This window comes from Prinia subflava, chromosome 5, assembly GCF_021018805.1.
Source record: "Prinia subflava isolate CZ2003 ecotype Zambia chromosome 5, Cam_Psub_1.2, whole genome shotgun sequence".
NCBI classification, from domain to species: Eukaryota; Metazoa; Chordata; class Aves; order Passeriformes; family Cisticolidae; genus Prinia; species Prinia subflava.
In genome coordinates this window covers 39,028,977-39,605,692 of record NC_086251.1, presented here as the reverse complement: position 1 = coordinate 39,605,692, position 576,716 = coordinate 39,028,977, and the positions used below count along the sequence as shown (strand labels likewise).

Sequence of the window (576,716 nt, the reverse complement as noted above, 5' to 3'; positions counted from 1 at the left end):
ACCCAGATCCAGCCAAGCTGGATTAAACCATTCCTGCCCTTGCTAATGCATCTCCTCAGCTCTGTTTGAGCAGGGGTAATGATGTGCCCCCTTAAGCTGTGCAGGTCAGAATGACTCGCAGGAAATGACTGTGTTTACCTGAAGTAGTGGAAGAAGAGCTCTCCCCATCTACTTCTTGAGAGGAAAGCTGTGAAATCTTCCAATGCACCTCACAGGCTGAGGGGGGGATGACATCCTTTGTAAAGCAGCACACTGCCCTGGTTCAGGGGAGTGCAGCTGAATTTAGGCACACTGCTTTGCAAATACAGATGCCTTTGCATGAGACAGAACCAGGGGCATCCCAGGGGCTTTATTCAGAGACTTCAATGCCCCATTCCAGCCATCAGAAGTGCTGGGAAGCACACTGTAGGAGGCTCTGTGTGGGATGACTGAGGTCAGCTGTCTAAAATCCGCCCTGCCATTTCTAAGGTGGTGATTTCCAAAGCATCCCTGAAGTCTGTTTCTTCGACTTGCAACTCTGTGTTCAAGAGTTTACTTAAGCAGGTGCAGTCACAAACAGCACAATGATTCACCTTGTGTTCCTTGCTTCACCTACTTTTGCACTTCTTTTTCAGAGCACTGATGAGTGTGTAAGAAGTGTGGCTACACAGGAGCCAGCCTACATGGAGTGCAGCTGCCCTGCACTGGATCTGAACCAAGCTGTTGGGACACCACTGTCACAGGAGGGGATTTTGCACATCTCAAGGGTGGGTCTGAGCTTACCATTTGTGTTTGTGTTGGTAATTCTCCTGAATAAATCCATACCTGGTTTCAGGAGAACTTTTATGTTCATGTCCTTTTTCTGCATCAGTTTATCAAACTACTCATGGCAGTATGGCCATTTTTACACCACCTTCCATTCCATTTGCTATTTTCCTGCTTTTCACTGCAGCTGAAACACCTGATTTTTCACCAGCCATGGGAAGTGGAAGAATAAAGCAGCTATCATTCCCTCAGTCATTTCCAAAGCTGAATGTATTATCTACCCATTTGAAATCATACTAAATTACGGCATTAAAAGATGGGATGCAAACACCAATCTTCAGTGCAGCTTACATTTGGGGTTTTTGCAGTCATCATTTATGAATGTATTGATCCTAGGCTTTCTCTAATTTCAATGAAAATACCTTGCATTCAAGAAATGAAAGCTTCATAAAAGCTTAAATTGTCTCATTGTCATAGAACTCCATAAAATTTTAATACCAACTGCAGGTGAAAAAATGCATAAAAATCAGTTTCTGTGGGAAATAACTATGCTACTCTGAAGGATTTTTATTTGTTTATTTCCATAAATAAAAATGTTTCGATCAACATAAAACTCCAATGTGTTTATGGCAACTCAGTTAGTATGATTTCATACTCCCATCATACTCCCCTATGATGTAATGTAAATTCTTACTGCTTTGTTTGTTCTTGACACTGTATCTTCTTTTTTTTTTTTTCATATAAACCCAATTTTTTCCCCACTTGTTATTGCTAATTTGCCTGGTTAACTTGAGGTTTGAGCTCATGCTTGAGTCTGAAGAGAACCATCTGGATCACCTGCTGGGAGAACTGAAGCGTGAGGATGAGAGGGGGAAAAGGAAGGAACTTTCTTAAACTTCAGGCAGCATTTTGCTTTAATTTCTATCTTTCACCACACCTTTGTTCTTCTGCAGTAAAACAAAGTACTCACAGGGAAACAGAAATGGTAAAATTACAAACTTCTGAAAATTGCTGATTTTTCTAGCTGTAACTCCAAGAACTCAAAAAAACCACATTTTGAATACTGAGCCAGGAAAACGAATGCATTAATCATTTTCTGGCAATGTGTCTCAAGAAAAAACACAAGTTTGAGTAAATTTTTCAAAAGGAAATAGCCTCACATTGATTGGAAAAAAGGATTTTTTATTTTGCAGAGAACAAAATTAATCTGAAAGCTTTTTACAGTTCAGGCAATAAACAGAAAAATTAAACACCCTTAAGAAGCAATATTCCAAATGAAATTTTTTTTCTAATGGACTAGGATTTTATTTTAAACTAATTACTGAGGTATTACCTCATTTAAACTCATTTCAGGGTTTTGAGTAAAGTAAACAAAATTTCTCAAAACAGAAAAGAGCTGTTTAAAGCGAAGTCAAAGTATCCTGTTCTGTAAATACAAAAATGTAAACCAAATAAATTGTTGTATTTTGCTTGTCTTTTTTCTAAACAAAAATTCACTGAAATGGGTGTGCTTACACTGTAAGAGTTTAACAAAACCAACTTTTCTTTAATGAAAACCCTACTGCCCAAAAATTTCTAATTGACCCTAATCATACTGTCTGTAAATGGAAGTTAAACCAATAATCAGCTACATCGCAGATTTTCAGATTTATAGAGAGAACAAAATATACTGGTAGTGTATGGAATATTTTAAAGTACATAAACCTACATGTTGCTTTTGAGAAAGGAAATTAGCCATCTAATCCTTTCTGACACCTTTGAGAAATTAATTCAAATCTAATTTTGCTATCATATTTTGAATTATCTTGTTTCCTTCCAAGAGGATATGCAGAAAATTCTCATTTTGCACTCAACAATTTCATTTTCTTAATTATATTTTGTTTAAAGAAAATTTGTTGGGGGAAATCCTGGCAAATGTTTCCCAGAACATAAGGTGGGAAAACTTCACCATTCATGTTGGACTGTGTTTTGTCATTCCTACTTGACAATATGGAGTCACATCAGTAGCAGGACTAATGGATCATTAGGGAAAGATTGGGATATCAGCACAGTTGGCTCTGCTCTACTTCTGACTGCCTTGTTTGTTCTAAACAAGCAGTCCATCTGTTGTTATTTTCCAAAACTTAGAGGAGGAACTAATAACCAGAGCTGGGGAGATGCAGTTGCCATGATAGTTGCCCCTGGCTGGACTGAGCTGGCTTCTTTACATGTCATGTCAAATCCTGGCAACTGACAGAAAATACTGCTGGAGGTTCTAAATTAACCAGCTCTGTTAGTCTAGCTCCAGCTTTCATTTCTGAAGCATTTCAGACCTTCTCAATATTTTTGAATGCAGCAAAAGTATGTTATTCTACACTTTTCTATAGAGTAAGAAATACCAGAGACATTGAAGTAGAGCAAAAAGGCAGAGGAAAGAAGAGGGAGTATGTATATCTATTATAGCCAAGTTTCAGGAAGATGTATCTACCTACATCTGTACAGGCTTCGTTTTTCTCACTTACCTGTGTGTCTTAGCACATACATCAGTCCTGTTCTCATTCTGCTGGGCTGCCCAGCTCCACCATTCAGTGTTTCCATCCTACTTCAGACAGTCAGTACACACATTGACATCTGCAGCAGCTGTCATAACCCAGCATTTCTGCATGCAGCCTGCATTGTCTCACCAGAGGCATTCATCACCTGCTCAAGACAACAAGCTACTACTGTTCTTTCCGTTTCATTCATTTGCCTTGCTCAAAATATGAGCCACAAGTTGATCAGCTACTGGAACAAATCTTCATTTGGCTCTGTGCCTCCCTTCTATCTAGGGGAGAATCTGTGAGCTGTCACATGGAGGATGCCATGCCAGAAGTGTTTTAGTTTACCAAGCTAATGGATTAGGAATACATCTGCACATGGGAACGGGTAGATCTTCTCCCAGAACACACTCTGAAAGGTTACAGGGAAGGGCTGCTAAGAGAAGTACAAAGGATTCAGGATTTCAAGTGCCCAAATAGTGCCTGACTGCAGCTCCTTTATGAATGTAACTACATGGGTACTGCTCATCGCTGCAGGTACACTCCCACACCCCAGAAAATGGCAGCAAACACAGGAAAAACAGCACTTGCCATTTGTCAAACAAAGATGGCAAGGTATAATTTAGGTGTTAAAAGCCACCAATACCACAAGTGTCAAGCAAGTGGCACAGTGTCACCTGGATTATCAGCAGTGCTGCAGATCACAGACTCATCTAGGACTTGGTGCAAACACGTCCAGACCTATCTCAGCACCAAAAAGTTGCAGTCCTAGTAGACCTTCAGAAGATAGTTCCCTGAACTCCCCTACACCTGCAAAGGATGTCCTGTCCTGATCAGAAACGGGGATGCTTGGTCTCCTTTGCACTGACCCTGCCCTTTTACACAAACCTCTGCAAAGTCTCTCCATCTGAGATGGAGAACAACAGCTGAAAAGGTACCCCACATACACACAGCACAGTGACACCAACTCTGCTTGGTTTACATCTCCACAACAGCAATCCTCTGTCTCCTGCCCTTTTCTTACATGTATGTCCCATTTACCACTCTTTTTAAATATATGTGGAAGAAGTTTCACATTTACATTGTAAAGTCTGACAGACCACATCAGTGTCCCTTGATATAGAAACAAATACACTGTAAGTGTATTATTACTGCTGTGGTTAAGTATAGCACTGTAATATTTAATGAGATTAAGCAAGTCAGCAAGTTTTTAATATTGCTGGAAAATAAAATGTATGTTATCCCTACAAGCTCATGAAAACAACTAGGAGAAAAGAATTGAATATTAGATAATTTTATTACTAGCAAACAAGGCTGATCATTCTTGTACTGATTAGCTCCCTGCTGAGAGTACCTTAATGCATTTATTCTGCTTGGTACACCTTGGTTTAGGTACTAAAAAGCTAGTCTTTAGTTATGCAGGTTTTCCTTCTTTATTTCATAGCTTCTGAATAACTCTGACTAGAATTAAAGCACTATTTGGAAAGTTTAAAGTGAAATAATCATCATTTTTCCTAGACAACAGGTTATTTTAAACTTGTATATAAATTTCTTATTAAATCACAAAATTAATAGTTGTAATTGTGTGGATGCTAAGTTGGTCAGAGTGCTCAGAATGTAAACTAGAGGTAGGCAAAAAGTTCAAAAAGTACAACACTTAAAAAGTGGGGTTTTAAGCAAGGGCAAATAGTGTCTGAACTAAACATGTCCTGTCCTGTTGGAGTATGGTTATGAAGATTATGCAGGATATGAAGTTTATGCAGGACATCACTTCCTACAGCTGTAATTATTACTACAGATTTTCTGCCATGGTCCCATAAAGTAAGGACATTGGTGAAGTCATAGAAGAGTATGTTCTGAGTTTCATTTATGCAAACAAGAAATTATTATTTATCTCACAATGAGTAAACCAATCAGTAAGGGCAATGTTGGTTACCTAAAACAGATTTCAGAGGAATTTCTCATCAAGATTTACCAGGGAAACATTCAGTTATGAAATCTAAGAAAATGCAACCAAAGGAGCTACACCAAACAGATCTACTGTGCTCTGTCTGGCTTTTTAAAGAAGCAGTATCAACCTGAAATATTTAAATTTTTAAGCTTCTTTCATTCAGTAATATTCCACTTTTAGCCAGCTGCCATTATAGCATATATCCAAACACCCAAATTATCTGAAACCCAGAGTTTAGCTGAGAACACATTTTCATTTACTTTTGTTCTGTTTTATTTACTGTCATTGAAATTTTTGATTTGTCACTTCAATATCAATTTTCTTTATTATATTCTTCTTTAAGCTACAGCCAGCTATGTTACTGATGCTAACTCAAGGGGAAGATAAAGATTTTTCAAGATGTATTTTTTAAAAAAATGTTTTGTCTTCTTATTTTACAAAGGAGAGTATTTTGAAGACATAGGAAGATCAATTACGTTCATCATTTATAACTTTTGAAATACTGCTGAGTCCTTTACTTTTCTCTCACAGACCATCCATCTCACAACCACAGCTTGTCACATTCTTTCTTAGGCTACATCATTAAACTAGAGATACTACACAAATGTTTTCTCACTTGAGAGGTAAGTAAATTAGATTTATATAAAAATTTTATAAAATCTAAGGTTTGATTAATACCTCTAGGTGAAGGGCTGCTGCAAAACTCACTGAAAAACCCAAAATATTTTTCCTAAACATGAAATAGTTTCCTACTTTGTTTCAAAAAGTACTCCTTTACTTTGCCTTTTAATGGACTTAAAAGATGTGCTCCATCATCATTTTGGTGGGGTATCACATCTAGAAAGTCTAAATTATAGAAGGAAAATGCTTTAACAGTCAGTTGACAGGTGTACATGTGTGACTTACTGTTCTGTGAAAGATTATTCAGAACTTCCTATTCCCTCACAGGGAAGTAATTCAAATAAAAATAGCTTCCTTGCTTCCTTGTTTTTTTTTTACAATCTCTGCTTCATTTTCTACAGTGTACATTTTTACAACAGTGTTTCTGTTTTCCAGCTATGCACACAGTATCTTTAAGAGGGAGGAAAAACCTGCATGCAACTGAGATTCCTTTGTAACTGAGTATACTTAACTAGAGTCTATCAAAAGGATTTTCTAGAAAAAGAGAATGAAAGGAAATAAATGCATGAAAAACAGACCTCAGATTTTAAATCTATATAGAATTAATACCCTCACAGAGCAAGGGACAAGAGCTACCTACCCTTAAACTGCATTTGAGAAGTAAAATCACTCTGATAATCCCCAGTATGAAATTTTACTGAATCTACTGCTAGCAAGGGAAGTAACCTCAGAGTTTAACACCTGACCCATCATGAGCTGGGCAAAATTCACAAATGTCACAAACCTACTGTTGTCCCTACTAACAGAAAAATTCAAGTGCAAAATGCAATTGCAATTTACTAGTGAAATTTTTTAAAGCCACTAATGACAAAATATTTCACACCACTTTTACAAATGTTTATAAAATAGAAAAATTCTTTTAGGTCAGAAAAGAAATCTAGAAGAAAAATTTGAAGAAAGAAATGGAAATTATAATCTTTTTCAAAGAATGCAGTTAGCTTTGATCATGCAACTTGAAATTTTCATGCTCTATTGTGCAAATAAATCCTCCATCCACTTCTCATTTTTTTTTTAAAAATCCAACATGATCCCTGAATTATGAGTGAGAGCAATGCCAAAGGCTGAGATTGGAAAGACAACAGGACACCAGCCATTTCCTAAGCGTTATGTGGAAGATTAAATCTCTAAAAATTTAACTCTACAGGGCCAACGATAGAAATAATAAACATTCAGGTTTTAAGAATTAAAAAAAAAATAGATTTACATACCCATCACTAAAAAATTACTGGCAGATGAGACACTAGTATAGCCCATTTATTTAAGCTGTTACTTTATTCATAGTGAGTCATAACTTATTGCATCTGGCTTGAGTTTTTAAATGTGAATATAGTAGTCTTTTAAGTATCTGTTTCTGTATGGCATTCAAAAGAGATTAAGCTGAAGAAAACCTACAGTGAATATTACAAGAAAAGGATCCAAGGGAAAGGTTAGACCACTCTTCATTCTGATTTAAGTTTGATGATGCACTATACATCATGAGGGTACCACTATCTCACAACCCATCAGCAGGTAATTCATAAGGAGGTCAAAGAAAGGAAAAGGCCATAGAATCATGCATAATTTAGCAACTTCATCAATAAACAATTCTTCAATAATAAAAAAGAGCACTGAAAGAGGCATGTGGAGAGGAGAAAGGGAGCAAAAATACTGCCAACACCATCTGCAAGCAAACTCCAACTTTGTGTGCATGGAGAATACGACTTAAATCATTCCCCAATTTCATCAACAGGATGACTATGCACAGAAATACTGACACTCATGTATTTATACTTTGTACATTATCCTTAATCTACTTGGGATGATTCCACAAAAATAACTAGGGTAAATAAATAAGAAAAAAGAACAAGAAAGACCTGGCAAAACCCCAGTAAATAAATAGTCAGTCAGCTTGGTCTTCACAAACTTAGCTTTGGTAATATAACAGTCAATATTAAAGGCAGAAAATCAAAATCTAAAACCAGTGAAACTCTTCATAGAAACACATAGCTACAATGATCTGATCAGACCTGACATAGCTCTTCTGATACTTGAATTCTGTCATAGTCACAAAAGATTTCTCCCATTATGTGTTGCAGTTGTGTGTAACAGATCTTTTTTTATAGCAATGTGGAGAAATTAATATTTCTAAAAGCTATTACTAGAAATTTGTATTCCAAATTACTGGAGAACAGATCATACATGTTAAGATATTCTATTTCAATTTCAAGAAAAATTGTCATTCCAAAGCCAGAAGTCATGCCCCACACAGCCCCTCAATCACTCCCCTGCCAGCAGGATTGGTGAGAGAATTGTAAGTGAAGAACTTTTAGAAAACTCATGGGTTTATATAAACACAGGTTCATAGGAAAAGCAAAAGCTGCACATGCAAGCAAAACAAAACAAGGAATTAATACACTGCTTCCCATGGCAGGCAGGTGTTCAGCCATTTCCAGGACAGCAGGGCCCCATTAAGCAGAACAATTATCTGGGAAATGCCATCATTCCAATCATCCCCTCCTATTCCTCTTTTCCCCCACTTTATACACTGAGCATGATGATGTGTGGTCTGGAGTATCCCTTTGGTCACTTTGGATCCCCTGTTCTGGCTGTGTCACCTCCCACAATCCCCCAGCTCCCTCACCAGCGTGGCAGTAGGAAAACCAGAAAAGGCCTTGGCTCTGTGTAAGCCCTGCCCAGCAATAACAAAAACATCTCTGTATCATCAACTCTGTTCAGCACAAATCCAAAACACAGCCTCATACCAGCCACTGTGAAGAAAAATCTAAAAAACCCTTCCAGGAAAGATCATAATCAACTGTGCAATCAACAGATGTCAGGTCAAAGTCACATAATGAAACTTTGTTTCAATGAAAATAATACAAATAATTGTATATTTAGTTGCTGGAGGAAATCTGCCTCTGTAACCAAAGTTTCTGAGTCTCATGTTAGTTGCAATGACAAAAGCGGCAATGGAGGAATATAACTTAGAGATTATAAGCCTGGACAAAAGGGTTGACTTTTACTAAAAAGAAGATGAAAGTTTGGTTCAGTTCCCCTGCTATGAATCATGTCTATTCCCAACGGGAAAACTTACGAAAGGCAAATATAGTTCCAAAACTTGTTCCACAAAGACCATGTTCATTAAATTTCATGTTTATATTCAGTGTAAGCTACCTGAATGTCTTTTTCTAGGCATCCATATATCTGAACCCATACACACAAATACTCACAAAAATTTTCACATTGGTTAAGTGTCATACTTTCCCATAACTTCTTGCCACAATTTCATTTAGAATGGGGATTTGTTCTAATAATATGCAGTATATGAACCATGTTACCTTCTAAATGACACATTCTTTCAATTTTTAAGACTGAAAAAACCACATATTAATCAGCAGGCTTACTTAGTTATCTTTCTAATTACATCATAATATCTGATCAATTTAGGTAGAAAACGTACACATACTTTATGATTCATGAAATAAAACCAAGTAAATTTTTATTGTAATTGTTAGTATGGTACCAAACATCATCATAACAGGTAAATAATTGAAAAGCCTTTCTCAACTGAGTCATATTCTTTCAAACCATTATCAAAATCAGCCCTGTTAAAATACAGCATGGTAGAGAATGAGCAGAATCAAAGGATGGAGAGTCCACAACCTCTGCATGCAATCTGTTCTGGTGCAATACACACCTTTTCTGCAGCTATTCTTGTACTCCAAGTGGTTTTTCCTGGAGAGTGATAGCAAAACCAACCTTATTTATAAAGGAACTAGAGTCTTCACAGTGTAAGCTTGACCTTCAGCCACTGTAATCACGTATTTTTCTTTATCCATCAGCATCATTCTTGGCCAACTAACCTCTAGGCACAAATATGCTTTGCCCAAGTCCAATTTGACTTGACACCTGAGCTCAAACACTTAGGAGCTAGCACTGTCTCAGAAAATAAGCCTTGTCAAAAAGACAGTTCAGCATAGCTGTTGAACCAGCTGTGTTCCCAGGCTGAAGCTGCATGGTGCCTTTGTGTGCCCTGCTGTGCCTTCACTTTATAGCCAAGGTAGAAAGCAGAAACGCGCAGAGGCAGCTCACTGACAAATTTAGCAGCATAGAAACTTAATGTCACAGGAAAGTTTTGCAAGGTGCTCTGGTTCCCTGTGATGAAGGAGATGGGTTGGCAGGTAGAAGACACACAAAGAAGAATCCTTCCAAAACTTCTACTCAAGTTGGGCGGGGATCCGTTCCAGCATAAGATGTTTGAATTTGGGTATCTATTTGTACCTGTATACAACATGTGGTAGGTGCCTGCCTTTTCATTACTGTTGATGAAGGTCTAATCAATATAACCCAAGGAGCGGAGACAAAAAATTTCACCCAAAAATATACACTTACTGGCTGTTTAGCCTCGTCTGACCTTGGCTGGCCTTGGCCTATCCTGGAGCCAGCTGACACTGGCTCTGTCAGATGTGGAGCAATCTTCTGGCAGTTTCTCACAGAAGCCACCTCTGTAGCCCCCTCCTCTGCCAAAACCTCTCCATGCAAACACAGTACAGTGTTATAGGAAAGCCTTTATTCCATCTACCTAGAGTTTTCTGACTGTATTGATTAGGGCCCTTGGTGACAATGGCTGCTCAGACACCAACATCCCATGGACAGAGCAAGAAGATATGTAAATTTAAATATTGTAATCCAATATTTAGTATCTGCTTTTAGTTTTCTTTTACGTCTATTTTCCTTGATACAGAAAAGAATATAGAATGAATGTAAATCTTTGTAAGAACCATATTAAAAAGAAGACAGGTTTTCTACTAGGGAAGTGTATGCATTTTTATGATTTGTACAAACTTTTTTCAGTCTTTGTAAGTCAAACTTACAAAGGATAAATAATCCTTATAATTCAAAAATAAAGATGCTTATTATCCATAATTGAAATTTCAAATGGGAAATATTAATTCAGTGTAAAGCTAAAACTAGAAGTGTCTAGGCAACCAATGAAAATTAGTTACAGAACTATGAAATCCTTAAGAGCACCTGTCACTTTGAGCATCTATATAAATCCATCTCTTTAGAGCAAAGCAATATTCACATGCTTAAGTCCAACTGACTCTATATTTGCTTTACTCCAGTGGGACCTGAGCACATTGTTCTGTGCTTAGTTAAATTAAGGTCTAGAGACTAATCCGAAGTCATTAAAGTAATACAAAGATTCCCCAATGAATGCCATGGCCTAGAAGTCTTATTCTATTTCTATTACACACCTCTTTGCAAATGCAATTGCTTCGTTATTGTTTAATGTATATTCAGTCTTCTATATATTAATATAATTTTAATAATCCACTTAAAATTCAAATGCTTTTTTCACACCTGAGCATTGCTGGGGTTTTCCTTGATCACAGCACTAAAATCCTGAATAGATGTAAAAATTAACACTGAAAAGAACATATTCTGTTTCATAAGTGCATCTTTTTTGGAGGGCTTATACTGAAAAACCTGTAATAAAGAAATGCAGTAGTACATGATGTTACTTCTCATTCTTATTATTCTTAATGATGGAAAGTCTTTAAAAAGCATAAAAATAATATATTCTTTTAATCTTAAATTTTTTAAATTACATTTTCCTTTAATTTATATTTTCATTAGCTTTGACATGAAGTAAAAAAGTAGTGGTGCCAGTTCATTAGTAGCTGCTAATTTGTAGACATTCTGTAATGTATTGGATTTGCTAGCAGAAGTAACAGAAGTTATTTATTTATTTCCATCGCATTGACTTTTTCAAACATATTTTATTTGAAAAATATATGTTTTTTCCAAGATACTTACCAGATATATCCAAATACAGTTCATGTTTACTAAAGCTACTCAAAAGTACTACATTATTATGACAATACCAGCCAGGTAGAGAGGGTGCGGGGGCTCGGAGCTTCTCCAAGTTCACTTCTGCTTTAAATTTCCTTGGTTGCAAGGCGTGATCTTTGGCTCCTGTTTTGTAGAACATCTCTCTAAAGAGTGACTCCCTTCCTTGCTGCCACACACCATGCAGCTGAGAAGAGATTTCCCTCTTAGCCCTGCCTTCTCCAGGCTAACTCATCTTCCTTAGCCTTGTTTTATACAGCTTAGACTCCTCATCATCTGTTGGCTTTTCAGTGGACTCTTTCCAGCTTGTCTTTCTCATAGCAGTGGTTCCAAAGCTGGACAAAGTATTGGAGCTGCAGCGTCTCAGCCTGACAGAAGGGAACGGCTGCTCTGACCTGCAGGGCCTGCTCTCTCAGCCAGGTGCTCTTCTTCCCTTTTGAGTTCCTCCTTCCCAGTTTCAAGGGCATGGCAGAGCAGGGCTGACTGGAGCATAGCAGCACACCAGCTACATGATGGGACAGTTATCAACCTTTATATGTGTGTATATATATATATAGTCATTTTGTTAGCTTTTGAACACACTTTATTTTTTGCCTTAGAAATCCAACCTCTTTCCCAAGACTTTGAAGATCCAGGTCTGCTTTAGAAGAGATAAAAGAACTAATGTAAAGTTAAAAACATACAAAAACATCTGCAAAACTGGGGCCAAAGGCAACTAGAGAAAAAGAAAAAACAACTTTGAAAACTTAACTTACACATCAGTGATGGTTACCAGCTTTATTTCTGCTCTATTTATTTGTAAAATTCAGGTTACCCTAAGCAGCAAAAATTCTGTCTCAAAAGAGGTAAAACAAATATCTATGCCAGTAAGCATTGAACAGCAGCTTACAGCAGATTATAAGCTTACAGCCTATAAAAAAATAAGTAAACAACTTACTTCTATTGCAGAAGGAACTTCTCAAATGTGCTAGCAATAGTACACAGGAAATAAGAAAAATTTTGAAGGTATTATTAGCATTTTTAAGAAAATGCCTTGACCAACAAAATTTTACTAATGTTTACACATATGCAGAATCAGACTTCAAACTACCAGAATATTCAGCTCAAAATATTAATCCACTGAGATACTACTGTGGTTTAAGATTTCTTTAAAGTAATTATTTGTTTCTAAAAGTCAGAATTCCTCCATTTGAAAGTAAGAAATTATTAACCTGTCCCTGCAAAAAAAGCAATAAGATTTCAAACTACTCTGTTACAATTCCTGTAGAAAGTACTTAACATTCCCTAACAAAATTCTCTTGACAAATATTGATATTTCACATATGTTCATTATGCATATAACACAAACTTTCAAGTCCTATGGAAATTAACCTAGAGATAGGCAAATCTGAGATTGTCCTGCTGCATCGGTAATTCTCAAATTTTGATTTGTAATAACCTATCTCTAGGATCCATAAATTGCATAGGAATTTTGTTTATATCTCTTAAAAAGGAAAGTCAATAGTGTTTTCACTTAAATATACAATAGCAATGGCAAGTAATTTTGACGGTTGATATCGGCCCATTGGTCAATGATCCACTTTGCCAGGGCGTGGAAGTTTTAGCCTTTCAGAGCCTTGACATTCTGTTTCTAAAGTTTGGAGTGAATAAAATAGACACAAGATAATAACTGGGTTTCTCTGAATATAGTCAGTTCTCTGGTCAGATAATTTATGAAGTCTGGAAGGTAATAGGTAGGTGTTGCATATTGCAGGTGGATAAAATAGGTATTATGTCTCATGAAAAATGAAACTTTTTCCCTAAGAAAAGCTTTAACAGAAATTATGTCATGAGTGAAAATTCCACCCTAAAACAATATACATTTTGGTAATGGCATACTCAGGAAAACTGAGTAAAATCTGAAGGCTAGATCTCACTGCAGGATACACAGTGAACCTCCTTAGAATTTCTTGTGGCTTGAAACTGTTAGGTGAAAGGAACGCAGAAACTGAAACATGAAGCCAAGCTCGCTTTTGTACTTCACTATTTCATTTCTCTGCACATTTCCAAGTATTCCAATGAGCTGAGCACTGCATTTTAGCATAAGAAATGATATTTGCATTATTTAAATGTGCAAACCAGCAATATCGACATAAAAAATCCAGTTCAATCTTGCACTATCAAGCACTCCAGTACAAGGGTCATGAACTCCAAAGCAGCTGCTGAGGACTGCTCCTCCAAACATCAAATGCTGGTTTAAGAGCTGAGATATTGTTTAACCTTTAACTGTATGACGTTATTTACAGGGTAAAGTACTTTGGGGTCCCAACCTGGTTATTCTTTGCTGTGTGTAATATAGATGTTAAAGAAAATAACATATAGACATACAACACAAGGCTTCCCTACCCAGGTTTCACAAACACAGACAACTAATCTGTTGCTTAAAGAATTCCTCTGAAAGCTTTTACAGCTTCCACATTCAAATTATAGACTTTAAAAATATTCTTTTCATTTCTTTTGAAAATATTCTTTTTCTTTTCATAAAGCAATGCTTTAATTTTGTTTTGGTTATTTACTGCTAGTTGTGCAGGGTTTGGGCACTAGTAATGGCAAGTCTGTAGCACTAGAAAGGAAATTTAAAAGTGTTGAAAAATAAACACACATAGAAATACAATAGTATTATTGTATAAAATTGCAACAGAAAATAATAGTGTGATTATTAAAAGGAAATACAGGACTTTTTAAATTTACTTGCTTGCTGAGCTTTTGCAGAAAATGAAAATATATTTTTCCACTTTGCCAGAGCAAAACTTGAAATGAAAAGCTTTTTGTCCTCTCTATTTATCCTATCTCCAACTCCATTTAGAAATGTTTTATCCTGAGCAAGGGTCTCCAGAGAACTATTATTGTGCTTGGAGACCACTAGGGTAAATGAGGACAGTTTATTAAGAGCATCTTCATTCTTTGGGGAAGAAACTTGGATCGCACTGTCATACAAAGGTAAAAAGTAGAAGCATTCGGCTTGTTATCAGCTCTCCTAGTCCTTCACCTGCTGAGGAACTCAGATACTTAATAAAAATACTGTTAGACAGATGTGAAACTGGGCATTAAATTTCTTCCAAGTCATCCATAGCCAACCTTAGCTTGGCTAACTTTCTTTGTATTGCTCCATGCCTGTAGTAGTGAAAAGCTGAGGGGTGTACTTCCTTTTCTGTTAGCTCAGCCACTCTTCTCAGGTTTTTTCTAAATTTTCAATACAAACTGTTACACTTTGAAGAACAGACTGCATTGAATCAACTAGTTCTACTTTCATATTTTCTTCTTGAAAGTTTATGATCTCAGTTCCTCTTAGTACTTCAGTATCCTTATCCTCAGAAGTCATCTCAGTAGGAGGAAAAAATTTCACCAACAGTTCCATATTCTGCTGATCCACATGCAAGCAGAAGCTCATTTTGAAATTCCATCCCCTCCCTTATGCAAACTTTTCAAAAACTCACAAACAAGGGATGATGGGGCTCTGATAATACCGGATTGCTGGAAACACCTTGGTATTGAATTTACTGTGAATAGGAAGCCTTCTTAGAGACACAAACATAATGAAAAATATATTAAAATTAACTAAAGGTTCTCAGACATATTAACAATATCAAGCTGCAATCTGCCAGTCAGCAAACATTCAAAAATCTATTGTTAGTTTTCTTGTTAATAACAATATTTTAAATTCTCAGCCATTTATCAAAAACCATTATGGAAGCAGCAAGTAAGCAGAATTTTTTGGTTCATGATTCACGTGCCCCGAACATTCAGCACTTACTCGCAGTTGCCAGATTATTTCCTCCAAAGGTTTTAACTCAGGTTTACAAGGACAATGCTAAACCTAAGACAGGATGGTATTTCAGAGTGGGCAATTACCAACTTGGCTAAATGATAAGAAATCCCAGACAGATGAATGACTCAAAGATAAATCCCAGTGTTAGTAGGAAGAGGCTGCAAGAATAGAAACAGAAGCAGCACCACCCAGAGGTGGAATAAAAGTTCTTGAATTTACAAGAATGTTTCCAAAACAGTTATCTGGAAAAAATCCAACATGAGAACCTTCACATGTATTGAATATCAATATCTGTTTTGAGAGGTCAAAGTGAAAGAAACAAAAGTCTTTAAGAGAAACAATCTTTGACACAAAAAATACTAACCCTTCTAATACAGAAGACATACCAGAAGAGAATAGAGAGAAAAATATTTGACACATATATATATTTAGAATACTATGTACCTCATATGTATAACATTTTATACAAAATGATCCCGCAGGGAAAAAAAAGGAAAATTAAATAGAAAATACAACAGAGCCAAGAAGGAATGACATGCAAAATAGTATAAAGATGAAATCCCCTTGGCTTAGCAAAGCTTATATGAAAGCTTTAGACAGCAATGAACATTCAGTACTCCTGTGTAAAACAAGACCTTGGAAAAAAGTCTCCTCTCTTAGCCACAGCTCACGATAGCAGTGAGTAAGTATACTTACCATTTAAATATCTTTGATTTTCATAAGAATAAGTCTTCTGAAAGGTGCCTAAAAGCAGAAAAAGTTAGAAGCTGAACAGAAAACTGGCCTGAAGAACCAGGTCTGAGCATCAGAGTCAGTACCATACATACACTTGTAACACAAATAAATAAACTGTACACACCAGATAAAATTGAGGGATTTTTTTGGAGGTCACACTTAGAACATAAGTATTTAAGTAATACCAAAAAACTAGCAGAAGCATTACTTTCCCCCTCATCCTTCAGAGGAAAAAGTTTGACCATTTTAACAATGCATTTATACTTAAATAAAACTTTTTGCATAGTGTCATGAAGCAATGGTATTTCCATTTAATTGCAGTACGTGCTAAAAGTCCTAAAGATAACTGAGCAGTATGTATTTCTTCTCTGCAAGAAAAAAAAATATAATTTCTAAAGAAATACACTTCTATTGCTTAATTTCAGAGAAATTTTAATATTAAAAATTATAAAATTACCTGTAATTAGGTAATATAGTTAGAAATTAAAATATAGTTTTTAAAAGGCAATATACATTAATAAAAATCACCTTTCAAGAATCTTTGGGGCTTGACTTAATTTCTTAACCATAACATCTAATTTTCTAGGGTTTATTCTTTTCTCTGATTTCTTTGTTTTCTTTCTTCTCTGGAAAACAGTGTATTTAAGCCCAGCCTTTTGAGGCAATTTCACAAGAACAATGTCATTCTCACCATCCTCTCGTCCAGTCCAGGCAGGTGTTTTTTCTGCAGGTACCTCTGCTGTGTCATCTGAGGATGACCACAGTAGATGCTTGGTAGGGGAGCTTTTCCTGATCTCTATCTCAACCTCTGGTTCAGCTATCCATTTCTTCATAACCTTCAATTCTTTCATGGTGGTTTTGAAATTAGCTGACATATTTAAAGTAGTTTCATCTTTGAAAGTATTCATCTCCAGAGCCGAGACTGATCTTTTAATCAAACTTGTCTGTTAAAAAAGGAAACTTAATTTATTTAGATGTTCACTTGAAATAAGATTTATATATCAAACTCCCTTAGTTTTAATGGACTGGATTTTATTTTATATGAAGTTGTAAAGAGAAAAAAATAGTGACTTGGGGACTACACTGCTAGAAAAAAATGTATTATTTAATGGGAATATATCTCAGGATATCTGTCAAAACAAAGGGATCTGAAAAACTAATTCAAAGTTATTTGAAGCTCATAACGGCCAAAATCAATCTTCCCTAAAAATTGTCCCAAGAAATTGGAATTAAATAACCCTAATCATCGCAGGAAAGTTACATTTTAAATAAAAAATATATGCCACTGGTGGTGACATTTACAAAAAAAAAAAAAATTAATTGAGGCACATTCAGAAACCAGAAGAAAAGACAGAAGGACTCTGTATGATGTTTAGAAGTATACATGTATTATATGGAAATATAGTCAACATCTGAATGGAATTATGCACCCTTGTACTTTGTGCCCCATCCCTGAATTGTCTGATGAAATCAAAAACAAAAGAATAACTGTTATCCTCTGGGATTTAATTGTTATTAATTATTAAGCAAGTATTATTGCAGTAACAAATGTCTTGCTTGTCAGTATTTTTGTGATTTCCAATTCAGTAACTTGCACTTTAATACTGGGCATAAAGAATTTTTGTTAAAGAAATAAAAATGCAATTTCATGTCCACTGCCTGAAATTTACAGGGGGAAACATTTGTTTATAATTACAATGTTTTTAATTAAAACGTTTATAATTAAAACAGTTGTTAATAATTAAAAGAAATTAAAAAATAAATGAAGCATTGTATAATTTTGAAAAAATTTGATTAGACTATGACCAAACATGGGAATCTGAAAGGTCCCTGATTTAAAGTAAGCACTACTTAATAAAAACTAAAACATCAGTAATTTATCAGAACAAGAGAAAACAGCTTCATATATTCAGTTATCTGTACATGCATGCAAATTAAAGTGTATGTTAAATGGAACGCTTGACTTTTCTCGACACATTGGAATATGCCAACACTGACATCTACTGGTGTTAGTCAGGTTTGGGGCAGTTTTTCTACATCAGAAATGAAGTTTTTGTGCATTCACGGAACTAAAGAGTTGTACTTCTGTTAGTTGCAATTTCGCTGTCAGAGGTATATTTTAGAGACTTTATATATTCTCATTTCTGCTAATTGCAATGTATTTCCATTTTAAGACCTATTTAAATGATCAGAATATTGAGTAAGTGGCAGAGGGGAGAGGGTGTCTCAACATAACTGAGAACCAGCCATTTCATTTAACAACAACAAAAAAAAGCCTTATGAAGTGCATTTGATCATTAAAAAGGAATTCTTAAAATGTAGTACTAACCCATAAATTTTAGTTCTTATACAGAAAAAAAATGCAGGTGTAGTTTGTTAACCCTTTCTGGAAGGTTCCTTTCTTCAGATGGAAGTTTTTACCTATTTCTTAAGGAGAAGAGAAACAAGAACTGAAATCCTAACTCCTAACAAGCATTTGTCCTTCCTAGTTTTTCTTTATATCTTAACATTTGGTGTTTTGTTGGGTTTTAGCGGTATGATTTTGGTAGCAGAGCAGCTACACTGTAACTTCTGTGAGAAGCTGCCAGAAGCTTTCTCCACATCTGAAAGTGCCAATGCCAGCCTGCTCCAAGACAGACCCACCACCAGCCAATTCCAACCCCATCAGCAACGGCAGGATAACTTCTGGGACAACATATTTAAGGAGATGGAGGAAAAAAATGAGCAGAAACAACGAAGGCAGAGAAGAGAGTAGTGAGAATATGTCACAAAAACAGCTGCAGGAACTGCACACACTAAAGTCGGTGAAGAGTGGGTGGAAGGAGGTGCTCCAGGTGCTGGAGCTGAGATTCCCCTGCAGCCTCTGGTGCAGACCATGGTGAGGCAGCTGTGCCCCTGCAGCCCGTGGGGGATCACAGAGTAGCAGTGACCTCTCTGGAGCCCCACATGCTGGTGGGTGGGCCCAAAGGAAGTTGTGATCCTGTGGAAAGCCCACCTTGTACCCGGCTCCTGGCAGGAACTGTGGTGCTGTGGAGAAAGGAGCCCATGCTGGATCCAGGGCTTGCTGGGAAGACCTGTGACCCAGAGGGGGACCCATGCTGGAGCAGTACACAAAGTCACCTGTGGGATGGGCTCCCTTAGGAAAAGTTCATGGAGAACTGTCTCCCATGGGAGGGACCCTGTGCTAGAGCAGGGGAAGAGCGTGAGGAGTCTTCCCCCTGAGGAGGGAGTAGCAGAGACAATATGTAATGAACAGACCTCAATCCATGCTACATGTCCCTCCGTGTCAGTGGGGGGGAAGAAATACATGATCTCAGAGTAAAATTAAACCGTAAATGAAGGAGAGGTGGGGAGACAGTGTTCTTAAGGTTTGAGTTTATTTATTTTCCTATTCTGATTTGATTAGTAATAAGTTTAACTTCTATATCCCCAACTCAGTCCTAGGTTGCCCATGATGGTAAATAGAATGATCTCTTCCTGTCTTTATTTCAACCCAGGAGCCTTTCATTGTATTTTCTCTCCCCTGCCCAGCTGAGAAGGAAAGGGATCAAGCAGTTTTTGTGGGTCAGCCCACCACAGGTCGTTCTGACTCTTTAAAGTGTGTGTCTGCACAAAAGGAATCATGTGAAGCTATACAGGTATCAAAAACAATCAAAATATTCCTTATAATTTGGTGGTTAAAAGTGATTTTTGAGGCAAAATAAAAGGTCTTCTTTTAGGGCACCTTTGTCACAAATAGTTTTCAATTCAAAGGATTTATCCTAAATAATCAAATGGGAGTTAAATTAAAAAAAAAAAAAAAAAATTATATGACTTTTCATTTCTGGAAGAGCGAAACAACATGGAGGGAAAACTCCAGGTAGTAATACTACTGATCTAATGTTGTTTCCATCTGCTAGTAAAAAAGTGTAAAATCTGAAGTCTCAGGGCAGGCACTCCTGTATGAATGCATCTTAACAAACATAACATGAAGCTACATATGGCATTAAAATTTTCATAGGGTATCTGTAAGAAACAAATTTGACAATCCATATATAGCCTTATTAAAAAATATATTTAGCTTAATACTGGTTTTCATGGCTAAAAAATAGCTTTTTAACTCTCAGATAACTGTTGCCTGCAGAGCATGTAGGCATGCCAAGATTAAACAGGAGTGCAAAAAAGAAGCACCTTTGCTATCTGATGAATTAAACTTGATACAGTCAGTCTCAGGAGAGAATTGTAGCTGACCTTGGGAAGTTTAAGTCTTGATAAATCGATACATCCTGTTCTTCAAGACTTTTTTACAGGCATGCATGAAAAGTTATATGTATTTTTAAGCCTGTGGATATTTTTCATAGAGAAGACAAGACTTTACAGCAAGAAAATTATTGCTTTCTTGATCTGACTTACCATAAAATCCTACAACTGTAGGTGTCTTAGGACCTAGTTACAGTCAAACAAGATTCTTTCACAGAAGAGCTCAGACTCAGGGAAAAAAGATAGATCTGTTGCTGTTTAAACTATTAACGAAGTCATTTGAATTTTACTATCTACTACAGAGAAGCCATGCATACCCCCACATAGATCATGTGCATTTGTGAAATTATCTAAGTTCAGGGAATTGGTCAGTTATGAAATGCAAACAACTTTAACGGAATTAAATTAGTGTCAGGTAAAAGATCCCTTTGACCTTCAGGGCTCGCACAAGACAGCCAGTATTTAAAAAGAGAACAGGTGACTGTAGCAGATGCCACTAGATGGCAGTGCTCCAAAGAATTTGGTTCTCTGGATTTCAAGGATTAAACGAATTCAGCAAAGAATTTTAGTATGGGCATATTTTTAAACTTAAGTTCTCTTCCTTTCTGGGGAACGTAGCTGTCGAAGTAAAACTTCCTTCCCCAGAATTTCTACTAATTTATAAATTTTAAACTCACCTCCATTTCCTCAACCTGTTGACTACTTGAAAAATCAAACCGCTATCAGCTTCAGATCCCATCCTCCCACAGATTCTACATCTCTAGTTCTACTCCCATCTAACTCCTTCAACTTCCTGCTTATTTTAAGGGGTTCTGTCCGTCACTTTTCTCTTCTTCTGTTCAGCGTCTAGTAATGTCTAGTCAAAGATCATGTACAGTTCCCTCTGCATGGTAATCAATCATGGTATGATTAATCACTGCTCTGTGTGATCACCAACAAACATATCAGATGATCCTTCTCTTAGCGGTGTGAAGCTGTTGCTTTTTAGCTCAGTGAGGCTGACAAACAAGAATCTAATGATTCTTTGCCTTTTCAACTTTCATGACCTCCCCACTACTTTCTTTCTTCATTCACTATGGCTACAGGTATCATTCACAACATTCTGAAATTAAACTCTTTTTTTCTAATCTCTCCACAAAGTAATAGTCTGGTGTCTAATTTCATATCCTGCTTGCTGCAGCATCAGTTTCTTTAGCTTAGACAAACATCACCTTGCTATGTTCACAGTCATTCAAAGTGTTATCACAAAGATCATAGTGCTTCCTTGGACAGTTATCTCATTCTTTGAACCAACAGAAAGGAAAAAAAAAATTCAAATAAAAGATGCTCCTCTGCTTTCAAAACCTTCACAGCCTTTTTGGGTTTTTTTAATCTTTAGAACAATAAGATGATAACTTCTCTGTTTGTGACTTCTAACTCCATCAGTGTATTCCTAAGTATGGGGGCTTCCTTTTTGAACACCTTTTTGTCCACCCTTATACTGCCTCTCACATCTGAGAAATGCTCACAAAAGTCATGGATTTATTCTGCAAGAATTCCCTTAATTCCTATCCCACCAAATCCTGCAAAATAATTAGTGACTGGGTTACTGGCATGCTGAGAGCCCAGTTTACAATACTGAGCAGACTCCTTATTCTCATTGAGCCCTTATATTCTCTGAGTGTATGTGTCCAACAGACAGAAAATGCTGCTGAATCAAAAGCAAATACAACAGATGTGAATTGTATTTATACACTACCCAAATTGCTGACAAAAGCAGAAGCTCACAAAAACCAAAGGGAACCATCAAGGCCTAATCCTGTACCCTGAAATAATGCCATCCTGGATGCTTAGGATAATCTTGACTACATCAGAAGAATTCAATTACTAAAAACTTTCATAAAGCAATTTGTGGATTCATATTTTAAAAGCAGAGAGAAGCATCATTATTAGCAAACATGACCTTCTAAATAATACAGATAATAAAATTTCATTAGTATTCATGCACCAAGCTCAAAATTGGCTGGGTGAAGCTCAGGTTATACCTCAGAAAGAAATCTAGTCTTGATATGAAGGCTGTAAATAACAGATTGCTGCAGATCTGCTGTTTTCATTGCTATACATTGAAAGGCTATAGCTACTCTCAGTTTTCCTAGACTGAAGCCTCAGCTGCTGGATCTCTTATGTTTTTGTTTAGCAAATCCTGTTGCATCAAGAAGTGTACCATACAGATAACATATTCACCCCAACTCGGTCTCTCTCTCATGTGGAAAACCTATGTAATGCTCTTTCAAGTCTTAACACAGAACTGGTAGTCAAGAGAGAACACACAGAAGAATTGACACTTCTGCTTACTCCCCTAGAACATTTTTTGAACACTCTGTTAAGTGCATTAAGTGCACAACATTCCTGAAAACCTTCCTGTGGAAGAAGAATCACAGATTTAGAGAACAGGAAATCATCTGCCCCTCTCTAGAACTTAGATCCTCCAAGGGCTGCAGTCAGATATTTTCCTCCATTTCAAATCCAGAACATGGAGCCATCTTCTAAGGGTAGATGCATCCATTCTTTCAAGAAAGGGCATGGTGATTTTTATTTCTTTTATAAGAGGAAAAAGGGCAGAGATGTGATTTCCACTTCTTTATGATATTATTGAAACAGAGTCAGGATAAAAGAATTCACTGCTTATCTGAGGATTCAAAACTAACCACTAGATTATTTGACCATTCTGGGTACAGGAAGTTGTGTTGTTGAGCAGAAAAGAATGCAAAAGTCATGCAGCCAAGAGAGAGAGCAAGTGCTGACATGACTATCTCACTTATTAGAGCCCTTACATGAAGCAGAAAAGCTCTGTATAATGTTTCTAATCCCAAAACTTCTTTTCTATATTATTGGTAATATCTCACCTCCTTTATTTTAAGGTAAATGTATTTAATTTAAAGTTCAGAGAGTATTACAGAGATGTTGCTTATCTTTCAAGACTGTAAAGCTCCTTTCAGAATTACCACTTTTCAGGATACAATCTTCCTTTCTACAAAGTATGACCCTAATTCCCTATTCTTGTCCTTATGACCTTGCATTTGGCTGCACTAAAATGTGTTTTTCAAGAGAACCCAAGTTAACAAGCTACACAAATTGCCCTATAAAACTGACCAAACCTTATCCTTATTTACCACTCTACCATTCTTTAGTCACTACAGACTTTATAAGCAATCATTTGGTATTTCTGGAGCTGGTCATACACAGAAACTAGAAGTAGCAAACTGCCAATCTCAAAAACCATCAGGAAAAACTTGAGAGTATTCAGGCTCCAATGCTGAATTTTTTGATATTACTATATGAACAAAAAAAGACACAGAAAAAGAAAAAGAATAAACAATGGAAAAAGAATATGCTTCATATTTATTCATATGCACATTATTGAATGCAAAACACATAAAAAATTAAAACAAAATATTTAGGAATCCACTACCAGCAAATATAAAAATTGGTATATAAGAACATGATGAAACAGGGTAGAGTTATTCCAAAACTCATTTATGTTTCATCACTTTTTGTAGAAAAAAATTTTTGACAGATCACTTCTTACATGCTACCCAGCCTTAGAAAAATTAACTGTGATGCATTTTGTTCTACTTCAGCTCCTGACTCATTAAACATTCTGCAGTTGTCACAACTATCTATTATATATGCAATTAATACTTTTGACTACGAGTATATCTAGGTCCCAGTTCCGTATGTGCTTCATTTTGTGCATGTGGGAGCTCAACAGAGCTACACTCGATTAGTTAAAGTTATGCTTGTTCCTAAGTGTTTGTAGAGTCAGGCCTGAGGTAAGACTCTGTCTGTGATAAAGGGCTGCTGCATGTGTACTTTAAACCTTTTACTACTGCAGAATTTTACATTCACAGAAAGCCTACTATATTTGTTTAGTATTTCTTCTCATTTCAATGGGACCTCTCATGTTAGTAGAATATATTAATAACCTAAATTGTGGTATATAACTTATACATCAACAAAGTGCAATTTATTTTTAAAAACAAACAGTACGTTTCACATTCTAAGCAAGATACAAGTCCTTTAGTATCCTCTTTCTACTTCTTTTAAAACACCTCTACCAAATAAGAGAAATTTTTAAAATCATTTTATTAAAAATTACAATATCCTGAAGCACCATGAAAGTTATTTTTCAACATGTAATCCTGTACATTAATAAAGTAGTTAAATCATAGAAACTCTGAAAATAAGTAAATACATACCTTTTTCTTTCAACTTGCTCCATCAATTAATGTTCTTCCTCCTTACTGTCCATATCCTATACTGTAAATAACATAGGACCTCTTTCTGTCTAAAACATGATAAAACTGTTGCAGATAAGGAGGTAATATGAAAGCAAGAAAAGCAGTACATAGATTATGAATGCCTGGATAATACTGACCTCTAAAAATGAAAACAAACCAAGAATCTTAATATCTATTCTCTAGATCCTTATGAATGTTAGTTGATCAAATATTACATCATGACATACATCAGACCATAGTATATAAATTGCAAACATAAAAACTTGGTATAAAATGACTGGTAATTTCTATTCAAAGTAGAGATCACATTATTATAAGGGAAAAATGTGTAAAAGCTAAATAATTGGTAATAAATCTAAAGCAAAAAAATAAATGCCGTAGTCAAAATTTTCTTGTCTCAGCTTAAGAAGGTCTTTCCTTTGTTGCACCAAAAATTTAAACCAAGTAATATAGATTTACAGCTTAAATTGGGTATGTGAATTAATGTTATGTGAAAACATTAAATATACATGAATCTCTCTCAGGACAGAGTACTTCATAAGCACCCTTAAAATTTTGAATTATTTTTAAGATATGCTATCATTTGGACTTCTTCCTAGATTTTTAATTCAGCTGTTGATTTTAGAGGAAATATGAGGTCTTTGACTACCTTTGAAAAGTTAATAACTGAAAAATTCTACCATTTAACTCTTCAATCGAAGTTGTACTGAAGGTGATGAAAGTTTATTGACTTCCACAGGCCATGGATCAAATTCTAAAACCAGTCTCTGGCTACTGTATGGACTCTACAAGGTTAATAAATGTCTAATGTGCAGACAGTTACAGTGTTAAGAGCGCTATATGAAAACTGCCTGAGACATAAAAAAAGAAATCAGAAACGTCTCTGGAAATGTATGATACTTTTATTCAAGTTCCTAAGCACCTTTATATTTTAGGAGCAGATCTCAGACTAAAAACATTGAAATTCCATTTTGAAATTACACTGAACTGTTTTCAGACTTTACTATTTTTCTGTGGTTCTCATGAGACAATGACATTTTCAACAACTTGAGTTTTTGTTGTAAAGACCTATGCCTTAGGCTATAAACAGACATTAAAAGAATGAAATCAGTAACAATTATAAAATAAAGAAAAACACAAGATTGATTTATCATGCAACACATATTCATGTAATAAAAATATTTTATATTTCTCTGCATTAAAAAAAGACAGCAAGAGAAGTCACACATGTAAAGCAAAGACACTACATGAAAATGAATGTAAAATAGTAGAACTTTGACTTATCATCAAAAAATTATTACATGAAGTATATACAGGCATATAACCACACCACAGGAAAGACTGTTAATAAATCTCTTAATTTTAATTAAAACTGCTCAAAATAATTTTTTCAAGTAATTCAACTTTAATATACAGAAAAGTGCCTAGTTACCTTATGCTTCAACACAACAATTTCACAGATTTTACAATCCAGAGCCTCTACTGAAATCAATGGCTTTTTTACCTCAATGAAAATAGTATTAGGGTTGTGAAATAAAATGTGAAAGTTAAACATAAAAAAATGAAATATCCAGTTTGAAAATCTAGCCAATTATATAATACCTATGATTGATTAGGATTTAAAGCATTCTTACAGTAACTCCATATGATGCAAAGGAAATTTTTTTTAATAATTGAACAGTTCAGCTGCACGAATAGAAATAAGTAACTGTTCTGGTGTGTGAGATCAGAGATCAATGCTTTAATAAAGATCATATCAATTTAAAATTAGAAAGAAATATTTCCCACTGCTTTTTAACTCAATAGTAAGTATATAATCTTCAAAAGTGTTTGTAGTAGTTTAGGATGCTCTAATACAATTCACTTTCCCTGTAATGCAATTATCACATAGTCAAAATTTAAAAAAAAACATGTCAAACAATTTAACTTTGAACTTACAACATTTAGAATTATTTCTGTAAACAATGGCTGGCAAAATAATTTTTAAATTTCTAGCATCTTTTTCTCTAAGCTTTATTATTTACTTTAAATAAATACAACCAAAACTAATTTGAATGCCATTTTAATTGCGTTACCATTGCTGCTCTTGTGAAGAAGTTATCGTTTCATTGAATGAACTAAACGAATGCTTTATCAATGTAAACTGAAATATTTGGGGCATGCTGCAGGTAAAGGTGAATGTTTTTACAGCACACACTCTCCTAAAACAGACTATTTATCATTCTTTGGAAAAGAGGACATGAAAAAACAGTACTATGTGTGTGGCCTACATTACCTTCACTTAATGCACTAAATACAGGTTTTTTAGAAAATTGTGCAGTTTCTGCACCATTGATAATCTGACAGTAAGTATTTATTGTAGGTAAAACACTCATTGTCTGTTGACACTATTTGTTTTAATATATAATCTTGCTAACCAAATGATCTTTAAGCAATGCAGATAAGCAATGGCATGCAAAGGGTCACTTAAATGCCAATTTGGCTGTTTCATAAACGTAAGCATTCTTTTCCCATGACTATTCTCAGCTACTTAATTGAAAGTATTATCCATTTACAAACTTAAGGCCTGCCATAAAAAGGCTCTCTTCTGTATCCAATAGACCTTTCAGGACCCTAAGAACAACAAAATCCAATAAATAAAGGTTCATTTTCTTTTCCTCTTTTCTTATAGAGAAGTGAAGAAGTAACCTATGGTACATCTAAACAAAGCTATCTGTAAAGATCTTATTAGCAGTGGGGACCATAAAACTGCAGAGTCTGGCTTGGCATGGGATGGACAGGATTAGTTAAATTAGGACACAGTCTGAACTGCTTTTGTAATCCACACTCCTACTAGAGAATGACAGATACACCCTATGACAAGAGCAAGGTAATAAGCAGTTGTCCTTAAATTACAGCTCTCCATGTAAAATCTCCTGAATTTCAGACAAGCACTGACTGTAATACAAATTCAAGTCAATGAATTTTTAATACATCTTCTCTATTTAAAGATGATGACTTACGGCTGGCATTGCTTATATTAAATTTGTGGTATTTTCCATTGTTTGTTTTTAATTATTTTGATTAGATTATTCTTGGAATTGTATGGACAAATGCAACCCCCACATAAGCAACTTCAGTTTCTGCTGCAGTCAAGAGAAGTTTCATCTGCATATTACCAGACCGGATGCCTCCTACGCGTTTTAAAAACCATATCACAGCTATTTCAAGGAGATAAACAGAAAATTAAACTAGAGATACCAAACTAAATCTGACCATTTAGATCAGGAATTGTAAGTGTTCGGGTCCAAATTTGAAGGATGGCATTGTTTCTTCTCCAAACTTGGCAATATTGCTGCACACCAATAACTTCATATATTTTCAGTAATTTTTTTAGAATTACGAAATAAGTTTTAAAAATTAAAAAATTGACATTTGAAGCCTGAGGAGCCAAAGATTGTTGCAGATCGTGTTCTTCTTGTAGCTCATTCTGAACTTCATCTAGTTTAATTTTTTATATTGCTTTTCTTTCTACATGTAGCACATCCAAGGATGGAGCTAAAATGTTCATGAACAGCAGACAAACACAGTATTACCAACTGCTACGTTATATGGATATTTTCACACCACCCTGGAGTAGTACAAGGAGCAATGGCACACAAACAGCTGACTATCAGAAAAATGTAAATAAATTAAACTACAGTGGTTTAGAACTTCTGTCACTACACATATCACAGCAGTGCCCACAGCTATTCAAGGAATAAGCAGAAAAGTGTAATGAAGCAAAATTTGCATTGTGTTCTACCTAAATTGTTTTTTTCTGAATAGTGTATAAGATTGGTGCACTTCAAAATATTACAGCATGAATAATCAAATTAGCATCAAAATAATATTAGTATGCAGAACTAATAAACTTAGAAGAGTATGAAATCATCTGCAGTTTTTGTTGTGTTTCTAAGCAAATTCAAACACACATTTTGCTTAAAGGATAATATTTTTTGAAAGATTCTTCAAGGTTACATTTACTAAATAAAGGAACTCCAATAGGAGTATGTAAGGAATTCCTACCGTTTTCATCCACAGCTACTAATTACTATTTATTAGTTCTGCTTATTTTCACCAAAACTGGTTTTTCACACTGCAAAATAAATCAAATAACTGGTATATGTTGAAGATATAATAATAATAAAGTGTTGTAAAGACAGAAATTATTCTAGGTCTCCAATTCTCTTTGCAGAGTATCCCCACATAGAAATTTTGTCCAGCATAGCTCATTGTAATCCAGGAGCAAAGGCAAACAGCAAGGAAAAAAACTACTGATGTCATCACTGCTGCCAAAGTGTCTGCATCCGTTTCACAAAACTGAGCCTGAGAATCCATACCCTTGTGCTGCTGTTGCCATGTTGTGATGGCCTTCATAGATTTAGTCTAGCCTCAATGATTTCAGAGTTCTGTTTCCTGCAACCTCTCAAATATCTTTAAAACAGACTAGCAGTGCCATCAATAGAAAGGATCCTTCTGAAATCCACCTAAAACCTTGCATATGTAACAGAACAAAACAGGTTCAAGACAATAAAGAAATATAATTATAGCATAAAAAAGAAACAGAACAACACAGTGAAGGAAATTTGAAGTGCTTTGTTTTGAAAAAAAGTCTATCTCAATATGAAAACTAGGTCCACTTTTGGTCTGGATCTTCCTGCTACACCATGGTAATTACTTCTGCAAGTCTGGAAAGGCTGTCAACCTATAGAAACCCAAATAACACAATTATATCAAGAAAAATGCCTTTCTAATTTAGATTTCAATCACAGCTGGTTAATTTATCATATAAATTCAATTTTATATCCATTATAAAACTCGAATTTTACTCTCTTTTGTCCATTCACAAGCTTTTTTATCCCAGAACATAACTGAGCACAATCTCTATACTTATTGACTACTTCAACAGTATTTTAGTTCTTAGAAGGAATCACTTCAAGAAACAATTGTGGAAGCTTACATTTAATAAACAAGAAGATATCTAAATGAATCACTACCTTGGGAAAAGTCTTATTCAAAATTAAAATTGCTTCATAGGTTGTCAGTTTATTTTTGAAACAAACACCACTGTTTATATCAGCATATACATGAAAAAAAATACAAAGGAACAAAATCAGATATTTAATGTTTAGCAAAGAAACTGAAAACTGATCAAAATTTCACACAGAGATAATAAGTTAATAAAATTCTAGAATACAAAAAAGCTTTAAAGTAATATGTCTACCTGAAAATATATCAATAAAATGAACCAATATAAGACTAAGATGTTTGCGTTTGAATATCATAAGTTTCCATCATAATCTCTGGTCAAATTTAAAGGAATAAATGTAACTTGGTTAGATTCATTGCCATTTTCAGCTTTTGAAATGTCTAGGTACTAAATATTTTTTTTTAAAAAGCCGTGCAAATGATATCCAAAGAAACAGAAGATACTCAAAAATGTTTGATGTCTTAGACACCAGTATAGCTAATTGAAACAGCCAAAACTAAAATTACAGCAGCTGTTACTTTAAAATCAAAAGATTCAAAGTTCTGTGATCTCACCTGTTTTGTGAAACACACCATGGACGGGGACTTCAACACTCTCTTGTTAATGAATAATGGAGGCTATACTAAGCAGAGAGGAATTCCCTTAAAACGAAAATCAGAGAACATGACCCAACACACTTATTATTACATGGACTCTTCAAATTTGTATAATTCCATATTCTATTCAATTTTCTTTGCAGAAACACCAGTGAACTAGCACACAACTTTTTAAATCAAAATATTTATGTAATTCAGTTACAAATGTAGCATAAAACTACAGTGACTAAAGCAAATAGCTGCATTTTTCATCTGACTTCTTTGTGTATAATCAAATTTGCAAGCTCATCTACACAATCAATCAATTTTTCTTGAAATTGCCTGCACTCTGCAGCCCACCAAGCAAAGCAAAATAATTTTGAAATCATACATGACAACAACATGCCAATGAATAGTTTTCTATAGAAATAATATATAGTACATTCTCATTATTTTCTTTAAAAATAGTTCTGCCAAGGATGTGTTAGAGCATTTAGCTAGTTCACATGAGTTTTTAAAACCATTTCTCTTTCTTTTTCTAAAAATTTATCTCCATTCATTTTTCTGTGTGTTAAAGTGAAAGCATGCACTTTCAAGTTGAATAATAGACTTGAATTACATAGTACTTGTTATAAATACAACCAAATGTATATTATCTTTTCAGGTGCCAATCTTGCAAATTACTTTCTCTTGTAAGATCACACATTGATGAGCGCGAAAACACTTTGATGAGCGTTGTTGCAACAATAGCACCCATATATTACCAAAATGCCAAAATGCCCAAAATATTTAATACTGTCTAAAAAACATCATCACAGTACTGTTAAATGACTAGGAAACTGTTTCGTTCTCAAATAGTATATAATTTAGAAATAATAATTAATCTTAATATATTCTTTAATATTACAAAAATTACCATCAAGGACACTGTACTGTGTATTGTTTATACAACGTTTGGTATATTTAGATTAGCAACCAACAGATCAACTGATGTTGCAGAGTATACTCTTCAAACTACCTACAAGCATCGTTATTAATGCCTTCTTTGCCTCACTGTTTGAGAGTAAGAATAGCTCCTCTCCTGACCCGAAAGACAAAATGAAGCCCCCATAATCCAAGGGGACAACATTACTGACCTGATACATCACTTAGACACAAAACATTTTATGGGAACAGATGGGATCCACCCAAAAGTACTGAGGGAACTGTTGGAAGTGCTCACCAGGTGGCTTGTAATCATTTACCTGCAGTCCTGGTTAACCAGGGAGATCCCAGTTAACTGAAAGGTAGCAAATGTTATGCTCATCTACAAGAAGGGACTGAAGGAGGATCTGGGGAACTACAGGCCTGTCAGCCTCAGTGCCCAGAAAGGTCATGGAGAAAGTCATCTTAAATGCCATCACATGGCATGTACAACCAGGAGATCAAGCTCAGCCAGCATGGGTTTGTGAAAGGCAGGTCCTGTTTGACTCACTTAATCTCCTGTGACAATATGTTGTGTTTGGTGTGAAGTGAAGGCAGTCGATATTGTGTTCCTGGACATTAGTTAAGTTTTTGACACCATTTGCCACAGCATTCTAATGGAGAAACTGGCTGCTCATTGTTTGGACAGATGCATTTTTCACTGGATAATAACTGGCTTGATGGCCAAGCCCAGAGAATGGTAGTGACTGGAGTTATATCCACCTGGTGGCCTGTCACCAGTGCTGTTCCCCTGGGCTCACTATTGGTGTCAGCTCAGTCCTGTTAAATATCTTTATTGATGATCTTGGTGAAGTGTTGATGGAGTGCACCTTCAGCAAGTTCTCAGACAACACCAAGTTAGTCAGGAGTGATCTGCCTGAGGGTAGGAAGGTCCTAGGGAGAGATCTCGGCAGGCTGCATCAATGGGCCAAGATCAGTTGTATGAGGTTCCATAAGGCAAATTGCCTTAGATTTCAGTCACCACTCCTGTCTTTGTGTCACAATAACCCCAGGCAGTGCTAGAGGCTAGGGGCAGAGTGGCTAGAAAGCTGCCCAGTGGAAAAGGGCCTGGAGGTGCCAGTCAACCGTGGCTGGACATGATCCAGTGTGCACCCAGGTGGCCAAGAAGGCCAGTAGCACCTGTCCTGTACCAGTGTGGCCAGCAGGACCAGGGCAGTGATTGTCCCCCTGTGCTGGACACTGGTGAGGCCACACCTCAAGTTCTGTGTCCAGTTCTGAGCCCCTCATTGGAAGAAAGAACTTGAGGTCCTGTAGTGTGTCAACCCCAGAGAAGGGCTGCAGAACTGAACCATCTGAAGCACAAGTCTTGTGAAGAGTGGCTGAGGGAGCTGGAGTTGATTCACTGGGGATATGGGGCTGAGAGGAGACGTGATCACTCTCTACAACTACCTGAAAGGAGATTGTAGTGACATGGGAGTCAGTCTCTTCTCCAAAGTAAACAAGCATTGGGACAAAAGGAAATGGCCTCAGGTTGCAACAGGGGAGGCTTAGATTGGATATTAGGAAAAATGTCTTCACAGATAGGTTTGTCAATCTTTGGAACAGGCTGCCCAGAGAAGGGGCATTCCTGGAGGCATTTGAAGGAGGTGTAGAGGTGGCACTCAGGAACATGGCTTAGTGAAGGACTTGGCAGTGTTAGGTGAATGGCTGAACTCAATGGTCACTGAAATTTTCAAAACTGAATGTTCTATGATTACTATTAATTATATGAAACATTATAATTAAGTACAGATGGCAAATGAGATTTCTGAAATCGTTTACTTGAACTGAAGTACTGGAAACATTTCTGACCTGTAAAAAGTCAAATGCTGTAACCAAAATTTCAAAATGCAAATTTTTTCCTAATTTAGAAGGATTTTTAAAAAGTACTATAATTTATTTTTCATCCATTTTCTTCAACAGAACTCTAACCCATTTAACAGAAGTAATTTTGCTACCAGAAAAGCTGCTAGGAAATATTAATCTCTCTCTGTAGGAGAATGCCTGCCAGCTGAAACTGCTCAGGTGACTTAGGGCTTTACTGCATGTCCACTGTAGCCCCACGGCAAAATGCAGTGCCAGGACTGATGGGGAATTTCTGTCAACTCCCTGTGACTCACTCCAGAGCTTCCCTGTCCCTTACTCTTCAGAATAAACAGTGTGCATCTTTGGATCTTGGCTGACCAGGAAAGTTGGTTGCTAATGCTCTGGAATTCTAGGCTCATTCCTACCTCTCTCCATGCCTTTTTCCACTCAGCTTGAAGAGACACAATCTGGGCCAAACTACAGTCAGTGGAAGAAGCTAAAAAAGCAGCTGAAACAAGGCCCTTACACACCCAGATGTTTTCTCATTTTCACTAGACCTCTGCTTTATGATGATTAGACCTTGAAACAACAGTCACAACTATTGGGCCATCAAAAAGCCTTCCACATGTGTCTGTCTCATCCTTTTTTCATTCTGATCTCTTATCTCTTTCTTCTCAGCACCTGCATCTGTGTTCCCATGTAGCTTTTCCAGCCTTGTTCATCTAATTTATTTAAGTTTAGGCCAAAGCTATCTGGTACCTCTGCACATAACACTGCCCAGTAGAAACATATCCCATTCTTGGTTGTCCTTCTCATGATATCATTGTGAACATAATAAATAGTGTTATTTGTTTCACAGTAAGCATAAATAAAAATTTTAAGGCAAAGTAATCATTTACATCAAACCTGAAAAAGGAATTAAGTTAGGATTTTATTTTAGTGTCTGGTTATACCTTTGTAATACTAGAATGCTAAACTCTGACAACATGAAAAAATATACTATTCCATCTTGGCAACAAATATGTCCTACTGTCTACGTACACTTGATACTTGTTCTCTACTGAAAAATATAAGCTTTATAGAATTGATATACTTACAACAGTTTTTGTCATGTGAAACATGACAAAACTAAAAGGATATTGAGCACTAAACTATTTTCTAGGAAGGCATCCACTTATTAAATGTAGATTAGGATTCTATTTATACATTGCTCCATGTGTAATCTTCTTTCCAATCTCATAAAGAAAAGCCTATCCCAACATCTGACCGAATGAACCTTAATTTGTTTTTTCCTCTAACCTTAAGCTGCAAGACCAGTATGAAGACCTGTTTTATAAAAAATCTTTTTCTAAAGAGCAGGTGGTAAGGAAACAGCCTGCAAGACCTCTGTATGCTATAAAGTATCAAAACTCTAAGCATGGGAAAAACAATACTATTTCACAATAGTATTAATCCTGCTTACATGCTTCACCTGCGTATTATATGTTAACAGCTCATCTTTAGGCCAAGATTTATTTTCTGCTGCTTGAGATTCTTTCTGAACTTCTGAGGGAAAGAGAAAAAAACTGCTGTAAAAGATGAATGTAAAAAAAAATTAAAAACATTTTTGTCTTACCTGACAGGCAATTCAGTACAGTATTTATTATATGCAATTATTCTTTCAAAAACTACAAAATATCTAGAACATTGTATCAATTTTATCTTAAGCCAAATATTTCTTCAATATTTCCTCAGCTAATTAGATTTCCAAAAATAAACATAGTAATAGGAAAAGGACCTACAATAATTAACTCTAAATAATAACATTTATAAGATTTCTCATCAAAAGTCGGCTCTGTTTCTCCTACAGACTGCACTGGTAAGAAAACAGCTAAATATAAGAAGAAACACATATCAGAAATTTATATCAACAGATGTATAATCCTTTAAAGCAAATAAATCAGTAATGCCTCTAAACATTAAGCAATTCCCTAAACATATCAGAGTTCAAATATTTGAATTTTGAAAACAGTTTGAATGACAAGCATAGAATGATGGGCACTAATACATATGAATATAGATGGATGTCTTATGATTTCATTTCCCTAATCAGCATGCTACCTAATGAAAGCCAAATTCTTTATATCCAGCAGTTGGAAAATCAAACTCCATATGAAAAGGAAAGAACAAGAGACACAAAAAAGAAAGAGAGAAAAATAAAGGTTATACTTGTGATTTATGAAGTACCAAAATGTTTTCAAGGACTGTTGAATTTCCTTTCCAGTTTTATCAGTTTAAAATATGAACTACCTACCTTAACTACTCACAAGCAAATAGAAGCACTATAAATTTATCATATTTTAACATTCCTAGATAATTCAGAATGTTACCAACCTTTCTTGGTGAAAACTTGGCAGGACTTGAGGTCCATTTTTTATTTCCTCCTGTTCTATTGGTGCCGATTGTTTAAGCAAGAGAAGAAAACTAGTGTCAAATAAGAATACTAAAATAAAATTACATTACTGCCTTACAGGAAAAAACAAAATCAAAAGAACCTGCTATAGCTTCCTAAGATTTTAGCTCTCCATACCCAGCTTTTGGCAGCAACAGGCTGAGTGCCAGAATCCCATTCTGCTCAGGAAGGCTCCTTCATTCTGGACTATGCTATAGTACATGAGGCTTTCTGAAATAAGACAAAGCTGTTGAGTTTTATTAGTGCAAAAAAAGGAATCAGTGCTGTGTGTATAAGGAACCTGATCCCTATCTAAACCAGCTGATACAAAGGATGGATGATTCAAATATTCTTTCAGAAGTCACAGAAATAGGTCTGTCTCAAGCCCTTCTACACCTTCCCTTTACAACCTCCCTAAAGTAGGTTCAAAGACATGGTCTGTACTGCTCTACCTTCAGGAATTGTGATATTTCCCCCCCAGCATCAAAAGTCACACAATGGCCCAGCTGTGCATGTGGGATAAGAAGGCGCTGGATCATCCAATAAAGTCACCTGCAACTGAGGTGAGCAGCTGCCTCTCCACTGAAGGAATAGCCAAGATTAGAATCTTATTTCTGATAAGAAGGCACTTAAAAGTATTGAGAAGTTCCTCATGTCTTGCCCATCTTCTGGGTGGGGCAAGGTTTGTGGTGTTGCTCATCCTGCAGCATAATGAATACACTTACCTGAAAGACCTAAGCTGTGTCTGCTTTTTCATGTGTTGAGGAAATTCTGAATCCTCTCTTGTGCCTGTATAACCTCTTTGTACTCTTGCTATACTTGCTTCACTGAAGCCTGCTCACAATGAAATACAGGCTTTTTTTTTCTTTCCTAAAGTGAGAAATGTTGCCAACTTTCTGATGACCAAAACACTGAATGCTTGCAGAGGGGAAGAAAAATAATTTACTGAAACACATCCCCCTCTGAGAAGAGCTCAGCTGGCTGCCCTGCAGCCCGTTAATCTACAGGAAGAGAAATACAAGCTCCAGTCTTTGGTCTTGCATGTTCTCCAAAATACCTGACCAGCTAGAGCAGAATGGAACGTTCACAGAGGAATTCTCTCTGCTGCTCTGCACTGGGAAGCACTCAGCTGGGTTTCCTTCACCTGGCCATCTGCCTTTGGGGTTTTTTGATAAACAAACAGCCTGCAGATTGGGCTTTTTCAAGATTGGCTCATAGACAATGCAAAAAGCATCAATTCCTTCATGATAGGATAATAAAAAGTATTTCTCAGAAGTTAATCACCATCAATGCCAGCAAAGCACAGAAGTGCAGCCTCTGCCAAGGCTTCATGAATCTGCCAGGGAAGGGAGGCAGGCAGGAGAGAAGTGCAGTGGAACAACAACATGTTTGAATGGTAAACCTTGTGTCAAGAGTTAAGTAACATTCCATAGCTGCCAAAGGCAGGAAAAGCTGTCTGCTTTGCATTTTGTGAACTAAAGAGACAAAAAGAAATTTCCATAGCAGTTATTAGGAACAAGTGAGGAATGGCTCCTCCTGCCGAGCAGAGGGGATGTTAAATGTGTGTTTTGTGGTTTAGGATCAACTGGCAGACAAATTCCACACATTACCTCCAAGGCAATAAAGAATGTCATTAAGAGCCTGATGCAAATAAACAAAAAATGTCAGTGATATTTTGTACTCCTTCATATTTCAAAGGGACTGAAACCAACCTTACTTTAAAAGTCAACTCTGCTCTATCACAGTAAACTCAATTTAAGGGGAAGATGAGAAATTTTCCAGTGATGACAAACATCACTGGAAAACTTGGTACAGGTAAAAGAATTCGAAAGCAGTGTGGAGTGTTACACAAAATACACTGAAAGCAAACTGACCAGAAAAAAAAAGAACAAAGGTCTTTTACAATTACCTGCAGGTCAAATTCTACCAACACCACAGGGACACGTGGGGTTTATGATGTCTTTCTGTGTTTTGCCTTAACTGTGATTCTCTCCTCTTTATGTTCTTCCCTTTTCTTTTGAAAACTGCAAAATCTTTAGAGGCTCACTTGTAAGTTGAGGTCCAGGGAAATCCATCTCAAAGCTGCGCCCCACAGAAGATCCCCTCACAAAGTTGCAGAGTTTCCAGGGAACTGAGTTAGTAATGTGTAATTCACATTCACTGCAGTCTAGCAGGGAGCAGTGCCTTGAGCAGGAGCTCATCCAGACATGGAAACAGCACCTGTCCTGAACTGGTCTGTGATGTTCAATCTCCTGACACAGCACTGAAAGCCCCTGATGCAGAATCTTGTTGAGATCCAGGACTTGTTTTCAGCTCCTTTTGTGAACACAAACCAATATTCACTATCAGAAATAACAGCATTATAAAATACAGACAAAAGTGTAAACCTACTTGTGTATGTAAAACACCTATGGTGGAATATATTTGGAATTCTTTCAGGATTGCATTTGCAGAACAAAAATTAGAATATTCTCCAGATGCTGAGACAAAATACTTAAACAAGCCTCTGCTTTTTCTTCAGGTTTTACAATGACAATTTGTTGTGACAGGCAGAAGAATTCTAAAAGAAAGGCCTCACAAAATCAGGCCTGCTCTATTAAATTCATAGCTAGCCTATCATCTCCTCTAAGTGTAGTTCAGCAATTTGCAGGTTCCCATGCAGAAACAATCTTGGTATGAAAGGTTCCTTGACACAACAACCTGTCCTGGGTTGAAGAATGAGTGCATCTGTGGAAACAACAAGATCTGTGCCATGAGAAGCCATCAAGGAAAAATGTGAACAACCTGAATCTTAGCCTGTGCACACAAATCACCTTCTGAGCAATAAATGAAGTGGTAAGAAAACTCCCAGCCAATAGGTGCTACACATGAGGTCTGTGAAAACTGTGTGAAATAAGTGATGTGCATAAAGAATTGGCTTTTCCTGCATGAAGAAAATGGAGTCTTGCTAACTTATTACAATACCAATTTTAGAACAAAAATACCAAAACAGAGAAAATAAATAAAATCCTGAAGTTCCTAAATCATATGCATTAAAGGTAACTTTGTCCAATGTTACTTCAGCTACCTTTGTTTCTCAAAATAAAATGAGATCAAAATTCAGTACTTTGATGTGAAGGAAAAAGACCCAACATCCTAACAAAATTCCAGTTCCTAAGAGCCCGTTATAACTAATGATATGTCAATTATGTTTTCTCAGCAAAACACAAATAATTTATGCTTCTGTGCATATTTTATAGCGTTTTTCCCAGCACAGTAGGGGAAGGTGAAACCATATTCACAATGTACTGTGTCGGAACCGGTTGGGACCGGTCGGGACCGGATTGAACCAGTCTGAACCGGTTTGAACCAGTCGAAACCACTCTAAACCGGTCGGAACCGGTCTGAACCGGTCGGGACCAGTCGGGACCAGTCGGAACCGGTGTGAGCCGGTTTGAGCCGGTCGGGACCGGTGGGAAGCGGTGGGAACCGGACCGAACCAGTCGGAACCAGTCGGAACCGGTGTGAACCAGTCAGAACCGATCGGAACCGGTCTGAACCGGTCGTGACCGGTCTGAAACGGTCGGAATCGGATCAAAGCGGTCGTGACCGGTTAGAACCGGTCGAAACTGGTCGTGACCGGTTTAAACCACTCAGAACTGGTTTGAACCAGTTGGAACCGGTGTGAACCGGTCTCAACCAGAACCGGTTTGAACCGGTCGGAACCGGTTTGAACCGGTCGGAACCGGTTGTGACCGGTTTGAACCGGTCGGAAGTGGATTGAATCTGTCGGAACCGGATCAAACCGGTCAGGACCGGTCAGAACCAGTCAGAACAAGGTTGAACCGGTTGAAACTGGTCGGAACCGGTCGGAACCGGTTTGAACCAGTCGAAACCCGTTTGAACCGGTGTGAACCGGTCGGAGCCGGATTGAACCGGTCGGAACAAGTCGGAACCCGATTGAACCGCTCATGACCGGTTAGAACCGGTCTGAACGGGTCGCAACTGGTTTGAACCGGTTGGAACCGGTGGGAACCAGTTGGAACCGGTCTGAGCCAGTTTGAACTGGTCAGAACCAGTCGGAACCGGTTTGAGCCGGTCGGAACCGGTTTGAGCCGGTCGGAACCGGTTTGAGCCGGTTTGAACTGGTCGGAACCGGTGTGAACTGGTCGGAACCGGTGTGAACCGGTGTGAACCGGTCAGAACCGGTTTGAACCAGTCGGAACCGGTTTGAACCGGTGTGAACCGGTCGGAACCGGATTGAACCGGTCGGAACAAGTTGAAACCAGATCGAACCGCTCGTGACCGGTTAGAACCGGTCTGAACCGGTCTGAACCGGTTTGAACTAGTCGGAACCGGTCGGAACCAGTCTCAGCCAGTCTGAGCTGGTTCGAACCGGTCGGAGCCGGTTTGAACCGGTCGGAACCGGTTTGAGCCGGTCGGAACTGGTCGGAACCGGTTTGAACCGGTCGGAACCGGTTTGAACCAGTCGGAAACGGTCGGAACCGGTCCGAACCGGTTTGAACTGGTCGGAACCGGTTTGAGCCGGTTCGGTCCAGTCGGAACCGGTTTGAACCGGTTTCAGCCGGTCTGAACCGGTTATAACCGGTTTGAACTGGTTTGATCTGGTCGGAACCGGTTTGAACCGGTCAGAACCAGTTTGAACTGGTCGGAACCGGTTTGAGCCGGTCAGAACCGGTCGGAACCGGTTGGAACCGGTTTTGAACCGGTCGGAACCGGTTTGAACCGGTCGGAACTGGTCGGAACCGGTTTGAGCCGGTTCGGTCCAGTTGGAACCGGTTTGAACCGGTTTTAGCCGGTCTGAACCGGTTTGAACCGGTTGGAACCGGTCAGAACTTGTTTGAACCGGTCGGAACCGGTTTGAACAGGTTGGAACCGGTTTGAGCAGGTCGGAACCAGTTTGAGCCAGTCGGAACTGGTCAGAACAGTTTTGAACTTGTTTGAACCGGTCGGAACCGGTTTGAGCCGGTCGGAACCGGTTATAACTGGTCGGAACCGGTTTGATCCAGTCGGAACCGGTTTGAACCGGTCGGAACAGGTTTGAGCCGGTCAGAACCGGTCGGAATCGGTTTGAGCCAGTCAGAATCGGTCAGAGCCAGTTTGAACCAGTTGGAACCGGTCGGAAGCGGTTTGAACCGGTCGGAACCGGTTTGAGCCGGTCAGAACCGGTTTCAACCAGTCGGAACCGGTTTGAGCCGGTCGGAACCGGTTTGAGCCAGTCGGAACCGATTTGAACCGGTTTCAGCCGGTCTGAGCCGGTTCGAACCGGTTTGAACCGGTCGGAACCGGTTTGAACTTGTTTGTACCGGTCGGAACCAGTTTGAACCGGTCAGAACCTGTTTGAACCGGTCGGAACCGGTTTGAGCCAGTCGGAACCTGTTTGAGCCAGTCGGAACCTGTTTGAGCCAGTCGGAACCTGTTTGAACTTGTTTGAACCGGTCGGAACCGGTTTGAACCAGTCGGAACCTGTCGGAACCGGTTTGAGCCAGTCGGAACCGGTTTGAACAGATCGGAACCGGTTTGGGCCGGTCAGAACCGGTTTGAACCAGTTTGAACCGGTCGGAACCGGTTTGAGCCGGTCGGAACCGGTCAGAACCGGTTTGAGCCGGTCGGAACCGGTTTGAACCAGTCGCAACCGGTTTGAACCAGTCGCAACCTGTTTGAGCCGGTCGGAACCGGTCAGAACCGGTCGGAACCATTTTGAATTGGTCGGAACCAGTCGGATCCAGTCAGAACCGGTCAGAACCGGTTTGAACCAGTCGGAACCGGTCGGAGCCGGTCCGAACCGGTTGGAACCGGTCAGAACCGGTTTGAGCCGGTCGGAACCGGTTTGAACCGGTCAGAGCCGGTTTGAGCCGGTCGGAACCGGTTTGAACCAGTCGCAACCTGTTTGAGCCGGTCGGAACCGGTCGGAACCATTTTGAATTGGTCGGAACCAGTCGGATCCAGTCAGAACCGGTCAGAACCGGTTTGAACCAGTCGGAACCAGTCGGAGCCGGTCCGAACCGGTTGGAACCGGTCAGAACCGGTTTGAGCTTGTATGTGTAAATTAAATGTTGAGCCTTCATTACACAAATTAGTTTGAAAGAAACAAGTGCATTCAGAGACAAATGATCTTAGGCTCATCTTTTGCAAACATTTACATACATGTTTAACACTTTACTATAAATGACTCCTCCATGGAACTGCTCATAGTAGAGAAGTTTACAGGCTGAGTGCAATTCTTAGTTAATCATTTTCTCCAGAAGAGAAAATTATAATTCCTGCACTAGCAGGAAAGCAATTACAAAATGTAATGTTTTTAGTTCACAGACATACTATTCTTGCTCTTCAAAGCAGTGGTTCAATAATTCCCCTTTCTGGATACAAGGAAAAAAAAACCAAAAACCAAAACAAAAAACCTCAAAACAAACAAACAAACAAAAAATAGAAAAGCCCACCCCAGAATTAAAATGCAGCAACAGCTGTCAGCAAGGGTGGTAGTTCTAAGGACAGTGTGCAGACTTTACCTGTTGTGCCACACGCTGCCTTGAGGAGCCCAGTGGTAAAGAGGGAGCAACAAACAAGTATCACATCTAAACTACATTTCATTTGAGAGTACTGCTCTTTAAATCTGCTACTGAAACTTTTAAATATTTCTGGGGAAAGAAGCCCTAACTAATGCAAGAATGAAGTTAAGTTACCAGTAAAACTTGTGGTAGAAACAGTCTGTCACTTCATAGTTTACTGACACTATAAATGTCCACTTGCTTTTCAATATTAGAATCTTCTACACAGTAGAATTTTTATTCCACTGGGTGTATTGTCCACCCATCAATTTAAAAATACTGGGGTTTAAGTCCTAGGCTTTTTTGCCTAGGACTTAAAAACTTTAATACCATGTAATAAGAATGGTTTGAATTGTAACATTTTTTCTTGTATATTAGAAAATGAAAAGGAAAATGAAGTCTGTAGGCTAACAAAAAGTGATAGATGCATATAATACCACAAAAATGTAAACTAGAAAGCAATAAAAGGCTCTGGCCTTTTATGTACATGTTGTACATACAGGTGCCTTGCTTTTAACCAAAGCCTTAGTAATTTATCTAGCTTTGACAGAAAAGACAGCTTAAGAAAAAAGCAATTCATATGACCTATTTTTTTCATCACCATAAGAACAATGCATTAAAATAGAGGAGTGGAGAAACAACTCAGACTAGAAGAGATACAGCATTGTCTTCTCAAGCTATACCAACCAGCCTCTCTCTTCTTTGCAATATGTGTTTTGAAGCATGGTGGTTACCAAGGACTGTTAATTATTACAGTCCATTTAAGCCAACTATGATTCTTCCCATATACAATTTATCCAGTCCATGGAATCAAAGAGAAATTTTCACAAAGCCCTTCACTCAACCTGGCTGGATCAACTTATGTTTCTAAAGTATTGCATAATATGCAAATTATAGATATTAATTTTCCTGCTCTGTCAAAACCAACAGAATTATATGAGCAAATATTATCTTAATTTCATTGTAGACACCTATACATGGTATGTAATTGTTTTCCTTTGTTGGGTGTGGTGTTTTCTCTTTTGTCCGTTCACTCTGGTTGAATCACAGGCACAACACTGCTGCGTTATTTTAATAAAATTATGTGTACTGTCAATATACATACTATGGGCCATGTGTTTGCATTAACAAAAACAAGGCCAAAGAGGTGTGATATGAACTGTGGGAGATAAAAGAACTGTGGCAACTCTTAATTCCTGTGGGAATCTGTTCTTGAGCATTCTGCCCATCCTTGAGGAAGGTGCTTCCTGCACTGGTATTTTAACATAAGAAATGATGGAAACTTCTACTGTGCCTGTAAAAAAAAATCTTTTTTGGACATAGCATTCCTCCAAGAGGTGTAGAAAATTATTTATGTACTCCCAGCACCTTGATAACTCATTATAAACCATTTTAACATTTTCAGTCATTTTGCTATGTTTGTGTGTATTCTTTGTGGTTGAAAAGAGACTTTTATGAAGTTTATGAACCCTTACATAAAGAAAACTAAGGATTTATTATTGTTGTTGTTTGGGCTTGGGTTTTGTTTGCTTTTTAATAATTACCTATAAATATATCTGCTTTAAATATTTTTATCTGGTAATTCTTTGATTCCTCGTTTGGTAGTTACATGCTATTTTTCTCTGTTTTGAAGAAAAAAGTGCAGAAATGACCCTGATAAATGGCAAAACAAAACCATTCTAGACATGTGAGTATACAAATATATTTTAACATGATGAATTTATACACAAACAGAGCTAATAACCTTTCGACAAAGCTTGAAAATCTGGGAGACTACAATCAATCTGATTAAAATAAATTTGTTCTTATATTATAATAGCAGCTTACTGACATAATAAGGATTAATCTCCAATTTTGTTAGACTTGAGCATAAAAAGATACTTCCTGCTCTATAAAGTATGTAGCATTTTTAAGACAACCATAAATTATGTGGGCCTAATGATTATAAGGAACTGTAAAATGACTGTTCATAAAGTGTAACAACCTGAGCCGGTTACTTTGAGAAAATAAGCAGATAGATTTCAGAAGTCCACAATCGTAAACCATCTACACAAGATCTGTCCCTAAGTAGTTTCATGCAATTTTATGAAAATAAAATATCTTTTTTAAAAAAAGTAAAAGGAGTTAACTGCTGTGGAAAAAAAATCTTCAGGTGTTGGGGAGTGGTAGAGCTCACTTATGAAGAGTAAGCAGCTCCCTTTGGCAAGCGGCAGAAAGTGGCACAGCCTTTGCCATTATTAACCATGTTGACTGTGCTCAATGCTGTGTGCTTCCTGAATTTATAATGTATTGCAAACTCATAATACAAAGCATCATGGTCTTGATTTAGGTACATTTTAACAGATAAAACGAGACTGTGAGAAAAGAATTCCCCGGGTTACCTATAAGCAAAAAATAAGAAAACCAATAGGAAGAATTAAGGGGTTCACCACTTGAATAGAACTAAGTGAAAAAATTGAAGTCTTTTGTTCATTTCCATGATGTTTACAATACATCTGATAGCACTGAAAGTGAAAAAAAAAACCAAAAAAGAAACATTTTCAGCAAGCCTCCTAAAAATACTGTATTATTATACATCAGTATATCTATAATATAATTGTCATGTCAGCTGAAGTACAAAGAACATATAGGCTAAATAACAAGTGAGACACTGTAATGTTATAAGCAAATATCTGTATGTATTTGTTCATAAAGCAAACACCAGTCTATATCTTCTTGAATTTTTCTGCCTCAAACCACTTTTGTGAGTACTGATGCATTACAGAGAAAGTTTCAAGGCCTCAATACTGAGATTAACTGAAAAGAGCGAGAGACGTTTTAAAAAAAGCTAAAGTATATTTTAGATGTCTTGCTTCTAGTACAGTGGATTCTAAAGTCCTTGCTTAATAGAAGCATTCAAATTTGATGTTATTTTAGAGAACAAAAATGCTCATTTACCTACCACCCTCACAAGCTCATCTGAGTAACCAGCTGTTGCAGATTCTTCACCAAGAAAGTGCATTTCTGAGACAAATACAAACACCTTCCTATGGATACTAAACCAAATATAGACTTAGTATCTCTATATACTTCAGAGTTAGCAATAGGCCTCAAGGCAAAAAAATTACTCCAGACATGGGAAAATACATTATTCTTACAATAGAAATTCTATGACTTCACAGAAAATATGATAGGAAACATGACTGATAACCAATTTCCCTCAGAGGACACAGGGCTAAGTAATGATGTCCCACCAAGTTGGAATTTTATTCCCAGATAAGGCTATTTCAGTGCAGGCGTAAATCCAGCACTTAGGCCCCTCAGCAACACTATAAGGTGTCAATGCTAACCTGTCATTAATGCAAGATGGAGAATAAGATAGAGAACATAATTTATTTTTTCTGTGTAAGAAATGAAAAAACACATTTAATTCTGAGATTTTCATTTTAGCAGTTCCATTCTTTTCTCTCTTCATTTAAAACAATACATTTCTTACTTTATTAGTGAGTGTAAGCTATGCAGCTCAGGGTAAAGTAAATAACCCATGCATCATCATCATCATCATCATCATCATCATCATCATCATCATCATCATCAAGTCTTGCTGAAGTCTTCAACCTAATTATAAAGTCACTTCAGTTCAAAATACACCTGCTGCAAAAGCCTTTGTATTCAAATTAAAGGTAATCAGCAAGAAGGGTCTCATTCATCCCCACTAGTGTCCATATGCTCATACCAAAAAAAACACTAAACAACAAAAAAATGGAAGAGAAAATCATCACTAGGTTCAAATTTTAATTTTACATTTAACCAGATTGATCAAATGTTAGAAATAAAGAACTAAATATCACATTATCCCAGGTCACATTTTCAAAGCTCAGGGCCCAGCAGCTCACAAACAACAAAATCAGTTCACTTCACAAATCAGGATTTGGAAAAAGCCAAACTTTGAAAATCTTACCTAGAACATAACACAAATTCATTAAAAAAGTAAGAAAGCAACAAACTCTGCACATATTACCAACCACTACAAATTACTTCTGGTAAGTTAAACAGTAGTTTTGCAGGTCTCATAATTCTTTAACCCTCTTAACATCTGTCTGAAGAATTTTTGTAATCAACAGACAAATTCCAAGCAAACAGTCTCAAATTATTTTGTTCCTAAAATACGAGTCAAGCATTGAAGAGGCATCATCCCAATACTGCATCACTGAGAAAAATCTTCTCTGGTTTCAATCTCTACTGAAATACAGCATAAAATATACAGAAAGTGGAGACACTGCAAATGCCTCAACCACACAAAATAGCTCTCAGAAGCAAATCAAATCAGAGGACATAAATCTACTGGAAATGCAGTTTGGTATTACTGCTGCTCATGGACTTTCATATTTAAATTAACTTAATTCAGGTGGACTTTTTTCTCTTCTAGTTTTTGTAATCAATCAAAAAAGACCCAATCTCACATTTAGGGGATGTAAGGTACTGTATGTTTTAGCTGTCTTGGAACTGAAACAAAATTATCAGCCCTGCCTAGAGAGAACAAAAAGCCATCTGATACTAAGTCAACAGTTTAGTTAACAAATAAATTGGCAAACTTCTGGTGAAAATCTAGGAAAGTTTTCTCTAGCATCTACCTGATGCCTGCTATTCCTGATATCACCTGTTGTAATTAATTAAAGGAACTCTCTTACAGAAGCTTACGTGATTTACATAACTATGACAACAAAAAAAGTCTTACAAAGACTTCACAACCTAAACAATAACTAAAAGAAGCAATACTTTCAATGATATTCCAAATGCATATAATGCATTTTTTCATCAGTCATACTGGAATATGTCAGCTCAAAAAGGGAAAGGAGAATAAAGAAAAATATGTTTTAAATTAGAAGCAGTATAATAAAAATAACACCCCAAAAGAGCTAATGTTTTCATGTATTTTGATATTGGCTCATTTTCATTTTTAAGGGACATAAAAAAACTAGCAGAAGAAAGAGTGAAGAATATTCTATGATACATTAATGTCTTTATCCATTTGTTTTGTCTGGCTTCTGTGTTGTAACACATTGTAGGAGCTGGAAAAAAAATATACAACTCTTATAAAAGTAATATTTACCCAAGAGAAAAATATTGCTCTTGTTCTGGTTCATCTAGTTCCATTTCATGTTGCATTTCTGGCCAAGAACACTCTCCAGGAGTTCTTTGATCATCCTAGTCTGAGGGAGATGGAGAAGTAGACTGCAGGGAAGCAATTATTTCATCAATAGACCTTGCAACCACTTTCACAGGCAGCACTGGGGTGGAAGTAGACTCTTCAGATTTGCTCTGCTGGAAGTTCTTCTCTTATATTTTTGAAATGTCTGGTCTAGTTACGTCCCTTGCCTCTTCCAACTCTTCTTGAGCAGACCTCACACTTGGCTGCTTACCTTCTTTTCCCAGAATCCTTCTCAATTCAACATCTAAATCTTGTTGCTTTGCTTTTGAAAACACTATGTCTCCTCTTACAGTTTTCTCTAGTTATTTTTGCTTTTCTTGAAATGCTTTTACTTGTATCAGAATCTGTAGAACTAAATTCAATACTATCTTTAATGACTGTACCTATTTCTCAAGTTTTATCTCTTTTTAAATTCTGAGGACTCATCCATAGCATACACACTTAATCCTTAACTTTACTCACATTTTTTGTCTTTTCTAATGAGATAAGGGAGCTATTAACATGAAAATTAAACACGGAGTAACTGGACTTCTGAGGTGGTGCTGGGGGTTTGACCATTACAATTTTTTTATAGTGGTACCTGCAAATGATGCTATTACTGGCAGACTTACAACTGTACTTTCATGAATAAAGCTGCATTTTTTGGTTGACTTTTCCAGAGCAACTTCCCTAATTTTTTGTTAGTACTGTCTTCTTCTATAGATTTATTTCTTCTTCTCGTCACCCTGAGTCAGGAGTTTGTTTTTTCATGTCTCTTACTTCAGAAGACACCCCTACTTTCTGTGAACTTTGGAACACCCAATGAATTAATTAAGAATATTTTTATTTATATTCATGACAGGCTCATGAGGACTGTTTGACCTCTGGAGAGAACAGTGTTCTTAACTGGTGCAATTGATGTGATGTTAAATCTTCCAATAAGGGCTGAATGCTCATGTTTCTGAGAGCAGTGCTGGTCTATTGCTTGTTTGATCCTGACACTATCCCACTGAGATTCCTTGTACATAGTCTTATGTTCCTTAATCAAATTCAATGCTTCCACATAATTCAGTCCTGAGGACTGATGCTTTCTATCAATTTTCTTTTACTGTATGCAGTCTGTAAGCTCAAGCAGAAATGAAGATTCGTATCTTATGCACAGAGGCGCCAGCTTGCTTGGGGCTCCTCCATTTTGCTAAGGAACCCATTGGTGTTAACAAGACTGTTCCAAACAAATGTTGTGAAGCACCAGCAACAGCTATAAGCATTTCACATCAGGAAATAACTGAATTATTTCTAATTTTGGGAGTACATGTCAGAAGGAAACCTCAAACAGAAAAAAAATAAAATGAGAAAGAATAAAGCTCAACACTTTCTCGAAGTAACCACAAAGAGCTCTCTACCTATGAAACAAACAAGCGATAAAGCCAGTGACCACTGGGCCCCTCCAAGCCTCAGTCCTGCCTGTCCCGCAGGGCCTCCTGGCTGGTGGCCTGGCGGTGCCCTCGGGAGCCGGCGGGGCCGGGACGTGCTCCGCACCCGGGCAAGGCGCTCCCGAGCGGGCAGAGAGCGCGGCGGGAACGGCCGCCAACACCCCGCACTGAGAGCCCGGGACGTGAACTATGCTAGGAGCGGGGCACTGGTGAGACGTTCCTCTCCCAGGTGAGCTGAAATGGTCAGCTTCATCTGGGGTTGTCGTTACAAATGTATTTCTTCCAGCTCACCCGCGGGATCCTGAAAGGCTCAGGATGGGCAAGTGGTTTGTATCTTTTTAGCCTCATTTCTCTCCTGTGTATAACAACCTTCGCTCTGCTGTCAGCCAGGGGTTCTTTTCAAAGCTTTGCCCTGAGAACCAAACATATGACCGGCGCTTCCAGGAACTTGTGCACCATGCACTGCAGTCACTTCCTGGGTGCAACCGTAGACACATTTTTCTTACAAAACTAATTTTTGTTATTGTCAAAGTCTCAGCTTGGAGATGAAAGCCCCAGTCAGCTGTGTGTGGTTCGTTCATCATCATCATCAATAAAATTTCTGGGATTTCATTTTTAGTAATAGCAGTTTCTTGCAACAGGAGAGACTTCATCTCAGAGTCCATATACCAAACAGCCTTGCAGTATTAAATGAGCAAAATGTCTGAAACTGGTTCTCTGAGAGGGATCCTGGCCCCATGTCTTGCAGTTTTACTAGCCAATTCTTCAGAGAACAGAGATGTTGAGTATATTTGATAACTGTCTGGTGAAAGTTAAAATTTAACTGTAGATGTCACATGTGAAGTATGAACTATAAGTGGATGACCAAAAAAAAAAAAAAGAGAGAAAGTGCTTCTGTGTCCAGCAAATACAGGAAATACAGGGAAGATAACACATGCCAAAAATCATCAAACTTCAGGAAAGAATTTTTTTAAAATTACTTACAAATTAAAGAAAATGAGGAAAGTCAAGCTGAATGTATCAGGATAGTCATAACCATGGCACAAACCTACAGTGTCACATTGACCAGGTTCCTAAGAAGGCCGATGGTCTAGAACACATGCAAAGCAAAGCAGATTATAGCGGTAAGGGGGGAAAAAGTAGTTTCCCACACATAATATGAGTGCCAAGTGCTGGAATTTCCATGATTCTCTGGATTGAGAGATTCTCTGGATTGAGAGATTCTCTGGATTGAGAGATTCTCTGTGCTTACAGGCACAGAATTATGTTTGTAATCCACTTAAGTCTCTTATGGTGAGTAAAAATAAAGCTTTATTTTTTCCCCTTTTTTCACTTTGGAATCTTCAACACCCATGTGATAACAAGGAATTGTAGGGATTAACTGTAGATATTCAATTCAAATATGACATTAAACTGATTGAAAAGCTCCACTGGTCTAACAGCCAAATGTCTCTTATTGTCTTCTTTCTTTGTTGATTCCAGCTGCACTTTTGTAGTTTTTTCTCCTGCCTAATTGTATTCCTGGAGTTCAAGGGGTAGCTAGTGTCTTTCTTGCAAAGAAGGCAATTTATACTAGGCTAGATGGCCAACTTTTAGCTTGATAATGCAACTGAAAACCTGTTGAAGATGAAAAAGTCATTAGCCAGTCATTACATGCTAATTAATAGCAAGTTTTCTCTTCTGATAGCAAGATAACTGATTAAAGTCCTGTAACATGCCCTAGAAAGCCTCTCTTTTTTGTGACTAATTTGCTTCTCTCTCTCTCTAGCAGGAATCCCAGAGTAGCTGGAGAAGCAGTAGGTAGAATATGAAATAGCTGTTCTGTGTTGAAGGATTCCTGTTAGCAGTCCGGACCATTAAAGTAGCTCAGAACAGGAATGAAGTGTCCAATTGCCACATTGAAGATGAATCCTATTAGCAGTTTAATGCAGATGTAAGCCTAGAGAACAGATTCATTTCAAACTAGTTAAACAGTAAGTAAAGCTTCAATGATTTCGTTTACCTAGAACAGTTCCTCTCTGCAGGAGTCACAGTGGGATGTGGTAGAAAGAGCCCTGCATGTGAAGAGGTATTTGCATCAGGAAGTTCCAATAAGAACCTGCTGAATGACAAGAAGGATTTGCATTAAAAAAAAAAAAAAAAAAAAAAGTCTTAGGAGGAAGGAAAAAAACTTAGACACAAATTTCCTCTTTAGGTTAATAGTGGTGACAAAATGGCAAATGAATATGCTGTTATCTCACTGTATCTGTTGGCTGTCAGTTTTGCTTGCAGAAGAGCAGGGCCTGGTTCTTGGGGAATGCGGTTGGCTTGTGAGAAAGGTTCAACCTTGGTTCATAAACATCTCCTGTGTTAATAGTCTCTAGGTCTTGTAAGCAAAGTAAGTAAACTCCCAAGGGGACCTGATGTCAAGCTAAGTCCCAAATGCTATATTTTTCCCCTACTAAGCCACACATGATGCTTAGCAGCCATTCCTGGAGAAATTGTTGCCAATATATCCTCTAGATCCTTTAGCTTGAGCTCCAGAGATGACAGCTGCAGAGATTCTCATCTCTGATACACAGGAAAACAGGGAAAGCTTTTTCCCTCCTTTCCCCAAGTATTATTATTAAGATCCCTTAATGATCACAGTGATACTTGAAGCCTGAGGGTGGGGGTTTTTATTAACATTAAGTATTTAGTTAAACAGGTTAAGCCCTATCTCTGAAGATTGCAAAGTCCAAAATTTAATCAGTAGATTAATCTTTATAGTTAGCAAATGGATCTAGATTTGGAAAACCTTCTGCAAGTTCAGTCCCTGGGTACACATTATTCTTTTTCATAATTAGACCTCACCAGATCACTAAGCTTTCTAATGTCACATAAATTGTGTTATCTAAGTTATTACTCTACTAATGTTATAAGGAACGGGGTTTTTTTCTTCTTAGCAAGAAAAGCAATCATTAAAAAATTGTTCAGTTCATTGGAGAAATTAAAAAATGCAATTCCTTATCTCTGAAATTGTCTGAGTCCAGGTCATGTAGGAAGTCCCACTCCCAGTGCACATTGCTTCCATGATCCAAGCACATGATGAAGTGAGATGCACATAGTACCCCACAGACACTGGGAGGCAACTGGAGTTAATTGTGCTTCCAACAGCCACCTTTTTCTAGGCAACCAGAAATCAGGACAGCATGGTGCATATGAAATACCTAGAGCCTGCTATGGGCTCTCATGAAAATACCACATTGAGTCCTTGGAAAAATGAGTAGTTATTGTTTAAAGGGAAAAGGAAAGTAAGAGCATAGCTACTTTGCTAGTTCTGTGGCTCACGGCTAGTTTTACACTAAATGCTAAGCCTCACCTTGGTATCCTTTTCTGGCTGGCTGTGAAAATCTTTGCTCATGTCATAGTCCAGAGCCTCCCAGCCCTGCTGGAGGGTGCTGCATTTTCCCTTCTGCTGTGCTATAGCCAATGCACTGATTTAGTCTGCCTCAGAACAGTAGTACATGTGCTCAAATCTACTCCCTAATACAATAGTTCTAGAAAGCATAAGAGCATATTTATAAATACTTTTTCACCATGACATCCAAGTAGCATTACTCCATTTTAGAAACCAGAACAAAGAGAATCCCCTAAAGTCCCCTAGTAGAACAGTGGTAAATTCAAAACTGAATCTGTGTTTCTGACTGATAGTAAATAGAAAATCAGAGGTATGTATCCTCAGGGTACAGGCTACTGTTTGCTTTTCCAGGGTATCAACACCTTTAACATTTCTGCCAGGTATATATATATACATGGCCATAAATAATCATAGTAAATGGATTAATTATAAGCTAAAATACTGAACTATGAATTATGGGCATTGGGAATGTAGCACAAAAAGTTCTCTGACAGTTACACTGTGGGGACAATAATCTGTAGCAGAAAAGTAGAGTAAATGGCGGAGGGGTTATTTCTTAAATCAGGCAGTGTCAATACTGAAAAGACTTTTGTTAGTTGCATCCAGCTGAGCTGAAGGAAATACTTTTTTTTTCCCAGTGATCAATCTATACTGAATCCCTTGTGCAGTAAGCAGCCATGGAAAGGTTTTGTGGAATTAGTATTATAAATCACACATTCAATCCCTTTGTGAGTGTTGAAAGCATTGTCATTCTTCTAATCACTATATCCTATCTTTGATCCATAACAAATATGCACACCCAGCTCTACTAATCTCCATTATGATTGTAAGGTATCTGTATTTGCCAGTGCCATGCCAGCATAAATAGTTAACATTTTTCTTCCTTGTAGGATTTTGGGCTTTATATTTTTTCCCCTCTCTCCATTTAAGAACACTGGTATTTCCTCATATCATATCATATCATCATATCATATCATATCATATCATATCACATCATATCAATCATCTCATATAATATCATATCATCATATCATATCATATCATATCATCATGTCATATCATATCTCATATCATTCAAAAGAGATATAAATAAAAAATTGAAAACAAGATGAAGCTGTTTTATTTGAAAACATATTTATAATGAGAAGATCAATACAATGAGAAAATCACTTGGTCATTTTGAGTGATTAGGATTCACAGATTTATTTTTAGTATGACATGGCTGTAATATTTCCAAGTATTTGCTATTTTATTACATAGCCCAAGAGAAATTACAGGAGTTACTTCTGGAATTCCATCACACATGGCTGTTATTATAAGTACACGGTCAGAGACATTCCTGGCTTTGAATAAGGCTGTAAGCAATAAACAAAGAAATTACAGCTAAACCCCTAACAAAGTCTTTTCTGAGATTAGGCCTTTTCTTGCTTTAGTGTTAAAATTTGATTATATTTGATCATATCAAAGATATATAATATCTCTACTTCTGTTGTCTTTCAGTTAATACAGCAAGTTTCCAGTTGGCCATTCCAGTCTTTTGTTCTCTGAGGACAACAATTTGATAGTGAATACACAGGTGTAGATATATATGTGTTTGTAAATCTCAGGTTTCACAGCTGAAGACTCATTTTGGTGGACATAACAATCCCACAATCACAAAAAAAATCTTCACATCACAGCAACAAAAAGGATTGCCCCTCAAAGGGCAGGGAGAGTTGTCTGCAGAGGCTGAAGTTCCAGCTACCTCTAAGGATAATGTTAGAAAAGATTTAAAGGATTTCTGGGGATGGATGGATTTTGGAACAAATGTTCATAGATTCTGAAAAGGGGGAAATGGTTTGTTCAATGGGTAATGGCAAAGCCAACTGATGAGCTATGAAACTGTTTGGATGGAAGAGAGGAGATTTCTCTTCAGGAGGAACAGAAGTTCAGATTCCCTCTCAATCATCCCACCTTAACACATAAAAAGGAGTAAACCTGAAACTACATGCACAGCAGAAATACTTAGGCAGCTGCTTTGTTGGCTAGAAAGGGATGGAGGAGGAATGAATTAAATCCGATTCTTACCTTGTCTCGCCTGTAGCTGCACAGAGAACTGAATCCAGGTGATGGAGGCCATTATTTAGTGATCTAAATAATCTTCATTATGTCAGCCTCCCTAAACTACTCAGCAGTTTTCGAATTCACCCTTAAGTACATGGAGCAGCAGCAGAATCCTAGACCAGCTGCTGGAAGGATGAATCACTCTTCAAAATACTGAACAGCTCCTTCCCCTGAGAAGTCCTAACATTTTACTAAATCCAGACCTTCCTCTACTTTCCTACAGGCACTGGTTGACTATACTATTTTCTGGATCTCGTGATTTTAGGATATTACCACTTGATATTCACATTCTCACATTTCAGTGTAAAATTACAGACTGTATTAGGGTCTCTGGTCATCCTTTTCCAGGGCAAGCATCATTTTTGCTATACACTGGTTAGTTATGTCCTGTAATGCAGTAAATGGCCAGTGTTTCTGTATCTCTGTGAAAATGCTGCCACACACCCCGCAATTGCTCGCTGTCCATGTTAATATAGCTCAAGAAAATGAGCAGTGAATGCTGCTTGAATTAATTTATGCTCTGGGAACTGCAAGCTGGGTAACACTGTGGAACTGCTCCCTGGGGACAAGTTTAAATAAGCCTTTATTTTGAACATTTGATTCTTCAGAGCTGATAGCCAAGGATGTTGTCTTGAATGGATACGGGTATCTCCCAATGCTTCTCTCCAGAACTGCTGTAGAGACAGTGAAATGAATAGTTTTTGCAGGTAAAGTAGGAAATAGCAAACAATTTGAAAATATGTTGATATGCACTGAAAGAAAGGTAACATCCCTACACTCTCCATCACTCAAAATTAAAGGTATCAAACCAAGTCTACTTTCTGCATAGGAAAGTCAGTTAGCAAAGGAACTGGAGTAGTATATTAAGATGAATATTACAAAGACCTGATCAGCCCTGAATCTATTGTTTAATACACAGATATTGTTTTTTTTATCAGTAAAGCAGATATTCTCAAAGATAACTCACTGCAGGTTTTGGAGAAGCAAGACTCTTGAAGAGTGGAAATACCTTTGATTTGAGCAGCAGATATTGTTGGGACAGGGGAGGCAGATTTTTGTCCATTAAGTTACTGGGGCAATTTTAACAAAGAAATAATTCTAGAATTCATGCATAGGTGCATCTCCTATCAAGTGTTGTTTCTTAGACCAGTTTGTTTAGATTAGCTGCACTCACTGCCTTAACTTGCTTTCTTTCCTTCCTGCAAAAATACATATGTATCCTGAAACATCATTTTTGGAAGTTGGGTGAGATTCTACAAAGTGAGTGCCATCTAAGTACTTGTGTTTATCTCTGCATAATCGTATTTCCATCTTCTGATGCTGTTTCTTCCATGCCGTAGTACTGTGGCTACTTCAAACACCCTTCAAAACAAAATAAAAGCAAGATTTTCAAAAATATATCAAGTAATGGAACAAGAACAGACACATTGATTGAAATACACGACAGAAGCATTTACATTTATGCTTCAGTATGCTATAACAAAAATAAAACAAACTATAACTGAAATAAATGCCTACATGGCTGCTCTTGAATCAAATGATAATTATCAAGTGCATTTATTCTTGCATAAAGTAAAACATACTTGGTCAATCACATGCTGAAGTGTGGGCATCCTGCCAGCTAGAGTTCTGAAAACAGCATACATACATCTAACCCTATTAGCAAAAATAAACTGGTTGTTTATGATGGGTAATGGTCTACCTAGTTAAGAACTCTTTTGTTACACTATAGAAAAAAAAACCCAAAACAACACAAAACAGAAGCTTCCTTATTCTCCTCACTGTAACCATAGGATATCAACATTCATAAATTTTCGTTTCATTATTTGTTCCTCTCTCTCCTTTAATTGGTCAAATACATGAGTATTTCCAGGTGGTGAGAAATATGTTATGTCATTCAAGTCTTACAGTATCAGCTCTGCAGGATAACTGGAAAATTAAATGCTATGAATTGCACTGAAATTAAAATAAAAAATAAAATAAAATAAAATAAAATAAAATAAAATAAAATAAAATAAAATAAAATAAAATAAAATAAAATAAAATAAAATAAAATAAAATAAAATAAAATAAAATAAAATAAAAATATAAAATAAAATCCTGCAAGGGAACATCACTGCTGTAAGGAGCTCCACTATGTCTCCAGGGCCTGGCAGAGCGGCCATGGAAGGAGCACGGCCCTGAGTGTGACCCGTGAGAGCCCGCGGGCCCGGCTCCCCGGGAGCGCTGCCCGGGCCCGAGGGCGCGGCCGCGGCAGGACCGGGCCTCGGAGGGGCCGCACAGCGGGCGGCACTGCCCGGGTCCCGGAGCCCCTGAGCCCGGCGGCGGCCCAGGGCATGGAAACCCGCGGCCGAGGGGATGAGGCAGGGCCCGGCCGAGAGGGGTGAGGCTCCCGGCCCTCCCTGCCGTGGGGAGAGGGCACGTCTAGTCTGCCCAGGAGAACCAGACCACGGTTCCTGGGAGGAAGAGATGCTGTGGGAAAAGGGGGTGCCCTACCTTGGGCCGGTGGGAAGAAGGAGGCCACTTGATCATCACGGTAGAAGACTGGCAGAGTACTCTCACTCAGTAAAAACTCAGAAACAAATGTTGACCCCGTGAAGTGCCCTGATCTGCCTGGGCCCTGCTCCTGAGCGAGAGGAGGGTGAACAGCCACCGCCTCGTCCGTGAGCTCCGGGGGCAGGGGCGCAGGAGCCACCGCCCCGACGGGAGCTCCTCCGGGCGTGTCTGAGGGGAGCCCCACGGGCTCTTCTGAATGAGAACTCAGCCGCAGGAGCACGGAACCGGGGCGGCTGTGCCTGTGTGAGGGGCAGAGGGAGGGAAGGAAAACAGCCCCCAGGCCGGACCTTCTGTGGGCTCCCCCAGAAGGAGAGGCGCTACCGGCAGTACCCCCGCTCCTCGAGCACCAGGATCCCGCCCCGTCCGAAGCACCTGGCTCTGGGCACAGGCACGTTCCCACACGGTCACTGCCCGCTTGCATGGGGAAGGATGTCAGGTTGGAAACAGACGGGAAGAGAGAGTTCCCATCTTGGGGAGAAGGTGGGGGAGGCTGACAGGGTTCCACGGTGTTTTCGGCGATTCGCTGCACAGGTTTAAGCCAGTCTGGAAAGCCGGGTGTGAGGGACCCTCTGCAGGAGACAGATCCGGGCAAACGGAAAGAAGGCTGTACAATATCGAGAGGGAATGCATACCGATGCGGAGATAACCTGACAGCTCCTTCCCGAGATAAACACCTGGCCCGCGCAAGCACTTCCGAGAGAATCTCGTCCAAAAGACGACGGTATTTTGGGTAAAATCGAGTAAGACCCTGCGAGGCAAACGGAAGGGCCGGCAGATGCTGCTACTGCCAGGGGAAACTCAGACCGGAACGAACTGAAGCAGCGCTCCACGTTAAAATTTAAGCTCCTCGCCGCCTGCACTCGGCCGCCCGGCCCACGAGTGGGAGAGAGCCTGCGGGCGGCGCTCCCGGGGCGGCGCTGGGGCACGGGCGTCAGGGAGCTCCGGTCCCCGTGGGCAGCGCCGTGCCGGGGCCAGCTCCGGTCCCCGTGGGCAGCGCCGTGCCGGGGCCAGCTCCGGGCCCCGAGGGGTTGCGGGAAGCCCCTTCCCAGAGGCGAGGCTACTCGGCCCGGCTAGAGAGCGACGAGATTCCCAAAACCCAGACCCTTCCTGAGTGACCTTTGGCGGGGCTAAGCTCTTCCTGACAGCGCTGGTAACATCCCCTGGAAGTCCTGGCCCCGCTCCCACACACATTTTTCCTTTTTTTTAAGGTCAGGTTTTATGTTTGCGCCCTTTGCAGAGTGCCGTGGTGGAGCCAAGAGCTGAGACCCTGATCCCATCTAGCCAAGTAAAGCAGAGCTCACCTTAGCTTGCACTTTCTCCAGGTTTCACTAACACTTCGCCCTGAAAAAAAAAATCGTAAAAGTAAAAAAAAAAGAAAGAAGAGAAAAGAAAAGAAAAGAAAAGAAAAGAAAAGAAAAGAAAAGAAAAGAAAAGAAAAGAAAAGAAAAGAAAAGAAAAGAAAAGAAAAGAAAAGAAAAGAAAAGAAAAGAAAAGAAAAGAAAAGAAAAGAAAAGAAAAGAAAAGAAAAGAAAAGAAAAGAAAAGAAAAGAAAAGAAAAGAAAAGAAAAGAAAAGAAAAGAAAAGAAAAGAAAAGAAAAGAAAAGAAAAGAAAAGAAAAGAAAAGAAAAGAAAAGAAAAGAAAAGAAAAGAAAAGAAAAGAAGAAAAGAGAAGAAAAGATAAACAAAAGGGTACAGAAAATGGTGCTAATCGAACCAGATCTGGAGAAAGGCTCTGTGTAATTGGGGCCAGTTTTACTGACCTGACTCCTGAAAAACGCATCAGCTAGGGGCGACTGGAGAGCTCCTGGCTACTACACAGCGTCCCGCATCCTAGGAGAGTGCTTCTCTGCTGAGCCACTGCAAAGGATACTGATAAACCTCTCTGGACTCGCAGAGCATCCTACATAGGGCTTCACTGCATAAAGGCTCAAGTGCAGGGCAAGGACAGCTACTGAAATACTCGCTTTTTCCTGTGGCCGTGGGAAGGCACGTCCTGACTCTCTTCTGGACTTAAGAGATGATTTTCTCCACCAGGGCTGCAACACAGCAACCGGGCTGAAGAGAATTTCCAGCAGCGGCTGGCTCGGGCTTGCTTATTATACCTCAAGTCGAGAGGCTCTAAGCAGATTAAGAGAGGATCCTGCCTGTGCTCTCACCTCTGGGAGCAACCTCAGGAGGGAGCTGAGCCCGCAGCCGGACAACAGGAGGCGCTGAGGCTTTGCACAACCCCTGGCTCTCCTCCCCTCCCGGGCGGCGGGCATCCCAGCCGGGGCGGCCCGGGGGTGGCCGGCCAGGAGAGCGGCTTTGCCGGCTCCACGCTTGCTCCGCCCGGTGGAACGCCTCCGTGGTTCTTAGCAGCATCCGATGAGCGTGGTCGGCTTTGTGCCTGCCCTTTTTTCCAGGTACGGAGTGACCCAGCATGGGCTGCCCGGCGTCCCCTCGGGTGTTGCTCCCGCGGGGCTGGGCTCTGGAGAGCGAGGCAGCACCGCCCCGAGGTCACCCTGCGGGGGGGTGCCCACAGCGGGGCCGCCGGGGCAGCTGCGCTCCTGCCAGCATCCCCGCATGCGGCTCTGCTGCCAGAGGGGAACCATACTCCACAGACCTCAAACACCGAAGTGAGCAAGCCACCGCCGAAGGAAGGGTCTCTGTTTTCAGACACATACACTGCTTCCATTAGGAAAAAAGGGAGGATGCATACATGAAGACGGCAATTTTAATATTTCTTAGATATTCCACTGGGGTTTGTCCCAATTTCCATAGGTGTAGTTCGACCAGTTGAGAAAGCAGAGGTTTAATCCAATGCTTTTACATATTTTATTTCCTTCAAGATGTATTTTCATATGTTATTCTCCTCTGCTGGTTCCAGAGTTTTGTTTGTTTCGAGGATTTGACTTAATTCTATTTCCAGATTTATAATAGTAGTAATAATAATAATAATAATAATAATAATAATAATAATAATAATAATAATAAAAAGATGGGGAGAGAAAGAACAAAGAAAGAAGTAACAGAAAATGCATTTAGAGAACAAGTTAAAACGTATTTGTCGAGGCAGAGATATGCTATAGCTCGTCATTTGAATCCTGTGTCTCTACAAGAAACTTTAAAATCCTGTTTGTGAGCATGACATTTCCACAGATCACTCGAGAAAAAAAAAAACACTGTGTAGGCAACTGAGGCCATGCTGAACGACAAATAAATCAAGCTGAAATTCAGACCCAGGTGTGTATTACAGTTTGTGTGGTATGATGTGCAAGCCCTTTTCAAAATCCCAAGAAGCTTTATTTCCCCTTCAAATTCCCACAGCTGGAAAAGTTGTTTGGGCTTGGGGGGAAGGGTTGTTTGTTGCTGGTTGGTGATGTAGATTTTTTTTGTTTTGACTTTTTGGTTTTTCTTTTCTACTACGAGGTGATAACAGTTCTAGTATCTAGGAGGGAACGAACTCACAAGGGATAGGATAGAGAAACCCAAGAAAAGTCCGTGGTGTTGACATAGGCTCGAAGAGCCGGACAGGGCAGAAAATGTTTGATCCCTCTGCAAAGACTGAGAGATTCCCTCCATAATAATAAAAAGCTTTGTCCAATGTCAGTTTGTTTTATCAGTGTTTTTTACCTTTTACCAGCGTGTGTAGAATCCTTCTGTCCTGTTCGTTGTGAGAAATCAGGTCAATAAGCAAGAAGTTGGAAATGAGATACCCGCTACCTATTAGTGCTAGTCCTGGGTGCCTGGCATCAGAGAAAGCTTCCAAATGAGCCTTCTGGGCTGAAGGCTTTCCACAGTAAAGATATAAAATGGTTCTAGTGACTCACCTGATGTTTGCCAAGTGGAGGTTAATATCAGCGGATCCGCATTCAGGCCTCTGTCCGTATTTATTTGGAACCTGTAGTATTATGTCTCAGCACAGTGGCTCACATTGTTTCTGAACATAAGGCACCCGAAAACCAATCATTATCACCATCTACATAGGACAGCGCCCCGTTTGAAGGGCTAGTTTAGCCCGGAGGACGAGGGGGGTGGGATGGGGGGAGGGCTGGGGGGGCTTTGGGGAGAGCGGAGCCGAGCCTCCTGCTCGCAGCCCGGAGCGCGTAATCCCATCCCCTGCCCCGAGGGCCATGGGAGCGTGGGGGGCCGCGGCAGGGCCTGGAGGCACCTGCGCGGTGACCAGCTGTGAAGTGAGGAGGGAGAGGGGGTAACCTGTGCACTTCAGGACTCGGGACTTTGAAGCACGTCTCGGCTATCAAGTTAAAGGAGCATCTACCGGCCTTTAGTAAATATTGCCTCTAATCTCAGGGGTTTAGGGCTGGATGGCCTTTTGCGTTCTCTTCAGATAGAGGGGGCTGCCTTTCCTTCATCTACCTCACTCCATTTCCCCCTATCCCTCCTAGCATTTGTCCTGTCCACCTGAGAGGGTGGTCGTGTCCGTCCCCCGTCCCATCTCGTCCCGCCCCCTCCCCCCCCCCCCCCTCCGGCCCCCCTCTGTCCTCCTCTCCCACCTCCGTCTCTCCTTCTTTCCCCACAAGCTTAAACCAATTACGCAGCTTTGCAAATAAAGTGCCGCCCCGGGGGGAGTTGCAGGCGAGGGGGACTGCCTTGTTTGCAGGTGCATCTCCGGCTTTGTAGGTGCGAACGCCTTTGTGCGGCGGACAAATGGGGAGAGGAGGAGGAGGAGGTGGGTACTTCTGCGACGTAAGATCCACATCAGCTCAACTCCACTCACATCCCAGCTGCACTTCCTCACTTTCTCAACTGTCTCGCCCCACACCGCTCCCTGCCTCCTTTTTGGCTGGTTATAGAGCAGAATTCGGCACCCCTCGCCCCTCCTGAGAGCTGGCTTCCTGCTAGGTCGGGCTTTCGGGGTCTTTTCCTGCTGCCCGTCGCTCGCTTGCAAGAAGGCTGAATGGTTACACCGGGCAGGTTGGCTCCATAATGTTAGGGACTGTGAAAATGGAAGGGCATGAAACCAGCGACTGGAACAGCTACTACGCCGACACTCAGGAGGTGAGTAAATCCCAGGGTCTGGCTTCACTGCTGTCCCTGTGCAGGGGAGGGGAGGACCTGGGGGTGGCCAGGGGTCTGGAGGGGGCAGCAATCGGAGGAATCGGTTTGCAGTCCAGATCCTGCCAACGCAAATGTACCTCCCCCTCCCTCCGGCGCCGAAACTGGCTAGGCTTCCCTAAGGAAAACACAGCTTCCAGGAGCCCTGGAGGCGTTTGGGAAAGACACGGGGCAGCTGCGAGCCCGCCAGTAGGGCCGGGGGCCGGGGGCAGCCCTTGATCTCATCTAAGAGGCGTAATCTTCCCTCGCGGAGCGCACAAAAGCACCCCGTAAACTTGGCTCGGGGCAGAGCACTCTCCGCGCCGCCGGCACCCGGACTCCTTCCCGGCAGATGGCAGGGGCTGAGGGACACGGAAGCCAGCGCGTCCTGGTCAGGGGCAGCGCCTTCCCCGAGCTTCTCGGCGGGACCTCCGGCCTCTCTACTCGCCAGCGCCAGGCCCTCACCTGTTAAAGCCGGGGGAGAGGAAAGGAGGGGAAAAGCAGCGTTTGCCCGTACTTTGCAGACGGGCTGCCTGCGGCGTGCGCTGCTGCTGCAGGGCCGGCTGGCGGCGCTGCCGAGGGCCGGGCCCGGAGGGGGCCCGCACCCGGACCCGCCGCCCCCCACCCGGACCCGGTCCGGACCACCGCACCCCGGAGGCGCTTCCGCCCCCCGCGCCTGTTTGACAGCGCCGCGCACAAGGAAGAGGAGAACCGGCCCAAGAGCCCGCAACTGCGGAGGAGGAGAGGGCCACGGCAGAGCCCGGAGCCTTTCCCCGGCGCGCCTCGGCCCTGTGGGGCCTGCGGTCCGCGCTGTGCCGCTGAGGCTCTCATCGGGGGTCCCGGCAGAAGGCAGTGCCCCGCAGCACGGCCAGCAGCAGCGCGGATTCCCGCCGGGAAGGAGCCGCTTTGAGGAAGTGCGGCAGCGAGGCAGGCACCTGGGTGTGCGCACCCGGGCATTGCATCAGCACACCCGGACACAGGGCTCCACAGTCCCCACGCCTCGTCCCGCACCCGCGGCTGCCACACGCGCCCATAGGGCCACGCGGGCAGAGGCAGATACGTGTCACCCGGCTGGCATCTCCTTTAATAAAGGAAAGTCGGCTAAGGGCAAATAAGGGTCATCCCAATTATGTGCCGTTTCCAAACTCATTTTTCCTCCCTATACTCATTGTCCACAAACAAAGTTAAGCGAACTTCGCTTTTGCTATTTTTTTAAACTTCAATCTTTTCTCCTCTCTTGTCATTTAATTTGAATAACTGCATGAATGCAATATGGGAAACCCAGCCGCGTTCTACCATCTCAAATAATCAGTGTGATCCTCTAAATTAAAAATGTGTTTATAAGTTCATGAAATTTGTGGGGATCAGAAATGAATTTTATATATTTTACCGTTGCTTAAACCTCCTTTTCTTAGCCATATTAGCCGTAGTTCGAATAAACTGGGAACGTCTTTCTCTCTCCTGTTAAATCAGATGCCGTAGCGGAAAGCACAATTTCAGACTCTCCGGCTTTGCCTTTTCTAAGAGTTGTGTTATGTGGTAGGGTGCTACAATCTTTTTTCAACGTGGTGCAATTGTAGAAAATCTCATAGAGGAAAAGTTCAGGATTTTCTTACTTTGGGAAAGTTTTGGTATTTGATTGGTCGGTTGATTTTTTTTTAACTTTAATTGAAAGACTGTTTTGATAGAAAATGTAGACAAGGGGGAAGCTTTCCACAGATAAAACAGGCCAACAAGACCTGTTTGGTTTGGGTGAGGGATTTTAAAATTATTTTGCAACAAGACATTATTGCATCTTGTATGTTTCTTAGAAAATAATTTTAAATTATTGCGGGAAGGGAGACATACATGAGGTTTTTCTCAGAAAATACAAGCAGTCTTTCTCCTTGGCGCTAACAGTGTACGCCCACCAATTTCAATACTCCGATGAGCTTAAGTATTTAACACAAAAACAACAAAATACGGGAATGCGCCGGAGAGAACACGTCCTCCCGGGGCAGTGTGAGCCCGCAGCCCGGCTTCGCAAGGGTGTGGAGCGGCTCAGGGAAGACGTTCGGTCCGTGCGCCCCGCTGATCCCGGCGCAGCCCGCGCAAGCCGCGACACGCCGGTGAACCCGGAGCGCGTCCGGAGAGAGCCTATTTATAAATGTGTATAGATACAAAATAGACCTTTTCATGGAAATAGACCTTTTCATGGAAACAGCTGCCTTTCCGTGCGGCTTTGGGGAAGATTTTTCCCTGGTGTCGGGGAAGCGGCCGGCGTCCCCGCAGCAGGACGTTTGCACGGCTGGCTGGGCCAGGCAGGCGGATCCGGCCCCTACGGGGTCCTGCCACACCTCTCTCCTCTCTAACTCGGTCTCTTTGTCTCGCTGCCCTAGGCCTATTCCTCGGTGCCCGTGAGCAACATGAACTCGGGGCTGGGCTCCATGAACACCATGAACACCTACATGACCATGAACACCATGACGACAAGCGGCAACATGACCTCCAGCTCGTTCAACATGTCCTACGCCAACACGGGGCTGGGGGCTGGGCTGAGCCCCGGCGCCGTGGCCGGCATGCCGGCAGGCTCGGCGGGGCCCGTGAACGGCATGCCGGCCGGGGTGGCCGCCATGGGCACGGCGCTGAGCCCCGGTGGCATCAACGCCATGTCTGCCCAGCCGGCTCCCATGAACGGGCTGAGCCCCTACGGCGGCATGAACCCCTGCATGAGCCCCATGGCCTACACCCAGTCCAACCTCGGCAGGACGCGGGACGCTAAGTCCTTCAAGCGGACCTACCCCCACGCCAAGCCGCCCTACTCCTACATCTCCCTCATCACCATGGCCATCCAGCAGGCACCCAGTAAGATGCTGACGCTGAGTGAGATTTACCAGTGGATCATGGACCTTTTCCCCTACTACCGACAGAACCAGCAGCGCTGGCAGAACAGCATCCGCCACTCGCTCTCCTTCAATGACTGTTTCGTCAAGGTGGCCCGTTCCCCCGACAAGCCCGGCAAGGGCTCCTATTGGACCCTGCACCCCGACTCCGGCAACATGTTTGAGAACGGCTGTTACCTCCGCCGGCAAAAGCGTTTCAAGTGCGAGAAGCCGGCCAACAGTAAAGCCACTCAGGAGGGCAGGAAAGATCAGGCCGGGGCCTCTAGTTCAAGCTCCAACTCCCCCCTGCACAGAGGCCACAACAAACCTGCGCAGCTGGACACGGCCACCTCTCTCTCCAGCTCCAACCCGTCCACCAGCCCTCAGTCTATGGACCACAGTGGATCAAGCACGGAGCTAAAGACCTCGGCCTCGGCCGCCTCCTCCACCATCAGCTCTGTACCCACCTTGGCCTCCGTCCCACACCCCCCTCACTCGTTAGCCCACGAACCCCAGCTCCACCTCAAGGGTGATCCCCACTACTCCTTCAACCACCCGTTTTCCATCAACAACCTCATGTCCTCCTCGGAGCAGCAGCACAAGCTGGACTTCAAAGCCTACGAGCAGGCGCTGCAATATTCCTCTTACGGGGCCAGCATCCCCGGCGGGCTGCCCCTGGGCAGCGCCTCCATGGCTGGCCGGAGCAGCATCGAGCCCTCGGCCCTAGAGCCCTCCTACTACCAAGGTGTGTATTCCAGACCCGTGCTAAACACCTCCTAGCTGTGCAACCCCGGCAGCCGGGGCCGAGACCCCTCCTCCCCTTCCTGGCTTCTCTCCCCGCTTTCCCCGAGACAGACCAAGGTGTTTCTTCACACTGAGTGCAAAGGACTGTTACTTTTTAATTGTCTCGCAACGCGTTGTGTGTTGTTATGATCCACCACGACCTCCTGCAAAGCCGGCCGCGTCCCGCTTGTACATATTCCCTCCAGCCCCCGCCGCCCAGCCCCTCTCCCCGGAGACCTCCCCAGCCTATGCAGGGTGTTATTAAAAAGAAGAAGAAAAAAAAATGTTGAGCTTGTAAACTACTTGTTTGTGCTTTCCGCCCCCTCGTCTCCCTCCCTTATGTGTTCTATAATCTCATGTAAGTTTACAGGTATGTGGCAATACTTTAACAATACGGAGATGAAGAAGAGAGTAGACATTTAAGACTTTTTTTTTAATTAAAAAAGCTTTGAAGGACAATACTGCTGTGAAGTAGCAAAACACTAAGAGAATCTCTAAGCAACAAGAGAACTATTTACTTTCTCGGATCATCCTTTTGATACTTGTAGAATAAACCTTCGGCTACTACAACCCGCATAAAACCCAGATGCTGCGGGCCGGATCCTGCACTCCCGAGGGGACCAACTGGAGCTTTGGAGTGCAGGATGCGACCCTTATCTTTATCCAAGTGTTACCTGTTTTGGGATGTAATATAAAGTTACAAGAGGTCACAGCCAGTTGGATTTTTTTTTTCTTTCCCATCTGTTACTGAAGATTCTAGTTCATCAGGAACTCTCATCAACATGTGGATGACATACTTATTTAATTTCTCTTCATTGTGTACCAGCTAGAACTGTGTATCTATAACCAGGTTATTTCCCCCTTCCCCTAGGAAGCATTGACTACTACACTGATGCAAAGAAAAGAGGACAGCTCTGTCTCTCCCCCCTTTTCAAACTTGTCTAATAAATTTTTTTGGCCCTTTAATTATCGCCATCGTTAGCTTATTTCATCCAGTGTTATTGCACTTTCCACAGTTTTACACGGTATTAGCATAGCCAGACGGGTTTTATTATTATTCCTGTTCGCTGTTTCAATGTTATTAATTTATTGCATGGTTTATATTGTTTTCTTTCTTTACAGCTGGAAATTGCTTTAAATGACCGTAAAAATAATTACACGTGAATTTAAGAAATTTTGTTAATTTTATAAATGTGATTGTAATTGAAAAAATATTTTGATTTAAAACGATAACTGAAAATTTAATGCGTGAAGTATGTTTTTGATCATTTGCAGTTAAGGACTTTAAATAAATCAAATGTTATCAATGAAATACTTCTGCTATTTTCTTACAAAATTTCTGGGGCGGGTTACAGAGGACGGAGCCATGTGCAAGGAAATCAAAACGTAGTGCTTAAGTGTGGATGTGAAGAGGAAAGGCTTGTACGGCCAGGCAGAGGGAAGGCGGGGGATGCTCCCGCAGGGTGTGCTTGTGGGGCGCTGCGATGCCACCCGACCTGGGGGGCTGAGTGTGTGGTAATGTCCTTTATTTATTTATTTTTTCCCTTAATTTACTGTGGTGGGATAAGTTGAGGGATGGCAGGAAAAAGCCACCCGAGGCGATGTAACCTTCTGCGTGTTTTGCGGCCAGGGCTGCTGGGGCGGCGGCAGCCAGGCTCGGCGTTTCCCCGCCGGACGAAGCCCACGGGGAGCATCCCTAGGGCGGCTCCACGCCGCTCCGGGCGGCTGGAAAGGCCCAGATCCCGTTTTGTGGTTCTGGCTCGGAACCATCCGTCGGAACTACACCAGCAGCCGCGCTGGAGAGCTCTGGTCTCCAGCAATAGACTTTGTCGAGGGAGGGGAGTTTAAGTGTGAACGGATTTCGCTGTGCCGAGCTCTGTTCGCGCACGGCCGCCAGATAAAAGAACTGTGTAATTCTCTCAATTATCACATAATTGCCCCCTGACGGGTTAGGGACAGCGGCGACAAACTAAATTAAGGTTCAATTTAGAAAAGAAAAGCCAAGTCAGCGTCCCAGAAATCTTACCACATTCCTCCAGCACTACTACCCAGCTAAAAACGTGTGAGGGAAAAAAAAAAAAAAAAGTCTTGGGAGAGCCCCTCTGCTCTGCTAGCGTGGCCGGATCGGCGGTGATCCGGCTCGGAGATGCGCGCACGGCTCCCGGCCGCACGGAGCTGTCTCCGCGTCGTGCCGTGCCCCTGGCCGGGCGCGCATTCTCCGCAGGTCCCCCCGGCTGCCGCACTCGGCTCCTGCAGCGGGGCCGGGGTCCTGTCCCGGTTACCCCGTGGCCCGAGTGTGTGGCACCTTCGCCCCTGAATGTCCCGAAATGGCAAACATCAAGAGACCCCCCGCAGCCAGGGGCTGCTCGGGGCTGCTCGGCACCGAGTGTGGGCAGGCAGGTCCTATTTAAAGCCCCGCTTCTTCTGCCAAAAGGAGCTTCGTAAGAATCGAGACGGGATGAAGCCAATTTTCAGCAGGACTTCACTTGTCTCCCACAGACTAGTCTATAGAGAATATGCCATTGCAGAGTGGAGACATTGATTTAATGTCTCGGGCTTATACACGGAAAATATCAATCGACTGACAGCGATAAGGCAGCAAGTTTCACATATCAGCTGAGGAGCACAGACCGTGTGTAATGGAAATATTTGGGGCGTGGGTAATAAAAGGGTTTAAGCGGACCGACACGGCTCCAAACCTCTCAGAGATAAGGAGCGGAGCCTGTCACGGATGCAGCGTGTGCCCTTTCGCCCCTCGCCATCAAGATTATATTCCTCCCCTTTCTTCTCGTAGGCAAATGGTGTCTGAGGTGGGCAACGAGCCACTGACCAGACAAGGATGCAGCTCATGTTAAAAACGCGGGTCACCGGCGCAAAGCACGCAGCATTCTGTGATCAGTTTAAGACGGAAATCAACAGCAGGGCGAAGAGTCCCGTTTTACCTTTGTAGCTGCCCTGCTGCTGCTGCTTTAATCCTGTGCTCAGGGAACTCCAAGCCAGAGTGCAAAAATAAGCTAAAAAATTGGCTCCAGAAGAAGAGGGTGCATCCCCCCGCCCCAATGGGTAGAGAGGAGTTTGCGAGCATCTCCTTCCAGCCGGGCCGGTCTCTCCGTGCTAGAAGGGAAGGAGCTGGTGGGTGCGCAGCTTTTGCCCCTGTCAGAGATGGTGTCAGCCCCGCGTCCGGGACAGAGGCAAAGCGGGAGCCCGCCAGGCTTCAGGTTCCAGCCTCCGACCGACACCTCAGTTTATAGGGGGAACTTCGTCTTTTCCTGCTCGGCAATTACCTCCGGCCGGCCACGTGCGAGGGAGCGAAAACACCTCATTTAGCGTCATTAAATACAAGCGGGGAGTAAATCGGGGCGGCGAGGGATCTCTGTAAAGATTTACACGGAGTTTGGGCGGTGAGGAGGCCCCCGGCCCGGGACGAGGGGGAGATGCTGGGTGCGCGGCGGGGCAGGTGCTCTGGAGGCGGCGCGGCGGGGACCCTGCGGGGGCGAGGGGACGCCGAAGGGTCCCCGGCGCAGAGGAGCCCTTCTCTGCCGCGGGGTCCGACTGTCCTGAGCCTCCCGGCAAGAGGGCACCGTGCCCCTGCGCCCCCCGCCCGGGCACCTCCTCGGAGCACCTGCGAGCAGCACCTGCCCTTCGCAGAAGGGAAGAGTCGGTGGAATAAAAGCAACTTCAGCCGCCCAAGTCAAGTGGGAGAAATAAAATCACAAGTGACTGCTGGGTTGTTTCCTGAGTGCGAATGGACAACACTGACATCTACATCGGCAAACAATCGGAGGATATACTCTGGATATTATTTGGAAGGAATAATTTGAAGTGTTCGAGACTACTGAAAGACGACAAAGAAAAAAAATTGCAGGACAGTTTTTCATTTGAATCTCATTAATGCCAATAAAACATAAGTAAACCGTGAAAGAACGGCGCGAGAAAACACTTCAGCCACTGGCATAGCTTCAGAAATTGTTTTGAAATGTGTTGAGTAGGTATTGAAATTGGTCCGTCAGCATAAACAAGAAGTAGATGAATTCCCTTGCTATAACGCCAGCTAGTCTTTAGAGGAGCAATTGTCTCGATTTTTTAACAGAAATATTGTAGATAAAACACCTGATTGCGATAACAATGCACTTTGTATGGTTTCTTTCCTGTTTTGATGAAACGGAATCTAGGCATATATGTGCCAGCATATGCGATTAATCACTCTGAAAAGAACATTTTAAAATCAGAGACTCAATAAATAAATGATTTCGTGCACATTTTCGTGATAAATTTAATTCGTGAAGAATCAAATTATCCTCATATAAACATGGGGTATAAAGTCCTCTCGGGAGGAATATAGATGCATATATTGTATATATTAACATACACGTAATTAATATGTATTTGTTACCGGGGAGGCAAGTGGAAATACACATAGCACACAATGACCAGGCAAAAACCACATCCCAATAGCGCACAGAGTGTGATCGGAGTAAAGAATGTACACGTAAATCCCCGCAAAACTCCCACGCTGTAATATTGTTTAGGAAATATAGGAGAATGGTTAATAGCTAAAATCAAAATGCAATTAGTTTGATAATTTACATGCCAAGGGTCGTGCAGCAAAATGGCTCTTTTTTCTTCTTCTTAATGCGAAGCCAATCTTCTGAGCTCCTAGCATAGGCAGACCAATAATATTTTTAAAATAGTTTGTACATTTTCTGCACTTTGTAGTTTCGAAAGGTCTGTTTCAGCAGGAGAAAATATTTGGGGAAGGAGAAGAGTGGAAAACGGGAGGCGATAAGAAGAAAACCTGCCTTTGTTTCCTCTGTTATTTTCTAATAATTATTCTGACCATTGTGACAAAGTAGCAGTTAAGGATAGATTAGTGTAAATAACGTCGCATTTCACTTGCAAACCTTGCAACTTTCTGGCCCAAGTCTTGCCATGGTGTTTGTTTCTCCCCTTCACCTCAAACAGAAACTCATTGAGATTTCAGATCTTTGAACTTTGGACAGATCAAACTGCCAGCGCTCACCTTTGTCTCCAGTCATTAGGATTTAAGGCATACGTAGCCTCATGGCAGAATCCATTTGTCCCTACAAAGAAAAAAGATGTGATGTCCTCTCTTTCCCCCCACCCTAAAACTTCTACATTTAGTTGAATTAATAGAAAGGATAACTTTCCGGAATGGCGCCTCTGCTGCGATAGCATTTCTCGAATGGGCTTTGCTCAGGTGACTTACTTTAGGGGAAGTTCGTCGTTGTTTTGGTATTGTTGTTGTACAATTGGTAATCTAATTTTTCCCATGAAATATTCCTACACCTGCTCGTTATTCCAAGGGTGAACTACCATCAGACAGGGTATTATTATTATTATTATTATTATTATTATTATTATTATTATTATTATTATTATTGCAGCCAGCAGGCGGAACACGCACCGAACCGGAGCGTTGCTGTGTTCCCCCTGCCCTGCACTCGCCCAGGCTGTCCCCCCGCAGCAGGGACACTCCGAAGCGGCGCGGAGGCGACACGGGAGCGGGCGGGACCGGCCCCGGTGTGCGGGGGTGCCGGTGCCACTGACCTCCCTGCCCCTCCGGGTCTCCCCCCGGTCTCGGTAGCCCAAGCCTTCCCCAGCGGACGGCGTTGCCCTCCTTCGGTTCAGCTCAGCTCAGGATCTGGGACCCCCGCCCGCCTTCACTGAGTGGCCCGAGGGAACAGAAGGTGGCGGGGGTCCCCAGGTGGACATGATTCTGGGGACCGCATTTCTGCTTCCTAAATCGGGCCCGTTCACACACCACAGGCAGTGAAAGAGCGCCCAGTCCGCCGCTGCCCGGTAGAAAAGCCGTCTCCATCCTCTGGAGCGGGGGCAGCCCCTTCACGGGCGGGTCGCCCCTTGGCCACCAGCTGTCATGGGGAGGTGCCCTGTGCCCCCGGGGCTGGCACCCGCTTCGGTGAAGAGGGGGCTCCGGGAGCTGCCCCACGCCGCTGAGAGAGGGACCCGCGGGATTCCACTCCCCGCCGGGCTATCAGAGCACGCAGCCGTGCTCCCGGGGGCTCGCACTTCCCTCCCAGCCTGCCCGGGCACCGAGGACTGCCGGCCCCGGGAGTGGGATCTGGCCCTCTCCAGCAACCGTGTCTACGGCAAATACCGCCTTTGTGCCCGGTACCTCTAAGTGCTCCCTAATCATCTACATTTGTCATCTACTGCGCAATAGATGAACTATATTTCCCCCTTTATTCCTTCTATTTCCCTAGCCTGCCCGGCGGGTTGCTAACACACATTTCCTCCGCTTATGACCGACAGAAAATGTAAACATGTTGGTAACTAGGAGGTGGGCCTCATTCTGCAAACCGGGATCTCTCCATAGTGACTCTCAGTAATGACCTCTTTAGCATAATAAAGCCCGGGGGGCGGGGAATCTTTGAACTGTGGGGCAGGAGATTGGAATAAGAGCATGTCTGAACTTATTCAAATGTATGCAACAAGTTTTCTAGTTCTAAGGTTATCTGATGTGAACAACAGACGTTTTACTTCTTCATGTTTTTCCTTGCCTGGTTGCTTTATCTAAGGAAGTACTTTACCAACTTCAGGTATGTAATTAATTTATATGAAATGGAAAGGCAATAACAACAAGTGACAAAACCAAGTCCCGACCCCATATTTAGTCGGGAAAAAAAACAAAACCACCCCTCACCCCAACCCTTCCGCAAACTAATAATACGGACTCTTGCTTAGAGAGGGGAGATGCCCTCCCACATGGCAGCAGACCTAACATCATGCCCCGGCCACTGGGAGCCCTGGCAGAACGAAACGGGGAGCAGAAGTGACCCAGCACATCTCACCGAGGTCCCCCTTTTCTCCCTCACAGAGCCCATGGTCGGTGCATATCCCTTGCCCGTCTCGGCCTCGTGGACACAGGAGCAAACCAGGGGCCAGGGAGAATATCTTCGGGTCTCCCTTAAAAACACTCCCATCGGGGCATCGGGGTCCAGAGGACGGGGAAAAAAAGGAGCCGCTGGACGGTGCAGAGCAGAGCTCTCCCCACCCCACCCCCCCGGCAATTGTTCCCTTGAGCCCCTATTAATGCGGGACATATGTTATCCACAGGCAGTAGGCAGCGGGAAGACTTCGCCATCTAACTTGTTGCTCAACTTACGAGGCGGTTCTCATCTTCTCTTCAAAAGCCGCCGGTCTTTCTTCAGCCGTATGGACAAAAATGTGAACAACAATGCCCGCCTCCCTTCACTTCAAAAGCTGCCAGCGCAGAGGCTACCCAGAGAATTTTCTTTCTGCCTTTCATTCCCGGTTTGAAAAAAGGCACTACAGGGCCAAGGCGCTCCTAATACTCTTTGATGGGGATTGAATTCATTATCTCCAATAACACAATTGTGCTTGGCCAACGAAAAGAGCAAAGTAATACTCATCTAGAATTAGAGAGCAGGGCTCAGAAGAAAGGGAGCGGGAGGGTGGTGAGGGGGTGCATTTCAAAGGAAAGGGGGGGAGTGTAATGAGAAAACACCTATATCACAAATCGGCTTGAAAGGAGGGGGTCCCCAGGAGTTTAAATTGCAGAAGTGTATTAAGTGGTGGATTGTACGGCTCCAGGCATGTTGGTGGTCTGACTGCGCATTCCCCCTCCGCCGACCGAGCCGGCAGCAGCGGGCTTGGAGGTTCTTGACTTTTCTCTCCAGGGATGCCCCGGGCCCGGAGGGTTCCCCCGCTCCGCTCCCGGCCCCGTGTCAGCTCCGGGGCCCGCCGGCTCGGGCTCTGCCCGGTGCAGCACGGTGCCCGCCGCCCCTCGCTGCTCCAGCTGACTTGCGGAGAGCACAGAGCAGCCAAGCGGGCAAACATTCCTCTCCTCCGGCGTCCCCCGCCTCCGCCAGAGACCGCAGGGATGCCCAGGAGCCGGTCCTAGGGGTCGGGGTGAGGTGTGTCAGCTCCATCACAGCCCGACACCGTCCAGGGCTACGGGAATGCAGCACAGCGAGGGCCGCGTCTTGCGGGGGCAGCCCGGGCTGCGGCTGGCCCAGCGGAGGAGGGAAAGTGATGGAGGAATGAATGAATGACGGAGCGGATGAATGAATGAACGAACGAATGGAGCGAATGAATGAATAACGCATACACAAATGAATAATAGAGCACAAAACCCAACCGATTGGAAAACCGCTGTGTTAATATGAGAGATTAAAATATTTGCCTGTTTGGCTTTCAGCGTAAATGTTTTCTATCGGGTGTTATCCAAACAGGCTAATTTTCAAAGCCAAGCAAAATACAGCAATGAGAGTCATTGCACATACGACGGGAGGTGACGGGGCTCTGGGCGGGTGCCTTACACGCGTGTCAGAGGGCACCGGGAGCGGCGGCGAGAGATGCAGCCCCCCGCGAGATGGGCTAGAGATGCAAAGCGCCGTGTCTGACGTGTGTGTGTGTACGGGCAAACACGCATCCATCCCGCCACCGAACCCGCTTGTGCTCCCAAACATCCCAGAGCCAGCTGCAGGAGCCCCAGAAGAGCTTATGTAAGGGCAGAAGTGGGAACCCCCAGAACCCCCAGAGACGCTTTCCCGAGGCAGTGCCCTCTAGGCATTGGCGGTCACACGGAAGGGCAAATCGCATCGGTGGCCCAGAAACCTCCTGCCTTCTCTGCAGGCTCAGAGGGACACCACGCAGTCAAATCGAGCTCTGGGGAACAGGAGCTCTTCCACCTCACCCTAAATGGGGACCCTAGAACCTTAAGCTGGCCAGCCGAGTGTTTCTCTCTGGCAATAAGAAATTTCGTCACCTTCGTTAGCAGGTTTGTCCCCAGAAGGGACACACTGGCCAGAGGAGGAGACAAGAGCAGAGAGATGACCTCTTCCAGCCCCCGTGGGGGTTTCATCATGTGCAATAATGCTGACCCTGTCACCTTTCCTCTTACCAGACAAAGCTGACCTTCACAGGACTGGTTTCAGTGGATCTACACTCATCCTTTTAAACACTCCCTGGGCAGGGGGTAGATTTTTTTCTTTTTTCTTTTCCTAATGAGTGTGACCGAGATTACATGGACCTCAGCAGAGTCCGAGGTTCAAGGATTTAGAATATTTCCCACTTTGTAAAGTGTCATAGAGGGTTTCTTTATTATTATTATTATTATTATTATTAATTTGAGAGGAAGGGGTTCATTATTTGTTTAAGAAATTTAAAGAAATTTAGTATAAGGTGTTTGTTCCCAGGGAGGGCAGTATTAAAATACTTGTGCTTCTGCGAAAGTAGGAGCAGACCTCACATTGTTTCTGCAGGGGTCTGTTTAGACCAAACACACAAGTTAATTGGCTAACTAAGCATTTCACAGTTTGCAATTTACCTCTCCACGCATAATGACTTCTCCAAAGTGTACATTAAATGACCGTATAGTTCATGTCCAAGAATTACTCTTTACAAGTCTGCTTACCTTAACGATCAATGTGCCATTTATACTTTTACACAATAGACTTTAATTGTTACAAGGCTGTCCTTTGGTCTATGTGAAATAATTTGTTTTGTGCCATAGCACAAACAGGGGATTAGGAGTTCAGGTAAGGAATAAGCAGTAGCAACAACTTAATTCCTAGGCAACAAAGATCCCGCTTTCACGCCAGATTTCTTTCTAGTAAAAAGCAGAACATGGCACCATCTCAAGCTCCCTGGACCACTCAGACATTAGTTAGCTTACATTTCTTTCTGGTTTAAATCTCTCCAGGGTTTCATGCCCTTCATCCCTTCCAGAGCAAAAAGTTGCATGTAATGCTATGCAATACTAAGTAAAAATAAACACAAGAGATTTGTCAAATTAAACAGAATTCCATTTTTTTAAAAAATGGTGATTTAAGAGGCAGAGGTCAAAAGCAACTCTGTAGATCTAATTTTTAATATTCTGTTTTTCTGAGATTGGTACAAAAGTTACTGTATTTTAAACTATCACTTTCATTTGGGATGACAGCTGATTCCTGACACCCCCCCCTCCCCCCAATTACCAGCATATTCCAAATTCAAATAGAAATTGTAAAAACCAGACAGGTTTTGAACAACTACCTTGTTCTACCTTGTTTATTTTCCAGTGGCTGGGCTGTGGCAGAGCATTATGGTGGCCCAACCCTCACCTGTCACCTTTTTCGAGCAGTGGGTGGCTGGGGGACACACACACCTGAGTTTTGAGTTTCCTTGGGTGGTGTTTCAGCAGAATGAACAATCTGTGTACATATGGCAGGCAAAGCCAATCAGAACATTTCTATCTTTGAAAATGAACCCAACAACAAATTGTTCCTGAGCTTCCATCCTGAGCTTCCACACATGGGCTTTAGTCTGTCACAAAACTGGCCAGGGCAGTATCAGTGATAGATGAAATGGGGCTGGGGGGCCTGGGGGTGTGTGTGTCCCACGGGCTCCCACCACCCCCATGTGGGGCACCTTGGGCAGAGACATGGGCAATCCTAGCCTGGCTCCTTCACCCTCAGATATCCCTGCTCATCCCCTCACCTTTCCAGGTTGCTGGTGCCCTTTGACAACAGAGAAAGTGGGAATGAGTTGCTCAGATCATGGTCTCCTCAGAAATTAAATAAATACAAATGAGGGACATACAAGGTGATGCAGTAAACATCTTTTGTGTGCCAATATTAGTGCAAGCCACTGGTTCAAACCCACTCAAGGTCCAGGATAGATAGGTGAGAGAACCAAGAGGTACTTAGCAATGCTCTTCTGAATGAATGTAAGCTCCAAATGCTTCTTCCTTCCTTGGCACAGTCTTTAAACAAACCCATCTGAGATCACCCTTTTAATACCAATAACGAAGGGAAAGAGGTGTTTAGGGTTGCTCAAGGATGGCTGGGAGGACTCTGGGATGCAGATAGTTTCTTCTCTTCCATTACCACCAGCATGGATTAATGGGTTTCCTTCTGTTGCTTCCAGGAATCAGGAGGAGACCAACCTACTGACCCGTTTCTTTCTCACTGGAACCGTCTCACGCACAAGCACACATACACAGACACGCACAAACACATGCACATACAGAACTAGGCTCAAAGCTTCCCCAGGGAGGCTGCATTGAGAGGTCACCTGCCTAATGCAGGCTCCTGAGGAGACAACTGCATGGACCCCTGCCATGCTCAAGAAGGCTGGGAATACTTTAGTGCCAGAAGCAAGAGGTGTTCAGAGGTACTTCCAACATTTGTCACCAGATCTGTAACAGCGACTGTTGTTTTGCTCTGTTACAGAGAAGGCTAAAACCTAGGGGCTACTGGAATGCAATAAGTAAATAACACCTAATTAAATAATAGCTGTTCTAAGTGCCTCTAAGAGATACACGGCACTTTACAGGACGGAACTGCAAGAGACTTTGAATGTTTTTAAGCAGTGGTTCAGATTTTTAAAGATAGAAAAAATGTATGAGTTTCCAGATTCACCTTGATCCTATGAAAGTATGTTTCTTTCACTAAAAATACAGAGAGGATACAGTGTTTTTCACATATTGTCTTATAATAGGCTTATCTGCTGAGTAGTTCTTACATTTTTGGCAGATGCATATTCATCTGAGAAGCTAGAATATTTCAGTCTACTGTGCTGCTTAAAGGTTGACCATCTCCTTTAAGTTTCTGGTAACATGCAAGACTTTAATATATATATTAATATGTTTTCCAAGTCATAAATATATCCTCATTGTATATATTGTCTTCATACTAGAAATGTTGGAATAGAACAAAAGCTGTGGTGTATATTAATCAGATAAGACATGCATGGAAAGGAGTAATACCTTTTAAAATTTGTGATTTCAGAAGGAGGAAGGTCACTGTACTTAACCAGGTGAATCGTTTGTGACTGGGAAGTCTAAGAAGAAATAGTCAAAATATATGCATTTTGGATTGAATAATTCTTAGCAGTCAGATCCTCACAAATACTCAGCAGACATTGATGAGATGAAGTGCTGTTCCCATGCCAGTAACTTTAGCAAGGAAAAAAAAATAAAGAAAGAAGAGGGAAAACAACTGAGAAAACATAAAAAAAAAAAATCTCAAAATTTCCCTCGAAGTATCAATAACGCCTTTAAATACTGAGCTGCAAACCACAGCTAAACCCATATGAAAATAGTCAATACACAGACACACGAGGACACAGAGCTCTTTAATTTCCTGAAGACACAGGCTGGAGCTCTCCTCAGCTGCAAGGACCTGTGCTCTACAGGCTTTGCGGTTTGGCACAGGTTCAGCCTGAGCCAGAAGGAGGGAGCGGGACACTTAGAAAATTAAAGATCTACGTAGGGGGAAAAAAACCCCGTTTTTCCAATATAACACCGCTTTAATTACAAATTTATTGCTCTGCTTACAAAACAGGGTCTCCTCGAAGTGCTCAGGGCAGGAATTAAGCCGGGCGGACCAGACGTTTGCCATGGAGCGGGTGCCGGCTGCGCTGCCCGGCGCCCTGGCTCCGCTCTCCGCCCCGCTGTCCGGGCGGCCCCTCCCGGGCCGGGGCGGCCCCGCCGTGCCGCGCCCCGGGCGGAGCGCGCTGGGCGGGGACCCCGCACACCGCCCGGGGGGGTTTCCCTCGCCCCGCGGGCACTCACGGCCCCGGGCGTGTTCGGCTGCCGACGACGGCGGGGGATTATCGGCCCCGGGACGGGGGGCTGCGGCCGGGGCCGCGGGCAGGGCGAGCGGCGGCCGAGGAGCGTTCCCCGGCACGGGGGGCTGCTCCCCTCCGGCCCTCCCGCTGCGGGTGCCGAGGGTTCCGCATGGGTGTCAGCCCGTGACCGTGGGGAAAGCCACACGCACACAGCTCCTACAGGCACCGGCTGGGTGCCCCCCGCCCCCAGACCCGCCTGCTGAGCCGGCTCCGGCCCGGAGCCGCAGGCAGCGCCCGGTCAGGGAATCCCCGCACGGCGGGCAGCGGCTGGAGCGCGTCCGCGCGCGGGGGGATTTGCTCTTCCTCCTCCTCCTCCTCCTCCTCTTCCCACTGCCAGCCGAACCCCGGAGCCTGCTGGAGGCACCCGGCGGCCTCCCCCGCTCCCCCCGCAGGGCTGCAGCAGCGTCACTCCCCCGCGGGGCCGCTTGAGCTCCCAGCCTCCGCTGAGGTGCCGGGGATGCAGTTCTCTTGCGGGTGGGTGTCCACTAAGACTGCCAACCTGCCTGGAAGGGTATTTATTTATTTTTTAGCCGTTCTTCTGATCTGTGGTTTTGTTAAAATAAATGGAAGACCGCCCTCTCCCCCAGCCCCCCTTATCTAAGTCGGGCTTAAATATACGCCAATGGCCCCTGTAACAATCATGAAATCAAGCCACCTCCATGCCAACGGGTTTGTCGTGTGTGTGTGAAAATGCCAGTCCCGTCCAGGGTGGATGTGAAATCTGATCTTGCTTCAGTCTCAACCGAAAGAAATGATTCATGCTTGACCGTGTCTCCTTGATATTTCTTATTCAGATTTTTCCTGCTTCCTCTGTCCTGTCTCCTGGTTGACACTCTTTCCAAGGGGTCCTTCAAACACTCGAGGATTGCAATAACAGTGCTATATGCAATATTTCCTTGAAGGGTTTTATTACTAGGCTATCTAGAACAAAAACAAAAGGCATTTTTCAAAACACTTTTCTAAAAGAAAAGCAGACCATGGTTATTAAAATAAGGGAGGTTGCATGACAAGCCACTGGTGGGTTTAGCAGTATCCTCTCTTTCCTTCTGAGCTGCACAGTATTTGGTCTGTACTTCAAGAAGGCATTGTGAATGTCTGATTCCTGCCTTCAGTTTTAAGGAATTTGCACCCTAAATGATGGACACTATTGTGCTAGCAGGAGTGGCACTGCCCGTTGTCCTCTGCCAGATGTCTGCCACATCTGCAGGCAGGTGAAGGGAGGCAGCACTTAGCACAAAGGGCTGTGAGTGTGGGGAGTTCGGGGCTGTGAGTGTGGGGAATTCGGGCTCACACAAGGTCCTGGAGAACCAGGGAGGCTGCCTGTGACTGTAAAGAATGACAGAAGCAGGGATGAGCAATGAGGACTTGGAAAAAAGACTGAGGACGTGGAAGGAAGGGATATAAAGCAGACAGTAAGCAGGGGAAAGTGGACCATGTGGTCATAAGTCAGGAGAACTAAGGGATGCCAGGAAAGAGAGATTACTGCAGGGAGCAGATGGCTGATGGGGGTTAGGGGACAACATGAAGGTGGACCACACCTGGACCAGCTGTCTGCCTTTTCTGGGAAGTAAAAACTAATAGGAAAGCAATCTGCTGGCTGTTGCCCCCAGCGCAGACAACAGGAGACATACAGTGGAAGTCCGCCTCTGAACAGCAAACAAGGAAGCTTGCTTTTTTATGTGTGTGTTTAAGGCTGAATTTGACCTTGAGCTGACGTCATGCAAATCAAGAGCTGTCTGCTTCCCTCTAAAAGGCAAAAGAAGTCCAAGGAATCAGCCTGAAACTAAGAGCTGCTTATGTTTAGACATATCCTGGTTTGGGGAGTACAGAGAGGCTGACTGAGGGGCTTCAGAAGCTGCTGTCACCTTTGCCAGGGGTCAGAAATAGCCACTGCTGTTTATTTGCAATACACACTAGGCCCTTTATAAACCTGTGGAAGGACAGTCCCTGCTGCTGCACTGTGCAGTCCAAGGATTTGCAAAATGGGAAACTAGTGTTTCTTGGTATTATAATGTCACAGTGTCTCCAGGTTGGTTTCAAAGCATGTAAGAGCATGTGGAGAGCACTACTGCAAAAGTTACAAAGCTATAGGCAGTAGAGACTCAGGTTAGATAAGGGGCTGGCTGGGTGGAGCTGGTGAACAATGCACGAAAGTGCTTTTCTTTCACTGATCTTGGTTCAAATTAAGGTTAAATTCCAAGGGGAGTGTATTTTTTTTTCCCTCTCTCAACCTCTCTCTCTCTCTCTCCAGGAAGAGGTTTTAAAGGCCATCATTTTCAGTTAAAAAAAAAAAATCACAAAGAAAGATACATGTTAATACAAATGTAGCATTCCACAGAGGGGAGCCAAGAGCTGCGGGTGTCGCACCCACAGCTTTTATTCAGCCAGAGTGAGTTCAGCAGTTTCAGCACCTGGCAGGAGCAGGATTGATCCTGCTGTCAAGAAATGGCTATAGCAAAAGCAAGACTGCTTACATGCCACAGGGTCTATAAAGAAAAAAATGCTGATATACAGGAGTGAGAAAAGGGATTATGGAAATAATATACAGAATTCAAGTAATTTTTTACTAAAATGACACGCTTCTTAATTTGTGTGGCTCAGAAATCATTACCTTTACCCTTGTAAAAAAAGGTATATTAACATCTAATCTATGCAAGTATGTAACAGAAGGAACTAGAATATGAATTTTTCTATTAAATCTATGAAGCCTGGTGCTGTAACTAAAGGAAAATGCAACAAGGCTTCCAGGTAGCTACTCTTAGACCTGCTTTTGTTGGAGTGGGGGAGAAAAGTAAAAAGTAAAAAAAAAAAGTCGGATCAACTTCTTCACAAAGCAAAGCATAGATTTTATTTTGCAATCTGTGCATCATTACTTTTCTGCTTTAGAGCTGGTGTTTCAGGGCACTGTAAGGAAGTGCAACAGATTATGTGTCCTTCCAAAATCTGCGAGTAGAAATGTGGTCTCTGCTGTGATAAGAGCTCCCCAAAGTGCAGGGGCAAAGGAGGCACACATTTAATGCTGGCTTCTCTTTGGTATGACAAGAGCTCTTGAAAATCAATGGGGAAATCTGTGGTCTTGATTCTGTGAGATAGTGCAGGTTTGCTATGGGGGAGTTCCTGTATCTCAAAGGAGTACACAGAACCTCCTCCCACAGCCTGCTCTCTAACTAGAGAGAAGCAGCCTGTTCTGCCGTGCTCAGGGGCATTTGTTAGCCCTGTGGCTGCTCTTGTCTTTCAAGGTACATGAGACATCAAAATATATTATATGCCAGCACAAACTACCTTTTCCCAGCTCAGTAGTAAGACTTATGTACTCCATACACAGTACACAACACAAACCCACAACAGACAGCCTTTGTTTTATGAACTTTGTCTGTTTTTCCCTACCAAAATAATACATTTTGGCCTACCAGTACAATGAGTGCTCAGTATTGACCTTCAGTAGATCCTCATTAACATTAGAAGGCTGCAGCTTTCTAATCATTAAGAATGATTGCTTCACATGTCTCATGGCTGTGCAGCCCAAGGTAGTTGTGCTAGGTGTATTTTAAGCAGTATTACATTCTCAGGAATACTTTGGTCAAAACCCAGTGTTACTCCATGTCAGTCCACCTAAACAACATTTAAGCGTTGCAGAGCACAGAACTTAGCTTAATTGAAGATTAGTAGCTTAGAGTCCATGAGTGCCATAGGTAGAGATCAAATGCAGCTGATGATCAAATCATTGATGGACTCGAAAGCTAAATTACCAGCTGGATGCTTCTCTAGCTGTGAGGGCAGAGACTGCTGTCAGGTAGAACAAAAGTCAAGTGAATTCAGGGTTCAGCCTCACAGATGAGAAGTGCCTGCTAGGGCAGGCAGATAGTGCTGGTATTCAGCTCTGCAGTTTTGTTCCTGTGATATCCTTCTTTACACCTTTCAGTCCTATTTTTGACCTCCTCCTTCTTACAAGCATCAGTGCAGTGTTTTTCACTCCCTTTTCGTGAACAGTGCAGTGTAACTTTTCCTACTCAGCAACTGTCATCCCTTCCTGCCAGCCCTAACTGCCTCTTGGCATTGCTCCCTCCCTGTCATACTCATGCCAAGAAAAGCCTCACCCCCACTCTGGGAGCACAGCAATATTCCAGCCCATCAGATCTGCCCCCCAAATCACTTCTTTTCATTGACATTCCACTAACCTCTATCCAGCCACTATTCTTACCATCCTTTGACTTAGCTCAAATTACAGTATAATTAAAATCACCATGGAACACAAGTAAACCAACAAGATTAACTACACAATCACTTTGGGTTTTTTTTTTGCAGCAGCCTTACAAGACATCTACCTGGCTTCAGCAATTCTGAATTTCAGATGGTTGTGACAGGCAAGATTCATGGTCTAGCAACAAAAATCCAGGATGGGGGCATCAGTATTAGTGAAGCAGAGTTCACTGAAATTAACTTCCTAAATCTATTTTGCCACTTTTTTTTTTTATTTCATATTACTCTTTTATTACTGTTTTCAGCCTCAGATAGTTTTCTGTCTAGTCCCTTCCATATCCAGAAATTCTTAGAGAGGAATGGAAATACACATACTCTGAAGGGCTGTCTAGGACTGACACCCAGCACGACGTCCTGGGGTGATGCTGTGCCTTAGAGAATGAGCACGCTCCTTGAAATCAGGAATGTGCACAAAACAGCAGGGAAATATCAGCTCTACATAGACCACATCTGAGTGCAGGAAAAGGGTGTTGTCTACAAGTCAAGCATCTGCATGCCCAAGAATTAGAAATGCCTTACTGTCTGAGCAATAACTGATAAGTGATATCAGAAACTCATCCTGTTCAGTTTATCCAAAAGAAGATTAATGGTAATCTGTTCATGGACCCCAGATACCAAAAACTGGGAAGGATTTTGGGTAGCAAATTGCTCTTTGAGTTCTCAGGAAAAGAAAACATATTGAGACCTGTTGGTCTAAAACTGAAAGAAGTCAAACTAGAAAAAAGTTCCACAGATCATCTGTGGAGTTCTTCATCATGTGTCTGTAATTCCCCACACATTTGTAGCTCCACCTGAAGGACTGGGACTTCAAGTATAACAAACTAAGGAGTGCTGGAATTGATGTAGTTGTGGTTGATATGCAGCTTTCCTAGGGCAAGTGCACCAGGAAAGCAAGAGTAAGTCAAGAATGAGGAGCCTGCCATCTGCTTTTTTATATGTTGATTCTATAGGGTTTCTCACATTTATGATGTGTAATAGCTTTTCAAGCTTTTTAAAGCTTTTCCTTTGGGTTGAAATATGCTACAGGCACATATTATAATCACCATAAATTGACATGGCAGCTAGCTAGATACCTGTGCTGTATATCAATAATTTAGGTAAAAGAGTAACTGAATAGGAGCTACAGACACAACTTAGAGGCTTGGCAAGCGGGGGGTGGGGCAGAAGGAGGGAACAGGACATGCCTGTGACAGGTGGTGGTATATCTCCTACACATCCTGGGTCAAGAGGGTAATATGTGGTTCAGCCTGCCAGACCCCAGCTTGCTTTACTACTGGTGGAAAGCAATAGTCATAGCACCTAGTTAGACACCTGCAGCAGGTGGTTTTGGAAGAGCTCTAGGAGGATAAAATGTCAATAGCGCTGAAAAAAAAAAGACTTTTAATGAGATAGTAGGTAGCAGGTCACTCAGTAGGAATAGTTGGCTCTACAGGAAGTGAGGCTGTGTGAGGGTAAAGCTCTGGAGAAAACACCTCGTAACATGCAAAGCTGGTCATTTGCAGACCAGATTTCAACGAATGGAAAATTACAAGGATAATGCCATTACTGGAAAACAGGGTGGATTGTTACAACAGGCAGTTGTGGATTTGCTGTATAGGACGATTGAGAAAAGTCTTTTGGGATTTCAAAACAATACCCACTGATGGAAATGTATTTTATTTAGGCACAAGTAGATCAGATTTATGAATCTTGCTCTAGTGGATGTTAGAGCTTTGGGGAAATAAAGTTATCCTGAGCAGACAAGTGAAATATGGAGCAACCTTGGCATTTAACTGCTTGGAAAGCAATTGAACTGAGTTTTTCCATTATGTGATAAAAGAAGAGCAAAACTGCAAATCTTCCTGACCTTCATTCCAGCAGGGGCTGTGGTGGTTGCTGCATTCAAACGTTTGGTGCTGTAGCTGTGCAGATACGAGCAGTCCCTCTCACTGCCCACAGATATCCCAGCCCTGAGGCAAGCTTAACATATTGCAGGGTGAGTTTGTGCATCTTTGTCCTTGCTTCTCCTTCACTTCAGGCTCTCAGGAGGGGAGTTATTTTGCAGTCCCAAAATACCATAAACAGGTGCAGTTAGTCCCATATGCAGTGCCTGTGGGACAGAACAGAGGACAGAGCCCTGTTCTGTGCAAAAGGCCAGGCAGACACATATCTTTGAAGAGCAAACTCCTGAGGCAAATTTCACCCAGGATGCATCTATAGTTGTGTTTTCTTTAAGGTGAGGATGCATTTTTAAAGCCATTCTTCCATCTGGCTTCACTTTCTGTGCTTTGGTTCATGTCCTAGAGCAGTCTCAATGCACTCAGGATCCCACAGAAATGACACAAAACTGAGAGATGTGATTCTATTGCTTGCCAGCAGGTAGCCCAACCCAGGGATTTTTGTGGAGCCAGCTCCAAAGGTACAGCAGTTGGCTGTGGGGGATGGTGTGTAGCCCCCACTTTTGCTCTAGGGTCTGCTTCTCCTGCTCTATGACCTGGTAATCCAGACTTAGTCTCAGCTCCTCCAGCAGGGGTGCAGCTCCCAGCTGAGCACAGCCCTGGTTCATGCATCTGTGATAGGTTCCTCACTCTAGCAAGGATGTACGGAAACACTGACAGCGGTCCAACAAGCAGATTCTGTGAATGACTTAGGCTGAGATTTGATTGCCTGTGTAAATCAGAGAAGACATTGGGCACAGTCAGGCCTTAGCTGTTGGCAAGCCTGGTTATGGTATTAAAGACTGGCTTCCAGTTCTCTGTGGAAATGCAGGCCAGTGGTTCCCTGTCTGCTGGATCATACAGCCAGATGGAAACTCAAGACCTAACAAGGATTAGCAAAGCATGGTCACCTCTACCCTTTCCTCCCTCCCTCCCTGTCATGACCTCTCTTTCCCTTTGCCCACTTGACCAGCACTTACAGCACCACCCTTCTTGGCCACAGCTGGTCTGATCAATATTTATCTGCCTGCCTTTCATGAGGACCTGCTGAATTACAAAAAATCATCAGCATGGGAGATTTCTGGCCCCGAGGAGTCTAAAGGCCCAAGTGGGGATCTCCATCTTGGCAGTGCATGTATGTGCACCAGGCAAGGAATCCTGCACCCCTAGGGAAGGGGGAACATGTGTGGTTTAGTCAGCAGAAGACATGACTGCCTTCACTGTGCCTACTACAAACAATCTCCCATGGGAAAATATCCCTTGTGGGAACAGTCTGTCCCTAAGGCCACACTAATCTTTCTGAGCTCCATTCCCTAAGACAGCTCTCCCAGAAATCTGTTTATTTTCACATGTATCTTCAGATGCCCTGAAACTCCACAGGTTCTTCTTTGTCTCCAAGGGAGCCGCTCTCCCTTCTGCACAGCTGAACATCACTGCAATTCATAAGAGCAAAACCTTAAAGTAAATTAGGATGGTACAATTCAGTTTTGTTGACTCTCCAGTATAGTCCATGGAAGCTGTACACAGTTCTAGATATTTTCCCAGATTTTTCGCCAAAGAGCCAACTATTAGTTTCCAAAGCAGTTCAACAGGGAGAGTATTTTTGTTAAGGACTACAAAACTCCTTTTCTATATGTAGAATTTGTTGCTGATAATACTTTATAGCTTGTCTTAAAGCAACTACTGAGCAAATAAATGACACCAAATGACAACTTTGCTATAGACAGGGCCCTTACTTTTATTCATACAGTGGCAACTGATTACCTTGGATAGCTGAGAATGAATCCCTGAGAGCTGTAAATCAGAAAGGACTAGATATTTCAGACCTTTCTAGTGGTCACCAGTCTGATGGAAAGTCCACCAAAAAGGCTGCAGCCCCTCAAGCTGTTTGGCCCTGCCTTCCTACACAGAGCTGCCCCACATCTGGCCAGCCATACAGTCAAATGCTCATTTAGGCACTTCTGCCAACTTAGGGACAAAACACTATTAAATTATCTTTTAATTATGTTATGAGATCTATTGATGAAAGTTGTAGTATGGTGCAGAGTCTATTAAATGTAACTCAATATTAATATTTTAATACAATTTTTTTGTGTCCTGTCTGTATCAAGAAAACCTTAGCAATAGGACAAGAGAAGTAGAGGGGACACTACTAATTTTCATACTGATTATCTACTGACATTAACAGCTAAGTGTTAATTAGAAGTGTTTTATTTGAAATTTAGAACCAAGGTAGCTTGTTCTATCAAACACAAATTTAGTGAAAAAAATGAACATAATCAAATTTCAAATAATTTCCTTGCCTTATGCTGACATGCCAACCTTAACCTGATGGAGACATCTACTTTCAAATATCACAACAGCTGTGTCTTGCTTTGACTTCTGTGAAGTTTTAAAAACTTTTATACGTAAGCATAGCAAAGTATTTCTGTCACTCATTTTAATAACTTTTTCTCCTTTTCTACATCTGAAGCAGGCAAAACTTCCACACAGCCATATTAGGATTTCACCAAATTCTTCTTGGTGTTCTGCTCAAAATTTAATTACTACCTTGCACTCCACACACTGGTAGAGTGTTAGGGGTGATGAGAAATTTTCCCTGTCTAAAGTAGAAGAAACAAAACTCATAATTTCATATACCCTATTAAAGAACCAAATGGGATGATTTTAGTGCTGTGAGCATGTATTGAGACCATACTGCTTGTTATTTTATTTCTAGTGAAAAAATGAATTCACTTTTTGGTTTTACTTAGACATACATCAAATCTTGCTTCTAAAGTGTACAACATCTAAATTGATAGCTACATCCACTTACACTTGCATCCACTACAATAGCCTCATTTCTCATAGACTGATTTTTGAGATGTTTATCTCCTTGATCATAAAACCTGTGAAATAGGGGCACCACATCAGTGAGTCAGATAATCATGAACAAAGTCCAAGTTTTCAGACAATAACTTAGCTACCAAAGTAACTTTTCATTTTTGCATCTCAATGTTCTGATTTTTCTTATAAGTTTGTTTCTGAAATTAGTTCTGTTAATAGTTCATGAACAAATAAAACAGTTTCCATCCTTTGAAATCTTTGGGAAACCACTATATTTTTCAACAGTGCGTGGAATGTAGCTTGCATATTTGTGTGAGAGTATCAATCATCACACATTTATGTCATGTATTCTGCAAGGGTGATCCTAACCTTGTCTTTTCAGGGCCACTGGGAAGCAGTTGTGACCAGTTCTATCGGTTATATTGTATTTTACTATATGAGAATGGATCTGCATCAATCATGCAGAGCTTCTGTGAACGTGGCACTGCCCGGACCTTTGTCCCGAGGTCACCACGAGGGAACATGCCCAGCTCCCCCTGATGACAGCTTCTCAGAAAGGAGTGTGACCCTTTGCAGCTGGGAACTGCCTGGGCAACACGCCAGAGCACGAACACAATTGTAACGGTGCGCTCAGGACTCCTGGACAGGGGACTGGCAGGTTTTAAACTAAATATGGTGATTTCAATCCAGATATTCTCAACTTTTTACGTTTCACTACAAGTTTCAGGTTAAAACCTGAAAGAAAATAAAAGTGGTGGTGTTTTTTTTGTTGCTGTAGGGTTTTTTGTTTGTTTTTGTTTAGACTTTTTTTTTCAATTAGACTAAACATTGCCCTTGCTCCTTGTTTCTGCCAAAAGAAGGAAAAGAAAACCAATTCCAGGTCAAAGACTCCTCTTCCTTTTCCATAGCTGTTCTATTTCATCAGTTCAGTACAGCTTCTCAGTCTATTTTCTTTACTGCCTGGCTTTGTGCTCACCAGCAAAGTTAGTACTTACTCATTACAGTACATAATAGGACTAAGAGTAAAGCACTGCAGGATTTGGTCCCACTATTACTGTGTTCCATTAATTTTACAATCAAGTCTTGGCTACCAACACAAAATCTTCAATTCTGAAAACACTTCTGGCTTTGTATTTCTGACATTTAGTTGAATAGCGTTACCAGGTACATGTTACCTTAAAATTGATTTTTAATGACAATATTTTACAATTAACAATAAAAAAAAACACACTTCAAACCCAACTTCTTTTGCAGACTATTTTAATAAAGGGATTATAAAATACAAAAGAGAGAGAGACAGGTAACCTGAGATGCAATTTTGGAATGCAAACTTTTAGTTCAAATGTGCAAGCTCAAACTTAACAAATGTTTAAAATATTTGAGTTTGTCAAATGGTGCCAAAATAAACCATGTCTTTTCTAAAGACTACATATTTAGCTAGGCACTGGCAATGTAAATCTTTCAACCATTTCAAGTATTTGTTTAAAAGCCTCCCAGAACACGTGGGCTCCCAACAAAACTGAAGAATGAAATGTTTAGAACACTGAAGCTCAACAGCTGACTTGTAATCGACCTAATATGAGAACACTACTTTGTCTTTTTGAACTTGTGAATACATTTTATTTCCCAATGCATGAGAAGAACAAATAGAGAAAGTCCAGTTCTGCCGATCTGATGTGAAATGTTACAGAGATAAGGGTCAGCCCACGTAACGCTGCGATCGCAGCACTGCCCGTCAGTGATTCCATGTGCCTCACAGCTGGCTCTTGCATGGGAGGAAAATCTTCAGGGGTATAAGTTAAGAAGAAAACCCAACAAAACCACCAGCCTTATTCTAATTGAGGGAAATAAAGGCACAGAGAAATCCTGACATTTGGATAGTAAATTCATTTGTGTACGTGGATTAAAGATGTTACAACTCTTGATCACCCGGTATGAATTTATACAAAGTCAATCTTGTAAAATGGTCTTGATTTGGAATAAACAAATAAATAAATCTGCATATGACAATATACTGACCTCATTAAACCATTTCACTATGATATCTTATTTATAAAAATCAGTTCTAATATTCCTTAACATTAATGATTAACCAATGAATCTTACTTTGCTATAAATAAATTTAAAGAGGAATCAAACAGACTTCAGCTACGGGACTCCACTAACAAGACTGAGCTGGCTTTGAACTTTTCAAATATCAGCAGTTTTCCCAACACCAGTACAGAAAGCCATGCCACCAGTTTTCAGCTGTGGGCTGCATGAAAAATAGTACTAAAAGACTAAAGGTCCACAGTTCTTTTCTGTTAAAGTTGATTTGTCACAATATTGTTAATTAGTGAGGGCTTAGGGAAGGCTTACTAGGAATATAATTACAGTGCTGAAAAGCATTAATAATGCTCTTATCCCAAGCCAACATGATGCTATTTACATATTTTACTCTGACATATACCAGAAATGGCTCCCAATGCATAACGTGCTGCAGGATCATCAAGAGAAAAACACAAAATCTCACAGGGGAAGCCCATTTCTGAGAATCTCTGTTCTATTCAAGACAGCAGGGACCCTAATTTGACCAGTAATTACAGCTATCACCATAAGAATCACCTATGGTGAGACACCTTTCATCATGAACTGTTTTTCCATCAGGAGGGAAATGAATTGCTACTCCTGGTACATAATCGGATGCAATCTCATCTTTCTCACATGTATTAGGACAGAAGTGACAATTGCATTTGTCTGCTCTATGGGAGCAGGCTCCTTTTCACTTTCAGGGCTCTGCACAGGCATCAATCAGTTCTCAATGAATAAACCATATGATAAGCCCATTAACCCACGTTGTCGCTATCACCTATTTCTACTGACCAGAGCAGATTTCCTGTCCTCATTACATCGAAAGGCTAAAGTTAGACTGGGGTCAACAGGACCAGAAGTTCTGCCACGGGCACTAAGGGCTGGGCCTCCACAACCAGAGCTATGTGATTTATGCTGTTCACTTCAGCAGGTGAAGAAGTGAAAGTGTATTGACATTAACCACATAGATTTGCAAACTCCCTGGAGGAGCCCAGGAACCTCTTCAGGGACCGCATGCCTTTAAGGACAGTCACTAAGGAATTTGCCAAAGACCACACACCAGGTTGTTAGCAAGGAAGAGGGTGAACCCAACTGTTCTGAATCTTTCTACTCTCAACAGGGTACATTTCCCAAGGTCCTTTCCAAAGAATAAAAACATTTCCAGTTGAATTTTAAAAATCAACACAACTGATTTAATTACGATTCAAATAAATTTATCCACATTTGTAATTTATGACAAAACACCCTAACTCAAATTATCACTGAACTCCAGGCTGATTGGTACAAGACAGAGTCAGGAACTATTTTTTCACTTAGATATAATGTGTCAAAAGGCAAATTATGGAGCAAAACTATCACTCAATTTTACTGAATCAAGTGTTACCTGCAATCATATGTATCTGACATCAAGCCTGCTAGATGGCTTTTGCATGGCCCATCCTACTTTTCCAAACAAAGCCAACGAACACAGGAGGCTGGAGATCAAACAGTCTGGCTGTAGGAAGCCTGCATTCACAAGATCGTTCACTTGGACACAGAAATACTTGGGGAAAGGTGAGGACCTCTTAGACACTCCCAGGGGAAGGAGGAACTTAGCACACTCATGCATGGAGCACAAGCCCTGATTCAGTAACCTTGCATTTTCAAAGTAGCAAACAACTTCCTCATAAAAGCTGCCAAGCAATAACTAATAATTTTACACTGAAAAATAAGTACTTCAAAGTTAAATTAAAACAATGTATAAGAATCAATGTCTTATTTTCAGTGAACTAAAAGCTACCTTATTGTCCTACAGGAATCTTTGTCTCAGAGGCCATCTTTAACTTAACTAAGAAATCACCTTGAAGAGGGGGTTAATTTGGAGATGGCAGTATTTCATATCACCATATTCAGCATGGAGATGCTGATGATACTTTGCTGTTGTGAGTATTAAAGAGGAGCTGTGAGAAGAGATGGAATAAGAGCTCATGATCACCAGGGAATGCTAAAACAACAGGTGACATCAGCACCCATAAATGCTAAGGTATTCAGAAAAAAGTTCTGTCTTCATACAAGTTATAATGAACTCTGAGCTGAACATTACAACTGAGGAAGGAGATCTAGAGTTGCTGTTTTAATACAAAATATAAATACCAAAAAATAATCTGTCATAAAGCAAGTCCAATGCTAAAAACAGTTACAAATAGCACAGAGAATAAAACAGACAACATCATTATGACAACTATTAAAGTCACATTTTGTCTGTATTTTGAACGCTGGGAACAAATCTGGTTGCATCTCAGTAAAAACACCGCAGAGCTGGAAAAAAAAGGTTAGTATGACAAGACCAATTAAAACCATGAGACAGCTCCTTTAAATGAGACTAGGGGTTCTCTCTGGAAAAGAAAAGTGGGGGAAATGATGCCAAATACATAAAATCACATGGGATATGGAAACAATATGAACAGGGAACGGTTCCTCACCATTTCTCTCATACAAAAACTAGGTGACAGCAAATGAACAGAGCTGGTTCATAACAGAAAAGGAAGTATTTCTTCACTCAATGCATCATTAACTGCATAAGACCTTGTGAAACGAACAAGTAGATATTAACAATTTAAATGGGTTAAAAAACAGGTCATGAAAAAATGCTGCTAAATACAAAGACACCACCTCTGGCTTAGAAAACCTCTAACTAACAAATTGCTGGGACACCAGCTGGGGGAGTGGTCACTAGTGCTGGCCTGACTTTGCACCCTTCCCTAGGTGTCTGCTGTTTGTTATTGCCAAAGGCAGTCTTTGGGATTTGGTCTAGCAGAGCATGGTAGTCCTCACACATTCATCTTTATTCCTTCTTCACTACCTCTCTACAGCAGAAATGGTTCAACAGCACTGACAGCTCAGGAGATCGTCATCCACCTTGTGCACAAAGCTCAGTGAGAACGGGAGGACAAAGAACTGTTGAGTCATCCAAAAGCTGAACAGCAGCACGTGGGAGATGGGGAAGGGGCTGGAATCTAGGGGGTGGCAATCCTCTGGTTTGGAAGCATTAAAATTTCTTCCCACTGAATAGGGGTGGGGGAGAGGCTCCAGACTCACTGGCTATCTTAGGATTGACCAAAGGTCAAAGATGAGCACTTCAGAAGTTTCTAGAAGTGGCTTGGGTAAATGTGGCTTGGAGGGATGCTACTTATCTCCCTGCAAGAGGTTAGGTTTGGTCAACTGAAACTAGGAGGGGCTTAGGTCTGCAGATGAAGAAAGTTTAACATTTAAGTGTTCGAAAGAAAAAACAGATATTAAAATGTCTCTCTTTACACCTAAAATTAAAATTTCATTTTCTCCAGATAGACTGCACTATGACAACATCTGAACAAGCAAGCATTAAGAGGTAAGATCATGTAACAACATTAAACACAAAGCAAAGCAGACAAGTAGAAGCCTCAGGAGCTACATCCACCTTGCCTGAGTTGGCTGGTCCTGAGGAGATACTAAAGCCCAGCTGGCTGTTAAGATTCTTTATTGAAATTGGGGTGCTCAGAGATTACAGCTGCTTTCTTGAGCAGGATTATGTGAGTACTGACTTGACAGGGAGATGGCTGGGTCACAAACATAACTCTAAGTTCAACTCTGAAGTATCTGTAAGGTGTACAATGTCTGTGTACCCCAAATTTTCCACCTCAGCTTTCAGTTTCTCCCCTCCCTGTAAGGAGGAGGACTTCAGCCTTTAAGTCTTAGGGCACTTCATGAATACAAAAAGCTGAGGATTGACAGTTTGGCCTTAAACCCAGACTGGATTGTACTCATGCACTGCAGAGCAATCAGAGTCTTGTAGGAAGGGGATAAGAAGAGGCAAACACTGAAAAAGTGAATTTTTAATTTATAAGGTGTTTTCTGAAATCTGAGAGCTTTTCCCTCATATAAAAGGACAGAGGAGTGACTAAAAACAATACAGAAAACTTTCTCCACTGTCCGAGATACTGTACAATGTCACAAGGCTTTCATGTTGCAATTTTTTAAGCTGTACTTCGAGTGAAATCTAAATGTAAATTTCTTTTTAATGTACTCTGAAAATGCCATGTACCAGCAGAAGCTATTCAACTGCTGTATAAAGCTATACATTTATCCTGCCCTTTGATGTAGCCACAGTTACTACCTGCAATTCAATGGGCTATGAGTAAGGAGGAAAAAATATGCAATATACCAGACAGAGATATTTCTTGAATGCCAACCTACTTTATCAATTAATATATTTAACATACAAATACTGGACTATTTGCAGTCTCACAAATAAAATAAGAGATTTACTTTTTGAAACTGCTTTGCAGCATTTTGAACCTGAAGCCTGCAGTATTTAAAAAAATGACCATGCTGTGCCTTGCAGCAGACTGTAGTCTACTAACACTGAGAGGACAGGCTGTTAAAATAAGCATCTACATAATTTTTCACAATACACAATGCCACAATGCATTTGGTTAAAAACAAATACATGTTTGCAGTGAAACATTTTAACAAATCACAGAACTCAGCAGCAAAGTAGTTAAACATTTATGATTTGATTTTATCTCAGCTTGGAATGTCGCTGGAGTGTCCCACTTCTAACAACTGTTTGCTAAGTTAAGGCTTCAGTGTTTACACAGTGCTGAATGAAGCAGCCTGGTCACCAGATGTGAAAGCTTCCTTAGACTACAGCTTTCAATCAGATCACGGTCCTAATGGTCCCTGCTCCAACCTTCTTCCTCAGGACGTCCACCAGCCTTTCCAACCTGAGAGGGGGCAGGGGAGAGGGAGAGGAGAGAAAAAAAAAGGAAGCTAATGTTAGGAATGTTCTGGCTGAAAGAGACAGTGTTTGCACTGAACCAAGCTGTCCTGGTGGTGGTCACGCTCAGAAACAAAGCACTACTGTAAAAGACAGACATTAAGGGAAAATGCAGACAACTTGCGAAAAACTTTTTAACCTACAACCCAACCCATCTGCAGGCAGTGATATATATCAACTCTCTTTCCTTTGTAGTGCGTGCAGTATCTGGGGTCCCTGTATGGCATTAACACAAAACCCTGTGCAGCAATCCTGTGGTACATATACACTTTGGTGTAAGCACAACAATTAATTTTTACCCTTTTAAAAATACGAGCTGTCCTCTTGTTAAATGCAGCATTTAACTATTGTTTCCCCCTAAAAAAATATCTTGCTCATTATCCAACAGATACTTTTACCATCCAGTTTATAAATTTATGACTAAAAGCCAATGTATTTTATGTAAAAACTTTTTCAAAATACTCAACAAACCGAGTTTCTGAGGATGTGGATGATGATATTTTGAAGGTGGCTCATGTGATTCTTGTGTCAATAAAACTACAAAAAAATTAACAGTCTAAATAAGTAGGACAGAGAGCTGCCCAATCCTCTTAGTTTTAAGGCACAGGCACTATAAACATGATAAGAATCTCACTGTCTTAATTTGATCTTTTATTTGTTAAAGTATGTAGACAAGTGCAAAGGACTAAATTTGTTCTTCTTTTGCATCTACACACATTTATCTTTAGCATTCCAGAGATCATACATTCAAGCTATTTCTTCAATTTATCTGTATTTTATGGTATCCTTCAATGAAAGCTCTCCCACAAATAAACTATGTGTATCAAAGCAGACACTGTGTAACAGAACACTTTCAGAGCCATGTTCAGAATCTTATACACACAGCTTCCACAATGGATAAACAGAGCTGCAGGTTCAAATAGCTGTATTCATTGTTACAACGTTGACCATTTTTTTCTTATGTGGAAAGACAATTAAAAAAAAAATTATACAACATGAGAAATGCAGATAGGAAATAAAAATAACACAGCTTTATCAGAATTGCAAAATGCATTTTATCTCATGAATGCATTAGTAACTTCAGTGCATGTAAACTAGTCAACATGGATTTACTGCCACAAGTCATGACTAATGTGCTTGGTACGTATTGAAACACTCTTGTTTTCCAGGAACCACCAAGCACGATGAAGCTACACCTCTCATTGTACTCACCTGGTGACTTAATTCCTGAAATGAGATTAAGAATTCACCACCCAAATGTAATCATCAGACACCAGGAAAAGTATGTGGAAAGTTCAACTCATTCTAGCTGTTCCACAGGGACTCTGAGGGAATGAATGCAGAGGTAAAAAAATTGCTCCTGTCCCTTCAGTTTTCCAGTAGTCACTTTTCCTTCTTAACCAACTAGTGCATTTCCCCCAGTTTTGCAAAATAACAAGCGCCGTCAGTCCATGCAAGTATAAAGTCAGGGATTTCACAAGTTATTTGCTCCTGGAAGTGTTCTCACATGGATACATCAATGTTTTCTGAGTTCTAAGGATTTTAACTCAGGATTTTAACTGATTGATCAGTTTTGTCAGCCTCTCTTATTGGGAAGTTTCCCTGTTCCCAGTTGTCAGTCCATGTGCAATTTCAGATTAGTCCTATTTCAACAGCATGTGTATTCAGAAGCACAGCAGCTTTCTCAGCCATTTTAACTCTTGCTGGAGGTCTCTTTCACACTAGCACCCTCTCTAATGCACTTCAGAGACATTAAAGCACTGGAGAAACATTTCAAACTGTTTGGACAAACAGGAGGTTTGGGCTGAAAATTGTTTTTCTGGGAGACAGCATAAAACCCGTAAAATCGGAGATCATGGCTTATTTAAATCACTGTTCAGTTAAAAAGAAATATTGTGTGGCTTATACAAGGTGGGAGGGGGGGGAATGACTTCAGTAATTGAGGCTCCTTTTGGGGAAACACATGTGGGATGTCACAGCTTACACACTGTCCTACAACCGAGTTTAGATGTGCACCACTCTCTGACCAAGCAATGGCACTGCACATCAGAGCAGAACAAGTCAGCGAAGAGCTGCCCATGTTTGAAGAGAATTACCACTGGGATGAAAGTAGCTGTCTTCTGTTTAACCTTGAAACTGTCAGGCTTCATTGAAAATAATGAGGCTTAACAATCATCGTTTCTGCTTTTCAAATGAATGATGACTGAAATCATCAAAATGAGGTATTCCTCACCAAATACAAACCATGCAGAGCTTATCTGCTCTTTGTTTCAGTCATACATGCATTCTCAAATTTATTTATTCTTTATCAGAAGGGAAAAAAAAGGTAGCAGTAGATTAAGATATTGTACCTTTGAAAGAGATTTAAGCAACAACGTAAAAGAGGAATTGTAACAGCTATTTATAAGATAAAATAACAGAGGGCAAAATTACCCCTATATAGGCACAAGACCCAATATACCACTGAAATCCCACTTAAGCCTACAAAATAATGCTATGCACTGAATCAGTGGTTAATAACTCTTGATACAGGCCTCAGGGGGCTTTTTGGAATGATAATCCTGGACTCTTTGTTCAGCAAGGGCCCAACTCTGTCATCCCAACTCACACTAAGCAACATTCTCTTTGTCAGTAGTAAAAAAGGCAGCTGAAAAGGCCCTTGGTGCCAGTGAGGTGCTACCTGCGAGGGGTGAGGGTGGCAGAGCCAGCCTTGTCGAGAAGGCTTTGTGCCCCAGCCCAGGGGGACACCCAGGCAGCTCCCTCTGGAGACTGAGCATTTTAATGTGGAAAACTGCAATAACAGTTTTATACCTCAAGATCAAAGGTAAATCAATCAGAAGAATGGAAGGTGCTGGGAACTAGTCTCAATGTTTGCAGGGTTTTATTCAAAATATGGAAGACATGAGGACATGAAGAAAGCAACTTTATGTTATTCACCATGTACTGTAATGTAATTCATGTAATTTCATGTAATTTCACCAAATTTTACTTAACTGAAAGCAGCACTTTTGACTACATTTGATTGTATTCTAAGAAAAATTCTAGGAAATCCTAACATGCTAACAAATGACATTTATCTTTTTGCTTGTGAAGAGTCTTCATAGGATAAATGTGCAAAATGGCACTTTCTCCTGAGACATAAGGAAGGACACTCACTGAATTTGCATCTCATGAAGCAACTGCATAAGTCATTTAAGAAGAAAGTATTGGAGTTCGTATTTTAGATCAGACAGAAGAATAATGTGGTGGGTCAGCCATTCTGTTGTAGTGCTGAGGGTCCAAATGTGCAAGAACAGACACACACCTTTTGGAATGCTTTACAAAGCCTCCTAAGGGCTTACTCACCATTCTTGCAGATTTTAATTTCTTCCTTAGAAATTTTTGAAAACTGCAGTAGATGATCTTCATTACTTCTCAGTTCTTCAAATACTTCTAGAAAATCTGTCCCTTAACAAATAAATTCTCTCAACAAATGCCACATCAGCATTATTTATAAAATCACTGTATGCAGGCATGCAAAGTGAGTACAAAATGACATATAAAATACAGGGAAAAAACTATGGATTCAGATGGATAGGTACAACTTTGGTTTTATTTCTACTGATTTACATATATCCAAAAGTGAAAAGTAAAAATGTCTAGTACTTTTTATGATAGATGAAATTTGCATTGATGAAAAGCACAAAGATGATGGCTAGAAATATTCTTTATCTACACTACATACTTCTGTAATATCTCATGAAATTGAAAAATTAAATAAAACGCACAATTTAGGAAAGGGACACCCAGTCTATCATTATTCTTAGTTAGCAAAAGACACACTGTTAAGAGTCTTGAATTTCGGTGGCTTAATGCTTCCTCCAAATTTGGAATTAAGCAGTTGAATCTGTATTCTATACAGAAATAAAAAGAATTCGATAAGGGGCTTGCTGCTGTGATACAGGTTTCATTATGTCCTTTTAAACTTGTTGTTAAGCTTTAAGAAGATCCTTATCTTTAGAGGAAAGCAACCTGAACGCGATCATTACTAGGTGAGTCTTCCCCAAGACAAATTCTCAACCATTCTCAACTTCCAGTTATTTCCAGCTGTGTTCCCTTGTCACCCATGCACACAGCTGTCAATGCCTGGATGGAGCGTATGTGGAGTGTTCTTACACAGATCCCGAATTGCTTGACAATCTGCTCTGACTTTTAGCAAAGCTTTACTCCTGTTAGTCAAAACAATTTTGGTTTTAGACTTAGTCTCTATAAAGCAGACTTAAAATCCTAACTGACAGAGAAGTTTGCTCTGGAAGCCCAGAAAACGAACACATCAGTGCAAGTATGTCACCTATACTCTCTGCTGCTCACTCTCAGGCACATTTTTGGCTTGCTTCCCTCTTTCACATACTCTGCCAAAGACGTCTAGCTCCAACCTATAGCTTGGGACCAGTAAAAACTCTGCAAATAAAATAATAAATCCACGCAGGTTGGCACATCCTTTCCACACTTGTCCATCTCTGGCCACAGGAACTCACCCCAAAGACAACAGCGGCCTTTACTCCCGAGTTCTGAATACGACAGTTGTACATCACGGAGTGACCCTCCCAGGAATCATGCCCCACAAACAGACAGAATGGACACCCAACTGACAGAAAAGGCATCCTTCAAGTAGCCCATGTCCTAATCTGCAAAGTAATAGATAGACTAGTCAAAAACAATGGTTTCTACCTCCAAATGGAGGAGTTAAGTGATAAAAACAAAATCATCCTGGATTTTGAAATGCTATATAAAGGCTTATAAACCTAAGCTATAACCCTTGGTTATCTTTCCAGTAGATAAGATTAGGCTTAGGCTATGAAGATGGCCTTACTTGCATGATTTCTGGCTTCTTGTGGAATGTGTTTTGCTGACACTAATTCCCTTTAGAAACCAAGCTTTTGAAAATATATTAGATAAATAAAATGCATTGGACAAAAGCACTGCAAACAGTATAGCGGCAGAGGTCAGTGAATCATTGTTTGTGAATGGTCATACAAACAAATCCACTTAATTTCATTTAGAATAAATTAACTCACTTCCTTTCCCTCTCCTTTCCTTCTGTTTTCCTCTTGGATAAATTTCATAAAATTCTAAATGGCAGACTTGTTTTCAGGCGTTTTCTGTGAATTCAAGGAAACAAATGACACAGAGAAGAGAGGCTGCTGTAATACTGGTCTTGCCCAGAAACCAGTCACTTGGATAGGATCATTTACTCAGGAGGCTGGAGCAAACTGGTTCAGCTCTATTATCTGCAGGAGGGAACTGGACCCCAGCTGCTTCCCTCTCAAGGGAATATCACTGTGTTAACACTGGGTGTTGGGGTGGCTTGTTCTCAGTTTCAAAATTTGAGGCTTCTTTGATTGAATAAAATACTTAAATATTCATCAGTGAAGATAGATCATGGTATATCTATCATGGTATACAGTCATCACCCTCTTACTCGTGGCTGATTCAGTGGATTTTTAATTTTCCTTATTCCTCAATTCAGGTATTATTTTTGCCACCTCAAAAGCCTGCCTTTTTAACAATATTTTTTTATCATTTCAGTAAAAAATCACTGCCCATTGAATTCAATGGTCTGTAACAATTCCTTCATAAACTATCATAGTGATAAAGACCACAAGTGGTTCCAATGCACAGGCTGCCTCTCTCTTCTTAACGAAGTTCCCTCTGCATTTTTTGGATCAGAGTCAGGGTGTCTTTCTAAAGGCCACACTGAGGTTCAGTCATGTTTTGAACCTGATGCTGAGTATAATTCAGTACCCTCTGGCAGACAGGTGGCTAGACTGGCTGATATTATTGGTTCTTTCTGGTCTTAAAACATATGTCTTAGAGACTGATTTAGCAGCATCAGTGAGCTCTAAACCATGGTAGAGCACAGGGTTGAATGTAATCACTACAGACACTGCCGCCAATTCCTGCCTGCCCAACACCGTAATGTCACTCCAAAAAGTATGTTCCATTAAATGTACAGACCTTACATTTGGCAGGGCAAACCATTCTGCCTCTGAAAAGCACTGTCACCAAACAAGCATTCCTATTAAATCCCTTTCAGCATCTTCTCAGCCCAAAAGAGTAATTCTGTATATGATTAAACTTAGAAGCAAATACAGCCAGTTGGGCTCTTGACAGCAGACATATTTCAAAATAAACCTGGCTTACACAGGCCTTGGCTAAAATATTAAGCCTTTATCTGTGGTCCACAATAACTAATCTTGTCAAACTGTTTGCCCTCTACCTTCTGTTTGGAAGATTAGGGCTAGCTCACCATTACTATTCACCTTGTGCCATCACTAGCAGCAGGAGAAGTGAGCAGTAAACACAGTTGGTCTATTTTGACAGCATTTCACCCTACTTTGCATTGATGTAGATTGTTACACATTACAGGATAATACAAAATCAGGACCTGGCTTCTATGGATTTAATGCCACCTTGTGAAAAGTATCACCCCTTTACTTTCAAATGCTTGCTCAGACCAGCATACAATGATTGCCCAAAAATAAATGAGCTTCTGAGAAAGAAAAATAAACCCTGAAACAACTCAACTGTTTTTCAGTACATTGAAATCTACAACATATCATAAAGATCAGGCTCTTACTATTGGATGGACCATTCACATCTTGGCATGCGGCTGATATTAGACATAAAAAATAACAATAGTTGAAATAGAAGATATATTGGCATATTTAAAGTCAAATGACACACATCAGATTATTTAATCAAGTCTCCAAATTTCCCTTATTACTCTAGCTTGAATCCAACAGTTTATATGGAAATTTTATGCAAAATTTACTACTTATATTTGTGCCAGAAAAACCTTTTCTATACCTTCTTCCATAAGCTTGAATTACTTTTAGCACTGACAAGTACTGTTTCCACACATTTGATGTCACAGCTGATCTCTTTTCTTAGGAGAAATCTTGACATGGGAACCTTCTCTTTACAGTGTACCCTCACATTTCCATGAAGTTTGTGCTGGTATGAATAGGCAAGGGTCTCCCGGATTTTCTTGCCAAATACTTCCTGACAATCTGTGTTGCTGCTTATGGAAAACTAACAGTTTTAGCTTATGTCTTCCCCACAGAAAGTATTCTGCCATTTTACATTCACATTTATTTACTTTTATTCTTTTGAAGAGGGAAAAATATTAATTCCTGAAAACTCCTGATGAACACTAGTCCTGCCCCTTGGTAATGATGTTTGGTATCATTAGAGTGCTATGAATCACAGGAGATCTTATTGTGTCTCTGAACTGTTCCTCACATTCTTGAGAGCAATACAGTCTCAGGTGTGGGTTCCTCATGTGCACAAACACAACAACAACAACAACAACAGCAACAACAACAACAACAACAACAATATTAAAGAAGTATCCCACTGCATTAGAGCCTAAAATTGCTGAACAGAGAGCCTTTTTCTCTCAGCTTCTCAGTTTGGGCTCTGAACCGTGTCTGGGAACAGCTTGCCAGTTTTCTTATACTATATTCAACAGAAATGTATTTCAGGAGGTGAAAAAAGGACCTCCTTTATAGCGAATTTTGGTTTGTTCTAAATCCGTCTTCAGGAAAATTTAAAAGCAATATGACAAATTATTATCAAAAACAAACAGTTTCAAATTTGCTCAAAATGAACACTTAGGATTTATTTACAGATGTGCAGAGAATGGGATTATTAAGAGGCTCTAAAAGTTGCAAGTATCAATCTGAAACCAACACATTACACCTTTCTGCACGTTAGACTTGTAAAGTCAAATCTGAACCTCTTATCTGCCTATTCCAAGCAAGTCTCACCTCCTTCAGACATGTTCTGGTAAAGTCCTGTCTACAATGAGTTTGTACAATTGCACATACTGGTCTACTATGGTGCTGGTTTTGGCTGGGGTAATTTTCTTCTGGCTGGTACGGGCCTGTGTTCTGGATTTGTGCTGAACACAGGGTTCATAATATAGAGGTTTTGTTACTTCTGAACAGGGATTATACAGAGCCAAGGCCTTTTCTGCTTTGAGTACTGCCATGCTGGCAAAGGGGCTTGAGGTACCTGGAGGAGACACAGCTGGGACAGGTGATCCAAACTGACCAAAGGGATATTCCAGACCACATGGCATTGTGCTCAGTATAAAAGGGAGTAGGAAGGAGGCGGAAGGGGGGATATTCAGACTGATGGAGTTTGTGTTCCCAAGTAGGTGTTCTGTGTGATGGGGCCCTGCTCTCCTGGAGATGGCTGAACACCTGCCTGCCATGGAAAGCACTGTATTGATTCCTTGTTTTGTTTTACCTGCATCTGCAGCTTTTGCTTTTCCTATGAAGCTGTCTTTATCTCAACCCATGAGTTTTCCAGCTTTTATCCTTCCAGTCCCACTGGTGAGGGAGGGAGGGAGCAGCTTGGCTGCTGGCTGGGGTTAAACCATGACAACTACTCAGGCTGTTTCCCAGGTACATCCCATCAAAGCACAGCTCTGGCAAACTCCTCTTCATATCATTAACAAGAAAGATAATGTGAACTTTTTTCTTGATTTCACAAGTATTTTAAAAAATCCAATGCAGACGTGACGGTTCTAAGCACCTCTCAGTCCTGTTCCACTGGAGGAGAGGTAGTTCCACCCCTTGACCAAAATTAATCTGGAGCTCATGGAGAGAAAATTCTTTCCTACAAACCATCGTCAAACCCCTCCATGCTAAAAATAGGTTTTACATAGGTTTGTTGTATTTTATCACCAATAAAATTGCCTAAGGTGAAATGATGTCCACATCATTGAGAGATCAAGTAGCAATGAAACAATGAAAACAGGTATGGATGTAAAAAGAAAGCACTTTACTAAGCTCTTACTAGTGGTAAGTCCCTCATAATGGGCTCAGACTGGGAGGTGAACTCTCTACCCCTCTGGTGGTTTCAGGACAACTCACACTTGGTCATACTTCTGAAAAATATTTCTAGGAAAAAAGGGCAGTCTTTCCTCAAAAACTAACAAAAAATCCATGGACAAAACATTCTCTCTTCCTCCTACTGTTTCCCCTGTTGACAATTCGGCCTGGTGATGACATGAGTGGGACTGATTGTAGGAGAAAAACCTTCTAATTTCTGTTGATGAAAGTATAAAAATTTGGCTTTACAGAAAGAGTTACAAAACTCTTCAAAAGCATAGAGTAAAATCTATAAAATATCTTTTGTGTTGAGGGCACCACTGAGATATCCCTTTTATCTGATGTGCATATGTTATATCCTTTAAATAATTTATGATTATTTTATTAAAGATTTTATCAAAGATTTTATAAAAAATAGAAATTACAGAAATGCATATATGATGAAGCACAAAATAAATTGCTAAATAAAATCATTTTATTGTATACATTTCAATATCTGCACAAGACACAATACCTGCAGCGTCTTTCATTCAAAGGCTGCATTCCAATACTTTCTGTGGGCAAGAATTCCATGATCTGAAGCTAAAATGATAAAATTTTGTCCTCAAGATTTATGCCTCCAACAGCTCAGTGTTTGGATCTATATCATTATACCCACATCAAAGCATAAATGTAAAATAGGAAAGTCGAGCAACTTGCCAGTAAAACAACAGTGGCCATTATGGGGTTAAAGCTGTTGTTAGGTCTCATAAATACAGTTGATGCTGCCCTTCTACAAAATCTTGTTAAAAAAAAGCCTTATGGAAAAATCTGACTATTAATTAATGGCTCAGTAGTAGTTCAGAAAAGCAAACTGTAATTTTTTTCTCAGATAACTAGCCCCTGGTTTAGTAAAGGTATACTTAATTTTAAGCAGTGGAAAAATTAAAAATATTTCAAGTTTGCTTAAAATAAAATACTTTGTTGGCTTAGTCAGTTATTTCTTTTTGTTGTTGTAAAGAACTGTCCCAGCAATTCTTTAAAAGGTTATACGTAATTCAGAAGCTTCAGAAAGTCTGAGCTTTCTTTCTGAGCTTCTGCATATACATTTACAGTATTCAATCTTTTGCATATGTTAAGAAACAGTATGAGTATTAACAGAAAGAACCGCAAATTTATTTTTATTCCTTCAGCCAAGCCACAAATAAATGACTCTTGCAAACAAACCAAATACTATTTAGTAACGGCAATGTAAATGCCATGGACTTATTTTATTTGGATATAAAATATTAAAGTAAATGAGTATTTGCTGTGACACTCTTTTTATCATCTTGGAAAAAAAAAAAAGCAAGCCTGAGAAAAAGTTTTCTTGCTATTTTTCAAGGAGCACTCAATCTGCTGTTCAAAGTTATTTAATAATTTGTCATAGAATAGTTAACTATAAGCTTACAAATACTGTGTCAGCATGCTTCTTCCAATTGGGCAAACAACTTCAAAATCTAATTTGTTTGTGTTATTGGTCTTACTAAATATTAGTCTTTGCAAGTCTGGTTTACACCACCGAAGTTAACTATGCCAACATTCTGATTTTGTTCTGAAGTATTCCACAACAAGCTGATATTATACAATACAAGCCCAAGAGCTAGCCGATCCAGTTTACTGAGTGTATACTTAGTGTATTTTGCTACTGATAAATCAATAAAGCCACGTTGTAATCTACAAACTTCCATCTCTCTGAAGCAGCTATAAGTAAACTGTAAATGAACACACAGGTCAAAAACTGGGATGCTGTGATTATGTTGACTCTGAAAACATTTGACTTTCATAGAATACATTTCAGTGTTTGAGAGAATGAAGTTTCAGCACTGTTTTTTTTTTGTGAAAGGCTGAGATGATAAATATTCAAATGACAATAAATATTTGTGTTTATATTGTAACTACCCATACTTTAACAAAACAATATCTGCACTGCAATCCACAATGTACAGAGGTTAAGTAAAAGTAAACCACAGCTACAAAAACAAAATAAATACTTGACTTTGACTGTATGTGCAGTTTTGCATTCTTCATCCATGTGAAACTCCCTGCAGCCAATGGATATCTTAGCTGTGCAAGGAATGCACAAAAGGCATACCTGTCATTCCCTTTGACTGGGATTTTTTTTTTTTTTGTCATTCTGTTAAGTGCACCACTGAGCATAATACCAGTACTGCTCATAAACTGTCACATGCTACAGGCCTCGGTATAATTTATGACACCCAAAATATCCAGGAGAAGGATATCCCATAATCTGCTCTGGCAATATCACATAACTTTCCGTGAGATTTTCAGTAGTGATGCCAGAACCTGCTCTATTAAGTGCAGTCCCTTGCTTTTAGTGTCTTGCTCCAGGCTGTCCAGAAGTCTTCAAGCTAACTTCTCTAAAACTAAGGCCACAAGCTCCTTTCAAGGTGATAAAGATAACAGCAGTGCTACCACCTCTCCTTTTCAAGACAAGCATAAAAAATAATACTTTCATTTAGAGCATTCAGCAAAGCTAAGGAAAACCTGGTTTTAACCCACATCTGCCACTTCTCAGGAGAGCAATACACACCAAGGTTGAAGATGCTTCTACACTTTTCTTTTTGAAGCTGTGAATTTCTACAGAAGAAACATATGAAGACCTAGAAGATGGGATTCTGTGGGTGGTGATCAAGGGTGCCCACCTGGAAAATGGGAGATGGAAGTTCTGATATTGGTTTTGTATTTATGTTCAAGAGGCATTGGATAAAACTGAGAAAAAGCACTAAAGGTAAGTATCAGAAACAAATCTTGTTTCTCAGAGCTGAGTAGACTATTTGCTCCTCTCTGATCCAAGCAGCCTGCCGTATTTTCTGCTACACAGTACTACTTCAAGCAAGGAACAGGGAGCCTCCAGAGCAGACCTGTGTGGCTAAAACATCCCTTTAAGGTACAGGAAATCTGAATCAGGATCTCCACAGAAGGAGGAGAAAACTCAGATCCATTCTGTCACACCCTGTAGGAGAATCCCTGCTCCCAAACAGCTGCTTAGAAAACTAAGGGTGGGATGGGGGCAGATGCCAAGGACACTTTTGAAAGAAATGTCACTGCTCTGCATGGATCTCTGAAAGCAGCGTGCCTCACTCTGCCTCAGCATGTGCTCCTCCATTTGGGTCTCTCAGAACCCAGGCAGAAAAAACAAAGCCAATTGTTCTACAATTTTTTTAGTTAAAAGTTTTCTGCTTATGCTTATCCAAGTCCTTCTAACCCAAGTGCTTATCTAAAGTGCTTCTTTGGGCTGAAAAGCTACCAGTATTAGTGGTACTGAGTTACAAGGCACTCCCTCCATCCCATTCTGCAAATTTTTAGCTGGACTGCAACATGAAGTGACCAAATAAAAAACTGGTGTAATTTAATAAAGTTAATCCAATAAGGAAAATACATTTCATTCCAGCTTTCCAAAACTTATATATTTCCTTTTGTACAGTATGAATAATATGTTAGCTTTACCAAGGGAAAAAAGATCTGTATAATGATACAGAAATGTGTAATGACAGCAGTCCAGAGAATATGCCAACGATGACTGAATTTGTTCAGTTCACCTTAGATTTGAATATTAGTTCAATATTTTATTTCCTTCACACCCAGAAAATTGATTTCTGTCTATATGTTGAATTTCTCTGAGGCTGCACATAACCTCATTGGCTTACTCAAATTTTTTTATTACAACAAACAAGTATCTCTACAAGACTCTGTAATTCATCATTTCACCATGCACATTGGTGCAGTCTGAGGGGAGTTTTTCTGAGAGGAATCACTGGTGTTAGTGCAGAATTCCAAGTATTTATAAAAATTCTGACCCTGCTATATACTGCTTTCAGTTAGATCAAACATGACTTTTTTCATACATTCCAATTAGCCTTATTTCCTCACTGACTAAGGCAGAATACTGCAGCCTGTCGCCCCTAAATCCAGTACATTCACACTGCCTGTAATTGCTACTCTGTGGTAATAATTTCATATGGGATATAAGTGACTGTTATTAGATTTTGTGTTTTGGACTTTCTCATGTTCCTATTCATGTCTGGTATGCCAAAAAAGTTCGCATCAGCCCTGCAGAATTCTTCAGAGTATGTGGTAGTTTTGTGTGTCGGGGAATCTTCCATCTGGCTAGTGTGGGTTTCCTAAACACCATAAAACCCTGCCTGTGGAGATTGTGTATCTCTTATGGGCCCCATGGAGTTTATAATCTGCTTTTAATCATTGTATGAGGCAGTCAACACATCAGTCCTCATTAAGGAGTTTTTTTTCCATTTTGAATCCCCTTTAATAAGCTTTGATCCAAATTTGAAAATCCAGAACCTTTGCTAATTTGCATTGGTATCTTACACTGCTGCAAAAGTTGTCTTCCTTTGCTTTCCATTTCCTTCCATACAAACTCTGATGTCCATTGCCTTCTGTGGATTGCTACAGCAAGTATAAGATTCTCAGTACCTCGCCCTCATTCACTTGTCTTTTGAATGTACCCACCAGCATCTGTTTCTCAGTAAACTACAGGTCATACCCTTAACCGGGACAAATGAATGCAACTTAGCGCGACAGAGCAAAGTCAATTTGCTGTAACTAAGAAACTAGCTCTGTATCTACATTCCTCAACAAGACACCAGGGCTTACTTTACATTTCAAAACACCAGCACCAGTTAAATTATTCCCCATATGATATTAAAAGATTATCAACTACGATTCAAACTCAGCAGAATTTCACAGCAGTGGGCAGCTCAGTAGTTATCATTAAAAGGAAAATCACTTTTGACATGTGCTAAATTATTTACTGACACAAATCAGTGAAACTGTTAATATCTATGAAATTGTACTCCTAGGCTCCAGTATTTAATGTTTTTATGTGGCATGCAACAGAGTACAATTTTTTTAAGTTAAAAAAAAATAGCACAGTATAGTTTTTATAGAAAATTCTCACCATCTAAATATAACATCTTAATAAAGTAAGAAATCAGATCATATGTATTGTTTTGAAAGAAGAAAACAAAAGAAATATCTCTCTCAAATTTAAAATAAAGCCAGCTGAGTTCTCTAAGACTTGGGGGTTCCTCCAAAACAAACAGCTTTAAGTCCCAGTGAATGTACAACTTGTTTCTTTTGTGAAGTGCTTCTGCCTGCAATTTCTAATTAACTAGCTCCATTCTTTTCTACAACAAGTAGCTCAACGCACACAAGCTACAATGTATACTTCAGCTAAATATACGTAGGTATGATTTTAAAAGGGAGATAACTAGTTAACAACATTTGCATGTTGCAAAGAGGCTCAATTAGTATAATAATTCAGAAATCTTGCTTTTAGCCTCTTCCCTGCATAGCTGCCCTGTACTGAATACAATCTGCACACTAAAGATATGTTTGCAGTTAAAAATCTCCAGAGACTTTAGACCCATACACAAAGATACTTACTTCAGTCTTTTCTGAGACACTGACCTGTATCCTCATTTAAAAATGAACACCACATCTTTATGTTATTAAATCTTTGTTTTGATCTATTAGTATTCACCAAAGTGCCATTTTATACAACCCCACACTGAATAGGCAAGGCTGGAGGTAACCATCTGCAGCTTTAGAGTCAGCGTTTGAATTGATGAAAAGAGCTTTGTGTTTTCATTGCCAAGTTTGATTCTTCCAGTCATTAGACATTCCCCTCAGATCACATCAATGAAGTGAACTCCCTTACACCCATGTGTTAAATTCTCTTCTCCTCATGGTTTCCTTTGCCAGCTATACTCCAGAAAGACTACTGGGTCTTAGCCACATTCTTCTCACAGCTGTGTTAAAAAAGAGCATCAGAGCTTCTTCCCCAAATCCATATGTGTATCTGGTCAGTCCCCTGTCGGAGGGTCACCTCACATTGTGGTGTGATTATTCAAATATTCATTCTTGTTCTTGAACTGCACTGCTCTGATCATTCTGGGAAAGATTAGACCCTCCAGCCAGCACGGAAGAACGTGTTGGACATTGATGTGAAACGCACACAGCTCCCGCACTCAGAAGGCAGATTAGTTTTACTTGCAGAAGAGGGGAACACTAACTACTTAATAAATGCTTGCTTCTTATCTCTTTACATTTTTTTGTATTCTTTTCATCTGTGTCAACTGTTGATAATAACTTTGTTTTTGTTGTTTCATAGATCAACTTATATATAAGCATCAGCTAGGAAAATAAATGAACAAGTACAAAAGCAGAGACAGGATTTTCAAAAAGACTAGAAGGAAATTCAGGACTAAACAAATAAAGGGTGTGTTCCAGTCATAGTGAAATTTAAGAGGTCAAAAAAAATCAGACCTTAACAGGTAAAGCAAATGTTACTAAGGATAGAATTTAATTCAGAAGACCACTTAGTTTTCTTAGTATTCAATCAACTGAAATATTTTATCTGAAGCTGTAACTCTCCTGACTTGCTCCTTAAAAGAAAGAAAAAAAAAATCAAAAGAAAAAGTCTTTAATAAACAATTAAAGACAAATGAAACAATGACTTCTGGTTTACATCACTTTTATATTAGCTTTATTCATAGTCAGAACTACCTTGACGAAATACACAAGCAGGATTCTTCTCACCATTTATGCTTATTTTCATATCTGTATATTTTAGCATTGCACTGTTACTTTGTGGATTTGTGTTTATTTTTAGAGGATTACATAGAAATTCTACCGACTCACCCTCCTCTGCCACTTTACACAGCCACATGACTATGCAACAGTAGCTGTGCTCACATGCAGAGCTGTGCTTTACTGAGCTAGAATCATTAAATTATGAGAAAAAAAAATAGAAGCCCCCAATAGACAAATTGCATTAAAATTCACTCGAGCTGCAAAGCTGTTGCAGAAAAATAGAACATTTCCTGGAAAAACCACATCAAAAGTGGCCTCAACCTTTACTGATAATTGGCTAATATTGATTTGGTATTACATTATAACCTCCTCTGATCTCACTGACATCAGCAGCCACTCCACAGTCCCCGAGGTTCCAGCCGGAAGGACATTTTTAAAATGCTTTGCTTCCTCTGTTGGCAGAAGTATTAATTAATTCACAGGCTCTCCCAGCCACCTTCTCTAGGTCAGCCCCATTTCCCTGCTGGGACTGCACCAGCTGGCTCCCGGCTTCTCAGGCAGGACAAACTTGCAGGGGCCTGTGGTACTATACCAACACTCCTGGTGAATTCTGTGCTCCTGTCCTAATTCTTTGTAACCATGAAGTAGATACATTAATTAAATCTAGAAAATTATAGTCATAGCCATTCCAGAGTACTGATTAAAATATTACTGTGCAGATCACAACAGTCTTTATTGAATACATATGTATTGTTATGTGTGCTATTTATATACATAGGTCTATTTATATACATAGACCACAGTTCAGTGTATACTTTATAAAGAATAGCACTCTCTTAAAAGTCTAAGTGTATCTTGATAGTGTCTCAGAATCAAAACAGGTTGAAACAAATGCAGATAAACATGTGTGGTGACTCTCTGAGCATCAGTGTTTCTTGTTTTACCCCAGCACCCCTGTTGGGATGGTGAATCATTTTCACAGGCAAGAGCACAGTCTCAATTTATAACTCACACTGCAGTGAGCCAATGTGAGATGTTCACCCTACTTCAGTACAGACAGATGTTTACTACATCCAAGTTTATTCTAAGTAGATACCAAAACATCCCCCTTCTGGTTCACAGCTGCTCTTTTGTATGGGATAGGATCAAGAAATTTTTTAGATGCTTTTTGTCCTGATGGAAAGCACAGGACCACTATTCTGACTTGGGTCTCACGTTTAGAAAGCAACAACTACCAGTGGGTACACAAATGGCTGACATGATGGAAATGTTGTGGAGAATTACAGCTCTCTTTTAAGCTCTGCATATCATGCTGAATGCAAACACTGAAGTTTTAAAGAATATTAAAAAATTCTTTAGTGTTGCCAGAGAACAGATTAGCGAAGGCAGTGTAAAACCAGTAAACTATATTGCATGAAAATACAAAGTACATCCTTTCTCAACATTATTTTATTAATTACAATGATCTTTCTTAATGGGCATAATTATTTAACTCTTCTGATTTTTAACTGTTGCTATTTTACTGAGTAATATTAAGAAACTACTTTATACAGCTGACAAAACGATTTCCTTTGTATGTCAGAATTCAATATTAGTTGAGCATTTTAAAAAATCAAGAAAAAAGGTATTTTAGAATGGTCTTTAGTCTATGAATTTTAGTGCCACATTTTAACTACATTAAGTATCCTCTTTAGGCAGTGCTGATAATTAATACTACTGTAATTAATACCAAAAAGCCTTTCTGTTGACAGGTTTATAGACTGTCAGTTCTTTTTTGAAATGTAGAACATCCTACATCTTCTAAATAAAATGCTAAGCTAACAAATGAGTTCCTGCCTAATTGCCAAACACTGATTTGTATGAAGCAGTTGAGGTTACAAAGAAATTGGGAATTCTCAGCCCGGTTTCCCTGCTGATGAGTACGAACTGTCTGTGTAGCTCTCCCAGAGGTGTCAGAGGAATCTCTATAGTGTCACACAAGGGTTCTTAGCTCAAAGTAAACACACTTTCCACAAACTCAGCTGCTTAATCTGTTTGCAGGTTGAATTATAAGATGGGGGTGGATGACTCTGGGTGCTGGGAAGACGCGCAGAGCATTTCCACAGTTTCGTGGTAAAAAGGGCATGCTATTGTCATCAGAAGACTTCAACCAATTGTTTGATTTTGCTATAGGCTCAGTCGTCTGATCTTAACAATAATGAAAACTAACCTGACCAAAATTTTCCCAAGTAGTTAAGCATGTTAAATTCCATAAATTCTTTTCACTACAGTGGTGCATCACCACTATTTTAATTCTGTTTGTGGCTGCACTTCTACTTCAGCCACCCTGGGTACATGGGATTAAACAAGATTGTTTCACTTTGGAAAAAAAAAAACCCAGCAAAACCCCAATCTCTACTTAAATAGCTATATTATTAAACATTTATAAATAAAACTAGATGTAACAACCCAAAACAGTGTACAGAAAGGTTCAATCATTATTCTCTTTACCACAATTTCATTTTTTTTCATAGGTTTATTTCTATCAAGCAAACACCTCCTGAAGTTTCAAATATATCTAAGAGCTCAGAATAAAGACTTGAGTGATTATCAAACAACCACTGGAGGCTTTAAAGTGATGACTAAAAATATGCATTTTCATACATAGATACCTTAATTATATTTTATGCAGTTACAAATAAATTTAAAATATAGGACTATATAACTGTATTTTAAATAGAAGAACTCCGCATGTATTTTTTTTAAACAAGAAAAGCTTTTGTTAGGTCCTTGCAATGTATGATAAGCCAATTTCTGGCTACTCTGAAAATATGCTGTAGACATTACAGTTGAAGACATATACGGACAGACAGGACAATTTGCATCAGCTAAGCAACGACCACCCTGGAAGGGTGAGAGAGGAGAATTCTTCAGTTGATGAATGTAATGCAGAGATGAGAAATGTCGGACTATCAAGAGGCTCTACTAATAACAAACATGACAATACGTACTTCACTGGAGATGAACTTCATGTTTTGGAGTTCAGTAACCTTTTAACGGGGAAACTCATGATGAGAAAGAGAATATAATCTCTTTTCACTGGTTCAGAGACTTCCTGTGGCTCTCAGTGAGATTTTGAAGCCATCCCTAAACAACCCCATGAGTGTTTACCGTGGCATGAAACATGCCAGATGTGTAACAGACCAAAAATGAAAAATTGTAATATTCTACCATGCAATTATAAAGGCAAATACTCTGTTGCCATAGGATTGCCACAAGGTAAAAAGACAGTGAAAACCATTCATAGGAGATGGAAAGACTTTCTCTGTGCCTTGCACATGTAGGAAGCAAGTTCCATAGCAGTAATGAGAGGCACCCTGACCTGCCTAATAGCACAAAACTGTTAAAATGATCAGCTTCACACTGAGTAGGAAATGAGCTGCCAAAGAAGGAATTGTTTTAAAGGACCTTTTCTGAGTACTGCCACATTTTCAGTTATAGACAAAATACCAGAAAAAAACGCTTAATGTGCATTACAACTGCAATTTTTGTTGGAAGGCAAGTGACTTACTTTTGAACTTTTTCATTGGCCTCCTGCAAAGCTTCCAGGGCTTTCTGGAGCTTCAGCTCGGTCTCCTTTTGCTCTGATCGAGTTTGCTGCAGCTGAGCTGCCATCTCCTCAACCTGGCCATAGGTTAGGGTCACAACATCCTCCCTTCCTTGCAGTCCACCTTCAGAAGTACTGAAAGCAGAGTTAGGCTGGTTCTTTGGACTCATTCCTTCAGACAAAGACTTGTACAAGCTGGAAAAATCAAATCATACATGTTATTAAGTTTCAGTCTAAGGCTGAGCTGCAACAATTGATTAATACTTTCAATATTGTCATATATGGACTCACCTGCAAAACAAGTTAAATTCCAGAAGTGACAGAGAACAAAGAGAACAAACCTTTTTGACAAGGCTGTTCTACAAGTATGTAACAATCATCAAAATTTGAAAAAGCAAAAAAAAATTCAGCAAAAATTCAAGAACTATTTTTAGCTCTAGCATCTTGTTCTTCACCTCTGAGCTGCTGCAAAAAGTTTTTATTGTGATTTACATAAAGTTGAATTAATCAGTATTAGTTTTTGATGTGTTATCAACCTGAACTACACAGGACTCTCTTTTAGAAGCAGATCCAGCAGCTACAGGGGATTTATTTGCAAAAGAAGACTTTTCAATTGAATGAAAGGAATAAAAACACTACAACTCAAAATTTAAAATTATTAAATCAGCAGGATTACTTAGAAATATGATTTGCACATGCTAATCAATTTTAAAAGTCCCCATTCAGTTTTATCCATGACTTTGAGGTAAATTCGTAGAGATTCCACATTACAGAGCACAGACCCAATACTCTTTCAATACTCTGGCACAAACCAGAATATATTATTAAATGCTTTGTATTTGTGTGCCAGAAATTTCTGGACAAATCAAACATTGTTTCAGTGTGGATTTCTAGTAGCAGTACACACTGATTACAGTATTCAAGACCGTCTACATGACAGCTGCTAGCATGCAATAGCATATTTTCTTTCTTTGCAGTTTATTAAGGTGTTTGCATGGAAAACACTGTCTGTTCCAACAGTCCACGAAGGAAAACCTAAACAAACTAAAATATAATATACATGGACAAACAAAAAGTGGATGAACTAAGAGAAATAGAGAAGCTAAAAGGTCAGAGTGTTGACATGTCATTGTGCATACTACCTGTGATTATCTGAAAATAATGTGAAAAACCTTTTCAATTAAATGAAGACATATTGAAATGATACATATTTATAAAGGGACATTAAAATTCCTAGAATGGACTAATTAAAAAAAAAATTACTGTAGCTGTTGCACATAAAATTTACTGACTGAACTTCCACTACAGTTGAGCATTGATCACCATGGAAAAACACAAAGGTATGCAAATAATGTCGAAAGCAGGTTACTGAAATACTGCTGCTGCCCACTTCTTAAACACCTGGCACAAGATTAAAAGAAAAAAAAGGCAGATGAGAAGCTAAACTGTTCAGTGAATGTATGGGTCCCTGATTACAAGAAAAAAAAAACAAAACCAAAAAAACCCTAAAAGATAGACTAAATATTCCACCTTGTTCACATCAGCTCAGAGTTTTTTTCCAGAATATATGCAAAAAAAAAAAAGTAATTTATTTAGATCCTAAAATACTGGCTCTCTGTGGCTACAACTGGGCTCCCTTTCAAAGACTGGCCATGAAAAACACATATATACTACAAAAATTGCAATATACTACTACGTCTTAGCTTATAATGATTGCATCTGCATGACCAATAGATTCTGATGCACACACTTTGTAACCAGATTCCTCCAGATAAAGGCACTACGATTAGTAGATCTTATAGCACTTTTTTTTCAAAAGCATGCCATTTCCAGACTTCCATCAATATGTTTTGGTAAAATACTTTTATTCCATCCCCTCTGAAATTTACTAATTTGAAATTCATTCATTGACCAGAAGATTATTTCTTCAATGAATATTGATGCTATAATTAAAAAAACAAATGGGAGTTCTAGGCCTGAAGAATGGGTCACAGAAGTAATCAAACACTTCCTGGGTTTCAGTAATTCACATGTTCTTTTTAGTAAGCCTTTTGCTTTACTATGGCAACACAGCCTCTTTCCTGCTCCTGCTTGGGTCTGAGAGCTTCAAGGGCCCACCTCAACTATGTCTAGGCAGAAGAAAAAGTGACTTAAGATGATATCACTTGTGCAGCTTCTGTGTAGAGCAAGGGGTTTCCTCAATCCCCAAAGTCAGAGTAGCTTCAAGCCTGCAAAGAAATATCACCAGTTGTAACTGCTCCCAGAGGGACTTGACTTTGGCTGAAAACCAACTCTGTGAAGTGCTGCTCCTAAAACACTTCTCACCTTGCCAGGCATACTTTTGCTGCAAGGTGGGAAATTATTTTCCACCTGAAGCAATTACTGAACAACATGGCAAAACCTTCCACCTAAAGGAACATCAACAACAAAAAACAACCCACAGAAAAAACCAAACATTCCCTACCTGTCCCCTCCCTCTGCCTCCACCCCAGTGATAAACATATCCAATGTTCCCAAAGGCATGTAGGTCTGACCTTGGTTTTCACCACAAAAGTTTCTCACGGGTCCTGGAGACCTCTCAGACCTCAGCCTGCACTCAGGATGGCTTTGAAGAGTGTCCCCTCATGCTGCTGAGTGCACTCAAAGGCCAGGCAGCATCGATACCTTGAAAATACTACCTCAAAGGTGCTCTTAGGAAACACTGCAATAAGATGATATCAAAAAAAGGCCATAAGACCTAAAAAGACTGAATTTTTTCTGTGAAGTGGAGGACATTAAATAGTCATTTGCCTTACATGTGAGTCAAGAGCCTGACAGCTGGTAGATGACATTGCCCTACCATAGACAAATATTTTACTAGTCTTCCTTTGCCTGCATTTACACAAGGTAAGAGGGCTGTGTTTTCTTCTCAGTACAGCAAACCATCTCTCACTAATTTATCTCAAGGCAGCAGCCGAAGGCAGACTGGCACTCAGGCCATGGACCATGTTTCAACAGGAGTGCTTGCTGCATGTAACACAGAGTATGCTCTTTGCATGGTCACAGCCCATCACAGTGTCACTCTCTTGTGTGATGTACCCATGCATTCTTAGTCTAGATGAGCTCAGGCAACTCAAACACTTCTTGAACAGAGGCCACTGTTGAATTTCTTCTCTATGGTGGTTGGGCATACAACTTCAGGATTTCACAGGACATTATGTTGACAGATTGGTGCTGATCATGTGTGTTCATACTGTCCAGACTCAATTACATGTGAGCATGGAACAACAGCGAGCAGCACCTTGAGATTCAGCCTTCTCTCCTGAAATGATCTAGAGAAATCTGCAACTTGTACCAGTGTCCTAAGAGCCTGGACACTAGATGATTCAAACACAGGTTCATTAGGTACAGTGAAAGTTTGAATTGACCATTATCCATCTTAGAATTTCCTTTTTCCAACAAATATCAGTTAAAGGCCATTAGCAAACACATTTTTCCTCCTTGGGCTTTGGTCTCCCTATCTTTAAATAAGAGCAATCACAATGCTACCTTTGCAAAGTTCTCTGAGGTTCACTGATGTCAAGAGACTCATCACTATTGAAAAAGCTAAGTTAGATGCAGCATGATCAGAATTTAGGACAAAAATAAACACAGATGGTCTTCTGGTGATGCCAAACAGCAAACACATTCTTTTCAGCTTCATTTTTATTGTCCAGAACAACTGAAGTACCCATACCATTTCTCTGTGATTAGCCTGGGAGAGTGAGTAAGGACATGAGTTAATTATCTGAGCCTTTCTTGAAGCTGAAGGACTACCAAGATATGCTTTCAAACAAGACATAACTGGAAACCATACCTCCATTCCCAGCTCTTCATTTAGGGAGTTGCACAGTGATCAAATGTCTTCTGTTCACTTTATGCAGCCCCTGGGCAAATTGCTCAGATAGCACAGCCTCATGTGAGCAATATGCACATGACATTCAGCACCACCTATCACTCCTCACATTCACCGTGCCATCAAATGGTCTAGGACCTCCACAGAAGTAGTTTCTGGATTGACAGTGTTTGGTTGGAACAGAGCAAAACATACATGAGACTGATGAGTAGAAGGAAGCGTTTTTGAGGTGTTTGCAGTTACAGTGCTATTCCCTTCAGCTAGAGCCCAGACCCACAGCTAAGGAGCTACCTTGTAGCTAGGAAAACTACATGAATTCCCTGGGTGCATGATGCACCTGGGGCTGGGGTCTCTAATAGCTCTAATTGATTAGAGACTGGAAGATTACAACTTAGCATTAGCTTTTTTCTCACTGAGAGATATAGTGCACCTGAGTTCACAGAAGAGACTATTGTAGATTTAATGCTTTAATCCTGAATATTATTTGCTACATGTTAACATTAATTACACATTTTCAGGGTTCCACAATGTATCTGTGCTAACTGCAAAACACAGATTCACACGCTCTCAAATTCCTTCCATGAATTAAACTGTGTTTGCAATACAGCAAACTATTGCAGCTACTCTTTGTAGTTTTCCCAAGTTATATGTTATTCCTAGAACCAAGCTTTCCATAAAATTTTCCTCTCATGTTTTGACAGGGAATCGGTTGTATTAGCATATTTTAGCCTAAGCATTCACTGGCTGCACCATGAAGGCTTGCTTCTGAATAAGTAAAATTAACCCAAAATTAAAAAAAAAAATTGTAATTGTAATAACTTTATTCCACTAGATACTATAAGTAAGAATTTTGCTATCTTGTATCTGCTCTTTATTGTCAATTCATATGCTTTGGCCATTCTTAAATATTTGCCAATGGCTTTAGTTAACAAAATAACTTTAACTTAGTATTTGTAATACTGTAGTTATTCCCTACAGTAATAGATTATTTAGGTAACACTGCAAATAGAGAGGGAACCTTATCTATTAATCGAAGACAGAGCTGGCACCAAGAGCGACCTCAGGATGTGAATATAATGGACATTTAAGATGGTGCCAGCGACCCTGTTTTACCGCGTATCACAACCTCCTGCCTGCTCTCCCTGGGAAGTGCGAGCTTTTCGCAGAGGCAGAGCAGCCCTGGCTCGGCCGTGGGCAGCAGGCAAAGAGGAGGGGCACAGACAAGAGGCACCGACACCTTCCCCATCCCCAGGCAGAGCGGGCAGCACCTGCGCCTCTCCGCTGGGCTGACATGGATCACTGGAGGGGTGTGTACGTGGGTGGTGTGGAGCCAGCAGCCCTGGCCCGGGGCCAGCAGGGAAACTGCCGATGTCAGGGATTTGCAGAAACACAAGCTTGGTGGAAGAGACACTGAGGATCTTGTCCTAAAGGTCATAGTGATTTATTTTTTATACTGAGAGTATGTTTTTAACAACATTTCTGGCAACTGTTTAAAGAACAGTGCACCATTTTCCTCAAATATAAACTGAATTAAGAAAGCAGTAACTCTTGGTAGTGCACTAAAATAACAACCACTGGCATAACAAAAAAAAAAAAAAAAAAGGTAGAAAACAATGTACTACTTTGTAATTTAAAACACTATGTATTACTTTTTGTCTTTTTCTGATGATCCTTGCCAAGAGCTTCACCCTGAACACCGTCACTCACAAGAAAACCAGGATAACATGACATAAAGGAACACCAGGCCTTCTGCCCAGGCATTTTGGGATCAACTCCTAGAGACCCCCCACACCCACATGCCCACTAACCCAGTCTAGACCTTCAGCAATCCCTTCAGCTCCCACAGGCTTGACTGTACTGCTGGCATGAACACTTACTCTCCAGAATGCCAGCCGTGGAAATCTTCCCTGATGACAAAGAGTGGGTGCACTCAAGAGCCAGACATTTCTGCTAGAAGCCTTAATTGATGTTGCCTGTCACCATAGTTTGAACTGAGATTTGCCTGCAGAACTAATAAAATCTAAAAGAGATTTCTTTGCTAGAAATTATGCATGAAGTTAAGGCTAATATGGCTTGGGCCTTAATTTTCCTTTGCAGCTTCTCACTGATAAAGATAATGGCATCTGACTTCCATTTTACATGAGTGAAGCTACACACAGACACTTTTATTTCAAATAAATAAAATCCTTCGGCAAAAAAGTAGGAATATTAGTGAATCAACTCATATTAGATAAATTGCAACAATCCAGACAAAATAAACAAGAATCCTGACCCTGAAAACTGAAACAGTCAGTGAAGCGTTGACTCAGTGCAAAGGGGCACGCCATATATACATCTATATAAAAGAAATCTGATGGTGCCATGTGCTTCACTGCTTGATTAATGACTGATACATGTCATAATGCAGGCATCAGAATTACCTGAAAACAAGCTCAATGTAATGACTATGTGCTATTGACTTTTATTTTTGTCTCCAGGGAATAGTGTTTACTTTGCTTTAAAATTTATATGAGTCATTTTGTTATGTGCCTTTTTTTAATTAGTCGGAAAGAAATAGCCATTTGAGAAAGAGAGCGGAAATCAATTCTGATTCAATGCCGATAGCTACTGTGCGATGTAAACTGTGTGTTCTTTCTAATTAAATGTAAACACGTGCAGTTCTAAAGTCCAGCAGTGATGACAACTACTAGAAAGGATTGCCTAAGACCTGGTCAACTGATCCTTGTGAACCTTTTGTTCATACCGTAGGCGAACTTGTGCAATCTGTCTCAGGTGAACGCCAGTTGTAACTGACTTTATTTTAGGTCATCTTCAGAGAAAAGACTTGACAAGAATGTGGAGAGCTCTGTAATACTTCCAGTTACCCATTAACTATGTCCTTCTGATAGCTAATCAATAGCATTGCATGGAGCCAAACACACTGCACTGAACTGCCCCTCTTCCAAAAGCCAAGTCTTGGTAAATATTTAATGGCAGTAAAGGTGTTTTGACTCTTATCAATCTGATATGTTAAAGAACTCTTGAAAGAAACTTTATCTTGCTTCTCTCTGCATAAATAATTTGTTCGGTTACAATTTTAGTCTTATGCAAAAGCACTGAATTTAATGATCTAATGCTTTTAAATCAAGGCTTTGGACAGAGCAAATGTAGTTTCAATCCACATGTCACAAAATAAAGAAAAACCAAAGTTTATTTCCTTGATAAAATGCCAACTAGAAATATACATCAAGGAACCTAGCCCTTTACACTGTAGTAGTAAATGCTGTGCCAAACTCGTTCAAAACCTGTTATACAAGTGCGCATTTCAGATTTTCTTACAAGGCTTCAGTTTCTGAAAAATTCTTAGCTCTCATTCACATCAAGACGACGTAGGACTTTTAGCTTCTTTTCACTAGGGAAAAAAAACTCCAACTCTAAAATAGTTATGTTAGGATCCAGAGACTTTTTGTAGCCATACATTGAATATTTCTATCTTCAAGTGGGTATATTCATGTGATGAGTTTTATCAAGCATGTTTCCATTTTCTATTTTTTCTGTACAAAGCTGCTTGTCTAGATCCCTAACAAAGAAACTTTTCTCCTGATCCTTTAACATCATGCAGGTATCCCTCTGCTACAGCCTGGTAGGATCCAAACACCACCTTAGATTCTTAGATGAGCTTATTTCATGCCCCTTGCTAATGTCAGAGGATGGATGAATCCTCTGACTCTCTCCCACAGCACAGTCTTCCAGTCTATTCTGTGCAATCCAACTTCAATATGAGCCTAAGTATTTTGAAGAAACTGATTCAGCAATGGATATAAGCTTTTTCTTGGAAAATAATCTGGCAATAAAATGTTGATAGTGTTTCAGTTTCCAAAATGTGATTCACCATAAATGTTTTCCCAGAAGTATAAGCATTACTTTCCCCCCAGTGTTTACATGGACTCCTTTGTGCTCTTGATGCCATTCAACAGTCTTGAAAAATAAAGATCACAGGAATAATTCCCAAACACTGGCATAGACCAAGTGAACAGCCTGAAGTTTTCTAACCACTATTAACTGCCTCTTGTGAAAATAGTATTAATTAAAATCATAAAGGCATATAAATTAATTAAACAATGAAGCACATGGCACCATTTAGGAATGATCAGCTGAAGAAAGTCCGTTACTAAAAACCTCAGAAAATATCTTGTACTTAATACAATGCTATCTTTATAAATCAGACATGATCGTGAATTTTATGGCTGTCCTGATTTGCTATTGTGATCACTTGGCCTAACTCCTCCACTGAATCAGAAAAGCAAGAAACAAAGCTGTCTTGGACCCCTAGCTGGAAGCCAGCCCTGCCTCCCAGCATGGCCAGGAATATCCAGCTGAGGAAGAGTCTCTCCAGGAGAAGTAATTAGAAGAAATACAAAGAATGGAAACATGTTTCAAAGATGGAATAATTGAACACATATGGTATTTCGAGAGGGGTGATCTCAGGGATGAGCTGAGTAGCCCTAAAGATAGAAAACATAGCCCTAAGGCTAGCCCTCAGTGTGACTAACCTGAGAAAGGGAATCACACGAGGCACCGCTACTTGTCCCTACTTCCTTGCTGGATGATTCAGTGGGTTAAAAAAAAAAATCTTTGAATGATTAAAAAAAAAAATGAAAATATAACTTTTAAAATTTGAGGAGACTTCCTTCCCTGTCCCAAGAAAATAAAGCAGAGTATTTGAAAAGTTTTGTCTGATCTTACTCAAAGGTGTTAGTGAAAAATACTATGCAGCTCTGATGAAAAGCAAACATGGTGTACTGTGCTCCAGCCCATGGTCACCAGAGTGCCAGTAAGTGAGGTACTGATGAACTCTAGGTGAGTGTGCCCAGCACATTGTCCCCTTTCTTGGTACTGTACACAGCAACATGTACCACTCTGCAATGGCTGGTGACTCACTAGGAGGACAGCATGTGCTGCGGTCTGAAATTTGTCCTCCACATAGGTAAAGACACCTAAAATGCCCACTTTATTGCCACCATGGCTTCTCCCACACAAAAATGCAGTTGTTTTGGGCATTGCTGTGTGGATACACACTTAGCAACTCACCTCCTGAACGCCATGTAAACGACACAATGGCAACGTATCGCTACTCAGTAAGTCATGTCTTACCTAGCTGCTGCTGCCAAACCCTTGTGCATATAAATCATACAGCTCCTTGGACAGTTAAGCGCTATGAAACAAGGCAGTTAAAACGATGGCTTAAATGATAAAGGGAGCGCCTGGGAAATTTAATATAGGGGAAGTCTGCTTCCCTATTGTACCAAAGCTTACTGAAGCAACTGGGCAGACTTGTCTGGGCCATTCTCCTTAACGTGAAACAAGGACACATGCTATGGGAATGATTTAGTGGATTGGGGATAAGAGCTCTGTCTTGAATTCCCTCTTCTATTTCATGTCTTCTGTGTGGTACTGAGCAAGTCACAACATGCAAAACTCAGCCTGCCATGCTGAAACTGGGAGTAAAGTGTCTTTCCCTAGCTCATTTTCTTTAAAATCCAAGCTTTCGGGGTCCTGGATTTCTTCTTATTACCTACATGTGCCACACCTTGGAAACCTGCGGCCCAGATTTGGTTCAGGTCTCAGTGCCAATTATGGATCATGAAAGACACTAAAGAGCTAATTAACAGTATGCACACGTTAACAATGCACATCAACGTGGTTAACCTCAGCAGACTGATCCAGGTTTGGTGCCTCAACGGCAAAAACAGTTTTTCACAAGGTTTTGCCTCCCCTGTCAGGTTCAGCCACCACTGTCACCACAGGGCACAGGCAGTGACACAGCCTCCTGAGCCTTGTTGATCTGCCCCGAGCACAAACATCCTTGTTTTCTGAGAAGACGTTCTTTCTTTCCTCTCAGTGAAAGGGCCCATCAGCTGGATATGGCACATGACTGGAAGCCAAAACACACAACTTTCATACCTCTTGAAAAGTGAGAGATTAGACTGTTGGCTGCTGGAGAAAAATCAGTGAAGAGAAGCTCTCAAGCATAGGGATTGGAAAGAGTCTATAAACAGTGCTGAATTGATTTCTGTATCCTAAAAATTTCAAATCAGCTTCCCTCACCTCTCTCTTCCTTTACCCTCATGAGCTTTGACCACCGAGCTATTGAAATAAAGTGCGTAAAAAATTAAAATAATTGTGCACTTTAATTTAATTTGGTTGAAGAGGAAAACAACATTTTTCACCTTATGACACAGTATTTTCACAAGAAAAACTGCCGTTTTTTCTTTCATTTCTCCATGACCAGCAGGTAAAATGAAACATTGTAGCAGGAAATATACTGGTTCCACTGAACCAAAGAATTAATTATTTTCTCAGGACCTGACAAGGAAACTGAATGAATATGAAAGCTCTTGTGAAATCTAGCCAACACGGAATTCAACACTCTTCAATTCCTTATTTATTTTTTGAACAGGACAAGATAATTATTGGTATGAATACTGCCTACTATGCTTATACACATTCAACAGGTATTATACCCTCCTCTGCTATGAGCAGTAACATTGCTCAAGAGGGAAAACTAAATTCCTACATCTCACCATTCCTCATTCTATTGTCACAACTGTAAAAGTATAGCAAAATAACTCCTTTGGTACAGAAAGTAGGGAAGAAGAGCTAAAAGAAAGAATGTGTATCCATCAAAACCCTTAGGATTGAAACAAAAAGAACATTATCTTATATGAGCCTGGATAATATGAAGATCCTGCCTAGCTCAGAAGCAAAAGAAAGAGAAATCAGATAATATGAACCTTGTTATCCATCCTTCTTCTCAGTCTTTCTGGTGAGGGACAAATTCACAGAACTTCTTCCTCTTTGGTGAAAGTTACTTAATAATAGTGGAAGCCATTTCCCACTGAGAACCAGAAGAAAGCCTAGTGAAGCTTTGAATGTATTTGTATAAAGAGGCTAAAGGCTGTGGCCATAAGAAGGTGCTCTTCTGCCTGCCTAGTACAACTAAATACTTCCTGGAAACCTTACTGCTTCCTCCTGATCTCTGGGACTGGAAGACCAAAAGAGAAAAAAAATGCAAGAAAATATTACTTTATGCACCCAAAAATAGGGGCAAGAAGAAAAAGTTCCTTCAAGAATAAAAAGAAACAATAAATAATCTAGATGTTTGAAATTTTGGCCTCAACTTGGCTTGTTTCAGTGACCATAGACTGGGTATGACACAAGTCCTTCATGGTATATTTCCAATACAATGTACATAGTTTTTACCTTAATGAGATATGTAAGATCAGAATCAATGAATCAACACCATGATATGCCCCTAAGTTATTTTTTCATGGACAGCAGGTGAGCGGATGTCATTCCTCTGTTTAATCAGGAGTTAAAGCGTGTACAGTAATTCCTTATTTTCACAATATTCCTTCTGACAAAGATAACAACCATAAGAATGGCTCCCAGCTGGCTAAACCTGACATACAGGTTTTGTTAATAAAAAAATGCATGACTTAATTAATGAAATGGATCTATTAAGACTGTCCCCCAATCAACCAGAGTGGCCCCACCTACAGCTGAACTTCACATGACCTATCTTATGCAAAAAGAATTGTAATAACTTGCACTGGAAGCTGCTATAGAGGAAAGGTTGCTATGAAGAAAAAATATGACTTAGAAATGCATATAATGCCCCTAGAGGAGAAAGCTTAGTATTTTCACTTTTACTCAGCATTTTCCTTTACAGTGAATAATTGAAACAATTTTGCTAAACTGTGTAAATTTATTTCACAAAGAATAATTGCATTTGATCTATTAGCACCTGATACTATCTATTGTCTAAATTGCTTGCATTCAATTCATGAGTAATGTCAACAGTATTAACATCCATTATGGAAGAATTAGCTGAATAAAAATAATTTTAAATGTTTGACATTCTTGTGCCCTTTATCTAGCATACTGTTCAAAAGAAGTATCATTATACCAACATATTCTTGGATTTTTTTAAAGGCATGTCTTTATTTAAGTCTGCAAACTTGGGGTCTTTAAAATCACAATTTGCCTGTTTTGTTCTGGCAAGCATAAATCTGCAGCAATCTACTCATTTTACATTCTTTTCAGTTCCTGCCTAGCTGTCCCACACTAATTGGCTGTCCAATTTCACCTCCATCAACTTTGGCAGGCTCAACACCTCCTTCAGAAAACCAGTTTTTCCCCCCCAATCATAAAGACCTGCACTGTTACAAACAGAAAAAAGGAACTTTGCAACATTTCTACAAGAAGGTTTTATATATATATATATATATACACACACACACACATTAGTTTGATCACACACACACATGCATGCTCCAAACTGAACTAATGCAACAGCAGATACCTATTTCTTTCTCTCTTGCAGCCTCATTCCTATTTCAAAGATTTCCAAATTCGTGCTTGCCTTTTAGCCGAGGAAATCCCATGAACTGTTTAAGATTACATTCTCACTGAAAGCGATGAATGCCACAGTCTTCTCCAGAATAAAAAGCTACTTTCTCTCCTTGGAATAGTAACTTTACAGTAATTTGGAGGAAGCAGGAGAAACAGTTGGTCATTAAACATGAAATGTATTAGCGGGGCACTCACAGTGTATGACTCATCTGGAAAAGGCAGTTCTGTACTTGAATTTCAGGACTGCTGCAATACAATAGTTACTGTGATAAATTTAGGTTTCTTTCACTTAATATTTAGCAGAATCTAATAAAGAAAACTTAAATCAATGCACTTTCCAAAAAATGCATGAGTAGCACTATTTACAACTTCCAGCTAGGGGAATTGAGAGGCAAAGAAAAAACATTCCAAAGGAGGCCCTTCATTTCCACTCCCCAAATGGAGACTTTTAGGACTTGATGTTTACAACTTACAGAGACTTGCAACTCCAGATGAAAACAATGACGAATTAGAACATTCAAAGCAGGAATCCCCCAAGCACTTTAGCAGCACATATAAAATCATCCAATTCTTCAGACTCACATTGTTCTTGAAGTCCTATTCAGTTCTCTGGAAATGTCCAACCTGAATATGTGTGAAGCACTTGGTAGTAGTTGCTTGTTACATGACATTGCTGGAAATGGAGCTTTTGCAGAGCTCAGAAGAATGAACAAAAAAACCAAAACAACAAAAAACCAAAACAAACAAACAAAAAAACCCAACAAAACAAAAACAAAAAAAACCCACACCACCAAACCAGGCTAAATAGGGCGCTGGCTTGATTAGTAAAAAGTTTCATATGATGCCCCGGAGTGGAGGGAAAAGTGATTCATGTAAAGATACAAAGAAAGAGATAACTCCTAAGGACAGAAATTCTGTTTGCTCTCAAGACATTGTGAATCTCTGCTTTATAGTTTTTTTTACCAGTCCTAGTTGTTCATGATCTACTGAGCCCTAAAATCATATCACTTTGATGAAAGCTTTGTGCATTTCCTTACTCTGAAGTTCTGACTCATTTAGGTGATTAGGAGGCAGAATGGTAACAGAGATAAAATAACAGGACCACTTCAGAGCACTCTTAAGTCACTGTGAGAACTCTCAAGTCTAAGGTAAATATATCTACTCATAAGGAACTCCCGAAATGGAGACACTAAGAGAAACAGGCATGTGCACTGCCTCCTGGACTTTTAGTGTAGATTTTGTCTTGTTTTGCCCACTTTGCAGCAAGTGAGCTCTTAGTTTTATCTGAGGAAAAAAAATTAGTTCGCAGGAATCTGAAGAACAGAAACAAAATACTTACGTCTAGAGCTAGGGAAAATGTGACACAGTTCAGAACTCACTTGTAAGAGCAGAGTAGATGACAGGATCTTTTAGATGGTGGACAGAAAGCTTTGGGACACAAACCCCACATACTTTACAACAAATGAAAACCAAAATCAGCTCACCAAATAATCAGAACCCAAAGTCTGATGTACTTTTATCAATAAACAGTAACATCTTCCCTATGTGTATGATGAATAAAATTCACTGGCAGTTCAGGTGTAGGCAAGCCTTCAGAGGGAGACTGAGAAAAAGAAATGGAATATGACATTCCCGGAGTAAATATGGTGTGCGTGGGGAAGAACTTCAGCTGCTGGCCCCATCAAGTCCTAACAAAAGGAATGTGAGAGCTGTTCCCAAGGTGAAAGAAGACAGGCTGAGCAATGTGGCTAATGGGATCACACTGAGCTAATGGGATCACCACGACTTCTTTTACTTCTGTTGGTGCATGTCAAAACTCTGATGTGTTTTAAAATACATTCTACAGCAGTAGGCTAAATCTTGGGGCATTTTGGAGATAATTTACATATCTTCAGGTTTTGAGCCTTGTGTAGAAAGAGTCTACTGGGTAAAAACACTTCAAGTTCAGAAGTTGGCAAATTGCAAGAGCAGATTCTCTTCTGTCAGACAAAGGAAAAAGAAGAAACAGAAGGCTCAAACATGTTAGTATCTTATTAAAAAGGCATTTAATGCTGCTGCCCTCACATAAATCTGCAGAGGTTACAAACAACTCACACTTCCACAAGCCCCCAGTTGCTATCTTTCACAGACCAGGTTCAGACAAGAGAATAAATCCAGCCACACTGTAGCACCCAACTATACTATCCCATGTTTAGATTTGGCAAGTGCTGACAACACTTGGGAATGCTGTAAGTAATATTACTGATTTCTAAAAGCTCTGAAAACTTGCTTAATGCACTTGATTATGGGATCCTGAAAGTATTCTAGAATTATCCTTAATCAACACGTAAGGATTTAAAAATAAAATTGTACAGCTCAAAATGATCCAGCTTTGGCATCTACAGTTAAATTATTGCTCCACAAAATTCCTAGTTTTTCAAAGGGGAACTTGCGGGTCCCTTCCCAGCGCCCTACATGCAAACTCAGGTGTCTAAATTTACATATATGAGACTGAAAATTTTGGCTGCACGGTTTAACAGGCAGATCTGCTGGGAGGTCTCTTGTAACCAGATTTTTTTAAAGCCTCATATTTATTGGACAGATACTGGCCCAATTCCAATCCACAACTGCAAATCCAAAGAAACAGCTCAGAGCAAACCGGCAGCCTTATTAGCCTTTAAAGATTTCATTTTCAAGAACTCAAGACCCTTTATTGACTAATGAAAGGTTGGGTCCCCAAGCCCACAGACTGATGTTGCTTGGAACATATTTTAATCATTTTGGAGTGCTAGCAGCCATCTGTCTAAAGAGCTTTGATCACATAAATGCACTCTGAACTGCAGCTCCTTCCGACTCCAAACCCTGTCCAAAAGCCAAAGGGAACATGCAGGCATGGCAACTTTGAGACAATTCAAAGCCTTGCAATGTGATAAGGCTGCTTTTATTATTTAGCACATCATTAGATTTAATGACACCACAGATAAGAGATACACTAAAAAGATACCATTGTCATCGCCTATCTTATAACAGCAACATCCAACTGTGACTTTCTTTGTTTCTACCCAACACTTGTTACTTGCTATGCTATTTTAAAAGAATAGTTAAATGAAACAAAAGGATTTCTTTTCCTGCTTCAAACATCAGAAATAGTAAAAAAAAGTACCTAAAAATAAAGTTAGGACTTAGTTTTTTTAATACTTTCCTCCTTAGTTAAAAAAACCCCAACAAACGTACAGCAAACCACACAAACTACCCCCCCCACACACACACACAAAAGACAAGCAGAGAAATCCCAAATAATCTACTGTATTTTCAGTTTAGACTATTGTTTAGACTATTGACTGTTGGGCAGATACTGCTTGCACATACAATCCTACTTTGACCAGCACTGAATACAAATTTACATTGAAAAGAGAGAGATCCTTTACAGTTAGAACTCTTAACACTATAACGTTAATGAACAAATTTTACACAATTCCCATTATTATTTCCTACTTTTAAAACAATTTGGCAATGTCATAGCTTATTTTGTGATGATCAGTATTTTTTGTTGTGGTGTCTTGTGAATGGTACAGACACGTTATTAACTATGAAAGCTTGGAAGCAATAACAGTGTCAGGCACGAAGAAAATCTATTTTAATGACCAGAGTCAAAAAATTGCTCTCAAAAATCAAAGCAGAAACCCTAAGAGAGTGGTAAAAACTGCATAAAAATCTCTCTCTTGATGACAGGAGAAACACAGTGGTGGAACCTGTGTGACAGAGCATGACTTTATTTGCTCCAAATATCAGCAACCTCAGCAAGTTCAACCCTGAGATTACAGTGCTCACAGGTTTCTCTTCATTCTGAGATCTTGTCCTTGGCTCTCTTCCTCAGGATATTAGCCACCAGTAACCAGGAGAAACCTTTAGTGTTGCACAGTGTAATATTATACTTTTCAATTCACTAACTGTCATACCAAGTATGGCTAGCTAGCAGTGTAAAGAAGGTGAAACAAACAAACAAACAAACAAACAAGAGATAAACCCTGCACTTCTTTGTCATTCATGAAAACATTTTCAGGTGGCCATTCTGTAATGCTGATACAGCACAGATTAAGAGAAAAGAATATGAAGCCATAACGTGAAATGGCTCAGGTATTGGAAGAGCTTCTCTAAACTCTTTGCTGTCAAAGAAAATACAACAGTGATGATTCACTCAGTGTAACTCCCTCACTCCCCTTGTGTGGCTTTTCCTTCCAAACTCAGAGCTCCCCTGCTAGTGAGACAGCAGCTCCAGACCATTGCTTACATGCCTTTCTTGGTGGCATCGGGGAAAAAGACAAGTGGCTCTGTGCTAGTTCTCCTTCCTGTCATGACAATGTAAACTGCTGCTTAAAAAAGCAAACTATTGCTAGTATGTTACACTTTACTCAAATATCTGAGAGGCTCAGAACGGAGCAAATCCCAGCAGGCCCACTTATTCATTGGAAAACTGTGGCTGAAACTTCCAAGTTGGTCTCTACTCTCCTAAAAATGACAGCTTTCACACCTATGCTGAAAGAACTACCCATACCAGATGAGTTACACATCATTATGGAATGCTGGACACAGGTTAAAAAGCTTCCAAAACACAAGACCTCTATCGCATTAGTCAGAAAAGCAGTTTGTGAATAGGAAGTTAAAATGGAAATTTTTCCAGTAAAAGGCAACAGCATGACATGCATGTATCAGTTTAACAAAAGCTCTAAGTTTAGACAGGAATCAAATAAAGAAAATATTTTGACTTCTCTTACTTACTCTCGACTTCTCCCTTCGTAAACAACAGAGGTGGGCAGCCTTCTGTTTTGTGTTCTGTGACAGGCAGAGGACTTCTGCCACCTGCATTCTTAGATACTCCCTAACATTTTCCCACTGTGAGCAGTGTTAAACGTAGAGAAAAGCAATGCTGTGTCTAGCAATGACTGTAAATTGCTCATGTAGAAAGTCTTCTCACCAAAGATTGTTTTTTATTTTATGTTTTAGGATATATAAATTCCAACACAAAAAAATATATTGTCTTCCTGAGACACATTTCTAAGTGAAAAGTTTTCTTTTGCCTTAGTATTTCAAATGAAATGCCATTTTGTTTCAGTTTTCAGCTGAAGAGAACTGAACTGAAGCACATCAAAGTCATGATTTTTTGAAATTATTGAATTGACATTTTAACATAAAAACATGTCTTGTGAAAAACCAACAAAAAATAAAATGGCATTTTAAGTCCTCCTGACAATGTTATTACTTTATTTCTAAATATCATATTAATAACAAAAGAATTCCCTTTCATACAATATTTATAGGGCAAGCCAAATTCTTCTTTTACACCTTTAGATTTTCTTCCTAACTTCTCATGGGAAAATTCTGGCTTCCAAATAGTTCTTATTACACACACGGTTTTTCTGTGTTTCTTTAACTCGCTCTAGAGAGGGCTGCTTCTTATTCTGTATGTATTTTCCTTGTCTCATTTTAAAGCAAGAGTGCCTGCATTTTCATAGTCTCTTAAGGTGTTATGCAAAAGGGTAAAACTTCTTATTCCGTTTATACAAATAAAGCAGCTGAAGCAGTGTTTAGCGATGTGATTCATCTATATTCATCCAGCATTTCAACATTTCAGTGGTAGAATCAGAATATGTAGCCTTTGGCCACACACCCTTTCTACTAGATTACAGATTTCATAATCCTGTGTATGCTTTTTATAGATTCTTCAATTTTGATTTTGCATATTCTTACATTGTATAGAGTAGATATTAACTTTAGTAATCTCATCATCCTATTTTTACAAGTATTTCTACAGGACTTTCATACATTATATTGCTACCAAATTATCAGTACCAGTTAGTGGGTTGATTGCAGGTAGTTCTTCCAGACACTTTAAACCTTCCAAGAACTCAATTTTATTACGCTTTAACGACTTTGAAAAATGGCTCCTAGACATCTCTAACTACGTGCTTATTTCATAAAGCACAGAACAAAGTTACACCTCCTAGACTTTTCAGCTCACTGAGAAACCAAGGAAGTCATAACAGAGAATCACATAGAACAGAGGTAAAAAAGAAGGTGAAGGAATCAGCCGGGCAAAGGACAGCTGTGAACAGAATGCCAGCAGGGCCCTGTATACAGAGTCGTGAGACCATATCAGCATCCAATGGCAAGGAATTCCTTTCTGTCAAGCAAATCATTGCTCTTAGAGAAGAACAGAAACCCATGTGAAAAGGCCCATCCCAGCAAAAGTGACAAAGTAAATGTTGTTTTAGTTCACATTACCCCATGACAGCAAATAAGTAGAGAAGAGGTCGGCTCAAGTCTGGTGCAATACAGCATAAGGACCCATGGAATACTTCTAGCCTTAATGTACCTGGCACAAAAAGTGACTGGTTGGTCCTCAACTAATTTGAAAAACTTAAGGAACTTTGCCATTATACCACCCAGTAACAGAGGCAGCAGTGGAATTAGCATAGTGCATGGTGCAAATTAAAACTGCATCACAGAGTGTGTTAGGTGCTTCAGTCCATACTCACACTGCTTCCTCAGACCTGCTGCTTAGTGTTTCGATTGGCAAGGCACCCCTGAAGGCCAAGAGCCAGCCCCTGGAAACATTAGGCACAAAGATTTCATAAAGTGTAGGTCAGACCAATCCAACAGCAGCACAAGGCAATCTGAGTGTACAACACTCTGGTTGCAGGGATGGCATGAGGTGGCTTGTTACTCCATCAGGTGCCTTGGATCTTTTACAGTTCAGTGCTTCCTCTCTCTCAAAGTCTTCATAAATCACTAAAGCTAAGCTGGAAATTGGGGGTTTTTTTTCGCACTGAGATAGGAAAACTTTCAAAGTCATGTCAGGGCAAGAAGCAAAACATTAAAAAGTATTTTTTGGTATGTTTATAAATGAATGAGAGATGCAGAAAGCTTAAAGAGTACGCTGATGGCTAAAATAAGAGGGCAAAAAAAGGACACCTCTCAGTCCACAAAAGCTTCAGCTACTGCTTCGCCATTTCATTGCCTGCCAAACTGCCACTGCAAACATCAAGCCTGTGGTATATATTTGAGTTTCTCTCCATTCCTTTTCTTTGTAAAGGGTCAAATACTAATTGGAGAACAGATGTGAGTCTGGTCTGCCATGCTCCCACAAATTGTTTCTACCCACAGATTTATTTTTAAAGTCACCCTCTCTGACTATATTATGGTTAAAAAGTTGAACAAATGCAGAAAGTGAGACAATAACCAATTCCAAGTCTGGAAATGGGGCAGGGACAGGAGAATCATAAATTCAATAAAGTGCGAAATACACAAGGATAACAAGGGAGGGCTCTGCTTCTACTGCTCACCTACACCACGCCACTGAGAAATACAGCCATCTCAGTAGCACCAGTAAAACTTCACGCAGCTGGTTTCCAATGCAGAGCAGCCTTCCCCCTTCAGCTGTCTGATCCAGTTCAGAAACAGCCCCCAAACCTTGGACTTTTATCTCCTGTAACACTAACAAGAGCTGTGATTGCACAAGTATTAAAGTGACAAAGGAAAGAAGTCATAGGGAGACATAGGAGCTTACTAGTGGGAAAACGTTTATGCAGCTACAGAGTGAGAAAGACCCACCTAAAATCCCAATTCTTTTGGGGCTGCAGCACCTCACTGGAAAGTGGCACAAAACACAGGAGGAGAAGACTGAACACATACATTCCAAATCCCAGGTCCAAATTATCAGGGTGTTGGCCCCCTTCACCTCCACAAATTGACTAAAAATTTGCTGAAACCTCCATGGATTGCTGAGAGATGTGGTTTTAACTGATCTGATTTAAAGACAGCGGAGTTTCTCCACTCCATTTTTCTATTAATTTTAACACTTGGTTCAATAAACAAACAGAAAGACGGTCCTTGCATTTTTCTTTGTTATAACAGAAGACAAACAAAAACCTTAGTGTTCCCTTACAGAGTAATTGCTTTCTATATATTTGGCTGCATCAAACTGGAGCAGGTTAGCTTCCTCCAAAACATGTATTACATGGTCTCCCACTGAATATCAAAGCCCTCATCTCTTTGGTATAAAAAAGAACCTCTGCTGTGCTTGTAAGTGGGAAATTTAATTAGCTCAAGGTTTATGTTTAATGTCAGGTGTCTGAAACTCTTCAATAAAATAGAAGTCACTGCTGCAAGGACAAAGAATACTTAAAACACAACTGCTGTCTTCTCCATGATTGCCCCAAAACTGCTCTGCAAAAAGAACAGTGTGGTTTACAGTGATACCATTACTTGGTCATTCTTCTTAATGACTGTAATTATACCATGTTATGTCTAAAGCAGCTAGTACTGAAACAATGACAACAACTGCCAGAACAGAAGCAAGCACACAGGATGAAAAGAGCAGGAAAATGAGTCAACGGCCATAACTGAAAAAGTGAGATAAAAAAAAACAGGTATGAAAAGAGCAGTTCTCTCAGGCAAACTGCTGGGACAGGTGCTCAAGGTAGTCTGCTATTGCTTTAGAGGAAGGACTGAGATCACCACTCTGCATTAGTGGTTGCAGCTTCACTAATCCCACTGTAAATGGGTTCCAGTTCATTTGGGTTACTGGATGTTACAGCAGCCCAGTCTTCTGCTACGTATTGTGTTCCCCTGAGGGAAATCTAGGCTGAGAAAACTCTGAAGACAGAGATGGCAGAACAAGCAGGCTGAAATGTTTGAGTAGGGGTCAGTCAGAGAACAGGAATCTGGCTATTTAGGCTATTTATTGTATTCTGACTTGCCACTGCACCTACTACTGCAACTACACCATTCTATAACTATACACAGAGTCCATAGAGCATGGTTGGAATGGCACCACCTGAGTATTATATTCCATAACATCAGTCATGAAACTACAGAATGGAAGTAAATTAAACACACACAACAGTATTCAAAGCTTGAATAAAAAGGTCTTTTTATCCAGGACTAGAAGGAATGGCTTACAAAATATCTTTTTCTACTGTTACAGGCTGATTCAGTTCTGTAACTAAAATAAAAATTGAGTTTGTCCCTGTGTCTATTCGTTCTCCATTTAGAGAAATAACAAAAGAGCTTCTTGATTTCCTACTTTTACATCTATCGATCTCAGTCTTTAAAAAAATGAACTTCCATGTCATTTTACAAGATACTTTGGGGGAAAAATAAATGGACCTCCATAAAACCAACTGCTATTTAGACCATTTGCTTGTGCCACTTAAAAATGAATTACAAGTATTTAAATTGAAGACTTATAAGCATTGAAACTTGTAGATTTAAATTCTGTTAAATCTCTTCAATAGTTTTTAACTTACAAAGTGCTACAAACGGTTAGGAAGCAAGAAAACTGTTGGCATTTCATGCAGAGAAGCTACCCATATTAACTGAAAGTTTGAATCTAAAAATACTTAATTCACGTAATTGTACTTATTAGTACAAGGAGCCTTACTGAAGTTATTCTTCTATTTCATTGTTGAGAACCATCATATAACTGTAAAATAAGCTTTTTTTCTCTCACACACACTGGAACTTACAGATTCCAATTATTTTGCAACATTATACTGTTTTTGATTGGGATACAGTTAATTTTCTTCATAGTAGCTGGTATGGGACTACATTTTGGATTTGTGTTGAAAAAAAGTGGTGCTAACACATGGATGTTTCACTTATTCCTGAGTGGTGCTCACACAGAGTCAAGCCCGTTTTTCCTTTTTAAAACCACTCCAGCAGTGAGCAGGGAGCGGGTGCCCAAGAAGTTGGATAGAGACACAGCTGGAACAGCTGACTCCAACTGACCAAAGGCATATCCCATACCATATGGTATCACACTCAGCATATAAATCTAGGGGAAGAAGGAATCTAATTACAAAATTGGACAGATCACATAACTGAAAAATATGCAAATAAAAAACTTGTGATGATATTCAAACAACAGAGGTATGTGAGAAAGAGGTAGTGGGAATAACACTGCCAGGTACTTCAAAACTGGTTATTTGGATATATAAAAAGTGACCTTCTTTGGTCACTGAGGATCTTATGATTTGCATTAATCTCTAGCTTGAAGAGGACTATGTTGAAACAATTATATAAGTAAGCTAGAAACTCTATGCTATTCCCAACTATTATGCAAATTTTAATTTCTGGTATGCATTTTTGAGTTAGCATCCAGAAAACCCAATTTTCTTTTTGAAACTTGACACAGAGACAATACAAGAAGAAGAAACAGAAGCACAGACTTGGGAAACTATTTGCAGCCAGCTTCTTGTTCCTTATGTACCTAAATTAGATTCTTCCTCCTTTTTAATTCCATTTCACTTTTTTGTCCCTTCTAAAGAAGACTGAAATTGTTCTGGGATAGTCTTTCTTTTCAGAAAGTCGAAATTCAGAGGGAAATAAATGTTTCCTCATTATATCTGCAAAAGCTTATTTTAGTTTTGGTTTAGGCCATTCCAGCTTTCCATGAAGCTCCAGTTTCAGTTAGGATTGGGTTTTCACTTCACCTGAAAAGAAGTGTGGTTTACAACACAGACTTCTTTCACAGCTGGAGGGAAAAAAATGAACCTCTTCAAACAGTAGAAACTATCAGAACAGAGACTTGTAAAATAATGAGGTTGGAAGTGACCACTGGCAGTCACCAGCCCAAGCCAACTTCTTCTCAAAGTGGCATCGCTATGAGATCACACCACGTTGCTCATGAGTTTATCACATTAGACACTGGAAATCTCCAAGGATGGAGATGGTAAAACCTCTCTGGCAACCTGCTCCAATGATGGTCAGCCCCAGCGGTGAAAAACTTTTCCCTTGCAACCTGTCTAAAACTCTCTGCTTTAATTCAAGTCAGTTGTTTCTCACCCTGTTGTCATGGAGCACTGTGAAGAGGCCACCCTTCTTGACAACCTCTGCACAGACTTTGTCAGGCTGCCATTAGGTCTCCCTGGAGCCAACAAAGAAAGGAATATTTTTTCTTTCCCAGGCTGTACAAGAGCAGTACCCTTGGTCTCTCTTTACATTGCAAATGCTATGGCTTCCTGACCGTACCGATTGCCCTCTGTCAAACTTGCTCCAATTTATAGATGTCTTACTTTTACTGGGGACCCCAGACTGGATGCAGTATTCTAGATACCAAGAATCTTTCCTCTGGAGAAAATAAAAAGGCATTTTTTTGTTTTCCCTGATGGTCTCCACTTGTTTCTCTCCTTTAGGCATGCCTGTGTGTACTTCACACATATAGATATTCTGGACCTAAGTATCTTTCCCCTGATTCTGTATGATAAAATGATACTTTGCTTTTCCTGGATTATACTGTTAGTGAAAGTCAGATTGGTACAAAAACGCACATTTTAATGTCATTGTTTACACAAGTATGCATCCAAAATAATTAATATATGCACACAGTCATTACTTTTGTGTCCAAATCCTTAAAATGTTATTGTGTGCTAAGGCACAAGTACAAGTGATGTAGGTATCACTTGTATGCTTTAACACAAGCCTCAATTTTTTTTGGTTTCCTTTGCTATTGTTGGTTTTTTTTGTTTTGTTTTGTTTTTGTTTCCATTTTTGTTTTCATAAATTTGCTTCTTCTAAGTTGAACCATGATGTAGCGTCCTGGTTCTGGCCAGGACAGGGTTCGTTTTTGCAGTAGCCAGGAGGGGGCATGGCTACAACCCAGAGGATATGCTATTATCACCTCACGACATTTTCCAGTGATGGGGAGAAGGGAGTCTCCTCTGGGGAGAAGGGGCTCTTCCCCATTGGGAGAGTGTAGCTGTGGTTGGGTTGGGGTGAGAATTGTGCATGTGAATCACTCTCTCTTTTGTATACTTTGGTTATTAATATTGTAGTTGTTACTGTCCATTTTCTTGTCTCATTGCTGTTTCCAATAAATTATTCTTATCTCAGCTCCTGATCTTTACCTTTTGTGCCCCCAATTCTCTTTTCCATCCTGCAGGGGAAGCAGGAGGGAGAAGGGGGGAATGTGGTTTGGAGAGTCTCAGCGAGAGCACTAAGTTGGGGAGTGCCATTCCTAAACCATGACTCAGAGAAATCTCAGTTAAGAAAAGGAGAAAAAGAATAAAGTAGGAGAAATGTTTTTTGTAAGGCCAGGGAAGGCCTAGGAGCAAAAGGGGAAGTCACCAAATGAGCCAAAATTCTTAAGCCCCTGTCATGCTAGGGCTTAAGACAGAAAGTGTAAGAATCTGGTGAAGACATGAGAGAACAGTAGGTGAAGGGAATGTGCATCTGGCACTGTCACATTGCAGCTTTACAGTTCAGATAAAAATTGGAGCATGTGTGGAAGCCTGTATTTTGCTCACTGGGGAATTCTGAAATCCAAAAAAAGAGAAGTAACTCCAGGGAATGCTGGTTCTAGACTACCACAGCATGGCAAGTACTATGAGGAAATAAAAAAGACCCAGAAGAACATTTATACATGCATCCCTTCCACATACAAAACAGTGCAAATTTTCATTCATTTGGGATGGCCTGGGAAATGCACTGTCCACCTTGTCATTCATAAGTACTGTGCCCATCTCACCCTAGACCTGGTACAGTCCCCAAAGCTTTACGCACAAGTGACATAAATTCTTTTCTGCCTCATTTGGCATGTGTTTAAAGTACTGTCACACTGTTGGATGACAAGGGCTGCAGATGTTCATGTAACTTAAAGGAAACTGTAACCAAAATGTTAAGAAGTTCTTAAGAATTTCTCATAATAGTGCAATTAATTTCTAATCAAGTCAAAAGATCAGCCTGAGACATCAAATTGCTGCTTATGCACTTACAGGAGTCCTTGTTGCCTTTTACAACCCTTGTAGGTTCAGCTCCAATGGCCTCTAGCTTTTCAAGTCATGTCTTTAGATGCTTAAGACAGTGTTTCCATACAGAGAGGTTGTGGAATGTCTGTACTTAAAGACATTCAAAACCCCTCTGGATGTGGTCCTGGGCAACCAGGTCTCAGTGGCCCTGCTTGAGCAGAGGCTGGACAAAATGACCTCCAGAGGTCCCTGCCCACCTCAATCAGTCACTCTGTGGGTCCACTTTGGAACACATTAGCCTCTAGAATAGTGAGGTAGGTAGGAGACAAAATCTTCTACTTTAGATATTATAACCTGTATAAATCAGTAGTGATAAAATAGTTCTTGCCCCAGGGGATAATCAGGTGAGCATTTCCACACCTTATGGATAGATTTTGCAAATGCCATCAGCCAACTTACAGTGAAAATTTGACTGTTCAAATTAAGAGACATAAGTAATAACATTATACATTCTAATGCTAATTCCTGCAAGTAATTATTGTTAATATTTCTGGGATTTAAGGCATTTACACAAGTAAATGGCTGTTGCTGCCTACTATTCTTGTTAAACATTGTATGTTAGTGCAAACTTGACAGGCTGTGCCAAAAATACAACTTAAAAATCAGTGAAAAGCTTCCTACAATGTCCATAGACCAACACAAGCAAATTTTTAATTTCTGAAATATCAATTTAAAAAATTGCATTTCAGTTTTTAAATTATTAAAAAACCCCTAACCATTTAAAAGAGTAATAAGGGCACCATAATAAATTCTTTCTAGCTTGGTAAATCATACCATAATTTGTGCACACACTAAATGCTGACCAAATTCATTAAATGCAATAATCACAAATTGCTTGGGGTTTCTATTCACTATTAACAGGCTTTAAATAAATGCCTATGAGATTTAGGAACAAAAGTTGTTTTTGAAACTTCCCTCCAAGGTTTTAATAAACTTAATGAGAAGGGGAAACTTGAAAAACCTCTAGAAACCTGAGTATTTTTCACTTTTGAATGCTGAAACACTGAAAACATATACAGTTCTGCCATTGCAAATGCTTTCTAGACATAAATAACTAGTCCTCTTTATTTCCAATGAGTATAGTATTCACACTATATTTATTATTTACCTCTGTAACCCACATCCCTCATCACAGACATTCAGCCTTCAGATTCACAATTTTCTGCTGTGTTGATGCCAATTCTCCTGCCTTTAACCTGCTGGCAGCTCTGTATCCCCTCTCACACAGGAGGTCAGGATGAAATGAGAGCTGTAACCCAACATCACTCCATAAAACAACCTAACTCCTTCACTGGACCACACAGAGGTTTTCCCTAGGGACTAAAACCCACTGATCCATGCAAATGTTCAGCACAGCCCACCTAAATTAATGAGAATGGGTATTTCTCTCATTCTACATACTGCTACAGAACATGAGGAATTAAAAGGCACATATATTGGGGTTGAAGAAGAAAACAGTCTTTTAGAATTACAAATTTTATTATTTTAAAATCTATATTGACTAAATTATGTATGTGCATACAATCAGGGAAGAAACAAGCATTTATGTAATCTAGTTCTTTTGTCCATGTGTTTTTAAGGGATCACATTGCCATAGCACAGCTTTTTAGTGTGTGAAAATCAACCATCACCAACTTTTCACTTCCCTTAGAAGAAACGAATAGAAAATTCAGGCTATGAGAGAATCCTATTTCAAAGAGATAGTTGGTGAGCAGTAATGCAGAAATGCAGGTTTTGATTCATTGATGTATTCACATTTTCCCAACAAATACCTATTTGATAAGGCCATTTCCTCAGTCAGACATCATACAGAAAATTTCCCCTATGAGTCACTCATTCATATTAGAATCAATCATTTTACCTGTAATAAACACGCAATGTTTGGATTTCTTCTTCTAGTTTTCTGCACTGTTGAAGAGCAGCTTCTTTTCCTTGTTGCAAAGCCATCAATTCTGCCTGTGAAATGATAAACAACCCATAACCAATTTATTCAGAATATCCATACTTTTTGAAAACATATCAATCTGTGCAATCATTTCAACCACTAAAACTGCACACATAGAGCCATACTGTTATGTAGCATAAGTGTTGTGCCTTAACCCCAGCTAGGAACTAAGTACCATGCAGCTGCTTAGTCACTTCCCCTTCCTCCCACTGATGGCATGGTGAGCAGAATCAGGAAAGAAAAGAAAAATCAAACTTGTTGATTGCGATAAGAACAGTTAAATAATTGAAAAAAGGAAATGATAATAGTGATACTAATACGAGTAATTGTAATAAAAAGGCGCGGGACAGAGGGAGATAAATCCCAAGACAGACACGTGATGCACGATACAACTGTTCACCACCTGCTGACTAATGCCAAGCCTGTCCCTGAGCCTTTCCTGGTAACTCCCCCTGTTTTATATACTGGGTGTGATTTCTAACACTCAGAATGCCCCTTTGGCCACTTTGGTCAGCTGTCCTGACTATGCTCCCTCCCAGGTTTTTGTGTACCTTCTCACTGGCAGTGCAGGCAACAGTGAAAGTCCTTGACTTGGGGCAAGCACCACTTAGCAACATCTAAAATGTCAGTCATCAACATTATTTGCATACTGAATCTAAAACAGAGCACCGTATCATCTACCAGGAAAAAACCCGAGCACTATCTCAGCCAATTTAATTATTTTGAAATATTCTTTCTTTTTCAAGCATTGAAATTGTTTCTAGGTTTTTTTCCATAGAAGAATTATATTTTGAATGGCTTCTCCCATGCATATAGTAAGTTTTTAGAATACCTAGGGTTAGAACTCTTCAGTTCAGCCAAGCAGTTATCAGCAAACATATTTCATATGCTATATATGTGTTGCTATACTGTAAAACTGTTGCCCGGCATATAGAAAATGAAGCAAGGCCCTTGGCCATGAACTAGTGACACATGACTGGCCTGCACATGGCTCCCTGGCTGTTCAGGGCAGTTCCCATGGTGGCAGCCCCTGGCTGATGTTAGCAGCAGAAGAGCTGCTGGATAACCAGGACCCTGAGCAGCGGCAGGCAATGAGCCAGCAGGGACTGCACAGATTGGCACCAACAGCACAAGCTGGGATCTGGGTGCATTCTCACCCAGGATCTGGTTTATAGAGGGGTGAGGGAATCCTTGAGCAATCACTGTCATCTCCCATCTGTGAACCCCACCAGATAGTTCCCCTCCCATCCTTGATTCACACTGAAAAGAATGTGACTCATGGCTATAATGGAAATTGCAGCATGTGGCTAGTAAGTCAGGAAGGTAGCCAGCCCCAGCAGGCCTTACTGTTAAAGAGGAAGCAGGAAGAAATAAGTATTCATGCATATTTAATATGGGTCTTTGGCTTAATCACCATTAATTTTAAAAGTCCAGTTTCAATACCACTACAGAACTGCCTTGAGGGCCAAGGTACCATATAAATAATTTTTAAATCAGTGGATGATTTAGTGTTGTAACAACAAATAAGATCAGCTTCCACAGCAATTCCTTGACACATGAACCTGAGCATTGGGCTGTTTTCCAATGTTTTTAATTCATGGTGTAAGTTATTAATTGTACAAATTGTAGGGCCCTTAACCAAGAGGCACATGTGTGAGAAATGCCAACTGTGGATTCTGCCAACTCTTCAGGACAGTGTTGCGGAAAAGTTTCTTGCTAAATTAAAGACCTGTTATATGAGCTACAAACCCATGAAGGGAAATGCACATAGTTCAGCCTCTAAGTCTGCCAAACTCACAGTATAATCATGAACAGCTCTGCCTTTATGCCTGAAAATTTCTCTCCTAAAACAGGGCTCCCACTTGCTTCTGTTTCCTGTTTGTCTCTTAACACTGTAAGTCTTCAAGGCAGGTGTTTTACTGTTTATTGTCAACCCCCAGTCATCTATGGGCAATTCATTCTGCTGGTTGATTAATCATGTCCTGGATACTTGGCTGATTCCTGGCAAACTTTATTGAACACTGCACTGCACGAATGCAGCTACACAAGCAGCCTCTGAACCATGCTGCTTGGTGGGTCATGTTGCACCCAGGATTTTACACTGCCCAGGTACAGGACCCACAGCTGTAATTGCTACTGTTAGAGACATCCATAAAATCCTAACAGGAAATTCCCTGGTGAATAAAAACTTTCTTACTATATGGGGGGTGTTCCTCCAACTTTAAAAGCAGAAAGCGTTAATGTTTAACATGTGAGTGACAGTGGTTTTGAGCTTCTGATACTGAAAACAATGTACTGGATGCTGGCAAGCCCGAATTCCTGTCAGCAAGAGGTTAAAATCCTCTGCAGGTGAGCCTCTTGCCTGATGTAGCTTGCTGCCTTGCAAGCAGAACTCACAGAACACAAGATGTTAGCCAAACCAAGCTATTTTCTGTAATTATACTGTTCTGTAGGTGAAACAACATTCTTAAAAATTGGAAAACACGCTTGAATCAAAGTAGGTGGTTTGTTCTAGAGGCCAGTAATTAACATCCTTGCCAATTTTCAGTGTACTGTGAAGTGTGATTGAAATGGTAGACTGGAAGGAAATGTTTGCAGCTGACACACCTACTCAGAGAGATTAACGGCTAGTCTCTTTGGAGAACTATCATAAAAAACACACCTAATGTTCCACTTGCCTTTCAGGACAAGAGTCAGAGGACTAGAGTCTTAAGACTATTATTTATGTCAGTTTTTCAGCAGAAAAAATGGCACTGAATTCACTAGGTTTGCATCTGGGTTTGTACCAATAAAAATAACAGCAGAATCAGTTTCTTTGGATTTTAAAAAACCCAACAAATCCAAGAGCTACAAAAAGTGAAGAGAAGAAAAATAGACACTTGTTAGCCTCCTCAGTAACTTCTAGTAGAGTTGATACTAGGAAGCTTCATGAGACCAACAAAAATCCAAGCACAGAGTCCCTGTGCACAGCATGCAGCCATGCTACAAAATGACCCATTGTTCAAAGGCCTGAAGGGTGGTAAACACAAATAAATGAGTCAAATATTCTCCCAAGGCAGAGATGTCTTCCCTCACTAGAGGGAGGAAAGCAGAGCAGTGCCATCACAAAGTTAAATTGTTAACGAAAATAATGGCATCTGCTCTACTATAAAGAATTTGGAAGACTCCTAAATGTATATTGAAAGCCATCCACAGTGCATATGGCAAAAATCCTGCATGAGCTCACCTCTAGTAATAACAATAGCTGCTTGGGAACTTTTTAACAAAATATTGTTCCTCTGGAAAATGTCAGGCTGTGGAAATCACAATTTTCACAGAAATTGATTTGTTTTGATTAAATTGTTTTGGAAGGTAGGGTAAAGAGGAAGAAAGAAGAATTACAACTCAGGTTCCTCTGGTGGTGGTTTCCCCTAAAAAGGTCACTTTAGAGATGAGCTTGGTCCCCTTTTGGTAAAGGTGTCATTCTCAGCAAAAGTGTTTAACCCTGAAAAAGTATTCTGAGCACTTGGATACTGTGAAAAATATTTCTGAAGATTTTGTTTTGTCCAGAAGTTCCTACATTTTCATATTTGGTTTCATGTGGATAGATCCTTTCCCATTCTCTGTCCCCCTTCCACCTTCCTGCAAAGGATAATTATTGTTTCTTTAATTCCCCATTTTGCATTTTAGCAGTTATTTGGTGAAAATTTAAATTTTCCAATTAAATATAAAATCTAATTGCTGCCTATCAAACTTAAAATAGCTGATCTCAGCTAAAGAAAATCTCATTACTGATCTTTTTTGCTGTTGCTTTTGCTTCAAAACATTTAAAGGAACAATGTTATGTGTTTTCTTATCACAAAGTCTGGAAAAATACAAGATTTAAGCAAAGAAAAACAGAGGGTAAAACTAGTTTTTATCTTTTAATAATTCCTCTAGGGCAAACATGAGCACCCTCAACTCTAATCTAAACTGAAAGAGGTAAAAACACACTGCATCCCATGCAGTCAGGTTCTCTTTGGAACCTCACCTTTGTGTGAGACACGGCTTTTGTAGACTTTTCAATATCCAACAGATGGGAAAAAGCTAATAAAATTTCATAGCTTTATTTTTAATTGATTTATTTTCTCAAGCATTTAAAGACAACATATATATTCCTAAATATATATATATATATATATATATATATTTATTATAAGCTTTTATTTTTTCTTTCTGAGATAGGATAAACAAACAACTTTTTCTGTTACCTCTCACTGAGCAGGCTCTCCATTACCCTGATCAATTTAAACACATCTCTCCTTAGTACTCTGTACTAATGCCATTGGAAACCTCTTACCTAACACATTCTTGCTCTCCTTTTGCTCACAGTCACCCTCCAGCCTGTTATCCCGCATGCTAGTATTACCTAGTTGACAGTGGAAACTCTTATTCATCCTGAAAAGATAATACTTTACACTTGGCACCAAAATTCCACCCACTGCTTTTGTTTTTCCAGCACTTGAGGCTATCCCAATCTTTCTGCAAGACAGCTTGAACCTACTTTGTATTAATAATATCTTATTAAAAACAACTCCCAGCTCTGTATCATCAAGCAATTTTGTTGGTACACTGCTGCTCTTCATGCTAAGGGTTCTCAATGACAGCAATAAAGAAAACTGGTTCAGCACCAATTGGTAAGAAATTGGAGAGAAATTCCACTAGTGAAATCCCTGGACCTTAACATTTCTTCCTTCAAAGCTGTTTGCTGCTGCCTTCCTGCTAACTAGTTCCTTATTGCCTTTGACTAATCCCTCATCTCCTTCATGGGTACATGACATTTTGCAGACAGACATGAGCTAAACGTGCCCATTCTTCCAAAGAAGAGACGCTGCGTAAACCCAGTTAACAGCAAGCAGCATTTCCCACTTTAAGCTTGTGCCTGCTTGTAAAATAACAATATACACATTCCCCACTGTAATTAATAATTTTCCATGTGGCACAACCTATACGCTTATGTGTCAGGTTATATTAAAAAAGTTTCCTTGTCTAAATAACCAGTTACCATATCAAAAAAGAATTCTTGCATGATCATTCTTGTGTGAAAACTGTACTTCAATTCACTCTTGATGGATCCATGCTTTAAAAGCATTTTCCATCCAAATTTACTCTGAAGCCTCACAATAAAGACTAACTGGTCTACAGTTGTCAAAATTGCATTTTTTACCCTTCAAAATATAGATGCTGTATCTGCTAATTCCCTGTCATATTACACTGCACACGGCCTCATAAGACTTATTAAAGGACTTTACTATCATTCCTGGAATTTCAGGTGCCAGCTTTTTCAGAACTGGGGATGGAAACCATCCATTAACCAATGCAAGCACAATAATCTATTGAACAGGTATCACATACTCTATTTGCATACATTCACTTTTCTTAACCCTTGTCCTCACAGCTGACATCTTCATTCCCCAATGCTGAGAGAAACAAAAATTAAAATCACGGTTTCAGACCTAATCCAGAACTACCCCTGATCTCCATGTCATTCTCAGACCAGTGGCATGTTTTCTCTTTCCTTGTTCACATTTCAGTAGTTACACTATTGTTTGTTTCAATTTCCTTTCCAACGGCAAATTTAGCTTAACCTCAGGCAATTTTCATTTGTCTCTATATCTCCTGTTAGATTCTAAGATCTAACTTCCTTGCTTAATAAGTACCCTTCTCGTGGACAACTTATTTGTACTTTATTTGTATGGAAATGATAACTGACTCAATTAGAAGGGACACCCTTTCTACCCAGTGCAATTTCCCTCGGTTTGACTGCACTTCACTCAGTAATAGTCAGCACCAATATCTCACTTTCTACTGACACAGGATATTCCTGAGGATTAGAAGAAGGTTGGGTGAGAAATCTGAGGAGACTCCAAGTTAATTTCTACAATTTGTGGTCTCAGTCATTTACATTTGGTAGAGCTCCAAAGGGGAAAAATGGCAGTAAGATGTCTTTCTGTTCTGGGTCCTGCATTATCTGGAGTCTGAAATGGAATCTAGCCTCAAACAGACAACAGAGAATTGCTCCCATTGCTTGTAGGAAGAGGTATGTTTCTGCTGATATTAGCAGGCTAGCTGGATAGGAAGAGCTCAGGTGGCTTCTCAGGGCACCAGGAAATTGGGAAGGCAAATAAAGGTTTCTTTCATTCTCAGTTAGAATGAATGTGCAAAAAACCATCCAACTCTGGAAAAAAAATTAAATAACTGAAGAAATATTTTAATCTTACACTATTTTTAATGCTTTTACATTTTACAATCATGTCAGTAAGAGAAATACATACTGCCTGATAGAGCAGGTCATGTTGTGACACATATGAGATCCAACTTCTAACCCTTCTGTTATTTTTACGTTAGCAGCTGCTACTTAGTGCAGATTACAACAGCTCATCTTATTTTCTATATCAAAGTGTCAACATATCAAACTGTTTCACCAACAATAGAATTAGGTGGCGCTTTGATCTAGAGAAGAATATAAGCACTTGTCTCATTAATTAGGGGATCAGAGGTTTTCAGGGTCAAGAAAAAGATGCCAGCTACCAAGAGAGGACTGAAAATGGCTAGCACTCCAATAACAAACTAAGCAATCCCCTTTTTTTTTTTTATAATCACAGCGCTGAAGTGTCAAATTGTTTCATTACAAGAGGAAAGGGGACACATTGACCTAGAAAATTAGATAAAATGTTTCAACTTGCATTTAAGTATCAGCCGGCCTTGATGATTTTAAAAATTAAAAGGTAAAATTAGAACTTACTACAGTAGTTAAAAAACATTGAAACATCATGAAATATATAATTAACAATAGTAGGCCCAAATTTAACATGTAAAAATTAAATGCTTTATTTTTGAAGTTTGAAATGTAGGTTTTATTATTCACCAAATAAAACTTCTGGGAGACAAACTGAGCTGGAAAAGTTTGGAATAGTAACTGAAATTATTAGAAATTCATGTAAAGTTGTTTCTCAACACACAATTTTCTAACAGAAATAGTTTTTCTAAGCCCATCTTAACTTGGAGTAACTGTATTACTGATCCCTGATGGATTTGCACTACTGTGGAGGATCAGTAGAGCTAGAAAAAATACAATGAAGAACCAGCTGAGGGTTATTCGTGTGTGTGAATTTCAGGGTAAGGCTGGAAATTGTGGGAACTCCAACAGCCTTTAAGCTGCAGCTCTCACCAACCCTCTGCCACAACCACACCCGGGTTGACATACCCTTTGGGCACAAAGGAAAGGTATCTCGACAGCAAACATGACCTTTATGAGTTTGCAGCAGGATGAAACAATTAATCATAATATTTCTCTCTAAAATCTAATACTACTGTTGGTCCAAATAAATACCTGTAATGAAACTTTTTTTTTTTTTAATAAAAAGTATTATCTCACTGCATTGTGAAGATACACTGGTTTAGATGGAAGTATTTCTGAGGAATGTCAGATAGGTTTTTTAACAGAAGAGAGAACTCCTCCCCAGCCATGTGATTAGGTTATTTGTTTTGAATGCAGAAACCTAATGCTGAGTCCCAGCTTCTTGCATTAACCCACTCTGGGCAGCCTGGTGGATTCCTCCCAGAGAGAATGCCTCCCTCTCCATGGTCATGTGAATTACCCATATTTCTGGTGACTACCATTGTCTGTCTTCCCTCTCCAGGACTGACAAAAATATTTTTTTGTCAAATGGCTAAGCATGTGAAAAGCAGATACAAAGAGGCATACATACATCATGGAAAAGAAGATGAACTCCAGAATCTGGCCATCAAAATGTTTAAAGGTGCCAAACTTGGATCAGGGAGCTGAAATAAGGCCTTTCACATACATGATATGACAGCATCAACAGTGGCTTTTTAACCTGTATAATTTTCATTTACCTTACAAAGAATATATCTATGTTTTTTCTCATTGGAATTAAAAATTTTAATCCTATAATCTTCTTTTTAGTCCAAAATGGAAATGTCATTTTCAAGAAATGTTGTGCTTCACGTCTGTTTTATGTCACCTTCCTCAAGTCAGCCTTTATGCTATCCCTAATTTAATATTTTTAAGGAATTTTTCAGAAGACTTGTAAAAGATGTCAGTATGTGACATTCTGTTCTCCATCACAACAAATTCCCCAGTGAGAATCCATTACCATACCAGATGAACAATGCTTGCATGGTTATTCATTTCTAAGAGATCCTGTTGTGACTGGGATGACAGCAACAGGTCACAACAAATACTACACAGCTTGTGCAATTAGAAAAAAAATCACCAAATAGCTTTTTACTGTTCTGAGAAAGAAAATGAAAGAATACAATACAATTTTGCCAAGACTAAGTATATATATGGTTAATTTTACTACAATAAAAGCAAACAATATAATTATGCCTGAGATGTGATGCCTTATTCTTGTACTATGTGGTCACACCACGTTGGGAAGAAGCTCACTGTACCAGCAGTATTTAACAAGCAGTTTGCTGTTTTACAAGCACATATTAAAGGCAGATTTGCCCAGGGAAGTGGGCCCATCCCTGAAAGTATTCAAGGCCAGGTGGGATGCTCTGAACATCCTGGTCTAGTGAAAGGTGTCTCTGCTCAAAGCAGATGGATTAGAATTAGATGACCTTTAAGGTCCTATCCAATCTATGATTCTACAATTCATCAATTATCACATTATGCAAGAAAGTATGAAATTCTCATGTTTCAGTGAGAATTAAGAATTTGCTCTAACCTTAGATATGATGAGACAAAGTTTTATCATCTGCAGTATTATTCTGTAATATGCTATAATTCTTCCAAGCAGTATACTGACATACTAAAAATTGCAGAAAAAAAAAACACCTATTCAAAGGGCAATCCAAGGCCTGTGATAAGAGTGTGAGACTAATATATGGAACTATTTAATTTTAAAGAATGATTTAGAGAGTAAGGACGATTCATTTGGAATTCTGCCCTCGTGGGGTTGGCACAAAACTGCAATTGACTTCACAGGGTCAAGATTTCATTTATGGTTTCCATTTGTTTCTATACGTAGCAAAACCCCAGAGATAACATCATGCCTACTGTGCATATGGATAACCACGTAATGATACTGCAGGTCTTATTTTAGGTAAGATATAGCCATAGTGGACAACAAAAAGGCCCCTGAAAACTTCTGAGGATGATAGCTCCAAAATACACATTCATAGCTGGACTGGACTTTGCACATAGCTGCAAAAGAGACCATCTGCTAGTAGGAGGGATTTTATTAAGAACACAAGCTGGAAGTGCTTTAATACAGGTAGGTAGATACTTGACTCACTACTATTCACAATGTAGACTGTGAAAAGAACATGAAATAGAAAACAATTCAGAATATTTTGTTTTAATAGAGAAAGAAAAACCCATTCATGACAGCCATTCCTGCATGGTAGCCATGGCTTTACAATCCAAATGAAAATAACACGTAAGTTAATTTCTTTACTTCTCAGATTAAACACCATTTACAGCTGTGGATTTGTGGAAAGAAAACATTACTTCATGTTCCGTAATTCAGGTTTGGCCTTGATGACATCCCATACTTTGTTTCTCATCTAATAATCACTTTGGAAAATGCAAATTCAAATAAACAATGGAAAAACATCAGCAATACAGAGAATCTTGATTACATGAAGGTAAAATAAAGGATACTGTTTTGGGCATGGTGTAACCATGTACCCCTTCATGGCTCCATAGGTTACTGGACTGGAAAACAGATATACCCCTTTAAGACACACCAGGTTACCAAATATAAGCTTAAAACAAAGGATAAAAATTGTCTCTGATTTACTTTTTTAATAGGCACGTTTCTCTCAACTCTGCGAGGCCTGACTTCATACCATGAAGATGATTGCACTATACATGAAACTTTACTGGCAATCTTCTTAGGGGAAATCAAGAAGGAAACAACGATGTAAGCTGGAACGAGCTGAAGAAACCTTCCAGGTGGTGTCTGAGTCCTATTGGCAGTTTACTCTGGGAAAGCTTCAAATGTCAGCACCCACGAAAAACCCATTGTCCACAAAAATGACTTTGGCCACCTATGATTTCAAGTCAGTATCTGCCACAAACAGCAAATTGTCAGCACAGGATCCAAAAGGTAATGTCATGTTGTCTCAGAAGCTTTGCGGTAACAAAGACCCTATTCAGTAAAAACAACTTTACCCTCAGCCCCAAAACTGTCTTATCCAGTTTGGGGCGGAACTGAACTGGCAGAATGACTGAAGGAAGTTCGTATTACAGCCAGACATGTTTTATCTGTGCAGCAGCCAGAAACTGCGTGCTCTCAGGGCTCTCCATCTGGCACATTTTTGAGGCTCCACTAACAGACCCCAAACTAATCACAGCACCCAACTCTCTTTTGCTAAAAAGAACAGACCAGAAACTACGTTCTGGCCTTGAGATCTACTGGTGTGACCTTATGTCGTTGCTGTGTGCCTGGTGATGAGGGACTTGGCGGGGGAGTGACACAACCCCCGGGGCCCTGAGAGTCCCGAGCAGACACCGCTGGATCAGTGCAAAAATGAGCAAAGTGGGCCTTGCAAGCAAGTCCAAGAAATCCTTTATTAATGTAACATAACTGGAATGCAGAACAGGGGCAAGGACAGGGAACAAAGGCATCGACAGTGGGTTTTAAGGGACAGAATCAGGGAGGAGTTTAGGGTGAAGGGGTCAATAGGGAGAAGACCAGGGAGGGGCTCAAGGTGGGATTTATACAACACAAACCAATGAGGAGGATAATGTGGAGATTTATATAAACAGACCAATGTAATAGGGGCAGTCCAGGCAGGGGCTGGCACCTGGGGAGACTGACAGAGAGCATTCGGGAATAAGGGGTAGGTATCAGGGATGACTGACAACCCCAGTGGTGGACACAACTCAGTCTAAACCATCACCCCAAGGGGGCAAAAGGAACAAACCATAGGGTATTAAAACACAAAATTACACACCACTACAACCTTACTCATGTTAAACGATGGTCAAAAGTTCTCTTCCATTCACTCCTAAAAGGAAGGGCTGCTAACACCAGACTGTCAAAGGGCCATTGGCCCTAGCACACAGTATGGTTCAAAAGATTCATCTGGGAGAGCAGGTTAAAACCATGCCAGGGAGCTGTCTAAAAGAATGCATGACTGGTTGCATGTCATTGTGCAGGTCTATGCTCCGATGCTATTTTTGTTACAAGTCTAGGTACAGATAACTGGTCTTGTCAACTAATAAGGGCTTAATAAACTTGATTAAGGTCAATAAATCTGACTTTCATTCCCAGTAGGCTGGTGAGGCACTGAACTGTTAAACAGGTGTCACCCCCATCTCCATTTCAAGGATGCAGGAGTAATTCTCCCTCAGACAAATCTGACCTTTCGTCATCACTCAACCTCCACTGCAGCCTCCTTCTTATAGCAAAGTCCTTGGCTTTGACCAGCCACTGAAGATGTCGTTTCATTGCTGTTTGAACTTAGTTGCCCTTGCCACCTCTAATTTCAGTGTGACACCAGTCCAACAGAAACAGTCCAACTGAGACACTGCAGTATTTCACAAACTTCTTTCCATAAGAAAATACATAGTTGAAATCATTCATACTGTGTAAGAGGGGAAAAAAACAGCATGTAAGGCAGTAACTCGAGGGAAAAAGGAGTTAACAATTTACGCTTCAAAACTTATAACAGATGTCAAGTGATAACACTCCCCAAATGAAAACCTTTCATGCAAAAAGACAGAATGACTGTTACCTCCTGACAGACAGTACTACCACAGAAGGCAGCACTGTTTAATCACATTATCAGAATTTAACTAAAATTCTTTCATAAAACCCATGAATCTGTAGAGGACTATAAATATGAACTGGTTCAATTACATCATATTACTCTTCTAGGATTTGGAAGGAAAAGGAGGCAAGAGATTGAGAATTAATGCTTATTACTTCACCTTATGGAAAAAGAATGACTAGCAGGTATACATACTCAAATTTATCTGATATTTTTGTGCACAAAGAAACACAGAATTGAAGTGCTGAGTTCAAAAGCAATTGTTACATCTAAGAAAAAAAAAAAACCCACAACCAATTATTGAATAAAAGTATCTTATCAGGAAATTTGGGAATAAAAAGAATCCATGAATATGCCTCACATTGACATGTCCAGAGCCTAACTACTAAGACATTCTCAAAACAACTTTGAATCTGGCAAGCCTGTTAGTACTCCTCATGTGATATCTGAAGTTTTTATCAAACAATACAGCAAGACAATTTGATTCTTTTCTCCAGCTGGATTATGTCATGCCTAGCATATTTGGGAAAAAGACAGGAGCTCCATGTCTGATCTTGAGGCTGGCTGTAGGCTTCATGACTTTGAGCCACTTGTGCAATTGAAGTGACCGTGAATTTCTGAGGCACTGTGAACAAGCTATCATCAGGTCTCCTGTGATGCAAGCATTCTCAACAGATAGTTTAGAACAGTTTCAGTCTCTATCGTTGCAATGTTAGCTGTGTGAAAGAGATCAGCCATACTGAGTCTGAGTAGTTGATTCTGAACAGAACAACTCCCTGAATCTTGCTTTTTCCACAATCTTAGAGCAATGCTTTCTACCCAAGTAGAACTCAGAGTAAGGACTTAAAATTAAAGCAAGAAAAGCAAATAAAAGTGTTTGTCACAACATAAATTTAAGCCCTTCTAGGAAACATTTGTCTGATGGAAATAGTACAGGAGAAAATTCAATAGAGGGCCTTTCCCATCAAATCAGAAGGTGATGGATCCATCCATGGCTTGTGATGGATGCAATACTGTTGGATGAGATCTGTTGACCACTCAGGACTCAAGTGTTCTGATACTAAAGATTTCTTCTCCTTTCCGTTAAAAATCTATTTACTAAATCTTTTTATGAGGTAATCATATTACCTTCTACTGCATATCTATTCAGTTAGAGTCTAGTAGATCTTTGCATTGGGCAAAAACATTTTTTTCCTATGTATGTTTTGGTGCTTAGTTGCCTAAATTTCTGTTGCAACTCAGACTCAACTACATTTCAACAGGGAAAAAAAGTAATATTGTAATCTTTGGACTAAGGGAAGTGAAGGAGAAAAGGGGTATGTTACCCATGATAATTTTCTTAAAAATTGTTAACTTTTGAAATAATCCACTGAAGAGGTAAACATTTTTCTCAACTATCAAATCTTCCAGCAATTTTCCACAGTCTAATCTAATACAGAAGATTTATATCTTTCTTATTATTTGTGCAACACTAAAGAAATAATTTTGATCAACAAAGATTGTCGAACAAAAAAAATCTTCATGGTAAACCCAGATAGTAAACACACACCTGTGTTACTATCTTAAAATTTTAGCCAATGCTTTTGTTTTTATTCATTCTAAGTGTATATTCTACTTTTTCACTGCATCTATTAGACATTCCTCAACTTGAACACCTGTTGAACTAAACTTGTCTTGCCAGAATATTTTAATTATGCAATCTGTATCGTGTCAATGGCAAGCACTTGAACAGTATTTCTTTTATACCTTCCAACATACCCAGCAGACAATTAAGAACTCAGTGTACAGAAATATTTGCCAACTGAAATGTTAGTAAGGCAAGTTTAATCAAGTGATCTTGACTAACTTTTACCAAAGAATCACAATTTTCATCATCAGTTTATCACTTCAAAATACCACTTTAAATGCTATTTCTTAGAAATTTTTATTGACTCAAGTCTTTCACACAATCTATAACACATGCCTGACTTGCATAATACTTCAGCCATAGACCCATTAATGCTTGAATACTTTCTTTTCATGGGTAGCACAATGAATGCCAAATTTGTCTCCAGCTTTTAAGAAAATTTGGTTTTGCAGGAAAAATCCTGATCCACTGAAGCCAACAGAAGTTCACTGTTGACTTCAATGGGATTAACATTTCCCTGTATTTGTATACATGTATTCTCTCTATTTAGTGACGAGAATTCCAATTGCTGTGCCCAAGGATAAGTCTAATTAAGAGAACCATCTTTGAATTGGTGTTTGATGACTGATACTATAAATGTAGATATTTAGACAACCATTGTGCAGAACCCTCTCCAATTCTGTAGTGGTAAAAAGGGTGAGATATTTCTGCAGTGCAAGATCCCACCTGGCATTTACTTTTAAATTAAGGAGCATATGTGGGTCTCATCAGAGACAACAAATTTTGCAAAGCAACTGAACAGCAATATAAAAATTCTTAAATAACCTACGCTTTCAGAATGATGACAGTTTCTTGGGGAAGGGGTGCAGAGCTGTTAAACTCATCCACAAACAGGGAAACACATCACATTCTTTTGGAAGCTGCTAGATTGTCAGCCCTATTGCATAAGCATACTGTAGTCAATTATCTCCATTGTATGAGACCCTACAAAATGCTTTTGATCCATTTTATCTTGCAACTTAGCAAAGAAATGTTGCAATAAGAAACAGCACCAGAGATCTGAAAAACTTAAGCTCTGGATTACCATATTGTGTTATCCTGCCATTCAGTGTGTCAGACAAAGGCAGTGGTATTCAAAGTAGAAAAAGAAAAAAGAAACTGGTCACAGAAAGTGCCGAGAACAGAGTAAATAATATTCCTCCACATCCCTACTCTTTCATAGATCTGTTGTTAAAAGAGTTGCAGCAATTAGGCTTTTGTTAATTACCAGCTGTTGAAACAGATGTGTTGACTGTCCTTATTAGCCAACAGCTGGGACAGGAGAACAATTGATGCTCTCTAAAATCAACAGCCAGCTGCTTTGCAGTAATTATCTCCTATGGATAATACAGGTGATAACAGCAGCAAAAAGGTTATGAGTTTCAATATCCAAGGTACTGTTATTGAATATTACTGGAATATATGGTTAATTTTAGAAAATGAGTAGAACAGTAAGCTGCTACGTCAATGCCTCCTATCTGCATTGTGTTAAGGTCACGCAATATGCAAATAGTAGGGGAAACATAACCAAGAAAAAAACCCAAAACATCACGATTTTTCTAATTTTTAAAGCCTTTTACTTATTTTTAATGTCTTGCTGATTAAGAAATGCTTTCTCTTTCAGGTGACTATGACTAGTTGTCAGTTATCATTCACTCAGTTTCCTGTATGCCTCTCTTTACATTCAATTTCACCATAAATGACTTTGGAATGTGCAGATGGCTATCCCTACCTGTTGGAAAATTTTATTATACAATGTGTAATAAAGAAATGATTAAAGAGGGGGGCCATCCCTCTAGAGAATTAGATTCTAGGCTCAGGCACATAATCAAATCCTAAGGAAATTCACTTCACTTCTTGGAATTAAGTTTCCCTAGCACTAAAATGGGGGAACTACGTTTATCTTGATTGATCACTTTATGACTGATGACTTTAACATAGTATTTAAGTGCAAAGTAATGCTTGCATAATACATTACTGTAACAGTAAAAAACCCCGCATGCTTTTCTCATAGTGATATATGTCAAAGGTTATAAAATGAATAGTTCTTTAAGAAGCCCAGGCCTGGGAGCCACACGCTTAAGTCCAAATAGCTAAATGGATATAATATCTAAATGGCATATACTAACATAGGTAGCCAGATAGTTTATATTTACTTTTACTCCTGCTTTGATTTATATTTTCTCATCTCAATGCCCTATTAAATGCATTCAAAGAAAAGCAAAGCAGAGATTTTAAACCATTTCTATTAGCCGCTCAGTTCATCTCAAGCCAACAAAAGATATGTCTACAAGAACCTACAACCATGTCTATTCACTAATTAGGCTGTACTTAAAGACACTGCCTTACTGAAAGCAGGGATTAAGGCTGGTTGAATACTCTGCCTTTCATAGACCTCCCTTATGTCTCTGTTGGGTCATCATAAGCAGCTTGTTCTCTGAGCTTTAAGTAAGGAAGCTTGAAAATCAGTTCTGGGCTCATCAGTAGGCACTGGGACAATTAACAGGAACTACCAACATTTTAAGGGATGCATCAAAAAATTAACTAGCCAGATTTTTCAATAACAGGGGTGAGTAAAATATATCATACTCTCATTTTAGCCATATTTTAAGAAACATACATTGCACACTCTTATTTTGAGATAAAGCAAAGCAGTGCACTTCTCTGTTCCCACTTCAGATTCAAAAGAAAAAAACGTCATTATAGCAAGAAAATTGACATGGTTCCATCAACACACATACTTCCATCTATTATCAAGAATCCACTGCAGACTATGAAATAAACAGAAAAACTGAGTCTAGTTGTCAGTTTTCTACTTTTGGAAGAATGATAAAAATAGGAAAAAGGAAAGGAGAAGGAATGGTTTTAAGCAATGGCTTTTCATTTGCTTTTCATTCTCTCCTTACTTCTCCAGCTGCTTCTCTCCACTTTTGCAGTGCTTTGAAGCCATCACACTGGGTTTTCCCCTGCAAGGCAAAATTTGTCTCTGTGCCTTTTGTTTGTCATCCATGAATGTATTGGTGGGGGGATTGGGGACAGAAGAAAGTTTTGGTCTCACTGTTTTGGTCTACCAATGCAGTTTTAGACTGTGCCAATGAGGATAATTTGAGCAATGACAGAGCTCCTCTGCCTTATGGAGAGATCTGAAGAAAGGTTTCTATCCAACGTGGACAGATAATTCAGGATGGAATTGGGAAATTCTTCAGAGCTAGTGTTCTGCATGGATTTCCATGGCAGAAACTACCACAAAGCAAGCAGGAAGTTGAAAGATGAAAATGGTGGTGAACATTGTTTCATTCATCTCAGCCAAGACATACTGTAGGAAATTTTCAAACTGCATGTACTCATCAAGGGCCTCTGCTGCCTAAATCCTCCAGTTGAGATGGCCAGCTCAGGCCACTGAACTGGTCACAGTTGGAAGTATATCTCTGCAGGATTAACCACCAGCCCCTACTCTGAGAGCAGAAAAGCACCTGAGGGTGTGTACAGTGTGGCCACTGGCATGCTGACAGGGAGCTGAAAGCACCTGGACTTTGGTCCCGTGTCTCGCAACAGTCACAGCCTGGTAACACAGAGTTTTGACTCACCAACTAATTACAGCAACACTTCCCAGCTGAAAAACAGACCTAAGAAGATCTGAATTAACACATGAATCAAACACATTCTGTCTGCTGAGCCGTTGGGAACCTCCCCTGCACCAGGGCCACAGCAAATCTGTCCCAGTGAACTTAATCCAACATATTTCAATTTCTTGGTATCTGCCTTGCTAACAAAACCTACTATATATAACCATGAGCCATGCACAATGTGTTTTCCTTTGTATTTTGTTTTCAAATAAAACATCTAGAGACAGCACAGGCCAGTTCCCCAAGAATGTAAAGTTGAAGACTGCTGGCCAAATAGAAACTTTTCTAATATCTCATAAAATCTTTATAAATGTGACAATCAAGCCCTCAAGAAAATTCACCTGGCAACAGCTGCATTGAAACAAAGTTACTGCAGCAACAAGTAACGTCACAGTGTTAATAATTGACACAGAAAGAATGAAAAGGTGAGCAAGGGATAAAGAGGACAAAGGAGAGATTTCAGTATAAACTTCTGCTGGTAAGTAATCAATCAAAATTAAGATTGAAAGAGTGGTATGAATGTTATATTGAAAACTGAAGTGAAGTTGATATCTTGGACTGCTGAATGGGGCTTGTAAAATTCCATTTTCTGCAGCCTGATTTGCAAAATTTGACAAACAAATCCCCTGCTGATTTGAATCTACTTTCATTCAATTCTCCCCAGAAACTAAAGCAAACGCAGGAACAGTGGCTTCTCACGCTTGCTGTATGCAGGAAAAGAGTCATGCAATGCCTGGTTCTGCAGGTTAAGGCATGAATAGCAACACAGTGGCAATGAATGAGTTTCTCGATTTACATAATCTAACAAAAGACCACTCCCCTTGGAGGGAGGAACCACATCCTAGAGACACTGTTTAGAAGGAACTGTTTCTGATGACTAAATGATCAATAGCCTTGGGTGAAATGGACTGCTGGCCTAATATCCACCACTACTGCCAGAGGTAAAAGAAGCAAGAAAAAGGGTTGAGACTACAAGTTAAAGTCGAGCACTAAGAAATCAAGATTTGTTTCCTCAAATCACATTTCCTGTATTCCATAATGAAATCCTTAATGACCAAATTTGGATTTTTACATTAAAACCTGTAAATTATCACAGTTTCATTTGTACCAATATCACTTTGCCCTTTGGCCCAGAATCCTGGCAGCTGGTGAAATTTAACTGTTTTCTACAAAAGATATATCCTAAATTTAACTGAAGCATCAGGGTTAACAAAATGAATAATTATTCAATAAAACGTGATAGCTCGAAAGAGTGGATTCACAAAATTAAGGAGTTTGCAAGTTCAGGCCAAAAAGCTACTGTTTTTCAGTGAAGTTGGTGGCCAGTCTCAGTTCATGATTTGTGAAGATACTTTGAAGTTCCATCATTACTCAAAGATGAAAATCCACCTATGCTTCACCTCTTGAGGGGAAAGCACTAATGCATACCAGCTCTTACTGACATATCAGTAGCTGCTCAGTGAAGATGCCACCAATGCGACATGTTTTTGTGGGTTTTTTTAATTTAAAAAAATCAAATAAAATCTTCCAGCAAAGGGTTAGTGATACCTTGTGAAATGGAAACAATTAAAGATGAACTGCAAGTGTGAAAATTACATCACCAGAGTCTTGCAGTTCACTGGACTTAATTACTTAGAGTCCAAAGCTGCTTCCATTGACGTCAACACAAGTTGTCAGAGCTGGGGCAAGGGGTTTCTTTCTGTTCTAGTCACTAATAAGTTGTTACTGTAGGCAAGAATTAATAAACTTATTCTTTCCTACAAAGATTAATTAATTTTTCAGGCTTCAAGAAAATGATACTTCTACAGTCAAAAAAGCATTATTTAATACTTGGGCTGTCTGCTGAGGCCTCACAGTGTGACACAAATTTAAAATACAACATATTATAAAACTTAGCTTTCTTTTTAATTTACTGCACTGTGGTATTCTAAAAATTTCTGAGAACTTTATCCAGCAACTAGGTGGTATATAACCTTCCACAAAAAGTCTTATTTTAATATCAACCAAAAAGCAGTTTGATTGCCAGCTTCTCTGGAAACAAGTTGTTTTATATAAAACAAAATTTGTATCTCTCTTAGAAAAACTGCTAGGTCAGAGTCTGTAATCAAAAATGGCTTTTCAACCCTAAGCAACTACTCCATTGATAGGGTTACTAGCTAAACTCTTTGCTTGTCCTACTCTCTTTGAAAATTTTTATTTTATAGATATATTATTTTTAAGGGTCTTTTGTAACCCTCCTTATGTTACATTTCAGAGAATTACAATCAGGGATAATTGCTTCCTAGTAGCTATAAATATCATTGTTATTGTAATTATAGCATTTAGCTTGAAATATTTGTGCTACAAACATTGAAACTGACCGCTGCTATCTACAATAAACTTCACAACTCAGTAAAAAGCCCACAGTAAGTAAATATTGATTGACAAATTCAAAGTATATTTGATGATACAAGTATCTTGCTATATCACTGTTACTGCCCTGAATGAAAGCCTTATTGCACCACAATGGAACTTTCCCAAAGTTTGTCAAAAATACAATAATTTAAGCTAACTATTCTTAATCTTTCCTCTAGTATAATTGTAACATACTAATTTTGCAGTTGTTAGACCATTTCTAAGGAACAAATTAAATCAAGAATATTGATTAGAAAAGTTTCCTATGCTGACATGCATTTTAGGAATTCAATTTTATGAAGAACACTTTGTTAAGAAGGTAAGTAATGATTTAATGTTTTTACAAACCAGAAATGGAAAGACAACACCAGGGAATCTGTCTCAAGGCTAGCCTCATCTCCTAAGCATGAATCTAAAAAAGTATATATCATTAGCAACTGGTAGGACAAGAAGAAGGATAAGAAGAAACTTATCCTTCAATTTCCAGGGAACACATCTTTATTTTGTTTCATTACAGAGAATAAAGGAGGAAGCCATGCAACCTCTCACTGTCAATGCCTTACCAAGCTTCTAACAGAAGCCCATTCAATACCAGCACCTTAAGCATTTGTCGGCTCGTTTGAAGTGGAAGGAGCCATTGTTCACCAACCAGAGTCACCTCCTATCACTGCTGTATCTAGAACACACAACCTCTCCTCGGTGACAGAGCAAATTAAGACATGATCCAAATTCAGTAGCTCAATTCAGATGCAATGTTAACACACCTGAGGACTGATATAAGATTTATTTGAAACTCTTATAAGTAGAAGAGACACAAAGTATTATGTACAGCTAGATCTCAATACTGGGGTGTATACAGCCACACACATCTGAACACAACTGTGAGTGCACCTTTCAAAAGAGACCTGTGTATATAATTTACACTCAAATACTACACACATAGAAATTATGCCATTTACATCCCCTTCCTTCAGCCACCTGAAGTGAGGTGGCACTTCCAAAGATCTTTTCACCTATCTGCACTTCTCTTAAGAAAGGACAAACTGCCTTGCAGTGATATATCCCCCTCTTTATACTGGCTGCAAATGGATCCCTGACAAGTGGAAGCTAAAGCTGGGTGAGCAAACCCCTTAGTTGGCAGAACACTAATGAACTCATGAAATCAAGTACAGACATATTAGGAAATACTGGAGTTAAGGCTGGTACTTATCACAATGCTACTTTTAACTGGGTGGTCATTTTTTTGCAGACATCTAATTGCTGCAGGCAGTGTACCTATACCTTGGTGTGCATGAATCATCACTGCCCAGTGAAAGAGTCTGTAACCTGTTTATTCCTGTTTCTGTTGTTGCAGCCAATGGCATGGGACTGCAGTAAGAGAACAAATATGCTTCATATTTAATGTAGCTGAATGCTGCTCAGCAGTTGTGGAATGTATCTGTCCTTTGGTGACAGCACCTTAGCATGAATTTACTGAAAATTTTCAGAGGGATTGATAGTATGTTACCTATTTTCTGACTGTGCAAGATAAATCCCTTGCGTCTAATCTGCCAAAATACCCTGCACTCACAGCTGAAACTGGACTGAATGGGAGATGGAACATAAATGCTATATAAGGCCTTCATAGCAGAACTTAGATGAAATTTCTGAAAGCTTCAACTGTACTGTAAACAATTTAGAGGAAAATAAAATGTAATTTGCTATCCACAGCTATCACAAGTGAGAAAGTTTATTTCCAACATTTTCTGTGTGTCATCCATAACTGAAAAACCAGGCAGATTTCAATCTGTGAAACAGTACATCAGTGAAAGAAGGGACTGTATGAACAGGACAGCCTACACCACACAAGTAGGAGGCTAATCTTCTCAGCTGGAAACTAGCTGGAGCAGCCAGGATATTAAATCAGCAACACAAGGGGAGATTATTTGGAAGGCAAATGAGGTACATGCTCAAATTCAGCACCTAACGAGCAAGTTGAACCAATGTGGCAAAGAATATAATGAAAAGAATCTCTTCAATTGTTTATGCTTTGATCCTAGGAATCTGCAGCAAGAGGAAACTGTCATTGATGGGAATAAATTTTATATAACCAATATTACTAAAATCTGGTGGGCAACTGACATGTTAAAGTCCCTGATTAACAGGAAGAATAAGACAGGCAGAATGAAAACAGGATGCCTTAACACAGCCCTCCCCCACCATGCCATTATTCCTTTTAGAATGATCAGTAACACAGGACCACAGCTCTTGAACACGTAGAGGTCAGTATGCTAACTAAAATAACTTAAGAAAGACTTTCTGGTCAGCTAGCTAGGGCACAGAACAAGTTTTTCTTCAGCACGTTTTTATAATCTTTAGAAAGGAAAAGTATTATGCCATAGGGCCAGTTTAGGACACATTCTGTGAGTCCTTAGTGGACAATTATAAACTAATATTATACACTTCAAAAATCACATATTATTTATGAGCATCGGGTAAACAATCTCATTATAAAACTAGAAACGTCAGTCACTGAAATGGATAATGATATCTACTTGGAGACAAGTGATAATAAACCGATTGAATTCCACATGGGAAAAAGCAACCAGAATCTTTACATGCACAGAAATACTTAAGTACTAAAAGTACTTGAGAGAAAAAGGGAAAGCAGAATATCATAGAAAACTGGGGAGTCCTTTAAGGGTGGCTGTTAAAAGGTGACCTCACAACCAAGTAAAAGTACAGCTCCTTTTCATGTAGAAAGTAAATAAAATTGTGATAGAAAGAAGAAAATCAGGAATGTTCAGTATACATGTGGTCTATCTTCAGAGAAATCAGGATGGTATAGTTACAGTTGACGTCGAATGAATAAGCACTTTCAGTTTATTAGAATTTAAGCATGGGTAAGTTTTACATTTACAGATATAGACAATTTTCACTTTAGGTGTTGCAGTGTTAAAATACTAGGACATTCCCAGACTGGAAGAGCACTAATAACGTGTCAATAGGGGGAAAAAAAGGGCCTAGTGGGATTAAAGCTGGGCCATATGAGTGAAAACACTGAATTCAATTAATATAGATTTTAATGAAAGACTGTAATTATTCCCAGTCAACACGTTTTCAGTAGAATAGGTCTTGCCACACAAATCTGATTTCCTTGTTGTATAAGATTAGAAGGGGATGTTGTACAGTGATATTTTAGGCTCGCACTTGTCGGATGTAATAAATTGATAAAAAAATCACTACGCACCATAAAGAAATATTTCTTAAGTGGGTTCTGAATGCACTGAAAGTTAAAAACCCCACAAACCCCCCATGTTCCAAGAAGCAATTATCACTGAGTACTACTAGAATACTAGGAAGGTTGCACAGGTATCAGTACTAGCATTCTCTTATTCAACATATCCTTCAATAATTTGGGAGCAGGTAGACACAGCTAAAAATGTTCACGAACATAATAAAAGTAAATAATGAAGATGAAACAATGTTTTGGGTCACTTGGTGGGGTATTCAAATCAAGGGCATTTTAATAAACCAAATGCAAAACTCTCAGTCTGAGAACAGTGCAAATAGGCTACACTTGAAAGTAAGAGCCACTATATTCTGAAAACGCGGACTCTGACAAAGATATGAGACTTCAATACAAGATGACAGTATAATGATGGAAAAACTCAGAAAAAGCAACTTTTTTTTTGGTGTATACACAATAAAGTAGTATCACGACGAAGCAATTAAGGTGACTTGACTTTATGTATGACACTGAGAAACAAAGATATAAAACTGCATCAGTGTCCAAATTTGAAAACAAAAGGATGGTAAAAACCCAGAGAAGATGCAGAAAAGAGCCACACCAGTAATGCAAGCACTAGAGAAAAAGGCATGCAGTGAAAGAACTTATTTTGTTCATATTATAAAAATCCCTGAGGACATGTGAACAAGTATCAGGAATGGAATAGCTTTATGTTGCTACCGATTCTCATCGTCCCTTGATAAATGGACAGAAAATACAGTATGTAAAGGAATTTCTAGTCTGGTTGAGTAAGGGCAATTGGAACCACTGGAACAAATGATCAAAGGGAAATGGTGTTCCCTCCACCTCTTGAATTTTTTAGACCATATCTTTCTTGAAGCAGGTTTTAAAACCCCATAAATTTCTAGGCTCAATACAGTGACAACTGGTGAAATCAATGACCTATGATATTCAGAAGGCCAACTAAATGACATAAAAATATCTTTTGTTCTTGGCCTTAAGTGTTAGGAATTTACAAATGATAAACATTCTAAAATGTAAATCTTGTACATCTTAAATAGGCATGCAAAATTTGTGGGTGCTTTTGACCCTGGATTTTTCATGCCTTGCTTTCCTCACACAGCATGAAGAAAACCCTTCTGCAAGAATACATTAAATCACTGTTTATTAAACCTTTGGTTTCTATAACATTGAATACTAGAGAAAATCCCCATGATGGTTGCTCAAAATTCTGTTTTCAGGGAAAGGTTTGAACAGTATCCAGTAAACAAGGGATTGGCACACATAATGAACAAAGATGATAAAAAAAATATATTGATTGGCTGTTCTCTGGATACTGTGTGGAGCAGGAATGCTGTGAAATAAAGCACACATGATCCTGTAATGAAAAATGTTAACATACTGTTTCAGGGGAAAGGGGAGTAAATGAAGATGCTTGCTTCAGAAATGCCAGAACTGAGTTAACTCTTGATTAACTGGCTACCTCAGAGTAGCATTTTGCACGTATAGCAAGTAACACTGTACAATTGCGCAAATACACAATACTTGTAACTATTGTCTAAATAACCTGCCTTCCTGAAAGGAAGGAAAATGTTCTGATGAATAACTTTGCTGAAAGCAAGGCCATTTGCTTGCCCTATCATGCACTCCTTAAATCCCCTGCAATTTGTCAACTTTGAATGCAATATTTCTCCAGAGGCTACCAATGAGCTTTTCGCATTTTGCTCATGTCATCCATTTTCCATTTGATTAGTGGAGACCTGAAATAATCTTTCTGCTTCACAGAACAACTAAAGCCAACATACAGGAAAATAGCAGTATCTAGGTATAGTTCTTAGCACAGGACAAAGGGATGTTAAGGGATGGTCAGGCTCTTGGTGTCTTAGTAAAGTGGCTGAGACAGATGAGGAAGAAACAAACACTTACACTAAGAAAAGGAAGGATAAATTAGGAAAACAATGAAGGAAGACAAAAGAAAAAAAATTGAGAATGGGGAATAGAAGAAACCTGCATGATGTTGAAGGTATGGCGTAAAATGTGAGAAGACAGAAGTAATAATTTGTATGGAATCATGGAAGAGAAGAATGCAGCTCAATGTACTTCTCAGAGGTAGGTCAAAACATGGAAAGCACAGAACGTAGTGCAAGAATAAAAACAAAGAGAAATATTCATATGCCATCTTCCTTTGTGTGACAGAATTTCTGTGACTTATTTTTTATATTTTGCTTTATGAACCTTTCTGTTTAAAAGTACTTACTTAAACAATGTGAATCTTAAACAATGTGTATTCCCCATATTAAATGGGATATTCTTCTAAAGACAAATAAGTGATATTATTCTAAGATTTGAAAATCAGATCACTTCTCTGGCTTTGTTAACATCTGTTTAATTATTTTTAAAATGTTTTTTCAAAGTCAGAAATGCCATTGAATGAATGTTTGACCACAAAAGTGAATGAGTTTAAAACTTTTGAAGGTGGTTTTGGTGCCAGTATCTTTTCAACATCAACTTTATTCAAGTGCTACGTCTTTTAATCTTCACTACTCCCCCCAAAACTGCCAGGGATCAGTTGGTGCTCATGTCATTAGAAACTAATGAAAGGTACAAGCTTTAATTTGATAAGTTAAAACTCCTTCAAGGCTTAATGTCATCACTTTAAATGTTGCATAAAAAGAGTAATGGAAAGAAATGATTGAAGCTCTTCATGGCTGTACTAGCCTTGATAGATTTAAAATTTGCAGTTCTGCTACTAGAGGCAGTATTTTCCTATATAAAACAAGAAAAACCTAAACCAACCAAAAAACAAGTTTATAACGACATTAAAATGTTTGTAATTCCATGTGCAAAAGGATCTTTCTAAAAACAGTGTAAAAATCAAGTAAGTTTTTCTGTACCAGCCTCTCTCTCTCTCCCAACCTCATATTCCTTCCAATGTCCACATAAAATTAATGGATTCTACCTATACACTTTACAGCTTTCTACTGCAACACCTCCGGCTCACTCTATGTAACTTTTTTGGTCCATCATTAACAGCAGTGATACCCTGTGCTGCTGCCTTCTACCAGACAGTAATGCCTACTGATAAAGTTCGTCTGAACTTCACCTTCAGTGGGACATTAGGAGTTCCACAAATACTAGCAACTGACTAGAAGAGAGAAACTCCTTTCTGGGTCCAGTCATTATTCTTCTGTCAGATTTGGTTGAAAGTAGCTAAAAATCAGAAGGTGAAAAAAAAAAGGACTGCATAATCCTATATCCCTTATTTTCTTAGGGAAATGTGGCTAAAAACTCCTGTTTCCCCTATATTAAAATAAAAAAAACCCCTCTTTATTTTTCCATATTAAAAGTACATTGAAATTAAAGCACGTCTCATGCACTGTTCTCTTGAGAAATCATTTCTCTCCAGAAGACTAAGATCTAAAGACCACAGAAGGCTTCCAGTCACATTGGTACACAGAAAAAGAACAGAACAGTGAAAGGTCATCAAGAAGATGAAGATGAGCCTCATATTTACAAACCAGGACATTTTTAAACAGTTGTTTCCCATGGATTATATATACAATTACTGCAAACACAGCCCTAATGAGCATACATGAACATCTCCATCTCTTCTCATTAATGTTGAGAGTCTCTGATTGAAAAGTGAAAAAGGCAGGTGAATTTTTGAGTTTTTACAGTGAGTGTAAGACCCACAGTTTCTATAAAACAAGTATGCATAGTAAAGACTTTGCAGGTGGCAACTTCCTGGACAGAATTAGAGGTAGCAGCCGATGTATCAGGTGGTTAAGAAAGCAACTTCCCCAAATCAAACACTGAACAGAGAAATCAAATCCACTGGATGGTGCTTACAAATAAGAACTGATTTGCAGATCTCACATATTGACATATTTTAAAAGCAAGCCAAATAAATTGTCTGGCTTTCCTCCAACTGCACCTGGATTAAGACCAGGTGAGACAATACCATGTGGTCCATGAAGAAACAGACATTCCTCCTCTGAGGATGGGATATACCCAGAAACATGGTGAAATGTGGTGCTGAGGTGGATAAAAACACACCCTACCTTTAAGATGTTTCCTTATCCCTGGATCAGAAAGGTGTGAAGTGACTAAAAGCAAGATGGTACAAGCAATCTTGCCAGCATACAGGCCTTGACAAAATGAAAGTGGGTGATCAATGATATTTCAGTGGTAGCAAGATATACAAGATCTGCAGTATCAAATACACTCTTGAGTAGGATGAAAAAACTCAAAGCTGAAGAGACTATAACTTCTGCATTTGGCTGTACTGTCTTAAGATATAAGATTTCTTTCAATATTGATGCTATTACAGTACAGAAACAGAAAAAGTGCAAAGTCTGGCAGATTTAGGAGGGATCCCAAAACCCTGTTTGCAGACTCACTACGAGTGGCCACACAAGCCCTTATCATCTGTTGATAACCCTAATAATGCTAAAGAGAGACAGGCCATCTACAGCTGGTCTGAACAACCACATGAACAACTGTACCCATTTGTGTACAAATCCCTTGCAGGACAATTGGTCTACAGGTCACATAATTAGGGCTTTTCTTAGACAGTTGCCTGATTTTGTCTTACATTTGTAATGAATGTGGTACTTCAGTGGTACTGTAATACTAAAACTAGATGGTCACAAGGATACACTGAATAAATATATTTCATAAGGACAATTCCATTTTTTAAAAACATTCAAATTTTAACTGCCAGAAAATTGCTGTCTTTAATTTTGCTTTTATTTAACCATCAGCCTTTAGAAGGAGCAGGGAGTAATTTTAAGACATGTAACAAAGTGAAGAGACCACTAGATTATTATAGAGGTCCTGAAGCAGATCAAGACAGGTACTTAACAGGATTTCAAAAACCGTAAGTGGGTTAGATACCTAAAAATCATTGAAAGTCTTGAGAGGTTGGTATGTGAACCACTTAGACATATTTTGAACACTATCTCCATATTTGTCTCCTTCTTATCAACATTGCAGTATTGCCTTCAGTAAAACAGTTATATGTAGAAAGCTTTTTCTTCCCCTTTCACTTATTGACACTGTCCAGCTTGCTTTTAAAACACCTCTACACACAGCTACACCTGGTAATTTAATAAATGTGACAATTTCCTTATTTTTCAGAAATATCACTTAGTTACCTTTGGGGCAGTCTGAATTAAATTCTGTCAACTCTTTATATCTTCTATGCCCCCTCGTTTCTTAGCCAAGGCACTGGCCTATGTCCTTTGCTGATATGAAAGAATGCTACTCCTACGAGGATTTCAGTGATATAGCTGTGCAGATACTCGGGTGAGGATTTACCTCACAAGCTCCCCTCTGTGTTCAGAGCAGATTCAGGTGAATATTCCCCAGATCTGCTCATAGAATCACTGAAAAAAGGGAACATTAATGCCTTCATCTTTTGAACACCTTTCCTTGCAGTCCCCTGAGTGTGTGCTGTGTGTTTTGCAGGAGCCAGCTCTGTCAGAGCAGGGCCCTGTACTGCTCCTGCCCCTTGGTAAAGCCATGGCAAGGTGGGTGCTCTGCTGTGTATGGCCAAGAAAGATCAGTCTGGCATAATTTCTCAGATTATTAGAGGTTCCTGATCTGAAGAGGATTTTGCACATTCCCAGTTTGCTTTGTCGAGTCATTGTGTTAGACCAACCAGTATTAAATCAACTGTGCTCTACTTAGGCTGTGCATCTTGGTCAAGGGGCTTCATATTGCTGATCCCCATACACTGACTTTGAATCTATTAAACTCACAATTCGAAAAAGAAATCAGTCTAGGGGAGAAGTCTCCTATGCTCCTGTAACAGCATTGTATTTTCTTTGATTTTCTTTTGCCTTTTTCTCCACTTTCAGGAAACAAAACTTGACCTATACTGAGTGATCTACAAAGAAAAACAAATGTAATTATGAAGCGTATGTATTTTTATAAACAAGAATGGAACACATATCATCTGAAGTAGAAAGCAGAAGAAACATTGCATCAATTAAAAAAACACTAGAAAAAATGAATGAGGGCTTCTTAAAAAGCCAAGAAAGTTTGTAAAACATGAACAAATTTTAAAGGTAATAATAAATGAATTTGGAGTAGTAGTATAAAATATGCTTCTCATCAGATGAGTATCTTAAATACTCAAAAATGAATTTCAAATTTGTAAGCAAGCACTTACAAATGAAATAATGTGATATCTCAGTTTTTCTTTATGTCATAAATAAACATTGCAGAAAGTTAATACATATCAAGTATTAGGATTTTATGAAGCAAAACTCTACACAGGAAAAAATTGTAAGATGACCTTTTTTTCAGGGAGGGTGGCAAAGGGAGGGCTGTGCCAAGTTGTTTTTTGTTTTGTTTTATTTTGTTCTTGTTTTTTATTATTTGCTTTTAAATTGGAACTGGTTAATTTATTTCCAAATTATGAAATATGAAATGCTTGGAATGAAATATCACTTTGAAACAAAAATACTGATTTTTGTTGTTATTATTATTTACCACTACTATTATTTGCCACAAAACAACATTAAGCTTATTTTATTTTTGCTAGAAGATAAAGTAGCAAAGATAAAAATTTAGCTTAATAGATTAGGAAAAAAATTCAGACACTATCTGATAGACTATAAAAATCTAGAAAAATTCAAAATGTTTTCAGCTTGGCACAAAAATGCTGTTAATGATTAGCCGCGTAACAAGAGATTTATCTCCGTCTTTTTTTCTTTTCTTTTGTGTGTGTGTGTGTGTTGCAAAGGCAACACAGACACACTGCAGGTCTGTCTGTGCCATTCTTAGGCCACTTTCAGGCCGATTGAGAAAAGCTGGAAAGTAAACACAGGTGTTTTAAAACTGGAGCGCTGTCACGGACAACCACAAACACCCTTAACTCTGATGTGGCAACGCCTCCTTCCCGCCCTCTCTTTTTTAAAGCATTACCCAAAAAGAACATGTCAAATGTTTCACCTTTCACCACCTCAAAATAACTTGGAGCTTATAGCATTGTTTGGCAAGTCTCAAGCAAAGAGATCATTTTTTCACTCCGTTTCAGATACAGCCAACTCCAAATCAGTCATATAAATTAATGAGCAATTCTATTTCTAATTATTTTATTTCCAATGTCCACTGATTTACCTGCAAGCACTATGTTTCAAGCTGAACATTTCCTTCCTCAAATGTAATACAGGTTCCTTATTTTCATGATTGAGGTTCAACTAAAAAGACAGTGAGGGGATTTTGCAATAACGAGACGAGATTTAATCCAGTGGATAAGAGGATAAACAAAAAACTTAACAACCACAAAAGAGTGCCATAAATCCCCCAAACCAAAAGAATAAACCTTGGGTTTTTTGATTATTGTGCAAGAACATATGCAAAACTGAAAAAGTACTTGTTTGTGAATTAGCTGTTCCAGAAAAAAGCACATCCTGTTAACTGCCATGAACTACTGACTAGTTAGAGAAAAAGTATGGAAAGCAAAGGCAGAACAAATCCCCAGAAATTATGTAGTCCCTACTGACTTATGCAGTTGGGGAGTGTGGGGAGAAAAAAGTAATATGTCAACAAAAATGATGCAGATACTGACAGTTAAAATTTAATTCTGAAAAACTGTTAAACAATACAGATAGTTACACTTGGACTGTAACTAGCAACCCTAGCAACACTCCTTGCCCCAAAATGCAGAACTGGTTCATAATCTAAATATCGAAATCTAGCTCCAGCAAAAATCCTGAAATCTTATACTCAAAGCAGTGCAACCCTCAGAGCTATACCAACAGCGAACGTATTGCAAACATATAACATTGCTGGAAAGTTAACATATGCCAAAATCGGGTCTTACTCATTGTAAAGGATGATTTTTCTTTCCAGCCTCAGCTTTCAGATTCCAGAATGATTTTCTTTTTGACGTAGACGCTTACACACCCCGGTTTCAAAAACCAGACACCAGACTTACTGTGTGCCCTGTGCTCCAACTTAAACAAACACAAACGACTTCATAAGACAGACAGCGCTCACGCATACATTTATTTATGTTAGGACACAAGTGAGATTTCTCTTTTTTCCAGATTTTGTCCACTGTGGTAAAGAGACGGTGTCATTAATTAAAGGATCTGTCTGAAGAGCTCACCTCATCCCCTGTTAACTTCATGGGGCATTCAAAAGAGTTCACAATCTTATTAAACAGGCCTCAAAAGGTGACTTGCAAAATTGAACTTCATACTGAAAATCAGTTATCATTATTTCCTTTATGCAATTTTATCTAATTTTTGACAAAAATTATTAAAAACTTTGTGTACTTTTTTATTAAATCTATGCAATAATACATTTAAAGCTTGGCCAAGAGAATGCAACCATAGCAAATAAAGCATCAAATTTCTGCCACCTGCCAGCATCACTTAGCTGCTGCGCATTACCTAACAAATACTTAGAAGAAATCACATATACAAACACATTTATTAAATGACACTATTTTGCCTCATTTGTTGCTATTTATGGCCTCTGCATTAAGCACACATGACATGAAAATCATATACCATTGAGACTATTACACACAGCATACAAATTAAACCAAACAATATTGTGTATGAATTACCTTGTTCATTGGCTTGCCTTAGAAATACCTTCCTGGTAAAACAGGAGGGATTTATGTTTGGCAAAGCAACAGAGTTTAATCTGATCCATTAAAAAAAAAGTGCACTAGTACAATAATGGAGATAACCATTGAACATTCTGATAGCAACAATCCAGAGACGGCTAAAAAGGGAGAAAAAAGCTTATTGAAATAACCCTTTTTAAGTGCAAAAATTTCACCTCATGAAAAGATGCAGCAATAACGGTGTTGTTTACCTGCAGATCTGTGAAGCTGCAGAAATATGTTTTAAGCTAACAAACTGAGCTGGGGGAACTTTATCAAACCACTAACTAGCACTAAACAGCAATGACAGATTTATCCCTCAGCACTATGGTGACCTCCTGGCCAAAAGCTAATATCTTATTCCTCCAGCCTTTTGTATTCAAAGTTATTACTCAGTCACCAAACAAGCTGATTTTTAAAGCAAGAAACTTGTATCCCCATTTTGAGACAGGACAGTGTTTTCATCTATTTCTACTTCACAAGAAGCTGTGTACACTTAGATTTGGGATGTTATTTGATGCAGCTCTGAAGAGCAACCTCTTCTTTTGTGTGTGTGTCGTAAAGAACCAGGAGGAGATACACTGCAAAACTACAAGAAATACTAATAAGCTGTAACTGTGACAAGTGAGTTTTACCTAATGAAACAAACTGGGAAGCTGATTTTGTCCTTTACGAAATGAGGGAAAGAAACCCCACAAGAAACTGATTAAAAACTGATTGCTGATCATCTGATTTTACTCAGAGGAATAATAGGTACTTACCAAAGTACCTTTCTGTGAGAGGCTTACTGGATGAGGCCCCAATTCATGAAAATGTTGTTTCTGGACTCAGACCTGCTATTCTATGTTTTAGGACAGAATGAAGCTTTCAGAGTTTTAAGTTTTAAAGACAGGGGTCATAAAGGAAACAATGTAAGAGTGTGAAATTAGTTTTTTGCTGCTACATCAACTCTGACTGGTAATTTTTCCCTAATTACCGAAGAAAAGAAATATGATGTCTGATGTCACTCTCTTCAAACATAAACACATCTCAGCAAGACTGTGAGTCTTCATCCCCCAAAAAATAACTGAAAAAACAAAAATATGAAAAGCAGACATTCCTTTGTGAGGACAAAGTTAATAAAACATTTTATTTGGGAAGTAGACATGATACATCTGGAGTTTGAAGGTGAACTCAGCTCTAATATTTTAAATTTGACAACACTTGTCAAAAGATGTTAAAATTGTTTTGTGGTCCAACAAGTCACTCAGCAAGAATAATTTTTAAGCAGCTTTTCTTTTTGTTTCAGTTAAAATTAAAATCCATGCTGTGTAATCCTTGGAGTCAATCTGTAATTAAGGGGATTTGAAGAGAGACCACGCACTGCATTAATGATAAAATTTAATATCTGTTTTAATACTCTAACATAAGAAAAAAACCCAAAGCAACCTACAAAAAAGCAATCATCTCCCTATTTTGTGTGAATGCAGCATACATACACCATTACTATGTCTAGCAGTAATGCTGTATTTGATGTCAGCTTTTTGTTTATAGACCAAATGTTTCAGGATTTAGCATCTACAGAGCTTAAAACGTCATCTGCTTGAAAGCTGGCACCCAGATTTAACAGGCTAGATAAACAGATTTTATTTTATCTAGTTTGGAAAATGAGTGTTTTTCTTGTTACTGTTACATAGCAATTCTAAAGGGAAGGAGCTATCAATAGCATTTTCCAGGTTTCAGTCACTTTCTTCCCAGTCACTCAGCCACTCTGCCCTCTGAAAATTGCTGCTCAATTTTAAGAAATAAGAACAGATAATCAACTAAAACCAGTCAATTTTATGTTATAATCTTAAATGGTTAAAATCCTTAAAAAAAAAAAAAAGAATAGAAAATAAAGAGATTCTTGGTATACTAAGTCTCCTCCAGACTATATGCAAGGAAAAAGTTTGAAATCTTCAGGTCTTCAAAATGTATCTAACTGACAACAAGTAATGTATTCAAATAATTTACTCAGAGTAAGCACCACTGAAAAGTGGAGCAAACAGAGTTCCATTTTAAAACTAGAAACCTGTGCTAAATAGTTTCATCTTTTCAGAAGATGGGGTGAAGGATTACAGATCCAAAGAACTCACTAAGGAACATAGTTAAGGTAGAGATGATCTTAATGAGCTTTTGTGGGGAAAGGTTTTGAAGGGATACGTTTATCTATTATCCTGAGAAAGGATAATAGATTCTTTTAATGTTTACATCAAGGATTTTTTCCTTGACCTGAGCTGAGCCTGGCCTGAGCCCTTGTGAAAGAACTAGCAAAGCATCAAGGTACTCTTACCAGATCTTGTTGTATCATGTAAGACAGCTAGTTTAGGAAAAACAAATTTTAGCAGAATTTCTTCTGATTTCTGTCTGTATATAGTGTATATGTGTGTATAATAGCCTAAGGCTTCAGAAATTTGGGACATAGTCCCTCCCATGAAGTACACATGGAATTCACAAGCTTCAAGGTCAAAGCAAGAATGGGTTCATTTTTTCTCAAAATTCAGATGCTATAACAGTAACTATAACTGTCCAGAAGAACTTCACTCCAGCAGTCACAGTGACATATGCATGTGCACAGAATCTGGCCTGCATATAGATATATACAAGATCAGCTTCAGTGTTTGGAAACTTGGTCCAAATCCTACTTCTAATGTAAAAAAGTAGTTGAAATGGTATTAATTTTTTGAAAATAAAACCTACCAATTTTCGAAATGTGTGGTCAAAGTATTTGTAAACAATGAACTCTATGATCAAGCCATACCATGACCACCAGCTTAATAACCCCTCCAGCATAGCAGGTATTTCTTTAATAAACAAACTAGCGTTGAAATAATCATCTTGACTGTGATCCACAAGGAAATGGGGAATTTGTGAAACTATGGAATCTAAATACATCTAGTAAAACTGTGAAAGATGACATCTGTTCTTCAGTGGAGAATCAATCTCGAGATGGAAAATCCAGTATCAATCGAAACAGTTTCGAAAATGAAGCCCCTAGAAGATTTCTTTCCATGTTGAATCTAACTCAAAATTTTGGTCTTTGTGTTTAATTTTAAATTGCAAATTTGGCTGCTCAGCAGCTTAATATAATCACCAATACACATTAATACCCTGTTCAAGCAGTGTAATATACACTCACTCACCATTACACAATCGCATTGGTTACTTCAGCTTCCTACCCAAAGTTTAAAGACAGCTCTTTTCTCATTTACCCCTCCATTCTTTTTCTTTGTAAGATATATTTACCTTACCATTAAGAGAGGCTGAATTATAGAAGTAAGAACACAGATAACTGAATTTTGGAGGCATAAAAAAATTCAAGTTTTAATTGCAAACACATTTTGAAGGAGAAATCAGACCTTCTTTGAGTTTTTTCAGTGAACAATTCCTTTTTTCTGCAATGGTAATGAACAATTTTGATTCAGCTGCATGACAGAACTAGTCATGCAGTGTTTCTAAATATTAAGATAAATCTAATCTATGCTGAGTTGAAATCCTAATACATTGATATACTTCTGCTGATATCAACCTTACTTTAGGCATTGCGAGACTTCAAACAATAAAAAAAAAGTCAAATCATATGTCTAGTTCTATCTATGCTTGTGTTAACCCTGAATATGTAGTACACCAGGGTATCTGCACAGGGTTTTATAAGGTTAAGGTCTGGAAACTCAGAATTAGCAAATTATCAAATTTACTACTTGATCCCTAACATACAGCTCACTCTGCTAAAGCTGACTCCTAGAGAAAAGCCCAAGTCCAGACACAACTCCAAAATCTCATGAGAAAAACTGTGTAGATCTACTGGAAGACAGTTGAGAAAGATTTTACTTCATTAAACCCTCTTTCATAGAAGGAAAAAAGGAGTTCAGAAGAAATCCTCATCCATTCTTTACTTCTGGTCCTCAGCATTTTCTTGATGGCCTGCATATTGCTCAGGCAGAACTGCAGACCTACTGCACAGGAGGAGTCAATCTCCTCCCCTTGGCAATCTGAATGTGTGAACAGCAAAGTTCACTTTTCCATTACACCTCTGTGTGGCCACACACCTGGAACTCAAATCAGAACTTTCTTCTTATTTATGGGCAAAAGGGATTTTCAAAAGCCTCTCAGTGATCTAGGAGCACAAGTGCGCTAACATGAAAAATGTGCCTTTGCACCAGACCAAATAAAGAGATGGGAATTAAACAGGATAGGCAAAATGATTCCCAACTCCTCTGAGTAAGTGATGGCTAAGCACCAAGCTGCACTTTTCAGACATGGACACTTCTGAATTCATTGCACTTTAAAACCTGAAGCAGCTCACCTGGGAACAGGAGAGACATCCAGATGGCAGTAAAACTATAAACAACAGCAAACATGTAGAACCTGAAGCTTCTGAATCAAGGCCAGTCTGCAACTTTAAAAAAATACCAAGACCTCATGTTTCAGCGTCTTACTTCAGCATCTGTCCCCCTTCTACTCTGAAGCACACCTCATATGATTTCCTGTATACAAAATTCTAGGAAAGGGTCCTCCAATTCTGAATAGATATTTGGATACACTTAAACATACAAAGGCCAAATATTCCTTTTTAATAAATACTTGAAATTCTGGAAAGTTTATATTGATTCTTTATCCTATCCTTGGCTTCCTGTACCCAAGACCTAAAGTAGATTCTATCAATTCTGAGAGGTGTTTCAGATAAGGAGGTCATGGATGGGTCAGAGCAAGACCTTTGGTATTTAATGACCCTGTAGCTTGTCTTTTTCACAAGAGCTTAGGTTACTACCTTTTATATGTTTTATTGAAGGACAAATAACTCGCATGTCATCATGCATCCAGGCTCAAGATTTTGTTTACAGTTGCTGTTCAAAAAAAGAGGATCATTTTCCTGTGCAGCATAAAAAATGAAGAGTGTATGGTATGACACTGAAAAAACTATTGGAAATCAAGATTTACCACACTTCTTTCTGCATGCATGGACAACAGAACTCATATGGAGAAAGAAACAAATTTATGAAATAAAAAATAATACAATACATAACCATGATAGTCCTCCTCTTCATTAATGAAATTTGATATCTCCATAATAATTCAATACATTTAATATAATTTATTACCTTCAAGAATGAAAAATATACTTATCCTGGCTAAATATTTTGGGTACTTTTTAATTTTAATATGGTACAATGCTGATAGATATTTTGAAAAATGTGCCAGTGCAGATTAGGCATAATGTTAATAGAAAGTGTTGCTAAGGCCACCTTTAAACATTGCAGAAAGCAGTTACTTCATGTAAAAAGTAAGATTCAGATTCTGAATCTGTGCATTTAGTTTGGAAATGTGCTTTACAGTATCCAAAGGTGGCAAATGAAGGAAGGAATCCTAGTTTTCTTACAGTAAGTCTGATACATTAGGCTTCATGATTGCTTTAGAATTAGACAAACATATGGCCTTTACTCCTGATCCATGTAATCCTGAAATGAAGGTCCATACTAGCAGGAAAGTAACAGAATTTTTTTAATAACTGTTTGAAGTGCAGCAATATGACACCTCCTCAGAACTTAAAAAGGTTCCTAGTAGTACTATTATTGACATGGTATTGCGCAGAAGGAAAAATGACCCCAGGATTGGGGTGACAAATTATACTTTGGAGATACTCTAACTACAGTTAGAGTTTCTGGTTTTATAAGAACTCACCTTTCCCTATAACCAGAGAATCATCATAGAATTGTGAAAGTTGGAAAAGATATCTATGGTCAAGTGCAACAATTAACGCAGCACTGCTAAGTCCGTCACTAAACCATGACTCTAAGTACAGCATGTACACATTTTTGAACACACATAAGCAGCTTTCCTAACATGACTGTGGTTTCTAAAGTATGTTTTGCTTACATATCAGACTCTGTGACTCTAATTCACAAGATACTGATGAATTTCAGTGCATTTTAGAACACACTGTTTTTTTAATCACAGGTTTAAGGCATGGCTGTCACCTCCATGGAGATAAGGAGCAAAAAAGCAGGTAGCAGACAGCTTCCTAATTGGCTACGGGATGCCTGCATAGTTTGTTTCATTTTCTACAACTTCAGAACGTCTCTTTATTTCATAATACATATTTGTAGAATACATATATCTGAGATCTGACCCAGGCCCATAAACTGTTCCAGTTTTGAGGTCCTTTAACAGAGTTTAGACAAAACCCTAAAAATGCTGTAGAACACTGAAATGTAGCACCCTTCACACTGTAAGACCAAGTGGCAGTGGAACTCAGTAAGGAAAAAGCTTCCAGAAAGTCAAATGCATCAATCATACAAAATGAGATCTGTTCTGCTATAAGGAGGAGCAGGTGTGTGAAAGTGCAAAGTATTTCCAAAATGTTAAGCTAATGCACAATTACAGAATGGTTAAATAAAAAACATGGAAGAGAGGTTCTTGCTGATATGGTCATAGAAACCTATTACCATGAAAGAGATGATTCTTTGCATAGCAGACGTGATGAAGTGAAAGTAGCCTAAATGACTGTGAGAATGATAGTCCAGATTTAGAGTCACCTGAAATCAAAATACTGTATTCCAAGAACCTGCTGCATTAATCAGAAATTAATGCTTCTGATAATCAGAAGCAGTACCACTGACTGACCTTATGGGAAGACAATTTCCACCTATGAAATGGAAGCCAAAACATAAAAGACTCAGCCAAAAGACTTAAATGACCACATCACCACCAATGAGAAAGAGGGCTGGATATGGTATATACAAACTGTTGATGTTTGAGATTGTCAGGAGTAATCTGGTGCCAAGAGAGATATGAAGGCTGTCAAATAAAAAGCAACAGACCTGCATGGAATTTGTAGTGCAACAGATGAAAGCCAGCATCAAACACCAAATGTGAATGAGTAATGAATTCGTTAATGCTCAGAACTGAATCAAAGTTCAGTAAACCTACCTGCTTTGGTTAAGAGATGTTCAGCATCTATTAACAGGAGAGAAGGAAGACTTACACTCCTTGGGCAAGGTGAACAAGATCATTGAGCCAAGATATAGTTTCTTCATTCTTCCAAGATACATTCAGTGCCCCTCTTGGGTAGCTGTTTACAGCAATATGCAGCATGCTAAAGAGATACAGTGCTCTAGATAAGCATTTTTAATTATACAGATTCAACTCTTCTCGGGATGGACAAATATTTTTTCCCTCTTATCCATATATTTCCTTGCTTTGAAATGATTCTGAAAGACTTGAGATCACAGTAGGTAAGAAACACAAGTGTTTGGTCTTCTTTCATTTGAACAGAGTCCAAGAAATCCTGAGTAGCTGCTGTGCAGAGAACACTGTACACACAGGGCTGACATGCCAGATGGTGTAGTGAAAGGACAGCCTTAAACATACAGGAAGGTGGCATGGCCAGTGCAACCAAGGAAGCCAAGGCAAGAGCTTGGGTATGTCTATTTGTTTCCTTCTATTTGAAAACAACTCAAGGTTTGAATGCATTCAAAATTCTGGCCTGCAGCAATGATTTGGTGAACCAAGATCTGTACAAGTATCCCTGCCATCCATCCTCACAACCACTTAATGTTATCGGAAGCCGATCACTGAAAATCATGCAAGTACTAATGTTACCAGACACAATTTCTTTTCAACTCCCAAGTAGACATTTCAGATAAACCAGTTTTATTGAACTCGGGAGGCCTGTGTTTCGGGGCAACTTCACTCCCAGTGAAGGGCAAACATCTCATAATTTTATTCTCATATTTTCCATCATGGAACAATATTGTATTATTTGCTTATGGCCCATTTAAGCAATTATTCTAATGTTCAGCTCCCTACACAAGGTATTTTTGGTCAAAAGTACAAATGTCTATCAGTGCTAAAACATTAGCTACCAGATGGGAGGAGACTAAGAATGTTACTGTATTTGTGAACAACTTTCTATCAAAACCTACATAACTCAATAAAGTCTACTAGCTAGGCTTCATGGGTTAAAAAAAACCCCAAACAATTAATAAAACGAGTCACTGATTGTGAGACTAGTAGATCAGATTTCTGATTCATGGACAAATACATACACTAAATTACTCACTTCCTGCCTATAAGGGATATACATAAGCAAACTGTTATACTCCTAAATATATGACAGTAGATGAAGGAGAAATCCTTTGAGGCCTCCCTTGAAGATCTCCAGCCCTGAATAATGAAACTTGCCTTAAAAGAACAATTTGGACCAAGGAAATTTCAAATGACTGCTTTAAAGACCAGTCACCAAATGCTCACATTTTTTCCACTGGGCTTGAGGGGGGGTTGGTCACTGTAGGATTATATGAGTTATTTTCTCCCTCTCCAGAAATGCAGTAACTTGGTGGACCAAGTTATAGTGTCTCCAAAAGCTATTGCTACAGACTTCTGTCAGAGTCTGTAGCAATAGCTTTTGGAGACACTGTAACTTAAAGAGAAATTAACCCAGAAAAATAGTATTGAAGTGGAACATAGACAGAATTATTCTGCAGGAGTTTTTGTGGCTTCATTTTAGTGTTCATTTATGGCATGATGCAGCAGCTCACACTGATATCCTCTGAAGTGTATGGTGCTATTTAATAACACCAAGCCATAAAGCGACTAATCATTCTTCTAGCATGGATAAGAGCTCAACAGACTTGTGTCTAACCTCAGTGACATACTTTAAGACCTTGTGATTAAGTGTTTCTGGGTGCAGCAAAAGCAAAGGCTCTGTTCAGTGCAATTAAGATTGCAACTGTGTCTACCCGGTCTGATAAAGTGTCTAGGAAGCAGCAACAGAAGAAAAATGTTTGTGCCTTCTTATTCACGTCCAGGTTGTCAGCAGCATGCTTCAAGTTTTACTAGTCTTTTATTTTCATCTGCACTATGCAATTAAAAGCAATTTAGGCATTAAAACCTCATCAAACCTCCACTCTAAAAATTAACAGTGATCTCACGTGCTTTATAACAAGTTTTATTGACAGGGTAGCAATTTTTTTTCTCACCTTGCCCAAGCATTGAAATGATGGCACATCCTGTGTTAGGGTAGGTACTAGCAAGAGAAAGGAATTCATTATGGCTTTCTACAATGTGAACAACTCTTCTGAAAGCTGAGTAAGAGGAATCCTTCTTAGGAGAAGAAATCAAACTACTGAAACAGCTCTTGCACAAAGTTAGAAATTGCTGCTTACTTTCACAAATCCTTTAGTATTTCATCCCCATGTAGTAAGTTATTGGAAGAATAGCATGAAAAACTTTTCAGAATTAACTGCAACAATGTATTCTTTGCTAGAGACAACTTCCAAGAAGCCTGTTAACTATTCCCATTGGTCCTGAAATGTTCCTTTAGTTTCAGAAAAACAGATACAGACCCTAAGTAAATGCAAGGGCACAGTGTATCTCCTCTTACTGAGGGACAGATCTGCCATCTACTTCACCCCTTCCATTTCCAATATGAAGCTGGCATTCTATCTTCAAACACACCTATAAAATAATTAGCAAATATGACAGTAGGCCTTTTTTCTAGATAGCAGCGTATGACATCCTGGACGAAAGGCATGACTGCTTTTGGGTTAACTCCACAGAGTGAGCTCATGAGCTGAGAATTCACAGGTTGCTATTTTCTAAGATACAGAGGCAACAACAAACATTGGCCAGATGAACTCATAACAAAATGTGAGAGAAAAGGGTGGATTGTCCAACATATGAATCTTGCTGAAGTGCTTCATCGAAAAAAAACCCCCAAAAAACAACCACTCTAATTAAAATGTAATCTGTACCCAACAATAACACCATACGGACAACTGGATCAGTAGCAAGTTTTAAACTTCGCAGTGTATAGTTTAAACTTTGTAACTAGGAGCTGAAGACAGGTGTAGTACTCATCTCAGCAGTGGAAAACACACCCATTCATCTGTTAGCTCCAACACACAGGCAGACCAGCAGCTGCTTTCCATCAGTCACACAGCACTGCAGTAACTACAGCGCAACAGTCGCAATAGCCGAAGGTGGCAGAGCGGTGCTCTGGATGTGGCTGGGCCTTGACACATTCCAAACTCACATTCCAGCTGAATTAATGGGATCAAAATGAATTAATGTGATCGCAATGAATTAATGTGATCTCTGCTGCTCCATGTAAAATTATTATGAAAGGATGAAATTAATAACTATTCAAAGGTAAAAATTATACACTGAACTGGAATTTGAATAGAAGAGATTGAAATCTCTTGGTTTCCCATCATTGATTCAGACAAGTTTCCCTGGATTACATTTCAAAAACATGTCTCTGTTGAAATCAGAGGCTTTATAGCCATAAGCCAGCTCTCAACTTATTAAACTTATGAAACTTCAGCTCTGAAGCACCAAACCTAAAACCAGTTAGAATTACTTCATTTTTGCAAATAAATACCACATCATCTGAACAAAGGACGTTTTTCCATACTTAATACTGTATGCCTTAATAGCATGAATAGCATGTGCTTTTCAATAGTAACAAACATTTTATACTTCATGGTAAAGCTTTTGAAAAAAATGTTAACCTTTTGTAACATCAGAATCTCTTGTGATGATGCCTTTCATGGATGACAGTTGACTAATCAGCTGAACTTATTTCTGTGGTTGATGTTGTCAAGCAGGTATGGAAAAATGGTTTCTGCTCTAAGAATCTGGGAAATTCTGGGAATCAAAAAGAACTTAATATGATTTATGAGAGGCATCAAGGAATACTTAAGTATTCTAGAGTGGCTTCTTCACAGGCATCATCACTGGAATAACTACCAAACTGCTATGCATTGTGGATTTCCTGCCCTTGATCTGATTCTTACATGTCAGCAGAAAGCAGAAGACATCAGGCACAGCTGCTTTATGATGACTCTACTGCAGACAAACTTCTGATGGCTTCTTCAGGTCATTTTCTTGACTCTAACTCTAAATTTATTATATTCTTCATAAAACTATGAAAGCATGTAGAATAAATTCTACAAAAAATCACAACTAAAAAGAAAGGCAGACATTACAAAAAAAAAGCTGATCATAAGAAAAGACGTAACATCTCAACAGCACTGAAGGAGATTAATAATCCTTGCAAGTTCTGTTGACATCATAATTGGATGGAGTAACCTCATTTAGTCAGTAAAGGGCATCTTATTTGTATATCACCATGAAATAGTCCTATTATTTTCTAAAGTTTGCCTTGAAAATAAAATTAGTATGTCTTTCTGATCTTTAAAGTAGATTAATAGCCGCTTTAAGAAGAATATACTACCTAATTAGAAATTACAAAATAGAGAGGGCCTGTGGGGAAAAAAGTTTCCTCTCTCTATTTCAGTCAAATGCAATTAAACATTTTTCATGAGATTTCACATTAAGTTATTGATTTCACAAGAATTATTTCCTATTCTTCTTCAACTTAGTAAAGAGGACAAGTACACTGGCAAAATTTTTATTTTTCTTTAGAAAAAATGCATTAGTGAAAACTGAATTCGAAAATTGCACACTACAAAGCCAACAACAGTAAAATGAATGAATATTTGAAAAATAATGAAAAAGTAGCAATTCTTCAATTTTTCTATGTTTAATTGAATCAGTTGTTTCTGTGCATTATGGGAATACATTTATCAGAATCAGTAGAGACCAAATGTTAATTATGAAGGCCAAGCAAAAATGAATAATCTTGCATATAGACCCTGACACATTAGAACTGCAAAGCACTCTCAGATCTTATTTTATGAAAATGTACTAAGAGTGCAAATGTATAGACCCTTAGGAAGCAATTATCCCTACAAGATTTAGCTATAATTCAATGTGAAATATAATAAGAGATTTTAAAAAATGGTTTCACAAAGAAGAGGATTATTTTACTTTAACTATGGAAATAGGGACCCACATGCTTCTCTGCATGACCTCTGTGCAGCTATGGTCACTGCCTGGAGGGAAGATTTGAAATTGGCCTTTCCAGTCAATTAATACAATCCCTTATGACCAATAAGAATATCATAAAAACTAGGCATACCAGTTTGCAACTGTGGGGCTGAATGGCCCACAGTACTGTAAGGAATTTTCCATGCAATAAATACATGAAATAGGGAAATTTTAAATTACATACTATTAAAATGTACACAGAGATTAGTTAAGAAGAGCTGTCTTACCAAGATGTGCAGATGTTATATGGCACAGTAAGATGAAAGAGCATGTTACAATGTGCACTGCGTGCCTTCTGTGTAGTATGTTTTAGCTGTCACATTATCCTCAGGTGTGACATGGAATCTAAATATGTATAAACAAAAATCTGCACGAGTGCTTATATCATTGTTGTGATTTCCAGATCATGAATCTAGCCAAATTACTGCCATCACACATCTCCCACAGTTATAATGAGTCTCCCTGCCTCTTTGCCTCACTTCTGACTATGGATGGCTACTGTCTCAAAGAAGGGTAGCAGTAGCCCTGTGAGCCGACATACCAAAAAATAAATCTGAAAGCTTGCAGCTTCTTCAACCTAATAGACCCTAACATTAGTGGAATGAAATATGTTTCTTGTGGCTTGGTCTTACACTTTTTCCCTTCCAAGCAACTCACTGCTGTGAGATGATTTTAAAAAGTAAAGAAGAAACAACAGCCATTGGGTTTTGTTCTTAAATGTATTTCAGGGTCCTATAGAGGTAATGATCTCATCTTTTATCACAGACTTTCACACCATCCTAATCTATCTGATCCTGATTACCTAATTTTTATCCAGTTAAGATTGCAAATATTCCTGCACCACAACTGATGTTTACACTTCTGTTTCTCCCTTAAGAAAATCTAAAGCATATCAAACTCCTCATCCTCAGGATACATCTTTTGCCGAACTGAATCAACAGATTGTCTCAACGTTAATTAAGTGTAAGAGAACAGGAAAAATTACAGGTTTTTTTAAAAAACCCTTCCTTGATACAAACTGTCCTGGACAGACTCAGAAGAAATACCTGGATTTCTTCTGCTGGACAGGTTAATAACACATAGCACAGCTCCCTAGTTTGCATGTGGAGGTGGTTAAAACAAATGTAATTCCTTGGATTACGGTGACAATAAAAGCTGATTTGATATTTACCCTGCAGCACAGAGACAAATGACGTGTCCTATTTCTCTGCAAATGGTCAAATGTCCAGAGAGTGTTCTGCAGTGGAGAGGGGACAGGATGGGATGTTGGGTCGGTACCTGCACTCTGCATGCAGCCTCCCAGGAGCTCCCGAGTGCGTACGAGAGGCGGGAGGTGAGAGCCAAGGACACGAGGGTTTCACAGGGCAGGTGTGTGACCTGTCACAGGGCTCTGGCTGGCGATTCCCTTCTCTGGGAGCTGTGCCACTGACAGCAGCAGAAGCTCACCAGCCATCTGCAGCCAGCCCCAGAGCACCGACCAAACCCACCCAAAGCGAGTCATTGACGGCGCTCACCCTTACCAGACACCAGTGTTCCAGGTTGTGCTTACACTAAAAGTGGGTGATAAGTGTTTCATTTACATGAGGTCAGGATGCATGCTCATGTGCTGCATATCAAAGCTAACTACTATTGGCAATATTTTATTGGGGCATTTTAAAGTTTTCAAAGTCAAGAATAGAATCTGGCCTTTTAAAAAATATTCCAAAGGACCTGTCTTCACTGTAGGCAACAGTAATATGAACTGAGACAAACTCTACAACATTAAAAAGTTCAACTTTAAAAAAATTGAAGAGCGGTCTTTTTTTTCCTCCCCAGACTCTCATCTCTAAGAGACTATGATCAATTAACCTTTAACTTTGAAAAATAAAAAAATTCCTGCGACAGTCAGAAATGAAATTCTTTAAAGATTAGGTGCTGGGAGAGCAATATCAGGCTTAGAATGAAATCCTAGTAACGCTCTGAACTATCAAATCACTTCTTGCTCTAAAAATATAATTATTCTCTAAGCGTTATGTCAGACAATATTAAATGCAAAAAGTGTAGCTTAAAAAAATCTTTTTTTCTAGCAGAAAGGCTCTCTGCACAATATTTTCAATGGTACAGAAAAAACAAGTCAGCATGCAATTAATGAAAAACAATACTATGTTCAATAAGTAGCATGCGTGGCAAGCACTAACTTTAAGTGACACCAGATTACAAACAATGCTGTTATTGCAGTCAGAAACAGCCCTGAATGTTTATGATCTCCATTTCTAGTCATCTGCTTTCAGTATCGCACACCTGATTTTGTAGTATTCATTGTAGATTTTGATGGCAATTATAATCCCATGGAATATACAGCATCTGTGTGGCACACAGCCTCTCTCCATTTATTATTACATTTATTGTTTTTCTTACTGAGAAATGTCAAACTACACAAGGGTTTACTTTTATTCTTATACTTGGCTTTGGGTCAAGTTGTTGTATGTATAATGATGTTTCCCAAATCAAAAAAAAAAAAAAAGAAAAATGAGGAAAAGGAAAATCTATCTATAAATGAGATAACTTTGGATCTTAATGTATAAATCAGTTATAAAATGACAATACAGTATAAAAAGAGTAGCTTCTTTATTTGTATTGTATCTCCACTACCAATAAAAAAGATTTTTAAGAATAAAGTGGCTGAAGAGGTGTGCATAATGCTTGCACATCTTACCTGGCATAGTCTCTTATCCTGGCTAGCAGTGAGATTGCAGGGTATGTAGCTATCAATTCCACTGACATTACAATTTCCCTTTCTCAAAGCAGCAATAACCTGTCACTTTACGCTGTCCTTTCTCTGACCCTCTCCCGCCTCTCTGCTCATTTTTATTCTTATTGACAAGACTTATTATTCCTCCTCCCAATTCCAAGTAGCTACCCTTTTGCAAATAGTAGTATCAACTATGTGGTCACTAGTAGTATCGGTCAACAATGTTATTAATATAGCACACACTGCTGGGAGCAGATCAAACAGCCATGCTTTAAAATATTCGTTTTCGAAAGGTACCATGAGGCAAATAGTTGCAGTTTTCTTCACCTTATATGATGTAATATTGCAAGGAGAGATCTAAAGAATTTCGCGTTAATTATCAGCCCAATAACTTAGAGGATATATTTTCTTGTTGCTTTCATATGCGAAATAAAATAAAACAAAACCATAACAGAAGGGTGCTGTATCTGTGTTTAAAGAAGCAGTTGTTGGCAAACACCATAGCTCACTTCTGCCGAAATGTACACAACTGATATATGCAGCCCAGAAAGCTGGCACCAGGGGCTTACAACCTTAATTTGCCTGCAAGAAGAAATGGAGATTTACCTTCAGAGCACGTTCTTGATTGTTTTCAGCAGTCATATGTCTCGTGTTGTTTGCTGAAGTCTGGTTCTGCTCTTTCAGATGATGAAGCTCCTGCTCCAGCCGTTTGCACTGCAACGAGGAAAGAATCCCATTAAGTAGAGGAGTGTGGGCATATTTTTTTTCAACAAGCCAAACGACTTAACGTAAATAACCCCATCACCATTTCTGCAGTAGTGAAAGCATCAGACAAAAGCAAGTTACAATCCCAGACAGTACTAAAGCTCCATTTTTAAAATGTGTATCATTATACAGTTTCTCCCTGGTCCAATAGCACGCCAAAAAAGCTATGAATCAGATAAGATATTTATCAGAATGTTGGGTTGAATTTCTGCTCCTGGTTATGCCAATATATGGCTAGATTTTTGGCTTCTATGTATTAAGTAAGTACATAAAAAAGAAAGAATACATGCTTTTTGAAATGCAAGCAAAGACCCTCCTCCCAAATCAAGGATCCAGCCCTTTATTAGAAAATACAGATGAAATTTTTAGACTTGTATTTTTTATACTAAGAGGTTACTCTAATTGTCCCACATATAACATATTGAAAGAAGTTTTAAGATAATTTTCTTTAAATATTTAACTTTATGACAAAAAATGAAAAAATTAGCACTTGCTACTCTGTGTCTATACATGTAGACACTGCTGTCTGCTGAGCATTTATTTTAATGATTAAAAATCTGCAAGTTGTAAACCAAATTATATTTTTCTCTTTTTATGTTAACTATAAAAGGTTCCTTGGTTTGAAAGAGAAGTTAGTTGTCTGCAGACAGTTATTTGCTGTACCAAAAAAACCTGTTTTACAAAAATTAAAAAAAAAAAAAGAAAACAAACCAGACAAAGTACCAAGAAGACTTATGGGAACAACTGTTAGAACTAGGGAAAAGCAGAGTACCAGGAGAAGCATTTTACAACAACGTATTACAAGCAAGTAGTTTAGATATGATCACCAAAACTAAAAGCTAATAGACTGCAGGAACAAAAGAAAGACAACTAATTGATAAAAAGTATTTTAATACATACTTCCTGAAAACACTAGCAAAAAAAGGAGTAAGAATTGTGATATAATACCCATGTAAGCATTGCTGTCTCAAATGAATGACCTGGAAATGTCAGTCTTTTGTGGTGTCTTAGTGACTGTGGACAACACAGAACTGAGCTTCCCATCATGTATATGCACCCCATTCCTGAGCAAGTCAGTGTATAGGACAATGAAGCCTGCCTCATGAAAACGCTAAAAAAAGACAAACTGTGAAACAGAAAGCTTCAGAATTGAGAAAATTATAAATGAGGCCTAAGTAAAATAAAGAATGCTAAAGAATCTTGAGACGGAAGTTTTAAGGACATACCAACACATACAAATGTGAAACACAAAATAAGGCCTAACAACATACTGCTCATCAGGTATCTGCTATAGTAGATAAACCAGAATGATCCAATCCTCTATTTGAAAAAATTTTAAACATTTTTAGGCACCCAAAAGTACTATTAAAAATTCCATTCACTTATCTGTTGTTATATTTCATCACTTCTCTTAGAATTCTGAGCTTATTTTTGGTAAGATTACCTATTTTAAAGGCAGTGAATTTTTCTGACCTAGTACATTCTCTCAGTGTGTGTGGTAAACTTCCTTAATGTACAGTTTCATTTTTATTGCAAGAAAAAAAGACATTTTCTCATAGATAGGGAGACAGAAAAAATATTAAGACACATTTGATTGTAAGTTTTTGCTCTGTTTATGACACAGACACAACACACACACACACAACCAAAAATCACAGAATCCCAGACGTAACTCTTTTTCCATGTCCAGCATGAAAATTGTGTGTTTGCAGTCATGAAGGTGTTAATAAAACTACTGAAGAACCAAACACACATTATGGGTTTTTTTTCTCTAGCAATATTTTTTCCTTAGTTTACATGATCTAAACACCATTAAAGAAATAAGTCAATCTACCACTGCAGACACTATACATTACATCAAGTATAATCACCAGGACACTCACTTTTCTGCTTTGCCAACATTCTTCTTCAAAACAGTGTTTTGGAATCCACAATTTGACAACACTAGTTTACGTAAATATTATTAGGAAGACTAAAATCTCAATGTACCATTAAAACTGGAATTTATAATCATGCTATTTTCTTGATTCCAAAAGGTACCTGAAAATATGCTAAGAGCAAAACCTAGCTACAGGACTACAGGAGAAAAGATCTAGGTGTATACAGCAGATTGTACCACTGAGAGCATGGGTACAATCTTAATTCAGCTCTTTACTTCACTCCTGTGAAAACAGGACACTGAAATAAAGAGCAGCAGTGTGGATCTTGCAGAACACAGAGCAAGTATAGTAAAGATGCAACTCAGGTTAAAATGGATAAACCTCCCTATCAAGTCAACCTTTATATGATTACATTTACATCAAATTTGGGACTATTCTGTAATTTCTCTTTCATTTCTCCTGAGAATGTTGATATCTGAAAAGAACAAGAGCATTTTCAACTAGTATACTGCTTGAATTTGATTTGGGATATCATTGAAAGAAATGGTGATCTAATTTGACCTTTGCACCTAAGTGTTTTACTATGTTGGAAACAATGTATTAACAGAAGATATTCTGATTTATTCTTGGTTTTCTAGGAAGTAAAATCTTCAATGACTGCATTTCTGAAAGCATTGTAATAATAGTCTTAAATAGCAACACTGTGTATGTCTTAATAAAATTTTATACATTACAACTTTGATACCTGAGCTACTTTTAAAATATTAAAATAGCATTCTAAAGGGAGGCATTCCTTTTCATAAGAGCAGAATTATATGAAATTTCAGGGTAACCTTGCTGTAAAGAAAAGATTAAAAATAGAATTTAAAACAATGCAGCCCTTCTATTCATTTGAGCCAACATTTTTTGAATTCTGTGTCATTAGTTGTTAGAAAGGTTCAATAAAAATAGATGTTCTTTGAAAGAACATGTGTTTTTATTGGTTCACTCCAGGGCTCTAAAATGCCAACAGCTGCAAGTAAGAAACTGAATTTCCTTCTAAAAACATACATAAAAATAGCTTTTGGAGCACAGTGAAGAGAAGACATCATCCAACTTGGTACTGGCAAAAAGGAAATGTTGGATGTATCCTTTTAAGAAAGCTGAAAGACAAAGGAAGTGTTTAATTTGAAATACTATGTCTAAATTCTGTTATCTCAAACTTGTGAAAATTCTCACTTGGGAAAACTTCAAACTGACAATATATTTTGTGCAACACATGTTACAGAAACATCGGATCTGAGGTTTAATTGTGCCCTCAAATGCAAATTCCCATGAGTTCAACACGTTATGAAACACAGGCTGCTAATCAAGAAAACTGCATTTTTACCTCAGATACTTTGAGTACATCAAAGAATATGAGAGCAGTGTAGACACATGTCAATGAGAAAATATCTTGATCAGAACACCAATAGCTTTGCCAAGTAAAGGATACTAAATCCTCAGAAAAGTAACAATTTTTGGACTCGATTTTCTCTTTAACTGAATTTCCACCATGCAACTCTTCTAAATACACTCAGTCTTCTGAAACAAATACCTTTGTACCCAGCACAGGATGTATCACAAGCAGCTAAGACACAAAATGAAAAGCAAAGCAGGTAAAACACCAAAAGGATAAGCAGAGATTCAGCCAGGAAAGCAAGGATAGACCGCAAGTAAACATATCCTTCCTTCCTATCTTAAAATGCAAACTATTAGGCTACTGTTGAGCCTTTTTTAATGAGCATCAGGTAGCACGTTTCAGCAGAATGAGGATGTTTGTGAGAGGCACTGGTTCAAGCTGCAGTGGGTGCTGACCCCTCTCAGTGACTCTCCAGGTGGGAGTGTTGGAACACCACAGGGAACATCCAGACAAACTGAAAAAGGAGCATCCGCTAAAATGGACACTGATGGAGAGGTCAAGAAATGGACCAGGAGATTATCACTGAGTAAAGGCCATGAGGCCCACACAAAAAGTGACTGCTAAAAGACAGCCCCAGTTCCAGTTACACAAAAGGAGTAAAGATGGTCTACCTTGAATCAAGTATTTCAGAAGATAGAAAAATCAATGCAAATAACCACTTAATAGTGTTTGGCCTTTACTAGAAAATGAGGTTGCATTAACATATCAAACATAACTTTAGCACTTGTATAAACAAATCATCTTTAACATGCTGTCAGCTTTTCAGCAGTTTCTTCTTCAACTTGTACCTGTAACACATTAACACGGTGTTACAGTGCCTGCCACATCTACACAGATTGATGAGTTATTTTTTGATCGTTATTTAACATGATTCTTCAGTGAGATGTTCTCAAAGTAAAAGGTTCAGACATTACACAAAAGTAAAGAAAAACCTGCAAGCCATTGGAGAAATAATGTTAGTAGGGACAAAGGTGGAATACAGCAAAGCATTAACATCGAGCAGAGTGACCACCTGTCCCCAACCATTTGGTCCCTGCGTAGTTTGTATGAAGACAACACCTACCCCCAGGGGTATAATGCAGAAGCCTATTTAACTCTGCATTTCTTAGGTCAGTCAGGCTGTGCTTTCATAGAGACATAAGTACATAAGTTTTGCTACATCAGGGTCCCTTGCTCTCATCTCATTGAACTAAGATGGTAATGTCAGATGAATTTCTTGTTTTGTGTTTCAGCACAGATTTGACCCAGGAAAGGGTACTGTGAAACTACCTGGCTCAGAAAGCAACAGTTAAAACTGAGTATAACAGAAAACCATAACACTTCCTTACTACAAATGCAGTCCTGGTGGCTATTTAATCCTGTTACATCTATATTTGCTTTTAATATTACTATATGGCATATAATATTTTTCATTGCCTTTCATTAAAAGGAATCCAAGCTAACCTCTCCTGAACTTATGGCAATATGCTAGGGAAAAAAAGAGTCAACACATTATGCCATTTATATGCTAGGGAAAAAGGAAAGGAATTGATTTGTCTCTGTTATTAGAGGTATGGGGGTCAAAGTCTAATGAAACGAATGTACTAAGATGAGGCAAAATTCTGCACAAAGTTCTTTCTTGAATTCTGAATAATATTTGATTTTCTTATTCAATTAGTACATACAAAAGATAGTAATTCATTATAATACATTTGTTCATCTAAATCCTTATCAAAGCTTGCTGTGCTTACAAACTTGAGAATCAGCACTGGAATAAACACACAGGAGTCCACTTGAGGAGCTTGCTGAAAAAAGCCACAGTGCCTAGATGGAGGTATTGTAACGTGCTTGTTCCTGTACTGACCCGAGTGAGGTCAGGCTGGTGAGGCAGGTGGATCTTTGGGCTGAGCTGATCACACCAGTCAGTCTTATGAGGCCTCCCTAGTTTAAAAATACATAGCCACATTCTCCCACAAATAGCTTAATTCTGTCATTAAACTTAAGGTAACAGATTTTTATTCAAGTCACACAAAAATCAAAAGTGAGTGCTAAGTCACTCACTCTGGGTCAGCCAGTGCATAATGACTTGATTGCATATCAGTGCCTTCACTTCAAACAGTGAGTACTCTGACACATTCTGTGGACTTCTATGCACAAAGACCTTGCTGAACTGGAATTCTCAATTACTGAAGTAGTGTGAAATAAAAAAAACCACAAACTAGTTCCTACTGAATAACTTGGGAAAACGGTTTATATTCTCCAAATTCTGGGAATGTCAGAGTCCATCTGAATGGCAGAACTATCTTCCCACATGTATTTTTTTCCTTTATGCATTTTAAATAAAATGCTCATGAACAAAGAAAGTGACACACCATACATTGATGGAAAATGCATCAATACCAGTGAAAGATAAGTTTATGGGGTACTGAGATTCTTCTACTACTACACAGTGTAATAATTCCAGAAGTGATAAAGTGCATCTATGTTTTGAAATTAGTTAACACATATTCATTGCAGTGAACAACTGAAGTACAAATAACTATTCCAGACACCACACAGAAAAAAGATGAAGAAACAACACTATTTTTTTACCTGTTACATTTTTAAGTCTTCACCTGTGGAAGCCTGAATACAATAAATAAGCATGTGAAGCAAACAAAACCAAAACCTGATTCTTTTCTTAGCTGGTTATTTTGTTCACCTTTTCTTACTTTGTTTATAATGATCTCTACTTCAGACTGGCTCCCAGCTCAAATATGCCAAATGGAGTGCAAGTGTTCTCACTCTGACTGCCCTTCTTCCCCCTCCCCTCAATATTTTTTTTTTTTTAACAGTCTGCCCCTTGTCCCAAATTCATCACAATTTCTGGAGAGGCAAACATCTTGCACCACTTGGATGCTATACACTCTTTCCTTTGCAGACAAAAATAATACCAAACTCATCCAGTCAAAACACAAACCAACCTTTGGTGTCACTGTGAATTATGTACTTTGAACTGCAGATGTTTGGAAGCACTTATATAAATAGAATTTATCCTTTTTCTTCTAAAGAAATAATTTTAAAAGAAATAAAGAAATAAATGAGTTTCTACATAATAATCACTAGAAAAAAAATCCATGAAATTATAATTTTGAATTAAGGTTTTCTAACCTCTGAGAAAAATTAATTCACTTCAAAGTTTTGGCAAACCATCAACAAATGTGTTTGAATGATTATTTATACAATGCCCAGCAGCTTAGAACTACTGGAATTTCAAGAAAGAAAAGTGTTTTTGTAGAGCTTAGACCTCAGAAACATCTTTAAAAATTTATATTCTATTACTAAGAGAAACACTTAGATGTAAACGCTTCCTGGTTCTTTTTTTTTGGTAGCAGTGCAATGGTGTCTTACTTCAAAAAGCTACAAAAAGAAAAGCATCAAAATACAAATAAAACATTTTTGTTTTCTGTGTCACTACGAGCCAGTTGCAACCTGTAGCATTAAGGCAGATAATATGCTGTAGGCATGACTAGGTTTCCTCCTACCATTCCTCTCCCTGTCTATTTCTGAACACTGCAAATGCAGCAAAACAAGTTTTCAATTATTTTCATTTTAATAGTTAAGGGAAGTGTAAGTGTACAGTAAGACATTCAGAAAATTTAGACCATGAAGTTTAACTGTTTACACCCTTCATGTTAACCATCCTTACATGTGCAGCGATTCCACAGCACTGAGCAGCACTGATACCCACCCAGCTGCATTCCCTACATATTCTTACTTTCTTGCAATAATGGCATTTCAGAGATCAAAACAACCCTGCTCTACTTTTCAATGAGTTCAGCATACAGAGACTTTTCTAATCAATGAAACTCATTATAAAAATGTGCAAGAAATAGAGAAGGGAAAAGGTGACGTTCTTGAGCTGTATGTGACTCACAGGTCATTCAAGCAGGGTTCCTGTGCTGGCTGTGCACTGGATGACCACGCCTGTGCTAACAGAGGTTGCTGACAGACTCCTGATCTGCAGCAGGAAACAAGAGCAAGAGCTGCTGAAGCCACATAATTAGGTCACCTTCACATTTTCCTGTGTCCATTGCATATAAGTTAACAAATATACCTGTGAGTTGTTTCTAATCAAAACACAAACCTAGTAACCTGAAGTCAAACATTTATTCATGAGGCTGTACTGGGTCTGAAAGTAAGCAAAAATGCACTCAACTAAACTAAGAGTGTTTTTTTTCCTAATTGCCTGTCATATCTAAATAAGCAACTTCTGCTTTACATCTAAGTCACATTATTAATTCAATTTTTTAATTTCATGCCTAATAGTCTAATAAATAATGTATAAACTAAGCGTGTAAGCAGACGAGTAGTACACAAGCAGTACACCTGCCCACGCCCCAGAGTTTTAGAGAGACTAGACACTGTCACAGTACAATGACATTATAATTCCCATGTCAGTGTTATATTTAAAAGCAAAGGAAACTACCAATACTCCCAAATAATTCAGCAAATGTTAAACACTAATTAAAATTTCATCATAAGAGCAAAACACCACTCAAGAGCCAAGATTCTCTTTTAAAAGTAATGACAAAAAAAAAAGTAAGTCTTGATTAGCTAAATTCTAAATCAATGAGTAAAGGTCTGCAAGTACAATAAAAATTAGACTAGGATCAGTTTTACTTTCAATGGACATCAGCAAGTCCAGCATACAGACACAAGAGAAGATTTCAGAGCAGAAACCTCTGCATAGAAAATAATTCAGAGTAATTAACCTCAACATCTTTAAAAAAATTTACACAACACCCAAGAGATTTTGGAATAAATTTGCCATTTAAGCAGAATATGTATTAATATACTACTTACACAAAACCCAGGACCTAAATAGCCTGCTGAGTCCCTGCAATAATTTCTACCATAGTTAAGTACTAAGTAGTACTGCAAGAAAGGTCACCAAGGAGCAGGTCACAGCATCTGAATATTAAAATACTATTCTGATCTTATTTTATTTATGGTCTTAGCATGCATTTCCTAAATCAATGCAACTCCCATGTACTCATTTGCAAGGCAGCTTTGGTCAAAGATTATGTGTTACTAATGGATTGGAACACAAATTTCAGAAAGCCATAAACTATATTTTTAAATAAATTTAAGAAAGAAATTTACTTCTCCTCCTTCATTAAGTACACATAAGTATTCCCTCTCCAAGTTCTTTAGTTTCTCCCTCCTTCAAATGCAGCATCTTTATTCCCTTCTTTTGCATGGCAGAATGAATATATAATGCACACTCTAATTCCCAGTTCTTGTCTTGGTCTGAATAAGGTTCACTTCACTACATCACTTCATTTTTTGTCTACATTTTTACTTCACCTTTTTACAATACATATTCTCTTTATTACATGATTCTTCTTTAATTATTTAATTAAATAATTATACTCTTTAATTATACTTATAAATAATTATGTTGCAACTTTTTGTAAACACTGACCAATCACTTTTTCCAACTGCCAAATTAAGTTAGTAAATAGTAGTTTCTTGTTTTGTGGGATGACAAATTACCATAGAAAGTTTAAGAATCTTAATCAACAAACAAGATTGTGCCAGAACTGGGATTACTACACCCCAAACCTTTGCTTTATTGATGGGACCAAATGACACAGAGCTATTGCTTCTTGTGGCCACATGTTTTGCTGGTTCCTCAGAAGAGTAGTCAGCTCCACTACAACCAGATGGCCTGTGGCCAAGAGACAGCTTTTCAAACATCTGACAACACACCACCACAGAAAGCTGACAATTGCTTCTGTTTAAAGCCTTTCCCTCACCCTCACTTAATAATCTGCAGTGTTGGTACTCAAACAATATAAATAGGAGAAAAGAGGTAGTGAAAATGTGAAAGCTGTTTGAAAATGAGAAATTTTAGAAACATTCACAACCTAATCTTCCAACTAGATCTAGAAATTAGAAATCTGATTTGCAGATATAAGAAGGCACTCAGCTGCAGACTGAGATTATGTTTTTAGAAAGTACAACCTTGTTTAATTGAATGTAACCAATATTAGTTGACAAGAAAACAAAATTTGGTAAGCAATCTGTCATTCTAATGAGCTGGTTTTCAAATAATCTTCAATGGATTTTTGTAAAATCCATATGCAAACAAGGCTATTGCTGAAACATTAAGTTGGCATTTACTACACAAAAGGACAGGAATACCTCTGGTCCATCTTTAAATATCATCACATTTTTCAAGAAAACAGTATAATGGATCACTGTATAGACGACAGAATTTTAGAATCTTTTTATTCTGATACTGTACTCATGGTACTTCAGGTGTACCTTGTAGTACATACTGTCTGTTTGTCCTGATAAATTTTGTACTCTCAATTGAGCCATCAGTTGCTTAAGTAGCAGTTCTTGAATATTTCCTGGCGTATAATATGTCCACACAAAACTTGTTTAACATTTAATAAAAGCTACTTTAGACTAGAGATTATTACAAACTAAAACACCAACTAGGTAGGTGAAAACACAAACCTCTGTAGATCAGTCAGGGACAACAGACACTTTTCAAATTAATGATCCCAATCTGTAGTATTTGGTCTTTTTCCATGGATTTTTAGGAAACTTCAATACTGAAGGACACAACTATGTGAAAGCAATATTAATGGCAGTGTTTTAACTAAGTATAAGGATGAAAATGAAGCAATTAATTACAAATCTTCAAATGTTATTATGAAAACACTTTCTGTCACATCAACACAAAGTAACAGCAAATATAGCCAGGTAACAGAAAAGATATAAATTGTATTCCAGCTAGCTTTTAAAGTGTGTTTATATGAAAAGTGGAATGAAAATAATTTAAAAAAATAAAGAAACTAATCAGCTTTGCACAAACTTTAAATAAATCATACATAGAATACAAAGGCATCCCACAAAGAAAGACTTAAGGAAGTAAACCAAAGCCTGCAATACTAAAACAAAACCACACATTTAGAAATTATGTACTGCCCAGCTTTGGTAACACAGAGAAATGCCTGTGTGATTTTGGTACAAGAATAAGACTCTGCAAATATTAAATAGCAGTTAAATTTGAAGATTCTATCTCTGTAATAAAATTTAGCTTTAGCTTCATTAAGGTGTTTTACAGAGATCAAGGTGACTAGATACTTAAATGGATGCACCTTTTCAAGCGGGCTGATCCTGCAGCTTTGAATAACAGTCACCTAAAAGCTTTCAGATACGTTACTGAAAAGCAGAAATGCTTAAATCTAAAATCAGCTGCCTTTGACCTGTGCAATTACCAATGATGCTCTCATCCCGCAGTTCCATTCTTTGTGTATGGAGGATAGGATACCCTAAAGGGAGAAAAAAAATAAGAAAAACACAAAGATAGAAGAACGTCATGAGAAGTTCTGAGAGCAAAGTGATAGGCCTGCCTGCCAAAACAAACTAAACGTGTAAAATGCATGACTACTGCTGAGAAGGGGCTAGATACCACAGAAGGCATGGTACATGATGTAAGGAGAACATGTAAGGAGCAACACAGCTGTTGGCTGGCCCTACAATAGAAGGCCAGCTGACGAAATAATTTAGCATAAGGTATTAACAATAATTTTGCTCTTTCTTCTTGAAGGCTGGCACTGGATACTCTCCATTTCACAGCGAGTCTTTCAAGAGTCCTTTTTCAGGCTAAGACTCCATTGAGGTCCTAACATTTTGACTGTGAACAGGATCCCAAGAAATGAGGCTGAAAAAATGCTTTAAGCCTAAGAAAGAAAAACTTAGTCGTAAAGATGAAGAAATTAAACTCACAGAGAGGCCTAGTGTTAACGCCCATACTGAATACAAGATAGCAGAACACTTTCAAGAATGAGTGAAAACTATTGTTTCCTAGCATTGCTGGGATCTGTAACACCATCTCTGAAATAAGAAATTACTCATCATGATTATAACAATACTTGAAAGAAGTCTTACCTACTGGTGAACAGTCATCTCAAGAGACAACTAGGACAACTGGGAAAGTGTTCACAGCCATCCTTTTGATAGAAAGCTTTACTCTGTTTTTTGGGGTTTCTCTAATCTTTGGTAAGACTTCTGCAGATAGCAGACAAAGATGTTACAGCTAATTAAGAAATAAGCAATAGCACAACTGAAAGATCACCAATAACTGTTGCACAACTTTGGTATATGTATACATTTAGATTTACATATGTATAGCTAGTAATTAATAAATATTAGGTAATGTTAAAATTCCTCTCTCAAAACAAAGTTATCAATTCTATGTTATTAACATGTACATTCATAAGCATTACTGCATCAGTATTTTACACCAATTAAATACTGTGTAGCCACTTGTATTCTATATTTCTGATAACTCCAGAACTGCAAAAAATTGTCATACTTGAATGATTTAATACTGTTCTTCATCTGCAATAATTTTTCTTTTGTTGTAGCTACAAGTACACTTTTTATATGTCACAGCTTCTTAAGGGCCTTTAAGTATTTCTATGTATTTCAATTTCTGTCACTGAATGTAAAGAAGTATTTTCAATACAAAAGTCAACTATAAACCAAAATGATATTTTGTGCTTCATATTCAAGAATAAATTACAAACACAACTGAAAAGAATGACAACAAAGCATTAACATCAGAAAGCACTAAAAAGTTCCCTTACAAGAGCATCACATGCAGACTACATGCAGTAGGAAAGCTGTCCTTCATTTGCAACAGAGGGTAATGGAAGCTAAATTTTTCTTGTTCTCAAGCAACTCAGCTTGAAAAATAATTAACAGTGAATAAACAGAACATGGAAAAGAGGCTAAATCCTAGATACTCACAATCTGAAGCACGAAACAGTAAAGCCATACAACAAACAAATGTAGGCATACTTGGTGAACCAGACAAAGATAAGTTAATGCTGCTGTGAAATCTCTCTTTCATAAAGAGAATATTGATAGATTTTCTTGTTCCTTGTTTTTTTTTGTCAGGAGCACTACACATTTTAAACCAGAAGATGTAAAACAATTTCATCAGTCCTAAGAACTTGGAAAAATTGATTCACAGCTTCACAGCCAAAAAAAAAGAGGTAATGATATTCAGACCAAACAAAGAGAGAAAACTGTTATTTTGGTAATTGTTACCTGAACATTTAAAAACAGTTAAAAATCTAGAAAGAAATGGAACTAATAAAAACATTTTTAAGTCCCAAATTTCAGTCACAATCATCTATAATTCTGTTGAAAATGAATAATCAGCTTATCATCATCACAGTAATTTTTCCTTACATCCTCTGGTACTGTTAGACCTTAGCTGCCTTACTCATCTCCTCTCTTTACAGCTTAGCACACATGCTGAATCATAAGGATGACTGTGGAGGGTATTGCAATGCTGTAAGAGAGGTAGATATTTCATTTCAGAGACTCTGGAAATAAAAATAAATTAAGCCAACAAAAAGTAGCTCTATTCATTCCTCTTAGCTCCATGTCCCGTAACACTCTTAGTCAATTACTGATGTTGTAGAAGTGGCATGATCAGCAGCATAGTTTGCCTGCTATTCTTTGAAGATATCTCCACTGCACAATTAAATCCAAAGTTTCCATTCTGTGTATCACTTTATTTGCAATTTATGCTACTAGTTTGAAACCTATTTCTCCTTGAAGGAACCAAGTACATTTACATCTTGATGACAGGACAAAAATCGGCAAAAGGAAAGTCTGCATATAAAGTAGTCTAATTTTCAAAGGAAAAAGCCTGAATACAAACATACTAGAATGCTTCCTCCAAGAACATTGATAGCTTTTACTTCCCTATTTATTTTAATAAATCTCATTCTCTTTCTTAAAATCATCTCATTTTTATCCTTAATTTCATGTAATACAAAATTTGCATGCTACTTAGGGCTTTCTCAACTTACTATGCTTTGCTTTGCACCATGGAGTGCTATCTGAGAAAACAAACTGGATTCCTTTCTTGATTTAAGCAAACTCAAAGATGCACTCCAGGAATTCACCTAGTGCAATCTGATAAAAATAGTATTCAGTCTGTAGGACTCGACTACAGCTAATCTGACAAAAAACCCCAAAAAACAGAGAAACAAAGCACCCCAGACCAAACCAAACCAAACCAAACCAAACCAAACCAAACCAAAGCAAACCAAACCAGTGCTCCCCTCTCCAATCTGGAAAGGGCTTAATGTGGATGTCAGATGCCGAGAACTCCAGATCCACCACTATTTGTTCACAGTACTTGCTAATACAGTCATAATAAACAACAAAATCACAACTTATGAACACTGAAGAAGGCTCAAGGTAGGAGAAGCAAGTGAATGTGCAGGCCAGGCATATTAGCCTTTTTAGACTCCAGATTCATGATAAAAATTAAATACAAAAATCTTCTTTGTTGATTATCAAAAGAATTCTAATGCAAACTCATCTGTGTATCCAAAATAACAAGGCAATTTTGCATAAAATTTCCTTAGGAAGCTGACTAAGGAAACCAGATTTTCATACAAAGCACACAGGTTTTTTTCCAATTTTTAAGAAAATCCAATATTTTATCCAACAAGTAACCAAACTGAAATTTGATTCAACACTCAATACCTAACTTGAAACTGTGAAGTATCAAGTACCATGGAAAACTTACTTAAGGTGCCTCTCCAAGAAGAGTTTTGGTACCTACAGACCCTATGGCATGCAGAATTTTGGTACCTATAAACCTTACTGCATGCACAGTGATACTCTTTAGAGGGAATACTGCTTGAATTCTGCTTCTATCACATGAGAAGTTTCCTCTGCAGGTTGCTGCTACTGAAACAGGTGATCAATAAGCATACAAAACATTTTTCCTCTCTTTCATCCTAGGGTTTTGACATTAAATATTTAAATTAATTCCAGAAATTGGCTTGAAAGTCTAAGCTGTATGAATATAAAGCTTAGCCCATGATAGATGAGTCAAATAGCAATTAATGGAACAAACTTGCATGCAAATTTACTGCCATTTTCAAAGGGGTGAGGAGTTTCTAGGTGCTGAAGAGAGGATGAATGTTCAACTGGAAATTCATTAAAGTTTACAATTAAAGATATCAAGCACGATCATGCCCTCAAATACTATGCAGACATGTATTTTCTGAATTCTGCACAACACACTGTTTGCAGAGGAACAACAGGTGATTTAACAATGCAAACAATGATGTGTCTCCAGGCATCATTCAGTCAAAACCTTATGGCAGCAAAAAGAAGAAATGCAGTATCAATTAAAATTTTGCTTCTAAATCTCAAAAAGAGAAACCATAATCCCTCTCTTCAAGGAAACACTTCATTAACATTTACATATTTACTCACACTTAGCGTTCATGGACTAAATACAAAAGTTCAGTATAACAAGCTCCTCAGGATAATTTCCTTCAGATTCTCCTCTCCCTCTACTAATGACCTACCCTCTGACCTGCACTTCAAGCTGCACGAAGTATTAACTCAAAAACTGTGAGACCTCATGCAACCCAAGCTTCACTGAAGTCTAAACTAAGAAATAAATTGCAAAATACTTGCTTTCACTAATGAAATTCCAACTCCAGTGAAACCAGAGAGTTTCATGCTCTATTAACAGATACCTGCCTACAGAGAAATCACCTCTATTACGTCAGTGTGAGAGACAAACTCACACTACAAACATGGATTTCTAGTGTCCCTAAACCTTCTCCTCCTATCCTGTTTGAACATCTCACCACTCCTCAGATTTCTTAATGCTTCAAAAACTGTGAATTATATACCCTGATCAAAATAAACAGAGCACTATGGCAAAAGATTAAACAGGTGTTATTTTTGGGGGGGACATTCTACACAAATCAGAGAACCCACATAAGAAACTAGGTTTGGCCGGTTCCCTCTCTAGTTAAGTCTCCAGTGGACTAAAGTTCCTATTTCAGAGGCAAAAAATGTTTCATGAGCTCCTAAATGTAGCCAAATATTTAATGGAATTTTCTCCTGGAAAATATTCATGTTAAAGCCAGCACAAATATACCCAAGGTAGAGAGTCACAGCACACCTCATCATCTTGGAAAGTAAAGAATTATTATATATTTTCAAACTGGGTTTGTTTTTAGAAAAACTAAGGAGCCAAGTAGTGAAGAACCTGCCCTTTTCTGAGATGCAAAAGATTCCTGATGCTCTCCACCATCATTCCCAATAGTTTTACCCCACATGTCCCAAATACAGCAATCACTGGCTCGGTTTGGTGTTTGGTGAGAGTCACTTGGTTTATTCGGAGAAGGAGCAAAGAAGACATGGATTTAACCACGTTCAGTATAACATGGACTTCCTAAAACATGAATTTGGTCAAACTTTCAAAGGATTATCTTTATTTAGGTACAAAGGAAATGAAATGTGATATTTAAAGCACTGTTGCAATGCAATGCAATTAAACAGACTAAAACTAATATTGCTAATCACAACCGCTGCTCACATAACTTGTTTTTTTGTGATGTCCCTTCAGGATCCCTTTTCATCAGCATTACCGCCAAAGGAGAGACATCTTTGAGCTTTACCTGAGGCCACTGATGTGAATCCAAATAAAAATGGCAACTATTTAATCAACCCCTCTTTCTTTACTCCCTGCAGTCACTGTGCAATTGTTAATGTAAAATCTCAAATGATTTTTCTTTTTCAATCTACTTTATATCTTACTCCATATCCCTATTGCTTTCTCTCAGGACTTGGACTGAATTCACAGGGCAAAAAGGGACATCTTGCACACAGGTGTCCTCTCTCTGTTTAACAATCCTGCTGGCAAGGAATTTCCCCATGCCCATCAGCTACCTATCAGACAAAAGGATGCAAATGAGAACAACAACAACTTGCTCTTGCCTTGCCAAAGGAAACCAGTCATTAGTGAACAAGCACGGTTCTTGGACCCTCAAAGTAAATAAACACTTCCTTTACTTTCACTTTGCTCCCAAAATAAGTTCTGGACCAAAATCATCAGTACCCAACAGCAGCTGCCTGGTTCATAAACAACTGTGAATACAGCATCCTATGTCTTCTTTTCCTGTTCCCAAGTATCAGTGACAAAGGGAAAAGTAGGGTACCTTAAGAGAGGAGGTAGGAGGATACTGTCAGATATGCTCCTGCCAGCCAGGAACTTGATTAGCTGGAAGTGTCAAAGGGCACCAAAACAGAGTATAAAATCAAACTTCTTATTAAAAGTACAAAAAATAATGTCTTAAAGTGTGGTTTGGCTTGCAAAGGGATCATCTCTGTACCAAGAAGCATGAGGGATTGTAACTTTTCACCAGTGCATCCCAATTAAGGGTCCAAGATCTGTAATTTTTTTTTTCATTTACATTTCTTGGTTTTACATTAAATACAGCTCTTGGGTTTACTGCCTCAGTAAGACCTGTTCACTCCTGTGCTGTGCTGAGAATGCCTTAATGCTCTGTGAATCACAGACAACACAGAGTTCTACACACTGCTTGGTGTCAAAAGAGGAAAATTGCTTTAGCAGAACAAAAATAAACAAAAAAGAAAGCTAGCAAGAAGCTGACTAGTTGTAAATACAGACATTTATCAGTTATTAGTCATTAGTCGAAACTGATAATGATGGGAAGTCATGCAGAGTGCACCTCGTCATTGTTTTCAACGACGATGAAGTGCCGCCTGCTGCCAAACAGCGCCTCAAAATGGAAGGATTCTTTCACTTGCTTCAGATGAGCAACTGGGTGCCTGCCAATTTTTACATGAACAGTCATAAGCATGTTCCTGCACAGCAGGATGTGGTCAAACTATTCAAAGCTGTAAAACCAGGTTTGCTTGCCAGTTATACTATTGCTTCATGATCAGTGTACTAGAGATGATACTATGCCAGCCACGAAACCACTGCTATTCCTTAACAGCAATATATATCTCTCTTTAATATTTAAAACTTTGTATAGAACTGACTGTAACCAATTAAAAAACCTCCCACATTTACAGAATCAGTTAGGACTGGAAACGTATCAAACACACAATCTCCTAATCTCTTAATGAGCTTTAAAAAATCACTTCCTTCAAGCTGTACCAATTCAAAGGTCCCCGTTCTTGTCTAAACCAGAAGAAAAGTAATTGTTATGACTTACTCAAGTCTTCAGCTGCCAACCCTGTAATGATATTAACATTCCTGTCCATAAGGTGTGATGTGGCTAATAGGTGGCTGAGGCACTGTACTGTATTGCCTCCTGCTGGAAACCACCTCTTTGGAGTGTTTTATGAGGATCACACAATGTGACTATGCCATATGGAATCTCTACTAAATGTCTGCCACTAACCAGATTACTCAAGCAAGAAAGATTTCTCAAGAAAGGTAAAACTGTATTATGATCAACTGGACAAAAAAGTTTTTTCCTTGAATGGGTTAAGACAAAACTGAACGTTACAGACAAAAAAATGATGTTTTATTTCTTTCAGAGGATCAGCCATAAAACACACTGAAGATCCTCAGTATCACACAATATCTGTTCACTAACAAACATATCTTAGCAAATACAACCAAACTGTTGAGTTTGTTTTTTTAAGGGGGTTGATACAGGAGAAGATGGATGTCAATGTTTAGCCATGCTTTAGTTGTTTGTTTATTATTCACTTGAAAATACATACTAAAAGTAGTATCAAATATTTGAGTTTATACCATTTCATTTGTTTTCACACAGACAAAAAGTAGTTTGCATATTTGCTCAGCAATCTAGTGAAAGATCTGAGATTACATACACTTGCACAGCTCAATACAGTGATAGAAGTGCCTCAATCTGGTTCCTAGTAAGTAAGTAGGTAGAGGTTCTTGCATGGAAAAAACAGCTGGAAAAAACATTTTCATGGCCTTTCCAAGACATGGACAGTGCTCTTCATTTTTTGAAGAACAAAAAAAAAAAAATCAAGTAAAATTCAAAGAGAAGAATCACAACTAGCTAATCATTGAGTATTCTGCAACTGCAGTCCAGTTAAATGCAGCTCAGTAGTACAGCTACCAGAAAAAGCATTATAAAACTGAATTTAAAAGACTAGTGTGAAGTAATCTATATTTACCTGGTCATAGGAAAAGCATAGTTTATAGAACATCAATTTTCTAGAAATGTACTTTATTCCTCACTTGATATCAAAGCAATGTGTTTGAGTTGTGAAGGCTTTCACATTTTCACATTATTGTTTCTTACTCAGAAAAATCAGAAATCCTGTAAGTTAACCCTCAAAAGCTAGACACTACTTACATTTGCTTTGCTCAATTGCCAAATGCCAAGCTGTTGTGAAGAAAAGTAATAGATGCAGCTTCACTAACCACAGTCAGTCCAAACACTTGTTATCCTTTAGGCAGTTCTCTATCATATGGAACAGCTATGTCCACCCCATGGACATGGCTGTCTCCAGCATCACACAACAGCAACCAGGAACAAAGCAACACCACGTGTCATGAAACCTTCAACCTCCATTGCCCAGTGACCTCTGAACTTTACAAATGTTTTTTCCAGAGGATAGCCACAGCATGCTAATTGTTTACTCTATTTCTGCTCCTCTTCAACCTTCTCTCAATTCCCCCCTCCATACTTGCTGTCACTTCCACAAAAAGAAAAAGATTTTGACTTGCAGATATTATGAATGCCTGAGGCAACCCCAGATCTAAATTCCAATAATTTGCATTTGTTATGCTAAGCATATACATCCCCTGAATTATATCTAGTCCCTTTGTGGTCTAATGTAGAATCCCTCTCCTATTGTTCTTGCTGTTAGCACTGTAATAACTACTGCTACTGCAATGTTAACAAAAGACTACTAATAATTCAAGTATGGTATGAATTCCCAAGGAATCATCAAGTGAGAAACATAGGTTGAAAAAGTAGCTTCAATTCCAAGGACCTATTTTCTAGATTCAACAGTAAGAGCTGTAAAAGCATCACCTATTTAAAAACACATAATAAATAGTTTTATTAATAACAACTATTTTTTAAAAATGGTAGTATAAATGGTTGGTAGTATCACAGTACTAGAGCTTAATATCAAATATTTACGTCTTCATTTTGTGAGGATTTATTATTCTATTAGCTGCAGTATCTACTTAACATTACCTGTGCTTTTTGCTGATATGCCTAAAGATGGCTTTGCTAATGGTAACACTTCAGCCATTACTATCTAAAATAATTATCTTTATTAATTTATTTAATCCAAGCTGATTACTTGGAAAATATTATTCCTTAAACAGGCAGCTTAAAAATCAGTTAAATTAAAATGTATTAATAAAAATGACAATTATATCCTTCTGACATTCATGGAAGTTTTTTATGGTCTTTCAGTATACCTGAAAGTCTGTTTCAACAAAGAATAAAAACCTGAAGAAATGAAAATAAAAATATCAAGAGATCCTTGTCTTTTGCTGAAAGCTTTCCTGTTACAAGCTGCTCACTTTTCAAATGCCCTGTGCAAAGAAGAAAGAACATAAACTTTTGGAAGGCCTGTTGGATGTTTCCCAGTAGCTGCGCTGGGAAGCATCCCAGAATATAGTATAAAAGGAAAAAAATAGACTGAGAAAGTAAAATACCACCAATAATACATTAAGATTTTTGCAATTCATGACAGACACACAAAACATTTTAAGCTCCATGCAGATGGGGCTTTCAAGGTAAAGTAGAAGAAAATGTAAACACAATGACTAAAAAAAGCATTAAAATTACAGTGTTTGTAGAGGGGGCACTTTCAATAGAGGACTTCTCAATAGAACATAAATTCAATTAACATTATTGATATCATTAAAGATCACAAACCTGATTTTGAATCTAGTAGAAATTAGTTACATGTGTGCCAACTTTGGTTACTCTGATTAAAAATCAAAATTTTAAATATTGGAAGAGTCAGATGAATTTTCTTCCTGGCATAAATACATAAGGAGCTTCATCCATTCAAAGATCTTTTCACAGGAGATACATTCCCTACTTGGACTGTTCCCCCCTACAACTTATTCCTATTGAGTTGAAATTCCGTTAAAAAAAATGGTTGGTAAAAAACCTAAACTCCAACCAAAAAATGACAGAAAAACTCTTACATGAGATGAAGAAAGCAAGAAAACTCTCTTTAGGGTGAAGAGAATGAAGACAATTACTGTTCTGTCAAAATAGGAAATTGCAGGCAATGAGTGATCTGAGTAGAAAAAAGAACCCAGATTCTTTCAAGTCACGTAGTAGATGGGTAAGACTTTGAGAGTCAAGGACCACATGCTGATTTTTATCTCCTGAATGTGAAGCAACAAAGGGAGGAATTGCTTGCATTGTTGCATGTGGTACTGTTACCTTCCTTTAATGTATATTTTTGCTACTTATAACCCTTTATAAATCCTTTCATCCCAGTTAACTGTCATCCAATGCATTTCACCAGTACAGCATACTGCAAAATTAAGCCTTTAATAGCTTTTTAGATTGGTCAACTCACTTAAAACTATTTTGTTTTAGAAAGAAGACAGATAGTAATGAAGTGCAAAAAATATAAACGTAAGTTTTCCCATGAAACACAGTGATGCCATTTTAATGGGCACTACTACCATGACGAAAAAGTTGACCAGTAATCAGATATTTACTACAAGGGCTCTCCTTTGAGATTTTCAAGAGAGAAAAGTAAACAAAATAATTTTCTTCCCCAAAAGTAAACTAATCCCCCGCCTAAAAAAAAAAAAAATTGCTACTGAGTGATTATATACTTGTAGAGACTTACTTGAGATAAAGCAGCATCCCGTTGCTCTATTACTGCATTCATTTCCTCAGCTATTATTTTCTTTTTACGTTCTCTGGTCCTGTGTATTCGGTTCAGAATTATAGCTCCATTCTTCAGTATATCTAGCCCTGTGTCTGCATTGTTTATTCTGTTCAGTAATTCCTGTAATGTCTACCAACAGCATTATATGTTAGTCAGACATGAAGTTTTAATATATTTTATTTAATATAGGGTTTTAATTAATAGGCACATGTGAATTGTAAATTGACTGAGTGAAGTTATTGAATTTTCATATTGCAGCAAAGATGTACATTATTAGTGTGTCAATTCTTCTTTTTCCCACATCTTAGTTCTTGAAACCCACTCAATTGAACTTAAGCCTCTAAGATATAAGACTGACATCAAGAAATCTCCTCAGAGAATGGCTTACCATGTCATTTTCTTCAGGGTTAATATTTTCTAGCCTAGAAAAAAGGGACACAGAAAGCCTGATCAGTAGCATTTCCTTAGTGCAGCAAAATGAGTTCGCTTTTTAAATCTTTAGAACCTCAAGTAATTTCATTCTACTAGTCTTTAGAGTCAACCATGACACTGAACATATTAAAGTGCCACCTGCTCGACTCCATCTTTCAATAATGCTCCATATCTTCAGCACTGACTTCAGACTGTTAAGTTATTAATGTTTACTGCTATATATGACTACAAGGATCAATTGTTCATATGTGCTTAGATGAAAAAAGTTCCCCAGTGATAGAAATGACTGATGCTTTTACTTTATTTATTTCTCGGCTTACAACTTTTACATGATGTATTTTTTTTTGTTTTTATTGCACCCCAAATGAAACAGAACATGACTTCTGTTGATAAGTTTTTTTTTCATTTTTGGGAAATTCTTTTTCCACCTCTTTCTTCCAAAATGAGGGGAAAATCCCAAAACAGTTGAAGTTACTTTAAAAATATTTTGATTTTATATCTTGCATAAAATAGGAAGCTAAGCCAGTTCTCTGGAAGGCCCTTATTTAATTCTGGAACAAAGCTGCCTGCACTTTCCTTCTTTTCTATTTCAACAGAACATATATTGACCTGTCAAATACAAAGATGATACAAGGAATTTAGTCATACAGCATTGAACACTGGCTGTGTAAAAGTAGCAAGTGATAGCACAAAAATCTAATAAATGGGATAGTACACATTTTTTCTTACCAAAGGTTAGTTCAATGGACAGGGATCTCTCTTCTGAAAAAATGAGCATATTAAACTTACCTTACCACTCCATTGCTACTTACTTAATGGTGACTTCTACTAAGAGTAGCCTATGATATTTTAAGACAGACACAGCAGCATAAAGCATCTTCTAAACAGCAGCATTTTTTCAGTAGTGCTGTGACAGGCACTGCTCCAAAGTCATTTTAGCTAGCAAACATTATAGAACACTTGACAGCACACTACCACATTTTCCATTCATTTTAGCAGATAACAGTACATAAGGCATAGTAAATCAACCAGTACAGAAATTTTTAAATTAAAAATAAATATTTCAGAATATACTACCAGTGTATAACAGCTGGTATATTTATGTGGCATTCATGAGCAGTAACTACTCCAACATATCCAGTCAGCATCAGAACTAAACAAAATAAAGTAAAAGCTAACCTTTACTGGGTTTGACTTGTATTCATAAAGTAACACAAATAATAAAATAACAAACATAATAGTATTAATTATTATATTATTATAATAAATTCTCAGAGTTGGATCCTTGTAGAGTTCCTGCTTTAGGTTTTTACACTGTTCTAAGTGCCACTTCATGTGGGACTTAAAAATGGATCTCCAGCTAGTTTGTATTCACAATGAAAAGAACGGTATTTGTCAAAGTAAATTGGCAGGACTGACACAGCTTCTCCAGAGGACTTCTACACTGCGAAAAGTGCGGGTCAACAAAATCACCCAGCCAACCAACAGGCTGGGTAAGCAAGAAACCTTAGAGAGAAATGGGAGTGGGAAAAAGAACATGAACTTCTGCCATAAGCATACCTTCAGCATATTACTGCCACAAGGGATCCGTCGGTAGGTATACAAACACTTCCTTAGGTGACAATATTTTTTAAAAAATTAGCATCCACAGCTGTGTATTTGCCCTGCTAAGTCTCCCTGTGCTGTGCATAGACAATGAATGAAAGCCTCATGATTTTAAACAGCAGTAACAAAGGACTCTTCCTCCCCCATTTCTACACACATTCTGACAACATAACCCCTAGGGCCAACTGGGCTGAAAGAATTTTGGTTGTTACAATTAAATAATGACAATAGAACTGCTCCAGCTGCTAATTTAAAGAAAGCATTTAAGCATTTGATAAAGGTTGGCAGGCTGTTCAATATTGCACTCTTGTAAAGTTCTCTGATTGGAGTAAGTCCAAAGCAGATGGAAAGAGTGACCTGTGCTCTAAAACTTGATGAGTGTGGCACAAGTAACCAATGTTCTTTATAAAAACTCCAAACCTCTATGTGCTCCACATCTGAGACAGGGAACTTGACCTTTTGAACAACCACCATAAGGAAGGAAGAAACTATCAAGGGTGGTAGTTAGAAAAGAAAGTTGGTGCTCTCCACAGCAGAATCTCTTACACCAGTTCTGAGACTGTGAATGGCATCAGGGTATCAGACCCCTCTATAAAGCATCAGAAAGGACACCCAAGTGGATGACAGCTAGTACAACTGCTGTTCTCTAAATGACAGCAATAAAATGTAATAGCTTGGCTTCAAACTATCAGTCAAGGGAGTTACTGACTCTCATGGAAACAAGTACTACTTTGGCATTACCAGTGCATCCAGTGCCTTCTGCAATGACATGCTTTTGAGGAAGGTATTATGCATGTTCTCTGAAAAATGGAGTTTCTTCTCTTTTCCCATACTTTTGCTTAGAACTAAGTCAGTTTTCAAGAACATGAGTGAAGCAGACAGAAGGGGTTGAAGGGAAAACAAGTGAAGGTGTTCTGAGGGATTCACATGTGTCAAGAACTGCCACCCATGTGTCTACGGATTCCACTGCAGAAAAAGCAGCAATATGCCAGAAACCCAAAAGTCGTTGACCAGGTTTGTGGACCAGAATAATTAATTTTCTGCATTACTTGAGTTTTTAAGACCAAAGATCTTGAGTTTATGCTAACTATTTATATACAGGATCATGTGATGTTTGGAGCCATACAAAACCTTCTTTAATCTTGGAACATGCAAGATTACAAGACTGGCAGAAGAAACTGGAGAGTCAAGTAAGGCCCACAGTTATGATGCCTCTTACAGGAATTTAAAGCACCTCTATCATTTCTCAGAGATTGCTGTTTAAGGCAAGATTTCAGATGTATACATGCAAAAAATGGATTCCGTAAAGATATTTAACAAACCATACACCATACACTATTCTTGTGGGTATGCAATCTCCTAATCTTGCTGCTGAGTCGTACTTGTGATGAACAGTGAGACTGTGACAACTTCTAGTAACTTGTAAATTCTACAGAGTAATGGTGGACAAACTATGTGCAGATTATGGGAATTAATTTAGATAATATCCTTTGGCCCTAACTACAAAAATACCCAAAAGAAGATGACTGGTTTTCTGCCCTAAAGAGGAGTGTTCTTAGGAGAATCAATTATTTAAAATGCAATTGCCTGTCATTTAGTTAACTAACAACTATACCTATTCAGTCTCCTGTCATGAAAAGCTTTTTTGCTTTGTATTTCTCCTGGCAGAAAAGTAAGAGAAATTTCTCAGCCACTCTTGTCTTTGTGGGACTACCTTTTGGGGACTAACAAAGATTATCACCAAGATCATCACAACTCAAATGGACAAGGATTGTATGGAGAAGCAAATTGTAGTTTCAAAGCTCCCTATATCCCAAGGGGAGAAAGAATCCCCTCCTGACAATTTTCTCCTGATTTGGTTCTGTTTATCATAAGAATGCCTATTTCTGTTGTGTTGAAATGGCATACATAAAAATCCATGAACTATTAGTTGCATCCTTATTACCTTACAAATTACTCCTACGCTAAAAATAGGAAAAAACCCCATACATTTTTACTGTTTTTACACCCATATAATTAGTAGAAATTTTGCTGAAGGAAATGTCTAGTGGGCTTAAAGGCTTGATTGATTTCCTATATGTTGTAACTTTTGACTGACATTCTGGTACTCTGTGTCAAAGGATCCCTATAAAATGTCACATTCATCTTATTTCTCCCTCAATAAATCAATACCAAAAATTTTGATATTTTTAATTTTTGTGATTAAAATGGTTCACTTTCTCTCAGTCTCCAGAGAAAAATATGGTTTTACAGAACAGCTAACAAATGAACCAATAACACAGTAAGGCTAGCCTTAGTCTATTTTATTGCACAGATAATAATGTCCTAAGTTTTCCTATAACCACTGTTGAACGGTTTATGACTGTCACAGACTGATACAACAGCCTTTTTACATGGTGCAGGAAATGTATACTTACTCTTTGAGAGATTCTTCTAAACGCTGGACTCGTAGAAATGCTTCATCTCTCTCTTCATTGGCTAACCTAAGCCTTGCCATGATAGCCTCATCACGTTCACGTTGAGCAGAATAAACTTCTTCCACCAGAGCTGCAAAAGTGTTCAACAAACACGTTTGACAGGGAAAAGCACTATTAGATGCACTTACGATGGCCTTTGCCACCACCTCCTAAAATCAACACTTCCAATGACCTTGGATTATTCTGCACAAGATCTATATTACTTCTTAGACACAACACTAAATTGCTGTTAATTGTTACAGTCAATACTTTAAGGTATTAAATAAAGCTGTGTGTTTTCAAATTCACAAATATAAAATCTAACAGGGAACGAAAGTGATTTGCTGGGCATTCTGAATACTTGCTTAATGGAAAAGTAATTCTTAAAGCTCAGAATCGTATAAGACACTAGCAAGTTTCTTCTAGGACACAGCGTTAAAAGTAATCATACATTAAAACTACTACCATCAGGCTGCTTCCTATCAGGGTGGCACAGTGATATTAAAAATTCTAATATTTTTATAGTCTGTCTCTGGTATCACAAGAGTGGCACAGCTGGCATCTCTCCTTCTCTGCCAAACCTCTACTTTATTGTGTAATATACTGTTATATTATCTGTTACAGCATACATGGACCTTGGAGCATTAGGTACCAATAAACTAAGATTTACTGTCTATCCTTGGGAGCAAACTAACACCTTCAAGTCATTCCTCATCCTGGGCTTACATTTTCTCCCTGCCTCTCCCCTGTCAATATGTCTAACACTATCTCTGGCACACTGCCAGAATCCTTACCTCGACCCTGCCTCCACTAAAATCTTTATTCATACTTTCATCATTTCCCTCTGCAATACTGCAAATCTCTCCTCGCAGTCATCATAAAACCACGTATTCAAAATGTCTAGGGACTTTCAGGATGCTGTACAAGGCTGCTGTCACTCCAAGACAAAGGACTATATGCTCTCTCACTGGAACCTCAAAAAACTCAATTGAGATCTGTAGGTTCCTGAATTCTCCATCCTTCTTCTCCTGTCTAGTCTGTCAAATTGGGGTATAGCGATAGGCTCCTAACATCACACTATAGTGTTTTGCAAATTTTATTTCTCAAGAACTTTCTCTATTAAGCCATTGCTGCTGGGCTTCCTTACTCCCTTCAGAACTATCTGCTCCTCTCTCAACCACTGCTTAAGTCATCAATCAAAGAAAGGCTTCCTCACTCTTTACTTCCCCCATTTTACAAAAAGCCTAGAGCTTTTGTCCCTCCATTCTTACCTAAATTGCCATTAACTTTTCTGCCTTGATTTGTTATTTTACTCTTTCTTCACCTTAGTATGTTATTGCACAAAAAACTTCATAGTGGAATATATAATGAAACATTATATTCTTCACAGAATGAAACAGGAGAAACACAGTAGCACATTTTCATAGCAGTTATATTGCTGGCACAAAATACATTTTATTAGTACCAAGAAAAAAGGAATCTTCTTGTCCTCAAGGTGGGGAGAAGACTATCACTGAGGAGTAAGGAAGCATTTTTTGCAGGCCTAGCAAAAGGTTGCGTGCTAACAGCAGATTACACAAAATCAGACCGGGAAATGCTAAATGTTACTTCTGAAAGTGCAGTCCCTCCCTCCCCTCACAAAAAGTCAACAGAGATGCTACAAGCCTAGTCATCAGGTCAGAGCTGTATCAAGTTGTGTCCTAACAACACCATCAAAAGTAATTCAGTGCTGGAAGCACAGATTTTGAAATGTATTCAAAAATCAACAAACATTGATTAAATTCTCTTTAATCTGGAAGAATAGTGTATTTTTTCCTTGAAGATCTGTCTCCCTTGTTTGCAACAAGAAAGCTTGATGTGGAATGGAAGAACTAAGACAGGAGTAAGACAGCTGTAACACTGCATTTGCACTGGCTGGTATTGAGAATTAAGTTTGCAACATTTGCAGAGAATGCATCTGATATCTCAAAAGATAGGTGGATCAGCAAGGACAAGAAAAAACCCTATGAGGCCGTGCATTTCAGCTCACCAGACTTCCACTTCGACTGCTGAGATATGTGATGGCAGAGAAACTAATGCCAGAGAAGTGACTGCCTGGGTAAACTACGGTGCAACTGCTATGTCCTGACTGGATCTGGAATACACAAGCAGTTTGATTCTGCATGGTAATTATTAGCTAGCAGTACCTTAATATATTTGTTTGCTATAGTCTTTCCAGTAAATTATGTCAGTTTATGTAGCATCGTAACAGAGACACTTCACAGAGAACCCTTTCCATAAAGCTGCAAGTGGAAACGCTATGCAATTTTCACATTGAAAACAACTGCTGCAATGAATAGAAAGTTGTCTAAAATAACTGAAGATTTGGCACTTATTATTATTCTGAGGTTAATTATTTTCCTGTTAAGTTAACTTCTTTCTGGTCTCTTCAAGTGCACCCTTTCTGTCAGACCTTATAACGTCCTCACCTCAGCATGAAACCCCACAATTTGTTGGCTTCTGTAATGGATCTTGAACATACATGTACATGTACAGTGACTGTCTTTCTAAGTCCCTTTCTGTGTAAATATAGCCAGTGGTAATAATGACTTTTAAAAAACAGATTATTGCTTATTTGTCATTAAACCAAAGTAATGTACATTAACAGTAGAAAGGCATTCAGAAAAAGGTATTTTTCAAGTCATTTAAGCATACTGCTTATCTGAAATCTTACCACCCCTGATAGCAGCTCAGATGCTAATTGCCTTTGAATAGTGAACCCTTCCCCCACCCAAAAGTCTATTACAAAACACTGTCTTTTAACTATCAGCTATGAAAAGTGACTCAAATCCAGCAACTCTTTCTTGTTATTTTCTTATTCTTCCACTAAATTAAAGCACTGGTGAAAACATCCCACCGACCAGATCCCCAACTACATTAAAAAAATATTTCTAGTCATTCTGTATCAATTACAAGTGTCGGGCTTTTGGTTCTGTTTCTTAAAAGTAATACTGCAGTTCAATTGTTTAATACTAAAACGGATTACAGAAAATGTAGAAAATCATGTAAGATGCTTGCATAGTAACCTAAGTTTAGAAAAAGAAAGATACTTAGATACATGACATTTTAATACAACATAGTAATACTGACACTTCCAAAAGAAATTATTTATTTAAAAAATACTTAAAGATGTTGTCTAACTCATTTTAATGGTCTACAGAAGACTAAGTCCCCTGATTTCTTCACCAGCCCAACCTGATTTAGGTTTGATGTTTTTGTTACCCAATGGCTATACATTTCTGACTCTTATTTAATATTTTATGACTTCCTTTTTTTCCTGCTATAGGGAATATTATGACAGTCACATGATTGCAGGTAGTCTGAACATTTCCCATTCATTCTCAGCTATGGATGAGTCACAGGTATAAGTTCAGGACCATAAGGACCACAACATGCTTGAAATAAGTGAAATGCATACACATTTAAGTATCAATGCAGCAGCAAAGCAAAACATTTTGCACCATATCTAGGAAAACAAGTGATGTATAAGCTGTCCAGTTAGAGTCTATGAAAGAGTGACAAGAAATTCCTTCATATTAGAAAGAGTAAAAATTATCCAGATTATTATCCCTACGTTTCTTAAAAATGTGAAGTGAAAACTGAGAGTAACCCCAAGTCATTCTTCTAAGTTCCATTCAAGATATGACATATACAGCAAAATACTAACTCAGTACTGTCACACTGACTTGGCACCTGATCCAAAGGAAAAACAGATCCAGCTGCTTTTTTATCAGCTGCTCTGGTCGACATTACAAGGTTTTCCTTGGAGACCTTCTAGTGGCATATCAACCACCCCTATCCTTTCAATCTTGAGGCCTGACCAAGAAGAAACAAAAATTTGTACAGAATTCATATTTCAAGCAAGAAAAAGACACACGGAAATGAATTATGAGTAGTCTAGTATTAAGCTAAAATGAATTGTGTCATTTACTAATTCATATATATATAATGGCATTCAAGAGTTAAAATATTTAAATCCCAGAGAACTGAATTAAAAAAAAGGATTATATTTTCATGCTTGCAAATATTGGAGTATATAAAAGTACAGCACTACTATTTAGTTGCATAAACTTTATTTGTTTTGGAAGAATTTAATAATATCTTTCCCCTTGTAACTAAACCCCTGCATACTCTAAAAGAGCTCTTTATTTTAAAAGAATCATTATGCTAAACTCATCAATTCTAAAACATTTTTAGTTTTTAGTAAAGAAAACAATTGTAAACAGAGAGCTTTTGTAAGGTAGATAGCTATTACAAAGTTCACTTAGAAAATCAATATAGCATTTTAGCTGGAATTTGCTCATTAAACACCCACAGCTCTAATGCAAATTATGATGGAATGAATAAAGCAAATACATATGCTTCTTTCTTTTTATTAAATGTAAAATCTACTGTTAATTGCATCTGGTATGTCATATAAACTTTTCTCCTTAACTATTAAATGGAAGCTTTTACAAAAGTCATTAGAGATTCTCTTTCTTTGACTTGTATAAATTTCAATATTTGTTCAGTAAAGGTTCAGAGCAGTTAAATTACATTAACAAATATTATTAGCTACTATGTAAGCCAACTAAGTAAAATACTTATATTGCAGGTAAAACAAATCAATGGGTGTTTACAATAATATTTGGATATGTCCATTTTTAAACAAGCTTATCAAATATCATGTAATTCTTAGTCAAATGAGAGAGACTCAAAGTAGATTTTTTTATCCCAAATACTCAAATTTGTTTAGTAAGCTAATTGTTTTCTAATATGGGCAAAAGTAAATATGAAGAAGATGAACCATACCAAGTATGAGTTTACTGAGTCAAAGTAGTGTACATATTTTCTTAGTTGAACCTGATTCTTTTGGCAAACTTATCTCCTATACTTTTTAAACCACCTTTAGAACAGCACTACTGAGAAGGTGTGCTAGAAACCATTCTAGTTTAAACAGTATTTCATGATTTTCCAAACATGGAACTTTGGGGGAAGCAAGGAAAGCACAACTCCCAGGATAAAAGTCTGTTTGCTTATTTCCTAGAGGTCATCTGTGTAAATAAAATAAACTGAGTAAGAGAGGCAAAAGAGGAAAATGTTGGGACTAAAAACATTTATGGCAGCAGAAATTACTTTACATTACTCATTGAAAAAAGTCAAATTGGAATATGGGCCAGGTCTTATAAAGAATATATGAGATTGCTATACACACCACCACTGTATTTCAGAAGATATAGTAAATAACATCACACTAAAATAACTGGTTCTCAATATAAGTCAGTTTTACAGATATATTGAATTTTATTTAACTATGTGATATATGTGTGTTCTCCTTACAGAAATACAAACATGTATACATTTGTCATCCACTCAAAATCAAAATCCTCTGAGATTTCCTTCTACTAAATTTAATGATTGTGCTCACAACTCCTATATAAGTTGATCTTATCATAGCTAAATTAAGAAAAAAACCCCTGCATTGCCATGAAAGCCTTTAAAATGTGTCATGAATTGGTCTCTGCTTATACATGTTACAAAATGCAGATAATCCCGAGAAATGTTCAAATTCTAAAGCCCTTACAGAGCTCTTATTCAGGTTAATGGCAAACTATCAGGAGCTCCAGGGCTCACTGTCAACTTAAAAATAGTGCTGACATGTTCTATTACGAAACAGACAACTTAAGTTCCTAGCTCTTTTCTGAAAGCCACCATTCATTTACTTTCAGTTATGACGTATGACTGAAAAATAAAAGTAAAATAGTGATAAGAAGATCATAGGAAAACTACCTAACAGTTTTCACCAGTCTGTACCAGGAGTTATAGACTAAAAGTAGTTTACACCTAAATGTGACTTTATAGATAAAGCAATCTGAACAAACACTGATAGAACACACTGACTTCTTTATTGCTTTATGTTTGTTGTATGTATTTAGTGCATAGCATTCATCTGCTCCTACACTTCCAATGCTTTTAAAAGAGTGTTCTTAATAAAAGGCTAAAGTTGCTTAGTGGCAGCTCTGCATAGGGGTTTCTTTGTGTACTCAGATCGCAATTCAATTAAAAAAAAAATAAAGTGGAAAAGAATAGGAGAGAGTATTATACACAGACCCCAAGGCAGTTCTTGTGAAAGCCAATCCCTGTACAATACTTAAGCCTCTGCCTCCAATACACTAAACACAGCTGACTTCAAAATTCAAACCATAATATTGTTAAACTTTTTTCTTTAGTGAATAATTGCTGATACCTGAATATTTACTTTTAGGGGGAAAATATAAACATTGCACTAAAGTTTGCAAGTTATAATTTGTCATGTTAAAGGAAATTTTTGTAACGCCCTGAGAAGTAGATCATTTGCAGATCTTTTCATTCCTGAATAAAACCCAATTCTTTATGCTCATCTAGCACTTGTTGTGTGGAAGAAAGAAGGGCCAGACTAGTCATAAAAAAATGCAGAAGAAACTGGCTTGCTTTTTATATACAAGCTCCACTGATAAATAGCTTAGTAATTGACATTTTAATCTATGCCAACTCATCATATATTGTTCTTCAAAGAGCTGTATGCAACTTTTTGACAATCAACAATTCTGACAATCTGAAGGAAAAATCACATTGTTTCACATTAAGCAGTTAAAAATTAAGCCAAGAATTTGTCAGTCATGATGCCCCCACCCTGGGGTTTTTTCTGTTCTTTAGATGGATTGTCTACCTTCCCATACAGAGGATCCAAATCCTGTGGCTATCTTCAAAACTGTGTTATTTATCAGGAAATATTTTGAAAAGATATTCAGGAAACAGTATTCCATAATGAAGCATTTAATAGGACACGCACCCTAAGAGCTATATAGACTAAATATATAAATAAATTATGCACAGAAAACAGGCTTAGGGAAGTATATGCATTACCTTCTTAAACTGTAAAATATCACTCAAATTTAGGTTTATAAACATAAGAGTTGGGAACTACTGAGTTCTTTTGGCTAAAGCCCAATATTGGCCTTATTTCAGTTTAATTGGAAGAGGATCTTGAATTCATCTTCTCCATGAGATATCAGGAACCTGGATTTCTGTTCGTACCAAAGGTTAATAAGAAATGTGTCTGCAAAAGTCAAACAGCATTAAATACCAAAAACTGATTATTATTCTGCAGGAGTTGTTCTGTCATTCATAATCTCTCCATGCTCCAACCTTCCACAGCTAATCTTTAATGGATGACATGCAGGAAAGAAAAATAACATCTAAAAAGGGACTCTAAAGGGAGCTTGAAGAAATGGAAAATACTTTTCTTCTGTGCTGAAAGTTATTGCCACCCAAAGTTTATTACTGGCAAGATTACTTATTTCCTCTTACTTTATGGATATTAAATCAAATTAACTCGAAGCTAACAGCCACTTGGATATTTGGTTTTACTTTTGCTATTAAATCTATTGCATATGCATATTCAGTAATTATTTTTCAACTTAATTTAGAAAACTTCAAATAATATTCGTGAATATTTCCACACCATATTCAAGAATTCCAAAATACCACAAATGTACATTCACAATATTTTCATAAAAACAGACCTGAAATAGGGACTTCATTGTAGTATATTGCCATAGTTTCCAAGAGACTAAAAGTTGTATAATATATACCACCATGTTAGAAGTACTGCTTTCCTCTTTTTCCACACTGTATTTCCTATCATTACCTTGGTCTTTCAGAGAGCATCTACAGGATGCTAATACAGTTTTCAGGCATTAAAAATGGTGTGAAGTCCCTAACAGGGCTGGACTCAGTCCTGCTGGGCTGATTTTGATTTAAGAAAGTATTTAATTTTGGTAACATTATTATTAGATACTGGCACAAAAAAACCCCAACTCACGGAACAGCTGTTGCTACTGAAAGATCTAAGAATAAATATATTTATTATATTATCGTTCACAATTATTCTTACTCTCAATATATACTCTGACAGCAACAAAAATATTCCAAGAGCTCTGGTTCTGATGCCAACTATGGTATATCTTGCTGCAGTAATGGCACTGTGAGAATAGGAATTTGGTATTTTTCCAGTCTAGAGAAGTTACCACTATGCTCTTTAACTCTCCCTTACACTCAACCAAGTCCTTCCTCTAAAAGTTCATATATATCCCCTGTTTAATTCTTCCATTAGGAAAAAATGAAGTAACTTTTTTACATCCATCCAAAGAGAGATCTGTTCTCTCAGCTAGTTGTTTTGAAAACTTACTCCTTTGCAATTCCTCCGTTTTGATTTTCCAGTCATGTCCATGGAAGATGTGTGCTCCTTCCACTTTCCACTCCCACAAGCACCCACTCCCTTTTCTGTTCAACATATGAAAGTTCTGCCACCCAAATGTCAAGATTTGGTGTTCTTCATACCTGCTGCATATGTTGTGTTCCCTTTTTTGCTTACACTATCCTGGTGTCTGTTCTTTTATGATGTGCCCTTCCCTGGGTTTTCCTGATGTTGCCTCCATGTCTGCTGTTCCTCATGACAGGCAATGAAACTAACAGTACCTTCTGACATTGTGTCAGAATGACACAAAAATCCAACAGAAGAATAATGAATAAATCTCTGGGAACTATGACCACCAGAAACAACAGCCTCTAATGTCTGATATCAACAGCTAAATTTCTTTAGTCATAACTAGCTGACATAGAGATATGGACCCAAGGGAGTTTTAAAATCCATTTTCAAGGCTAGTAAAATTTAAAAATAAAAATGTTTTGAAAATAAGTTATTTACTGCACACAGTATTATACTTTTCTTCCATCATGTATATCTTCTGCCTTAATTCTACTTTTTCTTCTTTTCCCGTGAAGCATTTCACAAATTTACCCTTTTTTTCTTCACTCTTTCCTTTGAACAATGTAAAAATCATAAAGTGATGATCTTTGGATTATTTGTTTCTGTAGACTGTTGTAGCTTCATTTCAAAATGCCCTTTGTCTTCACTTCTCAATTCTTTCCATGGGACTTGTTTAGGTAAAACCTATCAATTAGAGGGTTACCTTTTAAAACAGAATTCTAATATTCCTCAAAGTAGATAACACTTTTATGGCATACCTTTCTTATGTTCTTTACAATATAATTTTGTGGAGTCACTTACTTATCATAAAGTCAGTACTAAGTAATAATAAAAATGCAAACACCCATATTTACAAGCTTCACTCTACCATGTGTTACACACTGCAGTAATTAAACATTAACTAGTAACCTGAAATCACAGCAGCATGTGTTCTCCCTTCCTCAAAGAACTTAATGCAGGGGGATAAGTTTTTCCTTAAACACACCGTCTGTTCTTTATTAGGTTCTGCTTGTCCATTACAACTCTTCCCAAGGTTTTTATGAGAGGGACATACACAGGCTTCCACAAATCCAGTTTGGTTCACATATTTCCAGATTTCAAACTATTTATCCAAATTCGGTAACATTCTTAGAACTGTAAGACAGGAAGCAAAAAAACTGTGAAATATTAACGATGCTTCCTTTTGGCAAACAGTTTAAGTACTAAGGAGCCTCTTGCCCTCTCTCTTCAGCATTTAAAGATTTTTATACTTCCTGTACTCATAAAAGGAGAAAAAAAGGTTCTTTTTTAAAGGTCATTGTTACTACACTATGTACCTCTCTTTAAAACTTGGCTTAGTCATTCTTTTAAAACAGAATAAGCATGTTAAATTATTATATCCATATTTATGCCACTTTGTTTTGAAGGAAAAATATACTTAGGACATAATTAGAAAGTTTAAGCAGTAGTGTAGGAAAACAACAATTTCCTAGTAAGTATTTCAACTCTAGCCATAAAAATGAAATTATCCATGTTTTTAACACACCTTTCTTTCCAGGTTTTAATGAGCTATGAACACCTATACCAAAGAGAATCAAGTACAGAGGTAGAACACTGGGCAAATATCCAGGAACAAACACAAAACTTCATATTCAAGCCAAACAATCTGCATTAGCTTTTGGCTGGTAGATATAACAATGACACATAGTGCAGATTTTTCTTTCTTCTGAAAATAAAGCAAGTAGCTGTGTGAAATTAAATAAGAATAAAATTATGCCTGTATTTCATTTTTTTCCTAAGATGTTGATTAGATTTGACTTTCCCCTCCCCCACTACAGAAAATCTAGGAACTCTCTTTTCCATCTACAATATTCACAATATACCATATTCTCAGGAGTTTGATATTAAATGGAATGTCAGCCATCTGTTTTTCAGGAAGAGAGTTTATTATCTGCTCCATTTTCCTGAAGACAGCTACTCCTCCCTTTAGTACAAATATTTTGGGGACAGCTATTAGTACTATTAATACTCTATGAAGTGTGTGTGGTCTATGAGGAAACAATTTTACCAAGCTTGCACTTTCTTTCTAAACAAATGATACAATGAATTTATAAAAGCATCTCATTAATTTTTTAAAATATCTTCATTAAAACCTTAAGAGTATTTTTCGTCTACTGGGTACACTGTATATACACAGTCACTTTTCAATAAGGATGCCTAGTTTCATTATATTAGCAGTTTCCATAAGTGTAGAATATAAACTGTCTCCATGCTTGTATGTCTATCCCAAGAACAATTAACAACAAATATAAGCACACATTCCCCTTCAGCTGTAAACTTAAAAACCTTTCCTTCCGAGAATTGACATAAACTTCATTCACTGGATATATGCCATCAGGTGACAAAAATTCATTTTAACTACCAAAAAAGCAGATTTTTCCAGAACAGTGCAGGTCTCTAGTTCAGGTGAATGTGAGACTATCTCCAAACATGGGGAGGGGGTAGTATTGCTCTGAACCAGCTAAAACAATAAGTGGTATTTGAACTGCTGGTTGAAAGGTAGAGGCACTGGTAATCATTATTTCCCCTTGTTTGTTCAGGACCTTCCAACAAAACAAACAACCTTTTTGTGATTGGATTGACATGGTGTTAACAATGCATTTAATGCCCAAATCAGTATGAATACAGGTAAAGCTCCTACTAATACCAGTACCAGGATGTTAAAGCCATCTATTTTCTAAGCAACTCTAAACAGCCACACATAAAAAAAAAAGTCAAATCTTCCCTCCTTTAGCAAATAAAGCTAACATTCACTAGGCCACGTCATATAGCAACCACGGGTACTGTGCGAGCCCTACAGCCATCTGTTAAACGCTTGCCTACTGTACCTGCAATCCTTTCTGCAATCTTAGCTTCTGTAGCTCTGTCTTGCAATTCTAAGTCCAGTTTCATTATCTTCAGCTCCTTGTCCTTTTCAGCCAGCTTATCTTGAAGCTGAATTGAACAAATGGAGAGTAAGATTCTTATCTGGCTGAAACTGTCAACCACTACTTTCAACCATAATAAAATTGCAAATAACAATTTCTCACCCCAAAAATACAAACACTAAGCATTAAAACAGATGTTCAACTTATATTTATTTGTTTAAAGAATAAATGTTAAAAATATCTTTTTTAACATCTGCCCTATCTTGCTCTGTGAGACAAGTAGCAATGAATATGCTGTTGTTTTTATTTGGGATTCTCTTCCTCAGGTATCACCAGCTGAATTCCTTCTTGCTAAGGAAGTTCAGAAATGCATGGAATATAATGTAGGTGGTTATATGAATAGCCTGTTTCCTACCAATATATAGACATCACAGCCTGAAAAGACTGGTGTAAATGCATATTTTTTCATATTCCTCATCAGATAGAAGATTGGTATTTCACATATAGAGGCTTTTCCTTTAAAGGGTATTCACTAAATCTGTTCTTGGACAGATATCTGATCTTGAATATTCAATGACATTTCATGGAAAGACTAGAGACTGTTTAGGCACATGCAACCACAGTTAACAATAGAAGTAATGCAGTGTTCAAGGAAGATGGAATTTTCTCCTTTTCAATAAAGCCGAATTATCAGGGCATATTAATTATCTAGGCCACATGTACAGAAGCATCAGAAGAATAAGCCCCAGATTCTATCCATGAAATCCTGGTCTAGTCTTTAGTCTTCAGTGGTTTTCGTCCAGGGTGCAAGCATTCATGTCATTGATTAAAAAATTCAGAGAGTAGATTGGAGGGGTTTTTTTTAACTCTAGAGAAATAGCTGCTAAGCAGATATGAAGAATCCAAAATGACAGGAAGCTAGTGATTGGTGCACTAAAATAAATAACAAAAACTAAACCAAGCACAGTTTAAATGTTTTGCAAGGCAATTATAAAAAAGAAAATATTGCTACTTGAATATCTCAATTGTACCTTTTTATTTTTGGCCCTCAGAGTGTCCAATTCTTTTAAAAGGAATGCAGTTTCTGTTTTTCCACCTAAACTTCCAGCATCATTCCATGAGGATATAAATTCAGGGAGTGTCCTGCTATCCTTTCTTTCTACGCTGCTGTATTTTGGAAGGAAAAAAAATGAAATTAAAAATAATTAAAAACCAGCTGTTATTCCATCCCTTGAAACAAAATACACAGAAATAAATTATCAAAATTTGTTAATAAACTTGTTAACCACTGCAAATGTATTAAATAGTCAGAAAAAATGGATGACCTTCTACTACTTCTTAAAGCTATAATTCTGAAAAGAATCTGTAAATCTGAAATAGTAAACAAATACCCTACAGTACTAAGGCAAAAAACAGATGAATATAAATTTGCCATGAAGCCTATAAAAAGCAATGCTTAAGGAAAGCAAATATTAAAAACCGTATTGTGTAATACGGAACAAAAAGTTACAAAACATTTGGGGATCAAAGTGATGCTTGGGTTTAAGCAAACCAAATTTTTCTGTTGGACGATTCCACAGGAAGTGATATGAGAATATCCATTAAAAAAAGATCTAGAAGTTCATCTTGAAGAAATCTGTAAAATGATGGTATGATTCTAAATATTATAATTGACAACAGGAATTCCTTACTGCATGCCACTTGAAGTTTTAAAATAACTTATTAGCCCTAGACAATTTAAAATAAGGCAAGATTCAATGGCCAGGAAAACTCCGTCTCAAAGTAGGACTTTCATAAAGCTTCTTGGGTGTCCATTGATACTCACAGATCACTCAGATCTCACTTGTAACATAGGAGCAAAATCAGTAAATGAATGGATTAGAAGGGGAACTAGCAAATATTTTTAACATTTGCTTTACTTAAGCATTTTCTGGTTATACACTTCATAGCAAATAACTGGTAAGAAGTAGCCACAGAAAAGCTATACTTGCTGAACTCCTGTTTCCACTGCAGACATTACTTTATGTGTGATTCACATCCTAGAAAGAGAAATAAAGCTATCTATTGCTCCAAAGAGTCATTCTCTTAGGCAGACAGTTGTCTGTATTCAGCCACACTTTTTTCACCTGCTTCCACTGGATTTATTTTCTCTATGGTTCTTTAAGAAGGAAGTTAAGATCTGTATTCTACAGGCAAACTGTGTAACCTAAAGCCCATTAAAAATACACAGCATGGAGACTAAAATCAAGAAAGTACTACTAAGTGTATTACACTACATATGGGTGAAAGAGGGGCTTAAGCTGCATATCTTCCCTTCCAAGATCCTTCAAATTCTATTTAACCTTTGCTGTGCACATTTCATTTAGTACTGTTTCGGGCTACAAGTGCATCCAGATACTCTTGCCCAGATATGACAAAACTCAAGTTTTTCTTGTGCATTTTCCATGTTCAAGAGATGCTTCCATGAACAAGTTCGAATATAACTCATCCTCATCTTAAACTGAAAGAGGGCAAGTTTATATTAGATATTAGGAAGAAATTTTTCAGTCAGATGGTAGTCAGACACTGGAATAAGTCAAGAGTTGTGGATGCTCCATTCCTGGAAATGTTGGATGGGTCTGATCTAGTGAAAAGTGTCCCTGATCATGGGAGAGAGGGGTTGGAGCTAGATGATGTTTAAGATCCCTCCCAACCCAAACCACTCTATAATTCTATGACCATCTTTTAACCCCTCAAGAGTTTTCTTCCTTCCTCCTTAAAACTAATAATGATAAATCACATTGACAGCATGCCAAGATCACCATTCAAAACACAAATCAACACTGATTCAACATTTCCTGGGTTTTGCTATATCAAGAAATTTTAACATATATTCTAATTACAATATTTTTGTGCAAAGACAGGTTTTGGCATACAGCTTTAGGATCCTACATGTACCATACTTGGAGCTGAGATGGTTCAACATGCTGACTGCGGTGGGAGATTAATCTCAGTATTCAAGAGAAACCTGATTGTCACTGGGACTGGCACTGGTGAAAGCTAAAATGAAAAATTTTTGGCTGACTCTGTGCTGGGCTGTACCTAAGCACTCTGGATTATGCTTAACATTTAGTGCAGGGTACATTGCCTTTCCAGCAAATCTCAGTGGCTAATGCAAAAAGGCAAAAAGGAAAATGAAAAAGTGTTAAGGATTGTGTTTGGCCCAGAAAGTCACTGTTAGGTCATAATGATGATAACATAACTGCATATAGAATCTGCTAGACAGGTGAGGAATTAGTGTATTTTTCAAAAGTATATAATAGGGCTTTGCAGCCGTGATCCCATTTTCAAAACAACTCTCACACTCTCAGTAAAAAATTGGTCTTCAGACTGCCTAAGTCCCTCAAAACTGGTAGCACGTTCCTCAACCAGTTGGCTAGTAAAAGGTATAACTAGCCAGCAAATTATACCTTTGTATTGTGTCACATATAGAATAAGTATATATTTCTCATGACTGCTATAGAGGGCCACTGCACAGTAAAAACACTAGTGACAAGAAATGACCAAAATTAATAACATGATAAAATCTTCAGAGTCTGTATTAAACTTTTGAACCATGTTAGCCCATCTTCAGATTCCTGTCACAGACTTCTACAAGGTATTACAGCTCCTCATCTTCACTCTTCCAGCTTCACGTGGACTTCATCCTGCTTTATTCCTGCTTCCTACTCACTCATCACATTTCAGGTGCTTGTTGTGTAAAGCCATAGACACCACTAGATTTCCAATATCTGTTTTAATTCTGTTCAGCGTACATTTTCAAAATGCTCTGTAGAGATCGCAATCATTGAAATACCCACAATGTGTGATATAAACCACTGCAATGATTGTATTTTCTATGAGTGCTAGCAAATAGAGGTGAAATGTTACATTCCACAAGGAAAGAAGGGCAGATATGGTGAGTCTAAGTAAAAAGCTGACTTACTGATTCTCATGTGGGAAGCAAATTTCCCTACATTTACTCAAAAATCCATGTGTATATTGTCACTAATTTGAATCTAGAAAGACTACATAGAGTGGTATTTGTTGGGTTTACCTTAATTCCTCAGAACCATAATTACAGTCAGTTAGGACTCCTCCTCTTTGACTGGTTACTCGCAAATTTGAAAGTTTCGGTGCGTCAGTTTCTGCCTGGATAAAAAATTCTGTGGGTTTTTGAGAATTCTTATAAAACTGAAGTTCAGCACAAAAGTCTTCTTTTTTCTGATCCAATATGTGTGTTTCTAAGAGAGAAGAGAAGAAAACACATTTTTTCATTTGGAGAATGAAGCACAAACTTGAGATTTTTCATTTGAAAATGGCTTATTAGAAGAATATAATACTGTTGTAGAAAGAAACAAGTAATTTAGTTTCAGATTCACAACTTCTTCATCCCTTCACTAAGGAATGAGACCTGTGTTACCTACAGCATGGATGGTTGTAGGAATAACAATCCATTTACTGGATTTTTCTCCTGGAAACATGAAAAACTCATCACCATTTCCTAATCCCTCCTCTCCCTTAAATGACTTCTTAAAAGAATGCTGACTGTAGAAAATTATTTACCTATCTCTTACAAAACTCAGCTCTACTATAGTGAGATATGATGAATTTCTGCTATAGAGAGGGAAAACTTTAGGTTATAACTAGACTCTTACAGTGAGGTTTCTTTCAAATCCATTTTGGCTACAAAAGGAGTATCATCAAGCTGTAATTAGCAACAGCAAATTTAAAGCACCATTATTCGTTCCTGGAGAGTGTGAGGTACAGGCTCATGCAACTAAAGAACTTGAAGAATGCAAAGCAGAAATTGTGCCAAAGGGAAAAATTATCTGATTAATATGTTGAGTGTGATAGCTCTCTTAAGCTTGGCTACTAGATATTTTTAGGACATATTTCTGATATCAAGGCATTTAAATGAAAGAACAGATCCACATACCACGAATGCTCTTTCATAAAGTAAGAACAAGTATGTTTTAATTATCGAATTATATTAAAAATGAGAAGGAAGCAGCCTAAAACCATTGGAAATGGAAAAAGGTGCTTATATTTTTCATTCTTTCATTTAGATTAGTAGAGAACAAACACTGGAGCTTTTGCTTATTTAATAAAGTTAGTGTTTCCAAACGTTTTGGATAAAATATAGGGCATATATTATTTGATTCATCTTATAACATCCTCCTCAAAAATAATAAGAAACTGTCTATACAATTGAAATCAAGCAGAAATAGACCAAAAATACAAATCAATCAGTATCAAGGTGCCATCCTGCAGATAAAAACAGTTACAAGCACTGTTTCCAAGAAAGAAATAATGAAAACTGTCTGTAAAGTGTGTTGCAATAGATTCTTCTTTCCTTAAACAAGGAAAGACACAGACAATGACACAGGGAATGGCCCAAGGGCCCCAAGAGATCACTTGGGAATTGGCTGGAGTAATTTTAACAACTTCCAGCATAAACCTATGTGTTACCACCTCCAGGAAAAGTTTTGGGATCCACTGCTCATCTATATTCTCCACATCCACTTCAGCACAAACTTATTTGAATCTAACCATTTCTGTAAACTGTAACCACTGATCTTTATCCTAGAAAAGCAACAATCAACAGAGTATCAGAATCTTTCTTTCTCAGCATGTGTCGACCATTACCATAAAATATTTTTCAGTAATACAATACTACTTTCAGTACTGTGATTAAAATATGTTCCTCATATAATTTCACAGCTAGTGCAGAAATTGAACACAAGGCCACAGCCACCTGGATTCTTCTGTTTCCATCAGCTTGAAATCCGGCAGGTTTTTGAGCAGATTTCCTCTGAAGTGCTGCTACACCTGAAAACTAGATTTGATCTCTTACTCCTCCTTACAGTAAGGAGCAAGGATCTCTAAAGAAACATATGTTAAAAAAATCACCTAATACACTCCAAGAACCTGACTCAATTTGGGAGTGACAACACATAAGGGCAAAATATTGTATCCTTTCCAGTAAGTACTATCTGAAAACTAACCTAGTCTGAATTTCCATACTTGCAAAGCATTTTATAGGGAGTTGTGTTTTCCATTTGATTATTATTACAAAGAACTTCCTACAAAATATCCTGTTCACTTTTCCTGTATCAGATGCAGTGTCTGTATAAATGCAGTTGCGAATTATGCTGCCACATGCTGCAGGGGAGTCCAATGCTTCACTTGCCATAAAAACTTCTCCTCCTCTCTAGGGCACCCACTTATTCTGTAAGCTATATATATGTGAAGTGCCTCAAGTGAAGAGTGTCGCAGTCTGTGGAAGAATTCAAGCACAGTGTATATCTGTTGAAATAACTGGTGATGGTATTGCCAAAAACTTTTGTTCCTTGTTTAGCACTGTAGTAGTCTACTTTGGCCCCATGAAAGCTGGAGAAGAAAAATTTCACTCCAGAGAGCTAAAAAGTTTAGATGATGTTTTAGGCTGCTTCTATTCCCTTAGCATAAGAGCAAGTTTTTCTTCTTCTGACAGTTCCTGTTTTGTTAATTTGCTCCTTTCATTCCAGGATTTAGATACCACAGAAGAGTCACTGAAGTTGGCAGCGACCACTGGAGATCATCTGGCTGTCACCTCAATAATTTGTATCAGGAAATTGTGACCAGCAACTTCCAGATCACCTGAGCCCTACTGTTGTCCTTCCAGCAGGTCATTAACATCACTGAAGTACCCCATGAGAACCTGGACCTTTGAACATGAGAGTTCACCCAATTCTCTGAAGAAGGCCTCATCTACTTCACTCAAACCTCCTCCATGCCCCTCCTTCTTAGGAGAAGGATCAAGGCAAACACCACCTGGATTCCCATACCCTTGATCATCATGCCCAGAGCCATACAGTCACATGCAATACTTCCCATGTCACCCCAACAGTATCACTGATGCCTACATGGAAGAGCAGCAGGGAGTAAGAGGGTCAGAGTAAGAGCATCAGAAGGCTTTCTACAACATTCTGAATATGAGCTGTCCACAAGAAGCAAAGGTGTCCACATGACAGGTCAGTTCAGCAGGCAGATTTTTATTTTTAAAACCAGAAGTGAACATGACTGCATGATGAGGTAAATATCTGCATTAGCAGTCGTACTTCTGCTAAGTCCTTGGGCCATGTCAAGATACATGTTTTTATCTGTAAATTTTTTATATGTACATGTGTTTTTATTTGTAAATTACTGCAGCTAAAGAAAAAAGAGAATTTAGAATAGTACTAGAACTGTGTTGGCATTTATTAATGCTAATGCTGCTTCTTTAGATAACATACATTTGCAGGACACCTTTTCGTCCAGATTCAATTCCTTCAAGCACATGGGTAAGCCTAAGTAGCGTCACAGGAAGGCTGTAAGTGGCCTTGGAAATATTAGGTAAAACACAGAGGCGTTCTTCTTCCACTGGCTTTGTAAGAGAGAAGATGATGGCAGTCTCTTCCACTCAAAGTTGAAAGCACTCTGTCCAACGGCATTAAGGTGAGAGGTTTTTACGCATTTACTAAAGCTGTAATGGTTTCTTTTTATCAACATGCAAAATTTGTCAGTAGAATGCTTTGGGGAAGACATTTTGAACACAGTCAGATCAATGGACATAAGATTCATTTTATTTTTAAAACCACTTTATTCTTCATCTAGCCCATGACCCCCACTTCAGATAATTTAGGCTTTGGTACATGGTAGCTTGTCTTGTTGCTAAATTAAGTGGCAATTTTAATCAATGCACTTCAGTGCTTTTCCTCATGCCTCCTGCAAATCGTATTGTGCACTAATTACCAATGCTGCAGACACACACTGGGGAGTAAGTAGCATTTGCAATAATCAGGCTGCACAGGGAACATCAGAGAAAGGGGAAAACAGCCTTGCAAGCTTTGGAAAAAAATTATGTAGATTTCATTAAATGGTACCACCACCGTGGAACTGATTCTGGTTCCTGAGTATACTAAACAACATTTTGTCCATATAAAATAATGTAAGTTCAGTAGCCCAGATTAATATTTCACTATAGGGAGAAGCTGAACAGCTGATCTTCTGTATGTATTTATCTTGAATGAATAGCTTGTTCACATTGCGGGAAAGAAAAGCAAATGTTAAGAAGAAGGAATATAAAGACACTAGAATTAAATCTGGGAATTTATTGAGAGTGACGTAAGGGCAAGATAATGCTGTCATGGCTTGAAACAGGAAAGGCAGAACAGAATTCAATGTTGTTAAGTGGAGAGTGGTTAAAAAGTCAAGTAAAAACATTAAATGCATCATACTGTGCAGGCACCCACTATTCCTCATAGCTTCTCCTGAGAAGTGGGGGATAAGTACTGAGATCAGGGAAAGCACAGCATTAGAGAATCTCACACCAACAGTGATAAATGCACAGAAGGTGCAGATCAAACTGGAAGACTAAAGAGGCAACGGCTTCCCTTGTTATACCACTCAGCATATTCAGCAGTCTGTCATCTGGCAGAAGCTGGGTGGACACCCCCTTCCCCCTGTCTGCAGTCTTTCAGCACCCTACTAAAATGCACTGATCACCTCAGAGGTTTGCAGGGAATCTCCACAGAATATTAAACCCAGTGGAACATGCACACAGCACCTCAAAATACACGACTGGCTACTGATCCGGTTGCAGGTAAGTATGGAGACACTAGAAGCCCCAGGTGCACCAAATCAGCTTCAAGTGTAATAGTACTTACAGCTTGCTACCTATAACTTACTAGTATTTGTTTTAAGCTGGTCTGTGGCACAGACATAGTATGTTTTCATCTGTCTGCAACAGACTGCACGAGGGAATGAACCCCTAGAGGGATGGCAATAAGAGGCATAACAGGAAAAGCAAAAGCAGAAAGGAGGAGAATGAGCCATATACACCCTGTCAGCAGGAGCAAAGATGACTGCAAATTCAGTAGCTGTAACACTGTGACACTGTCAGATTAAAAACATTTGAAAAAATGTTGAATAGAACAAGGCTGAAAAACACCAGCTCTGTCAGCCTGTCTGTTCTCACAGGAGTTGTTCTCCAGACTTCTGATCATCTTCCTGGCCTGGTTTGGATTTGCTGCAACAGGCCCACACTTCTTTTGTGCTGGTGCTATCAGATTGGATGCAGTACTTCACATGGGGTCTCACAGGGGCAGAGTGGAAAGGTGGAATAATTTTCCTCAACTTGTTGGGCAGACTTCTTTGATGCAGCTCAGGATGCTGTTGGTGTCTGGGCTGCAATCATGTATTTATTCTTCTCAGTCTAAACAAAACCACAACTTCAGTGTCTGAGGGTTTTTGGTTTTTTTTTGTATATTGTCAAACATTTTGAATTTCAAACAAGAGGGAATATTCACTATCCAACAAAACCATCTATGCAAAGAGCCACCCTGGCCCCATACAAAATGAACCTGTTTCTGCTGGAATAATAGGACACACTCCCTATGGTTTAAAAAACTTGATCTTGCCCCACTACAAATCACACATCTACAACACTTGCTGCAGTAACTATGTATGTAAAAGCATTACTTTAGAATCTCACCTTTATTTTCACTTGACTAACTGCTATTCTTTATTATTGGCTTTCAAATTATCTAATCTTTTTCCTATGATAGTAAGACTAAAAACTTTGCCTGATGGCCACTAACTTTTCAAGCTATGCAAATGAATTAGTACTATGGCCGAATATTCTTTTTTGAGCTGAAAATGATGAGTCAACCATTTTGTCAAAAGACAAACATTCATTCACTCAGCTATTTAACTACTGGAACTTCTACCAAACAGAATGACTGTAAAACACTCAGTCTGTTCAACAGTTGTATACCCTTTACTGAATGACTAAAAAGCATAAATCCTGAAAATTAATAGGAACCAAAATTCAAGGCTTTTATAGGCATAAATATGCAAAGAAAGAAAATGAGTCTGGTGGATGTAATCTGATCCTACTGTCTGGCATTAGTGAGAAGAGTTAGTTTAGGTCTTATGCATCTTCAGAATGCTTGTACTTTCCATTTTCATTCATATTTAAGTTAACACAGATGCAATATACATGATTTACGCATGTAAATATGTCAAAGGTGTTCATTACATTTGACTCATTTCCTCACTGTTTTATCTTTCCCACGATCTAGCAAAATTTTTTCAGAGGTAATCCCAAGAAATAGTGCTGTACCTAATTTTCAAGAAAGTAATTCCTGTTTCTGGAAAACAATTACAAAAGGCCAGTACATAAACACAAAGTCCATAACACACACTTTATCCAAACAAACAACATAAAAAAGTGAAGCTTTATTGTCTTTGGACTTACTACAGATTTACTTATGTTAGCAATTATTTAGACGCCTCCAGTACAGTGTAGTACACTGAGATCAAGTAATCTGCAACTAAGAGCAAATGGCTGTCCTTCCATGATGCACTTTTTCTAATGTTTAAAGAAAACTAAGCAAGCTTCAAGATTATTCAGTAGGACGCTAAGATCTCACTAAATCACTTCTGTAGCATGGAAGAATGGCAGTCACAGGAACCTGATAACAAGCAAAGACTGAGCTCAGAGTAGATTTGCAATACAAAGCTAATTCCTTTTATTTCTCTGTGCTCTGCCCAGCTAAAGTACCATGCATTACCTGCTGAACCCTTGACATTAACAAAGAGGAAATCACTGCATAGATGCATTATACATTCAGTGCCCCAACAATACATGACCATGGGCTCCGTGGAGACCACCATGGGTCAGCTCCAAAGAATGGGGACTATCAACTTGCTTTTAAGTAACTCTTACTCATAAAGGTCCTGGATTTATCTCAGAGATAGGATATCTCCTCTCACTTTGAGATACACAAGACAGATATTCATTGAAATAAGCCATTGAAATAAGGGAAGTACATTTTTATGGAAACTCTCACAGTTTTTAGGAGATGCATAAGTGCTGTGACAGTCATTTCAAAGCCATTGAGGCTAAGGCACAGAGTGATGCAGTAACTGCATTGAGGTCACTGAACAAGCTATGTGTCCCGGTTCCAGCCAGGACAGGATTTATTTTTGCAATAGACAGGAGAGCGCATGGCCAGGACACAGAAGTTACTCTACACCAACTCACATCATTGCCAGGGGCGGGGGAACTCTCTTCTGGGGAGAAAGGGTTCCTTCTGGGCCAGAAAATGTGGCAGAGGGAGATGTCTGGTATTGCCTGTTACAGGAAAGGGGTGTTTGGGGGACTGGGGGTGTGCTTTCTCTGTGAATAATTTCTTTTCTTACTCCCTCTATCATTAGTATTGTTGCTGTTACTGTTCAGTTTCTTATCTCATTGCTGTACTCAGTAAATTGATCTTATCTCAACCCATGATCTTTGATTTTCATGCCTCAAATTGGAGGACAGAGAGGGAGTGGCACATGGTTTTAATGGAAGAATTGGAGAATACCATTCCTAAACCAAGACAGTTGTAATTGGAGCCCAACGTGAGGCATGATGGATTGAAACTCAATAGATTTGCACAGAGTGGGTTGGAAACAAATTTGATCTAAGCATTTGTTTATTACGTCCAGAGCCAGTGGTCACAATGTTGCTTGGGCTATTGAAATGGGTCTGTATAAATAACCATGTATACATTCCTATATATACTCCTCATGATGGCCTTTTTCAGAGCAGGAAGAGAGATCAGGATTCCTGTGTTGCTGTACTGTGGGATATCAGCTTATGACATAATATCAAGGACAATGAAGGTAATTTGGGACGTGTATTCAGTGTTTCTCTCCTATCCTTACTCAGACACTAGCTCTGTGAGGCCATTAACAATTATACCCATTCTGTGGGAAGAACAGGGGGGATGACTTTCCCCAGCTTTTCACTCCTGTTTCCTCCTTCAGACCTGTTTAAACAGCTTTTGAGAATTTTGAATTCCTGGTGGATGTTAATACAAGCATATTCTTGTTGCTACGTCTGCCATGTCTCCTCTGTGCAGTCTACACCCTTTTTAGAGTCAGGGCAGGGATTTCTAGGGAGGTCATTCAGAGATCTGCCCTAATGGTGGATGGGTATGAGTGGCATAGAATGTGGGAGAGAATGGGCCAGTTTTTGGGAAAATTCTCTGCTCCAATGGCTCGGCAGTTCACCCTTGAACAAATACAAGGCCTTGCTTAAAGTGACAGAATGCTGCACTGCAAGGAAAATACTGTGGCAACTTCAGAGAGCAGAAATTTATTGCAGTGTGCTGGGCCTTGGCTACTCCGTTCTGGACACAGCTCAATTCTACAGAATTTCCTACCCTCCAGGGCAGGAGTAGGAAAGCAGACCTACAGGCACCACAGCCTCTCAAATTGCAGCTGAACCAGGGGAACAACCCATGCCAGCAGCAGTTGCCCCTATACAGAAGAAATCCAGACCAAAACCGTTCATTTAGTGAAGAATAAAGAGGAAATGGGGCCCACAGAATAGGAGGAAGAGGCAGGGCCAGAGACAACCACCTGATCCATATTACCTCAGGAGAGGGTATTTCAAGGGCCCAAAAGAGCATCCTTGGGCTCTTGGATAGCTGCTGTGGAGACAGAAGAAATTAGACAGCTGGGTACATTTCCTGGTCTCTCAGACGGCTCTGTTCTTTTTGAGTGTCAGCAGTCCTGAGTGGGCTTGAATTGGAAACTCCAACGGCCCAGGGATTTTGGAAATCATCACTAACAGGCCTGCAAATATTTTGGCTTATCAGGTGGAAAATGTCCTGGTTCCAGTAATGATAGGGTAATTTTTGTAGCAGCCAGGAGAGGACATGGCCAGGACACAGACATTACTCTACCACCTCATGTCATGAGGACTCTTTTCTGGGAGGACTATACCTTCTGGTCCAGAAAATGTGTTGGAGGGAGCCATCCGGTACTGACCATTACTGGGGGGGGAAAGGGTGGTCTGTTATTGAGTGTGCTTTGGTGTTTTTCTCCTGAATTGCTTCTTTTCCTAAACCCTCTGTCACTAGTATTTTTGCCATCACTGTTCGTTTTCTTATCTCATCGCTGTTCCCAGTAATTTGCTTTTCTCTGAACCTGTGATCTTTACCTTTTGTGGCTCCAGTTGGAGGGAGGAGGGGGGTGGAGCTGCATGTAGGTTTAGTGGGAGTGCTAAATTGGAAAATACCATTCCTAAACCATGACACCATGACAGAAGGAAAAACTGCAGAATTTGAAGGCGCTGGATCTACACTACATCTTGGAGCCTGTGCTACCTCACTGACGGCCCTCCTCGCTCTTTTCTCCTGCTCAGAGATGTCAAATTCTACTCTTTTCTGTCAGAGATGTTTTAGAAACTAACATCTACTGTACTTCAAGAAAAAAAAAATCTCTTACTTATGAATGACTAACTATTACACAATCAAAAAATTTAAGACTAATTTTAAGTAACTAAAATAATACCCTTTGACACTTCTTTATGATGATAATTTTAATTCACATTACAGGTTAAGTTACAGTATTTGTATATTGGAAGACAGATGTGCAATGTACAATATAAACAAACTCCCCGTAATTTCAATATTAGGCAGAATAAAGGAAATGACCTTTTTTTAAATTACACTGAGTATCATTCTAATGCAAAGAACTTCCAAACAATTAAAACCGCTTTAGAAGTCAGTCAGGTGAACACGACAATGCAATTCAAATACTTGATCTCTGGCTACAACTAAGCATTTAAGTTGACCAAAAAACTGAACAAAGAGAACAAGATAATCTTATTGCAACTATGTTGAGAAAGTTATTTGCAAATGCAGTAAGAATAACCAAAGCTGTATTATGCATTAATGTTTTTGCTTGATCTATATCCCATAACACATATAGATACAAAAAAAAAGAGGCTTGAAAATATTTTGTATGCTAAAATATGGACAAAACTCAGATGTTTAATGGTTTGGGTTTTTTAATTCCTTAAAGGAATCTAAAGAGAACAGTGAATTCTGTTTAAGCAACATAAGCACGAGGACATCTGTGTTATTTTCAATGCTTCTGTATTCACCTGTGCTTGTGTGGAACCCTGGCAGCACCCTTCATAAAGAAATAAATTGAGGACATTAAGAACAGTTGGGAGTTATTCCGGCAAAGGCAATTTTTTACAATTCTCCAAAGATTCTGATTATTTTAGTAATGTTGTTATCTTGTCTTTCTCTCTCACTAAGTCTTTTGTCCTCCTCTTCTGCATCTAAACAGCAATTGTGTACAAACTGTTGAATATTTAAAATAGAAAAATGCTACTCGGTCTTTAAAATACATGGCAAATCATTATTTTGGTATTCAGTGCAGTTAATCGTGATGCATTTATTAATGTGTAAATATCAGACATTTCCTTTGGCATTCCACTCTCCGTTTGCAATTCATTAACATATTGTTATTTTAAAATATTACACTCTGAGAAGACACCAGATTTTCACTGGATTGGTCTCACAGTTGAAAAAGCATTTTTATATTCTGAATGCATCAAAACAGCAGAATCTCTAGGCAGATACTAAGTGGGATTCACTGAAACACAATGTCAGTTCTAATGGATGGATGATTGTGTTTGGTCTTTTGAAACTTTGAAGTATAGGTAAGTCTTGATCACACAAATTAATAAATCCTAAAGCTGGAGTTAACAATAACCATTACACCCAAATTCTGCAGCTTAGCCCAGCCAATTTTTCAAAAGGTCAGGTTGTGAACTGGAGAAGATCAGGGAGGTCCACCGCATAGCTTTGTTGCCAGGCATCTCTCGTCTGGATTGTTGCAGGCATTTATTAGTATTCGTCAGCAGACTCAACAAAGCAAACAAGAAATTCAAGCACGAATAATAAAATGAAATGCTGCTATATAACCCTTTGTCATTCAGCAAATATGGGACTTTTTAGCTACATTGTTCCTAAACCTGGGTTACTACTTTAATTTTTCTCCACAGTGCTGACTGAATGAGTATGCATGTGTGTTAAATGCAGAGCTCCCTTAACAACTGCAGGACTGCCATTTAATCTGTTGGTAGATGGACCATTTCCTGTGGGAACTCCAGCTATGATTTCCAGATCCACCAAATAAATCTCAGATTAAGATTCCAAATGAAACCTGCCTTTGGCAGATAAAAAATGTCAAGATGGATATAAACAGTAAAATTATAAATTATCTAGGTGTTGCACGATGACTTGATGTGCGTTTTTTGTTTACACTTTCCCTGATATCACAACTATACAAGGCATTCATCAAATGTCACACTTTCATAATACTGGAGGCATCATTAAAACTGTTTGGCTAAGGACCTTGAAGTGTTTAAGCAGTAGCTCAAAAGTATATTTGTGCAAAGTAGAAGAATAAATTTACATATCAGCAGCAGCTCATAAGGGATGGGTAAATATTCTGTTTATCTCTCATTGTAATTCAGGTTAGTTTAAATACAGGGTTTCAGGATATCATTACAGCCTATATGGAGTCATTACATAATTTCCAAACATAGTGTCTGCTGGAGTTTTACTAAGCATGCTGTGTTTATATTTTCTAAACCAACCAAAAACAAAGTAAACCCTCCCACCCCATTCGTCTTTTGCTACTGTCATATCAGACAATTGCTTTTCACATATAACCCCTTCCATTATCTAAATCTTAATGATCCAGAACTCCCTTTTATCTAGGCAGGGTCATGTTTCTCAATGCCCATTAATTATAGCCAAAATTCTCTTATCCAAATGTACTCAACCTCCCCTACCACACACAAACAATTAGGGCTTTGCTGAATTAAGAGTTCTAAACAAAATCCCAGGAAACTACAGCCTTAGAAGTAAAGAAAAATATTTCCATTTTAAGTGTCTGACATAAAAGAAAGATCACTCTGCATAAAGTAGCCATAAGATAGGTTGCCCCCTCACCCTTTACTCCAGTAGTGCTCTACTAAAGATGCAGAACTCACAAATAAGAGTCAGCAACGCAGTCCCTGAAGAATCTTTTTATAATAATTTTTAAGTATTTTTGCTCTGAACTTAAGCCTCATTCTAGCTGTTAAAAATAGAAGTAATGAGGGTTTCTAAAAAAGAAAATAACCAAATTCCTCTTGCACTTGTGCAAGGTCTTCTAAAGCTCCTTCTGAAGCACTACTTAAAAATTACTGTGGTAGTAAGTGCTGTTCTCCCTGAAGTACATTTCAAGACATCTGAAGTTAGCTGCACTCATACTTTACACACTTAAGATTCAAAGTGCAATACTTCAAGGTGTGCATTCTCCCCATCCATAGTGCTTGCAGCCCTCAGTGCAGATATGGCCCTATACCATAAAGGGTCAAACGAAATCATATTCACAACACTGCAGTGTGTCAGGCAAGTACTGGATATCTAGTTGTGCTTCTGATGACGAGTCTTTCTGCATGCAGTCTGGCTAAAAATGGGCTGTATTCTACCACTCAAAATGTACAAGGAAAGAAATGGAATGGGAAAAGAAGAGATGAGAATTTATATGCATGAAGGGATATTTACAGGAAAGACCAATTTGTCAGTTATTGTTAGCTCATTCTTATGTTCTAAGTTACATCACATTATTCCTTCTTCTTCCACGGAAGATGTTTTCTTCATCTTCCATGCTTGGTGTTGCTCAGCAGTTACTAGCCACTTTTCCTACGTTTTACTCATGAAAGTTGATCCTCTCAGCCTCTTTTCAGCCTTTTACATCATTGTAGATGATGTACATGCAAAGAAACCTGCAACTACTCTTGGCACTTTGCAAGTGGATCTCTCACAGCACACAGTGAGTTTGATGCTGAAAACACACCACACATTGAAGACACTGATCAGCTGAGCCAAATGGCTGTAGAGGACACTGCCTCTGCATATCATGTAGATTTTTCTGCGTACAAACCACTGCTGCAATATCCAGGCCTTCTTTCTATCCCAAGTAAACAGCACTTTGTTGTTAAAAGATGGTAGGAGAGAGAGAAAAGGCTCAAAGTATCTCCTGTTGAGGCATGTAAAAGAAGAGACTTCACTACGACAAGTATGCTTAATTCTATCTCTGCTACAGCCTTGAAAGAGGTGCTTTAGATTTACTTTAGTATTTACAGCTGTAGCAGGTATATTCTGGAGAAAAAGGCAGCAGCCCCATTACCATTAGCTGTTTTTTTTACCCAACTAGAGCATTAGATGAAAAACCTTTACATTGCCATACTACTCTCAAGGCTTTCTTTACCCATTCATCTTTGTGTGTAAACTCACACAATAGAAATTCCAGACAAAAAGTCCTTGTAATTACTACTGCAAAAACAAATCCACAAAAAAGTACATTAAAACCATTACACAACTAGAAGAGTTTTCTACTTCTAGTAAGATAATCAAAGTTACACAAAATGATGATTCATTTTACTTAACCTTTGCATATAACTACTTTTCCTCAATTACCATGCACGTAAAACACTCCAAAAACCCACAGCTCACCACCAGATAAAAGACCTCCATTACAAATGTCCCTGCACAAGCTGATTCTGCAGTTCTGTTCCAATCTACGTTATCACATCTCTTTAAACCTAGTCTCCTCTGAACCAGTTTTCAGATACACAATTTTAAAGTATATTTATAAGCTGCAAGAATTCTTTTGAAGTTACATGGAAAGTGTCTATATGGATCATAACTAAAGTTGCAATCAAATTCTGAGAAATGAAATCGGTTCACTGACTTACGTTTCAATATATGCTTCAAGTAATGGCTTGAAAACACAATAACCACTTTTTAAGAAAGTAAACAACTTTGCCATTAAAAATAATCAATTAACTTGTCTTAGGAATTTACAAATAAAAATTATACAATGCTTTCAATTCTGGGGTCAGCAAAACTCTAATTTTGTTGTCAAAACAGACCAAATAGTACTTAAAATTCTAAGACTTGTCCTAATTTCAGCCCCATCCTTAAAGCATGGATGCTCATAAATACGACACAAGCAAAAACATTACAATAGTTAAAGACTATATAGTACAGAAGTATAGCTGCACCTATTCAAACATGGTACATGAGTCAAATAAGACACAAATCTAACTCAAGCATTTGCACACTCACCACTTTCCCATCCTGTTAACGCTTCTGGAAAACAGCCATATCAAGTCCTAAATGTATATATAATAAGAGAAACCACCCAATTTTAGGTTCCCTCATGTTTTCACAGTATTAAGGTTTTCATAATTCCCATCACACATGGAAACCCTACTGCAGTAGTAACTCTACCCCAAGGAAATGTGCTTCCCCACACCCACTATCACTGCAATGCAAAGATATGCACCTATTTGCCAATACAAGTTTATTTTTATAATTAAATACTATTCTAGGCTTTCTAGCTTGGCTCCTGAATATTTTTCATTTCTAAGTGGCACAGCCCTCACTGGTTTGCTGCCAATGTTCCTGGTACATTCTCTCAAGTATCCTTAGAGGGAAGTGAAAAAGGCATTAACCTTCTATTAAAAACCACAGAAAAAGTACATTTAAACTAGAGACAAACACAAAATAACAAGCCTTGCACACAAACTGTTCTTTAACTCTTCCTAATCGAACAGAACAGTGACAGTCCTCAAGCCACACAGGGATATTATGCTCCAAACAACTCGGAAAGCTAAAAAGAAAATCTCACCTATCAAACACTTCAGATATAAGCCTCTTAAACACTACCGTTTTTTCAAGTATTTTATTTTATAACATCTATTAACAGGTTACACATTATCCCACATAACCGCCATAAACCTACCACTTTTCTGTTTTTTCTAAATTTTAAAATTCTCATTGCTTGACTAAATTTTCATCTAGTCAGATAAATTTAACCTCCTATTTGCTTTACCATCCTTATTTGTTCACAAATAATGTAATCTCCAATGTTTCAGTATGGTATTAAAAAAATTTGAATAAATCATTACAGAGTTATTCTAAACCCAGGTTTTAAACTTCTAAGTTACACGAAAGGAATACCTAAATACAGTACAGTACCAATTGCACAAAGGAAAGACATGAAGATGACAGAGCAAACAGGTCACACAATAGTATGTCCTCAGCACACACATTTACACAGAAAATGAAATGTTGCTGTGATTAAGTAATACAATGAGAAAACGCACCAGAATATCTACCAAGGGCACATATTGAACATTATATTGCTGAAATTGAACTATTATCTTTATGATAAGTGAATGCAATTTAGCTGTTAATACCATATCAAATTCTAAGAAAAAAAAATTCCTCATCCACACCAGTATCATGATAGATTTAGCCATAACCCCTTTTTCTAACTTTCCTAAGAGCAAAAGCACAAAGAATTACTTGACTTATTAAAGATTATTCTAAAGAAAAGTGTCTAAAATTCACTTTTGTTTATATAATAACTTTTATTGGATACATGAATCTGTAAGTGTTAGCTTGGAAGAAACAGCTGTCTAAACAGAACAAAATATTGACTCAAAGCATCAGAAAAATAATACACATGAAACTCAGTAACTACTCAGTTTTAAAAATATCTCTGAGCAGCAGCAGAACACAATTTCTTGCAATTAGAAGAAAATATTTCACAGAGAATCAGTTGCATTTGCCTACTTTGGAAAACTTAACCTTTTGAACCATTCTTAGGGTATGCTGACCCCTAAAGGTCTAAAAATACTAAACCTGATTAAGCCATTACACATTTAAATTGTCAGAATACAATTCTCCACTAACTTACACCACCATGATTATTTTTGTTTACAGAGTACATGATTCAAAAACTTTTGAACTTCACTTTGTAACAGCTCAAAATTCCATAAATTAAAAGAGGTTTACAAGTACTTTATTTTACAGAATAATATAGGTAGAAATATAGGTAGAAATTCCTTTACATACAAAAGAAAAAGCATCATCTACAAAAGGAAGCATTTCTTCTTTATTCTAAACAGACCCTCCATGAGAAACTTGACATTTAGTATCTTTTGAGAGAGAATATATAGTATAAAATTCAAAAAAAAAAGGAAATGTACAAGAAGGTATGAGGCTGTGATATAGAGGGAAATTTTGATGTTGACACTCTTATTCCATTTTGGATTTTTTAACCTACACAGTCACTTACTAGCAAAAATCCACCCTAAACTGTGGGTCTCTTTTTTACGTCTTTCCCTTTCTTCCTTCTACATGTCACAATCTAGTCACAAGCCACTTCTGAAAATTCTCTTCTACAAAGTCAGTCAGTCAGTCACGTAATGTACTCTCAAATTCAGTGGGGTTTTTTTTTCCCCTTAGGTTTCTGTCATGAAACATAGAAGAATGTATCTGAGAACAATTGTGTCTGGTCAACCAACTAAAAATACAAAAAATACTTGCATCTTGATGAAGATGAAAATTCCATCAACTGGAGAAGCTCCAAGTTAGCCAAGGTCACCTTTAGCTCCGAGCCTTACCTTATTTCTAATTTCAGCTGAGCCACTAATGAGAAACTCATTAATATTAGTAGATGGCTTAATCAAACCCAAGCCAAGATTGAATAGCCAAGAAAATTAACTTTAAGATAGACTTTCAGATTTACTGTTATCAATTTAAAAAAAAGATTGGAAAGTAAAGTGCAATGTACAGACTAAGAATTAAAACAAGACTTCTGAAAGTTATACAAAAACATTTTCAGTAATCCAGAAAATAAAGGTGAAGCTTTATATTCATGTAGCTGCTCTCCTATTACTCCAAGTACTTTCAAGGGGCAGTATGTGGTTGTGGGTTTTTTTTCCTTTTCTTCCAAAGTCAGTCATATATCAGCAAGAACAAACACATTCCAGTCACTGCCTAGCACTGGTATAACACCTGAGGTTCCTTATTAATATCTTTAAAGTCCCTACCTTTTGACCAGTTCTCCATTTGTTCTTCTGAACTTGTTTGATCTGGCACTGAGTCCAGTTTTTGCTTGAAGGTTTCAGAGCTAAAATAAAACAAACTCTAGATAAATAAACTTGAAACAGTATAATACACCTATACTTTGCCTTCATTTGACAGAAAATTTACAAAACAAATGATTTTAAATATTTATAGCAGCACAATGAAGTCTGCATACATTAACAGTCAGTGAAAATTTATATTTCTCAGTAAAATATTTTTTTCTTCACTCATCTGATTTTTATAATTGTTTGGTTCAGCTTTCTGTTGCATGTGATCCCTTTGTTGAAATATTTATTAGTTTGTTTTTTTCTTCTAGAGTCTGGTCTTGGAAATACACATTACTGAGCATAGCCCAAATCACACCAAGCAATCCTGCTACAGACAAGACTGCTCACTTTGGCACTGTTACAGATGGTGGCATGTGCTTCACTTTACAGCATTCTTTCTCTTGCTTTGATTTCCTACATAAAATACAGGTAAAGCAGCACACCAACTCTGAATTTGCATGTCTTTCTGAACAGCTAAGTAATGCATACTAAAATTCGCATGCATATTGCTGCAGACTGTAGTTAATTACACAGTTGCAATATGTCATATAATCAAAGATCGTCAAGAAGTAACCTGCAGTAAAATGTTATGCCTACCAGGCATCATTTGGGGTGTTAAAATATATGGTCTCTTATGCGCTAAAAATTCAATTATACTCCATATCAGAAGGAAATCTAAATAAGTTTGTAATCTTCATAGCATAGCAAGCTTACCACAAATTGTATTACTTGCTCAAGCACCTTTTTAAAAAACTATTGTATACAGGACAATTTTTATTCTTAATTACACAGTTGTGTTTATTTTTTATGTTTTCCCTGCTACTTTTTTTTTACATTTATTAAAAAGATACATGTGCCTTGAAGATACAGGGCTTGATTATGAAAACACTCAGAGAGTTGTCACTGTGCTGAAAAATGTATGAGATTAAAAAAAATTAGGTAGATATTTTACACTTCAAGCAAATTATACCAAGACACATATCCTAAATGAAAAAGCAGCAGAAGAAATTCTTTTCCCATACGACACCAAAAAAGCAGATGACTTCATTTTTATATTTAAAATTATAAAAAAATGAATTGTACAAACACCTAAGATTCAACATTAACACATACACTAAATATTTAAGAAATACATATTTAGCTCATATTTGTTGTTGACTATAAATCTGCATGATAAAAATGCATAAGATTTGATGTGCTTAGGTCTTAACAAAGAATACAAAGTTCACCTCATATCGCAGAAAACTGAGTCCCTTAAAAGAATCCCTCAAATGAAGCTGTATGCTTCTTCAATTCTGTGTAACTGTGTTGATTTGAAGTTGGCAATCTTTTCCTAAGTTCCTCATTTACTTTTGGATTAGCTGAAAATATAGAAGGTTATTAATATCAAGAAATAGGTTTCTGTCAATGAAGCCATTTCCCTACATATTGCACAAAAAGGTTCATAATAATTGCAATATTTTAATAAGGTATTCATATAGCAAGACATGAAGAAAATATGGTATTTAATAACCTCTGGAGTATTTTAAAACATGTCTTAGGGCCTTAATGTGTCTAGTAATATACTATTTAAAACCATAATTTTATCCCTCCACAATATACAGTCATTCTTCCTCGCCATTTACCCAGCTAATGAATGCCAGCAATTAGTAAAATGTAATCCCATTGCACAATCATTTTAATGCTTTTAGCACTCAGAAAAGTAAACACCAAATTAATACTGCTCAAGCCATATCAGATCCTAGCTGGAAGCAAGCAATTATAGTTCAGCTCCTCAGGTGTAATTAAATGATTGGAATGATTTAGTTCCATAAATGCAAGTTAATTCATAAGCAAGCAACAAATATACTGGGAGTAATTACAAGAAACATTGACAGTCTAAGCAGGGCATGTGCCTTTCTGTACCTGATATAGGAAAATGCTGCCCTCTCCCGGAAATAATAGGCTATGGCACAGGAAAAATTTATGACTGAAGTCAAGAGATTCATTTTACAGACTTTGTCTTCATAGGTGAAATAGGTTCTGTTAACTAATAGGAATTTTCTAGTTTAAACATAGAGAAAACAAACAAACAAAAAAAAACCCTGTTGATATCAGATTAAGGTCACCTATTAATCAAAGTAAAACGTAAAGATTTTTGGGACTCCCTAGGGGTGTGCCAATTAATTTCCCCTTAATTCAAAAAGACATGTCAGGCACATATTCCAGGCACTAAGTATTTTAACTGGTTGCTCTGAACACAAATGCTGCAATAGGTAGCTGACTTGTGCACACACTTATTTGTCATTCAAGATGTACCTTTACAGAAGGTACCTTGGACATAAGGTATTTTAAAACCAAAACTCATTGAACCATCATTATTCAGACAGTGCTAAAAGTCACCATCTCAAAAACGATCACAAGTGGCCATTAAGGTTTTCACACAAGGACTCATCAGAAAAATCGAATACACTTATTCTAAATTCTTACTTTCATTTCAAGACAATCTGTTAATAATCAATCTGTGTAATAATGAGAGGAAATTAAATTAATTAAAGATTAAAATAAAGTGTACTGGTAGACCAAGAAAAAAACCTGAAAATATAAAATGAAACTATAACCCAAATGCTAGAGGTAATTTTAAATCTAATTTCCTTATTCACTATTTATTTATCTAACTTGTGCTAGGGTAAAACTACTAGGACATCATGAAAGAAAGCAAAAATAAAAAAGAAAATGTCCCTATCAGTTGAATATAAAAATGTAACAGTCACATAAAATTAATTGTTAAGTACAATAATGAAAGAACTCTCAGACCTGTTTTGCCATCTACAGAAATAAGAAAAGCTTCCAAATGCTGCATATAGCAGCATGTGAGAAAAATCACACACTGTGGTCAGTACATATCTCTTTTCGACACAGAGAAACTGTAGGAATGCTTGATTCAGAAGCACCTGATCAACATAAAAGCCTTTAAAATTGTTCTTTACCAATAGCACTTTGGCACAAAAATATTTATTTGTTTCAGCTATTGGTGTATTCAGAACAAACTCAAGCTGTACACAAATACCTTTGGTGTTACTTTACTTACTGTGGAAAAGAAAGGAAAAAATATTTTAAGAAGTCGTATTATTAAAAGTTTAAAATGTACTGCACATTTGCTTTGCCCTTTGATGTCACAGTCCTATTTTTCTATTCAAATCTTGTACACTGTAAGTTAATTGCTTTTGGAAGCTACTTATTATTCATGTAAAAATTAATGTGCCAATGTGTTTAAATCCTTTTAAATGACCATTCATGCATCTTTCTTCTTTAAGTACCAATGAAATCTGTCAAAGATATCAATGCAAGATGGTCTTAGACAAAGTTCTAATATAGATTTTTTCTGCTAACATAAGATTTTCATTTTCGTCAACTTTACTTAAATTCCATTAATTTTTTAAGCTGCTTTTAATAAATTCACAAGTAAAAATTTTTAGGCTCCATAGTCTGTCATTTGTGTTCCAGCTGACTTTATGAATATTAATAACAGTGTTATCCTGATTAAATAGGCTTCATATAAAATCCCTGTGAATCCTATAGCTCAGACATCTCATTTTTCCAACTCTTTATGAATTTGGATTCAGACATTAAACTGGAAAAAACCTTAAAATACAGACTCAATGGTACATTGGTGTACCCTTAAGCAAAAAATTAGCTGTTCTAACGATTCAAATAATTAAAATTGATAGGACCACATATTGAGATTTTAGCTTTCTGTACACATGCAACATATTTTAACTCTAATGAAAACATCAACATTTCACAGACAAGGGATTAAAAATCTATTATAAAATAATAATACCTGTCCTAATGCCTACCTTAAACAAACACATGATATAATCTTAAATCTTCATATATGGAGTGCTGATTTGAAGAAGTATTTTCCAAAGAGAAAGAAATTAGTGGATGCTTAATTATATAAGCATACACATGAAATACACTCTAGTTTACCACAGCAGCCCAGTGAAAAACAGTATTAACTATTAATGGTTCAACTTCAGGAAAACCAACCTTTTTCTTAAGAATCTCCAACTGAAACACACAGGAAATACTAATATTATTCTATGAGACTCATGCAGTCCCAGTTTCAAACTGTTAACTTCTTTCCATGCTTATATGTTTGAATTATTTATGTCTATGACAGACAAAAATGGAAAATTAAGCTCACTGCACTGCCTTCTCTTTTTTATATAGTGCTAACCGGAATGACTGTTTCCTCCTCCATTCAGGAAAATATTCTGCAAAAACACCATTAAAATACTTTGCCTTTCAGTACCTTGGAATATGAATGGATTTTAGGAGAAAAAAAAAATCTAAACAAAATAACGCCTTATTCAATAGGATGGCATACCTATCCTGGTTCTAATTATTCATCAACACAAATACTTCAGAGGAATGAAATAAAAACAAGATGTATATAAAAGTAACATATATCTGCAAGATAGGAAGCATACAGTGCTTTACTTGTGCAGTTCCAAACGGCTTTGATTACAGCTGTAGCAATATTTTATCTCTCTGAGGCAAAAAACCTCTTGAGTGTCTGCAGAATAACTGCTACACAAAGGAGCACAGTTACAAAGGGTAACTGCAACCCCACAAGAGCACCACTGCAACACTAATGCCAACGCTTTCACTGCCTGGGCAGGACTGAGAAGTCCATCTTCTGAGCTGGAGTTCAGTCACTGAGTCCCCTCCTCAGGAGCAGAAAGACTGTTGGGACCACTCTACAAGGAGACCCAATGAATGCAAACCCCCATTCCTTGGCCTTGCCTTGGAAGATTTGAAGTCAGCCACTGAATCATGGCCTTAGCTGCTGTGACAGGATGCAACCACTTCCTGCTCTCGACCAAATTTGTCCATCCTTCGCAAAAAATCCTCCAGTCTTGGAAGAGTTTTTCCACACAGAGGGCTATCCCAGCTGCCCCACCTCTGGGGGAACAAAAGACCAGTTCCCACTACTCCTTGGAACAGCACTAAGCCAGTTTTTGTCCCTCCCTTAAAGATGCAATTAACGATTGCCACTGACAGTGCAGGGATGAAGTACCATATGAAGAGGAAAACAGAGAATGAATTTTAGCATTATTCCCATAAGATTAATTAGATTGGCAGGATCTTCTAAAATATCCTGAAACGTTTTGCCTCGGGACATGCTACACTAAAAAACTTTACTTCGGAGGGTATTCTACATAAAAACCAGTTACCTTGTCAAAGCATTTCCCCAGGGAACAAACAGTTTTCCTGGCCTAGGTGGATGTCACGTTTTGATTCAGTGATACACTCCTCCAAAAAGAGTAACATTTCCTCCCTATCTGAAGAAACTTTATGGCGTTATCAGAAATCTAAGGCAATTCAAAGAAAGTCAAAACTAGGTTTGGACAGTTACAAAAACACTAGTCGAATAACAGAGATAGCCAATTCAAGTATTTTTTACAAGTGAAGAATACTCATCTGCTAGATACTTAAAAGCTGTGAAATGAAACATACTGAGACTACAGAGATATTTATTTTACTGTATTGTATTTTATTACTTTCATATGCTTTTAAATGCAAGTAGTTCATGCAGAATATTCTGTTTCTTTTAAAAAGAATATAAAATATAGACAAGTGAATTAACCTTATAAGTGGATGAATGCAGCATGAATATTATTTCAGATTTATAAACTCTTACATGGCCAAAAAGACTTCAATATTTTGGTTAATAAAAGTAACTTCACTATCTGGAAGCTTGATAAAAACATCTTCCCTGAGGGCAGAATGAAGCAGGAATCCCTGGCTTTTCTTCCCTCCTGATTCTTCACCTAAAAGGAGGTAAGACATATGCAATTTGTTTCAACTAACCTGCATAAATAAGAAAAGACATGAAGAAACAGGGCTCATATAATCTTCCCCTGTTGCCGCAGGAGTTTCTCTCTACAAAATTTGCATCTGGTACTTTTAATGATGGCATACTGTAAGCCAAAGAGTACTTATTGTCTTTGTCATGCTTTTGAAAGAAGGCATAAAAATGCATAAACCCAATTGGTTTATAATTGGTTTCATCTATTCCTAACTTAAACTTAGTTGGATAAAAGATAGGTACTTTCTTCTTCAATTTTTCTCCCTAACTTGAACTAAGTGTCTTCAAGGCTTAATTCTCTTTCTGTGCATCAAGAAATGTTTATGTGCATATTAGCTCACCAACAGCCCCCTATCTCTTCTGCCTTCTGATATATTCTTGTTTTCACAATCTTCATTTGTATTTTATTTACTAAACAATCTTCAGCCTGCTGTTGTCTTCTTTCCCAGTTTTTAGCTGTCCTTTGTCCTCCAACTCTTTCCTTTTCCCTTATTTTTTTCTTCTTTGACAAGAGAAGAAAAAACTTCCCTCCTTTCCCCCTGCCCACCACCTCTTTGAAATGTAAAGAAAATTGCAGAGAATCTTGTCAAAGACTGTGTCTCCTTTTCTCATAGCTTTTCTCATCTTGCTGTGCATTCTGTGAAGCAACTTTTTTCTGTGACACTCTAACTAACATTATTTTCATTCTAATAATGAATGAAACTATGACATGCTTGGATCAGGTGTGAACAGCCACATCATTTAGCCATCCCTCAGTTTTGTTGTAAACTCTTCACTGGCCTTAAACTCAGTATTATGTATCACATTATATACTGTTATAAACAGATCTCCATTTCTAAACATTTTACAACCACATTGTAATTTCCGTAGCCTTTACAGATAGGAAGAAATATGTGCATTTTAAACTAGCTGTTGTGCTATCTGGAGCCAAAAGGATGTTTTAGTATAATATAGTGGTAAAGGCTACCTGTGTATTACACTCTTGACAGGATCATAGTCAGCAGACAAAGGGAAGTCATTAAACCCTTGTATTTGGCACATCTGAAGTGCTGCATCCGGTTTGACCTGCTCATGGATATCCTGAACTAAGTCCAGCAGGTGATTCAAGATGATTAGGGGTCTGCAGAGCATGACTTATGAGGAGTCTGCAAGAGTTTGGTTAGTTGGTTTTAAGGAGAAAAGGCTAAACAGGGATTTTATTGGGTTTTAGCTGCCTTTTGAGCAAATATAGAGAAGACAAAGACAGATGCTTCTGAGACAAGCTGTAACACAGAAAACTCAGAGTTACAGGTAGGAGAAAACTTTTTGCAGTGAGGAAGGTCACTAGAAGTAGTTAATTGCTTAGAAAGGTTACAGAATCTCTATAGCTGGATATGGGCAAAACTCATCTGGATATATCAACATGATCTAACTTTGGAGATTGCCCCATTCTGAACTGGATCATATGCTATTCCTGCCTACCTCTGTTGTTATTCTAAGGATTGAAACAAAATAAACCCAGCAGAACTAGAATTCCTGTAACAGAGAAAATACTAGGCTGCTTTCTGCTTCACAGGGTAGGCAAATAGAGCCCCATACCAAACAACAACCAAACAGCAGTGAGACAACCAAAGATCACCCATGTGGCAGACAGGCTAAATGCCAACAGGGAGGAAACTGCAACAGCAGCATGTGCACAGCATTTTGAGCCCTACTGGTCTCGAGCACCAGATTTTCTTCAGTTGAAGAAATTACTGGATGATTTGGCATTAGGCTAAACGCCAAATAATGGTTTGCACATCATCCTTCAGTAAACCAAAAATGGACCACTGACACAGTTATTTTACCTGTCTTTCTGAAAGCTCTGGCCTCAAGCCCCACAAAATCCATCCTTTCCTCAAACGCGTAAAAATGTCACTGTGACTAAAGAGCTCCAAAGCTAACAACGGAAATGATTCAAGAAACATGAGTCTACAGTGCTTATGTTTGCAAAATTCATTGTATAGTATATTCAATATATTGAAATTCCCAAATCATAATTTCTTTCATCACAGAACTAAGTTACTAGCCCAGATTTTACCATGAAAGCAAAAATAAAATCACAAAACATTATAAGCACATAAAAGTGTGGAGTAGTAACTCAGTGCCAAATTCAAAAACCACTAGTACAAGTAATAGCATTAAGTAGAAACTATGTCTTCTGCCAGAAACATTCCAATTGTTTGGCTGCCTTCACAGAAAAAAGACTGAACAAGGACTCAACGAAGAAAAGAAGGCAAAAAACCACACTGAAGCAGAGAAATTTGATTCATCCAGCCAACTCACATGTCTCAAGGTACCTTCAAATAGCACCATTTTTCCTGACAGCAAATGCAGTAAAAATAAAAAGCATAAAGGCTACAAACAGTGTGGATATTGGAGCCTGACCAAAAACTATCATGAGCACTGAACATGCAGAGGCCTGTCAGAAACGTGCCAACCTTTCAAGATTCAGTCCTGTAGATGGGGACTGAGAGGGGCCTGTTGGTTTCCTGCAGCAAAATGCAGCCGCACCAGTTACACATCTGTCAGGCTGTTTCAAACAGCATGAAAACACAAATGCGCCTCCACCGCTGTCATAAAGCAACATATCCCGGGCACTGGTTCTACCCAAATTATGCAACTGCTCCAATCCATTGTGTACGCTTCAGCTGCTGAAAGGAATCACATCACCTGAAATTTTACAAGCTAAAAAGCTCAGAGAAGTAAAATAACACCGACTCCACATTAGCCCTATTTGTTCTTCACAAGCAAATTAACTATCATTTTCTAACTGCAAGCATAATTGCTGCCTTAACCTGCTGCCTGTGCAGCAGTAAAGCATTGGAACACAGAGTGTTCCTCTGGTGTGAACACACACACTTTGACTCAATAACCATACAGTCTTGCCCAAACTTCTGATTTTTTTTTTTAATTTAGCAGCTAGATCCTGTACATAGTTCCTTCATTGACTATGAGTAGCAACTTCACCCTTGTAAGCAAGAAGTGGAAGTTACAAAGAAATGGCACACTTCAGGATGTGCCCAAAGGAGAGCAATGAACCTGGGGAATGGTCTAGGGCACAAGTCTTATGAGGAGCTGCTAAGGGAGCTGTGATGCTTAGCCTGGAGAAAAGGAGACTAAGAGAAGACCTTACTGCTCCCCGCAGCTGCCTGGAAGGAGATTGTAGTGAGGCAGGCATCGGTCTCTTCCAAGTAACAAGCAAGAGGTCAAGAGGAAATGGTCTCAGATTATATGAGAGAAGGTGTAGATTGGATATTAGGGAAAATTTTCTCACAGAAAGGTTTGGCAAGCATTGGAACAGGCTGCTCAGGGAAGTGGTGGTGTCACCATCCCTGGATGTATTTAAAAGATGTGTAGATGTGGTACTAAGGAATATGGTCTAGTGGTGGTCTTGGCAGTTCTGCCTTAATGGTTGGACTCAATGATCTTAAAAGTCTTTTCCAAACTAAATTATCCCACAATTTTATGTTTTCTGCACTCCAACAACAACATTTCTGAGCATTTTCAGCACTTATGCATTGACTGTGTGCTTTACAACACGCTCAACATGCATGATATATAGCATATCTTATGTGCAGTTGCTTACTATTTATTTATATATTTAGGTATGATTACTAGGTTTGTGATTTTGGAAAATTAATTCAGATGTTTCCCTGAAATTTATTGCAATATCAAAAAAATCAGAAAACCAGTACAATTCAAAATAACAAACTACACATTCAGAAATTATCTTGGACTCCCAGAGATGAATAAGATATTCTTAGGTGGGCCAAAACTCAATGAGAACCAGAGACACCTCAGTGAAATAAGTCTATTGAGAATGTCCAGAATTTAAATATGAGCTAAAGACTGAAGAGGCTAAACCTGCAAACATTCAGTACCACAGCAACTGCTGCACTGTTTCCTGATGTTGTGCCATCAAAGAAAGGTACAAGATTAAAGGGAGTCACCACAGACAGCAAATCAGTGCCAGGCTAAAAATCACAGAAAAACAAGCAAACAGCAACAAAACGAAAAAAAAAAAAGGGAAAAAAGAGGCATTAGCTGAAATTAGATCATCAGTCACAAACCAGATATTTCTCACAGTGGATCAATTTGCCTGCCAAGCTTTAAGTAAGCAATGCAAAACATACATACGAAGCTACCAATCAAACTGCTTCATTTTTTTATGCCAGGGACAACAACATATTTATCCTTTAACTCCTGTTTGGAAAAAAAATCCAAAACCTTCTCTCAGCTGAAACTTACAAAAAATAAGTCAACTTCACCCAGTAAGCAGGAAATTCCTGGTGTGAAAAAAAAAATCTAACGTGTTAAAAGTTATAAACAATGGAAAACTGAGTTACAAAAGGTCTTCCAAAGCAAGGTGCAGAACAATTTTAAACACAAGTAGAAATGTCAGAACACATACAATGAAAACTGTCATTTCTGCTGCTTTTCAGCCAGTAAAATAGTCCAGCTTTTTTTTTTCTTTTATTTAGTATTTGAATACATGGATCACTCTCATTCCTCAATCTTTCAATTGTTTATAATGATATGCAACACACAAGAAGCTGGACAAATATGGTTTTTAAAAGACCTAAATTTGTTTACTGGGTTTGGAAGAAAGTTCATTTTAAACCCTTAGTAAGCACATTATTCAGCCAAAACCATGAAAGTAATTTACAGTGGAGAAGCCCTAAAGATTTCCTCTAAGAATACAAACTACAAAGAGTTTCATATAAGTTGTGGGTTACACAACTGACAGAAAAACTTTTTAGGGGTTCTGAGTCTTAACATCAGATTCTTTCCACACAGACAAATGGAGAAAAAAAATCCTAGAAAAAGTCAAGGCCTAAGATTATCTAGCTGTTTTCAGCAAAATTATTCCTTTTGGGTGTGGGGTTTTTTTTTGTTTGTTAGGGGGTTTTTTGTTTTTGTTTTTGTAAAAGGAAACAGATGGTTTTTTTTTGTTTTTTTGCAAGTTCATCCTATATTCCAATACCTTGCATTACTTATTCCTTGATTAATCAAGACACATTCATGTTTTCATTGCCAAAACACTAGAGCTGAGACAGCAGCTGAATATTGGCCCCAGACCAGTTATTCCTGGGTGGAGCAAAGGAGTTCTAAATCCACTTACTAGATGAAGGAAGAAAAACCCTTCCTTAGTACTTCTGAAACCCAGGCTTATTTTGATGGCTGCTTTCTCTTGCACATAATTATGCTGAATATTTTGAGGCTTGTTTGTCAGATGTTGTGGTTATTACGCATTTCAATGCTTGGCATCACTAAAAGATTTTAAAAAATCAAGACTTTATAGTTGTAGAAGTGTAAATAAAATACTAGATTTAAAAAGGAAAAATCTGTCCAACAGCTCAAATATTCAGAATAATTCTGAAGACATTCCTGGACATTGAGAAGTTGTAAGACTTGCAGGCTCCACAGTTTTATCTCCCTTTTCATGCTGAAGGAGCACCTGACAAAAGTATGTGCACTAGTAGGGCATCGGTGCCTAATAACAATACTAAGAAAACTCCTAAATGACATCCTATTTCACAGTCCAACTGGGAGGAAAGAAGCAAGTCTTCTGAAATATCTCCTAAAATTTATTATAAATGAAAGTAACTTTTTTTAGGGTTGTGCTTTCATAACTCCTTACTGTGAAAGGCAAATCCTAACAATGTTCAGACTTACATGTAAAGAAAAAAACGCATAATTTTTCTGATATGTCATGACCCTTTGACACTGCCTTCAGTGGTCTACAAAATTTGTCTTTTAATTTCTTCCAGACTGTAAAACCACAATATCTCATCAGTTATTTCTATTCATATTTCTGCTTGTCCATAGAAAGTATTCCACTGTACTCAGTTCCTCAGCTGGACTGTACATCTGCTGAGCAGTCAGGTTTGGGAAAGGAGGTGTTGTGGAAAGGTTGCTGTTTTTGAAATCACTTGCTGTCTGCCTGAAAAGAGTTAAGTGAATTCAATTTCATTTACTCACCACACTGAACTTTACTGAAGTGTGAGATTATTATTGTTTTATATCAAAGATACTGTATATAAGTTAAACCTAAGGAAAAAGTAGTTCAGTATTTATAAAGTTTTTCACAGTGCTTTCAGGACAGAATGAAAAAACACACCTACACTCAGACATCCTCCCTAAAAACCTGTTTCTCAAGACATTTGAGAAGTCCAGAGACCCCATAACGGGTAAAATCATGCTCTGATCACATTTTTCTTTAATCAGATGAGCTAAAGGGTTTTTTCAAAACATTTTGCATTACATCTGATAATTTTTATGAACTTCCTTTATAACTGGACTTTAACATTAATCTGAATGAATTTCCATATCAAGTTGAACAAAATTTTTCTTTTATTTACAGTATAATTCCTGTATTACTAAACAGTGACACTTTCACACATAATTATATTCTACAGGATTACAGTTTAAAAAGTTCCATCACTGGTTTTTATTACATGTGGGATTTTTAAGAGCTGAAGATGTAGAGATAATTCTTAATTTCCCCAACCTCTCTAATGATCTGAATGGCTGTATTACTGGAAAGTGCCATATGTAACACTAAATGGGTTCTGCATAGAGTATCTAGTTTGATTTTTTTTTTAGTTGTTGTTAACTTTTAAGGTAAATTTGGATGCAAGCACAGGGGAACCTCACTATGAATGAAGCCTATGCTATTTATAGCAAGTTTTCTCTCTAGTGCAAGACAGCGAATGTTTGCCAAAAGAATTGTACATCCAGGAGGGTTTTTGAAATATGAAAGATACTTTTAAACTATGAAGAGAATTATAATTTTTGCCTAATATTTAGTAACCTTCAGATACTGTAATTCCACTTCAGATCCTGGAAAAACATTCCGGAGACAAATATTAGTCTACCACTGGATAGTGAAGAGGAGGAACAAAATTACATTTCAAGGGGAAACTGTTTTAATTAGAGTTACCTTGTACACTTGCAAAGCAGTCACCTTCAGTACATTGTGGGAAGTGTTACACCCCACAACTCTGTTTATTCTTGCTACCATCAAATTCTGAGTCCATAAAGCAAGAAGCTCAAGATTGCTCCCAAGCATATTTATACCACTCTACATTTATTCTGCTGTAGTGCAGGAAACTAACTTAAACACCCTTAACTGGTTGACTATACATCCCACAGAATTAGTCTCTGGAAACACCCATTGCACCCTAATCCATAACCTTTACGACAAAGGAATCCTTCATGGATGCTTCATTCTTTTATATTCCAGGATACATGAACAAACAGATGGACAGGGTCCTTTCACAATTGTACTGAATCAGGAATGGCCTCACTATGATCCTGAAAGAAATCCAGTTGTATCAAAAAATGGAAGGTGAATCTATTCTCGCCGGTAGCTGCATTTCTGTATTGGTACTTCTGCAGCCTAATCAATTTTCAGCATTTGGAAAGAAAGCCTGATTACATGAAAGCAAACCTCAGAGATTTCATCACCACTCCAGCTGATGAAAGCTGCTGAGCTACTACCTGTGCAGAAGCTTACCAAGCACTATGCTTAGAACTCCATAGTTGTTAAACCACTTGGCACGCAAAACCCTTTACCCTGAATTCTAACTGAGAAATCAAAGATCAGATTCTGACCCTGCAGCACTGGCCCTTCCTTTGCTGAAGCAGAACAAGTTACAAGCTTATAAAAACCTTATAGCTTTGGAAGAAAACAAAAGACAATTGTAATCTCAGCATTTACCTAGAAGAGCTGCTCAGTGACACCAGCTCCTCACCCTATAGATGTAGAGTCACTACTCACTGCTGCAACTCTCTGATGTGATCTAACTCGGGCAACAGTGCAAATTCCTGACCTCAGTGACACTGCTACCTTGACAAAAGCCCAAAAAAGATGGACTCTGAAAATGCAACAGGGGCAGAACTCCTTGCTGCCAAATAAAGGCAGCTGATGAAGACATGTTCTGGAAGCCAACACTTGTGAAAAATGTCCAGCTTCATGAATACCTGTTGGGTCTAGTAAAACTTTCTTGTGAAGCGGATGCCATGCCAAGAGCTCTGTTTTTTACTGTCCTAGGATTCAAAAGCTCCAATACACGACATATAAAAAATCCCATCACTGAACACTACAGCTTATTAAGTGTTATGGGTGTGGCAAGACGAATAGCAGCCCTTTCAGTTCACTATCTACATGTTTCAATTCTGACTTGAAATTCAGTTATTGAGACAGTGTCCTCTTCTTTAGTTCAAACTGACCCAGATGCTCAGCTGAGGTACCCAACACAGAGTCACTTCTGTGAGAATCTAAAATCCATTTTATTGTCCTGTCAAGTCTGAAAAATAGTTAAATTTCCTTCTCTTGAAGACATACCAGAGATTTGATTCTGGATAAAATAAGCTTTCCTAAAAGGAAGATATTTATTACAGAAACGTACTCTTAAATCATGGGCTCCATCATCCATATGGCATTTGGATCCATCAACTACATCTCTAGCACATGCAAGACTCTTTGAACAGGGACAAGCCAATTTCACAGTGCTGCTGTGACAACAGCTCCATTCTCACTCACAGGCCTCAAGTAAGTTTCGCACTAGTCTCTACTTAGCAAAGGTATGTTGATTTGGCTACAGATAACATATGGGAGGATGCTGAGAGCACTGACAACTATTCACTCCTTTGAAAAACCAAAACTACTCTAAGCTCTAACATTACAATGCAAATAAAGAATGTATAGTAGGAAAGATGGTGCTTATCAGTTTCATTTTATTCATTTTGTATTTTCTGCAGTAGCAATGTGTTTTGCAAGTGAAGGGGCTTCCTTTCACTGACCTTGGCATTCATCTGGACCATACTGTGATTTATATTGAGAATTCCAGGCCTTTATCTGATCTTATAAATAAATGTAAAATACATAAAACAATTATCCTAGAGTAAAATTGATTTTTATCTCTCTGTAATCAGCTTTTGTCTATGATACATATTTCTATGTTTGAATACAATTCAAAATTAATAATAGGTATAATTTATTTTCTGACTTTTCATGATCTTGACATTTTAACAATCTTTTTTTATATACTTAGGCTTTAATTTTGTCTAGGGCTTCAACACCACAGGTCCTTTTTAGACATGTACAATGTATCTTTCAGAATATCCATTCAAGGAATAAGCCTGCTAAAAGAACACATAGGACATTTAACAGACCACGAAAAAGTATTAAAAAGAGAAGGGCTTTAAAACAAAGAAAAACACCAGATTAAGAGAGAAAATTTAGCACTGCAGGTAAATGACAGGAAAAAAACACATATTAGAAGAAATCACAAGTAAAAGCAAAGAATTAAAAGCAAAAAGTAGAGCTCTGAAATTGGTGATTCTGAAAATTCTTAACAGACAGATTAGATTTAATGTTTTAATAGCTAAAAGAGACAACCAAGGCAGTCTTTTTCCTATTAAAGGGCAGTCACAACTTTATACTGAATGCCATAGCATTAGCGATTTAATGCAGAGATTAGTCTTATCTGGACATGAGGCTTTCAGTACTTTACAAGTAATTTTTTGGCCTTAAATACAATTTATACAAATGCACCAATCTAATAGTTTACTTTCTTTTCTTAATTCGATTAACTTCAACTAACCATCCTCAATGTTTTACTACCTCAGACATACATATATTGACTTCAAAGAAAGTGTGTCTCAAGTAAAGTTCTCACCACCATGAAAGACTTAAATAGACTTCATAAGCAAGTGCTACGGTTTAAACAGAAGACTTGATTTAAAGCAAAAAGCTCAGAATTAGAGATGGTCAGGAAAAAGAAAAAGACACAGACATACACAACACAGCATGAGAAAATATCCTAGCAAGATTGTGATGAATAAATACAAAGGATGTTATGGGTATGTGGGCTGACAGCAAAAGTGTCACTTTCCATAGAGGACAAGAAGTCTAGAGCCACCCTGCACAGAGCCAGACTGGCCACGCCACAGCTGCTGGTGCAGCAGCAGCAGCGGGATTCCTTCACGTCTGAAGCTGCTCACTGGGCCTTTGTGATTACAGGAGGAATGTGATAACCACGGTGGTCTAGGCTGCTACAAGTAAAAACAACACACCCCAAAATGAGTGGTCCTTGGTCTGAAGTGGCTGTGGTCAGGATGAGGCATGTTTAGGAAGCAGTCCCTAGAATACCTTGTGATAAACACACGTGGAGAAAATAACACGAAAGAACAGTGTAGTTAACTGAATAAAAGGTTAAAGAAAATAAACAGTATTTTTGCAGCTTAGCATTTATTTGTGAACTGCTGGTGCAACTTTATGCTTGACAGAAAAGCTATGAGGCTTTTGGTAGCTTGACAAGACAATCTACAGGCTTGAATGAAATGTTCAGCTTAAGGAATTAGAATAAATCTGATGACTGATGTGCTACTGAACGTGACAGACTGTCATCTGTTTAAAACAGGATCTCTGTAGGATGTACTGAAAGCAATATTTTCCAATTACCTTAAACATTCTAAGACTTTTTCCAATGAATTCTAGCTAATCTATTAAGACAAAAGATCTTCTCAAACTCTTGGCATTTCAATAAAATAATGAAATAGCCATTTGGTTTACTTGCATAATTAATTCATGCTGACACTGTACTTCATTTACAACCAGTCACAAAAGTATACAATAAAAAAATTAACTACCTGAATTAATTACAAAATTGTAAAATATGCACTACAAGAGATTAAAGCACCTTATCTAAACACTATTTGTACACGGGCTTTCACATGTAGAAATATCAAATTACCTGTTATCAAAGTGGATTTTATAAAAAAATAGACACATTCCTTTATAGCTTTCAAAAATCAAGAAAATATCAAAAAAACAACAGTAAAATGATATTGCAACACATGGCTAGGGATATATTAAAAAACCCCAAACTTTAGTTTTCATTTGGCCAAATCCTTAAAAATTTTAAATCATTACTTTAATTATATACATAGACACACATATAAACAACATAAAATAAGATTAAAAATCCTTGGTATGTAGTTTATGCTATTTTAAAAACTATATAAGCAACAAAAACTTTGGCAAGATCTAGGCTGAAACAAGAATATCCTTCCTCTACATAAATAGTCCTCGTAGGAATTACTAACGTGTTTTACCATCTCCTTATCCTAGAGACGACTCAAATCTGTCCTACAAACAGAAAATATGGAAAAAAGGATTTTGTGACATCCACCTGGAATCTGTACCTTAGATACAGGCAATGGGCTTATTGGTGGGTAAAATGCAGTAACATCAGTTTGAACTAGACTGCATTTGCAAAGTTGAGCAGGGAAGCCAGCACAACTCCTCAGCTACAAAGGGGAATACAATTCACCTCCTAAGGGGAGTAAGAATGAAACCACCACCAATGTCATTCCAACCTCAGAAAAGGCTAAGTATCAGAAATGCATATAATTTAAAATACATTAGCTATCAGGTGAATTTCCCTCTTAGTTGATTAATTGGTTTTCAACTATAATTTCATATAATACATTTTTAAGAATGAATAGCCCATACTGTTCAGCTCATAAATATCAGTATTAGACTAATTTACCTTGCTAGTTCCTTTTACTGCTATACAAGAGCACCACAATTACTCATAATTAATTGTTTCTAGGCATGAGCCAGACTGCAAGTATAACACCACATGTATTTTACTGATAGAATAAAGATTTTGAAAGATGCTTTGCCATTACAGCTAGTGAGTTTATAAATAAATAAATAAATAGCTAAACTCAAAATAGTAAAGCTTTGCCCACTCCTGCTGCCAAGATACAAATTTAAGTCATAAAAAGTCCAAGGACCTCAGTCAAACTACTTTTGCTTGGAAGACTGTAGCTGTATGTCCCTTCATCCTCCATTTGCACTCAGAAACCGCTCAGACCTTGCAAGACCAAGAGATGTTTTTCATCAATACAGAAGATCACAAGCCTCTGCACATGCTAATGTTTTGTTCTGTGTTTTGCAGGAGTCTTTTATATGCCTCAGTTACTATAATCTCCTTCCCCACATAATGTAACCTGTTAACAAAAACCACTGTGACAGGGATAAAATGTCATGCTTGAGGCAACTATCAGCAGGTCTTTGAGGTACTCTACAGAGTCAGCAGAAAAATGTCTTACTTATGCTTATATCAGAATTACAAATTAATCTGTTTCAGTTACCACCTGTGATCTTTTGGACTGTGAGAGAACCAGAGCCTAGAAGCTCTGATACTTCCCAAAGCTTTTCACAATTGCTAGCTCTACATTTCTATCATCTTCCCTGGGTCAAAACATCAGTCCTCACTACAACCTTTGCTATTCAACATGTGCTGTACTTCCCTGCTGAATGCTTCAGGCACTATTCAAAATCTCTCAAAGGACTCAGGTGCTGATACATAAGGAATGCTGAACACACAGAGGTGGTCTTCACTTTCTTCAGAGCAACTGCCAAATTCAACTGATGCATCAAGCACAGAAAAACACTGGTTATCAGTCATCTTTTCATGATGTTCTCCATGCACTGGCAGGTGCAAGACTTGGTGTTTCTGTATTTAAAAAAAAAAAAAATTTAAAGGCCAAGTTTAATGAAGGCTTGTCTCATTTCCCTCACCTTTCAATGACCAGTATATATCCACTCTGTTGACTTTACTACTCTTTTAATGCATCATATGAGATTATTAAGGTCTTCTTTTGCTTCTAAATGCAAACATTCATTGGAATGTAATTTTCTGAACATTTTGTCTTTTCAGCTCTACCCTGCATTTCATTGAAAGCTTTACTGCCAGACTTCTGAAAAAAAACCCCTCCTCTACAAAGAAAACATCCCGTTAACAAGAACATGAGCTAAACTTTGTAACCATGTCCTTGAGAGGCAGGTTAAGCTTATTTTCATAAAAACTCAAGTCAAATACTTATATTCTGCTACAGCTTCCTATTTGTGCTAATGTCACTGCCTCTGGTACTAACTAAATCAAAAGTCAAAGAACACAAAAACACAATGGCCTAAAACAAAAGGGCATGATCATTCTTGAACAAAACAATGGTGGCTTAAGACATCACTAATGCCAAATATATATGTTGCAACTTCATTCATATGTGAGAAGTTACTATTGCATAGAAGTAAAATTTCTTCTAAATTATTAGAATTTAAAAATTGAGATTTGCTTAAGTAAATGGTATTTATATAAATTTAGAGATTCCTCCCTCCCAAATTTAAGCTGTATATCCATCTATCATCAATGCTGCTACAAATTTACAAAATACTTTTCATAACACATTCTAGAAAAGGGTATTTTCACTATTGAAAAGACATGTTACTACTTCTACTGACTTGGTTTGGATGCCGTTAATGTCCTCTGTAACTGCACACACGGTACTTTGGTGTTTTGGGGTTATAGCTAAACAGTGCTGATAACATACCAGTATTCTGAATATTGCATGCACTGCTTCCACAGCATCAAGGCTTCTGTTTCCTACCAACTCTGTCCCTCCAGAGAGTAGCTTGGACATGGGCAAGAAGTTGTGAGGGGACAGAGCCGACCCAAACCAGCCAAAAGGGTATCCCACACCAGACAATGTCATGCTCAGCAATGGAAACTGGGCAAAGCAAAGAACGGGGTATGCAGATTTTCTTCCAAAGCAGCTGTTCTCTGAGACTGGCTGGACCTTGGTGTGCTGCAGGTGAGAGGTGGTGAGTGACTCCATTTGCATAAATTTTTGTTGTTTTTAGCTTTGTTTGGTTGGTTTGTTCTTTTCCTTTGCTTATTAAACTGTCATTTGTCTTGGAACGTGAGTTTTCTTCCACTCTCCTTATTTTCCTCCTCAGCCTGCTGAGGGGAGCAGCAAGCGAGCAGCTGTGCAGGTGTTTAGCTGCTGGCTGGGGTCAAGCCCACATGTGACTGTTCCTTTTTTCTCTTCAAAGCACAAGGATGTTTATAGCTGTGATTTGTGTCTGTTTTTTAAAAATTCACTGAAACAATAACAAATTTGAATACTGTCTAGAGCTTCCTCTTTAGACTGCAACAAATAATGAAGTTTGAATGACTGGAGTGCTATAATTGTTTGCTGCCATGAACCACAGCGTAGTCTGGGTTGGAAGGGATCTTGAAGATCACCTATTCCAGTCCCCTGCCATGGCCAAGGAAACCTTCCATTAGATCAGGTTGCTCCAAGCTCCATCCAACTATGTGCCATGTGAAAGAAAATCCATGATTTCATTTTTGCAAACTACAAGCAAAAGTGACTACTAACTATTAAAAAAATAAAGTAAAAAAAAGATACAATTCCAGTAGAATTCTAACTGAATAATTTATTTTTGGAAACTGCTTTCACAATCTCACTTAAGTGCATTCCCTAACATCTGAATGCCAGTTTAACACACATAATGAACAGCAGGTAGAAACACATTTCCAAAGATTATTTCAGATTGCAACTTAGCCCAGTATTCATACACTCATCAGACAAATCTTCTGGCTTTGAGAATGACTTAATTTTTCTTTTGAGATATAAGGCACAGTACAGGAGTGTTACTGTGCAGAAATATTAGTCAGAGCAAAAACAGCAGGGACCCACACCCTTCCCATTGTTTTGAAATGTAAACATTAAGACACTTGGAATTTCAAATAAAAAATGCAGGGCATATGTTATGGAAATGGCAATACCTGTTACACTCACAGAGCACTACTAATCTCTCATATATTTCAAGCATAGACTTATTGGAACAAACCCAGTAAAAAACCTCCCAACAAAAACAAAACCTTACTACCTATTTTCTCTCAAACATTTTCCTCCTTTCTCCCTTCAAAATGAAGAACTGCATTTTAAATTTTCAAATAAAATTAGCACCTTGCTGCTTAAGAACTGTTCTCACACTAGAGTCACTTGGCTATATACAAAACTGCATCAGGTAAGCTGATTTCTAAAGAAACTTGCAAGAAACTTGGACATTTTTCACAGTTCTACAAGTGGCTGACACAAATGTCAACAAACGCAGTCCACTGTATCATTCAGCTGAGCCACGTAACACAGCTCTGGGCTGCGGGTGTGGACACATAATGTACAAAACAGGCAACAGGCAAGATTAGCTACTGCTGATTTTGAATTTCTGGACTGCTCTATTTAACAATTTTCTATACTCAAAAATATGGGTTAAAAAAAATCAGCAGTTAGCATATATGAAAAACAAAAATACAAAACCAAATCCCAAAACTTGTGCTTTAATCTGCTTTTTAAGTTTCTTAAGAGCTTCCCACAGGCCCTGTTTTCAATGGCTTCAACCAAGATTTGCCTAAGGACGTGCAGTTGCCTCAAGGAGTTAGCCAAAAAAAGCGGCAAGCCAGATGGGCTCTGGTCCTTGCAGCACTCTGCAACAGATGAGGGTATTTCATCCCATCGCCTGCCTGTCATGAACACCACAAAGCTGTCCCTAAGCATCTCAGCACAGTCACTGCCTTGACTTGCACAGTTAATGATAAACATTTAATATTAAACCCACATTAATTGATATGAGCAGAACATATCACAGACACATGCTCAAGGAGCCGCTCTCGCCTGGCACTCAGGTTAGAGAGGCTGCAGGTTTGCTTGTGAGCCTGCTCAAAGCTGGCTGCTGGCACAGGGCTCCATCTGCCGGTGTGTGATCCTACACCTGTGGGAAGAGCTGGTGGGGAAAAAATAAATCAAAATCTCAGCAGCTATTTCACCTTTCTGTTTGCTAATGAGATATTCAGAAGACATAATGTGAGACCATTCAGAAAACACTACTGTTTCAGAAGAAAACAATCGATAAACTACATTCACTCCCAAGCTCAGTTGAAACTTGTACATGTATGAAATCTTTTGTTATTCTTTAATATTTGGAAAATATGTCTCAACAACTGTTATAAAGAAGCACCATTTTTCTACAAGATGCAGCATATGACTACACACTCCCAGTTCAGATGTGAAGTTTTACTGTTCCTTCTTAATGCAAGCAAATAAGCAAATACAGACAACTTTCAAAAACTACTGAAAACTACATCACAGTTTAAGGCATCAGAGGTGGTCTTTTTCATTGAAAAAGGAAACTCCTCAAACATGCAAAAACAAACTTTCAGAAGGCAACTGCTGTCCATATTCAAGGGTATTTCTGCACAGTGGGAACTGCAGCTATATTATATCTAACTTTAAAGATTAATTTGACTACTGCTGTCACATACAGCATTTCACAAATTGAGCCATTTAAACCTTGCCTTAATAACCCCATTGTGCCTTCAATTCATGTCTGGGAGGGAAAAAGAGCAGTATCTTTCCCTTCCCAGGGTCCTTTGTGCCCATCAGTGGAGGTTATTGAGCCCTGGCTGCAGAAGAGCAGACTAAACAGAAAGGAGGAGAAGCAGTGCTGCTCTCTGTGCAGCACTTCAGCAGGTGCCTGAGCTTGCCAAGGGCCAACAGCTCACTGAGCAGTCAGCCCAATTCTGTTCTCCAAGGCTCATCTAGCAAGATCAGTACTGAACTTAGGACCTGGGGCAAGAAAAGAGACAGTGCAGCAAATGGACAGTGAGTCCCACCACTCCACCCCACCTCTTTTCTTTAGACATCCTGCCTCACACTCAACACCATGTTGAAGGCAGCTGAGCAGGTGTCAGAACAGGGTAAGGGAATTCTTGAAATACCCACATCCCTCACATAGTACCTAAACACAGGAAAAGATGTGACTAATTTAGTCAGGAACACCTGAAAACAACCAACAGATAGTCACAGCAAAAAGGCAGGAATGGAGCACAGAGAGTAAAAATGAGGCTCTATGAATTATCCTATAAGGCAAGGAGAACTGGTGAAAAAGGGCATCAGGGAATTCATACAGCTCCTCCTCTGGCTCTGTTTTCCCAACGTAGCTTGTTCCCCATAAATGACAATTGAAGAGACTAATGGAAAAGAAAATCTCCTACAATGAACCACAGCACCACAAAATGAGAACAGAATACTGTCTTTTTTAAAGCTTTTTTTAAATTTTAACTTCAAAGAAAAGCAAAATTTAAAGCTTGAAAGTGGCTTTTCCACCTCCTAATTTTAAATTTTAATCAAAATGCACTTTAAAATAAAACTGAGCAGAACTGTGGGTTTGCTGATGTCTCTTTAAGGAACAATGACATCAATGCAGGCTACACTTGAGAAGGATGTAGGTGTGGAACTACATCCTTTTTCATCATACAGTCAGGTGCAAAGGGAAAAGTTAAACTTCAAGATTCCTGTGGTTTAATGAAAATAAATACCATTACAAACAAATCCAAGAATACAGACGCATTAAATACTGTTTGTTTTTCTCCAGATATAGATCATGGGAATGGAGATATTTAACTACTTCAAGACTAATTTTTATTCCATTTTAATCTGTTTAGAGTCAGCAATCTCCTGGTATCAACTAGCAGAGGCAAAAAAAAAAAAGAAGAAAAAGAAAAACGTGAAAAAAAGTGAACTAGTGCCTGTGAAAACAGTTTTAAATTTGTATTTGAATTTAAATTAAGTATCTGATTGGCCCACTTTGATTACATTAAGTAACTGAATGTCAATCATAGTTCCTGTATCACTCATCTAGTAATATTTGTAAAAACAAAACTAAAAATAAGAACATATTTCTGTAGCTCAACAAGAAGAGCTACAAAAATTTCAATAAATCTTAAAATCGTGGTGGGTGTTTCACAGTGCCAATTTCCTCATTACAAGGAAGGTACTAAGCAGCAAACTGATCACACAGCATTTGTGTCAAGTCTCAGACAAGGAAAACCACATCCTAATACTCTGCCTTAATAGCAAATGGAAAAACTGCCTGTGCCTGTGCACACACAAGAAGCACACTATAGAAATACACGATGAAAAATACAGCTTTGTTTCTCATGCTTGTATCTAAAAATTCACATAGCCAATTTAACACATTCCCACCCCCTAATCACTTAATGTCTAAAATTCCTATAGAACCTGAAATTTTATTTACTTGAATGTGATTCACAAGAACACATTGAGAAGCAGCACTTAAAGCAAGTCCAACTGCAGATCACAGAAATTTTAGGTTAAGAAAAGTAAGTTATGACTTTCTAAGAGGAATGCTATTAACTTTATTAAACTATTCTATGGATACTAATGATTTTATTATAGCAATATAAATTATATCAATTATATCAATGATATTATAGGAGGGGATAATTTAGGCAACTACAAGAAGCATAAATTATAATATCTGACACAACAATGCATTAGACATGTACCTTCATATTTTGCCATATAATCTCTCTCAAACAGCACTAATTTTCAAAAAGAAGTATATAACTATGTATCATACCATTACTGAGAGAAAGAAATGCTTAAAAAAAGAATACACTCACTTTTGTATAATTTCTTTCAATAGATTTGAAGACACCACTGGAATGTCTTAGCTTTTCTAATATGCTCAGTCAGTGCTCTCAGATCTCTTAAGTGCTCTCAGGAGATAGTATTTTTCTTGGTAACTAGCTTTATCTTTTTAGCAGTCAATTCCTAAAATGAAGTTAAATCTGTAATACATAGGAAAAAAACAACAGAAACATAGTAAACATAATACAAACTGATATTTTCTTTCCTATCAAATACAATAGGTAAGCAAGAAGAATGGGTCCACTTTCTCATCTGTTGAAATATCAGAATTAACAAGGAGAGGAGGGTCAAACATATATATTTGGAAACAGTGCAATGAAAGAAAGCTAAAGCAGAGTTGATTATTCCCAAAGGAAATAAGTAAAGAACATATTTTTAAAAAAGTAATACAAAGTTTTAAATATATTTAACTTTATGCACTAAAAATTGCATTGTGTTTTTTGAATTATGGTGAGTGCAAAAAATGTATTTTAAATTCTAAAAAAAAAAAAATTTAATACTTTTCATTTCCATACATCTCAACTACCATACCTTGGAAAGCCCTATGCCCTTTTCACCAAGCCCACCTAAGCTTATGATCATTTTTTTGTTAAATTGGCAACTAAGAACATTTTTGAGATCTAGTCCCATGAAGGGCAACTCATACACATGGCCATCCTGAAGTAATTCTTCAGCACTAAATTCTCCCTTTATAATTGGACATTTTTATTTATAAGCTAAAGTACAAGTGAACTTGTAAATTGTCTTGAATAAATTACTACCATTAATTAAAAATGCAGTCTGTTTGCTTCAAGTATAACAGGTTTTGATCCCATGTTAAATTCTCTCAAACTGGAGCATCATACAGCATTTTCAGAATAGTTTCGACTCAGGTACAACCCTGCTCTCATTCCACAAATCCTGATGGTAACTGCCACCCTCTCCCAAAGACCTAATCAACAACCAAGCATTTTAATCCTTCTCTCTCCTAATACTACATTACTGCACCAGATTAGATTTTTCTAATTTATTTCACACTTAACATTTAAATTAGTGCATAGCTAGTCTGAATATTACTATTTAAATGAACATATATCTTAAAGATCAAATTCTGTCTTCAACAGATTTACATAAAAGGACAGAAGGGATAACATTTGTCTACCAGCATGTTATGTGGATCTCCTTAACTCAATTTATCATGGATTTCATGGTGCAAAAATTAATGCCCTCCAGGAGCTGAACTCATTACCAATCATGTCTTCCAAACCCACAGTGTAATCCTGTGCTTTTGTGACCAATGGGAGTTTTGCCATTCACTTAAAGGGAAGTTGGATCTGCTTGTGGGTTTCCTACTCTAGCAAGAGATACTGAACAAAATGATAGCACAGCCACTGTCTTGACTTTTTTTCTATTACATAACAGATACTATGAACTGGTCTTGTGTATTTTAATCCCTGCTAAAAATAAAACAAACATATTGAAGATAATTTTTAACTACGTATGAAGCCAACAACAGGATCATATGCCTTTTTTCCATGTGAATTTCCAGAATACATTTCAGCAACTATAACAGCAACCAGCCTGTAAGCCACTCATCCCACTCATCCCTTCAACTCCTTCCCTACAGAATGCACAGGAGCATTCCTGCAAGGCATCTGGTGCTCATGAAGCAAAGCCAAGTCACAACGAACAAACAGCCTCCCATCAGCCACCTGACCCAATAAACTCCTACATGCCTACTAGAGAAAAGCACAGGTAAACAAACAAAAACCAACAAACAGAAAAGGGAAGAACATAAACTTTACACATACTCTGATGGCCAAAATGAAGTTGATCATAGGCCACAGGTACCAGAACTCTAAGTTTCAAACTAAGAAAATCTTTCAGAATAATTAAATGAACCATTGAGTTTTAATTCCCCTGAAAAGCAGGAAATAAATATTACAATGCTTTTGGCAAGACTCAGCCAAGTGTAACAGTGCACAGTAAATACAATAATACTGTTCTCATGTTTAGATGTTCAATAAAATAGAGTAAACCCTTAAGCAACACATACTGCATTATGATATGAATCCACTGGCATTCAATTTACATGATCATGTCTGTTACTTGCACTTGCTGCCTGTTTCACATATCACACAAAAAGTTTCCAGAAATTTATGTTAGAGAACTGTAACCTACATGTGAACATTTTGAAAAAATATGATTTGATTCATAATACTATGAAAACCAAAGATCAATCCCAGCAATATCTCACGTTGCGGTGGGCTGACTGGAATCCAGGTGCCCACCAAAGCTGCTCTATCACTCCCTCCTCAGCTGTACAGGGAAAAGAAAAATATAACAAAAGGTTCACTCACCAATTACCATCATGGGCAAAACACACTTGACTCAGGGAAATACTAAACTTTAAAACACCTTCCTCCCGCTTTTTCCTGGGCTTAACTTTACTCCCAGTTTCCCACCTCCTCCCCACTGCAGAGCAGAGGGACAGAAACAGGGTTTACAGGCAGTTCATCATACATTGTCTCTGCTGCTCCTTCCTCCATGGGGAGAGAACTCCTCACACTCTTCCCCTGGTTCAGTGTGGGGTCCCTCCCACAGGATAAAGTCTTGCATAAACTTCAACATGATTGTTTCTCTTGGAGTAATTATTCACAGACTGCTCCAGTGTGAGTCCCTTCCACATGGTGCAATCTCTCATGGACAAGATCCTCCAACGTGGGTCTCCCATGGCTCCCCCTCACCAGCAGACCTGCTCCATTATGGGTCTGCCAGGAGCCTGGTACAGCACAAGTTTCCCATAGGGTCACAGCCTCCTCTGAGCACAGACATCTGCTCCATGTGGGGTCCTCTGTGGGCTGCAGGTGGATCTCTCTTCCACCATGGATGTCCATGGGCTGCAGCACAGCAGCCTCACATGGTCTGCACCAGAGGCTGCAGGGGAATCTCTTCTCTGATGGCTAGCGCACCTCCTCCCTCTCCCTCATCACCGACCTTGGTGTCTGCAGAGTTTTTTCTCTCTAAAAAAACTCACTCCTCTCTCCAGCTGCAAGTGAGAACTCCCAGTCCTCCCCCCTTTCTTAACTCTGTTATCCCACAGGTGCTGCCACTGCTGCTGACAGAGTCAGCCTTGGCCAGCAGTGGATCCATCTTGAAGCTGGCTGGCATTGGCTCTGTCAGACATGAGGGAAGCTTTGAGCAGCTTCTCATAGAAGACCCTCTGTAGCTACCCTGCTAAAGAACCTTGCACATAAAGTCAATACACATATAAACTATTTTCAAGGTTCTAATATATAATATTCTTTACTACACCAAAGGCCACCACTCCACCGTCAGTTTGCAGTTTAACCTGTCCTTAAAGGACAAAGGTCCATCCATCATTGATGATTCCCAAGAATCATAATGGAAAACAGAAGCCTGCTGTCACAAAGCAAGCAGGGATCTTCCTCACAAAACTAGCAGGGAGCATGCCAAGCATCCTGTCACTCAAAAAAATGGTGGCTGAAAGCAGCAGAGAACCATCTTAACAACTAGTTCTTTCCATAGCTGTATCTGTTCTGCAAATAAAGGTTCAATACTGTTTCTCTTACTCCTTCAAAAGCCTTTTCCTTTCAAAGGGAAAGGAAAAAGGCAGCAACATCTGTCAGTTGCAACATTAGCTTGTAGTTAAATGTCAATAGTTGGCAGACCAGAAAGGTCATTTGTTTATTTCAAAGGTAAGTTTCAAGGCATCAGTTGCCCACACAGGATAACAGACATAAAAGTGAGAAGCCTCTGCACTAAAGTGAGCATCAAGTCAGATGACCAATTCATAACTTAAAACCATTGCACTATGGCATTTCACTGCCATCATGCTGCCAACATGCAGAACCTGTTCTGCCCTATGCTTGGCAGACTAAAAAGTGGGTAGCATAAAGATCCATTAGGATATCTCTCAAGTTTGCAACTAATTTTACACAAAACTGTAATCTATAGGCAGTATGTTCTTCCCCTTCACACTCAGCTCATGTATATCTTCTTGCTTTAATGAACAATTTGTTGATTCTTTCCACAGAGAATTATCAAACATGTCTTTTCTCCCCTAATACCTCCTAGCAAGATCCAAAAACTCTCTCACTTTTTTATTATCCTAGGCACTCTCAGAAACTAAAACTCCTTCAAACTGCAAAAAGCTCCATGTGGGTCATGTGGCATCAGCACCATACTATTTCTGCCAGTAATACAATGTGTTGGATTTGTCTTGCTGCAAGAGAAACAGAAAACCTTGTTTTGCTTCTTACTGCTCAGGGAAAGAGTTTAACACCATCATAGTGCATTTCTAATTTAGCAGTGTCTAGAATGACTACTAAAAAACAGGGAGATAGATTAATAGAATGTGAAGAAAAGTAACATTTCCTTTTCAAAACAGGCAAAATAATAACTAAAAGAGAAATTAAGTAAATCCAGAAACAAAGCAAGCGAAGAAAGAAAAAAGGGAAGAAATCTAATTAGTTCTCATGTGAAAACTGGGGAAGAGATTTTTAAAATTTAATTTGTTACCCACTACTCTTGGGCAGTAGTCCCCATTACAACCTGTAATGGGAATCATCCTCTAAGGAACTTGCCGTTCATCATTGCAAGAATACCTGTAATACCTGCAGAAACTAGTAGCAGCAACTGTCCCTACCTTCTTAAATCCTATACATAATTTCACCTCCCAGTTCCTCTCTTCATTTTTCATACTGCAACCACAACTGCAGTAACTTCTTCTTAGCTGGACAGGCAAGACAAGTTTATCACCTTCAAGATCCTGAAATCAGTGCAGCGCAGAAGAGCTCATAGCCATCAAATTGATGGCACCTCATTGGTGTACGTACATAGGTCTGTCTCACACAGCTGAAGAAGCTTGTCATGAATGACAACATTGTGGGTACTACACAGCAAAATAAAACAAAACAGAACTACCACATAAGCAGTTTTAAGCATATTTAACTGGCGTGACAGTTTTGACTCTTATAAAGCCTCACAAGATTTATAAGTTACTGCCATAATATCTTCAAATAAACAAATAATCTAAAACAAGTGGTTTCAAGTTAAACCAGAGTTGTACATTCCCAGAGCAGGACTCCTCAAGTATGGATGCTCAAGGACAGGTACAAGAACAAGGCAAGCAAATCACTGCACTTCCCTAGACCCCACAGATCCTAGAACCTCCAAGATTTGCAGCTCTGAGATCTTCTGAGCCAGAAATTACGTTGCTGTGGTTAACCAAATTTTCTTCCACAGCTAAAGCACTGCAATTTCAGACTGTTCTAACTGTAGTTAGAACTTGCTGGAATATTCAAAAGCCACTACGGTATTGCAGGGCACTCTGAATTCCCAAACTCGGGCTAAACAAACTCCTACAGCTTCAACCCAGCTTCAATCACCTCAAGCCCCTGAAGTTGTACCTAGACCCAGCTGTAGTTTTTCCACGGACAAACATCGGAGGGTGTGTTGTCTCAGGTAACACAGTCCTTTGGGTACATTTACTGAATGTTTTTCTCCCACACTGTTCCCACTGAGAAACCATAGCCTTTTTCCTCAAAAGCAACAGACCCTCACATCAGCATCATCAAGAATTCTGATTACCAAGGATTACAACAGGAGCTGAGCTATACAGCTCATGGGGATTTCCTAAGAAGCTTTAAGTCATAAATATTCAAAAAAAGCACGAACTTTATTTTGGCAAGTTTTTTATCTTCCACAGTTTGTTTTCATCTCCCACTAAAGATCCAGCACCGACCTCCGGCATTTGTTCGGGGCAGGTTTCATCTCGGACTGTCCCCTCCCGGGAGGCGCAGCCCGTCCGTCCCTTCCCTCCTAATGGCACTAAGCCGACAGCCTCTGGGACTCCAAACCGCGCATCCCCGCACGGGAAACTTGCTTCCCCCATCGCCAGCTGCGGAGCGGGCGGTGAGTCGGGCAAGCCGGGTCACGGGGAGGTAACACTAACCCAGCCAAGGGGCTGCCACGGCACACGCAGCCGGCCAGCGGCGCAAGGGCCCGGCGGCTCGGCCGCGGAGGCGGAGGAGGCCGGGCAGGGCCGCTTGCCCGCGGGGAGGCGCTGGGGGCAGAGCGGCCCGACCCAACGCCGCCTCGGCGGGGCGCGGCGCCGCCGCAGAGGATGGGGCGAGTTCCAACCCGAGCGCCGCGGGGCGGCCCCGACCTGGCCCCGACCTGGCCCCGACCTGGCCCCGACCCGGCCCCGCCGCCCCGTTACCTGCGCGCTCCGGCCCCGCCGCCGCCTCCGCAACAAAGCCGCGGGCAGACGGGGGGAGGGGCGCGCGCGCCCGTCGCCCTCGGGAGCGCGCAGCGGCGGGGCCGCGGCCCGGGGGCGGGGCGAGGCGGCGGGGCCGGGGCGGGGCGCGGGGGGGCCGGGGCGGGGCCGGGGCGGGGCGCGGCGGGGCCGGGGCGGCTTTGGGGGGTCTCTCCTGCCCGTCCCACCCCCGCACAGCCAGTGCTGGTTTCCTTCTCCAGGTGCTAGCGCTGAGGTGTTGCCCTCATGGACGGAATTCCCGACTACGGGACACATTAACCATACATGGAGAGACAGATCCTGCCAGGGATATCGAGGAAATGAATGGAGTGGCGCTCATGTACTGGTTTGGGAAGAGGCCATATGGAAATAGGATTAAGCCTAGAAGTGGTTTAGGAAGTGTGCACAGTGGGAAGGTTGCTCTTCGTCCGGGAGGAGGAGGGAGTGGTGGATGGAAAATAAGGGAGATGTGGCATATGTAAAAGAGTCTTCCAGTTGGGCAATGAATTTGGGGCCGTAGATTTGGAGTTTGAATGCTGTGAAACAGCTCTAATAGGTTCCTAACAACAGCAGAGGTTTTTTGTTTGTTTGTTTTTTTAAGGAGCAGGTGTTATCCTCCTGTAAGAACATCTATGTAACTTACATGCACTCTGTTATTTTTCAGTTTCTTCACGTAAACCTTTTTTTCGATGCAGGGACACCTTTTGCAGAAAACAAATCGATCTGACCCTCTGCACCCTCTGATCAACTCCAAATTCTCTTTGCTGTCAAAATAGTGTAACAAAGTCCACCTTAATACTAGATTTGCTATTTGTACCCGAGGGAACATTGCACAGGGAGACCTACATCTGTGGAACAAAACAAGTAGTGATGCTTCAGCATCTGCTCTTTGATGACAGGGAACACTGGAGACTTGATCATCCAGGAGTATTTATTGAGCAGCAGTCTCAAGGAGCCAAGCCAAGGGAACTAAGGCAAATGCTAATGAAACATTGAAGTTGAGATTTTAATTACTCAAAGGTCAGCACATTCAGGGCCTATTAATTTAAGGAGGTTATTCTGTATTCCCACAGCAATCTGCACTCAGCTCCTACATAGATCAAAAATTCATGTTATTGTTTATCAGCTGATGCATTCAAGTGATATAACTGAATGCTATACCTGACTATTATTCCTTTTTGCAATTGGGTCTTGGTCTTTTAACACTTTATTAACACTTCTCTGTGTATTTCCTACGTTCCCATCCTTTTCAACAGCAATCGACCCATCTTTTTTCTCTTTGTACAAAAGGCTACATTTCCTTTCAAGGCTGGAACCTCTAGTCAGAGACATTTGTGGCTAAACTATCACTAGAACACTCGCAGGTACTCGGCAAACTAAAGTATCACAACACCCCTATGAACTGTGTTGCGCTTCAATGGTGCCGCCTCTGGGATGAGCCCATACTGTCCCCCACGTTGTGCTCGGGCATCTTTCCGAAAAGCAGATTGTCCCTGCCGAAAGCGGTGCTGGAAGCTGTCGGCAATGGCGCTGTCTATGTCCCAGCACTTCCAGCCCGTGCCCTGTCACAGTTTTGTTTACTCAGATGGACCAACAGGTCCGTGTAACACATGCAATAGTTACACTCCAAGTGACAAGATACCCCTGTCCTTTGAACATTGAAGAGATGGAACCAACCTTTAAACTAAAGGTTTTAAAAGGACAGTAGGCTTCAAAAAGACAGCCTGTGAGCCCAGCGGCACCACCGAACCTTCCTGCAGGTTGAGCAGCAAAGGATGAGCGGGTGTTAGCTGTGTCCCAGCGGCGGTGGGGGAGCGGGATGTGCGCTGTACGGCACCAGCCCCGAGGCGGGAGTGCACGGCCCGAGCCTGGGCAGGACCTGAGACCGGCTGCCGTCCCCCGCCGACTGGCTGACAGCACCACAGCCTCGCTCCCCGCCCCGGCGTGAACGATCGGCGCGCCGGCCGTCCCGGCTCTGCCCTAAGAGAGAGAGGCTGCCGCTTTCCCGGCTGGAAGCGATCGCCCGTAGCTGCGAGCCCGTGCCCTGCCCGGGCCGCCCTCTGGCCGGGGCCGGCTGCCAAAGGCCTCCGCGGGGCCGCGCAGCCAGCCCTGCGTTCCCCCCGGCGTTCGCGGCCCTCCCTCCCGCCCACAGATAACCGCGGCCCCCCCGGCTCTTCCCCACCCGCCCAGCGCGGACTCGGCCCCGGCTCGGCAGCCGCTCGCCAGGCTCCAGCTGCCTCGTCGCCGCCGCGGCGCGGGCAAGGATGGCTCGCCAGCCCCGGGGCTTTCTGCAGGAGGCCTCTCACCAAGTCGTCGCCGGAGGCTCGGCGGGTGAGTGGGCGCGTTTCTCGTGGGCGGGAAGGGGCTGCCCGTCCCCCGCCGGCGCTCCGTCAGCCTGAGGCGCGGGCGGCCGCGCCGCCTCCCCCTGTCCGCGCTTCCCGGGCGGCGGGGAACGCACCGGCTCAGCGGCGGCTCCTCCCCCGCCGGGCGGCGCGGGCGGGCCCCGGGGGCGACCCAAGCCCGGGGGTCCCGGGGCAACTCATGTAGCGGTGCCGGGCCCGCCGGTGGGGCACGGGGTGAAGGGGCGCTCCCTGCCCCGCGGTGTATCTGCGCCGCACACGCCCTGCAGCCCCTCGGGCGATAAGAGCGGCGGGCGGGCCCCTCCAACGGCAGCGCCGCCAGCGCTGTCCCTGCGCGGCCCCGCGGCACGGCCGGCCCGGGGGTTGGAGCCGCGCCCGGGGAGAACACGGCGGGGATCCGCCTCCAGCGCCTGCATACGGGACAGGCAACGTAGTTGCCCTGCTCAGACGCCTTCCCCATGGCACTCTTCGTCGCTGAGTTACAGAGAAACCAATGCAGGGCTACAGTGGAAATGCGTTTCGGTGGGGTTTTAAAAATACTATTAGGAACGTCGACGTTACTCGTTCATTTGTAGTCTATTTGTACTGCAAACTACAAATGTCAAAATCGTACACGTCTGTTTAGCAATGAAAGCGTTGCTGGTCAATTTCTTCAGGTTTACTTAAATCCTAGTGAAACTGAATTATTTAAGTCAGCTTGCAGTGTAGGGGATTTTAACACAATATCCTGCTCTTTCAGTCTGTATATGTAAATCCTCTTAATGTTTCTTTAAGTGTTCCTTAGTGTCTCTTCTGAGGTCTAAATGCTGTTTGTCATATTATGTTTTACATGAAAGACAAGAGCTGCATGGTAGTGTTGCTGTGTTTTTTACACTGTAATTCAGTGTAATGTGCACATGAAAAATTCTCCTGTGATTGAGAACTGTGTGGCTGTGACTCTACATGTGAGCTGGTCTTCCATTCCCTCTAATTCCCCTGGTACCTCTAAATCCACTTCCATGCATTCCTGCCACCAATACACATTTGAGCACTTTCTTTTCATGCTAGTGACTCTGTATGCCCTTTGTTTTCAGACTTCTCCTCTGACAGCAAGAGATGTCATAGCAGAAGTGGAGAAGTATTGTGTATTGTATGACTCTTTATGCAGCTTTTCTATAGCCTTTGAAATTCTAAAGGTTTTTTGGACACTGCTTGGTTCCTCCCCCATCTTCCTATAGGAGAGAATGGAAAGGTTTAATCTGTCTTAGATTGTTGGAAACCCTTCATACCTGAAGGGATACTGAGGTGTTTTGTCACCAGATGTTCTGCAAGATGGCAGATTTATCTGCCCTTAGCAGTTGGCCTGTGCCTTAGTGATTCAGATTGATCTAACACACTATGTTACCAGCCTCTGGCAGGAGCCTGATTTTGTTACAGGCTCTCTTTGTAGAAGAAGAGATTGCCTAACACAACAGAAAGAAAGTTGTCATTTAGATAAATGAAAAATATTTGGTAGTCTGTTAGGCATCAGTATTAGGGTGAGAGAATTTCCAATGAGACAATTGATTGGCATGCAACACTTTTATAAAAAAGCATAATGTGAGAGGCCTGTAATATCTAGTCCAGAGGCATAATGTTAAAGATGCTTGCAACCTTTTGCTTAATTGCCTGTCAGGCAGGCAAGTTCCTTAGCTGCATCACTAGTTTTAAATTAGTGCAGAAATCTCTATTCATTTGTTTTGAAATAAACCAGTAATGATTGTTGTCTAAGTCTGAACAACACTAAAATTGTACCTATCAGGGGATTTTTGGATGTGTGCTTCAAATGGGAGCTCTAAGGTGCATTAGAGGGAAATGGCTGAAACTTGAAAACTTGCTTGCTTAAAACTCAGTGGTGTTTTTTCCTGCTAATTTATAGAGATGGTAGAAGGTGAAGGCTGCAGTTTTGAGGTATTCAGTCTAAAGTTTAAATTTCTCAGGCAAGTTTAGATCCAACATGGAAAAGGTGGAAGCAAGGAGAAAAGGATTGGGTTTGTTTCCTGACCTTAGTTTCCCAGTATTACTTCAACTACCCTATATTGCTTTTGGCTGTCTCTGCCGAAGGACATAGGACTCTTGTAGGTGTTTTGTTCTGTTTCCTGGGCTCAAGTGAATGCCACAGACATCCTAGAGTGACTTTGCTGTCTCTAACACAGTCTGGTATTTAGAAAGAAACAAAACCAAGCAACCCAAAAAACCCCCAACCTAAAACCCCAAAACAAACAAACAAAACAAAAACCAAACAACAACAACAAAACCCAAAATCAAACCCTTAAAGAAATAAATTATTCTTAGTTAAGCTGGTTTCTAAGAAAGATACTGTTAGTTGGGCTATGTCAAAGCAATGGTAGTAATGTACTGAGGTGGCTGAGAATGAACGGCAGAGCCCAACAGATGTAATTGAAGGGTCAGAAATATTGCCTGCACAAGTAACATGAGAGGTTATTTAGTATCTGCATGTCTGATGCAAAAGGATCAGATAAGAAGTAATTCTGCTAGGTTGAGTGGAAAAATATTAGAGATAAGACTAAGCTGACAGAACAGGAAGAAAGGGATTTTTTGACACTTCATGGAAGATGACAGGACTTGTTCATGGACTTAATATTAAGACAGGGGAAGAGAAAGAAGAAAAGAAAGAAAGAAACCAACCATGACCCCTAGTCTACAGAACTGATAAAATGGAAGATACTGGCATACTGGAAGAAGGAGAAAGTATTCAGTGTTTTAAGAGAAAATATATAAGCATATTGTTGACTGTCCAAGGCATTGCTAAGTTAAACTTGAGCAGCTCTTTACTGTAATTGAACTGTAAAAGTCAAGCAATGACAGATCTCATGCATACTTTGTCTGTGGCAAGGGGTGCGTCTGCTTTCATGTGGCTTGTAATCTGACTTCATATGAAATGGAAAGCTCTGCTTCCTAGGAGTGAATGAATTTTTAAATATGGACAAAGTCTTAGTCTTGGCTTATGTTACTTTTGCTGGCATTGTTTGCTCCCATCTTTCAGATTCCTCAATGAAGGTTAATAGTATAATTCAAAATACTTGGTTTTGTTTGCTTGCCTGGGTGCATGACAGTAGTGAGGGGAAGGACTTCAAACGTAATTGGGGCATTTCGTTAGTGAGTTCAGGCCCTTCTAGTACAAGGAACTGCAGGCATACTCTTATTCTCTAGTGGTTAATTAGTAAGCTAAGGCATGTGTGGAATTTATAGCAAAAAAATTAAACAGAAAATCAACTCTAAACTGTAAGGATCACTGTGAAAAGAACAACTTGGGAGCCTCTGAGCTCCTTAGATTTATAGCAGTTCTTCAAAAGGTTATTTGAGAAGCTGAGTCAATGCAGGGTTCAAGTCATGAGAAGAATTGTTTCTCTAAAACACAAAGATCAAAAAAATCATTGTTTTGCCTGCCTATATGGAAAAAGCAGAAATTAAAACAATACTGTTGCATACAAAATCGATATTTCTGTCCTCATAGAGAGGAACTGAATAGTGCAAAGTATGTTAAGGGATACCCGGATTAATTTGTCAAGACATCTGTAACAGAGTGTTGAGTCAGTTTGAATGATGATGTGCAAATGTCATAAACAGTTGCACAGATACCCTTGGCATAGTGAAGGCAGGTGGCTGGATATAGCTACCCTGCAGGGTTTAGGATCCTTCTTGACCTACTTGATATAGGTATGTTCTTGTTTTTTAATAGCAAACAACTGCAAATGGAAACAATTAGCTAAATCCAAAGGTAACATAAATAAAATTTAGTTTATATTTAGTTGTATGATCACCTCTCTTTTTTCCATACATGTACAAATAACCTATAAACATTTTAAATTTTGAAGTTAAAATTTTGAAAATTTTATTTCATATATTTAGTAAGTGATAAATACAAAGATGACATGTTTTTCAGATCTGTAATATTTAACCAATCTTTAAGTACTTTTCTGCTGAAAATTCAGTGTGTCTCTTTGCCTAATTCCATTTAATAAATGAACATGAACTGCAAAATTAATTACTGTAAAATGAATATGGAAAAGTCAGAACAAAATGAGCTTTAATATAAAATAATTACTTCATAGGGATAATTCAGGCTGTTCTTCCCCCCACCTATTCTTCATATTTTCATGAAACAGCAGGGTTTCTGCCTCTTTGTACTTCTCAGCTTCAGTTTTTTAATATATTTTTAATTTTTTTTTAAGAGTTAGGTTTCCAGCTTCATTGAAACCTAATAGGTTTTGTGAGTCTAATTCTCTTAAGCTCCTTTGAAAGTCCAAATCTTTTCTCTTGAGAGGTGTTTTATTTCAGGAGTAGACAAAGTTGATTAACCTGGATAGCAGCAACTTCTTTGAACCAGATCTATAAGCAGGAAAGCCACTTGTCAAACTAAGACTGTCAAATGCAAATACAGCATTAAAACCAGCGCTTGGTCTTCCTGTTGCGAGAGGCATTAGGCAGACAAAAATCATTTCAAGGTACACTAGCCAGCATACTCTGTGAAACACCTTAGGTTATTTGGTCCCTAAGAATGGGAAAGGGACTGTGATAGGTGTACAGAAAGCATTTGAAACAGCAGGAAAATTGTCTAATTATTCCCCTCCCTTGTTTTTATTTTTATGACACCTTTCTGGAAGTTAAAGTTAGGAGGAGTATTCTGTGTTTTCTTGGGAGTTTTTTTCTTCCTTTTAAGCCCTGCAATGTGCATTCACATGTTACTAAAATAATTGATTAATGCTTACAGGTAATTTCAACTAGCTAAGTATTTAGCTACACCATGTAACTTTCTTGACTCTACATCATAACATTTTAAAGTGCTTAAACTTTCCTTTCTCCCTTTCTCTGAAGTCACTTAAGGCTGAAATATTATCTGAGGAAATAGTACATTCTCAGTGTCTTTCACTGCCTTTGGTTTGGTGTTTCAGATGTTAGCAAAGCCTTTAAATTAAAAAGCTAAGGATGGGAATCAGTCGAAAAGTACTCATTTCAAGGAAACATTCCACAAGTTAAAGTACTCCAAAGGAATGCACTAGATGCAACCAATGAAGCCAATTTTCTTTGCTAGTCTGAGAAATTAATAACATGCCAACCTGGTGTTGGACTTGGAGGTTTGGGTGGGAGTTGCTTGGTTGGCAATATGGTGAGGAGAACTTTGGGTAAGAGAAGACGAAAATAAGGCTAAGTGTGTGTAAGCTGAGATATCAGATATCCTGAACCTCCTCCAATACACTTGTAGAAATTGGGAGGAGATAGGAACAGGTGGGAAGTTAAGACTTGGAAGGATTTCGATCTGTTTCTGCTCAGACAACCATCCATGCACATTATGTTTTATGAAACCTGCTGAAAAGAAAATGTGCAGTACCTTTGCAGGGTCTATGTAGCCCCTATTGCTTTCATCATTATACAGTTCAAAGAGGCAGTACAGTATTCGGGACAGATTGACTTCAGTGCGTCGCTGGAAATAAGGAGGAGCTGCCAGGGACGCTCAGAGGAACAGATGCTAATTTTGCAGCCAGTACAATTGAATTGTTGGCTTTGGTCTCCTAGGCAATTCAAAACCACACAGGTTTGTGATATGTGATATTTTTCAACCTGGTAACATACAGCTCTGTGCTGCAGACTAGTCCAGTGAGGGTATGTAGAATGCCATGGAATGAACCAACTGAAGTTAACCATTCACCTTGTGAACCATTACTGGTGGAAAATTTTCAGAGTATTTTCCCACTTGCTATAGCATTTCAAACTTTAGTTCTGTAATATTTTTCAGTCTCTGACCTTCACCTTTCCTACTAGCTGATAATTCAAAAAATATCTGAATCTGAAAGACAGATTGGACTGTTTGCTTTGTATACTTCTAACTGAATTAATGTTACTGGGTTGCCACAGAAAACCTTGTTAAATTTTAGTGAAAACTAATGAAATCCTCATGAGCATTCATAAATTTTGCTGAATATGCAAAGCTGGCAGCTAGCAAAATTCCTCTAAATTTTCAGACAGTTAAGTGATTTGAAGAAGCAATACCCTTGCAATATAGCTTTAGTTTAAAAGCAACAAATGAAAATTGCTGTGTAGAATCATGGAATCCTAGAGTGGTTTGGATTGAAAAGGACCTTATAGATAATTTAGTTCCAGTCCTCCTGCCATGGAGAGGGATGCCACTCACTAGATCAGGTTGCTCAGGGCCCCATCCCATCTGGCCTTGAACATTTCCAGGGATGGAGCATCCACAATCTCTCTGGGCAACCTATTCTAACACTTCAGCACCATCTGAGTAAAGAATTTCTTCATAACATTTAATTGAAAACGTCTCTCTTTCAGTTTAAAGCCATTGCCTCTTGTCTTGTCACTATGTGTCCATATAAAAAGTTCCTCTCCCTCCGTTTTGTAAGTCCCTTTATGGTACTGGTAGGCCACAGTAAGGTCTCCCTGGAGCCTTCTCTTCTTCATGCTGATCAACTCCAACTTTCTCAACCTGTCTTTGTAGAAGAGATATTTCACTCATTGTCATCTTTCTGACCTCCTCTGGGCCTGCTCCACAGGTCCATGTCCTACTTGTGCTGAAGACTCCAGATCTGGGTGCAGCATTGCAGGTGAGGTCTGGCAGGAGCAGAAGTGCAGAATCATCTCCCTTGGGCTGCCCCCGCTGCTCCTGATGCAGCCCAGGATAAGGTTGGCCTTCTGCATTGCAAGTGCACATCGCTGGTTCATGTCCAGCTTTTCATCCACAAGAATCGCCAAGTCCTTCTCCACAAGGCTGCTTTCAATGACTTCTTGTCTCAGCATCTACTCATGTCTCTCCTTACCTGACCTAGGTGCAGCACCTTGAACTTGATTTTTTGCACTTCATGAGGTACTTGTAGGCCCCCTTATCAAATTTGTCCAGGTCCAGGATCCTGGATGGGATTTTGTCCCTCTGTTGTATCAATTGCACCACTAAGCTTCATGTCATCTTCTTATGTGCTGAGGTCTCACTTCATGTCAGTGATGAAGACACTGAAGAGCACTGGTCCCAAGACAGAGCCCTGGGGGATGCCACACGTCACTGAGCTCCCCTTAGGCACAGGGCCATTGACCTCAACTCTCTGTGTCTGTCCAGAACATGTTTAGGGTGAACTAATCTTGTTTGATTGAGTCATTGCAGTGTACTAGCAACTCATGAGCAGCCATTTGGAACTCTTAAATATGTTTCAAGCTATGTTTGGGGATTTTTTTTTTTAATGTAACAGCTTTTAGATGGGGGTTAAGATATTAACTAAATTTTACATGTTTATGTAACAGTGACAGGAAGAGACTAAGAATTTTCATAATTTCTAACATGTTATGGCACCTGTAGAATGCTCGGTACTTTCTGTAGAAATTGGGATCCTGAAAAGAAGAATTTTGTAGTCTGCGGACTCAGACACAGCTCATACCAAACTGCTTATTGAACTTGGTGATTAAATTTCAGACTTGCTCTGGTACTCACTTGGTTTGAGAATCCTCCAGCAACCTCATAATTCCAAGTGTGTCTTTGTTTCAAATAGGATACACTGGGAAAAATGAGGAGTTGGCTGAGCTTTATTTAGTCTGGCATGTTAGCCAATGGGGATGAAACACTGTGCACAGAATCCCCTAAGGGTGTAATAAGGCACATATCCTTCAGATTTTGTCTGTGCTAAGCCTGAGGGTTTTCAGAAAGGTTATCCGTTTTCTATTGTTTTTAGAGTAACAAATTTTTTCTCATAAAACCTCATCCCTTATCTCCCACCCTCCGCAAAAACCCAAACCTGTCAAAGCGACCAACTTCACACGCAGAAAATGGAGTAATGAAGTTAATTGCACTCATTCGCTCTACTGCCCACAAGATGGCAGTGCAATACTACAATAAGACGCTGATGTGCTTTTTCCCCTACGTGTAGCAGGGCGATAAAAATGTATGTTGAAGCTGGTGCAGATAAGAAGATAAGCATATGTAATTTTGAATGATCATATGCGAAATAAAAGCTTAAAGATGTCAAATAAATAATGATCAATAAATGCTGATTTCATGTGTGTACTGCACAAGCAATGGCACTGAATTTGCCTGTCATTGAATTAACCACAAGAATTGTAAGTGCTGATGTATCACTGGTCAAGGTCAGTAGATGGTTGTAATGCTAAGATACCATGTATAAATAAAAAACTTGTGATATATTCATGTCCCAATACAATCAACATGCAAATACCTACTGATTTCCACAGTGACAAATTTGAGGCTTGATTATTTTAATTTTAGCATGGATTTTATACAATATTGCAGAAATGTCATCAAGCTCTCAATGCCAATCTATAACTAAAGTAAAGACTGCTGTATTACATACACACTGCTGTAAGCCTCTGTTAACTTCCTTCAGGTATTTGCAGGCATGAGACCTACAGCAAAGCATAAGAGCTTTAACGTACACACTTCTTCAAAGTAAGCTATAAAATTTTGTTGTGAGATTTTAAAGTTGAATAATATTGTGGAATAGTATATGTTATACGCGCAAAAGCATATAGGTAATCAAAAGAATTGATACTGGAACACGCCTGTGTAAAATTCGTATGCAAAGATGCTTAATCTGCAGAGGCAATGCTGAAGCTGTTACAGCTTCTGTGAGCCAAGGTTATATTGGCATAAAGAACAAATTTTCATTACTGTTTATTATCTCATCAGTTGTGCTTAGTGACTGATGTACATATTGAAATCCATGTTAAATTGTTGTAACACAGAAGTTTATTATGCAGTAAGGATAAAATTCTAACATGTAGCAACAAGGCCTGAATTTGATAGCAGTAGATGTGTTTTCTGTGGCAGTGTTCTAGAAGAGAAAATGAAAACTGATTCTGGTTATTTCTATGCATAAAATCTGGCAATTTTTTCTGTAAGTGATGATATTACATATTTTCTTTAGCTGTAGCGTAGTTCCTGTGATGTTACCTTGGATGTTCTTATACATGTAAACATTCCTTCTTTATGCTTGCTGCTTTTCCATTTCAAGCTAGCAGGGTGGGTGACACTCAAAATCATACCCCTAAGACTGCAGAAACTCGTCTGTTATGAGATTGAAATTCTCTCTGAAAAATGATTATATTGACCTTTTCAGACTGGTTTAAGTATTATGATCAGGGTCGGTATGAATGAAAGAAGCTAAGAGGGCTAAAGACAAAGGGGAAAAAACCCTTTTCAGATAGTGATATGACTCTTAGAAGCTGGAAGTTTTGAAAATCAGTATTGCAATGAATGGATAATAGGGATGCCTTTAAATATTTTTAGGTATCTCAGTCTTGATTATAAAGGCCTTAAATGGGCACTTCTTAAACTGAACCTGAAAACATACAATTAATTATTTTCCTTTGGGGGAGATGAATTGGTATTTGCTGCCTGTGGAAACCAACACTGGTCCTGTTGTTGGGTAAAGTAAATCAATATTTTTTTTTATAATATGAAACACTCTCTGATGTCTAATTATTATTTGTGCAAGAAAGTGTTAAGTATCAGCCATGTTAAGATAGTATTTTCTCTACAGAAAATCTTGTCAATTGTTATGGGTGTGTTGAAAGTAGAGTAGTTACAGGATAAGTGCCTATCATTTTTTCTGCAGCTTGTCTTGTCCTGGGGAATCATTACAATTAGATATCATTGCACCAAAATCTGAAACTGGTAATTAATGTTTCAGTTGTCTGCAGTGGTGGTTTTCTGATGAGAAAATAACTGTGAGGGTCTGAATGTTGCTGAGAAGTCCCACCCATACAGTGGGGAAGGAAAGGCAGGAATAATGGGCCTTTAGATCTGCTTTTCAATCACTGAACTACACTGTTAACAGCTGCTTTTGTTTTCCCTCTGGATCATTTTCAATCCATCAATTTTTGTCAGGAAACACAATTTCTGGGTCATCTTTTAGTCTTTAGTCAATGAATCATTTCCCAGTTCAGTGTGTTATCCTAGTTTTCTGGACATTTTACTGAAGTATGCAGATGTGTGGCTGGTGCCCCCAAACAGCAACACCCCAAAAAGCAAATGAGAGTCTTAGTAGTTCTTTCAGTTTTAGAAAATTCTTTGCACTATTTATTTTACTTCTGCTTAGAGCCAATTCTGAGTGGCTTTGCAACAGGGTTAAGGTTTACTTATTTTTCTATTACTAACTCTTGTTTCTTAATATTTGGTTAGAGAGTTGATTTTCAAAATTAGTATACATTTCAAATGTGTAGTAAACATCACTCAACTTTCTTTCCTCAGCTGGCTCCAGATAACATACAAAAAGAAAACATATCAATATTTTCTATTGATTTTTTAGCAAACTTTTCTCCATTCTGAAAAATTTAACTTTTTAATGTGATGAGAAATCAAGCTTATTGATTAGGTGTTTCTAAAAGGGAGAAAGAAAACATGTAGGCTTTCTGCAGTTATAAACCCATGAATGTTGTTAGAGACTAGACTAAATGGAAAGAATTGTCTTATTTAGAGTATGAAACTCTTCTAAGTTAATGTCCATAAAGTTTAAATTAGTTCAGACTTTTCTTATTAGAATAAATGTTGCCTTTTAAAAAGCATGATAATCATAATCAAGACTAAATATGTTCTGTTATTTATTTTCAAAATGATTGTACATGTTTAGCAGACTTTTGATTTAAATCCCTAGGGATATATTGGAGACAGATGTTTAGATGACCTAATGTTTAAAGTAAAGTTATATTTGGACACTCGATTAAATTTTCCTTAAAATCTTTCTATATATGTTAGATTGTGGAGCAGTGCAGAAAGTATTGAAAGATTTATGTTGAAAAGGTACTGCTTTATTTTTAAAGTAAGTTATTAAAGTTCAGTAGATTTTATTTCAGGCAACTGTCAAAAGTAGAAAATGTTTGATTATAAAACAGCATGTTTACAAATGAAAATATTGTGTCTTGTTGCAGAGCTAAATGGGAAACAGATTTCTTTAAAAGTTCATTGGTTTCAAAACCAAATTTACCAGGCCATTAATATCTGCCCCAAAACTGGGTAAGGATTATGGTAGACCTTAAAATGTAGCATCAGTTGAAGACCAATAATAGGGCATAACAGTTGCAAATGTTTTTACTACTTTCCAGTTTTGAACAAGTAAAAGCTTCTCAAGATGCACCTAATGCATCTATTAGTGTGGATAACTACAAGGGCTTAATATGTGTTAGTAAACAACATTTTGAAAAGTCTCAATATTTCATCATCATAATTATCGATATTGACCTAATGAGCAGGTATTGAGTTACAGATGAAAACAATGAAGTCTATATGTATTGGGTTTTATTGTGTTTAGTTAAATAAGCAAGTTAGTGAGTTGCTGAACTTCTGCCATTTTTAACTGTAACTGAAATGTTGTACTAAGAGGTGCATTCTTGTCACTGGCAGGATACTTTGTGGGCTTATTCAAGAGTTGCATAAAACCACCACTCAGGTGCTTAGCACTCAGCATGCAAAATAACCCCTGGCCATATCTAGAAGACGTTTCTGTGGGACAGAATCTTTTATTATTTTCTGTCATTTGTGATTAGGAAGGCTGATGTGGGCAGCAGAGCTGAAAAGTATTTTATGCAGAGTGGACCTTGTTAAATTTAGGCAGCACATGCAGCATTTTTCTGTAATCTCATTGAGGTCTGCTGGGTTAGAAGTGGAGCAGCCCCCTTCTGGGAAAAACTGAAATTGCAGTATTTGGAGCCTCTTTTTCCACGGAGTGGATGCTGGGTCAAGTGGCATAAAAATCATGTTTCACAAAGGGAATGAAAGGAGATCTCATCCTGTTCCTGAAAAAGGAGCTTCCATGCCATCTTTTTGCTATTAGATGAGTGTACATTAGTTGTGGGCAGTAGCTCTTTTGTGCACCATGGACTTAATCAAAACCGAATGAATGAATGTGTAGGACCTATGGGATGCCATTTACTGTAAGCAGAAATTATTTTTCTTTTCTTCCTGAATTAAGATTTGGGATCTAGATTATAACTCTGGAAAATAAATGGAAAAGTATCTTCTTAAGATTCCCAAGAAGCAATGATTGGTCATAGAATTGGAAGAGATAACCCTAAACATCTTCTAACAATGTCACTTGTTGATGTGAAGATAAGGAGCAGTATAGAATGAAATTCTAAAAATTTTGCAGATAAAGCAGTTTTACAGTGTGGTGGTTAGATTTGTCTACACACAGATTTTCTAAGTTCAGAAATGTCCTTTAAAAGTATTGAAAGTATATTGATCAGTTGATTCACAACACTTTTAATTGGACTTGTCACTTGCTTAGTTTTGCAGACCTAGAGTGAACACTTGGAACTGGGCCGAAGCAACTTGGTTAACAGCTTCTATGCTTGTTTACTAACATCTTACTTTTGTTACATAATGGTTTTTCCCTTTTTAAATGTATGTGTTTTTCAGTGAATGGGAAAAATAATGGCTTTCTGTTTAAATACTCATGATCTTCTCGTGAAATATATTATCACCTGCACATACAAAATTTGACTATTTTTTTTTCCTTGACTATGCATGAATCACCTTATGCTACTTGAGTATATTTCCTGAAGACTTCAGTTAGTGTGCTGAGATTTGCAGGAGTGATTAGTCCTCTCTGGTGCCTCAAGACAGACACCTGCAAGGAGACTGGACAGTTTTATTGGGATGAAAGTTTTATGCAACTTGTAGAGAAACAAGGAAACACCCTGGGAGCAAGGAGGATTAGGTGGTTTTAACTTCCTTAATGTGCTCTTTTTATTATTTTTTTTTCTTCTTTCCTGTAGTCCTTTGTAGAAGTAGCAAGGACCCTAAAGACTAAATGCTACTCTGTTGCTCAGACTTAGTTGTTTGCATTCTGTGTGCTGAATAACATCCTTGAGAGAAAACTGCTGTTGTCAAGTAGAGATGGCATCACAATCATTACCAGCTCAGTCCTAAAGTGGGCTTTTTCTATTCAGTCTAAATTTACATCTAAATCTTTTATCCTACATTTTAATTAATCAATAATTGCACTTAGAACCTTAATTGCAAAACCTGCGACAAATTTAAATACTTAAAGACAATGTTGTACAAATTCCTTTTCAACAATAGGGCTGAAACCTTATCTACTGCAACTGGAATTAGGGAGAGCTTGCTTTGTCTTTGTTTTGACTACAAACTCTATTCTGGTTAAGAGATTAAATTCAGAGAGGGAAATAAATCACTGCATTACATTTTGTATGATGATTGAACTGTTTGTAAAAATTGAACATACTTTATGTGTTTGTTAATTGTTTTGTAAACATTTCAATATTCGAATTTGTAGTATAAATAGTTTTGACTATGGGCAAGATTTGGACTGCTTGCATTCTATATAAGCAAAACCTTGGTAACTCTTGCTCAGTGAACAATTCAGAACAGACCCAGGTGATTTGAGTCCAGAGAAAGAATTTGGATCTTCCTTGGCTTAGTCCAGGAGACCAAGGAACCAATGCTCTCTTCCAGGAGTTTGGGGTTTTTTTCATTTAGTGTTTATTTTTTTAGTTTGTTTGAGGTTGATTTTTTTTGGGGGGGGGAGGGGGCGGGGGGAATGTTTGTTTAGGGGTTTTATGGGGGGGTTGGTTGGTTTGGTTAGTTGGTTGGTTTTGGTTTTGTTTTGTTCATTCTTGCTCTCTTCCTAGGTCTTTGAATCTTGAAATAATTTTTTGTGTACTGGTACAGATCAAACAGAGAGAGCATAATTGTATATGAAGTGGCTGTGGTGGTCAGTTAAGTCCTCTGAAAAGTGAAATAATGGTTTTAACTGTTTTGCTTTGTGGAATCTAATACATTAAGTTCTCGTGTACTATCAGAGAAATTGTTGCCTCTTAGTTCTAGGGGAACTGTAGGTACCTGAACCATGGGATTAATCAGTATCCCAATTCCATTGAAATCAGTGGAAGCTTTTCATTCACTGAATCTCTTCTGAGCTGTCCTAGATCTGTATCAGATATCCTGTGAAGTCCAGCATGTGAACATGCTCACTACTAACTCCAGGTGGCTACTCCCTGTATGTATAAAGGAATGGACTTGTAGCCAAATTGTTTTCCTGGCTGTGGGTTTGAACTCTCTGAAGTGTCCAGTTGAAGTCAGGCAGCAACTTTCTAAGCATTGCAGTGCCTGGGCTGATGTCCAGTTGGCTACTAAAGATCCCATCTCACCCAAGTTGTTGAATCTAGCTCTATTAAAAATGCTATTTTTTGAAGTTACTTGTAAATCTGAGACAATCTGTTAGATTATGTCTCTATGAATTCTTGCACAAAACTTGTACTGATATTCCCACCTGCATTTGGACATTAGGATAACTCTTGTATACAACAGTTTTGCATCCAACAAAATTAAACTCCTGCAGGAAAGGAGGAGAGCTGTTCTGATGTACCACTGGCATTTCTGTCACTCCTTTCATGACTGCAGTGTTTTCAATGTATGTTTCCTGTTCTGTTCTAGAACTTCTATTCTCAAACTTAAACAAAATTATTCTTAGTGTTTCACTTCTCTTTCCCCAAGTTAGACATGTAAAGTCAAATTGACACCATTGTGTTTTGGACCAGGCTTCACTGGCCTTTTATGAAAGGATCTGGGGTGCATATGTGGAAATAATTTATTTCTACTTGGTGTGCAAATGGTAATCTTCGCTGACATCAAGTTCATGGACTCCACCTGTTCTGATTTTGTTGTGCAAAGTGAGCTAAAACCCAAGCAGTCTTCTGTCTGAGCCTATTTATACTTAACAGTGTTGCTGTTTTGTCTTCACTTTCTAATTCAGACTTTCAAGCTGTGGTGTAAAGGTATTGTCAGTGGTTGCCTTAGAAGTTATTCGTTCAATAATACCTGTGACTTGCTCAATTTCTCATGTTTTCTATTGAGATTTGCATCCCCTGTATATTGGTCACCTTCAGTTGGCTTCCAGTTGGATGATGAAGCCTGTGTTCTGCGGCTGAACACAATTTTCCTTCCATTGTTTAGTGTTCAGCACATGTTTGGGGTTTTTCACTCTTTTTTTGAAGGATATAGGGTGGCAGTGGTCTGACAGTCCTAACATTCTTCCAGGTCTGTTTCCATTTAATGGAAGTAAAATTTGTTTTGCTTTACTTCTGTTCAGCAAATATGGCTTTTTCTAGAACTTTGATGGCCATACATTGTACATAGAACATCAGGTGATTGAGATATTTTTCTAAAACATGATCTGTGCCAAGCAGGATCTAAGTGGCAGGATGCACCGACCATACAATTGTGCTTTGTTTTCCTCTGTGTTCTTGCCAGAACATTGATGGTATCAAACCTGATGATGGGGGAAAATATTTGTCATCAGTGATCTCCTCCAAATTATCTCCTTGCGTATGTAGTTAAAATATTCCTTTTTTTTCACATCTACAAACTAGGTAAATAGTTGAAGGCCCTGAGCTTTTTCCATCCCTTTTGTAGCCAGTAAATATATTCACTCGGTTCCTTCTGCTCAGAGTAATGCCTAAAGCAATAAACTCCCAAGTTTTTAGATTGTCTCTTGAAGCATGAACTTTCAGTATGTTGAACTTTCTTGTTTTCTGGAAATTTCCTGTCCAAACCATTCTTTGGCTGGATTAGTTTTGTGTGCTCTCTGATTGTATACCAGTACTTTGCAAAACTAAAACACCAAATAGGGCACTTGTCAGTCTGATATTTTATAGATTTTCCATTTATTGTTTGCTTTTACAACTAATTTGTGTTATTGGCGGGGATAAAGTTCACGAGCCCTATTTCTTTCCTTACCAAAAGCTACCTGCAAGAGCGCTTTTCTCATCTTACTTACAGTTCTCATCTCAGTAGCTTTTGTGTCACTATATGGTGCCCAAATTCTGGATCCACTTAAGTTGACAGTATATTTTTCTGTTGCAATGTTCCTCATTGACCTATGAAGAAGAGAGGTGGTACTATTTATCTATGTGCCTGTTCCTATTGTGTTAGCAAACTCTTTGAAATGATGCTGACCTTTTAGGAAACTGATCCAAGGAGCTTAAGTGACAGAAAGTTAATTGCTTTTGATGGGATAGTTTTCTGTCAGTTTATTTGCCTGAGCTGTGGGAGCTGGCAGGGATTCCCAGTCAGTGGCAGAGGAGCAGGTAATGGTTCTGGTGGCAGCAGGCTCGTGTGATTGCTTACCTGTTTGATCAGGCTGCAGTGGGTGCCAGGAACACTTCCGCTTCTGAACTTCACCCAAAGCTTAGCACTCATCAGCAGTTTAATGTGCTTGCTCTGTTGTGGTAGCTAATGAAGCTGTTTGTCACCTTCCATATTCTCCCTTGTAGGGCCTGCTTCTCAGGTAACCTGAAGCTTTAACAAATACCATTAAAGGAAGATGTGTATTTAAATAATCCTTAGCAGGAAAAAGGACTTTGCTCAGCTTTGTGTGAGGATTAAGAGGGAAGGAAGATTTCACTCTTTTTTTTTTTTTTTTCTTTTTTTTTTTTTTTTTTTAATGTTTCTGGGGTTTTTGGTGTTTTGGGGTTTTTGCTTGTTTTTTTGGTGTTTTTGTTCATTTGTTTTTTGTAAGAAACCTTAATAAATTCTTCTTTGTAATACTGGTTTGCCACTGAACGTATACTAAACTGAGTTAGGGTCTGGGGAATATATTTCAGGCTTCATATTGTACTTTGCTCTGAGTGTGAGTGTAACCCACTGTACTGTATATGAGATGAGAAACCCCAGCAAGCTGCATCTATGGAAGTTGAGTCAGTTGTCATCTGTTTCCCATGTAAGTCCATCACTAGAAGAGCCACCACATCTAGAACACTGACAGATAAAACAAGGCATAAGACACTTTGAGATATGGCTTCTCTCTGATGCCAGTCACTTAATGTCATGGGCTAGGGCTGAACAGGCTGAGAGCTTGCTTACTCTGCCTCTGTTAGGCTTTGGGACTGTTGAGTTTGAGGATTTTCTGGTATACTACATTGGTTGATTAAAATTATCTTTTCTGCCTGATAGTAGTTCTCTTAATTTGCTCACAAAAGTTTTAGAATCCCTTACATTTGTTCTTGTTCACTATATTTTGTAATCTTTTCACTAGATTATGTGTGTGATACTTGTACTTCGGCATTTAAGGTGGAGATGGCAGTGTTGTGCTTCTCTGCTGTCTTTTTTTGAGACAAAAGCAATTTCTTACTGGGATCTCAGGCTGTTCTGTTTTGCTGAGATCATGTATTCAAACAGACGCTAACCATGCGGGGGGTGTGCAATGTACAGTCTTTTTAATAGGAAGACAATTATGTCTTATGATAAAAAATACTGAAATTCAGAAGCTAATGGAACTAGTTAAAAATGAGTCTGGAACTGTTGCAGAAAAGTATGGTATTACTTGAAAAGTTCTCTTATATAACACTTGATTAAAAAAAATTAAATTTAAAATAACTTTTTCACATAGAATATTGCTTGTGTTAGCTCTAGATTAAAATGGAAGAAAATGGGCTTTTGAGCCATTCATAGTCTGAAATTCACAGGCTTTCATAGTGATTATGAAAATATTCATAAACACTCATAGAAACAACTACTTTCAAATATTGGCACTAATGTTATGGGTGTCAGAGCACAAATTTTCTGGCTTCAAAAAGCCCCAGTTCTGTGTCTGGAAGACCTACAGTGCAAATGTGTTCTTGGTGGAGTGAGAACAGTGCCTCTGAACACCTGGAACTTCAGCCTTGTGTTTGGAAAGCAGCCAGGTGCTGGCCTTGGTGGTCGTGCACGTGTAGACACAATGCCCACTCAGTACCATCCCCTTGAGCAGCATCTACTTGTGTGCTGCAGTTTGAAGTCTGACTGCCACCGACTACTTTTTGGTTTTGTATTATAATGTTAGCTATATAAGCAAATGCTTCTTAAATCTGTTACTAACAGAACCTTGCAGGTGACATACCTGTGATATTCTTACATGCTTTTACTTTTAATCCTGTAGTTTTCTTCCTTAGGTTTTCCTTCCCTCTCCAGTAATACTTTTACACTTGGATGATTTCCCTCTACACTTCTGTTCTTAACTCTGAACAGGAATGTGCATAATACACATCCTAGTGGCTCACACAGTTATTAGTAGAATTCAGTAGCAACTGAGTAAATTTGAGCACCTATTAAATCCTGAATAGATACAAATGTGTTACTGCCAGAACTTACATATTTTATCCTATGAGTCACATCTTTGATATTTAAGGTGTTTGAATAGCTGTCACAAAAATATGTTAAACAGGGTTGGAAGAGGGGCCAAGTATGATACATTTGTGTTCTGTGTATGCTATCTCCTTTTTTCTCTAATGGCTAAGATTGTATTTACAGCTGTAGAGCTATCTGACATTTGTTCCTTAAATGGATATTTAAAAGGGAACATTCACATTTTGTAGTCCTGATTCTCTGTTGCTTGTTGAAATCCTATTTCACTTATTCATTTTCCTTTCCTCTGACACATGGATTTCCTGAAAACTGGCTCTAGGCCAGTACTACAATATAAATATTATAGGATATAGTATGATGGTACTACTTGTGTGTGTTTGAAGGTGAAGAATGATAAAAAAGTTTGGGTTGGAAGGGACCTTAAAGACCAGCAATTCCAATGCCCTTGCCACAGGCAGGGACACCTTCCACTAGACTGGGTAGCTGAGACCCCCATTCAAACAGGCCTTGAATGCTTCCAGTGATGGGACAGCCAGAACTTCTCTGGGCAACCTGTTCCAGTGCCTCACCACTCTCACAGCAAGGAATCTCTTCCTAATATCTAACATAAATGTTCTCTCTTTCACTTTGATGCTTGCTGTATCAATGGTGATTTGTAGAGTTATCAAGATTGTTATTTTTTTTCGCTGTTTTACCATCTTATCTTTAATGAATGATTAAACTGTTTCATGGGGTGATTACCACCATTTTGTTCCTAAAATGCAAGTCCTCTGCTACTAGAAAAGCATTACCTCTATTGTACCTTGTCTGAAAATTCTGATACATAAATTCTTTTTTGCTGGAGTCTCTAAAGTAGGGATTGATATGCACTGATTACACAGTTTGTTTGGGTTTTTTAAGTATTAATCAACCTCTTAAAACATTTATATATGTATTTAAAAGTAATTTCCTGTCAAACATAATGATTGGAACCATGGCTTAAATAAAAAGAAAGAGATCAAAAATCAATCAGGAAATCTCCAGCTTGGTATCCTTCTGCTCTATAGCTATGTTTCTCCTGCATGTTAAATGATCAAGACTAAGAGCAACTGCAAGAATGCTTTCGAAAGATAGAAGTAGTATCTTGTGGGCATGAACCATGTCTTTCATTGTGTGCTAATGTGCTCATGATGATGCTTATAAATGTCAACAATTTTGATGCTCATCAAAGCATGCAGAAGAAGGAAGAGGTTCATGTTATGCAGTTATGAAAATATTTTCTGAAGTTTCAATGTGTCTGTGATGGCCTGGTAAGACTGCAGCAGGTCAAATGTGAGTATCTGAAGATGTCTCTGTTTTAAAAAGTTCATGCTTGAGTTTTGGAATGGCTTTATCTTGTTTTTAAGGACGGATTGTTAGTGTCCAGAAATCTGAAGTACTGCATTTTGAACATGACTGCAAAAAATGCAGATTATGTTAATCCCTAATTGAAGGCTTATTTTAGCTTAAATATGAAATATTTAAAACTATTTAAAATAATACTTGATTATTCATTTCCTTGCTAAGCCTTCTCCCATACTAAGTCCTTTAGTACTATCTTGTCTAGAAGGGAAAAGAGGAAGATGTGAATAATGTGTCCTCCCATTGTACTTGGTCCATTTCTCTTTTCTAGTGTTACAAGCTGACTCTTTAGTGGCTGTGTTGATGATGTGGTGCATCCTGGCCACGATGTGTTTGGTTTCATTAATAGACGGGTCCGAGTTTTTGATGTTGGAGGCAGAAAAATTGCCATCCTGCAGCCGGTGGGGTTTTTCTCATGATACGGTATCATTCTTTTTCCACAGGCAAAAATATGTACAGACAACTCTTGTGAATTTCTGTAAGAAGAGATGCAATGTTTTCATGTAATACAAGTACTAAATATTAGGAGATCAAGGGAAGGTGAGGATTAGTCAACAAAATGTGGATATGTGTAACCTTGATTGTTTAAAGTTCTTTTCTTTTAAAATACAGTGCCTGTTTAGATCACTAATGCATTTTAATTGTTTCCATCTTTCAAAATATGTCTAGCAAGTTCAGTTTCTAGTTGTTGTTATACAAATAAACTGGTATTAGAGGCATTGCTTTCTTCCTTTCAAACATACTTTCAAATTAGTGCTTAATGTTGTTTGAAGATTTTGCCAACATACTCTTCCAGATCCTTCTCTTATAAGAGAGTGGTTGATTACATCTATCTTTCTTCTTTGGTTTACAAATGCCAATATATTCCAAAGAATGCAAACCCTGGGACCATTTGTCATCACACTTTGATTGTAGTTCACTTCATTATTGTATGTAGGAGGAAAAGCAAACAATTAGATGCCTGAACGGGTGAGGGGGGGAAGTTGGAGTGTCAGGACATGCTAAACATTCTTATTGCATTGCATGCTTTAACCTCCTATTGTTTTCTCATTGCTATTAACACTTACCTGCCTGGATGTGGTGATTGTAAATACATTTAAACAAACCAGAACTGTTTGGCTGAAATACTAAATATAAACCGTCTTGATGGAGTCTAAGGTCTGCAGATCTTTAGGATTTAAATCCTACCCAACCCTGTGTGGGTTGCACAAATGAAGCAGAGAATTTGGTGTAAATGCAATAGCATGCAGCATTTCTTAGCTTGTTCTTTATAGATTTAGTCTCAAAGCAGCAGTTTCAGACCTTGAAAGTGTCATAGGTGATCTGGTGAGTAAAGTGACATTAAAACCAGGATAAATGCTCAGGATAAATACTTCATCTGCTAATAGTGAAAAAAAAGCTCAAACAAAACAGTAACCTCAGACTGTGTCAAATATAGCAGTTCAGTGGTACTTCCTTCTGTTCTCAGATGCATGTCCTGAAACAAGTGACTTGCTGTAGTCCCTGAAATAGGCTGTAAAGCAACATACAGTAAAGCGTATTGCATCTTTCCTTTTGATGGGCATTTTTTAAATTACACTTTGACTGAAATTTGACTGAAATTTGACTGAAAAACCAAAAGAATTGGATCTCTGCCACTAACTTTGCCAAGGTGACAATTCCAGAAGAAAATATGTTAAGTCATGGTAATGAGATGTACACACTCCACAGAAGAGCAGAACTGAAGACACAGCTCTTCTCAGACACTTTGAGTGTTTTTAGGCTAAATAATTACTTCCATTTCAGAGTTAAGGCTTCAAGAGTGTTGTTTTCCACTTAATCTGCCTCAGGTCTTCATATTATTAGAACCTTAAGTAGTGAAGACAGCTTACTGGAGGCCGTGTACTTGTCCGTTTCTTCAAGACTATTTTTTTCTGCCAGTGGTCTGTAATTTTGCATTCCAGTGACTTTGGGAACTGTTTTCTTAGTTGGTCTATGTGGAAATAAAGGCTATCAGGGCTGTTGAGTGGGTTTTTTTAAGCTTTAAGTCCCCTGCTTATATGGCAGGATTTAAATGAGAAAGATGTCTGAGACAAAATAAGATACATTTACTTAGAGTCCCCCTATTGCTTCATTCATCAGTCAATCTAATCTGAAAACACAAATTTTATCATTTTCCTTTTGCTGATGCTTAGTGCCAAAAGCACCTAAAGTTCCTAGGTGGCCGTGTGATTCTTAACTAATATTATTCAATTAACCAATTTTTAAACTGATGTTCACCACCTAAACTGCTTCAAATGGACCAGGACATGCGTGCAAAGATCTGGTAATAGCCGTTTTACAGGCCTAGAAGCAAAAATTGTGGATTTACTCAGATTTATCTCCCTTTGGATACACAAAGCTGCAAGAGTCCATTGGTGACAATATAGGATCTGAAATTTTAGGATCAGTCATTGTATTTGACAGTTTGGTTTGATGCAGCACTTAGGTGAAGTTGGCAGGAAGGCTCCCCTTTGCTTCCATGTCCATTAGATAGCCCTTTAACACATGAGCAGAAATTTCTTTTGTCCAAAGAACATCTATCAGCTGGCGTGGGTTTGTAAATAGGCTCTGGCCTGAGCCTATCTTCCCTGCTCCTGTTGAGCTGCAGGTTTTCTTTTGAAAATTCAAAACCAAGTGATTTTTAGTCTGGAAGCTGGCCTAGGGACTGCTTTGGCATGCATGTTTTTTTCAGAATTTAGGAAAAAAAAAAAAAAAAGACACTTTTTCAAATTATTTAGGTCCAACTAGGGAGCTCAAGTGTCATGGGCACCAGGATTCTCATAACTGGAAAGCATTTGCTTAAGTTGTCAGTTCTCTGTTCGTGACCCCTGTTTTTGGCAGGTCTGCAGCTCCTGACCAAAGAGCAGGAATGCTCTGGCAGCTTTTAGGATTCTCCTGATGCTTCTGTTAACTACAATGGTTCCATCTGTTGTCCTCAGAGGCTCATGCGACCTGAAAGGCATAGATTTTCAGCTCTAGATTGCCTCATTAGGCTTAAGAGGGATTTTTTTTATCTGAATTTTTATTCTGAATTATATATTAGGGGTTATACTAAACCAGATCTAAGAGGTGATGGGAAAATACCTTGGATTATCTATTTTATGATCCATTTGCAGTTACCCTTCTTGGAAAAGATGTGTATTAAGGAAGGACAACAAACGTGCACAACTGAATGAAACAAGTAGTCTCTCTTACCATGCCTTTAGACTTACCGTCCCAAGGCTTGGCATTTTTTTTGTCTTTTGTCTCTTTGTCTTTTTTTTATGTATCTTTGGAATTTTGTTTTTAAATCAATAGCAATTGTCCTCTCAATTTTCCTCACTAGGCCAGTTTGAAGTCTTGCTTTCTTTTACTTTTTCATTTTTTAAAGCTGTTAGAATGCAATTACTTTTTAATACCTGCTTTGGAGATACAATTTTTGCCTTTGTGGACTCTTCTTATGATTAGGAGTAGCTCAAATCAACAAAATTGCATGTTGTTTACTCCATTTCTCACTTAAGAGTTTCATTGTGTAACTTTCTTGAAGTCACTCAACTGAGATGAAAATCATACTCAAAACAGTGTGATACAGCAGGAGCTGGCTTCTGCTCTAGTTACTCAAACATTTACTATGTTTCATTTTGCTCATCTTTTTAGAGTGAAATTGATAAATTATAGTACCTTTTAATATCTATTGTGATAATCCTCATCAGGCCTGGTTTAGGCATTGTTTGGTACTGAATAATAAATGGTTGTGGAGTAAAAGTAACACCTATGTGTAGGAAGAAGAGCTGAAAATGAAACGGTGCTGGAAGAATTACTTTTGGCATCACTTCCAAGCAATGAGATCAACAAGGTGTGAAAGAAGGAAGTGGTGAAAAGTATTTATCACCTGGGTCCCTTAACAGCTCATTAGAGAATGGAATGGAATGGAATGGAATGGAATGGAATGGAATGGAATGGAATGGAATGGAATGGAATGGAATGGAATGGACTAGACTAGACTAGACTAGACTAGACTAGACTAGACTAGACTAGACTAGACTAGACTAGACTAGACTAGACTAGAATAGAATAGAATAGAATAGAATAGAATAGAATAGAATAGAATAGAATAGAATAGAATAGAACGATCCTGTTTGACATCTGTTGGGTAACTTCCTGTTCGGTTTCTAGGTACCACACAAAGTGAATTCCCACTCTTAATCATGCAGGCATAGGTGTGCACCAATACAATGAAACACCAGCTAAACAGAAATAGTAAATTCTTAAAAGCATATTTCTGCAAAATATTTGGCTATTGAGAAGATGTAGCATACAGGTGTGAGAAGATCGTTGGATTTTAACTCTATTTTTTCACTTCAGTATGCCATTGTGAGAAAGGTGAGTTAAGTGAACTCATGAGGCCATATAGGTTTTACAAAGGCAAAAATGACTGCTTTTTTTGGCATACTCCTGTATTATCTGGCTCTGCCATGTCTTGGGTCAACAGGTGAAAAAAGGTTTAAAAACCCATATATGACAGCAGTGCCAGATAAGATGTTAAGAGCATCCAGTCCTTTTGTGACTGGATGTTCTTTTCATGTCAAAATTTAACTTAGGTATTTTAGAAATTGGGGGGATAAGATATATGTGAAATTGTACATCTGGAGAATGTGTTTAATACAGAGAATGCTAAGCTTTTGTCCACATAGTGTAAAGAATAAAATGCACAAGATGGTTCATAGGAATCAGATTAACTGGTAGCAGACTTTCAGAGTATGGATGATGTTCTGCTGCAGCACAGCTTGAGGTTCTGCTTTGAGAGACCACAGTTAACTTTGATATTTTTGGTTGACCTGGCTTTTCTACCTTTGCAACATGAAATCTTTCTAAGTGGGCAGTGAATTCATAAGTAACTTGAAAACTTGATCTGTTGTGCTGTGTCGTTTGTTAACTTTTTTGATATTTGTGTCCCCAAATTTTTATTTCTTGATAGAAAAATCAGACTACATAGTAGTCTGTCCGCATCTAAATCTAGGTAGTAAAATATTTTTCTCACATGAAGGTAAATAACCATTTCTGTAAGATTAAAATTCTTGTAATAAATGTGTCAAGTTTCTTTCAAATTAAAGAGGACAAAAAAAAATTAATATATGTGCATTTTTTAAAGAATAAAAAGTATGCAATGCTGAATTGCTTTAATCAGTCCACAGCTGTACTAAATAATCTAAAGACTGTATATACTGGGATGGTCTAATGCAAGGTAAATGTTAAGGATTTTTTAATAATTATTATTTAAGTTTCTCGAGTTTAAAGAACTTCTGCTCTATGCATAAATGAGAGGAAAAGGATGAATCCTACTTTCTTCACAGAAAGTGAAGTCTACTGAAGTTATCTGAACTACTTTCATTAAAACCATTATCTGGACTCATCCCTAACCATTACAGGTCATATTCCAAGCAACACATAATATGTTTTGTTTGCATAAGCAGGGGACTGCAGGACCTGGATACTTCATTGGCCAAGGTTAATTTTGAGAAATGTAAATGAGAATCCGTTGCTGTGGGATTTTCACTATCTAATAATATACTTCATTTATAGTGCTCTTTACTTTATAGTTATTTCATGCTTCACAGTGTTTATTATAAGGCTAGCTTATGTCTTTCCCATGAAGACTCTCCACTGCTCAGAGAATATATCTTTGAAAACATGTGTTGTTACATAAGAGCCTGTTTGTGGGAACTTCGGGGAATTTGTGCTGACTTGCTTAATCATCCTCTGGAGAGCAACAGCCTCTACTTCCTGTCTGCTTCTATTACTTGTCGCTATGCCTTAAAAAGAGACTGCAACCAGGAAGAAAACATTTCTGAACCAAGAGAAAACACTTGAAAATGAAAGAAAAAATTTAAATAACAGCTTTGTGAGAGCAGTTCAATGTAAGTAATAAACCAGCTCTTGAATGTTGCACATTTGATAGCATAATGGTAAAAATACAGTGTGCAGCTTTCTCTGACCTTCAGGATAGCTCAAGTCTGTGAAAGTCTGATGCCAGCTTGGAAGTAATTTCCACAGATGTGGATTAATATTTATTTTATTTGTCTCTCAGGTAGTCATGTTCACATACATACAGCTTCTTAAAAATTAGGACAGATTTGTAGCTGTTGAGAGAACAGTTGAAATGGAGATGAAATCTGTGTATTCATATGTGTTAGATGCTCTTTAGGTGCATATATGAAAAATAACCTTTTTTAATGGCTGAACCAGGAGAAAAAAATAGGCCAACTGAAATATGCAGCTCCATATTTAGGTAGCATACCCATATCCCATGTGTTCTTTCAACAATGTAGCAAAAAGAGCTGGTGGTTTATATCCTCTGAGACTCTCCTGTACAAAAACAAACAAACAAATAAACAAAAACCACTTAAGAAAATCCTTCTTCATAACCAAGGGGAAACTACTGGCTTTTGTAGGGACATTCTCCTTGCTGTGTTTGTAATGTACCTCCAGTTCTTGCTCTAATACCCAAGAAGTATTCAGTGCTGCTCTGTCTTTTTGAATCTAATTTTATAGCCCTGTTTCTAGAGCAGAGTCATTCATGTTTTCTTGAAGTGGATTTTGCAAACAACACCAGAAAGGTATAGGAACTGAGTACAATGCTAAAATACTGTACTTCAGTGTTGTAAGTTAGAGGTCAGTTTTCATTAATATACATTTTCTTTGGATTGATGTATTTGATGAGATAGAGGTACTTCTTTTGTTGGTTAGCTGAAGAATGAATGATTCACCCTAAGCCAGCCTTTTAATATCCTGTTCCTTAATGAAGTTGCTGAAGCAGTACTCCATCTTTATTGATTTGTCAGAATTTACCCTTGTCCTGAATCCTTAATTCCCCCGATTCGTGTGAGTTTACCTTTCAGATTATTTTTGTCTCCTAGTATGAAGAAATGCAGGTTTCTTCTTATATCTGAAGCTAGCTTTCAAGCAGTCTAATCTACAAGCATGGGTTTAAGTATTGTTTCTATGCTGTCTGACTTATATCTCTTTACTTCAGACCTAAAATTTTTCTGTCTTGCTTAAAATCTTATTTTTTACTATGAAGTATCCATTCATGTTCATGATGGCTGAAACAGGTTTTTAGTCTGTCTGCTGTAAAATCTCCCTTCATTATCTCTTGATAGACATGAACTACATCACCACTTCTCTTGGTCAATAAAGCCCATAACTGTGAGATCATTTCAGAGAAGGTGGGCAACAGCCATTGATTAGGTGCTCACTTTCAAGTCTCACCAATCTGTTTGCATAACACTTCTAGCGTCAGACTTTCTGGTCAGCACTAATGTTTAAAATGCTTTTTGAGTATATCTCTGTTGCTGGTAAGAAATGCATTACTGTAGAGGTGTTTGGAGACCTTCTGGCTCCAACCACTCTAATCACACATTATATACTCCAGGCCTTGGAAATTCTGTATGCAAGGGGAAAATATATGTGCAACCAGCAGTGAGGAAATCAGGGAGTTAGATGATCCCCCTACCTAAGGATGAAACAAAATTAAATTCAGACTGCAACTTTCTGTGCAAACAGGCAACCATGCTGATACTGCTTGGTTTCATTGCCTTCCTCAGAAGAAAGAGAGGGGGAAAAAAACCCAGCAAGCTACGACGTACTACAAGTGCTTCTTGCAAGACAAATTTAGAACCAGAATGAAATAGCAAAGCAGGGAAGTGAAAGAAAATCAAAGGAGAAAGGATGGGAAATTCTTAAGTCTTTGATTCATGAAATTCTTACTGTATATTTTGCTGTTTAAAGGGAACCAAAGCAATAAGTAGGAATTTTCTTATAGATTGAGAAGAAAAATGACTCAGGAAATAATTTCTCAACGCTGATTAATTTTTGATATCTCTGGAATTTCCAAATTATATTTGTTCTAAAAAATAGTGGAGGATATTTCCCAGTTTTGAAGTTCTTACTGGAAAAGGTATATTCTTATATATGCACAAAATCCCAAATGCCTGTGAGACAATAAAGTCCAGGCCAGTGTTTACTTCTTCCTTTTACCAGATAATGAGGATTTTAATGAACTGATGAAAAAGTCTTAGTTTTAGTACAAAAGCCTTTTAATCAGGTATGGAGTTGGGGACAAATACAGTTCCTTTTGCATTTTGGAGAAAGGAAAGGAAGTATATATTATTATCATTTTGGCTTCCAAAGTAACACATGGCTTGCTTTGTTCAGGAAGTATTCAGCTCTGGAAACCTTCCTGTTTTCCTTTAGCTTAGAGCTGTCCTTTTGATTGTGGCATCTGTGGAGGAGTTTGAGTTAAAACCCAGGAGTGACAGCAGCACTCCCCTCTATGGCCTTTTCAGAGCATCACCTCTGCAGCTTGATTTAAGCTATTGTCATAACTGGCAGTGGCATAGCCGCTGCCTTCTGGAAGCTTGCAGGAACATACAGAATTAGTGTAATTCTAAAAGAAATCCCAAATGAAATCTGAGATTCAAGTTTTACCAAAGCAATAATTTTAAGTAGCTCCATTTCTAGGTGTAGGGTGCTAATTGGGTGGCATTGATATTATACTAAATGAACATGCATCATTGAAGTCTATTGTTGCATTGCTTTGTTTAAAATATGTAGTACTTTGCCAGCAGCAGCATGCTGATGGAAAACTGTCACAACAGCGATCAGTACAATCTGGGAGTTAAATTTGACTGAAACATATGTCTTCAATTTTAATAGCTCAACTTCCCAGATGCCCTAGAGGAGAATATTGCCTGAGAAGGAGCTTTTCATGTAAGAATAATTTGTGTTAAGTAGCTCAGTGATCTGTTTGTTAGGTTAGAGCTGACAGTTTGTTTATATTTCTAAAGGGGTATGATGAATGGGGGAGAAGTTGATGCTAATTAGCCTAAATTGTTCCTAAGAATGCAGAGCACTTTGCCAGTTTCATTGTTTCTGTTTCTTTGCACATTTTCAGTAATTGAATAGAGCTCAAACCATTCATCATAATTTTAGGTAAGATGGAAATAAATGAATATAGCACGAGTTAGTCTGTGTGATGGAAGATGTCACTTTCGAGGTCAATTAGATAAGACATCAGAATAGGACTAATGTAGCATTTTCTAGTCTGCTTCTATGAAATAGCAATGTGAGTCATTTTAGATGAAAAAATAATTCTCTCTGACATGATACTAGTATTAAATATTTCTTTCAAAGCTTTTTTGTCTCATTAGCATAATGTTTTTATCTTAACTCCCAGCTGTTACCTCTGACACTCCATATGACAAAACATGCTACTTTTCTGTTTACTATATATCAGGTACAATAAATCTAAAAATCTGCCTTTGGGAGACCAAAAATATTGGTCAGGTGTGATATGCAGAAGGTGTTAGCAAAAGGAGATAAAATGAATCAGAGACAATACAAATATACCAGCAGAGAAGCTTTTATTATTGTTTGATTTCAGCATGCTGTACAACTCATTGTTTTTAGGTTTGGGTAATGTAATTCTGCTCAAATTCGAAACATCCTATTCATACACAAAACAATAATTTTATAAGAATGTGTATTTTGTATCAAACATTTCCTTGATAAATTGAAGTTAGATTTGGGGGATGGGGACTTGGAATGTTCTGTTTTCAGTCCTTATACAAGACCATTCTTTTTTAATTTATGCACATATAATACCACAGGAAGAGATGGTATAAATTTGTGGACTATGGAGAATGAGTGAACATTTTTGAATCAGGATCTTTAAAAGGGGTGAAATTTGAGTATGATTAAGTTAGGAAAAAGGCTCGCTTACGGCGGAAGTCAGAGACTCTGTATACATTATAGGCATGTCATGGCTTTTAAAAAGTTATGTTAGACTTCTTTACAAATTGCGAAGGAATTTGTATAACCCCAAACAAAATTCTGTGTGGCTCTGAATTCTTGCAAAAGTACAAAATAAAGTAAAAAGGAGTGAAATAATAATAGTAGTTAGTATTCCGGTCAGGAGTGAGTGTTGCTGTAGGGCAGGCTGCATGGGTGTTTTGTTGGTCACTAATTTTCTTGGAAGGAAATGATCCCATGGCTTATGCTATCCGCGTTTGTGCATATTTGCCCTATAATTGGCATTTATTAAGGGGACTTTTGGTTTGATGGATGACTGTCAGGGTACTGCCTGCTAGCTTTGATGCAGATTGCTTTTGCATGAGGTTTTTTTACATTAACTCATTAGAAACTCTGCTCTGCTTCAACATTCTTTTTATTTACCTTCTGAAAATGTGATACTTTTCAGCCCGGGTTTCAAGGGCCTTAGTGTGGTTTTATTTGTGTACCAGTGTTTTAATTTGGACAGATGAAAAGGATACATAGCAGAAAAATACTAAATTTTCAACCTGTAAATTTTGAAACTTATAAGAGTTTCAGCTTAATTAATTTTGTTTGATATGCTAAGCAACTAGCAAAATATCTTTAGTTTATAGCATTGACTTCTACGTTCCCTTTTTTTTTTTAAGGAGAAAAAAGGTAAGCAAAATCCAGTCCCATAAAAGCAGCAGGTATAGTAATATTTTCACAGCAGGTCGATATTCAATGAATGTTCAACAAATCCAGGACTGGTGTCTGAGACATATTAGTGGTTTCTTCAAGGCTGGATTGATTTGGTCTGTTCCTGTAATGTATCTAGGACATAGGACTGTTAATTAGATTAATTAGCTATAATGTGGTTTATAAGGCAGTTATAATAAAAGTATAGTTGCCAATATATTTAATTGCATTGCCGTGTTTTGATTTGATGTTTAGAAAAGCATACAAAAGGAATGGAAGTTGTGCATACTGACCCTGTCACTTTGAACGTTCCTTTAATAAAACATTTTTTCTACAAGTAGCTGAGTAGAGGAGTACAGTTTGCTGCACTAAGTAATGCTTCTCCGAGCGTGAGGAAATAATTGGAATGTTCAGCAGGTTAAATTCTTTCTTTGGGTTCACATCACAAGAAGAAAACTTGATGGAAAACTTCCTACTTTTTTTACGTCTTCATTGTTTACTGCCTTGGTGTTTTAATAAGGCATTGCAGATCTTGTTCTTGCCACCCAAAAAGAAAAAGCAAATTTTTTTTTGCAAATTCCTGACTCATTTTCCTGTTTTCACTTGATGCATGTGTAACACATTTCTTACAAGGCATAGTAAATGTAGAATAAAAATTATATTGGGTGTAATTCTATATAGTTTGGATCTGAAGATTTGAAGCAGACAGTTGTCAGAGTAACAGGACATGAATCCATCATTTCTGCAGTGCAAGGTATTTGTGAAGAATCTGAAATTTATTTGCATTGATCCCAAAATGAAATGATGGATTTACTTGTTCCAATCCTGTATATTACTTTTGCATGTTTTTGCATGAATGGATTCTCTGGAACATCTGACATGCTGAAGTCCAAACATTTGTTCAGGGGTTTGCAAACTTTGCTTTTACATTCGAGTTGCTGTAATTAGCTGTAGCTGTCTGAAGTTTGAGACTTTTCTGTTAATTACAACTAATCTTGACCTTTTATGTCATGAGGAACTAATTTCTAGTTTGGACAGTAAGACTTCAGTGAATATAATAAAAAATCTATTGACCAAATATAATCTTATTCTTATGAATTTGTAAATTAAAAGGTCTATTAACCTCACTGAACTGGAGAAAAGTTCATTGGCAGCGTTTGAAAAGTTCAGCTCTCTTATTTATTTTTCATGGCTCGATATAGTACCCGCAAGATATCAATGCCAGACAAAAATGAAACTAAATGACCAAATATTTTGTTTATTTAATTTTAAAAATTAATTCTGTCTTTTACCCTTGTGTAGCAGGGGGTAGGGAATAGGGAGCAACAGATTTGGCCGAAGAATGTTTACTCGTGATTTAAACTTTGGAGTTCAGCCTGAGAGAAGCCCCAAATACAGACCTGAGCTGAATTATTAATGTTTCTATGATTGTGATACCAGTATAAGAGAAGCAAGGTTTATAGAAACATCAAATGCAAGCATGGAAAACAATCAGTTGCTTATTCCATGCTTTTTCTGAGTGAAAACTGAGCTTTGATTCAACAAAGAATTTGAGTAACACAAAATCAAAAAGTTGTTGCTATCCCAGGAATTTTGTTTTCACTGAAAAGATGATGAGGTGATTAGGAGCTGGTGACAGTAGTGATCAGGCATCCTCATTCTTACACACAAGGAACAAATAAATGATGGAGACTACATAGTTTGTTCACATACTTTTACATGGCTTATTTGACTATGGAGGCTTGTCTAATAAGAAATGCAGAGGACTGCAAGTTGGACTTTGTCTTCTCTTGCTAGTAAAGCTGCTCTTCTGCTTCTGCTATGTCTCTAGCATATGTACAGTCAGTTAGAATTGGACATTGGGTACAGGTGGGAGAGAAAGAAGGTTTTAGGGGGGCCATACCATAGAAAAACTGGTTTGTTTCTACCATAAAGCATTTTTCAAGGTCGATCACAAAGATCATGGGGTTTTTAAAAGGTATATTCCACAAATTGTCTGGTAGAGAAGTTTCTTATGGTTGATCATTCCACCTTTAATGAAGTCAAATTCTGTTCAAAGCTGAGTTCAACTGTGCTCGACATCTTACTCTTTACCCACCATATCTTAGCTTCTACTTCTGTGTGCACTGTTCTCTGGATGCAAAATTTTTTCTTCATCTCCCACCTTTTTTGCTCTTCTCTGCATGGACCAATGCAGAGAGTGATTCATGTGGGCATGTGATGAAAAATGGAGCTGTGCTTTTGGCAGTGAGCAGCTGAGGTTGTGATCTAGGCATCTTTAATGGCAGCTCCAGGTGCCATGCTCCCCAGAAACACATGGCACAAGGAGGCCTCATCATACATTGGAGCATTAACAGTTTTGAGCTGTGCCCATTAGAATCACTTAAGCTCGGAATTCAATAATTTATGTTCATGAAACATAAATTATCTCCATTTCTTAAGCCTTATATTCCTGCCTGTGAAAGTCCACACCTGTAATTTATTTGAGGAACAAGAAGGCTGATTAATACTATCAGAGGGGGGGTAAGTTTTTAAAGGTCAGTACTTGGCTAAATAGTATGCTGTGTGTTGTCAGTTAATCCTTGAACCTCTGCTGTTCCTGGCAACACCTATAGTATAGAAAGTGGAAATGCCTAAAATGCTTGTTTCCGTTAATGAACTGTTTTTTCTGCTTTACAAAGTTTTTCTTGAGTATTTTGACACCCTTAAAAAGAAAGTGAAGGACATTTTTTTAGTTACATGAAGATAAAAATCCCCTGTGGCACCACAGCTTAGAGAACCAAAGCCTGTGGATAGGTGGACAATAGAAGATCTTAAAACATCACATGTGGAAGATACAGAGAAACAGACTTAATCTTCTTATGTAGCCTATAACATACCTAACTCTAGATTCTGTTGTGTGTTGTTCATATGTCTTTCATGTTCATATGACAGAAAGTATAAAACATTTCTGAGAATCTAAATTTTTAATTTCCTTTTCCATATCTTCCTTTACAGAGGTCAAATTCCTATGACAGTCACTTAAGGTAACAGTAACCAAATGGCAACAGCCATCTAAAATCCTTCTTGAGGATCTGACTGTAAATTACTGTGGGGGTCTAGGTCTCAAATCATTGTGATCACATATCAGGGACTTTCCCTTTAAAATTTTTCTTGTTCAGGTAAATTGCTACCATGGTAATTTGGTAAACCATGCACCAAAAATATTAAACCTACCCATTGGTACATACATGTGTGAAAATTCTGCCTAGAACTTTGCACAAATGTTGCTAAATCAACTACCATTTGGCAAGTACTTGTAAAATAAAAACTAGAAAACATTTTTTGCCAAAAGTGGGTTTAAATATGGTCCAAATATGTCATAGATTTGGTTGAGATTAAAGGAATCCAGTGTAAGTAAACCTTTAAATACTGTGTGAAAAAAAGAATTTGGGATGCAGATTTGAATTTGATATAACATCACTTAGTATACATTAATTCAGCCTGAAATGGACAGATCTGAGATGTCTAATTCCACCTCCACTGGAAATATGCTACAGTCTACATTTCTGCATGTACCATTCTGCCACTGGCAAACCCTGTGGCTGTTCCAGATGGTAGGTATGAAAAATAATGGTTTTAAGAGGAAAATTGTAATTAAAACTGAGCCTGTATCATTATGGAATGAGAAAAGAAGCATCAGTGCTGTTTAGCTGTTTACAGTCAGAGCAAACATGCTTTTGTTGGGTTTTTTTTTCAAGGACTCTGCAGGAAATCTTTCTGTCTTCATTGGCTTTGCATATCAGGCACACAGAAGCTATGTTTAAGCTGGTAGATCTGGAAGCATTTCCAGCCTCGAGGGTCTGGGCATCTCCAAGGCTGACCTCATCTCATGCTGCAGCAAAATTCAAGCAACAAACTAAGCCTTCTGCCTCCCCCTGCACCCGTGTATCAGTGGGCTGAGACCCAGATTTCCACCAGCTCTTCTCTCCTGTCCCCCCAGGGGCAATTGATTGATGGGAGGGAAACCTGATTGTGAGGCCAGATGAGAGCCAGACTATACAATAGTTGATCAACCTGATCCTGGTGATCAGCAGGCCAAGGTATACAGTCACATAAAATTCTCTGCATTAAGCATCCAGCTTATTAAGCCAGGTACAGCCAGAAAGTAGTTCATGAGCAGAAGTAGCTTGTCTACCTCTCAGCAGGTAGGGGAAGTTATTTATGATGTTTCTGTGTATTAATCAAATAGTATATATGATAGCATGCTTAAAGGCTTTGGCTATCACTTCTCACTAAATCCCCAACAGCTTTAATTTTATATAGTGAAGGAGAATAAATAAAGCTATATATAATAGTGCATCTTCAAACAGCTCATGGTAAGCCAATAGAAGTGATTAAGATGCATTTGTTACTTCTTATTGGCTAGATTAACAATTTTCCTCCCTATAAGAAAGGATTCACGGGGGAGAAGCCCTTTGCTTGTTGAAGGTTGTCGTAACTCCCACAAGCCAAGCCATTGAAAAGAACTGCATGTATTGCAAATTGAGTTTTCTGCAGTTTAGTCCTAGCTGGGAGACAGCAGTATAAATAAACAGCATGATATCTGGTTAAAAAGAGTTAGTTACATATGTATATTGGGAAATTATGAAGATGTAGGAATTCTAGTCTTTTGAGGAAGGGTAATTTCTATCAGGTTGCTAATGTGGTTATTCAAAATGTTAAGTTATTCTAACTATTATTTGCCACTATTAGAAGGCTGCAGAGATATTCATATGACTGAATTTTCTTAAGTGAAAAATTGAAAGTTTTATGGGCGAAAAAAAAATAATGTGAACACTTTCAAATTTGAGACCAGACAAAAGGAAAGCTACCCATTTGAAATCTGGAGAACTTTACAATGCTTCAAGTAAGTAAAAGCAGATGTTGTAAAGTTTAGAAAATCAAGACATTATTTTCCTGTTTCCACTGAATATTTCTAAACACATTATAAATAAGCTTTGAAGTAGTACGAAATACTGTGTTTGTTTTGCTGATAGTATCGTTTCATAAAAAAAAATTATCAGTGCTTGTTTAAGTTATGGACTGAATGATATCTGTGTGGCTAAACAACTGGCTGTATCTCTTGCAAATACAGCGCTAAACTACTTGCTGTGTCTGAGCCCTTCAAAAGCCTATCTGATTGATCTTCAGAGTTTAATTTTAAACAGATTAAATATTGCCTGTTTACAGAATGCAAAAATTAGAGTAATCTTTTGCAAGTTCTTCAAAAGAATATGATTTTCTTTTGTTGCTGCAAAAAGTAGTTTTAAATCAGGAAATTGTTCCATTCACTTAACTAAATGAATGAATGAAACAGTTGTTTTGGGTGTCTGGCTCATTGATTACTTACAGTAAATGTTCATAGGCTTTAATAAGCAAATAAATTGATCTATATTTGTGATTGTAAAGTCACTCATTGAAGATATTGTGCATTAAATCCTTTTATGTGGTTCTATTAAGAGGAGACCACTGACCAATGGATTTGTGGAAGATTTGCCAGGTAGATAAAACAAAATGTTTCCAAGTAGCAATCTTGTGTTTGGGGATATGTGTATCAAAACAATATGGGGATTAAAGGGAAACTTAATTGAATTACATGTAATTACTAGCCAGTCTTACTTTAAAAACCAGTCCTACATGACAATATTGTCATTCCTCAGTTAGTGAGTCCTGAGAAGACTGGATGTTGAGAATGAAAAAAGAATTAAAATTAAGCAGTCTTGATATTTGTCACCCTATATTATCACACATCACACTAAGTGAATTCCCATTTTTCAGCTCTAACTTCCTGAGCCTGAGAGGGGCAGAAGAAGAAATTTTAGATAATTTTCTCAATTCCAGTGAAAGTTTTGTGGTGAGCAGGAAGGTACACAAATTGCAGCAAGTACTGGTTTTGAGTGGTTGATTATGCGATAAATATATTGACTTCAACATCTTTATTTATCTGCTTGATTAGACTACAGTGTCACAAACTGTACTCATATTCTCTTACAGATTTTTGTGTCTGAGATTTGAATATACTGAATGAAATGAGACCATTTCAGCCTTTGCAAAATTTGCATGCGTGTAGATTCCTTTGCATTTCTTGATGACAGAGGAGGACGCATCCACGTGGTATTCCAAGATCATATATACATGTGCAAATAGCATATGTAACACACAAGCAAATAATTCTCAGGTTATTTTAGATGGCCATATTTGTGTTACTTGTTCTGGACTCTCTCAGTAGCCCTTAGGAGTGCCTAGGTGTAATCATGGCTCTGTAAGATAGTTGTCATCTGACCTGCTTTAGCAGCCTTTCTTAGAGTGAGTCAAACCATGCAAAACAGGGCTTGTTTCTTTGATTGCAAAGTGAGTCTGCTCAGTTGGTTCACAAACATCTGTGTTAGTTCAGAGGAACTTCCTTACATGAACCCACAGTTTGAATAATGTTTCCTCTATGTATTGCCTACCTTTTAAAAATTCCATTTTTTTTTAGGGCAACATTTTTATCACAGGGAACATGTAAATTAAGCCCATAAGAATGTACACTGACAGCTCAGTGGAGTAATATAAGAAAAATTTTGGTGACCACGACAGTGAAAGTAAAGCTACTTGGCCTAAAGATGAGACAGAGATCTGCAGTGGTGCATCTTGTCTGGAGTAAGGCTCTGTCTGGACCAAAGCTGTCTCAGACCTAAATCAATTTGGAGTTTATGCAGTCCTGGTTCTATTAAACAGCTCACAGATGAATGGCAATTGACTGCTGTCAGTATTGCTTCATGCATGAGGCTGTGTTTTGCTGCATCAGTGAGAATGCAGTGCAGGGAACACCAAGACAGGGAAAATTGATATTTTCTTTTCTTTCCATTCATGTAATTGCCCCATCAGTGTTCTTAGAACTTGTATATGCCTGAAATCTGCATCTCGGTCAATTGTGTTCTGTGTGCAAACTGCATTTTACTTCCTTTAATTTTTCTTAATTCAATTATGTTAATTCAACTCTGCAGCCAGCTATTTACCAACCTGCATGTAGCAGCAGAACATTTCAATCAAAGCATCTCCTGCACTCCATTACTGAACTATTTCTATTTTTGTTGACCTCTGTGGTAAAACAGCCTTACTGACATTTCAGGTAGGCCAAACCATGGGAAGCCACTTTCATTTAGTAGAGTTATAATTCCTTTGTTCCGTCTTTTTCTTATGTCTGTAGACTATTTGACACTAGGAACCTTGAATTTGTTTTGTTGGAGGATTTTGTTTATTAGTTTGTTTTTCGTTTTGTGGGGCTTTGTTTATTTTTGTTTTGTTTTGTGGGGGTTTTTTTGCTGGTAGTGGTACTGGTTTGATTGGGGAATTTGGGAGGATGGAGGGGGCTAGGTGGGATTGTGATTTTGTTTGTTTGTTTGTTTGTTTGTATTTTTACAGAAGTCAGTAGATGAAGAATGAGAATAGTACAAGTTCCCAAGCTGGCTGAGGACTTGAATGAAGCACAGCTAGTATAACATATGCCAAATTTCAGCCATCAAAAGGTTTTAATTTGGCCTTCCGAGAAACTAAATTTTGGCTTTATAGCCATAATGATTTAAAACGTTTGAGAGGAAAAGAAGAGTGTTCAAAATATTTATGAAAACCACATACTACTAGGAAAATCTCCATCATTGTACTTAGAATTGTTTTTTGAGAGTGGAAAAGTTGTAAAAGAGTTTTGTTGTAATTTTTTAATGAATAAATTCTATTAACATTCTTTGCCTATTCTTGCATGAATCAGTTCATTGCATTATTTACTCTTGTTTTCAGAAAAGAAACTCAGAATTCACTTACGTGGGAGCCATATATTTTTCTCATTTGTTAAAGAGTCCATTTATCACCTTTAATCTAAAAAAATGTGAATCCATGGTTATCAATGGTTTTTGCAGGATGTAGTATAGATATAGTTATGTAGTTATTGCACAATAGCTCATTTTAATAAAGTTGCTAAAGTATTTGGGCTAAGACCATTGTTGCCATTCAGGAGATGGGCTTCTTAAAGTGCAGGGGTGACTGTAATCAGCCCAGATTCTGTGCTCTTTGTTTGCAGAAGCAGGACACAGTAGAAAATGTTACTTTTTTTAGTACACTATAGTAGATGTCTACAGTGTTATGTATGTATCACATATATTAATGTTTGCACAGAATATGTAATAAGCAAAGATGTCCCATATAATTCACACTGGTTCATAGAGGACATACAGAATTTCTTTTTGACACAATGTTTCTTCACACTGCACCACATCCTTCAGCAGGCCACCACATAAAACAATGCAATGCATTCATTTTTCTCTGCAACTAGACCTGCTGCTCACCACTTTCCCTGAAAGCATTTACCTGTCCTTCTGGACAGTTCTGCCTTTACCCTTCCATGTATCATATTACTTCCAGCTCTTGCCTTGAAGCACGTCTCTGAAAAGCTGCCCTTACAGAAGGCTCTGCTATGACTTTTGAAATGCAGGGGGCTCTGCTAGAAGTCTAAACTGCATCTAGTCTAAACACATCACACACTGTGATGTGTTTTTCATTACCAAAAATCTGATCCTCACTAAATGATAGGGTAAATTGATTAAGAATATATAGTAACTGTCCATGTTCTTTCTTTGACTCTTAACAGGCAAAGATGAATTGCTTCTCCTGACTTAGAACATCACTGCTTTCTGTATTTTTTCATCTAATGTTTCCTGTATTTCTTCAGGACGCATTTTATGTTCCTCAAGCTTGAATATTATATTGATGTGTCCTGTCTTGCCATAAGTTTACAAACTGTTTTTTGATGTGATAGAAAGGGTTCTGTTTGTTGTAGTGTAGTGACAATATGCTGTTTTGGCACACACTATTTATGTTGCTAGAAGAGTATTATTTAAGGAAGATGGAAAGTGGAAATTTTTAAGACATGCAAGTCTTAATGGACAACAGGACAAGCAAAGTGATGGATGTATGAGGAGGAAGACGTGTCAAAAATAAAAGAGTCTTTTTTGAAGTCTGGGGTTACTTTTTTCTCAGAAAGGCAAAGATAATTAAATTTGGGTACATTCCAGTGATCAGTGAAGGAAATGGACATAATTCACAGCTAGACTGTTAACAGGGCTTTTTGTTTGTTTATTGAGGAAAATGTGTTTTTTGAACACTTCCGTGGGTGCTGACAACAACTTTCCTGGGCAACCTGCTCCACCCTTGACCACCCTTTCACTAAAAAAAAAATTCCCAATATTTAAGCTAAACCTCCCTTGGTGCAACTTGAGACTGTTTATTCTTGTCCTAATGCATGTTACTTGGGAGAAGAGACCATCCTCCCCACCCCCAGGTACACCCTACTTTCAGGTAGCTGCAGAAAGTGATAAGGTCTCCCCTGAGCCTCCTTTTCTCCAAGGTGAACAACCCCAGCTTCCTCAGCCATTCTTCATCAGACTTGTGCTCCAGACCCTTCACCAGCTTCATTTCCCTTCTCTAAACATGCTCAGATTTTCTTCTTGTAATGAGGAGCCCAAACCCTAAGAACCCTCAGTTGAGGATGCACTTCTGGTACTTCCCAGCTGTTCATATTAGCAGGACTTCAACCAGAGTCTTCTTTTGAATTGGGCTAGAAAAAGGGACAGGGGGGAGTTTCGTGAGGCCCACCTCTTTACCAGGGCTCCTCCTAAATGTACATGTGTGTTGCATGGTGCTGACAGGTCCTTTGTCCATGGAAGGGGAGCTTCCAGTCCTGACTACATTGGCATATAGATGCCATAGCATTTCATCACAACTAAAAGAGCACCATATGGGTTTATTTCTAGATGGGTGTCAAATGGTGTTACGGCTGTAACATTGTAGACTGATTAGGGTTTTTGAGGAAGAGACAGACTTCAGCACTTCTTAGACAATTCTAGTTAGTTTAATTTAATTTGTTCCATTTTCCAGCAAGCCATTTTATATGGGGCCCATATTTCTGGCTATAAATCGTGTGAGGGAACTGATACTGTAATCCACAAACACACACACACAGACATATATATGTATATGTTTTGCTAACTGTATATGACAAAGAGGACCAGAAAGCTATGCCTGTCATATATAAGACAGCAGTGTTATGTATGTTCAGTTTTGTTGCTGCAGGGATATGACACTGGTGCACAAATGAACTCATTGTTTTCAGGTAACTAATTTAGTGACCAAGCATTGAGTCCCCTGATTTTATTCAGCTTTCCAGATTTTTGTCTGGGGACATTCAGCTTATTAAAGATATGGGCAATTCCATTGAAGTTGTTCTTGTAATCTTGTGAGGCTGAAAACTGGATAAATTTCTAGTTGTTTGCTGAGTAGATATCCAGTATTTTGTACTAAAAATATGAGATGACTTTTTGAATGAAGTTATTTCTTTGTGGTAGTATTGGGGATCACAAAGAAGAATATAACTTAGATAATGACAAATCATTCAGCAGAGTAGGATGATTTTTTCCAATCAGAAGTGGTAGAAAGCTTTACTTTAAGAAAACCTTGTGATGTAAGAACTGAGAACCTAGGAGGAGTCACGGAATAATATCTGGAATATTTGACCAGACAAATGGGCTATGTTATGACTCATGCCTAGTCTGAGAGCTGACATTGGCCTAGTTTATTGAGGGCCTAGCCAGTTACTGAGGAGCTTTTTTGGGAGGGAGAGGGGGAAAAAGGGGGAAAGGGAGAATGAGGGGTAAGGGGTGTGTGTGTCTGTGTTCATTTGGGGGTTTTTTGTGGTTTGTGGTTTTGAGGGGTTTATTTAGTAGAATTCCTGTCCATACCCTTTCTACACACGCTGTAGAATTTCTCTAAAATCTAGCATTTCTTGGACCATTTATTTGTACTTCATCCCTGTGTTGCTATGCATTTTCTCTCTAACTACACTGGCTAGAGAAACGATGTTCATTCTCAGTTGCCAAAGCTTTTATATATGCCACATGTGCAATGGTGATACCAATATGACAAACTGCAGATTCATCTGATAAATTGTATTTACATCCACCTTTGACCACCTCACCTGCTTTCTGCCACTAATCTATCTCCACTGGGATTTCTTCCACATTCCAAGCCTTGGAGCAGCTTCAAACATCTGCTAATTTAAAACTGAAAAAAAAAAAAAGGAAAAAGAAGAAACAAAACAAAACAAAAAAGAAATCAACCTGCCAAAGAAAAATGTCCTGCCTTTCTCCTAGCCAATGAATTACTCTCTGCCTTTAAAAAATACAATGGTCTATGTTAAAAAACCCCTGGACAGCAGTCAGCTGTACCCCTGGCAAAATTTAGTACTTTACAAACCTTCATATTTTGGACACTTGTCTTCAGTAAGATACACTGTCTGAGGGTGTCCTAAGATATTAAACTTTAGACCTGGATGATTTTATTTATAAAATTCTGTTGGAAGACAGTGAATTTCAGTTCACATGTGCAAATTTAGCCTGTGTGCCTGCTGATGTTAATAGGAATAGTGCTGGGGTGCTGTGAACTTTAAAAGTCTTCAGTTGCATATACCTTTGCTGGATGGTCTGGCCAGGGGTTACTTTGTGTTGAACTTATATTGGCCTCCGTTATTAATTTTGCCTAAAGGGTTTATGACTATTCAGTCTGTGAAAGACTAAAATTTTATTTTAGCAGGACACTGTATTGGCAGTGCTTGTATTTAAGCTCTGATGGCTCTACATTGTTAATTATAGACCTGTATTTAAACTTAACATTAAATGTTTGTTTCAAAAGTACCCTCTGAAACAAGATGTTAGTGGGCTTTTGAACAACTTTCTCTGCCTAAGTCACAGGCCATTTAGTCTCTGTTAATGGCAGATTGTGGTCTTAAGGGGAACGTGAAACAAGTGGCCTCACAAAGCAGTTTGATATTTGCAGCTGCATTTAAAAACAGATTTTATGAACTGCTTGGTTAATGCTACTGAGGAGAGCAGCTAAACACAAGACTTCTAATATGGAAAAATTAGAGTACCAGTAAATATGTGGAATGGTTTGGGATAGATGCCCAACATCTGTGGTATGAAGAGCTGGCCAGGAAATAAGCTGCAACAGGCTGTGCTTTACAGTCTACAGTATTCTTGGCTCCATTATCTTATTCAACAATAAAAATTAATGTGCAATACAATGTTTGATAGTCGCCATTATTGTGAAAATATGATCGCATGTGGAAGTATTTCATAACCATTTGCAAACATCTCTGCTTTTAAAAATGTACTTATGCACTGGTTTATAGTATTTCTTACTGTCTAATAGGGAGTGTATTTTTAAATAATTACCTTCTCAAAACTGTTGACCCCACCTCTTCAAAGAGACCCTTTGTTGTGATGCAACCAAACTGAGAAAAAATACCTTGCTATCCTGTATAAAGCTGGTTAGCAGACTCCTTGCCAGCTGAGTACATTCTTTTTAAAATTGTTGCAGATACTGGGACATAGAGAAGTAAACAAAAATTAGCCACTTTAATTTATGGTAGAAATGCTCAACACATATTTGCCAAATAGTCACTAGAGGGAAAACACATTTTTTCCACAATAAAATTGTGAAAAAAATGCCAGACCAATAAAACTTAAAGCTGATGTGTTCTGATTTTGAGATTTTTGAGAGTACAGTGAGAAACTGTAGAAATTACTCATCATTGCTGCTGAATATGTCTAAAATTCATAATGGAGACTGCCAATAAATACCAGCAGTGTTTTTGAAAAGAATATTTAATTTATGCTTTTAGAATTAGTTTCCATATATGACAATATAAACACTGTTGTGGCAAGAACAAAACTCATCAATGAAAATTTTGTAAATCAGTTTTTTTCATTGTTTGTGATGTAGTTGTACAAACCTTATGTTTTATTTAGAACTTGTTTCAATGTAACAGATTTTGCTTAAGATGAATAGTCTGCACAGGTGAATGTGACAAACACTGTGATTAATAAATCATTTAATATCTCTTCCCTTAGAAAGAAGAGGAGGAGAATATGGAGGGAGAGACTGGAAAAAAAGGAGGAAAAAAAATGAACTAATGTGCAGAGGAAGCACAAAATGAGGATTTTTTTGTTTTGTTTTCCTTTCCTTTCACTTCTGCTGATATAAGGTCACATGGGATTTAAATATATTTAAAATCTATTTTTGTCAAGGATCAAGTTTTTCTAATGACAACATGAGGGAGTAATTGGCATATGTAAGGTATCTTATATTTCATTCTGTGAGTATGAAAACATGTATTTATCTTTTCCGTATTTGTCAATGTGTGCTATGTTTTTCTGAAACGGTTGTCTAATCCTTGCTCTGTTTCTTTCGTTAAGTAAAAAAACATCTGGAAAGGAAGCAAGGAAAAGGTATTCTGAAAAATTTTAAATTGTTACGTACATTGTGTATATATATATATGCTAACACATATATATATAAAATATAGACATATATATGCATATATACTATCATCCCAAAGTTAAACATAAAAACAGCGCACTACATCATACAGGGATGTGGCACTTTATAGCAGTGCAAGAATGGAATTTTTAAGTTTTTTGTTTCCCTATTTAGTGTAGCTTTTGGAAACAGAACAGAAACTTCTGAAGCAACTTTCTAGAGATCAGTTGCTGGGATGTATTTTTTTCCTTTAGACTTAATGTATTTCTGCTGTTCCTGGAAATCAGGGGAAACACTTAGCTGTTTACTTAATCGTGCTTTTAGCCAGCAGAAGCAAGGAAATTTCACATTCTGCACTCTGCTGTCAGCTTTAAAAACACTATTGTAGGGTATCAAATTCACATGTGTGTTTCCATGGAAATAAGGGTTACAAGTAGTGTAATATTAAAAGAAAAACAATGCCATCAAAGCTATTTTGAAAAGAAGCAACTTTTAGTATTGACGTTGCTGCAAATAGATTTCCTATTTACTATTTCCTTAGTCACTGTGTGTTGAAGCAGTTTCAGTCATTTGGTAGAAGAATCCCTAAAATCTTCTGAGCTACTTTTCCCAGCTAATTTAATGGAAGTTATCTATAGTTTATTGACCAGTTTGTCCATCTTGATTCAGTATAACATATTTGAGAATGTTACCCAGTGCATCATCATCATAAGCATTATGAGTCTGGGACGTGCACGTGTTATCACAGTGTGATCTGTCTAATTTGGATCATTTGCCTGTCAGCAGTCTTCCCCACAGGGTTTGCCCTGCACTCGCTGTGAAAGGCTTGCCACAGTTGTGGCTTAACCTGTGTGGTAAGTGTGTGCACACTCTTAGCAACCTTCCTGGTGAGATGAAAGAAACTACAGCTCTCTTCAGCTGCACCTTGATGTTAAATGATACTGAAACATGTAGATCATGGGACACTGTATTCTAGTGTGGATTTACTTGTAGATTTTTGGTGTATTTCTGTTAAATTTTCTGTTTCTTCTGTGAGAAATGGCTTTCTTAACAGAGAGCTACCCAACTCCTCAGCCTGTACACCTCCCCCCTGCTCACAACTCGACCTCTCCCCCCCCCAAAAAAAAATAGAAGTGGAAAAAATGGAGTGAAAGTGCAACAGGGCTACTAGCATGAAGTAGGAAAAAAAGGAATGTGAACGGAAGAGGGAAAAAACCTGATTTCTTTAAATTTTTTAATTCATTTTGACTGAAATTAGAATTACATTTACCAAAACTGCATTCAGTTGATGGTTCCTAAATTACACTTCTTTTCAAATTCTGTCAGTGTCTTGTAGAACAGAAAGTTGAGAAATATTTTGCTGATAAATATTGATTTAAACTATTGGGATACAGTCAGTTTTATAATAGTATTGCCAGAACATGTTGAAACCTTCATTTAAATTATTAGAATGTCTTGTAAAACTAATATACTTTTTTGCTGTTTGCTTCCTAAGTTGTTGCTATTTTTCTCAAGCAGCAAATGCTGGAGGATCTGACTTTTTTTTTCTGCTTTCATCTCAAAGTTTAAATGCCATAGTGCTAGGGTTAGAAGTACTGTGCAAGAGTCTTTACACAAATCCCATGTTTCATTACATGGAAACACAATATTCTGATTGTAGATTTTGGAAAAGCTTGGGTTTGCACATATAAATTCAGGGCCATAACTATAGAGTCCTCCTTTATTAAGTCTGTTAATAAATATTTATGCATTTTAGCTTCATTCCACGCTGCAATGATTACTTTGCCTTAAATTCAATAGGGGCTCAGGTAAAAAAAAATCAAAATTATTTCTTTTGTATAACATCTTGTGGCTTTGGAAGAAGAGAATGGGGATGTTTTTACAATAAAATGTGTGGCATTTCCTGTTGGTTGAAATTTTGGTTGCTTACTAAGGTAATATTTAATGTTATCATTGGCAGGGCAAACTTCTATAACAAAATATCAGTGTGAATTTTACTAGTGAGATGGGAGTACAGGCCATAAAAATTCTCAGTTTCCCTTTTAAAAACTTAATCCATTTGTCCAACAGGAATGAATACAGAAGGACTAGAGGTTTTGAACTTCCCTCACATCTGGGTATAGCAGTGTATTTTGACTCCAAGCACAATAAAACAATCGTACTTGCTGGTGGTATATGACATAATGACCCAAATATGTTTTTAAAAAATCATTTATTGCTGTACATAAACAGCTAAGTTAGCACAAGGGATGATAAAATAACATTGGTAATTCTTCCTTGAGCTGGGAACCATTGGTGGCCCATTAGGATTCCAGATGTAGCCATGTGTGCTTTTCCATTTGTTTTCCAATGTCTAGTGCTTGGGCCCTCGGTACCTTGGCTGTGGTTGTCAAGCGTGTTGGCTTTTCAGCTTGAGGTCTTCCTGGAGAAACACACTGGCCTACCTAATAGCTATAAAGCAGCTTATTGTCTTGGGCCTAGTTTGTTGGGACTAGCTGGAGTGAGGGCAGCTTCCTGTCAAAGGTCAAACACCAGCTTGACCGAGTTTTCTATGGTAAACACTTGTAACTGGACCTCAAAATCTAGATGTTAAAATATAAAGAGTAAGATATTTTAAAACTTTATTTAGGAGACAGCAGTCTGTGACAGTTCATATCTGTTACGGATACATTGGATTGCATTCAGGTATTCTAATATTATTATGTGGAAAATATTTTCTAATTTCTTTTGCAGTCAATTACTTGAAGTACATTAAATGGAATAATGAAAGAGGAAAAAATTACTAGAAGAAGTAGCAATTATAAGCTCTCTTTTCCTAAAAGGTAAAATAAAACATTCACTGGTTTTTGTGGGATTTTTTAATAAGTTGAGAATCACAGCTGTCTTCAGCTGTAGATAGTCTTGTGATGTTGATTTAAGAAAAAACAATTGCCACATCAAACTTACAATGGGCAAAGGCATGGTAAGGGTAGAGCTGCTCTTAAATTTAAGTTAGTGTTTTGGTAATTGTTTATATAGATCCAGACTGTCAAAATTGTTGACTTTCTTAGTCCAGCTGGGTTTTCTGGGACTATTTATATGAGTTACTCTCATCTAGAAGCAATTGTTTGTCAGTCTGATTTCAGTAACACTATTTGAATGAGCATTATTCAGTGTCATTACAGCCTAAAGTAATGTGAATTACACTGTTGAAATAGAAGTTCAGTGATCATGTAAAGACTTATATTGTAAAAAATGTTGATCTAAAAAAATCTGAATGCTTTATCATATATATCTTTGAATAGAACTGTGACCAAAACAAGGCAACATAAACATTCCTGAACTGTTTGTGAATATATATGTGTGCCATATCCTTGTTTTCATAGATTTATGTATTTTATATAATCATCTACCAGTATAAAACAAATAGATCTGATATTTTTTGAGGTTTAAGAAGATCATAGAACTCTAAGGCACTAAATGTGCATACATGGCATTTAGAATATTTTGATTTTCTGAGCTTTAATCCAAGGATTTTAAATGCCCATGGGGGAATTTCTAAAATGTGAACAGTTTTATATGTAAGCTAGGCTTAAATTTTCTATTGCAATTAAATCAAACCACCTACATCCATAATAATTGTAGGTGTCTAGCCCCACTATTAAGTAGAGTAACACAGGACCAGGATTCATTATTCAAGATGCATAACACAAAATCATTACCAGAGATCACCTGGATCTGTGTGTCTGAGAAAATGCTACCTATTTATTTCCTGCTTATGTTATTTTTAAAGCCAGTGGAAATATTGTGCTTCTGGTGAGAAACTGGTATGAGTAGCCCGGGTGAAATCATGAGGAGAAGTTGAGTGCCTAATGTTTTTCAGAGATCAGTTTGAGAGGTTCAGAGCCAAATTAGCCACAGCCTATTCTCTAAATATGAGAATATATGATGAGAACCCACCTGTCCCCTGGTAAAGTTTCTTATGCAGCAAAGACTCCAGAATTTCTGAGGTCACACCAAGAGGGTGGTTGCTGGTGAGGTTTTAGGACCATCACATGCAACAGGAAATGTAATTTATTGGTGTTTTTTTTCCTCTCTTGCTACCAAAGTTATTCTCAGAATGGAAAATAGCCTTGCTGGCTTTTCAAAAAATACGTGAATTAGAATTAAAATGAATTTTGATATTTAAAAATGAAAATTGAACTGAAAATGCATGGGCTGGAGGGAACATGGATGGAGGGAAAAGAGGGTGTAGAGAAAGAGCAGTTAAGTGAAAAGCCCAGGAGGATGAAACTAGCCTCACCTTGTGGCACAGCCATGCTTCTAATCAAGAGCAGTAACCAAGTGTAAAGTTCTTTTGAGCAGAACTGGCTGAAGTTCTTACCAGCTCACTAGCTATATAGCTCATATTTTCTTCCCTGAATTCTACGTATTTTCATTAATTATCAGGCTGTTCAATTCTGTACCCATATATCATGTTTATATTCCAAGTACTATGTCAAAAGAGGGTTAACTTTCAAATGGCAAGACTGTCAGAAATTTATGATGTCACTTAGGAGAGTAGAGAATTCAAAGTACAATGAGAAGTACCTACTTTACTATACCTTACTATAATGGTAACAAGGTTTGTGGGCATTTGTGGCTCTTTATTTGTACCATTAGATTCCTGCAGTAGTAGAGTGTATAGTGTACTTTTGTACAGTGCATGTTTTTACTTATATCTGTTTGGAGAATACTAAGAATAAAATTGTAAATGACATGGAAATCTTCCTAAAGAAATTGTTCTGTCTTATGTAATACTGTGAGTTGTGGTGCAGTCTAGCACATTCTACAGCTGAATCACTGTAGTAGTTCCTTTGGTCATTTCTGCTCTAGCATTATGTCGTTAGACACCTTTAGAACAGAACAATGTCTTTGGCATGTAGAAGACTGGAAATTGGTTAAATCCCAAGCCCTTGTCTTTGTAAATTAGAAGTCATGTAGCTATCAGCAGAATGTTATTTGAGAAGCCATTGAGACTGCTGATGTCTTTGAGGATAATACCAGGCAAGTTCTTGTCAAGGTAGGCTACTGAAATCTGCCTAGTTAATGGGTTCTGCTCTCTCTGTTACATGCATTGTAATATCCAGTGGCCAGTCTGCAGATACAAGTGTCACATTTTGAACTGCTTCTCATAGAACACAAAGACATTAAATCATTTAGGAAATCCAAGGTTAAGGAAAGCATTTGTTTTCTTTTTTTTGGCATTTGCACTCTTTGGCCATTGAAGATAAACACAACGAGCCAGCAGTACTTTGAGGATTCACATCACCCTTGACCTGTTCTGGGCTTAGTTGGAGCCAGCTGCTGTACAGCTGGGCAGGGACTTGCAGTGTGTGTAAGGACACTTGCATACTGTCACTGCCGATAGATAGACACATACTGAGATACTGACAGACGCGTTAAGATTTGTAGTAAATTAGACTAAGATTATACCTCTTTTTGAATTGTTTTCTGTATCTCTCTCAGAGATTCAGAACAGGTCTTTCTAACTTTGACTATGAAGAGTTTTAAACATCTCACCTCTTCTCTGGATCACCTTACAAAAATAACCTTTGGAAAGAAACATTGTAGTGCTGGACACTGTTCCAGATGTGTTATGAAGAGGGGGGAACTCCATAGTGTGAATAACAAAATGGCAGAGGTATTAAATATTTGATTCTGTTCATTGTTGTAGATTGTCCTCTATTTTTATCATATGTCTTTAGTATAGCACAAGAAAGAACTTTGCAAAGCATACGAAATATTAATCAATAGAAGTCATATATCACTGGATCTCATAGTCACTGTTTAAGAATATGAAATTTCAGAGTACGTATTGTAAGACTAATTGCATTCTGACTGCAGGGACATTTTGGTGGTGGATGAGCTCATCCTTAATTTTGTGTGTTAGTATGTGGAAGCATAATTTAATTAAGAGGAAAACATCATTGATCTTGGAATGAAAAACACTGTGCAAACAGAACAAAACAAAATGCTGACTGAATGTTGTTTGGGATTAAAATAATTCTTCCCGTATCTCTGACTTGTTTTCTCTGTTAGGCATTTGACTATTTTAGAGACAGAGGAAACAGAAGCATCCTATGGAACTAAGTAATGACTCCTACATGAAATAGGGAAATAGGAATTTGTTTTCTCAAGGAAAAATATGTAATGCAGGCTTTAAAGAACAAACATTTTACTTTATTACCTGTTTTGAGGAGAAACAATATCTTAAGCATTTTAAAATGTTTTGGGGTTTGGTAAGGATATTCTTGTTACATGAATAATGTAAGCCAGAGTTAAAAGAGGAAGGATCTAGCCATTGTCCGTGAATGAGGAGTCTGCATTGAATTCTCTGCTGTGTGATAGCCGTTGCAGAGAAATGGTCAATTTTGTCATGTTTCAGAAATGGTAGTTAATTTGATATAACACCAGTCCTTATGGCGACGTTATAGAACTGTCTCAGGGAATATTTAAAACTCTGTATTCCCTTGGAAGATACTGAATTAACATAGTGGAATTTTGTACTGTATATTACTTGTAAGATAGAATGATCATGCTGAAGACATCTTTCTATTCCTGTGTGGAGATCAGATCCAAAACTGGCTAGATTGCATCTCAGAAAGTGAAACACCCTGGATTGATATTGCATCTCAGGAAGTGAAACACCCTGGACTGATGCTCTCCATGCCAGAACATGGCAAACTGTGCTTTTAGGTCAGTCTGAAACTTTAAACTATAAAGGCATGCTTTATCTTTTATAGACTATTTCTGATGCTGTGCATTTTTTCTTTCTGCATAATGATACTGTTTAGTACTACTGCTGAAAGGCAACCTCAAAGTGAAGCTAGACTGTACCTACTTCTGTCAGGCAGAAGAGATTGAACCAGTTCTGGATTGAAGAAGGATTTAAGTCCTAAGATTTGAACTAGATCGCTAAAGTTTCCCACACCACACACACATACACACACACACATGAATTAAAAAAAAAAAAAGAGAACCAGGTTTCTCAGGTTTTCCATTAAAAAAAAAAGAAAGTGGCAGAGGGTGAGCACTACAAATACCTACTTTTTTACTGGCATCTAATAAGCACCCACAGATAAGTTTTCACAAGATCCTTGTCTTGTGGATCACAGGATACTTGTCTGTGTGCATTGAGTATATTGTAGATTTGCATATTGAATTGAACCCTTCATGTGGCTTGTGTGTTTCTCTACTTAAGTTTTGAAACTTGGAAAGACTGAAACGGGAATTAATTTAGCTGTGAAAGACAGATGCTGATGGGCACAGAAGGAGCTTTTGCAACATTAAGCTTAAAGATTGGCTTTCAGGGTTAGCCATCCCCTTAACAGATCTCCTTGGAAATGTGTGCATCAGGTTGTCTCATGTTTTATTTTAGAAGCTTGCAATCCTCTGCTAACTGTTTTAAATTTTTCATGATATGTTAAATTAAATCAATGTTATTGATTTTAAGTGCCAGTGAAAGACTTTGGTCACTTATATTCAGACTAAGCCAAACTCAGTCTGCTTAATGACAAGGTGACCTATTTTGATCCTCTTCCATTTGCATCCTCATTTTAATGGAATATTTGTGATGCATTCCCATGAAGTAAGTGCCAGAGGGAAACTGTGTATTAACACGTAATTGATAATTGTCTTTATTTATGACAGCAGTTGGTGTCGTTCAAGGATCCAGAGTGTGTTTAAGCGTAAGATGATACATAAAATGGTAGGTAATGTGAAAGTTTACATCAAATGCTGGTGCTGAAGAATGACTTGTAGGTGCCCGAAGATTTCTTTCCCTTATTTTCTAGTAAAGCCAAACTGCTAAAGTTGGATGGGTTTGGACTCCATTCAGATTGAGAAGCAGCTAGAAAAATTCTTCAAAGGGGTACCTGAAAGTGTTGGGGAAAACCTCTGAAGCTGCCTAAGTCAATAGACCTTGTTTTTATGTGATTGTCTTCCCATCCTTCTCTACAGGGCAAGGCTGGAGCTGATTTCAGCTGGTAGTTTGCATGTGAAGTTACCTCTGATGTTACCATAAGTATAAAGGATCTTGAGATCAGCAAATAATTTTGAATTATTGTGTCCTTTCATTTCTTTCAATTCTTTTCTTATGGGAGCCTTAATTCAAAACAACGGGGACCTCACTTGCCTCAAGTTGGTCTCTTCAGCAGTGGTGCTGGGGGTCTTTGACTGGGTGTGAGTCTTGATCCTTCCCATAGCCAAAATGCATTTATTGGCTTCTAGAGTATGATTATTTAAACAATGTCAGTGTGGAAATTGCTCCTTGGAAAAGAATATGGAAGAAGGGATTTCAGATTGAAGTCTGCTTGTTATGTGTTACTGTTTTGTGTTATGTATGCAGAAAGATTTGCATAGAGCCCACTCTTTTTTAAAATTAATGAACACTCACTTTACTACTATTCCTTCTTGCGTCTGTCGAATCTTTTTGACAAAAAAAATTAAGTACAGTAGTATTTTCAAAAGGTTGTTTCTGTGGCATATATTCAGGAATTTTCGCAATTTTAGAGTATATATATATGTATATTTTCACAAAGGTTTAATTCGTATATATCTCAACTGAGACAACAGGAAACCAAAAGAAGAGTATGGTGTGCTGGGTAAAGTAAGGTTGTTCTTGAAGTGCCTGTTTGCAATTAATCTATGATAATTCACTCTCTTAATGATATTATTTCTCTAATAATATACTGAACTGAGTTAATTGTTTACTTGGAGCTGACATTAAGTTATCTGAATCTTCTTATTTTAAGACTCCTAGTTGTCTTGAAAGAAATATTCAGAAATAATAAGCACTTGGATTTATAACCATTTTCAAAGATTGTGTTATTGTTTATTAAAATATTTTTGTATTAGAATTGAAGATTCAGTCTAGCAATGTACAGTAATTGCTACTGACTGAAAAATTGCAGTCTGTGTCTGAGGGAGAGCCAATTTTGTTGTTGTTGTTGAATTTCCAGAGCAGAAATCCTACTAAGTGGCTCACAGAACACACAGGGTTTTCTGTCATTTTTTAGACCTTTAAATTGGCTGGAGACTTCCATGGACTTGTACATTGTTTGATGTCCAACAGGCTGATCAATAATACCATAGTAATTACATTATTAATACAGATAAATGGTTCATGTTTTTAGGTAATAAAGGCATCTAATAACCTAGATAAAAGCAACTAATAAAACCATAGTGTAGTTTGGATTTAAGAGGGGATCAAGCACTAATTGGGTGAACTCAGTTTTCATTAATCAAACATCTACCATGCTTTCTTAAACAAGTTTTTAACCTTTGAAAAATTAAATTTAGTGGCTTTGTATCTTGTGCTGCTATTGGTATGAAGAGACCTTAAAAGAAAGTTCCTTCTTGCAAGTATGTAAACAATTTTTCTATATGCTGACATAGACCATGGAAGTCCAGGGAGTTATTAAGCCAAGATGCTTTATCACTGACTCCAAGTTTATAAAGTTTTCAGAGTATTTATGTGAAAACATAGTTGGAGTGACTAAAGGTGTCTATCATTTGTTTGGCATTAGATATTCCAGTTTATTGTAATAAAATTTTGTGCAATTGTGCGTGAGAAGAATGAATAAATGGCATTTAGAAGGTTTATAGGTAAGTTTTTAGATGGTTACATTTCCGGCTTATTTTTATACAGTGGAATTTTTGATGCTACAGTAAATTAAGAATTTGGATGCTTTTCCTATGATATCCTATTTCACTAATACAGAATAACCTTGAGCCACAGTAGGGCAATAATTACCAAACTTAAATCAGAGACACACTCAGCCAAACAGCTGTTTTCAGTTTGCTAGGAGATCCATTTGATTTACTCTCTTGGTCAACGTTCATTATTTTATAAGACAAAATTTCACTGGAGATTTTAACCCTGAATTCCCAATCTTGTTTGTTGCCTGCTGTAAAATTGTGTGGTTTAAATGTTATGGTCACTCAACATGTGGGGGAGCTACTGTTGTGTTTTACATTGGTCCCAGTTTTCTTGACAAGTGGTTTCAAATATTGAAGGTGCAGGTAGAATTCAGATGTATTTCCAGATGACCTGTCTGTTCTGTGGGAAAGGAGGGGGAAGATACTGTGTAAGGCCACTGTCCTGCACTTTGGTGGTCTGTCAGCTAACATGGTGGATCACATAATTGTGACTATTTGGCAGACAGTTTGTTACAAAAATTGTCACTGGTTTAGTATATTTTACAAGGTCAGGACATCTCTGCCATCTCACCCTGAAGTTTCATGTATTTCCCAGGTTTTGCTGCTGGGAAGTTTGAAATCTAATGCTGGCCTCTATCTAGCAGTGAACTCAACTGGTCTCAACCATGTCTCTATTTCAACAATTTTGCATTCTACAGGGCTACTATAACAGCAACCTCAGTGATAATATGGTGATTGTCACAAGCTATCTTAATGGCATTAGAGGTTACTTAAAGGAGAATGCAGGTATAAAATGTTGGGATTTTTTTTTTCTATATTATGGAAGTTTTCTTATAGTAATTTTAGTATTTCTGGCTCTCTGAAATTTTTTTTTCTGTTACAAGTGATGAACACGTTTGTAAATTTTGAAAAATGACTGAATTTGTACATGAAAGTGAAACAGCTGGTAAAATAAAGACATTTCTGATAGATTTATTTGCAGCATCAGTTCTGTTGATGCAGTATGTTTTCATTCATGGTAGTCAAAAAACCCCCAGACATGTGAAAAGGAAATTGTTAAATGAATTTCACATCCTTAGAAGTAGTTTAAAACTGGTCTTTGTATTAAACTGTTGATTTTTTAAAAACATAACTAGTAGCATTTCCTGCCCTTTATGTTTTTCTATTTAGAAAAGATAGTGCTATACCTCATTACTCAATGAGGAACCTGAGTTCCTCATTCAGCACACTCAACAATTTTGTATTTGCCCCTCTACTGTCATGCAAGTCAACACCTCTAAAAATGGGGACTACGAAAGCTGCACTTTTTGTGGTGAATGCTAATCAGTTGTGGAATAAAAAAAACCTACAGGTTTTTTTGTATGGCCTTTTTTGTCTTCAGATCACTTTGCAAGAAATAGTTCCATATTATCCTGCTCTTAGCAAGCAGACTTTTAGTCTCACCTTCTAAACATCACATGAAAATACTACTTTGGGAGCTCAAGGTTATCAAGGTAGCTGCCTCATAAATTCAATCAATGTAATTTAGTTGTATAGGAAATGTGAATGTATTCTGATTGTACAACAGCCAGTTGATTTCATCTTCAGTGTCAGCAAGTGCCTATGGGTTTTTACTTGATAGAAGTGTACCACCCTGTTATCCCAACAAGAGGAGAAACAGTTTGGAGCAGAACTAAAAAGTCCAGAATGGGTAAAGGCAGGCAGGTAGCTGATGTCAGTGAAGAGAGATCTGCAGTGTAACTGTCTTGGAGCCAGGGTTTCACCAAGCACGTGCTCATTTCTATTACACTGACTGACTGTCGGGCTCTGCGTGATTGGGTTTTGTTTCTCATAACCATTGCAGATGTTGTGCCCTGCTTTTCCTGTGTAGTAATGGAAAGGCTAAAAGCAAAAAGCTTAAAGTATTGCTCTAAAAATATTATAAATGGATTTGCCAGGGTATCTTTTTTTTGCTTTTGAGGAAGGTAAATGATCTCTAGAGCCTGGAAACTATTCTTTCCGAAGGATTAAGTTCCTAAAAAAGCATCTCTATTGAGTGGTCATTCTTTAGAAAGGCATTTGTGCAAAATCTTCATCCTATGTTATACCATTGTATGTTGTTGATGCTGTTGCTCATAAGTTACAAATGAATACTCAAAAGAGAAATTAACTGTGTAGTTAAAACTTTATGGCACCCAGTGTCATCATGGTGATAAATCCATGTATATATCAAATGATAGAAACAACATACATTGAATGAAGGTGCGCAGTGTATTTATGGATATCCTGACAATGCTGTCCCAGATATCTTCCTGTTAATTTGTCATTGTGAAGACCAGTTCTTTCAAACATAACTAAAGCAAAAATTATATGTTTATGTTCAAGCAAAATAGGAATAAAGATAAGCTACTGTAAATTACTATTTCCTGGTTTTATTTACGCATTCAACCCTATTAAAATTGGACTTTTCACTAGAGTCAAAGGAAATAGGCTGTTGATCCCCTTGGCTCCAAAAAACTGTCATCCTTCTGAATGTGAAATAGCTTTCAATAGAAAAAGTCTTGAGCTGATTAGTGAAAAGAGCAGCTGCTCTTCACTGACACTCTGGAACTTTCTTTGCACGGACACAGAATGATGTGATATTGGGACACTTTTCTTTCTACTACTTTTTTACAATTGTGTATCAGGCAACGTTGGGAGATTTTTTGAGTATTTTTACTTTTTTCAGTTACATGATGAACTGCAGAAAACAGCTCTGATTTTGATCCAAGTCCCTAACTCTAATTCCTTACATCTGTAGAGGGACCTTAGGTGAAAAGAGAGTGTGATCTTCCCCTGGTGGTTTTTCTTAGGCTCCCCTGAAGTCCTCCCTAGACTATTTCATATCCCTAGGCTAACTTCTGCTTGCCAAGAGGAAGCCTAAACTTGGTGGGTTTTTAAATCTTGTGCTCTGAAGTCCCTTTCCATTCTTTCTGCCTGCAGTTTATCACTCTGCAGTTGTCTCAGCTGGGATCTGAGGGTTCTTTCTTAGTTTTCCATATGGGGTCTTTCATTGTGCAAACGATCCCCAAAACAAACAAACAAGTAAATCTTGTCCTGTTTTTACTTAGTTGATACCTGTGCTTTAGAGTTTCTGTCTTTGCTTAGAGCCAGGAAGGAAAAAAGCCAGTACACTTAGGAACCCAGAGGGCTAAAGAGGAAATTTTCATGAAAATGGGCTGTGCTTTTGGTAATTGCTTTTTCATTAAAATTGTAAAACCTTTGGTCAGATACTTAGGGGACTCATAGAAATATCCTTTTTAGAGAGATGTGAACACATTCTGCTGATGCTAGAGAATAATAAATTGTTCTGCATTTCAATGAAACTGCCTACAGGAAGAAAGAGTTGCACATTATTTTTGTAATTTTTCAATCATAGAGGAGTGATATTGCATACTGTCATCCCTGGCAGAAAAACCTATACATATTTAGACAACACACTGTATAATCTCACTTTACGAGATGTGAGGCAGGTGCAGACTTTGCCAGTTGTTCACCTTACTTAAGGTGATAGACAAATGCTGTCTGGAGCATATTAAATAAAGACAAAACCAAAAATTCAATGTGGAAAAGTCAGAGAGTGAGCTTTTTTGTGGGACCATCCACAGTGCTGACTGAGCATTCTTTTGGCTCTTAGTCCTACAGCAGAAAAAGAGAAGACAAACATTTCTGTTGTCACAGCTGAGCCCACTGATAGGAAGTTATTTGGTTAGTGGAAATGTAATTTGTCTTTGTTTCTTAGTGACAACTCCATGCTAGACCTACTTTATGATCCTCAGGAGCTATGTAATGTTGTGTTCAAGTGATTTATTTGCTAAGTTAAGCATGGTTAAATTTGTCTCTGCAGCAATGATACTTATATTTTGTGAAAATTACCTGCTTAGATAAGGCCATACTCATAACTAAACTTAGGAAGCTTTTGAGGGAGGGTGGAGAGGAAGAATAGAAATCACCAGAGTATCCTTATTTAAACTTCTTAATGATGCCCATGTAAAAATTGTGATTCCTTGTTATGTTGTTAAATAGAGAATATACAGGAAAACTACAAAATTAGTCCATGTATTAATTTGCAGGTCCCGTGAAAAGGTACATAACTGAGCTTATGACTCCATTTCAGTGAAGGAACTCTGTTCTTCCTAAAGTAAATGCTGAGAAATACTCCCTGAGCTTCTACGTGATTGATATGAATTGTCTGTCTTTGATACTGTAGAAGTTTGGTTTATTGGCTGTTATGAATATGGGGAGAGAAAGAGAGAAACACTTTGGATGCTTTTTTTGAATTTTCTCATTCATGCTGTTTATTCCACCTTTCCTGTCTGATATGAATTCATGTGTATAATTTACCTTGCCATCGTTGTATTGGTTTCACAAAGATGTAAAATGCAATAATAATCAGAGTTAGGTGCTCTCTTGCATGTTACTTATAGCAGAATACAAAAAAGTACACTCCACCGAAGAGACTGTGAATCAGTCAATCCCCTGTGCGTTTGACCAGAACCACAGAGCCTCTTCCATGCGAAAGATCGAGTGGGGTGCAGAGAAGGCTCCAACAGGAGAATAAATACAGATGTCTGATAAGGAGGGAAGAATTAAACTTCACATGAATGATGTTCTAATGATGATTGCTGATCCCTTTACTTCAGCGTGCCTCATGCCTTATGAACTAAATGATGGTATTCAGAGGAGTCTGAGGCTTAAGAGTCAATTATATCAAATCCAGAGTAATAGCACTTGGAAAGAACAAAAGATACTCAAAAGGCAGTAGAAGAAATATTTAGATTCCACTGGCTAGAAACCATAATAAACTTCTTAAGGATCCCCATTAATTCCCATCTGGAAAAAGTCTGCAATGAAGATGCAAAACCACTAAATAAAATAAAATAAGTTACCATTATCATAATTTGAATAGCACAAATTTTTTTAAAAAATGGCAACAAAAATCTTTTCTAAACAGTAAGAGTTTCATTAACTAATTGAAATATAATAATTGCCTAAATAAAATATATAGCCATATTTTGGAAAATTCTCTTACCTACTAATTACAATCTATTGGTAAAAAAAAAAAAACAAGCAAAACCAAAAACGACCCAAACAAACCCAAAATTGTAACTTACACATCAGTGGAACTTTCTGTGCTTGGGTACTTTCAAGTGCTTCACAGGAAGGGTAAAATTCAATTGACCCTATTCAGAAGCTATCTCCAAAACCACTTACCTGTTTATGAAAGCTTTAAGAACCTCAGAATTATTTTAAAGTACAATTAGTGATGTTGATTTTCCTTCACTTTAAATAGTTCTGTCTACTCGAGAATGCAAAATTCTCTTTTTCCTCCAGTATGGTAAAAATGTGTATGAGTGTTGAATGTTATAAAAATAAACCTGCTACTGAGACCTGAAGCATAAGTGAGGATGAAGCTTATCTTATATGTGAAAATTTTGCACAATAAGTAAAACAGAAGCAAATTAATAGCTTTTTATTGACTTAACATATATTTTACGAGTTTCAGCAGAAGAACAAAATAAGTCTTATGGTTGGTGGGAGAATTCCAGGTAATGGAACATAAAGAGGGTAAACACTTCTAGTCAGCAGGTAGCTTTGTTTTTAAAATCTTGTCACAGAACTCTCTCTGAAAATGGGAAATTTCTGTGAATTTATTTTGTAAGTTTATACCAAACTTGAAATGCTTATATTCATGCATGTAATTGTATCATTGTCATGAGAATTTTTATGTAGGGAGTTTCTTAGATAACTACCTGTCATAGAATCCAATGAAAATATGATATGTCAGAATAATTTTTACTTAGCTGTAAGTGAATTTTGGGAAAACTTAGGGTCACTGTTTTTGTTCATCTTCATGTTAAACACAGTGCAGACATAATTGATTTAAGATAAAAGAAGATAGTTTTGGAAGAGCATAATTTCTTCCTCAAATGCCCATATTTAATTATGCCATGATTTCAAAAATATCTACTAGGTAAGTATTGTTTATTGTCAAAATTCTTTGCTTCTAGGATTCCTACTTGTGTAAGAAACATTTTTGCTTTTTCTGTAGTACTCAACTAGAATTTTTGTAGATGAGTGTTCTTATATTTTCTTCACAAATAATCTACAAATGTAATAGTTTATCAACTTTAATTTAATAAAATGTCAGTGGCATTTCCATTTGATAAGTCTTGCACAAAGTATATGAATTATTGGTTGCAAGTTGAAATGATATACACATTTGTAGAAGTCTGTGTGCATATATAGCACACAATGTGGCTAGAGTAGTGAATAAAGGCATCTATGACCTCAAGAAATGTCTGATTTAACAAATGTATATCTTTAAATTGGAAATCTAATTATTTGCCTTAGATTTGCTCTGCTCAGGAACTTAATGCAAGACTATGTTAAATAAACTTATTATTTCCGTTTTTCATTTAACCTGTGGGTTATGGTATGACCAATCTGTTTTATATCCTCAATCAACAGATGATTGTATTTGGTAATAATTTATCAAGAATAAAAATCTGTTTTTGAAACTAATCACCTCATGTTAGGTCTGCCCTTTTTCAGAACCACCATCTGATATTCATTTTGTCCGCAAGACAAACATACTGATGAAAATGCATCTACCACAGGATATAGCTAGTGGAATGAAGCAGTTCTACACTCTGTATATATTTAGAATATTTTGTTTTCTCAACAGATGGACCAAATTTTAGTATTAAAGGGGAAAAAAAATCAATTTTACATAGAACATAAACAATTTTTAAGAAGCACGTTTTGCATTTCTGATTAGTTTCTAGCAAAACATTCCATGGAATTTGAGGGTCAGCTTGGGCCATATCAGGGAGAAAAGATTTAAAATATTACTTCAGCTGCTTTCTGTGTTTGTCATGAGAAGGCTGTATCTGGAGTTCAGAGAGTTCTGAACAAGTGTTTGAATTTGGCCTACTGAATTTAAATTCTGAGGTTTTCTTTTGGGTGTTCTCCATGGTCTCTTGAGTGGCTATTTTTTGAAGAGATTGAAAGCACAGATGAATTCATGCACTGTCCTGACTTCTGCCCCTCTCTGCTCAGGCTTTTGGCCATTGCCTCACATGATGCATTCTTTTTTTACACTGTCTGCTGAGTCTTTCAGTTATTTGGGGGACTTTCCTTTCAAAGCTTCCCATAGCACTAAAATATAGGCTTGATCAAGACAGCATGAAAGCCCAATGCATGGAGTACTTGGAATATGGAGCACAGATTTATACTCTGCATACAGTAGTTCTGTGACATTAACTTCTGTCCTAGGAGGTCTGACCTGGGAACACCAAGCTCATTTTAACTTGCAGTGCCAGCTAGATTTAGACTTTTTGACCCTCTTTTTGCAATCCTACCCAGGGTTTTATTTTGAAATTCTACTCAGGTTTTTATAGTGCAAAAAACTCATTAAATTTTAAATTAAATCTCAAAAGAGGCAATAAACTGCTGCAGTCATGAAATTATTTTATTATTTTTAATTTTTAAGAAGTGCACGTACTGCAGCTGGAATTCTTCCTGTGCTCATTCTTCCCCAACTGCTTTATTAAAATAAATCCAAACACTTTCCCAAGGAAGTTGTAAGTTGCTAGCAAAATTAGGAAGTTATGAATTTTATGATGTCAGGTTTGTGTGATAGAGTATTTTTTATACTTTTTTAGCAGGCAGCTATCAATCTGATTTGAGATCACAATAACCAGTATTTACAAGTCCAAGTAATGTGTTCTGGAGTCAATATTTTACCTACAGATGAAATGTTCTTATTCTACATATTCATTTTATTTTTGGGAGGTGGGTTTTTTCTACAGACTTCAACCCAAGGGGCTTTCCATTCCACTTTAACTCTCACCCTTCCTCCACCCCAATTTTGCTGGTGTCTTGGCCACCATGACAACAGGGATTTTATCTGACAAAAAGTTAAAAAGCTTTGGAAAACAAAGAGGCTAAAAAATGAAATACAGCTGTTTGCACACAAATATAAACCAGAAGGCCTCAAATCCTTTCTGCTGATTGGCTGGATTACTTGAAATGTGGCTCATTGTTTCATAATAATCAGCAGTTATTTTTCCCTATTAAAATGTAGACTGGCAATGTATTGGAAACAGCTTTCCCAATCCATTTCTATGATGAACTGGGAATATAAAACATCTCTGTAACTTTTACTGCTTATATGTTAAGGGACCCACCAAAACAAAACTGCCTAGGTTCAAAATCCATTTTATATATACATGCATATTAAAAATGGTTTTATGTACTATTTTTCAATACGAAGGGGTCTTTTTACAAAGTAGCATTCATCATTATTGGTGGTGCTGTGAGTAGGCAAATGGGGCATCTGCCCTAAGTTCAGTTGTAGCTCTCTTACATCTTTAGGTGTGCTGATCCTATTTTATTGAGAAAGGAAATGTTGGCTAGGATTCGGGAGTTACACCCAAGCTTTAAAGAAAAATGATGGGAGATCAATTTCCAGTTGGATGCCAACCAAAGACAGGAAGAGATTTACAGCTCCTTCATTTATCACATTGCAGCAGGCTCAAGTCTACTGTTGAAGTTCACATGCCCAGTATGGTTTTAATTTTAACTGTGTAACAGTACTTCACCTATACTTACACATAATGAAATGAAATGCTTAAGGTGTTGTTTGCATGTTAATTTCAAATAATATTACTTTATTATCAGGGTATCCAGGGAAATGGAGTAAGGCTACAGTATAAAACAAAGCAACGTGGGAATGTATATCCACCTCCCCCCTAGCAAGAAGAAAGATTCTTAGTCTGTAGTAAATACTCAACTACAAACAGCAGAATTATACAAATTATTGAGAAAAGGCAGATGATTTTGTCTTCACTGCTGAGGTCCCGTGGGTGTGAGTGTAAGTAAGGAAGCAACGAGCTCCTGCAATTCTCAGTTTTTGGATATTCGCCATACTGGAAAAGAGTGAAAGGCTGGCAGCTTGAGTAGTAATGTCTTTATCAGAATAAGCAAATTGAATTGTTTCTCTTAGTTTTTGCAATATCTATATATATATATATATGTAGAATGCACTTCAATCTTGACTTGAAAAGTTAGTTAATAGTAACCTTTTAAAACTACAATGTTCTTCCATTTTTTTTCTTTCTTTTTTGTCCCCCTTTCTTGTAAAGCAGGAGTCTTTAGTGCAAGTGCAAGTCTGTTCCTACTCACACCTAAAGCATTGAGGTGGTAACTCTGAGGAAGAAGGTATTACTTACATCTCTTTCAAAATGTAAATACTTGAGTACTGTGGAGAAGTCCAGCTCTTCAGCATGTCAAGAGCTTGACAAAGCTGACTGGGCTGTGAAACTAAGACATTGTCTGAGGCTATTAACCTATGAGTGTGGGAGTCAGTACTCAAGGACTTGAAAAATTATCTTCATTCTAATGATCTACCTCTTTCTGGAAGGATTAAGTTAAAATGCTAGCAATGTCTTTTTAATGATGCTTCTGTTTTATCTTGATACAGAGAGTTTTGGATAATATGCTATGTATTTTGGTATATTTTATCATCTAAATGTTCTTAAAGCATCATGAGCAAATAAATATCTGATTTCCTTATGCACATTTCTATTCTGTACACATAGGATAATAACAAATGGAAGGTGTGCATGTGAGGTGTGCTTGAGAAAGCTCTATCTGCTATGCTGTCATTGAAATTTACTGGGAAATTTTTTTGATAGAACTGAGAAGAGCAGGGTACATATAGATCTTTTGAAATATGTCCTCACCACCACCTTTTTGGTTTCAGTCTAGTAATTTGTGTGGGGATACCTTGTGTTTGCTTTCTTGCTTCTTTTCTTCAGACCTAGTAAAAAAATTGGACATTGAGAAAAGTTAAGGAGAAAAATTAAAAACTCATTACTCTCAAATTTTTCTTCAAAATCTGAAAGAAAATATTCTGCATAAAAGTCAAATTTTTTGCTATTGTTCTTCAATATGATTCAATTCCCAAGAAGTCTCTCAAAGAAATTTGTACTTCAAAAACATCAGATTAAAATAGAGTTCTCCTCTTTTCTAGATTTTTATTTTGGAGGTCATATTTGCAGTTAATCCACAGTATTTGAATTTTTACCAAAGAAGTAACAGTTCAATTTTGTTGAATGAGAAAAAAAAAAAGGTGTAAAAACAATCATTTTGTCTCCTTCCCTTCCAAATTTCTCAGGGAGAGCAGAGTCCTGAGAATTTTTATATGTAAAATTCTTTTGTTTTAGTCAGACTTCTTTGGGGATGAATGTTCTTACAGCAGCAGAACTGGATTCATTTGTAGTTATCAAAAGAACTTAAAATATATAATAAAAAAATATTCGTGGTAGATTTGTATATATGTATGTATGATTCTTGCTAATGAAGTACTGATTTCAAATGCACTCAGTTTTAAAAAATAGGAAATAAAACCAAAACATCAACAATGAATGGTTTTGGTGGTTCTATTTGCTTTAATTCTATTGCTCTTTATCTGGCTCTCTTGATGACGTTAATATAATTTTACATTCAGTGGCCAATTCTACATTTTGAAGTTTTCACACATGGTTTGAGTTTCTAGAGGTTTCCTTAATTTTATCCATGCATAAATTCAGTGTCTAGTCTAAGCTAGTTATCTAAGATTCCTGTATTAAAGTGCACAGTGAGAGGCATCTTGTCCAAAACTGTCCAAAGATTGATATCTTATGTGGGGGCAAATGTTCTCCCATGAAACTTTTATCTGTCCTGGTTTAGTGGGAAATTATTTCCTTAGACTAGTTGCCTGACTTTTTGCCTAAGGTCGTGGATAAGATAAATGCCACCCCGTGTGATAAATAACATAGTTTTAAGGCTTCCACAGTGCAAGGAGATTAGGGTAGTGATTTTGGAGTACCTTACACACTTAAGTAGCCCCATTAGGATGAGCAAGCTTCTCATTCTTTTAAAGATAAACACAGGAATAAATCCATGCAAGATGGACCCAAAGCTGTAAGTTGACTTCTGTTTACTACAGAGTAATTTTGGAGCACTTTGCTGTGTACCCATTCAGTTCTTGATATATCATATCAGACTCTTGGGAGAAGCAAATATAAGTGTGGAATATTCCTTGGTACTGCTCCATGGGTTTCTTAAAGCCAATGTACAGAATGAGGAGCTTAGTGATCCTCAATTTTAATTCTAGCTCAGATTCCAAAAGCTCAAAGTTAAGAACATTTTATTACTGTTTTACAGTTTAGCCTTCTGTCAATAGTTTGGCCTGCAAATCAAACAAGCATATCTTCCCAGGGCTAAGCATGGGTACAAAAGCAGTTACCATGGTTCAGCTGATGCATGTTAACTGGTTGAACAGAGATAACTGGATTCTGTGGCTGTGCCCTTTTTATTTCTCTAGGAAAGTCATATAGTCTCTGGTTCTGCCTTAGTTAGAGCCAAAAGAAATAGAGGTAGAGACTGAGACAGGCTAGAAATCATAATCTTGGCAGTGCACTGAAATTCATCTATTTAAGCACAAGCATACTATGTCACAGTTGCTCCCAGCATAATTTGAGGCAGATGCCCTCAGTCTGTCCTTCTCCAAACTGAGTTTACAGTTCCTATCACTATTTCCAGCTGCAGGAGAGGCAAGAAGTCTGAAAGCTTCAGTATTCCCCCTTTTCATAGAAATGTAGGTGAACATCTCACATATCTCTGGGAAAAAGTGTGTTTAGCCTGTATTTGCTTTGTATTAACTGCAGCTTGTGAGAAACTCTATATTCTGTTATTTTACTTTTAATATTATATTTCTAATTCATATTGGTATGAATTCAAATCTGCCTGTCTATGTAATCCTGCTGGGAGGGTGAGAAAATGATTACATTTCAGATAAACTGGATCAGTAGGAAATGTTGCTTCCTTATCCTCTAAAAACCTGTAACTGTGTAGTACCAGAATATTCTCAAAATTTAGATCACAGTTCACAGTATTGTACAGAGAGAGTCAGGCATCTGAAATAATGGGAAGCTTGAACAGCATGGGAAGACATTTCATTTTTTTAGCATGAGCTTGTGCATCTGTTTTTTTCCTTGGTCACTGCAGTAGAATAAAACTGAGAGGGAAAACAGGTAGAAAAGGATCAGACTCATGGAGAGAGTGGAAACATGGACATTTTTAACAGTGAATTGAAAACAGGGTGAACCTATCTGCTTTAATTTAGTGCTGTGTATGTCTTCTTGCATAATTTTACTAGGATTCAGGCATTCCAGAGTGACTGCGAGGTCATAATTAGCAACTAGGGTGGACATTCAGGATACTTTCAGCTCTCATTAAAATTAACTGGAATTGAGACTTCTCAACAACTGGCATCATTGGGTCGATCCTTAGCAGCTTTTTGAAAGGCCATTATAAATAAACCTTTTTAGTGGATGTAGATGAAGTTATATAGGAGTGTCTAATATTGAGGATATTCTGTATTTAGTGACTGAAAAAGAAATTAATTATTGGGCTTCTTCACATCATCATTTATTTCATATGTATGTTTACTTTTTCACATCCCTCTTTAATATGCTTTGGCAATTACTGAATTAGCAGACGAGTATTTTTGCTGAGACTAAATCTAAAGCAAATATGACTTTATACTGAACCCCAGTAATGATTCCTCATGTGAGAGAAGGTGTTATAAGACTGAGTTTTAAGCAAATTGGAAAGTGTGACGTTGGCTGCATGTCTCAAGTAAATGAATTAGCTGGCAGTTGAGAAAAGGATGTGCTTTTAGCTGAGAAACAATTGGACAGAAAAGATGACTGTTGTGCCAAACTGAATGAAGAGCCACAAGAGAAAATTCTCTGTGGCAGTTTCTTTTGAAGTGAGTTTCTACATCTTTGGAAGGAGCTTGCCAGGGCTAGACTGGAAGTCCTCTGTAATTATTTGACTGCCAGAAATTGAACTACAACGTACGCTTACATCAGGAACAGAGTGAGATTCAGAAATAGACAGAATAAAATAGCTATGGGTTGCTTGTGGTTGTTTTGTATGGCAGTGTTACCACAGAATACTCTTTCTCTCCTGCTGACTTTGAGGCACAGCTGCTAGCAAATCGTGCCATTAGGCTCACAGTGTTCTCATGCACTATGGCTGGAACCAGGGACTGGCAGCTCTAGGTGTCTGCAGCATCAAATTAGGAGGTGATAGAAAAAGAGCCTAACAAGAGGATGTCCAGGACACCTACCTGCTGCCCTCAATTTAAGAATGACAGTAGCTGAAAATCAACTGTACAAGTATAAGAAGAACAACAGAGCTGGGAGTTAAGCAACTGGAGCAGCCAATGGAAAAAATTGTGTCTGAAGGGAAAGCAGTAGGTACATAGGGACAATGGAAGGGATTCTTGATTCACTTTTCAGTTGAGATACATGTTTTAAAGTTGCAGAATGAGTGCTTTATCTAGTTGGGTTCCAAATTGACAATGTGTCTTCTGAGAGGGGGATACATCAGCCCTTTTTGTTGTGTAATTGCTATTGACAAGCACAAAATGTAGATGTGTTTTGAATTCCATCTAGCTTGAAGGGATTAGTCTCCTACCTTCCAGGATGCTAGATGAGACCCTGCTGCTGTGTCCCAGAGAATAGTTGTACCAGTAGAGGTTCATCCTTCACCTGTGCTGCTTGGAGTGGGATGTGATGTTGCCAGGAATTCAAGAAGACAAACAAACATGAGCAAGCTGGAGTTGTGAAACCAACAGAAGAGGGGCAGCCAAGTAATTTCTCTATTTAATTATCATTTAATGGAAAATTCCAAAGGGAGATAAAGTGGAAAAAATAAAAAAAAAAGAAGAAATAACAATCAGAAACATGAATTTCCTGATGCTACAGTCTCAAAAGTAATACAATAGCATGTATAACACAGTATATCCTCTGTGAAATGACAAAAGGAAAACTACACTGGCTGGATTTTTATTAGTGAGAGCATGGAGAACAGTTCCATGTGAATAAGGCAGCTAGACTTTGACCGTTTCCAGCTTCATCTTAGTGTTTAGGCTGTGGTGCTTGCTGCAAAATGGATTAGAACTGTTTTTAAACACAGATTCTCGCTTGTGGAAAATCAGCTACTGGCAGCAGTGTCTTGCTCTACAGTAGAGTCCAGAGGCGATTGTCCCAATGGCTTCTAACTTCCTCTGGGGTCTGCAACGTGATTACATGGCTGTGGGGCTGGCTAGACTGCTCTTCCGCTGGGAGCAGTTTAACCTTTAATTTGGAGGAATTTGCACTGTTACATATCTGTGTACAAAGGTAATATCGTGTGGTTTGTGCTCTGGATGTGCGTTGTCTATTTCCACATACACTTTAAATTGAGCCTGTGTTATGTGAAATCAACATATTCTCTTCAAAGACCACCTACCATCAGGATCCTGACGTCATGTTTTTCTTGAGAATCAGTGAGGTAAATGGTACAGATCATGCTTTCCAGCGTTCACTATTCTCATATCAGTTTGCTAATCAGACAGAGCTGTAATAGTTGAAACACTGGTCTTTTTAATATAAAAATGTTCATGTTTTACATATGTTTTATCCATTCTTTTATTTTACGTGTGCAGTTGGGACTTTAGTCATGTTCTCAATCCCCACTGGCCTTATTGACTTTGCAATGATTTAAAGATTTTAAGGATTTTAATTCTCCTAGTCCTTTCCCTCTCCGCTCTTAATGTTTCTAAATTTCAATTTTATTGGCCTCAGAAAAAAATAATAAGTAGTAGCTATTTTTAATAAATCTTTCATTTATTTCCATTGCATCTATCCTCAGCAGTATGAGGAACTTTTGTAGATTAAATACTATGTTTTATAAATACTATGGTTTATACTTTGTTCTCCTACTACTGTTGGTATTAACTATCAAAATCCTCTATGTACTAACTCATGTCATGAAAATAAAAATATTAGTCAATTATTTTATTAATTATTAAGCACTTATGTAATTTTAATCCTACTAGAACACAGGGCTGTAATTTCCTTTTCTTTGCATTTTCTTTCTGTATTTATATTGCTTGTATACACCTTAACTCATTTTAAAACCTAGTCCATACAATTTTTAGATCCTCTATATTTTTCAAAGCTTTATCTTTGTAAAAGGAGTCAGGTTTTTTCTGCAGGTACAAGTAATCACTACAAGTGAATTAAAATTTTTAAATTAAAAATGTATCCTCTTTCAAATGTATCATTTAAACTGTTTAATGAGATGGGATTAATTCCCATCTCAATAGTATCTGGCTCATAGTCATGGCAGATCTCTATTTATAAGACCAAGGAAATCTAAACAGAGGTGTAATCAAAAAATCCAAGTTTCTACTTGGTGTACATAGTCATAAGAAATTTTGAAATATTTTACTTTGTTTAGTGTAAGTATCCTGTGAAGCTTTTTGTCTTGAAGACTCAGTTTATTGTTAATAGTATTGCTATTACAATTAGCACTTACATGACTATTATTCTAGCAATAAGGAGGTGATCTGGTCCAACTTAGAGCAGGTCAAAGTCAGGTAAGACTGTTCAGGCCATATCCAGTTGAGTTGCCATATCTGTAAAGTCCAAGATTCCACAGCTGATCTGGGCAGTCTATTCAGTGTTTGACAACCCCAACAGTGAATAAAATATTCTTGTCCTTACAGTGGAAGCTGTCTTGGGCTCAGATCAAGAGTGAAGAGTATTTGGGTTAGTTTATATTTCAGAAATGTAGAACGTGTTTTACATCATCCAAATAATGTATTGACAGAAAAATGAACAATTCAGAAAATAATCTTCCATACCAGAATTCTTGGCTGATGACTTCTTTGCTGGAACATCTACCTTCTTTACAGTTAAAACTTGAATTCAGCACCACTCTTCTTGTCATTGTGTTACATCTGTGAGCTGTTTAGAGGACTTGATATTATTGTGTAGACATGAGATAGTGAACACCACTGTAAAAACTTCTTATGGATAAAATCTAATATAGGGACCACTGCTTATTAAAGCTGTACCTGCTCTACAGACTTAATTATTTATACAGGGAACTACAGTAATGCCATGGAGTGTTCTATGAGATTAAACATTTTTATGCATCATTATTCAAAATCCTCTAGGAAGTTTTCTGTATCTTACCATGGTCCGTACTATCCGGATTATTATTGGTGGCAGGCAACAAGAAGTTTTCTATCATTGAAAAGCCCTAATAAAGATACAGATATTAGGAATATCTTTCTCTTGCAATATAAAGATCTACATGGAATATATTTTTACTGTAATTGCAGCAGTTTTGCCCTCTAAGTTATATTGTAATATCACAGTAGGGTTGGGAGGTTTTAAATTAGAATTAGAATCTCTCTGCAGCTTGACTATTTCTTTGTGCTCATTCTTAAGGATATAGCAGTCATTGCATTGGGATGTTGGGAATTCTGACTCTTTCAATGCTTTTTAAAATTGGAACTGTTCATCATAGCTGCAATTATTAGAATAAATCTTTTTAGACAATACCATTCTAATGTTATACTCCATCAGGAAAAGAGTTGGATTTTGGTGTATCACTTCTAAAGGTAGAAGTTCAAAATTCAATTAAAATTGGCTTTGTTTATCTTGTTGTTCAGCTCGAGATGGCTCGTGGTTTAATTTAGGGAAATATTTTGTAGAGATGTAAGAGAAAATGAAACTGAGAAGGATATGTCATATTTGGAGGTTTAGGGCTGTTGTCCTTATTTTTCTTTCCTTTTTATTATTTTTTCTTTCAGTGGCAACTGTTTGAAGCTGCTCTGTAGTTTGGAATGTTAGAATAACTGCTAGGGAGCTGGATTAGTGGGCAGGTGATGCAGTCATGGGTATTCCATACCTCTCAATTTTTCACATGAATATTACCTTCATGTATATGGGGTGAGAGTGTGTTCTCTGTGTATATATCTTCCAGAAACTCCAGGCAGCTGTATTTTTGCTGATAATGGATATGAAACAAGTCAGATGGTGGGAAAAACAGTGCATTTCATGAATTTATGAAATGCTGTATAAGTTTCCATTTACATTCTAGCTATGACAACATAAGCCTGAAATTCCTTCCTTTTTTTCTGTAAAGTTATCCTTTCTCCTAAGAATAATCATTTTCACTTTAAAAACTAGACAACAGGATATGTTCAGAACTTGATGAAAAAAAGTATTATAGTCTGCAAGTTAATAAAGGGCAGCCATGTGATGAACACAATTTAGTTCTACTTTTGTCCCAGATGTCTTGGGTCTAGAAATTAAAGATGTTTCCTACACACCAGTGCAGCCTGTCACTGCTAAGTGTTTCCAGACTCACTTTGTGTGCTTTAAAACCATGTACATGTAGCATGTCTCATGCACAGGGGATAATGCAATTTTAACTGTAGAATCATGTTCTGCAACATGAATTCTTACACCCTGGCCGATAAGTAATTTTGTCTTCATGAAATGTTCAATGTTTGGTACTTTTTGCTTCTTCCTTTTTAAAATGGTTAAGTACTCCCATGAATTTCAAGCAGTCTTTACTGATAAAGTAACTTGAAACTTAGAAGAAGCAACAAGTTGTCTTTGATAGGTACAATCTGTCTGTGGCCTGAGAAGGAGGAAAGGGTGAATGGGCTTGAACTGGCTTATGTTCTGCAGCCCAAGACAGAATCTCTGCAGGAAGGCTGAGTTTCCCCTGCCACAGAGAACACTGCTATTTTCTTACATATGAACACAGTGTCTACCCAGTACTGATGTGAAGGTGAGATTATGAGTGCTCTTGTGCCCTTCTAGGCACTGTTTGGGGGAAGCAGCAAGTGTTTAGGTGGTATGTCGTGTCTTTTTATTCTTACACTGCTAAGTGTTATAAAAAGGCTTAGCCTTTTGTTTGTGGACCACATGAAATCAAAGGGAATTTTTCAGTCATCCTTGTCATGCATTGCAGGAAACCTTATGTGAAGAGTCAAAGCTGTGGTATTTCTCCAGCATAAGTCAGAAGGTTTCTGTGGCTGTGTTTCTGCTATAATCTGTCTCACAGAACAGAGGTTTCAGAATGAAAACCAACCAGCATGAGGCTACTGAAGGAGGACCGTGTTTTATAGCTAAAACTGTGTTGGAAGAACCACTCGGAGACAGCTCAGTTAGAATGCAAGATTGCTTTGGACCTGAGAAGAACTTTCTAGGTTTCAAATGGAGCTTTAAATGTTCATGATCCAAGCCACCCAATTCAAGTGCCACTGAAAAAGGGTCATGGATTTTGAGTTCTTAATGTGGGATAGGAAAAAAAGATCTAGGTTTCAATGGATGGTTGCTCAGCAGCATTTTGAAAATGTAGCTATTACCATATGGTGTGTTAGGTTATGAGTCTAGAAACTGTGGTGTCCAAAGTCACAAATCAGTTTTGAAAAGACAATCACTAAAATTAATTCGAGTTATTAAGTATTGCATGGTCTAAAGATTGTGTGAAGACATTTTAATACAATTCTTTTCATGCCTTTAAAAAGGTCTTTAGGCATTCTAAAACAAAGCATCATGCATTAAAAACTTGCGTAGTTTTAAAAAATAATTTATCAATAAGAAGTATTTTTCAGAGAAATAACAAAATTATAGCCATCTACATATAGAGCAAGAACCTGGTAGCCAACCAAGGCTGGCATGGTGTAGATTTATGTAATGTAATTTCTGTTGTACTTTAATAAAAAAACCTGGTCATTGTTGGTTGGCTGCCATGGCTCTTTGTGGCCATAAGTTGATTATATATCTCATCTGAAGAATATAAACCACCTGCATCATTGATACGCTTGATTTCAAGGATCCTTCTAAAGAAAACATCTAGTATAGAAGATGTGGGGTTTTCTGAGGCCTTGTGAAATCCATTTTCACTTGAGTTTTGTGAACTTGATTCTGAAATTACCATCTACCTACTGTGGAATTGGTAGGAGGCATGGAAGTGGTTTTGCGACCTGCTATAGTAGAAAATTGTAGCAAGCAGACTTAGGGGCCATACAAAAGTACTGTAAAAATATTTGATTGCTTCTTAAACCTAAACAGGGACATATAAAAACAATAATAAACATGTATGCAGCCCTCTAATATGCTTGGTTATACAGTTTTTGACTGGAAAAGCATAAGTGAGTAATTAGATAATTGCTGCCTTGATTGAGCTTAATAGGAAACATTTCAATGAGGCTAAAACTACACAGAGAGGAAGTAGGCTTTTATAAAGGGAAACATTCCTTGTCATGCAACTGTCAGCTTTTGCCCACACGAAGAGATGGAATTAAGTGGATCTATGCAAAGGAAACAAAAAGAGGGAAGGAAAAAGATGTGGGGGGGAAAGGAAAGACTGGCATAATTGTACATAAACAGTGTCTTCTGATACAATTTCTTGATGATTCCAGTTTTGATAACATCTTTTATAAACATCTTGGCTACAACAGTTTATGGCATTAAATCCATAGGAGAGGTTAAGTTTCTGCTTTAAAAAAAGAAACAGAGAGAGATACAGAAAACTTCTCATTTTGCATAATTTAATATTTTTTCAGATTATCTTTACCTGCCAACAGTGTAAAAAGTAGTATGAGGTCTATATATTTTCCTTCTGTAAAGGAGGAATGCCCATGAACTATTCAGGAGTTTCTCTGCAGAACTACTTGTGTGTCAGGAGACAATTTTCTTTTGATGGTGAGTGGGTGGATACCTGAGCTGACACTGCAAGACAGCTGAGGCCAGTTTTTTTAAGGATACTTCCACAGACTCCAGCCCTACTTGCTGTCACAGGTGGCAGTGTAGCTCATGGGCACTTTGTCCACGTTAATGCCATCCTGGTGTTCATGCCAACAAATAAGAAAAATGTTTTCTCCATGACTGGCTGGTATGTTAATATAAAACTGAACAGATGCTCTGTTGTTGTCTAATGTTACCTCCTTCTGGCCCGAGGCTGTGCGGCCGCTGCTGATGAAATCACCCAGAGCAGTTACATAGCTTGTAAGTCCATTGCAGCTCCTATGGGCCCAGAAATGCAGCTAGGGCCAGAGAGGAGTGGGAGGACTGAGACATGAGGTGAGCAGTTTGCAGGAGGCTGAGAAGCATGTTCATGGAATACAAGCAGTGCTTTTTCCTTGTGGAAAAGGCCTTTCCTTGTTTTGCTTTTGGGACATGTGGCTGCTCAACAGCCATTTACCACCTAAGAGGGAACATCTATTTCCATCCAGCTACAAAACATTAGGTTACATATACCTGCTCTTTGTTCTGAGTCTCTGTATGACATTACTATAGTTCCAGTAGTTTATATTTAACTGTTATCAATACAGTCTAAGCTAAGGACTGTGCTAGTTTTAGTGCTCTGATCAGGAACTTGGAGAAGGGCACATCTCTGTTGCAAACAAAGCTGCTGTTGAGGTTGAACTCAGGAATGTGTGGCTTTTGTTTTGGAAGTTATGGATACGACTGGGAGAGGTTAAATTAACTGTTAAATGTTGCATCAGTGTCCTAATCTAGCATTAGCAGATACTGAGATACTGTCGATTTGTCTTTTGGAAGCAAAGCCTAATAGTGCCACCAAATATTTGTATTTATTAAATATACCAGGCTGAGTCTATGGCTGAGTAGGCTGTCCTCATTGTGGTACTTTTTCATAAAGGTTGGAGCATTTCAATGCCTAATTAAGGAATATCACCTGCCTGGGGACGGACTAGACTTCATCAGTCAGTGTTTGGCAACTTAGCATTTAAATTTGGGTATGAAAATGTGAAATGTTTATGTTTCTTTAGTAGGAAGAGATTTACGCATGGCAGTTTTCAAAGCAGAAAACCTTTGCATATGTCTAAAGAAGAAAAGGATCATTTCCAGTAGGTTTACTTTTATTTAGGCACTGGGACAGGAACAAGGGGATGCTGAGTTCCATTAGGGATGGATTGTTAATTTCAGAGATGCTTTATATGCCAAAAATGACAATAAAGCTAATTTTTGAATATAAGCTCACCAATGAAGATAAGACAGTGATAGTTTCCATTTACATGCACTAGAGCTTTATATGTTGCATGATTTATGCAAATACACTAGCCTTGTTTTTTGATGTGTTTTTCTACATGCAAAACTTTAGTAAAAATATAGTTCCTTTTTCACAGACTAAAAATTAGATAGAATTTGCATATTTCCATACAGAACAGCCAGTAATTCCCCTGAGTTCCCCATGGAATTGTTACAATTGCTGCTGAAGCCTGGTGTCAAGTTTGTTTAGCCTAGAAATAGTTGGCCTGAGGTAAAGGACTATTGGAGGTTTTCACATTTGTAGTTATAATTTAGTAATTTATGTTTGCATGAAGTATGACAAATTGACTAATGACTGCCCTAAAGAGAGATGCCAGCCTGGCATTTCATGTGCAGAAATCTTATGGCAATTTCAAGTGGACTGCCTACCCTATGAGGCAGAAATAACTCTGCTGCTTCATTCTTAAATTTTATATTTTAGTTAGGTAGAATTCCTCATGTAGTCTTTTTTTCCAGGAGCTGCTTTTTCTGGAGTTCTGCATTATGACAGAAGCTTGACATTCTGCCAGAAAAGTTGGAAATGAAGGCAACTTAAAATAAATACTGGTGATATTTCTCTTTCTCTCTCCCTTTCTCCTTCTCTTTTTCTCTCTCTCTCTCTTTAAGGAAAGGCATATGTTCTTATCCTAACTTGTCCCAGTAGAGGGTCAATTACAACCAGTTGGCTGCAAGTCCAATCCAAGAAAAATACTGAGTACAGAAACTTCAGCAACAGGTACCAAGGGCCTCTAGTAGAGTCAGTCATTCCCAGTACATATGAAATGTGAACATAAAGCCTATGGGTAAGATATTTTTAGGCCCTAAGTTTCCCATGATGGTCCAAAATGAATCAATAAATTAAAGCAGACATTTTTGTGTAGTTAGGTATTTTCCTGGATAACTCTTAAATGTCCACAATAGTATGAGATCTTTTATATGAATCGTGAGAATAGAACAATGTCTTATTTAGAAAAATATGCCTTGCCAAATCTTCACATATAGGCAAATATTCTGTAATTTGTTCTTGTATGGTCAAGTAAACATTAAACTAAAGAGCTAAATGAAAAACCAAGCGTGTATGTATAATAATAATCACTCAAAGGAAAAAATACACAGGTGGTCTGCTTTGCTGATGTCAGTCCTCACATCCTAGCACACACTGTGTCTTAGGAACAACTTACACTAAGGGAATTCACCTCTGGTGAATAAGTTACTTCCAAATCAACTAAAGTGTAAAGGCAACAGTGTATTAATGTCTGAGCTCTATCAGATTGACACAGCAGATTTGGCTGCTGCACAGAGGAAAGGTGTTGAGACCAAGGCCAATGAAATTATTTAGCAGTATCTTTGGGCAAGTATGTTTAAAGACCAAACAAACTTCAAACTTAAAGATATTTAATTTATTCCACAGACAAGCTGCAGAGAGAGCAGTAAATGTAACTCATTTTTGATGGAAGCATTTAATTAGGCTGGCTTCTCTTCTATGTCTCAGTATTTGCAGAATGGAGAGGGAATATGTGGCTGCTAACACTGTTCATGCTGCATGTTGATTAGATTTAGAAATCTGATAATTCTCCTTTAGAGAAAGCAACCACACAGATTTGAAATGGCCCTGTTCCACCTTAATCTCTATGCAGGAGACTTTCTGGGGCAGCCTTTGCATGCATTTCCATTCTATGGTTTATGCCTGTGTGCTTTCAGTATATAACTCAGTCATTTTTGGGTTCTTGGATGTATTTATGTGATAGACCAACATCTTGATCATTCTGTTGTCATTCAAGGAGTGGAAACAAAACTCCACCACTCTTAGGCAGTAATTGAAGAGGCAAGGCTTCCCAGCCACAGGAACTAATTGTTCAAACCATGTGTAGGCTCTGTAAAACATGCCAGCAGATTACATGAACTCATCTGTTTCCAGACTGTTTAAAATAATTTTTTATGGAACATACTCCTTTAGAAAATATAAAAATGCAGTTTTGGTGCAATAAAATATTTTGTTGGAGGACTTATTTTGATAACTTCTCAATAATAATAATAGAAATTATTCCAACACTTTTCTAAATTAATTTCAAAAATGTGGGCATTTGATATGATAAAATGTTTTATTTCAATGATTTTGTCTGGACTTGTGTGCATTTTCAATATTTATGTATAACATTTCTTTCAGCTTGTAACATTACATTTGATATCACAATATGTTTGTTTATGCTTTAAAAATATTATAATTGGCATGCTAGCAAGTGATTTTTTTTTAATCTTGGAAAACTGAATATTTCAATGCTGCCCAAAGGAAAATTTGAGATTATAGAAAGCAAGATTAGTTTAATAGTCCTGATATTTTTTCTCTTGAATTTTTATTCTGTGGAAGTAGTTAAAATGTTCCTTTTCTTTTTAAAATTTTTCCTCCTTTCAGAAGTATCGAGCTTGCAATATAATGAAAATTCTGTTTAGATTATCGCTACTGCCAAACACTGCAAGAAATATGCCTAATCTTTAAAGTTGCTATGAATATTTTTTGGTGATACTTATTGTATCCATTAGAGTCTGTGACTTTGCCTAACTAGTTTTCCCTTTTTGTAATTGTGCATTACAACAGGTTTTCATATAAAAATTGCCAATTTGCATTCTCTTGTCATATGCATAGGTGTTATTTGCTTTTAAAAATATTGTTTTCATTTATATATTTTAAAAAGTTATTTACTTTTAAAAAGAAATTTAGATGGATCATCAAGTACTGAGGCTTGTTGTCAGTCATGCTGACACTTCATAGCCGGTACCCATGAAAGAAGATTTGTAGTTAAAGTCCTAAGACAGAGATTCAGGAAATCTGTATTTAGTTTCTCATACTTTCAAAATCCTTCTATTCAACCTTGAGCAAAATATTTTTCATAAGCAAAAGGAATTAATTTTTAGTCTCACAGGAGCTTTTCTAATAATCCCTTCTTTTACTGTTTATAAGGCATTCTGATGAAGGTTGTTGAAAAGCTGTATCTGAGGATGTATCCCTTTTCTTGTTGGTTAAATGTTGAATGGAAGGTCTTATATATTAAGGAAAAATTATTAGGCGAAATTAAAACACTGAAAATTATCACAGAAGGTCCTAAGTAGATTTATTAAAATTAAAGATATGCAGATATTCCAGTAAACAGAATGCTGCTTTCTTTGAGGGTACTTTTTGTTTTGGCATTGTTTTGGAATATAGTACTTAGTGAAAAGGAGAAGCCTCTTGTAAGTAAATCAAAAAGATAAGTGATATATCCACTGACAAAAGAGTGATTCTGCAATTAACTTGATCTAATACATTTTAGTGTTTATCTGAGCTACTCTGTGAAACAGTTTTGACTATCAAAATGATTGGAAGGCAACCTGTGAATTATTTGAAAACCATAAATAATAAACCATATTGATATTTACATGTCAATAAACTGCCTACAGTGAACCTGAGACTCACTGTCCCTTACATTTTATGTCTGTACTGTACACAGCTGACAAAAACATACAAAACTGCAAACAAGACAACTGTAAAAGCACACTGTTGTGTTGGAATTTGGCTGTGAAAAACTAATGTTTATGAAGAGAACCACACTGTTAATCAACTCACTTTTGCAGAACAGCATCGCTGCTGATTTCCAGAATTTAAAGACATTTAACACACAGGGACGGCCATCACTTTTTTTGAGGAATGCTCTCTTGGGGAAACTGCAGGACAGCAACATTGAAGTTTGGTATTCCAAAGAAGGTTGAAATTGCAATGAGAGTCTAACCTTGGATGAAAAAAAAGTTTGGATATGGTAGATGTGAATTTGGTAGGTTCAAACCACCTCTTTTGTCTACATCCACATCATAAGGTTCAGTGTTTTGCAAAGGTCAGCAAGATCATAAAATCACAAAATGGTTTAGTGGAAAAGAATCTTAAAAATCATCTTGTCCCAAACCCCCTGCCGTGGACAAGATCAGTGTAAGACTAACACACAACGTTTTTTGTGACTCAGGAGGCCATTCATGAACCAAATGAAGTGGAGAAAGATGCTGGAAGTCCAAACTAGATATACTGCAAGGACATGCAGAGTCCATCATGACAGATGATATGCATCCAGTATTTCCTGTGAATGCAGGGGATGCATAGTTGGAGAACTCTCAGTAGCTCTTGATTAGACTATGCTGATCCAGTAAATCTCAAAAAGTACCTAAAAGTCTAGTATACATACACAGAAATTTCCTCCTCATGAACTACACTTTGTTATTTATTTGCTTGTTTAACTGCTCTTATTGTCAAAGATTCATCATCATTTGTAAGCCTTGTTTCAGAGTTCATCCTCAACACTGGCTTTTATGCACTTCTGCAGAACCATACAATGGCAGTAGAGAAAATCATCTTTGCCAATACTCATAAAGGAAGACAAAATTATTGTACAGACCAGACTTGTTCACAGCAGCCTTGAGTTTGGAGGTTCTGGCTGCAGACTTGTATTCTGAATGTGTTCAGCAGGCTCACTGTTGTTCACATGGAAAGACTCTCCAAGTAAATTCCCTACATAAAGTCTATTTTGAAAGCATACATCTGTAAAAGCTTTTTCAAAGTAAAACTTTAAACGCTATGGATGTTATCCCCACTTATAGTTAATACTATTAGAAAAGACTTGAATTGAAAGCTAAACTCTGATAGCATTCCAAATATTCTGTTAATGGCATCTTTTGGTGCATAGAAATAAAGCTAATGTTCAGAGTTTTGGACAAGTGAATACATTTTTTCTGCTCTGAGAAAATGATTCGTTTCTTTGTTTCAGCAGGAATTTTCTATGCAGATGTTTTTGCTTCAAATTTTGGCATATAAATTGCATGTTAGACAGAAGTTGTCACCTTTTCTGAGAGCTAGAAGAGAAATGCTGTATTTCATGAAAATACATTCCATTTCAAAATGTCCCTCTTTTTTTTTCTTCATCTTCCTTGATTGATAATTTAAGGTAGGATCAAAACTTATAAAACAGGTATGAAGAGAATAAAGGGAAGAATACAGTCATTGTTCCAAGGCAGGGTTACTTTTCCTGTTCTGAGGTCATTAGAACACTATCTTTTCCTGTCTTCTACAAACAAGACAACCTTCGGTGTCTCTAGATACTACTTCATATATCATGGTAAAGGTGTATCTGTGTGTGAGTCATTTATTTCAGAAAATGCAAAAGCTGTTTTGGGTAGACAGGGCAGTACCTCTTAGATTTGAGTCCTCTCAATCCCTAAAATAAAAAAAAAAAATAATGATTACATCATTTTCTTGTAAAATCAGGAAATAATACCTCTGTGAATTTGTAGCTGGTCGACTTGCAGATAATAATTTGAAGACAATTGCCTTCACTACATCAGTAAACAGTTACTTTCAAATTGTTCTCTTTTTGGATTCTTAACTTCTATGTCAATATTACCCAGTAGCATCCGATACCTTCTTTTAAATCCTCATTTCTATCCTTGTTTTGCTAAGCTTCTCACTACCAGCAGCAACTATAAAACATCTTCAGAAGTATACAGCAAGAGGAAAATAGGGAAAATCTAATAAATTATTAGCTTTTTTAAAGTTATTTCCAGGACAGTCTTGGTATTGGAAAGTATCATGAGAAGGTAATATTGCTTGCTTACCAAACTTCATCATACTTATCTTTAAATCTGTGACTCAGCTGCTAAGCTAGCAATGCTTCCTGTATGAAGCATGTTTTCAAAACGTTTGTGTCTCAAAGTTTGGGGGGTTTTTGCAATCAAAATTCTTAAGAAGACTCTATGTTTTTGGTTTCCAAACTTGGAGAGGCAAAGAGTTATAGTACCAGATGTGACTCTTTACAAAGCTAGACACATTCATCAACTGCTCACAGTGTGCTGGCCTCTAATTCTGCTTCCTTGTCTATCTCTTGCTTATAGGCCCAAGGAACATGCTGTTTCACAAACATAAATTCTCATGAATTTAAAGTCCTGGGTATAGTCCAGTATTCTCTACCTCCTTTGGCAGCCTCCAAGAATAAGGAACAATACAGGCAATATGTGGTTAATTTAATTGGAGGTGAATTTATGACACTGCATTTCAGTGCCCAGTGTATGGTGAATTTCCTGGTAAGATCTTACATAGAAATATGCAGCCTGACTCTGAGATCATAAGAACAGTCAACACCCTTGCATGTCTTCTTATTATATGTGCAATTTGGGCTACTATAAAGATACAAACCAGAGGTTTAAAATATCTGCTTTTCTTTCTTTTGATTTATAAGTCACTGAAGGTAAAAAGTAATGCAGAAATATAACATTTCTCCTTAAAAACAATTAGAGATAATTTTTGATTTGTTACTGATTTTTTCTGTATTTTTAGAGAACTTAAAGAAATCCGTTTTCTGACTGAGATAGACAATTACAGGTATTACAAGAAAGAAAATAATTTGCTTTTTAAAAAAATTTCTACAGTTTGGGACATTTTCTTTAAAAACAGCATTTAAGCTGAAAATGCTGAATATTTACAAGTAGAAAAGTCACTAAATCTAGCAGCTGTTTAAATCACTTTAGGGGGCTCTAAATGTTTATTTCTGGTGTTGTAGATCTGACGAGTGTTGTTGCATGATGGCAGCAACAAGCAGGCAACAGCTCCAGTGTTCATTCTGGCTGCTCACATTTCCTTCTAAGCATTGACAGCTGCTTCACAGTTTGAGATTCCCAGCTGAGGCCTCTAAGATTAATAACTCAGGGGAAGAACTGAGCCTATATAACAGTATTTATTACAGAAAATAGGGGTGTGGAGACAGAATATTTTACAAAAACTGTGCATATCAACAAAATTTGTTTGAATCGGAATCAAGCTGTGTTCCATTTTCAGTGATGCTTCCAGCTTGTAAAACATGTAAGTTATCATTATGCATCGCCCCAGGTAAATGGAAGAAAAAGATGATCCTTCCTGGAAAATGGTCATTCCTGGACCTGCTTGAAGTTTTGAATCAAAAGGGAAAAGTACAAAGCTGAAGAGATAAAAACATTAGGTGCATGCCAAATAATGTTTTTTTTAATATGAATATCTCAATAAATCAGTAGTATTGAAATTTGACCCTTAACATTGATTTATTGCTTTCTTTCTCTGCAGTTTGAAGCAGTAACATTTTTGCTTGCATTTAGTTACTGTCACACAGACAACAAACATTGGAAATCAGTTATTCTGCTCCTCCTGATAACATATACATGTGTCATTTCTAGAATCTTTTGCAGAGAGAGATAGTTTTTCTACAGGATATCCTACAGGACAGAGGCAGTCACTGATAAGATAATGGCAGTAGTTTTATGCAGATCTGTTCCCTGAAAAAAAAAAAAAAGGTTTTTTTTTAGATATTTTCTCAGTAAGAATATTTTCTGGAACAAAGCATCATTTTTTTTTTAATCTCTTATACCCACTTGAAACAAACCTAATATATACTACAGGTACAATTTCAACCTCACAAGTGAAAGTAGTACATAAATTCAGAAAAGTCATGATATGTTTGAATTACAGTAGAAGACGCAGCTGTATGAATGTGTCAGAACAACCTGTTATAATCTCCATATAGTTTTGTTCAGAGATTGTAAAGAGCACAGGTATACGTTACCAATTGGTAATACAAGACAAAATACTGTTCAGCTGTGGTTCTTCCCAGAAGTAATGCTGCACTTTTTTATTGTCTGAAAGTCTAAATAAAATTACAGAAAACAAAAAAATATTGTGTGCATTTGTTAGGTTCTGCCTTACCCATAATTTCCTAGTAAAATACCACATTTAAGCAATAAACTTGGAGACCATTTGAAGATTTGGGTTTGCTCATGTAAAATTTCTAGTTTCAGAAAACAAAGATTGGCAAAATTTGACAGAACAAATTTTAATTACTGAAATTCATTCATTTTGATGTCAGATACAGCGCTTTTGTTTGTGTTTGGTGTGTCAGAGGATATTAGTAGAAGCTGCTGTTGAGTATCCTTACCTTTTAAGTATACTGCTGGGTCTTGCTGCCTGTAATCAATCCACTAATTTCTGATCTATGAGTGATAACACAACCTTCAAATAAGATTAAGAAAGGAGCTTGTATTTTGAGTTATCAGAGGACCAGGCTCTGGATATATAAATAGGAAATTCTTGCTTTCTCACGAATGTTCATCATGACCTACTGTAAGTCTGATTAATTTTTCTTTTGAGTCACTAGAAGCGGGGAGAAATAGAAAGAAAAGAGAGAAAGAGCAAGCTGGAAAAGAAGTGAAAAAGAAACCAAAAGTCATTGGCAAACAGAAGAAATGTGTGTGTGATAACTCACTATATATACACCTTTGTTTTATCGTGTTAGATACATGTGTGTATCTAACTATATATATATACACTATATATACACCTTTGTTTTATCACGTTAGATACACTTGTGTACACATTGTTCTGTCTCATTATTATTTGAAGGACTGGCTTACATATGTGTCTGGTCTTTGATAAACTCACAGACAGCAGCCATCTGAAAAATATGTAAACATGTAATAAAGTACCAGCATCTCTCATATAGCTGCTTTTTTCTCAGTTTAGTCTGTTGGGAATGGAAGCATTCAACAAGCAGATCCTTTAGTCTTTCTAGGATCAATCTCTTTCCTGGAATAATACATGATACCTTCTGTATTTGGTATTTTAGTGTGGTGGTGAATGGGGAGAATTTTGCTAATTTGCACTAGAAGGCTCCCAGAAAATGTTAGAACCTGTTCACTCAGGAAGGGGGGAAGGGGAGGGGACCAACCCAATCCTCTTTGTGGCATTTTGTCACATCCAGTGTTTGACTGTACTGTAGAGATGTAATAGTTCATTCTTGGAATCTTAACGACCATACCTTGAAACAGGCTCATATCTGCATCTCAGAATACAGTTTGAGATGACAGAGCTTCCTAGCCCTGTTCAAGCAGAAGAACAGCTAAATGACTGACTCTCCTGATGGTCAGTTCAAGCAATCCTGGTGGTTGCAATTTCAAAATGAATGAAGGAAGTTTTCTTTACTTGTTTAAACAAGTGTTTATCTACACTGTCATTGCAATAACTTCAGGGGTCCATCAGAGGTCCACAGTAAGAAGTGCTGCAGCAGGAAGAGTTCTTATCTCTTAAAATCTTCCGTAAATTTCTATGGGTTCTTTCTGGAAATGACTCTATAAAAGCTGCATTTCCTTTGAAGCCCTAACATTTATTTAGTCCAAAATCTGAAATCTACCAGTTTGTCAGTCTTAGAAAGTCTTCATTCATTCTAGTTTAGTCAGGAGTAAATTACTATAGTGTACAGATCACAACTCAGCAGTCTGCTAATAGAAGAGATAACAAATTGTTATCCCTTCCCTAAAATTATAGTGAACAGGTGGTAGGTCAAAAAATGTCCACCCTGGTCCTCCACAATTCCAGGAAAGAAACAGATCTATTTGTACATACATTGGCAAGCACATTATGAGACCAAGAAGGAGTTTGAAGAACATGCTGTCCTAACAAAACCCACTTCCCTTTACAGGCTTCTGTCTGCAAAGAAATTACACAGCACAATTTCAAGGGGAACTTGAAATGCCAAGTTATATGCCTGTACATAGAATATCTATGTTGTGCTATTTGATTTAGTTTTCTTAGTAAGCTTCTAAAATGTGAGGTCATAAGGTCAAGAGAAATTAACAATTTCCTTGGTGTCTCACTGAAAAAAATTCACTTTTTAATGTAGTTTATTTCCTTTTAAAATAATGCTTGTCATCTACTCTCTTGATTTTTGTAGAACTTTGTCACAGTGCAGAATTTCTTCACTAAAATCTCATGCTTTACAAATCAGTTAGTTATTTTTAAATTTTCTGCCATGAACATTTTTTTAAACTCAGGCAAAATAATTGTCCAATTTCTCAACTATCTAGAACGTCTTTTGATATTATATTTACTTTTAAGCTAGTCTCATTGCTGGTAATATATTTTGCATTCATCTCTAACAATGCTATAGACTAGTAAATGTGCTCCTTTTAAGACTCCTAGGATAGCCATAAGGCATTCAATGCACCTTGTGACTTCTTTCTGTTTATCTCCTATACCATTTGGATGAGACCATAAAATCTTGGTGACTGTGACTGTACTGTTCTTGTTGAAAGATCAGCCAGAATACATAGAAGATCTAGTATAAATTGATGAAGGTTTCACCATTTTGAAATAAAAGCAGTTTTGGAAATGTGGAAAGCACATAATTTCTCTACCCACAATGAGAAATACACTAGTGTGTTTTTATTGTGCTAGGTGGGATATAAGCCAGTGGAAAGGGAGAGGAAGGAGTAAGTCATTCTTGTGCCTCGCCACACAGGTTCTTTAGCACATTCTTTGTGGTGTTTGGCTTTGCTATGCACACAGAGTGCCTTGCCTGACATAGGTCCAATGGATGAGAAATCTGGCTTCCTCCTGCTGAGTAACGAAAGGAAAAGACAACCAGTGAGTGGTTATACATATGTATACATATGGAGGTTATGCCACACAACGGGGTGCCTGTCTCTGACCTGGTCTTAGACGTGCTTGAATTGCTCCAGCGCTTTCTCTCCTCCTCTCTTGGCTTTCCTGTGCTTCACTACTGGTGGTCTGCTGTATTCCATGCAGATGTTTTCCCCATGTTATTTCATGGTTATTTTTCAAGTGCTTTCTTGGTAGAAGGGATGGAGAGTCCACACATGGGAACATCTGCTCTAACAATTTTTCAAAGCAAACAGCAGATGGCATTGCTGCTTCCTTTTGATCTCGCAAGAAAAATCCCGTGCCAATTGTGTTGCTTTAAGTGTCAGGCTGCGTGGTAATGGCCTACGTGAGCATTTGCTTCTCTCTTTTCTCTCAACAGTAGCACTACTTGCAGATGTTTACTCTGCAACTTTCTATTTTAGCTTTTTTACTTTTTGTGACCCTAACTCCTACTAGGTGTCATGTTTGTTGTTTTTTCTCTCCTCTCCTCACAGAACTTTACAATTAGTGCCATATCATTGTTATCAATTCTCTTTATTCATATAAAAATGGTGGGGAAATAAAGGCTTCATCATATTTTTCAACTTTGATTTCTTTTTGGTTTAACCTCTGTGTATAGTGAGTTGGGAACTCTGTACATCTTTAGTCCTTTTTTTGTAAGAAAGCTTTAATTCTTAAGGCAAATTCTTTATTTCTAAATAGAACTCTTCCTTCTTATGTAAATTTTGATATTCTGACAATTCAGTGCACTTAAGCATGTATGAAATTTGAAATGTTTAAGAAAATTTTTAGACACTTTTTTGTCATTTTATCAATTGAGTTTTTATCTGAGCCTCCTTTCCAACACATACTTCCATGTTTGATTATCCTGATACATTTATATGGCTTTTTTAGGTACCTTGTGGTCAAGTCTTACTACAGAGAGGCCAGGCTGCTCTTTTTAATAGGTAACAATATGAGGAATTCAATTTGCATGGAGGAGGTGAATTTATGACATAAAAGTAAGCTCAGTTTATAGTCAAGGGGAGCTGCAGTAAACTTCATGTGATAGGGCTAGGACTGTAACCAGAAGGGCAGAGTAACAGATATCGGAGGAGTCTCTGGGGACGATTCACGAGTTTATTGTCAACCTGACGTGGAATTTAGGAATGTCACTTCCCCTAAAAAGCCTGGAAGACTGAGGTGGAGCCTTTGCACAGTCTCTGAGTTCACAGTTGTGAGGCTGTTAATGGAAAGTATAGTATGCATAATTTTATCTTGTTTCTAAATTATGCTGAATTGCATTTGGTCATTTTATGTGGATGCCAGTGTGACTCCTGTATTGAGCATTTGCACAGGCTCCTATTTTCAGCTCTCCTGAGCTCACTGTTTCATTATATCTGATCCTTCACTGATTTATGCTATACTGCCATAATTGTTATTTTATTTATGTTTAAATATGAATTTGCTAAAGCAGTGCACGCAAACAATTATCTTATAAAGATTTCATGTCCAAATTTTAAAATCTCCTTTAATATATAAAATTTTGGTTTATATATAAAATATATATTGTTTTATAAAATATCATATGTCAGTAATGTTCATTTCTCTTCCATGTATTTGATTGTTGATTGCTGTGCATTCTTTAGAGTGTTGAGGCTAATTCATTGGGGGGAAGGGGGTGAGGGAAGGGTTGTTTGTTTTCAGATATTAATTTTAAACCTTGAAGTAAAAGAAAGGATTTATTTATGTTATTGATATAAAATGCACAAACGAGGCCTTGAATGTTCTGTCTTCATTAGTGGAATATGATGTTCTGTATTAAACAACATACATAGCTTGAAATCGTAATTGAAAATGAGAAATAAGAAAAGAAAAACATTTTCTGCACACAGTTGTAAATTTGGTGTCTTGGTATTGGCTTTGGTATCTTTCTACTCTCCAGAAACCAGTAACTTCATTATTCTATACTAGGTTGATTTCCCTAATTGAAAAAAAAATTACAGACAGGCATGAAATAAATACCTTTTTGCCTTACTTAACTGAATAATAAACAAAATCAAAAGATAAGTCCAGGTATCAAAAAAAAGATGTCATTTTGTCCACATCCTAAAACTGTTGGAAAATTGGCAGGTATCAAAAAAGGAAATTTGCATTATCCATATAAAAATTGCTCCAGAAGAACTCCTCAGGAATATACTAATTTAACTACATGTATTTTTCTTCTATGCCATCAGAAGTAGGTTGATGCTCACAAAATTATTTGGCTGCATCTGTTAAAAAACTAATTTCAAACTGTTTTCAGCCTTTGGTACTCAGTTTTTGTATCTCAGGACCTTTCATTTTTATTGGACAAGAAGGTCTTGCAACTTGTTGTGGAATATTTGGCTACTATCTGGCAGTACTGAAATGGCCTTTGCCGAGAGCCTTTCTATGTTTTTTTTTCCTTTTGGTACCATAGGAAAAAAGTTGTGGTTACTGTATCCACTTAATGGCATGGCAGAATGTGAGAGGAGAAATTTTAGTGCACTTAAGTTGGAGTTTTCTTTGCTTAGCTTTAAATACTGATCTATCATTTGCTACTGAAGAAATTATTTTACTCACAGCTTTGCATTCCTCCCTTGTTTGCGCCATCACGCCTGGAACAAGAAGGAGCATTTGTGTGAATTCATTCGAGACTTGCATCACAGGAGTCAATTAAAACTACTCTGGCCAGAAAACCAGAAGGTCCAAAGTCGTGCATGGAACTAAAGATATCACACTGGCTCAAAGATTTATAATACCATAGTTTATTATTTATATTAGGATAATTTTTAGAGCTGCTGTGACAAAATGGTGTTAGCCGAGCATTGTAGGCTCTTATGCTATTCTTTGATCTTCATCAAAAGGGAATTAATTTATTTCTGCCAGCTAAAAGCAAGATCTGCTTCTCAGACCAGTCCTCAAAATGCTGTTTGCAGTTTGATTAGAAGCAATTGTAATTCCTGAGGTTCCCATATAGCACTAAATTTGAGTAATACTGGAGGGCTTGGATTTGATCTGTCCCTAGGATCTCCATATGTCACATTCACCTCATCTTACTCTGAATGCTAGACGAATTTAAAAAGATAAAGAAAAAAAATAACATGATTTCAACAAAAGATGGGTGGTAATAATTTCGACTTTAAAATTGGAAGGCAAGTTACAAAACAGAGAATAATATACAATGTGTTTTTACTTGCCAGTGTCTGTCTAGTTTCTGCCTATGATTTCTCTGAAGTGTCTTAACTGAAGGAGCCAGAGATTTGATTGAGTGGTATTTTTGTATTCTCATTTAAAACTGAACTTGCTTTTTTTTACCCAAATTGCAGTTGTCAACAATGGCATGAGCTACTCAAAAGCACTTTACCCCTTGAATGGGATTTCAAAATTGATTTCCAAAGGTGATCTTTCTTTTCCAAATTAGGATTGTTTCATTCCGGTGAGTCATCTAATCTGAGTTCATACATTCTCTCTTTTTCCAGATGGAGACTGTTCTTGAATTATTTTCCTTGAGAATTCTCTTTATGATTCTTTGATGGGAAAGGAAATGTAAGGATCCATAGTTGAAAGCTTGACTGTGACTTTATCATTTTGGTCAGTCTGTGTCTACTCTACCCTGGTGGCAATTTAATCTAATTTTATATTCATTTTCTAAACACCCAGGCAAATTTCCAAGGAAGGCAAATATTCTTCTGCTACCCCACCAACTTGTGATTTGAGGACAGATGAACTTGGAATGAGTATTCTTTCTACCATTATGTGATCCCTACCACGTTTTATTCATGTGAGGAACCAAGAGGACATTTGCATTCCATTTAATATGTGCAAGTGTAAAGGACAAGTGGTAATCTAGCCATAGTATTTCATGTTTCTATTTCTGGTGTTTAACACTACCTAACTTTGAACATTAACAGTGTAGCTGTAGCTCCAACACTAACATTAGCATGCCAAGCATTTATATCAGGCTAGATTACTCACCACTGTTGAAGCTAAATGAAACTTTTATTCTCTAACTATTCCATTTGAAAAGCTAATGGGAATTCAGAGGTTCAAGAAAATGGGAAAAGTGACTAATATCCTGATTTGCAAAATCTATAGAAAAGAAGTGAACCTTCTTAAAAATCTTTAATCTCTCATTTTGTTGTGGTTTATTCATTCTAGAAGAATGGACTGTAGCACTGTGAAAGCTATGTTTTTAAATAAGGGAATATTATGGCACACCTGGAACCCATAGCAGATGGATATTGGGAGGGGAAGACAGGAAGGGGACATATGAGCAGCACTGGGAAAAATGAGAGGAGGAGGGCTTCAAAGAAAACAGATAAGGAGAGGCAAGAAGAAAGGTGACACCTGATGTCAACAAGGACAGGAGGGGACAATGATAGGATTTGTTTGAAGGAGAGTGGTGTAATGTCTTCAGTTTCACAAACTCTGGTGAGAAGGAATGGTTTAAGGAGGAAGTGAGGCAGAACAAGTAATTTGCTGGCACTGAGTTCACAGGCACTGGAACAAAAAATGCAGGAGTGCATTTGATTAGCAGGTCCTGAGTAAATAACTAATATAAGGCTTAATTAATTGATATGTTAGGGTGTGCTATCCTGCCATTCTCTATAATTGCATGTTAATATTTATTTTCACCACTTTGGTGAAAACAGAAGTGCTACATGTTTAAGGTTTAATGAATAAAATGTAGAGCATGGTATCATGACACCGTGCTAATTACTGTGCCAGCAATCTAACATTTTATTTCTCTTACATTCTTTAATAGTGCACCTGCATGTTGTGTGATGCCATCCTCTAAAATAGCCCCTATTTCAGAGGGAGAAAAGTTTCTCTATTAGTAAATGTAATGGCATCAGGTCTCTCTGCTGGTGTTGAATGGAAAAGACAACATCCCTGAAAGCTTTAGATTCTCACATTGTTGGAGCTTCTGAGTTTTGTCAGGTGCTAGTGACTTGGACCTAACACTGAGTTGTAACTCAGGAGACAAAACAGTTGGAAAACTTGGAGAAAGGCTCTAAGGGTCAGCGAAATTTACTGTGGGCAGCTGCTGCTTCAAAGCAACTTGCTATGCAGAAGCCTATTAAGTAGTAGTAGGTTACTTTCCTGCCGTTTCCCCAGCATGATGAATCACGTTCTGAAAAGTGAAAGGACTTCCTGTGCCACAGAGGTTTTCCCTGTGACTTCTTACCCAGACCCAGTTACTTTAAAGACACTGACTGTACTTCCATCTAAATGTTGTTAGGGATCTCTGTAAATTGTGTTCTGCACTTGATGCTAGGAGTTTGTTTTAATCTGTAGCGGTATTTTAATGCCATTATTTACAGATGGTCCTATTTTTTTTCTAAACCATCTTTTACAACTCAAAACAACAGTACATTTTTACTAGGAAATATGTTCAAGCTGCAGGGTTCAGTATGGGATTTTTTTTCCAATGTTTTGATGTGATTCAGCTTTGAAATTTAACTTCACAATGTAATGAGGCAACAGTTTTGAATTTCATAGTATGCATATGTAAAGTCTATGTTTGCATATGTCCTAGTATATAATTCTGCCCTACTAAATCAGAGTACACTTGAATATAGGGTAGGGTCAGTTCCTTGCTTTGTAATAACAAGGGATTTTAGTAAGATAAGCATGTGAAACTAGCAAAAATCTATATGAAATCAGCTAAGATAATACATCTTATGAGCCAAATGACTTGATGACCCTAATTAAGATCATTATCTTCCTTTCCATACTTAAATCGGAAGAGTAAATACTGAAGAATCAGTAAAAATATTGTGTAGGTTTGGGATCTTTAATTTTCACTGTATCACAGGAAACAGAACATATAACTAAAAGACAAAAATGCTCTCAATGGGATTTTTATCATTAAATCCAAATATGTTTGAAGACAATGAAAAATGTCCTTTTACATTCTAAATGGTTTCAAGATACAAACCGTGGCCAAGTCTTCAGCAGAAGCTTTTGCTGGAATAATTTAGGAATGTGAAGAAAGAAGGCTCGTGTATTCCTGCTGTGTGTCTCTCTTGTTGCCTTTTCTTCACTCCCCTTCATAACTTTTTCAATCTTTTGCCAATCATAACCAGATCTAGCAGAGGGTTGGAAGCCTCAGAACTGTCCAGCTTCAATAAATTATGTGAGAAAAGGATGAGATTGGAATGCATCCACTGGCTCAAAGCAAATGTCCAGTGAGCTCCCTCTCACAACATGAGTAAATGGTTAGGAATGTTTCTTCTAGTATCTTTCCTTGCTTCTGGTAATCACAAAATGGACTTCCTGCACCCCATCTCTGTCAATCAATTTACTCTTATTTACTGATTAGCGATGTTTGAGGTAATAGTCTTGTAAGATACAACTTGCCTCTCTGAAATCCACATTGACTCTTTCTTTTATAGAATTAGTGGCACGTGGACAAATATGATATGTTTTACTATTCATTTCTAGGGTTGTGCCAGGTACAGAGTTTGGATATTTTGTGGTTTTTTACCCCCAGTTCTGCATATCCGCCCTCTAGTCCATGTATAGGATCTTGTTTGCTGTCTCTCAGTATCATTCCTTCAGCTTCTCCAGGCATTTTTCCAATACAAAATTGGCAGGAAGAAAAATTGTCTTTTGTATCCCCCTTTCCTCCTCGTGTTAGTACATCTCTTTGGATAGCCACACTGGTGAGAGCAGAAAGTGCAAAATCTGAAATCCCAGGATTACAAAACATCCATTTGTGTTCAGCACCACTTTGTTGTTTTTTTCATAAGCTTTTCTTGGGTTTCTTGCTGTTTCTTTAATTGGTGGGCAAACTTACACAATCAAACATCTCTGCGCACATTTGTTTTTATGTGCCGATCTCTAGGGTGAGGACTGATTTTATTTCACCTGCCTCATTACTTAAAAGAACTTAATAACTCCATTTACTTTTACTGTGAATAAATAGTGACTGTAATAAGAATACCCTGCATTAGCATCTATCCCAACCCATAAAACTAGTTCTGTAAGTAGAACTGAGATTTAGACCAAAATGCATTTTCTGTTCAGTTGTTCTGCTTTGAGATACTTTTACTGTCTGCTTGTGGTTCTCCACAGTATAGAATGGAGAACCTACCTGGCAGCGGACCTGTGCATCCTCCAATGCTCTTTCTTGAAAATTAGCCAAGTTGCTTAAACAATTTATATAGTGTGCCTCTGCTGACCAACAAGTGACTTATGGGATTTCAGAGGGAGTCAAAAGAAGTGTGTACAAATAATGTAGCATAGCTGGATTTTTAAGAGACTTTTAAGGAGGGTCCTCATCAAAAGGTGTTTAAGAAACTGGCAGAAAATAAGGAAAACATATTTATATTGGATAATTAGCTGAAGAAAATGAAGCATAAATTAGCCATTTCATGGCTTTATGAAAGAAAGTTAGATAAAATCAGTGTAGGTTGCTGTCAATAGGCAGAGAAGGTGAGGTGTTCCTTACATATGAAAAGACAGAGTTTGAGACATCTCGTCACTCACTAGTAAGATCTTGGACTCATAATACTTCTAATGAGAAGTAAAAATATTTGTACTATATTCCTTTAGCAAAATATACAAATAGAAATAGTAGTCCTGCAAAAACATTAGCTTAGTATCAATCAAAAGAAATCCAATTCAATGTTAGTAATTACTTGCAAGGGAATATAAAACAAAACAACAAAATTTATGTTTCTTTGTACAGCTGTTGTATTACTGTATTTTGAAGACCATATGAGGTTACTGCCCCCCTCTGCCTCTATAAAGACATGTTAGAACTTGGCAAGATTCTGGGCATGGTGGCAAGGTTCACCATGAAGCAGTATTCATACAGCGGGACATGTACGGGGGGCAAGACTTTTAGTTTTGTGAAGAAATCCTGAGGAATATGAAATACAGAAGGAACCACCTCTGGTGTGGGGAGTCCCTCAGCTGTAAATTAGTGAAGCCTGTTGTGGAGGGGAAGGGTAGCACTCTGCTCACTCTGTTTTTAACCCGTCAAACATCTGCTGTCAGGTACTGGGCTAGATGGAGTTTTATTCTGGCCCACTACAGCCATTCTTATAATCATATGGGTTAACAACCTGAATTAGCCTACACCATGGTCAGGTTATGCCAGTGAAGAGTGGCAAACACTGTCCTCAGCCTTATTTCATGCACAGAGCCTCAGCAAGTTCACTGCTTTTATTGTAGTATGTGCAGTTGGATGACACTGAGCCTGTCTCTAACTGAATGTAAAGTACAATGTCAGTGGTTTGAAATTTTTGCAGTCATTCTTTAAAACATGCACTGAAACTCAAGAGGGTCAAACAGTGCTTAAATTGGATGGAAATACAGATAATTTATGACATGGAAAGCTCAGTTTGGAGCCCAAACAATGTTTCTTTTTCTGGCAACTTGGTAATACAGCCATCTATGTATCATTACTATCATAGATGTATTTCCTATATAAAAGTGCTTTTAAGAGAAGTAGTCTCTCTTTTTCACCCACCAGCTTTATTTCTCTTCCTGCTATTATATAAGAGCAGGAATAGCAATTGTTCTATTCAAAACAAAATAAGTAGGATTCTGACCAAATTCATAGATTCGCAAGACTTATATATGTAGTTGATAAAATGTAATTTTTAAAGACTACTGGTTGTGTGGCCACATGTGCTGAATCATTTTTAGATCTAACACCTAAACTCCATCCTAATGCTGGCTTTATGCCAGCATTCATGGTTCATGGAAGCATCCACAGGACTACTTATGCATTCCCAGATGTGGTTTGTGTGCCTTCCTATTCACAGAGGCTTGCTGCCTTCCAAATTAGTAGAAAATCTGCAACACATATGCTTCCCAAAACTGTCTCAAAATATGATGATTTAATACAACATTCCTTTCTGATTAGGAAAACTACTTCCAATGAACTATCTGCTTAAAGATTTTTATCAGACATTCAAACTTTTATCAGACATTCAAACATTCTGCGTTTAAATGATGCTTTCCTTGGCTATATATTACCTCATTCTGACATCTCATACAAGGAGATTAGTTTTCAGCTTGTAGAACACTGGTTTAAAAGCATTCCCTCTTTTATATTAAGCAGAGAGAACAGCTCATAAATTAACACTTACTTTGTACTGTTATCAGTGTTCTCAGTGCCTCGGAGTGTTTGAGCTGCCTTGATGCACATTAACCATAATAATTGTCAGTCAGGCACACAGACATAAAGGATATCTGATGATCTGTATTTTTTACAGTGTGGGTACATAGAAGATATTATGGTTCCAACACACGAAACTAAAGTTTGAGATAATGAAGACAGAAAAATAAGGCAAAAGAATTGATTTAATGAACTTCAATTTGACTGTGCAGATGGTGAATTTTTTCCAGTGATGATCCCAGGCTTCTGGGCCTTCAGTGGTAAGGTTCTTCTGCTTATTCTCATCCCATTTGAAAATATCTTGGTTTTTTCTATCCAGAGAAGCTGATCTCCAACAGTGTAAAACCCAGACCTTCTTCTCCCCTGATTCATAGCAAATATTAGGCATAAAATGATTTTACAGGCAAAGGTCTTGATTTGTTTTTATTACCATGTTCCACAAAATATTCAGAGTAGTTTTCAAGTACAGGCTCCTAGAGATCAAATTGTAATAATTTGGTTTGAAGATTACTGGTTGAAGGAGCTACTGAAGTGGAAAATGAAAAGAAAATTAGTTTTTCAAATTTGAGACCCATCCATCGAATGAAAATCTTTGATAGAATTAAAAAAGCTTTATTTATGTAACTCTTATTTCTTCTTCCCTAGTGAAGGAGAGAGGAGAGAATCTCCCCACAGCCATTCTGGGGTTTTAATAGTTAGGTTCTTCTTCAATTTTCCTATTCGTTGCTGTTCACAGCTTTCTTCCCAAACTCACCAAGATTTTCATACATGGAAGATTTCTCAGAAATTGCTTCTGCAGTATCATGCCTAATCACTAACAAACATACAGGCATTTCAGCCACACCAGGGAGAGGATTTAAGATGATTCACCCTTGGATTAACACCAGCCCCTTCAATGCAAGGTGATGAGCTTCATCACTTACTTTAATTTCTCAGCCAGTTTTGTAGAAATGCTAGAAGCTAGCACAGCATGTGAGTAATATGATACACAACTCTACTAATATAAATGATAGTTTAGCTGTAGAGTTGGTGAACAAATGATTTGCTAATGTAACCTAATACTCCAGTCTAATTTGATGTTGCTAGAGGCTGAAAGGAGACACAAAAGCAGGATGTAAATTTCTGTTTAATGCAGTGTTTGATAGCCACAGATGGCTACACTTGTAGGCCAAAACAAGTAAAAAAGATAACTTTATGTACTGGAGATATTTTACAAGGTTTTTATTCCTGGAAAAGATGTTAAAAAAATAAAATATGTAGGTCAGAGCAAAAAAGCGAAGTGGGAAGTGTGGAAGAGATGCACAAAAAATTTTAATCAAATAGAAAATACAGCTTATTTCAGATCTGGTGTTTTAAGGAATCTCAGTCTGTTCTAATGAAGGTTGTCACCATTTACACTGTGACTTCCCTCCAATATTCTTTTTATAGCCAAACATCTCCATTCATCAAATGATGAAATGCTTATTTTTTTCATTAAAGAGTGACTCTGGAAATCTACAGGACTTGACTTTAGTTGTTAATTCGCAGCATCCTCAGAACATAGTTCAGAGTCTTGCTCTTTGAGTGGAATTATCCGAGTTACCAGTTGGTGATTTCGTGGTCTGTTCGTGGTCTTTTTTGAATGGCTTGATTTAGAGTCTGTTTAGCATTTGTCACCTTACTTTCTAGATCTGGAAGCTCTTTGGGTTTTTTGAGTTCCCTGGTGTAAAATAAGAGCAAGAGTGCTCTACTATCCCTCCTGCTTATAGTGAGATCCTCTGAGGACTCAAAGACTGGAGTGAGTTACATCCTTGTACACATATGGAAGGACTCCTTGGGCTGCCTTCATTCATCCATTAGTGATTGAAGGGATAAATGTTTTAATGTAAAGGTGCTAAGAATTCAAGAGATGACCATATGCTTTAATCTGTAAGTGAACAAAGAAATATTGGCTCCTTTCCAAACCTTCTGAATCAAACTGCAGGGGTTCATTTTGTGAACTGAACCCTGCAGGATTCACACAGCTGTGGAGAGAATCTAACACCTAGTCCAAGTGAAACAATTCCAGGATCCAGCAAAGAATTCCTAAACCACACAAGACATAAAACTTGCTTTGTGAAAGTCTTCTTTTCACTTTTTAATCTATTGTCTATGTCCATTTTTTGTCCGTGTCCTTACTAACAGTAAGTAACTATTCTTTACTTCAGGACAAATCATGAAACCTACAGCGAGGTTTTCTTCAGGCAAACTGTTGTTGAAGTCTCTAGAAGGTGGAACTTCACTCCAGTAAAATCTGAATGAGGGTCTTGTATTGTGACTTTGAATGACTTTTATTAATGTTTTAATAAAGTACTTAAATAAAATCAATAGAGGTCTGAGCTGAGTCACCATTCATTTTTTCAGAATTCTGCTTTCTTCATAATAAAGACCTTTTAAGTTGCAAAATAAAGACTAAAGAAATTGTAGATGGCTAAAGTGTGCCAGAGTGGATTATTGAATCAGTGATGTAAGGGAAAACAGAAATAGAAATCTAGCTAGATTACAGAAAATCAGGCATACTTAATTGATGCACTTGTAGAATGTATTTTTTTATGTTGTATATGCAAAGAGGAAGTTGAGAAGTACAGTTTTTGCTTGTGGAAGATGGATGTATATGCCAAATTGTGTAGTTTCTCAAGAATATTGTAATGTCTTTAATGATTAATCTAATGTGTTGATGGAGTAGACAGACAGAATTCAAGAGGATAGTTCTGAAAATTGTTCATATGCATATGTATGATGTTTGAAATGGAGGTGTAAATGAAAACCAGCCTTTTTTCTTTGAAACACCATTGCCTGTTTCACCTTGAAGGTTTTTAGCCTTATTAGTAACTAAATAAGCAACAGTGTGTTGCTGCTGTAGTATGTTATAGCTCTCTCTTGGAAACTAAGTTTGTAAGTAGTAAACTGAATATAACTTAAAGGAGTGAAATTAGGAAAGCACTATTTTGAGTTCTCTGATGAAACAACTACTGTATGTCTTCCTTAGCTCTGTTTCTTTTTTCAAAGCATGTATCCTAGTGACAAGGGATCCACATGCACTTAGCATATTGTTCAATCATTGTGTTAAGAAGTATTTTATTTCCAGTCTTAATTTATCCAGGTTTTGTTTCCATTTTTTTGATCTTACAGCTTTATCCACCATGAAAATGAGTCCTCTAGTGTCAAACACATCATCCTGTACGTGTATGTGAAACATTGCAAAGTTCCAACATCACATTAGAAACTATGTGTAGTGGAATAGGTATTTTAACTCCCTTTGTCATACTATTAGTAAAAATCTTTTTGCTTACTTTACTTTAATTTAGAGCATCTTATAGGTGGAAATTGTTGCTAACAATTTTTCAACAAATTTCATGCAACTAAATCCCTGTATGTGTCACTGTGTTCTAGCAAAATAAATGAGACACATACTGTGCAGTTTCACCAGACCTGGAGCAGACATGGAAAAGATATAAATGTGTCAGTATTACGGGAGGGAAAATACATAAATGCACATGGTGACTCTTAAGTCTTGGGCTCAGTGTGATACTAATTCATTTTGGTGACATTTGGAAAACTTCTCCCAACATTAATAATAAGTTTTTAGTGGGGGGTAATTCTGACAGACACAGTGTTGAAATAAAAACTTGAAAGAATGTCCATCAGATTTTACAGGTGCATAGAACATGCATTTGCAGTTGATTGATGATCTTTTTGTTAAAGGTTGACATAATGCTGAATGGAATGTTTTGTTTATATATGGTGGTCTAGTTTATTGACCAGTACCAAAATGTATGACCAATTTGGGACTTCATACAGTGTCTCTTTTTTGTCTTCTTTTTTTTCTATTCCCTGGAAGAAATTTTTATATCTGTCTTATGATTATCAGGATATGGATGCTCTTTGATTATTTTATAAATATTATTTTCCTGAAATATTTTTTCCTTTAAATGTATTTACTTGAATTGAAAATTTAGATGAAAAAAACAGAATTTTAAGCAATATTTAGGAAAAGGATTCTGGGATCAACCTTCTGTGCAAATATTATAGAAATTAGGTTTTTTCTGAAAATGCCAGTAACAGTTGGCATGTAATTTGAATAGATCTGTTTTCTATTTGACTATTTCTTATTAATTTCACTTAAAGAAAGAAATCTGAAAAAAAAAAATCCAATGATTTCTATCCCCAATGTTTGGAAATGGTAGAACTGAAAAGATGGCGCCACTATTTATTAAAGTAGATTTGTTTTTTCTGTAAGATCAAATCAGTGGAAGAAGGGTTGTTTTTAACTCCACCATTCAAAATCTTAAGATTAGAACAAACTCTCAACTGCAGCAGCTAGTTATCTAAATACTGAACAGGTTTTGAAATTATAAAGTGTACACTCAAAGCCATTCTTTATATTCATGTAAAATCTAAGCTTTCATCTTAAGTACAACTTGTAATAAGTGTGAAATGACAGCCTTTTTGGTTCTTCAATCAGTTTTGTTAGCTAAATTTGGTGTCTCTAGATACCTTTCAGTCAAAACTGACATTGACTCTGAAAGCTGGATGTTTAAAAGTTCAAAGAAAACTAATTAAAAGATCCTAATAGCAACTTTGTCCCTAAAGTTTTAGCTGTGATTTTGTCTTCTTTGAGACTGCACATTTGTATTTGTCTTTATTCAGGAAATAAAAAGTATATCCGTATATTGAAAATGTATTGCAGTTTATTGGTCTGCTTTCATTTTCCGTGTCTCAAAATATGATGATCTGCATAATTGTAAACTCAGTGTGCTTCTCCTTACAGAGAATTGACTTGGACAAAAAGGGAGATGCTTATTAAAAACATTCCCCTTCATTAGCTGTACCAACAAAACATAGAGTCCAAAACTGTTCTGCCTGTCCTGGATCATCAAAGTATTTGGATTGAGATAGAGTCAGGGAAATTATCTGGTTGGAATCAAATCATGTCACAAGAAAATCTAACAAAAAATGTTAAAAAATGAGTAACTAAAAGATCTGTGTGTATCTAGGTTTCAGATACAACAGTGTGTTAGTTAATCTAAATCAACAACAAATGCTCCCAGGCATGTGGGGGGTCTGAGTGCAGTGACCTTTGGGGCTCACCAGTGCAGGGCCAGGAGTTGGACTCGATGAACCTTGCAGGTCCCTTACAATTCAGCACATCTTATGATAGGCTCAAGTTCTCTTATTCTTCATAAATGCAGAATATTTTATACGTTGTTTGTTTTTCACCACACCTTAAGAAAAACAAAGTTAGGGAGTTAATAGCACCCAAGTGGATCAGGTAATCTTTGCTCATGGGCCTTCTCAGAGAAATAGAGGATGTGTGGTCTTTTCATGGTCAGAGACTTTGTCTTGTGAAAAGACCAGATTTCTGTCTTATGTTCATTGTGTAAACTACTATATTTAAGAAGTTAATATTATAATCCTTAGATTTTCCACAGACACGGGACTTAATCTATTTAAGAGCTGTTCTCACTAACCAGGACCTACACGGAAGAATTTAGCTAAATTATGTCTGCTCTATACACCTGATTTTACTTCTGAAGGAAATTGATTTCAAATATTTTCCAGTCGTGTTCTGGTAATGTTCATGTTCCTACAATAAAGGTGAAAGCCTTTTAACCTTCCATCTTCTGAATTCACCTTTGCATCTTCTGAATCCAAATCCATAAAGGTATGATCCTGATGCACTGTATACAGCCTCTCTTTAGGGTGCTGCAAGTTTTGTTTTCTTTCTTACCAGTGTAATCAGTGACTGCAGAAGTCAGAAAATGGCCTTGAGAGAGTGACAACACACTCTTTTCCACTGAGGCCAAAGGCATCCTCTTCCCCGTGAGAAGGAATTTGAAGAATAGGAAGAATCATAGGTACATGAACTGACAGTGTAAAACAGGAGGACTAAGTGAAGGAAGCTAAGCTTTATAAAGCAGAGTTGAGGATGTTTTCTGTGCTCTACAAAATTTTGAAATGAGACAGTACAAATTGACTTAAGAATAACTGTAAGAATATTTGAATGTTGATCTTTGTTGAAGAATTTTTAGATCAAAGCTCAGATAGTGGTAAGTTATGTAACTTTAAAAACAACTTAAGTCAGTGATTATTAATGTATTCAGTATATTCATCCTTCTGGATACTGAACTTTTCTCAAGTACCTCAGAAAGTAATAAACATTTTGCTTATTTCTGCATACTGTTTACTGACATTTATTTATTATGAAAAGACATTTTGTTGTTCTTTCTTTTGTCTTTTTAGTGGATTCAATTTGTTGTGTGTGCAGGACTCAGTGTAGCTATCAGGCTAATCAACTAAGCCGCATTGTTTCAAAAGTTGGACTACCTTACATATTTAAATTGAATGTCAGTGGGGGCATAGTTGGAAGAAGCACTTAAAATTGTGTTCTCTTTTGTGTAATTGTGGATTTATGTAATTTGACACAGTTGCATAGTATTTTGATCCTTTTCTTTACTGACCAAAGACTGTTTATCGGTGTTGTTTGGCTTGTTTGAATTGATAATTCTAAATATTTGATTAATGATAACATTTTAATATTGCTTTAATTTCATACCCACACATAAAACTACTTAAACTACGGGCTCTTTAAAACTAAAAGAAGGTGTGGGCTTCCAGTCCAGTGGTTAAATTACTTTTTATCTGCAAAAACAAGTAAACTGTAATGAACAGTGTGACTATCAATTTGACAACTGTTAACTGTTGCCAGGGAATTTTCTTGGGTTTGTGATATTCCTCCAGTGAATACTTTGATTTTAATTGGGACTTTGTGACTTTTCCAATGCTTAGTTTGGCATATAACTCCCAAGTTCAGGAATAATTGGCTGGTGTTTCTGCTATTTATCATGAGGCAGTACAGATAAATGCTCCAATAGTTGCACTGATTGGAGTATTAAAAAATGTCATCAATGTCACTTACTTTTCTGTTATTTTACAAATGTAAATCAACTCTTGTATAAACTTTGTATAACATGGAACTTGAAAATATGGAAACTGATATTTTAAGACCAAAACAAACTCCTGTGCTATACTGAAGTCAGAATACTGACAGGGAAATAAGTCTTTATCAGACGTGAAATTATTGATTAAAATATTTCTGTACTGTAACATCGCTTTAAATAACACAGCATCTAAGAATGTATTTGGTGTATAATAGCTTCAAGAAAAAGTGCATGCAGGTAGATATTCAGGGCTTTCTGTGCGAGGAAGTTTAAACATACATCAGGTGTCAGAGCCTGTTGGAAAACTCTATGTCATGCAATTCAGAGCAGACCTGGTAAATCTATTCATCATGAGCCGCAGACCACCACTGTGTTTGCACTGCAGAAAGCTGGCCTTTCTTTTCTGGATAATAAATGATCACAGAACTGGAAATGAGTCAGACCTTTCAGACCAGCCAAAGACAAACTATCATTGATTCCAGTCCTCTTGATTCACCTGTACATATTCCATGTATTACTCAGGTGCTAAGCAGAAGTGCTTTTTGTCTTTGAGGCTGAATGGCCCTTTAGTTTAAATTAGGGACGTTCAGTGGTCTTCCCTGAGAAAGTAAAATAAATTTGCTAGTGGTTAGTAGTTGTAAAAAGCTGTTAAAATACACAAGTTCTGCCTCATTTCCAGTGAAATGCTGTGACTTAAGAACACTCATTTATTGTTACACAGTATGCTGCCAGACGGTCCAGGTAGATGAAACCTGATTCTCTCTCTTATTGCTTTAAGCATTTCATTATCACTTGTGGGTAGTTTCGAAAGACAAGGAAAATATAAAACTCCTTGGAGTGAAGGAGTAACTTGCAGCTGAGACTTTTTGTGGGTTGTTGGAGTTTTTTGCAATAAATTGACTTCATTTGACCTTTGACTCAGGAGGACTTTATGGTTTTCTATTACTCAAGAAATGTTTCCATAATGACAGTGCTGTGAGAGGTGAGATGCGTAAAAGAAACTGTTATGTAATGAAACATGAAGAGACACACATGAACTACACAAAGCTTGACCGGGCAAGTCAGCCTGTGTCAGCAGTAATGCTAAGAACATCTATCATTGCAGAAGCTGTGCCCAGTCTGTGATATCCTACTGCAAGCTAGGTATGTAGTCAGACGGCTGAAGTGAAGCCCCTTTTCATTGACCTGTTACAATGATATGAAGTGTTAAATGTATTTGTAGATAAGCCATCTTGTTTGCTATCTCTAGACAGCAAGCTGTTATTGATTGATTCCTACCTTTGCTTTCCCAAAGTATTTTTAGTGATTTCTTATGAATACTTGTATTAACTACATACCTTTGAGTTGTGCTCTTTTGTTGTTCTAATGATGATATTAAAAGTTAGGCATCCACAATGGTGTGAAATAAGTCATAGCTGTTCTTTTATTTAAATGCAGTTAATTAATGTTTTAATAGTCTTAATTCTTGGGAACCTATGTCCATACTGAAACAGACCATTTTGAATTGTATTTCCCTGGTATTCATGCCTGACATCTCTTGAAGGGAGGATACTTCCATTTCCCAAGTTGCAACTCTTTTTAGGAAAGACTGTAAAGCCTTGCAGACATCTGTCATTTACTAGGTTGCTGATTCTGATTAAAGGTCTCAACACTAGACTTTGATTACCTTGTATGTTAGAAAAACAACTTACAATAGGCAATTGTATTTGAATAAGTATCACTGTTTATCATTAAAGCTAGTACAAGTTAGTTAGTTAGAATTAACCTAGCTGAAAAAAAGTAGTTTTGCATTTACAACTTTCCTGGTCTCTAATGTTAGTGGTATATATAATTATCAGCTTGTTAACAGGTTGTTTGGTTTTTCTTTCCTTTTTTTTTTAAAGAAGAAATAGGAAAACCTTGAATTACTGGTATCATAAATCCTTCTGTTTTCAACATCTAATTTTCTGTTTTAAATTGTATTAAATTCTGCAACAATTATTCCCAGTTTTGGAATCTACTTAAATTTTTTCACCATGCTAACATAAAAGCAAATAGTTATTCATTTTATCATCATAGAATACTTCTGAGGCAGGGAAGTTCTAGCTCAATTACACAGCCAAGGAACTGCTGCATCAGAAAGACTAAGTGGCATACACAGGTCACACAAGAAGCCTGTGGTTGGGCTGAGGACTGGCTCTGTCTTATTGCATCTTTTGTGTACTGTTTGTTATTTTAATTTTCATTTCATGATTGTGATAGTTTAGGTTTCTTATAAAGTTAATAAAACTTTCAATAAAGCTTTAGAGTAATACCTAATCTTCAAAATTAAATCCAGACCAAGGGCATCTTTTTCTGTTAGCATTTTTTTTCTAAAATTCTTTTAATAAGTTTAAACTTCATTTCTTCTTTTTTTTTTTTTTGTTTGTTTTTTTTTTTTTTTTTTTTTTTTTTTTTTTTTTTTTTTGTTTTTTGTTTTTTGTTTTTTGTCTATGAACTTCCCACTTTTTCACAGAGATAGGAGGTAAAAGAAGAAAATGCAATTTCAACCGAACAGAACTCAGGACTGGCAGGAAATGTCACAAAAATTTCTTTCCTCACCCTCACAATATTTTCAACTATGAGTCTTTTTAGTCAGGTGTGAGAGGCAGGAGAAGCACAAGATGTGAGACTATGAGCCCCGGAAGTTTGGGGGACGGGACTGTCCATTTTTAGCTCAAAGAAACTTGATATTGTTTGGATGACAGTGACATGGCCAGCCCTGCCACAACCACCCTATCTTAATGAGCAAGTGAGGGAAGAAGCTGTGCAAAAACCGCATTTCTCTGCCCTCAGACCATTTTTGTGCAACCATGTCCATTGCTTTAGGCACTTTCTAAAGTAGTTTTGCAGTTTTTGCTGTCTTCACCCTCAACATGGATGGTTTGGACACGTGTTTTGTATGTGGCTGAATTGCCATCACATGTTCAGGGAAAAACACAAGATTTCTTCAAACTGATACGTCCTCACACTGTGCACCTCAGAGGGCTTTCAAGGTCTGTGCAAAAAAATACAGGTTGCAGATAATTCCATTTCCTTTGACACCAAATGGATCTAATTCTGCTGTCAGAGGGAAATGTTTTTTTCTTTCTTCTGCTTATGAGCAGGTATTTTTTCCAGTCTTTAAAAGTTCCTAATTCATCTGCGTATTCTAAGTATTTCGTAAAATACAGTGAGGGTAAAGAGTAAGTCTGTGCTGAACTCTTCATTCTGTGGCTTTAGGAAACAATTAGAGTAACTTCTGGAATGTCCTGGTTTTGTTTTAATAATTAATATCTTGTAAAAAGGCATAGAGGATTAAAATGGATTCCTCACACCCAGAGTTGTGAAACTGTTAACTATCTTGCTTCCCTAGATGGAACAAATTTTTATACTGAAAGTAACTCTTTCATTTAAAACATTTATTATTTGTCTATCATTGGAGATGCCCCTTCATGTTTTAATTTAAAGTTTGGCATAGTCCATTTTAGTCAGTAAATATTGCAAATATTTTAATATTGTTTAAAGTTCATATTCTATAAAATCCAGGTCATAAAGTGTTGTATTCTAGGAGGGAATTTGTAAACATTTTGCCAAATCTTTTTAAAAAATTTCTTTGTTTGATCATGTCCTCTGATGTTTGCTTTCCAGCTTTGAATACTCTAAAAAACATGTTTTAAGGACACTGTCTGACAGTACAATCTGTAAGCACTGACTCTTCACAGAATTTGAATTATAAATGTGTTGCAAACTCTGTGTTGCAAAAAAAAAAAACCTCGTAAAAATGACCATCCAAGGTAAATCTATACTTCCTACATTTTTCTAGAATTCCTCAATCTGTGCACAAAGATGAGGTGGTTATACAGAGCTTTAGATGCTGGAATAGAATCAAAAATGTTCTTGAGAATATGACTACTGAATGATTGCAAGTAGAAGATAATACCTTTAAGTGTTTCAGTAAGATGTATTAGTTTTTCTTCTTTGAAAATCTGTTTTAATAGTAAGTAACCAAATGCCTATTTCCAAAACCTTTTTCCTCTCTTGCCATATTAAACTTAGAGGAATGGAGTCCCATCATATGTCTACAAGTCTTCACTCCATTTCTGCTGCACAAGAGGGGTTGGGGAAACTGGTTTGAGTTTTGACACAAAAATCCTGAAGCAAAGCTTTTCTCTTGGTCCTAAATCACAGGCAATGATGAAAAGTGGAAAGTTTTGGCAAAATTTCAGTTAAATATTTACCTGCACCTATGTCAAGAATTTATCTGAAAAAATACAGTTTTATTTGAAATTGTACATCTAATCCATGCATATATTTAGGTTGAATTATTAACTCAGTGACTTAAACTTTGTAGTGTAGATGCATTTCTGGATCTCAGAAGCACCACATGTGCAGCCTTACTTTGTCAGTGCAGAAACAAGATGGTGTGTTCACAGCAGAAGTCTAAGGAAAGGCTGCTTGCACAGCATTTTTTGTCCTTTATTCCATGTGTTGTCTATACTACCAGTCATCCCCTCCACCTGGGGCTTTTCTCCTACATCCCAGGCTCTTAAATATGCAATGTTTACATTCAGATTTAAAACGTAATAGCCAACGTTACAATGAAACAATGAAAAGATATGTTCATATCCAAAAGCTCTGTAGGTCTGTCTTTAAAACACTCAGAGGACCTATGTCAGTGAAAGAGCCAATTCCCATGTTTACATGTCTCTTTCAGGAAATCAATATAAAATCGGAAGTATATTTTTTTAATGTTGTTAAAACTGTAAGTAACTTTAAAAATAATCATATTCTACTACCTTTATCCGCTAGGTGACAGCACAGCTCTTTTACCTTTTTTATTATTATCCCTAGGTGCTTTTTTAAAAAGTAGTTTAGCAGGAACTTTTAAGAATGTGTTCTTTCCAGATGAAAAGTATGTGCTGTGCATGCTTCTTTTAATGAGTTAAATTTTTATATAATAAGGAAATTTTTCATAGTATAGTTACTTTAGTTAATGCAAATAAAATTATTTTATTATTGAGCAAAGTTTTTTAACTGTGAAAGATGGCACAGAGTAGCGTAATTGTGGTCTGATAAATAGCTATGGAAAAACAAGTCCTGGAAATAACTGGGGAAGAAAAGCAGTTTTCAACCCCAAGGTAAGATATACAGAACAATTATACTTTTGACTATACTCCTGGTCTTTAAAAAGAGCTTAAATTAATAAAGCTTTCTTCTTACAAATAATAGATTTTGCAGTGCAGTAAGCCTTGTTTACGGTGATTTAATTAGAGATGCGATGCACTACTTTCAGTACTCTATTTTATAGTTCATTTGTCTTCTACTGTAGTAGCTACTTCCAATTTTCTGAAAATTCTTGAGAAGCCCTAGCATTGGGATGAAAACAGAAGATAAAGTTTATAGAATTGTATTTCCATACAAAAATGCATGCATTTTGAAAACCAATCCTGGCTAAAACTCATTTCACTGCTGTTCTGTGCTTGAGTCAAGTTATGTCTCCAAGTGTGCATAGACAAGTCATGTAATGGCCTGTGCAAGATTAAATGTACTGTAAATACTAACTTTCTTACATATATATATTTATATATGTATATATATATTTATATATAAAACATTTAATTATATAATTAATTAAAACATCATTTGTCAGGTTTAGAGACTTTACATGTTTTAGAAAGCCCAGTGCAAGTATTAGAAAGGCCACAAGTGCCACATTTTATGTTTATAATAAACTTTTTGAATATATATTTGATGATAATATTTGATTTGGATGAGATTATTTTATGTTACACTGTCAAATTGCTTATTGTTCAATGGTGGAAAAATTGTCTTGACTCTTAATAAAGAATAAAAATTTGTTACATAGCAGAACTGTTTCCTTCTATCATCTTCTGCTGCACTCGGTGAATAAGTCTAAATAGGTACAGTAGGCAAATTAAATAAGCAAAATGAATATTGCACAATAATCAAACTTGCTGTTCAATAAGTAAAATGAAATAATTTTACTGATTTAATGAGTTGTCTTACCAAGCATCTTCAATATAAACCTTCTAGAAATCTGGATTTTAAATATTTAGGAAAAACAGACTTGTAATAATTTATAAAGAGTCATTCTTATAAATAAATTTCAGTATGATTTACAGAGCTGATTGCCAGCTGAAATTTTGACAAGATTTATGCTCTGGTTACTAACCTTCTTCCCCAGAACAGTGCAAGTTTGAATAGAATTTGGCCCATTTATGTTTAATGGCTGAGGACCATGTAAGGCTTACACATTTAAAATTTATGATAGAGCAATACAAAGGATTGCTTTGTACATTGACTTAGGATTTCTAGCAACATTAAAGGCTGGTTTATTTAAGGACTTCCAGTAAAATTCTGTGGTTCACCTTTGAGACATCATTTTATATACATGTATATAACTGGTATTTTTTGTCTTATTACAACATGGAGTATGAATATTTCATTTAAAAGAAAGAGTTCCACCCTGAGTTCCGTAATTTTCCTATTTTTTGTCAGAGGGTAAAAATCAAATAACCAATTTTGCTACCTAGTCAATTAAATTCCAATTATAATAATTTTGTTTTAGGCATACAACAAAAACTAAATGCATGGATCCTCTGGCTGCACTGAATAAGGACTTTTGTACCTTTCAGTTTAACTGCAAAATACTGGAATGAGAAAGCTCTCATACTTGATTTTGTGCAATTATGTGGATAAGAGACACTAAACAAAGAAGTTATCAAGTTCTTAACTGAAAAAGAAGAGATTGCAAACATTTCCCAAAATGTTGCATTTTTCTACAAATAATTTAAGAATCAAAATAGCAATTTTATTCATAACTCTATAGTTAAAAATGTGTAACTTCCACAATAAACTGGTATTTTGGGATGTTTATGACTGTACTCAGACATTTAAAGATAAACTAGAGATGCTATGAGATTTTTTTTGCAGCAGTGACTTTTTAAACCATGAATTTGAAAAAATAGTTCTGCTTTCTTGGGGTGTACACACATAGAAATTAGTGGTTTTCAGACACATTTTTGTTAACTTGTAAACTAAAGAATATTTTATTTTTCCCGATAAAATTTTAAAACATTCCAAAAGGAAACTTTCCTGAGCTCTGTCATACCATTAGTTTCTAAGCAGAAGTTACCTAAAAATTTCTTTTTAAGGGAGGCTGGTACAGTACAGCTTCGTGTACCAACACTCTGCTCCTGTTTCTTACCTTCCTCATATTACCCTAATGACTTCAGTTAAGTTGCTTGTGATTTATAGCAGTCCAAGAGAAACATCAGGTTGGTCATGCTTTTAGCAGCTCTTTCTACAAAATAGGATGTGAAATGATACCTTCACTACTAAAGTCTGGTCATCTCTATCCCATGCTTCACAGGAAAAAATTGATGGCTTGATTCTGAACTTGCTGAAATCTTTAAAAGCAAGGCTTTTTTGTCAGCTTCAGCAGGTGTCGAGTCAAGCCCTTTGTTCTGATCCTGCAAGGATTTATGTGCACATTGCTGTATATCCATTAATTTCACATAACCAAAGTCAATGCTGATTTGAGGTGCCTGAGTTTTAACAGTATTTGTTTTTTACTTGCAAAAGTTATGGTTGCATTATAAGTTGTGGTTCTGTCATTCACAATCAAGGCTTAAAAGCTATTTTTCATTCTTTGCAATTTTTAGTGCAATTTTGTTTTTGATTTTGTCTTTGCAAAAACAGTGGATGCATTGAGAAACATGCAAAGGAAAAAGTTCTGTAGCATAAGAAGATAGATGGAGGCTGAGTAGTAAAACATCATTGTTCGTAGGGTATATAAAAAATTAATTACTAAGGTTAAAACAAAATGCAGTAGGTGGAAAATGCAGATAACTGCAGTTTTTTCAGCAGCAACAATTACCTTTGTGGTTGGGATGGTTGAGAACCTCATAATAATGGAGGTATTTATCCTTCTGACATCACTGGGAGAACAAGCCCCATTTTGCAGCAGAAGGCTGGGGCACAGACTGTACAAGTTCTCTGCATTGTTCACTCTTCTCCAAGACTGCATGAGCCTTTGCTGTACATGTAAGCCATTACACAATCTGCCAGCCTCAAGCTGAATAGCGTCTTGGTTTCTTGCTACTAGCACATAGTGTTGCGATTCTGCCATCCTGTTTGCAGCACAGGCAAGAAGGCAAGTTTTTTCTCCATTTTTAATTAGCAAAAATTAACATAAAAGTGACATTTATGTTTATTAGTCTCATCCAAAGTAATTTATGCAAATGCATTAGTTGGCTGAGCAGTTAATGCCTCGGTCCTTTCTTCTTTATACCTTGAGGTGCTCTGTCTGTGCTTCCTGAGTACCCTCCTAAGGCCATCCTGTAACCTTGCTAGCTTTTCCCATGTGCTCTTACATTTGGGCAAAGGCAGTATGAGCTGTGGCTAGTTTGGTGCATTGACTATGTAATCTGACTAGAAACCAACACCTGCAACTGGCTATGTGGCTGTTGCCAAGCAATTCCTAACCACGTTTCACTTTTGATAAAAGCTATTACGACTGTTAGACTAGAAAAGTGTCTAGTTTGACTTCACAGCAGCTAATTTATTTTTAAATTTATCAAATAAATGAAAGAGTCCTGTCTAAGATGACTGTTCCTCTGGTAAATACAATTGAAAATGGCCAGTGAATTCAAGGTGTTCAGAATGGCTGAGGTCAGAAGGCGTCTCTGAAGACTGCCGAGTCCAACCTCCTGCTTAAGGCAGGGCCAGCTAAAACAGATTGCCCAGGGCCGTGCCCAGTTGGGTTTTGAGTATGTCTGAGGACAATGTCTCTACAACATCTGGGGACAACCTGTTCAGTCTCACCATTACAGAATACTCTTAGGTGAGGCAGAAATTCCTGTATTTCAGTTTTCCCCCCTTGTCTCTTGTCTTGTCAGCTGGGCACCACTGAAAAAGGGCAACCTCCTGCCCCATGAGATATTTATACACGTGGATAAGATGCCCCTGAGTCTTCTCTTCGGAAGGCTGAACAGTGCCAGCCTCTTCAGGTAGATACATGAGAAGCTCTTTCTAACCTTTGTTTTTCTCCCTCCAGTTTCTCTCTGTCCTGTACTCTTCAAGTACAAGACTGCACATGTTTTCTGTACCTATTCTTACAGTTCAGTACTGTTGAATGCATTTAAGTTTTACTTAGTAGAAGTAGGAGTAATTTTTTTTTTTTGCACATCAACCCCAAAAAAATTTAAAGTATACTGGATTTGATTTTTACCTGTTCATAAAATATTAAAATTTACTTCCTAAGGAAGGAATACTAGCCCATACTGTAAGGAGAATACTTTTCAGGTTATGCAAACGAACAGCATCTTTTCTACCACTAAAGCACTATTTATTGTTCTAGATATGTGAATTTGGGTCAAGGAATTTGCTGTGTTGAAGAAGAGTAATTTTGGAATCCAATCTTCTGATTATACCTGAAATTTTAATCAGGTTTCTCCTCTTTCCCTTTTTAGGAGGTTCATGAGAGGTAGAAAAAAAGTTTAACTAAATAAAAATCTTCACATTGTATTGCTGAAGGGCTTTGGCTAATTATTTGAATACAGGTAATTCTTATGCTTAGTTACCACATACAGCCTAAGAATTTATTCAGGCAATATATATTGAAGTTAATAGTTTTTACATGTTTAAGGGCAAACTAAGTAAACTATGTATATTTTGCTAGTTTTACAGATTTATGATATTGTTTGAAGTTCAGTATTTCCCCAGTTTTCATCAGTCAGTTAGGATTCATTCATATGTTGGAGGAAACTGTTGTGGTTCTGTCTGCACAAAGGATCTTTCTTGCTGCATTACTTCTCAGTCTCTTCTTAAATTTAGAAAGAGACAAGTGCTACCCAGCATTTGTCAGAGCTATCATTTTTGTCCAGCAATATACACAAGGTTCTGTTTTGAAACTTGAATTTATTTTTTACTTTTCTAGATAAGCTTAATGGATCTATCCCATTAAAAACATGGCTACAGAATATCTACACATAAGGGAGATTTCATATGGCTCTTGTTGCACCTGAAAAAATAGTTTCACTTTCAGCACTAAATAGAGAGAGAATAGCATCAATGTTCATGGTTTTACAGTTTAACGTAGCAGGTGAGAGCTACTCTTCAGAATGGTTGTCATGCTAGTTTCAAAAAGTACAAAAACATGCGGGCTTTCCAGAGTTGAGCAGTCAGTGCTGGCTGTGTGCCAGTATAAGTAAAATGTGTAGAAAAGTAATGGCCCAGAGCAAGCTAATGAATGACAGTGTCGCACAAGATCTTCAGGGAACAAGAAGAATATGCAGGTCTTAAATATTTATTTGTGTTTTTGGAGAATATGTAATACATCTTCTGATGTCTTTCAGGAAAAAAAGGGTCTTCAACTGGAAACAAATATGATTTAACTGAAAAGAAAGCAGTAAGGCATAAGATGTAAAATTGGAAAATACTGTTTATTCAGAAGTAACAGCATTAGGAAATCAAGGCTGCACGTTATTATGGTTCCTACTGTTCATATACAGCTACAGTCTGATTCATTGTTCACAAAACATGGCAAGATACAACAGGTGGATGGCAGGGATAAATTTAAATGTAGAGAAAGGGAAAAGACTAGGCGGGTATCATGGAGTGATGGTGCTGTGTGTGCAAAGTTTGAGTGCAGCTGTAGCCATCTAAATTCTGTAGTTGACCCGGGTTAAACTGTCATTGCTGAAGTTTTCCCCTTTTTGTTGCCACTGTAGAATGTATGCATTGCCAGAGTCCTTGGATGTTGGCTACTGTGCAATATCAGCTAAAAGAACAGACTGGGACAAGAAGTCATTGGGAGCAGCCCTGTGGAGGAGGACTTGGGGATTCCCATGGATGAAAAGCTGGACATGGTCCAACAGCGTGCACTTGCAGACCAGAGGGACAGTTGTATCCTGGGCTGCACCAGAAGCAGTGGGAGCAGCAGGGCCAGGGAGGTGACTCTGCCCCTCAGCTCTGCCCTCGTGAGACTCCACCTGCAGTGCTGTGTCCAGGTCTGGAGTCTTGAGCACAAGAGCAGGCCCAGAGGAGGGGTATGAGAATGACTGGGAGCTGGAGTACCTCTCCTACAAAGATGGGTGGAGAGAACAGTTGTTCAGCATGGAGATGAGAAGGGTCTGGGTAAACCTCACTGTGGCCTTCCAGACCATAACCAGTGGGGTTATAAAAAGGAGGGAAAGGGGCTCTTTATATGGACAGATAGGGACAGGACAAGGGGCAATGGTCTTAAAGCGAAAGAGACAAGGTTCAGTTCAATGTTAGGAAGAAATTCTTTGCTCAGAGGGTGGTGAGGCACTGGAACAGGTTACCCAGAGTGGCTGTGGATACCCCATTTCTGGAAGTGTTCAAAGCCAGGCTGAATGGGCCTGACCAAACTGATCTGAGTGGTGTCCTTGCCCATGGCAAGGGGATTGGAACTAAATGACCTTTAAGGTCCCTTCCAATCCAAACCATTCTATGATTGTATGACTCATGCAGGAATATTGTTTTGATTAGTGTTTATGTTCTATGCACATATCTGCTGTACAGCACAGATTCAGCATTGCTCTGCAGAGATGCAAAACTTAATATCTGAACTTTGACTCTGAAACATGATGGCAAATCACTATGCAAAGACTATTTAATGAGAGAATGTCCTAATGGTTTAGTTTACAAGAAAGAGGGGAAAAAATCTTTGTAGTTGTGATAGCACTTGATAATGTTGAGCTTTGAAAAACACTGTATTTAAGTCAAAAGAAAGTTTGCTGTTTGCTGTACTTTTGGCTTCTTTACTTCTTCAAAATTGCTACTATTTTTAAAGTGATAGCAGATGCTTGTTTGTTTATCTGAGGAGGAGTGCTTTGGTACCAAATTCAGTGGATTAATGCTGTTGTTTAAATCAGGCTGTGATAGTTCAGAAAGGTGTGTTGCTTTCCTCAGAACAGCTTTCCATTTAAAAAGAAAAACTGCTTTTTCCATACATTTTTAGTCAGAACTGGTTTGCTTTGCAGTACAGGCTTCTACAATGATTACAGTCAGGTGTAGAGGCACCAGCCATTAGTTTGGAGGAAAACTGAAGTTTTCTTTATTGGGTCTCATGGTAGGAAACCAAATAAAAGTTGCAATCTAGACCATTTATAAATTAAGGACCTTACAACATATACAAAGTGTTTATTCACGTGCTTATACATATGCCATAAAATCAGTGGTAATTAGCTACACAGATGATATCCTTTCCAGTTTAAGTATCAAGTTTCAATTCTCTCCTGCAGCTCAGTAGAGCAGGGCTGCTGTCTCACAGACTTTCCTGGTGGAATAGTTCCAGAGTGCAGGGCTCCTGGAGGTGGTGTTCTAAAGTACCTCTATGGTTCTGGCAAGAATGAATTCTTGGAATTAGTCTGAATGAACAGACTAATCTTATACTCATGGGCTATCCAAGACAGGAACATCTAACCTACAAATTAAACATAATAGAATCGTGGAATGGCTTGGGTTGGAAGGGATCTTAAAGATCATCTCGTTCTAAGCCCTCTGCCATGGGGGCAGGTAGCTTACTTAAAGTATCTGCAGCATGAAGCTGTGAGACTGGAATAGAAGAAATATCAAAACAGATATTAAAAACTGACTGTTCTCTGTGCCTGCTAATTTCAAAGTTTTCAAACTGTCCTTTCATGCTTTTTTCAAGTCTTAGAGAATTTTCATGTTTTGTAACTTGATGTTTATCTGGATCTGTCATCTCAGATACAGACAGAAGTGGAGGATAAAAAATGCTGAATATATGTTGTATACAGAGAAAAGAAGGATTTGGAAATCCAATTAAAACCAAAGACAACTCCAAGATTTAAGTTACGTGTGTACCCTAATTAAAATGTAAGATTTGCTTTGTTATAGTGAACCTTTTTTTCAGTGGTTTATGACACTAAGATTGATAAAAGTCAGAGAGCCTATGTATCCCACAATTACTTTAATTACATTTCACTAAATTACTCCTAAATTGTTTTAAAATGTTCTTTAATATCTAACTCTTAAACCAAATCACAAATGAAATATGAATAAGAGCAAGTATATTAAAGGCCTGGTTTTATTTAAGCAAGTGAAAGACTGTTCCCATTAGTAACAGAATTGCATCTGTTCTCAAAGCACTCTGCATAACTAAGTCTTTAGTTTCCCAATTTTTTATTAACTAATTGTACATTAATGAGATGCCTTACTTTGTGTAAAGGGGAGGACAGTGGCTGACTGTGGCATCTGACTTCTGTAAGATGTTTGACACAGTCTCCTGTAGACTGATTGTCACAATGTTGGCGAGTTGTGAGCTGGACCAGTGGTCACTGAGTGAAAAATTGACTGGACTGCTGGTCTGTAAGAGCTGTGGTCAGTGGTGCAATGTCCAGCTGGCAGCCAGTAACCACTGACTGCATGGGAAGCAATACTGTGGATAGCACCAGAGTGGAGCACACCAGAATTTTATAGTATTAGACTAAATGGACTAAATAGAGATCCTTCCCAAACTAAATTACGTCACGATTTCATACAAAATGAAAATAACCAATATAGTGGTGCACAAAAGCATAGGTTCAGGAAAAGAGCAGAACAAAATTTATATCACTGACAGTTGTCATCAGTAGCTGCAGCAAGAATGCTCTGTGTTACAGACTGAATTTTCAGTGTTGCAGTTTCTCACTTGTGCTTAAGGACAGTCAATGAGCTGTGTCTGTTTAAAGCAGTTTCTGAAACTGCTGCCCTGACACTGTCTCCATCAGTAGAAAGCTTCCAGTGCCTGCATAGCTGAGTGTGGACATTGGGAGTCTTCATTCAGCCTGTGTTGGTGCTTCCCCAGTTCACTACATGCAGTTTTACATGTGGCTTTTGATCAAAACTGCACCACTGGTTTCTTCTGTGAGATTTCATATGCAAACCCTATCTGATATTGCTGAATTCCATTTTCCTTCTTCAAATCCCAGAATTTTCCCATGCCTTCCTCCTATTACAACCTCTTGCTGTCATAAATTAGCTTTTCTTTCCCCATTCCCTGTAAAGGGTGGCCAGTCTTTGGACTTCTAAGTCTACACACTGCCAACACCATGTCTGGCTGAGTGCCAGAAGTTGCAAAGATCTGTGAAAGCAGGGCACTGTGAGACAAATATCAGATATAGGTGATCACAGTGGCTTCCTGACACTGCAGAACTCCACTACATTATGGAATTATGCTCTAATCAGACCTTTAGTCTCACCCACCAGTCCATGTAGAATCCGTGGTGCTGTGCTGCTTGCCAGTGGTGTGATGCAACAGCATTAGATGAGCTGCACAGTACCTCAAAAGCTATAATGTGTCTTCTTTTTCTTTGACATCACATCAAAACTGACCAGAAAATTAGCTCTAAAGCAGAGTAGAGTATGTTCTCTGGCAGTTCAGGAAAAGAAGCAAAGAAACTTATTATTCTCACTTCACAAAAATCCCTATTCCCTACCTTTTCAGTGAAAGCTGTCTGCTCTGCTGTCAGTTCAGCAAGCATTCTCCAAACCCTAACAAGCAAAAGGAGTCCAAATGAAAGGATAAGAAAAAATCTGGTTTTAACTAAAAACATGTGCAATTTAGATATTTTGGGGCCTCAGCACTAATTGCTTAATCTTGTCATTTTTTTCGGTTGTGTTTAATTATATATCCAAATATAAATATAAATATAAATAAAAAGGTAACAAAAGGAATTTAATTAATTAGTTTGGTCTATTAGCCACAGTCCTCTAATAGTAATGTAAAATGCAAATGCTGTACCTTAAGAACTTTGCAGGGAATTTTGCTTCTTTGATGTCATAATATAGAAGCATATATCAGCATCTGCCTTCTGCAAGTACACAAACTGGTTTTGATTCTCACAGGGTGGATCTGGCAGGTCTGTTTATTCCTAGTTTGTGAAGAGGACAACACTTGCCAGTATGCAGGAACTCTGATTTTCCTGATTGTTTGTTTGTTTTATTGTGAGAGGAGAATGGGTTGATGGTGTGGACAGGAGAGGTTTGAACAATGAATTGACTTTGAAGTGCACATTTCAGGATATCCACTGTTTAGATGCCAGAAATTTGGATCTGTAGAACACTTTTCAGATGCTAATTGCATTACACTACTTGGCTCTGACACACATTTTTTTGCAGGGGAAGTATGGACATAAGGGATATAGAGTTTATTTATTAGCATCAAAAGTAGAGTGGCCCACTGCACCGTGGCAGAGGCATTTTGTTCAGCTGACAAAAACCCTTTACAGGTTCCATAGATATGTTGAGACTTAGAGTTATCCTTTTTTACATGACATGTAGCTGACCACTGTCAGTGATTGGAGCATGTATTAAAGAAATCAACAAGGGGATTATAGCATCCTTGCATGTTTTGAGGTCTCATTTTGTTCTTAAAAAGAAGATTTCTTTTTAAAACAATTAGTGGAGAAAATTCATCTTCTGTAGGAAAAGATCCTTAAGAATTCAGTTACATACACAGTTACTGACCAATAAAAATCAGGTATTTTCCCAAAGGAAGAAGTTGAAAATTTCTGTCATTACAGTCAGTGGTGGTAAGTCCTCATACTTTTAATGGAAAATTATTCCTTCTTAACTGGTGGTGTTTATTTTTTTAAGACATTTGTCTCTTGGCAAGAGTGTTAGTGTTAGTAGCCTCTGTGCCTCTGTTGGAGGATTATTGCGCTATCTATGTGTTAAATAGAGCTCCACATTTTTCCCTTCTACTTTTCCTTGGAATTTTTATTTTGTTTTGTTTTAATGCTGTCAAGTTGCTGATGTAATTAAGGTTTGGAAAGAAGAGAGGGTGTGGGCACCTGAAAATGTTAAAGACAGGTTAATTCTAAACATGGCTTTGCATGTTGACATTTCCCAGTTAACAATCAGCTTCGTAGTGGATTTCTCTTGAATCTTTGCCATGATATACTGCCAGCACATGGGAGTGGTGAAAAATACTGGGAAGACCAGTGACTGCTAAAATAACACATAATAGTGGTGCTGTCATCACCTGTTGCCACAACACAGAATTCAACAAAAAATGCATGCAATAAAAGACATTAGAATATTTGACATCATTGTATATACAGGTCACACTCAAGAAAATAACTTATATTTTTTTATTCTATCCACAGATACTTGATAATTGATCACTGTGTTTTAGCTGACACCAAGAATCTGGTTCCTTCTAGTATACATATATAACTTCTCTGAAATATTAAGAAAATGCTTCAGTTTTAATAAACAGGGGATTCAGTCCTGAATATCTTAACAGATAAAGCAGTTGGTTTAGGCCTCATCTTGTATTTGGGATGAATTTTGTGTTTTAATCCTATAGTAAGTGTTCTTAATATTGGTGGGACGTTGGAGAAGAAAAAGAAAGATGCATCTAGTTTTTGATCTCTTTGCAGAACTACACATAACACCATACTACTTTGCTTGGATAAATAAAGTTTGACTGCATTATTCTTAAGACATCTTTCAGAATTTGATCCTGTCTCCATTACAGAAAAAAAAAGTTACAACTTCAGTGGAAATTTTGGACAGCAACAAACCAAAGATGAGTTTTGGGGATTTTTTTATACTGCAAAAGTATTCAGTTTCTAGTCGCCTGTGCAAAGTATGAGGAAATTGCAGAGCACTGCCTGCAAATAAGTACAAATTTCTTAATGAAAACCCAAACCTTAAACTGGCAACATGTCAACATCGTTTTGAAAATAGTGTGTTCTTTTGTCAATGTGTAATGTTACAGCTACTGAAACAGACAGAAACTCTAACAAGAATTTATTTTAAAAGTCAGGAATATTCAAACACTGGGTGAAAATCTAAACTTTTGGAGCCTTAATGTTTGCTTTTCTTAAAAAAAATTAAATATTATTTTGGGTGTGTAAAATATTAATAATCTCTTTTGTGAAAATGTTTGTAGCAGTCTAAATTATAGCAGTTGAAATGGGAGAAAACATTGTCTAAATTTGCTTTTAAGTAGCATTCATTATTAAACAGTAAAAAGAGTCTGTTTTAAGGAAATTTTTCAATAGCCATCTGTAATGGACCTAGAATATTTGTACAGTATTAGTTTACCTATACTTTTGGTTTATAAATCTTTCCAGTAGGTAGGGAACTAAAAGTAGTTGAGGTTTTCATAAAAATTTTATAAAGCCTTTATCAGCCATGGAGTTGCTTCACAGCAAAATGGAAAAAAAAATAATGACATGTTCAGTTTATATTGCAGCAACTAGAGGGGAGTTTGGAAAAAGCTCTTCATCTATCTTGATCAGAACCAAATTTTCCTGAGTCATTCAAATACAGATTAGCAAAGGTTGCTAGAAAGCTGCTGTACAAAACTCAAATGGACATAGTGTGATGTGTTAAGGTGCAGCAATTGTTCAAACCTACATTTTTGTTTTTGGAATTTTTGCTTTTTCTTGTGGTCAATTGTCTCATTTTCCAGGCAATGGCTATTCAATACTGAGCTTTCCCCTGATGAAAAGTTTACTATTATTTTGCCAAGTTTTATGTATTTTCATAAAAAATCACTGATTTGAAACATATGTTTATAGTCATAAATAGTTTTACAGCATATATACTTTATTTTGGAGTATATTTTGTCTAAAATATTATTCACAGATCTTGAAGAAAAGGAAGTTTGCAAACAGGAATTACTAATCCTTGATATTTCTGAAACATTTCTACTCATAAAAGCAGGAAATTGAAATTTAGTGAAGAAAACAAGAGAGACCTCACCCTAGGATAGCTGGTCACATTGTGGCTGCGTGGTTTCCCCCAGAGCAAGACACTTCACAATACATTTTTTGCACTTCTGCTTATTTGTAGCGTTCACTTCAGCAGCCATTCCAAAGCCAACTGCTCTAAGGGTCTCAAAGTGGTAGTTGTTCTATGTCTTGCATGTGTATTTCAAGGAAAAAAATTAATGTTTTTTTTAACTGTTTAGATATTTTCATCCATAAGATTTTTTTTGATTCAGACGAAAAAGATGTTTTTATTATACATTATATAAGTACTTTGAAATGGTAATGTTTTTAGAATTCCAGGAGTGTCCGAGTCAAAGGTGATGTATTTTCAGTGTAACATTGACTAGTACATGGGAAGTTACCATTGTCTATATTACAAATTCAGCATTACTATGGGTATCTCTATTTGTTTTCTTCTCCTGAACTGAAACTGGTACTCTTATTTCATTATTCATACATCTGTGTACTTCAACGTGTCGTTATATTGGTGGTAAAAAACATGGAAAAAATCCACATATTGTTAAAAACTGTTTAATTATTCTTAACTTTAGGAATCATGGGACAAAAGTAAGCAAGTTTAATTGGTTTTAAGGCCTCTTATTTATTCATGCATGTTTCTCCTCTAGTTATATATGGAAATAGATTTGACTCCTGGTTTAAATCAAATCTTTTAAATGAGAGAGGAAAGATGCATGCTTTTGTAATAAAAGATGAATAAGTCTGTCAGCTGGTCGAGCACTGTGTACATGTACCCTGTGTACTAGAAAAGAACTTTGTGAGAGTAAGGTTGAGGTGTAGCAGGAATCCCTCAGGCTTTGTAGTCCTGGGGAGAAAGTTGCTTCTGTGTACTGCTCATAGTAGAGGCTTTTCTTGAAGTATAAAGCTTCCAGCCACACCTGCTAGCTGATGTACATTCATTGAGGCAGGTTATTTGGTTGTTTGTGTACCTCACCACAAATTCCTTGGACAGCGTGCTAACTTGTTTGGAGATGTGATTAACTAAGTTTCCTAGGGAAGCCTGAAAGGTTGGAATTCTGAAAAAAAAATGAAGATTATAAATTGATTTTACATACAGAGAAAGATAAAAAAGGATAGTTTATACAACAGAATCAATTTTTGAAACCTTCTACTATATATCTTTTATATATTTTTCTTTTGTTAGCTAATGTGAAAGGACCTAACCCAAAACCCAGGTAATTTTAAGATGTCCATCTCAATGTGTTTATATAATGACCTGTGTGATCAAGTACCAATAACTTGAGTCACTTTGCATACACTCCAGCTGCTGTGTTAAACAGCTTTTTTTATTCCATAAGGGCCTTAGTTTGATGCCCTTAGCTTTCCGTGCACCCTGCCTACAAGGCTGTAATGTACACAAACTGCTTTCTGATCCTGCAGCAGCAACAGGACTTCCAAAATCCCACTGCATATTGGTGTGCATTCTGTGCAAAGTAGAGGTAAAAAAGGAAAAGGAGGGGAGGGAGGATGGAGCAGGTATGTGACTTCCTTTACAGTGAGTGCCACAGCTCCTGCAAGAGCAGCTTTGTGTCCTAGCCAAGAGGCACGTGCTTGGCTTTCCATTCTCTGTAGGATTCCTTGTTGTGTGAAATTTATTCACTGCAATGTGGAGTAGTACACAGTCAACCATAAATAGCTAATCTAAGCTCAGGGTTGATTCCATTTTGACACTCCAAATTCTGAGCCATTTGGCAGATAAATCCAAAACACCAATGCCTCAGGTGGTATTTTTATAGTGAGACCAAATATTTTTTCAAAGATCTGTATCTCATATTTTTAATTTGTATTATGTTGAAATTCTTGTAGTGGTAGAGTCCTTAAGGACAGGTCAGAAGTCTTATAGACTGTTGAATGTGTGACAAAGAGGCCATAAAGAATCTGGTCAGATGTAGCTAATTAAAGGTAAATGAAGGACAGCTGCTTTTTATGTTGCCAGCACATCTTTGATCTGCTCTACCCCTCAGACCTCTGTGGGCAAGGTAGTTAAATACAAACTAGGAGGCCTATTTTAAAGACATTAAAACCCTCCAGGGCAATCGAGTGACAGTCCAAGCAGCCATAAGCTGTTTGCTTTATTCATTAGAGAACTTTAAATGTGTCAAGAAATAAAATAATGTCCATGCTCTTAGATCAGCATTAGCAATGAAGATTACAACAGCTCTGGGACGTATGAATGGGCAAACTTCTTATGAAAACAAGTTTACTGAGAAGCATTTTACTTCTAGCAGCAACGAAAATATCAGTTACACATTTTTGTTACAGGAATATTGATTCAATATGCATTGAAATATCTGAAGCTGTAGTGACACAAACATCATGTAACCCAGTGCTGACCTCAGTGCTCCCTTCAGTCATGGTTTAAAAAACTTCCATTTCAGACACACAAGGAGGAAAGAATATGTCATATCTGAGTGACATAAGAGCCTGTAATACTTGCTGAAATATTTATGGAGAATTTGCACAATATATAGCCTTTCACTTGTGTCTAGAGAGTCAGATACTGAAGTTTGTAAACTGCAAGTGTTTATTTTATAACTCAAAGTTTTAATGCTAATATAGCATCAGAAAGACTAGCTAAAGAAAAAAAAAGGCTATATAAACAACACTTTATTGCTAGTCATTTTGGAAAAAGTGACTTTGCACAGAAGTATTTGTGAATCCAGCTCAGTGTATTTTTTGAAAATTGTTTGAAAACTTAATGTTTTAGTGCTATTTTTAATTAGGAATTTAAATGATAGTTAAAATTAATCTAATTCCTGTGACAGTCTAAATGGTAAATTCTGGTGATCCATGCTATATTGCCTCAGTAAAATTTAAGAACTTGAAGAAAATATTTGCTTTTTTTAATGTTGTGTGGTGTGTTTTGCTCCATTATGTTTTGTGGCAGTACCTAAATGTCACTTTTTTTGACTGCATGATCAAACCTTTGTGATGTTTAGCCTCACTGGAACAGCTTTGGTATTTGAAATCAGGTAAATGTATGAGAAGTCTAGAATTCTAAAACTGTATTTTTGACTATGTCATAAGTGCAAATTTTGTGGATCGTACCATACAAAGAACATTTCTATATGGCATTTTGCCTCAGAAAGCTCTGTATGATTAGTGCAGTTGGAACTGCATCTCTGTGAAAGCAGTATATACTCTTGGAGTCTGGAAGAACCTTTCTTCCAAAAACATGTAGCTCTAGTAGAAGATTTTTTGTTATGAGCTACTGATTTTTGCTGGCTGATTTGACAATTCCTTCTAGTCTTATTATAAATATATTTTACTATGCATAATTTAAAATTAACTTGATCCTCCAAATCATCATAGAGTTCTCCAATGGCAAATATAAGTGTCAGTCAAGCCATAGGCATGGGGTTAATCAAGTTGGTAGGTCTGTGAAACAAGGACTTAATTTTTTCATTTTGAAGTATGGAGCAAATAAAAAATTAAATTATACTGGAAGATGGCCTTTGTTTTTCCTCAGTTCTTAGAGAGCATAAATGAGCATTGAGCAGTGTAAGTGAAACATGTTAAGAGATTAATAGAGCTGTATTCTAGGCAACAGTAGCTATAAAGATGTGGCTATGGCTGGCAGCATGAGCATAATTTCCTGATTTGACTGTGCCTTGAATGTTTTGGAAAGCAAACAGTGAATAAATTTGTGCTAAATTTAAAGCAGTTTGCATACATGCTTTGAACATTAAAGCTAGATGTATTTTGCCAAAGAGGCAAGAAATACATTGATAAAATATTGCAGAATTCTCCTAAATGTAAGTTGGGTAGAAGTTGTTGATTGAGAACCCAAGGTTTTGCTGAGCATATTTACAACTATCCCGCTCACACTGAATCAACATGTGTCAGTTTGGCTGTGTGTTAGACTGAAAAAATATCTGTACTGTGGTAGAATTACTGTGAAAGGGAGTTATGATTGCTTGATAGGACCATTTGTCACCAATCTAAAGATCCAACAAAAATAAGTCAGAAAAAAGGAGATAAAATATAAGAATAATCTCAAAGGGGTTTATTTTTTTCATTTTTCCAACAAAGTCCTGGAGGCAAGACAAATACTTCTCAATGTGTTCCTTATTGACAGATGTTGAACTTCAAATATTGTTTTATCATTACTATAACAACCTCTCAGTACTTGTATATGCCTGTATTATCTCAAGTCCAAAGGTATAAAGCTTTGTGCACATGTGCCCAGGTATGGATCACAGTTTAGATTTGAGTATCTTTTATTCGGGTCATGACTATTAAATTGCTGTAACCCGATTTTCAAGCTCAGCAAAAATAATAGACTACAATTACGTTTGGTTTATGTTTGCAATAGAACTGAACAGTTTCCCATGTGGTAATAATGTTCTCTTTATCTGGGCAGTGAAATGCAGCAGATCCTAGGTAAGAATTGTGAGCACCAAAGATGAGCAGTTTGAACTTCCTGATGTGAGCACTGGGGATCAGCCTGTTTCTAGCTAGGTCTGTGTATTGGGATTTGGAGTCTGAAGGGGGTTATGGCTGAGCAACAGCTGATCTAGACAAAATGCTGCCTGAAACACTCATTTCCAGCTCCTGCCCTCCACACATCTAGGATGTGATTCTCCTGCTTTTGAGGAGTCTTTACTTGAAACCTTGAAGATTAAAATGTTTGTTTGCTATACCATATAACCAAGGAGCCATTATTATTTCAACACAAGCTGAATTGGTTTTGTGGGGAGAGCTTCAAGAACACTGACTGCTTTCAGCACAAATAGTATAGACCAAACAACAAAAATTTCCATCTGCTGCTGAAGTCCAGGGTGGTGTGGGGTTTTTTTGTTTTGTGAGGGTTTTGTTTGTTTGTTTGTTTTGTTTTGTTTTGAAAGCCAGGTAATCACTGTTCCCAACCCCACTTTTGGGGATAACAATTCCAGATAGCAGTGCTACACTGACAGGTTGCATCTGTTACCTAACAAGAAGTTGGGCAGGACCCACCTCCTCCTGTAGACATGCAAAAGCCTTCTTCTAAAATGTGACAGTAAACCAACAGCTCCTCCTGGGATCCTCCTGTGATCAGCCAACACATTTTTAAACACAGACATCTTTGTCTACACCAAAGGGAAAATCATGTTGAACAACTTGTTTTATTAATATGTTTTCTAGTGTATTTTCTCTGTGTAGACTAGGTCTCTGAGGAAGAATGACTCATAAATACAGCACTGCCATTATGGATCCTTTTTGGAGTAACTTCTTATTTCTCTACATTTTCTAAAGAAAGCCTTGATTTGGTTCCTTACCTAAAACATTAATTAATGCTTGTGAGAAGCTCCAGGGTACCATTAGTTAATCCCATAACACATCAATAAATAGAATCATGGGCAAGAGTTAAAATAGGTGTCACTTTCTTAAGTGAAGGCTAACAGGTAGATCTCTCAGCACAGTCTGTGGATGCTCCTGTGTAGTTTTTCTTGAAGCCTAGTTACATGTACTACAATGGAGAAGGGCACACTATGTGACCGCCTCCTTAGGAAAGGAGCGAGCCTTGGCTGCTCAGTGAACCTAACTTTTTCTGAGAGAGGTGTACCCTTACAGAACAGCTAAAAGCTTAATGTGTCTGTGAAGATGAAGTCAGATATCCAGCTGATAGAAATTAACTAATCTGTGCAGAATTGACTGCAGGAATGCTTTTTTCCAGGCATTGATTTTTTATGAACTAGTGCTGTTACAATGAGGAAGAGAGTCCATGCTTCATCTTGTCAAATGGAGTGTTTTAGCCAACAGAAAAGGATATTTAAGAGGAATTTGTCATTGTTTTTATTAGGATACAAAGATCAACATGAGATTCTTTCTGTCAGACTTATATTCTCAGAAGGAAAGGCATAGTATGCATAAAATATTTATGATCACTTTGTACATTGTAACTATATCTATGTAAAAGCCAAAATAAATATCAGCTGTTCCAGCTATACAATTTACAGTGCCTGATGTGTTTATTGCCACATTTTCTATGACCAGTCTCCTGTCTGTTGTGTTTCTCCAGTGACTGTGTTATTCCAGGGAAATGAGTAACACAAGGGGAGGAGGGTGCATAATGGCTTCTACGCTGTAGGGGGTTGTCTGAACTAACACCTGGATCGTGCTCTACGCCTCTTGAATCTGTGTGGAATCTGTGTCATGTTTTATGCAGAAAACATATAGAGGGTGAGCTGCTCACCTCTGCATAATACATGAACATAGATGCTGTTTCTTTGAAACAAATCAGTGGCATTCACAGGCACTTCACACTTTTCAGCTTTGGGGATCGATGAAATGCTGGAGATAAAAAGATAAGTCCTCTCGTAAGGAGTTCCAAAGCCCAAATGGTTCGGTTTTTATCTGTGTTATTTTGCAAGAAGTGTTTCCTAGATTTCATTCTTTTTCTCCCTATGCAGTGAATAGATGAAGTATGGAAACCCTTGTAGATATAAGAAGAGCTATAATCCTGAAATCTCAAGCTTTCACCTTTTGCCAGATGGATTGCTACAATTACAGCACATTTTAAACAGTGTCATAGTATTCACAAGTCATGCATGATTATTGATACAAGATTTGTGTGAATGATGGAATAGAGCAACAAAGAACAAAGGTACTCAAAATAGCCACCAGTCACCAAAATGTTTGCACTGAAGAGATGTATGTGAAGATTGCCAGTTTGAAATTTTAAGTGTGAACCTTGTAGATAGAAATGTAATATAATCCATAATGGGAAACAATTTAAAGACACAAGATATTAGTTGGGAAAGGGAAAATGCTTTACTGAGGAGGGTCAGTTTGGGGGGGTCAGCATTTTCTGTCATGTTATTCCCTCCATGGGCTCAGTTACTGAGCAGAATGTTTTACATAATAGAATTCTGGACTCCCTTCTTGGTTGTTGATATTCCACTTGTGTATGCTCAGAGCATGTCAATGATGACAGCTGGTTATTTCTTTGACACACAGATTTTGATTATGTCTTGTTTTATGGTTAGTATTTGGTTTTCACAGGGAATGTTTTCCCACCCAGAAGACAACAAATGTTGGACTGACCCAGTAATTGTTCTTTCCTATATTTCCTTTGGGCTCTTGTTCAGCTAGTTGGATCTGAGTTGTTTTAAATATAATTAGGGCATCATAAATCACTCTGGGTTGGTTTGCATGTGACATCACCCAGGAGACCCAATGGGACAATTAGAGTATTTTTTCAGACAATGTATCTGTAACTATTTTAACTATTTCATCATGGAAATAAAATTTGTAAACAGTAGCCTTTGCAGAGTGGCAAGTTAAGATATATTGCACCCTGATAGAGCTGTTTAGTAAATTAGATTTTCATAGTGCTAATTGAATTTGTCACAAAGCTGATGAAGACTAGTTAAAGAAAGGGCAATATATTTTATTTTATTGAGCACATCTCAGAGTGCTTGTAATTTAGTAGGGCCACCACACTTTCTGGGCAGGCTATCAAGTAGGATGTTGTAATGATTTGCATGACTATTATGGTAGATGGAAAAATGTAGCTTGTGTTTGTAGCTGTTCCATTAGTGTCTTGCACAGTGTGCAGTCCTTTGGTGCTCTTCAGAGAGCTGTGTCATAATCCCTGCATCTTTTGAAGAATTCAGTCTGGTGAAATCAAGTAACTATACATCGTTTAAAACCTAGTGTGTAATTATATGATGCGACAAAGGAAAGACTGAGAAAGGCAGATAACCAATAGAATCCTGAAGTTATCAAAACAGAGCTCTTGCCAAGGACCTTGGAATTCATCTGATTCAGTTGCTGGAAAAATGCCTGAATTAAAAATTATCCTACAAGGACCAAGAAAATAGAGCCAAATTCTGGCACTCTGCAGTTTTCTCCCAAAATGGTCATTAATGCTGCAAAAGCAGAATAGGGTGAACAACCCTTGGCCCCATGCTTGGCCCCCTACTGTAGGCTCTATCTGCCAAAATAAGATGGAATAGAAGATCAAAAATGGGGAGGGGGGAGAAGGTTGGAAAAAGAGAGCTTAGAAAAGGAGGGTAGTTGGAAAGGGAAAAACTCATAGGCTATGCCCCCTGCCAGCTCTGAAATACTCGGTTGCAGCTCCACTCACAAAGCACCTGTTGGCAGCTGTTGGAGCAGTTTATAGATTTTGGGACAGTTCCCTTATGTGAAATGTGATATGATCTCATTTTAGTAAAATAGGAGCAATTCTTGGACAGTAATTACAGCAATAAATGTACCTGCACAGAAATAACAATGACAGCTTTTGCTTTCATTGAAAAAATTGCATTATTTTTAATGAATCTCATTACTACTAATATTAATATCCTTTGGCTGGTATCACCTATGTTGTCCTCCTTTTATCCAAAATTGGAAAAAACCAATGTTGCATGGAGTGAAAAGAAAATACAGCAAAATAATGATCATAAATATTAACTTGATACTATCCTTCAGACTCACTGGCCGGAAAGTAGGGATTGTCTGGTAAATTTTATGTTTTTCAATCTTTATGCATTAGAGTGTAATAATAGAAAATAATGAAAATTGTTTCTGTTATATTAGAACTCACAGCAAATATGTTAGGAACTCCATTTAAACATTTTAACATCTTAACAAATTTTAATGTAAATTCCTGTTAAATATATTAAATTAAGAATTTTAGCACTACAATTAACACCCTCCTTCAGTTACTATCTCCAAAGGTTACTTGTATTCACGTGCAAAAACTTTTGCTCTTCTTTCTTGTTGTATAAATAGCTTCTTATTCCTTTGGATAAACATGTAACAGTTATCAATAATATATGTATTCAATATGTAAAGTGTATCAAGCAGAAAATAAATTATTATTTTTAAATATAGGTATTCAATATAGGCTGAGCATTCTATTGCATTTATTGGCTACATCTCCTTTGACTATAATGAGAATCCTCCTAATGCTATGCTTCAATTTAAAAGGCTTACTTAGTAAGTATCTGTTACTCAGAAGGTTTGCATAAAGTTGAAATAGAAGACAGCTAATGTTTTGAAATTTAATGCTCTCTGATATAAACTTTAAGCCACATCCCCAATTTTCCTATTCTACCGGAAACACTAAACTTATTAGTTCAAAGTAATCAAAATGTGAAACTTTCAGCCTCCCTTAGATTTTATTCAATAATGAAAAGAAGCTCAGGTTTCTAATACTGATAACATACTGCAATGGGTGCCACTCAGGCAGAGCCTGGTTCCTGCATGAAGCTCACCAAGAGCTTTTCTCCATCAGGTCTATCAAAGACTAGGGCCAAAATGCAAATTTCATTAGTTCAGTAGTTTTTGTGTGCAATATTTCAAAATGTGATTTTGTCTTTGTTTATTTTCAATACTTAGAACAAGTAGTGGAGTTGTCTAGCATGTAACAAATTGTGTTAGGGACTGTTAACTTTAGTGACACCTAAGCTCAGATGTGGTGTGTGCCATTTAAGGAAGAGGACAGGATGTGGAACTTAAGACAGTGACATCTGAAATAGGAGAGCATCTAGTGGAACATAAGCATCTGCTTAGTTTGAGTGGGACTGGATCTTATACATAGAGAAGGGAATATGCAGATGTTTTAACTTGAAGGAGAATGCTTTTCTGAATCAAGATTTCCAAATCACAAAAAGACACATTCTTTATTACAAAAGCTTTGTGATTGCTTTTACAATAATTATAAATAAATTAAATAAATTATTTTAAATGTTTTAATAAGTATAGTCTTCACAACTTGTTTCTTCATGATGTAGCATTAAATTTATTTCACTGGGTAAAAAGCTAGAGTGGACATTTAATGGTCCTAATAACCAGGGCACAGAAATTTCAAAGACATTGTAATTATTATCTAGGAAATATATGTATGTATTTTCTTGGCATTTCAAAGTCCTGTAAGATTTGTGTAGTAGTTTTTATTGTGTCTGCAGATTGACAGATCTCTAAAATACACTTTTACAGTGGTCTTGATAAATACATCTTTTTACTGTTTGTTTGCTCTTTGGAATGAGGCTGAAATGCCAAATGGAAAGCAGAGCAGGCAAACCTAGAAATTTAACTAGAAAGTTCTCCCTGGGTTATGTATGGACTTTTCATCAGGTGTCAGATGGGTGGAGAAAATAGTAGAGCCAGCTTTGAAGGTGGTGTTGACGCATGCATTTGGGACCTTCCAGGTCTCTTTTACCTTGGCATTGGCCCCTTGAGATTCACACTCTCTTCAGGGATGCAGGAAGTCCCCATGGTGTGAATCTAGGTCTAATGATGAGCAGTGGAGTGGGAAGGGAAAAGCCAGGACTACACATCAGCAGCAGCACAGGATAGGACAAAGAACCAGTGAGGCTGCAGCTCAGATACTCAGGAATCAGCTGTCATCTTAACATCTATTCATCTGAGCCATCAGTGCAGTCCTGCAGTGTCCTTAGAAATTATATGACAAAAAAAGCAAGTGCCAACCTGAACTCCCTTCCTTTGCTGCTCTCAACAGGACTTAATGTATTTATGATGCCAGTCAAATGTTCCCACTGTTCTTAAGTCAGAAAACTGAGCAAAAACTGTTAAATGGATTGCATAGCTAAAGTCCTCACTTACCCCACTCTAATGAACAACAAGCACTGTTTACTTTTTAAAAGCCCAGTTGTTTATACACACTACAGAAGAGCATGTTTAATCTATGAGGTGTACGAGTACTGTATCATAAATATGTGTAGGTTTTGACTTTGCTGTTCAAATTTCAAACACTTTTGATGTCAATGAAAATTGAAGTACTATTTGTACAAATGTTTATTAGGCCTTTTCTGTTATTTTTTATAGGTCTTGTAGAAATTTGCCTGATGCATCCCCTTGATGTAGTGAAAACAAGGTAAGATCATGCTTGAACAGGTTTTGTTGACACTGGAAGATATCCAAATTGCAAACTGTCAAAAAATAAAATCTCAAACTTCTCCCAGGAAGATAACTTGTGCCTCTAATGACATTTATATTTACTTACCTGTATTTACAGCATTTCACAGATGGAATTTGAGTAGCTTGGCACATTTCTGATTAGAGGTCATCTAGAGGTGTTAAATCTGCTTATGACATGTATTTTTACTCTTGTAACACAATGCTGTGACATGAAGATGGCTAAAGTTAAATTCACTTAGTATATGTAATATCTGCAGTAATGCTTTTATATGTAATTGGGAAATACCATATGGCTTCCAAAATAACTTTCACAGATTTCTAATAAAAATAATAAGAGGAGATGTTTCATATTATCTGTGTAAACTAAATAACTTCATGATTTTATATTTTAAAAGTCTTTTTATCTGCCTTTATTTTGTTTTCTGAATATTTGTTCTTATATAAGTGCTTAAATGACCTCGAAAATTTGCTGAAGTTTGTTTGGTATTTTTAAATGTCGGTTACTAAAATGAAAAAAAAAAGGCTGTGTTTCTCGTTTCTGGAATATCCTTTTAGTTTCTCTGCTTTTTAGTTTTTATATAAATTCACAAGTAAGTGTTACTTGTACATGACAAACCAGAATGGAGAAGCACCTTACTAGTAGAAGGAGAAAACTATTCATGCCATGTGTGTTATCCAATGCCAATAATAACTATATACTGTTTCTGGAGCTCTGTCTAGGTCACAGACATGTAGGTAGAAAAGGTTCACGAGGAGACTAATCAGCCCCAAACAAATGATGAGGACAGCTGTGGTCTCTGGAATATGCTTGAGGTTGTCAATTATGACTTCGTATTCTAATTTCAGTTAGCCAACATGAGCTTTTTATGGATGCATTTTGGCTTCTGTTTAAATCACATTCTGTGATTTGCCCAAGACCTTGAGATGCAGTTTTCTGCAGGTTGCATTTTGCAGGAGGAAGTCATCTGTCTGTGGTCATTGCCCAACACCAGGAGACAGCAATTCAGGTCCAGCTGCATTAACTTCTGCTGGTGTGCTGTAGGTCCTCCTTGGTGCTTGGGGTTTGCTAAGGCAATCCTTCTGTATCCCTTCCTAACATGGATGTGTTGATTCTTATAGAGACAATGCTCCTGGTAGTTCTGAGGGTCCTCTCTGCCCCTCCAAGTACCACTGAAACATTGCTATTAAAACAAGACTTTCGTAAGACTGAAATTAAAGGCTCAGAAGCAACAGGGTACAAGCAAAACAAATACAAGACCAAATTTAAAAGAAAAATGTCTGTCTTGCTCTTCTGTCAAGTGGTCCCCAAAGGATGTGCTTTAGTGACTTCATTTTGGCAGTTTGTGCAACAACTCCTATAGCTTTCAAACTTTAGTTTTACTTCTCCCCGTTTTTCTTTTTCTACTGAACCAGAAGTCATGTTCTTTTGTAGAAAGAATGTAGGTCACTCATAATTTAGTGTAGGCAACATATCATGTGTCAGGAAATGCATTAATTGCACATCTGTACTGGCAGTCAACAGGTGTACTTTCAGTTTTCTGATAGGAACCACGCAGTGGACTCAGAACACAAGGACAGGTTTCCCCATGTCTTTTTGAGATTTTACTGAGTTTTACACACTTTTAGCAGTTAAAAGGCTTTTCCGAGCTGAGATCCAGAATTGTAAAACATTAAAGAGTGTATGGGGATGTTTGTGGAGCTGTAACAATTCTTAAAAACACAATAAAAAGTAGTTAAAATTAGAAAGCATGTAAATGTGAAATGTGAGTCCATAAACAATAGAATTTTTAGAAGAAAAAAAGAAATAGGAAAAAAGGAAAGAACAGTAGCTGTGCAAAAGAAATCAAGTTATGGATCAAAGTAAAACTGAGGGGCTGAGTAAAATAAAAAATCCATTACACAAACTTCTTCATTTGAAGAAACTGCTATTGAGTTAACTCTTCCAATGAGTTAGCTGCAATTCTTTGCAGAAGTGGGCAACACCCAAGTGACAGTTTTTCTTGTTTGTTGATGCAAATGCATTCAGAGATATTACTCAGATTTTGCAGAAACTTTTCTGCAGATCTTAGCAGATGGTAGTAGTTGAAAATACATTTTGAAAGCAAATGACAAAACCAAGAATAGAATAGTCCTTTGATCTTATCCGTCATTTTGTTCTATGTTCCTAATATCATGCTACTTCCTTTCATTTTATGATGTTCCCAATTTTCTATGGCAGATTAATTGTTTGATGGCCTTGAAAGTTCAAATGAAACATTGTTTTTAATCCTGAACTTTGGACATAGGATGTTTTCTAATAGTTTTTCATTGACTTTATTCCTTTCCTGTAGTGCCTCTCAGTACTGTTGTGTACTTAATCTTTCCCAACATGGTATTGATAATCCACTGTTTCCTAATAACTTCCAGTTATTACAGTTTTGGTTATTGGTTTAGGGTTATTGGTTTAGGGTTTTCTCCCCTTTGGTTAGGTGCAAGGATGTATAAAAGCACCATTTGTTACTTAATTTTTATAGTGTTTTGAGTTTCCTAACTTTTTTTCTAGAAGTGTGTTTGGTGCAAAGAGTCCTGTGGCCAGTTCAAATTATTGTAATCATATCGATCTGAGTTACTGTTCTGAAGGAGTTTAGGGAAGATGTCAGAGGCTCACATCTAGTGGTGACTTAGTGCTTGATATTTGGTGTATGTGCATGTTTTTAATAAAAAATTGGAGAAAATAAAGTTTCTGTCAAAGCTTATTTTGAAACCCTGGAAAATGGTTTGGCCCCTTTATGACATTTTGCAATATCTTTTCTGTGTTTAGCAATTTTCTATTATTCTACAGTAACAATGCTAGATTTGTTTATCTGCTCACATCAAGGGAGGAACAGTATATAAGTACATGCTTATAAACCATAGAGAATCCAAATGCTTAATTAAGTGTTTTTCCTAAATGTACATCTGAAAATAATTTTATTTTTTTCTCTTCTAGAACACCAAACATCACTATTCTAAGAAATTCCTGTTAGCTAGATAGATGAAGATAACTATGATCCATTGTTTTAGCTTTATGAATCCTGCTTATTCTTTTAAATTAAGCTCTTTTCTCATTTGCAAGATATTTTGGAATAGTTTATGATGAGATACTATGAAAAAAACACGTGCTGAATTTTTAATTTTTTTGTAGAACAGTCTCTAATAGCTATTTCATGTATCAGTTACCCTTATGATTAGCTTAGCCATTAAAGAAGGTACTGAACCTCTGTTCTTCTCCTCCTAAATACAGAATCTGGTAAGTCTGGTAAGTTTTTGTGTGTGGCCATGTGAGGGAAGTGACAGCAGTAGCAAGAGCTTTTTGGTACAGATACAGTCAAGACACAGAAGGTCTATTTTTTAATTAAGAACTCAAGATGATCTTTGTTTGCTAGAAAGTGAGGGAGGAGAAAAAATATCTTAGCCTGGATAAATAATTGATTGTGCTTACTTTGTACCTTTTTTGTGTCTTAAGCACAATGCAGACTGTAATGTCATTTTCATCCATGAACCTTTCAAAGGATGACAAAATGATATACTAGATCATGATACCTAGGAAAAGACTTTGGTATATCTATTACTTTAAAATTAAAAATAGTAAATTGCTTATCCAGGTAGAGTTTATCCTTTGTGTCCGAGTGTCATAGGTTTTGGCTCAATCAAATATACAAAATTCAGAACTTAATCATATTATATTGTTGGATAATTAGTATTTATGCAGAAGCTCAGAGAGGTGTAGTTGTTGAGAGAGAGGAGAATTACAGGGAGCTGTATGAAGTCAAGGGAAAGCTAAAAGTTTTGAGGAATCAGTCAAGCAAGACTAACTGGTAACTGGAGGATGTTACTGTTGTCTGTCTGACAGTTCCAGGTTGTGTTCTGAGGTAATCTGAATTCTCAGGGAAACAAAAAACAAACCAAATGGTTTATTTTTTCACTTCCCTAATACCGGGTTAAAACACTTCCCTAATACTGGCATAAAAATGGCATTTGCAGGAGCTCCATAACTTTGAACTAAATGCACTAACAGACTTTTCCTTGCTATTGCATTTTAACACCTCAAAAAATGCATGCAACCAATTGTCATATTGGAAAATTAGAACTACAAGTAGAAATAATGTTTTTTGCTAATATTTCTCTAGGTTTATAAATTCATGCCCTTTATATGTGCTTTCTCTTTTTCTTTGGTTATCACCAGTATTTATACAGCTGAATTTTGTGACTTCATTGTTTTTGAAAACAATTTTGAAGTTGCCTTTGCAAGTATTCATACAGACTGTAAACATGTATTGGTGTAGAAGAAGTCATTTTGGATGTAACTTGGTATTACGTAGTTAGGAAATGGAAACCTACTGAGTAATTTTTTTAACAGTTGTCTACATGACAGAATTTAATAGAAAACACAAATGAAGAAATATATGACTAAGTGTTTTCAAATAATATATAAAAAATAACAACGCATCATCAAAAACTTTCAAATGCATAACATCTGTAGAGAAAACTTGACTAAAATTCCTGTGAACAGGAAAAATGTTATGGGAGTTAGATGAATTGTTGACTTCTCTATTCCATTTTAGGTGTAATTTGACATCACTATACATTTTGAGACAAATATTTGAAAGAAAGATGGTTTCTCTCACATCACACTAATACCAAATTGTCCTCCAGATCTCTCTTGACTTGAGTGGAAATAGATGAGTTCATACCAATGGAGTTTTTAGAGGTTTTTTACTCTCAGACAATGTATTCAAAGAGAGGTGAATGTTTTGCCAAATACCATATAAAAGACTTGGAGAAAGTATAGTGTATTATTTTTACAGCATAATCATCAACGTAACCTTGGTCCTAACAATTTAAACATCTATTCAGTGGGCAGATTTTTAATACTTCTCTAGTTAATCCAAATAATGACAGTTTGGTTTAATTTTTTTCTCTATATTTAAACAGTCTTTTCTATTTTTTGATACAGTTGTGCCTTCACAACAAAGTATCACACTAGGATGAGCATGCAATTTCAAAATCATTGCATAAAGGAGACGCAGGAGACATTCTTTTGAAAGATTTTACTTCAGTTTATCAGGAGAATAAGTTATTAAGTATAGCTTGTTTTCATGATCATCATATCCAACGCCACTGGTTTTTTTCTTAAAGCTGTTTCTCACCTTTGGCAGGGAGGCTGCAGTCCATGTTGCTCTACTGTAATACCTCTTCACATAGTTCAGCTTTAGATCAGAATCTTCATATGGACTGACTTTTGGTCTCATGTGTGATCCTGAACATCAGCATTGGAAATATGAGGCAAATAATTCATCTCAGAAACTGTGGGGGAAATTTTTGTGCAGTGAGGATGGAGATTTTAAATTTTGCTACTCTTTCTGAAAAATTCTAAACCAACATTGTGAATCTAAAGACCCAAATCTAAAAAATAATTTGGGATCTAAATGGAAGTTTGGAATGTGCATTACAGACCCATTTCTAGTTAGCAACTGTTCTGCTGATTTGTGTGTGTGTTTATCCATTCTGTTCCTTTGTTCCAATTCTGTCATTCTGTTTTATTAAAAAAGTTCAGCTGACTACATGTGTTTCCGATCTCATTCCATCTGTTATTTTGCAAGAGCTACTTCCTTTATATCATTAATCCCTCTTTGATTTTTGGTCTTTTTTGCTTGAATGGGCAGAGGTGGAGCTTGTTTCTGAAAAGCTTTGGTTAAGGAAGAGTTCATTGTCCTTATGCAATGCTACCATTTCCAAGTGACCGTAGTTCACTTGGTTTGCACTGGGCCATGTTCAGTTCATGGTACTTGATGCAAACTGCTCTTGTTCGATTCGTAACAGTTTTAAGCAGAAAATAGTCTTCCTGTCCTGGGAAAATTATCAGGATACCAAAATATTCTGTATTGGAATGAACAGTTGAACTCTCAGAAGACTTAGAAAAACAATGAGTTATGGCCAATGAAACTTTGTGTAATTAATTTTGGATTTTGGAAGTTTTCACTTCCTTTTTTCCTTTCTTTCCTTTCAATGACTTTTAAGTAATTTTGAATTAGAAAAGCAGAAGGTTTTGTTTTAAAATGTAGAGAACAACATCCATTGTCATCTAGAAGATGTGTATAAAAATATATTGAAACTGATAGTTTCTCGAGAAATGTTTTTTTTTTCATTTTGAAGAAAAAGAACTGAGTAAAAATAATCCCTGACCAACTCAGCTTAATGTCCTTGTTTCATCCAAATGTCAAGGCTTTTCTCTGGGATTAGATTTCCTTTAATTATCAGTGGCCTTTGGCACAATTTTTCACAGGGCTTGTGTGCACTTATACTCTGGTTTTGGCATTTGAATTTCAGCATTGAAATACTTTGGATATTTACATACAGATCCAAATTTTTTATAATGAGGACTTTACAGTTCATAGTAATTTGGATGTGGATGTGATCCAGTGCTCTGTAATATGCCCTTCTTTTTCCTTCCATGTACACAATCTGTTAGGAATTAATAAGGGCACATGGGCTAATAATTCCTGCTAGATATACTATTGCAGTTTAAATCCTTCCCTGAATCACAGAACAGTATTGATGCACACTGTTAAACAGATGCTCTGATTTTGATTTGCAGTGTTGGTCAAAGTACTGTTTTCTGTTCCTATGTGCTTTTTTTTTTTTTTTTGTTATTCATAGGCATACCACATGTATATTTTATAAAGAGTGTCAAGATCCTTTGGGATAAAAGGAGCTGTGTAAGTGGGGCTTTGTCATCTCCTCATGTGATACTCTGGTATTTGTGATCAAACACCAGAACTGTTTGATGATACACCTCTTTCAAATCAGTGTAGGTTTTTGGAAGATCTATAACCTATTTTCTTGACTTTAAAATAATTCTATCCCTTCTTTGATAGAAACTGAATTTCTGCATCATCAAATCAGACTGCTTCAGATCTCTCAAGCTTTAATTTTGATTACACATTCTGCCATCTACTCCTGAGGTTTTTTTAGGTGCTGTTTTAGACTGAAATACCCTAAAATCATAATTTCCATTTGACAGCATAGCGTGATGATAGCATGCTTTGGGTTACATGTTATCTGTGCCATTTCACTGGATTTACCAAAAGTTCCCTCAGTTTCTTGAGTCATTTGTGAGCTGTAACAACCTAGAATTTCTAAGACCCACAAAACAAGCCATGTCTACCTTCAGCTCAAGACAGAACAATAATCTCTATTTGCCTAATAAGGAATGCTTTCCTTGTTTGTGAGGCTTTTAGAGAAATACTCCAGATGCCTAAATAGTTACTTAGGTACCTCAGGAGTGCACCAGAAGGAAGTGAAATGGCTCTATGTGCAGGGAGCAAGAGACAAGAACATCATAGGGGAATTGAGAGAGACAGTAATAGATGGGATAAGATTTTCAGACAAGGAAGCAAGTGGACACTCTGCCAGAGAGAGCAAAAGAAAAAGAATACCAGGGCAAGAGGGAATATGTGATGGCTTTCTTATACAATTTCTTGTCAGATAGCTACAGAAGGGATGTTCTGGGTTTCTAGAAGGCTGGTGGACCAAAGCTGACCTGCAGTGGCCTTAGTTCTCTTCAAGATGCAGTATTTAATTTTGTTTGAGATTTTTGGTTTGGTGCATCTTCCCATTAGAGTGTGGTGCCAAGGATGCCAAGGTTGCAGGTTTGATCCCTGTATGGGCCATCCACTTAAGAGTAGGACTTGATGATCCCTGGATCCCTTCCAACTCAGACAATTCTATGGTTCTGTGAGAAGGTCCTTTACATTCCTCAAGCACAGCTCTGTCTACATTAACCCTTACAGCTGATTTGGAGAGTAAATGGTAATCATGCTAGAAGACGTATTGGATATTATCCATCCTGCTAGTGACAATCCTTTTGACTATGGACATTTGCAAGATATATTCAGTCATTTGTTCTCTTAAGAATTTTTTACTTGTTATTTTATTTTTCCTCCAGTTTGGACAATGAGCTAGAACAGTTTGTTTCAGGTCCCTTCAATGTATATTTTGTTTTCACTCTAATGACATAGCACAATGTTCTTTCTATGTTTGGATTTCTAGTGCTTACAAAGTTCGTTAAAACATTACTGGCAACTACATGGACAGAACTTATGACAAGAGCCTGAGGGTTTCTCTTCTATAATCTGCATCTATATATTTACGTGCTTTAAAAAAATAAACATACACAGACATATTTGACTGTTCTGGTGCAGCATCTTGCCTGGTAGAGGAAGCGAAGTTTCTTTATATTTAAGTTCTCTAGCACTGGAAAAACCTGCAGTTGATTAATTGTGTCTGCATGATGCAGTTGCAAAAAAGTGATGTGGACTGTGTTTTGTGATTTCACAGGCTATACATTCTGCACTCACTGTTTAAATCCAAGAAAACTCTGAATTTTTTTTCTTCCATTTGTTATTGTCTTAATTTTATGAAAATGCTTCCTTTTGTAATAGGAGGCTACATATAACCCTCTTCTAGACAGAACATGAAAATGTGATGGAAGAGCTCTGAAACTGTTTCGGTGAAGAATCATAGCATGCCTTACAGTTATGAGAGAATAATTCTTTTGTCACTGCACTGCCCAATGGGAAAAGGAAAAAAAAAGAAGAGAACCTAGGACTAAGTACCCTCTAAAATATGCTTATTGTACTGTTGTCTGTTTCTCTAGTTAGAAACTTCTGAAGTTAAAGACAGTATAGAAACAGTTGAATTTTCTTTGTACTGTCTCAAGATATCTACAAATAAACAGGATATTTACATGAATCAGAAGCCACAACTAAATTTTGATGACAAAAATGAAATTCAGTTTGAAACATTTTGGATTTGTGGGTCAGCTGGAAAAGTACAGTCATGCTTGTACAGAAAACACCCATTTCAGTGTGCTATACTGTATTAAATACAATAGATATGTTTAATTATTTTATTTGTTTAACTTCCCACAGTCTCAGGACATGCTATTGTATTGTTGTCAAAAAAGGAGGAATTACTATAACTTATGGTAATGTACATTTTTTGGGGGGTTATATAAATTGTCTCAGTGCCCCTTACACTCTGAACAGTGAGAAAGAAATAACATTAGAAGTTTTGGTGCTCGGTGCAATATGAACTATCTTGTACATCACTTATAAATCTGATTTATTTATTTTGGACATGGGACATCTATTCAACTATTCATCTGCTATTTCTTGGCGATGGGGAATGGTACCAGGACTGTTAGCATTTGATCCAGAGCTGTACTGTTTAGACCACTGCAGTAGAACCAGCACTTAAAATCACATCCCGTTCCCAAATGAGGTGTTACAGCCTGTGTTGTCATATTCTGCCACTGCTGTACTAGCACTCAGAAATCTCCATCCCAGTGCTGAGTTCAGCTTCCTCTCCCTCTCACTTTCCCTCACCCTCTCCTCTCTCCTTGCCTCTGTCTGTTGCTGGGTCCCAAAGCATACTTTTTGTCCAGTCTATTTTAAAAGGTGCTCAGCGACAAGTCCCCTCTAATTCCCTCGGAATGCTCCTGCATAGCCTACTGCTTCTCACAGCCAGTAGGTATTTTCTAATGTTCCAGTATTTCCATTACATAGTTTTATCCCTACAACTACCTACACACTCTTTACTGTATATTGTTCCCCTTTCCCTTTGTTTATTCCCTTTAGACATAGTAGATTCATGGCATGGCCCCATTTTCTTTTTCCCAAGCCTAAATTAGTCTGAGATAATCAAAGAAGCTCTTTAAATAATCTTTTTCTCTCTATTAATACTGTATTTAAAATATAATCAGTCAAAAGAAATCATGAGGGATAGAGTGGAATGAGAGCAAGAGCGGAAAGGAGAAAATGAAGGACTAGGAGGTGAGAAAGTACATGGGATTCTATTTACAAGAAAAATACATGCTGAAAATAAGTATTTAAGATGGGAATTGGGGAGTGAAAATGAACAGATGTTAGCACAGTTACTCTGGAGACAAAGAAATGGGATAGTTAAAAAAATGTGTGTATTGTAAAGTAAAATTTTAAATAAGGATCAAGCAGCTGGGAAAGGTTCCTTAGACTATGAATTGGAGACATCTATGGTGTACATAAGATTTTTTAAAACAATCTAACAAAGCAGCTGGGTGAGTTATTAACAGATGTTAATGATTCTTTGGTGGTATAAAACATTAAGATCACATTCAGGGGTAGACTGTAGTCATGTCTGATTTCTCCATGGACAAAACTTTTGCATCAGAGCATTGTCATGCCTGATTTCTAGGCATGGATGGAACATGCCTAAAATAATTCAAGCAAGGAGAAAGAAAGAAAGAAAGAAAGAAAGAAAGAAAGAAAGAAAGAAAGAAAGAAAGAAAGAAAGAAAGAAAGAAAGAAAGAAAGAAAGAAAGAAAGAAAGAAAGAAAGAAAGAAAGAAAGAAAGAAAGAAAGAAAGAAAGAAAGAAAGAAAGAAAGAAAGAAAGGAAGAAAGGAAGAAAGGAAGAAAGGAAGAAAGGAAGAAAGGAAGAAAGAAAGAAAGAAAGAAAGAAAGAAAGAAAGAAAGAAAGAAAGAACTTCCTGTGATTATTTTATTAGTATTTGTTAATCTACTGCAATGAGTGGGAGATAGTTCAAGTATGGAAAATCAGTGTTTAATGATTTCATTTAAAATAAGCAGAAAATAAATCTTCTCTTTACGTTTCTTTTTTCTTACTCGTACTTGAGCTAGCTTTTCAAAGCTATGGATACAAGAGAATAAAGCTGTATATGTTGGAAGCACAATGTAACTGTAGCAATGCCAATAATTCCCTCAGAGAAGTTGGCCCTTAAAGCTGTATTTAAGTATGTCCTGAAAATAACTTGCATTAGGCCAGTAAGTGCCAAGTAAATCTATAAATAAATAAAAAGAGACATAATATCTTTATGAACTGTGCTTTCTGTATGTTTTTACGAACAGATGCATCAGTGTGTATTCTAGGTCTAGAGGGGGTTTTGAGAAACAAGAGTCTTCGTGTTGAGTGGGATGCAAGTAAAATACCATCTCCAAAATAATCTTGGCACAATAGAGATGTCTTTTGAACTTATTTCTCAAGAGAGTAAAAATAAACAACAAAAAGCTAAGGAAATATTTGCAAGTTTTTAGCTGCTGCAGTGTTGTAGTAAGCTGATGACTCCCTGGTGAGAAGGCAGTGGGTTAGATTGTGCTTTTACAGCCCGAGTTGAGCCAGGGGCAGAGCTCAGTGGCACCAGCTGAAGAGCAGCACACAGAAGGGGTTGTGCCTCAGAGGTGCTGTGACCCTCCCTATTTTCTCATATCTCCATAATGGATTATTGATCCATAGCAGAACTAATTTTTTGTAACTACAAAAGTATGTACCTTTTTATCCATTTCCCTAAATCTGTGCACTGGCTGCCATTATGGGCCTGCAGCAGGGCGGTGAGACGGTGCTGTGGGTGCCCAGGTGTACGTGGTGGAGTTCAGGGTCTGGAACAGAGGGAGATGTACTTCCAAGGGCTACATGTGCTGCTGCCCTTCCAGGGTCTGCCCAGGTGTGGCAACTTGGATCAAGATGGTTTCCCCCAGGAGGAACGTTGGATACTTCTTCCTTTAGCACATCAGTGAGCTGAATCAGTTCAACGCAGGAATCAGCCAACTGCCAGAGACAGTCCAAGGGGTGAGGTAGGAGAACCAGACAAATTGGAATTGGGTGGAAAAGTGCCTGTAAACAGCAGCAGACCTTTAGATTATTCTGCCATCTCATGGCACTTTTTCCTGAGTGAGTAATCTACAAACTGGATGGGTGAAATTAAATAGTTTTGAAATTGCTAAACTGGAATACAAATTAGGAAAGGAAAGGCAAAAAAACAAACAACAAAATCCAAAACCCCCACCTTTTAAACTTATTTTGTATCCTAGAAAGAAAAAGTGAAGGAAGGCATATTTCATTTAAAAACATGGTTCCACAACATTTTCAGCTCAAATCTTTTGGAACTGTGTTCCCTTGACACATACACTACCAATCTTTGCCCCCTCGACACAGGCTGCATTTAAGGAAGCTTGCACAGTGGAAGACTTTATCAATTAATCATTGTCTGGCTGGGTTTCTTTTTTACCAGTTTTCTGAATTAATTCCTCACACAGTTACATATAAGGAAATATGAAGGCAAAGAAGGGAGAACCAGACCCAGACCCAGACCATCAGTGGCAACCCCCAAACTGTATGCTAAAGGTATGCATGAAAGGCTTGTGTGTACATGCTGTCATTAGAGTATGCTGTTACACTTAAACTGGTGAAAGGGTGGGTTTACACTAAAAGAGTTAGGCCTGCTCCTGGTTCCTTGACACCCAAAACCCTTCTAGTCTTTGTAGTTTGGTCCCTCCGTTTCCCATACGCCAGACCTAGCAGTTGCAAAACTGCAGGAAAAACTGATTTAGCTTTATGGTGTGTCAGAAAACAAAGCTATTGAAAGGTATTTGTTTTCTAGTGGCTGCAGACTATTGGATCAGCTACCTTGTATGCAAAACTGCATCCTAGTCAAAGATGTGTAGGTATTTATTTACTATACCTCCAAGTTACATAGGAACTTTTGTTTCTATGATTGCCATTTTATCTATCTTGCCTGACAGAACATGCTTCATAGTGTTATGTTTTCTCTTAGAAAATGAATTTCAGTTATTTATGGACAAATATGTTCTTTTGAAGGTGTAAGTTGAGTTCCACCACAGGGGAAATAAAATTAATGCAAGAATGTTATGTTACCATTACAGGGGAATAGCATAATGCTATGTAACATTGTTCTATGCTATAGAACAATGTTATGTAAGGAAAAAATCTTTCCTAATTTAATCATTGAAAGGTGAATTTTTAAATGAATAGCAATATATCCCTTTCCTTTTCAGATACATTCTTTTTCTTGCCAAATTGTTATATTATCTGAACAACTTGACATATCTAAGAAGTAAAAGAGCTAACAAACAATTCCATTATTATACAGATAATGCATTGTATATGCCATGCAGTATATGGCATATGTCTTAGGAAATTTAGGAATATGCTGAAATTTAAAATTCAACTTTACAAGACAGGAAGTTCCAATTTTGTTGTTCAGTGTTGCTAAAAAGACAAGATGTTTGTCTCCCTCATGTCAACAGTGCTCCTCCTTACAGAACCTTGTAGCTTGCCATGAGCCTATAGAACATATCATCCTGGGGGAAGAGACTCATTGGTACAGTTTCTCATGAATTTGTGAACTGTATCAGTTTACGAGAAGGGTTCAGTGAGCATCAGAACTATCACAGAGAAAGCAGCAGTATCACTCAGTGAAAACCTAGTAGGAATAGGGGAGAACAAACTGAGGGGTAAACCTCCCTGTTCTGTTTCAGGTGAACTCTTACATCAGTTCAACTGATTGTGGAAGATTATAAGTCAGAAGCATCAAACTATTAAAATCATGAGTATATTGGTTCCTGTTCTTCAAAGTACTCATTTATCAGCTCTGCAGTACTTCATTCAAATGTCTAAATACTTGGCCAAATTTGAATGAAAAAAGGATTCCTGAAGTTCCCTGTTAATAAAATCACACAATATTGTGGAAGTTGCTTGCTGTTATTGCTATGAAAAATGATTGCACATTACCAAGAGCATACTTCTGTGAAGTATGTAATTAGGGTTGAAATTTCATATTACTGCTTTAGCAGATATACTAAATCATGGCTACTAAAAGAGCCTTATATTCCCTCATGTCAGCCCTGCACTCATCAGATTCAGCTCTTTAACTTGGCCAAAAACTAATTCAACAACAAATAGAAGAAAATTTGAAAAACAAACAAAAAAGCAAACAAACAAGGAAGCAAACAAAACTACCCAGCAAAAAATGTAGTTAGAGAGGGAGGAATATGGAAGGAAGTAAACTGAGTCTCTCTCCAAGCAGATGTGTGTTTTTTTCAGTCAGTTCTGATGAACAGCATGAAAAAAATGGAACATGGACCATTGTGCCCTAGGTGGGAAGTAAACCTGTATAAAGAAATAAGTACAGTGCCATATGGGAAACTTGTTCCCGTAGCTAGATGAAGAGAGCAAGGACGTAATTAACAAGAAGCCTGAGGTCCAGAATCATGACATCTGGAAAAACAGAGGGTATATATTTGTCATCTTGCTGTATGCTGGCCTGATGATACTCTATAGACTGCTGGCAAAGAGTAAATATTAGGACAGATGGCCTTCTGATTTGTCTTCTGATACATGCGGAGGCAAAAATATCTTATATCTTTATAATAGTCACTTTCTTAGGAGAAATGACTTATGAAGGCATATATGACAGAGTTTCCTGTGATAATAAGAGCTGAATTCACTGACTCAGACACTTCCCATCCACTATTTTGATGAATCAGCAGAAAAGTAATAAAAGAATGATGATGAGTGTATCATACTCATATGCATTCTGAGTAACATGAAAAATGTCTCATTCATTAGAAAAAACATGAAATCCCAGAAAACATCACATCTGTGGAACAAGGTTAAGAGTTTACATGGATTCAGCTGATCCTGGTACATGAAACCTTTCCTTGAGTAGCCAAACCAAATTTTGAGATCAATTAGATGCACTAATTTCCACTTACTCACTTTTCAGCTTTTGAAAAAATTTATACAGCAGAAGCATTTAGAGCAGTTGAATAAGAAGAGCAAGGTCTTATTGTTGTCTTTCTGTGCTATTCTGACAGCTCAGAGGACATTGAGAGAGATTTTGGCACTGGAAAATTTTCTTAATGAATGAGAAGTCCTTAGGTGGTATATGGAGTAGAGGTGGATTAATGACTCTGCTTCACCTGTTCCTCACAAACTCTTATATGGGAGTAGGTAATTCTGGAAAGAAATCAATGGTCAGAATGTCTTTTACAACCCAACTTTTTGTGGCTGCCAGTACAGACCCTTGTGGCCAATAGGAATTCTGCACCAATTAGAACAGAGTTGTGTTATGTGTGCTGGGGCCACAACAGTTCCAGTATTCTTGGCTGGCCTAAGTGCAGTGGAAATGCATGTAGCAGCTTTGAAAAGCTTGGCCCACAGTTCTTCCTCCCTTTTAGTCACGTAGCGTAAGAATAATGTAAACTTGAGTCTTGGGTGACAAATCATAAAGTTATAATCGTAAATGTTACAAGCACAATTATGCTCTCGGAAGACATAATTTATGCAGTTGCACCAAATTTCAACTGATGTGAACAACGTGATTCAGAAGCCTTTGGAAAGAGGCAGTTTTTCTATCTGAAGACAAGTTAGCTTCTGAACACACAGATATCTTGAATACTGATATTTGGATGCATCCATATTTGAAAAATAAACCAGGATTTTTATAATATTTTTATATTATTTTATAATAAGACTAAGAATAAACAGAAATTTGGTCAGCTATGATGAAGCATATTTCAGAAAACAAAGACAAATTTATTAGAAGATGTCTTTTAAAGATACATCAATCATAATTTTCAGTAAATTTTCAGATTTCAAAATGATGAAGCTAGTGCTTTGGAAGCTAGTGGGAAACTGCAGAAGTGATACAGATGAAAATGTTGTGACTTTTCATGAAATGCAGCTGAAAGGCTTGTATTTTATGTTACTTCTGTTAAAACGAAGTCTGTGAGCAAAATCACCTAGGGACAGTTCATTTTGTTCCTTCTGCTACAAAGTGGTAACCTGGGGCAATGTGTTACATGGGTAAAAGTAATTTACCCTTGATTTCAGTTTTGTTAAATCTATTCCACAAATTCCTGTAGCTCAGAATAATCAGTTCAGTAAACCCAGTACTGGTGAATAATTTGGCATGACATGAACATTTTGGAAGGTATGGGTGATATCTGTCTGTGACTTCAAGTAAATGACAAAATATGCAGCATTTCTGAGAGACAGTCAAATTTTTCTCCTTTCCCTCAGGCACTGCCACAAGACTGTGTAGCACCCTTCATACTCCACAGGACATTGAAATGGGTCTGAAATATTTTAGATGCTTTGTTCTGGACACATGCATGGGCTTGAGTTCATGACAGACTATTTAAACCAGGTTTTGTTAGAAATTCAATTTTCATAACTGTAAACTTCCATATTTGTTGGAATTTTCTTCTAAATTAACAATTGATTTTTAAAGTGAATTTTCCCCCAGCAATTCACTTTATCAAGCTGTAATTTTTCTTTAACTTTATTTAACAGTGAAGATGCTGTAAATGCATCTTCACTGTATGGGTGATACCCCTAAAAAGGATCTGTAGGAATTGTTTAAGGTGCTTATCTTGCTCTGTTTCTCAGGTATGGTCCATAATGTGGCTTAGCTCCTATTCAGTGACTTCTGACATGAGTTAGACACATATTTATGTGCCAGAGGGGTCAGAGTCAAAGTTGCAAGTTGTACAGTAGGCACATAATCAAATGAAAAGTTTTGAATAATTTCAGCATGGTTGCATTTATTTAGTCTGCAATATTTATCTTACAATATGGACATATACATCTAAAATTGAAAAAATATCTTAGAAGAAACATATTATGTGCTTAATAAGTACAAAAAAAATGTGGGGGGAGGTCAATTTAACTACTACTTTTTCTGTCCATGATTTTGTCATTGTGTGTTTTCTAGTATTAAAATTTATATATTTGGTAGTTTTCCCTTCTACACCAGTGTACCTTAGTACTTTTTGCTAAACAAGTTATATACAAGTACTTAGGAGCAGAAAATTTAATTGCACTTTCTGTTGTTAAAAATACTTCTCTAATGGAAAAGAATTGCACTGACATTTTAATATGCTGTCACTTTAAGATACTACATGAAGTGTGAACAGAGCACAGGCCCTTTTAACAGGTGTCTCTAATTGTTAGTTTGTTTCTTAGAAATAGCTATAATATAAACTTTGGTGGAACATGTAGATCCAAGGTGTTTGGATCTTGCAACATCCTAACCAGGCTTTCCTTTGGTTGCTGGTGAAAACAAATTGGGTTGTGTAATTGACTTTTTTTTTTGTGAATAAAGCTTTTATGTTTGCTTTAAGTTCAAACTCCATCTTTTTCTTGTTATTTTTTTTCCCTTAGGAGGGATTGCAACATGGGCTTTTAGGGGGGAAAAAAGAAGTTCAATGTATTCATTTATTTTAGCAAATAGGACGTTTCTATTACTTTCAGATTTTGCCAGTCTATAACTGCAGAAATAATCATGAAAAAAGGGTGAAAGCCAGATCAATTACATTTTTAAAGAGTGTATTTTCATTAGATCTTCCAAGTGCCTGTTATGTTCAAAGGGAGCTCAAGATTGTCTTGTTCACAGAATACTTGAAAAACCCCTTAAAAGAAACAGACCTATCCAGGAAAATGTCTGGATTGTTGAATGAAGTGTGCTTACTTTAAAAAATGGCAGAAGAAGAGCATCAACATGCAGACAGTTTTTTCAGATTTTCAGTGAGATTACTATTAGTTCCAGAAGTTGATACAAAAATGTTTTTAAATGAACAACACAAGAAAAACAGAATACAAACCTAGTAACAAAAGTTAATACTGAATTTTGAAAAAGAAAAAAACACCAGTTTTGTTACATAGGAAATGAATTATGAACATTCATCTTCTACAGAGTTTATGTAGTTAACAAGTTTTTATTATAAATAGTTATTCTTTTCGGAACTGGCAGAAAGATAAGCTACATAAGTTCTTAAACATTATATACTTAAGATTTAGTGAACATTTCAAGATCAAATGTTTCACTAATTTTTAAGATACATTTAGATTGATTGCAGAAAATTATGAAAGTCTATTTATTAGTTAAGCTGTAGTTAAATTAAAGGAATTCTGATCAATTTGCTAAGAATTGACTCCAGCTGTGCTGGTTTCCGTCATGTAGTTAAACAGAAGCTCTCCATAGTTTGATCTACTTGTCCTCATTTTCGTGGTCACTGAAGTAGAAGTATGATGGACTCAGCAGCAGTCACGTGTTCCTTGAGTATTCAGGTGCTAATTCAGAGACTCAATTAAAAACTTCAAAGCCATTAGGGAAACATTTCTGTCAATTTGATGTAACTTACTATGTGTATTAATTACATATTTAAATGTCTGTGTAGAAATCATGTAATGAATTCTTAATTTCTAGATAAAGTTGACAGAGGGAACTCTGATGTGGAATAGACAGTAACCTCATCATCATAGCACATAGCTAGGAAGTGAGAGAACGATTCCAATTCCTCCTTCCGGAATCGGATGTCAGACTTGGACTTGACTTTCCCAAAACCTTCACAGATGCCTTGACCTCTGAGTCTCTCTGGCATTATCCTGTATTCAAAGCTCAGAAACTGTTCTAGGCAAGACTAAAATAGGAACTCCAAATAAGCTCATTCCTCCAGCATGTGCACATGGTTCAGCTACAAACCGCATTGTAAAAAAGCAAGAACTGATTTTCTCTCTGCCAGATCATATTGTGAGTGTTGTAAACACTAATACCCTGCCTCTCATTTCTTCAATACCTACAACTCTTTTTAATCAAAATAACTAGATAGATAGAAGCACATTTTTTCTCCTCATAGGAATAAAAAAATTATGTGTCTAATGAACTCATTCTTAAAATGATTGCTGTATGTGCACCTATGCTGCAGGTGCAAATGTATGAATCATGCATACTCAAGATACAGAATTTCTTTATTTTTTAGCACTGTCCATGTTGTATTCCTAAACCTCCTCATATCTGTGTGGCATGTGTGTAATATGTCCAAGTGCCAGAAATTGAGCTGGCACTGCAACTGTGGTCCTCAAGAGTGATTCCAAACAAATAGTATTCTTGAGTCTTTTAGCTGGATCTCATTTTAGTTGAACTGCAAGGAAAAAGAAATCTGAATCGTTTTCACTCCTTCAAAAGTTACCATTGCTCCCTGGGGTGCTGAATCTGGCCTGGTAACTGCAGACCCTGACTATAGTCTTTGTGTGTTTCAGCATCAACTCTACTCCCTTCAAACAGTAGCGTCCTGTTTTTCACACCATTTCATATCCCTCTTCATTGCCTAACAAGTGCCAAAAGAAGAATCTTCTCCCATATTTCTGTTCAAATCTTCACTGTCCCACCAAAGGATCAAGAGCTTTTGCATGAATATATGAAGTTACAGTAACTGCTCTAGAGTTCTTTCACTGCTTGTGGTAGATTCTCAAGACAAACTCTGACATGCTTTCGTAGTTCTCGGGTCAGCAAGTCCATGTGGCTTTAACGTGGGGTACCTCCTGATCATCAGTGATGATCAGTGTTCATCCCAACAGCATTTCTCTTTTTCTTAAGTCATTGTGAAAAACAAAATTTCCACCCATCTGACATGTTAGACTTGCATACAGTGTTCAACACTTGTGCTTTCTCCCCTGGTGGTTTGGCATTGTTTCCAGAACTATAAGACCTATAGTACACATCATAGAGTCTGAGGAAAATTTGAAAATGAGTAATTAATTTTATTCTTTTCTCCTGTAGTCTTTCTGCAAGTGCAGAAAGCTATATGTACTTTTGGATACTTCACAATAGCCTTAGGTTAATGTTTTAAATAAACACACAATTTTCATAAATTCCAACTGCTGAATATATTTCCTGTGGTATGTTTTAAACAAGGGTCTGCTGCTTCTGATGTTTATCCCTGACACTGTTGTTAGACATATCTTTAGCATGCTTTTAGTTGTTGTTATTAAGGTTTTATTCTGTCATAAATTGGTAGATATATATACAACAATGGAATTATTCTATTCTTCCTTCCCTAATTTTTGTGAAACATTGTCAGTTAAGTTTATGGAGGAAACATTGAAAGAGTTTAAATCTTCAAGGAAACCACTGAAAGAGCTAAAATCAGTGGTGCTAAAAAGGCATGTGCATGGCAGTTGTGGGTAAATGCCCTTTCTGGAATGAATTTTTATTTTTGTGATTAAGATGCAAGTACCTGTTTTCTGAATCATTCTTACTAGTACAGCTAGCTAAGCTTAACTGAAACCAGAAGAGGAAGCATCTTTAAATCAAATCCATTTAGGGACAATACTCCCACAAGGTTCCTGAGCTAATTTTCGGAGCATTCTTTTGAAAGTCCATTCCTCGTCCATTCTATCAGAATCATATAGTGGGTGATGTAGCCAGGAATACTGAAAAAAAAAAAATATATATATATATAATGAAAACAGAGATGGTAGATCTGTGCAGTGTACATGACACATCATATGGTGCAGAGTGCATGCTGTGGTTGTGGTTGTCGTTGTTGCAGGAGCTTATATGCTCTAAATCTTCTCTTGACTAGTTTAGAAAAGGTTCTGTCTCTAGGGATCTACTGACTTCTGCTGTTTCTTTGATTTGCATGCAAATCCAAGCCTTGTTAAGGGCCTTGACAGCAGAGTTAATATTTTTAAACAGTAGGTTTAAGTCTCAATATAGTTGTGCTTACAAGATTCAAACTTGTTGATTGTGGGAACAGGGTTTGAAAATCTGCTTGTAAAATATGCTTGTAATGCCAGTTGTGCTGGTTTTGGCTGGGATAATTTTCTTCACAGTGACTGGTATGGGTCTGTGCTCTGCATTTGTGCTGAGCACAGAGCTGATGATGCAGAGATATTTTTGTTATTCCTGGGCAGCTCTTACACAGAGTCCAGGCCTTCTCTGCTTCTTTTACTGCCATGCTGACAGGGATGCTTGGGGTACATGAGAGGCTGGGAGGAGACACAGCCAGGGATGGTGGCCCCAGCTGACCAAAGGGACATTCCAGACCATGCTCAGTATCTAAAGTGATGGGAAAAAGGAGGGAGAGGAGTTATTTGGAGTGGTGGTGTTTGTCTACCCGAGACACCGTTATGTGTGATGGGGCCCTGCTCTCCTGGAGGTGGCTGAACACCTGCCTGCCATGGGAAGCAGTGAATCAATCCCTTGTTTTGCTTTGCTTGTGTGTGTGGTGTTTGCTTTCCCTGTGAAACTGTCTGTATTTCAGCCCATGGATTTTCAAGTTTTTATCCTTCTGATTCTCTCCCTGGTCCCACTGGTGGGGAAGTGAGCAAGTGGCTGAGTGGGGTTTGGTTGCTGCCTAATTAAACCAACCTAATAAAGTCTTCTGTTCAAAAATACTAGCACTGACTATATTTCACAGATAAAATAGTAATAAAGTAAGTATCTTTGGAAAACCTGTCCATTAAAATCCTGGCTTACGTTTCATAGTCCCTTTGCTTTACCTTCCTCTGATCTGATGTGTCAGCAAATAAAGTCTTGCCATTCGTGTAGAATCTAATACTGCTTTTGTCTTTCTCTTTCCGGGTGATAAATCCTATTGTCTCAAACTAAAATTAAAAAAAAAATAAAAATTGACCCAACAAAACAAACCAAAAAAACCCCAACCAAATTAACAGCCAAGAAATTAAACAAAGAGACTAAAGTAAAAAATACTTTTTTTAAAATTGTGCTTTGCATATAGAATTAAATTTTCTGACCATCAATCCAAAAGGTATTGCAAAGTTGCGGTCTCTTTGGATTAAGAACAAACAATAAGTAATTTTTCTACACTAAAGTAGTGGCTTGCAATTTCTCATGAAGTTACTTTGAAATACTTATTCCTTGCATTTAATAAGTCTCCAGACATTGCTTATGAAAGCTACTGTGTTACAGTACCAGAGCATTTTAATATGAATTTTAAATATGACTTTATTATTGTGTATCATATTCTGCTGCACTTTGGAGTCTTTTGAAAGGGCGGAGAAGGGATAAGGGGAATGGAATTGCAGAAATGGGCCAGATATAGGTGAACTCATTTCAGTGTTTCACTGTACTGGTATGAAGTTGTCCCACATATTACTGTGAAATGTTTTAGATGTTTGGGCTTCAACAGATTTTGTGGGTCATGGTTATGATTATTCTTTCTTTCTCATCCTCTATCTCTCACCTTCTCACTCTCTTCCTTTCCTTCCACTAGGCTCCTGAATTTACAAAGGCTAAAATTTAACCCAAGGTGGTTTCAGTCCGTGGTGGAGGCCACAGCACAGTGTGGTGCTGTGTGCAGACTCTCTTTTCTTGGGCACAGATCTCCTTCCATTGCTCATCCCCTTCTTCCCTACTGCTCCCAGATTCCTGCCTCTTCCTGTCCTCCTTAGATTCTGTTTAGCACAATCTCATTGCAGATTCCTTTCTCAGGACCTGCAGACTTTCCTGAGCCTGTACAAGACTGCTATTCCCTGATATTTTTCAGGAGGGAGGAGAGCCACTAGGAATAGATGTGTGAAGTCAGCTCAGCTCTGAAAGGGAGAACAGTGGGAAAAAAAGGTTGAGATGGTCAGAAGCAAAACACAAAGGGGCCAAGCCATCTGCAGAGTGAACCTACAAAATTAAGAAAGGTATTTTCTCCTGATTGCAGCTGGATGCCTCTGACATTACTTTTTAATCAAGTTAGCACTCTTGGTTTTAGTTTTTAATGAATTAAATTTCAGTAATTTAATGTTTCATGGGTGCTTGTCTGAGATTAGGCAAAGTACATTTTGACATCTATTTATGCTGCTTTTTTTTCATCAAGAATTTCTTAATTTAGTCTCTCTTTTCCACAATCTTAGATTTTCTCACAAAAAACTAGGGTTTTTCTTCCACAATCATAAGTTGCAAACAAGTCCAGTGATTATATATCAAGCCTATGATTTTATTGTAACTGCTTGTTCATTACATTTTTGCTCAAGACATTGAGATGCTGAGTCTGCCATCCTTTCTCTGTGAACTTTCTTCTGTGCCTTGCCCTTATCCTAGACCTGCTGTTCCTTTCTTTGTCATCCTCCAGTTTGGATTACTTCCCAATTCTAAAGAGCACAACTCACCCCAGCCACTGCAGTCTTGTGGACAAAGAGAGAAGAGACAAGGGGACTACCTATCCAAATTTCACTATTGCTGCTCCTGTGATGACATCCAGAAAATATCGGGACACTCCAGCTATGCTGTACCCTGAGGATATGTTGTGGGAATATGGGGACACGTGATGATACCTTGTTGTCAAATTCAAGTGACCTACTCTCTACTTTGGAAAGCTGGTTGTATTTTCATGTGAAATACCCCTGCTATTGTTGAATGTGCAAACAGCCAACTAAGCAAACAGACCACTGACAAATGTGCACCCCTTGTTTTAGGGCACTTGCAGTGAGCCTTGGCAGAGTATCAAAGATAGACAGCTTCATCTGTAATCTAGGGAAAGAGTGGAACAACTATGCAGGACAGGTAATTCCATCAGTCCTTGATACCCACCTTGGGGACATGGGATGAATTGGACTTTTTCTCTGCACTGATTCTGCAGGGAGCCCAGATGACTGACTTAAATTCAGCAGTGGAATAAAAGATAAGTGAAGGTAAATAAGATGAACAATACTTAAGTACTTAAAATGTATGCAAGAGTTCTGCTTTAGTGCATATCTAATTCCAGCAGACTGTACATGACTGCTACAGTTTAGGACAGATCCTGACTCGGCCTAAAGGCAGAGCCCTCAGTGCCACTGAGGTGTCTCTCCAGAAAGTCTTGCTAGGCATGACTCAGTCTGCACATTCAGGACACGATGGCCTCTGATGGCCTCTGTCTGAATGTTTGTGGTGCATCTCTGCATAAGTGTCATGCAAACAGAGCTGTATGCTCTAGGAAGTAGCATTGAGAACTCCAACCCTCCTATGTTCTTGATAAAGCCATGTCTCCATCTATATTAGAAACTACTTAGTCAATACTTTCTATAAGCTTACCCTTAACCAGAGGTTAGAAACTGTGCCAATACCAAAGGAGTAAAAAACTTCACTGGCTGTTTTTCTGTGGTGGATACCATGAAAAACCTCATTTGATTTGTGCTGTGTGTGACGGAGCTGCTTTGTCTCTCCCATTTTATGTATCTTACCAGCAGATGCAATGACAAAGATTTGTGACCTGGATGATTCAGGAACATACTCGTCCTTTCCCTTGAGCAGGTAGATGAGATAATGGGATTCTGGAAATATCCATATTAAAAACTTTTGATTGCCACCTTTTCTAAGCTGAATAGAAACCAGGAATTTAGTTTCTTTCCTGCCAGTTAGATTAATCATCTGTGGGTTTTTTATCCTATGTTTTGGGATGCATAACACATGATTTACAGAACTGCTGACTGCTACAGTTGCAATTAAAACAGTGCTGCCTTCATAGCTTGAACACTGAGTGCAAACTGGCTGATAGTTTAATCAATCCATTTTAAAATGTATTAACTAAACCAGCAGTTTACTATTCTTGTCAAACTCTAAACAACTGTAAATCTTGTCTTCAGAAATCAACCAGAAAAAATGTAACACATTAAAAATGAATTAGACATGACACACCTCCCATAAGCTGTATAATAAACAGATCACAGCCCTCTAGTAATAGTTGTGATTTCTGGAATGTCACTGGAGAAGAACTCATGGGTTTTCCGAATGACCTGTGTCATAAATCACTGCATTCCCATTTACACTGAGCACATGTATCTAATTTTTCTAGTGGCTTCTGAAATCCTGATGAATAGCTTTGAAACTGATTACTGGAATGTATGAAAAGTGGTGTCACAAGTGCCTCACTGAGGAAAGGAAAAAGGGCCTAAAAATAGCCCAGTGAAATCTGAACACAAAATTGTAATATAGACTAAGTAACAAATTAATAACCACACATGAGATAACCCCAAAACATAAGAAATGTGAAATCGTTCACGCTTTTCTTGAATGCACATAAATTAATATAAATTTCCAGTAGAATGAAAATAATGTAAATGCACAAGCCAAGCATAAACTATGCATGTATTTTTTTGAGTATGCAGGTGTCAATGTTGCTTGTTCAGTTTAATGTTTTCTCTGTGTTAGTATGAAAATTTTTATAACATGGAATGCTTCGTGTTAGAAAAAATTCAGGCATTCAGAAATGTATTCAAATTTATTTATGAAACACCACAGTCACACTGAGGTACTTTTACGTGTACCCCATCCACTTTATTTATGTGATCTTTTGAGAGTAAATATAACCCCCGTCCATCACACTCAAAATTGAACAAAACCTATGCACTCACTAAACCCAAATTAACACTCCTTGGCTCTCCGTAGCTCTCTGCAGACACCATAGACAGAATATCCAACACAGTCTCATTTTCAAGTGACATGGAGGAGTATACTTGGTGATTCCAATTTTTATTCCTTTGTGTAAAAAACTGCAAACTATGTTACATGCTGAAAGATAATGTAGACAATTTTTATGTTTTGCTCACTGCTAAAGATTTATCTGTGTCAGCAGCTGGAGCAAATGGACTGAAGTTGAATGTGTTACATGATTGTAACATGTAGATTCTGATTTGGTGTTGAAAGAAACTCCTTGGCAGATAAGTAATGAAATGAAACAGCAAACATGCCATCACCTAATAAAAACATCAGTTCATAAAAACTATTAACTACCTTTTCCCAAGACATCCCTTTTTAATTGATATATTTGAATTTGTCATAAGAAAACAAATTCAAGTTATTCTAATAATATGTGCTGACCTGTGCTTATAGAATAAGCCACTTTTTTAAGGAAAATATTACCTTTTGTCCAGTCTCTGTTTGCAAGGTTCAAAATGACCAGCATTCATTAAACTTTATTACTGAGGTTCATGAAACTTTCTTTGCATTAGAAAAGCATAACCTTCTGTCCTGATTTAGAAGGGTGTTGCAGCTTTTCATTAACCTGGAAGCCTCCTATTTACATGGTTCACAGCCTGGTCTCAGCTCACTTGGAGGTAACAAAGGGTGTCGGGACACAAGTGCAGCAGGGGGCTCATCCTTTAGGGCTGCCATCTGAGTTTGATCAGGCCAACTGTTTTAACTCCTGCCTCATTAGGCAAAATAAAACTGAGATTATGGTGTGTAGAAGGATCACATTACAGACAGCAAACTCTGCCTCCTGACGCTCTCTGTTGATTTTGCATTTTGACAAGGCCTTGCTCTCTGTGGTTTCCATTCTGTATTACAGCAGGCCTTAAATTATTTTGAAGACAAGATCATTTGTATCCTCTGGCCCTTCAGAGCTTAGCCATAGAGGAGTGAGTAATAAGTGAAGACACATTAGTCTCAGAGGCAGTTTACCTACTGGAGAGATGTCACTGTGTAGCAAGGGCTTAATGCTGATAGACACATTAATTCAGCTTGTCAAGCAATGCCTAGCTCTTCTTTTTTCAAAGTTCAAGTTAGCTGTGAATTTGAAAAAATCTGACACAAAAAAAAAGTTCACGGAGTAAATTATTATTACCATCTGGCACATAGGATTATTTCATTTTCATTATTTACAATTAACATGCTCAGTCTATTCATGTTTAATTTAGTCACTTGTTTTGGTGTTTACATAAAATTGTAGTGTTGTTTACAGCTTGTGTGTCTGTTGCATTTTAGTGCCTGTTAGAGTGGAGATGAGTATCAGTCATCAAAGATTCATCTCCTAATGAGTCTTTGTCACCTGATTGTCCACTAAAAAGCATTTCCCTGCTGAACTCCTCTGTATGTGCCATAAATTAACAGAAACTTCTTAGTCTTTAAAAGTCAGAATAGTTCAGCATATCGGTTTGGCCAGCTGATACCTAGTGGCAGATCTCTTATGAGGAAGATAATGACGGTTCTTATCCATCACATCCAATTATGCTTTTCTTTAGGAAAACAGGGTGTTAAAAGCTGGTGACAGTAAGTAATCAGGTAGATCTCTTCTCTCTCTTACTCCATTTGTTAGCAGGATTTTTAACTTCTTTCTCCACAGGCACAGTCAATAAAAGTGAAATATCAAAATTAGAAATAAATTTACTGTATTTTTGGGATTATTCCTTTATAAAAAAAAAGTTAGACAGAAGTGCAGACAACAAGGTGCTGTCAGAACAAGAAGCTCCCCTCAGGGAAAGGGGAAAAGAGGGAACAAGTAATATGTGACAGATGTGAACATAAATTGTTTAACGCAAAGTGGAGTGTGCACAATTCTATGGTTAGAAGTATAGCATAAAATTGTTTTAGTCTGACCTAAGATTTTTTATTCAAGTAATGGCCAGCTGAGCAATATACACTATTATTACCTCCTATATGAATTAGATATTTCTGAATTTAAAGCCATTAACTTTCAGGAAACTGTAAGTTGTACAGTCCCTAATGATGTCTCTACATGGGCCACATGACCACATTTAACTTCTTCTGCATGTTAAACACCACCTTCAGCATCCCTGTTTTGATGCAGCCTGATTCATTTGCAGACTATCATGTATCCTTGGACTTAAGGAGGAAGGGATCTTAAAAAATAAACTTCTTGTTGCACATTTTTGTTTATATTTATCTGCCTTAAGAGTTGTGTCTTTTGGGAATGTCTCAAGTTGAAAGCTTTCTCTAACTTTCACAGAATGAACCTGCCACTTCCAAAAACAAACAACAGAGTGGCAGAGAATATGATTTTCATGAAGCAATTACTCACTGAAAATGATTAAAAGGACTTTGTTGAAGTATGCGTCATGAAGCATGTGCATAAATCATTGCAGATTCTTGTGGCCCACATTTCATTTCTGTCTGTTTCCAACCTGCAATTCCTTCTTAATTTTCTTTTAACTTTGTAAGTCTGAAAATCTTTCTCTTTTTTTCAGCTCACCTTACACTAGTGGCTGCCCTTTTCCACCAAATCTGTTCCTTCTGTGTCTCTTCTTTATCCTTTTTAACAACCTGTCCCAGATTCTTCCTCTCCAATTCATTTCCACTTGACTTGCCAGCAACTCTTTACTTGTTCTGTTTCCTTTTAACTTCTTTAGATGAAGGCATCACTTTCTGCTGGAAGTTTGATTCTAGCTGAGACAGGGAGACACAAACCATGTCATGATATGCCTCATACATATAATGCTGAATACGGTGTTTAGGAGATCCTATGTTAGAAAACAGAACAAACTGCATTAGAAAGATGAAGGTAATTGTTTAAATCAAAGCTCTGATGCTTTTAGTGTGAATTGTGTGCATCCACTCAAGAGCAGCACTGAATTAATGAAAAATAAAGTTATCTTGGTTAATAGTAAAAATTGGGCATAAGGGTGGGGACTGTTTGTTTTTTCTCTGCTCCATAGCCTCGTAGATATTTGCATCAGCAAAACAGAGAGTCTGGCAACAAGCAGCAATCTTAAGTTGTCTCTCTCATCAGAGCAGCCACTCACCAAATTACATTCCCAGTGGAAAATGTAAGATGTTAGCAATGCTTGACTCTCTTCCCCGTATGAAGCCCACCTGAATCTGAGCAGTCTAGTCTTTGGCACCTTCAGTTCTGGAAAAGTGTGGAGGGCTCGAACATAGGACTCATTACACTGTCCAAGTATTCACTTAGTATAAGGGCATGCTCAGTTGTCATTTTAATAGGATTTATTATTAATAATAATCCTATTATTATTTATAATAACTTTGGCTAAAGGTCTGGTCTCAGGGAATGGAGATGGTTGCATGGAGAGCTGATTCAGCTGTATGGGTAAGTTCAGAGAGCAGTTACTTGGCCTTATATAATGCCAGGGAGTCAGAATAGCAAATTCTCAAATATTAAATGATATTAGCCTATATTATCAGCATCCTAATGCAACTGTATTTTCCCCTCTCCATTTAGAAAGCTAAGAGGGAAGTGCAGCAAATCCTACTCTTCCCGCTGTACGCAGTAAGGTAATGATACTGATATATTGCAAGAACACAATGGTGAAATTGCTCTTTCTCTGTTTTAGACATACAAGAACAATACGAGCCATGCAGTAGGTCTGAGTCATCTGGCACAGGTCTGTGTGACTCATGGTGACATTCTGTAACTACAGCAAGGGACAGCAGAACTCACTGGCTTACAGATATAGGAGCAAAGAGACAAAAATGGATACTTTCACAACATCATAAGCTCACACCTTTGGGGTCCAGGACCAACCTGCCAGGTCATGTTTTCTCAGAGGGTTTAAGGGAGCATTAGTGAGGGCAGGTGCCCAGGCTGTTTTGACAAGAAGAATAAAAGAAAAATTTGTCCACGCCTTTTGAAATCCAGCACTAATCTGAGTATTTTAACATGGATGATTACCATATAGTGATTAGAAATTATGTGGTGCCATAGCCTGGAGATGGTTTGCCTTGAAAGGACTTTGGCTTCAAAGGAGATGGGAGAGTAATAGGGTATAAAAATTGCTTTTTTTGGTTGCACTTGATTGCTTTGAAAGGTGCAGAGAGGTATGTTACGAGAACCATTTCTAGGATTCTTTTTTCCTTCAGAAGGCATTAGCAGTAATACCATCTGCAGAGTTCAAGGAATGCCATCCTAAGGTGGTTTGGGTCAGCAGAAGAAGGTTCAGAGCTTGGAGTTCTTTCTTGCATTCCTGTTTGTATGGTAGTATACAAATGAAGGGTCCAGTCTGTCTTGTTAGATTTCCACTTTATGCAATTTCACTACCATTGCATGGCAGCACAGCTCAGCATGGATTGTCTAGAAATTAAGCTGGTTTTCACATGTAGAAGTTTGAAGCTTTTCAAGAAAAGAAACGATGAAGGGATCAAATACAGAAGGCATCTATATTTGCATCGTAGATATTCTTACTGGCTTTCGGCATGAAATCATTACCAGAACTTCTAGTCTAATACACACATGATAAATTGTGTTTGAGGTCTTTAGTAAATTCAGTGTTTACAGTGAAGCCAAGTGATTAACATTTTTGCCTGAGTTGTTTTAGACTCTCTGGGAGATTAATACTCCCTAATTTTCCTCTAATTCTGTGTTATATTTAATTCCATTGTGCACATTTGTCTATAAACCGTTTTAGTCTGCATCAGCTGATACTCTTCAATCAGATTTTATGTACAAATGTTTCTCTAGGCCTTGTAGATATCTGACATAAAATGTCTTAGGTTCTCACTTCAGGAGGTCTGGATCTTTCAAACCAAATTTAGTAGCTATTTGTGCCTTGAGAAGACCTTATCTAATGTGCTTTTGGTTCAGGATCATTCAGAGCTTTGTGTTATATTGAAACATGGACAAAGACTGCAATTTGTTAATGTCATGAAGGATGAAGTTGGTTAGAAAGGGAAGTGTACACGATTTATAATAACACAAGTATTTCCTTGCTAATCCCTTGTCAGGTTCATTATCTGTAGTGCCCCAGGCAATAGCTGGCCTATCGTGAGAGTGAAATTTAACCCACAGCATGAAATTAATCCTCAAAGACTTTTGTCTACTCTTTCTAGAAATAATAAATTTGGAGTGATTTTATAAATCTCCTTTCTAACTTTACGCAGAGGTGTTAAATTAGTATCTAAACTCTGTGGCATATGTCAATCTATTGATTTACGTTTAGTTAACTAACATGAAAGTGTATATCAAGCATAATAAGGAATTTGAAGGATTAGTGATATGTCTATTTTTTTCTTCCTGAAAACTTCTTTTCTTTAATACTACAGAAAATTCTATTACTTGTAATTACAGGAAAGACAAGGGCGTATGTATGCATACATGGATAAAACCATTCAAATTATTGAATCTGCATTTCCTAGAGTTTCCTGGTAAAATATATATGAAATGTATATGAAATATATATGAAATAACGTGGTGGAGGTTTTTATACCCTGACTTCTGTTGTAAAGCTTAGAAAGTTAGAAATCTAATGAGGGCCTGTTTTGGCTAAACAAATGGTCTTTGAGTCATTTTACAAAGTACATCTTGAATCAACTGTGTAAATGCCATGTAAATCAGCTGGGGTTTTTCAAAAAGAGATTTCTTTTTCTTTGTATGCAAAGCTCTTTCTGAGGAGAGAAGAGTTGAAGGTGATTTATTACTGATTGATTCAAACTCTCTTCAGCATTTTAAGAATATCATTCCTCAGTCACAGCACTCATCTACTCCTATGGCTACTCAAACCTATTCATCTACTCCTGAGCTACTCATTGCTGCTCTTTACTCCTGAAGGCTGAGGTTTGGTGCTCACTTTGAGAATTGTTCCAACAGCAGGAAGTCATATTTAATAAATGTTTGCAATTGGCCATATCATCTATGTTAAAGAGCTTCATCAATAAATTAATTGAAACTTCACACAGTCATAGCCCTTGGGACAGAAATCAAGTGACAAAAATTAAATAAGTGTTTTGTAGTACACAATCCTGACCCTGGGCAGGAATTTTGCAGGCTACTTAGAGGGCATTATGTGAACAGATCTGGAAATACATTATTCTTCTGACATAAATTATAGCAGTGGTGTAGACATGGAACCATTCTCTCTGCACATATTCCTTAAAAGAAAATTAGTTCCTTAAGTCACACTGTATTTTCTCTGTATTTTAGAAAAGCTATTTTTGTGCACACATATACTCTAGTGGTGAGAAGGAAAACAGCAATTACTGGAGTATAAACAGAAGTTAAACAGAACAGTGAGCAGAGGAATATCATTGAGCCAAAAAAGGACTTTAGGACATGTTAGAGATGCCACTTGATACTAGAGATGAGATGTTGTATAAGTCTAGGAAACCTCTGAAATCTACTACTCTTTTGGTAGAAAGTCCTACAGAAGTACCTCATATAAAGTTAAAAAATCTTTCTCTTGTATGTATTTTAAGTGACTTTTATTGTCAATGGGAACTGATGAATTTAAGAATTATAATTGGATACAGTATGGTACAGTAAATTAATACCCTATATAAATTCAGATATCATTTGTGTCATACTAATACTATCCGTTGAACCCAGCAGTAGAAAAAGAAGAGAAATTTGCAGAATTGCACTGCTTATTAATAGGCTTTAGAGATGACACGGAAGAAACAGATGCAGTGATACATTGCTCATATTTTGACCAGTATCTGCCTCAAGGTTTCCATCTGCTGAGTATATCAGGTTTCTTCGGCACCACACTCCTTTCTATCCCACCTATTTCCATAATTTTGCTCACTCCCTGTATATCCATCACTCATTCCCCTGTGATTGACTTTCACTATTTGCCCTTGTCCCAGACCACAGGCTCGGGGAAAACTTCTTGCAGCAAAAGCAGCAGTGTTTGTCCAGTGTTTGTCAATTCTGAGACTGTGGTTTCTGCTGCCAGTTCCAATGACAAGCTGGCATCTTGTGACCTCTAATAAAGGACCTCTAATAAATTGGTGGGTGATACATCTCTTAGCTGTTAGGCAGGATGGCTGTCTGCATTTTCAAGAGCGTCTTGAAAAAGAAAAAAGCTAAAATCTGTCCCCTGCACATAATAAAACTGGAGATTCCTTTCCACAGACCTTTAAGGTCAGCTTTACTCTTGGAAGGGGCTCAGGCCACAAGTTGGACAAACTTTAGATTTTTAACAAAGAGAATTCCAATATACTCTGCAAAATTTAGGTATAGTAGGTCCTTCTCATACTTCAGACTGGGCACCTTTCAGACTCCATAGCAGGGAAAGTTGGTTCCTACAAATACTTAGATCTCTATTTATGTGCAGATTATATTGCACAAAGATTATACCCAAAATGGAGCAGCTAAACCTATTGCTAGTATCATATCACTCAGCAAACCACTATGCATCTAGTTCTTTGAAAGAATTGTAGCATAACTTCGGAAAAAGATAAATTATGCTGTTCTTCTTTCAAAGACTTGCCTCCCAAAAAGGAGGATGGGAGGGGATATGCCTACATGTTGAACACAATAGGGTTTTCTTATTGCACTCTTACTCAGTCTGGCATTAGACAAGACACAGAAATTTACCAACAAGGTCATGATCCTACTAATTTTATATATGGTATTATATATGTAGTAATTACCTATTAATTCTGTAAAAGCATGCAGAACCACCTTTTTCCAGCAGTCACTTTTCAACAAGCCTATTTTATTTATCAGTAGGCATTCAACAATTCAATAATTCAGTTAGTTTTATTTCTGAATCCATGTAGCATTACAAAGACAGGATTAAATGTGTATGTGGAAGAGGTACTGAATGTGGTAGGGAAACAGAACAGTAGTTCCTGAGAAATACTGCATGGATAACATCAGAATTGCCTTTTCTTTTTCCTATTTTTCAGTCCTCAAGTTCAATATCTGAGTCAAATCAGCCACGTTAGTATAGTTTGCCTGCCTGCCTGGAGAAGAATGTGAAAAAAATGCCTTTTAAGCCTTCTGTGACTGTACAAAATGAAGGCACTTTTCTAGCTTCCCACTGGTGGTTAGTGAAACTTTGTTTACTGAGATAAATATCACTGTAACAGAACCTGACAATACTTCCTTGATTTGAATACTTTCATGAACTCAAAAGGAATAATTTACCATTTCTTTCTGGAAAAATAATCTTTTAATCTTTAAAAGGCACAAGGCTGCAAGAAAGTAGTAAAATCTGCTGAACAGTGTGTCCTCCAGACTACTGCACTGATTGCTGCCACTAACACTTTGCTGAAATACTCTTTCAAAAGTTGCCTTGTTTTGTACCTTTAAAATTATCAGCACTTGGAAAAGTCTTGTTAAATCTGAAAGAATTCCTGTTTCCCTTTAGACTTAACAATGTTTCAGATACTGATTAAAAAGGGAACTCTCCCTTTATTCCTGAAGTCGGTAAGAAATATTATGGAAAATTGTGTTAACTCTTGCAAATCCCTCTACAACTATAAAAGTACAAATGAGATCGTCCCTGCTGTTTCAGTCAGGCCTATGAACCTCAGAGCAATAGGATATTTATAAGAAAATTCCAGACATAGCAGTGGTGCCGTGATCCATATGACCCAAAGTTTCCAGTCTTTGTCTCTCCTCCTGTCTTTAAGGAAAAACAGAGGGGCGTAAAATGAAAACTTGGAAGATCACAAATCATTGTTATGACTCATTATAATGAATGATTTGTGCTTTACTTTCTGGAGTAGTTAGGTTGAGTTCAGGGGAAAAAAGTAATGTTCCTTTATAATTTTCACCACTTTAGGCGAGTTTTCAAGGAATTGTCTTTCCTGAAGCAACAGCGATCTTTTTTCCACACCATCCTGGGTAATGAGTGAGTTTTTTCAGCTGGAAGAGTTTGTTGTGATATAAAGGTGCAGCCTTACACGGCTGTTGTCAAGACCCTGTTAGTGTTTCCATTACAGCATTATTTTCTATTATTTAAAACTGGGATGTCAAGTACTTGAAGTGGAACTTTGGTAGTTTTGAAAATGTATTCACAAATAAGAAAAATAATGCCATTGTGTGAGTCGTATTTGGTTCTGCAAAAAAAAAAAAAGTATCCTGACAGTTTTGTAGCAACAAGGTGATTCAACAACAGCTTTGAATATTCAAACTTATTCTTCTGACCTCAGTGTGCAACCTGCATTCTAGATTTTCTCCTAAGTTTTGTTTTGAATTAGTTTTTGTTAACTGTTAATAGTATGAGTTAGAAAAATAAAAATTAGTCTACTGAAGTCTGAAAATAATTGCTGCTCTTCCCATTACATTGAATTTGTGAAAACTCACATAATTATTTTTTTCTTAACTTCATACAGTGAATTAGTAGGATATATTCACAAGTGTCAAAGATTTCTCCTTGCTTACTAGGGTAAATTTTAGTATTACTCCAAAAATTTTTGAATGTGTTTTTATGTATCTGTGTGCTCTAACAGAACTGGCAAGCTGCAACTTGAACACACAGAAAACTTTCCTTAGAGTTAAGTGAATACATTTTTGTTTTAATTTTTACAGAAGTGCACTGTTTCTGATAAATTGAACTGCAGAATGCATGTACTCCAATATTTCACTAGTTTTACTACAAGTCAACACAGCAGTGAAAGTCATAGTGCTTCAGAGGAAATTTCATCCTTAACTTGCCTTGTTGTGTCCTACTGTATGTTAAGAATTGCTGAGATCACTCAGCACTGGTCAATAATGAATTCCATATAAGCTGTAATATTGGGGCACAGTTGGGTGGGTAAGAGTTGAGTTTCAGTCTTTAACTCAGAATTTCCTTGTTTTTCTTGTTTAAAACTGTGTGTTTTCTGTCACTTAGCCATTCAGTTAATAGGGGAAGAAAGTAATCTTCTAATGGATGCAGCACATGCATAATAGGTAATATCCATATTATGTGAATTAGCTATTAGTCATTTAAAGTGGTTTGTCTGTTAATAAGAAAGGGCATGTGAGTTAATGTTTTTAAATGCAGGGTATTTAGCTGTATTTTTCAGCAGAGTAAGTCTGGTTGTATCCTTTCCAGTACTTTAAAAATCTACGCCACGATATATTAATGAAATTGTTTCCCTTTCAAATATTTTCCAGCACAAAGCTAACATTTCTTTCAGCAACTCACAATTCTATTTTGGCTATTCTCCTCTGAAAATTAATTTGGATTTCTGTGTTTGACCATTTCTTTCCTTTGGGGAAAAAGATATTTTTTGTTATCTTTCTTACTTTGACCATAGGGAGTAAGTGAAATGTACATTTTGTTGTGGTTTGAAAATTTTTGGTGCTAAATCATTTTAATGCAAAAAAAAAAAAAAAATTAACAGTACATTCAGCTGAGATGGGATTGAACTCATCAAAGAACTTAAAATGTTAATGAATACTGAAAAGTATTGAACAACCCACCAAAAAATCCTCCCCCTACATCTTCGTGCCAGAAAGCCACAAAAATTCTGCCTTCTCAGGAGAGGTGCTGTGAGATTTCCATAATGGACACTGAAATCAAAGCTTTGTTGAAAAAACTGAGTAGAAATACTTGGCCCTTTCCATGAAAATTGTAGAAGAAGAACATTACTTTTTCCAGTGGCATGTAGATCTTTAGTACCTTTTCAGAAATTGGACGGGGTTTTAGAGCAGTGCTTACTGTTTGTACTCCAGCTATTGTCCAGTAATGACGAGTAAGTGGTCATTTGAAGCCTTTTTATGGCTAATCAGACACGTGCTTGATTTTACAAAGCTGTGTTGAGATTTGCCTTTGCACCTCTTTGGAGTAATGGAGAATAGCCTTACCTTTTAAAGACAGCAAAATTACTCCTCTAACCTGATGTCACTAATCTGACAGGTGAAATGTTCATACCTATATTTAAATTTTTTAACGTCTCCAATTTGCAGAGGTTCAGTAAAGGGTCATAGATCGCAGTAATGTCACAGGACACGAGAATTACTTTCCAGCAAGAGGTCAAGAGAGGATATACATTTTTGTAATAGAAGCTAAACTGGGATTAAAAAATGGACACTTTTTAAGCAAGCACAAGTTTCACGCTGAAATCAGCCAAGACACATTCTCATTTTTCCCTGAACTCAGACTGCATACTGGGGTCTTAATATAATTATCATATAATATATGATTTCTTGTGAAATGTCTTCTAGTCGTTAGTTTATATTCCTCACCAGTTTGTCCGTTGTTTCTCTATAAGCTGTTTTGAGGGAAAACATACACGACTGAATTCAAAACTAATGAAAACCACATTTCTTCGGTTGATGGCTTAGGCTATGAGTGACTATTCATACTTAAAATCATACAAATAGCTCCATCGTCTCTGATAATACAAAATTATTCCTTGTGGTGCCATTTTGAATGATTTGTCCAGTTTAGATAAGGCTCAACAAAGTCCATAGATTTGGGGGGGTTGCTTTTACTTAGGAAATAGAGATTACAAAGGTTTCAGAAATAAACCATCACCATAAAAAACAAAATGTTATTTTTGCCATTACTGGTTTCTGCAGATTCTTTCACCAGTGTAATTAAGTGCCTTATACACAGAAAGATGAAGACAGAAATCACAAGTAGTGCTTAAATTTGTCTATTGCTTTTACTGCCGGTACATCCTGGCTGATCTTGTTAAGACCATGTGTACTGCACAATCCTTCACACAAAATACTGAGTGATCTTTCAAATAGCTGTCCCTTTTATGATCATTGCTGTCACTTATGTTGTGCTCAGAACTTGTATCTAGTCAGCCAAAGCAGAGCTTCAGTGACAGAATTGTATCTTGTACAGAGCCACAATACTAGCAGAGCTGCCAGAAAAGCTATTCCTGCACTGGCAGGACTTGTGGATAGGCTTTTCACACAGAAGAACACTGGAGAAATATCTAAAGGACAATAAAAATAGGTATTGTGTGCAAGTTCTTAACTGTGAGGAGAGGCTGGTACTTTCAATAAGACCTCAGTTTGGACTGAGGTCCCAAACACCACTGGCAGCTCGTAGAATCCCATAGCTGCCAGTTGTGTCTGGGACCTCAGAAACACAGGAGTGTTGCAGGCCCTGGAGGCTGGGCTGGAAGAGAGGCAGCTCTTGCTGTGCACGGGCAGTAGGTGGGCAGGCCCCAGCTTGGAACCTCAATCCATACGTTCACCTTGTTGTGAAATGAAATCAAGCATTCTCAGCGCTTTCATCCACAAAATAAAAGGGAACTTGCACATTCATGACATTTCTCTGAGTGGTTTTTCATGTGGAATGAAAAAGTTTTGGTTTTCACTAATTTTTTGTTGTTGTTTAGAGCTCCCCCTCAGCATACACAGTCATTGATGGATTTAGATTACTAAAATATTTATGGTTTGAACTTAGTTTCTGCTGAATTTCTTCCTTGGGAAAACATGAAATTATTCATATGTAAGTGCTATGACTAGTTGTTTTTGTTATTCTTTTGCAATATTACCAGGGCAGATCTGCATGAAACAGTTAATGGATTAATGTGACCTGCTTCTGGTCAAGTTATTTTTTCCATGAGTATTTTTTAAAACTACATGTAAAGAACAATTTCCTTCTGATGTTATAGCTACTGTATGTTTGTCCCATGCACACAATGGAAGAATTAATCCAGGAGATAAAACATCAGAAGAATTCTTCATTAGTAGATGAAAAAAATACAGCTTTAATTTCTAAAATATTAAATAAATAAAAATATATTTACTGTACTGCATTCTTTTTCCCACTGATATTTTTGATGGAGTGACATGCTGCTTAGCTTGAATATAAAAGCAAGAGAGAAAGGAAAGTCATCAATAAAAGGAATAGGGAATACAGGAAAGATGAAGTTCTTCTTCTGATTAGTGTACTCTTCTCTGGTCTAAAAGTAAGAGTCACATTCAGAGAACTGGCTGAGAGTATCAGTGAAACACCTAAGCTGTTTTGTCATCTTTAAGACTTCACAGTTTTTGTATTCAATGATGCAGTTCATTCAGGGAAAATATTTGTTAAAAATTCTAAGTTCAGAGTAAGCTATGGATGGTGAGTTCTCATCATCGAGTCTGAAAGAGTTTATACCAAGTGTTTTATGAGGGTTCAGATATATTGATTTTAGCCAGTCTAAAAGGAAGCAACAGCTGGTGTTGGTCTTTAGGGTCCAGTTGGATCAGAACAGCCAATGTTTTGTTCCATCTAAATTCTGCTGTGAAGGGTTAAGTCTGTTGTTTGCCATGAATGTACCCTTATTCAGGTGTGGGCTGTTGCTCCTTTCTCATCTGCTGGTGATGGTTCCTCCTTTTGCCCGACTTATTTTTCATAGCAATTTCTGAGGTATTTTTCTCAGAGAAAAAGAACAAATCAGATAGCAAGAGGCCAAAACAGACCTGGATTGCAATAAGGCAGAAATCAGGTATGGAATGGACACTTTAATGAGTTGCAATGTTTGATAAACACATTTGTAAATGTGAGAAATCATCAGTTTCTGTTTGGTCATTTTTTATTTTACCATCATAGCTGATAGTTGAAAACTGATATAAATCAGGTCTGCAGAGAAAGCTTTCAGATTATCTTTACAATCATTTCCATTATTACTATTCTTTTATTTTTTTCTTGTTAAAAAGCCCAACAATTCCTCCAAAATTCAGATGAGTGGATAAGCTTAACAAGCATCATTGATTCCAACAAAATGAAATAAACTGTGATGAATTTTGAAATAATTTTTCATAATGCTTTGCTACCTATGATTCTTATTTATTTCTGTAAAGTAAACATGAACTGTAAGAAGATCCAACGACAAAAATCTAACTGCCATAGATTTGAGACAAATCTATGGCTGGGATGAAGAATGACAGGAGTAAGTTCTGCTCTTTACCTGTTCTTTGTTACTACTTTATTATATTTCTATATGCTTTTCACAGTTAAATAATCATGGCAATAATAGAACACTCAAAATATGACCTCTGCAGTAGCAAAACTTGTATCTTTTGCTAAAAATAATTGGGCTTTTTTTTGGTTTGAAAAGTAATATTCAGCTCTTTAACAGCTCCTATGATTTACTGTTAAAATAAGTGGCAGAATTATACTCTCAACTTAGTTATTATCCTGTAAGTAACATAAACAACTCAAAGAACTTGAGCCAAAAAGTGAAATATATTATATTATTTGGGTTCATTTTCCAGTCCAAAGTTTTGCAAAAAATTTAAGCATCGGTAGATATCACTCATAGTAACACCTGAATAAATGTTTAACTTAAGAAATCAAAATCTTTTATAAATATAATGCAGGGTTTTTTATATTATAAGCATGTGAACTGTTAAATAATGTATATTTATATAAAACTTCAGACTATACATTTTTTATCAACATATGAGGGTGGGGTAAATACAGTTAGGAGTGTCTGGAATCATGGGAATGACTGACAGAGCAAAAAAAGCTGTACGTTTTCAGTTTTCCAAAGACCGTACATTTATTTAGAAATTGTTTTAGATTTAAAGTTGCACACATATTTTAATGTTTTGTTGTTATGCCATGTAATTATCTTCTTTATAGCATCTATATACGTCAGTTCCTGAGTTTATTTGCTTTGGTACTGTACAAACCCCAACCATGAATGGAAATGTTAGGAGCTGTATTCAAAACTGAGAAGAACATATGATAAAATCCTGCTGAGATGTGCAGAGAAGGAAAATCCAGCTAAGGCTGCCTCTCCTTGGCAAGCACTGCAGCCTGGTATAAAGCTTGGTTCTCTGAGTCAGTGTTTTTCTTTCCCTCTGAACTCTGTGGTTGAGAAACTAGTCAGCAGCGCTGCATAAAAACAGCAAGAAATTCTGGAAGTTATGCGTGAGGATATCGTCTTTGAAAATCCCGCTGCAAGGATTTGATGAGTCCAGACTGCTCCATATCACACTGTGGTTGTCCTACGTAACTGGGACTTAAATGCTCATTATGTGCTTCAATCTAGATATGAAAATACTGATTTCCTCCTTTTAGATTTTGAGATGACTGAAACAAATTCAATATGAATTAGAAATCTTTCTTGAGCCCAGATCAGTTAATAAAGCTGGGAGAGCTTTTAGATGATGTTGTGGTAAACAGGCTTTAAACACTATATGCCTGGATAATGTAGTAGCAGACATGCACAAGACAACTTTAAAGAGATATTCAGCAAACATGAACAGAAAATTTAGCAAATTATAGAGGGATGTGAGAGGGTGTTTTTTTTTTTTTTTTTCAGAAAGCACATGCATCTATTTGTTCTTCTATAGATATTGATTCTATTAGAAAAGATAACCTGGAGAACTTTTACAATAGGAATAGAGCCAGAAAAGCATGATCTAGACTGAGGATTTTATTGAACTCAGAATGAAATGCTGGCTATTAAAAAACCAGCAAGGACTGTGAGGAGTTAGGCATTGGAAACAGATGCATATGTTTATGTAGAGTCATTGCTCCACAACATGATGAATCACTTGTTAAATGATAAGTGGTTTGGAGAACTGGTGAAAGAACTCAAGCGTCTTCCACATTATGGAATTTCAGGCAGAGCCCATTGAGACTTATTGATCAAGGACTGTTATAGCCATAAAAAAATGTTCTCACTCATGCTAGTAAAATAACAATAATTTAGGTTTATTCATTTCACGAGTAGAAGTTTTAGTGCTGATTAGTGTGGGTGTGTTAAAATATTTTCATGGTTTTAGATCATCCGTTTTCAATGCCTTTTGAACAGACCCCAAAACCTCAAACAGTTTTACATGGTTCCCACTTTTTACAGAGATCCCAACCATGTGTCTTCTGCAGTGAACAGGGAAGGACACCAATATTCTTTTCTTAAGCATTATCAGGACACTTTTGTACCTGATAAAGCTACTGCAAAGGTACTGTTCATTCAAAGGGGACATGGAAGACCAAGCCCTTTGGACTGCTGCTACAAGCTAGAAAAGGAAAATCTGAGATCCCTCATGGCATGGGAGATGGATGTGGGAACTGCAAGGAGCCAAGGGGGCAGGCAGTAAATGCCTGGGTTGGTCCTGGGTAGGAAGGGGTCACCTGGGGTGCCAAGTGCCTCCCACAGCTCTGTGAGCGTTGGGAGCTCTCAGCACCACTGCATTCTCCCCAGAAAGCCAGGAAGCAGGAAAATGACAGGGGAGGAAGGTTAGCCTGATGCTCATTCTTAAAGTGATCAAGCTTGCAGTAAGCACACGATGTGTTGAAGTGTCCAGTGGCTTCTGACACTTCTTGGATGCTGATCGTGAGTAGGAGGCAGTCCATCCCAGCCCTGGAAAAGCATTCCTGCACATTTGGCTGTTCAGCATGTCACTGAGGGCTGCCTGCCATCACACTTCAAAATTATTAGATCAGAAGTTAGTGCTCCAATGGTATTTAGAGGGGAATTTATCTTTCTTTGGTCTAGCAAAAGCTAAAAGGATACAAGGCAGCCATCCAACTTTCAAAAATGCATGAAATTCAGTGGTTTTATAGTGCTTTTAGAAAGGAATGGATTTGAAGCAGAGAAAGCCATTACATATCCCCCAGTTGTGTTCATTCCTCTAAACAATCATTAAAAACAGGCCAGGTTGAGGGTTTTTTTAAGGGAATGCTTTAGGTCTTCTGTGTTATTAAGACTACTAAGAGAGGCTGCTGCTGCTGTCTCCAGAAAAACAAACAAACATTTTTTTCAGCTCTTCCCTGAGCTTCCTATAACAAGTGCTGGTGATCAATTAGCTAGTTCATTAAAAAGTTACACATGATTTTATTGAGGCAAGCAATTCTGAATCAAAGAACCCAATTCGCAGATCTAGGTTGAAGCACATAATTGGCATGTATTTTAGAATTGCTGTTAAAGCTATAAAATAGATTTACTAGGGAAGGAATCGATCCAAAAACCCTAAAGGAAGGAATATGTTATTTGTGTGACTCAGTGTTACAAATGGACTCATTTAATACTAAAGTCTTATCTAGATTAAAACAAATATCTGAAATAAATGTAAAGCTTCTTTGACTTAACTTCTTTAGCAAGAAGTTATCCTTCATCTGATAAAACATAAATTACCTACAGGGTTATTGCATTTCTTATGACATTACTTTCATTATTGCTATCAAAGATTTGTTTTTATTAAATCATTTAAATTTAGTTGAGAAGTTGTCAATGTGTAAGCTGTAAAACAGAATTATATAAATATGTTCACTATATTGTTGGGATCCACTGTGACCCTGGAATTAAAGCCCCAGTTCAACAAACAGTTTTGCATGCACAATTTAGTGGGGAGCCTTACACACATGCAAGTAGGACATTGCTGAGTATTTGCAGGGTGAAAGAGAGCAAAGTGCATTATTGAAAGGGTGTTTTAGAAACAGCGATACTTTTTTGATTTTACAAGGAGGCCAAATCTTGAAACTCAAAGAAAAGAGTTTGGGTTAAGAAAACTATTTTTAAATACTTGGAAAAAGATGTTATTGGTGAGTTTTTGCAAGTTTTCTTCAAGAAAAAGAAAGACATTTTTGATTTTGAGCCAAGATGTACAAACAATCAAGTCTTAAATACATTAAAATGTGCATAGAAACTAGGTTCTGTTATAATTTGGATTGCTTGACTGCCACAGTGTAAAAGCTTCTGTAGCTGATATTGCTGTTGTACTTTGTGTGATGGCATTGAGGCATTTTTTCAACTATTAGCCTTCCCAAGGGATCTTTTCAGACAAAATGTTATGCACCAGCTCTTATTTGAGTGTAAGCCTATTGAATAGCATTCTTCTTTCTGCCAACTTGGCAGCAAGTTCTCGTGCTAATAAAAGAGGTTACCCCAGATAGAGATCCCAGATGTGCCTGAACTACTTTTATTAGGACTACGGAGGGACTCAGTGTTTCCTTCTAACTGTTTTCAAAAGAGGTGTGGGCTTGCCTTCATAATTGCTCAAAGAATTGCATCACTAGAATTTTTCTTCCTCAAACTGAACAAAATTTTAGATGCATTAGCACAGAAATACTGATGTTCAAAACAATGAATGGCTTTTGCCACAATACAAATACTAACTTAACCCTACTGAATTCTGTGAGAGAGGGGAAAATTGCTGTTTAACCTTGAGCTAAAAATACCTTGGTTCGTTATCTCATATAAATGAGATTCAGTATTATGATAAGTAACAACTGATGTTTCTCAGAACAGCAGTGTACCTGTGACATGGGGTGTACTTGACCGTAATGTGAATTATTCTTTGTAGAGAGGTATTATTGTACCTAGTGATAAAACCACTATAGTGATTGCCTGATGTGGGGCTATTCTAGACTGGAATTGTAAACAGCAGTATTATTTTTATTTTTTAGTATTATTTGGTAATTAGCAGTTTAAAAAGAAGTTATGTTGCTAAAAATTAATCTAAATATCTCCATTCTATTTACTTGAATGTGCCAGCTGCAGTTCTGGAACTGAAAGAAATGGGATTGTCTAACTGAGATACTTAGTAAAATAATATAGTTTGTTAAACTCACTGTTGTTATCCATAAATCATAACAATAAGAAGTTTACAATCTTAAATCATAATCTTGATTTTCGTTTCAAGGCCACAAGCTTCATGTTGAAATTTTGTTGTTGTCAAAATGTGAATAGAGAAAATAAGATTTCAATCAGAATAATTCATTGCTTGCTTTTACTGTTCATCTTATTGAATTATGAATAATGAATCGTGCTGTAATATCTGATCATGTCTCTGCTTGACTTTTCTTGTAATTGTGTCAGATATAAAAAAGAGCAACACATGATAGTATTTCTTTTCAGATTTTCAAAAGGGTTTAACTCAAACACTCACATTAGTTTCAGTGGTCTTTGGATCAGGGACAGGGTTAACAGCTTATTTTTCAAACAACTAGAAAGAGGTGTAAATGTCAAAGGTGATAGCTATACTGTGAGTTCCATAAACTACAAAAAAAGTTACTACTAAAGCTCTATTTTTCCTTGGTTTAACAGCTTCTATGAAAACAGTGTTAATAAGTATATCAGGAACAGTATATAATAATGAATCAGAGACATAAAAAAACCCTTTAAAACTTCTTTTATATAATAATTGGAAAGTTAAAAGTGACTTAAAATCCCTGACTTCTCATGCTGTGATGTAAATTGTATTTTTTTTAGGTTCCAAATTCAAAGAGGGAAAACTGATCCAACCAGTTACAAGAGCCTGGGGGACTGTTTTAGGACAATTTTCCAACGAGAAGGGTAAGAGTATATGTTTTTAAAATTGTCAATTTTATGTGACCTTTCTTAATCACCCATTTTCCAGACATTAGATCCTCTTTATATTCCACTCTTTTTCTTTTTTTTTTTTTTTTTGCAATTGCAAGAATTTGGCAAACGAAGTTGCACATAATGAGCACAATTTGAAAAGTCTTGATTAGTCTAAATTAGACTCATAATGCCAATTTTGGTTATTATAATATGTCAAAGAATGCACAGCTGTATAGAGATGCTGGTACAAAGCCTGCTTCAGCACCAGAGCAGGATGGCTGCATCCGTGAATTGCTGTATCTTCACTCTTGTGTCTTGTCCTGTTTTCTGAACTAGCTCAGTCTGAGCATATCATTTGTTTACAAGCTCTGATGAAATGTCATTCCCAGTTACCTGTGGCAGACAATGTCTCCAGGATCTGTGTAAGCAAAATTCCACGGCTTTCATTTTGTCAGAATGTGGAAAAAAGGGTTATGTTCATCAGCTACTTGAATGGTACTGGCGTTGTAAGGTACCACTGCTCTAAGCCCGAGCTCCTCTAAGGGAGCTGGGTTCTGATCCAGAAAGGCATAATAGGCTTAATTTTATGAGCAGTCCAGTTAAAGCCAGTGAATGTAATGGGATCAATCATAAGCTTAAAGTTAAGCCTGTTATCCACGGGAGCTCTTTGGAAGCTAGCCTTTAATCAAGGTAACTAATTAGTAAATCCCAGCTTTGGGAAGCTGGCAGGCTTTCCATAAACTTTTTAAATACAATAGCAACCCGATTTTATTTATTTTTTTATCCATATATCACAGAAACAATTTTGTTGGAAATGACCTTTGAGATCATGGAGTCCAACCTATAGATCATGAGTCCAACCTAAATATTCATCAGAATGGAACTGTTCTCATATATAGTGGTGCAGATGCTGGGTATGGAGGCAGCATAGGTGCAGTGAGACACAGACTTCTTGCATCCACAAGCTGCACTGGAAAAACAGAGGTGAGATGAGCAGTGAAAATTAATAATCAGACCAATTTTGTTTCTTGCAGTGAGATTCAGCTAAGCTATACTACCTAAGTACATCCATAGAGAACTGGATGGTTTGAAATGAGAAAGTAGGGACATACAAAGAAGTTTCACTAAGGTGTTGAAAGGAAGTTGTCGCAGCTGCCCTTATTAGTTGTAAATTCATTTTTCTTGAGAGATTAATGTTGTGTTTTTTCACTATAATAGACATTAAAAAGCTTAAAAGCTAAAAACATTACACACAAATTATAATCTGTGGCTTCTGAGGTTTTCTGGGCTGAGTTAATGTTAATTTGTATTGCTTCTCGAAAGAAAACTATTGCATTATTAATATCTACAAAAATGTAGAACTATTTTTAAATAGAAATGTAGTTCCAATATTTAAGTCAGTGAGTATGAAAATAGTATTTATATCATCCCAATTCACTAGTATTTTTCTAGAGTCTAGAAAGAGTCTAAATCAAGAGACACCTTCCAAATGAATTGATAATTCATTGGTTTTTTCCTATGGAATTCTTGTGACCCGATACTGGAACTAAACCAGAATATTTTTAATGTTTGTATCAAGTCATGAATCTGTGAGCAGGAAAAAGAAGGTGATTACATGAAAAGGTTGTATATTTAAATCACAATTTAGCAGTGGATTGCACAAAATTCCTTTTGGGCAAGAGCTAATACAGATTTTTACTTGCCTGTTTCAAAAGCAGTCAATACTGATCTAAATAAAAAGCAAATTTCATGAATACTGTTTTTCTCCAGGAAGTTAGACAGAGGCAAAAATTCACTTAAGCAGACATCAGTAGTAAGCATTAGGGGGAAAAATTAGATAAAAAATCTCAGATGAACTATAATGTTAAATTTTGGATAAAAATAAGAAAATAAATCAGTTAATCCTGAAAAACCTGTTTGACTCCCTGAGTCTTTCATTCTTGTCTGCACAAGTTGTCTGGTTTTCTGGAGCATGGTGATTACAACAACTGTGAAGGAAGTGAGGGTGGAATGTGAATTATTTTAGTTTGTGGAAACCTTTAATCCTGATAACCCATTCCGTGTGTGACCACAAGAATATGCAGAAGAGAGCCCCAAGAAAGGGCTTCACATTTAGATACTAAGCAAACAAAATCCGTTTATGAGGTGTTCAGGCTCAGGTGTGTAAATCTGTGAGGAGGGTATAAGAAACTCATTTATGCCCCGTGTTTATTTCATAGTGGCAATGTGAAACACCCCCAATGGTTTCTGCCTTTTTCTGAAAATATGTAAATATCTAAATCTATAAAGAGCTTAGACATAAACTAAAGTGAAAAGAAGTAAACTAAGCTAAAAAGGGCTTAGGCATCTTTCTCCAGCACTCTGAATTCCCTTTTGGCATCTGCAATTTTATGTTAAATTGACTAAAAAAAGCCCTAACTAAATAAAGAAACACAGTGGGGAAAGAAGTGTTACTAATGACCTGTCCCTGAAAATGTTTACATTTGGGAATATCACTTATGCTGATTTGTACTTACATTTTGCAGTAGCAGCAACTAAGGTAAGCCAGAATGTCAAAGCCAGGTTCAGGCGAGACACTCAATTGTGCCTTAATTTTTTGACCTTGTTACAGTTAAGTATGCAGAATCAGCCTAGCAAGTATTGGTTTTTATGAACACATATGCAAATGTTTCATTTGCTGCAGTGGCTCTTACTGAAGATCAACCAGTGTGCTATTACTACAGTATCACTGTAGCAATCTGGTGATTTCGGGGAAAGCTTCTTCATCACAAATAACAGCCAGAATTCTTTAACCACCCCTCTGATTTTGTCCTCATTACAATGAAAAGGACAGGGGAAATAATTGTCTAACCACTAACAGAACACTGTCCATTTCAAAGAATCAGAAAACTCCTTTGTCACAAAACACTAGCAATCTTTTAACGAAACAAATCAAACAAACAAATACACCAGGAAAAAAAAAGAAGGGGGGGGGAGGCGGGGGTGAACCCCACAAAAACAAGAAAAAACAACCAGGAAAAAGCTTATAAAGCTTACAAAAGCTCCAGCTCCCTTCCCCCAACCCCGAGTATTTCTTTAGCTGGAAATAAATTTCCTTCATGGGGAATTAAAATCTTCAAAGAAGGATCCATCCCTTGAACTCTTTTTCTTGTCTTACAAGAAAATGGGAGTCACAAAACATAAAATTTAATTGAGACTCACTAAACGAAGGCTCAGTCAAGCAGAGCATTGAAGGTCACATAACTTTCTTTTAAAGGGAGGCAGAACTATTAACTTCAGGGATTTTGTGAACTTGTTTGGGGAGCATCCAGTCACAACCAACTGCACAGGAGTTGCAGTGGTGGGAATCCTCTCCGGTGATAAGCAACTTCTGCTCAGCTGGATTTGCTAGAAGCCGAGCAGTAAAGGTTCTCTGTTTTCACTTATGAGATGATGCATGAATTGACAGATCTTTGACAGTGAGGTAAACCCACCAGGAGCGTATCTGTTTATTGAGGAGTGACAGCTTTATAGCCAACATAAAAATAATCTGATACTTATTGGGAAAAATGTTTGGATACAGGATTAACTCAAACCATTAATCGAGAAAAGTTTTCATTCTCTGTAGATCCTACAAATGAGATGTTAGGTTGTGTTAAATGACTGATTTTTATATCATCATGATCTTTACTGCATTTGCATTCACTTGCTTTTTTTTTGATGGTGATTTAAGTTGGAATTTGAAATGTAAGAATAAACCAATGTTCTAGCTGAATGTATATGTTGTATGTATATTAAAGACACATGGTGTTGTGTCTCATATTAAGAATGGAAAATTATGCCCATCTGCATTGTCTTAATCTGCACTTACAGCATTAAAATGATGGATGCTTTTATTTCAAGTCTGTAAACAACTTTGTTCTTATAAACTTGGATTTTCATGGGCTCATAATTTTAACAGTAAATGTTCTGGCTTGTAGTTGGTTATTTGGAAGGCACTCAGTCAAGAAACCTGTTACTTTCTCATTCATTTGTTAACTTGCCTGAAATAAGAAGGGTAGTAGTGTCCTGGATTCCAGTTTTATAATTCAACACTTCAGTAAGTTACAGTTGAAAGTGCTTGTTAGCCTTTCTTAGAGCTAGATGGTCCTGGGAAAGTGCAAAACACAATTGTCATTAATTTGAGACTTCATTACTTCTGCTGAGTTATTTGATTATTTATGTTTAATCTGCGTTGGGAAGGAGCAATTACCTCCACATTTACACAGTCCAATAGCTTTATAATTATTCCTGTCTTGTTCTCAGCACCACCTTACCACTCTCTTGTAGCTATAATTGTCTCTTTGACCACACACACCTTTTTTTTAATAAGCAGCACCCTGACTCATACATTAATGGGATTAGGTTATAAAGCTGCACAAAACTTGTCAGCTGTGGGTGGAGTATGTGGGAGAACAGCCAAGACTAAGCAGGAGCTGGATGAGTGCAGAGTCATCAGCAAACACGCAGAAGCTGGAGGGCTCCTGGTTTGGGTGATATCAGCGATCATGCGTCAATTAAGGAATTTGCTAGCACTCTCCTTTGTCTTGCCTGGTATGTCATGGTAACAAGTGTTTGACAGACTGCAGCAGTGCTCTTGAGGCCTGGCTCTCCCACCTGGCTTCAGAAGACACTCTGCTGCTGCTAAATGCCAGAAGGTCAGGGAAGGAGACTGGCAGAGTTGGCAGCCGTGCAGGCAAGCACACACCAGCATCATCACTGACCATTCCTGCTCCCAAATAAGGGTTGCACAAGGTACAAATACTATCCTTTACCTGAAGCCTTCAAAGAAATTTCCAACCAGGAAAGTGTGACATTGTCAGTTATGCCAAAAATCCCTTTTCCCAGTGTGCATTTATACAGGAGATTAATTTCCACTTACTGGAGACATAAATTCTTGTGGTATTGAAAGACCAGACTTTAGGTTCTGCTTTCAGTGCTCTGAGGAAAGCAGAAGTTGTAGATTAAGATATTATTTCCCATACACACACAGAGCTATCTGCCCCACTCCTTAGTTTCTTGTTAACGCTTCAGATCAGGAGGAGCAGAAGTGAACTTGGACCCATGATTGCTTGCTACATTCAAGAATCTTATTTCTTAGTAGAGACTCACCTACACTGACAGTTTCAGAAATTGTGATCTTGCAAACTGAAGTGCCTCCACTTCAGGAACAGTGACTTCTACCTGAGCACTGAGGAAAGTCTACTAGCACTTGTACTTCAAGAGAAAAAAAAATCTATATATAGATCCATCCCTCTTCTAGTCCTACTGGCCTGTCTCACACTTACAGAGTCATAATACTTGTACCGGCCTTGCTAAAGTGAGCCCGAAGATGCTAAAAAAAAGCACTACATCAACAAAATGTCTATCTGTGTATGTCCTGATGCGTCCTCATAATTCATGACATATTGATAATTTTTATTCTTTTCATCTGTCCTGTTGTAGAATTATTCTGTGGATTACACTGTTCTACATTGGCAACTTCTTGCTATACTATTGTGTTTATTGTAGACTTCACTAAAAACCTGGAATTTAGGGTATCAGAAATAATTATCACATTCCTGTGTGCAATAGTATAATGCAAAACATAAAGTCTCAAGTTATATAAAAAAATTGTTGAATTGAGAACTCTAATTGAAATTACAAAGGACAATGTAGTGGCTTAAACTGGGAACCTGTGTTAAATCTGCTGGATTTCATGAATAAAATTAATGTTTTAGGGCTGAATCTTTGAATGCTTGTTTATTGCTTTGCACATCTTTAAAGAAGAAATTCTCAGTGTTAGAAAAGCTAGTATTCGTATATTTTCAGGGAGCATGAACTTGCAAAATTTAGGTAGGGACATTGCAAGATCTCATAGTAAATAATTAAATTTATCAACTGCTAAATCAGTACATTTATTTTTGAACACAACACTCCTCAGCAAGTGCCCTCATGCCTGTGCAGTTTGGAGGACTGGATCCACATGGCCCTGTGGGAAGTTGGTCTCACATATCTGCAGTGAGAAGAAAAACGATGCCTTAGCACAGACTAGCTGCCCCCTAATCAAAGAATTTCAGAATTTTTTCTGGCTAATTAATAAGAGTTGCTTCTTCATAGCAACTCCATGACATATATAGCAGAGTAATAGATTTTCTTTTAGCAGAGTAATAGATATTATCACTTCACCCCTTGATCTACATAGACCTATGTGCAATATCTGGTCTTAGTGTTTTCAGTTTAATTTCATTGTCTCTATTTTATCTGGACTTGTGTTTTAAAACCATCATTTTTATTCTTACTCTGAATCAGTGCTGAGCCATAAAATTTAAATGATTGCTATAGCCTTGAATAAAGTAGTCATAAAGACTACTTTCAAGATTAAAGGGATGCATAAAATTTGACTGACAGAATTTCCCTGATAATTTACTTTAACATATTGATTTATATTATACTCACAGGTTTTATATCAAATATGGCCACAAAGGAGACATCTTTTGTGTATTTATATGAAGGTGATGTGCTTTATGCCTTCTTTTGTATATAACCAGTTCTTAATGCAGTGCCAACAATTCTAAGTGGCTGGATGCTTTTGCAACACTAGTGAGTCACAAAATAAATATGATACTTACTCTTTTAACCAATGGGTCTCAAAACACTTTGCAGAAGAAGGAAGTGCCATTATCTTAACACAGAGAAGGGATATTGATGTGTGAAGTGAGTCAAGTAGAGTCAAGCAGATCCTGGAGCACGCACACAGGTGATTCTCAGGGAGCAGCCTGACACCATGTTGCCTATTTGGCCCATGGTAGCACCTTAATATGGAAGCTCTGAGGAACATATGTTGGACACAAAATTGCATTATTTGATACAGGTTTCTATTTCAGAAGTTTTCCGAAGACTTAATCAGCAGCTCATTTTATGAGGTAGTTGTCTGAGGGCATGCATGGATGAAGCTGCAGGTTTAGGCTGAAGCTGGATGTCCTGAGTGCAAAGGCCTGTTCCACAGACTGCACTGTCTCCAGAGTCAGCAGTGTTCACTGATGTTAATGTCATGAGGTTCTCATCATCCTATTCAAGAAAGAATTATCTGCTCCTGACTGGATGTTCCCTACCCCCATCTTCATATGTTAACACTTGAAAACATAAAAAAATGGCTTTGGAATGTGAAAAACTTCATGTGTGTAGCTGTTGGAAATACAGTGAAGTTAGAGTGGTGTAACCAAGGGCAGCATTTGACTAACCACATTTTTATTACTGAGGGACACACATTTTACTTGCAAAATTTAATCTGGTATATATGGCAACGCAGTAAACAAGAACACTCTTTTAAAGAGAATCACTTCTGAGAATAATGTGCTTTAAAGATGAAACACATGCTTATTTATTTCCCATAGGAACAAAACACAATAAAATCATGTAAATCTTAAAGCATCTTAGAAGTAAACGGGCCAGACGTTAACTGGCGTTAGTTGTTGTCATTTCCTAAGGTCACTGAAGGTACACTCACAGTGGGTGTCTGATCTGCGTTTTTTAAAGGTTCAAGTTGTTGTATTTTTTTCAAGCATTTTCATAATCATATAGTTTTAACCCTAAAGACATGATGTCTCAAGTGTCTCTGTTTTCTAATACTATAACATAAATAGAACTCATTATAACATGAGTATTTATAGTAGTAGTTCCCTGGCATTAGATGACTGCCTCATAAAATGCTCATATTAAAGGGATAAAAAGATACCGACAAGAATTGTTTGCAATCCATTTTAATCTCTCTATTTGGAAGGTCAGTGAAACTAAATTGTTTAAATCTCATTCTTTTAACATTCAAAGATATTTGTCATTTTGCCACATTACGTTCCTGATGGTTTCAAACATCATGTTTAAAATAGATCAATGTGATAACTGTGATAAACCTTCAGTTAGGTCCAGTGTGTGGAAAACACCATATTATGCTTTATCACCAAATTTGCTGAACACATTTATGTTCTCTGAAAGTGAAGACTATGTCTGCCAAAGTAGGTAACCCAGGAAGATGGCTGTGGATTTCTCCTGCTTCTGTAGGCGGTTCAGCATGAAAAGCTGCAGTGTTTCAGAGCGGTGAACTCCTGTGACATCCCCTGGTGCTCCCTGAGGGACACCTTTCTGCCCGGCGCTGTTCTCGCCGCTTCTCGCTCCCATGGTGCTGCCTCTGAGCGCCGAAAGCTCTGCGCTGGGAGCTGCTGAGCCGAGAGCCACCTAGAGTCAGAAAGCCGGGAAGAGCTCGGGCAGGCTGTGCCGTGCGTGCTCTCCTTCTCCACGGCTTCCGTGGCTCCCCCACGGCTGTACGACGATTTCAGCTAGTGAGAATCTTTCAGGCCGGGAAGCAAGTCCCCCAAGAGTTCAGTCCCAGCCAGGGCTGCATATGCCCTGAGCAAAGATTTCAGGAGTTACTGTTAAATGGTAAATTACGCTTAAGCCACACTTTTGGATCATGCTGCTTTTTGGGGATCTGTCCCTAAAAATCTTGTTTGTTCTGAAATGATATCTCTGTAGTGCCATGAAAGTCTCCAGAACTGAAACCTGTATTTAAAACATAAACTGATTCAAACCATGATAGGGAGATGGGGCGTGGGGGGATGTGTGTCTGTCTCTCAAATCTGAGCTGGGGCAAGGCTGTCATGCCCAGTTTCAGGCAGATAAAAAAATCTGAAATCTATCTGAAACCTCTTTCTTACCAAAAGAAGTAGCTCTGAAATCTGATGATTGTCACTATTCAGCTATAATAATTAGCTGTCAGTTAGCCATTGCATTTAACATTTCATAAATACAGTAGTGGAGGCATCATGAGGTACAAAATTAATTGCAGGTACATGATGTGTTTCTTTAAAAGACAAGTGGTTATTTACTTCTCTCTAATTTGGGCTTCTGGTAGCTATTATTTGATAACCTCTTCTTTAAAATAAAAATTCCTCTGTATCAAGGAAAAAAAAAAGTGACCAAAGAACAGATAAATCATTTTTATGTCCTTAGAACAGCTGACTTCACACTTTTATTACATTGTTTGAAATAGCATCTTTTCATCTGGAAAGAATCAGTTTAAAATGTGATTGTCAACACAACAAAACCAGCTTTCTGTTTAAAATGGCTGCTCGTGAAGCTTAGAACTACACATTTGCCAGGATTTTCTTTACAGACTTTAGTTACTAGAACCAAGAGATTTTAGATGGGATGTTCACAGGAAATACCTGGCAGACAGCATAAAATGCAAAGTAAAGCATTTTTATTTTAGTTGTAGAAAGCATGCCTGTGAAAATGAGCACAGTATTTTAGGTCAAAAGCTTTGTTTTTCAAATAAAAGTTTCTAAGCTGCAGTTTGAAGTGGGTGAGAGAAAAAATTCTCATTAATTTTTTTGTGTCCTAACCTAAGTAACAAAACAATGCACAGTTAGCATATTTCTTAGACTGTATCTAATAGTTATTTATAATGGCACTGTTATATCTCTGTCTAATCTGCATGTCTTTACCTCCTTTAAATTCATTTCTTTAATGGTTATATCTGAAAACACAGCTTTATTCTCTTTTATGCCAATCCTTTTAATTACTATAGTCCACAATTTTTTATTTATATGTAACTTAGATTGATTTGAACAGCTAAAATTTTTAGATCTGTAAAAATGTGGATCAAGACTCTATGGCAAATCAAATATTTTATTCAGTGATAAAACATTTTTACTTAAGAAATAACTGAGCTTTACATTATATACATTTGCTCATTATTTTAACTAGAAATTACAAATAGCTATGACAAGCTATTAGAACAGGTAGAATTTTTCAGTAATCATAATTTTCTTGTGTTAAGGATAGGTTAACTATATATTATTTACAATAGTTTTAGTAACAATTTTGTATTAAGAGTGGAGGTCTCTTCAGTTTTTTTCTTAGTAAATTACTTTATTTTCTTTTTTAATGTTCGAAGTTAAATAGCACTAGATAAATTTACTTCCAAAGTAAGTCTTTGTTAGGAAGGCAGTCTTTTTGTTGAGCCATAGTGCTGCCATTGCAGCAGTAGCTGCCAGGTAGGCTGATCATTCATCCCTGATGCCATCACCAGCCCCTCTTCTCTTTGCAATGTTCTTTACCCAAACTGAAGTCTTCCTGTATATCATGCTTCACATTCTAAAAAAAATTTAGTAATCCAGATGTTGAGAATATCCATGCTTGACCACGGAGGAGAAAATATTTCTCCAAAACAGTGTGCCAAATCAAAATAAAAAGGCAATGGAAATAACTACAAATATTTGACAGTTACATAGATTTTCTGTGGAATGCATCCTAAATAAAACAAGATAAAATGGAATTAGCATGGCGTATGGAAATATTTTAGCAGACTGTGTTGCTATATAATGCTAACTCATAGTTCAGGGCATGTTGCATTCCATGTGACTCAGAGAATCGAACTGTGAAAAATAAATAGTTTATTTTGCTTGTCATGTTATTAGCCTCTTCAAAGAAAATAAAATTCTAAATACATAGGAACTTGGGGTTTTTTTTAGTTTTCACGTTCTTAGCTTATGCAACTTACGGCGTGCTGTGGTTTTTTTTATCCCATAAATATCAATACTAGCTTTAATGAAATAAAAATAGTTTTATTTAATTCCAAAACTGTCTAGATCAAGTGTAGTGTGTGTCTAACACGCTGCGTCTCCTCACAGGAATGCGTGCGTGTAAGCGCAGATAAACGGCCCCATTGCCTTCTGTCTGTCCAGCGCAGAGAGCTGCGTTCACACTGAGCCAGCAGGCACCTCGTGGTAAATTTCTGAACTTTTCATGGAGCATATGGGGCAGTAATTCTGACTGAAGCATTGGCTCCAGTTATGAGAACAAGATCAATTCTGATGCTTTTGTTATATAGCTTGCCTTCTCTGTTTGTCTATTTTTGTGTATTTTAGCTCTGCCTGAACTTGCATACACGCCGTTTTGTAGCTGACTATCATACACTGGGTGTCTCAAATACAGAATGATTTTTTAGGGTTTATTTCATTCTGAAAAATGGAATTTTTCCATAATAAATAAATACCTCTGCAGGGTTGGAACTAGGTAGCCAAACCCAATACATCTCTTCACTGTTCTCTGTAGGAGTTAAACTCTGTGGCTGGGATAAATGCTTGAACAAGCCTGCTGCCCCTAATCTACGTGGGGGCTCCGATACTTACCATTAAAACATTTCTTAATGAAAACCATTTTTTCATCATCTTAATTCCACATAAACTAACTTTATATCCTGGCTTAAGAAATTAACTTTGATAAGTTTACCTTCTTTAATTTGTAAAACCCTTCTTGCAACAAATTATATATTCCATTTACGTCTTAATTCAACTATTTTTCTGTAGAAAATACTTCATCAAAAATGTCTTCGGTATTTTAAGAGCTGATTTTCTACATCACTTTTATTGGAAATATCATCTACCTTCTGTCTGATTTACCATTTAGTATATAGGTAGTATTTATTCTTTTGATTGCCACTGTGATTTAGAAGACTAAATCTGGTCTAAATTTTGTGGATAAAAGTGCTAGCTAGTTAGCATTTCAGCTTTTGTTTTAAAATATTCTCACATATATGTCTCTGTGTTTGAAAATGCAAAATGGTATACTTGCATAATATTTGAATTTTCTTATACTTACTAGGTCACAGCATATTAAAGTATTTCATCTTATTTTTTCATACTTTCTTAATAAATGGGTAATTTAAGTATCAAATTAACTTAGGTTTTCTTTAAGAAGTATGTAAAAAGGAAAACCAAAACTTTCAGTTAGATTTTAAAAATTCTTGTGCAAATTAAACGTGTTGTCACAATTTGGGGAAAAATAAAATGTCTCTGACCACCTATGTTAATAGTTGGAATTAATCAATAACTTTCAAAGCTGTAATATATCAAGAAAAACAACAGTACATTTTTGTACAAATAGCAGTTTTCTTCAACTGTCTTCAAAATTTTATCATTTTAATTTTATCTAGGGTACACATAAAGAAAAAGGGCAAAAATGAATTTAGTATGTTCCTGAGAATAATTGTATTGGTTGAAAAGGTGAAAACTTGGCTGGTGAGCTGTTTAATTCAGGGAAAGATGCAAAATGCTAGGAATCAGTGGCAAGAGAATTTTCTCAGCATCCTGTTTGGGAAAATGCTGTTTTTAAAGTAGATCTTTCTAAGTTACTGTGAGGGAATGCTTGGAATTTTGTCTTTCTACCGAAAAGGATTGGTTTTCCCTTGATTGTCATCAGTTTGCTAGGTTGTCCTGCTATTTAAGCTGTTAAAGACTGGTGTGCTGCTTGGTCTCAGGTGATCCATAAAAAGGAATGAAGCCTTGGGAAGGTAAACCACCACCAGACTGGCTCGGTGTATCAGCCTTCCATGACGGAAGCTCTTTGTTGAGAATTGTTGGCAATTCCAGCAGTTTCCAACCGAAGATAAGAGCCAGCGCTCTCAGATAATGCCCTCGATCGCACACCTGATGACAGACTCCTGCATGCAAGTTTTTTCAGGTGCAATGTTTGCTCAGTAATCCTTCAGTGCCAATCTTTTCTAAATGGTGAGCGGGTCCCGTCAGTAATGGACATCAGCCATTAGGCTTGTAATATTTGTCATAGATCGGGTTACAGCTTTGTTACTGCAGTGTGATGAATGGATGCTGTTATGCTCAAAGAAAATAAGTGCTATAAATTTAGCAGTCAGTACTAAATGAGTTGTTACTTTAGGGGCCTGACTCGCATCTTTCTGAAGACAGTGGAAACTATTCTGTTGGCTAAAGCCTTTATACCAGGCCTTCCATTTTCTTTCTCTTTTAAGGAGCACAACCCAGGGTTGCCATTAAAATACAGTTCCTCCTTCCTTACTTTACACAAGTTTACACCCAAACAGTAATTTTAAGGGAACACTTATGTTACCTGTGTCCTAATGTTGATTTTCTGTGCAAATGTTTGGATTAAATGTGGAGGCATAAGGAGAGTTAACCACAAAACTTGACAGATCACTCATGAGCTAATCAGAAATTAAATTGAAGGGTTTAAAAATTCATACAGTATTTCTTACAGATTTTTTTTTCTGGATCCCAGTAACTGCTATTTTGAAGTTTGTGCTCCAATTTATGCTTTCTTTGCTTGTAGCTTCATTCAGAAGCTACTCTGAATGAAGACGGAGTTAATAAATTATTGGGAACAATAGAATCTGTCTGTGCCCAAAGTCTGAATTGTGTTTCATGCTTTTTGCAAATTTTTAGGGGGGTTCAGATAGTACCCAAACAATTTCTAATTCATTAAAATAATTTCTGGTGACATAAAGATGATGAATTTCCTTTTTATATTCCAGGATATAGAAATACAGGTATACATATGAAACATAAGGCACAGTTTTAAGGTGTAAGCCGTACAAGCATTACCTTTTGTTTGCTACCAGCTTTGTATGGACAACAGTTTAAGCTCTGTAGGGGCTACTAAAATATTGCTTCTACCCACATTCATTAAAGTTCTGCATAATTATTTAGTTACTAGCTACAATGTTTGCTATAGCAACTCCAATTTCAAATGACCTAATAGATATCCAGCTCCTGGGAGAGGAACTATCACCTTACTATAAGGTATATGGCAGTATGTTAAATGCTTAAATGTTTCTTCTTATTTTTACCTTAAAATTGATCCCCTCAAGTTCAACTTGTAATTGCTATACAGACCTCATTTTCATGCTCTAGCTAGTGGCAGTATTCTATAAAGATTTGTTCTTTCCCATTGCTTTGTAAATGTTAGTGCCCTCCTTTATGCTTCCAGTGAAATGACCTAAATCAGATGTGAAAAGGAAAACAAGCATACCTGTACAAAAAGAGATGTAGGAAGAGAAGGATCAGTAGTAGAAATAACACTGAAACTTGTATATCTGTGTAAACGCTGAGAGACTTCTTAAATGAAAGTTCTTGGGGGGTATTTGATAGAGAAGGGGTCTAGGTAACTATGGTAGTAAGAGGAGCAAAAAGAGAAGGAAAGAATTCTGTACCAATGACATAAATGTATTCTTGTTTTGTTATGTAAGCAGCAGCATTTGGTTTTCAGTAGAGAGCAAATCTTAATGCAAACTAAAGTGTGCAGATCCTGATTCTTATAGCTTAGACTATACAGGTGCTCAAAAACTCTGTTTAAAAACAAACAAACAAACAAACAAAACCCCAAAGTAAATCCAGGATCTTTGAGCAGTATAATCTGCTGCTGCTTGCCTGCTCCTCAGAACCTTCTTTGATTCCTTCTGTGCCAGGTAAGTAATTTCATTCAAAATGAAGCTCACATTGCCTTCCAGAGCAGAGCATGTAAATTTGCTTCTGTCCTGCTGGGTGATCATTATATGTAGTCTACAGTGCCGTAGGCTCTATATAAACAGCTCACCTTTTCCACATTCATTAGTGACCTGCAAATTTACAGATTGTTTACCAAGTTCTGCACTACCTTTCTAAGGTTTTTCTGGCATATTACCTAAGCCTGTGTTTAAGACAACATATTAAATTACACACTTCTTAATTTTACAGTTGCCCTAAGTTTTAATATTCAGCAAGAGAAGCAGAATTTAGACACCTGTAATTCTGTCATGTAAATCATATGCATTGTGGCACCAGATGTCTAACTGGCATTTCTACCAGTCTACATGGAAACTGTAAGAAATTTCAATTCAGAGAAGACTGTAGAAAGTACCTGTAAGATATGGGTTAGTCACTATCTACTGTTCTATTTTTCTTTATTTTTTTAAATTGCTGTCCTTTTAATTTGGAAATCTAGGTAGAGTTTTCATTGTCATAGAAAATGTTCCAGATAGCAATGGTGAAATGTGGGGATGCCTGATAGCATTCCAGCTAGCCTTGGATGTCTACATTTCCTACCTTAACTGATGCATGACCAAAGCTTCTGCTTCTGTGATTCATATGAGACCACTTTATAAACACCTGTGAATAGAAATTCTCTCACAGGAAGAAGTTAATTAAAAAGTACTTATATATGTGTAACTATAACAGAAACATCTAAATGACACTGCTTGCCCATCACTGAAAAACAGCTGAACTAAGAATTCTGTTAGCCCTCAGGGTTTGCTACTGACTTCATATGTTGCTTGACAGTATTTCATCAGAAAAGAAACTAAACTAAGCACCTATTTGTGTTTAGCAGAATTTTGTATAAGCCTTAAAAGTGTGGGACAAAATCTGCTTTGTCCTTAGAGCCGACCACAAAGCTTGTGTAGCAGCCTAGAGAGATCATTGTCCTACCCAGAGGACACTTAAACAATAAAGCTGGCCAGAGTGCTGCAGGGAGGAAGATGTGGTCAGAGCACCACCATGTGTGTCCACAGATTTCCAGAAAGTCCTTCCAGGACAGTCCCTGGGACAAAGAGCAACGTGTTGCAACCTGGGGTGCGGGCAAGGCACCATGACTGGGAAAGTGAAAGAACAGCCACCGTAAAGCTATGGTATGAATTGCTTATAAATAAAGCTGATTGTAAAAGCAGTCCTGCATAAATACATTCCATTTAAACCAGAACATCCGTACCAATAGTTCTAGTGCTGTAAAATCCAATACATGGTTCCATGAACAAACTAGAAGCTACTATTTTTCTAAATTGTGATTATTCTTTCAGTTGAGAAAAACAGAATTAACACAAGTTAAACTGCTCTTTTTGGACCATACCAGAAGATTTGGATTTGATACTAATGACACACAAAAAATAAGCCATATCCAGATAACCATATAAGCCATATCCAGATATTATCACCGAAGACTAAAGCTCTTATTGTAAGAAAGGTCATGCAGTTGCCAGGTGGAGACAACTGGAAGGCTCAATCAATCAACTTCTAAGCATTTCCAGATCATGTCTAAAACACACCCATATGGTTGGGCTCCTCATAAAGCATGGTTGTGTCTGCTACCTTGCTTTTTAGAAATAATAGCCTCTGAAATATATTCTCTGTTATGCAATGCCTCTAAGTGCTTGACCAGGAGCTCAAGATTCTTACTCCTTCTGAACACAGAGGAATCCAGACCAGTGGGTCCCACCTGTTGGAGTATGGTCTAACCACCATTTTAAAGCCAATAAGAGGTGGGATGTTAAAGCTTCTGTAGCTGCAGTCAAGTGGCTGCTCTGCAGACTGTGTCTGAGTCGTGGGGTACCTCATGCTGAGAAGTGTATTCTTTGCAGCACCATCTCTGCTTGTGAAACCCAGAATTAGCTCCATTGGCTTGAGCCTGTGGAGTTTCATCAACCTCCAGCAAAGCAACACACCAGGTGCCTGGGGTTGCACAGCATCCTAAGTGAGACTTAGTTCTCACTTGTCTCTCTACCACCAACCTCTCTGGGAGGAAGCCTAGTCTAACTAACTTGGTTATACTTCTTATACTTATGTTTGTGTTTCATTATTGAAAAAAGGACTTCAGACATGTCCAGTAAGAGTGTGAGCATGAGTGGCTAGAGTGCTCACTGTAAAAGTATTCAATCTGTGGGGAAAAAATGTAAGAAACATTAAACATTTCCTTAATTCTTTATTTATGCATTTTCACTGGGAGATAATCACATTTTTTTCCAAAAAATTTTTATTCTGAGTTTTATTTATTTAGTTGTAGCGTTTCATTAAGCATCTAGATTTTGAACCAGGTATTAGTACTTATGTTGGTATGGATGACAATATCAGTTACAGAAAGATAACTGGAATTTTTCCCTAAGACTATTGGGGAGAAAGAAAAGAACAATAGGAGATTGCTGATTTTTGTGGAAAGGGGAGTTATGCAAAAAAGTGAAATGCTGGGAGCTGGTAACAAATGAGGACCGAGGACCAGCTTCACTTAAAAGCTGATACAATATTTATAAATCTTTCATTACATTATTAACTACAGTAAAAAACTGTTTTTATTCATAATTAAATATATACTTTTTAAATAAATGCAGCTAATATTATTCTTCCTGATCTTGTTCTGTAATGTCATTGTGTTGCCTGGTGACATTCCTCCCACTGAAGAAATGTCTATTGTACTGTAAAGAGATCAGTTATCATTGTTTATGGAAGTATAAACTGCACATTCTTCTGATTAATCATTCTTAAGACAGGATGCTCTGAACAGACACAAAAAGGACACCCAATAGATACAGGTTTTCATTCACATTCCTTCTAAAATCCAAGGAAAAAAAAATCTTTAAATATTCCTGGTAGTTTAGGAGTATATCACTGTGAGTCTCATAGACTTCAACAACTGGAATAGAAAGAGTCCTGAAGTCACACCTGAAACAGAATTTTAGGGAGTAACATATTGCATTACAAAATGAGTCATGAGGCCAGCTGTGTTTATACATATTGTGCAATTAAAAGTTGGTGATCTTTCTCCTGATAACAATGGGGTATGCTGTGCTCTGAATTCACGAGTCACATGGACAAAAATCCACTGTTTGGCCATTATCCAAAAATGACAATGACAAGTACATAAGCAAGTGGTGATTTGTCTTGCTCAGTCTGTGGAAGATTCTTTTTCTTTTTTTGAGTTCTGTTATTTACAAAGTAATACAAATGTTGGGCAATAATCAGGCATAGAGAGCTGACTGTAGTAATATAGCACTGATGGACTGGAAACCAGATGGTCTGTCAGATAATGAAGTATTATCTGGCAAGGGATTGTTCCTGAAAGCCAACATCCTCACCTATTTAGCACTCTGGAATGTCGACATATCAGTTACCACATTCACGAGGTGGTATGTGTTGTACTTTAGAAGCCATCCCTAGAAGAGGCATTTTAATTCAAAACTACTGCCTGATGAGAGGGTAGAAGTGCCATTATTGTAGCACAGCTGGAGGAGTGTAATACACAGCAAGATGTGAACCATACATCCCAACTCAAGTTAAAGAGGAAAACACAAGAGACGACATCCTGATTTCTGTCTAACCAAAGCCATGGTTCACGGATGCTTTAAACCAGCTCTGCCACCAGAAGAAGGAGTGCTGTATGCTGTGTGCCCAGAGTCACGCGTTCCTGCTTTTGTGCCACGCTCTCCTTTGTGCCAGCACATGCCCTTCTGCACCTGGTCAGGAGTCTTAGATGTTGGAGAAATGATTGTGTTAAAATTAACCAGGCCACTTAAAAAGAAATGTGTTGGTAATCCAGAAAGGTTCACCGTGGCTAGGTCATCCTGTCACACAAAGACCGTTTGCCAGCAGAATGGACAGGCTATTGTGGAGGCAGGACAGAGCAACTGGGAAAGGAAAATGAGGGAAATAGGATTATTTCTTCTATCCCAGCAGTGCTGATTTGTCTCAAATTGTGTGAAACCAGAATTCAAGAATAGCTAAAACTGTTGGAGGTAAATATGGTAAATTTCAATCGCTGTAGCTGCCACCTGGGAAGATGGAGCAGAGAACACAAAAGGCAAGGGCAGCTGGCTGGAGGGCTGGTGGGGGCAGTGCCCAGGGTTTGGACATACTCCCTGGACCAAAATGTCTCACTGTGGCTGTGATTATGGCATAAAGTGGAGTGCAAAATGAAGAAAAACTAGGCGAAACGGTTTATTTAAAAGATGGTAGAGAATTGCTAAGTCTTTTATCAGTAAGATTGTAGCTTACAATTTTGACTTTTCTTCCACAATCCATTTTCACTACCTGCATGATTGCTAAATTGAAAACTGACTGGCCATGTGATATTAGCTCTTCAATATTTTCATAGCTATTTCAAGCCATTTTCTGTCATCACAACTAGGAAGTCCTTTTTCACATAAGGAAGGAAAGTGGTACATGTTACTATTGAATGGAAAGAAAATAGTTATCATATAATCTCTTGAGAGATGCAGTGGTAATTGTCCTTTATGAGTACAACCATTCTCTCATCATTGTTATCATTATTCATTTACACCACCTAGAAGATCATTTACCTAGATAACATAAATAAGACAAGAATGCTTCACCTGCTATGATTTTAGTGCTATAATATTCAATACTGATTATATAAATAATTTTTTGAAAATGTCTGTCTCACTCAGCAAAACAATATACCAAATGAAGCTTCAAATGAGCTAAATTGAATTTGTGTTATCATGGCCCAGTTATCTTTGCAGGGTGACTTTTCTGGCAGTAGGGTGAATTTTCTGTCTGCCAGGCAGAAGAAAGCATTCAGAATATCCCTGAAGTGAAACACACTTTAAATATGCATAACAAATTATTATCAGTTAAAGTCTCTGCTTTTTCTCAAGCTTGGTTTGGGAATGCTTCAAAGCCATCATTATCTCTAGAATTAAATGCATAATTTATCCCAGGCCTATCCCTTTAGTATCAGTATTGTGTTTTATTCCCTGTGAACACTTAATGAAGTTGGCAGTTGTTTCAATAGACACAAAAAATGGTGGGACAGTAAGTGAGAACAGATTATTGTTTTAGAATTACACCAAATTTCATGGTCACTGTGCAACTAAAGGCATTTTCATATGGCCAAATACAAAGTAAATTGAGAGGATATAAAAATTGAGATTATACTTACTATATCAACAATGCAGACAACATTGTTTTAGGTTGTACTGGTTTTGTACAGAAGGGATTTTTTCTAAGAAAGAAAAAATTAGTTGTTAAAGATAGTTACATAACATGAACTCATAGAACTGTACCATGGCAAAAAGGATCCTTCAATCCTAAAGCATACACAACCAAGACATAGCAAGGAAGTACAAAATTTTGCCTCTCTCTATAACTTTGGTAACAGCCTCTCTCTATAACTTTGGTAACAAAACTGATAAAATACTGAATTGAATCAGCATCTTAAAGAAAATATTGAGGCAATATGAAGAAGTTTGAGAGGTCCACAAAACTGTACTGGCAGGAAGATAAATCTTGTGTCATAAAAATTGGGGGCCTAAGTTTTTCTGGTTGAGTATATTGAAAAGTTCCTTGATTGCTACGGATAGATATATTTTTCACCTATAGAAAAGGGTTTCTGGCACCTAGAAGCTCATGGATTTTCAGCTTTGCTCACCACAGCCAGTACCTGGATTCTGATGTTAAGCAACAGCAACCTTCCAACACAGCTTTCTCTGAATGCACAAAAATGCTGCAACAATCAGATGATTTGATTTCTGCTGGAGGGTCATTACTTAATTCTTTACAAATATTATTTAATGTAGTTTCTAGGTGAAAATTTGTATGAGTAAATGATGTATCCTAAGGGGTCCCTTCTGAGTTTGCAGTCTAGTCTCGTAACTCATCCCCTGTTGTGTATTAAGCTTTGAGAACAGGAAATCTTGCACTGTCCTGAACCTACCATAACACTTGGACATTTGCATTAAAGTAATTATTGTACTTACATCATGCTTCAGAGCTTCAGCAAGTCACTGTCAGGGATCAAGGGGGATTATTTTTTCTTAATGCACAATTGACTAGAAGCATGATAGAGAGGGGTTTTTTTCCCTTCCTTTTAAGCATGATTGGATACAGATGAAGATGTGATAGCATGGATTAGTCTTTTGACATAAAAAGGAAATCCATTTGGGGAGAGGGGGATTGGTTTATTGTTGAAGGCTCAGAATCTTACCTATTTACGGTTTGGGGGGAAGGAAGGAATTTCAGTCTGGTAGGGTATATCATAGGTTTCCTGTTCCAGGCTTCATCTCTGGCTCTTTCTGGCTCTTCTCTGCATTCCACCTAGACTGCTGCTCATATTCCCTGTCTTCAAGACCAATGTTGTGTTTAATCTGTATGAGAACAAATACAGCAAAGTGAAAGGGGGTTTTATCCCTATTGAGCATACCTTCAGTCACCCTGAAAAGGACTTCAAACTGTGGAGGCTCGTTACACATCCATCTCAGGTATAACATTTTAGCTTCATCTGCTCTTGTCCTGTCATCTCCTTCCTTCCTTCCTTCCTTCCTTCCTTCCTTCCTTCCTTCCTTCCTTCCTTCCTTCCTTCCTTCCTTCCTTCCTTCCTTCCTTCCTTCCTTCCTTCCTTCCTTCCTTCCTTCCTTCCTTCCTTCCTTCCTTCCTTCCTTCCTTCCTTCCTTCCTTCCTTCCTTCCTTCCTTCCTTCCTGCCTTCCTGCCTTCCTGCCTTCCTGCCTTCCTGCCTTCCTGCCTTCCTGCCTTCCTGCCTTCCTGCCTTCCTGCCTTCCTGCCTTCCTGCCTTCCTTCCGTGCCTTCCTTCCTTCCTTCTGCGCCTTCTTTCCGCGCCTTCCTTCCGCGCCTTCTCTTTCTTATAATTCTTAAGAATTTAGCATTTAATTCAGATTAGGAATCAGTCTGACATGTGGATGATATTTTACTTTGCCAGTCCAAGCACTTACAACACGAATTGCTCAGTCACACAGCAAGTAACAGAACAAATAGAGTTTACTCCTCTGGTGATTTAGTCAGTGATGTGTTACACTACTGAAAAGAAACCTGGTGTTAGGATTTTCTTTTTTGGTTGGTTGGTTGGTTGGGATTTTTTGTTGTTTTGCAAGCAAGGTTTTGGATCAAGTCCAGGCAATTGTAGCATACTGATTTTATCCTAACCAGTTGGCAGAAGTATTTCAGGATCTGGGGAGTAAGAGACTATTCCTTCCAGAACATTCATTCTCACAGACCTTTCACTGTAACAAGTAATATTTTTATTCTATCTTTTTAAAAAGAATAACTGAAACTTAGATTATACTATAACTAAATGGTAAAAGATTTTTAACCCAAAAGCTGATTGTGCACAAATGGCAGATGTAAGATACTGCTCCACTTTTTCAATCTCTATTTTTACCTTAAAAGATAAGAATTAATGCTATGCTGTTACTGGTCCTTTGTTGCAAGACAAAGTTTTGCTAAACTTCTCTTCAACTCTTCAGGCCTAGGCTTTGTTTGCAGTTCTCAACATTTTTGGTGACTAGGCCAGTTTCACATTGCATCAGTTCACCCACTTCCAAGAAAATGTTTCCAAAGACTGTGTGTACTTCTGAAAACATGAAGACTGAGGCACCACTGTTTTCTTTAATAACTGGTGAAAATAAAATGTTAGTGATTAGGATCTATGTGGTTTTACTTGATTTGGACATATCCCACAGAAGATTAAAAAAAAAAAAAAACCAACTAAAAGATCATCCATTACCAGCGGGTAATTTCCTGGACACCAAAATGCAAAACGTCCAAGAAAATTTTGCAGCTCCTCACAATTCTCTGTGTGTGGAACTGTGCACAGTAACAGATGTTTCCACTGCCACAGAATTCACTGAAAACTGCCAGGGAATTTGGCCCAGATGTGCTATAGAATTACAGTGACCCTGGTAATAGTGAAACTTTAAGAAGCAAACACCAGATGTCCAGTAAAATGGTTAAAAATGAGATCCAAAGCATTTTTTTTACCACATCATCACAAACAAATACCAAGTGAATACGCTGAAAATGTAAAGTACTACTTTATTATTTGTCATCTCTAAGATGATTCTCTGTGCTTGACTTGCTGTGATATCGTGCCACTTAAATATAATGTCTTGTAGGAAAGCTGCATTCCCAGCGGCTTAAATTATTCTGAAAAATGAATTAATTAGACAGGTATATACATTAAACTTAATACAAGGTTGTATTTTTCTCCTTAGCTCCTTTCTCCACTCATTTTGCCTGAAAAGTGATTGTGGCTGTGTGTGTGCTGTGCTGCTGCCTTACAACAGCTTGCCTGCAGCCAGGATAGATGAACTGCTCTTAGTGCCAGCTAATGTAGTTCTGCTTTAGCTCAAATGGTAGCAGACTCGAGCTGCAGTACCAGGGCTCCATGCACTGCCTCATTCTGTCTCTGTATGCATGGGAAATATACTTCTCCTACAAAGTACAAGTGTTCATTACATTATGAGGCACTGCTGGGTGGTTTCTAAGGGGTCCATGTAGGGCAGACCCTGGAGATGATGGAAAGCACTGCATTTCTCTTTCCACTCTATTGATTATTTATGATTTTTTATATGACCAATTGTAACTTGTAGACATTCATTATCAGAATATACTTTAGCCATTTTTAAGTGTCTCTAAAAAAAAATAATTTCTGTTACAGCTCCTGAATCAAAATGTAGAATTCATGAAAGGCTGGTTGTGTTTGTTAGTGGAATAGGTCTGTACAGGACAATAGACATACATCACTATTCGTAAGTTAGATTCACTAGTTTTGCTTGAAGCCTGAATATAGCACTACCCTGCTCTCTTCTCTCTCTGGAAAACAAATGGTAACAAGATTTTAACTTGGAACTGGGATTATAGCCTTCATAAAGAAGCAGAAAAATATAATGGCAGAACCACAGGTACAAAAAAGTCTTGGATGCTTAGAAAAAAAATTAAGGAATGTATAGTCGTTGAAATCAAAGGGGTAATTATGTGCTCCAAAGTCTCTTAAAACATCTCTGCAAAAGATGTGGTATAAATGCTATTAAAATAAAGAGGGCTACTCTGACTTCAGTAAGAGGTGAATCACTGGAGAACTGTCCATAGCTCTGTTACTCACTATCATATGAGAAAGGATAAAAATTTGCTTACTATAAAGTACGTTCTTCCCTGGAGGAAAAACTCATCATAAACTAACCAGTGTATCATGACAGAATAAAAGTTAAGATAAACTACAGCTTTCAGAAATACTACTGCTTAGCAATTTATGAGTTCTCCATTTTTTTATTCATACAGCTTTTTAGATGATATTCAGCTGGCCTCAGGTGATATCCTTGTCTGAATTTTTGCAATCCAAAAGGAGTACTCAAGGCTGTTGATAACACTGCTGAATTTTGCAGGGTTTTTTTCTGTGTTGCCAGTTTTACATAGTTTCAGTACAAAATAATAAAAAGTGTAGTTCTTCTTGAACTATAGACACACGTTTTATTATAAGATCACTGACACTCATGGACTTTTCAGTATTTTTATCTTATAGCAAAACAGAACCAATAAAAGAACCTACTGGGTTGTGTATAAGTGCTGATCAAGTTGGATGCTCTTTTATTGGAGCATTGCCTGTGGATTCCCTGGTACTCCAAACGACTTTACCATGTGTTCCTTCAAGACCAGCTACAATTCCAGCCCAAATCACTGCATTTGGGAGCTCTCTGCCCACCCTCATCTTGGAAAATTGCTTGTAGCACCGACTTTGTCTTCCACAGCTGTTTGCAAGGAAGCAGCCTGTTACTCCAGTTAAGCAAACATAGATGTGTTCTTAGGTCCTTGCTGGCTGTACTGTCCATAGGTAAGGTTTTCACATGTCTCTACATCAAGTCTCTAGAATACCAGGCAATCAGTGAGTCGTGCCTAGTGCTGTTCATATCAACTTTGTAATGCTCTCTGGTGATGGTGAAGAGGGAAGCAGTATGGTTGCAAATTGCAGTGACACTCAGATGCGAGCTCGTGGCAATCAATGCTGCTGTAGAGGTGTAATGGTAATCTCTGGCTAATCTGTCTGAATTCTAGATCCAGCACAGAGCTGGTTACCAAGCAAGCCTCATGGCATGTTTGTGAGTTACACAGGAAAAAAGGTTCTCTTCTGGAAACTCAGAGAAAATTAGGATCTAGAAGAAAAGCAAATTTGATCAAAAATTATTTTCTTTTTGACATGTTGGTGGTTATAAAGGTACTTTTATTTTAAGTCATAAAATGCAGAAAGTTTTGAAACAAAATCACTCTGTAGACTGTAAAATAGCATGGGTTTTATTTACTTGAATTGCTATATGAAACAATTTGTTCATTTTTTCAGAGTAAAATACCTTTTATGCTTTTAAAAGTAACTTAGAAGGGAGGGTTCATTTGTTTTGTTTATTCAATGCCCAAGTGGCAAAATTTCTTTTCTGCAGAAGAATTCAAGTTGTGAAGAGGCTGGATCAGAAGAGTATATTGAGAAAAAGAAAACATTTCAAAAGAGATGTTCAGGTTAAACCTGCTGAGGCAGGTCTGCTGCTCAAAGAACACATTGCAAGCTTTTTTTAAAAATAAATAATCCAGTACAAACTGCCACATCACCAAGAAACAGACTCCATTACTTTTTAAGAAAACCCTGTCAAGTTTCTTTACAGATGTCTATGCAGATGAGAACACTTGGCAAGTAAGACAAGACTGCATAAAATGAGTACATCACTGAACAATAAAACCCAATAATAATAACAATTAAGATAATTAGCAACTAATAATATTTAGGACATCAACTTCTACACTATTCTTCGCACATCTTCCTTGCCTGTTGATTTGGTCTCAAAAATTATTTATGTAACTCTGCATCACTAACTTATAGCAGGATTTTCATCATAAAGGTATAACCTTGATTCAAACCATTGAAAAATCTGTTTCTAATAGTCTAACAGTCCAAATCTGTTTGGAATACTTTGGTAAATCTTTGGTAAATCTTCTTAATTTTTCAGTCATTTAATTTACCTTCCCGGTCCATTTTGTCTTAGAGAAACTCAGAATCAAGGTTAGTCACCTTACAAAGTAATCACATGATATCATAGTGCTTTATGTTGTAAATTGTGCAAGAAGGACAAGCAAAATGTCATCATAGTTTGGGACTATCATAGTACTGAAGGTAGAATCTGTTTGAAAACGTTGCTGCATTTTGACTGGAAAGGGACCTTTCATGTTTAAAATGTATTCTGATTTTTAAAAAAAGAAATTAAGTTTGCATTAACTGTTAACTCTTTTTGCTCTTAGATGAGACTAACACTGAAGAAAATTTATCAACCCATATGGTACTTCTGGGATATTTTGGGTGCAGGAGTAGGAGGTATCCTTTTGGGCATTGCTCCTGCATCCATGACTGTCAGTGTGTAATGCAGATCTTCAGATGATAGGTTTCTTAAGCAGTGTAACCTGGGCTGGGATGAGCTGTCTGGAACAAGGGGCTGGAGCTGGGTTCCACACCTGTGCCCACACTGTATCACACTGCACAATGGCCCTGCAAAGGTGAAGGAAAAAATCTGTGACACTGCCTCTGCACCTAGGGACAGTACCTGTAACTGTAGGAAATTTGTGCTTTTCAAGGAATTATTTTCTTGCTCCCAAGCACTTAAAACTTTTCTGATAACTTTCACGTAAGAGCATCCATATTTGATGACAAACACAGGTATTTGTCTGTCTTTAGGCAGGTAGTTGCCATTCATACAAGCTTCCTCACACATCTGTGTAGTAATGTCTTTCACTCCTGTGATACGTCTAGAAGCCACAACTGCCTGGCAGGTGGCAATTCAAGTGCCAGAATGTGAATATGTTCATGGTGCTGTTCTCTGCCTGAATAGTCCTACAAATTCTGCACACTTTGATCTCAGTGCATATAGCACTTTTGCTTTCTGATGGTGCAACTATCAACAGTATTGCTCTTAGAAAATCAGGGATCTTTCCTTATTTTCCTGCTGCAGGTACTGTAAAGGGAGTAAGAAAAAAACTCAAAAGATCAAGATGTTAAAAGACGAAACCAAATTGTTTAGTTCATCTTTGTATATATTTAATGATGTCCTATTCTTTTTAATGCTAAGAGTAGTTGTGAGCTTGTTTAAAAATTTGGAAAATTATGCATGCTTTTTTTAGTTTGTTAAATATACTATCTAAAACCACTACTGGCCTAGTTTTACTTTAGACTTTGGGAGATGGATGTTTATGAACTCAAATAATTGCAGACAAAATTTTGCACCTGCAGTTATGGTTGCCTGCAGTTCAGTTCAGTTTAAGTATCTACATCGCTGATTGCATCTGTAAGTTAAAAACATCTAAGTAACCTAAATTACAAGCAAAAATAATTGCAGGTGCAAAATTCATACAAACACAAAATGATCTCTGAATGTTGGTCTTCAGAATCTCATTGTGAGTTATTCACTGTATCATGAACCTAGATTCCTCTGGGAGAGTCACTAATCTGTATAATGACACTGAAAGCCTCTTGAATCTCATATTTAACTAGCAGATGGGAAAGAATACATGGCGTCATATAACTCCTTAGGGACTATGCATGTGGATATTGAGGAGTATAACTTATTCCAATGAAGGCTAACATTAACTTGCAATCAAAAATTTCCTTCCTGAGCCACATTTTTTCTGATGGAATTAAAACAACTTAATGTTGTATTTTTATGAAGTCACAACCAATTTAAGTAGAACACATTCCCAGGGCAAGCACAGATATTTTGCTTGTCTCGTGACTTTTCATTTAATGGATCACAGCATCATTTTAACACAGAGAAATTCTGTCAGTCTTTTCCAGAAAACACATCTAATTATCTTCTCTGTGGTTTTCATTTTTTATTGTCAGATAAAGATTTCTAAGCACATCTCTCAAAATACCTATTTTTTTCCTCTCTGGTGTCAAAACTAAAAATCATTTTCTTGCATTCTTGAACTTCAATAGACATAGGTGTGGAGCTACTTTAAAACAGTGACTGCTTCCTGTCCTACCAGTTACGGCAGTACTGTTGGCAAAAGGGGAAAATAAGGCATAAATTCTCTTCTAGTGTTTGAACAACTAAAACTCCTTCTGAACAAATGAAACGTTCTGCCAGTCCTGACAATCCAAAATGCAATGAAGAATTTTTCTGTTTCAGAAGCTCTAGGCAAAGATGTTTTGGCATGTCTGTAGCTTGTTCCTCCTGCAAACAAAGGGGCAGCTAGAGGGAAAGTCTTTGGGGGAAGAAATGCTGTCAGTTGTAAGAAATGAGACATGTAGACCAATTCTACAGCCCAGCTAGTGATTACATGCAGGTAATTTTGTAAGAGCCTAAACCAGCTGCCAGTGATAATAACGCTGCCATTTGCACTGATTTCAACAGGAAATACATCAAACAGACCAGCTTAAGGCTTCTCAGAAGCATGGGCTGAACTGGTACTTCATTCATGGGTTTTGGGCCAGACCAGAAGGAAGGAGCTCTGCTGGCAGAGGCAGCGGTGGCAGGAGCCCAGCGGAGCAGGCGCTTTGCCGGGCTGGCAGCAGGGGAGCTGCAGGGGTGCTGCAGCTGGCAAGGTCCTGCCTCGCTGCCTGCCAACTCCCACCACGCTCCCATTACTCCCTGGAAGCTGTGCCAGCCCACCTTCACAGGCCTCCACCACTTGCAGAGTAAGGGGCAGAGGTGTGAGCCTATTTACATTTTTAAAAATCTAATATAATTTAGTTCACACTGATCTATCATACAAGCAGTACACAGTAACATTGCACCTCTTAAATAAATAATTTCTAATCATCCTTGGGGACAAAAATCCAGAACAAGATGTCCTTTTTCTACCCATGGGAGACTGTTGAGGCTATTTTTTGTGTTACAATGCAAGGCTGCACCTTCACCTTCCTAGATTATTTTTTCTGAGTTTCTTAGGTATAGTAAAGTAGAGAAAGCATGTGAGAAATACGTAAATGGTGTATAAAAGACCATCATTTGAATAGAAAGAAATTTTAACAAATATTGCTTTTTTAACTCTGACTTTTTACTGCCACAGACACAAGCAAGGAAGGAAAAGGTTTCATCTTTCAGTTTCTTAAGGGATTTATATTTAAGTGCGTCCTGTAACTCATATAAATTCAGAGCACAGCTTAGAAAGCCAAAAAATTAGCAAGTGTTTTGACCAAGAGATTGAGATGTGATTAAAACTCATGGAAGACTCATTTCTCAATAAGAATAACAGTCACATGGATGATGGATCATAATAACTTCATAATCTGACCCACATGCAGTAAATACAGTGATGACTGTCATTTTGAATAAGTGAGGGGGATTGATGCTGATTATTAATCCATTTCTTGGCCAGTCTCATTGCTTCTGAGCCAGCTTCTCCACTGTTAGTACTTTCCTGAAGTATCTTAATAGCTTTCACCGCCAGCCGCTTCCTTTTTAACCGGTCACTTTTCATACAGTGTGTTGTCCTAACTTATTTGACAGATTTCTTTCATTAATTGGTCTGCTTCTAGTATTCTGTAGCTGGAGGCTTGGTCTTCATTTAGCATGTAGTGTACTACAGTGTTACTACAGACAAAAGGTAACATATAATTCTGTTTTACTTGCTGCAAAAAACAGTTATGTTACGCTTAATTCTCAGGTGTTGCAATAAAAGCTTCATTAAAAAAAAAAAAAAAAAAAAAAAAAAAGAAGTAGTAAAATGTGCTATGGAAATAAGGACCTAGTTTTCAGTGCCAGAGTATAAAATGGCAGATATCTGTATAGTAGATACAGAATAAATAAAGAAATATAGTTGCATAGTAGAAATTCAGAAGCCAGCTTAGCTAACTGTGTCATTGATAGGTTTATATGGAGTTCTTGTAGAGATGTGTATTTAACATTTGCAGCAGGATAATATACATAACATACTTCACAAGAAAAGAGCACCAGAGTGTCCAAGCCTGATTTTCTGTGAATGTGTCCAACCTTTAATATCTTCTCAAGTATGCTGAACTCTGTGCCAGTTGTCCCAGAATGACACTCAGCCTTCCCTGTAGCAGACCTCCTCAGCTGGGCAATGGTTGTACATGCTGGCATTGAGGGTGGACTACACGTGTGAACTGGTTAGTGGCTTGCAGCTCTCAAAATAAATGGCTAAATATAAGTCCCTTCTTCTAGCGGTAGGTACTAATTTGTGCCTGCCTTCACTAAGCACTTGCTTGTTTTTCTGAAACTTCTGAGAATTTAAAATCTGTTAAATATCCAGCTAGGTCAACACAAAGATCACTTCATGCTATAGTAATGTTAAAGTAATATTGCCCTGTGCCCAATTATTTATTTTCTGTTAGTAAGAAATTCATAGCCTGCGACATAGCATGAAAGGTACCTTTTTCCTGATATATATGAATTTTTAAACAAATTTAATTATATATAGAGATATTTTCTTACTCTTTTTGAACAACACCCGCCTTTTTACCAATCATATCTTCAAAATTCCTTCCCTTTGTTTAAACACAACATTTTGTAAAATCTGAAAGTTGTGCATTTGTTTCATGTAACTGATGTGGTCGTGAAAGCCAGGTCTTTTATTTATACTTGGGATAATGCAGAGGTAATGAAAGCAGAATTGGACCTAAGAGGTTTTTTGTTTCAATTATAAAACAATGTGGGTAAATGCCTTGGGTTTGACAGCAACAGAAGAAAGGGAGTATTTTGCTTATGCCTTCAATCAGCTTTATTAGATCCTTAAAGGGAAAATTATGTGAAAGGCAGAGGAAGAAAACAACAAGCTAAGCAAGATCACAATTTCAGTATAATTTGGAGAAAAAAACTGATTTAGGTTGGTCGTGTTGCCAGGGTGAATGACTCAAGGCTTCCAAACAAGAAATGGAAACCAGAAGGATAGGGAAAGCCTGCAAGAACAAATTGAGAAGATGTGATTGACTGTAATGTTTCAAAATCAACTGCTGTAAAGATGAGTTTGGGCTCTTGCCCAGAATACAATTGAATGGTGATGTTCATTTGGACCCCTAATGCGGAAACAAAATAAGATGTAGCTGTGTTTCTGTTAGAAATTTATTTGTTCTTTCCAGTGTCTCTAGCTAGGGATATGATGTCATCTCTTTCTTCTATCAGACCCCGCAGTGATTGCTGTTGCTGCTGTTTCGTATTTTTTCTGAACACCAGTTTTTGAAGGAAGACTGGAGTCCAGGTGATAATGTCCATTTCTCAAATGTGAAATGTCATCACTATTCATTGGATAACTTTGAAAAATTTTGTATTCTGTGAGCAAATAGGCTAACTTAATTGGCCAAGAAAAATAGAAGTATAAGATCATTGTGTATGTACTTTTTGACTGGCAAAGCCAATGAAGTTTTTGTCACTATCATGCTAGTTTTTTTTAATTAAGTAAATGGTTCGTTCTGCAAAGATTGAAATAAATATCTTTAATGGGTACAATTTGTAAAGGTTATTTGTAAAAGTTGGGGCAGCTGCTTGTCCTCCACCTCAGGCACAGGAGGTTTTAAAAGTGACTACACTTTATGCAAAAAATTAGTCAGTTGACAATAGGCAGTGATGGAATGGGATTGTCTTCTACTTCCTCCTTTTATTTATTCCTTTCATCTCACTGTCTGTGCTTACTAACCTTTTTTCTGTTTCTATTTCAAATCAGGAAGGGAAAAAAACCCTAAACCGCAGCTCATAATTAAATACTGAGCTAGTTCTTACCATGTTTACTGAATTACATATTGCATATATGGATGTATATCCTCAAAGTTTCATGTGTTTTTAGATTTCTAAACTTAATGTGTTCCATAGGAATAAACTTTAACTCCTTCTTGTCTGTTTTCCATGAAGAGATTTGCTCCCAAAGAGGAAGGAGGAATAAAGCAGTGAAACCCACTTACAGATCCCTTCACATTTTAGGGATTCATAGAGCCATGAATATAGTCTTTTGGCTCTGCAGATTCTCCTGGTTCACAGTACAGGCTGCTCCAGCAGAAAATCTTCGGTGTCAGCCTTACAATGAGCAGATCAGCCTGACATCAGGTGCAGAGTGGTATCTTTGCACACGTATCTTTGCTGCAGAGTGGCTGGCCTGGTAAAGAGGGCTTTAAACCAGGGCCTTGAGGGAGGGGGAGAGTCACCACAGCTCTGAGGCTGCCAAGCAAAGCACCAGGGATGATGTGAACCACGAGGAGCACAACATGAACAAAACAGGGCTCAGCTGGGATCACCTCAGGCATTTGCAGGTGAGTGAGGAAGTTTCTCTGAAAAGCCTGGGCACACAACATGGGACATAAACATGAGGAATTGGAGATCCGTGTGCAGCTGAGGGGTAGGATCTCATCAGGATCCCAGAGATGCAGTGAATGGACTGAGTGCTGCTGTGGAGGGATGCAGACTCTTAGGAAGGGCTGGCCAGGAAGACAGGGAGCAACTAGAATACATGGAGCTCTGCCTGAGGTTGAATGATGAGAGCTTATGGGTAAAGATTAAAGAGCAGACCGATAGTGGTGACTTGGTGATAGGCATCTTCTATGGGCGGCCTCATCTGGAACAACAAGCAGATGAGGCCCTGTAGAGACAGCCAGAAGCAACCTGATGTTTGCAGACCCTGGTCCTTAATGGGCTCTTCCACTACCTTGATGTTGTCCTGGAGGGACAAAGGTGCAGGGCATAAGCAGTCCAACAGCATTAATGATAACTTCTTGATACAAGTGGAAGACTCAATGAGAAGTGTTCCACTGGAGCTCTAACACACAAATGAAGAAAGCCTCACTGGGGTAATGGTCAAAATGAGCCTTAGTTGTTGTGACCATGAGGTGGTGGAGTTCAGATCCTGAGAAGAAGGAGCAGGGCAAAAAGCAAGCTCATAGCCCTAGACTAAAGGAGAATGGAGGTCAGAGGTCTGCTTGGAAAAGTCCCATGATAAGGCTCTGGAGGAGGAGGGGTCCAAGAAACCTGCATAATATTCAAGGATCACCTCCACTCAAGTCCATGCCAGCATGCAGAAAGTCAGGCAAAGAGGCCTGTGTGGTTGAGCAAGGAGCTCCTGGCAAAACTCAAATATAAAAAAGAAAGCATATAGAAGGTGGAAGCAGGGGCAGATAACATGAGAGGGGTACAGAGACAGCCTGAACATGCAGAGACTTGGTTAGGGAAGTCAAAGCCTACCTGGACTTGAACTTGATACAAGATGTCAAAAGCTTCTGTAAGTACTTCTGTAAGTTTTCTGTAAAAACTTCAGTAAGTACTAACAAGGGGAAGTGTGAAGTCCTGTCTGTGAGGAAGAGTAATCCCACAAAACAATGTTATATTAGGGGCCAATCAACTGGAAAGCAGATTTGCAGCATAAAACCTGGACATGGATCATGGACACCGAGCTGGGAATGAGCTAGCAATATGGCCTGAAACCAAAGGGACTACTGATACCATACTGCTTTAGCTGCCAGCAGGTCAAGGAAGGTGTCTACTTCCTTCCCTTCTACTCAGCACTGGTTAGACCACAGTTGGAGTGCTATGTCATTCTGGGCTCCCCAGTACAAGAGGGACATGGATATAACACAAAGAGTTCAGTTAAGGACCTCTAAAATTATTAAAGGACTGGAGCATCTTTCATATGAGACAAGACTTGAGAGAGACAGAGCTGTCTGGAGGAGAGAAGGCTTAGAGGGGAATCTGGTCTATGTGCACGATGGAAAGAGGGTGAAGCCAAGCTCTTCTCAGTGGTGCTCAGTGACAGGACCAGAGGAGATGGACACAAAGTGAAGCACAAGGGAGTCCATATGAACATCAGGAAATACATTTTTACCGTGAGGATAACTGAGCACTGGCACAGGTTGTCTAGAGAAGGGGTCTCCTTCCTTAAAGGGGAGTTGTTCTTTGAAGACACTTAGAAGCTGTCTGGACATGGTCCTGGACAACTGGCTCTAGGTGGCCCTTCTTGAGCAATGGGTTGGGTCAGATGATCTCAAGAGGTCTCTTTCATGTTCAACCTTTCTGTAATTCAGAAGCAATGGATAATCACCTTTCATATTTTCAGTTCTCATTTTTTTAGAACTTTCAAATAGTCCACTGCCTGATCTAATGGTGACCTGAATCACTGCTCACTGACTTGTGGTGTAATGCTCTTTAGAGGCTACTACCTGCCTTACAAGACTGCCAAGATGACAAATGTATTGCTCAAATTCCTAGCATAACCTTCCTCTCCACATTCTCTCTGAAAAGTTTTCTCTGAGATCCTCAGAGACTGTGGAAGTGTTACAAGGTTTATATATCCAGTAGCTGCATGCATTTTGAGTATAGAAAAAGGCAACCTGGAAAAGGAACCTGTTGTACTGTGTAAGGCTGGGCAATGCTGCTGTGTTTTTTAAACTGGTTTGTTGCTCTACACTGCATATTTCTGTTTATGCATCTCTTACCTGGACTCAAGACTGACTTTCACTATTTGTAGTGAGCTACACCAGTGAGAAAAGCGGTGGAGGACGTTAATTTTCCAGTTCCAATCGTGTGGAGTAGTAGAAATTGCAAGCAGGATGCCTGTTTGTAGGTACACTTGCAGTGGTTTAGACTGAGCTGAAAGGAAGAAAGTGTTTATAGGGATCTGTGTTCTTATAGCTGATCCTACTTGGACCTCAGTTTCAGTTTGAACCCACATTAAAATGAATGAATCACCTTCTTGAAGTTATTTGACATTTCAGTTGCTTGCTGAATCAGCAATATGCTCTGAATATTTATGAACCATTAAAGACTAAAACGGGCCCAGAACTAAGAATAAAGACCAAGATCAGGCTGGATGGGGCTCAGAGTAACCTGGTGTAGTGGAAGATTTCCTGCTTAAGGCAGGAAGGTTGGAGCTAAATGATTTTTAAAGTCCATTCTATGTTTCTATGGTTGTATGATTCTATGGATCCAGTATGTTTATATTGTTATATACATATTTGTAGATATCTATAGTATATCCATATCTATATTCATAGATACATGAATATCTATATTATATATTTAATATATTAATATATTATATTTGGAAAGTAAGTCTTTGGGGAAATTTAAACATCTGATGACAACTGAATTCCTTAATCTCCTACATTTCAGTATTTTGGCATGAGACCATCATTGTATTAGATGTTCAAAGTGTCCTTTTGTCATGGACTGGAGTTCATACATTGCTTTCTTTGGAGTCAGGATAAGCAATGTGCCCTACCTGGAGCATCTTACAAGGCCTAAATTATTTTATTTATATTGGAGCAGAGAACTCCAGAGACACATTTGAAGAAGGATGGGGGAAATGGTATAGCATTTGTAGTATTTTAAATTCACATGGGGAGTATGAAAATTGTTGTTTTCTTTTAACATTTAGAGATTAACTACAGGAGAATCTATTGATGCCATACCTCTTACACACTCCACAAAAATATTCCAAGTAATAAGCTGCTTTAGAAAGGTGAATCATCACATTCCAACATCACCACTTTCAACATTTTTAAATAACATTTGAAAATGCTTTGCTTTAAGTATTTTTTTTGTGTAGACAGAATCATCTTACAGTCCTGAATAGATGTGAATACATTTTGAAGATGGATAATTTGTAGGATATATTCTTGTTGGCTAACAGTGTAACCTATGACTGTAAACTAAGACAGGGACAATGCAAATTAGATATTGAAAAACTTTTTTTCACGATTAGGGTGCTCAGACATTGGAATAGTTTGCCCAGAAAGGTGGTGGAATCACCATCCCTGGAGGTGGCCAAGAGGTGTCTGGATCTGGCAGTGTGTGATGTGGTTTAGTGGTTTAGGGATAACAGTGCTGGGTTGATGGCTGGACTAGGTGATCTTGAAGGTCTCTTCCAGCCTTGATAATTCTATGATTCTTCTTGGTGATTCCATTAGATTCCTTTCTGAACTCTCACCATGCACTATTGAGGTTAGTGTGCAGACCCAGAAGACAAGGACTATGTCTATTTCTACCCTACATGGGAATTTTGAAAACTGCTTGTCATTTAAAGCATTCCCAAGACCCAGCATTACGTATCTGCACTGGCCTTGTTAAGCAGAGCTCAGGCAGCCTGCAAATGCCATGTGTACTGACATGTAGCAGGCTGTGTGTACTTTATATATATATATATATATATATATATATATACACATATATATACATATATATACATATATATATATATATATATGTATGTGTGTGTGTATATGTGTGTATATATATATATATATATACACACATATACACACACACATACATACAGTGGCAAGATACTGACCAAATGTTGCTTTTCCAAGATGAAATACATACTTTGTCATGGATCTCTGAATAGGTAACTTGAGTTAAAACCAAGTTGTTAAAAGAAAAAATGCTTCTTACATTTTAAGTCATGTTTAAAACTAAACTTTAAAATATGTCTGACCTAGCATCTGAAGATGAACAAATAGTGTTTTCGTATGCAACTTGTTGAAGTCACAGTTTTTTCCAAACCTGTGTTTTGTGATTTTGTGACTTCAGTTTTTAATATAAACATTGCAGTACTAAGCAAATTAAAACAATGAAAAAAATACTTATTTTTCATTGTCAAAAATGTTCCTTGCCTTTTAAATACAATTTCTTGTATTTCAGAAAAAGATTGATGGAATTTTTACATATTCATTGCTGATTTCTTTATATTGTCTCACCAGCACAGGACATAATTGGTAGCACATAAGTTGTTTAGCAGGTAAGCAGAGAGTATCATTATTTGTCTTTATGCCTGGAAATGCTGAAAGGTTAGTTGCTTTACTCAAGAGTGAAAATAGAACTGGCAGTATGGTATTGATATGTTGTTTATTCATACAAAAATAATTTTTTTCTTTGATAGATTACTTGGCTTCTACAAAGGAATACTTCCTCCTGTCTTGGCTGAGACACCCAAAAGGGCAGTGAAGGTAAAAACCCCACACTTCCTCCCTTAAAAATTTAAGTAGGGACAGTGGCAGCTGTAAAACATTTTATTTCACCCCCACTGACTGAGATTAGAATCTTAAACTTATTTGGTATATTAATCCTCTGATTTTTACTAGGAGGAAAGCTTCCTGTTGATAGCACAATAAAAACTGTCCTTGATTAAGAAGTATAGAATAAGGCTCATAAATGTTAAGGTAATTTTGATCTGTGTATCAAATGTTACTGAAAAAAAATACAATTATTTTATATTGTCAGAATTAATAAAATAGTTTAAGTTATATTTTAACCTCATAATTGCCTCTCATTTACATATTTTGTTTTACTGAAAGTGCCTAGCAACTTGCAAAACAACTAACAGCTTAATAAATTAACACAAGAAGCCATTAAAGAAGCCGTTAATAGGTACTTATTTAGTAGGTTTGAAGTGCTGCCCAGAGTTTTCTTGTGCTCCAAATAACACTCTGCTCCATACTCTAACTTTTTAAGAGACTGAAGATCATAATGGATACAACTCCTAATTGTGCAAAACATTTTACTCCAGATTTCTTATAGTTATAGATGATAGCCTATATTAAAGTGTATTTTCTGTCAAATGCTGATCTGATTTTCCTTTATTATCCTTTATTTTGATTTGTAGAACAGGATTTTAGTAACATTCCTAAACAAAATACTTCAATATATCATTTTTTTCAGTTGATCCTTTCAACCTTTTTAATTAAAACGTAATTATTAAGCACATCATCCTAAAGCTCTATCAGAATCTATCAAAGCAGCCATTGTGTTAAGAGCAAATGTTTTTTAGTCTTTTACTTCAGAACTTTGAAGTTTCCATAGTTGCATCAAATGTGTCTAAAAGCAGTTATTATACAGAATGTCTTGATTTTCCTTTCTTTCTTTTTGTTGTTTCTTTCTAAAAAGGCTGCATATGATTCTGGTCCTTAGTCTGCAATTAATCATTCACATTCCAATTCCTTTACAGAGGAATAATATTTGTATAAAGTGACAGGATGTGACCTTGTAACAGAATCCTAAAGGAGTTCTGGTAATGTCATCTTCTTGTTTGCACTGGCATTTTAGATGCAAGTGACATATGTCACTTATCTCAGAATTATTTAATAAAACCAGGAAAGCTAAAGTCCAATTTAATGGCAAAGTGGCAGTGAAGAATAGATGGATGATATTTAGAAGATTACTAATAATTCATTTTCTTCATATTGTGGTGTTTCCTGTTTCTACATTTAATTTTATTTGAAACAGGATAAAGTAAATCTGACTGTGCTTTTTAGATTCCAGCATGAATTTAGTTAAAATACTAACCCAAGTTTTACTTCTCCTACCAATTTGAGCCATTCAAAAATTTCAAATCACTTTCTTTTACTCAAATTGATTAAATTGGCTTAAACCTCATGATATTCAGTATATTTATAGAATCATAAAAAGATGTTGAGTTGGGAGGGATCTCTGATCAAAGCAGAGCTGACTTCATGGTTAGATGAGGTTGTTGCCTTGTCTAGTTGAGTTCTGAAATCTTAAAGGATGGAGACTGCAGCCTCTCTGTGCTCCTCCTCCAGTCCTTAAATGCTTTACTGTGAAGAATTTTGCTTTATGTCCCGTCCAAATCCTCCTGTTGCAACCTTTGTGTGTTGCCTTTCACACTTCTGTTGTCAGCCTCTGAGAAACTATAAACTTTGGATGGGGTAAGATAGAACTTAAATCACCTTGGCTTTCTTGTCTCCAGGCTAAACAGGCTCAGTTCTCTCAAATTCTTGCACATCATACGCTCACAGCTCCTTTAGTGTCTTACTTGTCCTCTTTTAGTGGGATGCTTTCTACCTAGTCCTTGGACATTTATGTGAGAGCTGAGTTTTAAGCAAACATGAGAGTCAAGCTTAAGTGTTAAAAATGTGAGGGTTTTAATTAAATAGTGGGGTTCTTTTATTATTTACACTATTCTTTTAAATTTACTGCTGTTCCAAGGACATCAGGAAGACCTTAAGTTATCTTGAGACATCAAGATAGATTCCACATTAGAGGAGTGCGGTGACAGAAGAGGGCTGAACAATAATGTCCTTGTAAGAACCTGTATAATGAAACAATTCAATGTGAGATGTCATATGCCAGTACAATTTTTAACATCCAAGGTGGAATTTGTACCCATGCTTTTACCTGAAGAGAATCCAGCCTATCTCAAACTTCCAGTAACCTTATTTGGCTACGACCCCAAAGGAAAAGTCATGGCTTCCTTTGGCCCGCCCTCCAGCCTTTATTCTTCTAAGAGTTTTCCTCATCTAAACAAGCCTCAGGCTGTCTCTACTCCACTGCCTAAATGACTGGTGAGATTTAGAGTAAGACTACATTCAGGCCAATGATTCTGAGATTTGAGAAACCACAAAAGGAAAAGAGGCATTTTCTAGTTTCCAGCAGGTTTTTTTATGTTTGTAATGAACTTTTTTGAAAGCGTCCAGTTAAAGTGTCATGAAAGTCTGTAGAAATAGACAAAGGAGATTTTGTACTAAGAAGAAATGTACTTGTGCTACTGGAACATTGCATTTATCTGGTGTGTATTTTTGCAATCAAAAATAAAACTATTAAAATAAAGTTATTTAGCCCCAGTTTTTCAGTTAAAGGTTGAAGATACAGCTTCATTTTTAGTCAACTATGTTCTCATGTCTGTCTTGCTATTTCTTTTTTTCTCTCTTTTTATTTCCCTTCTAAAAAGAAAGCTGGTATTTCTGGAAGATGAAAAGTCAAAGTTTATAACTTTCTGTTAGATTGAACTTGGAGGAAAGAAATGATGATGCCAATACAATGGTTAACAGATGAACTTTTGGGGCAAATTTATATTGCTCATGTGTTCCCAGACATCTTGTTTCAAGCATATATTTTTATCTTAGAGTTATTGAGACATCTGGTAAGTACTTTGGCTATTTTCTGTGTAACTTCAATTAAAGTGTATCTTTGCCAGATGGACAATATTGGTTATTATATACACAAAAGCATGTTTTAAATACGTTTATTCTGAGAATTTTTTTTTGCACAAAGCTATTAACTTAATACAACTGTAGAGGAAAAGAGAAATTATGCTGTGTTTTTAAAAACATTTTAGGTGGACATACATTATATAAAGTGATATGATACTGTATAAAATCTGTTTTTTGCAAATTTGTATGTGTACTAGCCACTCTAGTACACCCAGCAACGTTTATATTACATTTTATTGCTATGGATTTTTTCTTTTAAAAATTATTTAAAGCATAGTTACTATTAAGTAGTTATTTTATTTATGACTCTAGGAAGCTATTGATTTTTAAGGTAATGTTTTAAAGACCAAAAAAATTGCTAGGTAATGTAATTCGGCCTTTATTACAACTGTTTTACAGATCTGTAACACTATGGAAAACATTAAGGAATACCAGAAATTCCATTAAAGGTTAAGAGGGTAACAATGACTAGAAAGATGCTGGAGAGAGAATAAAGCAAATTTTATCACAATAAGAAATTAATTTAATTCAGTGAAGCAGCTTACCCTCCCACTTTGTCAGACTTTTACCTCTATTATACCTTCAGTTGTCCAAAAACATAGAGCCAGAGTTTAGGTTACACTTCTATCTTTTTTGGTTATTGTCAAGGCCAATGCAAAAATTTTAAACATATTTTCAAGATACTTGCAAGATTAATGTTCAATCTGTACACTCTTAGGAGGGCAGTTAAAATCTGGACCCTGGTTCTAGGACTTTTTCTGCAAAATTATATAATAATCCCAACTGAGGATATAAAAAAAATCTGTCCTGTGACCAGGGTAGCAGCCAATCAGTTTTCAGAATTTAACAACCCAATTTTGCATTGTGTATACATATTCCCTCTTGCTTTAAAACAGTGGCATTATTAACACATTAACACTCAATTCTCTGATGGTTTTGGTATGATTCCAGTGACTTTTCATTTGAAGCAAGTCTTGATTGAAAAATTTTATTGACCTTGCCATAGGACAAGGTTCTAAACGAGTTCAAATGAAAATGTGGTGCTTATTATTCATGTTCCTGTACCCGTGGTTTATGGAATAGCTGTTTTGTTCTGATAGGTCTGTAGTACTGAACCGTGAGGGACAGAGCTTGTCTTCTTTGGCTGAGACTCAGCACAGGCCACACACTCTTTCTGTCGTCTTAAAATCTCTATTCCCTTATGTTTCTTATGATTCCCACGTCTCCATTGGCCTCATTGCTCATTGCCTTCCTCTTGTCATGAGAGACTCTGTCCCATGTGTGGTCAGATGCTGTGTGGAGGGATTGTAGCCTCCTCTGTAGTCACCAAAGTCACAGACTTTCCAAGGATCCCACCTTCATTTGAACCAGCTTGCTCTGAACTAATTAAATGTTATAGGTCAGCATTGGAAAACAGAAAAGTTAAAATTCTGGCTATTTACTTTTGATGTGACAGCTCTTGTACTAGGAGATATGAACCTGCACTGATGCAGTCTTCGTGGAACTGGGACAGGTTTTCGTTCTTCATTCTCATCATACCAGACATGCTGTGTAAAAGCCACTTTATTTTGTATTCAAGGACGTGAATATTTCTTAAACAGATTACAGGACTCACAAATAGTGGGCTGTAGTTAGGGGCCTTGTGTTGTTCCATGTGTGAAAATTATGTGGAATAACACCTCCAATATTTTTGGTTTTACACAGAATTCAGATACCTACTCTTTGTAGCTCACAGGTTCTGCCATCCTCATGCTGGAAGATCATTTTCTCTCAGATCAGTCTTATGAGACAGCAACTGGACTGCTTTTGGCCACTGCTTTTGTGGCTTCTGCAGCATGTTTGCAGAATATGAAATTAAGACACTGTGGGGTTTGTTCTATAATCTCCTTCATAAACTTATCAAACTCTCCCCTACAAATCATGAAGATTTTTTCCCCCATTGTTCTTATTGGATGACTGTTTCAGGACTCTACTCTTTTAGTTACAAGAAAGCTTCATCAGATCTCCAGCCACATTCTACTTATATTTTGCTTTTACTCCTGTTTTCTTTCTGTTACGTCTTCCTTGTTTTTCATTCTCTTACAGCGTCTCTTTTACCAAACTAAACAAGGAAAGCATTTATTCTCCTTCCATCTTCATTTATAAAATAATCTCTAAGTTCTCCCTGATGGTCCTGTTAGCCCTGCTTTGATTATGATATAGTCTGAGTTGTTGTTTTTTAAATAGTGGCCTAAATTGTGTGCTGTATTTCAGAGGGCATCCTCCCAATAATTTTTAAAATGTCACATATACTTTCTTTAGAGTATATCTTGACCCATGCATCTTGGACTTCATGTCCACAGACAAGGAGCTAGGCAGCGAAAGTCTGTTTGCCTATGCCAACAGGGAGCTTCCTACTGGCTTCAGTGCAGTCAGAGTTATTCTAAACCTTCTTCTTGGAAGAACAAATCTATTCATTTATTATGCTTTTATTTTTATAAGAATTCACAGAAAATATTCTTAAAACTAATGGGTTTTGGTGTCAAGAAATGGCAGGTTGCAAAGTGAGCCATTTGCAAATGGTTGCCTTTCACCCAAGAGTACAGCTTTCAAGAAATCATCTTGGGAATTGCAGATGCTCAGAACTTTGAAGTGACACTGTTTGAAAGCAGACAATTGACTGAAAGATTTATTTTTAAAGAGAGAATAGAAAAAGGAATATGCCTGTTGATGGTAAAAGATTATAAAAATTACAGACTTTCCATCTTCAAAACCCACAATTATATCTCTGCTGAAAAGCAAACTACTGTTTGAGAAATGCAAATGCAATTGCAGCACATTATGTTAAGGTTGTGGGGGTGATTTCTTGGGAAAATTGTAATAGCTGCTACTAAATTTAAACTAATATATGAAAGTTAATGCTGGAGAAAAAGTTTATAAATTTAAAATATGTCCGATATGATGTAAGTGAACTCTTGGATAAAGCATTACTTGAATTGCATTTATGCTGCTATTATGCATGACACACTAATAAAATCAGTTCTGAGGCCTGATTGTCTACTCTTGCACATCTAACACTGCTCCAGACGGTGTGAAATAAAACTGGCTTATATTTAATTTGCAGAACTGCATGCAGCTGCTCAGAATATGAGGCAGTGAAACTCCACTGTAGTCTGCTTTTTACTAATTTGCATAAGTAACTAATAATTCTTTTTAATTCCATTTCAATCTAACTTCTATTTACAGTTTTTTACCTTTGAGCAATACAAGAAGCTTCTGGGATATGCATCACTGCCACCAGGACTGGTACGTATGGATACAGAGCTTCACGTTCTATGTGCCTGCTGAACAGTCTGTCTCATCTGCTTCCTCCCACAGAAGAAGCCCAAAACTAAAGGGTCCAGCTCAATCCAGAGTTTTTCAAAACAGAATTGTCCCTTGGAAACATTGATAAGCATTTATCAAAATTGATAAATAATGTTTTGTATCAAACATCCTCAGAATAATTCCCTAAAATGTCATAACATTCATTGACATGGAAGAGTCACCATGGAAGAGTCTGTACACAGCTTGTCATTCTTCATTCTTACAAAATAGCAAAAAAAGTTGAACATCATCAATGTTTATCTATTCATGTCATAGTGTCTAGTTTAATACTTCAAAGTGCTGTTCTCTAAGGCATAGTACAACTATAACTAAAATACTGATCTTGGTGTTATTTTAAAAACTTTATAAAAGAAATATAAGTTATCGATAAGAAATTGCTACTTCCTTTGAAGTAAATGGCAAAACTCACTTGTCCATCAGTGGAGTTAGAAATTCATCTCAAGAAATAGCTAGTTTAAAAACAAAATGCAGGGTATAGTTATATGCAGAAATGTTTAAATGCTAAGATGTAGCTTTCATGTGTAATCTGCATTCTCATGTGCAGATCTTATTTCTGCTATTATGCATTAGGAGTAAATAAGTAAATACTTTTTATAAGAACTAACACTTCCTGTGGTGTAAGGATGTAAATCATAGTAAATATTTTTCACAATTATGACATCACAACTTTAGGAAAAAATTTATATTATTTTATATTTATTTATATTTATATTATTTATATTTATTTATATTTATTTATATTTATATTTATTTATATTTATTTATATTTTTTATATATTTAATTATTTATATTATTTTATAGCACAGCCTTTTTAAGGCTGTGCTATAAAAGTTTTGGTAATTTCAAGTCTCTTTTAGAGAGTATTGCTCCCATTTACATCTCACTTAAACTGAGTGAATGGTCATGGAATTCTATTAAATAGGTTAAAGCAAGCTCTTCCTCTCAATTATTCCACTGGCCCTGTAGCTGTTTCTGGTCTCTCCTATTTAGTCTGGTATTTTTTCAGCAGTTCTCATCCTTAGGTGTATATAGAGAAACTGATACTTGTACTCTAGGAAGTGGAAAGAAACAAGTTGAAGGTTCTATGGTATCCCAGCACTTCTTTGGAGGGAAGAAAAATAGGCTGAAAACTTGAAAACATGCAATAGCTGCCCAAAAGCTGCTCTGGTTCACAGAATAGCCACAGCAACACTTAGAACAATCAGAAACCACTCACATTTTTAGTGCAGTACTGTTACTACAGAGGTGGTTTTAGCCCTAAAGTAGTGAGAGAAAAAGAGGACTGAAGGGGATTCTGGTCTAAGCCAGCCAAAATGTTTCTAGGTGCCTCAACAGATCTCATATCAAGGTAATATTTATTATTAAAAGACAGATGCATACACTAGCACCATCTTCCTACTGGCTTCAGTCTCATGGTTGATGATGAAATGTTCCCGTCTTAGTGGGAACATAACATAATCCTCTCCAAAGGCAGTAAGACTGGAGTTTGTCACTACCCTTCTAACTTTCCATTTCTCTCTTTCTTGAGCTCTCAGGAGTCCCTGCTCAAATCCCTCTGTGTTAAGTAAGTTTTTTCTCACTATTGTTTTTTCCCTTACTATTGGTTTCTTTGAATTTCAGCAAATGTACTCATTATAATGTAATTTGGTCCTGGGACTTTTTTCAGCACCTAGAGAGTTTGGGGATTATCAGTGAAGGCAATAAATGTGTAAAGTGATCATTAAATTTAATCTCTTGGAATTTTCTCTATTGACCTAAATATTTTCATGCTATTTTTTGTTTTAAAAAATTAAGGTATCTTAAACTGCTGTGCCAGGATGGAAAGCAAAGCAGTGAATATCTCCATATCTATGACTGAAATGACACCAGCTTCTAAGTAAATGGAGTTAATTCATCCTTGCAATGAATGCTGACATTTCCCTGTGTGCCACTCATTCCCATATAAAACTTTCTAGGATTGTTAAGTCCTGGGTGAATGTTCTACTTCTCCAATTGCTTAAGTACTGCAGTATTTTAGTTTTTTACAGGTATTTTTAAGTTAATATGTTAGTGCTTAATGCTCAGTTCAGAGATTTTATTCCCAGTGCTACATAACTACACTTTTGTTTGTGTTATTATTCAGAGTCAACCCAAAGATAACATGAGGACATTCTTTTTCCACTTTTTCCATGTTTGCGTAATAATTTGGTGCCACATTTTCCCTTCCAGCTGAAAAGAGAATACATGGACATGGAGTGCTATGACATTTGTTTTGATTGTTTTGGAATATGGTTTATGGCTATTGTCATATTGCCTTCATGAACTGTCAGCATCTAATCAAGGGCTAAAGTTGTTTAGCAATAGAATACTGCTGCATTGCTGTAGTCTTGCAGTTTGCATTGTATCCCTCAGTTTCACAATCTGATGTAGAGGAAGTATTACTCCTCAATATTTAATTTTCCTTTTAACTTTCCTAGGCTTTTGCAGTTGCTGGCTTGGGATCTGGGTTGACAGAGGCAGTTGTGGTTAACCCGTTTGAAGTAGTGAAGGTCACCTTACAGACCAATCAGAAGGCCTTCACAGAGGTAGGAAAACTGCTTCATTCTCCTTTTTCCACTTTATTGGGCATAATGCACTTCGAGGTTCGTATTTAGAGCAGAATGTCTATAATTGATTGGTGGATGCAAATGATTTTCCCACAAGCTTAACAGACATGTAAAAGGGAGAGACCCAATGGACAATGCCTTCAGATATGCAAGACGCATGCAGCATTGTCAGAGGCATCAGCATCTCCACTGTAAATATTCTGTGCCTGAGGGGGACTCTGGTCTAAGAATGAAGTGCACCTTCATCCCTCCTGAGCAGCCAGCAATGCAGCACGGTGGGGAACTGTAATCCAGGGGTACAAACCTGAGCCCCTGGTGCAGAGCATATTTACCCCAGCAGGCTCCAGATTTCAAGTGAGCACTGAAGGTTGGCATAAAACACCATGGCCTTGTGCCCTTGATGCTGCTGTATTTTACACTGTGTTTCTTGGATAAAATTACCTGCAAGACTTCACTTCTATTAACACAAACTGGAAAATTGTTGGATAACAAGTACATTGATAATTTAAATTCTTGCTTCACTTCAGAGTTTCATTATTCAAATATTGTTTCATCCAAATAAGTCATTGTGCAACACGTTGATTCTGGGTACTGCTGAAAGGGGAAAAAGATTAAGGGAAAACAGTGATTCATAAAAACCAAGTGTTCTCAGGAATGCACTAGCTTCTATTCATTTTAATGCAGAAGATGTTCCAGGATAAAGTGAAGGAAGGCAGTAATACAGTTCCTTTTTTCTTTTCTCATTGAATCGAAATATCAGTTGTCAAATCATCTTTTTCAAAATCTTTTGAGAAATCAGCTGTACGATGGTATAAGTGCCAAATCACATAAGCATCACATGAAAAGTTCACCTGAATCCCTGGTGGCATATGATTTTTGCATATTCTACTATTCAGTTTTGACTGAGTTAATACTTGCATGCCTTGTAGCACTAATCTGCACAAATTGAACACTTTGGGGGGATGCACAGCAAAGAGATTTATGACCTGGCCATTTACATAATCTGTTTGGGCCAAGCTCCTCAGGTACACTCTGGAAAAATACAGCTACTGATTTCCAAATGCCATAGAATAACCGGTACCAACTCCATTACTCATCCAGAAAAGTGTTTTCTTCCAGAATAAATTTTAAAATATTTGGTAAGCTCCTGTTTGATTCTTAATGCATATGAAAGACATATTTATTTGCTGCAAGTCTCCAGTCTAGACATTTTTTAAACTTGGGCAGCAAAGCCACTAAAAGGATAAATAATGCAGAGCAGGAGTAAAATGTTTAGGGTCCTGGAAGGAGAGAGACTGAAAGCAGGAAAAAGCAATGTGTGAGAGGACCTGTCTCACAAGAAGATGATGTGATAAAAATTATGAACTATTACTACTCCAGCAGTAGTGAACTAAGCAGGTATTCTGGATCTTTCTGCTTCACAGTTGTGAAGATGTAATTATCCTAGCTTAAAAAACTCTCAGTATAACTTTCTTTATACTCTTTAAGTATAAACAAACCACTATTAGATTTTGCACAGACTATTTCTGTAAATTTGCAAAAGACCAATGTATCCTTTCACTTCATATGTTTTAATTTTTTTTTCTACTGCAAAATTTATAGCTAAGTCTTGGGGGGGGTGGGTTAGCTTGTAAATTTTAGCCAATTGCTTCCTTTAGTTACAGCATCCCTTCCTTGGTGACTTTCAGAATAGTACAATAATCAAACAGTAACTGTCCAAAAGCATTCAGAGTTGGTTTTTTTCAGGTGAATAATCTCTAATTTAATTTAAATGAAAAATTTCACATAATCCAAATAATAGTATATCATCATACAAATAAAATTGTGACAGAATGGTATTTCGACTCTACTGGAAACTTAGTTTACATTGCAAATATTAACTGCTTGCTCTAGGGAAAAAATCCAAGGGAAATTAAGTTCTTAAATCACAAAGATTGTTATATCACAGACATATCAATTTTTTGATATATCTTTTTAAAGTGTTAGAACTTCAAAATTTTCTGTAAAATAGAAAAAACTTCAGTGACTTTATACCTTGACATCACATTCTCATTAGGAAAATAGTAAAGAACATTCCACAATAAAGCATGTAAACTCAAGCCCATTGGAAGAAGTATGTCCAGAGGTTACATTATACAGCATAGGCATTACCATGCACTGTTTTTCTAAAAGGTTTAAGTAGAGTGTGTACCTATCCCATTGTGGAGCTTTCATACTACATGATGAAACCTAATGCAGTTCACATATTTCTTTGACTATTGTATAGAAATAATAAATATATCTTGTTTAAAAGGAACAAGGAAGAGCATGAACACATACACTCACACCCAGACTCCAGCACACCCCCAAAGCAAATATTCACACCCTGCGGTGACAGCTGAATTGTTCTGTGGCAGCAGATCGTCTTTCGAGGGCTGGGAGATTTAAAGAGGAAGGCCACCATAAAATCACGCATCAGCCCTTTTGCAATGTGGATTGCTGTGGGTAAAAATAATGGTGGCTTTTTTGTTAAAATAAATGGCAAGAAGCCCAACACCATAATGTTTGGTTTTCTTTTCTTTTTTTTTTTCCTGTAGCCCTGGTTAACTCACTGGCTATAGAAGCTGGTGTGATGATTAAAATCTTCTCACCTGACATAGGAGTTATGATTAATTAAACAAATACAATTTTCTACTTTATGATCTGACTCCAGATTCCACTGAGTAGGTCTATATTAAGTAAAAGTCAACAGCTGTGTGAAGTGCATTAACTCCAGATGTTTGTACAATAAATTCCTCTGTCTAACATCCTTCCATCATCATTGATGAGCCACAGACCTTCTATGGCTTGATCAGTTGACATGATGACACCTCCTTTGGTAAAAGGGAAGTGCTGCCAAGGAAAGTCCTCTTTGTTACTATAGGACTGAAAAGGGAAGTCAGGTGTAGACACTGCAGGTGTCTGTATTTGGACTTATTAATCCCATCTCAGGTGTTCAGCAAGTGACAGACTTCCCCTCTGAGTCATGAGTAAATCCATATTCAAGAAAAGAGATACCAAGGGATGCCTTAATATTGAAGGTTGCTGTATTATTTCTTAAAGATCTAATTTCCGTTTTTGGAGCACAAAAAAGGATGTTATTGCTATCTCCATTTTAGAATAGATTCTGACTTGAACTCTTGGGAGTAGATAGAAAAGTAAACTCTAGTAAAATATATGCAGAGCATTAACAGGATAATATTAGTTATGAAATATGAAAAACCAGAATGAAACTTTGTATTAAAGATTAAACTCATTGGTCACCTAAATAAGCAGTCATATGCTGTGTCAGATATAGTAGCATCATTTGGCTGATGTTGTTGATCTACCACAGTGATATTTTGAAATGGAAAGCTATTAAACAAATAAGTGTATTGAAATTAGTGGCATTCACAGTGGTGTAGTCAAAAATCTTATATATTTTCATGATTGAACCTCCTAGTGGAAGTCATGTTTTGCCTTTCTAATTACAGATTTGGTTACCCAGAGCTTTATGGCTTTATGGGGTTTTTTGGCTTTATGCTTCGGAGAAAGCCAAACTCTATTCAACAACTTTCTGAAAGTAATGTTTTTATAATGCTGCTAAAAACCTGTAAAATATTCAGAAGGGGAATAGCTAATTCTGAATATCACAGTATATTCAAAATGCACCTGATCAAAGGTGCATGTAGTCAGGGAAATTCTGTCTGAGGCAGTTTCTTCCTTTTTCCTTTTATGGAATGGAAATCTGTTACAATATGACTCTTTTACAGTACTCAAATCCTGCTTTCATCTTATTCTGCCATAAGAAAAATGAGGAATCTTTTCTTCATTAAAGTTGTGGTTTTTATATGGTCACAGGAAAGGGAAAATAATAAATATGGCAATATTTAATATAAAATTACAAGACTTGGCAACACTGTATTTGTCAACAGGATGGAAACGATGCTATGTTTATTGTTTTCTTTTTGTAAAGATGATCTCTTCCTTCTTTTGCTTAACTTGTGTAGCAACCATCCAGCTTTGCTCAAGCTCAGCAGATCATTAAAACCGGTGGTCTGGGCTCCCAAGGACTCAACAAAGGCCTTACTGCAACACTGGGCCGTCATGGGGTTTTTAACATGGTTTACTTTGGATTCTACTTCAATGTGAAGAACATTCTTCCAGTCAATAAAGTAAGTTCTGCATACAATGCAATAGACAATCAGATAAGAAGTTGGACGTTTTAATTCACACTATTTTTCTGTGCAAAGCTGTGGTATTTAGTGACAAACAGTGACTAGCCTAGCTCTGCTTTGCAGAAATCCATAGCATTTTAATGGAAGCAAATTAAGGACTTGATCTTCTCACTTTTTAAACAAAGTTGAGTGCAGTCATATTTGAATTGTCATTTTTATGAATTTCCCTTTATAGCAGGGTCACAGTGCAAAAAGGCAGCAAATGAGATACAGACATGTTTTTATGTTGGGTATGCATATATGTTTTTTTGTGGCAAACTGGCTTAGAAGTGAAAAATCAGTTTCTGGAACTTCTGTCAGTATTCAGAAAGGGGCTAATTTTGCAGAGGTGGCCAAGCTGCAGTATGTAGGCTATTCAGGTTCAGGCATTGGACCTATTTACTCAAAAGAGAGTTCAACCTAGGACTGAAGGATGACAGGGAAGTTTCATCCTTATAGGAGAGAGACAAAAACAGAATGTAAAGGATCATGTACAGGGACTTTATATCATTTATAGTTAAAGAAAAAAATAATCATTATAGCTGTAATTTCACTTACAGAAATGTCGATAGTCCTATATTACTTTAAATAACAAAGGAAGCATTCCCTTTACAACTAAAGGCAATTTTACTGATGAAAACACGGCAATATCGGCAACTTTCTAAATGACTGTGTGAAAACCAACTCATGGTTTATTAATGATTCCAGCATGCTACTTATTGAAGTCTGTTTTCATTAATGTGAGTTTTAGATGATGACAGTTAAACAGTCACAGGTGTAATATGTAGTGATATACATGTAAGAAGGTGCAATTCACATCAAAAGGGATCGGTTTCTATTGCCAGATGAAGTAACACCTCTTTTTTTTCTACACTTCTGAGTAGCCTGGTATTTTTGTTGGCAGCGTTGTGTAAATGAAGAAAAGCTCCATTTCTTATTTGCAGATTATTACAGTAAATTGAATTGTTCAAGAGCAGCTGACACACAAGTTTCTACAAGTTTCTTACAGTATATCTAAGCATATTTTACAGTGTACTTTAGTCACACATTCTAAAAACTCGAGGCACAAGCATAGCTTGTTACTAAGATAGGAGTAAACACTTTGGTGTTGATCAAAAGATTAAAAAATCATAATCACTATGCAGAAAATTCAGGAAAATATGCAGGCAAGGACAGGGACTAGTGTGCAGCTTCTGTAGGAATCATGGGAGATGTTCTTGCATGGGAATTAAACAGTAATAGTGTTTGGCATAAGCATGCTTTCCCAGGCTTTCAGATTTTAAAAAATAGGAAACAAGCATTACGTTATTAGAAAGATTCAGAGCTTTATGATCTAAAGGAAATTAGTACTTTATGTAGATTTTGTATGATGCAGAAAAATTTTAAAATCTGCAACATGGGTTTAAATATAAGTTGAAAACAAAAGGGAAATTACTTCAATGTCAGCCAGTGGCCCAGATGTCCTCAAATATTAGCAAAATCAAAAGGCAATTTCCTCAGTGTGGGATTAACTGCAAATAAGCAGAGAGGTTTGCCTTGTGCTTGACCAGTGCACGGTGCTTTTACGGTGTCTTGCACAGTGGCTGCATCTGTGCCGGTAAATGGAGCCACAGCCCTGAAACTCAGCCGCCTGCCCTGTCAAACATTCCCTGGCACTGCTTCGGCCCAGCCAGCCAGAACAGCTCCTGGCTGTGCCTCAGGAGCCAGTGCAGGCAAGGAACCCCTCCTTGGGGCTGGTTCCATGCAGCCAGTCTGTTCTGAAGGGTGGTAGTGCTAATAAAGCTAAGAGGACTCTCTAGGCCAGCCAGCATCAGTGTCATAGACAGTCTGTACAGAGAGATATAGCCAATAATTCTGATCAAACTCCCATTCAAATCAATGCAAAACTTACTCTGAATTTAAGAAGATGTAGATCAGGTCTCATCTGGCTGCTGCTAGCCAACATTATGTCTCAGGTACTTACAAGCATTGAATTTCACTTCAGTGCCTGCTAAATGGAAGTATGTAACAATCATTTACAGCCTATAACTTAAACCTCTTCTGGCAGTGGACAGGTATTAGAGGCTTAGATTTATCAAACCTGTAAAAGGAATTTGGTAGAAGCTGGTTTGCAGTTAATCTGAAAAATATTAAATAGTTGTTAATTTGTCTAGATTTCTCACATACTTGATTTCATTACAAAATCTAGTTTGTTAACTTTGTATATTTTGCTAGAAAAGAAAGTCTTAAATCCAGCCTTGTAATATTGATGAATATATAAAAATTATAATATATAAAAATTATGAAATAAGAATACTACACTTGTGAAATAATTTTGACTATTGACTATGTATTTGCTGTCCACCATCTGTAACATAAGTAGAAAATGTATGAAAATCTCTGAATGAGCCTTTTAGCTGTCAGCTAAACTGTGCATTAAATTTGCATCCCAATTAGGGATGTTGGCTGTCTATTTTGCCAAAACCAATAAATCTTGTATAAAAAATAAAATTTGAGGGGTCAAACGATGCCCATGACATATGTGGGTTGTAAATGTCCATTAATGGATAATTTTTCATACATTCAGTCTATTCTGCTAAACAAACCATTTACAACCAATATTGTGTTCTGTTTACTGGAAATGGAACAAACCAGATTTCTTTCAATGGTCACTAATGTACCAACCATAGAGAATTAGCAGCTATGACTCTGCCCTAGCAATGAAATTATTTTGCAAATGGCATCTACTTTTATAGTTCGTTTCATAGGTGTCCAGCAGCTTTCACTTTGCCATTTTTTATCATAATTAGATTTGCTTTTAAACATTAGTTTTGCTACTTTGCTCACTACCACCTCCAAGTGGTTGCCACATAAGAGAAAGGGGCTCTGAGAAGAGATGGAGAAACCCAAATGGGCTGTTTAGCTTGGTGAGTAAGTAAAATAGCAGAAAATAATATTATTTTAGTAGCTTTCAGATCCATGCCAACATAGAAGTTCTATGGACGAATACAGAGTGAAAGGTGGATGTGGTGCAATGGACTTGAAGAAATAGTAAAACAAGGTGATTTAGGAGAATATGGGATCAGAATGATTAGTGGAATAACCTCAGACCAATTAAGCTCTGCTTTTAGAATTTTTTTTGACACCTAAATTTATATTGAATCTTTATACTGATGAAATTACCCAGATTTTACAGTGATGAATTTCATAGAAAAACCTTTCCTATAAAGTTTATGATAAAAAATCAAGATTTTGATTTTTTTGGCTGGTGTTGACTATGGTACATTTGCTTAGAGTCCAGTTTTGTGAATGGGCAAAATGCTTCAAAAGAGGTCTTCTTTTCTTCTCTAGATACCAGAAGCATTGGCTTTATTCTATTTGCATTTAAATCACTGTATGTACAGAATTAACAGATTTTTTTTGCTATGATCTTTGTTTAAAAAGGGCTACAATTCTTGTACCACAAGTGATTCTAATTTTTTTAACTTATTATTGGTATGTTTCATATTTTGTGAAATCAAGGTATTGACCTTTTCTGCAAATGATAAAGAGCTCTGTTGGTTTTCATAGTTCTTTATTAACACCTGTATGGGCTTCAGCCAATGTACATTATGGAAGTTTTAATTTATTTTTCGTGTTGCTAATCTGGAAATGAAAACTTCTTTCTTGGTTTCTTCTGAATTTAAAAACATATGGGTTTAGGAAACAAAAACCTGTCTGATTTTAACATTGTGCTGATGTTATAACACAGCAAGATCATTTTTTATTTTAATGATGATTTTCTATAATTAAAGCACCTTCATGACAGAAGTGAGCTGCATATAAAGAATCTGATGTAGAAAAACTTGTCCTTCTGTTGAAAACAGATAGCAAAATCAAATTACGTGTATAGGAAATGTTGTGGAACACACTTCCCTGGGATTTCCACTACTTAGAGAAATAGGATTAAACCTGCTTAAAGGGACTTTGACTCCCAGATAAACTCTGGGTGCTTTGATGTCATAGAAATGCCAAAGTAGGAGGTCTTTCTAAAAGATCAAATAAAACTCAGTTGAACTGTGAACTGTAAGTGAGCAAAGAAATTTTTAGATGCACTTCTAACCTACTTCTAACTTTTACCGTGTGCATATAGTAGGGTTCAGAAACAATCTGTTGTAAATTCTTCAGCCAATTAGCTGAGTGAATTACCACCGTTTATAATGCACAGAACGTGGAGGCTCTCTTGGTTGTGCCGAGTTGGATTGTTAATAACAGGAAGCTAGCACTTCTCAGTACAGTGGATCAGCTACATGTGAAAATAAATGTAAAAAACCTGGAGGGGAATGGCAGCAGACTGAGATTAGTCTTTATTTAATTTAGCATTTGGGGGTCCAACACACAAATGAGTGTTTTAGTAGGCTTCATGGTGGAAGTTGCTGTCATTTGTAAAATATTCTGGCCAATTAGCTAATAGTGTGCTTGGATTTCTCCTGTTTTGATACAGTAATACTAAGTACATTGTGAAGCCCAATTATACAAATCATCCCCATATGCCATACCAGTCTTTCTTTATGAACTGTGTTTATAAATCCTGTGTGAGGAAATGTGTACTTCAGCAATTTAGACCATGTGTAAAAACATAGCCAATAGGATTGTCAAGAAAACAAGTTCCAGCGTAGGAAATCCTAATGTGTTCCGCTAAAATAACACGAGTGTGTTGTGTGAGTTTTCTGATTAAATGCTTATTACTTTACAGTGCTTAACCTGCACAGGTCTTTCCGTTTCCCTTTTTATTCTTTTTTTCCTCTTTTTTTTTTTTTTTTGTAGGATCCAAATTTGGAGTTTTTGAGGAAATTTGGAATTGGGCTAGTCTCAGGAACAATAGCCTCAATTATTAACATTCCTTTTGATGTTGCAAAAAGTAGGATTCAAGGACCACAGCCAGTTCCTGGAGAGATCAAGTACAGAACCTGTTTTAAAACTATGGCAACAGTCTATAAAGAGGAAGGGTAAAACATTCTTATTTTAATAAATGTCCAGACCTCTGTTTTAGTTCATATGGGTCCATAAAACCTCGTTGTTATATCTCAGATTTGACGAGTCCCATTAAGCCACCCTGAACTCACATATCAAAAGAGCCCAATGTAGCATTTTGATAATTTATTTTAGAATTACAAGGACATATCTTCCTAATGCATATGAACTTTTACAAGAGACTTACAAGATGATTATTACATTGTCAAAATTTATGTTCCCCAAGTAAATGCTTCATATATTTCATGTGTAATTTTTTCAACTCTTCCTTTTGTAAAAGGAAAATATGAAAATAGACTATTTCTCAATTTAATCTAATTGCAATTAGGTAGGCCTCTGTACCTTTAAAATTATTGCTGAAATAATTAAACTGAGGACAGATCCTTATGGTAATAACATTTTCCAACTTTTAAAAATATTTCTCAAGTGGTGACTGAGTTGTGGCTTTGATATTCAATTATATCAGTCATTTTGTCCCTGTATGCAGCTGTTGTTAACAGACTTGTCTTGAAAGCAAACCCATCTCACTGATTAAAGTCATATTTCTGATTGGCTAGGCTCACAACATTGCTTTTGTGACTGAACATTGATTAACTTTTTCTCTTCATCTGATCTGCCTCTGTAAAATGTTAAAATCCAGATACAGCCTGCTATTGAACATGTGTAATTTCAAATAATTGCCTCTAAGTGCTCTGCCAGCATTTTAACAAACATATGCTACAATTCTGTTCTTCTGTTAGAGCAAGAATATTGTTTGAAATGTTTTGTTTGTTATTCTTCTGCTACAGATTTCTAGCTCTGTACAAAGGCTTGCTTCCCAAGATTATGAGGCTGGGTCCAGGTAATTTTCCTTCTATCATTATTGTTTTGCTTTTTTTCTTGCTTTCTCTTCCTATTTTTCAGTTTCTTGAGAAAATGTAGAAATTATTAGTCAAATAAATTAATCAAAATATCTTTGAATGGTTTCTTTTTAAAATAGCATCCTCTAGTAGTATCACGTATGGATTTGGGTAAATATGTGTCTAAAAAAATAATTTACTCATATACATCAGAGAATTGCAAATCCAAGCAACTGCTGGTTTGTGCAATTGTTTTATTTATGAACAAACCAAAGTACATGCCAATGACAGAATTGTAACACTTTTGGAAGTTTCTTAAAGTTCCCTGTTCCTTCTAATTTGATCTTTTGAGTTCATTAGACTATTCCATACCTATGTGAAGTCAGCCTAAAATGCAGGTTAGTCTCCCCATAAAATGCACTCAGCTAGTCAAAGCACAGCCCAAGCATATCAAATTCCAGTTACTTTCTTCTCCTATGCTCTATGGGGGAGACACTAAAAATCTGATAGCAGGGCTGGGAAGAGACTTGTATGGCCCTGGAAGACTAAGAGGACAAGGATATCTTAAAACTGGGGTTATTGTTTGACCCTGTCTTACTATTTGTTACTCTAAATGTGGGAGCACAGTGGTGGAGAGCTGTATCTTCTTTGGCTTTTAGAGGGTTTTTTTCCCTGACTGGTTTTGATTAATCATGAAAGCAAAGCACTGGGCTCTCAGACGTTGTCAGCCCACAAAGGCAGGCTGTGTCAAAAAGGGCAGAAGCACCAATTTGAACAGTATCCCATTCCCATGAAATTGTATTTCCAGTTGTTCAAGCTGGTTGTTTAATATGCAGGAACACACATAGGTAAAGCAAGTAGGTACAGAGCCTGTTCTGCAGTATAAAGGAGGCATTAGGTTTGTCTGCAAATGTTTGCATACCCAGTCCATCTGGCTAAGTACTAGACCATGCCTGGTTATTGTGCAGGGTGAGGAAGAGGGTGGGGAGGGGAAACAAGGAGCTAAAAGCCTTTTCCCTCATACTCCAAAGATACTAGATTACATACAAGACAAAGAGAAGGCAGTGTTTAGCTTTCCCAGTACCTCTTAGCACAGCAGATTTTGGAATAAAATTTTCCATCTTACAAATGATTATGCATTCTGGCCCAGATCCAGCAAGTCAGTTACTTGTGAACTTCATTCTAAATACTTTTGTAGTTATATTGGCTAACTAACATATAGGTTTAGCTTTCTGATGACACAATAATGCAGTCTTTATTGTGACTGGGAAGGTGATTCCTCCTTCCAATATGTGAGTGTTTACAGGAAAAGAGATTCTCAAACAGATCACACAGTATGAAATTTGGAATCAGCCTTGATTTGGGTTCAAATCTTAAACATTGTGTCTGTGATTTGTTTATTGGTGAAAGCCTTTTGCAAACATCTGCTCTGTCTAGCTGTCTGTGAGTTCCTTTTCATAGAGAATTTCAAGTCTGATGATGGTTTCTTAGGATAAATGATACAGAGAAACTCATGTAGTAAATCTGTGTGCCTGGTTGTCTTAGCCTATCCCTAGAAAGGTGAGCCCAGCTCAGCAGAGCCCTGCTTTGTTAGAGGTGCCACTCCAAGCCACCAGCTGAACCTACAGGCAAAGGCAAAAAGATATTTATGCCCCAGTGCTGGCACCCACAAATAATATATATTGCAATCATGCATTCTGGTTCTCTTTATCCATGATCCCCAACTATAAGTTTCTCTATGTGCTTAGTTATATATATACCTTCTGAAATGTTCCCTTTTTTATCTCATGCAGTAATTACAGCCCAGTACCAGTCTGGCTTCACTAACAGTAAAGATATTTTATGGCGTTCAAGCTGAGATTTTATACTGTTACCAATTCTAGCAAATAATGCCATTTCATTAGATCAAAACTTTGCCTGTGGATTTGTAGCCAGGAAAGACTATACTCATTTCCATACTGTGATTTTCTGTTTTAAACATGGTGAAAAAATCTTGACTCTTACCTGGAAGCATTTTTAACATCTTGGAGATGAATTTTTGTCATTTCACCAGTCAAGCTGCTCTTTCATCACCAAATCTGATTAAACAGGCACACAATTATACATATATTCAGATTAAAAGTTTCACTGGTAGAAGAACAAAGAAAAATATTAATCTTGAAAAATCACACAGAGGGTGAATTTGATTTATTATATAAACTATTTACGTCAACTTTATGATCTAAGATTAAGTAAAATTGGTTGGTATGATTTTATGAATTTATGAATATGTGAATTTTTAGTAAACTCAGGAAAAAGTAGAATTATCCATTTTGTAAATAAAGCTTTGCCATATTCTGGTTTATATTGCATACTAGAAATGCTCTATAACATCATGAAAATGCTGGATTTTCTATGTAGTAAAATAATCTTTTCTTCCAGGTGGTGCAGTGATGCTTTTGGTGTACGAATACGTTTATGCATGGCTTCAGGATGCAGTTCATCACAAGTAGCTCTTCTGAAAAATATACTCTGTAAATTACATGCATTATAAAATACACTATAATAAAGCAAAAGTGATTCTTATCCTTTATAGTGTTGAATATCCTCACATTGCACCGATGTTAATACAGTTCCAAACAAATATGGTCTCTAGGTCCTGATCCAAGAAAACATTTAAGTTCATGCTTTTCTCTAAGTGCACAATTAAATAGCACTTGACATTTGTAATTGTTTTGCTAGACCAAGAGAAAATATAAAGCAGACATAAGACGCTGAGTTTTTAAAGTACAAACTGAAATTTCTTGACACAGAATCATCCTGTGTAATCATATACTTTTTTAAAAGTTTCAGCTAAAATGGCAATACATAAACTTTCAGAGCATTTTAAAGGAAAAAAATGAATAATCCTGGGGGGGCAGATGCTAGGCTAATGTAAACTGACAGCTCCATTGACTCCAGATAATGAAAATGATCCATACTTTGCAACTCTTCAGTAGGTCTTGGGTCCAGCTTCAACTCAGCCCACTATGATTTCAGCATTCATAGAAGAGCTTTTCAAGTTCTTGGGAGTTTGGCTAGAAAGGGACAGTACAAGGAGCTACAACCTTAAAAACATGCATCCTGTTAAATATCCTACTTTTTCTTAGCCATATATATGATATGAATCTCATTCAGATCACACAAGATACTGAAAGTAATTAGTATGCATCAAGTTACATAAAAGTGCAAAGCAACATGGGATTCATAGAAGAAATTAGTAAATAAATTAACAGAAAAAATCATTTTAGGCACATAAGAATTTACCGCAAGTCTTTTATCCAGTTTGATATACTATCCCAAAAGAGCTGACCTGTGATAAAAATGCTCAGTGCACCCTGACCGCCCCTTTAGCCTTTCATTTCCACCATGGAATGGTGAAACAAGGTTATAGACTGACAGCACATCTGCAGCTGTAATTAGCTAGCCATACACCTTGAAGAAACGTACCTTTCAGTAGGTAAAAAAAAAAAAAAAAAAAAAAAAAAGTGGCTCTGAAGCTAAAATTTTTGCTTTTCCCAGTCACGGTAGCTATAAATATTCCAAGGATGTACTTGTGTTTTTACTGGCCATTCTAACTCCATGAAATACAGTAAATTCTGCTATGCTGACTAAAGACATAGTTTCTGTTTGTGCAGTTGTGCTATTCTAGATTTTCTTTTAAAAAGCTTTTTAATAATTTAAAATCACGCATCATTCTGTTGTAGAAATGTCTCCAGTATCTAACTTGGTTGGTTGTCAAACGTGCATGTATCTTGCAGTTGCTGAAAGTTTCGGTATCTCCCCATGCTACATTCAATCTGTTAACAAAACATTCTTCCTCTGAAGGAGGTACAAACCTTTTCCTTAGCAATCCTAAAGAAGTATCTTTCTGCACTGTTACTTTAACATGGCAGTTTGCATGTGAGGTCTCCTCTCGCGAGTGTTTTTAATGCATTGGAAAAGCAAGAAAAAGCTAAAAATAGAAATGTGTTTTCATCCTTTGAAGGATGCCTGCATTAACATGCTCAATAAGCCTCTCTTTTGTCTGAATTTGGCAACGGTGGCTTTTCATACCTATGCTATTTCATAGTTAAAATCAATAAAATTAGCTCTGTTAAAGTTTATGGTTTTAAGGCAAGTGTTCCTCATTGTTGCCTTTTATTGTCAGTACTTGGCCAAAGAGAAGACACTACTAAGATAATTTCAAAAACTAAAGCAAAATGCTTTATAATTTGTCTTTTATTAATTTAGAGCATTCAAAATATAAAAATAAAATGCTTTAAACATACTGTATATACATATATAGCCTTTGGTTTTACATCCTTTCCAACATGATTTTTTTCTCAGTTAATAGCTCAGCCTGATCTCGGATAAAAGGAGAAACATTCAAAAACAGAAAACAGGATGGTATGGGAAAACAAACCTATGAATGTGCCAGCCCAGTGTCCCATTACTCCTTGTGTAGTGTGGGCTGAAATTCAGTTTTACACCAAAGATCTTCCAAACTGGGACCATGCAAGCACAGTTCGTTGAAGGGAGTATTGTTAGGCCTTGCTGATTTCTTTGGAAACATTTAACACTCTGGGAATGAAGTGTAGACTTTTAGATCAAAACATTTAATTCTGCACCCACATATACTGTGTATACCCCACATGCATCCATTCACCTTAGGGGATTCACTCCAGATTTATGCCCTTGTACTTGACAGCAGCAGTTAACCCTTATTTCTTATTTTTTAGAAACTATTCCCTTTTCCTTTTTAATTTAATGTAAAATGGTTTCAAGTTTTGTTGTTGGTGAGTGAACATGTTGCAGTTTTCAGTTTACCCGTGACTATAAGCAGCGAAATGATCCTTGGGCTAAGGAGTATGTTACATCATAGATTTACATTTTTAAAAAATCTATGAAACTTCACACCAAAAAAAAGTCCATCACAGGCAGTTCACCAAGAGCCAAGGTCAGGCACTTCTGCTCACTCTGAGCAACACTTTCTGCATGCAGCCCCCCTGACTTCCCATTCAGGGGTAAGGTATCATGTACAGCAGGCAGATGTGCGGAGAGCTGTACCTAAACAAACACAAAACAAAAATGGTTTATGATGGTGTATCCCATGGGAGGAATAATTAACATAATGTCCTGTCCTTGTTTTATAAATTACCCTGATTTAGATGAAGATAATGAAAATAACTGATACAAGCCTGTCTCTCTGTCTCCCAAAACACACTAATTCCTCATTGGAATGTCAGGAAAGACAACTTTTATTCCAGAAATGACCTCATGTTACTCAAGAAAATTTGGAAAGCTTTTAACACAGGCACACTTTTTTACAGGTTTGCAAAGTCTTGAAGCTCAAAAAAGCTGTGCTTTGGAAAGTTTCTCTTCCTTTTTTTTGTTTTCTTTTCCCTTTGGTGCCCCTTGTTTGAGTTCCATGGAAAACAATAGGTAGACTCATTCAATAATTCTGTAATCCAGTTGAACAACTAGGCTGAAAGCTAAGATTCTCTTGCCAACTTAATCACTTATCTATTTATGATCTTTTTCTTATCTTTTTTTCTCCATTGTATCTTTAGTGAAAAGTTTGTCTAGTATTAAAGTGATTTCTTTTTCGTGGTGTTAAGGCTCATCTTATTTCAGCTATAACATCATAAAGGCAGAATAACATCTGTCATGTCACTAACAGTGTGGCAGAGTGGAAATGCACCTATGTGCACTTTATCTTTAGTGGTTTCAAAGAAATATTCTTGAAAAAGTGTTCTACTGGATAGCAAGGGTTTCAGCATCTCATTAAAGCTAAACAGCTGTTGAATACCTTTGAGGCAGAAGAACATGAATCACATCCAAGATCAGATCTTTGTTTCCTTGGGGCAAAAATACAATATCTGTGTTCTTTACAGAAATGCAGTTCTGTTAACTATTTTTTAGTGCAAAAGAAAAGGTGGCAGCAGCCAGGAGAGTCCATCGGTATTTCAGTGGACATACTGCACATGACATAAATATTGATAACTTAGGTTGTTAGGAAAATTTGCCCACAGCTGTCTTGGTGATGAAAGCTAGGAATCCACAAAAAGAGAACTATATTTCAAGAGGGAATTGTATTTTACTTTCCCACTGAATTAGTGTTTAATATGGGATGCATAGATGCGTAGATAAAACAATATATGAAGAATGGCATTTTCTCCTTTGCTTTAACTGTGTCTACAGTAATTTAAGTTATTGCAAAATATTTTTAAAAATACACAATATATTAATAGCCTATGATGGATATGAAATGTCACACCAGGCTTTTTTTTTTTTCCACATTCATATTCTGAACATACCTACAGCATGGGAAAAGCGTAATAATAGTCAGAACTTTATTATTGCCCAAGGAAAACAGGTAAATTTTCAAAAATCAGAATGTTAGCTCTTTTGGGATTAAAGTTTAAAGCAAAATAACTGGCACGGAGTACTTGCCCCTGCATACAGAAATGTAGAAAGGAAATTTGCTAATATTAAATGATATCTCTGTTTGTAGCACCACCACCAGTATACCTATAAGGGAAAAAAATGCTTCAGAACAACAATGTAAACTTTACCAAGAGCCATACTTTACATTCATTAAAGCAGAAATTAAAGACAAGGTCCTCTTTAAAAAATTACAACATTATCTGGACACAAGTGAGCTGAGAATGATGGTACATTTCTGTTTCTCAGTGGGGTTTTTGACTGATAGGGCTTTTTAAGCATCTCTGCACAGGTTGAACACTAACAGCATTTTCCTCTACAGTCTTCCATTTTGTTCAGGTGTTTTCCACCCATTTCTATTTGTACACTTCATATGAATATGGTGTTTCACAAGTCTGGGAGGCTGGGTATAACTGTGGAGATTTACTTAGCTGGATTTCTGCCCTTGATTCTTCTGTCAAAGAGATAACTATTTCATAAGATGTTGAAGCCTCCACTGCAGGCACAAAAACATGATGAAAAGCCCCCCTAAACCTCATCACCTATCACCCCACCATGCAAAGACATAGAAAATAACTAGAAGAAATCATCTTCTGAACTTTAAAAAAAAAAAAAAAAAGGTAAGAAATGTACTGGAAGGTGAAAACAAATGCTGTCAAAAGCCTCTATTTACAAACAGATAAAATCACAAAGATCTTACTACTGCCTGATGATGGCAACATGCCAGAAGAATCTGAAAGCCATCTATTGCCTTCATCCTAGATTTGATTACCAAAACCCAATAAAACAACAATACAGGACCTCTTAATAGCAGTGGATTGTATCTCATCAATTAAAGGGGTCGTTGTCCAGGCAATTGGCAAACACTTCTCATTCAGCCACCTTTGCTGATTCAAGGCATAGCAGAATTTTCTGTGGTGATTTTTCTTTATTGATTTTTGCACAAATCTTAGTAACAATTGCACATTTAGAAAGTTTGTGATGATTAAGAATAAATATGTGTGGTTTGACCAGGAGAGAGTGGAACAAGGCTCCACGAGCCCTTTGAGGGACACAAAGTCTTTAAAAGCACAACACCACACTTCTCTCAGTTTCTGGTGTTGCCTTCAGCTCTTTCAATCCCAACAGCCTTACGGGAGGCAGTCACGAGGAGAAGTGCCAGGCATGGCCAGCACGAAGAGAGCAGTCCGTGAGCTAGGCTCAGGGGCCGAGGAGCCGGCGAGCTGGTGGCCTCTGGGACCAGCTCGGGCATCAGAGCGCGGAGGCCGTGACAGAGTGGCTGCCCTCCCTGGCGGTCTGCACGCCCTTGAAGGCCAGCGAGGCGGGCAGGTCGCAGCCGTGCGGGGATAGCGGCGTGCCCCCGGCGTGCTGCCAGCCGTGGCCGGCCATGTAGCTGGACGGAGCGGCGCTGTACGTCATGTACGGGGACACTTGGGCCGGCGTGGCGTAGGCAGACATGGCTGGTGCCGACACGAAACTGCTGACGGCTGGGAGGCCATTGGGTGCCTGGAAGGAGAGCGAAGGGAAAAGAATTGCTAAGAGAGTAAGACACATTGGATCTGGCATAAAATAAGCTGCCCTCAGATGCTGCTGGGGCTTTCTACCAAAACTAAGGCCAGCAGGGATACCAAGAGAGAAATTGGTAAGTGTTCCCCTGAATTTCAGGGGCTCAGTGGCCCCTTCTGCTTTGCTTTTAAGACCAGTTACTCCACTGTGATCAGTGCTTCACACTTCTCCCAGCAACCTGTCCCAGACAGGGACACCAGCAGACGTTTAGGGAACACACACCAAGGGCAAGGCAGGAACTTCTAAGTCACCTGTACACCTGCCGAGCTTCCTGCAAGCTGTTGTTCGTGGACTCCTAAAAGCCCGTGGTTGCATCTCATCATTACACTGGAGAGCTACTGGAGAGATTTGTAAAGATTCTCTCGCTTCTCTCTCACTGAGCACCTTAATGTGCTTGGCAATGATTTCCACAGGTTGCAGTAGATGAACTGCAACATTTACCTACCTTTCCCAAATTTTGCACAGGTTTTGGTCACTGTTGCAAGCCCTGCTGAGTAGTGCTGTGGCAGCACTGTAAGGAGAGAAAGACCCATACCTGCGCCTCACCTCTCCTGGCCCCAAAGGAGGGTGGGCTCAGCCTGAGCTGCCATGGGCAGGTGCGGGCACAGATCTGAAAGCAACACTCCCCAGAGTGAAGAGGTAACAGCAACTGGGGGAGGTGGAACATCTCAAACTCTTTGGTAACTGTTTGTTCAGAGCATGAGTCAGAACTGTAGTAGTAGTATTATTGATGGTGTCTTTTAAAAATCTGTTTTCTAGATACTTGGGTTAAAAAACTTGCAAATGTTCTTTGCTCATAGCCTCTCCTGTTTTCAATAGGGCTTCTGTGCACAAAACAATTGCAGGGCTGGGTCCTTTCCTGCAAGCAATTTTCCTAGGTCCTTCTGTAGGCTGGAGAGGAGGGTTTCTATTTAAATAGAGGAGGGAGAGTCCTTCAGTCAGCTATGGTATGATTTCACAATTAATGACTCCTTATTTAAGGAGTCAAATAAAGTCAAATAAAGTGTTTGGTGGTTTATTTCACACCCATAAATGTTTCTTCAGCACAACAGGTACAAACCAAGATCATTTATCTTGCTTAAGTTTCAATTTATGTAGTGTTTGGTTTAGTCTTTGGAGTGGCATTTTTTCTCAAAAGTGTTTCCTATCTGGATATGAAAGAAGAGTATTTATTCAGTAAATCCTGTAGCATCATCACATGGTACAACTGGACCCAACCTGAACAGTGCAAAGTTAAGAAATGAAACAGACTTTTGTTTCTGCTAAAACTTCACATGGTGTTAACATTTCACTTGTTCAATTTCTGCCTGGGTTGCACCTGCCTGATTTCCAGTATTTGCTTTCATAAAGGGCACTGGCCTATTTTCAGGCTTACTTTCCTATCCATGTAACTCATAGTTCCACTGTCTAGAATATCCTCTCATTGTCATTTGGGAAACAAAGGAGTAATTCTGCTGGACTCCATCAACATAAACTTGTACAGCAAGCTAAAGCAGCAGGAGACAGCAATAGGATCCTGGCCACAAGCTTCCAGTAGGAATATTAATTAGTATAAAATACACAGCTGCAGCAGCAACATAATTGTCATTCAAAATCCGTAAATACTTTGTTGAAGCTGAACTTGCCTTATTCTTTTGTCAGTCCAAATATGTGATCTGATCAGTAACTCATATTACGTGCCCCCTACTGTGACTTAGAATTACACTTTAGCCTCAGCTTTAAATATCAGTGTTTGCAACAACATTAACTAATACAAACCTCCAAATAATTGCACTGCAAATCAGTACAATTCTTGAATCACATGGAAAATTGTTTCATTGAATTTACTGGAAATAAAAAGTATGGCCCTAAAAGCTGCCTTTCCCATGTGCAAACATGAAACAAGAATGAGCATCTCTGTTTTTTGTAAAAAGCACCAATAAAAAGCTTTGCACAGGGGCAGTAGAGCCATTGAAGCTGGGTTGTAACACTGGGTTATCAAGTGCCACAATCCAAACATATTCTGCACAGAGAAGTACAGAAATCCTGAAGAGGTGGGTGCTTGAAGGAGAAAATATATGGGACAAGTCCCTGAAGTCTCATACCCATCGAGACAGTTCAAACCTTCAGCTTCTAGACCTCAGAAGAGGTTTTTTGGACTCAGTGGATCCATCCTGTTCCTCAGGCTTTCCCACTCCCAAGGAGGCTGGTACCATGCTGTGTGCTCAAGGCTGGAAGCCCCATTTTTGGGAGGATTCCTCATGATGAGTGCTCATGTTCTGTGAACCCTTAGTTGTGCTTTGGGAAGGATGTGTTCAGTAGGTACAGGGTAGATCTGTGCCAGGCAATGTGCCAACAGGGCATTTATTTGCTGGTCCAACATTCAAGCCCATGTCCTAGCTTCCTGTATCTCCTACAGACAAGGCCACCAGGGGTTCCTTAGCAACCACAAGCAGATGACATTGCGTGATCTGAGGCAAAGCTGAGCTCCTGAACACCTCACATTAATGCACACATTGATAAATATTTTATCAACAGGCTTGCTGATAAATATTTGATCCAACCACACATATCTTCTGTGGCCTTATGGTACAAAGTCTTGGAATCATAATTCATGGAGAAGCCCAGGTTTCCTACTGATTCATACTGAAGTGCCACTTGGGTTGTTGATAAAACAGATGGAAACTGACTAAAGAGTCACTAGTTTTTTTAAAAGCCAAAAGACTATTATTACCTACACAGATTTATAGCAGCCAGAACAATCCTTTTATACACGCACACACACACACACACACTCATTCAAAATACAGCTGTGAGAACTGTTGTTTTTATAGTCTATTCTGAATGTCAGAAAGAGCTTGCCCTGACTACTGAGGGCAGGACATGGAGACAGTTGTGTAGGGACCACCAGCTGCAACCTGTCAGAGGCCACCAATGCTGTCTGTCATCACTGCCTCACTGAACTGGTGAATCATTCTTATTTTTGTTGCACTGCTACAAAGCTTTACCACTCAAAACCATGATTCTGTGGATGCCACAGATGCCCTCAGCCGAGCAGGCAGCACAGGGATGGGTAGGAACTGGCCCAGCACAGAGTGCAGTTCTGCCTCGGGGGGGTTTGAGCCATACCCACAAAGCAGTCAGAGGCTTCCCCTGACCTGAATCAAAAGATGAGGGGATGGAGAAAATCTCACTCTATATGATTTTAAACTATGCCACTCAAAAAAACCAACCAAACAAACAAAAAACTAATTTTCATCTCTGACTTTCATCTGTGAAAGACTTGACCTAATAGTCTCGACACAAGACTTTTTACTTCCAAATAGCCTTAGATACAAAGTGTAGGTTATCAGAAGGGTTGAATCTTGTCTGTCAATTTGACACTTTTTACAAACATGACATTCACTTAAAATAAATGGAGGGGATTAAGTTCCATGACCCTGTATATACTGGATGAATAATTCATCCTGCAGTGTTTCAATCAGAGGAAATGAACACCAAAATGTAAACATTCATAATTAGGAGTGCAAGAACCCCATGGTGTTTATGGATTTTTTAAACCCTAAGAATTTATTTTAAGTGCAGAGGTTCTTGAACCTGGTTTTTAAGTTTTATAAATATTTTTTTTCTTAATTTGAACCATCATTTTTCAAGGGAAATCTAATTTTTTAAAGCAAACAAACAAACATGTTGTAGCTGAAAAAGAACCTCTGCTGTGTAAGAGATAAGGGTTCCCATTTAAAAGCGCCTACTTTCTGGCTTCTGCAAAGATCAGAGAGAAACTTTTTCTCTCAATTGCTGCTTCTATCAAGGTTTTGAGACAACTGATGGAACAAGTATTTGCAAATTTTAGAGCTTCGCTGGAAACCTAGAACACATGATGTCCCACCGACTCACAAATTCATTTAAACATGTTCTTGCAAGGATACCAGCAAAACAAAAGTAATTGGGTCAGGATCACAAGCCGGGTCTGGTGCCTTTCTGCCAATTTGCTGCTGATACCTGCCAGTGACAGCAAAAGGAATACTGAGGTGAGAAATCAAAACCAGGGTTTACATAAAGCCTTGCTTTAGGTCACAAAAAATGGTACTGCTGAAACAAGCAGACTGCACATCTTTTCACCAGTGTAGGAGTTGGTCGACTAGTTTTAACAGATGGAATCTTTAGTTTTGGTCACTTTACATACAATACTAACTAGAGACAACTTTACTTGTCATTGTTTTCAGTCTGTGATTTGCAACACAGAGGGAGTGGGTGGATGAAAAGTAAGTCTAGAACCAAGCTACTGTGAGAATGTCTTTGGAATGAGTCATTTCCATTAGTTTCTTGGACTTCTTAAAGTCAGGACAATTCTTCCCCAAACCAGAGGGAACACCACACACACCTTGATATCTGTTTTGAAGGTTATATTTGCCTAATGTGCTGTAGAGCTTCAGCCTCCTCTCTCCTTTACGGTGAGACACCAGGGTACAATCTTCCTGGACAAACTTCCCAGTCAATCCATGTCAGACAAACTATCTCATTTTGTTTTTTTCTGCCTTGGTCACAGAAGAACCAGAGAAACATGCAAGCTAGATTTCACTTTTGGTCCTCATGGTATAAACTCTAATTATATACTGTAGTGAGTTTGTTTTATTTTGTTTCATTCCCTTCCCTACTTTTCCTTCTCTGACTTTTGCTTGCTAAATTTGTGTTCTCTCAGTATCAAAATTAGACTATCTCCTATGTTCTCTTCCCTTGTTGCTTCTAAATGTTTCAGAAAATGACCCAGAAGTGTAACACTCAAAATCACAGACCTGTATTTATGTTAGCTATTATTAATGGCAATAATGTAAAGGATCTCATTTCAGTTTTATGGGAATACAAACAAGAGCAGATTTGATGCCACAGGTGGATGCCACCTCAATTTTATAGTCTAACTCTAAAGTGAGTGTCCAAAATAATGTATTATTATTATTATTATTATTATTTACAATTACTTAAATTACCTGGCCATTGTAATATAATTGTCACAATATTTAATCGAATAGTTCATGTATTTCATAGATTAAGAATGTAGGCTTTGTAGAAGTATTCTAAATTACTATTTAAAAAAAAAAAAAAGTTTCTGGAGAAGCAGCATAGCCTTCAAGTTCGAGTTACCTGATTCAGCAGCTCGAACGAGCCTGGACAGTGACTCAGCCCAAAATCCCCTGCTGCAGTCACCACAAGTTCAGTCTGTGTCACGGCTTAAGGGACACACCTTTGGTGCATAAGGGTGCTGTTTTCGCTTGTGTCTCTCAGTTCTGGCACTGACTTGGAGGGAATGAACCCTTCCCGTCCCTGGCCCAGCACTCATTTCCTCGATGCAGCGGAGGAGCCGCGGCCCGGCCCCGCCGGCGGGGCTGCCCCGCGCAGCCCAGGGCTCTCAGCCTTGCTGCTGCTTCCTCTGCAGGGATGCTGCCGCAGCTCCGCGCACACAGACACCCTCGCGCTGCTGGTTTTCAAAATGAAAACCTTCAAACGTTTTCTGGAAATGAGGAATCTTTTCCAAGTGGCCTGAAATCACAGTCACGGAGAAGCTATTGCAGAAGTAGTTTTTTCTACAGCAACAAAAGGCATAGCGGGGAGCAACATATCTAGTCCTTCAATCAGAAGAGCAAATCAGCATAAAAACCCAGAGGATATCTCATTTTTAGTGACATGCACATAATCAGTTAAAACGATTCTGACAACAAGACGAGGAGCAATCAAACACAAACTGCAAACATCCTAAATCTCCCTTTATAATTGGAGGTTAAATATGATTTATAAATCAAGCCAACATATGGGATCCCAAGGGAAGAGTAAACAAATTTTCCAAGTAAAACAGCAGCAGCAGGCTTGTAATAGAAGTATCACTTAGGAAAAAGGCATTACTAAATAATCTAAGTAATAAAAATGGAGGTTTTTTAGGTTTTAAAACTGATAAACTTAAGTAATTTTTTTAGAAACTGTAGTTACTAAATTAGAGCTAAATTCTGAAGCTGCAATTGAAAAATGACATGATACCACAAATATTCATTCAGATCAGTGTTCCGCTAAAATTAATGTGCCTACATAGGTCACAATACCTGAAGAAGAAGGGTTATAAAAGTGAACACTGAGTAAATTTCCCCAGTTAATGGTAACGGTTTTACTGAAATTTTTTTTAAGAAAAAATGAGGTTAAATTGCTGAGGTATATCTGGATGATCTAACCAGAGTTAATCCTGCGAATCACAGTTTGCTTTTTATAGTGCTGGAAAATATTCTTGCAAAAATATTTTCATATTAGACTAAATATCCATATTATTAGATGAATTAACTTATTTTATTGAACATATTCCTGATTTGATTTACTATTAATTCCTCTGCAACAAGCAGTGGAATTTCCCTCTTTGAAAAATTAGGACACTGACATTTAACATTTTGACACGCAAAAAAATCTTAGAAGAGGCAATATTTTGTACATAGGATATTAAGGTATAATATTATAAAATATTATATTTACCTTTGTTTTCAAGAAAGAGTGAACAGTGATAATACATTGGAATTGAGAAGATTTTAAAAGTAACACATGGGCAAGGGGCTTACAGCTGCCCCCTTGTTCAGCTGAACTGAGTTGATTTCCAGAAGACAGATTTGAAAAAGGAAGAGAGACCCCTCAAGAATGGAGAATTACACTATTTCTCTTTCACTGTAAGTTATGCAAAGCAATGCTGGTATTCTAGTTGAAGCCACAATTAAAACAGACTTATTCACATGCTGAAATGCTCTACGATTTCAAACATACTTAGCTACCCATTCCTATACATTATCTCTTAAAAAGATGCCATTTTCTTTACAGCTGTTTCTCCCATGATTAAATTCAGTGCACAACAATGTACTGCATAATAAAATCACACTACTTCCTCCTAAAATGAAGTTCAGTCCTTCCATAAGATCAGATCCCATTCCCCGTATTCAATGTGCTTTTTTATTAATTTAAAGTTGCTTCCTTTACTTATAGCCATCCCCAGCTGCAGTGAATAACACAGAAACCAGATAATATCAATTGAGTGTCTTAACTGTAGTTGGGACATGCATCAAGATCACTTGAAATTATATTTTCTTATCCAGTTTTAAATCTCAGCCTCTTCAGGGAAATAAAATCCCAGTTTTGGAAACAGTAATAGTAACTTGAATTTACACACCATCACCAATCCTTTTCTGAAGGAGCCAGGGGCATTTTATGTTTTTTCCAAAGCAAACCACAGCAGAAACAAAAGAGAGGGGGAAAAAAAAGGCAGGGGGCTGGGGGAAGAAGGGCGGAAGAAAAAAGGGAAAAAACTCATTCTCTGACACTGAGAATGTACAAAAACCATGAAGGAAAAAAGAGGTAAGAGAAAAAGGCATGATGGACAAAAGGTAGACAGAGGTTGCACATTCTGAAGGAAAAGCAGGGAGCAAGAGTTTCCAGTGCTCCTTCAGAAGTGCCATGGGTTTAGACAGCTGTCACAGCGAAATAAGATCTACTACGGCACACCAAGAACACCCAACGTCCACCTAAATGTCTCCAAATGCAGATTATAGCTCAAGGTCTGCACTCTCATTGAATGTTTGCTTCCCTTTCACACACAAGGTTAAGAAGGATGATATAAATCAGTCACTGCCTTTCCAATGAAGGTGCTCGATCTTGGGGTATGGTCTACTACTTAACAAACTTCACAACCAGGCTATGTCAAAGTGGGGCAAAAACAAATTCTGGTTGCTGTAAGCACAAAGCCTGGTTCTGATGACAAAAACACAACTGAAGTCTTCCACAGACAGATATACTGGGCTTATGAGAACAATAGGAAAGCACAGGAAAAAAATCATGTCATATAAGCAAGCTCCTTTGAGTAGGAATTAACAACAGATTCCCATAGTTTTAGAACAGATTTTCACAATAATTTCCCCTTGGTATTTTGGCAAAATCTGGAACTGGGCAGGGCACACATGGACACTAAACAAGCAAATACACTGGAAGGAACAAACATTTGTTGTTTTCTATGCTGTTGGTTAATACCATAATGTATTATTGAAAGTTTCTATGAAAAATGCCTTCTTATTATTATATACTTAGCAATATATTGTAATTTCAATATGCTGTTATTTAAATGAAACGGAAGGAGACTTACGGACACAGACACTTAAGGGGATTCTTGATGTCTAGAAGCTAGGTAAATATGTGGTCAAACTGGTAAAGTCCCCACATTGTTCTCTTCAGGAACAACCAAAACAGCTGTCTCCTATGCCTAACAAATTTCTGATGCTGCAGAGGCAGTCACTGGGAAGCTGGTACACAAAGGAGGGTGAACCCACGACCCATCAATTGTTGAATGCCTATGGTTACTATGACTAGGTGTGTAGGCAATTCCTAAAAGCTGATAAATTGCCACAACAGACAAATTCAAGCAGACTACACAGTCTTTATATACTCGCCAATGCACTGCAAGAACCAAGACTGAACAGGTCAAATCACACCTAATACCCCTGCTCCTGGCACTGTGCTCCCTGACTGTGATAGGTATCTCCCATCACTCCCACCTTACGGTCCCTGGTCCTGCTTGTCGTGGTAGACCTCATGGTGGGTTGGGTCTTTTGAGCAGAAGGTGCTTAGAGTGCAGTTTGAGTGTCATCATACCATTCACTCACCTCTCTGACTTTCTTTATTAGTTTCATCCAGGTGGAGTGCCCTGAAGCCATGTGGGTTGGTGGACAGGGCACTGTGTTTTGGCCGTGGAAGCAGGTGGCCAGTAAGAGGCAGGTCTCACAAATGGGGTTCGAATTGGGTGCCATCCAGATCACCTGGGAAGGAATCGGGTGCATGTAGTGGGATCAGCTCGTCCCCCTCACCCACAACATGCAATGATGACGATGCCTAGACCTTGAGCAAGCTGCCTTAGTGGCAATATTCTGATAGCAGGCCTGGTCTGGAGATCCTAGTGAGAGTGACACTGAACCAGACAGTCTCCAAGCCACGGTCTGAACCCCTGCACCAGACTCTGCTAACAGTGCTGCTGGCTACTAAGGCAAGAAAGCAAATCAACACCTCTCCTTCACAGCTTCACCCCCCTGCTGCCTGGGTATGACTGAGAAGCACTAGGTCTGGACCTTGTTATTGATGGATTTTGCACAGACCCATAGCAGGAATCTAACTGCCTAGATCCTGAGTTATAGTATAAGATGCCAAGTAAGTAATGTGCTAATTAATTTTTTCAGTAAACCATGTGTGTAGGAGGACCATGTAACTGGCCATAATATTTAAGGCTACGTTTTAATGTTTTCCCCAGAGAAGTTACCCTGTGTTGTGGGTTCCAAGCACTGCAGATACAGTTACAGATGCATGGCCACCAAATATACAGTTCCTTGTTCATCTACAAATGAAAGATCAGGAACTAAATGTTTACATTACCTACATTTTCTGTGCAAATAATTGTCCAGAATTGCACCTACATTTGCAACCACTTGCCGTAAAATGGAGCCTTCCCCTCATGTGCTTGCAGCACACAGAGCTCATGGCCCCCAGTCAGAACGCGGCCAGAGGACAGGGATTGATATCCCAGCAATGCCCAAAACTCAAGGCCCTGACAGCTGGGGAAGTTCAGCTGAGGCAGACCTGAGGTAGTTGCTGCTTAGGGGTTTGGCCAGCATGTCAGAGGAAGACTTCACTCAAACTATGTTCACAAACTCCTCTGAATTAGGAGGAGTGTTTTCTGCAGCTCCAGTGGGTTTGGGATGAGCCCTCCAAACAGTGTACCATTTCCAGGAGCAAGCTTGCTCTTAGACCCCCCAGTTAAAAGATTTTTCCCATTAACGAGTATCAGCTCCTTTTGGCAATATGCACATCTGCTTCCTGCAACACACACAGAAAGTCATTCTGAAAAGAAATCATTTCCAAGCTATTTGCCTCTCAGCAAATCATACAGACATATGTCAAGTCTTCTTCATTCTCATACATGTGTAAATACAGACCACAATTTTTTTTTCAGTTTGAACATCCATGATGTTAGTCCAGCAAGTCACAAGCATCAGATGTCTGAGATCTGCATTTTGAATACAATACATTTTTATTAAGTGTTTTGATGTCAAATGCAGGTTACAAATGTGTTCATATTGCAGTCATTTCAGCTATTTCTTTCTCAAGGCAGTAGTCAGTATAAGCTGTGCAATGCGAAAGAAGATACTCAGAATATTGATCCTTTGTAACAATAGCATAATTAATTATCTGTAGAAGCACCTGAACACCACACCGAATGTACCTCCTTGCATATATAACGCAATACAACTGAGCTCTGTATGAAATGTGTATGACACAAAACTGTTAAGCTCTCAGAAAAATCTGTTTTCAGTTTCTCTGATTCACAGTCACCCCTTTTGAAAGCCACATGACAAATCTGGGAGTGTGATACATCAGGAAAATTATGCAATTGCTTACGTATAAATGACAGCCTGGGACATCAGGTAATTAAACCTGAATAGAAACTTGACAAGGCATCTTTTGGTTTCCCGTGGAATGTTTTGTACAGAAATACAGGCTGAGGTTTCAACTCCCGAAACCCAAATATGAGCAACATTGTAAACAAAAGCCCCAGGAAACCCACAATACCTAACACGAAAAATGTTCTACATCCAGAGGTTCAGTTTCATGTTAAACTAGTGTGACTGCATATTGTAAAGGCAAAAATGTGAAGTCCCCCTGCCTTTTTTGTGGGTGAATTCCCACTGATGTGTGGGACAAGGGCTGAAATGTAGTCATTGGAACCAAGCTCCCTGACAAGTCTGCGAGGTCAGTAAGAGTTTTGCTACAAAAATCCTACAATATCCCATGCCTTAAAACAAATGTATATCATTTAAAAGAAGTGATCAAATAAATACTTTGTAAAAGTACACAAGACCTTGTTCTTTGGTCTCAATTTTCTGGTCTTTCTCACACAGAGGGGTTTTCCAGGGGATTTCTTGAGAAGCAAAATATTATCTTACATGATTAAGGCTGGAGAACAATTCTTTCTCTTGTCTAATAGTTACGGAGCTATTTGCAAGCTATGGACAGGTGAACTCTGGATGCTGATGATGCTTAAATACATAGACAATATTTGTTGGAAAATGCAGAATTACCTATCACTCACACTAAATCCATTGTTAATGTGCTTCAGAGCACATTTCCTCTGCTCCTGCTGTGAAATCAGGAAGCCTGAGTTAAATATCCCCCCTTGATTCCCTCCTCTTGTAGGTACCTCTGATTTTGATAACGCAGACATAAAACTGGAATATCACAGAACAATCACTTCTCTTCTCTGAGGGAAATCTGATGTCTGCCTCCTTAAGACCCTTAATAGCTTTTGTAAAAAGCTTTGCCCAAAAGAGATAAGGAAATAGCATTTCCCCCGAAGTACAATGACAGAGCCTATTTCACCGTAGTCCTTCTGGCATATTAAGTATGTCTGAGACTTCCCCATTTTCCCATCATTCCAGATACCACCCTGCTAGATTCACAAATGAACCAACATTCTCTCATGTCCCCTGCTCATCTTTTTACACCCCAAACCATACACATTGCAAGAGACCATGGATCCCATGATGAATTTTGTCTTTACTGTCATAGACTGTCACTCTAAACTCACTAATTCAGAGAAACGACAGTAAATCAGTTCTATGTGCAGCAGGAACAATTTGGTCCATAAACTTCACATTGCCTGGAATAAATATTTTGGCAAAAGGAATGTGGCAAAACCTGCAAATAATCACATTTTCCAATCCTTATTTAGCATGATTTTTTTAACACATTCTAAATTAGCTAGGTAGTGAACTTGTGACAGACAAAACAATTAATGCACATTCAAAGTTATTCTCTGGATAACAATTCTGGATGCTATATGAATAGACTGGTCTATGTGTTGTAATTTTCCAAAGTCAAATTCTGTTTACCTATATTATTACAGGGAAGAAGCTGGGAAAAACCTCCTCTATATCTTCTTTTAGAGAGCAGGGTTTCAAATATGGATTTTCTGCCCTTTGAAACTCTCTGGACAATTTATTTGGATAAATTAATTCCATTTTATTAATAGCAATTTTCTCAATTTTTAAACAGCGCGTATGTTTAAATAACACTTATCAGGTGATCTTTCAGGTTGAACAAAACTTTAAAGTAAAATTGGTATTGACAATAGAGCAGTGATATATTATAAAGACAGAATCATAAATACTGAAAGTAAAAAAACCAAAAAGGTAAAAAATAGTTTCCAAACCAGCACTGAAAATAATTTATAAAACACTGTTTCTCAACACATCTGTTGAAGTAAATGAGATCCATCAGAGGCCATGGTTTATAGCCTATGAACAAGATCCTGTGAATATTTCAGCAGGATTGTGTGCAGAAGGCCCAGCCTGGAACCTAAGAAAATGAAGCCAAGTAGAGCTGCCCTTACAGAATAATAACAAGCTGTATCTATTATTTTTTAGCAAGACTTTTAATGCTTATTTTAGTCTTTAAGGAAATTTGTAGAAAGAGTAGTAACACTAAATCTAAGTCTAATTCTATCTTTAACCATACAATCATGGCTATACCATAGGGCATATTATTTGTGATATGAAATGAACATAATAATACTGGGATAATAGAAAAACAAAACAAATAGGACAGCATTGAGGGTGGTGTATTGTTTAAAAAACAATATGTGTAATGAAGTAGCTGTTCACTGTTGGGATCTACGGTATTTCCCGCTCTGCCCACTCTTTGCAAGTGTTCCCGCAGTTTGTGCTCCGCATCTTGAATGTGAAAGAGCCTGATTCAGCTACTCTCACCACCAAACATGAGCTACAGAAGTCTCCTCTATGTATCTAAAACCAGACACAGAACTCAGAAAATATGTCCAAAAGCTCTGTCTTTGAAAGGGAAAAATGCTAAACAGAGATTGTGGGTTTTCTTCGACTTGGTTCTAAGCACAACAAATGCGTGGCCGGGAAGTCAGTGTGTCTGAGAGACCTCTGATGCATTTTGAAATGTTTCCATCACACGGAAAAAATGTTTTCAAAACCTGTGCTTTCCCAACGAGTAACAGTTGAGCCTTTTATAGCTTTTCTCCTGGCATGGGACTTGATTAGCAAGTACAAAGATTCAGACAGAGATTTATTAAGTAACAGTTATATTGTGTTGTAATTAAAACGTAGGAAATTCGCCGTCTACTTAAGCGTTTAAAAATGCTTAATGTAGGAAGCAATTACACCTCATTTTCAAATTATTCCCCTGACTACAGAGCACGCTGCGGACAGAGTGAAAGGCGGCTGTACGGGCAGAGGCGGCGGCGGGACGTGCCGCTGGCCCGGCCGGGGCGGGGGTCGGCGGCGGCGGCTCCCAGCGCCCGCTGGGCGGGCGGGGACAGCCCCGGGCCCGCGATGCCCTCGGCTCGCCGGCAGCAAGGCAGGGTGGGGGTGCTGGGGCCGGGAGAGGGAGCGGAGAGAGCAGCCAGGAGAGGCAGGCTTTTCCCGCCCGTCTTTGCAAACCAAAACCGAGGGAAGTCCGGCACCGGCTCCAAACCGAGGACGGTAGCCCGAGGCCGAGCTCAGGAGCCCTGCGCATCACCGCCCGCTCCCCCCTCTCTCTTTACCTGGCTGTACTTGGCCTCCTGCTCAATGGAGCTCTTCTCCAACCCGTTCACGGCATGCTGGGCCGGCGGGTGGAAGCTATTTCGGCCCAAGCTGCTCCATTCTTCCACCTTGGGGCTGGGGTAAGGCGAAGTGTCATTCACTGCTGGAAAACAAAGGATCGGGAGAGAGGGAGTTAGAGGCAGAGGCTGGGGTTGGGAGATGCAGATGGCTTCGCTTCGGGATGGAGACGGCTCCCTCTCTCCATGGGAGGCAGTCTGTGGGGCAGAGCTAAGGGGAAGCCAGTCCCTCGCCCGCCACACCTCGCTGAAGCTCCTGCAAGCTCTTTGAGAAGGTGATTCGTGGACAGAAGGGAGTCGGTCCCTCCGTGAAACCTGTGACAGAGATCAGCAACTGAGCCCAGAGCTGCCTGGCTCGCTCGTCCCCACGTCCCCGCACTGGCGGGACGGAGCTGCCGCCCGGCACTTGTCCCCCAGGATTTCCTAAGCGGTATTTAGGGCAACCGCTGTGTGTGTGTATTTGTGAGTCAGAGGAGAAACGATACCCCATGTTACAAACAGACCTGACACGCCTGCAGATGAACTGGGCTCCAAACACTTTTTGGGAGAAAAAGAAAACGAAACACAAAAGTAAACAAATCAATATATATTTGAATAGGGAAATAAAAGGAAGAAGATAAGAATGCGGGGAGGAAAATAGATAACAGTCCTATTATTTACACGCCTGTCAGCTGCGCCATTGGTATACCGGGATGTTTTGCAGGCGGAGAAATTCCTCGGCCGACCAAATTCCAGCACCGGGGAGCCAGGGGAGGGGTAGGGAGAGCCCTGCCCCGGGTCCGGTCGCATCAGAGCCGCCGTGGGAGGGGGCTTTCCTGCCATACCACCTCGCTCGGCCCCTCACCGTGCTGGGGAAAGGCACAAATCAGAAGTTGTCTTAAGAAATTGAGCTCCCTCGGTGAGCGCCCTTTTCTGCTGATCTCACACTTTCCCATGAATAGGGGCTTCCTTTCCGTGTCAGCAAGGTCAGTTTATCCTATAAATCAAGGGCGAGCAGCCCCCATCTGCGGCACCGGCCACTCCGCAGCCCCGACCCTCTGACGGGAAGGGGAGGGGGGAGATTTCACACTGCAGAAAGATGTGTGCCACCGCGGGGGCTGGGGGAGAGCGGGCAGATACCGAGGCACCCGGCAGCACCGTCAGAGGCCTGCCTGCCAATGTGGTGTTAATAAAGGAGGAACTCACTAAAAAACCCAACAAAACAAAAACAAACAACCCCCCTAAATTTCTCATGTGATTGTAATGTTCTCAGTCTTTTTAATGTTCGTTGCCAACACTACCTCTAGATTGCCTCAGAGATTGCCAGGCGTGTATTTGTTAAAGTCGACTCAGGAAAAAGCACATTTGTGCCAGCGAGGACTGGGATGAAGTTTATATCGTGAAGAGCAAAGAAGAACAAACTTACATTTTTTGTATGTATGCATATAAATAAAATATTCTTGTGCATGCGTACATGTTGCTTGAAAATAACATCACCTTTCTGATAAAATAAGAAGAAAATTATTCTTCAATTCCTAAAGATCATTTTGCATTAGAAATGCTGCTATAACTGGATTGTTGCTGTTAAAAAAGGTAGTGGAAACAGAGATCACAGCTCCTACCTCAGCACTAATACTGAGAAAATAATGGGACACAGAGATCGCTGTAGGCAAAGGCTGCTTTGGATTGTTGTTTTCAGTGACACTTTGAGTAACGCTTTCACTGTTAGTTCACTGGCAGAGACCGAAATGGAAAAAATGTCCCTTGCTAGCGAGCAGCAGGGAGACGCGATGCAGTTTCCAGGCAGAGGAACAGAAAGAATGTGAAAAGGATAAAAGAGGCAAATCTTGGGCCTTTGGTTTTCCTAGACCACCACTTCGGAGGAAAATATAGCATCAGAATGAAAGCAATTAGATGACATTTGAACTTCCTGCCGAAGCAAATTTGGCCTGATTGCGAAAACTACAGAAAATGTACTTCTCAGTAACGCCGAGGCAGCGCCCGTGACCGGGGTGCGGCAGCGAGCCTCGGCCGGGACCAGGACCGGGACCAGGACCGGGACTGAGCGCGCCCTGGTTCCCTCCGGCCAGGATCGCTGCTTCCCGGGTCAGAGAGGTGAGGTGACAGCCGATGTGTCCTGTTTGCTGGTCCGCCTGCAGCCCACCCAGACCCTTCGGTCTGCCCACGTTCCGAGACGCATCCTCCAGCAAGCTCAGCGCCCTGCCCGTGCTGGCGAAAACGCGATGGGGTTTCCCGAATCAAACAACGAAACCACCTTCCGACCCTCGGAAAGAACCCAGGAGCAGGGTACGAACCCCTCCGGCCCTGTTTGGCTGCCTTTGAGGCCCCGGCTCCCCCTCACTTCTCACCTTGGTCTGTGATGGACCGGATCCCCAGGATGTCCGTCACCGAGTGAGAGGACGGCCACGTCCTGGGCATGGCCATGGTGCTGGGGATGGCCGGCACCCCGGCAGGGGTGGACACCTTGGCTCCTGCAGCAGCGATGGGGCTGGGGTAGGGGTAGATGTGGTTGTAGGGCAGAGCAGGCTGTGGGGGCGGCTGGTGCTGCTTGTAAGACTCGTAGTGACTCTGCTGAGACAGGTTCCCGATTTTGTTCCGGAGGATGCGGCTGATGGAGCTGACCGACGGCACGTTGTACTTGTCACACACGCCATCGGCCAGCAGGCGATCCCGGATCTCCCAGGCGAAGATGCCCGGATCCCTTTGTTTATAGGTCCGGATATGTTTTACCACGGTGGGAGTGGTGACCCGAGGCTTGCTGCCGCCGATAGCCCCCGGTAGGATGGAGCCGGTCTCGTTGTAGCGAGCCAGGATTTTGCTGACACAGCCGTGGGAAACGCGGAGCTGGCGGCTGATGTCACACGGCCTGATACCCAGTTGCGCCAGTTCCACAATCCGCAGCCTGATGGCATTGGGCAGGGGTCTCCCGTTGACAAACACCCCCCCGAGCTGGTTCACTTCCCCGAAGGCAGGTTCTGCAAGCAAATGCACAAACACAGCCGTCGGACACGGCGGAGGGCACAGAAGGGGGTGTCTGAGCTGCTCCTCATCACAGACAGATGTCACAGACAGGGACCCCCCCCTCCCGGTCACCCCACGCACGCTTCTTTATAATAGCGGGATGCCCTCGAGACTGAGGGAAGGAAAGGAGAAGGAGGAAGAGAAGTGAGAGGTAAAAACAAACAAACAGACAAAACCCATACAGACAGAGAGAGAGGGAGAAAAAGAAAGAAAATAAAATAAAATAAAGGAAAAGACAGAAAGAAAGAAAATCTGTGGCAATAAATGTCGGAGCTCGCCGGACTGTGCATCACGCATATTCCCAAAAATAAACACATTCCAGAGATGAAAAACGAGATCGCCCCAACAGACAAGTCAGCTTTATTGCTACAGGAAAAAGGAACGCGAAGAAAACAAAAAGAAAAGAAAAACATCTTCTAAGACGTGGGGGAGGGGGAGGAAGGAAAACTAGTTGAGGAAATTCTTTTACATCTTGGGAGAGACGAGGGCAGCGCGGTGCTTCTGAGTCGGGACTAACTTTTTAAAGACCGTTCCTGGTGCTGTTAGCGCCTTTCGCTTAACAGCACGATTACACTGGGCTGTAAAACAAGCGTGTTAAAATGTTAACTGCTACGATCGGTGTCAGGAATAATATACAACGTGTCACGGGCTCCAGCCATCCGCTCGGCTGAGATCCTGCCTCGCACTCGCCTAATAACACTAATAACAAGCCGATTAGTCATTAGCTCGCTCTCTCCCCTGCTCCTGACCCTCAACATGTTCTTACAACTTGTAGGAACACGAGCAAAGTCAATAAGGGAGCCGCGGCGGCGGCAGATGACTGCGCACGGGTGCTCCCCCTCTCTTGACAGCACTTGAACCCTCCTGCGGCTCCCGGCCACTTACCCATTCCTCTGAGCGGGGCACCTCGAGGCCGGCCCTAAATCCCGGCGGATCCCTATGCCCGGGAACCGACTCCCAGCCTCCTGCGCTCCCGGCCGCACTGGCCCCGAGCCTCACTGATCTCCGCTGAGGAGGGACCGGTAGCGTGAGGAGGAAAAGAACTACAAGGAAATCTACATCCCGACGAGAGAGCCTTGACTTCTGCATTTCAACCTCAGGGCAGCGTGGGCAGGGCCGGGCTGGGCCGGGCCCGCGGCCCACCGCCCCCCCGAGCCCGCCCCTGGGGCGGCCCCAGGGCCCAGGCGCCCTCCCAGTGGCCAGGGGAGATGACGGACAGCGCGGCGGCCGCGGCCCTTCCGCTGCCGCGCAGCGCGCCCGGCACCTGGGCCCGCCGCCCGGGACGGCGGCTCCGCACCTGCGGCGGTGAGTTGTGCGGGCAGCGCCGGGGCGGTGCGGAGCGGGCCTGGCGCCCCGGCAGGGAGCGCTCGGCCCGCGGGGCCGGGGCATCGGCGGGCAGCTCCGCGGGGCCGGGGCACGGTCGGCGGGCAACGCAGCGCCGCCCTTTCTGGCCTTTTTCCCGGACTAAGCAGCCGGAGAGGGGGCTTCGAGCCCGGCAGAGCGGTTCCCCTTTCCCCGAATGAAGCAGAGCAGTGTCTTGACACACGCGCGGTTTCCCCGCGTTGAGATAAGCTCCTCGCGGGCTCGGTCGCCTCGTTATAGAGAAGCACCTTTCGCTAACGAATGTTTCGCGGGCGGTGTAGGAGAAGACCGTGAGCGATGAGAGTTGAGTCATTTTTGATGCAAATCACCAGCCGGTCAGGAAACGAGCTGCATTTTCCCGTGCCTTGGGAGGAGACGGGACGGGGCTAGTAGCGCCCGGCGCTGCGATGCTGCGTTCTCCGGCCACCGCAGACCGGCACCGGGATGCCGCCGCTCGCTGCCCAACGCTGACCGGCCCCGGTTTTATTTTCATCCCCTCACTAATACTGCACAGCGCTTAACCGTAAAGCGTCAATGCCTCGCAGCTGACTTGAACTTTATTAAAGACACTGATACATATTAGCAAGCAAAAGAAAAACAGGCGAAGCTGGTAGGAATTACAGAATGTGTGGGGTCACGGCATGTATGTGGAAGAAATGTTTGGTTTGGCGGTGTACGGATCTGATCTTGTGTGTGCGCATCTTACGCCCTGCGTTACATCATGTTGCACACACACAGAGATCATGGGATCTCAGCTCCAGCTAAGGATTTGTCTTGTGTTTTGTTGTTTGGGTTTGTTTTAGTTTTTTTTCTGTATTGTTCTCCTGAGGTTCTTCTTTGTCACTTATTGCCTTTAAAAAAAAAAAAGTCTCAAAGGTAACAGACTGTTTAAGTTAAATAAAACGTGAAAACAAAAAAGGCGGTGATCCTAGTGCACAAAATATCACCAAGTAAAGCACAAAATTTATGTCGCTGGTGTGTATAAACATTATCTTGATATTATTTTAATTGAAATGTAAGATATTTTCAGGGGAAAAAAACTGAGCGAGATTTCAGAGCCTGCACATATCGCAATGAACATTCATAACTGAAGAAACAAGATGTTGCAGATCTCCCAGAAATTAGCGGCATATTGTAAACGTTTTGTGGTGGAAAGAAGGTAATCATGGCTCTTTCGCAGGTGCCTGATTTGATCGAAATATCGGCGGACACTTCTGTTTTCCCCACACGGATAAAAAAAAAAAATTAAATTTAAAAACCCGAAAACAACTAATAAAACAAAGGCACCACAACACCAACTTTTCTATGGCAAGTTTGTGGTTATTTCAAAAGTGCGAGTTGCCCTTTCAGAATATCGCACCTGTAAATTGTGGTGCTTTCTCAACCTAGATGTGATTACCTCTCATAAGGGGAGCACTCCTCACCCAAGCAAATGCCACCGTCCGAAAGCGCTGGCATTTTGCGCAGGCAGTACTAGCAGGGGTTTGCTGAAGCCAGAACCGCTTTCTGTGTTGTGAGCTGACCTCCTTTGGCTATTTTTAAGGCAGAAGGCATTGAACTAGTGGGATCCGGATCCAGCCTTAATTAAGTAATTTACGTAATTAAACAATGAAAGGGGGTGGCAGTCCCTGAAATTTCCCTTCCGCTTTCACAGGGTGTTTCTTGTCCAAGCGGAGTTTCTTGTCGGGATCCCCGACAAGGCTGCTCACTCTGCAGCGCGTCTCCGCAGCCCGACGGGGCCTGGCCGCTCGCCGCCCCGGCCGCCCTGAACACGCGGGACCCCCGTAGCTTTAGCCCGGGCCGGTGGCCGGGGACCATCTCCGGGCGCACGGGTGGAGTAAGCCCGACCCTGCCGCTCCTGGACCCGCTCGGCGCCCCTGAAGCTCCCTAAGGGTTGCTGGGATGCTCGGTTGTGACCCTGCACTGCTCTCCCACGCTGCCCAGGCAGCTTCTCTTCCCATCTGTGCCTATTGTGTTCACAGTTGGGTCCTTCTCTCCCGCCTCTGCCGTGTCCTCCAACCTGTCTGTTCCCCCTCCTTCCCTCTTCCCCCCCTCCACCCCCGAGCCCGCCTCTGATCTCCTGGATATTTTGTTTCTTTCCCTTTCTCAATGTGTGTTCCTGATGTGGTCCTGTCGGAAAAGCTCGTTTACTCTGCTCGGGTCTCCAGTGGTTTAAGGATAATGTTTATCAGAAGTGAACGTGCTCAACTTGTTTCCATTCAACTGCTGAGTGTGGGCTGAAATACCAAAGGTCAGATCTACAGTGAGTCGGTAGAGGGCAGGGGGAGACGAGAGGAATATGAAAACATAATATACAACAGCCTGTTGATCGCTTCTGACCTGTCTGGCAAAAAGATTAATTTTCTCAGGTAGGAAATCACTGCAGAATCGGAGGGGAAAGGCAGCAGGGAGGGGGGGGGGGGGGGGGGGGGGCGCGGCGTGGGGGCTTCTCCAGCCGGGGAAGGACACGCGTGCCCGGGCAGGGGCTCGCCCGAGGAGCCGGCGGCTGCCCCGGCACGACCCGCGCCCTCACCGCGGGCCCCCGGTGGGGGGGACAAAGCAAGGCGGGAGTGGTGGGGGGGAAGCTGTAAGAGACTCGAGCCAGTGCCAGACAGGAGCCTGGCTTCCCCTCCCGTTCCTGTCCCTGCGTGCCCAGAGAGTGACCGAGCGCTGCCCTCACGCACAGCGCGGCCGGAGCCGAGGGCAGCGGCAGCCGGTGTCTCCCGGGGCTCGCTGCCCCTGTCTGCCTTCTCCCGACACTGCTACGTCGCAGAGGGGAGCCAGAGCCGCTCTCCTTCCCTCAAACTCTGCTCTCTCCTCCACAAAACAACCTCCGCTGAGCTGCCAGCTGTAAATCGCGTGTCAGCGGCAAGCAGCCTCGGTGCGCGGCCGGTACCGGCGAGGCGGCGGTGGCAGCTCCTGGCTGCCCCCGCCCATGGAACCCTTCTCCGGCGCTTTCTGGGACCGGGCAGGCCTCCACAGAGTGCCCAGCCTCCCGCAGCTGATAGCAGAGTCCCGGCGCTGCGGTATCCCACCGCTCCGGCAGTGCTCCTTTGCCGCCGTGCTCACCTCGGCGTGTCCTGCTCCTTCCTCTCAGAGCCGCCTTCATGAGGCCTTTCCGTGCCTTGCTCTGCTCCACAGATGCCTCTGCTCTCCCCTTGTAGGGAAAAACCAGACAAATACGACCCGGCACATCCCCCCAGCCCCTCTTTGAAGCTGCAGATTTTTATTGAATTTCTTTTTTTTAAGGAAGGAAGGAAGATAAACCCTCTCCTTCCTCGAGGAGGCTGAAGGCCTAATACTGAGGCGCTATTAGGGCAGAAGGATGCCCTCACGATAACGTATTTTGTAAACAGGAGGCTCCCTGATCCTTCCCAAAGGACACAGTCCCCCCGGCGAGCTGTGTAGTCGGGTGGCCGTATTTTCCGAAGTGGCGTGGGGAAGGTCTGAGAGGCGGACGTGGTCGCAGGGACTGTCGCAGCTGCCCTGTCTTCCCCGCCCTCAGCTCCTGCTCAAAGCCGCGAAATCCACCCCCGGAAGCGATGCAGACTGTTTGGTGGGCAAAGAGCATCTTGGAGCTGGAGCAGGGGTGAGGGGATAACGCGTTGCGGGCGTCGGAGGAGATTTTGGTCGCCTCTGAAAGGCAGGCAGGGAAAACGGGGAAAAGGCAGGTGGAAAGTTAGCGAAAATCCAGCGACAACCTCGAGTTACGTCGGGAGGTGATCCATCCCGGAGAGAAGGTGCTGTGTGAGATTGAAAGACATGAGACACGAGACACACAGAGCTTTGACACGGGGCTTTCATTTTGTACAGAGCTATTTCTACACGTGAGCATATAAAATCCCACTGAATCTCCAGGGACCATTCCCATTTTCTGCGAGGAACCAAACGCAGGATGAAGGGGCCTCCACGCATCACTGGCTGCCATGTGCATTTCCTTATGCCACAAAATAGCAGAGCGCAGTGGGTTAGCGAGGGCAGCGTGCCTTAGCAGGCAGAGGGAGAGGGTGCGGGGCTGCTCTCGATCCTGGCTGACCTCGCCGCTCCCGCTCCCCCTCCCAGCCTGAAAATACCGGGCCTGACCCCCAGCTCTCAGGTGTGCTGACCCCGCCTGCTAGCCTGGGACAAGGCACATGCACCGGCAAACGCTTGTGCGAAAGAGAAGGGAGATTTTCACAGGGAGACATCCTTTCCAGCCGGCGCGCAGCTGCAGACAGGGACCGCTGCAGGCAGGAACTGCTGCCCCCCAAAAGCTCCCTTGGCGACCCCCGGCCCCCGCCTTTCTGCAGAGGCTGCCCTTGCTTTCCTGCCCTCTTCGGGAGAAAAGGGCTTTTTAAGAATGATCCTGGCACGAGTTGCTGATCTGTTGTTGGTAGATGTCGCGTTTCTTGTTACAGCCTGCTACCTTATTTTAGCTCGCTAAAAACCACCAGCTTATATATTTATGTTTGCGTAAACTGCCCGAGTTCATTTATTTGTGATTCCGGAGGGGAGGGTATTTTTACCTTAATTTAATTAGCCTGCACGGAAATACACACAACAACTCCGAAACTTTCACAAGCTGGCAGGTAGAGAGGGACCTGTCCCGTGTGAGAATGTGATATTTCAATTTTAAGAAATTATTTTAACGTCAGGGAAAAGACGGAGAATGGAAATATAATAAGATGAAATTTTGTTTAACAAAGTTTCATCAGATACAAACGAGCCATGTCTGGACATTTCCTGCGTATTTATGAAGCAATGATGGGCAAAATACAATCGAGTCTTGGAATCAGTTCGGCCGTCACAGACCCAAAAACTGAAGAAAACGAAACGTGGCAAGAAATCGAGACACAAGGCTTTTAGGTGTCCTGCTTTTGGGATAAGAACGCAACCTCTTGCGAAGGTCTCCTCCCTGGCGTGCAGAAGCAGGGAAGCTCAGCTTCAGCGGTCAGGAAATACCCACGCGGTGTCGGGGATTGGGCCGGAGCTCCCCGCTCGTTCTCGAGCAGCTTCTCCCGCCGCTCGCAGCCGGCTGGTTCCCCGGCGGGCCGGGGCTCTCAGTCCCTTCGACACCGCGGGGAACCGTCCCCGGCCTGGTGCGAGAAGGGCAGGGTCTGTAGAAACTCAGACGACCCGTGGAGAGTGACCACGGGCATCTGACCCATTCTCAGGAGGAGGGAGCAGACCGGCAGGCCCGGTTACGCTGTCGGGGTGGAGCCCGCCGTCTCAGGTCCGTACAGACCCTCTGCGGTGAAGGCATGTGCGTGCACTTCGCTGGAACACGCTGAAGACGGGTGAACAGGTGAAATAAATGCACAGTAGCGCTAAACCGGGAGAAAGGCCGGGGGTTCAGGACGTCCCCGCGGACCAGGTTTCCCCGGCAAACCTCTCCGAGCCTCCCTCCGTTGCCGAGACCCGGGGCTGTCCCAATTCCTCTCCCAAGAGCGAGGACTTCCACCTGGCCTATAACATCGGTGCCACTGTCATATCCCTTTCACCCTCTCTTGAATATTCGATCGAGGTTGAGAGGGTTAGGTGGGGTATCTTAATGATGTGTTAGCTGCTTGGACAGATTTAATAACTTTGTCGCCAATAGTACTTAGCAACTCCTCTGGAAACCAGACAGTATCTCATTAGGGCTTTCCTGGTGCAAGCATTTTGCTTGAATGAGCCGTGTTGAGTTAGTTTCTATTTGCACTAGGATTTGTTTAATGACATATAGGGGAATAGACAATTCTCGTGGACCAGACCATTAAGCTACAGAGGACTAGATTTTAAAAGCATATTTTGTTCTAAAAAAAGAAATCAGGTTTTCATTTGTCGCATGTTACATGAATTTAGAGTAAATGAAAAAAATAACTCTATTGTTCTGTCTTAAATTATAGGAACCCATTGGGAATTCCTAGGCAATTTTCTCCATTTCTGCCTTAGCTTCTGCAGCACCTAGTACCAGTGCCACCTACAGGAATAATTGCATTTTCGAGCTGCTTTCAAGTAACCAGAAGCGTTTGAGAGTCCTGCTAGCTCTGTCGTCTTCCTGGACGCATAGCAGCAAGTCTGACTTTGTTTTCCTTCGTGACTGTCGTTTGAGATCACACTGTTGCAAGTCCGCTCCTCTGTGCCACGGCAGTGGCAGGGATGCCTTTCCCGCGGGAGCCCGGGAGACGCAGCCAGGAAGGCGAGGGGCAGCACGGCCCGCTGACACCAAGAGCGTTCGGGGGTCGCTCGGTGCCGGGGAGGGGCCGGGCAGAGCGCGGGCTGCGGCCGCCAGCTCCCGCTTGTGCCGACAGAGCCCAGCGCACCTAAGGGCCGGGAACTTAGGAACTCCCCCGCACGGCGAACTAAATCAGTGCCAGGTTATCTCCTGGCTGTGTTGTTACGAAAGGCAGCTGTAAGCCAAGCGCGGCTCTGGGGACCTCTCCTGCACCTCGCGGCGCCGCTTCTCTTGACGATTTATAGTGACGAATGTCTTACAGTGAAGGAATTATTATCCCCTCGCTCATCTCTTTGGTGGAGGAGGCCTTGGCTACCAGGGAGGTTCTCCTTCGCTGAGGCCGTGCAGTCCCACTCGGGGGCTGGGAGAGGAACGGCGAGCAGCGGCGCGGGCTGCGCTCCTACAGGTGGCTCCGCCGGGGAGGAAGTCTCCTTGTTTGACTTTGTGTCCGCTAATCCTTGCTCACGGTTAACCCGACCCCCTAAATATTTGTTTTTGAGACCAAAAGCCGGTGACGATCCTTCCTGGCCAGGCTTGGAAGTGTATATTTTCTTTTTCTCCATTCTTTATCTTTAAGGGTTTCCAGTTCCTATAGCTTTACTTGTTCCAAAACGTTTTATCCAAAACGAGTACCTTCATCCTGCGCATTAGGCTTGTTCATGCCATGTTGCTCCGGAACTCTGAGATGACCTGAGGTTCTTCTGCAGGTGGGAACATCTGTGTCGTGCAGTGCACAGAACACAGCTGCACGCCCGGCAGAAAAAGGACTGCGTTTCCCTTCAAAACCATGTCTTCTTCTGCATTACATAGTCACAAAACACTGAGGTGTTTGTGGTTTTTTCCCTGATAGAGTAGGAAAGAGAAGAGAAGGGAAGAGAAGAGAAGAGAAGAGAAGAGAAGAGAAGAGAAGAGAAGAGAAGAGAAGAGAAGAGAAGAGAAGAGAAGAGAAGAGAAGAGAAGAGAAGAGAAGAGAAATGAAATTAGTTTTTTGATTTATACTGAAAGGTTTGTGGCCCTTTTAATGTTTTACTGCCTGTAGAAAACCCGGTCGTTACCCCGCCCTGAGGGGTTTATTTCGTTGAAATAATAAAACGGGAACAACCAACACCCCCCCCCCCCCCCCCCCCCCCCGCAAACAACAACAAAAATAACAACAACAGAAGGGTACGAGAAAAGCGAGCCGAGGTGCCCTTACTCCTTGTCCCATCCCCTCCTGTCTTGCGCGGGTCCTCGGGGGGCCTCAGCGTCGATCCCAGAGGTGACATTATTGATGCGCGTGAAAACAAGTTACTTGCGACATGGAATAGCAGAGACGTAACCGGGCGCGGAGTTCACTATTAGTTGCGGACCTTCATAAAGTAAACGAAAGTTTCTTCCTCTCCAGCTCAAAGTTTCAGCGATGAAACTCAGTCAGTTTTTTACACGGCGTATCCGTGGCTGAGCTCTGTCCGCTTACACGACGCGTGGAAATGAAAGTGTTGTCCCATTACCCCTGCTGCAAAGCACGCAAGAGCCGTATCGCAGCTATCCCCAGCACCCCGCGCCGCCGCTCCCCCGCCAGAAGCCTCTCCCGGGGGCGGGAGGGGCCGGCAGGCCGGCGGGACGGGCCGGAGCAGCCCGCGGCTGCCGAGCAGCCGCTGCGCCCGGCTGGCAGGGCAAGGGGCCGCCTTTGCGCTCTGGGTTTCGTTCGCAAAACGCTTCTCTCCTGCAGCTGCGGTGTGATACCGCAGGGTAAAACCCACCCAGCTCATTTGCAAAGTTGAAGCGCCGCAATATTTAATGTAGAATTGTACTGGAAATACACACTTTTTATTTCCTTCGGAGAAGAACGCTGTTGCAAAATGATTGCTGCCCCTGGCCACTGCCTCCCAAACGGGACTCGCCTTCGAGGAAGGACAGATGCCCTTAGGCGTGGAGGACTTTTTCCCCTCGGGATTCTGGCAGTCAGAAAACGACATTTCAGAGTGATTTCTCCTTGAATTTTCTGCCAAATGCAGCGATAACAATATCCCAGGGATGATGCGGCGCCAGTCGCGGTGCTGAGAGGCATTTTGGCTTCCCCGTCGTGCTCTGACTCTGCCCACATACCCCTCTTCCTGCACAAGCTGATGTCCTTTTCCCAGAGCCTGTATTCGACAAGGGTCCCTGCCGGGACCCCCATCCAGCCCCGAGGGACGCAGGCAGCCAGAGGAAGACGGGCGGCCCGCAGCCAGCAACCCGGGACGTCGGGTCGATCTCTTGACCCCTCCTCCAGCTGTTCCAAACCCAAACCTCGGCTACCGTGCAGGAAAGAGGCGCAGCAGGACCGGGATCTGGGCTGCAAAAGCTCCTGGCAACTGAATCCCGGTGGGGGGCCCAGGCTGGAGAGCCGGGTACGGCCTTTACAGTCCGTGTGCTGTCCCGAAACGGGTTCTTTCACCCGGTGTGCGAGAAGCCACACACACTGCTCTGGCGCTGCTTTCAGCCGTGAAGCCAGAGGAAAGAAGGTGAGGCGATTTTGCTGCGTGCAGCACCGTGCTGAGCACCAAAGCAGAGTCGCAGCATCTATGGGCGGCTCCACGCTCCACAGGGCTTCTCGCTCTTGGCCGTGGCTCAGGCTCCATCGGGAGTTCCTGGTGTCACCGACTTAGCCCTAGCACAGGGACCATGTCACAGGCCCTGCTGCTGACCACCTGCCCCTGCCAGTGCCCTAGTCTGACTAGTGTTTCTCTTGATTATGTTCCTCCTCACCAGGGATGAGATTTGAAATATCCCTGTGTGGGACATTTGTCTTTGGGGCGTCTAGTTCATTTCTTAGCACCTAATACGGCAGAAAGTATTCAGCAACGGGGGAAGGGAACATAAGGGCTGTGAGAAGCATGGGCTTTTCCTGCTGCTTGTAGGAGACCTGTAAGCTTGTGGCCTAAATGCTTGTAGGAGATGTATGTGATGGAGAAAAGGGTGATGCCAACGCCTCCAGAGAAAGTTTGCTGGCAAGAGGTCCAGGAAGGGTTGCTGTGAAGGACCCCATGTAGTTCTGCTCGGCATGCTGGACCAGGGCTTCTCTCCATGGTAAAGGTCGATGCTTACCCTGTATCAGGAAAATAACAAGCGTCCTGGGCAGGAGGCCGAGCTGGAAGCTCCCCCTCCACGTCCGTGCGACCTACCGAATTTCTCTTGGCTTCCCGGATTGAACCTGGAACCAAAGCCTAACCCAGGCTAGGGACCCGTTACCTGCAAAGACCTGCTGCCGCTCACTTTGCAAGAGCAGCATGGAGTGGCCGACGTGGGGCTTAGGTGCAGATTCATTGATTAGTTACCATATCTATGAACTCAGCAACCTCTCAGCAGTTTGGGAAATTCACCTCAGCTTCATTGTCAAGACACGCAGATCTTTATCCGACATCTCCTTTACTTCAGCCAGAGTTCTGTGAACAGCCTGTTAATCTCTGGATATCACAGTATGAGCCACATAGTTTCTATCTTCACATATATATAGAAAAACCCTCCACTTATAATAATATTAAATGTCACCTAGGAGAAAAAAAAACCAACCAACCCACAACATTCAGTTGTTCTGCACATTTGAAGGCTTTGTTTGTTCTTTGTATGCACACAATTTAGGATGAAGGTGGGGGCTTCCACATGATTTGAATAAAGCGTCCTTTCTACCGTGTAGTTTTTAACCTATACCTACCACTAGTAAATTGTAACTATCAAAAGAAAATAACAATTTATGTATTATAAATCCCACTCCTGGTAAATACAGTTGCAAAATCAAAGAATTGTAAAGTTCTGAATGGAAAAATTAATTTAAAATAATCAAATAATTGCAGTAGAATTATTAACGTATTGGTCTTGCAAATTTACCATCATTTTGTATTTGCATAGTTACAGCAACATGGAAGATACAAAAAACGCTATCAAGACCGGCTTCCTATATTAATAACAGTACAACTTTCTTTTTAAAAATTATGGAAGTTTTCTTCAAGTTTAAAATTTCTCTGCCTATTAGCTTCAGTATTTCTATGCCTATGTGCATAAAATACAGTTTCTCGTTTGCAAACAAATTTGAATATTCTTTTTGGAGGGGAAGAAAAGTGAAAGAGGTAGAATTACATTGGGAATATGTAATTTAAATGATAAAAATATTTTAGTTTGTCTTTCAGGAATGCTTTTTCCAAAACTCAGATATAGTTTTTGTGCTCGCACTGCCCGGTTTGCATTTTCTTTCAATGTACAGGTGCATATTGAATTTCGTCCTCTTTAGGTGGATGTGTCTGGCTGTATGCATGCAAGTGCCCACTCGTTGGGTTGAGGGACAGGTGTTAGACTGTTAGGACATGCAAATTCCTCGGCAGTAGGGAAAGGAATTTACAGGCTCTGGGCTCTGTGTTTGTGGATCGGCGCGGAAAGGCCGAGCGCAGGAGGTGAATGACGCTTGCTGCCAGCGCCCGGCTATGTGGTGAAGCTGGACCCCAGCCGTGACACTCAAGGACCGCACGGGCTCTTCCCTGCTAGAGCACCGTTTTCCAACCTCCCCAGGTGACACCTGCCCGACGCCAGCTCAAGGCGACCACATGAAATCTGCGTGAGCCTGTCCCTTGTGTCCCACTTTCGTCGTGGCTCTTTCCCTTCTCCCAGTCCTGGGCCATACCTGGCCCCCGCGGGACGCAGCCCCTGCTTTTTGTGACCCGCACCCCGAGGAAGGGGACGCAGTGAAGCAACATCGGCTGTGAACGGGGTAAAAATCGCGCTCTCTCGGGGTTTTGTCACTTCGGAGAAGCCAGCTTTTTGAAAGGAAAGCTGTACATTGGGCAGTCTCACGTTGCCCGCCCCATCCCTCAAGTCCAGCTGGAGCACCCTCGGAAGGAGAGGGGCAGCGGGGGGAGGCATCGGCACCGCTCTGCCTCGCACCGCGCACCGCGGCGTAGCTCGGCTCCGCGGGAGGAGAGACCCCCAGCCCCGGCTGCTGGGAGCAGAGAAATGTCCCCGCTTTCTTTCCCGGCGGTAAGGAGGCCGGTATGCCACAGCGCTTTCTCATTGCACTGTCCCTAAATAGGGCGTATATAAACAATAGGGAGAGAGCTGTGTGTGTAAGTGCGAGTGTATGTGTGTGTGTGTGTGTTTCCAGCATTAGTTGCGTTTTACATGAACTGGGACGTTTGCTCAGAGCGGGACGTGGTTCCTTTCCCTGGAAATTTGTCTGAATAACCAGAGCAGCCTTTGCCTCGGCTCCTGAACAGATGCTCCCCGACTGTGTGCTTAAATCCAACGTGTTTTTTTCCTGTTCTTTTATTTTGCTCTTGGTGTGCTTTTGGACTCTCTAAATAAGCTGCCGGTAATATCCCTAAATCCCTTCTGGCGTCAGAAGCAAACGTAGCAAACGCCGGCACTTCTGCCTGTTTTTTCCATCTCTCCTTGAATTTTTGAGGCGGATGGGAAAGGGGTGGGGGTAGACAATGTAGACTACGACAATGTGGGCAGAGAGGGAGAGATAATCATATTTGCTTGACTCTGGAGAGTGACACTTCTCCCGGCAGGAGCCTGCAGTCCGTGCAGGAGTGAGCGGCCGCTGCCGGGCTCGGCTGCGGGGACCCCTCCCCAGCACCGCCGGCTGGAGGGGCAACTCCGCTCCGCCCGTCCGCCAAGGTGTTGTATGCCTGGAGAGGCTGTTGTGCTTCTTTTAGAATGTTTCTATACACTGCACAGTAGGAGAACGTGGTCTGCGAGAGAAATTGCTCTGTCGCACCCGCGGTCTTCGCAACTGTCTGAATTTGCAGGAAGGGGATGCAGGAGTACTACATCTTTGTTCCTTAGGGAAATCCAGTTTTATTCTCTTGCTAGGCTGATACTAGGAGTGATTAGCCATTTGTAGCAACACTTGTTTCTTGCTGTTTATCAGAGATCTCTCTGGGGGCAGCCACCACCCTCCGAAACGTCCTTATGCTTACCTCTGACACAGGAGACTCCAGAAGGGGCTCAGGGTCGGATCTCTATGCTCCCTGGCCGTCCCGGAGTGGAGGTGTGTGACCCCCAGCTGCCGTGGGGTTTTTTAGTTTAGTGGTGGGTTTTCTAGTTTGGTTGGGTTTTTTTGTGGTTTGTTGTTGTTTTGTTTTGTTTTTCGTTTTTGTTTTTGTTTCGGGTTTTTTGTTTTGTTTATTTTTGTTTTGTTTTTGTGTTTGTTTGTTTGTTTGTTTGTTTGTTTTCCACGGATCTTGGGAAAGCAGCCCTAGGGGAGAAAGAAACAGGTAACGGAAGCTCCTTCTCCAGGCCTTGGATTACGGTCAGAGCGCCTGCCCCATCCAAACGGTGATGCTGCAAGCCTTTGGCCCACCAGGCAGTCTCTGGTTCCCGCCCAGAGCTGGGACAAAGGGTGATCCCACTATCTGGTGGTGACTGCGGTAACTCCGGATGCCTTCAGCTCCGCAGCCACAGCGATCGCATTCCCCCTTCTGTCTGCCAGCCATCCTCTCAAAGTGCGGCTTTACATTTAAAATTGAGAAGCATCTCAGCAGCCACTCTCAGATTGCTCTGAGTTGTGGTTAGAATAATCCTTTCTTGGTGAAAAGCTGGGGTTGAGGAGAGTCTCTGAGCTTAACTGTGCTGCAAATTTTCCACTTTCGTTTCAGTGACAGAAACTGGTTTTGTTTTTTTTTTTTCCCTTGGAAAGTGTTTCAGGCCTCTGTGTGATTAAATTCATCTGCATCATTTGGGATATTTGGGACATCATTTGGGACATCGCAGTGACAGAGAATGAGACTGTGACTTTCTGGTGGGTCATGACAAGGCTGCAGGCATTGTAATGCAGAGAGTTTTCAAGTACCAGAGGGTTCTCTCTCACTCACCCCTGTCCTATCTCCCCTGCAACCATGAAGGTAATACTGGGCTAAGTGCATCGTTTATAACTCCCTTGTACACTGGAGTCAAACACACAATAATTGAAAATAACTAGTAAGTTATTAAAGACAGATTCAAGCCTTATTCATCTGGCTTAGGGTGCCATCTGCTTGAAAGAAGGCAAATACTGTGTTGATAGTGGTGATGATGATTCCCTTATTTGCTGCAACACAGGACCAGAGGAAACAAGATCGATAGACTTTCAATGAACAGGTTAGCTCTTGCTGACAGCAGGTTTCTCTTTTTTGTTCATTCTTCCCTCTGCCAGTCTCAGGATTATAGTTTTAACTTTCTGATGTCCCTCTTTCTCTGGTATCAATACTGCACTTGAATGAGATCACTTACAGCTAAACAAGGGCTTCTCTGCTAATAGCCCCAGTCCTTGAAGCCCATTTTTACTTTACTAGCACTTCAATACTATGGGAGTCCTGTAGTCCTTCCTGAGACCCAGTGAGTCACCTCTTGAAGCACTTAAATATTTTCTGGTTTTTTCTGATCTTTCTTCAGGTCATATTTGTCTACCTGCAAAAGTGTAAACCTGAAAACCTTTCCACTGATCCGCGGGGCAACAGTCCCTTCAGGTTGATCACAGTGCATGGGGAAATCCTCTCAGAAAAGCTAGTGTGTTAAAGCCACCAAGGTGATCTGCTGTGCCCTGTGGTGGGCAGAAGCAGCCTTCTCTGTACTGCCAAGTGAGTGTAGAAGCTGTCTGGCATTGGCATGCCTGGCATTTCACACGTGGTGCCTAACACTAGCACAGTCAAGCCCAGGTTTCCAGGTATGTTCTTTTGGTGCTTAATTCTACCATCATGTACCAGAGCCAGTAGTATCTTATTCATCAGTGAATTCCACTCAGTCTTAGTCATGGAGATGGAATTGGTCCTACAACAACAACAATAGCTTTTTACCTTCCATATGTGGCCTCCCCACCACAATAACAAACAGAAGCTCCCAGAAAGCAGCAGCAAGTTCAGAGAGATCTGGCTCCTCACCAGTTTGAATTTTACCAGGTGATGTTTACTTTGAGGCCTTGAGCTATAACTTATGCTTTCTACCATTTAATTCCTGGGAAGACATAAACCCTTCTAAGCAAAGGTGAGCTAAACACTTTTAAATGTACTTATCTAATGGATATCAGTATTGACTTTTGTGCATGCTTCTTCTAACATTAATCTACCTAGTCTCAGCTTTCAGAGACCAAAGATTAAAACGACTCCATCTTCTAGACTAGAAGTCCCTATATTTGATAACAGGAGTGGATTGCAATCTATCCCACTCTCCCTGCTAATACCCTTCCTTCTGTTCCTGCACTTAGATCTGGGCATATATGGACATTGAGGAAGAGGTTTTGAGCCCACCAGCAGCTACAATACTTCAGTGAGTACTTCAGCCTGGTGCATGGTGATCAAGTCAGGCCATGAGTTAACAGAGGAATAATTGGGCACTACACCTCAGTACCTGCTTGCTCTGTGTGCAATGGCTCATCTCAGGTATCTCTGAAATACTTTTCTTACTTTTTATTCTCTTTCATTTAGGTCACATCCAACTCCATATTGCAAGGTGCTGAGTAACAGCTTATGATCCCTATCAAGTAATGGCTCCAGGGTTTGTTTACCAACATCCACTGGAGACTCCAGCTTTTCTGTAGAAACAGAAACCGAGCCCAGGCTTATCCAGGTATCAAGCTGTCACATTCCTTGGGGCCTGTAGAGCAAACTGGCCTTTGTGAAGAATGTTTACCATGACTGTGAGGCAGCTGTGTTTAGAGAGTCATTTCAAGAAAGCTGAGAAATATCCAGTAGGATTCCCATAACAGATTTATACCTATTTGTTAGGGAAGAGCAACTGCTCATCAATTGGAGATTTGCATCCATCACAGGTAATAGAGTGAAATAGCAGTGGTGAGACTCAGAGTCAGACAAGGATGCAGGGAAGTCCCAGGTCAACCCTAGCCCAAGTTTTAATTTAGCAGTAGTTTCAGGATCTGTTCCTGAAACATTAGTAGATAATTGGTGTAGTCCTGATCTCTGTGCCTCTGCAAAGTATTCCCTCCCAGTGGGATTGACATTAGCTTTAGGTTCTTACTGTGTGAGCATTGTGCCCAAAGCCCTTTTGAATTTTTGCAAATTCCAGCTTATTAGCTGTGGAAAGATATGCTGTCAGATTTAGGATACAGGAGACAGCTAGTCACAGTGGCTTATCCCAGCTCCAGGACAGGAGTAAATTTTGCTATAGACAGTGTCCTGTGTGTAAGGAATTCTGCAACTGCAGCGCCTTTCCATCTCAAATATCTCCTTTTCCATGACCCCAAGTCCCTGATGGAACCAAGCATAGCACATAAAAGAGGATTGAACAAACCATGAGGAAGCTTATTAAGGATGTGCCTCTTCCAAGAACTGACTGTGGAGTACCTTGCTTTAACTCACTCACTTAGATACTATTTCACCCAGACAGGACAGGTCCTTTAATGGACAGACAAATAGATCTGCTGTACTTTTGTTTTGCTTGGAGGATGATTTTTTTCCCTACAAATACACTGTAGGAAAAGGCCTCCTACAGATTTTGGGGGAACATTTTAAAGCTTATATTAATCACTTCCTTTCAGAGGTGAAACTTTTTTCATCTCCTGTAATTAACTCAAGATTGCAAAATTTTCCAGATAAAAAGTTGCAGAAATTTTTAAGGTATGAATTCCTAATATTTCTACCAAGTTCTTTGATTGTTTCCTTCCATTTTTAACTTCATTGACAATGAAGATTCTTGTCTCACTATGACCTTCTTTTCTATTTTTGCTGTTGACATTTATTTATGACTAAAATATGAAGTTATCATTACAGCAAAACTGCTAGAACTGCAAAAATTATATTTACTACCCAACTGAAATATCCAAATATAATGATAAATAAATTAACTCAGATAAAAGATTTATATTCTCTGTATGAATGCGAAGTGCACTATTTTAGAAGCCACAGGGCCAAGTTTTGCCTTATGATTCACCTGCTGTGTGTTCCAGAGAAGATAAGAGCTACCAAAAAATGCGAAAGAGGATTTATAAGGGATGACATTTGTCTTGTAAGCTCAAACTCCCACAGTTTGTGCTTTCACTCTGAAGTTTCTTGAGACAGTTATTTGATTTATGAAAATCTAGTTGGTAACTGGCAAACAGGTATATGCAAAGAAGCCGCAGAAGCCAGCAGCAGCCAAACACAGGCATCAGAGGGCAGAATTTTGTTTATGAGGTAAAACTGCAAATAATGCAATTGTACTCCCTCACCCCCTCCCACAATGTCCCAGCACCCCCCTGCAGCTCTCTCCCTTAAATAACTGCAGTTCAGGATGTGGTGGAAATACTGGAAGGGAGGAAAATCAGTCCACAACTGTTTCTGCAGGATTTCACTAGGAGGAGCCATACGATCTGTAATGAACGTGCAGAGCTCTTTGCAATTAGTATGCATCCGAACTGCTCCCGGGGCAGCGTTTTTGCTGCTGCCATTTATCTTTGTAATAAATACTTTTCAAATAGATCAGAAGGTAAAATTTACACAAATTACTGTGATCCCTTGGTTTCTCAGTATGCTATTTTCATAGACTTCATTCTGCCACCAAGAGGACAGTAACTCTAATTACCACATCACATACACACCTTATGTAGGACTGTAGTATTTTGTGAAATGTTTCTATATCTTCCTCTATATTTAGTACAACTGTGACCACAGCTGGGCATGATCCTATCTGATGGTTCACCTGCAGTAGAAGCAATTATCAATAATAACATTATGGGGAGTCAAGACTGGAAGAGTGATTTATCACTTGAGTTCCACAGTCCATCCCTAGGGAAAGCACAGATGTAAACTTAAGGTACTGAAAATGGCACAGACTAACCCTATTTCAGGTTAGAAAACACAGGGGGAGGAAAAGGATGAATAATGAGGGACTACCTTTGGAAGGGCATTTACCTTACTGTTACCACCATGTTCCTTCAGGAAGCCCAAAAGTCCATATGGGCATGTCCGTAGAGAAATCAGCCGCAGCTCAGCCTCCTGTTTTACCTCTTGGACTGCTGTGTCCCTCTGAGGTGAGGAATGCTGCATGTCTGCTTCTAGGTGCAGGGGTAAAGGGCTATAACTCCTTCCCACTTCTGATTAGAATTTTTTCCTCAGGCAACACTGGTCACTTTTTCCAGCTAGCAATCTCCTGAAGGCTGGTGACATGTGGGTGGCAGTACCACATGCAGGAAGTACAGCTGTCAGTAACTGTAACCTGGCAAGGCACACGTTTTCCAATGTCTGAGAGCCTCGAGGCTTCTGCTACACCACTCAGAAGTGGAGGAAATCTCTGCTGTTGGAGTGACTGCCAGTGAGGGTTAAGGGGCATTTACTTGTACGAGTAGCTGAACGTAGGGAGGACCAATAGACATCAGCATCAGGAGTCCTTGCTGGGCCACCTTCACCAGCCATAAGGGACCTGGCAGGTTCAGTGAATTACCCACTAGTGCTGTTCTGCATTTTTTGTGTTATAGGAACTACAGCTGAACTGTTCAAAATCCCTGAAGTGTTTACTTTTCGATTCTGTACTGTATGAGGGGTCCACACTATATAAAGATGTAAGAGAACAAAAAATAAGTAACTCATTTGCACATTTCCAATGTACACACAGGCATAAAGTTTCTTGCACAATTAGAAAAAGTCACATGTGATTCTTTGATATTTTTAAAGGAAATAAATATCAGTTTTTTCCAAAACTAACATTTAAACATTCTCCTTACAGTACATTCCTTGCAAATGGAGGCTGGGGCTTAGATGTCTTCCTGCCTAAACCTACTGTATTAATTTTCTTTTCAGACAGACTCCAACGAGATCTCTGTGAAATGACTGATGTGACTTACCAGTATCATACAAGCTGTTCCAAGAATATCAGCAAGGCACTGGAATATGGCAGGGGGATTGGAGACTTTCCTGAGAAGGTTTTACTCAGTGGTGGAAAATATATTTATGTTATTACTTTAGCACAAGTGTCTTCTATAATGCTAAGGTTTGCTTTCAAATAAAACATAAATTGCACATCTGGCTGGAAGAAATAAATGCAATAGTGCTTCAAAGACTATCTGTCAGGCTTAAAAAGCAAAGAGATGAGGATTTATTGGTGTTTTTATTATTAACATAAAGGCCTTGGAATCTCAAAATAGACCAGGTTTATAGGTAAATATGGGTTCTATTTTCTTCTTTGTTTGCCTTAACATATTATTAGCATCAAGCTAAAAAAGGATCATCTGAATGCTACTGTGTTTACTGTGTGCACATGGATGTTAGCTTAACAATACAAAGATGTAAAAGACTGTAGAGAAAAGTATGAAACATAGGTATATTCATAATCTTTAACATTTCAGACAGTACCTTCATTCTGGAGATATTATTTGCTTAAGAAACCCCAGTCTTGTCCTTTCCCAGTCTTTCAAGACGTTTGTGATGCAGCAGTGGGCTGCTTCTGTGCAAAGGCTTGGAATGGACATCTATTTGCAAATGAACAAGCAATGAAGGAAGTGGGAGTTTCTGTAGGAGATTACTTATAAAATTATAATTTGAGGAAATTTGGGTAAAAATAACATCTCCAAATCAGCAAATATTGGGTGGCTTGAAGACATATACATTAGATTTCCTGCCTGAGCTTGGCTGGAGACTTCATCCTCCTTTTTAGGAGAAAATTATCCCATGCAATGCTGCTTAAAGCCTCGCATGAGTCACTCGGAGGTGTTGGAGGGGGCTGTACAAATCCTGGTCCCCACTTTCTCCTAAAAATTGTCTGCAAGAGGTTCAATTTTGCTGTGTCAGGACCGGGTTGAATATTTCATGGGATTTAAATTAAATCCTTGGCAACCACTTTTCTGATTTTATAACAAAATCTGACCTATGTTTTAAAGTGAGGACATTGTTTTGCTGGGTTATTGCTTAATTACTAAATGAAGAAATATTAAGTACAAATTTAATGACTCATACAATATTTCCAAATGACATGTGCTATAAAGTCCCATTTACATCTACCGCACTGGTGTTTAACTCACTTTCCATTATTCCTGAGGCTATTAATGTCAGTAATTACAGCAGGTAACATGTCCAGTATTGAGTGTATTGTGGAATAAAGCAGTGTTGAGCTCCTGGAGTGTGTTTTATATTAAGTACAAAAAGCTTCTGATACAGTTAATGTAACTATAAATCTTAACTCAAATGCTTATATGTCTCGTTTATGACCTGAATAAACTCTGAGGCAGAAGCAGGGCGGCTGAATCGATGCTCGCTGCCAAACCACATATTCTGTGGAATATGCACTTACAATATCCTTTTCATATTGAATAATAACAGAAAGACAGAAAACAGGCTGAATATTTTCTCTAAATTAAGTTGAGGGTTTTTTTCCAGAACACTGAGTTTAATGGTAAAAAATATCCCTAAATACACACAAACTTTTAAATCATAAATATATAAATAGAACATAAAGCACTAAATAGTGTGGAGGATTTTTTTTTCCAGTGGAAATCCAGCCTGTGCTTATGATAAGAACTGCTCTACATGTTTTGATGTGTTAAATATTGAACACCCTGCCCCTTGGAGAATGCACACCACTCTGCCCCTTAGGGGAGACCGCTGGATTGGCCTGGGTGTGGAGGTGGCCAGAAATCACAGTCTGGAAGAGCTGGCATTCACTGTCTGTGTGAGCAAAGGAAAGGAAAGATGGGCTGTGAGGGGAAACCTTTGGAAGAAGCCTTTTGGAAGGCTGTGCTGTATGTGACTGATAGGATGATTTGGGGTGACTTAGTGCTTGCTTGCACTCACTGTTAGGACCCCTGAGCAGGAAAAGTGCGTGCTGAGAACAAGGCCAGCACCAGCTGAAGTCCTGTCAGCCCCTGTGTGCTGTGGCACCCGTGTGTCCCCACACATCAGCACACACTTGGTGAGGTTTCAGCCCAGGTGCCTGCAGCGTGAGGGTGGCTGTGGCATGGAAGCCTGCAGGATGAAACGGGGAGTGAAATTATTTGATCCACAAAAAATAAGATTTAGGCTCAGAATTAGGCTGAGAGAGATCAACTACCAGAGAGCAGAAGCCCTACTTCAATCAATTTCCACTGAAATAAATTCCTTTGGATGGGAAGTTCTTCTTAAAGATCTTCAGTACAGTATAACCCTTTAGTATTAGCATGTCAACATTTAAATTCATGATGCTATTTTTTAGAGCTATTTACAAGGGGAGTATTTCCCTCTGAATTTGTAATAAATTATGTAAGACATCTTTTCATTCCATTCCCCTTTAGAAAGAAATATTTGGTAATTTAAAATATTTAATGTAGTGGAAAATCTAAAGGGAAAAATAAAGCATCAATAGACTATTTCAGCAGCAGAAACCACTTGGGACCTTCTTAACCACCTAAGCTCTTCTCCAAATTTATTTGGAAAGGGGCATATAAAGAGCTCATCACTTTCCATCTCCATTTTCTTATGTGCAGCATATGCAATAGTTTAGCTTTGTACTCACACTCTGAGCTGATCTTGATGGTGAGCTCAAGTAACTTGAGATCACCATTTCTTTCTCCTTATGACAGTTCTGGAACATTGGGTTGACTAATTACCTTGTTACTAGTCAGGATTTTTTTTAAATATTTGGCTTTATTTATGAATGTACATGCACAAGAAAGTTAGGAGCCACACACACAGGCAAGCATTTTAAAACAGAGGATTATTGCACCACCATGCTTTCCCTGCACTTGTGACAGGAAAACTACACAGGTAAGACAAAATTTTACTCATGTCCAGTACTTCACCCTGCCCATTGCTCAGTTCAGAGCAATGCAAGCAAAGATTGACATCAAGGTGTGATCAAAATCTTCCTCAGTTAAGTGCAAACCTTCCCCTTATTTCAATGGTTGCTGGTCTAAACTTGAAAGTACAGAGATTATGAAGCTGTGTCTGTTTCTGTATCAGTGTCTTTGTACAGTTATAGATATAAATATGTAATATATACACATTTACTTACCTCTTGTGTTGACAATAAAAGTTTTTTGTTGTACCCAAACATTAAAGCATTACTTCTAAAAGCTGAACCCCATAAACAGCAGCATGTGCTTTCTCCCCATACCCTTATTTCTCTTTATTTTCAGCAGTGCCTGGCTTAGCAGAGCCTTGCATTCTTCAGAGCTCACAAGGGAATCCTGGCAGTGACCCCACCTCTCAGCCCGCTGCTGCAAAGCCCTGCTGAGATCCTGGTAAAAAGCTACACAACTCTGAATCACAGCATCGGTGTCAACACTACATACACACGCATGTATTCAGCCAGAGAAAATTATGTTCCCTCAAAAACTGATTGCTAGCTTCTATAGGGCTGAGTCACATTAATCTGACAGACTGCTTCCAGAAAGAGCAGCATAGCTATAAAGATGAAAAATGTTTCACTTATTTATAGTAAAAGCATAAGTGGACATTCTGAAGGGATGTAATTAAAAAAAAAAAAAAAAAAGTAGCTGTAGTAAGGAGGGGAGACATACTAGATGATGACAAGTGGTTTTGTCCCAGTGGAAGGTAATTTACTTCAGCACTTCTTGGGGGGGCTCTGTGGCTGCAGGAGGACTAAAGTAGAAGAGGATGAGAGAAATACAGAGCACATCTCAAAAGGGGCAAGGAAACAGGGATAAGGCTTTGAAATTTCACACATGGTCAGAAACCTGAAGCTAAGAAGCAGAATTCAGGAGTTGAGAAGATGAGTGTGGAGACCCAGGGAGATTGGGACTTAAAATCCAGATGGGAGAGACCAGCACCTTCAGGGCTGACAGACAGAAAGAATTAGCAACTGAGATGGGCTGGGAGACAGGATCAGCAGTGGCTGAACCAAGTAGCCATATATGAGGAAGGAACAGGAATGGGACACAGATGGTTAGAGGGGAGTAAGACAGAGCTAGGGGAGGAAACATTTTTTAGGCACTATAGCCCATTCACTCGTCATTGCAGGCAGAAAATGGATGATGAGAACCCTGGGTCATATGCTGCTCTGGTCTCAGCCCCTAAGAAGGGTGTCTTTTGGTCCACAGCAAAGCTGGCAACTCATTATTACTACAAATTACCTCATTAGCTCGGAGGGCAGAAGTCCATATGGAGAAGCTAAGAGTTAACCTCAGTAGCGTGAGGCATAGAGGTGTTAATATGATGCCACATAATAGGATTTTTGTTTTTCCACTTTGCTTCATTAACAACCTAGGAAATTACCTACAAACACTCTCTTAAGAGAAGCCTATGAGCTGCCAAAGAAAATATGCAAAGTTAGCAAGTGCCAAAGCCAAAGTTATCTGGGCATTTTTTCCCCTCTCACACCAATGCATTGGCGATAGAGGAAGCCGTACTCTTTTCCCACAGAGGACGTGTCAGCCTTATTCAGGCGCTCAAGATAAGTCAGGACTATGTAAAGAGAGATGCTAAGCCCCTTAATCATTTGTTGCAGAGGGAATGGTGTGTTTTGAATGAAGTTCAGGGATTGGGGAAAACAATGCACACTATCTTGAGTGTTCCATGTTATTGAATGTCAGTCTGTAGAACGGGATGCATGCCTGCCTGCTTGTGCCACATATCTCTTGTACAACATCATTAAGTTCTTACACCAAATTTTGCACTATTGTCACTAATTCCTTGTTCCCAGTTATATGGATACCTCACTTGAAACTCCAGGGTCTGGTTTGGAAAAAATCAGAGCACTCACAGCTGCAGCAGGACTCAGTAGGAGCTCTGCTCTGAATATCTAAAAAAATTACATAATGGTAAGTACCCTGACAAATTAGAAGTCTTAAACTGAGCACAAAATCACTGTACTTCTCTGTTCTTCTATTTTCCAGCTGTAAAATGAAGATAATAATAGGTGAGATCCAAAAATAAATACACATTTACATAAAATTACACAAAGTAAATACACTTAGACACTACAGTAATGAAAATGAAGGGAAACAAAATAAATTATAACTCTCTCTTAAGATCAAGATCAACGGGTCAGTAGTTAATAGGGATTAGGCCACATGTTAAACACATGGAAAAGGCAAAATATCTAATGGCCTTTCCGTAAAGGAATGACAACCATCCTGAGCAGTGACTGAGCTAGGGATCCTGTGGGAAAGGCACGAAGTGTGTAAAGGTGACATCACAAAAATGCATATGGACAGAGCATATACAGACCCCTAAGGATGGCTATTCAAAACAAACTGCTGAAGAATTAATATCACAATAAAAATCATTTATATGATTTATGTAGAAATGGGACTAGGGATAATAGATGCTTTAGAATTGTCTTTTCTTTTTGGGAGATTTTGTGATTGAAATCAAGCTAAATATTGTATGCATGTGGTATTAGCCAACCCTAATCCAGCTAAAAAAAAAAAAAAAACACCGAAACAACCAAACCCAACAGTACGTGTATATGCTGTTACAAAAAACTAATAGCAACTGGGTGACTGCCATATATTACCTGGCACACTGAAACAGTAAAGTCTGCTTTCACCATCAGAGTGTGACTTATCATCTGGAAGTGATTTACTTGTGCGGTTACCTTTGGACAGCTGGGGGTTCTGGCTCTTTACTAGAAAGCAAATAATGATGGAGAATAAGACTTTAGCCCTATCAAGTAAACAAATAATTGGGTGGACATTTCAAAACCAGAAGTGAGAAGTGATTTTGAAGCTAGTCAAAACTCTGTAGTTTTTACCCTCCATGGCTGTTATTAAAAGTAGCTCTGAAATGTAGATCTCTGCTCTCCCTCACTCCCCAGCCTCCTTTTCCCTTTACTACGTGGTATGCAGGGAACACTGATTGAAATATACTGCTGCTCCCCTCTGCACAGTCCATGTCCATAAATCGAGTTTGTTTTCTGAAGTAATCTGCATAGTATAGATCAATGTTCTCCTCTAAATGCACCCACCTGTAGTTCCCATCAGCATCACTGAGAGCTACTTGTATATAATGAGGGGAAAATATGTGCTACACTGGGCACTTCACAAGAGAATCTCCAAATGGGTTCATGTTACCTCCATCTGACTGAAAAAACATGAAAATCACCTCTGATAAATTTCTTGTGACTGTTTCACATGGCAGGTGGCCCTCCATTAGAAATAGAATAGTTATACCTGACTTCTCCAATATTTATGAACTGAGGACAGAAATTTCAAGAACATATCAGCCCAAAGGCATCATTGTGTGTGGGATCACAGCTTTCATGCACACTGCATCCCAAAATGCTTTTGCAGAATTATCAAGCACTGTTAGTTTAGCAATAAATAAATGCAGAAGAAAACAGAAATTAGAAGGTGATGACAACTGAGAAGATATTAGCTCATAGTAAAGGCTGAATGAAGTTGAAGCAGAAGAATACTGGAAAGCAGTTTCAGATGCAGGAGCTCCAGGGATTCTACACAATACCAGCTGAGGTGAGAGCATAGAAAGGACCAAAGGGGATGCCTCAGCTACATTCACTGGAAGAAGGGGATGAAGAGGGGAGAGTGTGACAAGCAGGTGAAGTTAGAGAGTTTAACTGATTTTTTTCTATATTTGTAAAAAAAAAAATAATGTGACCAACAGGAGCAGGGCAGTGATTGTCTCTCTGTACTCGGCACTGTGAGGCCACACCTCAATTCCTATCCCCAGTTCTGAGCCCCTCACTATGAGAAAGACATTGAGGTCCTGGGGTGCATCCAGAGAAGGGCAATGGACACAGTGAAGGGTCTGGAGAGTCAGTCATATGAGAAGGGGCTGAGGGAGCTGGGGTTGTTTAGTCCGGCAAAAAGGAGGTTCAGGGGACCTTACTGCTCTCTACAAGTACCTGGAAGGAGGCTGCAGCCAGGTGGGGGCTGTCTCTTCTTCCAGGCAACTGATGGCAGAATGAGAGGACAACAGCCTGAAGCTGCAGAATTTCTTCACAGAGAGAGTTAAGGGCATTCCCAAGGACTGCCCAGGGAGGTGTTCAAGAGTCACAATCACCATCCCTGGAGGTGTTCAGGTAATGACTTAACCTGGCACTTGGTGCTATGGTCTAAGTTGACAAGGTGATGTTCAGTCAAAGGCTGGGCTTGATGATCTTAGAGCTTCTTTTCAGCATAAATGATTCTGTAACTATTTTAAATGTGACTTAGCACATATTATTATTTATATTTATTATTATAAACCTCCATTCTCATGTACTCACTAGGAATTCTGTGGAATGAACTTCTAAGACTACTCTGAAGGGAAAAAAGTAAGTAAAACTTGAAAGGTGTTACAAACATACCACGCTAAGCTCACATTTTCTGAAAGCATTTTCAATTATTCAGTTGAAGAAAATATACATCTCTTGTTCAGATCATATTTTGAAAGAAAATTCTTGTTTAGGAGAGTAGCACAGTACTGGAAGTCGTTACTCAGAAAGGTTATAAATTCTTTGTCCAAGAAAGTTTTTAAGGCTGAGCTAGAGACAATTGTGGCTGGTCTTGTCTGCTGTTTGGGATGGTGGGAAGTTCAGGGCAAATCTTGCAGTCCCCTATTTCCCAAAACCAGCAGCAGCAAGGGAAATGGGTACCCTGCATTTTTATCTGTGGAGACACCTCTCTGTCTCTGACACCAGTAATCAACAGAAAAAACACACTGAAATACAAGCTGTGACAAAGCATCACAGGTCATGGGAAAAGAGTTTAATGAATTTTAGATAATGTTTTGTATTTGCTTCAAAAGGTATAGCTTATGAGTGAGATGAAGAGTAACTCCCAAACCATCAAACTGATTTAGTTTTGAAAAGTATTTAAAATAGGTATAGCATTAATGAGGGGTCCCTGAGAATCACAGCCCTAGGAACAGTAATGCTACCTCATGCCTGAAACAGGTCAGGGATGCCAGGGAAGACTGGTGACAGGATGCTTGTTCTGTGAATCTCATGGGATTTCCATGGGAGCTGCTTCCTTACAGAAAAGATTTCAGCTGCTCCTCACATGCCCAGCAGGAGGAGCGGGGGTGTGCAGGGAAAGGGGCACCTTCAGGGTGGGGTACCAGCTGTGGGGAATGGAGCAGGGTGTTGTGAGGGTCAGTGGAATGGGCTGCTGGACACAGGAAATGCACTTACACACTTTCAGCCTTTTGTAAGTTCTGCTCCACATAGCTAACATTAAATAATTATCTGTTCTAGGACTATTTTTCATAAGACACTGCCATCCTTACATGTGTAAATGCCTCCAACATGCTAGGAAACACTCTTTTTTAACTAGCTGCATCAATTCCTCTAGGGGGAATGGGTGTGGGACACGACAGCAGGTTTTGCTCAGCAGTTATGCAACTGATATCCATTTCCTTAGCAACAATCAGACAATAGCTGAGATTACGCCCAGAGTAAGCAGACCAGGATCAAACCCACAGTGTGTGATGTGGCGTCCTGATAAATCCCATACAGTTAGCAAAAGAATGAATCACAGCAATAGTGCATTTAGAACTGTTTCACAAAATGACCCAGAGAACTGGTGGTCTGGATTTCTGTTGCCTCTCTGGAGACATTCAGAATGCCTACACTTTTTTATTCCTCAGCAGCTGGTCCCACTCCTCTGGCCATGGGGCCCAGTATGGCAGCACAGCCATGCAGTCCCCTCCACCCTCTGACATTTGCTGTCCAGCCCAGTCCAGAGCCAGGGAGACACCAGGGCACCATGAGCCCAGCATGGGCAGGGCTGTGGCCAGCTGGTACGAATTGAGCCCAACACATTTCACATCCAGAATGTGATCTCTATCCTGTGCATCTGGGACTGTCAGGACAAAGAGACTTTTGCTTCCTTTTTTTTTTTTTTTTCCAGTGTCTCCAGAACAGGATAGGCAGTAAATCAGATTTATGGCCAGTGCTGGATGTAGGTACTTGCACAGATTAAAGTACTGAGTAACAAGTGACATTGCCTCAGCTGGGCTGCTGTAGCTGAAGTGTATGAGTGCTCTTAGCACACTCCAGATGCAAGGGGTGGTGTATTAGGTGTTAAAGAACTCTCATGGATATGTACAGGGCTTCAGCAGCAAACAAAGAGACAGAAATTCTTCCATCCTTCGCTGCCTTAGAGAAGGGAGATTTGCAATTACGATTGTGACTAATTCACTAATTGAGTTGTAATGGGATTTATTTTACTGTGCAGATCCAGAGAAGAGTAAGGTGGTGTAACATATCACACCTGCCCCTCACCCACAGGTACAATTATTTTAAGGGTTTTCTTTAGTTAAAGAGCTATAATTGGCTCTTTGGGTAAGAGGCCTGAGAGAGTTACAGAACTAAAAATATTGGATTAGTTATTTCTTGGGAAAAAAATACCCAAGCCTGAGGCAATGCAGTCACTCTTAACTCTGTCATATTTCAGTGTTTCTTACACCTATGTAAGATATTTGCCCAATATAGCAAGAGAAACTTTTTGATGAAGACAATATATCTAAATATACAGAAAGGGATCAAAAAGGGCTCATACCACAGATTCTCTTTGTCATATTAATATTTTAGGGCAAACCTGATACTTAAAATATTTGCCCTAAATAGCCTGAAGCACCATAACTGTAGGAAGCAGTGTGGAAGGTTATGTAGAAAACACCTCTTCAGAAACACTTCTAACACTAAAACATTTCCATGCTGCAAGCAGGCACTGCCTGATACCTCAAGAACACCTGTGTGTTGCCAGCTTCTGAACTTCTAGTGACCAGTGAAACTTCCAGACATGTCCTTTCTGCACTTTTTTATTGGTTAAGTTCACAGAAACCCCACTTAATTATTGCATAATGCCTTCATGAATCAAGTTTTTACTGTGCAATTCTAGTTGCAGTAAAATAAGTGTGCTTCATATGTTAACAATTACAAGCTAGATTTATAAAACATCACACAATGTTTTCATTGGCATTTCTAACTGCTTTATTCACAAGACAGTGTTAATACACCTAAACTAAATTCACCTTCCTTCTGAAACTCATTAAACTCTTTTGTCTCTGCACAGATAACTATTTAGTCTCCATGCACTCTAGGAATGTATCACATAAAATAAAGATGCTGTGTTCCTGCTACTCTGTTCTCCTTTTCAACCGGGCAGATGTGTTAGACACGGCTGGAGGCAGGCCTAAGCTGCATTTCACTGGGTTTGAAGTTACAGGCAGATCATCCGTGATAGACTCAGTCCTAGAGAGCAAAGGGAATTACAGCAAAGATCTGTTCCTCTATAAAAGGACACCAAGAACTTTGCTTTGAAATTCTAATCTATGCTGCAAGTTCAAGTTTGCTCTGCTTCCACTGCTTCAATGAATGTCATCTGTACTCACACAGCTGTAAAATGTTATTTATACCTATGAGTCTAGGGGGGTCAGAGCTCCACAGAAATGGTGTAAGAGAAGAAGACAGAGTTGCCTTCTCTCAGTGGAGGACTGTCCACAATACAAGGCAGGTCCATAGCAACAGAACTTTGGTTTTGCAGGTCAAATTTCATCTAGAGAGAAACTCAAATTATATTTATTTTCCAAGAAATATTTATTTTCCTACTTAATGCTATCAGACCTTTTAAAAGTCTTTAAAACTTCCAGTTTTATATTATAAGAAAAAATAATTTCCTTGCTAATTTGTTTTTTGCAAAGTTTGGCTTGTTTCTGTTGTTTTGCTTTGTTTTTATTTTTGTTCTAATATGGACACACATATAAATTTATTTAGCATTTTGTGGAACACGATTAATAAATTTATAAAAGAGACTTCAAGGAAGAAATTGTTGATGGAGACGACTCTGCATAAGCAGGATATCACTGCTTTTCGTAGATCCTAGAAATCATAGCAGTTTTACCAAAACCCAAGTGAATTTCCTGATTGGAACATGTGATCAGCTTGGAAAAAGTGTGGTTTTGTGCAATCTGTTTCCTGCCAAACTACAATTTTTGCCTTTGGCTAGACTAGCACCACAAGTCATAATCAATTAAAGTTCTTGTTTTTCCTTTTCGAACCAAGCACTCAAGCTTTTTTTTGTGAAAGCCTTAATGGTGGGTATATGTGTAAGTGTGAATGTTTTCCTATGTCATTCATATTAATGAAGGCTTGCAGGTGTATTTGTATCACATTTTCTGAAGTAACTTGGAGAAAGTATTTTTTCTTTTCACTCTCTATATGGAGACATGCCCCCTCCAGCATCTGTGTATAAAATCAAATTTTGTGGCAAATCTGACATTCCATACCCCAAACCAGACCATGAACTTGTACCAAGTTTAATCTCTTCTCTGGAAAAATGGTCTGGGAAAAGACTCAAACCATTCTCCACTACAGAAGAAATACTCTACTAATGAGGCATAGAAATATACCTTCAGATTGACCTAATCAAAACAAATTTGTTTCTTCTTCCATCACTTGAGTAATAGATGTTGACAAAGTCCCTGAATTATTTGGCTCTGAGTCTAGCTGAAATTTCTTTGAATGGTGAGTATGAGAGATGTTACAGATGTGGCTCGGCCTCGAGCAGTGAACAGAGAATTTCCTTCTAATAGGTGACATAGCAGTCACTCTTGTTACCCCTGGGTTCTGAGGTTTTCTGGAACAAAAGCACAGAAATCTGCTAGGGAGGCATACAAATACTTGCCAGAATGTGTAACCCCAGAAAACTCACTAAGTCTAATGAAATGTTTTCCTCTTTTCTCTGAGATTTGTGTCAGTGTTCACATTTTTCCTCAAAATTTGTGATTCAAAGCCTAAAAGCAGCTCTTCTTGGACTGCTAGGAAATCTTAGACCAGGAATTTGGAGGCAGTAACCCAAGATTGCTCACTTAGTGAGGCTCTTCTACAGAGTATTGATAATAGTGATAATTCATAACTATAATAAGATTCCCCACATTTAAAACCCAGAGATTAACAAGGAATCAAATTCCAGTCAGAAGCAAAACATCAGAATGAACCCCCCTCAGAAAAGCTCTTTTGCTTGATGTGATGTCTTGTATTTATAATGACCACATTTTACTACATAAGAAGGATTTTACAGATTCAGACATGAGCTTTTACAAATAACTTGTGCAGAAACAACAGCATGAAAAGCATGAAAGATCCTTACCTCACATAAAGTGAATTCATAACTAACATATACAGTGTTAGCACAGAAGAGACAGATATGTGATGTGTCAGATCCTCCCCTTTCTCGGGATACACGTCTTTTCTTGCAGTATTTTGCCTCAAAGAATGTCTTATAGAGGTAAAAGCAACATCAGCATTTCCGCTTCATCTTTACACTGCAAGAGGAATTTCCATTTAAACATAAGGATAAAGAAATTACTTAGAGTGTAGTAAAAAATGGGAACAAGTTGCTTGTAGAAGGTGTGGTTTCCTTATAATGGAGATATCCAAACCCAGATAGACACTGCCCTGAGTAGCTGACCCTGCTTTGAGGGGTGGGATTGGCCTAGGTTCGGACTAGATGATCCCCAGATGTGCCTTCCAACATCAGCTGCTCTCTAATTCTATGGCCTTGCAAAACAAAAGGACTAAAAATGGGACACATATTTTTTTATCCTGCTCTGGACATAAAGCAAAGCTCACCTTGACTTCTGAGGGCTTAAGGACTGCATCACCAGAACCTTCTGACAAAATAAAACCCCAAAACCTTAAATGCAAGACCATAGTGTCTTTTTGCCATATGAGTTCTGATAAAATAGTGTGATTTTTGCATTGTGTAATTACACATGTTTAAGGGATGGTACATTTACAGTTTCTTGGGCCTGGTAATGTTTTCCAGGCCACCAGCATCAGGTGAGCCAGATGGGTTTGTAAAAGCCATGCAACTTATCTCCACATGTATACCGGTAAATCCGATGTGTCTGTGCATAACAATTGTGATACCTGCAGGGTTCTGTGCCAGTCCAGGGTTCTGTAAGATGCTGCTTCTGTTTGGAGGGGTAGAGCTCAGAGATGGTCAGATACAGGAGCTCCACATAAATATATATTTATATATAAATATACAAATATACAAATATGCATGCATACAAAACTATAACTATAACTATAACTATAACTATAACTATAACTATAACTATAACTATAACTATAACTATCTAATATATATGTGCTCCTTTCTTAAGAGCTTAACAAAACTTTTCAGTCTTGTCATTAACATGTAAAAACCCCAAATACAGTTATTCCTTTGAGATACATGCAATGACTGTGTGATTTAGACTGAATCAAAGAAGGCAAAATATTAAGAAATACTGAAACCCACCACGATATGTGCTGGATTTATATATATATATATATATATATATTTTTTTTTTTTTTTAATTTTTTTCCATGCATTAAACACTGAGTCGCAAACCTGATTTCTCTGCTATTCATCATGGTTTTGTATATCCGAGCAGAGGTCCGTAATTTGCAGTCCCACTGAGCCGGCGGTGGTTTTGGCCCCGCTTTGGGCAGGCAGGCAGGGTTTCTGTAGGCGGGAGGGGCGGGAGCGGTGGGCTGGAGCAGCAGGACCCGAGCCGTGAGCAGCTCCCGCGGTGCGCGGCGGGCACGGCCCGGGCGGCGCAGAGCCGAGCCCGGAGCGATCCCCGCGCCGCGCCTCTAGAGGGGGGTAGATACCCGCGCACTGCGCAGCGCCAGAAATCCCCAAAATTCACTGAATCCCGCGGAAGCACCCCTGTTGCTGGAGCTGGAGGCGCTGGCCTGTGGGAAGCCTTCAGCTATCCTTGCTCTGACACCAGGTGGGAACCCCGTGGCATCACCTGGCGTTCTGCTCAAAGCACAGCCACACGCCATGGAACTGGGCAGACCTTCTCACTTATAATTGCTCCTGTGCTGTCTTCAGAGCCCTCCTCCACTGCAACACTACGAAGGCCTGAAGATATCTAGTGCTCTCCTGTCACACCCTGGAGGGCAAGGCCAAAAAAAAAAAAAAAAAAGACCTAATTATATTGAGACCTAATTAAGACCTAAGTGTGCCTGCTTGCCTCATGGGCACTCTAGGAGTGAAGTTTTGAGACAGAAATTTGGTTTATTGTAGGCAGAGGACACGCTGCTCCTTTGGAAATGTCTGTCCCGTGGTTCCGCAGAAGTCCTGAGCATCAGTAAAGCAAAATACTGTAAATATGAAGAATATAAACACAATAATGAATATAAATAATTCCTCTTGCCCTCTTCATTCCTGCCAGTCATTCAAAGATAACAGAATGACAGCTATCATGGATATTGTATATAAATGATCTCCAGATGGTAAAAGAATGTCACCACTTACTTGTAGTTTCCAGATGTTTGGAAGCCCCAGACCACTCTCGTGTGTACATTAACAGCACAGCCCATGCATAAGGTGTCAGGAGATGGTGAGCATCTCTGCTGTGCCCTTGTCTTATGCACTTGTGTACTAAGCTGGATGTGAAGCCTTAAGTTTTAGCTTTCATGTTTTCAGATTTCAGATTCTGTGCTGCCTAGGGTTTAGTTCTGAGCCTTATATTAAGTGCTGGTAAGCTCTCCTCACAGAGCAGGCAGACAACACAAATCCTTTCCTGCTGAGGACCAAGGACAACTTTCAGGCCCAAAAGCATAAACAATGGTGGACTGAAGGGAGGAACAAGAAGGATGAGACCTCACAACCTGAAACTGTAATTGGACAATTAAACCCCAATATATAAATGGACAAAACCTTATAAAAATGTAAGATCTCATGACCAGTCAGCCATTTTGTGACCTTCAGTGTAGCCCTGGTCAGGCTCTTGTGCTGCCCAAGGTGTACCCTTAAAGGCCTCTTAATAAATACCAATTTTATTCTCTAGCTCTGTCCAGTCTCTGTTCCAGGTCAGCCTTCCCAAGGCGGTGGATGTGCCTGCAGTGTGCTGAGTGCACTGTGCACAGCTGGCCAGGGGTGCACCAGCTGCTCCCTCGGAGCTGCTCCGCCCTGGAAGTGCAGGAGCCAGGCATCCCCAACGCAGAGCACAGGCATCCACATTTTGAACTTGGATTTCCCTAGAAGAAGGAGAAGAGGTCTTTCCTTTGCAGGCAGCAGAACTAGCAGATCTTTTGGGGACCTATTTCAGCTCAGGGAAATGTAGCCCTGATTTCATGTCTGAGGTATTTTGGTTTGTGAAATTCCTTTCCCAGGCGATTTGCTGTACACAAAAAAAATTTTGCTAACTGTATGTTATTTATTCTTTTTAGAGAAGAGACTTCTTGATGGCCCTCTGGCTTGACCAATGTGGTTGAAGAAGTGTTAACTTTGCCCATCCAATCATATTGGTCTCTGCAAACAGTATGTAAAGAAATTGCATTTAGAACAAAAGTTCTTTCTAGCCTTCTGAGAATTCACGGAGTCTGTGTGGTTCATTTCGTGTCCTACAGTGACAGGCAAATATTTCCAGCTTGTATTTTCTTGAGATCCAAGCTGAACCACAGGTAATTGGTGATACTAGATGATATCCAAAACTAGAGATTTTCAGAAGTCAAGATACTGAAAAAAATGTCACTTTTTTCCTGTCCTGGAAAAAAACAGAAATATTGAGAAAACAACACCTAAAATAAATAAAATTGGATCATTCTTTGCCTCTTCAACACTGAAAGTAGATTAGGTATAATTTAGTTAGAAATTAGAAACTCCTGCATGAGAAAATTTTAAAAAAAATAAATATTACAGAATGTAAAATCTCTTGGTACCATGGCAAGATTGCATGTGAAAGCACAACCATTTTTAAATAACGACATACTTCGACATTAACGAAAATCTTATCCTGCAAAATAGAAAATTTAGACTCAATCTCTAAACCACTTGAACTTACAAATACAATACTACAAAATATATGTAATATTATTAAGTTCTGTTATACTATTTTGTAGAACAGAATTGCAGCAAAACACTATCAATTTAACTTTTGAATTTCAAAAGGTCAATACCTGTGTGAGAAAAAGTCCTTCTTTTTTTTTTTTTTTTTTTTTTTTTTTTTTTTTTTTTTTTTTTTTCATTTTCAGTGTTCATTGTATGTTGGGCAATTTTAATATTCGTTGTGGAGAAGGTGCTGGGCCATCTTGTCTAGACTGTGTTTTTGACAAAAATGTTGGACCAGATGATGTTAAATTCTCCTTCAAACTTGCTATTCTTAAATAACATTAAACTATGTTCTTTCCATGGTCAGAGCAAGGTCCACTTGGTGGGAATCAGGGATTTCTCCCCTCATGAGAATGTGAAGCTGACATAACACATATGTGAGTCAGAATTAACATTTCAAAATTCCTTTTTCAGGGTAACTTTGCGCTTTTACTGATCCTCCTCCCCCTCAGTTTTTTTTTCTGCTGGATCTTTTGACATCAGTGAGAGAGTTTTACAGCTTTACATTGATTTCATGAAGACATGAGCAGAACCAAGGAACTCAATTATTTTTCTAGTGAGAGTTTCATATTTAGTAGTTCTCTGACCTCTGAAGTACTTTGGCTGCTTTTGGACATCATAACATTTCAAAGCAATGATTTTTATCCACGACACAAAGATTTCCCTCTTTAATCTCTGCACCTGACTCTTCAGCTGATTCCTCTTTCAAAGGTGATTTATTACCTTTCAGAGAACAGAGCAGACCTTTGTCACTCCCTTCTGCTGGGGATCCCGATCTGCTAGGCTGAAAATCTCAATTACAGTGAATGAGAGGGCTGTTGAGTTTCAAAAACTCACAATATCCCTCTTATATTTGCTTTTGTGATCTTGAAAGGCCAAGAAGGCTGTAGCCAACAACAGCAAAAATTCCTAGGCATGCTAAAATTCTACCTGGGGAGAAAACAATCACAATCATTTCGATGTATTCCCTGGTTTACTTCAGAATTGCTTCTTTTTGACCATACACACTTGTTTGGATGTGAAAAGTGACTTGAGGTAAACAGAAATCAAATAAAGGTGGTCCAATTTACTATAATTATTGCTGATTCCATGGAACCTATAATTGTAGTTAAGGTTTTAAAGTATTTTACTTTATATAGCTTGTTGGATTGAGTCATAATGAAATTAGAAGAGGGTAGAACAGCTAAGGAAAACTGTATGCTTTTTTCACTCCTGTGCAAAAGGGCTTTTCACCTTCTGAATGAGCTGCAGTCAACCTCTCAGCTTCGGATAATAGGTTCTCTTCAGTTACTTGGTGGAGTAATTTAATTTTTTTCCAGAGAGAAAAATCTAGAAAATATTGGGCATGTTTAGCCTTTTCTGAACAGTAAGACAAAGCTGGTGGCCTGTATGATTCATCTATGTGGCTTTGCTTATTTGAGGACAAAAACCAAATTAAATATCTGCTTTGGTTCTGAAGCAGTTTATGGAATTCTGGGATAACTGTTCCTTGCCAACAGCTAATTTCACGAGTCTATTCCAACGTCTAGACCCCCCTGGGATGGAAGTGACATCGCTGAATGTGGCTGGGTCTGAGCCCTGTGCATGCTCTTGAGCTCTGTATTTGTCCTGTAATTGCCAAAACCTTTTGGGTGCCAGGCATGGATGTCACAGCTCGCCCAGCTGCCCCCCTGCCTCTGCATGGCCCCACCTGGGGCAGGAGAGGTGACCCCACCTTGGCCTCATGGCATGGGGAGCAGTGAAGGGCACTGTGATGGGGGAAAGGCTGAAACACAGGGGAAAAACCTTTCCCTGTTTAGGGGACCTGTCCCCCTGTTAGGGAACAGGTTGGGATCCTGTGGCCAGCTGGGAGGGGAGAGAAGCAATAAGACACTCAGGATTTAAACCCAGGAGTAGTGAGGTCAGGCAAAGGAAAATGAAAATTTCCATGATGTTTAAAATCAAAGTAAATTGACTATAGGAAACAGCTCTTCCACAGAACCCTATCAATCTATGTATCTGTTGTGGTCAGTGATAATCAAAAGACTAAATTCTGGGGGAAATAATGATATTTTTAGTATGATTAATCAGTGCTTGGACAATAACTATTGTTATTAGGACAGAAAAAAAATTCTGTTTCAAATTTTTGGAAAACTTCCAAATTGCATTGACTTCAGTGCTTACAGTTTAAGCTATTTTGTTATTTTGCTCAAGTCAAAATATTACAGCTGTATTGAAGTGCTTTGACCACAGAAAGGCAGAGTACTTCAAACTGATGAAGTGAAATATTCAGATATTTTTCCACTGAGCAACTTAGGTAAACTCTTCATCTCAGTGAGGCTTCAGACAACAAGGAACTAGCAGTGGGCTGCAGCAGGATGCGAGGAGGAAGATCACATGGTGCAGCCAGAGAAATAAATGGAATGGAGGGTTGAAAAGAGCTTTTTATTTACCAGTTTTAAAGGACTGTGTGGGAAGGAAAGACACTTTAAAAATAAGCATTGCTAAGATTCCCTTTCTGTGCTGTATTTATGCTGCCATGAAATCTTCCAGGTTGTAACAAAGAAGGGAATGCAGTAATGGGGAAAAAACACTGTTTCCTTCTCATGTTCAGGTCCCAGCAGCTTCCTTGTCCTACTTACAAGCCTCTAACAGCCATGTGATTTTTTGGTGTTTATGCCTGTTGGCCAACCCTAGAGAAAGCAGCATAACACCTACACACAGAACATAAAATCCTGACGCTTCATAAAATTCTGACAAGCTTCAGTTCTCCAAGCCCTTTACTGACTTTTAGTATATTAGTCAGTGGCACACAGGCTACTGGCTCCAGCATGCACTGGGCCATTAATACTCCACTCACTGGGCAAAGAACAGTTTGCATCCACTCGTTTTACTGCAGAATTAAAGAGTGCTGTTTACTTTGGAATCAGTGTCAGAACACACTGATCTGCTTCATCCCACCTGCAATGGGACTGAGTATCAGAAGAGGGCCAGCAAGCTTGACTCCCCGAAGGATTTCATGCTGCTGCTGTATATTTAAACCTGCAGACGTTGCAACAGTTGACATTTTTCTCAACACATGGTTTTAAAGGCCTTGAAAACACCAGCTCATTTTGTCTTTCTATCCTTCTAAATAGGGCCAAATAGCTATGTTGCAGGGAAACCTCTGCCAAACTTTTCCTCCCTAAAGCCATATATAGCTATTAAAAATCACGGTCCCTCATAGCATTTAGGGCTTAATCAATATTTTTCATTTCCCCTACCTTTTAATTTGAGTCTCCTAAGCAATGTTAATTCTTCAAGACTGCAATGTGATACATTATTGTTGTAAAAGATGGAAGTGCAGCTTGTTATTTAAACTAAGGGCCTCACTCTGCCAATAAACATCAAAGTATGTTAAAGTAGACACAGATACAGTGCAGATGCCCTGGAAAGGCATTTTGTACTGTCAGAAAAACAGGATAAGGCCTTTCTAGGGCCAAAGAGTCTCACAGATTTACCATAATTCAATTTTTTCCTTCAAAGCCCCATGTCCTGGCTTTCGTTCATAAAATGATTGAAAAAGAAACAGCTTTCAAAGAAGGTTAATTTCTAGCTTTTGTATATGCAAGATATCATTTTTCAAAATGATCTTAGAACGAGGTTGTCTATTACAATATGATTATTATTAGTTCAATTTAGGGCCAACATTGCAGAACGTTTTTTTCATGTTATATTTTTTTTCAGATATAACATGAAAAAGACAACCTATGTTGAAAATACTTAAAAATATTTACCTGTGTAGTGATCTTAAGAAAGATTACATTACACAGTGTAATACATTGTTTCCGATGTAAATATAACATTTTGAACTGTATAACTCCTCTAAAATATTGATGCTGAATGTCAATATAGTGATTCTTTTTTGATGGGCTATCAAAATGTATATCTCAGACTATGTCCCAGGAAAAAAAGCTGCAAGGAAGACAAGTTCAAACGCAGAGACAGAGAAACAATGCTGCTTATTTGTTGTTTACAGCTTTCCAGCAGAAAAGGAATGGCAAGTGATTTTGAAGGCAAAAAATTTGTTAGGAAAAAAGCAGAAGTTGTGGCACTGTCCTTTCCACTGCTTGAGGGGACACAGGCTAATGCCAATATTCCCTGGAAGTAAATTCCTACCAGTCGTGGCCAGACTGCAGCCTTTAGTATGGGGTCACAAACTTTGCCTTTTCCATCTCAAGCATATTCATAGCTGTTTAATAGCAAGTGTGTCTTTAAACAGCTCTGTAGAAATGGACAAAGGAGGTAGATTTTCAGTAAAAGTTTTTGGCAGAATACAGATAGTGTGCCAGCTGTCATTCCATGTATAGTTATATATGACAAAAGTTATATAGTTATATATGGAAGAAGAAAAAAAAAAAGGAAAAAAAGGAAAAAAAAATTAAAAATAAATAAAGATAGAAAAATAAAAGGGAAGCAAGGGAGTTTTCTGCACTCTGAATAAAATCTCTGTTTAGTGCCATTCTTTCTTTAAGATGCTGTAGAGTCTGGAAGCTGTACTGCCTGATTCTCTTCTCTGTTATTCCTATTTGTATGATGCAATTTTCTGGCCAGACAAGCCTGACTTGGGCATCCAACCAAGCTGGGAGTGGACAGTGCATGCTGTAGTGCTGCTGGATGCAAAGGAGTAAGCATCAGCTCTTACCTTCCCTGCTGCTTCTTGGCATGCAGCCTGTTCCCATGACATTATCTGAAGCTGGTTGTGGAGATTTAGGGTTTATTTTTATAGCAATATTTTCAAGCAATTTTCTTCCAAGTTGTAGCTATAGGCCTCTATACTCTCAGCCTAGCAAAGACTCAGTTCTGTAAATCCACTTGTTTAAGATTTCCCTCATGTGTGCACACTAAACACGTTGTTAACCTTGACAAGCAGTTAAACACTTAACCAGCACTGCAAATTTTCAGTTCATTTTCAAGGGTTGTAAGCCTTCATTTCTGCTATCTGTTCTGAAAGCCTGGAATGGTAAGGCAATAAAGAAAGGAATTAAATAGCTAGAGCCAGCAACTTAACTGGTGTATACCTCGGTAGCTCCACCAAGTCAGTGATACAATAGAGATATACACTGAAAATGTGGCTTTATGTAAAACAAAAATCTTGGTACTCACTGGTTTTCATAAGTCTACCTGTATTTTGTTTCTCTTTTATTGTTTTGCTGAGTGTTTATTTAAAAGAGTATTGAGAGCTTATCAGTCAATATTGATTTTTGAATGTGTGTGAGTTGGCATAGCTGCCTTGAATAACTAAGAATATCTCAGACTAAGACTCATGTCAGTGAGTGTTACATCTTCAAAATGGACTGAAAATCCAGGCTCTGATTCTTTATTGTGTTTTACAGTTAGTGTAACTCAAATGATAAGATTAGAGATGTGGACTAATAATCCGAAGATGTTCTGAGCCAAGCCTCCCTTCACTGGGTGTGGTACACAAAATGTAACGTGCATTTCACACGCTAGGCCATTTCTGTAGCCTGAGTTTTTTGATCTGGAAGAGGAAAAGGGAAAATGTTGCTGTAGTGGTTATTGCACAAGCGAAACACCAAACAGAGCATATGAGGATCAAAAATGAGCAGGAAGAACACAAACTTAAACACTCTGCGTACAAAGATTAATTACATAAAATAAAAGCTGGAAAAAATAAAAGAACCAAATGAGGCAGTACAGGAAATTTCTAAAAATGTTGCTGTTGACACTAAAGAAAGACAGAATATTTTGCCTGCAGCTGCAACACAGCTGTCACATCCAAACAAATTAAAACCCTCTGAGGACCAAAAACCACAATAAACTGTAACTTCATTTAAGTGAAGCAGTATATTTTATGTGCATCCCAAGCCAAATTGCCGTATTTAAGGTGCAAAAAAGGCAACCTGAGAGCACTCAGTGGCACAAAATACTGTTCTATGTCTAGGAAAGTTTAAGTACTGATTTTGTGGATGTTAAAATACACCTCCTCTCTGTCTCGCTGTCACTGTAAGAACAGCATGGTTTTCCCTCTCCGTTCCAAAAGTCCTGATGGCATATTCTGATGCTGCTGATTTTGGTGACCTAAGCAATGAGAAGGTGCAGATGTACATTTTTAAACTGAGTGCTGCAATGCTGCCTTGCAGCCTGGCTTGTTTGCTGCGCGGCACTTCAGGCAGTACAGTACAAAAAGAGCAGCTGGGCTCTGCATGCTGCTGGAGGTTTGCTCCTAGGAATGCCGCAGCCTCCCAATCCCATCTCAGTCGCACTTGGTTACCGAGAGAGTTTTTGCATTCATTATAAGGTGCTTATCCTGACTTACAAAGCCATTAAAGAGCAGAGCCCAGGTTACCTTTCTGAGTTCGTGGCTCTTTACTGTGCTGGTGGCAGGCTGAGGTCAGCTGGTGCAGGTCGCGGTGCCGCCGGCTCTGGCCGCGCCACTTTGGGTGGTCGCTGTCCGTCCCAGCCTTTGTGCGCTGCCCTGCCGCTCCTGCAGCGCCGCTCACCTTCCCGTGGGCACGCTCCGAGGCAGGACACCGCGGGCTCCGCAGCTCTTAGCTGGGCGCTAATCACTCTGATTGCTGGGGAATCATTGCTAGCACTGCTTTTTCAGTCATTTCCCTTCAGTGTTTTGAGACGTGTCTGCGAGACAGGCACTAAAAAGAATGTTTGCTTTTTTCTCCCTCTGCCATTCCATTTTTATTTTCTGTTTGCAAATGCAATTCCCCCCCGTGGTACAGCAGGAAAGCATGCATAATGTAACTATGTGAGCACAGCTGAACTTTTCCCTACTCTAAAGAAAACATTTATTATGGACCGAAGCACAGAATAGCTTTACAGAGTACTTCTTTGATTAAATACATAAAATAAACCATCTGATGCTGCAAAGAAACACAAAATATTTATCAGATTAAATGTGGATCATGCAATCTTATGTTTACTGTTTAACCTTAAATGCCTACCAAATCTATGCAACAGATCTGAATTCACAGAAGAAGTCATCCCTCTAAAGCCATTATTATCAATCATTATTTGAAATTCTGTAAATCTATTTGATGTTGGCCATAATACATATGATTATGTGAGCTGGAAATTGAGCTGTATTGTTAATCAATAGATGGTTTTGCTGACTGGATAAAAAACAGGGAAAGGAAACACATTAGGGAAGAAAAAAAAAGGAAAAATAATTTAAAAATAAAATTTGAATGTCTGCTCCAAAATGAGTGCAATAACTTTTTTTCACTGATGTAAGAAATTCCATAAAATGTAAACTATTATACAAAGGTTACTCATTATTAAAGGTATGTAACAAAATGTCATGGCAATAGGTTGTTGTCATGGGATAAATATATCTCACTTTGAAATACTCTCCATAAATTCCACAGTCACCACAACATCCATTTAGTTACAGAGGGCTGGCAGGAATACTTTGTTTTAAAATTAATCATCCACTGTTCTTCCTTCCTGTCACTAGGCTTAAGCACTGCAATATGAGGGAGAAAATCTTGGAAATGCTTTTTATATTCACCCAATGCCCAAGCCTGGAGGCAGAAAGAAATATTCACAAATCTGATTTGGGGAATATCGTAATTTTGAAAATTTAGTGAAAGCTCTCACTTAGCTGCAGTACCCAAAAAATAAACTACTCTAACTCAAACAGAACTGACCATTAGTTATTTCAAGCAGCTAGTATTTGACCTGCAAAAATGTGCAAAAATATTATCACAAACAAGGCCCACAGCACTATCAATTCCATGTATTTTAATTTAAGAAGGATGTTAGCAGACAGTCACCAGAGAAGTTATCAGATGATTCAGCTGAGTTTAAAATTGTATGTGTGGAGCTGACTGCACACTCCTAAAGAAAACAGCTGATGTACAACCTTACCCTGGGATCAGCTTGAAAAGGAGGACAGAGATGGGGAGGGTCAGCAGTCATTTATTCACTATTAGTTATTGTGTGTTCTTTCAACCCCTTGGCTTTTTGTAACCCTGTTTCCTGAGCCTGTGTGTTCAGGATTTGTCTGGTGCATCAGTTGGCTTCTTCTCTGACAAACCTGCCAGAGGATTTGCTGGCTGTTTTTGTAGGGCATGAAACAGTCAGATTCTGCCCTGTTTCTATACCCACAAGGATTAAACTGCTCTCCTGTGCACACTGCTCCTGCCCACAGCAACCTGAAGGGGAGTACATAACTCTGAAACATCATGCAAGCCCACTCAAGGTCAAAAAAAACCCCAAAAAGCACATCTGCAAGTATTCATAAAGATTAATTTCTCACTAGGCAGCAGATTGTGTGATCAGCAGTTGAGCATTTCCATGAAGTTGTGCTGGGAGAGGAACATGATGACAAGTGGGGGTGAAGTGGTGTGAAAGCAAATTGGATTTATCTACATGGTTAATTGCTGCCCAGAAGTAAAAATTAGTTTTTCCTTTTTTAACAGTACTAGTGTCTGGCTGAAAATTTTATGAGCAATTGCTCCTGGTATTTTTAATGAGAGCTCCAGCAGTCACATTTTAGAAGCTGTTACTTAATATGATGTCACTGTGTCTGCAGGTGAGTAAAACACCCAAATAACTTTTCTTTTGAAATGTTCTTGCGGCAGCTGTTTCAACACATGAATCATAATTTCTCTGCCTTGACAACTGCAGCCATTTGAATAGCTTCACTGAACAAAAGCAGGACACACACACAAATCCAGAATGAAACACAAGTGCTCCCATGAAATACCTGTTTCCACAAACTCATACAAGTGATTATTTAGAATATTTTAAGGCATTTTATGTCGTTAATGCACTATGTGGATACCAAACAATCACACCACATACAACAGTTGCCAGAGAAAGCTGATTTAGTAGAATCTCACCCTATTTTAAAGGCGAGGAAACAGATCGAGGAAGCGCAAAGCCATACGGGATAAAAGTGGCAGAACCAAACTACATTTCAGATCTTCCTCTGTCCTCATCCAGCACATCTTCTTTAGATCATGTTACATTATTACTGTCAAAGCTGGACTTTGACAATTGCTGTGCAAAAGAACCTTTGAGAAAATAACTTGAGGGGATACTACAAGCAAAGTCTCACTACATGTAAAGTAGCTGCATAAACTGATTTTCTTGTTTAAATTAAGTGACTACATTCTGCATCTGGCCCAAACTAGATCTGCCTCATTGGAGTCCTGATTGCCCTTTGGGGCTACATTTATATAATATGACAGCAAAATGAGGACCAGATCTTTTAAAGCTTGGCTGCTCAGTTTTGAGTATTTAGGTTGCAAAAGATCTCTAAGGTCATTGAGTCCAACCACTACTCCAGCACTGCCAAGTCTGCCGTTAAACCATGTCCCTAAGTGCCACATCTGCAGGTCTTTTAGATACCTCCAGGGGTGGTGACTCCAACACTTCCCTGGACATACTGTTCCATTGCTTGACAATCCTTTCATTGAAGTAATTTTTCCTACTATCCAGTCTAGAACTCCTCTGGTGCAACTTGAGGCCATTTCCTCTTGTCCTGTTACTTGATATTTGTGAGAGGAGACAGATCTCCAGCTCACTATGACCTCCTTTCAGGTAGCTGAAGAGAGTGAAAAGATTATGCATTCCCTCAGCTGCTCCTCATCAGAGTTGCACTCCAGACTCTTCACCAGCTTTGTTGCCCTTTTCTGCACTCATTCCAGCACCTCAATGTCCTTCTTCTTTAGTGAGGGACTGAAAACTGAACACAGGATTTGAGGTGTGGCCTCACCAGTGCCAAGTGTAGGGGGAGGATTGCTTCCTTAGTCCTGCTGACCACACTGTTTCTGGTACAAGCCAGGAAATTTATTAACAGCATCTAAGAAAGTGCAACAGGATAGAGAAATTACTACAGGTTTTCCTGGCTTCTTAATGCAACCTCTGAGGGCAGAGGATGTTCAGTACTTCATGTTACTGTCAGAAAATGACTGCAAATAAGCTTCAAAATATAAACTGTGGAGAGGGAAAAATAAGGGAAAAAAGAGCTAAACCATGGGTTGAGAGAAGAAAACCAAGATAGCTGTAGATGCAGACATCGAGGAAGACAAGAAGAATCATCAACTGTGACATATAAAGACCAATATTATGTTAAATAACGAGTATCAAAAGTGTGTGTATGCATTTACATGCATAAAATATAGAGAAATATATGTGTGAAGCTTGTTGTAAGTGAAAATAAACTGAGCTTCTTGCTCTACAAACCTGGAACAATCTTTTTTATAACATACATTTGTGGGAGCAAAAAACTAGCTAAATATCAAGTCATAAAAATCTAAAAAAATCATAATCTGATTTTTAATTACATGGAAATTGAGACATGTACATCTGGGCTTTGGCTCATATACAGTCAAATATAAAAGCTGATTTTATTGCTATACTCTGAATGTGACTCCCCTGTAAACTCCCTCACAGTAATTTGTACAGCCAAAACCTCTCTGTCACTCACTGTATGTGAGCCACCATAGCTTCACTCAGCTAACTGCACATACAGTCATCAGAGTTATCTTACTTTGTGTTTTAAAGGCTGCTGTAGTCAACAGTGTGCAAACAATAGGGATAATTCAGACTACTTTAAAATGTAAGTTATATAATATATTGGAGAACAAGGAATTACACATTGAAAACAAGTATATATCCTTCTAAACTATCCAAAGCACAAAATGCCTTTTGTCATTATGAAGGTCTGTTGAATGTGGTGGTGTTGGTCAACAGGACAGCTTCCCCCAAGG

At 38.4% G+C, this 576,716-nt stretch overlaps 4 protein-coding genes across 18 annotated transcripts; 2 read left to right on the top strand and 2 right to left on the bottom strand.

Annotated features, from left to right (window-relative positions):
• The first annotated feature begins 61,357 nt into the window (after nt 1-61,357).
• FOXA1 (forkhead box A1) lies at nt 61,358-66,751 on the top strand. Its single transcript, XM_063398944.1, has 2 exons — nt 61,358-61,759; nt 64,174-66,751. The coding sequence occupies exons 1-2, from the start codon at nt 61,688-61,690 to the stop codon at nt 65,434-65,436; spliced, it is 1,335 nt and encodes a 444-aa protein (XP_063255014.1). The 5' UTR covers nt 61,358-61,687; the 3' UTR covers nt 65,437-66,751.
• A 24,461-nt stretch (nt 66,752-91,212) lies between these two features.
• Nucleotides 91,213-277,651, bottom strand: MIPOL1 (mirror-image polydactyly 1). Of its 11 annotated transcripts, none has more exons than XM_063398934.1 (14): nt 277,170-277,651; nt 268,577-268,744; nt 245,578-245,709; nt 244,265-244,344; nt 227,546-227,732; nt 224,502-224,634; nt 223,432-223,537; nt 212,197-212,326; nt 208,131-208,164; nt 207,701-207,871; nt 186,548-186,655; nt 139,898-139,992; nt 112,948-113,178; nt 91,213-93,868 (listed from the first exon to the last, which is right to left on the bottom strand). In XM_063398934.1, the coding sequence occupies exons 3-14, from the start codon at nt 245,580-245,582 to the stop codon at nt 93,802-93,804; spliced, it is 1,347 nt and encodes a 448-aa protein (XP_063255004.1). In that variant the 5' UTR covers nt 245,583-245,709; nt 268,577-268,744; nt 277,170-277,651; the 3' UTR covers nt 91,213-93,801. The 11 variants fall into 11 exon arrangements, with proteins under 11 accessions (XP_063255004.1, XP_063254997.1, XP_063255001.1 ...); XM_063398927.1 differs by having other exon boundaries at nt 224,502-224,637; nt 277,170-277,648; XM_063398931.1 differs by having other exon boundaries at nt 224,502-224,637; nt 277,322-277,648.
• SLC25A21 (solute carrier family 25 member 21) lies at nt 274,410-511,668 on the top strand. 5 transcript variants are annotated; one of them, XM_063398943.1, is made up of 10 exons: nt 274,410-274,520; nt 406,428-406,476; nt 450,695-450,778; nt 486,998-487,064; nt 493,290-493,349; nt 495,888-495,995; nt 500,024-500,188; nt 505,016-505,197; nt 506,011-506,063; nt 508,483-511,668. In XM_063398943.1, the coding sequence occupies exons 2-10, from the start codon at nt 406,448-406,450 to the stop codon at nt 508,551-508,553; spliced, it is 819 nt and encodes a 272-aa protein (XP_063255013.1). In that variant the 5' UTR covers nt 274,410-274,520; nt 406,428-406,447; the 3' UTR covers nt 508,554-511,668. The 5 variants fall into 5 exon arrangements, with proteins under 5 accessions (XP_063255013.1, XP_063255010.1, XP_063255009.1 ...); XM_063398940.1 differs by lacking the exon at nt 274,410-274,520 and adding an exon at nt 275,783-277,194 and having other exon boundaries at nt 505,016-505,149; XM_063398939.1 differs by lacking the exon at nt 274,410-274,520 and adding an exon at nt 275,784-277,194.
• Nucleotides 511,669-512,459: 791 nt separating this feature from the next.
• Nucleotides 512,460-531,477, bottom strand: PAX9 (paired box 9). Its single transcript, XM_063399142.1, has 5 exons — nt 531,392-531,477; nt 530,083-530,840; nt 527,678-527,820; nt 522,726-522,878; nt 512,460-514,011 (listed from the first exon to the last, which is right to left on the bottom strand). The coding sequence occupies exons 1-5, from the start codon at nt 531,475-531,477 to the stop codon at nt 513,757-513,759; spliced, it is 1,395 nt and encodes a 464-aa protein (XP_063255212.1). The 3' UTR covers nt 512,460-513,756.
• Nucleotides 531,478-576,716: the final 45,239 nt, after the last annotated feature.

Coding starts and splice junctions, on each gene's coding strand:
- MIPOL1 (XM_063398930.1), bottom strand. Junction 186,656..207,700: donor GGGATGCTGCTTTATCTCAA/GTAAGTCTCTAC, acceptor TCCTCGTTGCAG/TGCAAACGGCTGGAGCAGGA. Junction 113,179..139,897: donor ACATTGCGTGTTTATTACAG/GTAAAATGATTG, acceptor TGATTTTTCCAG/CTTGTACAAGTCTTTGTCTG.
- PAX9 (XM_063399142.1), bottom strand. CDS start 531,477: ATGACTAATCGGCTTGTTATTAGTGTTATTAGGCGAGTGCGAGGCAGG. Junction 522,879..527,677: donor AGGAGGCCAAGTACAGCCAG/GTAAAGAGAGAG, acceptor ATTCCTTCCCAG/GTGATCTGGATGGCACCCAA. Junction 514,012..522,725: donor TAATAAAGAAAGTCAGAGAG/GTGAGTGAATGG, acceptor CTCTCCTTCCAG/GCACCCAATGGCCTCCCAGC.
- FOXA1 (XM_063398944.1), top strand. CDS start 61,688: ATGTTAGGGACTGTGAAAATGGAAGGGCATGAAACCAGCGACTGGAAC. Junction 61,760..64,173: donor ACTACGCCGACACTCAGGAG/GTGAGTAAATCC, acceptor TCGCTGCCCTAG/GCCTATTCCTCGGTGCCCGT.
- SLC25A21 (XM_063398939.1), top strand. CDS start 277,128: ATGGCTCGCCAGCCCCGGGGCTTTCTGCAGGAGGCCTCTCACCAAGTC. Junction 406,477..450,694: donor CTTGATGTAGTGAAAACAAG/GTAAGATCATGC, acceptor TATTTTTTTTAG/GTTCCAAATTCAAAGAGGGA. Junction 493,350..495,887: donor CATCACTGCCACCAGGACTG/GTACGTATGGAT, acceptor TAACTTTCCTAG/GCTTTTGCAGTTGCTGGCTT.